Source organism: Pyrgilauda ruficollis, unplaced genomic scaffold (assembly GCF_017590135.1).
Source record: "Pyrgilauda ruficollis isolate IOZ18807 unplaced genomic scaffold, ASM1759013v1 scaffold14, whole genome shotgun sequence".
Classification (NCBI taxonomy): domain Eukaryota; kingdom Metazoa; phylum Chordata; class Aves; order Passeriformes; family Passeridae; genus Pyrgilauda; species Pyrgilauda ruficollis.
In genome coordinates this window covers 3,641,245-4,062,843 of record NW_024512543.1, presented here as the reverse complement: position 1 = coordinate 4,062,843, position 421,599 = coordinate 3,641,245, and the positions used below count along the sequence as shown (strand labels likewise).

At 40.3% G+C, this 421,599-nt stretch overlaps 2 protein-coding genes and 1 long non-coding RNA gene across 3 annotated transcripts in view; 2 read left to right on the top strand and 1 right to left on the bottom strand.

The window, feature by feature from the left end:
• ZFP36L1 (ZFP36 ring finger protein like 1) overlaps positions 1-2,921 on the top strand; it is a 3,532-nt gene extending 611 nt beyond the window's left edge. Inside the window, exon 2 of the mRNA XM_041460025.1 lies at positions 398-2,921. Within this exon, the coding sequence (XP_041315959.1) occupies positions 398-1,348 (951 nt within the window). The 3' untranslated portion in view covers positions 1,349-2,921. The remainder of the gene's footprint in view (positions 1-397) is intronic.
• A 4,775-nt stretch (positions 2,922-7,696) lies between these two features.
• LOC121349593 lies at positions 7,697-14,456 on the top strand. The gene is made up of 3 exons (XR_005954561.1): positions 7,697-8,018; positions 8,907-9,004; positions 11,725-14,456. It is a non-coding gene; the product is annotated as an uncharacterized LOC121349593 (long non-coding RNA).
• A 40,271-nt stretch (positions 14,457-54,727) lies between these two features.
• On the bottom strand, positions 54,728-417,357 carry RAD51B (RAD51 paralog B). The gene is made up of 12 exons (XM_041460006.1): positions 417,274-417,357; positions 416,396-416,509; positions 415,190-415,306; positions 409,622-409,758; positions 406,506-406,625; positions 404,659-404,842; positions 262,874-262,970; positions 238,302-238,320; positions 218,096-218,103; positions 207,734-207,810; positions 180,908-180,986; positions 54,728-55,021 (listed from the first exon to the last, which is right to left on the bottom strand). Exons 1-12 carry the CDS (start codon positions 417,355-417,357, stop codon positions 54,870-54,872), a joined length of 1,188 nt encoding a protein of 395 aa, XP_041315940.1. The 3' UTR covers positions 54,728-54,869.
• Positions 417,358-421,599: the final 4,242 nt, after the last annotated feature.

Below are 421,599 nucleotides of genomic sequence, written 5' to 3'. Positions count from 1 at the left end.
GGGGCTCGGCCGCCCCTCGCCGGCCGCGCTGCGGGAGCGGTTGGGCGGGCGCCGCGCCGCGCGCTGCCCTTCCCGCGCGCCGCCGTCCCCGGGGGCGCTCCCAGGGAAGCGCTCCCGTCGCGCGGGGTTTTCGGGCGCCCCCCCGCGCCGGGCGCTCGGCTGGCCCGGGACCGCTCCGCCACGGACGGGGAGGGGCGCGGCGGGGGGCCCGCGCGTGGGGCGGCGGAGGGGGCTGCAGCAGATGTGGCTGCGGGGGGGCCGTCGGGGCAGGGCAGCCGCCGCCGCTCCCCGGGCCGCGGCAGTGGCAGGCGGTGGGGTGCCGCGGAGCTACGTGGGGATGTCGGAGGAGGTGGTGGCAGTAGCAGTGATGTGACCGGCTCTTGCTTTGTCCCCGCAGAGCAACAAGATGTTGAATTACAGCCCCTCGGGTGTCAGCGGGTGCCTGCTGGACAGGAAGGCGGTGGGCACCCCGGCGGGCGGGGGTTTCCCTAGGAGGCACTCTGTCACCCTGCCCAACTCCAAGTTTCACCAGAACCAGCTCCTCAGCAGCCTGAAAGGGGAGCCGGCTCCCATGCTGGGCCCCCGCGAAAGCCGCTTCCGGGACCGCTCCTTCTCCGAGGGTGGCGAGCGCCTACTGCAGCAAAAGCAGCCCGGGGGACAGGTCAACTCCAGCCGCTACAAGACGGAGCTGTGCCGCCCCTTCGAGGAGAACGGCGCCTGCAAGTACGGTGACAAGTGCCAGTTCGCCCACGGCATCCACGAGCTGCGGAGCCTCACCCGTCACCCCAAGTACAAGACCGAGCTGTGCCGCACTTTCCACACCATCGGCTTCTGTCCCTATGGGCCGCGCTGCCACTTCATCCACAACGCGGAGGAGCGCCGCGCCGTGGCGGGGAGCCGGGAGCCCGCCGTCACCGACAGACCCCGCCTGCAGCACAGCTTCAGCTTCGCCGGCTTCCCCAGCACTGCTGCCAGCGGGCTGCTGGACAGCCCCACTTCCATCACACCGCCGCCCATGCTGAGCGCCGACGATCTGCTGGGCTCCCCCACCTTGCCTGACTGCGCCAGCAACCCTTTCACCTTCTCCAGCCAGGAGCTGGTCAGTCTCTTTGCCCCCAGCATGGGGGTGCAGGTGCCCAGCGGGAGCTCCCCCACCACCTTCTTGTTCAGGCCCATGTCCGAGTCCCCCAACATGTTTGACTCGCCACCCAGTCCTCAGGACTCCCTCTCTGACCAGGAGGGCTATCTGAGCAGCTCCAGCAGCAGCCACAGCGGCTCAGATTCCCCAATCCTGGACACCTCAAGACGTCTTCCCATCTTCAGCAGACTCTCCATCTCCGACGACTAATCTGGGGTTTACTCTTGCCCCTCCCCACCTCTATTACGATGTTAAGCTGAACTCCCACCACCTTGTCCCCAGTAGTTCAAGCTGGATGTTAACATGTCCACCTGCCTGCCCGATACCCACTGGCTTAAACCTTAAGTGCCAAAATTACTATGAGAAGCAATAACGTTTACAAAATTAGTGCCTTTTAACACTTTTCACTGTGACTGTATTACCTCTCCAGCTGCAGAGGGCACCAGCAGCTCTGTGCACTTCCAGATGTGCAGGAAATGTCCGAATCCGGCTCCCTCCACTGGCCATGTACTGCATCGCCCTCTCCCAGTCCCTTCCTGACTGGCCAGTTTCTGCTAGGCTGCAGGCATGTGGGCAAGTGTTAACATCCAGTCCTCTTTCTCCCCTCCCCTTAAAAGACTAAATCTTGCCTGGATCCACTCAGGTCTGCGGGAAGAAAAGCTGAGAACGGACAAAGATTGTAACATGAGTGGGACTTCGACTGGGAGGAAGAAAACAAAAGAAAAGCAAAAAAACAGATGGACTATGAGAGACTTGATTTTGGTGCTAAAAGTTCCCCATGTATACATGTGACATCTTAAAACAAATAAAGAAATAGAGGGGTGGGGCTAACAGAAGTCATTCCACACACACAAGTTCGTGTAAACAAAGTTCCAGTAGACATAGCTTTAATGGTTTTGCTCTAGAGTACTTTAGACCTATCTTAGAGCACTCACGCCAAGCTTTTTTTTTTTTTTCTGGGTTTTTAATTTTGTATAACTTTTCAGAAATTGGAGAGCAAATTTTGCTTGTCACTGCACAACAATATAAAAAGCTTATTTAACTTATCAAAACGTATTTATTGCCAAAACCTTTGCTTTTTAATTTTGTTCATATTTATCGGGATGATGAATCCATAGAATATATTCTTTTATGTTTAAATTATGATCTTCCATATTAATCTTAAGATTGTGAAGTGTCTTTTTTCCTTTTTTCCCCACAGTTTAATATATTATACTACAATGACATTTTTTGTAACTTTACACTTTTTTTGGTTATTTTATTTTAAAAAATGAAAAATTAATTTAAAAAAAATGCAAAAACTGTGTTTGGATTATTTATTTTAGAACTCCCTCCCCCTTTTTTTGTGTTGGACTGCAAATGGAGTTGTTGTGCATCTTTGCCTTTTCTCTTTTCCTCCTCTTCTCCTCTCCCGGGTCTTGCCTACCTGGGCTTTAGAATGTACATACCTGAGCTCTGTTGCGAGACAACGTGGAAGGAAGACCTTTATCTTCCTCTTATTGTATAGATTCTTCAAGGAGAAAAGCCTTGGGCTCAAAGTGCCTATCTGAAGACATTCCAAATACAGTTTGTCTTTGCATTTCTGTATTCCAAGTTTGGAGTTTTCCTTGCCAAGGTGAATGGGACTGGCACAAAGAGAATAATGAATGTAATTTTTTTTCCCCCTGTTACTGTTCGCTACACTGCTTTTTCTTCCTCTTTGTGTGAGTTTATTTAAAAGAGAATCTCTTTTGTAATGACTGTTTGCAGTTTAAATCAATAAACCCCAAGTTTTTTCAAGAAACTGACAGTGGAGCTGGTTTTACTTGCAAAAATTGAGGGGCTGGTTTAGACAGCTCCCCAAATGCAGGTGCTTCCCTTCTCTTGACCCTTGAAGTGCCCGCAGTGTGCCCAGGCGTCCCTCCATCATTCCTCACTGATGCAGCGGGTCAGCCATGCAAGTGCTTGGGAGCAGATCAGTGGCAGCAAATACCTGGTGTGACCTCCCCTGGTGGCTCTAACCTTCTCTGTCTCTTATGGAGTGCTTGAGTCACTCAGTCTGTTCCTGACAAGTTCTTTCTGATGAGCATGGCTTAAACCTGGGATTGGCTTTTGTTGCTTGCGTGTTTTGTGTGTTCCTGCATAGCTCCTTCCTCTTCAAGGAGGGCTTATGTGTGTTTTGAGTGAGGCTAAAGTGGGATGTCAAAGTGTTAGAGATACTCCCAAATCTCAGTCCTGGCTTCCTGGTGGTCTGCTTGCACAGAGGGGCTCTTTGGTGCTTTGTGGGGGAGAGGAACATGAACCCCCAGTGAAGGCTCAAGTGTATGCACACATCACCCTGCTATCCCATTTAAACCTTTGTATATTTTGAAGTATCAGCAATCCCAGAAACTTCTCAGGTCATTGGTTTTGTTAGGAACACATCCTTGCCAGCGCTGCTCATGGTGTTCAGTCTCTGTTTTCACTTTTGAGCTCTTCTATGGAGCAAGCTTTTGCTTCCAAACTGAGGCTGAAATGTTGCTGCTGAACCACCAAATCCTTCAGCTGTCTTAACATGCCTCAATGTTCAGATTTCCTAATTCATGTTGGAAAAGTTCTTGCCAAACAAAAGCTGTAGGATATCTCAAGGCTTACACCGGTGAACCAGCCTTCTCTGCTGTTAGCTCTATGCACTTGTGTGGTCTGGCACTAGAGGTGAGCTGGGTGGAGGAAAGACGGAGGAAGAAGAGTGTTGCTGATGGAAGCTGCTTCCCTTGAACACTGCAAAAGCTGTGTGAGGAGTTTCTTTGGCAGATACTGATGTAAATTAGTGCATGGTGTGGTCTGTATGCTGATCCCTGAGAGAAGAGCCTCAGGCACAGCTTCAGCACTGCTGGCCTTCAGCAGTACCTTTGACTGCAGCCTTGCCCCTGGGCATAAAGGCAATGAGCGCCATGTGAGGGATGGGTTCTGCCTGGGAAACATGTGCCCAGTTGAATCAAGTGCCCAGGTGTGCCTCCTCAGCTGCTGGGAATCAAGCTGTCGGCCCCTGAATAGTGAGAGTATCTGATCTGGAGAGGATCCCAAGTCTATTGCAGGGCACAAACATGGAGCTTCAAACTGCTTGCTTCCTTTCTGGACTTTCAGTGCAGCTCTTCAAACAAATAGTCTTTGACCAGTTAATAATTGATGAAGAAAATAGCTGTATCAGTTGCACAATGCTATTGGTATGACAAACAACCAGGAAGCTGTGCTAAAAGTAGGTCTTTGCCCATGATATTTGGGTACTTCCCTTGCCCTCCAAGTGCACTGATTCCGGGAAGCCAGCACTGTTTTTCTTCTGTGAGTTTATTAATTATATATGCTTGGTCACTCTGTGTTTTGCTTTTTGAAACTAACCTTGAGCTGCTTCACGCAGGGGATAGAGAAGAGCAGAACAGGATGCAAGAGCCTTCAGCAGTGAAAAGATTTACCTGATCTGATACCGTTAGGATTCATTGCAGCTTTGGTATGTGGCAGCACACACTCTAGAGAGTGTCTCTCCTTCCCTGTATTTACCACGGATGAGTTGTTCATGCTCTTTCTCAAAGGGTTAGCAAGTTCACCTAGTTGTTGTTTAGGTGAACCGACTGGTAATGGCTGGTAATAGCCTAGGCAAGGCTCAGAAAAGTATAAATAGCCTGTTCTGACGTGGTAGTTTTGAGACACACACTCCTCTGACTTGAGGACTCCTTCACTCTGGCTTATTGATTTAGTGCATGGGACTTTCAGAGTGGCCATAAAGCAGGGCTGGGCCTGTGCATCAGAGCACTTGCTCCTGGTGTGCCTGCTGTGCCAGGGCAGAGAGAAGCACCCACAAGAACAAGATGCCTGTAAGGTACCACGGCAAAGTGTGCCTCTGTACACTGCACAGGTTGTGCTTACAGTTCTTACTGTGGGGCAGGGGACATTGCTCGTGCTTCTTTTTGTGTACATTTTGTTGTAGTCATGTCGCTTGCTGTGGGCTCCTCCTAAGAAGGGACTTGGTCCATGCCGCTGGGCTACCAGCATTGCTGTTTTTTGGCTTTGAATTTAGGTGTGTCTAGTGCTATCCACCCTCAATACATCTTGGAAATTAGAGCTATTGTGTATGGCTGGCTGTGCCAGTTGCCTCTTGGTATGGAATAATGTGATGACTTTGATCTGCAGAGCTCCAGGTGGCTCAGATCCCACCCTGGTACCTGCCTCCCCCCTTCCTAATTCCTGCAACAGCGGTATGTTGACTACTCACTGCTTTGCTGTGGACTAGCTGTGGCTCTTGTGCCAAAACACCTTCAGTTCTGCAATTAGGGCCTGTAGAAGCAGAGGCCATCTAATTTCCTGAATATCATAGGAGAGAGATGAAAAGTCAAATAGGGGTTCTTTGTTATTGCTGATGATTTTGTTTTTAAAGGCAGTTGGGAACTTAAATGTCTGATTTTGGCCAACTTTTGTTTAGTATCACATGTACATGGATATGGTGTGCCAGATTGCAGGAGATGAAAAATATCATTTAAAAGGAGCCCTGAACTTTTCCAAGTTCCTGGTCCTGACAGAGTTTGTCTCATCAGTATAGTCATGAAATTGGGAGACAGAGAGGGAAAAAATTTGGAGAAGAAATACGCTTGGAGGACTGTTACCAGCTGGCTCAAATTTTCAGTCCATATGGCTCCCATGCACTAAGTGCAGTGGTCTGTGGATGGGACTTTGGGCTGCTGCTGCAAATGACCTCGGGAAGAATGGGCTCTGCCAGGCCTTTGCACAGCAGAGGGGACATGGCAGTGGGGCAGGAAAGGGTGGGGTCACCACTGGAGATCAAGAGCCAGAGACTGAGCCCACACAGCGTGGGGACAGCATGGGAGAGAAAGAAGCCGTGCTGTCTAGAGTCTGAAGACTACTCATGTTCAAGTGCATGGAGGCCAATAATCTGGATCTGTCCACTGGGGCTCAAGAGCATCAAATTGAGGGGAAGGTCTGGATAATGTAGCCTGCTGGACACTATCTGATGACCATGCCCAAGGATATGAATGACTACTAAGATGCAGTCATACAGGCAAAAACCACAGCATGCCCTTTACACGTGCTAATTGCTGCAATTTGTGTGGTCTGTGCTGGGGAAAGCTAGCATGTGCTTGAGTCTGGAGAAGGAGGCTTTGGGAGAAGGTGCTGTGGTCAGTGTGTGAACAAAGAGGCTCCTGACTTCAGTGCTGGGGGTGTTGTGGGGGCTGGAGGCTGAAGACATGCCCAGGGGCAGCAGTGACACAAAAACACTGCCTGGGAGGGAGAGAGAGACTTGTGCCTCAGGGAGGCTCCTCACGCCCTGCATTACAACAGGCAGACATGAAGGTGTGAGGTCTGGTGCCTCGCAGTGGGGCTGATGAGGCAGTTCTGCTGCAGAGAGCTGGTGTGCTGAGTGACCACATGCTCCAGCAGCAAGCAAAAGTGTGCTCAGTGAAGTGAAAATGGGCAAAAAATGTAAGTGAAGGACCGTGCCTTTCTTACCCGGGCCCCACAGAAGAGGGGTCAGGAGGAGCTCATAGCAGAAGCAGTTTGAGGGGTACGAACCAGCCACAAACAGGAAGAAAGCAGCAAATCCAGTGTTAGGAAGGAGTTAGGTGGGAGGAAAGGGTGAAGGAGTTGTAGAGGGTCTCTTGGGCTGGGAACACTGGGACAGATAGTGAGACTGGCTTGGTAGGGACACTTCGAGAGTCTGCTGGGAACCCACAGAACAGCTCTTCCCCTCGAGGCTGAGTCCAGTCCAAAATGCTAGAAGATGATTCTGTCTGGTGATGTAAAATGTCCTTTGTTTAGAGACTCTTTGGCCCATTCAGCAACGCCTTTTCCTCACAAAGCCGATGCTTATTCCCTAGAATACTTACAGAAAAAAAAAAAAAAAAGTTCCTCTTAAAACACCCTAAACCAATACCTGCTGTGACTAAGCCCTGTGGGCAGCTCCGCAGCTGATTTATATCCTCCTGCTGCTCGCCGAAGGGGCTGGAGTGGAAGCGCGGGCGCTGCGGAGCGGCTGCGGGGCGGCTGCTGCCAGCCCTGACGCCGCTTCGGGTTTCCTCGCCGGCAGAACAGAGCTCCTTTTGGCCAGTGCAGCTTTATGGGCTCGCCTGGGTTTATTATACTGCAAATGTTTTGAATTCCACATGTTAATTTCCAGAGAGGCTTTGTTTCACTTTTGCTGCTTCCCCCTGCCCCGCCCGCCCCGGTTTTCATTTCTTTTTTTTTTTATTACCACTGCCCTAACCTCTTCTTTTTGACTGGGTTTTGGTAATAGCTGCCGTTTTCTGAGCAAACAGAGGACTGCAATTCTCCCTGCCTGGGCTCCAGCTGCAAATTAATCTCTTTTCATAGTTTCGTTTTATGTCCGCCCACTATCCCCACCACACTAACTCAGTCAACACATGGAAGTGAAATTTTTCCATCCAGGATCCTGCGGGTTGTAAGGCTGTTGTGGAGCACGTGACTGCCAGCTCCAGAGTTTTCTTGCACCTCTGGGTGGAAGGAAGTTTTCTCATCCCCCACATATGCGAGCGGTTGCCGGTGGGATGTGAAAGGTTTTAACAACTGGAGTTGGTGGAAACGTTTCGGGGTTCCGCAGCATTCCTGTGTGCGTTTAAAGTCCCAGCGCAGCAGCCGGGTGCAGGCACAGCCGCAGGTGTGGCACGTTTGCAGCGCCTCGGTGCTACCAGACCCTGCTCAGCAAAACGAGCCGGACAGGGGCTCTCCGTGAGCCCTGCTCTCCCCGCAGGGCTTGTCTCCCTGCCAGCGAGGACAGAAAGCGCAAGCAATGACGGTGTCCACAAAGACGGATGGAGTCTGCTTGGCCTATGCAGATGTATTTTGTAATTTCTACATGATGCCTTTCACATGTGGGCCTGGGAGGACTTTACAGGTATTTTGGGCGCTTGGCAAATATATCTGTACCTATTCCACAGGTTTTAAAACCCTGTTAGAGATACAACTGCCAGGTAAAGGGGATTGTTTGGTGGTGGCGCAGTATCGCAGAAAGAACTGCAAAAATAATTCAGGACTCCTGATACTTTTTCTCCTGTCATAGTCTCCAGGCAACAGCAAATATTTCTCCTGAATACTCTGGATGAGCAGATGCCAACGTTGATTCACAGGAAAAGGATGTAGCCACGCAAGCCATAGAAATGTTGTTTGGGATGGTAGCCACGGCCCCTAAGGAGACATTAAGCAATATGGAACAAACGCCAATGAAGCTCTTAAAGCTCTTGCTGTGTTTGCTGTAAAGAGATTTCTTGAGAAGTCTTAGGTGGGAACCTTTGTGATTTACCTTGATTACAGCTATGTGGATGGAATATACTGTGTTTCACAGCTCTGGAGATGCTGCTAGGGCTTTTGAGCACTAGCAAAGTTCTGGTTTGCTGAGAAGTTACAGTCACAAGATATGGGGAGAGCTTTTGTTAAAATAGCTTTTGTTAAAGGCCCACAGCAGAGCATAAAAGGTGCACTTCTGCTTGGAAAAAGAATGGCAGTGAAAATAAACAGAGTGCAAAGAGGCACCCTGTTTATTATCCCTGAGTCTCAGATATTCTGTGCCGTGTTTACAAATAACCCCATTTGCCCCTATTACTACACTTACAAACTTATAATGAGATTGAAAAGCTGAGAACAAACCTAATTCACCCCCTCCTCAGGGTGTCCAGCCAAAAGAGCTAGAAGAGCTGCAGAAAATAATTTTCCTCTTAGGTTTAGGTAATGTGGGCTTTGGATTCATTGACTGAACTTGCTGACCAATATATTTTCTTTCTTCCAGCAATTTTTCTGACCAGAAAAACACTTCCAGTGTGGATGAAAACAGAACCAGAGATGTTTTGAAAACATGCAAAAGTTTGTTTCAAAAGTGAGCAGTTGGTAAGAAATTGAGGGCAGACAGCCTGGGGGAGGCCAGTGGTCCATGGCATGGCCTGTGGGGTTATCAGTGTGGAACCCGGATTGGCAGGGACTTCTAGTGAATCATTCAGACCTTCTCTTTTAACTGTGACAGGGCTCAACTCCCTATTCTCAAACCACCTCTCAGGCAGAGGGAGTTGACTATTGATAGCCTTGAGTGTCTCCAGCACTGAGGTGCACAGCATTCCCTTGTCAGGGAGTTCCAAGGCTCAGGCAATTTCAACCTCTCTATATGTAACCTGTACTGAACCTGAATATCTCCTGCAGAGGTTTGTGGCCACTAACTTTTTCTCCTGTTGCCTTTGATTAACAAGACTGGAGCCCAACTTCCAGACAAAGTCCTGCAAAATGGCACGTGTGGTTTTACCTTTCAGCTTTCCTGTCAGCTGTTCTCTTCTCCAGCCTGTTCCCAGGGAATGTGATTTTCAAGACATTTTCATGCTTCTCTTCACATGCCTGCTAGAAATATAGGCTGTCCTAGACCCACCCTGGCCTTTCATTTTAAGCCTGGCTCGGCACTTGGTGATGCTGTCCTGCCTTTGGTTCTTGAGGTGCTAAATTTAACCTTCCCAGCCTAATGTGGGATGATTTCAGGAGAAAAGCACCATGTCAAATTATACTGGTTCTGCTAGCAATACAATGGGAATCAGAGTTCCACCTCCTGTCACAGCACTGTGCTGCCAACCAGGCCCTGCCCCATTACTGTGGGGCGTCCTGGCTGCCCTCGCTCAGCCTGGCAGTGGTGGGTGCCTGATTATGCGGAGTTTATCCCCAGTGGGTTGCATGTATGAATAAGTGTGCATACCTAATATCTAGTAACTAGCTCTGATATTAGCACTGTGCTTCACAGCACCCAGGGTCCCTGGGCTGTCACCCCACTGTCAGGCTGGAGCAGCCTGGGGCCCCCACCAGTGCACTCAAAGGAAGACATACTCCTGCCCTTTGGTTTTCCTCATGAAGGAGAGACATTATTCCCTATCCCCAGGGAACATCAGCTTTGAAACACGGAGCTGATTTGTTTCCATTTACCATTATCTTGGTTTAAGTAAATTACAGCGCTTAACAGCGGTCATAAAATTATCTGGCTTCAAAAAAATTCAGCTGTAGAATTTGGTCCTGTGGCCTCCCTGATCAGCTCATTTCCAAGGGGCAAACATGCACTGGAAAAAGAAACAATCTCTCCTTGTTCATCACATGGTCACCTCCCCATTGTATCAGCAGCTGCCTGCCTAGTGCTGGTCACTGTAGAAAAGTGCAGCAAGCCTTTCACCATGCACTGCTTCACCCTTCTGAATAACTCTGCCAAGGTATTTAAATCAACCAAATCATCCACCATCCCTCACCAGTGGCCACCACATCACCAACATTTTAAAATCAAGTTCTGCCCTGGAGAGGAGGCCCCTTGGCAAAGCAGTGATGATCCTCACTGAGGGATTTTGGATCACCTCTGGCTATGCTGCAAGTGAAATATTTTCTCTTAACATCTGCCTCATCTGGAAGCTGAGTGGCAGGCTGGCTGGTTCTAGGAATCTGGAAGCTGACTGGCAGGCTGGCTGGTTTTAGGAATCACTCTTGACCTGTGTTAGGATTTCAGCAACGAGAATCTGGTTTCCAATTGTGGTATCATAAGGAAAGAGGATAGACCAGATGCTTAGCGTATCCAAATAAAAACCCCAAACCAATAAAATCTTATTTTAGCTGCTGAAACAGAAATGATGAATCTAAATATCCATAAGGAGTAGATGAGCTGGACAACCAGCAATATCAGACAGGCATTGTTCTAGCAATGGTACCTGCGCTTTATTTCTGTCGGCGAGTTTAGGTAGTGATGTGTCTCTTTCTTCATTTAAAAACTGGCAGATAGCAAGGTCCAAGATGACAATTTATATAATTAGAATTTCAAAATAATATATTATGCCCCATTTTCTGGTACATAGAGATTAACTGTGAAAAGGCCAGAGCTGGCAGAAATGTGGATTTCTTCAATTTTTGCACATCTTTCTTTGCGCTCCTGCTGGTAGGACTGGGAATGCCATGTCTCTTTCCCACAGGTGGGAATGCAAATTGATCAGGGGTCCAGCCTGCTCCTCTGCTTCACCTAAGTAAAACACAAAAAGTGGACAAGAAACATGAATGCAAAAAAAGTAAAATCCAGTCCAGCTCCAGGTAAAGGCAATGTACCAAATCCTTTTCAGTGCTCTCTGACACACACAATTGGTCCTTGACTGCTATCATTTGGTCTGCGAGTAAAACAAATCATAATGTTCAATATGAAGTAAACCAGGAAGAGAGGAAGAAAGTGCAATTCAGCAGTAAGCATCTGAGCAGTGTGGAAACAAGTGCTGGTGGGGACTAGAGCCTGCAAATCCAGCCAAGGGCCCCTAACTCACAGGCTGTGCTAGATCTCATGTGATTCCCATGTGCAGTGGGGAATGGGAGACAGGGAAAAACCTGCTCTAGGAACTGACTGTATTTTGTCCAGCACTCAACAGCTGTTTTGGGTCCCACTTTGCAAAAGATTAAATAAAAATTTTTAAAAAGAAGAAAAGAAAAAAAAAAAAAAAGGAAAAATAAAAGAGTGAGTGAAATTGAGATTGGGAAAAGAAACAAAGTGTCCCAAATAAACATGTTTTTGATGGAGGAACTGGGTTTTTGCACCCTAGCACTGTTTGTACTTTCAGATTGTCAGCAATCTGTCGCGTGCTGAGCGGAGGACAGTGTGGTGGAAATACCTATGAAGCAGTGAGAGCCTTATCAAGGTACTGTACCAGGAAATACACCGCTTTCTTTCCTACTTCATGCACGATACTATGATTAAAACCAACAGCACGCCTCATCATAACACGTGCCTTATCAGCCCCACCATCTGATGACAGCAGCAGCCCTCGGGAGAGCAGACTGACATCATCCAAAACCTCAGCAGCTCAAGACTGAAGTATGTAGCTAGGCTGCAAGCTGTGCTTGACTGTGCCGATCTGTTTGTACTAAACTTGCAGGTACTTTGCTGGAGGAAAAGGAGTATAAAAATCAAGCCCAAACAATGTTTCTGAATGTTCCTGATAGGCCGTCGTGCTATTTAGCAAATGAATACAGCAGGCAAAGGAGGTTTTTGCCCTCAGCAAGTATAACAAGTCTGCTCCACAGCTTTCTGTAGCTTTGTGGGGGGGGAAGGTCAAACCAAGACATTGTCACTGCCTTGAGGACGGTGCCACTGGTGATTTGGTACAGAGCCCCACTTCCAGCTGGGGCTGGAATTCCCCCACATTCAGTTGTGTGTGGCTGTGAGGTTTAGGTTCGTCCTGTATTGGTGGAGCTCCGAATCTCTAGATACTAATCTTCATCATGGCTGGTTCATTGCCAGTCTTCTTGTTTGGTTACTGGTGGTTCACCGAGGCAAATCATATTGGCTCTGACCTTCTGGTCTCCTTTCTATTATTTAAAATGAGAATTTCTACAGTCACAAAAATAAGAAACAGAAAATTGAGTAGGCTTTTCTTGTGTAACATTCAGCAAACTTCTCTGGTTTTAATTTGTTCTCCCTGTCCTGGGTTCTTCAAAACACCTTCTCTCATTTACGTCAGCCTAGATTTACCACACCCCAGTTATTTCAGACCTGGATAGCAGCATGGAAAAAGATTACCAGTCATCTGGAGCTGCTTCCTTATGCCTTGGACAAAAGAAGATCGTATGGGACCATATTCATTCAAGAACTGCCTTTGTGTTTGTACAGAGCCTAGCATGAGTGAGCCTACTCCTTCTTCCCGTTCGCTGTGCTACAAAATTGTTCTTAAGAACACCCTCTGCTTTTAACCTTTGGGTTTTGGTTGGTTTGTTTTTAGCTGCAATGCAAGCTTTCAGAGGGAAATCAGGCCAGATTTAAATGCTGAATGCATGCATAGCAACACAAGTAGGGCGATCCAGGCACGGATGCTGAGTGTCCATTGAGAGCCCCGGGCCATGCAGGCTGGGGGGGCTGTACTGCCTGCTGGGACCCCCTGGGCCCTGCGGCCTTTTGAGGTGTCCCCGCTCCTGTCACAGGGATTTGGGGGGCTGCTTTGCCGGAGAGACCTTGTGTCGCAGGGCACGCTCGCTCTGCCATAAACTCCCTGCGGGCTCCTTGCCCTCCCATCGCCGCTGCCCGCCCGGATCGCCCCAGCGAGGATGGGCACCCAGCCACGCCATGGGCATCAGCTCCTCACAGCGCCTGCAAAGCGCTGGAAACACCCAGCCAAAGGAAAATACACGATTGTTATGTTATTGTCTCCGTGAAGGCTTGGCTCAAGGGACGGGCTGCAAAGACGTCTGGTGGAATTAAGACTTGCCTTTTAAGATAGAGCATTAGATAAATCCAGCTGTGTTGTGGGACTGCTGGAAGCCTCCCCGAACAAGTGTGGGGAACTTGTAGTGGTTTTTGAGGCATAGTGCTATTGTCTATTTTGTTGAACGTATTTCTTTGTCTTGGTGAACTTTAAGGAGCACTGAGAACACAATGTGCCATAGGGGAAAGAGTTACAAAAAGACATGATTAGAAAATGGAACAATTTAAAAATTTCTTCTCCTACAGTGCTTTCTAAAATATTCCTATTCTGAAGCCCACTTGCTTTTTTTCTGCCTGATACACCCAGGGCTCTTACCCGGCTCTGCGACATTACTCAGTTAGTGCTTTAGTTGATTTACTCTCATCATTGCTAAAAATACTGTAAAAACCCACTTCTAAATAAATGACACAGTGAAAGGTTGTTGAAGTCGGGGTTTGGTAGGAAACACAGGTGGGAATTTTCAGGTTTACAGACAGCTCCTGGTCCCACTCCTGAGGAGGAAGCGCTTTTGAAAGGCTCCTGTGAAATATGCTGATGGTCTGAGCATCCACATCATCAACTCCCCATGACAATTGCCACTGATTGACCACTTGCTGGCTGTCTCCGCTGCAGCCCAGGAATGGATGAGTCATGGAAACAGAATTCCCCTTCACCCTGGCAGCCTCCCAGGCCCTCTGGGGGACTGCATTGACAACAGAGATGGAAAGCCAGCACTGCTTTTTTTGACACTGTGAATCATTGATCAAACAAAACTCTTCTGCTTCCATGGACTTGATATCAAGGCAACGTTTTTCATTAGTGCTACCTGAACAATTACATACTAAGAGAACAATCTCAGATAGTGCTGGGCACATTATTTTGTCTTGAAAATTGATTCTGTGCTACTTTAGGCCAGAAACAAATGTATACCATGTTTGCTAGAAGCTTTATCAGAAGATGCTGAAAACGATTGCCATGCGTAAGTGCAGCAGTATTTAAATACTGGTTTTCATTTTCGAATGATTTTCTGACATGGGGTTTGGTTGCATTTTAATAATCTCTAAATGGAACAACCCTGTTGGGAAAAAAAATACAATAAAAGAGGAGGAAATTAACAGATTAAGCCCCGGGTGCTTCCCTGAATAGAGAATTACTATTTAGGTGGGAAGCAGGTTCTGTTCGATGAGGAAATTCAATTATTTTTATTTGAGTTCTGCCTGGAACATTACTCAATATTCACACAACTCTGCTACTGCAGCTCAGATATAAATACCAATGAACCCATACAGCGAAGTATTCAGAATTTCCCTCGAGGTATTCTCAAGTGGAAAAAAAAAAAAAACCACATTAAAATGTGTAAAGGAATTTTTGTCTTGAAACCAGATGTATGCTGGGAGAAAGAAGTGCAAGTCCTGCCTTAATGCAAGCCCTTTGCCTTGAAGGGAGCTTTTCAGGTGTTGTCAGCTCTGCCCACACAGCACACAGGGCCTGAGCACAGCCATCCAGGCAGGGATGGTGTGGCATCCATGCAGGGGGGTCAGGCCAGCACCTGCCTCCTTTATTCCTTCCCTACCCCCCTCCCTGTCTTTCCCTGTCCTTCCCTGCCCATGCCATCCATGCACACCAGGAAAAGTCCTGTTCTCCCCTCCAAGGTGCTCGCCAGGATGTTTCCTGCAAATTTCCATGTCTTAGGGAGTAGCCGTGCAGCGGGTGACTGTGTGTAATCCCTTTGGTGCTGGAGTTTGTCCTGGCCTTTGTGGTGTGTCAGGATCCAGTGGTGCTGGGATCCAAAGCACCACTGAGGTGCTGTCTGTGACTCAACACCAATTGGACATTTTCAGCTCACATGCCTGTGATGCATTGACGCACTTGGATTAAACAGCAGGGCATGGAAATGAGAGATTTAATGGGAACTGTACCTTGTGTCTGGCATCAAAGCCATAAACAGAGCTTACTAGAGACACCCCAGTGCAGACAACCCCACCTCATCACTCCTGCTTCTCAAATGGGGGGATGGGAGTGTCATGGCCCCTGCCAGTTTTCCCTTGTGGGAAATGCATCCTTACTTGCACACTGGAGATAACTTTAGTGCAGGCGCTGGGAGAAGTGTCAGTGCAGTGATGCCGTGCTTATATCCATCAACTGCAATGGGAGGGTCTGGTGACCCCTCAGCCATTGCCTCACTTCCTCCTGAACTGGGGTTTTGGGAGCTGTGCCACTCCATGCACTGGGGCACAAAGAGGTCGGGAATGGGATGTTCTGGGTGTTGGTAACCACGCTGCCTCTCACCACTTGTGATTCTGTGCTGCTGCAGAGGCTACAGCTGCTGGGACAGGGAGGTGGCATGGCACAGCTGTGGGGACTCCCTGGCTTTCATCAGGGTGAGCAGTCTGATCTGCCTCAGCAGCCCTACACGTTCTCCCTTGCTTTTCCTTTCCAAAAAGGAAAGTGGAGCTTCTGCCACAGACACAGACAAGGATATTCTGGATTAGACCAACAGGCCATCTAATCTGTGAATCCTCATTCAGCCAAGCTGGGTGTTTCTCAAAGAGACCTTAAGCCTCCCTGGAGCTGTGCTATGTTATCCCATGGAGAGTTCAGGGAAAACAGTGACTTAACCTGGAGGAGTTAAAGGAAGAGCAATGCAGAAGTAATGGTGCACTGGGAACCCTTCTGGTGGAAAGGGCCACAGTTTTGCAATGCTGCCCTTTGATGGGGCGTTGCCCACATTTCCCAGCCTGGCAGATTTAGATTGCTGCACTGGTTCTTCCTGAGGTCGCACCTTAAACCCTCTCAGAGATGGCAGCCTCTGCAGAAGCCCAGTGCATTTGTTCAAGGGGTCATCTCCTTGGGGGCACAGGATGCCCATGTCCCTTCAGGAAATAGTCCTTTGGCTCATCAGTTTCTGGGTGCAGTTTTGGGTGTTGGTTGGTTCCCATAAAAAACTGAATGGCCCACAATTGGCTGTAATGAGCATCTGACTCTCCCTGCTGCACTGTCACAGCAACTGGCAGCAGGAGTGTGTGCTGGAGCACCCTTGCTGGAAAAGGGAATGTCTATGTAGGGGCACCGGGACACAATGGGATGCTGGAAACCCCTGCCAGGACTGACCTGAATTTGCTGGTTTTCCAGTGCTACTTCTAAAGCCAAATTTTGGAGACATTCAAGTTTTGTGGGGGGAAAAACTCTGATCTCCACGATGAAGGAAACACTGAAAAGGATTTCTGGCAGTGCCGCTTTACTGGTGTTCACCTGACTGGTGAGCCCGATATTTTCTTATTGCTGAAATTGAATGGATTTGTTAATTGCTTTTTGGGTTATCCAGAGCCTTGGACAGGTTTTCCTTTACTAAAAAAAAATAAATAAAAAAAATCCATACAATAACAATTCCTCTACAGGACTGACTAGCTAAGCTGAGATGAGAGAAGCTCCTGTGAAGGATGCTGTGAACTGGTGGTTACCATAAGGGAGACACGGCTAGAGTCAGGCTTTGCTCTGCACAGCACTGGGGACCAGTCCAAAAAAAGGATCAAATAATACCCAACTCCACAAAGCACTTTGGAATCATGTTGTGGTTTTGATTTGGTTTGTAACTACTGAAGTAAGCCAAACTTACATAAACTTTAGAAAGATCTGCAAGTGTTAAAAGAAAACATTTTAATACAAAAGAGTACTCAAGTTCGAATTGGATCAAACTCTTGTTTGATTCTAGGAATCATTGTAATTAAGGAAGAAAAAAAAAAACCAAAGAAGAACCCATTGTGACAGTGCGTTGCAAAATCCCAGAAGTAACAGAAAATACCGGGTAATATGTTGTGGAAAAAAGCTCATTTTTATTTTCAGATAACTAGAAGAAGATCTGAACACAGCTAGTAGCTCGCGGGTAGATCTGTAACCATCAGCAAATAGTAACCACATTAACTGCACTTAGAGTGACTGCAGAGCTCCAGAGCTGAGGTACCCCTCACACCCTGTCTTGTCTTTATTTCAAGTGCAAGTGATACTTGGCGGGGGTTTGGCCTTGGCAGCTCCACAAGAGAGCAAAGCAAATCTTCTTGGGTGCACTGCTTTGCATTTAGCACTTTGGAAGGCCCCGAAACTGATTGCAGCTGCCTGGTCTGCATGTGTGTAAGCTGCATACAAGCTGTGTTTTTGATGAGAGTACATGTCTTGTTAAGATAGGCTTAAACTGAAAGTATGTGGAGAAAATGAGCTCGAGAGGGCTCTCAGTCATGTTTCTGCAACTTGGCTTTTTGAATCAGCATGGTGATGCTTAACATAAACATTTGAATAAGCTTGTGATGCTTAACATAAACAACTTGCAAAATGAAATATCCTTGATGTAAGGATTGAACTGGATACCTAAGATAGGAAGAAATTCCCAAGAGCCTCTGATGTTGCACCATTTTTCAGAAGTAGCAGGGCCATGCCTGCTTGTCATAGACTGGTTGGCACAAACAAGATCAAGTTGTCGGTGTGGGTGGCCCATGTGGAGCATGTGGCACCTGCCATGACCACGAGGCTGCACAGCCCTCACCCAGACCCACAGTATCTCCTGTAAATCCGATCTTTGCTCCACCTGTCTCCACACCAGGAGAGATCTCCTTTCCCTGCAGTGCCCTTCTCTGCTTGCAGCTGGGACCCCAAAGAGGCAGTGCTGGTGGTGGGAATTAAACTGGACCTTCCCGGCCCCTGTGTGCTCCTGTCCTGCCTCACGCTCCTTCAGAAACTGTTAATCATCCTGAACTGCTTACTGCTTTGTGATCTTAAACAGGGCTTGAACTCAGCTTTCTAGAGGTGAAAGCACAATGTCTTACTGTAACTCATTTTGCCAGCCAATCCTATCCTGAACCCAGCAATATTTTAATCTCAAAATCCAACCTCAAAACCCACAGCATTTTCAGTTACTGTATTTCATCACCACACAGCTGAAAACAACTCTTTTTTTTTTTTTCAACCACCCTTGTTTTTCTAAAGTGAATCACAAACCCTGGAGCTTAACAGACAGAAAAGACCCAGAGACAAATCCAATCTCACTATCCTGGTGTTTATAAGGAATAATGTAATTAGAGTAAGAAAGCATTTATCTGCAGTCACATGGCTATAACAGAGTTAGAAGATTCAGCCACTCCATGGCTAAGCCAGATAGTTCATTTTAATGAAGCCAAAAAGCATTGTTGCCTACAAAATATTTGTGGTGGTATACCTATTAGTCAGTCATTTTTTAATTTGCCCATGGAACTCCTTACCTTTTCCCTGGAAGGCAACTCGACACTCTTCTAGATTTGGCCCTGCTAAGTGGTCTGCTGCTCATTTTACTGCCGTTCTTGGCTGTGCCTTCTTGAATCACACCAAGGAATAATTAACAATAACACAACTCTGGTTCTCAGTGGATTTCCCCATCAGAAAAATGTTAACCATCAGAGTGCTCAGTGCAGCACCCTTGAATACTGTGTAGCCCTTCCAGGGAACTCTTGTCTGCTTTAGTCACTCCACTTAATTGGTGAGAAAACTGGGACATCTGAATTTGTGCTCTTATAGAAAGGCTACAGGATAGCCAAGGGAGAAAGCTGGATCTTCAGGCTGTCATTCCGAAGCAATAGCCACCTTTCTTCCCATGGTGTTTATACTTTGGGAGAATAAATGGGCATTTCACAACCTGAGGAGGTGTTTACAGTTCCCAGCCTCTGCTTACAGATGTGCTGGGATGATGGCCCCTGGTATGTGTTTGGTACTTGTGCTGGTGAAGGGGCTGGAAGGAAACCCTCAGTCCTGGAGGCCTGGTCTCATGGACCAGGTTTCACTCACACCAGAGGAAACCTGACCTATTCCAGATTTAAAAACATTTGTCCAGCAACAGAAGTGTGGCCCTCAAGACCAACTGATGCTCAGGTATACCATGAGCATAAGTGCAGGTGTGTCAGAACTGTATAAAAATTTGGTCAGAGTTGGAAAAAATTCCAGCAGTGTCCAAGGTGAGGCCAGTACAGGTTGGTCCTTGCATCAGGCATTGCCCAAAGCTGGTATCAGTAGTATCTTGTGCCTGGGGCTACCGTGGTGAGGTCAGCCCTGAACTTTCCCACTGCCCCTCTCCAGGGGTCTCTCCAGGGCGGGACACACAGAGCACAGGACAAGTGTTGCAATCAAACTCTCAATGGGAGCCGATTACCCTCAGTCATGTCTGGGAGGGAGGGAGGGACCCACTTTGAGTCTTGATGAACGTCATGCATCTTTCTATATGAGGGTTTGCAAAATTAGACTTCATGAGCCTCCCCCAGCCCCTTCCCTGAAAGTTACACCCACATTTTTCTCATAGATGACTCATTGTTAAAACAAGATGTTTCTTCAGCTAGTTTTTCTACACTATGTATTAGAAACAGCTGAACATCTGCCCTGACATCAGGCTTCTCAGGTGATGGGGAGAGCATGCCTCAGTATGCCAGTGTACATGACCTTGAACATATGTGTGCATATACTTTATATATTTTTGAGTTTCTGTTTTGCCCTTTCCACTCCTTTTCCTTTTAGTTTCTTTTATTTGTTGTGTTTGGTTTTGATTTTTCTTTTTTTTTTAATTTATGCCTTTCCACCTCTGTTCTATGTGTGTAGATTGCAGAGCCACAAACCCTTGCCTTCTTCATTCCGTACGATGGTATGGAGAGAAATATAAAATTACCTCATCCATTCCTTCATGGATAAACAGAAAAAGATGATGGAGTTCTGTCTTATTATACAAGAAAAGAGAGTTAAAACAAATCAGTTTAAATTAAACAAAGGAAAGCATGAGATGAAGTAACAGGAAAAGCATCCTCAGTCTGTCAGATTGAGGAATAATTTGTTTCTCAAGGGCAGTGGCTGAACTGGACATGATTTTTTTGGGAGTGATAATGCTTCTCTGTCCCTGGAGTGAGGTGTGTCTTCATCACTTTGATGTGTGCAACTCTGAAATCAGCAACATGGGAAACCACAGGGGCAGAGATGTCAGAAATGGTAAGAGGTTTCCTGAGGTGATAAAAAGGCCACCTGGGAGGTGGTTGTGAAGGAAAATTCCAATGACCGTGTGCAATATTTTGAAGAAACAAACAAAGAGGCTTGCGGTTAAGATGCATTCACATGTGAAGGTTGCTTGCCTTTAGGTTATCTCCCACTGGAGGATCCTCTGTAGACAGGAGACTTTTGGTCCCTTTTCAAAAATTGCACTTTGGAGTTAAAATGAAGGCTATGGAAGTGGAAAAAAAAAAACAAACTAATGCACATATTTAGGCACATGTCCTGCAAGGAAATCCATGGAGGTTGTGAAAGTGGTAAAGGTCAGGAGATCTGCTCTGAGGAACAAATGCACAGCCCAGCAGCTGCTTGGCCCGGAGGAGCACAGGCACCTTCCTGGCGCCATGGCGCAGACACGGAGCGCGGATCCCTTCAGCCCTGCCGCCGCTGTCCCACGGCTGCTGGCTGTCCCTGGTGGGCACAGGGAAGGGTGGGCCTTCCACCACATCCCGACCCCAACTGCCCAGCCACCCTGCTCTTGTGCATGCACCGTGGTGGAGAAACAGCCTCAATAAGCTGGCTGTGGTTGGGAGTGCTTTGGCTGTGGGCTGTGCAGGGCAGGAGCAGCCCTTCTTCACCTCCTGATCAGCTGCAAACAACCGCTGAGGGCATTTAACAACTCAACAGGCTCAACAGGTAGGGCAGCATGGTGGCAGAGCAAGTTCCCCTCACACTCCACTACTCACAGTACCCCAGCTGAAGTCTGTACTTGAATCAGTGTGTGTTAGGCGTGGTATATGAGTTATGCTTGAAAAGTTTAATGAATTCAGGGGCAGAGCCTCAACTAGCAGCTAAGAGCAATAAATGAGCCTTGGGGCGAGCCAAGGCAACTTTCACTCAGGTGGATAGAGGTACAGTCTTTTGGCTTCAGTGGGAACAGATGAGGTCCCTCATAGCCAGGCAAGGAGAGATTAATCTAATGATGTAATGGTGCTTGTAACTGCCTGCTCAGCCTTAATTCTGCTCTGACACTGTGAGCATGTATCACAGCACAGTCTGTAATTATGTGATCACATACCACTTGCTCTGTGAGACGCCCGCCCCATTTGAGGCGCAGGATGGGAGGTGAGGGCAGAAGGGTTCCCTCCTGTGACATTGTCCCATATCCCAGAGCACTGCTCTACAACAGGCTTCCTGCAGGGTCTTGGGCAAGAAAAGGCTGTAGCATGCATGTGGCAGGGACTGAGTTATGGTTTCACCAGCATCATAAGCCTGACTTTTTCTAAACAGAGGAACTCGGATTTTCATTCTTATTGAGCTCTGAGCATAGCTTTGTGTTATGGGTAGTCAACAGCAATAGTGGCTCTAGGTCTAAACTGCCTATGCAGCCTATCCAGATCCTTGCTGCAGGAGGTTTGAAAATCCCATGGCTGAGGCATGGAGGCACACCTATCTTCTGGAAAGAACGGACAGCATTGCTGTTGGCAGCAGTACCACTTAAAACCAAAGGGTTTATCTCCCTGATCTGACACCACAAGCTCACTCTGCTTCTGAACATCTTTCCAATCTCACCATCTACTTCTTTTAATATGTTCCAGAGGCTCTACTGGCCTGGCTTCCAGCATCCCCATAACTGATAGCTAAAGGGCTGGCTGAAGATCCTTGTGCCCTCTGAAAAATGGAAGTGAATGGAATGAATGGAGAAAGGATATGGAAGGAAATCCTGAACCAGTGAAAAATGGAAGACAAGAACTTAGTGAGTGAGCTTAGAAGGAAAATGACACATGTGACCTTGGTGGTGTCAGGAAGCACAAGGAGAGGTGCAAGGGAGAAAGGAGCTGCAAAGAATCTAAAGGGTCATAAGGAAAAAGAACATCCAGAGTAGAAAGAAAGGTCAGGGCATGAGAATAAACAAGCAGGAAAAACAGATGAAAGAAAACAAAACAGAGAAAACAAAGAAAATATCTCAATCTGGAGGTGAAAACAGGAAAGACCATGCAGTACAGCACTAACAAGCAAGCCTGTGGATGAGCTTCCCCTACCCTGCTTCATGTCTAGACCCCAGAGGCTCACCCTTGTGGGACCTTGGCATTGTCCTGCAGGGACTCATCAAGAAGGGACAAGGTGTGATGGCCGCATGGTGCTACAGACCAGCCACTGTCCCTGCTCCTGGCGGGGCTCCCTGGTCTTTCAGCAGCCCTCAGTTCAGTGCACTTTCACTGGTGTTCGTGTCACGTAGGTACGTCAGACATTGCAACTCAGTCACTTGTTGACTGGGATCTCTCTGTAGGAGACACTGTAAACACACACACTGAGGGGCAACATGCTGGCTTGGTGCTGAGACCCCCTGAAACACAAATATTTTGAGATATAAAAGGAACAAATGCAAAACCCCCGGATTTTGTCTCCTGCACGGATGTCTGGGCTACAAAACATGTTACAAGAGCATCCTCCTCTTCAGTGAATCTTCTTTACGCCCAAGTTTTATCTAAAGCAGGGATGGAGCAATCCCACTGATGTCACTGGGCTGATGCCAGTGTAAAACTGGTGTGTGTGCCTGGTGAAATAGGTCAGAGCTGGGTACTAGGAGGCACAGCTGCTGAGTTCACTGATAAAAAGGAGCTTCTGCAGCTGAGCCACACTCCTCCCCAGGCATGGCTTGGGGCTAGGGGCTGGCCTGGTTCCCTCTAGCACCCCTCTCCATCCAGGCAAGCAGTTTCCACAAGTCTTTGGCAGAAAAATACCAGTTTTGTTGAGGTTCCACATTTCCTGTGGGTAAAAGCAAGATGAAGAGCTATGTTCCTGGTGCTGTAAGGACTGCATAAATTTTTTTGGTTTGTTGAATGGAATAAAGCAGCTGAGGTAAAAGTTGTGGCCGCTGATCAGCTGCTTGATTTCACACCCTATTTTTTGTACTGAAGTGCAAGAGATTATTATTATTCTAATCCCATGTGGGTACTTGACTTCTTACAAAAGCTTTCCATCAGAGATGTGAAATGAAGTGTTGTCCTTGGAGCCATATTAATGCCCAAGCTGGACCTACTCTGCCAATACACAGAGCGTAATTCTGTGTAGTCACTGTGCTGCTGCAGTCGAGCATATTGCTTTGGGATTTCTGGGGTCATGTAAGCTGCTAATAAACAACACATGTCTTTCCTATGGATGGATCCCTTTACTTCACACAACAGTGCCGGTGCAATCCACCCCACACCCATCACACCTAATCTTTCATGGGAAGCAAATATTGAAAGAGAAAAAACCCCAACACACGAACCGTGAAATAAGGAAGAAAGGAAAGTGACGTCCAAGGAACTTGGCAGAGCCCTGCGTGCCCCATGTGAGGAGCTGGGCAGCTGACTTCCAGCATCCCAGGTGATGTAATGTTGGTTTAAGGGCGTACACGCCTCTGTGTGCTAATGAACAGAGCAGGCTGAGGCAAGTAACTGCACAGACGGCTCTGGAAGCCGCTAGCAAGAAATGCACCTCGGTGTGTGTGTGTGTGAAGTGGCCACCGCAGCTCCCCGTGCCCCTTTGATGCCGGGAAGGAATGCTCTGCTTTCCGATCCAAAGCGCTCGGTTTTGCCTGTGGGCTATGCGGAAATTTGAGAAGGTGGAAGCAAGAAGCAACTTGTTCTGTCAGGGAGGAAAAGCAGTCTGCAGCTATTTACAGTGCACACTACAGCTCTTTAACGAGGTGCCCGAGTGCCTGCAATGGTTAAACCCCAACTTTCTTTCGGCAGGGCTGTTCCTTGCCCTGCTGCGCTGCCCACTAGCAGTTGGCTTTTGCCCCCATCCATTGCAACAGGCTGATCCGAGGGGTTTGGATTCGGTGACTCTCGTCTGAGATCCCACTGTGGTTTTTTCAGTCTTGCAAGGCACTGTGCTTTTGTTCCCGCGGTCATGACGAGGGAAGCTGTTTCCTGTTTGTGTGTCTGTGATGGACGAAACAGCCACTTTTACTACACGTGAGGCACCGGGGGTTTTTGTTCCTTCTTTCTCCAACACTTTCTGGGTAATGTTTTCTGAATTTGATCTCAACCCACAGTCCTTTTCTCAGAAAACTTAAGAGAGTCACCCCGGCTATATTTCCATGGGTGGGCGTTTGTGTTTATACACACACACACATATGTGTGTTAAAAATATCCTGCTTAATTCAGGTACTATTAGAATATTCCATTATCTGGCAATAATCCAGTTGAGCCAATCAGCAGTTTAAGCAGCGTAAGATGGTCTAAACCTTCTCTTTGTATTCTGTCTGGAAGGAATTTATCACATTCGTCCGGCTCTGGCTGGCAGGCTCTGGTGGTCTAAGGGGATCCGAGCTAAGGAGCTGCCCGAGGAGAGGCGCGATGGAGGGTGCTGCTCCCAGCCTGCTCCCGTGGGAGCGGGCTCTGGGCTGCCTGCCCCTCCAGCCGCAGGGCTCTGCTGCCTGCACCTGCGGCTGATGCTGGCCCAGCCCCGGGACACAGAGAGCACTGGCTATCGATTACTGCTCCCGCAGACACATTTACATATAAAAGCCGAACGTGAGAGATAACTAACAGATAAGCCTGCCATTTTCCAGGTGCTGGAAAACCTGACTGCCTTCTTTCTACAAACACGGCTTTAAGTACTATTCACCTCGGGGTGTGGATGAGTTTATCTTGGTTGGGAATCCAAGGAAATGACTTTTAACCCCTAGCATTGTAATAGGTTGCCCAATGCATCCATACAAACATGATCCACACTTATAGTGTAAGGATCCCTGGGGTTTATTAAATACCATAACACGGACTTTCGGAAGGCAGCCAGATAGCCTGTTCCTCCCAGCTATATTACTAAGAAAGGCCAAACTCTTGCAACAAAATGCTTTAAAGGTGTGTTGGTTTTATTTTGTTGTGTTGGGGGTTTTTTTGTTTTGTTTTTAACTAGTCTTGAATTATTTAGCATGTTCTCTAAGGGATTATTGTTTCATGTCCTTTTTCAGCATTTGAGATCTGGAGTCCCATGAAATAGTCTCTGCCGGCAGCAGCCAGTTAACCCTTCTTGTTTCCATTGCTGACCTGCAGCTCTGGAGTGTTTCTTCCCTTCTCAGGCACCAGAACATTGCAGGCAGTAGCAGATTTCAAATACAGGACTGAGCTGAAAAGTTATTATGTACAAATACATATGGCAAGGTCCTGCAAAATTTAAGAATATGAAATCAACAACAGGCCAGACAAATTTAATTGAAGTCCACAGAGATTAACTCAAGAAAGCAGTACACCTGAATAAAAAAGAATTACAAGCTTTATGAAGCTACGAAATAGTATATATGACTTACGGTGTGTTAGCAAAGCTAGGGTTGAACGAGTATACAGGAAAAAAAAAAAGAAATCACTTCTGGTTCTCAATAAAGAAAAGATTCTGCAGTTTATTACATTGCTTGTCTGTGTTGGTGCTGCAGGGCTAGAAGAAATAAAAAGTAATAAAATCCGACTTTGTTTCTAATACCAGCAGATCCAAAGCTAAATATGCAAAGGCACAATTCTGTTTTGAAAGATTGTACCATTTTTCCATAGCCTTTTCTCAGAGAAGATAACACACTCAGAATGAGGTGCAGAACTGTTACTGAAAAAAGTTCCCTTTTTGGAATATTTGGGGAGATTCGTGTATTGCTAAGGGAAGTGGGAAAAAGCTCACTAGTCATCCAACCCTTCCCCAGGCCACGAACGTGCTGTACCCAGCGCTGTGTCTGCCGTGCTCCTCACGGGATGTGGCATGTCCCAGGGTGTGCTTGGGCCTAGGAACCCACATGACTGCCCTGTCCTCCCACAAGTTGTCAGCTGCCATGGCCATGCTGCCATGCTGTTTCAGGCACTGCATGCCAGGGAAAATGATGTGGGTGCCTGCAGCCCCAGGGGCTTGGCAGGCACTGCTGTGGGACGGGGATCCTGAGCGGTGGACTGGCGTTCCTTGTGTTTGATCAGGAAACAAAGCTCCCAGGCTTCAGATTCACCCCACCCAGGAGGTTTTGTTGGCTTCTGGGAGGTGCTCTCTACAGGAGAAGCCGACTCAGCAGCCATGGCACAGCAGGGCATTCCCGATGGCCAGGCTCCCCCTTTCCTGCCGCCTGGCAGGGGCGTGGGCCCCGTGCCAGCCGCCCTACTGCAGCACATGGCAGGAGATACCCGTTGGGTTTGGAGAAACCAAAGCTGCAAAGATTTAAAAAACTTTCCCAGTTTGGCTAAGCCTTTGTGGATCAGCAAAACGGGCTGGAGAATAATCAGAAGTTGCTGCCCGTCATCGTGTCTGGTGCTTCCTGCTGGGGTCAGGAATGCCAGCTGCCCTGCCCTGCTCACAGGAATATCAGCAGTTTCACTTCCACACCCAGCCCGCAGCAAAACACCAGTAAGCAGCAACAAAAAGTAACAGTTTAAAAAAAAGGAAAAAAAAAAGAGACATAAGTGTTTCATAATTCAGAAAAGATTTACCAGCAGAGGTTACACGTGAGAGAAAATGGACAGGCCCTGATGGGGATTCAGTGTGAAAGGAGCCAAAGCCTGATGTTCCTGGGTGTGGTTGGTAATGGTGGAGACCAGGAACGTGCCAAGGTTTGGAGGGCACAGGAGGACTGCTCATGTTTCCTTACAAACCCCTGGAGGGTCCAGCCCGGCTCCCCATGTGACAGCTCTGCCTCTGGCGGATTTGCAGACCCGACTGACCTTCCTTGCTGAGCCACAGCCCTGTCTTGCACACTCCCGGGGTCACAGCTTTGAGCCTACTGCTGCCACTGTGCCACAAGCCCTGTGGAGCCCGGGGCCAGCAGTGTGGCACACCAGCCGGTACCTGAGGAGTGGGCATAGCCTGGGGCATGCACATCCCGCAGGGCCAGGCTTGGATCTGCCTCTCAGGAGTGACCAATATCTGATGCATGAGTCCCAGCAATGAGAGGAAGCTGGGTGCTTGAGGCAGGGGCAGCCATGGTTTGACTTCACTCTCATCTGTGTATTTCTGCATCAGCCTTGACTGCTGTCAGCCTTTTCCCATCCATACAAACCCTGTACGTACACAAAGTCTTATTAAGAAAGGATTGCTCTGAATGTTGACACATGTTTTGGGGGAGGGAAACTTTCATTTAGCTGAACTCCTTCATCCACCTCTAGTGCCTCCTCTGCCCGAAAGAAAAGGCTGTTCCCATTCACTTCTTTCACTGCAGTTAATTAGTAAGTCCGAGCTGGCCTGTCCTCTGGAGCTGGTGTTTCTTTAATCTCTCTGTTGCTAGGGCATGCTGACATGCACCAGTGGTACCAGTTCCAGCGTGATGTGGGGGATTGTGGAAAGAAAGGGGAAAAGGCTGATCAAACAAAATCTGATTAAAAAAAAAAAAAAGAATAGAAGAAAAAAAGAAAAGAGCTCTTTTTGATGAGGCTGAGAAGTTTACAACGAGGGAAAGCACACGGTGAATGATAAGGCCTAAAGGAGCTCATTAAACTGAGGCAAGCTGAGCAGAGTTATCTCATTTCACTCTCTTTCTCCTGACACCCCCATGATGGGGAATTCTTTTATTGAATTGGGGGCAGGAAGGATAATTTCCTTGCAAAATGTTTGATAGAAATAAATGTATAATTGTTTTCCTAGAAGTTTTTTTTTTTTTTTTAAATCAACCCTTCAAACATCTGTAAAGCAAACTGGAGCCTCAACAAAGGGCACTGCTTGAGAGAAGTGTGGGCTCCAAGTGAAAGAGGTCCCACAGCCCATTATTGTTTCCTTCTCTCAGCTCATCCAGCCTTCTAAGAAATAGCAAGATAGAAGTTAAGTAAGACACATGGACCTCAGGGATCTCAGATGTCAAGTATGAATGTAAATGTGAAATGTTTGCCTTGGAAGTAGTTTTGCTTACTTCATTTGATCTGCCTTTACAAAACCAGAGTGAGCATGTGATTTCAGAAGATTCATGTATAGAAACAAAGTGCTGCCTAGCTAAACCTCACACAGTGATTTCCTTGGGATCTCTGGGAAGTGCCTTTCCTCTGACTGTGGCCTGTGCTGGCTGCCTCAGGAGCAAAGAATCCCACCACAGCATGTCTCAGTGAGTGCAGATAAATTGCAGAGCTACAGAATGCAGGAGGCTGCAGGCTCATAGGGAACCCTCCCAGGCCTGTGCTCAGAGAGGAAACCAGGGTAGGGCTTAATCCCTAGTGGGAGAGTGAAGTGATGGACAGTGCATTCTTTCTTTCCATCTGAAAATTAGTCAGATTGCTAACCAGAGCTCCATTTTGCAAGTCTGCATAAATGATGGACCACAAAACAGAAGTGAGCACCTGCCCCATGCAGCCTCTTACTCACAGAGTAATGAGATGAGCACTCACTTTCTTGTGGGGACAGAAAGGGGTGGTGTGACTGCAGCTGTGCCAGCCAGAACAGCTCTGGGCACTGGGGTGGGGCAGCAGTGGCAAAAGGCATGTTGTCTCTGCAAAACTCCACCAGACCTAGCAAAATTTTTTTAGGGATTTTTGATGGTTTTACTTGATCCTTTCTTTCATGAACCCTAAAGGAGGCTTTGGAAAGCCACCTCGTAGTTCTTATTAAAAAGCCATCCATTATTGTAAATACATATTTTAGCCTCCCTCGCCTGGAGGACTTTCTCCCTACCTTAGTACTTCCCCCTGGCCAAGAATTCCACTCCTGCTATGCAGGTGATGACATGGACTGCTCACTTGTACTGCAAGGGATAAAGTTAGCTATTTCCAAAGATACGAGCAGCCTTTAAATGTGCAAATATGTTTTTATTAATCTCTCCTCCTACTTTCAATAGTTTCCCCTCCCCTCCAGCCACAGGAGCACACAGAGAGCCTTACTGCATTGGAAAGTGGTGGATTTTACACATGGAAGTTCAGCCTTAGTACAGCTTTACTGGCTTAATCTCCTTCAGCTGTCAGCCCATCCTTCTGCAGACTGTTTTAAGACTGTTTTTAACTTTTTTTTTTTTTTTCCCTGAGGGATTTCTTCTTGAGAGGGATCAGGTGTTTGGCATCTAGCACATCCCCCACTCCCATTTCCCTATGCTCCAGTCTTTTCTCTCAAATTTTTTCAGTAGAACTGTACCCAAAGGTATGCTGAGACATGATGGGGTGGGATGTCACTGTTATGCCTTACTTTGCCAGGCTGACCCATGTTAGCAAACAGGCTGATTTTGCTAATATGGTCTGAATTAGTAAATGCATTCCTCACATAAACACAGGTTTATCTAATGGGACATACTGGTAAGGAGAAACTTTTTAAGGACCTTTAATTAACCCTGGTGTCATATGTGTGTATGGGCACGCAAATTTTCATGCTGCTCCTTCATTCACTCCACACATCTCCACTCATTTGGGGTCTCATGCAGAACAGGCAAATGCAAGCGCAGAGAGGCTTTGTTTGCTCAATGGATTTGTAAAATAGAGATGGAAAGACAGGCCATTGTAGTCTTTTGTCAGTCTCATCCCTTACCCTATAGCACTGTCTGGTTTAATTCACTTTATACTAACTTTGTACCTGGTGTTAACAGTGGTAACATGTACAGGACAGAGGAAAACTTGTCTGTTGTTTGAGTTACTTAATGCCTACCTTTGTCAGCTTGACAACACTCTTCTCTCCCTTCTTTCCAAGCATGATGTTTTTTAACTTGTTTCTTGACAAGTAGTCTCCAGCAATTCTTTATAAGAACCGGAATTGTTGCTGTCATGCTTTCTTGCATTTTAGATGTGATACATTAAGTGCCTCTGTGTATCAGGGTCTTTACACAAGAGTCACACATGATCTTTGCATATTGACGTGAAGAAGAAGTAAGACAAGTCAAAACAAGATCCAATGGCTGAAAGCACAAAAAATTCACACCAGTAAGTACATTAAGGGTGGCTGAACAGGGGATATTGTGCTAATGGTGCAATTTGTCCAGGCTGAGAAGAAGAAGCAATTTTTCTATCATGGAAAGTTGTCATGATGAGATTGGATAAGAACTCTGTTAGAAGAGGCAACACAGCCCTTATGGTTTGCTCCTTCTGGTGTTAACCTGTAACAAACCATAAATATTGTGCAAGTTTCTGTATACTGCAGTTTATCAGCAGGGTGTTCTGTTACTTGATTTATGGTCTGGGTTGCTCTGGTTTAACAGCAGTTGGTAGTAGAGAACATGTCCCGCAGTAGGGTCTGGGCGGTGCCTGGGGTCTGAGGCATAACTAAAACCCATGCAAGGCTGTCTTCTCCTCTCTGGCAACTGGCTGACGCTGCAAAACACACAGGAACCCTAAAAACAAAGCAGCATAATGGGAAGGAAGGCGACTCACAGTTAGGCAAGGGGCCAGCTTTCTCTGCTTTTTCCTCTGAGTCTCCACTTGTGGAAGTCCCTGTTTGCATGGCCTTACTATCAACCGATGTTTTGGCTGTTCATTTGTGGTGAATCATAACTGAAGGGAACTGAAGCACTATCTGAAATTTGCTTCCTCTTGGGCAACAGAAGGACCAGCTGAACTCCTTCCCCTTTTGACTGCTCAGGCTGCTCTTTTGTCAGAGCACCATTATAGCAGTGCAACACTGCTTTATTTACAGAATTCGTGGTACTGCTTCTGCTTCCTTGAGCAGAGACCTTTTGAGTGTCTTTACTGGTGAGAAGAATATGTGACAGTGGAAGGTTAGAGCTTCTGTGCAGGCATGACTTCAGTGGCATAACATTACCAGTGAATTCTTAGTTTTTCATGCGTATGAAAATAAAAACATATTCCTCTCTCCATCAGCCTAGTCTGTTCTGCCTTCAAGCTTGGCAGACCAGCTGAGGGAAGTCAACAAAAAAAAGTATGATTTTTGAATGAGCAGCTGAGATGAAACTGAAGAATACTTCTGGCTGTAAACATTTCCAGCATTTGGGACTATGTAAAATTCTGATCTGGGTTGAAAAATATTGTTATTTACAGTTATCACTTATGCTAAGGCCAGGAAGTTAAATGTTTGACTAGCAGAGACTGAATGTTCCCAGGTAGAGCTTAACAGCTGGTAAGAGATAGAAACAAAGATCAGGCTTCTGGTCTTTCCTAGACCGAGAAAAGCAGTAGTGATTCCATTAAAACCATTTGCTCAGTAACTAAAAGCACATAATTTTGGAACCTGGAAAGGGAGAAGCTCTGGTTATGTAAAAAGCACCTTGGAGAGAACAGTAACAAGCATTGGCTATCCATAGGAGATATAACAACAGATCCACTCTGAGAAATCATCAGCTCTGCTTTGATCTCAGCCTTGAGGAAATGAGCATGCAGAAGCTGGGCTAGATATATGACAACAAAATCACAAGGGTCATGCAGCAAAACGGGAGCCAATTAGCAAGAGACTTTAAATGACAATTAATTTTCCCATCACTACTTCAGCAGCAAGAGGAAGATGTAGGTGACCAAAAACATGCTGCCTATTGGGGAAGAAAGACTCCAGACAGTTCCTGGCTAGAGTGCCAGGGTGCTTCATACCCTTTTTGCATTTGTTATCACTTCAGACAATTATTGCAATCAATGTCAATGACAGAGAGGGGTGAGATCACAAAACTATAACAAAGGCTAGATCAAAAGATCCTTCAGATAGTGTTGAAGCCGTTTGGGCCAGATGAATTTCATCCTCGGGTAATTGCCACAGCCAGTTAGATATTTAACCACAAAAGCTCTAAAAGTGTAACCTCGCCCAGCTCCTGGGATGTTTTACAGAGCCCAGAGATCATACTTGGAAGCCTGGAAAAGCGCAGACGTAGTTCCGGTCTTTAAAAGGGAAAAAAGGAGGAGCCAGGGATTACAGATTGTTCAGTTTGACTTCAATTCCCGGAAAATACTGGAACAAACAATCAAACGTTGGTAAGCACCTAAAACAAAACAAAGAGATGAATAATGGCCAGTATAGATTTGTCAAAAACAAATTGTGCAAAACAGGTCAAATTTCCTTTCATGACAGAATAAAGAACCCTCATTGATAAGGGACAAGCAATAGTATTCCTATATTTTGATGGTGGTGAGGTTTTGTCACAGCATAACATGATACTCCAAAGAAAATTTAATTAAAGGAGTCTGTGGTAGATGGAGCTGGTCTGGGATGATGGAATGCTGATTGGAAAACTCCATGAAGAGTTATTACCTATACTTTTAAAAGGGAAAGATGGATCAAGAAGAGTTGGTGGGAATCTATACTGGTTCAGTCTGATTTAAGGGGATTACGAACAGCTTGGACAATGGAATAGAAAATATTACATTCCTGGCTACCACAAATCTGGAAGGGTACTATGGGTAATCTGAAATATAAAGCTACAATTAAAAACTATTTAGACAAATAGCCTTAAAAATAGGATTAATTTCAGTAAGGAGACTTCTCAGTTTCTATGCTTGGGCATCACCAGGAATAATTAATTCTATTTATACAGGGCAGTGAATTTTTGAGTAAGTAGCAACACTGCATAAAAAGATCGGAGAGATGTTCCAGGTCACAATCCAAATATGAGTTAATTGCTAATGTAAAAAGGACAAGTGCTTTACTAGGATTTGTTCTTAGAGATGAACTCCACAAATAATCAGTCTGCTCAGTTGTCTGTGAGCAGTTGGAGTGTAATGTCCAGCTTTGAATGCTGTGCTCAAGACAAGGTCCAGAGGACAACTGAGGGATGATCAGAGGTCTTGCAAAACAGAGCTAGGAGGAAGAATGAACAAATTGACTTTCTTAAGTCTAGAGAAGACTGGGGCAAGATAGGGTTACTGCTGTCAAATACGTGAAAGGTGGCTGGGAAGAAAAGGGGAATAAATTGTTCACCATATAGATGATGGATAGGACAAGTAATGAGCTTAAACTACAGAAAAGGAGATTGGGGTTGGATGTTAGAAGATGGCAAGCAGTAAGGGTAATTATACACAGAAGTATCTGAGGAGGGTGTGGAATCACCATCCTGCTTTTAGGAAGAGGTTAGACAAGCACTTGCCAAGTGTGACATAAGTATAATGATCCTGCCCTGGGACACGAGTCTGGACTGAGTGATTTTCTGAGATTCCTCCCAGCCGTATGAACCTCTGATTCTCTCCTGGCTGCTGGAGGAAGCAAGCCTGATGTTGTGCAGCACTGCAAGTGCTCCATGCTTGTGGTTTGCAGTGATCTCATTTGTGAGTGAGAACCAAAAGCAGGAGATATGTGTACTCCTTTCTGGTTCCGAGAAAAAATGCTGCAGTGACAGGTGAAGTCACCAAAGACTCAGATGTCCTTGGATTGTGAGAATATAGTCCTGTATGTTTGATCTCTCATTTAAATGTCTCTGGTTCCCACAGGTGATGATACGGGACACTAACCTTGATTGATCGGTACAAAAACAGTCTGTAAAGCTGAAACTTTGTCACTCTGACTGTTCCTAGGATTGCATGCTATTGCAGCCTCCTGTGGAGCCAACCAGAGTAGCCTGTCCTTTATGTAATTCAGGACTCCTGCTTCTCTTTTGGTTGGAACCAGAGGCCAGTTCAGCCTGCAGCCCTGGCAGCAGTGACACAGGCTGGCACTTGGAGCCCTAAAGCTTCCATAGTGTCAGGTGCTGGGGAACAGAAATATGAGAAACTGGTTTTTTATCTGGAGTCACTGCAGGCCATTCGGGACAGAGCTTGCTAAAGATTATTTTATGCAAGCACTTACAGAAGTTTGTGTTTCTCTAGGAACTCCATGGAAGATAAATGGAAAAGGATACAAGCAGGGAGGACAGAAATATTCTTTTTTTCCTCCAGTTTCCAAAGATAGCTTTTACAAACACAAATATATAAATAGCAAAAAAAAAAAAAAAAAGAAAAGAAAAGAAAAAAAGAGGCTTATTTTAAAGAGGTGGTTAACCCAAAGTCCCTTGAAAAAAATAGCAGAGGGCAAACACTGAAGTCCTTTAACTCTGTGTCATAATTTATAGCAGGTTTCCAATTGTGAAATCTCTCAGAGATGTGGGACAGATGTTATGGTGAGGAAAATAAAACAGACAACGGGATGGGAAATGCAGAGAAGATGAAATGACACAGTGTTGTAATCCTTATGAGAAATCTCTATATGGCTTTCCAAAATGCTGTGCTGGTGAGCAATTAGGAAATAGATGAGCTATATAAACAGAGCCACTAGAGGTCTGTAATTGTTCCCGTGCAGTTTCCACAGAAACTGTCAGTGTCAAGGGCAGCTTTGGGAGGGGACTATTCTGCCCACCATCTTCTAAATGGTCCTTTTAATAATCTGTCCAGACCTATTTGTGTAAGAAATGGACAAAAATGGAGGTTTTCCAGTGCTCTTTCCGGTTCCTATGGCAGTGGATCAAAGGCAATAACAATACAGATTTAATTAATTCAGGAGAAGGAATTCCCACTTGCAGCGGTCTTAACCCAGCAGTGGAGGAAAGCTGTCAATCATGAGGGCAAAGGTGCTGAAACTGGCATGGATTTTTGGTTTGGTTTCGTTTGTTTGGTTTTTTTTTTCCTTCACACTAAGCAGTTCAGGAGGAGAGCGAAGCAGTAAACGTCACCTGAGCTTCAGCAAAAGCAGGGGTTCACATATAATCAGTTTATGTTTAACATATATATAAACATATAACAATTTATAACTGTGCCTGAACCATCCAGCTATAGGACATGGACAATAACTGGGCCTGTCAAAAGAAACCTCTCTGAGGGAATTGTATTTCCATGTCCAGGTCAAATTTGGAGAGCATCCCTATCAGCCTCACTCCAAATGCCCATCTGCACACCAAAGAGCAGCAGCATTCTTAAAGGCAGCAAAACCTGACAAACAAACAGCTGGGGAGGAACTCATCTCCACCTTCCAGCTTGGTGTAGGTCATAGGAGAAGAAAGGATTAAATGATTAGAAAGAACCAAGAATTACTGACTTAGCCAAAGAGGAGTGAAGGCAAAAATCCTTGCACAGAGCTAACATCAAAAAAATGAAGACAGGCCTTTTGGGAGACTGAGCAGGGAGCTGGCCACCAGGGCACTTGGGCTTTCTAGAATGCCTTAAAGACCAGAAGGAAAGATAAGAGAGGAAGTTTATTGATTTCACTTGAGCTAGAAATTACCACGATAGTAATCTAATGCAAATCTACAATAGGAGGTTTTAAGGAGGCCAGCAGAGAATGGAAAAGTAGAAGAATGACTACTTTCCCATCAAAAATATATTGTCTGAGTGAGAATAATATATGAGAAAGGACCACACAGGAAGGAAAATATTGTAGAATTCCACTGATGTTAAATGAATTAATTTATTTGAATAAAATCTTCAAAAAGACATTTTTTCTTAAACAGAGGTTCTAAAATAAACTTTCACTCATACCTGTGACAAAGCTTCTGTTGCCTTCTCCTTTAAACAACTGCAGAATATCAAAGGTGAAGTCAGCTCAAGAATCTGTTATCCCTTTGCCCTGTATGCCCTCACTTTCCTTTCCCTATGCAGCTCATCTAACCTGGCCTGAGTTTCTTTCTGAACATGAGGGAAGTGAACCACATGACTCTTTGTGTGATTTCTGAAGCACTGGGACAGCACCTGCTGCAGCTGATTTTAGACAAAACAGGTTGAACCCTGTGGCTGGTGTGTAGTTGGCTGCAAGGTGCCAAATACTTCAAGGGTTGAATCTGCCTACCTAAATTGCAATGACGACATTTTTGCCTTGGGCAAAACAGGGATAGGGGCTCATACCCATCTAGGGCAATCTAGTGATTTGTCTACCACTTTGTCAAAAAAGCATTAATTAGAAAAATCAGATAAAGACTCAGATCCAACGGCTTGGTCTGCTGAAGATACCTTAATACTTTTTGCAGAAGTCCCCTGCACAAAATGATTTAGAAATTATTTCCTACCTGCAGCCTGCTTCATCTTTGAACTCCAGATGACATCATCCCAATGGCACAAAACTTTAGGGCTCTGACACACAAGAAAGGATCTTTACATTACTACATCTTACAGCCAGTCTTGTGGGTTTACCTGGAATCCTGCATGTGATTCCCTGCACTACACACAGTAAACATTCTTACTACACAGAGACCTCTGTGTGTCCATTCATTCAGACCCACCATCTGTGCCCACACTGGGGTTCTCACCAACCCACGTGTGTGTGTGTGTATGTGGTTCTCATCATGTGTGTTTTCACTGAAAGAGTAAAGTGAGGAAGAATGGGCCTTTCCATTTGTATGAAGGCACTGAGCCATCATTTTGTATATGAATCTGGAAAAAGGAAATGCTCCCATTTGGACGAGAATTTAGGTGCTGAGAAGAGAATGACCTCTTCATGCTGGCACAATTTAATTTATCTGTTTACTGGATATTGCCCCATTAAACCACTTGCAGCATGGCCAAGGTTACGTTATATAGGGCCTAATTGCACTCTGTTATGAAACTTAGTAGAAAAACTCTTCACACTTTTGGACTTTTTTTTTTCAGGTTTATCACGTATCATACGTCCTTATGTTACCTTGGGAGGTACATTTTTCAAGGTCTTTTGCAGAGTTCAGTCCCTTTGGTAAAACATTAGAAGAGCTTTCTCACACCCAATAGGATTAGACCCCAGACAGAAGTGGTCAGTCTGCTCTTCCATTAAGCACTCCCTTGTGCTGCAGGGGTTGGCAGAAGACTTGTCAGAGATCATAACAGACTCAGTGGGTCACCCAGAGCCACTGTGCATGAGAGGACAGCACTAAAGCTTCCGTCAGGTAGGACCCATATGCTGTAACAAAGGGAAATGGGGCAAGTCTCAGCCTCAAGGCATCTCCAGAAGGAGGTGAGGTGATGCCTGCTGGTGGCATTGCTTTTGATATAGGAGGTCTTAAAATTACTTATTTTGAAAGTGTCATTTTTGATATTTTATAGCCAGCAGATTCTTTTGGCACAGAGGAGCCTCATCATTGCACTTTATATATTATTAAAATTTGCCACTACAGTTCTAGGGAGAGTCCTTGGGCTATTTGCTTTATAGCTGGAGTTTGGAGCCAAAATACTTACTGTAACCTGAGATTTAAAGGTTTTGCATGTTATTAAGAAAGCAAGCTGCAGCCTGCCCTCTTCCCCATCCTTTCTTCAGGGTGTCTAAAGTACTGCAAATACGACTCGTGCACACTGCCTTTTAGGTGACTTCACAAAAAAGTATCTACAGTAGTGTAATTTTTATGTCAGTAACACATGTGAAAAGAATGTGTGAAGTCCATGAAAATATGTAAAGACTCATGCTAGTTCTGTGTTTAATGATAGTGAGATATGAGGTTGCCGTATCACACTGAGGTGTGCAAAGTTCTGGCTCTCTGAGCCAGCCTTTAAGAAGAAGGCTGAAAAGCATTTGCCTCCTCTGTGCCATTTGTTTTGTCAGGAATGTGCTAAAACCAAATCCCTGTATACTGATAGTGAGGACTGGAATAGGCCCAGTCTCCACATGAGTAAGATGAAGGCATTCTGCTTTTTGTGGTCCCTGATAATGTGGAAGTCTGTCTGGATGGCTTGGATTTTTCTCAGGGACATAATTGGGAAGAGCCAGCTGATACCTACATGTGAACTTCCATGTACGTTAAAACATTGGGAATTCTTTCGATTTCCCTTAAATTTGAATTTTCTGGGGAGGAAAATAATAAAAGGTCCTGATATAATTTTATTTTTAATGTGTAAGTGCAGTGTTTCAAGAAGTATTTTTCCCTGTAAGATAGTGATTAACTCTCAGGTAGAGAGTGCTTCAGGTTAGAATTCTTTTCCTGAAATCAGTGCTTTTCCTCTGCCCTTACCATCCTCCTTTGCAACCCCAGAAAATGAAGGCTGGTACATTCCTGAAGGCTGCTCCAAAATAAACATCCAGCAATTGCCAACTTCTGCCTCAGCTGCATTAATGAACCCCTTTAAACCACCAATGCAATGCAGTAGGTGCTTATGACAACGATATGCAGCCACGGTCTGTGCTCCAGATAAGGAGTCGGTTGTGAAGCGGGCAAGTTTCCAAAGCTGGGATGGCATTCCTGTTACCACTCTCCATGCCAGCTGTCTCAAGGAGCTGTTACAAGAAGTGCTAGTCAGGTGCTTGAGAACAGCATTCGGTCACTCCTTCCCCTGCTGTGCTCTGGACTTTGCTCCCGGGGAGGAAAATGCTATTAGATTATTAAGTCATCCCGGTGCTTCCTGTTTTCTTGGCCGATTCTCCTGTAGCTTGCTCTGCTGATTCTCAGGTCCCAGTGCACTGGGATTATGGCTGTGTACAAAATAAAGGTGGAGAAATGAGTGGCTGCATCACAAAAGCGTATGACTGGACATTTTGTTTTGCAAGGCTGGTGAGACAATATGAATCATACTGTTCCTCCCACACAGAAATCCCCTTCTGCTATAGTTATGTCTTGCATACCTAATAGCTTAGTAACTGGCATAAAGAAACTTTTCTGCAAAGCTGGGGAAAACCGTATCTCCCAAGTGGCCAAATGCCACCATCCTCAGCTTTGGTCTGATACTGACATCTCAGACACTGTCATAATCATTATGAGGAGTGCCAGTGGAAAATGATTGGATACAAAAAGTGCAATCACCTCTCCCTTAGACAGCCAAGAATAACTGGAATGGAATGGAAAGGAATGGAATCCTTTAATATTTTGGTTACTCCACATGCTTACATGTGAACCTTGCTGGGAGAATGGCAGCAGCATAACAAAAGCAGAAGAGCTTGTGGGATTATTCAAACCCCCCTGCTGCTCCTTATGGGCTTGTTTCATCAGAGGGGCTCAGCACAGCTCTGCTGTGGCTCCTGCCTGGCATTCACATCTACCTTTGCAAGTGCGTGAAGGCTTTCTGAAGCAGCCCAGGCGCTGGGAGGCTCAGAGTCCTCAAGTCCCCAGAGTGGGTTAAGTCCTGCAAAATGAGCACATTTTGTTTATTGCCTGGTGGAGGCTTTCCAGAGCCCACATGCCATTGGTCACATGTGAAACTCCGGCACAGGTCATCACTTTGGGCAGGGAATGGGACAGTGGAACTGAGAAGTCAGTGGTGCCAGATAGGTGGGCAGCCAGGAGATGCCAGCCACTTTGTCCTTGACTCACGTGTTACAGTATGCAACAGAAGTTTCAGGTGCTGATCAACAGTGCAATATGGGATAAAGAAGGAAATTCTGGCAGCACATGGGAGAGATTTAGGATGTGAGGAGGTGGGAAGTCCTGTCTCAGGAAGATGTCTTGTATGCAAGCTACTACAATGAGAAATTGTCACCTTTTCTTGTGTGTCTGGGAATACAGGGGCTGTGAGTCCTGTAGATCAAGTTTACAAGTCTAAAACACTGAATTCAATGCATTTTCATAGGGCAAGTCTTGCCCAGCAACTTCCAGGATGGTTTCACTGGGTCCACAGCACTCATGAAGAATGGAGGAGTATTTCCAACAGCTCCTTGAAGGCAGGTAAAGCAGCAGGGTTGGTGTGGCCACTGCCTCAGGTACTGAACATGCTGGGGCCGCGTGGGGATGGGTGGGAAGTGTGGCTGGTGGGGATGCTGGACATATCTGTCCAGACTCTGTGAATTTTCTTTCCCTGGCCCCTGGTACCAGCTCTGTTCAGCCATTGCCATCCTGGCTCGCTGTCCCTGAGCCGCAGGCCCCGCTGCCAGCCCACCCCATCCTGCCCTGATGGTGCCCACCTCCCTGGTGCCCACCGCTCCCAGCAGCACGTCCCAGCTGCGCCCTTTGTTTTGGAGGCCCGGGCAATTCCCTCCGCCCTCACGGCCCTCTGTTTACAGTATCGCAGCCGCCTCCAGCCTGCGATAGCGCGGTGGCCGCCAGGTGACCCTGGCTTAGTGTAAATATTTTGCTTTCACTGGAAGGAAATGTGACATACATTTGGGGTGGAAGTTATCCAGAGGCTGTGGCCTCGGGAGCTGAACTGCTGGGAAGCCCCTGCCACAGCGCTCTCAAGGTACCAGCACTATCAAACACGCTAGGACGCGGGGACTGTGCCCCAGCAAAGCGCCAAAGATTTGCTTCTCAGTGACACAGCAAGGACGGCCGGGGGTCAGCGAGGAGCGAAGGTGCCCATGCTGCCCAGGCACAGCACAGCAAGGCACAGCATGGCCTCGCTGCCCTGGCACACCTCCCCTGGGCAGCTGAGCCCTGGTGTGAAAGAAGGTCAGGCAGAGAGAGATGAGCAGAGGCGCTTTCCAAACATCCACGTGAGTTTGGAGCAAAAATGCTGTAAAAAGAAAAAAGACTACATGATGATTTGCGTTTCTTAAACCATGCGGCCGTGTAAGCAGCCATGGGTAATGTGGCAAGTCCCAGTCTCCTGCTAATGGGCTTAGTCCTGCACTGAGGACAGTCTGGTTTAAGGCCTGGATGGGTTTTAAAATCTGCCTCCAGCTGAGGGGTGTTTGCTGTTGGTGGCATTTGTGATTGCCTGCCTCAACCTGTCTGTAGATATGCTTAAAAAGGAATAGTAATACAATGCTTAAAGGCATATTGTACCAAGTAGCTAGTGTCACATTTTACATCTGATAAATATTAATTAATGGTATTTCAAAGTACAAAAGGTGCTGGGAACTAATGCATTGGCTGGAGAGAAATAGATCTCCCATATTTAACCGTGAGCTTGCTGAATTTGCCTTGGCATAGCTGGTTACCCTGGAGTGATGTCTGCTTGTTTGGCATCCCTCCCTGTCATACCGAGGTGCTGACTTCCCACAGGACAGCCCAGCAGCCTCCCCAGGGAATCAAAGAGCCAGATTATCCAGAATGGGCAAGCTGTGCCAAGTCAAGGGTTTGGTTTTGGTAAGTATCCAGAAATTAAGGCTCTAACTTGTTGAGGTTTCAGGCCTTGCCTAGGCCCTGTCCTTATCAACTGCTGTGAGCTTAATTACCAACCTTTGTTTCTCCAGACAGTCAAATGTGTTATGGAGAAAATGCATGTGTGTTCGATTCACTTGTGAAAGGCTTGACAGTAGATAATTTAAAATCAAATTACAGTCTGCCATTAAAACAAACCCAGAAAGTTCCATTTCACAGGACCATGCTCCTCATGCACTAAAATAAAAGCTGATACAACTGCATGGTAATGCTCAGCCAGATCACAAAACTGTAGGGAGGTTAACTGACTTTTTAGGAAGATCCCCAGTGAATATTAAACAGACCCTGACGTTCCTAGCCCCCCTGCCTGCGATCAGCACTTCACTGCCCAGTACGTGCAGAGATATTTAAACAGCTCTTGCAGCGAACACTGACACCATCATACTGAATCCTGCCTGGGAGACCTTAGAAATGAGTCATAGATGGGAATTATTCTGTTCCTTAGAACACACTGCCAGTGTGCTTAGCTGAACAGCAGTGGAGAAGGAAGGAAATGAAACAAAAATTTTCGGAATTGGAAATTTTCGTTGCGTAATTTCATAATTAGAAATGAACACATACATATACACACATGTGTAGGTATGCATACAACTACGTACACATGCAGGCCAAAGAAAGCACTAGGAAGCTGTTGCAACCACAGCGTGTGCCACACAGTCCTAAGGAGGACGTTCTGTTCATAGTAGAACATAATGTAGCTCATGGAAGCTCAAGGATGAAGCAATAAAAGTTGTGTACTAGCCAGTTCAAGGTTACATAAAAACATTAAGCTCGCTCTTGTTCAGAAGACGCTGAAATGTGATACATGAACAAAAAAAGAAGTACTATCTTTAAATCTTAAAAAAGAATAGCTGTTTTACTCTGTAGGGATCAATAGGTACTCCACTCTGAGGAAGAAAAAATACCTTCTTTTTTCCAGCTGGAAGGAGGGATTCATTTAAGTTGAAGCAGCATACATGTGATATTCCTCATGTGGTAAATTACGTGTAGGCTGGCAAGTCTGTGGGCCGCTCACCATCTGTGTTTAACATTCAGAGCTGTGCTGTGGCCCTGAGCACCGAGGCTGTGGGACATCACGGGGGCTACACCTTAGTGCGGCTCAGGCTGCTCTTACATCTCTATATTCAGACTTAGAACTGAAAATCCTGCCAAATCTCTTGCTTCAGGACTTCAGTTGACCTGCTAGCTCTTTGAAATCACCAGCAGCAGCAGGTTAGCCACCGCCAGCACCCTGCAAGGTGCTTCTGGGCTTGTGTGAAGCAGGAGAGTTATGGAGAGGGATTTTTGGCTGCCACAGCCTTCGGGTGTGCTGTGCTATGTAGTGCACATGCCGTGAGCTGCTGCTTCTCCTGAGAGCAGCCAGAGGGAAGGGGTCCTGGCATCACAAGCCTGAGAGTCAATCCGTGCAGGGCCAGCAAGGTGCCAGTCCATGAACTCACTGCCACTACGGATATGAAATGCTGGGAAAGGGCAAAGGAGCTCCCAGCCATGACAGGGAGGTTCAGTTCCCTGCCTGGACGATGACAGACCGGTCTCCCATCACAGACTCTGTTTAACAACAGATTAACTGAATTCTTTTGAGCTTTTCTTGTGCTGAAAGGACGTTGCCCAAAGCAGCTGAAAAGACAGCCCACGTATCCAATACTAGCAGCTCTTTTTGATCCGCTTTTTCTTTGACATTGCCTGGGGCACCCTCCCCCCACAGCCCCGCAATGTAAATTCACCTTTTAATGCAGTTGGGTTGGATTTGTGAGGAGTGTAAAGTGCCAGCCACCTAAAAGGCCAGTCAGAAGTGCTGCCATCTAAAAGACCAGCTGGCAGAGAGGTGATTTAACCAGATAAAAAAAGGTGTTGAGACTAGTTTGATTATTTTGGGGGTGGAGGGTGAGGGCAGGTGGTTGTGTTGGCACAAAGAAAGAGCTCTGGACTCAGTAGAAACAGCTCATTCAGCCAAGCACCAAAACTTGTGCCAGCTCTAGATAAACTCTGCTGCTCCCAGTCAGCACCAGGAACTGCCAACGGGTGCATCTCATCAATAAAACAGGCTAGAAGAGACTTGTGATATGTTTCCTGTGTGTTTGCCTTGAACCAGGACGTACCTTGCACCCAGAGCTCCACTTAGCTGTGGCAGTTCCAAGAGCTGGGTTGGTATTTACACCATCCTGTATGGAAACTGAGGCAGCCATCAGCCTGAGCAGCAGGAGGAAACCTCTCCCCTGTTCACAAGTGCTCATTTCTGGGGTTTTGACTCATTACAGAGGGTGCAGTGGGGCGTGTGGGGTATGTGCTGTCCTGCGAATTGCAGCTCTGGATGCAGCTTTCAGTGATCAGCCCGTTGCTATGTAAACACCTGTGATGAAGCACATGGTTCATTTTCCAAGCACAAAGCTGTCCCATAGAGAGATGTATATTTCAAGAAGAGGAGAAAAAGATACATGTGGCATGTGTTTCTGAGCTAGAAAACATGAAAATTATGCCCAGCAAGAAATCACAGCTGAGAGGTAGCTGGGAGGGCTCTGTCCTTTCAATCTCTGTGTCTATCAACAGAAGAGGTGCTTGAAAATTGCACCCATCATTTTCTTTTGCAGAGTAATAAACAAATAGGTTTTAGCCTGTTGCCTGCAGGGAAATGGTTTTGTAATGGAAGGAGCACTCTGAACTAAATCAACAAACAAGAGAATGGCTGTGTTTGTTTTTCCATGTACTGGAGGTGAGGGCTCAACCATGCTGGAGTTTCTTTCACATCCTCTCCACTTGACACAGGGCAGGGGACAGGCACAGGCACATGAAGAGCTGCACATCTACGTGAGCATTGGAACAACAAAACTTTTGGTCTCCATCTTGCCCCCTTGCATGTGCCATGCCCTTCCTGTCAGTGGAGTGGGAGACGTGGATCTCTCAACATGCCTGATGCTGTCCCTCTGGCTGTATTTTCATGAATGTTTTAAGCCAGCACTTGTCACTGACATGGGAGCTGCCTGAGTGTCTCACTGCCCCTGACTACTTGCTTCCTCCGCTCAGCTCTTGTGCAATCATACTGAAGTGCATCGGTGAGTGCAGCTGGACCACAACCAACCAAGGACTACAAAGAGGATGCATTTTTTTAATCCTGTGCTTCCCCACTCCAGTTCACTCTCTTGCACCGGGAGTGAACCTCGTGTGCCTCTTTTGGCAGTGACGCTGACTTATTGGGAAAGACATTCATGGCCCTCTGGCCTGGGGCAAGAGATGACCTGGGTGGGGAGGGCTCTGCTGGCCCCAGGGCATTTCTGCCTGCCGGTGTGGGTGGCAGGAGAAAGCAGCAAGTAAACAGAATTAGTCAACCAGAAGCTCCCATACTGGTGAAAGTATCTAGTTCACATGCACACATATACTTACAGAAATGCACTTTACTACAGCCAGTTTCACATGAGGCAGGTATTTTTGCTTATTGATTATGAATCCAGAACCAGCAGTGTAGTCTTTTCCATGCTACAAATGCTTTTGTTGGTATGTCTGAAGGATGTGTGCCCAGCACAGGTTCAGGCTAAGCATTAAGTTGGGAAAAGAGAGTTACCTAGCCAGACAGAGGCATTTTTGCCTCCTTTAAGTTGCATTTCAAAGGCAAACAATTATTTGGAAATATCTTGTGTGCTTAATCAATGCACAGGAAGAATTTCCAAAGGCAAGGGCAGCAGTGAATGTATGCTTTAATCCTGTCTCAGACACAGCATTCCCTTTATTCTTCTATTCCCAGCATTTGAACTGTTAGCTCAAAGGCAGGCCTACAGCTGGAATGAATAGCTTAAGATAGCCCTCTCCATGTCTAGGCCACTGGATGCCCGTAGGGGCTTATGTTTTTAATGCATATTGCCCATTGTCCCTCTTTTCTCCTAGCAGAAGGAGAGAGGTATTTCTGTGTGCTTCGGTGTGTCTTGTGTGTGCCAGGCCAGGCAGCCCTGTGCCTGTACAAGTGCTTGTGAGCACACGCAGATATAGATGTGCCCATACAGACCCAGATGCGCCCAGACAGACCCACATTACTAGTCACGTTTACATCTGTCTATATGCACGCCTATTCTGCCATGCAATCAACATATACACAAGTCTGTTGAAACAAGCCAATTTTTTTCCTCTCCTGAATTGCCAAATGCTGGAAGCCGCAGGCTAGCTATTGTGGTTACCCTGATTCCCAGGTTTCTCCTGCAGTTGGCAAGTAAGAGGCACTGTGAGTTTCCTAACAACTGGGATGAAGTTTTGTGTAAATCACCTTCTAGGCGTTAGACTTTTCCCAGCAAAAGAGGGGGGTGGGTGTTTGGAGGAGGGAGAATTGCTCTCTTTGATGTGGGGATTAGTTCACATGTCAGCATTATCCCCTTTTTTTTAATATGCTGTGATTTATAGAAGGGCGGCTATGAGAGATAGCCAAGGGGACACCCCACGTGGGACTGACAGACACCACCTCCCAGAAAATACCTACAACTAAAGCAGCTGGCACCAACAGAAAGACTCCAATTGCAAAAAAATGAAAGCATTGTAAAAAAGTCTTGTTTTGCCTAACAAATGCTTTTTAAAAATTAGGATGTGCTTTACTGCTTATTAAGCAGAAACTGTTTTTTCCCAGCAGCAGAGGAGGAATCTTTCTGCACATCCACAATAAAGAAATTATACAAGAATTTTTAAAGAAAAAATTAAGAAATTTTTTTAAGAAATTTCCTTAAAAAAAAAAAGTTTGTTTTGTATTTTCCCCTTAGAGCACATGTTACTAGTGAGAATGAGCATGGTTTCAAAAATGATTATGCTCGCTTGAAATATATTTAGCAATGGGACCACTCCAGTCAGAGTTTCCACATTCTCCTGCATGAATATTTTATCAGTGCTTTAGGAAAACTTCACTTTTTGGTCAAAAGTTATATGGTTGTTCTGCAATCCAATCTTACGTCTATTAGTGTTGAAGGAAACTTTCCTGATGTTTTTCATGGGAACTGGATAAGGCTCTGACTTATTAGGCTAGGAGCCATATTCAGAGTAAGCTTTGCTTAGCAAATAGTTTGGGCTTACTGCTTTGTGGAGCGTATGGCTGAGGGGCTGGCAAAGGAGACAGTGATAGATACAGTAAGAGATTTAACTAACTTTTATAGTTTGTATCAGTATTTTTTCAAATTTCTGTCTGTTTTGACCCTTTTCATTTCCTCGTCGTTTTATTTTTCCAGTTCTCTTTGAATGAAACTTTGAGACACTCTAGTAAAGCAAACTTTTATTTGGTAATTAAAAACACAGTTTAATTTCCAGACAGATCAGCTCTTTGAGCTGATTCCCTGTGTGGCTGCTCTTGTGTTGAAGACAGTGGGGGCGACAAGTCTGCAGCAGCCCAGACTTTAGAGTGAGCTGCCGTAAAACTCTACCCTAAATAAACAGATTTATCATGTTTTTACCACAGAGATACCATGGGGTCTTCCTTGGGTGTTTCTTTAAGTCCTCTCCCGTGCAGACACCCAAAGCCCTGCATCCATCCTTGATGCTCGGTCTCCTTCCAGCACAGCAGAGGCAGCTCAGCGACTGCCTGGGCACCTTACCTTGAGGGACAGACAAAAGCCAAACCACTTCTTTGCTGCAGTGTTTCCAATGGTCTCCCGCAATTCCCCCCACTATTCTTTTAAGCATAAAGAGGTTATTGTGTCACCCCCCAGCAACCCATGGCTGCCACTGACAACCAAAGTGTGACGCACGACGGGACGTGCCCCACACAGGCAGGCTTTGTACCCGGCGTGGTGCAGTAAAGTGGCCACGTTCAAGTGTGGCCTCACAGTGTGACTTCTCCCACCGCAGCCGGGGCTGCTCCATGTGCTCTGACCCAAATGCTAATCGAACTACTTAAACTGCACAGACAAAAGCTCCTCTGGCATCTCCCCAAGCGCAGCGCCCTGGCCCAGGGCTCCTGTGCAGGTGTGCTGCAGCACGCTCACAGACCCGCCTGGCTCTGCAGAGCAGCGTGGAGAGAAGGGCACCTTTGGCTCTCCGGTGCCTGTGCATGCCCCACCTCGGCTTGCTGCTCCTCTTTTGTGCCACTGTGAAGTGACTGTAACCACAACCCTCCTCAGAAACGTGCACAGAATAACGTGTTATGTGCACAGGCAGCCTCTCCTCACCAACAGGTACCAGCAGAGTAATTCAGAGGGATGCTTCCTTTCAGCCCAGCCCGATGTGGGGTTGGGGATGGTGTGTGGAGAGAGAGGGGTGACTTGGTGGACTGGAAACGATAACTGTTTCCACAGCCTGGGAAACACACTGCATATGTTTCTGGCAAACAAGGGTATTTAAGAGACATGGCACATGCTGCGCTACTTATTCTTCTTCACAAATGGCCCACTGGAGCCAAAAATCAAAACCATTTCCTGCTTATTTGTTCAAATTGTGAAAATATTTGACTGAATGAATGTCAAGCAGTATCCTGAAGACAATACTTCATAGAAGGAAAGACAATGTGGAGATCGCTGTGTTCCCCTATTTCACTGCACTTTCCAGAAATGGAAAATCCTTGCTGGTCTCCTGGCTGTTGTGTGGCAGGGCGGGCAATGCCAGCTGACTGCAGCCACAGACATCACTGACTTACACTTTTTTCTGCATACGTTACCATTTGGGTGCTCAGACCTGTCTCCATTGTCACTGGTAGCTTGAATCCCTCCTGAAGGATTAAATAAGTTTTTCCTTTAAATAAAGAGACAGCACTGGCTGATTAAACCCCAGTACTTATGCATGTATTTTGTTAATGCTTTTGAGTGAGAAAAGTAATTCCTATATTATTCAGGTGTGCTCTCATCTGGGAGAAGCAAGATTTCTCAATTCCTGTTTGGATTGAGTTGGGAATACAAATTTAAGCAAAGTTTGTTATATGCCATACATACGAAGAAGTTAGACAAACCTTTTCAGTTGCTATGTTTGAGTGTAACTGAGACTAGAACTCAGATTTTATGATTTTGATGACTTACAGTTAAGAATGAAACAATGTAATATAATACAAAGAAATAATCAAACAGCCAGTCAGCCAAGCAGGACAGGTTTACACTTTTGAATACACTACACTTTTGAAAATTATGAGAAAAGCAGAGAATTTGAAAAACACTGTCAGTTTGGGGGCTTTTTTTCATTTGTTTTTAAAAGTTATGTTGATAATGATAGAGCTTAAATCAGAACAATATGAACAGACTGCAACTTAAACCTTTACCTGGTCTTTTCATTTAAACCCACAAAATTTAAGTATAGGCTGGAGTTCATAACAAGCTGGACCATTCCCCTTCAAAAAAAAGAAGAACTGAAACTGAAATCAAATGCTCAGTTTGATTATCCAACTGTTTGGCACAAAGGTGCAACTGGCTTGTCTTTCTGTGGTCTGAATGAAACCCAGAGGAACATTAGGCCCTGACTGCTGGACACAGCTCCCATGCTTCCAAAAGCTGAGCATGAATCATACACTGCCATGTGTGAAATCCTACATGAAAACATCAGGTGGAGGATAAGAACTCTTCCTGCAGGAGATACCTGCCCTCCCTCATGAAACACTGATAGCAGGAAACGACTGTAGCTGCTGATACATCAGAAACAGCCCTTGAATATTTCTGCCTGTCATCTAGATTTATTAAAAGATCACTTCCATTTAAGATTCTCCAAAAGCATGTGTTTTTTTCTGATATGTCATATATAAGGGTGACACAAAAGTAAATATGTTACCACTTTCACAAATTGTGTGATGAACTAAATACCTGCATCATCTAGAATTTGGTAAAGGAATAGCTGTATTTTCTTTTTGATTCCCTAGTAACAGACATATTGTCAATGTCCAGAGAAGGCTAAAATTCTGCTGGACCATAGCTGGGTGCCTTGTATGCAAGCTTTGAGAAGTGATTTCCATACCTGCTGAAGCAACTAACCATTAGTGCAGCAGCTGGGATAGAGCAAGTGAGGCAACCACAATGTGCCTTCGGTTGGAAAGCAGCTTCAGCTCTAAATGGCAGCCTCATCAGACATGGATCTGCTTCCCCTGCTTGCATTTACAGCTCGGGAGAGAGCTCAGTGTGTGGAAGCGCTGCAGCTAAATAGCCACTTTTTTAGCACCCTGCTCAGTGCAAAGCTTCCCTGGCACCTGATTAAGAAAACACTGCAAGGGATTCACAGGAACAGGGGCTGGGGTCAGGAGAAAGCATTATACCTTCACGTGTAGCTTTTCATGTGACTGGACTGGCGGGCCAGTGACTGTGGGCTCGATTGGCAGGGAGTGGCTTGTGGAGACCTGGGAATTATTATATAGGATTGGGAGAGAATGCCAGCAATGCACACAGAGCCCGGGAGGAGGATGAAAGGCAAACACCATGCAATGAATGAATTCAGAAATATGCATGCAATTTCTGAATGAATTCTTTCCCTTTGCTGAACCTGCACACCAGTTTCTGCAGCCACCAGTGAAAGCCTCATGTCCCACGGTTGAGAAGATCCGTACCAACCCCTTTGGCTCTCCCAGCCCACCTGCTGCTCCCCAACACCTGCTGCTGAATGGGCCACCTATGCTGTCAGCAGCAAGAAGAGCACGGTGTTGGTGTGCCACCAGCGAGGGTCCTTGCCAAGACACCAGCCAGCCCCCTAAATGCAGCTGCTTCAGGAGGAAAGCGGGCTGTGGCTCTTCTGAACACGGCAGCTCCCACTGGTGGTGGCAATGCTGTGGGTGAAACCCATAGCTGAGGGCAAGGGAGAAAAAGTCAGTGTTGCTGCTTCAGCAGTCTGAACCAAGCAGTGCCAGAACAGCCCACTGGCTGAGGGCAGAGCTCAGCTGGTGACACCTCCATTGTCACCATGGTGGTTGGGGGCCCACCTGTCTTGCGGCTGGCCTTCCCAGGGGTGGCTGCAGTCAGACGGGGTGTGCGGGCATGGGCTTTGAAAGCACACTTAGGAACAGTAACTTGCTGCTTTCCAACAGTGTATAATTTTGGAAAGATGGGAGAAGGGCCATCTAGAAATGGTGTCCCTGAAGCTCCTCACTTGGCATAGTAGAACCATCTTTTAGTATCCTTTGGGGCTGTAGCTGAAAACAAAAATTGCTTTCATTTCACTTTGGCAGCAGCTCTGGTTGTGTGTGCTCTGGCTGCTTCCTTAATTACAGTGGTTGTTGACAACTTCTGATAGAGACCCTCTCTCTGAGCAGTCCCCCCACTCCCCCACTCTTTTTGCAGTCTGAACACATAACAAACTGGGACAACGTTCTGTGAAAATAAGCTCACTGTAACTCAGTGATTCCCATGCCACAGTTATGCTCTCTTCTATCCTCTCAGCTTGTGCTGCTGCTGTTTATTTCCTCTTTCTGGCTATAAGACGTTTTATTTATTAGTGCTGGATTTCCTGTTGCCTGCAGCTGCCCGTTCTTTACTCTCCCCAGTGCATTTTGCCACGAGAGGCTGGCTGTACGTTTGTTGTCCTACTGACTGAGGTACTCTCGTCAAGTTTGGTTGGTGGTTGTATTAAACAACACTTGGCAAAGAGGGGGCTTCCATGGCAGCCTGGGCATATAAACCATCCCCCTCCTCAAGTAAACCAAAGGCTGGCATGGTAAGCCCTCAGAGGCAGAGGAGGGGTCCCTCTTTCATGACTTAGTGATGCAGAGATTATGCTTTTTCAGATGGCAGGAACACTTTTTGTTTTGCTTGCACACACTGCACCACACAGGGGAAGTCAGCTCTTTGAGTGGACACATCTGCAGGCCTGACTGACAAGGGGTTAGAGATTTGCAATTGTTTATATTTCAGACTGTGGGCCACATTATGGTAGAAATATCATGCAGACTTTACACATGTGAGGTTCATGAGTGACTCTCCTGATCTTTTGTGGACATGCTTGTAGTAAACAGAAAAATTGCTTTTACCAAAAGTGAGATCATGAAGTGGAAAAAAATGTTTTGCTGCATTGAACATGACTTCCCTCCTGGAAGGAAGAAGGCAGCAAAACCTCTTCATGCTCTGTGTATTACCAGCAATGCTAGTTGGAAAAGCTCACTCATCAACACTGGGGAGAAGTGCTTCATCTAAATTCTCTGTTGTCCAATAGCTATCTGGTATTATTTCAAATGACAGAGAATAAGGTTGAAGCAGCATCTAATGGTAATATTCTCTTTCTTGTGTTTTGTGTGTAAGTGCTGCCCTAATTTTATCATCTTTCTTTCTGTTTGGAAGGGATTTGACCTGAAAACTGAATAATGAGAGTTAGGGGTGAAGTGAACCCCAAGGCATGGAGGTGTGTTTTACAGTGGTGCAGCCATGATCCTATCAGGATGTGATCTTTTCAGCTGTTGTTCATGGTGGGCAGTTGCTGGCAGAGAAGCTCTGCAGGTGCAGCACCATTTAGACACTTCTTCCTTTGTCTCAGATGTTCGAGAGCTGCCCATGACCACTAAATAGGGAACAGTCCTCTAATATCTTCCAGGTAAAATGGAAATGGGAGATCCTGAGCATTTGAATTATGAAAGATCCCAGTGTGTAACCTGCAAGCCAGTGTTTCAACCCCAGTGTTCTGGCCAAATTCCAGCTCTGCTAATTACATCCTGCCTATGTGAAAATTCCCCTGCATTTGTACACTGCTTTCTTCCTTGCTTGTTTTCAGCAGCTGTGTGGAGTTGCCAGGTGCGGCGAGGCGCTTGCCATGTTCCACCTCAGGCCTGGCTGCCTTTCAGCAGGGAATGAAATAAGCACTGTGCACAGCATTTGCACTGAGTCCAGATCCTCTGCAGGGAAGGGTGCTAGAGAAACAGCCTACACAAGGACCAGTGCTGGAGCCTTGTCACAAAAGGTAACAACGTTAAGAGGCCAAAGGTTCTAGTGCTGGAGTACATCGTAAGGTCACAGGAGAGACAGGAGGACTGATTTTCCTCCCAATGTCTCTCATCTACAAGGACTGGAATAGCTGGTACATACTATCTGGTTTTGGTAGCTGACTGACTTAAGGTTTGTTTGCACAGTATGAGAAGCTCTCAGTCCTGCTTACACTGGTCACTGTCAATATAAATCCAGCTTTGCATGTCTGGTTATCTATCAGTGTGAATGAGGCAAGCTAAGAGGAAAATAATTTTAGAGCTTTAAATCTATAGATTTGTTTTCTTTTCTTCCACTTCATCAAATGCACATCGCTTTTTGCTTGGCCCTATTAGGAACAACTCTCTTCAACAAACCATTAATCCCACTGGTAAAAATCTCACTCATACCACTGGAGAAGAACTGGCTGATGGATTATCCCTCTCTTCTGAAGAGGTGAAAGAGATGGCTGCAGCTGTAGTTACAGGACGCTAATAATAACAAGCAGTAAGAAATGCAGGTCACATACAGAAGGATAATGAAATTACATCTATTCAATACAGCAGTGACTTATTGGCTCATCTGTCCAATTTTCTTGTCAGCCAAGCTCCCTTGTTAATGATGATTTTTACCACAGTTCTGCCTGAATATTATATGGAAGTACATACAAATATGTTTGAGGTTGCTCCCAACAGAACACCAACTCCACTGGCAGCAATGGAGGCAGAACATGCTCAAGGCAGATAGAGCAGTGACTTGATCTTTTTTTCCCCACCTCACATCCATCTTTGATCTTTTCAACATCTTAATTCCATGGAACAGCAGTTGTGAGCAAGGGGGAAAACCCAAGGTTGTCTCAAGGTGTGATGCCAGCATGTTTTCACTATATCCTAGGAAGGGAAATACAGCAAGTCTTGGAAAAGGAGGGAATGTGTGTTGTTTGTGGTGTAGGAATGTGTGTTGTTTTTGGTGTAAGACAGAAAGCTGGGACTCAAAGACACAAATTCTGTTACCACGCTGCCCCTGTGACCTCAGCAAAGCACAACTATTTTAGTTTCATTAGTCCTCTCTTTAAATTGTACTTGCTTCATGGGGATGAGAAGAAGGGGATTAAGCTTTAATTCACTAATGTTTGTAAAACATTTTGAAACTTGATGGAAATTTCCCAGGTAGTGCAGAGAGCATTGAAAAGCTTATCTCCCTCTCCAACTGCAAATGGCTCTGCAATATGACAGAAATGAGTGAAAACTGCTTACATTCTGGTGTTTATAATAATGAAACTCTCTAGCTTCCCCTCTCAATCCTTCCATGTTTTTCTTTTTTAATAGGGAGAGACAGCAATGAGAAATTTTAGTCTAAACAGAGTGCAGTTGCTCCCTGGAGACTTGAATGCATCTCAGTGGAATTTTCCCTGCCTTCAGTCTATTGTACTTCTTAAAGGTCCTGGAACCAGGCATGTGACTGTAAGAGCAAAAAACACTTCTCTGTCTGAGTGCTCTACCAAATATTTACAAGATACTCAGATAAAATGGCTACAAGCAAGTTCAGCAGGGTTTGAGTGGCTGGTAGTGTAGCACTGTCAAGAAGAAAATCTAAATCTTAGGTAAAACAGAATTAAAAGTACATGTTACAAAGGTCTCCTCAAAGCACAAAACTAGTAACACTGAAGCTGGAAAATTGCTCTTCCCCAGGGTGAAATGTATTACTTTTAGAAGTAGCTTATTGAAATGCAGTAGCTTCCTCGTTGTGATGGAAACTTCCTTGTTACAGGAGAGCCCAAAGCTGTGTGAGCAGGCATGCAAGCAGACAGATGGCCTCTCCAAGCCATCCTGTCTGGTGGCTGGGAGTGATGCAACATCAGCTTCCACATCTCTGGCACTGCCAGCCTTAATGGTGTGCACTACTTTTTAGTAGGGGCCACATGCTCCCAGGAACTCTCTTGTCACCCCCAGACTGCCCAGCAAACAGCAGATGGCAACCTGCCTGCCTGGCTGCCCGAGGTGGCCTCACTGCAGCTCATGTCCTTGCTGGCTTACCACAGCCACTTCGACAGTACTTCAGACCTCTCATATTTCTGTACAGATTACTCTGCTTCTCAAGCGGGTGCTCAGGGAGGCTTTCCCTGTGATGGCAGAGGACAGAACCAGCCTCTCAGGCCAATGGGGACTTCAGCACCAGCTGGCACTAACTGAACCCATGGCTTTCCTGTAGGCTTGAGACCTGGGAACAGATCCTGATCACAGCACTGCCAGTGATGCTTTTAGTAGCCTTGAGTAAGTCACACATTCTCGAAGTTTGTAAGGTAAGTAAACAGTTCTGTGGTTTGCAGTCATGGTGTGAATACTTCAAAAGTGCTTTGAAGACAGAGAAAGCTGAGCAGCTGTAATACACATCGATCTTCCCACCATCTTTAGATTGCTACCTGTTCTCCTAACATTCTGAACAGTCAGAGCCCAGCTATTTGTAACTCTTACATCATCTCTGATGATTTCCAAGTGAGTTACAGGATTAAGTATTTACTGTACTATTGCTTTGTAATCAAGCCACTGTGTGGGCTTATCATTCTCTTAAAAAGAAGAAGTGAACATTCACTGTGTTTTGGGCTGTGGACACTCCTGTGCTTGGCCTTTGGTTCCTCCAAGTTGATGAGGTGGTGAGGTGAATTAGGAAGGCACATGTGGCCTATGCTTCTTCAGTATGTTGTTCAGAGGTTTTTATTATTAAGTCACTTAAATTAACCTAAACAAAATACAGGTTTTTCATAATTCAGAGTTAAGTATGGCCCCACATATGCAAAGAACAGCACTTGGTTTTAAAGTTAGTCTTTGAAGAGACAAAAGAAGAAGAATGTTCAATCTCTGCTTCACCAGATTTTTGAAAACCAATGTCATAATTCGTTCAAGTCTTTGGGGAGGTTTCATTTGTCCTTTCTATAGATGTGATGTATTTCTTGAAGTCTCACCAGTAGTGCTGGGTAAAGCAGCATCATGTAAAGTATCTTTCAAGGCAGTGTTCCTCACTCGTATGGGCTGCAGGGCAGGATTGGTTCCTTCCCAAACTAAATTAGTTTGATCCTTTTGGTCTGAAACACAAAATAAAGACAAGACATCTCAATCACAATATTTCTCAATGAGATTGCAAAGTGGTACAGATCTGCTGAAAATGGATTGACATGCATGTAACGATCCTCTTTTTTCTGCCTGTCTGGTTGTCCTTCTAGTTACCAGTGTCCAAGCTCTCCTTCTCATTCTGGCTGGCAAACTTTCTGATGTGCTCTAGAGCCAAACTTTAGACTAGTCAAGGCCCCTTTACCATTCTTTGCCAGACCTCCCCAAAAGTCAGCATGTATTTGCTGAGAATACTGTACTTGCTAGGGTACTTTGCACCACCCTAATTTTCCAATAAAACTGACTTTTGGTAGCCAGTACCTGAACAGAGAATGGGATGTGGAAGAAGATGGACATTCTCCACTACAGCTCATGTTTGACAGTTCAAACACATTTTCTAAACAGAGCACAGCTTATAGCAATATATTTTCTAACTAATAGCAAATTGCCTTGGATTCAGAGAGAATATCATGGCTCCACTTTACATGCTTTATTAATACTTAGGCTGAGATCAGAGCCTGCTCCCACCCAGTATAATCTGCTCCTCTTCTAGACTTAGACCTCTGTCAATGACAGACTGTAAAGTACTTTGGGATGAAGCTCTCTATGTAAATAAAGGATATTATATGACTGTGATTAGACACTTTATGTAGAAAACAGACTGTTGTTTGTGAAAGGAAATAATTAAAACCAAAATGAAAGCCTTCCTGAGCAACCTGCAAGGTGATGAACACAAACTGAAGAAACACACACAGTTACCAGGACCAAAATATCCAAGGTACTAAGAATCAGTCAGATCATGTCATGTCCTCAGGTTTGCTGCTATTAACTGTGCTGCAAGGCATCTCAGGCCTATCCAAATATGTATTTCTTTTCCAGTCTCTGCAGCTGACCCACTGAGACAAACTCCATCAAAGCACACAGAGTCCTCAGGTGCCTGAAGGACTCTGCAGAATAGCCAGCTCATACCTGGGCTGATTCCTACTATGCTGTACCAAAGCTTTAAAGAAAGTCAATAAATCTGAAAGGAGGAAAGTAAAAGGCAGGATATTTCACAGTAACAAGACATGATTAACAGAGGTGATATCCTCTACACAGAGGATATGTAGAAGAAACACAAGGTTTATTACACAGGTTGTCAAAGCAAGCTGTGTCTCAGTTTTCCTCTTGCTCTTTAGCCCTGTTTGTTAACTATACGAAAAAGCAAGGAGTTGCTCATATAGCTGTCCTGGTATAACCATACTGACAATGATGATAACTCTAATTTCCCATATTCCTCAAGGGAAATATACTACACTGACAAAAGCACCTCTAAGACTGCTTAAAACAGCTTTGGTATTTACTGCAAGGCACCTACAGCATTACCCAGCTGTACTTAATGTTAATATAGAGCTGGCTTGACACCCTAAAAAAGTAGAGGAAGTCCTTCTGTGAATTTACTGGGAGAGAGTAAGTGAAGTTGTCTACACTCCATCTAGCTTTGGGAGAGGGTTAACAGGAAATGTGTCTAAGAACTTATTTCAATAAAAAGATAGGAAAGAGTAAGCAAGCAATTCTTTCCAAAAAAAGCAGCCCATAGTGAGCCTCTGGGAAGTCTCGATTATAATCCTATTTAAACAAACAAACAAACAAACAAACAAACAAATCCCTAAGACCCACTCTGTCTAAGCAAGGAAACAGAAAATACCACCTGTCTTCAAAAAGATCCAGGCATTCCATAGTCATTATATACTAGGCTTATGAACATTGTCATTCTAAGAAAAGATGGTTTTGTTGTGTCATATTAGCCAACTACATGTTTGAGCTGTAGATAGCCCATGTGCATTTTCAATATGCTGTCTCTTTTTGCTTACTTGTTTCTTTCTGTTAAACCATGATGTTTAAAACAAATCACAGGAATCTTGGAAGTCTGTTTAATACCACTGCCTTTTGAACAACATCACTCAGGAATTCCAGGCCAAATGAATCTCAGGTTTTGTAAAGTAGATGACCACAGTTTTTAACTACAAGGATACCAAATTATAAATCCACATTATAAAACACAGTACAGGGTTTTTTCCCTGTTTTTTAGAATAACTGCTGATTACTAACAGGTACTAAACAGTTCCCATTGATTTTGTGTGGAATAGCAATCCCCAGTTGTATCTGCACCTGAAGCAGGCCTATGTGCTACACAAAACTGCTTAGATTTCTGCATAGGCTCTGATTCGATCTTTTGTTGTCTTCTCCCAGTGATTCAACTTGGAGAACTGGCCTGATTATATCATTATAAGCAAGGACATGTAAGCCTTTCATGGGGCTAAAAGCCACTGCAAAGTTATTTGTACCGAATGTACGCAAATCAGCTTCAGTTTGAGGTAGTCTGGGAGAAGTCTGGGGAATTTCCCTGCTTTATGTAATCATTGTTGCTTCTTAGCTTCCTTTACTCACATAGCCAGGAGACACAGGCCTGACACTGCTTGGTAGTTTCTCAAACTCAATTTGAAAGCAGCAACCTACAGCAGTCCTGTGGCTTTCAGTAAATCCTCAGATACTGCTGCAATGACATCTGGAATGAAGGAGGCCTGAAGGAGCAGTAGGGGAATAATGTTACAGACTTCATTTGCTGGCATACTTTGACAATGGCCAGCAGCCAGGAGGATCTGTGTGCTATCCCTCACCTCTAACTCTGGCCTGCCCAGAGCCCTGGTTTCTCAGTTCTCAATCCACACAGAGTGACGCACCTCATATGTGGTGAGCACTGTCAGTTCACACTCCGGAGTGTGGAGCGCTTACGAGGCCCCTGCACACCAGAGTGCAAGCACACACAACTGGCTGCCCTCACCTTGCTGTGTGGAGGTGAGGAGCAACACTCACCATCTCCTCAGGTGACTCCAGTCCCACCAAAGATATTCACTGAAATGACAGGCTGGACAGGTAGAAGCTTCAAAGCAAGTAAGAGAAACCCTCTATCTTTTAGCAGCCCACAGAGAGTTCCGACACCCAGGTAAGCCTGCTCAGGGCTCTGCTGAGTATCACTCCCCACAATGGGAATCATGCTGTACACATTGTGGTGTTATGATTCCAAATGGGAAGATTTATAATTCAGCAACTATTCAGATTCTGAGAAGCACACTTACTGAAAACCACTAAGCTAAGGGAAGTATGACAGGTGAAGTAAGCACGGAGGCACTGAGGAGGAAGGAAATCTCCCTGCAGTGTGCTGATAAGAGTATGCTTGATATATACAGTGTTCAATCTGCACAATCTGCAACTGGGAAAACACAGGCTAGCTGAAGGAAATTCAGCTCGGGGGCCCTAGGGACTGAATTAATCTGTTAAAATGCTTTGTTGGTTTTATTTATCACTACTTAATTAGGATGCTTGACCAACACACTGGAAAGATAGTAACTGTTAAATATTCAACAAGCTGACCTTTCAGTTACAATATTGCAATGCTGAATAAAGTTCATGGAAAGTTTGTCCTTCCTAGGTACTCCAACAAAGCCAAAGGGAACTAGACTGGGCCAAAAAATAAAAAAGTAAGAAAAAAGTAGGGCAGTACTGTGGAGACCTGCTTAAAAATCCAAGTCTTGCTATGGGCTCATTGAATGATCTCAGACAAGTTGTTTCCTGCCCTGTGCTTCAATTTTTCCCATCTGTAAAAAGAGTACAACAATGTTGATCTTCCTTGTAAATCACTGAGATGAATGGCTAAAAAAGCAGTAATATATTATTAATTACTTATTATTTCTGAGGAAGAAAAACCAAAGAGAAGAAGTCATCAATCTTTCAGGGTTTTCTCAATCCTCATAAAAAATAAAAAGCACAACAGAATGTGAATTTCACACAACAGAAACTTTTGGCAAATTACCTTTAAGAAGAAATAGTGGGTACATAATTAAAAGAAAGTTTAAAGTGGGCAGACACTCAGGAAAATGCTCCAGATGGTGAAACGAGTTAGGCTGCAGAGCAGGCTCCCACAGGAAGCGATGAAACCCCCATTGTTTGAGACACATGAAACTGAATTCCTCAAAGTGCTGGTATATACAATACAAGGAATATTCTACACTGTCTCAAAGTACAGTGGCACTGTGATGACCTGAGAGAACTGCAACTTCCATTTCTTCAGTTTTAAGAGAGAAATTACTCTCTCTGACTATGGAGAGCTGTAGACTCCTTTATCAATATAGTACCTGAGGAACATCTGCTGGGGAGTAACTACACTGTGTTTTTGCAGAAGATGGATTCATCTACCCTTAACAGATCTTTCACATTCCTGATTCTGATGTCTGAACTTTGTATGCCAAAGAGGGGAAAGAAAGCGCCCCATTCTCTGGGAATTATAATGTGTATCCTACTATTTATTTCCATTATTACAATCTAAAGAGAAACTGGGTGGCTTGATTTTTAAAGGCAGTGGTTTGCAGAAGTAATACCATTATTTTAATGGGAACCAAATGAGCAATCATTACATAAATGGCATTGTGAGACATGGAGCTAATGCTGAAATGTTAAATGCTTGGGTGAAACTCATCAAAATGGGAACAGACAGCAGCATGCTGGAACATTAGGGCTTCTCCACACTCAAGATACTACTGCAAACATTCCCAGTGCTGTTAATGCTAGTTCAGCTCCTCTGGAGGTAGTTCTGGAGGGCATCTGACTGCCTCTGCTGTTACTGGCTCAAAATCTTAAGACCATCTCTGAAATCCAAATTCAGAGCTTTGGGCCAGTTTTATTGACAGAACTTGGTTAACTGGTTGGAACAAGAGCTAGAAAGGTAGACCAAGAAAACTTCTTAAAAGGAGCTGGAATTAGAGTTTTAATACCTTAATTTCCTCTTGGTCTCATACCTGCTGGTACACAAAAACATGCTGTTAATTTGTTCAGTTGGCAGATGAACACTAGTGATCCTATTTTACTCTATTCACTTGGGCAGGACAGCCATGGAGTGCTCCTGATCCCTTCTCAGCTCCTTGGGCAGGAGAGCTGGTGCCAGGAGCAGCAGGATGTGCAACCCAGCATGCTTTGCCTGCTGCCTCTGCCAAGGAGGGCTGGCACTGCCTGCACTTCCCCCCGCCCCATTCCTGGCCAGAGACTCAGCAATTTCCTCAGGAATGAATCACGAACAAAAAACCAAACAACAGCTATTTAAGAAGGTTTCGTGTCCCTCTGGAACCGTCCTGAGCAGTATCATATTCCTGACAGTTTATTCTTCAAGAATTTAGTCATCTAAGGTTACAGTGACTCATGTGATGAACCTTCTGCCCATTTCCTGGAAAGAGTCTTGCATGGTCCTCTACACCTCCTGCTGTTTTCCTTGAGGGTCTCAGTTCTCACTTCGTTTTCATACAGTTTAGCTTTCCTCCAATTTTGTGGTGGAAGAAGAAGGCAAAAATTTCTTGAGTGCACCCAAATTTACAGTGTAACCAGCAAGAAGTGTGGTGAAAGAAACTTTTGGAAAACAAAGATGGACACTGGACCAGAGAATCTCTTTTGGAAGTAGTTGCCTCTTGGGCTGAAATCTGGTTAGAATCTGCTCTATAAAGTGCTGTGTCGTCCAATCTGATCATGAATTTACCAGGGCTGTACCCTGTAAAATGAAAATGAGAAAGATTTGAGGGCTCTCTCAGATCATTGCTTGGGCAGATGTGACTCACCCTGGGCAAATGCCACTGATGACAAGCACCCTGACACAAAATATTGAATGAATTGTGCTGGATGGGAACCAAAGTAACCATTTTATATACTTGGGCCAATCTGAAAGAGACTTCTGCACAGAAAACAACTGCTTCCTTTCCCAGATGGAAGTTCAAAAGCTGCTCACAAACAGCTTGAAGGATAATTCAGCAAACTGATCTAAGTGGGGTTGCACTATGCCCACAGCAGACAGCTGCTTGGACATCAGCGATGCCCAGACCATCCCTTATAACCCACACAGAAGTGAGACTGCTGCATGTTTATATTACAGCTAAAGCAGGGAGTGGGGGTTTAGTGTTCTTGTTAAAATATCCAGAAACATGTGAGAGTGTGAGAGCATCAACTTCATTTCCAAAGTGTGAAACAGCTCAGCAGCAGTGCCGGTGCACATGATAGATCAACTCCTTCTACACCTAAGTTGACAGAGAAACCATCCTGACTTACACTAACTTGCAGCAGAGATAGTTAAGGAATTTGCAGATCTGTCAGACAGAACCAACATGTCCAGTGTTCTTACAGGATGATTTCAGTGCTCAGTTATACCAGTGTAACAGGCATGTATACTGGTGTGTGTATGTATAGGTATGTACACACACACACACATATATACACACATGCGCACACACACACGTCAGTACATATACACTGACATGCATCAGAAACCTGCTCCCTCTAAAGGGATATAGTGCCAGGCCAAAGCTGGCCTGACATTCTTCTTTTTTTAAAAAAAGTAAACTTCTACAAGCCCTGATTCCAACAGAAATGTTTCCATGATTTATTTTAAGAAGAGAACATTCCCCTGCAGTGCTCACCACAACCCAAACATTGCAGCACTGTGCAAGAGCATGAGAATCAGAGAGGAAACTTAAGAATCTATTTTCACTGCTTCAGAAGGGAAATAAAAAGAGTAAACAAACAGAAAAAGCAGTGAAAAATAAATTTGATTTTAGTGGTGGCTGCTAGCTGCAATATAGCTAAGGAGAGCAGATTTGAAGTGTGCAGGCATTTCTATTGATTTCTGCAAGACATGATTAAGTGTGCGATGGGCACTTGTGGGAGCCATCTACACTGTAAGAAAGAGATTTCTTTTTCTTTGGTTCACTCTTCCTTCTCCTCACACCTTACCTTTCACATCTGAGAAACTGAACAGTAGACTAGAAGAAATTGCCTCACTGTTTTCAAATCTAGAAAATAATTCGAAGCATGGGCAAGCTATGCAGAGAACAAATTCCTCATTGGTGGGAGAGCACTTAGATCTTGAAAATTATGGGAAGAGTCCTTCCTCTAAATATCTGGAGCCCTCTATTGTACAGAAAGAGACACCAGCCCTCAGTGCTACTGTGTGTTTCTTTGACCAAATTTGCAAAAACCAGCAAGCATTAGAAGGAAAAGAAGGGGCATATGTTAAGAGAAAGAACTAATGAGCAAGCACAAGTTCCTGACATAACTACTGGCTGCAAGCACACACACATGCAGACATGCACACACAGCACACAGTGCCTCAGTCTGAAAGAGCTGTGTACTGAAGACAGAGAAAAAAAGTGAGTGAAGCCTGCTCAAAAGGAACCATAAAGACTGATCTTGTGGCAGATTAGTGATTTCACCAGAAAGTTTTTGGAAGCCGTAAACAGGAAATGGTTAAGTAAAAGCAGGTGGAGCATGCAGATTGCAGGAACAATGCAGGAAATTGCTGAGTGTCTGAATGGATGCAAAAAAACTGCTCTTTTGCTCAGACCTTGGCAGTCACTGTAGGCCCACTCCACCTTCTCCTGGTCCTCCCTCTCTACCTTTATCTTCCCAAGCTACAGTCTCAAAGTCTGCAAACACCTTTTGCTTGGGTAATCTGCTCTCCTTGAAATTTGGAATCAGTTCAGGAGAGTTGGGAGGTTCTGCTTGGAAGGCAAGAAACAAGTTTTGGGTCTGAGGAGCTAGAACCTGCCCCAGGTGCCAAATTCCCAAGTGTATTTAATAGAATAGTCAATCAGAGAAGCATTACTCCTATGGCCCCTTCCATTCAAGGGGACTGCTGAAGCTCTAAGCTGTAGGGATCATTCTCCATCTCCACTGAATCACAGTCCCTTCTGGGAGAGAGCACTGCAGCTGTTTAATAGCTCACAGCAACAGCACACAAGCAGATGGAAAAGAAAGTGAAATGTGCAAGAGGCATTTTTTCCACTTTCCTTCTAACCTTTCCTCTCTCCTCCTCATCCACAGACATTTGTGCCAATTCCAGACTACTCCAGATGTGTCACCAGTCTGCAGAGGCTTGGCTCTGGAGATAGGGGTCTGCTTGCCAATGTGCAGCCTTCCCAGTGCTTTCAGACCCAAGGGTCAAGTTCCTGCTGCCACACTCTCATCCCTGGCTGTGCTGCCAGATGTGCTGCAGGATGAAGGGCAGACATGCTGGTAAGGAACAATTCTGCTTTCTTCTAGATGAGTATGGTGTTGATATAAAATTGCTTAACATAGACAAGACACTCTTGCCTTCAAAGTATACTAAAAGTCACATTAGTGCTGTGAGAAATGTTAAGAAGTACATTAATTAGTTGGAATCATTTTGACCTTGTCTACATCTTAAGTATTGGATGGTAAAGCTCTGTTGGCAAATTCTCTCTTAGATATTTCTCCTCCTCTCCTAAACATACATGAAAAAAAAAATCTGTTTCTTCTTATATTCTGAGCAAGAGTTACAACCGCACAAACAAAAAGAATTTTCTGGCAGAGAAATCTTGCAAGGAAATCCTGCTTTTTTTTGACATTGTTTTTTTGACAGAATTTACCAGGTGTTACTGGGAGTTCAAATTTTTGCTGCCTTTTCTGTATCTTTTAAAACAGAGAGTTACTGTATACAACCTAACACTTTTTAAGTTCAAAATCTAGTCTAGACAGAACCTTTGGGAGTAAGGTTTAAACTCACCTCGAGCAATCTCCCATATCTCACACTTCTGCCCAGGCCATACCTTCCTGGGAATGTCCTGAGAACCGCTGTGATTAGAGAGCAGCACTCCATACTGCTGCCCCCATGGGAGGAAAGAGGTGGCACTGCCAAGGAAAGGTTGGTATGACACCTTCTGCAAGTGCCACCACATTTGTCTAAGACGCCATGGGACATAAGTGGACAGAGAGGATGTGTGCTATCAGGTGGATGGCAAGCCAGCTTCAGGTAGATAAACCTTGGCACTGACTTCCAGGAAAAAACAGTCTGTGATTGATACAAATCTAAGAAACTGAGAAAAAAAAAATTTGAATGGGCTGAACAAAAATAAACAGGTGCCTCTTTCCTGCTCCTTTCACAGTTTCAGCTTTCCTGCACCCTTGCTCACATTTTTTTTTGCACTTAAGTTGTTGAGAAAAATAGCAGGAATGAGGTTCCTGGTATAATTACAGTTTGCTGAGAAAATCACAGCCCACAGCATTGATTCCTTTAGTGCTAGAGACAGATGTTGCTGAAGTCTAATCACAGGTTTCCCACTACCCAGGCCCTGAGTCTAATCTGTCATCAGCTGAGAGGCTGCTGGCTCCCGCCGTGCGTGTGAACCCAAGCTGCTCAGCTCGAGCCTCTCCCCTCACCCAGAGCCAGGCAGTGCCAGAAGGAGGGTATGTTTCCATTCATTCCTTGCCCTCAGTTACAGCAATACCACAACTTCAATGTGCTGCTTATCTCTCCTCCAGGCCTACTATCAAAGCCTTGCTGGAAAGGGCTCAAGTGGTTGTTTTCAACTTACAGTGTGTAGTGACTGCAGTTCAAAAATACAATTTGAGATAAGTTGAAGGAGAGGCTTAGTAAGAATGGCCTGTAGCTAATTTGTCCTTCCAAAAGGTATGGTATTTTCTGCCTCATCAGAGGACAAGGCTGCACTCAGTGATGGGTCACATAACCTCCAGATGTTAATAACAACAAGACCCAAAAGTGGATGAGTGCTGATGAGCACAGAAATAGGAGGAAGAGAGCAAAGCAGAAGTGGGCATATTGAAAAAGGTCAGGAAAGAGCATACATGCAGGAGGGGACTGAACAAATCTCTCCAACGTGTTACATGCAGATGACATTGCCAGTAAATGTTTTGTATCTGACATTCAAAGAGCATCAGGCCACTAAGAGCACCAGACCACATCTTTGAACTTCTCTGTCCTGGTGAAAGAATCTCGAAAATGAACAGACCCCATCAGTTCGGAAGTGCGCCTGTGTAGGCAAAAGTCACCGTGGTACTGGTACATTAACATCCTTAGATTGGATTCTGGTCATGGAAGGAAACTGGCTGAAGGAGTCTGCTTCAAAGGCACATTACTGCAGCATACAGAACCCGTAAGAAGTGGGAAAGTCCTTAAGCTGGTAAGGACTTTCAACATCTGTGAAGTTAACAAGTGCCCTGAAGTAACAGGGGAGATGGTAGGTGGGGACGCGTAGATTAAACAGCTGTGTTTTGCATAAGGAGCTCTTAAGCAAGGCATAGGGGAACTGAGTCAGTCATCATTTCTGGTCAGAGGCAAAAGCATATTAAATGAGCTGACTTTCTGAAACAGCCTGTGGGCAACTCAATTTCTTTGTGTTTAGCTTTTTCTGTATCTGCACATGGTAGCTGGGCACACACTATAATAATACTCACCAGATCTCTGCAGTACAGATGTGCAGGGCAGCATCTCAGCCACTGACAGATTGAGGGAAACCAAGTGTAGCATGATGTGTCAGAGAGGGGGAAGAAGTGACTCATACGGGAAGAAAAACAAAGCAAAGATGAACATAGAGCATAAGAGAAGTGGCAGACTGTTGGCTGCAAATCAGTTTTCTTGCACTCAGAAGGGTGGGTATTACGGTGAGAGAAGCTGTACTTGACAGTAATGGAAGTTCAAGGAAGTTTGATTAAGATTAAATGGCAGTCACATGCCAACACAGAAAAGAGGCTTTAAGACTAAAATCAAAGACCGGAAGTGACTAAGTAGGTCAGAAGCTGTGGGTAGTGAGCTGCACAGATTAAATGGGACTTGGAGCAACTGAGTTAGCTCTGCTAAGTGATAACAACACAATGTCACCAAGTTTAACAAATCTGACTCTGAGATCACCTTCAAGGCCTTGATAGCAAATCAGAGATTGCTGAGTCCTAGCTGTATCTACATCAGAGCAAATGCTGTATGTGTTTTAACAAGAGATCTGTTTTACAGTCACTTTTTGACCCTGCCAAGCTTCCTGTAAATAGAGTGCTGTTTTGTCTGAACAGGATTTCTTCTTGAGGAGCTGGGAAAAATGAACGGGCTAATAGAAACCGTGAGACTGAGAAGAGCTGCTACTGCAGGTTGAAAAGACAGATGCAATGGAGAAACTTCTTTCAACTCCTCAATTCAGCAAGTCTTTGATTCGAGAGCTTTGTTCACATCCAGGGCAGCCGGAAGAGAACAGTCACCTTGTATTTTTGTACCTGATGAGAAAACTCCAGATTGTATGTGTGCATTGGGACAGTTCAATGTGTGTCTATTCCAACTTCAAAGAGGCTTTCAGTGCTCTTTGAGATGTAGGGTGTGAGGAAGGGTGAGAACTGCTAATGCTAGCCCCATCCTCATTAAATCTTTGCCCTCTCCGGAGCAAGCATGCAAGTGGAGAGAATAGATGATATGCATGAGCAACTGAGCATCTGTGATCTCATGACCTTTGACTGTTGTATTATGGGAAATGTATTCTCTGGTTGCTATGCTTTTCTAATTCATTTGTATTTTCCTTCAGTGACTCCCTTGTATTTTCTTTGGTGCTCCTGCGTAACGGTTTCAAGGAAGCACAGATATCTCCAAGTTAAGCATGCATACAATAGCTTTTAATTAAATGTTTGTGGGTATCCCACAGTAAAGCAGGGGAAAGGGAAAGCAAACAGTTCTGTACTTACTTGTACCTATCCCTTCTGAGCCCTGGCTTGGGTGGAGGCATCAGCACTATTGCCATTTAAGCCTGTTTCTAAGCTGTTGTGAAATGAAGGGCATCAGGTCCTGCTGCTCTGCATGCAAGCACTTCAGGCATTTCACTCTCATAAAAAAGCTACAGGTCACCTGTGAAAGGTACAATGCTAAGATATTTTAGACTAGGCTAGAGGAAATAAAAAATAAACGAAGGGAAACAATTCTTTGCTCCATTTACAAAAATTGAAGACTAAAATTAAAAATATCCTTAACCATTCCTTAAAATACGCTAAGATGCTATCAGAAGAGTAGCTTAAAAGCAAAGATTTTGGTCTTCTTCAATATTCTGATATTTTTGTTCTCTGTGCCAGTAGCACAATCTCACTCTTAATGCCACTTTCCAGAATGAAATAATTATTATTATTATTATTGTTATTATTTAATATGGGAATCTTCACTTCTTTTACAAGCAGTTAACTACATTTTTCTTATGTATAGAAGAAAGCTGTGAAGAAATTTGTTTCCATTTCAGACATTTAAAATAAATATATGTGAAGCAAACGAAATTTGGAAGGGGAACTTTCATCACGCAAAGATGGAGGATTAAGAGAAATAAGAGACAGGATATAAAGGTTATTGGTTAGTTCTTTGAGTCAAATACAACACAATTTTACAGTACATGAAGTGTTTAGAGGAAGAATCTTTCTTTCTCTTGTATGATATGGAATACTTAACAGTATCTGCAAAGATAACTAAGAGGTCTAACACTAACAATTATTGCTAATATTTAGCACTAGTATAAAGTACTTGTCTGGAGTTTTTCAATGACTGACATCACTATTATCTCAGAGTTGATACAAACTAATGTAAAACCACTTCAGCAGAGCTGTACATATTTTATTGCAAATTCATCCACTACTCTTTAGTGGCTCCCAGAGACAACATACATCAGAAAATTCAAGAATAATTGCAAGGCTAGAAATTAAAAATAAAGGCCAGTTTGATGGAGAATAAAGAACCCATGCTTCTAACACTGATTTTGTTTATTTCCCCACACTGAGACCAGAGGCATTGCCAGTTTCTGCAATCTGACATGCTGGATTTGGGCAGAAGTTGAGCAGAGCAGGGGCTGGGTTAGGTTTGCTGGTGCTAGAGCAGCAGTGACTTTTTAGGAGGGAACAGAAAGCACAGGTTGTTTCCCTCACGTTGCAAGGCACCAACAACAACAGGGTTATCTGAGAAGATTGAGAACTGCTGACTTTAGAAACAGGAACTGGCATCTGCAAAGTTGAGTAGGAGTGGGATGAAAGCAGTCTTACAAAGCAAAGGAGGAAATGAGAAGGCCAGGGAAGATCTAAAATTGTGAGCAGCTAACAAATGCTGACAAATACTTGTTTCCTCAAGGGTATGATCCTGAGCACGTTCAGATTCCCAACTTGAAGATTCCTACCAAGGTTTTTGCGATACTATTAGTGAAGATTTCTACTCTTTGCCCCTCTCTTTAGCTGTAGTCTGTTTCCACTGCATCTTCAGAAAATGACTCTCAAAAATACACCTAATTTTGATGATGGCTGACAGTAAAAAAGGTTTATTCTGAAAGTTGTGTGACGAAAGATCTACGCTTTCCCCTCCTTCATCTCTGCCACGACAGTCTGATGCCTGTATTCCAGCCTGCCAGTTTGGATGGCCAGTGACCTGTAGCAAGGATGCAGGGCAGTGGTGCACAGAGGGCACACAGCCTGGCCTTTTTTGGATTTCCTATTCTGATAATGGAAGGGTTTGACTTTTGTTGTTTGGTATTCTGAATTATTTACTCAAGCTGTCCTGAGCACTCTACTCCATGTAAAACAAGACCTGGCAGGTTCTCAGGTTTATTAGCTCCACTGCTCCACAAGCTTAATTTTTATTCATTGCCTTAGACTTCTCTGTATGTCATATATTTTTTGCTTAGTATGGTTTATATTTCACCCGTCAGTGAAATTTCACTGTTGCTTCTCTGTTTCCTACTACACTGCAGCTGTAAATCTCTCACATCAAAACCCAAGTTACTCTTTTGTTTTCCATCCTATCAGGTACTCCAAGGACTACTTCTGTTCTTCTCCTCTAGTAGTAACAGCTTATTTACATCATCAAGGCTAAGGCCAGGAAAATCAATGCCTGATTTTCTCTCAGGGCTGAGTTTTTATGGACAGTAATTAGTAACTGTTTTCACCACACAGGTCCCAAAAAACTCCACACTAATTAAGGCCCTAGGGTTATTGGTGCAGTAATCTTGGGTAGTGGAAGTACATTTACTCTTCTCTGGTTCTTCAGGTTCCATTTCCCTTTAGAAAGTTGTATCTATGTTAATTCACCAAACATGTTAAGAACTTGAAGTTAAAGATCAAAGTTCAGTGCAATCCTTCTATGCTGCGATCTAAGCAGTGCAGTTTACTGACAAATGCTCCCCCAAATTATTTGTGATAAGGAGAGGGAAAGAGAAGAAAATAGTGATTGGTGATTTATTTACAACTTCTTTTTATTAGCTTATTCTAAAAGTAGTTTGGCTCCCCACAACACACAAAAAAATTCCTCTTCCTGACATAAAAGCAGTTGGAAATGATTTAGCAGAGCTTTCTGTACACTGTGAATGCAGTCCTCACACTACCTGTCGCCCCATCAACACCCCAAACAGACTGGGAAAGAAGAAGAAAGATTGCAAAATAAGTATAAATACTCTGCATGGAGCCAGTAAGACAGCAAAGTCACAGTGGTGGAAAGGAGAATGTCAAAAGTTAATCCCAGGTGTAATACCTCAGAAGTCAGATGCACGTTGTGAGATATGTTATTCAGTTAACATTTATGTTTTGTTTTCACTCTGTGAACTTTAAGGCAGACCTTAGCCAGTGAAAGCTGAATCCTCTGTAGATGCCTTGCACTACCTCTTGTTGTGTTTCTTATTCAACAGCACATTTTTTCCCTTGTTTTCAAATGCTTGCTGGAGTCTTAAGACATTTTAAACCTAACAATAAAACACCTGCATTTTATTAAGACTTGAGACTTAAGTTCCACCTCCCTCAATTTTACTGAAATGTTTCCATCAGTCAGGTTAACCCTTTCATAGCCAGTTTTGCTGTCCAAATGAGGTAACGTGTCTGCTATATATAGTCAAATTCCACACTCCTATACTGTATTTGGAGGAAAAGAAAAACAGCCCTGTGGCACACCCAGAGAGCTCCATCCTGCACTGACTGGCAAAGGGTGCAGAACCACAGCTGCAGAGGCTGTAGTCTCCATAGAAGCACAACAGCCCTGGAATGACATGTCTGTTGGTAAAACTTAAAACTGAAATGTTCTCACCAATAATTTTTGTTTCAAGAAATTTTTGAGTTGTGTCATAGAAACTTCATTCAACTAAATGGGAAAACTTACTATTCTCCATGCCCCTTTTCTTTTCTCATTCCAATGTCTTAAATGAGAAACAGAGCAGCACTATGCAGTGATTTTTGTGCCCGTATGTCCAATAATGTTATTATTCCTATATTAAATTAGAAAAATGGCAGCATGTGAAGTAATTGCCCAAATTCATGCAGCAGTTTAGCAAAAGAGCTGATAAATTCAATTGTCAATGCACTAAGCAACTGCGTTGTTACCCAATTAATTTAACTTTCTGATAAGCAGTTATTTCTAAGTCCACACACATCACAGAAGCAGTGCACTGCAAAGAGCAACAACTGCTGGCTATTTTACCAAATATGATCAGTTCTCTGAAGACAGGAGAGAGAGTAACTTAATGCAACTAGACAGGGACTGAGGATCTGTACATCATGAGTTCTGATTCCATTTCTGTTGCTATTTACATGTTTATGGGCATGTAACTTTAGTTCTTTATGACTCAGCTTCCCATCTATACAAGAGGGAGAGTAATTCTTCACAGACAGCAGGTGAATCAAGAGGTCATAGACTTCTGAGATGATTCTGAGTCAGTCATTCATCTTAGGACTTAAGTGGCACTCCTATACAGGGCTAATTGGACTAACATGCATCAGACCTGCATGGAGATCACAGATTCAGAGGTTTGGAGGTACTCAAATACCATGGCTATAGAGCCATACAAATTCCTGGGATAACCAGGTAAGTAAAGAGAAAATTAGTTGCTACTGGTATATTTACCAGTGTAATTAATTTAATTGGTGGTTATTATTTGCACTGTCTGATGTATTAAATACTGTTCTGATTGATACCAATCAGATTGATCTCTACAATACTGACATAGGAAATATTATCACATACCCTGGCAGTCATAAAGAAAAAAGTACAAAGTTTATGCTGACCTTGTAAACAAACAATTTCCATTCATTCATACCTACCAGTATATGATTTCAAATCTGTGTAGGTATCAGTAATCATTGGAAATGGCCTTTATCCTCATGGCAGAGATAGTTTTAGGACATAAGCCTATTGCTATAGCATATAATGTCATACGATGTGGGGATCCAGTAGACTGGCACACGCAGCAGTGGAAGTCATGTGGTATGAGAGTAGCAAACAGCCCCTGCACCGTCATGCTAGCACTGACCACGCACCAGGTGTGTGCACTTGTGTTCCACTGAGGAGCACAACTTGTCTTGCCTGCTATTAGGGAAGACAAAGGTTGAGCATAATTTATAATCTAGCATGGAATTTTTCACATTTGAGTTATGACTCATAAGATTTTTACTTTTCCATTCAGTGTAAACATGCATAAATAATCATTCTGAATGGCTTTTAAACATAGAGGTAAATAGCCTTTCAAAATCTTTCTTTAACCAAATTGGTGTAAATCTCACATTTGTTTGAGTTTACACCCTTTAACTAGCATTAGGAAGCTGTGATTTATATTGCTGTGTAAATCACATCTGCTCATGACCTGTGGTTTGAAAACATTGAACATCTGGGGTATCAAATGTGTGCAAATTAGAGAATTATATGACATTACCAGTCACTTGCATGCAAATGTAAGCAATGTAACCTTCATTTTTTGTGTAGCATTTGAAGTCATGTTATTACATAGTGTAAACTACAATCATCTACTCTCTACTTAGACAGCAATCCAAACAGAGATTTGCAATCCCTTTGCAATCATGTTCACAGAGCCATATACTCAGGTACCCCCTCAAGAATGTAAGTTCCAAACTGTTATGTGCCCTGAAGCATGCTTATGGCCCTTCGTTATAGGTGGCCTGATCACCATACTCATTACTTTTGAGTAAATTAAGGGCAGGGTTTCATATTTTGTAGTTGTGCTTGTTGATAAAGGAATGAGCAATCTGGGAAAACAGAGGATTTCCAGCTTCACTCTGTTGTGTATCTGTGACTTCTTTTAGAAGTCAGTACCAGATTGACCACAGCCAGCACTTTCTAATCCAGGATCTGGAGGCAGGGGTGGGGAACTGGTATAATCAATCTCTTTCAACACTGTGAAAGGAGTTGTCCCCTGTGCTGTATTTCTCTTCCTCCAAGTGTCTCAAAAGACAGTGTCAGCAAGACTTTCCTCTTTCTATTTCATAGAATTGCTCTTATTTTCACCTCTTTTTATGTAAGTACTTTTAAATTCTAGTAATAGCAATGTTCTGCTTTAAATTACAAGCTGATTTCTTTTCAGTCTTTACTGCATTTTTCTTTAGACAAATACTTGTACAGAACTTTCATCAGAGGACTAACATTACTTATAAGCACCATTAATGAAGCCCAACAAAACAATTATGCAAAAGCTGTTATCATCTTTATGTTTCATAGTAAATTATAGATAAATGAATACATGACTCAATCAAGGTCATGCCGTGAATCAATGATAGCAGTTGGAAATGTAGCTCAGGTACTTTGACACCCACACTTCTGCTGAAATCATATGCCCTGAAAACACCAGGACTGTCTCAGACCCATTGAGTCTTACCAACATTTCTCTCGTATGACTGAAGCCTTTTTAGGCTATGAAAATTAAAGAAAAGGAAAAAGAATGTAAATCAGTCTGGTAGTACATTGTTTTCCCCTCTGAAACTAAAAGACTTATTCTTGATTTATTTTTTTCTTGCAGTACATATTGGCAGGCTGAAAGTTGAAATAAAATAGGAAAAAATAACAAGCATATTTTGAGTGATTACTCAACTGGGGTCCTTTGTGACAGGAAATGCAGCTGCGTGACTAATGGGCCTGACTTTCTCTTGGCTTCCTTCCCCCTTCAAAGATCTTGTTTATTGCCCCAGCCAATTTTTTTTTTTTTTTTAAATTGCTAGAAGCTAGAATTTTCCAGGAAAAAAAAATCCTTGCAAGGGGCAAAGGCAGTAAATCTTAAAAAGATCAAGGGCCGCAGAGCTCTGCCTCATCTACTCCTTTCAGCCTTCCAGGCTCTTGAGTCACGTCATATCTTCCCCGTTCTGCTCCGAACATGTGTCTAGCAGATCTTTCTGCTTTGCTGAGGGGAGGGAGTATGCGAATCACATTTACAGCATTTAACCCTGGAATTCATAAAGGAAGGACTAATTCCATTAAGGAAACCAGGGGCCTCCTTAGTCTTTTACTTGTTGTCTTTTTTTTATTTTTCCTCGCTCTCTCCTTAGCAGTTGTGTGCCCATACCCCATAACGACATGGCTGTTAAGTGTGAGCTATTGAGACTTGACACAGCACAGTCCCATTAGTAAGGGGCCATGGAGTTTTAAATGTTGTTTGCATTTGGCCTCCTTTGTAAGTCTGCTTTGTTGAGCTTTCTGGGTAACAGCAGATAGGCCAGGACCTGAACCTCCCCTGAACTGGAAGAGGAACTGTGCATCCAAGCTCCATGGCAGGTCCTTAACCCCGTAACTCAGCGCAAAGAAGCCCAGAGCTCCCTCTCAGTACTGGATGGTGTTGGACAAAGTATCTATGGGAGGATAAAGCTGGATATGGGAGGATAAAGGTTGGATAAAGTATCTATGGAAGCAGGGTCCTGTCATCCTTTGGAGATGCCCACCCTGAAGAGCAGTGGTGCTGCGCCCTGTGTGGGGGCACAGTGGGCTGACTGAGCTGTCTGAGCTGTGAAGTGCTCCCACAGCCTCGACAAGGCAAACATGGCATTTCGTGGCCTGAGGGTGGGCACTGCTGCAGGAGCCTGTGTGCTGGCAGCTGCAGTCTCAGCACCAGCCCTGCCACAGAGGCAACAGGTACAACTTCAGACTAGTAGTGGCGGGTTTACTCCTGCAAGGAGGTTAAAACTCAACCAGACAGGTAAACAATAGCCTCAAAGAACATGACCTACAAGAAGTGGGAGCCATTCTTTAGCCTTCTCTAAAGACCCTTTCTTTGGAAAGCTGGGGTATCAAGTCATTGAAGGAGAGTTTGAGGGCTACTTTGTAATCTGCAAGGCTGGCATGGTTTTCTGAGCCTGTAGCAGAGGCTAAAAAAGGAGGTGAATATATTCATTACCATAAACTGCACAGAGGAACCATCAGTATATGGGTATGCTAAAAAAAGAGATGGAACCTTTGCTTATGAACAGACCCAAAAGAATTGAATACATGTGTACAGAGAGATCATTTTCCACTACCTAGAAGAGGAAAAATCTCTAGGGAAGTAGCTTATGCCAAATATTTTCTTATGCTTCATGTGTCAGCAGGGTCTGGCAGAATCCCTTAAAAAACAAAGCATGCATTTTGTGCAAATTGAGAATTACAATTCTAGTGATTTAGATTGCTTCACCAAACTAGAGACATTTCTCCAAAAATACAGATGTTTGATGATGTACCAAGTTTTCAGCATTTACACAGATAGATAATGTTAAGATCAGCAGAAAAAACTAACAGACTAACACAGTAAAAGTCATCAGATCTGTCCTGAAAAAAACTTAAACTGGGTTAGACAGAAAAAAAGTTAATTTCTCTCAACAGCTTGAAAATCCTGGCCAAGCTATACAGCAAAGTTACAAAGGAGGTAGGCTGGGTGCAGAAGTGGTGGTCACCAAGATTCGTTGGAATGGGAGATGTGTGTGTAAGCTGGCTGCATGACCTGAGAACACCAAGGCACTGCTGCAAATACACTGGCAGTAGACTTTGACTACAAAGTTTAACAATTCCAGAGACTGAAGGATAAAGGGGATGCAGCCCTGAGGTATCTTGAAACTACATGAGACAGAGCCATCCCCAAAAAAGAACTAGCCTAACCCTCTTGCAGCTATGTGGTCAAAACTGGAGATCACTAAGTTTTGTGCAATGAATGCTGACAAAAGCTGAGTGTCAGTGCATTTTGATAAAAGAAGGATTTGGCACTTGTCCGTGAATGTAAAAAGTTTCCTGTCCTTCTTTTTTGTCTTTTATTAAAAGACTGTTTTAGAAAACTGACCATAACCCACTTACTGCAATTGCCAAAATGGCCTGGCAAAGCCCCCTCTCCTCATGCATACATGGATTTATTTGCTTCAGTTATAAATTTATGATTTGCAGATTGGGAGGGATTTGGTAGGTTCAAAACTAATCCCTCGAGCATTTGATGAAAAAGAAATGATGCAAAGTCCAGAGCTAGACTTTGTATGTGATGATTTGCTTAAAAATTTTTGCTTGTGATGGTGATACGAGCCAGTGGAAAGTATATGAGCCTGTCACTGAGAATATTCTCAGCCTTGTCGCTGACTTTGGGTGAAGAATGACTACTGTATCCTGTCTAGGAAAAATTATATAACCTCTCTTGATGCTTATTTGTACTTCCCTGAGGTAATCTTACTACAAGGTAGTACAACTAAACAGGCAGCACAGTATATCAAGCTTATCACTACCACACATCCTGTACCTGCTAAGGTAAACAAGATCTGACAATATAGCAGGAATAAGTGTGAGATATCTTCAGCAGAATAAGACTTAGCTCTACCACTCTAGTTCTATTACTCTTAATCAATGTGATAGTAGGAAGTAGTGCTAAAAAAAATTGCTACTACTCAAAAGAATGTGGAATTAGGCTGTGATCTGATTTTAGGTCTATTATATCAACGTATCAAGGTGGAACATATGAAGTCAGTCAACCACTAACATTTTGCTTGACAAAAAAACCCCGAAACAAAAATGCAAACTATTTTCATTCTTGCAGTCTTTAAATTCCCTGACATCTTCAAGGATGTCATCAAAATCATGGAGGTCTTGAAGAAGAGTAAAGTAACAGTCAAGGCACAAAAAACTTAGAATAACGTAACTTGCCTCCCTGACAACTGTAGCTGTGATATTCCAGTATCAGAGACATAAGAACAACTGCCCAGTCCTCAGGATTCACCGCACACAGTTTATGTGATGTTGGTTGTAACTACTTGCAGTTGCATATCAGCACAACTTGTCTGAATTTTGTCTTGGAAAATTCAGTGACTTTAGGACTTCTGACACTAACAACTGCCCTTCCAGTCTGAGAATCTGCCTGAGGTGCAACAAAGTTCTCATTTTATTATGAACAGCTGGATGAAACCAGACGTGTAATAAAGCAAATCCTTCATAGCCAGCCTGGATGCGCAATGATGACAACTGCATTTCAGCCCAGAGGTGGCTGCATTTGAGCCATAGGGAAATAATCAATTTATAAACAAACTTCTCAAGTACTTTGAGATGAAAACACTACACAGACTCAATTTTATTTATTCTTATTTGACAAACTCATGTTATTCATGTTATTGTTTTCCTGGTTTTGCTACGCCAATCACACTGCAATTCCAAATGTCATCGCTCTGTGCTGGAACAGCAGTCTGACACGTTCAAAAAAACTTGCAGAATAAAAAAAAACTGGTGATGGAAATTGCTGCGGTGTGTGCAGCTTGCTCATACTCAGAAAGTGTTCATGTTCCCTTTCTCTTTGTCTAGTTAACATGAGGTATGGTTTTGAATTCTGGGCATACTTTACCCACTAGCAGCCTGTCCTAGGCACTGTGTTCTGGAGCATGACAGTTGCCTTGCATTCAGGCTGCCTTCATTTTCTGCTCAGATGCTGTCCTGAGCCTGGAAAATCTCACCTCATCTGCAGAAATAACCAAACTATATCTCAACAGTTTACAATTATGAGACAGTTTGGAGATTTTCTCTCCCCTTTTGTTGAATCCTGCAAAAACAACTAAAAGGAGTGTGTTACCTAGGCGAGCAAAAGGACTGGACTGTCTTTGACCTAAGAAGTATTAGTATTTTCTGCAACTAATGTCATATGAGGTCTAAATTAGGCATCTGCTAACTACAGAATGTAGCTTCACCCAAAATGTAACTTGCTACACAACGGCCACACGGCCTCCTGTGCCTTTGTTTCTTCACCTGTAACATGCAGACAGAAACACTCAGTCGTGCAGCAAGGAGTATTTGGAGTTCACTGGCATTCCTGAAGACTTTGGAGATTCTTAGATAAACACTGCAGTATGAACAGAAGCAAGGGGACACTGTATCTTTCTCTTGGTGACACCCTGGTGCTGTTGGCATTGTGCTCTCACATTCCTGAGTTAAGCTTGCTTGAGGGATTTGATTTCACTTGGGCTTAAAATCTTTGTTTCCTTCCTCATATACAGTATAAGCATACAGGAATACACAGTAAAGCATAGCAAATCTCACGTGTCCAGAAACTTCACTCTCAAGACCCCTGGTAACCACTTCCACCTGACCTTCCCCACCTTTTTTAATATCCTCAGCCAAGGATAGTGAGAACAATTTAATACATGCACGTTTTGCACACCCTGCAACCCTGTGCATTTTGGAGGTCAGACAGACATTTTGGAGTTTGCCACAGCAAACGATTTTGTGTAGATAAGAAGCTTTGCTTTATAGAAAAAAGCTGCTACTATATGCTTATGTGTTTGCAGATTTACAAGAAAAAGCAGCATTTTTAGCTCCTGACAGTGAGATATAGTTACAAGCCTGGATACACATTTTGCTTCAGAAACCGAGTTCTTCGTCTATGTGCCTTCAAGAGGCCTTGTAAGTACATCATCTTTGTTTTTCCATCTCTAAAACTGGGATTATAATATTCTCCCATAATAGAGGGGTTTAGAAATGTTCATTTCTAGAAGTTTTAACAAATGTTAAATATCAGTTGTTTTGATCCTATTCTATTACAAAGAAGCCCTGCAATTCTTCCATCCGCTCCTGTTAAAAAGATTGTTTTCTCTTGCAGCCTTTAAATTATTTAATTGAGTTGTACAGGCTAGTTTTATGAGCCAACCTCTCTTATATAACTCCTTTTTGTTGTTACAGAGTGGAGGAAGATGGGCATTTAGACAGTAAGTAACTATTTTGTGAGTAAAAGTGAGGGACATGCTGACAAAAGGTTTCCATAAATAACTCTTTCCCCTCTGTGCTCTTGGGACTGTCTGTGATAGCTCCTCTTTGACAGTGTGTCTAGCACAGAACAACTCACAATCAAAAAGTATCAGCAGGTGTGAAAAGCACACCCACACAAGTGTCAGGTCCTCAAGCATAATCCATGTAGCTGCTGAATTTCCCACTTTGCAGCAATGATTCAGCTTGGTGATGGCAATGTGAATAGCTCAGGAGAAGAATGACAGTAATATCAGTATTTGCAACAGCAGCTCATTAATGATGGCACTAATGAGCATTTGCACTAAGGTGGCATGTTTCAGGTCTAGTTGGTGGTTTTCCATAAGGATCTCTGTGCACCTCCTCCACAGGGCACAGAACTTGGGGCTGGAGGTTGGGGGTGTTCCTTATCGAGTGGGGCTCACAATGAGGGCAATGTACACCAAGCAGTGTCCAGGAGCTGAGGGCAGCTGGGGAGCCCCACCGGCTGCTGCACAAGAACTGGGGTCAGAGCTTGCCTGGAGGCATGGGCTTGTCCTGCCAGCTCTGTCCTTCATCTGTCCCCTTGGAAGTCATGCTCAGACCACATGTTACAGCCGCTCGGAGAGACAGTGGTTCCCTTCAACACACATACACATAGCTAATGGAACTGTAATTATTGCAGCAGTTTGAGAAAGGGAAAATGTATAATGCCAGGCTAGATAAAACATTTAGACACTTTCAGCTTGATGTAGGCAGAACTCCTGCCATATGAAGCATTTGCACCTGGAAATCCATGAGGCAGAGGACAGCAAGGCAGCAGCTCACTCACACGTACTCCGACTCCCAGGGGGCCGGGGCTCAGAGCTCCTCAAGGAGGTCAGTTTTTTATATAGTAAAGCAAACAGTTGATCTAATCAAGAAATTTTTTTCTTTTCTTTTCTGAGGCTCTTGGCATCTAGCCCTGTTACTCGCAATCTTTAATTTGTACTGTGGCTTCCTTTTCCCTGCTGCCTTCTCACTCAGTCCAATTTTCCCACACACTTATTTCCTAATTCTACCTCTATCGAGGCCTTCATTTAGCTTGGATCCAAATTTATCTCAAGCCTACACAAAGCTGATGTTACCTCATCATTTATTCCTGCAAATGACTGTCACCGGAAATTCATAAGCCTGAAAAGTTTATGAAAAAAACCAAAGCAAAAACATCATCTCCTGTGTTGTTACTTATAAAGTAACTTAATTCATATGCATTGATAGAAATGGATAGTGGATCAATTTAGACCTTCTTTTTGGTTATACAGCTGCCTGAGTCTTAAAACTGGGGTATTTAAAGTATCTGTGTATGTCTGTTGTAGGGGTGGGCTGAAATTTTACACACACTACTCACACACTGGCCATGATAAAGCCTCTCATCATAGAGCTTCCACTATAAGGGAACAGTTTCTGATGAAACAAAGTCACATTTTGGCAGATTCTCCCTCCAACTTCCATAATACTCTGAAAAGAATGAAAGAGAGAAAGGCATTTTCTCTGTTTAGCACAGCAACACAGTCGAGAACATGTTGTGTCATTTGTGTAGAGAAACTGATGAAGGTGACATCAGTGCAAATAAACATCTCAAGTAAAACCATAGCAAAATCCCAGTAAAAATATACAGCCATCTAGTTCACAATTGTCAACATGGCAGAGGCTAGCTTGCTCAACAGCTGATGAGAAATGTAGAAACATGAATAAGTGGTCCAACTGATCACTAGGTTCTACCTCATGAAATCACCTTTAAATGGTCTTTTCTGAAAAGCTGCACAGAACCCAATGTGTTCCTTCAGTCTGCACATACTCTAGGAACTGCAGAAGAGCACCATGTTGTAACAAATGCACAGCCTCCACCACACATGTAGATCCAGCTGATCTCATATCATTTGAGGTAAATACTTCTTCTCCTTCCCTGCGGTCATTTTAAAACTCATTTCTACAGAACTCCTCTGCTTCTGGAGCCCAAGTTGGCAGGACAGTACTTTCCAAGTCATGATGCAAACTGCAAACAGCTAACAAAGCCTGATGCACATTCCCTGTATTTTCACTGTAACTGTTCCTCACAGCCACTTGCCCACGAGCACAGAAGGGTTTTTAATGAATTGCAGTGAAGAAGAAGCTAAAAACACTGTGACACACTGAGCTAGCAGGCAGTGGATGGGCTGTGTGTCCATCTTCTGCAAGGCAGTGGATCACAGGCCAGGGGCAGCAGAGAGGACACAACAGGCATCATTACTCATTGGTGTCTCTCACAAAGAAGTCCCCTAGGCTGAGCAGAGCCACAGATTAGAAAGCAGATGCTGCCAAGTTGTGCACTGTGCACGATCCATGAGGCAGTTTGCTCAATGGTTCTCATTAATTTCAGAATCCACTACTGAAGAGAACACTTTATAAGGTGGGACATGTTTTAAAAGAACAGTTGGTGCAGATTCAACTTGTATAAAGCTGCACAGTTCTCTTAAATACCAAGGGGTGTTGCTGATTTATACCAGCTGAGAAGTTGGCCAATATGCTTTTGAAGCCATCAACTCTCCCATTGGTAATTGCCAGTAGAAACACTGGGAAATACAAGAAGAAATAAAAAAATTGAGCACATTTATGAGAAAAACCTTCGATGCAAAACAAATGTCTGTTCACTGCACAAAAGCTGAAATAATACAGTTGTTATTGGAACTGTGCTACAATAAAACAAGCTGGATGAGTCAACCAGCAGTGCATCTAATCTCCACTGGCTGCTTTTCTGGTCCCCAAGCTCCCCATCTATTTTTATCTCGACTTTCTTCAATACGATTTTTGGTTTACAAGCAATAAATCTACAGCTCTTGGGTCCCCTGTGTGCACACTTTTCTGCAGGCCACTCAGCATTTAGGATTTTACCCAGATCATTTCAGTTATAAGACCACAGAACATGGAGGCTACAACTAAGATTCAAAAGATACCATGGCTCAGAGAGCACAGCAGAGGCACGGGGCATCACAAAGTTTTCTGCACTGAAAGAAGCAGGCACCACGCAGGGTCATCTGAGAAGCTTTGGGATGGACTTGCTTCCAGACTTGATAAAACACACAGATTGGGGAAGTCCTTTATTCAAGCTCCATGATGCAGCGTAGGGCACATACAGAGCACGAGATGTGCCCAATGCAACAGCTAGGGGAAGAGCTAACACTAAAATGGCACTGGCAGTCAGTGTTTGCTGCTGAGCCTATACAAAGAAAATGTCATTCTCTCTTTTTCCATGGGTGGATGAAATTTTTAGTGAAGCCATTTGCACCTGGTCTACCTTAGGACCCTATACATTACCCATTAGAGTGTAATGTTTGGAAGCTGAGAAAAGGATAACCCTGATTTCAGAATCATTGGGCAGGTGATGGGAACTGTGTCCATGAAGTGAGATTACTGGTTTTTGTTGGCTGGGTGTGGTAACCCTTTGTTGAGAAAAGTGTAGGTGAAATTTTGGAATTACAATACTCCTGCTTCATTTTTCTCTGGCAACCACATTATGGTCCAAGAAAGAGTGCAATTATTTTTCTATTTTTCTCCGTTCTCTTTAATGGTTTCATTACAAAGACATACAGCTAGTCACCTTGAGCTCATACATGCTGGGAAACATCTGTTAATTGAATATTAAGACAGCCAGAGTGTTATAATGGATAGAAACTACTGGGATATGGTGGTAGCCCAAAGCCTTCCCTTTCATTCCAAGAGGACGTGCTTCAGGGAGCAAGGGAGAAGAGTATATGAATTTAATTTCAGACATTCACGTTTTAGGTGGCCCCGAGGGATGTACCCATTTCCTATATAAGGTTTGGTCTGTTTGCAATTAAGCTCTCTTCTTTGCATATTTCCGGATAGATTAAAAATAGCAATATCAGCTTATTCTTGGACTTCTGGAAATAAACACAGCCATTGCTTCCAGGGCTTTTAAAGCACGGATCAGACTCATCGATCTTGAAGACCAAATTTGTCTGTGAATTTTTTTATGCTGGATAAACTAGCAATTCCAAACATAAGAGAAAAGGTAGGAGCACATTTCTAGAACTGAAGACCTTTTAAAACAATTTAACTTTTGCAGCCTTAATTTTTAAACAAAGCTTAATGTTGATGAAGAGTTAAGTTGAAAGTCTCTTTTTACAGAAAGCTCAAGACTGGTTCAAACCTCTCCCACCATTCTCACAACAAATGGATCAATTCCAGAGCTGAAAGGCTTGTTCAGCTCCGATTACAGTTTTCTCTTATTCTTTTTCTGTTGGGATTACCATCATCAATCCATTTAATCCAAAATGTAAAGCTGTTTTTTGTGATGCAGTCATCCATTCTCAAGGATCTTTACAGAAACAACTCATTTATAATGGTGCCTAAATTGCTATCAGATGGGATTGATTCCCGTACATCCCTAACAGCCTGAGGTTGGACACATGATAGTGATCTGCAACTGATAATTTCTTCCCTGCTGTTTAGGTTTCTCATTTGCAGAAATTACCTGGAACAGGGGCCATTTTCCAAAGAAGTGCCTGACCACCATGTTGTGAATTTAAGTCTCCTGGCAGTGTTTTTGTGGTTTTGTTTAACTTTTGCAGACTGCTTAGAAGTCAGTGGACCCTGATGGAACCACGGGCAATGGGATTAAAATCACTGATATAGTGGTTTTAACATTAGTCATTCACACTCTCATGTGCTGACAACAAAACAAGGATTCAACCAAATATAACCAAAATTATTTGTTAGTTTTCCTAAAGTCCAGAAAATACTGAGGACTACATTCAACTCAGTAGCAGAAATAACTCCCACTCTCTTTCTAGGAATTATTTAATTTGTTCTTGATTTAAATTTTACTACCAGACTGAATTAAAGACTCAGATCAGCATTGAACTCCTAATCTTGAAAATTCAATCATGCCATACATGCACCTAATAATTACAATCTCTCATTCTGGTTGTGTTTGAGCTTCCTTGTCCAAATAATCTGATTACTTCCTTACAATCAAATCTTTAGTGACTTTTAGTGCTTCTTACATTATGAACACACAAGGGTAAAAACCAGTGAGAAGGTCTGTGATTCTGCAACAGTATAATCTGACCTAAACTGTGGCTGCAACAACTCTGCTTCTGATAGCTCCTGATTACGGTCCTTAATCTCCTTTCTTGTGCTCTACTGGTGCTCATCCAGCCTTGCAAAAACTTGGTCCAGGGGATGGGAAAACTTACTTTTTTGCAGTGTTCACTTTCATCCAGTTTAATTCCCTGAACTGTGGTATTCCAGGGTCAGATACAAACCATTGCTTGAATTAAGGAAACACTGCAGCATGGCTGGGCAATAGCAGCCCCGATTAAGGTTAGATGGAATGGATGTGGAATTGTACTTTAACTACTCTGTGGGCAGAGTAGTTAAAAACATATGGGGCAATTTAACAAAAAGCTGCTTGCAGCAGTTCAATAAAGATTCGATTTCCAAAGCAGAACCTCCAGATCAGTAGTCAGTACAAGTTATTGTGAAATTCAGGGGATGTTTCTAGAGCATCACATAAGGGTCTGACTGATTAAAGGCTTGACAGTCTGACAGGTAAATTACATGGAGATTCTGGAGGATATTTAGGCCTAGAAACAAGGGCTAGGTACCAGTAGATTCAAGAGAGTGTGTGGAATGAGTACCAGTAGAGCACAAGGACTGGACAAACAAATATATTGCAACCTGGGACCAGGGTACATGAGTAGCAAAGCTGAGAACTCCAGATTGTAAGAGCAAGACTAGCTGAGTCTGAGCCAAACTGGTAGAACTACATTGTGGATGCAGCACAGAGCCTGTCCACGCAATGCCCTGCTCTTACATGCTGTCTAGGCCCTCATTTTCCAAGTGCTGCATTGTCCCAACAAAAATGAAGAATGATATTGAAGCTGATGATTCAGGAGGGAGAGAAGACTATAGCACCACTATAGCCACATGAACAAGGAACACATTTACTGTTGTGTAGTACCCACACGGCCTTAGTAGAGGTAAGAAAATAGACATAGTTAAGCAAAATACTAATGAAGTGGTCCACAGCACCAGACTGCACTTTGTTTCTCTGCTGTGCAGAGGAATGGTGGCCCATTCCAGTGATGGCAGAAGGACTCTTCCCTACCATGCTTGAGTCCTACGGCTCTACAAAGAGCAGCACTCAATACCACAATCCTCACAGACACAAGCAACCTTGAAAAAGTCAACAAGACTATTCATGATGACTGATTATAAGAGGTCATGTTGCAAAATGAGCCCCTTATTTTGATAAAGAGAAGTACTGCAATAAGTCCTGTTGTTCTAGCAACATAAACACTACTCCTGAGTGTAGCAGCCTGAATTGCTAGTAAAGTTCAGGATAAAGAAGCAAAAAGGGCCTTTGTATAATATCCAGAGATATTTAATTCAGCCACGTGGTGAGATGTTCAGGTCCCAGGCACACACACGGAGGGTCCAGCTTTCTCTCCCCAGGGGCCCGGGGGCTGACCCTGGTCTCAGGCAGTACAAAGATAAGGGCCAGTCAGGGAATAGGGAGGGAGTGGCTCAGGGACATAGGAACAGACATAGGAACAGGAGAAGGAGCCAGTGGGGTATAACAGCTTTGAGGGAAGCATCTTGTGTCTCCCTAACTTGGGGATGCCCCCCAGGGCCTCCACACCTGAGGACCTAATAAAGGCTCTGCTATGTGACAAGAGTCACAAACAGACCTTACAAAATAATATGGACTTTTGTAAAAGCAGGACAAAATGTGTAATGTTTTAAAAAAATATTCTTCAAAATGAAAGTCCTCTTGATCCACGTTGGCTCCCAGCAACGTTGAGGACATAAGATCTTTCTGGTACCATGGCCTGTAAAGAGTCAAATCTCTGAGCTCCTTAATGTGCTCCTGCATATTTCCAGGACATTTGTGGGGGAAAAAAAAATTCCAAACAACAGAATAACCTTCTGTCCATCAAGCAAGATTTCACAACAATTACAGTACCAGGCACAGAGAACTCTGCCTGTCTGGCCCACAGCCACACCGCAGGGAGCAAACTTTCTAAACTCTCACAAACTAATTAGGCTCAGGTCAGGTATGTGACTGAGAGAACTCCAGGGAGAGTGGAGGGTGAAGCAGGAAGCAGTGCTGATGATTCAGCCAGAGATCATCTTGAGAACAATTTTAAAGTTATTTCTTCAGAAATATATTTTGGACATGAAAGAAAAGTGATTGTATTTCTAAGGGTACAGAAAGGGAAAACTTACTGGCACAAAAATGAAAGTGAGGACTCTTTTTAAGTGAAGAAGCAATGGATTCATTAGTCAAAAATTTTATGGTGACAGTTTATGGTGTCTAACAGTGGAGTGGGACAGGTGACAAGAAGGCAAAACCACTTTCAGTTGCTATTATCAGCTCTCGAGATGATTTCTTTCTAGTAAGAAACTAGAGCTGCAAGGGAAATAATTTTGAAATTCCAGCAAAGCTTTCTCCACACATAAAGAAAGCACAGGAGTGACTCCAATATCTGCACATGCAATCAGAGGAATGAAAAAGACTCACTGCTAGGTTTTGTATTAGATTCTGCAAATCTTTAGTAGTAAACATAACCTAGGGCTATGGAGGGCTGCTTTGTGCCATTCTACACTGTGAGGAGTGGCTGACAATTAACACCTTTCTCCCAAAGCCATAAAATTACTAACTAAGGTTCACAGCAGCTACAAGCAATATGAGTACTGTTCCATCCAAACCCTGTATCTGGCTCCTCAAAAAGGCGGCTGCCAAGTTAAAGTCGTGCAATGCCAAAGTACTCTCCTATTCTCTATTTCTTAACATCTTTAAATCACAGCTTTGTGGAAATTCCCTAGGTCAAGTATAGGCCATTATGTTTACAGCAGAGTGACTAGAGAAGAGTCTGTGGTCAGTGTTATACAGGTCATCCTTGGTTCTGTAGAGGGTTTTTTCAATAATGTAATTCTATCATCAGTAGATGCAAAAAATATCCAAGTGAACAACCTTCTATCTAGATAGTGCTCATCAGCTTTCACGTCCAGTTTTTAGTTGCTTGTGTCTGTTTGCTACATGACACGTAGCTGTAATGACTGGTGAAAGCAGCAACAGAAGCAACATGGCAGAGCTGTGGTGGTGAGAGATGGATGCGAACTTCAGAGGATCAGGTATATCTTATTCCACCTGTGGATCTTTCAATATGTCAGTATAAGTATGGAGGATCTTCTACTATTGTGTTTGCATTGAGCATCAGAAAAAACCTTTTCACTGGGTGAGCAGTACAGTGCTGGAATGGGTTACCCAGAGAAGTTGTGCAATCCCCATCCTTGCATGGTTTCATGATTTGGCTAGACAAAATCACAGCTGACCTGTTAAGTGCTGGCAAAGTTCTGCTTTTATTAGGATGTTGGGATGGAGACCTCCAGAGGTCCCTCCTTAACGTACGTTTCTATGATGCTATGTCTCTGGATCCCAGAGATGAGCTGACAAACCATGTTTTGAAAGGACCTTGTAGGGTGAGATGCCATGGCTGGTAATATCTACCTAGCTGGAATGGTTGGAATGGTTTATGTGGAGCAAACTAATTGTCTGAGGGGAGGCCTCCCATACCTACATGTCAAGCCTCCTTTTGAACAGAGACTGAATGGCAGAGATATTGTGAAATACTGCTTTCTGAGGTGGCAGTAATTACAGAACGGTGATGCTGCTCAATTTCCTTATGCAACCAAGGCTTCAGCGAAGAGGTGTTAGTCTCCTGCAGTGTTCTTGTGCCACTCTTTTCTAGCAGTGGTGAGAGAGCAATTGTGTTAGTGTTTGTTCACTGGCATGCTGAGGTGTTACTCAAAGAGGGCAGGTTTATGGCTGAGTTACAGGCTGGCATATACCTCGATGTTTTGTTTTCTGCTTTCAAGACAATTATATTTAGCTGCTTCTGACACTAAAGAGACTAGAAGAGTCTGTACTCTTCCACTACCCAGGAAGACAGACCCCAGACTGGACTGGCTGCAGGAACATGCTAGAGTCATGGAAAAGCTGATGATTCAAGGGGGACATTTCTATACAAGCTGGCAGACACAGTAGAAATATGCACAGAACTGACAAAATCCTTTCCACAAAAACACCGTTTGCACAGTTCTGCCACACTTCATTCATCCATAGCTCTTTGCTGGTTTGTTCCTGGCACACATTTCTTCCCCCCAGTTCAGAACCAGCTCTCCCACTGCTACAATACACTTATTTCTGCCATCCTTTTAATCCCTCTCACAATCTCTGTACATTCCCTGCTTTTATCACAGAGATGATGGAACCCAAGAAGTGCATGTACTAGTTGGACATAGGGAGAGCCAGGAGTACGCTGGCCCCAGGTGAGAACTTCTTCATCAGCAAATACAAGTTGAGATGTCTCTGAACAAATTATGTTCTCTAAAAACTGCCAGAAGAAGAGCTGAACTCACAGTGGACAAATGGAGCTTGATCTAAGAATCACAGCATATCACCTGGAGCTACCTCTGCTAAAGAAATTATTTTCCTTGAAAAAAGCCCTAACCACAGTGTATGTCAGTGTGACATGTACTGATATGGACTTCCAAATGACTACAAATAATATTTCAGAGATTATTTTCTCTTGTATATTAGCTTGAATAAATATTGAGCAGCTGAGAAAGAGTCTTAACATGAGACCTTACACAGACACAGAAAAATACTTAGAGAATGAGATAATTTTGAAAAATGCTGTGATGTTTTTAACAGGGGCTGTTTCTCAAGAGCTTTGACTGATACAACCCTAACACCAGGACTACCAGTGAGTTCTGGGACCTCCATGAAACATGAACCAACTTCATCAGCCTTTAAGCTGGCAGGATGCTTGAGAGTATTTAGAGCAGTAGATCTTGGGATGTGGTATACACAATAATTATATTTATCTCAAATACGTTTGATAGTCATAAATATATTAATCTCAGTTTACTCCACAGAAAAACTTAAATATATTTAGGAGGCCCAAACAATGAAACTATGACAGCAGTTAAATCATAGCCACACAAAACAGCAGGATGTATGCTCAAAAAGGCCTCTTCATGCCAAGTCAATAGAGAGTAAAAGCTTCTTACACCCTACAAATACAAATAAAGATCTTTATCTACTTCCTAATAATGACACAGGGATAAACTCTGTTCACTCTTGCACATATATGTGTAAGAAACCTTCTCTCCATACAGCTCCTATGCAAGGACCTAGCTTCAGTTACAGTCTTTTTCATCCCTGTTCTGCTTCCTCCAAAATTGTCCATTCCATATTAATGCCTGCCTGCCAAATCACATTAATTCCATAGCTGTATCCCTGTCATAAGCCATTAGTTCCACAATCTTGCTACACATAATACATACATTCCACATTCTTTTCCTTAATATGCAAATCTTTCCAGCCATGGTCTCCTTTGTTTTGGTGCCTCTCAACCCACCAGAATATGCAGAAGGGCTTCAAAAACTGATCCTCTGGGATATACTCAAACACAACCAATATGTTCTTTGTGATTCATATGTAACAACAGGAGAGGTTTTGAGGTTCCCTTCCAAGCCTTCAATTGGTTAAGTATTGCCCAGATTCCCAATGCCTTTCATCTGCACCAGGTGGTTTGCACTGGTAATTATGAATTTCCTTTCAAGGCTGCTAAGAGCTAAATTTGTTTACAGTAAGAAACTTTTCCAATGGCTCAAAGTAGTATTTTGAATCAACAATGAGGCTTAGGTGAACAGCCACATTACCGTCACCATCTCCTGCTGTCAGAATCTCGTCAGGACCTTACAGGACTCATGGCTGTGCATTGTATTCAATCAGTTAGAAATACTTGTTTTAGGAAGAGTATCTCCTTGTTTTCATGTAAGTTGTCAGTCCTAAGAAATCTTGACTTTATTTCATCCAAATTGATTCCTTTCAAAATCTGCAGCAGGAACCTACTAAACAGTCATCTGAACATTTACTTGGTCAAAAATATGGCAGAATAGATAAACTGACATTGTGCCGCAACAAAACTCAGGATGTTTCACTTGCTTCAACAAATTCTCTTACATGATAAGGCTGTGGTACTCAAGACTACTCTGTTTCACTGAAACAGCTGTAGTCAATAGACTTGGAGCTGGCAAAGTGCATGATAATACTGTGAAGTTCTGGACACTATTAACAGTACAATTTAAGCCTGGGGTTGTGAAGCCAGATTTTTGCCATTCATTTGGTAAAATGTACAACACAATTCTTCCCACAATTTTTCCCTATTCTCCCAATTGCAATGGTTGGCACCATCTCTCTCTGAGCAGGGAGATGGCTGAGGAACAGCTGGGAACTTGGTCTTACCAGTCAGATTTATCACTATTCTTAATTTGCACTGCAATGGTGACGTGTGCATTACATATGCTTAGACTGCATGGCTGAAAGCTCATGTTATATCAAGCTGTGGATGATTTTACAGCTGGCTTTGCTCTTTGAGCAGTAGGAGCAGCTCTTGTGCATTTCTGAAAGGCAAACTACAGCCAAGTGGTTGGAGTTATAATTCTCCAGCCTGATCTCTCCCATCCCAACTATCGTGACTCCCTCGTGCCCCGACATTCTTTGCTGCTTTGTTTATGCTGCAGAAAACATCTGTGAGGGTATACGGCCAAGGTGAAAGATCTTGGCAAACAGTTATTTTTCATAGCTCAGCTTAAAGGGAAAATATGAAGACTGCCATTCCTTCTCAGAGAAGAGGAAGGGTGGGGTTGAAAAATGAGATCCGACTGCAGCCGGGCCAAACAGCAGACTTGCTGTCCCACTAGCCCCTTTAAAGGAAAAGGGAATTGTTTTTTCAGTAAAATGAACTATGCTGCAGAAGAGGAAAGGTTTAACTGAAATAAACTGGATTAACTTTTAAAGTAACCAACTAGATAAATGTATCAGGAAAACCTTCAAAATGTTGGGATGTGTTAGGCTAAGCATAATATTTCCAGAAAATGCATAAATCATGCTGCAGAGGTCGTTTAAAACCAGGCTGACACAACAATACAAATCTGTAGTAGAGAACACGCCCACACTACTAGGAGATGGACTCAATTACACTGCAGGTCTTTTTCAATGTTTAACTTCTATGACTCCTTATAGAATTGGGGCCCTGTAAAGGGAAGGAGAAAAAATGTTGGCTTATTACCTTTGCTGATTAACAGATCAATTTTCTCAAGCATTAAAATACTTTATAGGCCTACAATGTATAGACTGTAGGTAGAGAATTGCAGATTTCCTGACAAGGTATAGTTTATTACTGACATTCTGCAGTGAAGCAGAGATGACAGCACATTCCATTTGCATTTATCTGCCTTTCTCAGGCTGGCTTTGGAAGATCGGGAATGAGAGATGAAAAATTTTGCTGGGAAGTGAAGGACTTGCAGGATGACAAGGAGATTACATATTTCTTTTAAGGATCTGTAAACAGGCAGGCACCAGCTAATTTCTCCCTGAATTGCAGCCACTTCTAGGTGAAACAGCAAAATTGATTACAAAACCAAGGGACACTTAGGATAGGAGGTGAGGAATGGTGTGTTATTGTTTAAGAGGAAATTGGAACAGAAAGTCAGGGATCACTCAGAAGCACTGTGCTGCAATGATAAACTAAAAGGTCTGCTTCTGGAACTTAAGTCCCATTCTGTCCCCGGTCACACTCAGGACATTCCCCTCTCTCACCATGAAGTCGGTCACTGCTCACATACAAGGAAGCTCAGCTACTGCCAGATACACCCACTGGGACATAGCAGCTACACAAACTCCAGGACAGAGACAAACAAAGCTATCTCAGAGCTTGGAACAGAAAGAGAAGACAGGCTAATCCATTGGGATCCATCTATGATCTGTCACGAGCAGTTGCACAGCTGACCAGCGAAAGAGGGCATTGCTGGTGGGGGCATGCAGCCATGCAAGCAACCACTGCCTCCTCCATCCACCTCTCCCTCTGTCTGCCCCTCATCCAGATTTATATAGGCTCCAAATTAATTTTACTACCTGGAATGCTGTTAACACAATCAATTTATGAAAGAAAAGCTCATCTTGAGAGAAAGAAAAAATCAGCTCCCTTCTCTGTCTCACAGCTGTCCCCTCCTCCTCACCATGTGTTCCTGAAACCTGGGGCTGTTCCAAGCACTAAATGCACTGGAAAGCATATCCTTGGGCCAGCTGTGATCTGATCATGGCACATTGGCTGCGGGTGAATCAGAAACCAACTGATAGGCCCAGGAACAATGCGGCCCCTTGTTAGGCTCTGAGAACAGCCATTGCCTTCAGCCTCTCCCTGCCAGTCTTCAGCAGAGCGGGATGCCAGGACAGCTTCTGTAACATGTCTTGCATGATCCTTTCCCACCAACCCTGTGTTGAACTGCAGCTATTTTCTGGTTTGAATGACACGCTCCTTGTGTTGTGAGAGACGCTGGGTGGGGACTGTTGCAGCCTCTCTGGAAGTGGGTGCATAGCAAGTGTCAGGCTGATACTAATGTTTATGTGCAAGCTGCCATGGGGCAGCCCCAGCAGCAGCACCTGGGACCATGGTTCCTCTGGAATCCCAAGGGCTGGAAACCTCCAAGGAAGCTGCTTCTCATCGGCCTCATAGAGCACTCACTGGATTGTACAGATCCCAGGAACCAGATTTTATCTGGCCTCACAACTTTGCCGATGTTTTGTAGGCTTTGTATGTTTATGACATTAAGTAAGCATTATGGAAATGAAGCAATGGCACAGAGCCAGAGCCCTCTGTTTTTCCCAGCCCTTCTCACAGCTAGGCTGTCGCAATTCTCAGGAGCAGATGCTGTAGGAAGGGGGTTAGTGGCGGGACAGGGCTCAGTCTTCTCCAAGGCAATATTCTGGGGGGGAGTAGAGTGCTGTTTGGAGGGAGAAAAAGCCATGGCCAACACAGATTTGAGGCAGTTTACAAAAGATTGCAGAGAAATTTAACCCTGGTGCATTACCAAGTCTCACGTCTAATAATTCTTTGCATTTGTATTGAATTACTGTGCCAAAGCACCAACCAGGATTGCCCAGTGTTTGGCGGTACAGCCCCATCTTCAGGGTAAGTATGCTTTGCCAATCAATTCCCAGTGCAATTTTGATTAGACATAATAATTTCCTTGCTTCCTGCCCTAAACACTTGCCATGTTGTACCACAGCTGCATTTCAACAGCGCACAAAGGATCCAAATACATTGGTTCTAGCAAATTTCAGTGTAAATATGGACCTGAAATTGGGATCCTTCCAATTAAAAAATACTGCACTGGTGCAAGACATTACTAATTGTTGATAAATGAAAACTACATATTTGTTCTGTGTCTTTTGCTAGTCCAAACTGCTTTATAAGCTAGGAATACTACATACCCTACGCGGGAACTACTTACCATTACCAAAACAGTCACTTGCCTGGTGGGAAGCTCTTATGAGCATACCAGCACCAGCTCACAAAAGAAATAGAGCAGAAGGTAATTTTCCTGAAAATTAGTGTTGACTTGGATAGCTGTAATAAGTTTCTAATCACATCCTAACCGATACTGCAGCTGTGGCTCAAATTTGTATATACTTTCCCACTCTACTGACTTTTGCTGTGAAACTTCTGCGTTTTGGGCCAAAGCACCCCTGAATCTGGTCCTGATATTCCAGTGTACTACAGCTGCACCAGAAGTGAAATTTTCCTGGCTAGATCAGACCTAAATAATTGAAATGCACAGTAAGATGTGTACAGAGATTAAATATTTTATGAAATATGTAAGTCAGCAAAAACCATATATTGTGCCATCACAACAATGTATATGGGGTACAGCAACTGAGTATAAAGCCAGAAAAAATTTAACATGAGTTTAAATTAACATTAATTTTAAATTTAAAATTTTACTAAAGCTAAATCTGTATTCTACAGAGAAAACAATCAGAATTTTCTTAATACATTGAACTCAATAAATTTGCTTTGAATAGATGTCAGTGAGTGTGACAGAGAGAGAATTAGTCTGGAATGCTGTAAGGATATCAGCCAAGCTCCCAGCATCTGGAAAGCAGAAAGCAGAACTATATTTAGTGCACAATGACTTGCAATAATCTGGGGAGGGAGCAGAGAGGAACAAAAAAGAACAAGAAAAAAGAACAAAACTTAAGATGGCAGTTTTGGACAATTAAATTAATTATAAAGAAAAAGAACAATGAGGCTGGTAGAAGGATAAATGGAACCCTGGGGTATATGTTATTATAAGAGCTTCTACAAGCAGAAATGTTGTATAGAGTTAGCAGACATATTTATAAACATGCTATAGATAATGCATACTTCAGTATAAATACCACCTCTAAGAATTTCTGGCACAGAACAGTTAGGGCACTGACCTCTGCTGTACATTCATTTCCTTTATGTGGCTGAAATGGCCTAAATATATTCCTCAGTTAGGCATGGGAAATTTTTCCATATGGTAACTGCATCTGCAAGAGTACTCCACAGTATGACTCTACTCGGTTATGAATGTGTTCTGAACTCTTTGCAAAGCATGTAGAGGTTACTGTGTGCTCCCCTATACCTATTTGTGAACAGAACAAGCACCAAGTAAAAGGCTAACTTTCACTGTTGCAGTGCATTCAAAATAAAAATGGTGTAACACTTCCTAAGTTCCTTATTGCTCTAATAAAAACAAGGTACTGAACAATCACATTCCCCTTTTATCACTTACATAGTTTTTGTTTTATCCTTCACTTGACTTAAACATTCCATACACTAACGCTTCAGTGTCATTCATGTCCTGGCACTTTCTCAGCACTTTAAAGGAAATCTCAAATAACAAACATAATCTGTTAAAACTGAGGCACACATCTCAGGCACAGTGATGCCGTTTAAAGGACAAGTAGGATGAAAGTAAACAGTGTTACCGACAAAACAGTAAAAAGATGATTATATTCATAAATGTCAAAGTATTTTCTGGTGTTCAAACTAATCTAGTTTACAGCTTCTAGGAAGTAATGTTCTGCCAAAAGATGATGCATGGCCAAGAGAGAGACACCACAACTGCTGAGCAGAAGAGGGAGCAGAAAATGTTACCTGGGCACAGGTAGCAATTCTCTAAGCTTGGTGAAAGACAGCAAGAGATCTGGGGCCTGTGAGCTGGGAGAAGCTGGGTCTTGCCCGCAGTGCCAGGCAAAGAGCAGAATATTGCCACAGACCAGAGCAGCAGACATTTTGAGAAGAAGCAAGGAGTACTTCTGTGATTTGGCTGCTTTAGCTATCAGTCTGTACTTCACTTGTATTTACAAATAACAGCCAAAAAAAAGAAAAAAGGACTTTCTGTAACAGGCAGTTTGGGAGAAAGTAAAAAACCAGCAGCCATTTTCCATCTGGCTTCCAGATCAGTTAACATTTGTAGGGACCTGTATAGCTGCTTATTTGTAAACTTCAAGTTGTGTCTCTCTCTAAATTAGTGCTCTCATGTGCCTTGTGTACAGGTTACAGGCTGCTTTTGAGATGTAGTCTTGCTGGCTCTCCATGTATTAGACAGATGTATTACTTATATGTCCTACTGTGCTGTCCCTAAGATAAAAGGAGAGACTTTGTTCCTCATTGCACTAAATATGTAGTTTCTACACTAGACTCTGCTAATTAATGTACCAGCATTTGTGACACATGCATATGAACTGGAGCTAGACCAAACCTACCCACAGAAACTGCAGAGCTGTAACTGAGGTACCTATTCTGCAAGTGTCTCACATGCACTTCACCAGCCATACAATATACATGCATAATTTAAAACAATGAACAATTGTTCAACACAGTACAAGGGATGACACCAGCACTCTATCTCTTTTTAGACCCACAGATATCCAGCAACAAAAAGGATGGGTAGTAGGTACCTTTACTACCTTGGAAGCAGAGTGGAAACAGGACAACGTAAGAGATTCACAAAACAAGGAGAAAAGGATGCCAACTAAAAGGAGGTAAGGATTGAGGTAACTCCAGAGAAACTGTAGCAATTCCCATAATACCATCTGCAAGGGCAATGTCAGAAACAGAAATGTAAATGATTGTCTCAGTCCTTCAGTTTAGGGAACTAGGGAAATAAGGACACTTAACTGGACAATGCAGACACTGGAGCACAGCTCTGTGATGGGATCTGACTTGTCCTACTAGGTGAGATCACAGTGCCCAAGGAAAAAGACAAGAAAACACTGCTGCTCTCATCAGACATGGCATGGAACTTTCTTTTTCTCACACTCCCCTTAAGCAGGCCGCTCACACATGTCCTGTTTTCAAGGAAAAACATATGTTTGAAATACTATAAATGAAAGCTGCTAAAGAAAACTGCTATTACGAATGAGTAGATTTTGATACAAGTTTAACATTCTTTGGGGTCTGAGATCCCATTTGAACCAGAACTGCTGTCTGCAAACACCCTGCTGAAGTCAGCAGAAGATGAGGATTTACTGTAATCACTACAGCACTGGGCAGTGAGCTAGGCTCATTCCTGAACAGTTTCCTAAGAGATGTTAACAGCCTCAGCTGGGGGCTCTTTGTAGTTCTGGCAGAGGTCAGCTCTGTCTCTAAGCACAAATCAGAAAAGTAAATCTAGTCTAAACAATTCTCTGTACTGTTCCAGAAGCAATTAAAGGCACTTTGCTTTGTGTGTTTCCCCCAGGTGTGAGCAGACACTTCCCACAGACAGTTTGCAAAGCAAAAGCTCAAAAAGCATAAACTCTTTGCAGAGGAAAAGGCAAAAAACCCTCCTGCTTTACCCTCCAGTTCAGTAAATCTGAACTGGACAAAACAGTGCAGGATTAGATTATCCAGGCACTGCCTATGACCTGTACTTGGAGAAAAGTAATGGTAAAACAATTCCAGTCCAACTCTACTAACTCCATCAGGCTCTTTATTAGCAAGGTTAATACCACTAGATTAGATATTCACTTCTCAATTTGGTATTCTTTAACTAGGAATGAAAATGTAATGTGGTCCATCAGCATGTCACCTACCTTCATGACAGAGGATGCTAGCACTCATGAAGCTAGAAACATCACTCATCCATGAGTTTTGTAAAATCAGCAATGATGTGAAAAGTGTAGAAACAAATGAATACAAAGTTAACTCTCACACATTTTAAAATTACTCATTATAAATATTTAAATTATTATATAACACTTTGTTAAAGTGCATTTGGCTGTTTCTTTGTTCTCAAAAAAATGGAATAATAAATACAATTACTAATAAGTATTCATATAATATTAGGTACACTCACTATACCTAAAAACTCTCACTCAGCTTTTGCTAAAAGCTGGGACCAGCAGTCCTAGGAATTCAACACATTGTCTATGAATTTCCTGTATTATCACTGGCATATTGTTCATTTTTCAAAACAAAAATCTCCCCTAGCATCATGATAGAAGGGATGAAACATGAGTAGCTCATGGAGTCAATATCTTTACATTTATTCTTTTATATTACTTTTAAAAAAATCATAATTGACACATTCACGCATGGTGTACCTCTCCAGCCTTGATGCAGCACAACTCCCTCCACAGCTTTTATTCATGGCTGTGGCAGTGAATAAAAGAAACAAACTGATTTAGGGGTAGTTTGATTAGACAAAAACCATCTAAACCCCTAATGTTACCAGATGTGGAACACATCACCATCACACAGATGTCACAGCTTACACAGCAAAGTGCACAGGCAGAGGAGCAGGCAGGGCAGCAGTAACTGTAATGGTAAAGCAGGATGGAAATGTAACCTGAAATCCTGGCCTTTGCCTGTGGCTACAAACTTTATCCCTGCTTATCCTGGCATAAGCACCTTCTAACTGCAGAACATTCCCTGAAACCAGCTCCCAAAGCATGCATTTATAGTATTGACAGCAACTGGCAGAAAGCAGGAGTGGAGTGCCCTTACTCTGGCATAGCTGACACCGTCTGCAGGACAGGAAGCAAACCCATTGTTTTGTATTGTTAGGGAATGCCAGTAGCATGTGCTGGCACCAGATGGGATTTTGCTGCAGCCTTGCAGATTTCTGCTTCTGGTTTCTAAGCAGTGCCAAACACTGCTTGTCCCAGTCTGCCCTTGAATGGAAAACCTTTTCACCAGTGGCTCATCTCCACCCAATGCTAATTTTCACCAGCAGCAGCCAGAGGGTTTCCTAATATGCAGAGGATGCAGATGCATAAAAAAAGGACAGTATTTCATACTTGCAGAGATAACACATTTTTTACTGTTATTTGACACTGCTGATCACTACCAGCCCCAAAGAATCCAACTTCATGAGGGGAAAGATAACAACTGGCAGCAGAAAGGAGAAACACCCATTGTTGTATCAAGAGGTTTGCATGAATCACTTCACCTTCTCAGTAAATTCTAAAATAAAAATCTATCTCAGTGGTTTTGCATGGGAAGAAGCAAGACACAACTAGGGGCCTGGACTTGATGAGGCTGCAGAGGAGGTTCTATATAACTGTAGGGTATATTCAGAGAGCTGAAGATACCAATCTAGAATGCTTTTAAAAAGCAAACCAAAACTTTTTTCCTCTATCTGTGTCCCCTAGAACACCAGGTAACTCCCACCTCCATTGTCAGGCAGGTGATTTTTCCATTTACCATTAGATTACCTTTATTTAGCATGAGAAACTAAGTGCACCCATTAAATTTTATGCAAACAATCTGCTCTGGGCTGTCTGGAACTTGAAAGAAAGGTGTCACCCTGGGTGATATAAAAGGAATTTCTGGCACATGAATTCAGACAGTATTCAGATTCTATAAACCAATCCATGCTGCAGCCCAAATTCCACCCTGTGGATTGTACCAGTGAAGAAGAGTGTCCCTAGACTTCAATGATAACATAATGTCAGATTCTGGATCTATGTGGAACTGGCATGAGCTCTGTAATAACAGAAATTATTCAGAAGTTTTTACTACAGTAAAAATGGCTTCTCCACTCTCTCTGACAGTGGGTTAGAGGATAAGCTAGGGCACACAAAGACAAGCTGTTTGCAGATATTTGCCCCTGAGGTGCCAAGCTATCGTTCATAACATGACTACCCCAAAGTATTAATCCAGCAGATGACAAAGCATACCTAGATTTATTTCAAATTGTTTTCTTACATACAATTACAAGGGAGGGAATGAGCAGCTGTCTGTTCTCATCAATGAAACCCTAAGTGGGAAGAATTTTTTAATGGGTAGCTGACTGTCCTAAGGCCATTTTACACTTTCACATGGCTTAACAGACCAGAGAATTATAATTGTTGGATTTTATTCAGCCAACAAATACTAAGTATTTTGGTTTCATTAACAGTATCCTTTTGAAGTTGTGAAAGGACGTTTATGTACTTTGTATTGATTTCTGTCCAGAATCCCAGTTGAAATTAAAGTCATGAAGGATTATGTTAGCCTTCAGCTGCTATCATAAAATCATTGCAGAACACTGTTTAATTAAGCCTGATTTTCAATTCCATTTTAAAACACATCCTGGCCTCGCCTCTCTTGACTAAACTTGAGGTGATCCAGCAGCGCTATGTGGGATTACACACCAAAATTATCCAAATGTGTGCAGGCCAGACTGAAGGTGCTTTGGTTATGAGATTCAGGACCAAAAGAACAGGCAGGAGCTACACCTTTGTTGTGAAATAGCAGGAGCAGAACTGTGAGGAGGAAGTTTTCACTGTACCTGGGACTGTTATGCCTGCCTGGAGCTGGCACTCACAGTGTTTCACTTTTCTGGCCACCAGACATGTCTAAATATCTTGAGAAAACAAGAACCAAAACAACAGGTGACTGTAGTGTGAATTATAAAGGTCTGGCTTCCCTGTTGGAACCTGACTGCTGCTCTTAAACTGCCCCAGCTGTGCTTTCACAGTCCAGGATGTCAGCACAACTCCTTCAGTGAATCACTGCCTTGCATTCCCTCTTGGGCCATCTACAGCACCCTTTTATAGACTGTATTGTAACAGTGGGGAAGGTTTCTGAGCCAGAAGGTCAGCACTACTGCCTCTGTACTCCAGAAAGATAGGTTTGATATGATATTATACCAGCAACCGCAAAAAAACCCAACAAACCAACCCAAGACGAAAATAATACTGCATATGGAATGCACTGAGTTGTCAGTAGTTTAGTGTTTTGTTCCTAGCAGGAACAGGTAGAGTAGACATTAGAACTACTCACTGACACATCCTGAGGGATTCTCTGGTGGAGCAAAAAGTTTTCTAAATATATGATAAGACTGTGTGCCTCCACAAGCTGACTCAGAGGCAAGGGCCAAATTAGGCTTGGCTGAAACTACATGGATTTCAGGCAGCTCCCCTAAAATTAATGTGTCTCTACAACAGGTGCAGTTTTTCTTTCACTACCAGGAGCCCTCATCTGTCTAAGTCATTCCAAGCTAATAATGGACTTCACTTACTGTCTGTTTTGATTTTTTGAGAAGATGAAAAGAAATACCATGCAACCATCTTAAGTAGTTCTCTTTTGTAACTGCAGTCAGTTCTTCAAATGTTGATGTGCTGTCCTCTTGCCAGCTAAAACAGCACAATCTTTCCTTCCCTCATTTCCAGTGACAGAAGAGCAAATCATAAGCCAGGTCTGCTCCAAACTGTGTCTCAGTAGGTGTCAGCTATCTGAAAAACATACTCTTCCCTTCGTGTCAGTGCAGTGTTCCCCTGGCTTCTACTCATCTTGGTTTTGGAACAGAAGAGTGAAATCACTCCAGTACTTTTCATCAGGTTCAAATCTACTTAAAAATAGATACAAAAGTAAAAAGAAAATATATATTCTTTGTTGATTTATCTATGAGTACTGGAGAGCAGTTGTATCACTGATATTTTGGAGAAGGATCAGACACCTTCATGGTCAAATAGCACCATCCAACATATGGCAGTAGATGAAGGCTGCTTTTTGCCTCCCATATTCACTCTGAATCCTTCTAAATCACCCCTGCCAACACAATACAATTCCTGAAGATCATTAACAGTCCTCAGAAGAGCAAATTCTCACTTATGTAATAGGTTAGGTTGCACCAAACAGGTATGAAAAGTTCCCTTGGGGAAGACACCTGCAGAGTCTGTTCCTTGACCTTCAGCTCCACTGCTCCTACAGATGAATGATGTTTGATTCAGCACTGCATTAGCAGTACATATGCAAAGTATGTCTCAGGAACAAAACATCAGCTCTTCTGAAAAAGATCAGTCTTATAGTTTCATTTGTGAGATGATGCTTCTTTCCAATTTTGATCAAATAGAAAGTACTGCTGGTTAAAACAAGAAACAATTTCATACATTCCCCAAGTCATTCTCTTCATGAAAATACATATCTTGGAGAGCAAAACATTTAAACACAGATTGTTGTTGGAAGCATTTTTCTGTAAGATGCCCACAAACATTAAAAACACATTAAAAAACTCTACTAATGAGCTGAGGTCCCCTTAGCAGGGTCTGTAGCACACTGTATGTAACTCACATGTCACTGGTAAAACTCTTATTTTTTCTGACTGTGGTATATATTTCAGGTAAATGTAAACAGAATCAATGTAAAACTTAGATCTAAATTTCTCTCTGATTTCCCAAACAGAGATGGAACTTCCCAAGGGAACATACACATATGGACTTCCCCACAAGCATGAAAAGCTATTTAGAAGTTCTTTAAAGAGAAATAAAAAGGAAGAAGCAGATGAGGAATTTCTAGTCTGTGTCAGGTAAAATGTTTGCATGCTACGGAAGGAAAAAGTATGCTATTGATCCCAGTATGGTAGCTTTCCTCACATCCTTCAAGGCTCATCTGCTCAGTGTATCAGGCACTCCTGTTATCCTTGGAGATAAAGGGGCTGACTTGCCAACAAAGTGGAGAAAAGCCACTTGAAATCTTTTTCTTCCTCAGTGCACTACAGTCATACTGTCAAAGAAAACAAATCTTCACATCTCCCAAGCATATATTTTACAATGGAAAGAAGTGAAGGATCTTCTCACTTTAAATAGTATAGTGAAATTTTTCTTCTGCAGGCTCTTTGTTGGGATGTACTATGTTGGAGCACTGAGGTGCTATTACATTACATGTACATATTAGGAATTTTTAATTCATTTGCTCTTCTTCCAATCCACAGCACATTTTCAACCAGTTCATAAAATATCTGCTCTTGGTATTTGGAGAAAAGACAAGAGAGAGCCTGTGAGCTGTGCTCACATTATGCAATGATTGACTTAAATGGGAACTCATAGGACTGAAGGATTTGGCCCAAATATGTAGTAGCTCACAAGAAAGTCCAAGATGTTAGGTGCCAGAAGATTTGGAATGTGAGATGTGTAGTTACTAGAGCATCTGCCACTGTGGCAGGTAAAGTCTGAAACCAAAGAAGGAGGTGCTAGTTTGGAAGGAAGCAGATGACGCTGCATTATCAGTAAAGTACTACACAGATACATCTGGATTTCTTCAGGATTGCATCTTCCTATGAATGGCAACAAGCAGCTGCTTACAGACACAGCCAAATCAGAGATGGAAGCAAAACCCATACGATATTCACGCTGCCTGAGAGTAAATGGGACCTGTACTCTTTCTTGTGGGAAAGCAGAGTCCTCACTAGGAGTAAAAAGAGAACTTTTACATGTAGTGATAACCCCTTGCTCAGCTCAAATCACCTTGAGTCAAGAATCCCTCTTGACCTTCCTGGTTGCTCTGGCTCTGCATTCATTGCTGAACTCCTTACTCTTGAGTTAAGGCTCAAATGTATTTTGTGAGTGAGCACATATATTTAATCCCTCCCAAATGTTTCAGCTCAAAGCAATGGCATAATACCTGGCTCATTCTTTCAGCTCCACCAAACAATAACTGCCAGGAAAACAGCTTAATTCAGCCATTCCTAACAAAATACAGTTAGGTCTTTAACACACAGTCTTCTTTTTACTGCTGCTGCTTTTTTGGTGCAGTTCTTTGTAGATTCCCTTGGTTAACGCCAGCTGAAATCCTTCTCCAGAGAGCAACTTGCTTCTTGTAGAAACAAATACGTTTACATTTGGAGAATTTTACAGCTGGAGCATTTCCTAAGTCCTTTCACTTCTGACATTACCTTTTTTCCTGACAGCCTGCACAGGCACTATCTGAAGGAAAGGTACCGGTCTTAGCTTTGTCTCTCAAAACTTCGACTTTCTGTGATCTCTTCCAGTCAAGGTTAAAGTTGGAAAAGCCAGATAACTCTCTCTCTCTCTGTGCTAAAATAGTGCAAGTTTCCATACAAGCACACTTGAAATGGACTTAGAAACCAAATGACAGTAAATGACAGAGTTTTTACCTTCCTGCCAGATGTGCTAGAGCACCACTATGGAAACAGCTCAGTGGGCACTATGTACATGCAAGGGCTTTGAAGCAGGGGGCTGAGGAGCAGTTAGTGACACGTAAAGATGTGGAAAAAGGGAGGAAAAGGTCAGAAAAATTCTGAAAAAAAAAAGAATCTAGTGCTCAAAGGAAAAGATTTCTTTAGTGCCAATCCCTCTTGCACCTTTTGCTCATTCAGCTGTGGTGAACTGACAAAGACCCAGTGGATGGCTATGTGCTGCCCAAGGACTGTCCCTGCAATGTGATAGCAAAGAGGCCACAATAAGGAAAGGAAGCAGGAATCTCTTGGAAGTATCATAAAAGGCTAACTGATTCCCCCTCATATACAGAGTTTCCACCAGACTCTGGGAGAACATTTAAAAAGCCCCATGGTATTTTCTTCTTCTTTAAAAGGGCCCTGTACACTGTTCATAGTCCCTACGACAGACTTAAAAGTGACACACGCACTGTCTGGTCACACTCTGCCCAATGGAACAGGGTCTTTTTTGTGAACTTTCCTGGGGCACTGTATGTGACAGGAAATAGTATGCAACATGAGAGCCAACAGTTTACTGAATAAGACTGGACCATACAACACGTGGATTCAATTTCTGATTCTGGTACAGACTTCTATAAGAGAAGACTTCACCAAGAGACCCCTTCAATTCTTTCATATATTCCTTCTGAGTAAGATGACAATAACACCCTCTCACCCTATATTAATACTTTACCATAGAGATATTCATTCCTATTTGTACTCAATCCTGTGCTAGGGAAGCAAACATGGCAAAGACAAGAATGTCTGCATCTGCACAGCCTAAGCAGACATCACAAGTCCCCTGAAGAATTCTGATATGCAATCCGTTACACAATTACACAATTGCTTTAGTGGCAAATACAGCCTTACAAGGCTTCTGCAGTGTTGTAAACCTTACTTTCAATGATCTCAGCTTTTGTAGATTTTAAGTGATTAAGCAAAAGTGTTACAATGCACCTTCAAATGGCCTTTAACAAATAGGTTTTTCTTTAGAAAGGGTTTCTTACTAAGGAGTCTACCATGAAATATTTACATGTGAAATGAAGAAATTTTAATTAAAACAGGTTTGTTTATTTTAGAACACACTAGAGCCATCCACTGCACAGCTGAGTTTCCAGCACACCAGTACTGGATGCCAAACTAGAACATCACCTTTCTAACTAAAATATAAGTAAAAGTCTTAGGAAAAAGCATCCTTAACAAGCATGAACAGACGAGGCTCTGGCTTAACACATCATCTAATGTAAGAGGTGAGATGTGTGCTGCGGTGTTAACATCCTTCCAGGGAAGTGCTTTAATTCCAAATCAAGAAGGAACATCACCATCTCTTGAGTCATCAGCATCACTTCCTGCCTTTCTGTGTGCATGTTCATAGGAAATCTTTCATCTAATTTTTTTTCCAAGCCAAATCCCACTTGCCAGCAAGCTCAGGCAAGATCCAGCCAAAAACAGTATAGGCACAACAAGTTTCAACAAAAATATTTGTTGCATGAACACTCTTTGATTCATTTGCTCTTCCTTGGCTGAACCTCGACTACACCCATCCTGATGCACATTTGTGGAGTGCCGTTGCCATGTCAGAGAATCCAAGTTCAATTTCTGCAAACCCTAGTGATTTTTTCTGGCTTTGAACACTATCCAGGTGGCTGCACAAGGGGCTACAGAAATTACAGGGAGATGGCAGAGTTGGTGAGAGTACTTGCCTGAGAAGCAAAGAAAGGGGAGATACCCACATTCTACCAGCCCGTCCTCATCCAATCTGCCCACAATATGCTGTTGTAAAGAGTTTGCAGTGAAGCTGGGGATCTGGCACTAACATGGTGTGGAATAGTCATCAGATATTTAAAACAGAGCTGAGAGAACAAAGAAGAGCTTTGTAATGCGAGGCAGCACTGAAAACCCTGAACCTCTGCCAGCCGGCTTGCATGGAGTGTTTGCTAATGTACACAGTGGAGTGCATTCCTCGCATTTGATTACATGACAGTTTTATATACCAGGTATATGCAGAGGGGTTTTCTTAACTCTTTAAGTCCTCCCTCATTTATGAATCCTAAGGGGACTCAGTGGTTTCACTTCTGCTGTCTTGTACATGCATGCAACTTCAGTCATGAAAGGCTGAGTATGTGCTGTGGGCAACTGCTTGTCAATTTGTGAGTACACTTATTTCTTTTGCTATAAACAGTAGAAGTTATTAAGCATGAAAGAATTAGAAAACTCATTCTCACCTTACTCATCCTATAGTCTTCTGCATCTCCCTTGATTCAAGCAGTGAATATAAAGGGGCTTGTTTAAAGGACCACTACTATTGCCTCTCCATATTGTAACATGGAGGATGCAGAGACTGCTATTAAAGCTCCCCCTTGTTAGACCAGGGAGAAGGGAGCCAGGAACCCCTGGCTGGCTAACGCTACATTCTACCATATACCATAAAATGAAGATCACTGTATGTGCACTTCTTGGTGAAGTTCTTGGAGAGCTATGGCTAAAATGTGTTGCCTGTAACTAGGCAATTTTCCATGCATTCAGGCAATAGAACCTCTCATTCACGTGATGTGAGGAATACAGACAAAGGACCAAGACCTAAACTGCAGGGCTTGCTTGCTTAGTGCCAAGTGGTTGAGAAGGGCACAGTATCCTTACTTTTTCTGTTTTGCTAATGCACAAAGTAAATTTTTCAGACATAACTTTAATAATACGCAATTGTATTTTCAGAAGATCTGCTGTGGTGTCTTTCATAAACTTTAAGCTGTAGAACTATTAAGTTATAAAGTTAGAAAGTTAACGTCTGTTAAGTTAAAAGAAAAAGAGAGGCACTGAAAGAGATATTTGTGGTTAAACTCTCCAGCACCCATACTGTTGCCTGTATTTGAATGTTAGTAGCTCATAAACCAACATCTAATTAAGCCCACATTTAACCAGAGATTATTTTTTCTGCTTAGTCACCCAGGAAAACAATCAAGACATGAAAGTTAAATATATTTGGGTGTCAGGCTTATTACTCATGACATTTCTACTCCCATACTCCAACTATTTAAAAGAGCAGAATTTGCCTTGTAGATAGAGAGGAAGTGCTTGGTGTCTGGAATTAGATGGTCAGAGAGAAATGAAGGTAAAAGAAGATGAAGGTTATAGCAATGGTGGGGAAAGTGTACACAACGGCAAATAAGGCTGGGGCAAGATGAGGGAGAATTAGGCCAGAATAAAGGCAAACTAAGCCACTGACCTAAATCTCCTTAAGTCATTTAAAGGTTCTTACCATAGTGGGAATGATTCCAAAATAGATCCCAAAACAGATGGGTGTAAATAAAGGATTTAGAATAACAGCAATGGAAGTACTACATTTTATACACATGAGCAGACTCTTGCTGGAATATTTGTATGTTCTTGAATTTGTAAAGGAAAGGGAGAATAATTTCCCAAATCAAAAATTGCATGATTAGATACCACAAGCACAGAGACAGGCAAGATATCCTGTTTCCAAACTATAGGTATTTTCACTAAAGAATGACAGTAAAATTGCCATATTGACTGAACTAACTTACAAAAGAAAAGCACTTTTTGAAGTTTCCACTTAAACACTGATAGGTCTTTAAAACTGTTATTAGCTGTGAGATCCTTCTTTGGACAGCAGTCAAAAATGATACATTTTTAGGGGTAAAAGAGAACTGGAAGCATCACAGAGGTTCTTATGGGAAAGTCAATGTTTCATAAAGTGTACTGCAGATGATACATTCAGACAAATAGCTGCATCCTATTTCTGAAACAGGACTGTTTCTGTATTATTCATAATTACTTTTTCCTACTGTTAGATTGTGCAACTTGGAAATAATGTGACACTTCTGAAAGAGAAATATTTTTTAATACGGAAATTTATTTTTACCATGAGGAAAGGGGTGGAAAGTACTCAGATAATAGCATTTCTCAGTAATCTTTAGCTGTAATGATCACAAAATGCTGCTGCCTCTCTTTAACACTTAGCTGCATGTGAATGCAAAAGACCAAGACTCATCTCACATTCCTTCTCCTCCCATAGGGTCAGGATACACTAACACACCTCTACAACCACAGAAGCCCACATGGCTCAGTTATCTTTCCCATACCATAAGAAATGTATAAATGTGCGAGAGACGGCACCCTTGGATGCCAGGAGAGCATTGATGACACCTAGCTACATACTGCCTTCACTTTACAACAGACAGCACCATACCCCAGACATCTGAATTCCTCAGCTCAGAAAAAAAAAAGAGCCAAAGAAAAACCTCACTGCTTAGTCAACCACAGAGTATTAATAAGGGAATATAATGATTTCTCAAACATATTCTACAGTTAAACCTCCAGACCCATCCTGTGCATGGCTGCAATTAACATATACAGCCCTCCTATATAATAGCACTGCTCTAACACCACATGTGGCTTACACAACACTGAGTCCTGCCAAAACATCCCTGGTTATGCATCAATAAAGTCATGAATGCACAGCTCTGGGAATGGTGTTGGTTATGTTCTACATGAGAATCAGTAGACGGAACAAATAACACTGTGGCTTTTTGAGTTCTACGAAATAATGGAAATGGCATCTTTCTTTCCTCCTCTCAGTGGAGTAATGGAACAGTAGATAAACTGTGGAAAACCACAGCTAAATATTTAGAACCCACAAGGAAAAAGTCCTTTGAACAAATCAAGCTATTTCACTTACAGACTGGGAAGAAAAGAGAGACAGAAGGTTTGTTATTGTTATTTCTATTTTTAAATATGTATGAGATGCTCAGATACTATTTTGAAAGGGGCTACATAAGCACCAAAAGAAAGAAGGATAGGATTTTTTTCCCGTGATGTTCTTGTATCTTCATAGTGGTGATCCAAGCTTCAGCCTTTAGGAGCACCTTTTCCAATCAAGACATCTGGAAATGTCTCAAAACCATTTCAAAAATCTGTGGAAATACTGTAATATAAAACATGACCTTCAGGCCATCTGGAGCTATGATGGGTATTTGGAATTTCCAGGGATTTCCTCCAAAATGATGATGTTCAGTATCTGCTCCTTGCCCATTGTCACACAGTTGATGTTTTTCATTTAAAGAATGCTCAAAGGCTGACAAGAAAAGTTACTTAGAAGCTTTGAAGTATGTTTGAGTTCACTAAGTAATTATATTTTTTAATATTCTGTACCTCATTTTTCCCACCTTGAGAAGATGTTACTGTTAAAAGACATTTACTTATCTAAGAGGATTATTAAGAAGCTAATGGGTATTTTAAAATATTTAGAGAAAAGCATGGAAAAATTGTGATTTGAAACAAAAAATAAAAAGGACAATGAGAAACATACAGGGAAGGAATCGAAGGTTATCTCTACATAACAGGACAGAAACTGGCAACATTGTATATACACAAATCCTGGATCCTATTCTTCATTATGCTTTGAAGTAAAACCCCCACAGGTGAAGTGCATCTATAGTGAGAATGAGTACTTTAGTGTCACTGCTGATTTCATAATGATCAAACCAATTACGTAAGACAATTTAGTGTCCATCTCCTAGGAGGAAAAAACCCTATTTCTCAGAGTTCCCAGGAGTCAACATGATAAGCTAAATTACACACACACACACAAAAGTATTAAAAAAACCCTGAGAAAGAAGCAAAGATAATGAAGTCAGACATAAATGAAGATAAATCCCCTCAGTTTAGTGCCTGTGAGGACTAGACAGGTTGTCTTCATGCCTCAATGACAAGTCTATTAACCACTGAACATATACTCAGGTTTGCAGCTGAAAAATCATAAAATCTTTCCTAAACATTAATTTGTTTACATTTCACAGCCCACCAATAAGATTTAACCAGTACATTCTCCAGAAAAACTTGCATTCCTGACAACCTCCAGTCACACCTCGCTACAAATGCCTCAGTGGTGAGGCAAGACACGTTGAATTGAAGTCTGCATCTGTTTTGGATCCAACCTACTGTCTAGAATATAAATTAAATTTCTGTAAAACAGAATGAAGAAGAGGAATCTTAAAAAACAAAAAAACAAACTAAGGATATTTTTAAGGTACTTCCTCCTGCATCTGAAAGCAGCTTTGCTCAGAAATTAAATTTGAGACAGTCCCACCACTTTGCATTTGAGTATCTTTCACTGTGAGGTCTTTTTTACTTACTTAGCTAACTGAGCTTTTAAACAGCACTTGGGATTGTATCACTGATCCTGTTTCATGCCCAGATATGCTCAGACAGAATGTACAATGAGTTAGCCGATTTTTTGGGGTTTATATAAAAAACCACAGAGCTATGCTGGGATGAGGATTCAGGAGCCCTGCCTCCCACCCTGGCACCACCGTGTGCACCACTAGCCAGCCACCATTCAGGGCTCTGGTGCTAGCTTAGCTTGTCTGGCCCTGTAATAATGAAAAGAAGAAAGGATTTTTCACTAGGAATTTGGAGTATTTTCTCATTATAACCAACCAGCATGACCAGAAAAAAGACTCCTGATGCAATCTGTGGGCCTAGTTCTCACTCCCCCGCTGGCAGGGCCTGAAAGACTGCTGGGGCCACAAGCCCACTCCTCCGGGAGAGGGGAGGGAGAATGGGCTAAAACCAGATCCTGTCCGTCAGGCCTTGTATCCTGCCTTCAGCACTGCCCAGAGCTTCACGATTCAGGGAAAAGCAAACAAACAAAAAATCCCCTCCTGCTTCCCCCTTCCAGCGCCCGTGGCCTGTGGTGCAGTAACCAAGGAAGCGGCTCGTCCCATTGCTGGCAGCCAGCCTTCAACAGATGAAGACTGGGCAAGGATAAACTCCAGCTAAAATCCCAACTCCAGTCTTGTTCTTCAGACCAAAACTAGAAAATAAGGCAGGATGGGCAGAATTTGGTATTGTAAGGGCCCTCATGGCTGGAAGCAAGGGCAGCTGAGCTGCTGTTGGGGGGAAATAGTGGCCTGAGGGAGGTCAGTGCACAGAGGGATAACTGTGCTCCTCCAATGGCACTTCAACCGTGTGCCCAGGGTGGTGATTTCTGCCCACCACAAAAGCAAATCTTTGGAGGGGGATTTTCTTCTTTGTTCTTTTATAGTCACCCTCGACACTATAGCAGCAGCTGAGGGGCCTTCTCCTGGAGAAGGCACAGCAGGAGTAATCCCACAGGTCGAGAGGCAAGGGCAGAGGCCGGAGGGCAGGGAAGGTCAGCACCAGGCAGGCATGATGCGGAGCTGCCGAAGCAGCAGAAGGTCTGTTTCTGGGTCCTCCAAACCCGGCTGCCAGAAACTTAAGATGCACTTTGGGAGACCCAGGGACAAGGCCCGTGATAACCTGCAGCAACAGACAGCTGATGGCGTCTGTCCTGGGAGCGGGAGCAGCAGCAGGGCGGGGAAAGGGCTCTGCACTTTGTCCCAGCTGGTGTGACTGTGCGTTGTTCTGCTTGCAACAGCGCAGCCTCAACGCGCTCATGGTTTCTTGTGCAATGAGAATGTGTGCCCAGAGAGACAGAGGAGGTGCCAGCTGACGCAGTGCAAGGGAGGTGAGAACGCTGTCAAGGTTTTGCTCCCTGCAAAGCGTGGGTGCAGCTTTTCCAATACAGATGAAAGAAACAATGCCACAATACAAATTTGCACCAGGCCATCAGGAGTTCTCAGCTGTGTGCTCTGCTATGGACTTCCTTGGGTTAACACCTCTTTCACACAAAGTCACAAGTCAGAGTGAATCTTCTGCTGTTGATGGTGTCACAGCCCTGTACAACAGTAACAAGAGACAATGAGACCCACTGTGAGACTCCAGGTCTCAAGTCTTGCTGTTTCTGTACAAGGATAAAGACCACCATGCTTGTCCACTCAGGCTGAAGGTGCACTTCTGGCACTCCTTGAGGCTTGTTGTAACCCTGAGAAGGTGCTGGGGGAACTAGTGGGGTCCGAGTGCTTTGCACCACCCCATACACAAACCAAGGCCTCAGACAGGAATCATCTACGTAATGCTTTGAACTTCAGTCCAACTTGTGGGACTTTCTCCTCTCTGTCAGCAGATTTTCACTTTCCTCTTCACCAAAACACAAATAACTGGAATTTCATTTTCCCTCATGGAATTTTGTGATTACATGAGGTTGTGCAGGATAAGCACATAGTAGATCCATCTCCCTCTCCCCTGCCACCTATTCCTTCCATCAGGCCCATTCTTTGGCCTTGTCATCACCCTGTCATACAATCTGCTTTTCACAGTCTTGGGAGACTTTGGTCACAGTGAGACTCGAGGCCTTCCTAGCAGCTTCTACACAAGCTCATCATTGCTATTAACTGAGCAAAAGCAGGCAGCATTTTTACTGAAAGCCATGTTGGATCTGCCCAGTAAGAGAGGCCAGGCAGACAGTAACACAAGCTTCTTGTACCACACCATGCCAGTAGTCTGTTTCCTGCAAAGGCCATGTTGGATCTGCCCAGTAAGAGAGGCCAGGCAGACAGTAACACAAACTTCTTGTACCACACCATTTTCTTCTGAATGACTTTCCTGCAAAAGTCAAGTCATTCAGAAGAAAACAAAATAAGTTAGTGTACCTAAGTTAGTGTACCTAGCCAGTTGCAAAGCAGAGTGGACAGAAATATTCCTCTGTTTTCTTTCCTCTCCTGACAGGGCAGCCAAAGAAACATAGTTACATTGAGAATTTTTTTGCGTCCTTTTAGCTCCCACACAATTTCCTTTATCTCACCATGGTTTCTAGATAGTAACAGAAACAAGAATTTAATTTAAATATGTTTGAATCTGCAACCAAACTTTCTTAGAAAACAGGAATGTTTTGGTTTGTATGTATTTTCATTTAACCCATTATTTTGCTGCATTAATCCAATTAGAAATCTGAATGCATCTGACACAAAAGTTAAAGCTCTGAATCTGTTGCTTCACCTTCAGCAGAAACAAAATAAAAATAAGGCCATGGGAATTAAAAAGGAAATTGACAAAACACTTTTCTAAGGGCAACTGCTAAATTTCACAAAAACGTGCTACCTGCAGATTTGGAATATCACCCGTCACTTGAGATACTACAGGTCCTAATTATCAGAGTGCTAATTTTCTAAGGGTGCAAATCTGGGACTTAACAACTTCATTCCAAATACTGCCAAGCACACTGGGATTTTTCCTTATAATTTTTATCATCCAAAGAGAGAGCAATTCTCCTTTTTCCTGAAATTAACTCTTTGCCTCTGGTAAGGAAGGCCAAAGAAGCAAGTTGGCTGTTGGGGATTCAGAGCCTGCACAGACTGAAAGGAAAAACCATGAAGCACTATCTTTTCCTCCAAATGGGCACAGGCACTGCTTTTTTTGGGCATGGGTGACTTAGGATTTGAAGTTACTTGCTAGCACATTTTTAATCACCATGCTTTTTACTAACTTCTCTGCATGACAAATTTTTTTTTGTTGGAATGAGGTAACTATGTTTTACCTTTTCCTCCCATGCTGGGACTGTTTGCTGTGTCAATTTGCGTAGCTTAGAAAAATACATGCACATCCTCTGAGCTGCATCCTGGCACCATAAAGCAAAGCCAGTTTTGGCTTCCTTCACTTGGCAGTAGTGGAAACTGGGAGCCTTTGGGTGCACAGACTGCCATCCACTGTGCATGCACCTCTCCCAGGTCACAAGGCATATTGGGCAACTTTGCCCTTGGAAGTATAGGGTAATGATGTGCCTCACCAGGACCGACCTCTCAGAAGCCATCCCACACCAGGGAGTAAGAGGGAGCCTGGCTCATCCATCCTGTGCAATTTCAGGGAGAGGCTCTGGCCTTCTGGCTCTTATCAGCACCACATGACAAACCCGCTGCTCTTGTCATTTCTGTCATTCCTGCCACCCTCCATGGAGGAGTTTTGCATGTGTGCTCAAAGCTGCACTTACTGACCTCCCCTATCTTTCCAGTTCTCCTCATCCTCTGCACAAATAACTCCTCTTTCAACAGCAGTTCAAGTAAAACTAAGAATTTCAAGAGAGGGTGGACACCGTTGATATGCACCCAGCCCAAAACATATCTGCCAAACTCTAGAGCCATGAGCCAGCTGGCCTGGGCAGGGTGGAGAGGGAAGGAGTCCTATGCCAGTACATTGCCCAAATTTGATTCAGGAGAAAAAAGCCTTTAATGTGACAACACACACAGGGCACCACTTCCCAGCTCTACACAACCAATGTCCCTGAACAGCTTTGATCAGTATGCGGTCTGGAATGTGTAAGGTTCAGTATATAGTGACTTCAGTCACTCAGCCTCCCAAGTCAGCCCTGGAGAAAAGGAGCAAACAAATATAGCCATTTGCTTCTTTCTCCAGTTTGAACTTACAACAATATATGGCCTTCCCCAAAGATGGGCTGCTCTCTCGTCCCTGACCTTTGCTGTAAACTCCAGCATTGTTGTTACCTCCATTAGAGCTTTCTGAGTCGGTTCTATTGCCCTGTGAGCCTGGCACTGGCTAAGGACACACCAGATAGCACCCTGTTTACACGCAGGCTCTGTTTACATGGCAGAGACCCAACAACTCATCAACCTCCTTAAAAGCCACGAGAAGATATGGGAAGCAAGAAGAACAATGTTTGTTCTGACCCCTAACCACTCTGGCTCCACAACAGCAACATGGTGAAGACATTTGATAAAAAAATGGACTTCAGTAAAGTAACTCTTGTCCTTGCCAAACACTAATCTCAGTCTATTTGGAAGGCTCTCCCTGAAGTCCATAGTCATACCCAGACAAGTAGGTTGTTCCACAGCTGAGCACTCTCTGTGCCTTGTCCTTGTGCTCTCCAGTCCCTTGCTTTTTGGGAATTAGAGCCTGGGGAGGTCAGAAGCCCCAATCACATCAAATGAAGCTGTGGCACACAGCCCTAAATTATTAATGTCTTTGAATACTAAGTGTGCTTGAAACAATTCAGCCTCCAGCACACAGGCTGTGCACCAACATGGTCCCAAAGGGGTCACAGGAAAAAAACCTCACTAAGGATTGTGAAGCAGCAGTTCTGTTTGCATTGACACATTTGTCTCTCCCCTGGACAGAGGATACACACAGTCATGAATCACTCTATTTGTAAGCATGTCCACTCTTCTCTTGCTATTTCAGCCACTCCTTGTCCCTGGGAGACACACAGCAGTCCTAACCAAAGCTCCATTTTATTTACATCCAAGAAGGTAGTCTTGCAAGCTGCGAGATGATTTCAGTTATATGGCAAGAGAATCATACCTCCACATCTACAATTTTACTGGATTCTATCACTGGAAAGACTGCAGTTTATTAACACATCTCTGTTATGCACAGTTTGGTATTTCTCTTTAATCACATCCCTTTCAAACTAACCTTATTGACAATTTACTTTTGTAACTTCCATTTTGTTTTTTATTTAGTTTCATCCCCTGTGACACCCTTCCTCTGGCTCCTCACTATTACCACAACTAGCCTGCAGATCACAACTCTGACTTGGATGTTGTGTTTATTAACAGTTTGCTCTTTTCATGCAGCTTTAATTGTGTTTCAAGAAGAACTGATGCTGATTTTTGCTCCTGTTTCAACATTTGGCAAATGCATGGAATTCCGCATGTTGCAGGAAACAGGAAGAAAGCTTCAACTGTTTAGAAGGTACATGCACAAACAGCACAATCAAAGTACATGCTCCTCCTGTTTACCTCCTCCACACCTCAATATTTCTGTTCTCTTTCTCTGCCCTTCTGGGAATGTATCTCTTTCATTTCTGCTCGTCTCTCTCCCACACCCACAGGCATACACTGATTTGTTATTGCTAGGTCACTTGTGATTAAAGCTCTGGATTCACTAGTTTATTGCAGGGTTGTCCCTGGCTTCATAGGCTGCTTGCTGTTTTGTTATTATAGTGCTGAAGCCTCATTCTTGCAGTTTGCTGCCTTTCACACACTCACCACCCCCCCACCCCCCACCCCCGACAACATATTTAGTTTGAAATGGCCAACACAAAAATTTACTTGGGGTTTGCAAACAATTTGAAAGGGAATGAGGGGAAAAGGGGTTACAGATCCTGGAAATGCAGCCTCCCTGCCCTGCCTGACTTCTCTGAGTGTTTGCCATTTTTTTCTGTGGTACTGGAACAAAAAGCTCCAAGTGCCACAAAAGCTGCATGACTGTTTGCTTTGCTTGGCTGCAGAAACTCAGGCACAGCATATTCATCTGGGAAGCTGATAGTTGGGGCTGGGGGAGATCGCTGGTCCCTTTTGGCTATACAGACTTTGACAATAGCTTTAACAAGTAGGATTTGGCTTTCTGAGCAACAGGCAACACAAACAACTGAAAACATCTAAAAATTATTATGGATGTATTTACACTTATCAAATATAAGAGCAAGCCCCTTCTCCTGAAACGTGTTTCAGGCCCCTTCCAAAAAAAGGGGGATTTCAAAAGCAAAGCTCACAGCAGACAGAATTTCCATTCTATTTTCAAAAGTCCTGTGTATACCTACTGCATTCCTCTTCTTCCCCCTCCCACCAAAAAAAAAAAAAGAAAAAAAAAAAAAAAAGGCAACCTTCTGGGCATAGCTTAAAAGCCACAAAACCTCCTCCATGTGTGTATTCTCCAGCTCCACTGCAGATACTTGGAGTTACATAAAACTGGGCAGTTAGTGATTCTGGCAGCTGAAAAATTACAAAGTTCAGGGGCTGAGGAGGGCGTGGGCCAAGCTGAAGTTTTCCAGAGAGCTGTACCAGATGGAGCGGAGAAAAAATGCTTCTCTTTCAGCTCAGGAAAGAGAGTTAAAAGCTCTGAACTTTAAACAAATTTCAGGGAATTTCTCCATTCCCTGTGAACATTGGTATTGGTAGTGCTGGTTATCAAGGACAATTTGGACCTCGAAAAGCAATGAATGCCTTTGTGCGTGTGGCAATGCAATGCCTTTACAGTGACACAGCAGAGAATGATGTGCTCCAGTTACCCCCCCAGAGCTGTGCGAGCCTTCTCCCTCATGAACCAGCAACATGTTTCCATTTCCAACTGGATGGTTGATGCAAAAGATGAAATTGAAGTGCATCACGTAATAAACTGGACTAACTACCAAATGTGCTCCAAGTCAGCACATATACACTAGAATATGGTTTTGTGTTAGAACATCTGTTCACTGGGATGATGCTAAATTTAACTGTTACATTTAAATTATAATAACTCCTCAGACTTGGACTTAAAACTATCCAGGTAGGAAGAGTCACACTTCTTATCTAAGTGCTAAATAGTGTGTTAGCACATGTTGTAAGCTGTTGGAATTTTTCAGTGTAAGTAGTCCCAACTGTGTTTTAAAACATCCTGGCTACCTCTGGACAGGGTTTTAAAATATGCTTTCAACTGTGACCAGCTGTGATCACACTAAGGGCAAAATAGCCTTTAACCATGTGTTAGTCAACAAAGAGTGGGATATTGTGTTCAGCTCACTGCATACACTGCAAGAAAGACATTTGCAAGCTGAAGTCCAGTGGGGGGACCCTAAAATGGTTAGGGGCTGGCATATAAGAAAGGCTGGGAGAGCTCAAATTCTTCAGCCTAGAGAGGGCTACGGCAGGAGAGTTTGTATAAGAAAACAAAGTATTTGAATTTTATTATTTTAATGAAAATGCTGATTAACAAGCAAAATTTAGATGCTTTTCAGAAGATAATTTATCCACTAGGATCTGCAATTACTCACTTCATATTGAAAGGAAACCAGTCATTTGATTTTTGATTATTTTTTCTTATATGGAAACCAGCCCAAAAGACCTTGACAGGGGACCCTGTATATAACACATCACCAAGTACTACGAGGAACTGATTATATAGTATTAACAATGGAAGTTTGTTTTAAAGAATGAATTTTCTGCTTGGTGTCATCAGTTCTCAGTGAAATAGGCATGGCAAGGTCAACTCATTACCTATTAACTATGAACACAAAAGACAAACTTCTCTAACTCAGAACGGACTCAGTCAGCTAACTAAATAAAGTAACTACTTATGTGCAATGCGGTCTTGGTCAAGTAACTCCAAAGCTTACCACCAGAGATTATGGCTTTGCAGCAGTTGAAATTAAAATAACAGTTGGCTTATGGCTTATGTGGTACAGCTCTGGCTATGCATTCCCATTCTTCCCTTACACCCAACACTACACCTTTTACCAAGCTGTTTCCCTGGTCAACATAAAGCTCACCTAACAAAAATTAACATGGTCTTTGGTACTAAACAGGATCACAATAATAGCTGAAGCTATAGGCAAGAAATAATATTTAATTTCAATTTCCCATTTAATTTTAGACAGCTGCAATTTTCCTCAGATGTGGGAGTTGCAGGGATTGTGAAGTTTTGGAAGATTCAATAAAGTGATCATTCTTATATGTAAAATAAAACTTCAATATGCTTTCTCTGTTACTGCCAGTTCTTCCTTAGGAAGAAGTTGAAGTGAAAATTAATGAAATTCAGTGAATGTTTTCTGGAAATTGTCTTCTTTATAACAAAAATATAGGCATGTCATAACGATACTTAGAATGGAATACAGAAAGAATTTCAGGTGTTTTTTACAGTCTTAGAGAATATTATGTAATTTGTTACTTAGATGCCATTAAGCTAAAAGAAGAAGAAAAAAAAAAGACTAGACATACCAAATAAAAAATATTAAAAAGCCCCTTTCCCCCCCTTGTAGGATGCAGGGCTCTGACCCTGCTAAGACCCTCAGTCTGGCAAGTAACTATTGCAAGTTCCAGCTGTACCAAAGCTCTCTCCCTCTGTGCTGGAGTCCCTTTGCAGACTACAGTGATCTGCACAAGTCAATTTTTTTTCCTCTCTGTCTGGGATCTGGCAATGGCCCCCTGCAACTTAACTGCTCTCCCCACCAGCCTTTTCTCCAGGCTGGTGTTGACCTGGCAAATGCTTCTAGCTGTAAGGAGATAAAAAGAAGGTAAGGAAAAAATGGGAAAAAAGCGCAAGCCCTGCAGATGAAAGTCTGAGGCAGTGTTTTCCTTTCCAAAGTGCTGCTACATTCCCATAAGCTTGTGGTTTCCTGCATTCTGTTAGAGGGCTTTTTTTCTTTTTCTTTTTCCTTTTTTAAAAAATCCTTCTGGTGATATCTGAAGAGGGAAAATGTCCAGCACTAACAGGAGGCCTTTTGTTCTATTCGTTTCTAAGTGGACTTTAACCCAGTTACTACAGACTGAGTCACTGTAGAAACAAATAAAATAAAAGCTCTCTGTTTTGTCCCTCTGGACAGGTCAGGGACATGTTAAATTCTGTTCTCCCTTTCCTACTTTTTGGAAAGCAGTACCAGACCTGGCATCGCACTGCAATAATAATGAACATAGTTTATGGTTGTTCTTTTTTATATGTCCTGGCAACCCCTACAGAGCTGATATTCCAATAAAGCTAGCATTTCATTAACAAAATAAACACACAAGGAGCATATCTTTGGGTAACGAGATGAAATTAAACAAGAGAAAGGCTGGCTACCAGGAACTGGTAAGATATGAGTAAGTGTGACATATATAGGAGCCTATCTGAGCTATTTTGGCACCTTGTCAGATCTCAAATTTTTAATGACTCACAGCAAAGAACTGCTTGTTTCTGAATATGCCTGTAAGATTCACTCACTCTCAGGCTGAGTTTCAGGCTGAATATGAGGATTGAATTTCAGTCATTTGTTGCAGTTCTGATTGCTACGACAAGTTATATCCTGTCCCCATACATAAATTTTAGGGTAAATTATTATCTATTTAGATTCCAACCATTTAAATTAAAACATCTAAAAGAAAAGCATCCTGGGGCTTACAGGGTCTCTGGAGTTTCTGGAAAATCTTTGCACAAGAGGACTGCTCCTCCTCTTTTCCCCTTCTCTCATCAGCCCAGCTTTCCCTGAAAATGTTTTTAACTCTTTAGTGTCCCCTTATTATGAGCTCTCAGCTCTGGCAAAACACCTGCCTGTTGTGGTTGGCAAGTGCAGGAGCTTCTTATAAGCTTGCTTTTGCCCCTCTTTTGTGTCCTTGCTGTAGCTGGTTATGCAATTGCTTATCTAAAACCACTGTTTTTTTCCAACAGCCTCTTCCTGCTCCAGTTTGTTTTTAAGGTAGGGAAGTTTTATACTGGGAAGAAGTTAGTAGGAGGAAGAAGTACTAGTAGGAAGTACTTAGTAGCAGTAGAAATATGTTTTTCAGATGGGCAGTGGGTTGTCATGCAAAGCTAGAACAGAGAAACTGCAGCACTTAAGAGAGAGGATTTTGTACAAGAACATGACCATGCAGTGCTGCATGGAGAATGAAATACAGGTAAAACCAAGACTGTTCTTGACCATGGGGGTGACTGTTCTTGGCCAGTAGTTTCACATGTGGCTGGTATTGTGCTGGGCATGGGAGGACAGGGAGAACAGGGCCAGAGGACGGTACTGATGCCAGAGCTGGGGTGCAGAGTCAGGACTAAGCTCAGTACTGTGCCAGTCCTCCTGCTGCTCCCTTTTCTCTCTTCTATTTCCCAGCAAATCTGTCATCTTACAGTCACAGCACTCTACCTGGCACAAATGGCATCCCTTCCCACACCTGCTCAGACCTGTGTGAAAATACTGCCCTAGGTGCTGAGGTTTGCTAGAGATGTACTTTGCCCATGTCTCCTTCTCCCGGTTTAATTTCTTGTGTCAGTTTTGATGTTCCTCAACTCTGAAACACTCCAGAAATGGAGTTGGTGAACCTCTTATGCTGTGCCAGAAAAGAGCTTCTTTTAGCTTTTCACTCTTATTAAAAGAGTAAAATGCAAAGCAAATGAAAATGGAATTGTGAACTGTTATGCTATTGACTTCTTAACACACTGTATTCTGTTTGCAGGAACTTATAAGTCTACACAAGCTACAGCAAGAGCCCATAAAGACTCTGTGATCGTAGTGCTACTTAGTATCATTATTGCTACCTAACTTATCTTCTGATATATTTTGCAACAGCCGTGAAGAGACCAAAATATGGTCCAGGTTTAGCACAATTTGGGAGTGTATGTTGCTGCATTACTCCTTCCTTGTTAGAGTAACAGCAAGGGAAAAACAGACAGACTCTTCCTTTACTTTTTTTCTTCCTCCTACACTATCAGTGTTTCACTGGGATGGTCCTCACATCATTTGGGCCGATAGAAAAAATGCAAAAGAGATTCTATCCCAACTAGAGATCTGGATGGGTTTCAGAGCTTGTCAAGAGCAAGTAAAGTAGCAAAACATTTTGAAGTTCACATAGCAGATTCTTTGGAACAGTTTCCAAGCAAATTTATGTTCATTTCTTGGCTGAATACTACTTGAAACAGAACTTAAAATGGTGAACATGAGGAGAAATTTGTGATCAGCAGAAGTGAAACATCTGTTTTATCAGAGACAACTGAACTCCAGATGTTGTCAAAATCACATAATTCTAGAAGCACCAATCTCTTTGTGGGTTGCTCTGAGAAAGGTCACGTCACTGAACTCTCGGTGACTGAATGGCTTTTGTCCTGGAAAATTCACTCCCAGATGTGCAGTGCATACTGGAGTTTGATGCAATTTGCTTTGTTAACTTAGGCAGAGGAAAGAAAGATATCACAAGGAGATACCCTACTTTATGACAGTAAGCTGCTCTCATAGATCCTGCATGACTTGTGCTTGTTTTCATTCCTATTGAAACCTGTTGGACATGCTCACTGCTAGTAAGATAATCAAATACCTTTATCTTAGCCTGTTTGGCACTCTTGAATATAGGTCCAGGTTAGAAATCAGAGTAAATGCTGACACTGTCTTTATGTTCCCCTGGAGGACATCATGTTGAGAGAACTACTGACCTAGGTTGGTGTTAGAGCATTATTCCATGCAGGCAAATAGCATAGACAGATGGAAAACATTTAAATCTCTTTTCAGTACAGAGTTCTTTCCCAGTTCTGGGCAGGAACAATGCGGCTCCTCAGTGGTTCTTTTGCCTCTTAAACTTTGAGTCCTTGACACCAATAAAATGCTGACCATCAATGTTACAAGCACTGTAATGCTCTCATCGCATATCATCTGTTTTCCTTCTCTGTTTCACACATAGAGTCTGTAGGCCGTGTTTGTGCATGTGACAGAGGGAGGAGAAATAAATGACACATGATCCGGGGGTTACAGTGAGCCTGTGCGTCTGCTTCAGGACACAACGGCATGGCACAACCACAAAGTGCAGTGTGTATGACAGGGAGGCACACGACTATGCACACCACCAGACAGCTCTGTGAAGATGGAACCAGTGGAACTGATTTTCTTTGTAAGAGCTGTTCTCCCTGCCATATTTTTATTTTTTGGTCACAACTCTACTATTACTTTTGCAACATGACAAGATTCTCAGTGAAATCTCTTCTATAGATACTAGAAAAGCCTAAGAATTTTCTGATGTAGAGACAAAATGCACAGCAGTGACATGCAGCACATTATATATAAATTGATCAGAAAATGTGTTTAAGCAACAGAATAATATAACTTGCATCCATCTGTCATTCAAGAAGGGATGCACAAAAGAGTCTGTCACTTAATTCAGTAGGGTGATCAGTGAGTCTGCCTGGGAACCTACTTATTTACAAAAGGACACATTATGGCTTTAGAGCTTGTTGGAGTGAAGCAGGCTTAAATGTGAGTGTGCATATGAATTGTTCCATTTTATAACTTGTAAATTCGTCTTTCTGATGTACTCCACCCTCCAGTGACCTTTTGCTCAGAAATTAACCTAATCCTCACAGAAACTGAGCTTCCCTGATTCATCACTATCACAACAGCTGTTTTCTACCTGTTTGTCCTGAGCACAAAACTTCAGTTACCCTTTCATTTTTATAACTATTGAAGTCAGTTTATGATAAACTTTACCAGTTGTTTACAGCAGATTACGCTGCTTACATTTAGTAGGTAGTACGGTCAGGTATGAGGTCTAAAAAGCTTTTGCATTAATAAACAAAATAATAAAAAAGTGCAGAAAGCAATTTGAGCTGAAGACTGAATTTCTGCTAAGACCTTTGACAGTAGATTCTTTGGTTTCCAGCTGATGAGACAGACTTTCAGCTCCTTGCTGGCTTTAGTCTCGCGTGATCTGAAGGCATTTGGATAGTGCATTTTAAACCAATTGGTTGTTTTCTCAGAGTCCGCACAGAGGTCGGGGGAGAAAGGAGAGTATCCTTCTTGCTAATGTTAGCCAGACAATGGCAGCTTAACTGTAAAGCCCCCTAAAAGAGAATAAGCCTATTGTGTCCCCAGTGTGTTTCCCACATTTCAAAGGCCACTAAGTAGCACCAGCATCTTTGCCTCTGGGTTACTGAGAAGACAGACTCCTATGCTTATTAAATGATGTCTTTCCCTAATGATTTGAAACAAAAAAGGCACACACATACAAAACCAGAGATGTGCACATTTAAGGCTTCTCCTGCCATAAGGTCAAACACATGAAAAGACACAGAAAGGAGTTTGGCCCCAAGATATCAGAGTAGATCCACTTGCCCATCTCTCCCACACTGGCCCTTACTCTATTTTCTGCTGCAAGAGCCCCCAATTCCTGCACAATTAAGTGCGGCACCAATGGCATTTCTGCTGCTGCTCCTTCCACTTGGCTTCACTGCTGAGAAAGGAGCTTGTTCGGCAGGGAGGCGGGCACTGCTGCCTGAATAGTCTCTGAAGCATTCATTATCTCCTGCCTAATTACATGGCCAGCATAGTGGTGGTGTTGTGGGAACATTGCATCACATTAATCAGCAAGGGGATGTGCCAAGATGAAAGGGTCCCCTTGTGTCTGCTCTCTGCTCTGGAAAATGGGCAGGAGGGTGGGGGAAGGAGTGGGGTATTTATCAAGTGGCAAGTAGGGAAGGCACAGCGGGTGCACCCCAGCTTGGCCTGGCCAAGCCGCCATCTTCCCAGGTCAGTGCATTTGTAGCAAATACACCTTTTGTGTTCATGCCTGTTGATGGATCAATAGCTCCAGAGGCCAAAATCCTTCACCACAGCACACGTATGAGCAAGAGCTGGAAGGCAACACACCATTTAGTTGCACCAGGAGGGAGTGGGAGCTAGTCCTCCATAGCCTGTCCTGCCCGTAGCCCACTCTGACTAGAAATAGGATCACCTATTTGAACAGGTCCAGATTCAGCTGTAACTTGGCCACAAGGCTTCACAGAAAGTCACTGTCCCTCAAAACACTCTCCAAATGCATTCCTCTCTAACAGTCTCCAAGTCAAATGTTAAATAGTAGCTGTGATGGCACTCCTGAATTAAAGTCAAGCTGGTTCACAAAAGCAAAAATTTCATTTCCCAAAGCCTGCTGGTGAGAACCCCAGTTCACCCACATAGTATAAAATTTAAATGGACTCTTGAAATCTGAGAAGAGATCTCATTTCCTCCTATCTTTGTCCCACTTGCAGGACATTTGAAAGGCTTTGTAAGGCTTTGCATAGATGCTCCTCTGTGTGTTGGGGCTGGGGGAGGGTTGAGGCATCCACACTGTGGTTGTTTGGCACCCTGCAAAATACTGGGTCAGACTAGAATACAAAATGACAGTCCTTGGCTGAGCTGCTTATTGCTGTGAGATGGAATAGCAGCGTTCTAGAGAGAATGAGGAAAGGTGATGGAAAAATGAAGACAAATGCAGTTCTTTGCATTCATTAACCTCTCCCATTCACTTTTGATTCGATCAGTTCACATCAACCCTCTTTAAAATCCTCCAAGGACAAGCAGCAGCTCATGCTCTACTCTCTTCCCATTTGGCTTCCTGCAGGCCTTCTGTCCGTCACAGCTTTTCTGCACTTGAACTGTGCTTCAGGTTGAATCCAATTGCTTGGAATGGAAGCGTCTTGCCACCAAACCCCATTGTTTTTGTAATGCATCTGGCTTATTAATGCAGGCTATTAAAGCCACTTTAGAAGCAGATTTACTGAGACCAGATAAGTTTATCTGCCACAAAGTAGGTGTGAATGCCAGTTACTCCTGCAGTGATGGTTGCCAAGTCCTCCCACTGGTATCCCATGCTGTTGTGCGTACAATTGGGGCAGGCTGCTTATCTGTGTGCCACCTGTTGTGCTGGAGTCACCCTGACCCAGTGCCACCTTTCTATTCAAATACTATTGCCTAGTCAGGTGGTGTTCTTGGGTTTCAGCACACAGGGGGCACCGCTTATGTAATGCCAGACAGGCCTATACTAACAGATTTGACTTCATTGCCCTCTGGTGAGAGGAGTTTATACAACAAGAGAGAACAAATGGGACCTGCCTTGATTACAAGTGACAGTCAAACTGAGGAAGGGAAAACTCCTGGTTATCTTGTCACATATAACATAAACTGAGTTTATGGAGCAGGAGGGAACAATTAATATAGCTCAGCTCCAGGTATCATTTCTTTGTCTTGGGCTTTTAATGATTACAGCATTGCTCTGGTTTCCCTCTGCTTCCTGACCTTTGAGCACATGAAAAATTAATATCCACTGTCATACTTTAAATCCAGCATGGGGACTGCATGATCAAGGAGCTCACTTAGTCCCAATGCTACAATTCCTGTTTCACTCTGGTTTCAGTGCTGGAGATCCACAGTAGCTAAGAGCATCTCAGCACAGTTTTCACATTTGCCAGGTTTGAACAGAATCCTTCCTCTGCCATTTGGACACAACATCCTTTAAACAAATTAAATTAGTGTATATGCACTTTCTAGCTCCTCTCCTCTGTTAAGACTTTGGTTGACCACCCTGCTTTGAACACAAGAGTCTTGGTACTTAATTAATATTTACCTCAAGTCACCAGGACAGTTGTGCTCTAGCCATCTCCTTCCCAAACGAGACACGGAAATTCTGTAAGATGGAGAACATTCTTCCAGGCCCACACTCATTAAAGATTGATAAAAACCATGGGACTGGAATTCCAGCCTCAAGACAAAGCACAGTTTTACCCCCAGTGGTATTAAGGCTACTATCTGAACAACGACTAGCTGTCCCTTTCATCTCACATTTGCCTGACAAAAGTGAGATACTAAACTTTGATCACTGCAATGTATCCTGGGCTAAAACTGGCCAGTTTACATTGGAGTTAAAAACCTTGAGAGATAACATAGTGAAAACCTCTGGTCTCTAATCCAACAGACAGATAAAAAAACAGAAGCAAGGGGAAGAAATCCTACGACCCGATACAAGGGAGATAATGACAGAGAAATGTGTCAGACTTCATAATTACTGTAAATGAGGTTAATCTAAGGGCAACTAATCCTGTGGGAGAATATGGGGGCTTTGCAATGAAGGCCTTTTCTGAAATACAAGAGTCTTCTGCAGTTCTCAGTCCTAATGCCTCTCCCTTTCTGGGACATCCACTGTCCCCCAGCATAGAAACGTCTCCTTTTCTCATGGAGCCACCCCAGCAGCGTGCAGTTGTCATGCCTACCCACAAAGGCAGTGGTTTACTGGCAACTTGCACCCCAAGCAAGCAACAGGTTTGCTTCCTGCTTGCATTAGCTCCTGACTGCATAGACACGAGCTTGTGTGTGCACTGCAGTTGGATTTGAAATGTGCCTTGTGTTTTACCACCACTGCCAGTTATTCCAGGACTTCAGTCAAACCACTGGGAAGACTAAATGCAGATGCAGCAGATGAAGAGCTCTAGAAGAGGCCTAGAGTAAAAGCCAGTTCAGTTTCCATCTCCTCCTCTTTTTCACGTGCCCCACTCACTACCATATTTGTGGTGGCCATGCAGGACATTCCTACAGCAACTTCCTTGTCGTAAACACTGTGCAAATCACAGTGTTTCTACCAGTTTTGGGAATATAACTTTGAAAGTGCTCTTTTTATTAGAGCAGAAAGGTGATGGTACAAAACAACCATGGGAATTTCTTGTTTTGACACAAAACTTCATTCCTTCTGAAGAGGAAAATTAACATCACAAACATTCCCCCTTCCATCAGAGAGAAGGAAAATGGGGCAAGTGGCTGCTCCACACAAAGCTGTCCAGCACTGAAATGGAAATCTGCCCAAAGGTCTACAGACCTTTGGGACACATCTGCAAAGCCCACAACAAATTCCAACACAGTTAAGTTCTGTTTCACAGTTTCACCCCCACTCTTCATGTGACAGCTTTCTTTACAATCCCACAGTACCTCTTTCTCACCTGGAAATATCATCGCTGGCTGATTTTTTTCCCTTGTCTTGGTCTCTGGTTTCCAATGGACTGTTAACTGAGAACTCTTTTCTCCCTTGTATCTATGTTCCTGTTAACCCTGCTTTACATATTCTATGACAAAAAGTAAAATCAAACTTTCACTGCATGAAAAAAGGACTCAAGCAATTTGATGGTAACTGCAGCATTTGTGCCTATCTCTCACTGGTGCCAAAGGTGATTGGAATTTTAATAATTCAATAGACAGATAAGATATGTGAGGTTATTTGATTTAGTATTTGGCTGTACCATGTTTCTAAAATACTCTGCAGCTAAAAAAAATGTAAAGACCACATGATATGCTTCTTTAGGGTAAATGAAACAACTTCTAAAGCAATATGCTCATTGCAGGTGTAATTGTAATATTTTAAACACTTTGCTGCAAGTTCCATTTAAAGGAAGCTTTTATCCAACAGCTCTGTGGTGATTTTTAAGTAATTCCCCTCCCTCCACATGCCCACACTAACACCAACAGGGCTTACAAGGAAATCCCTACAGGCAGACTGTTATTCAGTGTATTTCTGCATTTCTAAGGCTCATCGACCTTTCTTTTGTCAGATAAAAGCTTCCCATCTCTTTAAGCCCTTCATTCTTGCAATAGTCCCCCAGAAAAGTTGACATCCTTGGCAAAGAGAGTGAAAAGCAGACTGTCCGCCCTTCCCAATAGGCCAGGCTGGAGTTGTTTTAGCCTGTTTAAATCTCTCCCCTATTTATATGCTAATGTTCTGGTATCAGCAGAAAGTATAAACAGTGTTGTTTACAGCTCCCTATAGTCTGTGAGCACCAAGCTGCCAGGAGAATACTGTGTACTGGGCAAAGAGATATATTTACTGAAATTAAAATGGCCACTTCTAAGAGCATGAGAAACAAAACTGTAAAAATGCAGTGTCAGCCAACAATATAACATACAAAACAGGATTGGCAAAAAGCCATTAGCCAGGGGGTCAGCCGTAGGCTCTGGGGAGCTAAGAGATTTCTTATTTAACAGGAAGAGATTTGGGGAGACCTTCAGCACAGAGACCTCTGAGAAAAGAGAGCATCAAGTTCCTTGGCAAGGCAGCTTACATGCTCCATTTGCTATTATTGCAGATTTTTGTTAGTGGATAGTGTTAGCTCAAAGCTTGGCTCATAAGTCTCCTGGATCCTGAAGTGAACTAAATACTCCTAAGGAAAACAGCATTGTCTAAAGGAGCAAGCACAGGAATTCTTGAGTTTAGATCTTGCCTCTTCAGTTTGTGGTGATTCTTCACCAGTAGAATCTTAACAGTAACAGCAAAACCAGGCAGCAGTAAGTATGTATAAAATGATGTTTCTGCAATGTCAAGCTTTCTGAACATTAGGGCACAGAGCTTATGTCTTCTTTACATTAGTCAACAAAATGTTGACAATTACAATGGCATTTGCTGTTCAAATCCAGGGAAATACCTGTTCCCATTAGCAATGCTTTATCTTCCATTAAATAAATATTTTAATGATTGTTTACCATAATGCCTGTTGATGCAATTCTCATACAAATGCAATTACTGAAAAAAGATACCAAGTTGGTTGACCTCACAATCCTTATTGTATGGCTTTCTACTGGAAGTCAGAAAAAGATGGGGCAATTTAACTCTTATTCTCCTACTGTATATCTTTCAGTCCTCACCACGTGAGATTCAGCACTCTGCTTTCAGGAGGAACAATGCAGAGTACTTCAGTGAGGGCTTTTGTTAGCCCAGGCCACATGGGCCAGCTGAGGCACATCCAGTGTGTGCACTGACAGCACTGCACTCTGTTCTCTTCAGAGTGGGACTCCAGTGGCTGGACAACTAGTCCTGCTTGTCCCCGTGATCCAAAGCCACATCACATCCACCAGTACCACTGGCTCTTTTGCTGGGCAGTCTCAGACAAGGTACCAAGACAGGACTGAGTCTTTTTTTAGCCCTCACAGTCCTGCAAAACCAGTGCAGAGGCACCTGGGTAGAGCAACATGTAACTGCTTGGCTGATAGTCAAGCAGTATAGATATACTGCAAATAATAGGAAGTCCTCTACTCAATAACTTTATATCAGCACCACTAGATTGCTGAAAGGGTAAAATGCCAAGAGGATGACTTGGCATTGTGCCTTGTCAGAGCAGCAGAATCACAGAAAGAGTTTGAGGTGGTGAACAATGAGAGTGTTACACTGGAAAAGATGTGCTTTTCTTCCAGTGGGAATTCAGTTGCTAAGTGCATCAAGAGGATTTACAGCAACTCTTTGCTGTAATAACTAAACATAGGCCTGCATGAAAATCCCACATTTGGCTGTGGCACACTGACTAAACTACTTTGTCTCCTTCTAGTTGTGTGTTCCCAAAGAAGGAAACAGTTCATTTCTGCTACTATAGTACATCTGAAATTAAGTAGTAGTCTGCCAAATTTTCCAACGCAGAAAATTTCTCTGTCTTCTGAGTTAAAGTAATCTCCATGTGGTCTTGCACATATTACTTACATCATCTTTTAAAGAAACTTAATCTAGCCAGTCTTGAGCTTTGAAGTTTTGCTGTACAATGGTAAAGGGTTAAGACTACCCAGACTGCATCTGGTGCCCTGCACATATTACACCGTGTATTTTTCAGGATTACAAGTACTTATCAACAGTGCAAATAAACTAGCTCAGTGCTTTTATTCTACTCAAGACTGTCTGAAATGTATTCATTTCTAATAACTGGCAGCTAAACCACTAAAGCAGGTAGGGATGATGCTTGTTGGCGCCATTTTAGCTCCAGCAGGAGTTTCTAAATTACTTATTATTAATTACTGCTCACTAAGTACCAGCAGTAAGAGACAAATACAGGCAGCTCCATAGCAAGGGGTTAACTTTTAAGTAAACGGCATATTGATTAAAACCACAGTATGAACTGTGAGAGACATCTTAAATCCAAAGCCACAAGTTAGGATTGTAGTGTTTATATTTTTGGCATCTGTGTCTGAAAGATGAGGAAAGGGCACACAAGTGTTTTTAAGAGTAGTTGGGTGTTTTGGTCAAAGAGAAAGCTGATGCATCTAAAACTAGGTAGAGGGAACTGTAGATGTACTTCTTAGAGACACATCTACAGAAATAATAATAAAGGAGAGGCTAGAATGCAGTCTTACATAATTCATTGCTGCTTGGACATGGGCCGGGAGGGAAGAATGGAAAAAACAGTCCATAAAGATGCCAATAGTTTCTAAGCAGAAACATCTGTTGAGGTCTTAAAAACGGTCAGGCCTGCAGCAAGCTCAGCAACAGGAAAGTCTGCAGTTGATCACTCCTACCCTCATCAGTCCCATGAGCTCCCACCCCTGGGACTGGATCAGAGCTTGGAAGATAGCTGACACCATGAATCAAACACAGCTCCTTTCTTAAAGGGGAAAAGGGGAGGAACAGAGAACCAGGATGGGCAGCTGGGGAAAACAAATTATTATTTGGAATGGAGGTATTCAGGAAGAGTTACAAAAGAGTAAGGGATCATGTAAAGGGAGACCCAGTGGCTTATGCACTCTGTCCCATGGGGTGCTCATACACTGAATTTCCATTGCTCTGTCCAGTCTAATTTTAAATGTCTCAAGCAAAAGGCCTTGCTTCCCTTGGGAGGCTATTTCAAAATCTCACAAATCATCTTTGCCTTTTACATGACTGCCTCTTCCTTTGTGATAGTGCATTTAACTTTGTTTTCTCTTGATATTCAACAGTGCCCCTAGACATACCAGTTCCAAACAGCAATTTCTACTTCCTGAAAGCATTTGTCCCCCTTCTCTGTCTTCTCTCAAGAAAGAAGTTATCTTAAAAATATCTCTGGAGACTGTATTTTGTTCATCTCTGCTGGATCTGCATCTGCAACCGGAAGGGAGCATGATTCTGCTGGATCTTACAAGGATCAACCATTGGGGGCCTCAACAGCTATATTACAGGAAATGTATACATTGGCAGAAGTTCTTATAAAGTAGGGTTTGGAGCATACTCTTTCCCATCTCTAATCATTTCAGGCGCCAATTTTGACTAATTGCTTATGTCAAAGCTTCTTATAGAAAGTGAACATTTATTGACCAAGAAGGCCAAACTTCAATCAATGACTATAAAAGTTTTAACTACTGGTCCTTAGGTGGAGGTTCCATTTTTCCTGCAAATGCTAAACTCCAGCAGCCTGCCATATCCAAGGGAGGTGGCAGTAACCTAGCAGTGAATTTCTGAGTTTGCAAAGGATTTTACTTTAGTGCTAGTGGTGGCTGAAATACCATGCAACCTATATTTCATTTCTCAAAGAAGGTTAGTGTTTGAGTGCTTGGTACTTTGGAAGTATTTACCCTGTACGTTTGAAAATCTAAGCAAAATTCTTTTTCCCCATTAAACTAATTACTAACATTTTACTAGCAATAGTTGTTCTATATAAATTTAGAATGATGGATCAACATATGGCTTACACTGGAACTCTTGCTGTGAAATTACTCATGCAGTCCTCAACCAGCACCTCCATAACAATAACAGAAGTGAGCAGAGTAGTGGTTTAAGTGTTCAGGTGATCAAAAACAAACTATCCAGTTCTCAGTATTCATCAGTTTTCAGATTTTGAGCTGCTCTAGACCTGTGCTCCAAATTGCCACAGTGTGATTTGCTTCCTGGTGCAGAAGTTCCCAAGTTCTCACCACTGAACATCAAAGAAAGCGTGCTGCTCAAGGAATCTCTTCCAGCCTACCAGGAACAGCTTTCAACAAGAAACTATGGCACTATCTAAAGTTCCAAGGATCCATTGATCAGTCAGTAAGATATTCTCCACCTTCATACTTCCTTTCTAGCTATGTCCATAAACATTGTAACAGGGGAGGACTTTGTGACAGTGAACTTGTTCATGTTTCTAGTTGTGAAGTCAGCTGGATAACTTAGTGTTAATGGTGGGACAAATAACATTGCTAGAAGCAGTGGTATTACACAGTTCTTCATGTCGTGCAGCTCAAAATTACTGATCAAAAGGCCTTATCAGTAGCTCAGCTTTCCTTTCAGGTGTGGAGCAAAGTTGTCATACTGCATGTGAGGCACTGGATCACTTCAAAGACTCAGAAACAAAAAGACTTAGAAAGCATCTTGCATCCCGCTATTGCTCCTGCAGATTTCTAACCAGTCTCAACCAGCTGCCTACATCCAATCTGGTCTCATGAAGCCCCAATTCCCTGCAGGTCCTCTGGCAGCACACAAGAAGGCAATGGTCTCCAACAATGCAGGAGTAAAGGGAAGTTTTAACTCAATGTTAAGCCTCTTAAAAAATGAGCTGAGGTTCCTCTGAGATTTTATTAAATCTGCCAGCCTGTGAAATACTGCCCATTGGATGAAAGACACAATGCACCCTTTCTTAACTTGTGTTGAGCTCTTCATGGATCTCCAAAGGGCAGTAGGGCTGTAATGTCTCGTTAGGTCAGTCATTAAATACAAGGAACTGAAAAATTCACCAGAGACCAAGAGTCAGGATGGGACTCTGCCATGCCTTCAGGAGCACACAACATCTGACCCTTTTAATTCATCTTCCCTCCCTTCTCCCCAAGTACACTGGGAACTACTCACTGTTGCTGATGTATAAAACCCTGCCACAACAACTACAAAAAAGGGCAGCTCCATGCTGGCATTGATCCTGCCTTCATCTCACTGCATTCTTTGTCTAAGAGAACAGAGGCAGGATTAGAAGGCGGTTTAGAGTGCAACCAGGCAGTAAGATTAATAACTGCTCTTAGTTTCATTCATGATCAATTGAGTGTATGTGAATCTGCAGAGGACCTTCTCCAAACAATCAGTAGGGATGGTAGTGGCAGTCACAGAACCAGAAATCCAAAGCAAATTTCAGTGACATAGCATTTCTTTAGTGAAAAATTATATGTTTTGCTGTCTCTTGATCAGCAAATACTGCTCTGCTTGTGTAGATCTGCTAGTACGCACCCCCAAATCCGTTATGCACAGTGTCTTACTTCTAGAAAGTCCATTGACTCCAGTGGGTACACAGGCAAGTCTTCTGTGACAGAAAGTTTGCTATCAGGAGTCTTTCAGCCACACATTTGAAATGTGCCAGCTGCTCTTTAAGCAAATCAAACATCTTGAAGCCTAAAGGATAAAATGTTTGACCTGATTTATCCCAACTTGATCTCCCACAAGTAATACGGATAAATTACATGGTTTGGCTCCTTATTCTTGAAGGGGTTTGCCCTTTCTTTATCAATTCTTATATATGTGAATACAAGATATGGCATGCACAGTGGTCAGAGAGGTGACCATCAAATGTGTTCCCTAATGACCAGCATGTTGGTAAAACCTGACTGGTCAAAATTCATAGCTGCTAGTGTAAAAGCAAAAAATTGCAGTCATGCGTGAATGAAAGGTGGCCATTTTTTACATTTATTATGCAATTCTGTTAACATGACTAAACAAAGTATTTTTGCAGCACTTTTGTCACTTGCTAAGACATGCAGTATATGGAGTGACTCCAGACAATGTGTGCATGCAAGGCTTTGGGACACCACTCTGGTGGGAGCAAAGCCCTGTGGGTTTTGATTTCAGAGTATAGAACATCAGATTTTTTTTTCCCCCCAGAGATGCCCCTATTTTCAATCTGTACATAGTTTTTTAATCTAGAAAATATCAAAGTAGAGAGGACCAAGCTACACAAAGGAGTGCCTATATCCACAACTGAAATGGAGTTGGGGGTAGCAGTTAGCCACATGGACAGCAGTATACAACAGCTTAGGAAAAACATGACAAATAAGTTTGCCTTTCTAATGGCCAACAATACTTTGCAGGCAAGTCTGTACAGACCTGGAATGCCTGGAGCCACGTTTCAAAAATGTGGTAGTGTCTAGGCATTTTGCTTGGCCTGACAAAGGAAAGGAAGGAGGGCACATGGTAGTTTTGCCCTTACTAGACTTCCTAACATGTCCTATATGTCCTGCAGGGCCAAAATTCTTCCTGCAGATAACGGAGTGTTACCTGAATAGTCATCCCACAGTATGCACACAGCAGCTGGCTGTATTCCCAAGCATTTAGAAATTTGCCATCCTTATTTAATTGAAACAATGGGAGAATTTATGGATGCTGAAATTAATTCCCCTAACTGATAACTGAAAGATTAACTTCTGGAGGGAATGCCTTGAGATTTTCAGAGACCACATATGATTAGGACATTGGCTTAATATATCAACTATTCACACTGTACTGACTAAAACAGGGTTGGTGGTGGAAAAAAAGAAAAAAACTAAAAAGAAAGAACATATAGGCCGCTGCCATCTGAAATATGGTATGAAGAGGTCACTGCAGCTGCCCCATAAAATCTGTCTGCCCAAGGAATATCTTATTGATTAACACTTCATACTGGCATCAGTGAGAAAGAGTTCAGACAAAAACAAAGCTGCTCCAGCATGTTTTAAAACAAAAAAACAAAAAAAAATCTCACATTCCCCCCTAAAGGCTCTTGTTTTCACTAGGCCAAGTGCCACTGACTTCTGCAGACCTCAACCAAGATCATTAACTGTCAAACTTGGACTATAAGGGACCGCCATATGACACTTGTATTCACTCTGGACAGTAATTTTAAATTTTGTTTCCAATTCATGCTAACCTCTTACTTCCCCAGAAGCATTCATGAAAAATAAACACTGGCTTTGAAGGAAGACTTTACATCCAGTGTGATATACTGCAGCAGGGGATGGGTGAATCTCAAAATAGGCAGTGCAGTGAAGCTCTGCTTCTGCAGCTTCCCCTGCCCAATCTACAGGCCCAAGATAGCTCAGTAACTTTGAAATGTTGCTTTTTCATGACAGAACTATATTAATCCATTGGATTATTTAGAAGTAGATCTTATTAAATGATGCCTCTTTGACAGTTTTAGCCTAGAACTGAGCATGGAAACATCCTTTTTTGCTCATATGAAAGGACTTTGCTTTAGGAATGAGGCACACAAGCCACAGCAGTAAGGAGAACATGGAGCAAGCAGTAAACACCAGTCTTCAATGCTGTCATACCAACATTAAACTCACTTAAAAAAACAGTTAGGAGAGACAGATGGCAAGATATCTAAGAATGCTGACACTTCTGAGAAGGGGAGCAAGACATGGGTCATTTGTAAAAATAGCAGAAACCCTGTCTATAACTTCAGCAACGTTCAACTTCTGTATTTAAAAAAGTCCTCTGAGGCTGCAGCTTTCACACACATACCCCGGCTTTCACAGGGAGCATGGGAAAATAAGCTCATTGTGTCTGAAGGCCTTGAAAGGGAAAGGAGGCTTGCAGCAGGATGGGAGGAGGGGAAGAGCCAGAGCGCAGCTTGAAAACGCATGGAGAGAAATCAAAAACAAACATGTACCTACCCCCAGCATGCACACGCACACACATGCAAGCCCTAAACTCTGACTGAACTCTGAAATCGGACACCGAGCTGCTTTGGAAGCCACTGCTAACTTTTCTTCTTCTCTCCTTTTTTTCTGTTTGCTTCATTTTTGGGTTTGATTTGGTTTGCGGGGGTGGGGTTTTGTTTTTTACCTTTCTAAGGAGGAAAAGAAAATCAGCAAACTTGTGTGTATGTGTGTGTCTCACTCAGGAAGAGTGAGAAGCCCACTCCAGCATTTATCTTTCTTGTTCCTGGTGAGGATTTTATAAATATTTGGGAAGTTGCATGGGGCAGGGGGGGATAGCTGGGGGGAGTGGAGGCTGCAGGAGGGAGGCTAGATAACTTTTGGGCCCACACGGCACAGAAGTTTTGAAAGCCTGCTTTTCATTAGCATTGCCTAGCAACCAACTCATCTGCTGCAAATCTCATCACGCCCCTGCAAAGCATCCACGGCATGCTAATCTTTTCATTTAATAGAAAAGCTGCTGTAATCTTTCTTCCTTCTCCTTTCTAAAAAAACAGACAGTAATAAAAATAATAATAATGATAAAAAAAGATTCTGTCCCTGCTCCTCCTGCTGCCCTGCACAATCCCCCCCCCCCTCCAACCCCAGTGCTCTTGTTGATCCAACACTTTGCTGAGTTCCCATGGATGACCTACATGTGTGTGTTCTGGCTGATAAGTCCCAGCTGCAAAGGCAAGCTTGGGTCGGTTTTTGCTTTCTGTGTTGTGTGTGCTGGAAAGGGAGGGCGGTGAGGGGGAGGATTTTTCTGGCTGGGATCTGAGAGAGGAAGGAGGCAGGCAAGGCTACAGCACTCAGAGTCCGAATGGCTTAAATGAAATCTCTGGCTTCAGATACTGTAACTGAAGCCTCCCCAGCAGACAGGGAAGAACTGGTTTGTTCTGGTGTGTGTGTGTGCGCAAATCCAAGTTCTCCCCATATCCACAGGAGAAGAGCGAGTCTTGCTTTGTTGCTGATGAATTCCATGTCCAGCCAGCTGCAAACAAGCCGTGCTCTGGAATCTCCCTGGGCTTTGCCTGTCCTTTCACTCTGAAAATATCACGCCTAAGGGTAGGGGAAGCGGTTTGGACAAAATAAGACTTGACCTGAGCATCTGCCCAGAACTGAAACCAAACGTCTGTCTCCCTGAATTTTTGGCTTTTCACAAAGCTCAGATAATTTCTCTTGCCACCTGCCCGTCTTCAAGCATGTCTGCGCTTTATGGTTCCACACAGAAACACTAATCTATCATGAAACAGGCCATGCATGCAGCTTCTGACCTGGTGAGAAGCAGGAACCTGAAAACCTGCAGACAAGCACATTCTCAAATATCCAGCCCCATTTTTACAGACACGTGAGCAAGATGTGTGCCACCTTTCTCTTTGCACTTTTCTCAGTCTCCTTCCCCTCTCCCTAGTCTCCATATTTCCTTTACCTTATTTGTACTTTTAAGTGCTCCTGAGGCAGTCTTGTCCTCCCCACTCAAAGAATAGTCAGTTCCTCCAGAGTGCAACCCTGGGGCCATTTCACATTCTGCTTAACAATCTATCCTCTTTCCTGGACCTCTAACCTGTGAACCTCGAACATAATACACCTCACTTCTACCCACATGTGATGATTGAGAGCAGACTCCTTTACAAAGATGTTTTTTCTTCTCCTTTACAGCATACTGCTGGAAGCATTCCCACTAGAGAGGTGCTGTGAAGATGACTGCAAGATCACAAGGCCCTAAAGCAAGTTAAGTCACTCGGGCCAATAATGTTATCATACCTAAGGAAATTACAATGTGGCCATTGTGCAATGGATCAGGTAGAGATAAGATACTATGAATTTCCTAAGAAATCCATGCTAAAACTAGAGTAATATGAGGCCTGGAAAGCAGTAAATGTTACGTGAAGTTGGAAAGGATACCACGATTGTGGAAGATATTTCAATGTCACACTGCTTTGCATTTTTAAGCAACACACGGTGAAAAATAAATTTCAGGCCTACTCTTGCAAAGTCATAAAGGATAGACAGGCCCAGTAACAAAACTTTTGGCAGTGTACCTGAAGGAATGGCTGTAAGACAAGTGGTCAAGACAGCAAGAAAGTTCAACCAATCTCAGCTTCAACCTCTGGCAACTATTTCAAAGGGTTTCGTGGAGCAGAGTGCCCACAAGCCGATGAAATGAGACCGTTCATGAAATATTTACTGCACTTGACTGGGAAGAATTGCCAGCTTTTGAAAAACACATCCACCGCCTCTCTCCTATCTTATAAACAACTCCAGTGCTACGAGCTTCAGCACTCTGTGCTGCAAGCCCTTCCAGAGTCATCAATCAGGTTAAAACCCTTTCCCCTATGCACACACTGGGCTTGAAACCATTATGGGCTGGCTCTGCTCCCACAGCCAGCTGGAGACAGAGGTGCTTCAAATGCATTCAACGGGAAAGGAAATAAAACCCCCACCTTTGCTGGCCTTTAATTAAAAAAAATCTCAAGCCTCATTGGTTCTCAGGAAAACATAGAGCTGGCTCATGTTTAAAGTCATAGTATGGAAATAAAATTAGTATTTTAACAAATGTCATTCCCTGTGTTAGTAAGACCTTTAACAAAAAGGCTGTTCACCATAAAAATAAGACTTTTTGGTCACTGGAAGGCAGGTACTTTGGACTCAAAAGAAGACTACTAAAGAAGTCGTGAATTGTCTCCTCTTTGGGATTTATACCTATCTTTTCACAGACCTGAATTTCATTGAAATCAATTCTAGGCCATTCCAGGGATAGTGAGCTCTGTTAGGGTCCATAAGAAGTAACAGACAGCAAAGCAATAGCACCAGATGGCAGAAGGAAGCAAGTGAGGAACTGAATGCCACTTACCCACATGGCAGATCATTTGCTGTGAACTACCACCACTATTGTGATAGAAAAGGATAGATTCTTGTGAGTGGAAAATGAACTGGAATGGAGAGAAGATTTCTTGGTTCGTGTGCAAACGGTGATTATAATAATTTTTCTGTACTGTCCCAGAGAGTAGAAATCAAATATGTGACAAGTCTCAGGCCTCTCTTGTCCTTGGTGAACTTATATACATGTTTCAAATACCCCAGCCTAACTAGCATTCTCATTATCACAATAAGCTGAGAATCCAAAAATTGAAAGAACATCCTTCAGGTCCCCAGATGATGAGGAAGGACTTAAAGGTTGGGGTTTTTTGATCAACCTAAAGGTAAGAAAACATAATTTCTATTTTTTAACAAGTCCTTGTTAACACTGAATTCAAGTCTATGGATCTATGATCCTCACGGCCCCTGCTGGAGAAAAAATTCTTAATCAAAGAGCAGCAGCAAGTCATCTGGACTGATCCACTCTTGGGAAAGACTCAGGCCTAAGCAAACAGTAGATAAACATCAACCTTTTTTCTTTTCTTTTCTTTTTTTTTTTTTGTTTTAATGTTAGCTCTTTCTACGATATACTCTTGTTTTAGAGCAGTCATGTTCTTACAGCATTAATAAAATGACAGCTCCCAATGAACAGTGCATAGAAGACTTACAGTATTGGACAAGGTTGAGACATGCTGGCTTTCATGGTGTTCTGCAGTTCAAAGTGAGGAAAGTTTGTCACTTTGGCAGAATATTAGCTGAGGGAAAGAAAAATGTGTAAAGGCAGTTAAATAAGGTTACACAGGTGCTGCTACTTCAGACTGTGGAAAAAAAAATAAATTATAATACATGTGAAAGAAAATAATCTCTCTAACATTTGAGTCTTCTTACTGCAGGGTTAAAACCACAAGTCTGCTTTAGGAGTGCTGCCCTCCTTTAACTCGCCAAACATCACACTGACATTCTTTAGTGACTTGTGGTTTGGAGAGACAGCCATATATAAAACTGAGGTCTACACACTTCTTAGAACTAGAAGCTATTTGAGTATGTTCTGTTAAACTCTAAGATGCAATCAAGCCAAAGACAATTTTATATGCTAATAGAACTCCATCTCATGATAAATGTTATAGTCTCTTAAGACAATTTTATCATTTAGGTCACTCCTTACCCCTCACAAATCAAGGGAGAGTTTCCAGTTTTGGGGAGGAAATGAGAAGGGCTTAAATGCTGTCAATGTCAAAACAGCATTTTCAGAACAGCCAAAGTTTTGAAGCAAGTTCTGTGATTGCTAGAAATAGGTCAAACTCAAATTACATTCACAAGCACTCCAAAAGTTTAAAGAAACTTAAGAAAAGAAAGTAAAAAAGATGTCCTTACTATGAACTCATTTGTGCTGAAGAAATAGATAAAATTTTACCAAAGAGATCGTTAAAAGTTAAGTTGATATTTAGATAGAATTCTTGCCTTGTCATTCAGCAGAAGTCCCCCTTGCTCGGGACAGAACTACTGAACTGCTTTCTTCAGAGCATTCATAAATGAGATGCCCTTAACGTTTTCACAAAAGAGACATCAATGTTCGGATTTTTTGCCATACATGGCATTTTGCCCCAAAATTTACTGAGTTTCCATTGTATTAGACATCAAATCCTAGAGCGAAAATATCAGGTTTTGGTTTAGTGTTGTCAAACACACATTGATTTAAAATGTCAAATTGCATTCCATTAGAGAAAAATACTGGTATTTCTAGGGTTTGGGTAGCTTTAGATCTAAGGTGTATACTATTGTATAAACTGCAGGCACAAATAGGAAGCACACTGTTCTTTCTAAAGGTAAGAGGGAAATGAAGCAAGTATCTTGTCAGCCAATTGCTATGCAACAGTGAAATATAGCAAGATTCAAACACCTCAGTATATATTTAAGGTCTGGAGAGTTCCTTTAAGCTATACCTTCCTACATGGATCTCCTCTTATGCCACACCAATTTTAAACTTCATCATGGCTGTTACTTCCACAGTCTTCTGCTTCAACAGGTTCCCAGCTCATCACTGCCATGATCATCTACTGCTCGCTGCTTTCCACTCTGGTTCCTTCAAGATGCCCCGATGTGTACTGTGAAACTGGGGACACATCTTAATTTCCCGTGTCGTAATACTGCCTTACAGTGACGAACAGTTCTTTAAGGTTAGAAAAAAGGAATTTCAAAAGAAAATGGACCCAACCTTGTGCTGGAGCTTGCCTAGAATATGACTGTTTGGGGTAGATTTTTATGTGAAAATAAAACTCCTTCCCTTTTTTTCTCCTAATACTCCATTTATCCATCAATAATGTGCAATTCATGGCCAAAAATGGCAGCCATAGAGCTTCCTAGAAAAGAAGAATTGGTTTCAATCACTTGTAAAACAACCATTTTCTTCATAACTCAAAACAAACTTTTGGAAGAAGCTTTCTATCAAAACCATTCAGAAACAAGTCCCTTATATTAGCCTTCTTGGCTCAAATGTTATGGTAAATTATAATTAGATGAAAACAGGATTTTATAATGGAAGGTCTAAGATAACTGCAACAATCATGGGATGAATATCTCTGCCTGTCCATCAACAATAAGGTGACAGCAATTCCAAATGTCTACATGATCAAACACATTCAAAAATGAGCTTAAACTCCTTAACAGATCACTCAGGATACATTGATACACCATGCTTCCTGCTCCCCAGACAACAGGGGCAATTCCATGCCTGTATCTGCACTAATCTTAACCCATGTACTTCCTTTGGAAGTCACTGCCTGGGCTTTTGTGTGTCTGCAACTTCGTTGTAGATGCTTTCTGGTATTGCAGGTAGAGTGGTGCATGCTTCTGTGCTCAAAAACACAGCCATCCATGAACTCATTATTATCACCTTCCTTTGCCAGAGATTACTCAAGAGATACACAGAGAAATAGAAAACATAGTGAAAACAAACCAGGATTGCTTGATCACAGTTTTTTATTCTGTTCTTCCTGCAAATTATTGTCGCATAAAAATAAAAAGCCCAAAGAATACTGGGATGTAACTGCAAAACACACGTGAGAGATGAGCAGCAGCACAAGCTTCCCCACTGTCTGACACGGCATGGTCACTCAGGCAGAGGAAGACTAATGACATGAATAATGTGTTGCCTCTGACCATTCACTCTGGGACTTCTCTGCTGATATTGGTGACAAAGGTCTCAGGTAGTTTTCCCTGGTTAACCTCACGTTGGACCACTGACCCTTATCAGAAAGACCAAAGATGAGAAGGAGTATAGGTCTAGGTCCCATCCTAGATGTGTATGCTGCTCTGCAGTCCTGTATATCAACATGGAGTAAGGATACCTTATGGAGGGAATCAAAGTGATCAACTGCTGTCTGCTGGGAGGGAAAAGAAACAGACTACAGCAATGAGAATTCTATCCCCTGCCCTTTCTTCTGAAAGGCAAATGCATTTAAACTGTTAGTTTACTGTTAGTGACTGTTAGAGACAAAGTAGGCCCAGTCTTACAGAGCAAAATATCTGACATGAGTCTGGAGACCTACACTGTCCTACTGAAACTGAACTTTTCATGATGCTAAAGAGCCTATTCAGCAATTAACATAGGACTCTCTTTTCAGTTGTTTTAAGAATACATATTAGTACATTTTTATGGAAGGTCCTGGCTGCATGAAGAATTGCATTTGTAAGTCAGCTGTGAAACACAGGCCACCAAATTCAGAAACTGTCCTGGAAACAGCACCAGCCAGTACTGTCTTATGTAACAGGAAAGCTTAGAGGAACTGATGAACGATTATCTAAAGATGCCATTCCATGGCACCTTCAACCAGTCTCAGCTGAGTGGCCTAAAAAATCCCTCTGGATTGTTTTTCAGCCAGTTTAAGCCAGTTTGTGCAACTATTCAGGTCAGAAAAGCACCAGAGCAAGAGAAGGAGAGGGAGCCGGGAGCTGAATGAGTAGGAGCACAGCAGACTGAGCAGTTTAAACTGCTATGGAGCTAAACCAGGGAACTCTGATCCACTTTTCAGTCGCTGCTGAATGTAGCACATGAGCTCCTACATGTTCACTTCTTAGTGCTAAAGCACTTTTTCAGATATTTATAAAAGACCTTCCCTGATTATCACAGAGGTAACTGGACCCTGCAGGACTTTCACTGAAGGCAGTGGAAAGAAAACAGGCTGCTTTGAGTCAACAATGGCAAACCAAGCAAGGAGTGAAACTGAAAAGCAGCTGTGCAAAGATATTCTACAACTAGAATTACAGACATTAAAGAAACCCTGACGAGAAATGGCAAGTGAAGCCACTTTGGATTTTGAACTGAAACCTGCTGTCTTGAATATTCTGCACTGCTAACTGGGAAATGGCAACGATTTACAGTAGACAAATCTCCTGATGTCTGACAGCTTGAATGCAGTGGGTAGAAGTGGCACAGTAATGGACAGAAGTCGATGCTCCTTGACTCGTAAATTAAATCAGCTCTGAAGTCTTTAGTAAAGGGCAAAGTGTGAATAAGCTGGTTGAAGGGACCCTGGCTTGTGTGGAAGTTAGCTGATGGGGAGATGCTCGCTCTGCATACAGTTGTCCTAGTCTGAGAGACTGCTGCCCTCCAGCTGCCTCTATCTGCCACCCCACTCAGGGCTGCTGTCTCCCCAGCAGAGCCACTGGTGTGAGCGCTTCCAGGCAGGGTCTGTCACATCAATTGAAATGAGTGGTTTGAGCTAGTACACATTTACCCTACACCCCAAAACATACTGGGGAGCGCACACACAAACCCTGTCTGTGGCTGAGCAGTTGGCAGTGGCCAACAGAGGATTGTGGTAAGTAACTGATCTCAGCAACGCCTTCCAGCTGCGTCCGGAGGAAGGGGGTTGTCCATGGGTTTTGACTTCACTCTTGTTTACATAGGGAAATTACTGTGCTTTAAGTAAATGCACAGTTTATAACCAATTTACCTAAACTATTGCAAACCCTTCTGTAAGCACTTAGTGAAATGCAGCTTAAACAGAGGAGGAACATGGGTGTGGCACAAGTTCCAGTAAACCTATTAAGCTTATTTAAATTAAACCAGTGGGAATTCCATGTGTTAACAAATCTTTTGCAACACCATAAGGGCAAATTCTCCCATTATGTCTATATCCATGCAGGAGTAAACATGTAAGCAGTAGGACTAAATCACTTCAGGATTTGGCTCTGCACCAAGTCCAGACTAAGTTTTAGACTGTAACCAATCCCAAGCACCAAATCACAGCAAACCTTGTATTCCTTTACTATCACTCTCAGGGCAAACACACTACCTGAAATGCTGGGAATATAAAGTTTTCCATCCTCATGATCCCTGTACCTGTTTTCCTCAGGCTCAGGCTTTCTAAAGAAATGAGGAAGAGCCATGGTCTCGCAGTACATCAAAGACTAAAGGCCTTGTAAATCTTAATATCCTGCCTGCTCCAAAGAATGGAGTTTGGTTATGGGGGAGGAGAAAGGAAGTGCTCATAGGCCTGAATGCAACCAGCACATACAGTAGGTCTAATTCTTGTCCTATCAGCTGTGACGCAATGTGTCCTTTTCCTTCAGCTATTTTAGATAAACAGGAAAGGAAGAGAAAAAATCAGTGCTGGAAAAAATACAAGTCAGTTTGGAAAGAAAACATTATTGTCAAATGTTCTAATGGCAATTTCAAACAATAGTGAGTACAATATGTCACATGAAAAACAGGGCTAGTGCTATGGTAGTCAATCATACCAGAAACAGCAAAATAATACTTAAAAAAAAGGTGGTGCTACAGTAAGAATAGCTAGTGATTTGGATCATTAAGCATTTCTAAGCCTGAAAAGTGGTAATATTCTTACACCCATTTTTCTGACAGTGAAGGCTCTTTACAGATAGTTAAAGTGGTTTGTTGTGGTTTGCAAATAATCCCCGAGTGTACCTAGGCTACTGCCTAGCAAAACCATGAATAGCACTACCTTCCTCTAGCCATTAAAGTGTTCCAAAAAGTATTCTTTCATTAATGCCTTAGTACACAAAAACAGGTGAAAACTGGTTACACAGTAGTAATCTGGTTTGGCACTCAATACTACTTCCAGAAACAAAGTCAACTTTCTGGTATAACTGTGGGACCATTAATATCTCTGAAAGGGTTCACTTTAGAACTGAAGACTATAAAACATACTTGCACAATGATTTTTGTACCTCTGGTACAGAAATCCCTAATGAAAATAGACATAGGTTATGACACCAGAGCCTCTCACTTGATAAATTTTGTATTTATAAATTTTGTTTATAAAGACATTAGACCTACTAAGCAAAATCATTACAGATGGACAAAGCTTCATGTCAATCAGTGTAAACTCAGTGATGGGAGGAAAAAAATTAATTCCATCAGTTTAATCTGTTATCAGTGGGTTTTTATCACTTGTATCATGGACATGAGGGGAACTGATGAGACACATTCATCTATTTAGTTAATTTAACAGATCTTTTTTACACCATGCACTATGATGCACTGCCACCATAACAGCACGTGGGAATACGGAAATATGGAAACTGGTTATCTTCAAACATTTTGCAGATGCTAGCTAATTGTTCCATGCATTTTCACAAAGCAGTTCAATATTGCTAACTACTAGCTGGAACTGTTCACCAGTGTTAGCCATTTTCCCTCAACAAGTACAGACCTGAGCAAACATTAGAACTGAGCTCCTAGTTTCCAATACCTTCCACCCATTAGACTGTGCTGCTTACTCACATTCTGATGGAGTTGGCTAGGAGTAAGAATTGATGACTATTTTTATCTCAGTTACCCATCAAAAACCCTTTTATTCAGTGAATGGGCTGTATGGCATGGGCCTCTATTGCAGTTCTTAGAGAATGTCTGTTCATAACACAAAAAACACCCTTGTTAAAATTGCCCTTAAAGAGTCTCTAGAAGTGTTATGGATGGACTGGCTAATGCTGACAGTACTCTCCTTTGACGCCATTCTAGTTCTTCTATGGAAGGGACTGTAACACATTATTAAAGCTAAGAGAAGAAGGATGCTCTGAATGACATTTCTGGAGGATGCAGAGTTGCTGATGCAGGGTATGCCCTGGTCAGGTGGCATGGTCCCATCTCTCCACTCATTCAGTTCCTGCACTCCCTGTGATGCTGTACATGACTCAGTCATGCTCTGCCACTGCCTGGGGTTGTTTAGTTCATCCATCTGTTCAAAAGTCAGGAGTCAATCAACACTTTCACCTTCCTCATGCTCTATAATACAATTTTGGCTGGAATTCCTGACTCTCCCCATATAGCAGGGCACGATAGTTGACTTTTTCTACTTTGTGCCTCCTATTGACATTTTTCTCTTGTACTTCTTGCACTGCTTCTTCTTTCTTTTCTTTCTTTCCTTAAACCCAGTTGACAGGACTGCCTTTGTGGCTGTACCCTTTGACTACAGGAGTAGTGAACGGTATTGCTAAGAAGCAGCCTCAAGACCTGAAATGCAGGTTGAGTAAGTTAGCACTTCTGTGAACCAAGTATTCTCTTTTTATAATATTTTAAAAAGAGAACTTGTTCACAAAAGAACAAAACACCAGAAAGGTTTATAACTCCTAACAGAAACCATCTGCTGGAACATAAAGCTGAGAATGTATTGGTATTTTCAATTCAGGCTCAGGAGAGCTGGGAAAAAGAACACTGGTCTGCAGGCTGTTACTCAGACTTATCTTTCTGTTACTGAATCAGTTTTTGCAAGACAAGTGTTACCATATTCTTAAAAAACAAAAAAATACTTTCATAAAACCCCAGCACATACTCTTTTATGAAGCTGAACATTTCCCTGTCATACTCCAGAGAAAAAGGACATGCTGCAACTCCACACAAAATACTGCGTGCCATTATAAATCAGAGGGAAGAGAAACTAAGAGCTTAATCTGTAGTTGTTCTTTATTTTGAATTTTTAACTGAAGTTATTTATTAAAATTTCCAACAATGATGTTCTACAGAACAACAACCCAACAAAACTCAAGCCTGTGAATTTTGACCATTATGGGAATTTTTGCTTCTCTGCTCTTGAAAATAGCATGACCCATGGCCTATTTTTCCAGCCAGATTTCAATCCTCTCTAGCCAGCTGTCAGGAAACCACAGAAGGTGCTTGAAAGAGCACAAGAAATGGCTGGTTCTAATCTGAAGGGGAAAAAAAAGTAGAGGAACAAGGCAGCTACTTGTGGCAGAATGTTATTTTTTCTTCAGTCTCTGCCTGCATATTTTCCCAACATGTGTACTCTGTTACCCCATCACTTCCATCTTTTCCTTGGGTAAATATCTCTGCTTTGGAATAAAAGAAGGCCCAGGGGTGCTACTTGTAAGGACTGCACTCGCCTTGATATGTTGTTTTTGAACTGAACACATACAATGGACACATTTCAAACTTGGACCTTTGCCATCATACATGTTGCTTTTAGTTTAACCTTCTCAGATGATGGGGGGAGGCAGGAGGTAAGGAAGAGGCTGAGAGCAGGGTCATACACTCTATCCTTTACCAGATGTGGGATCTCGTGGGAGCCAAGTGTAATAGCCCACACAAACCCCTCTAAGCACACAACATAATGGAGAGAGAAATGCAAACTGACCCTCTCAAAGCACCAATTCTTTGCAAAATCAAATACAGTGGGTGACTAGGCCAGACCTTTGCCATTCAGCTGCTTAAATAAAAAAGGGTAGTGTGATTAGTAATTTATTTTTATAAAGAAATATCTGCATACAAGTTCTATGTAAGAGAATAAACCAAAATGAGATTTCTCCCCATTTTCACCCTGTAAACTGCATGCCTTATTAAATTACTGTGTTTCATGTATGTGATTTAACATGACATTAGGAACCCAACAGATGGACTGAACTAGATTAGACATCTGTTCTGGAGAAGAATTAGGTACAGAATTGGGACCTAGGAAGTTCTGGATTAAACTGGCTCAAGAACCACCCTACACTTGAATACTAACCCCGTTAAGGACACTGGGCAAGACACTTTTCACCACCATTCTCATGCATCAAATGAGACCAGGCAGGGCAAGGACAAGAGCTGGCAATGGGCTCACTCTGTTATGTGTGTAAATCATGCCAGTTTACTTCCAAGTGGCATGTGAATGAAGCCTGAAGCCCTGAAAGCTGCCATGCGTACGAAACAACTTGGAGATGGGAACAGCTGCCAGTGGGGATGAGGGTGGTGCTAAAAAGCAAAGCTAATTTGGGAACAAAACAAAGTATTGAGTAGTTCCTGGAAGGTGCTAGGAAGGTCAGAAGGAGTTAAGAATTCTCTGTACTACACAGTGTTGAGTCCAGCTCTGCAAAGTATTCTTGAATATGTATTTTACATGCATGTACTAATTTAATTTGATAATATACCCAACCTAATTTGATCACAAACCTGGCAACAGGTCACCGGAAGAATCATGCTTAAATGTTTGGTGTGTACAAATAATCTCTCCCTCCCTGATCTCTCAGATTATCCTAATCTGATCCCTTCTTAATCTTCTCAAAATAATACATCTAGTAAGGTCTTACTTCCCCATCATGACATTGCAACTTCTTTCCCAGAACTTCCCTTTTCAAAGAATTCTTTTCTCCTTGATGTCACTTACATACTTCACTAAACCAACACATAATTTCCCTCCCTACTCACCATGGGGCTATCCTGTCTTCAGCTCCACAGTTCTGAGGAGTAACCAACTGCTTGTACAGAGCACAGATAAATCAGAAACACATGGCTGCACACATGGGTACCTTTCCCTTTCTCCTGACAAAGTCCCATTCAAAGAACTATTTCTCTCTCTAAACCACCAAGCAATTTGCCAGCATGCAAATGAAGAGATTGGGCAGATGACATTTAATTTTGTATTTACATCTAATGGGTGTGCTTCCATAGCCTTGGTATTAGATACCTGTAACTTCGATAACCACTAAAGATCCTTGAAAACTACATTGGCACATGGTAGTTCTCATGTCACACATCCTTTTCCAAACAGTGCACCTTGTCTGGAGTACAAGCAGTGACAGATAGTCAAGTGAGAAGGTGTTGTAAGAGAAAGGCTATAAATGGGCATATACTGGAGCAATCACTAGCACGTGATACATGTACAGAGATTGAGCTGGTCTCTTGAATAGTCCTGAGATGAGAGGAATTAAAATAATCTTTATAATTTGCTTTTTACAGTGCAGAGGAATTTAGTGGACATCTAAATCTAGTTTTTGTGTATCAAAACAGAAGTAAAAATAGAAAACCCAGTCACTGTTCAGTTGTTTGAGAAATCATTGTTTTTCTTGCTGCTCCATCAAAAAATACAGCAATGAAAATAGCCTGTAACTGGGAATCTATCAGGCTCTAGAGCATTTTATAGCCCAGAACCCAGGAAGTCCAAAATAGCTCCACAACGAACAATATTTTCCAGAAGTTGTGGATTTTTTTTATATATATCCAACCTATCTGTGAAAACTCTGAGTTTATGAATACAATAAACTTAAAATTTCTTTAGCTCCTTTAGTAACCAACTGAACTAACTATATAATTTAAGTTTGTGTAATGTTTTTCATCTGCTAAGATGCAAACAACTGTAGAGCAAAACACAGCAGTACTTTGTAGAAGCCAAGCAGTGTTACAGTGGCAAAAAACATATTAAGAAATCTAATAACATTACAGGAGGAGAATTTAGGTAAAGATAAAGGAACACATGAGGTAAAGGAGCATTAAATACTCTTTGGCATGGAAGAATGGGGTTTTCACCTGCAGCATATGTGCCATCTTGCCAGGGATACAGAAGCCAGCTCTGTGCTGTGACAAATGGCTCTTCTCAGTCTAGTGAAGCAGAAGTCTTCTGTCCCACTGCATACTCTTGGGAAAAGAAAGTAGTTTCTATGGAAAGGTGCAGAAAGCTGCCCAGAGTGTGGGCAGTTCAGTCAGAATATCTGGCACAGTTGGCATTCTCTGGCACACACTGGACAGCTTATCAGGTGAAATGACAGCAGGCCCAAAGTCCATTTCAGACGCTACTGCTGCTCAGCCCAGAAGTTGGGTAGCAGTCCTCACCAGCCTAACTCTGCAGTGGAAAACTTAATCTAAAAGGACATGTAAGAAATGAAAAGATGTAAGAAATGAAAAGGTGTAAGAACTGCCAAATCACTAAACCTTGTAACGTGATACTAGCAATGGTATGTGCAAGAAAATAGAGCAACACCACAGACAGATAAAAAAAAGTGTTGTCATGACCTGGTAACTTCAGATAAAATTTTATAGGCTCTGCTGCTGGGTGCCTGTGAAGATAGAGGGGGCTCACACACACAACTATTCACTAGCTCCTTTCTCACTTTTACAGTTTTGACTCAAGTAACGTCACCCTGTGAAGTGGCAGAACTCCAGAGCCATCTAATGAACCTCTGAAATCCACCACTACTTAACAGGGGGCCAAGATTTCAAGATATTAAAGGTAAAATAATTCCCAGTAGGTTTCCTTAGAACATCTTAAAGTGTTTGTACTGAGTGGTATTTTCACACTGTTCCCTTCCTCTCCCCTTTGCCTGGATAAAGAGCTCAGATGAGGAGAAAAAAAAAACCCCTATGAATACTGATGTGCAGGGAGCCCTCGTAAATTCACTTCCGTCAGTCCAACAAATGAGCACCCCCTGGGAAGTCAGGAGAGAGGGTCTTCTCACAACAGCCTGATTATCAAAAGTTTGTTCTCTTGTGAAATACTCTAACCTCACAGGGACAAGTATCGTAATAATATGAAAGTATCGTAATAGCTTGAGCATTGTAAATTACTTTTGTAACTTGGGACATGTGGGGTGCATTTCCGGCAGGTTGGTTCCCAGTGATGCTGTTTGCCTCTCTGTATCACTGGAAAATTAACCCAAGCATGAAAGATTCATGTGCTGTAAAAATTCAATTTTAGAATAGAAACGCAATTCTCCATATATCAGATTTCAGGCAGTCACTGCATCCATCATAATTTTAGCAAGCTGGCTTTATCACTGCCTTGTTCTCCTCAGAAATATAATGCATATTACCTGCTACACTCCTATCCAGCATTTCAAAAAATTTTTTACAAATAAGCTGCTCATTGATTTTGTTCTTCAGGGATTGCTATAAGTTTACAGTTCTTGAGTGCTGATGGCATTTCTGTCAGTTTCCACATTTGCCTTTCACAGTTCTCTGTCTTGGATCTTTTCCATTTTTGCAGTTTTCCAGATCCATCCATGTTTTGCAGCTATCTGGGTGTGAAGGCATCCTACATAATAATCTGAGGAGTTACCTCCTGCTTTTGCTTTATTTCTTTCCAGTCTCCCTAGAATTTCTGAGGCAGCACTTTTGCATTGCTGTACACAAAGATACCCTCACCTTTATCCTTCTCCTAACCCTAAAAAAGAGACTGCTTTTACAACCACGTTTCATTTCAGTTGTATCCATAAATCCCAAACCCTGAGAAACCAGAATGAACTAGCGTAAATCAAACAGTGCTCTTACCACTTAGACCCGCCCTGCAACCCTTTCCAATCAGGGAATCTAAAATTACCATATTTACAGCATCTGCAGCAGAGCCAAGTACAAAACAAGATGAATAGCTGTGACGCACAAGGCAGAGTGTGGAAGTATGCAGCTGGGCCTGCAAACAATATAGGCACTCGGCGCTGAAGTCCATCTAATGCTTTTCACAGAGCAGAGTGACTAAAAGGGGAAGGAGGGGGAGGGAGGAGAAGAGAAATTCCAGGAAGATGAGTGAAAACACAGCAGAAATCCCAGGCTGCTTCACTAATGGGTAATTGAAATGACTCACAAAAGATCTAGTAGGGAATTCAATTAATTAGGGACGTGACTAGGCAGAGAGGAGGAGGGAAAGAAAAGAATGCCGGTGATACAAGAAAATCACTCCTCTCCATTCACTTAGGAAAGGGCCTGGAAGAAAACCTTAAGGAAAGAAAGAGCCAAGTTTTTCAAGACAGGGTCTCTACCACTTCTTATGCACAGAAAATGACAAATAAACACACCGCTATTGCTTGTCCTCCTTCCCCCAGATTCCTAATGAAAAGGAAGAAAAAAGAACAAAATTCAATATATTAAATACATCAAGGCAACTGGCAAGAAGAAACTATGAGGATAAGACAGAGGAACAATGCAGAATAGACTGATTGCAGTGCTGCTAATAGCACTCCCCTTGTCATAACACCATTTCTTATTCCATGTGACAATGAGGGGAGGGAGATAGGAAGCAGTAGGAAGATGAGTAAATTAAGAATATATGGGGATGTTGGAAGGAAAAATATAATGCAGGAAAGGGAGAGTAGTAGGAACAAGGGCATGCAAGAGGAATTAACAAGAGCAGGACAGAAAAATGGAAAAGGAGTGGCTGGAAGGAAGGTGAAGGGAAATGGCAAAGGTCATGGGTGAGAGAAACAGCAGGGGGAAAACCTGAAAAGGAGGAGAAGAGCAGATGCAGGAAGGGTCAGGGAAAGAATGATAAATTTCACAATCAGTCAGCAGTTAGGACTCGCCATGATGGGTACTTGAGAACATCCATGTTGATGCAGAGACCATTTATTGATAAATGCTGCTTCTGACCAAGCCTCAGAGACTAAATGTACACTAGTGCTAGTTTAGAAATCTTCAAGAATGTGTGATCTAAACTTTCCAGGCCCACAACTGGTCATTCCCGGTAGTGGAACAACAGGGAGAGATACAATAAGCAGGGGCAAGTGCTCATTCACGGGATGGAAAGTGGAATCTGCAGTCTTTCATAATAAAGTTACCACAGCTTGAAATGTAGCTCTTGTTAATTCTGACTCGGAGCTGTTATTGCCAGGCTGGCTGTTCAATAGCTTTACAAAGGAAACTCAGGGTCATTGTTTACCTTCGTGAATCATGAAGAGAGCTAACAAAAAGTACTTCTTATGCCCTATCAGGTTCAGCACTGAATGCCCTCTGAAGGCTTAGATATGCTCTCACGCTCAAGGATCAAGATACCATCGCTGTGAAAGGTTGGCAAAGTTTGCAATATGCTGCATGTTTGGGCAATTAGCTGAGGATTTCTGTTCCCAGGGCTGTCAATCTGACATCTTAGCAAGAAAACATATAAATCAAACCATATATCCCTGTCAGTGAACTGACCATTAACGTCAGCTTCACTATCAAATAACTTTCAGAAAAGTGAAAGATTTTTCATAAGCTTTTTATTTTCTGTGATAGAGCAAAGAAGATACAACACTGCCCAAGAAAACACTTTTTGGGCAGTTAAGACATACTGAACCAGAAGGAAAAATATACTATTTATGTAACAAGAAACAGTATGAATGATACTAATATCTTTATACTACTGTAAATACACTAATGTCTAGACACAGAGATTGCACTACTGCAACTAAATCCAGGCTTTCACAATGTTTTAAGTTACATTCATGCAAAAATGACTATGCAGAAATCCCCAGCTGATTCTGAATAGACCTTCTAACATGACATTAAGGAGTATTATGTTGCTGAAGAAATCATCTTTCAGAAGAGATATAAAGTGGAAATATTCCAGTGGGCTTGTCTAAAAAAATACCCCCTAGAAATTTTGCAAAGACATTATTGTTGGTGCTCTGGACAAATGTAAACATACTTCAACCAGCTGGACTGGCATTTTCTACGGAAAAGGACTACAAACTGTGGGCATTCAGTGCCTAGGTGCCTATTCAACAATGTGATTGTCATAAAAGAATTACAATGCAGTTACAAAATGTCAGTAAAGTCAGGCAGCCCCAAAAGCAAATTCAAGCTGGGCAGCTAGAGCAATACTTCACACAGTACTTTTTCCAGCTTCAAAGCTCCATTCTTTCCAATTCTCTAACATGTCTGATGAAACAGAGCAATGTGCTCTGGAGTCCTCAGTTTCTAACCAGAGCACCTTCAAAATTTATCAGAGTCTTGATTTCATTGCCAATATAATTTTGTCTTTTTACTGAGTCTTCATCAAGTTAAATTCATGAGAACTGCAGGCTTGGTCAACGCATATCTCGAGGCAATCTGGATTCTGTTAAGCCAGGCTGACGCATTTTGTCCAGATCCTCCTCTCCTTCTCTTCAAAACACTCAACAGAAAAAAAAAATCCCCTCTTTTGTACAGAAATAAAATAATTAAAATAAATTCTTTTTATATCTCTAATTAAGCACCATCCTGTATTTAGTCATTTGACAGCACCAAAGAATGATTTTTCTGTATTCCACAATGTCATCCCTCCTCCCTGAATCTATTCAAAGCCTCTTGTACATATTTAATCACTCCTAGCCAGGCCTAGCTAATGAAATGCAGGGCCATGCCCTGACCTGACCTTGCTATTTCTATTTTGGCTCAGCACATCCTCTGCTAGCTGGGTAAAAAAAAAAAAAAAAAAATTGTTTCTTTCTCTTGGTCTTAAAGGTCCTGTTACTGGCAGGGGGTATGGTCAAGGACACTGCTGAAAACAGAACAAATGACTGTGAACACTGCTTTGCAAAACTACTGCAAATCAAAAATGGACCACAGCAACCTAAGTGTGAAGTATTTTCCCTCTTTTTCTTTGGTTGGCAAACACTGGTGGGCACTGTTCATCTACTGGGAATAGCTTATGACTAGATAATTCTGTAAGAAAAATGGACTGCTCAAACTGTTTGCAGCAGCCATAAAGCACTGTAATTTGTTTTGGGCACTTACTGCCAGCTAAATATGTTGTTGTTGTTGGTTTTCCCTATTTGTCCCTCCTACTTGCCAATATGGCAATTAAAAAAAATATATTTTCCATTTCTGAGAGTTTGTAAAGAAGTGTGATCCCATTTATGAGCATTTAGGAATCCTGGATGTTAGGTTATCCCTTTGTCACATGATGTTGGTTGCAGGAATTTATCAGCATGTTAACAGAAGTCAGAAATGTTTCCAGTGTTAAACAGGACAATATTTACATGGTGATCCATGTGGACTTTTTAAGCTGCTGTTTGTTTTCAAGTGGTTTGTGAATTTGTTGACCATTAGTTTTGGTGCTCAGTTTGACACAGTGAGTTGCTGGATGAACCATAAACCATATTTGAAGTCAGCAAGGGCAAGGGCCATCGTTTTATTCTTTGTGAGTACACACTGCCTTACATTGTGGAGCTTTGGATGCTGAATAGGGGTCACAGATGCTATCACAAAACAACCAGTAACAGCATAAGGACCTTTAGGTACTCGGACTGTCAGAAAAATCAGGCTGAGCGGTTCAATCCACCATTGTTCCTCAATTACCTCTCAATTGAGGCATGCCAGAGAAAATGGTGCTGAATAGGATGAAGATGCCTTAACTAGCTGCCCCAAACTAACGCCCTCCATCCCACAGAGTACTGGGAGCCTTTAAAGCTTCCTAAGGACCACGGATGTAGACCATATTTCTAACGGCCAAAGTCAGTTTAACACATCCCTATTAGTCTTTTTGCATGTGCTGGAACAGACATAAGAAGAGTTACACTCTGGCCCTTACAAGCCTAGTCTTTTCTCAGCTCAACTGAAAACTAACAGATTCAGGTTGCAACCTTCAGATGAATTGAAGCAGTAGGACATTAGACATTGCTTGAAGTAAGAAATGAGAAAATCATGTTTGCAATCACTAATGTCAAACAATACAGTTGTGTCATTTTCCTTCTAATACTGTTTATCAGGTTGTTTTTTTAGTCTTGTTTTCTACACAGACCACACTTTTGCAGTCACATTCTGTACACCACTAGCTTTTATCCCTATAACTTTTTCAACCAAGTCTGACAAAAGATAAGTGAGATTACAGAAATTCAGTGAAAAGTGGTGAACAAGAAGAAGAGAGAGTGATTGTAAATATCCCTGGCTGGCTTGTTAAGTTACCCATTATTAGATTCCATGAAATCCACAACGAGGACTTCTGAGTACCAACCACAGGAAAGACTTGTCGATACACTCAACCAACCGCAAGGTACAGATCTGTACCAAGCCACATTTTATTAGTTTTTCCTGTGCTCATACGTTTGCCACAGTTTACAAAAAAACCCTCAAAGTTGCCTATTTCATAGGAAAAAGTGGAAACATACAGCTTTGCTGGGATTCTGCCATTAGTCTTTTCGATCACTGCAATGCAGCACCTGCAGCTGTCCTGAAACAAGCGGCTTTACTTCATTGTCCCACATGGTTTAACACTGGAGCCAAATTTCTCTAACTGTGAACAGTTAACAGAAGACATGGCCCCGTCTCTCCTTCCATGTGCTCCATCTCTCTTTCACCCAGCCTTACCTGATTTCCTCGCACTAATGATCATCTTAGTCCATTGAAGAAATCAGTTCAGGCAGCAAAGGTGGCAAAAGGCTAATCCACAAGTACAAAGCAAACAGATTACTTAGCTCCCATAGATGATTCACTGAGGGGTCTGATGAGTACCAGAAGTGATACAGAAGTTGGCCTTGGTTTGGACATCTGTTGATGACTAGGAGATAAGAGATCCGCATTACTACAACCTGAAGCCTGGCTAGGGTCTTAGGTGGGTGGTCACAATCAAACATCTGTATCTGGTGACCCTCACTCAGAATGGTTCCCTTAGGAAGGCACAGCATGCAGTGCCACTCTGAGTGAGAAACAAACCTTTGTGAAACTGAAGGCAAAGGCAACATTCAGCCATTTTTCTCCCCTCTTCAAGCAGGATTCTGACCCACCTTGAGCCCCAGCTCCACTGCAGTTGCACAAGGCAGAGCCAAACACTGCTGTGTAGAGTAAGCACATTCATGGCAACTGTGTGTGTCTCTGATTTCTTAGTGTTACAGTCTTCTGCAGGCATTTTTGTTGTAATTTTGTACTACAGACATCAAGAACGTTGAGGGCTCCCTTGCTTATGCTGATCCTGATGTTTGGCAGAGCTGGAGAATGCTACCTTGGGGTGCTCCTTCCCTCGGAGATCTGGCGGGATGTTGCAGTTAAGCCACATCCCCACAGCTTAAACCACAGAATATAAAAACAGCTGTGAAATCCAACTGTCTGAGCTGCCTTGGTGTTTGGCTGGCCTCTGTGGGGCCAAATTTTTTTTGACTCAAAGTAAAAATATGATTTAGCATAATTCACGAGACTAGGGAAAAACATTTTTGGGAGGTTTGTTCCAACCTACTTGTAACAAACAAATTTGGGCAACCACCTATACATGCCAGAAAAAATGTTTATCCAGCTTAGCCAAAATTGAGCAAAATAGATTTGTTGGCAGCATGGACAAAGCTTTAGGCTTTTTTTAAGGTCTCTTCCTAATTCCAGTTTTCCATTCCCCACCCTTTGGAGTTTCTTAGATGATTCTTTCTCCTCAATGGCTTTTCAGTTTGGGCACTGTCCTTTAATTTTTGCAGCCTTATGGTTCTTTTCTTTCCTTTAGTCTTCTTTTGCATTTGTTTTCTTTCTGTCCTTTCTCATGGAAACATATTAAAAAAAACTTCCTATCTCTAACATTCCTACCTTTTCTTTGCTGAACTATTTTTCTTTCCCTGGCCAAAGATATATTCTTTGATATTTCTCGATTAAAATTCCAATGTATTAGATGATTGGGAAATAGGAATCTTAACAGTTGCCTAAGACCACTACTCCAAAGAAGCGAAGGAATTTTTTGTTTACATGTGTAAATAATGCAGGTATTTATATATAAATACATATATTTTAATACTCTTGCCTGTTCCTCAGAAATTAGCACAGAGAAGATACCTGTAAGGAAAAATGGACTAAAGAAGGACTTTTGAGCAAGATAACTTCAGAAAGAGGGGAAACTAGACAAATTCAATAGCTTAATCTGGAAAATTGGAGTCTATGATTTCCAGGCACAGTGGTCTTCCTTCCGAAACTACAAACGTCATATATTTCCCCTGGAATGGACCGCAAAACTCCTATATTTTTAGCATTAACTGCTTGAACCATTTATAAGATGGCTCACTGTCCCAAAAATCAACAGGAAAATTCTCAGCATTCCAGTTAAAAGTGTCTTAAATTTTATTTGAATTTTTTAAATTGAAAGTCAGACTAAGTCTCCCACTGTTCACAGCAAGCACCACATAGTTTTGTGTGCATTCCCAAGGCTACTCAGACTAACCTATAAAGGCCTGAGTATTTTTTGCTGGATATATTTCCTAAAATTTGTCTCCCTGTCTCCAGAGACTTGAAATCTGGTGGTAAGCAGTTATCTTGGGGATGACAAGAAGCTGTTCTGCTTCTGCCAACAATGGGCAGTTGTTCAAGAGAGCCTCCCCAGTGGATTTTTCTGAGAGTGCCTATCTTCATGTTTCAGTAAGAGCCTCCAACCACTGCTTTAGACTCACTTTTTGGAATATATGAGCCCTTGAAATTAGTTAATTCTAAACCTTTCAAGGGCTGACTTTATCACTTTTTAATTGAAAGCATGTCACTAAAAAAGTAATTGCCATGATGAGAATGCAAAAGACTTGGGATGGATATGACAAGCAACACTGAGTGTTCAAATGATGCTTAAAAGCTTAAAAGCTCAAAATACAATGCTGCCCAGAAGAAGAGAAACTCTGCTTAGGCAGTCTTTAAGCATACTTCCCAGTCACGCCAGGACTGGCTCCCAAATACAAAGTACATGCACACACCATGCTAGTAACCTGTCATTGTTTATGTTTACTCCCCACAGGTTTAGAAAACACAATGAAAAGCCAAATTACAATTAAAACCTTTTTATTTATCAATTGATCAACAGTTCAAGGAAGAAGACTTCGTTTCATTCTGATTTTTAGGAGTCCCACTGGAATCACTGATAGCATCTTCAGCAATGGCAGTGGTATTGTGTCGCACTTGTATCCATAGTGGCTCTTGGCAGGTTCAGACAAGAAACAGGAAGACTGATATCACTTTGTTGCTGCATGTGTTACTGTGAGATCCAAGTCCTTGCTGGGTCAGAAAATACATGGTGTATTAAGGGCTAAGGATTAATTATGGATATTTAAACTCCTGTTTTGACCATAAGGCATGAATGGAAATGGGTTATAGAAAAAAAAAAATTTGATGATTCTGGGCCATGGAGTAATAGAACTTCTTAATCAAGGAAAAAAGAATTAATTAATTTTAGTGGTAGATGTGTTTTTAGCATCCTTGTCAAGTAAGTCACATCATTACCTTGTTTCAGGAATCTGACAAAAAATGACAATATCAGGTATTTTTTATTAGAGGAGAGTCTTTGCAGTCTCTGTAATTCCATTCGTATTGACAACTTCTGCATTAATAGGCCAGGAATAATCTGTCCCATTAAAGAATGGAATGATACAACTCTCTTAGGTTGGTTAGCAGTCCTTTTTTCCTCTTTCTGATGTAGCCCAGATCTTAATGTAAACTGACTGTCAGGTGAGAACTCTGGTGTCCATTACCAATACCTGAAAACTTCAACATATTTTCACCTCCGTATAGCCAATACAAACATTTTTTTCCACTGGGGATAAAAAGTAGTAAATACAAAAGTAATGTCCAAACCAATCCCCAGCCTTCAGAAAACTACACAACATGCAGGTGACCTCCTATACTCAGGTAATATCTTTTTCTAGTTGCTAGATGAGGAGAAATTTCATGTGTAGGGATGTAATTTTAACATCAAAAACATTCCAATTCTCTTATCTAATCTAACAAGCCATTTAACAGTTTATCTGTCAGAGCAAGTCTTTGAATCAGTTTTGTGCCATGGGAGTAAAAGATGCGTAATATTTAAATAGCCATTTTTTTTCACAAAGGTGAACTTGATCGGTAATAAAGATTGTTTCCAATCAGTGATCTTCAAAAGATCTTTTCCATTTCTTTCCAGATGACTATACAAAACATCACAGTACATAAAATACCTTGGTCTAATCCACTGCCACTTATTTTCCTCTTTGTCATTATTTCTTAAGCTTTATGAAGTACTTTTGTAAATGTTTTGGGCCTAGAGAAGGCATGATCTTGCTTTCATATGGAAACTGTAAGCACTGTCATCCCCCCACTGCCAGAAGACACACATGCACACAGCTGGCACATTCTTCTAATCACAAAAGTAAAGAAAAAAATCCCAGCTGCAACATTAATAGCAAATATATTCTGGTTCATGTCTGGTTACACTCAGGTGAACACTGATAAGTCATGTGTGAAGTTCTCATACATAGCTCTGGCACTGCAACACCAATCCTAACATGCCTCCAGGCTCTCTTTAACATTGCCATACAGCTCAGTCCTGAATGGCTTCTTGCTGACACACTTCTCTCCAGTGGAGATTTATTAGAGTTGGCCATAGTTGGTCTTTGCTTTTTATAGAAAAATAAATATATGGGCTTCATCTTCCCTCAGAATCTGATACTTCAGATAGGCCAGTAGGTCAAATTCTGCAGCAATGCTTCCTCCACATGAGAATTTTCAGAACATAATTCCTGAATATTTACCAAGTACATGATGAAAAAGTCTGTCCTAGTTAAGCTGATTCATGTGTCCTTCCAAATGCTTAGCAAGGGTTCCAACAATGTACATAAAAAATCAAATTAAAGGACCATGTTAAAAAAACTGTCTATATCATGCAAATGTGTCCCAGATTGAATTAGAGAGCTCTATAAGGACCACCTAAGCCATCTTAGGTCATACATAACCTGCCTGATTTTTGGCTGATCTGTATTGCATTTGTAATGGGGAAATTGCTGCGGAAGGAACTCTGGTGCCATTTTTCAAGAGCAGACAAGGTTTGCCCTAAATGCAATAATGCTGAGACAAATTCCATTGCTTCCCCTTCCAGCAGTCTTAGTACAGCAGTTCTTCACTATCTGCTAGACTCAGTGTTTATGGAAAGTCACTGAACACCTTGAGGAATAGGGTGTCCCACCTACCCACAGCACTCACCTCCTGGCCCAGAGTCCAGCACTGGGGACTGGCAGGCCATGGCATTCCCAGCAGGGTCACAGCACCCTTGGTCACCGTGTGCCCAGCACAAAGCACCCAGGACAAAGCAGCTCAGCAAGAAACTGCTGAGCTTCTGAGAACACTGACAGAATGATGTGGTATCTTTGGACCGCCACCAAAGCATCAGGTCTTCAGAATACAAAGTGATATGCAAAAACACAGCTTAACCTAAACAGTAGGGATGGAAAAGCATTGCCAGATATATTAATGAAATGCTAACTTTCCTAGCTTGGGAAAATTCATTCATCACTACAAAGGCATTGCTTTGTAGCATGGTTCAACAGCACAGAAGGATACCTATAGAATTATTTATAGGTATTAAGAATTTTATAGGCTTTTTATATTAAAAAAGTAATTTTTAAAACATAACAGGTTCAAGTCTAATGTGCAACCCTATGAATGTCTAATCAGTTTTGCTTTCTTCCTCTTCTCACTTTCAAATTCTGGTCTCCTGAACAACCAGACAGCAGCAGAAGAAATTTCCAATATTTCAGGCCATTTTTGCAATTACTTAAGTTGGTTTAAATGACATTATGGTAACATTATCACACATAATAATCAGCTGCAGGGAAAAAGTTTTGGCCTAAATGATCAATACTCTTTCAAAAAAAAAGATGGAGATTGCTGCTTTTAAATGTCATCACTGTACAGACCTGTTTTAACTTTCTCCTCCCTGGCCTGAGTGGGACTACATGAGATAAAGGGGCAGGGCACAGCAGAGCTGTGCTGTGAGATCTCAGTCTTCCTCTAGGGGGAATTAGGCTGCCTCATGTCCTGTAACTCAGTACCTGTGTTCAGACCTTACAAGGGAAATGCACAAAGCAAGAAACAGACAGCAGTGGGAATGCTATGCAATTCTTACAGTACACATTAACGCCTTTAAAGGAAGTAGTTGCCTTTCTGCATGCCACCATGGGCCAAAATAAGCTGCCCATCCCAACGTGAGCAACCAAACTCAAGCACTTTGCCTCTGTTCCAGGCCCCTGTAACATGAGCAGTCTATGAGGGGATGGGGTACCACGCTGGATGCTGCACTCAAAATGCCTGTCCTCTCCTTCTGGCACAGAGAGCACCACTGTTCCTTTTTAAAAATTCCCTGCTCTTAGCAAGGTTTGTTTTTCTAACTAGTTCCCAGAAATCTCTTGGGCGTTCCAAGCCCAGAAAAGTAATTACTGCATTACTTTGGCCACAGACACAATATCAACCTTGTTAGACTTGGCCTGTGGAGAGAGCCAAACACCTGCTGCTGCAACATTTATTTGATAAGCTTCATGGTTCACTAACATAAACCTGATCCTGCTGACCTGCAGGAGGATGAAAAGGAGTCAGGGGGAAAGGGTGGAGCAGGTAGGCAATCTCACGGCCCTCTGGCCCAGCAGCTTGCAGCCCTCTCTCCCAGCAAGCTCCCATTTCTCTTTGCTTTCTTGTTTCCTGGTGAGAGCTTCAGAGAATTGGTTTTCCCCCTGCAGTTATGCAGGCAGATGTGGATAGGGCTAAGATTCCCATGCCTTATGACGGATTAACTGACAAGTGTGGGATCAATACAGGAATTGTTCTAGCTCTGGCTGCATCTGTAGGCTTCCAAAGCAGACAGAATAGCTGCACACACTCTCGTTGGCATGGTGGTGTGTGCACTGAAAGGCTGGCTTAATACCAAAGTCCATTAGTTATCAGCAAGGAGAGAGGGAAAGAAGGGCTGCAAATCAGTCAAATCAGTAGATAAAAGGTTGGGGAGAAAATCTGATACAGAAATAGAAAATTGATTTTTATTCTTCAAATGACATAGTTGTCTAGTCTAGTATAAAAAAAGGAAAAAAAAAAACGGGAGTGGGGGGGGAAATAAATAAGGTTACATCCCAAACAGAACCATCTCTTCCAGCAGATACTGCCAAGTAATAGCAGAGGAAAAAAACACATGCCAGGGTACTTAGCAGGAAGAAGAAAATAACCTTCCCAACTATGGTGCTCAATATCAGGAAAGAAACTTTTTCTTGTCTGCTTCTCAGTCTCATCTTTTTCTACGCAGAGGAAATACAAAACAGACAAATCTAGAGCCAGTAAAGGACATTTTCATGTATTTGCTAGCTGTCACTTAGAGGGAAAGGTTTGACCTCAGGACAGTATATTTTCTAGTGTCATTTGTTTATCATTCTTTACCTGAATGACACCTCTGTCAATGTATGTTGATAGTTTATCTTGGAGATATACAGTGTGATTCACCCTCTTGGGAGACAGTGGGAAGCGGATGAATCACAATGGATTACATCAGAGCCAGACCAAACTTTTATACGAAACTTGGCAAAAATCTGAAGACTAATCCTCTGAACAAACATGAAGTTGTCTACATGACCATCTTCTATCTTATTTCACCTTCTTCTGCTGGCTCAAAACTTCAGGAAATTTATTTCCTGATGGATAAAAACACCTGCAAAAATTCAAGTAATATGCCACAAGACATTTTCTGGATAGATCCAACCCAAATCAAAGCAAAAACCTCAAAAGAAAACTTCTTTTGTGGAACCTCAGGCACAGTTTTACAGTTACGTGAAATTCAGGTAACGAATGATAAACAACGTTTTGGACTAGCACCAACATTCTACTTTTGTATTCACCCTTCACAGGGTGAAGGTACAGGACACACAGCATCAAAGTAAAATGCTAAGTAGACCCAGAAAACCAGCATGACTGGATTCTCGAAGCTCTACTTAAAACAGTCAACTGTTCTCCAATTTCTGCTTTTATTGACTAGACTGTTTCTCTCTGAACAGTATGAGAAAGATGTTTTAGAACTAGTAATTCAGGAAAAGAAACAAATAATCTGATACTATCGGAATACTTTTGTGGAAGGTGCTGCACAAAAGAAGACAGAAAGTGTAAGAGAATTTGACCTACACTGGGAAGTCTATATTGCTTGGAAGTCTAAGTGTACCAAAGACTTACAAAGTGCTGCCCAGCACAAAAATCTTGAAAGCAATGTACAGTACACCCAATTAATGGAAAATGTACCAGACTCAGCCATCTTAGTTTTCGTAAAAACTGATGATGACTAAAGCTACTAACTTCACTCTTCCTCCACCATTATGCTTTAGGCTGTATGGCAATGTTCCCCAACACTCTAAAAGCAAAGTGAAAGAGCTCCAAATGATTGTTCACCAACAGGCAGAAGAGATAAGGAAGAACCTGTGGCCTGTTTTTCAACAGCTGCTAGAGAAACCAGCAGCAAAACTCCCAGGCCAAGAGCAATTTTATTTCTTAGAGCTCTCTAAACAATAAAGCCATCTAATTTCAGAAACTATTAAAAAGCATGCCAGGCAAAGTATGGCAATAACTATAAATATCCTCCAAATGGAATTTCTGTAAAACCCCTATCATATTACAGGATGCATATGTATATGATTCTGCCTTTTATTCTTAAGTGCAGTTTCAGACCGAGCACATGTACACCTTGTATAGCAGCTTCTGCCCATAGCTTCCTCAGATTACCACAGATGCAGATATCCCCAAAGAATGTCTGTTTCATGGTAAAATACTGGTAGACTGTTACACTAGTAGGAATAGTTCAAAGGAAAGTTGAACAGTTTGACAGCAGCCAGGGTGAACTGCTCCTGGTTATCTGAGAAGTGGAAACCAAGGAGCTTGACCTGACACATCAGCAGAGTGCTCTGAAACCACACTAAGTTTGGAGCACAGAGGGCAAATGTGAAACAACGACAGCCACACAGCTCGCACAGAGCACCCCCAAGAAGATCTTGCTTTCTTGCTCTATGCTTACAATGAACACTGCGGCCAAAAGGAACCAAAATCATACAGCAACTTCTTAAAATAAACCTTCCCAGCGGGCCCTTCTTCCTGTCCTGTGGCAGCCACCAGAGCAGAGGAGTGAAACTTAGTCTGAGTCACGTAAGTGCACGGGCGCTGCTCTGCACAAGAGCTCTGGGTGCCTTGGCTCGGGTGGCGGCCCACGTGCTCATGCAGCCAGATACAGGACCATGAGAAGAACATGAAAGCAGGATGTCTCTCTCCATTTTCTTCCTCTACGCAGAGAACTTTATGTAGTTGAAAACTGAAAAAAATTTGCAATTTTTCCTCTCGACAGGTAAAATGTAAGCAAATATTGCAGGCCCTTAACAGTGCACAGGTGACTGGAGCTCAGCCTGGTAACGCATCACTTCTGCTGTGCCAGATCCCTGGGAACCTCCAGGACCAACACCTTACCAACTACATCATTTTGTATGACAGCAAAGCATCAATTCAGACAGAGTCAGAGTAGAATACCAAGATAAAATTTTTTTCATGGTAACTGAATATCGTGCTCTCAATTTTTTTCTCTCTTTTTCAAAAGTGCATTTCTAGCTTTATGGTTGCGATGACAGCTTTTATGTTAGGAGCCAAGAGTAAGTAATATAAGTAGCTCAAGTCTGCAAACACACTAAAATAGGTTTCTCAAAATTATGTCACAGCATGATGCCTTAAAATTACTGAACCCCATCCTTTTCGTAAGTTTTTTGTTTGAACTATCTGGTTTCTTCAGGTTGGAATAAATTAAAGAAAAAGACTATGGCTTTTTATAAAGTCTTAGGTTAAAACCTATTGAAACTGGTCGCTCTAGCACTGCATTTCCTTTCAAGCTAAATAAAGCTACAGTTAAATTCTGCTTTGTTTAGTAATTAGTAGAAACAAAAGACTACAAAAAGACACAGGCTGTGCAGGGTCTGGACCTCACAAGACAAAGGGAATCATGGGAACAGATGCCACAAATGTGGAGATTAGGGCAATGAGAAATGCAGCTCTGCTTCTACAAGTGTTGGGGATGAATATGGTATCTTTGTCGACAGAGGAAGCATATCCTAGCATGTGAAACTTATGGTAAGACAATGTTACTCATGCAATTTTTACTATATAGAACTACTGTAATTTTTTCTTTGGTAATTTGCTAGCTGCGGAATAGTAAAAGCATAAAACTGTTTATTTTACTTTTTGTTTTTGTTGGGGGGTGTGTGTGTGTGTAAAGAATACCAAAAACACGTTTCTTCTTACAAAAGTAATCCAAAGTTATCCAAAATCAAGTTTACTCTCTCAGTATACTATTAGGTTACTTTGAGCCTTAAAATAAATCTCTGGCCAAGTCCTAGATGGCTAATTACTTCCAGTTATTTCTGAATAAAGTTTTAACTACTTCTGTTGGAGTCATCCATATCTAACAGGTTGGGGTGAGGGGAGAAAGTGATCTGTCTGAGCATTAGGCAAATAACAGACTTACTGACAGAATAAAAGCAGAAGAACAAAACAAAGTAATCAAAAAGGACAGCAAACCAATTTGCTTCCAGCACCATTTGAGGAAGGCCAGGGGAAAAAGTGAAACACCTTAGAGTATCCAAAAGCCTGTGGGTTGCTTCATTTCAGCTACATCATGCCTTAAAAGTTTTGGAAAGAAGAAATACAGGCAGGAAATACTAAGAAGATTTCCAGTACATCAACTGAAACTTGATTTATCCTTAAAAAACCCAGTCTAATTCCTGAAAGCTTTGTAGCAGCTCTGGCCTGTTTTCAGAGCACTGTGGCACATAGGAGGTGAACTGGGTGCTGGTGGGAGAGGTACAGCATGTGCTTAGGAGAAGGAAGAACTACGGGAGAATCCCATGTGCTGATCACCCCAGTCTCCAGATGACTTGTTATAAACGTGAGAAATTAGTTGTCAAGCAAAGTAGAAGGGAGTCTCTCTGTATTTAAACCTTTGCTTGAACTGACTCATACAGCAGGAAAGCCATGAAAATGCAAAATTCACTTTGGAAAAACATGCCCAGATAAAGATATATAAGGTTTCCTGGACAACTACACAGTAACTGGATTATATGTGTACAGAATGAAACACTGTCGAAATGGAGTGTCCTTCACATAATGCTGAACATGTCAGCATCTCTGTAAATTAGAAGATTGAAAACAGGACATGGTGAAACTCTTTTGCCCATTATTACACAAAACCAGCAAGAATTAGCAGTTGAAGCCAGATATCCCCAGATTTCAATCTTAAAACTGTATTTGCTTTGATGTTACTCGTTCCTAGGACACATTAATAGAGCAGTGAACAACTGGTGCTGATTGTCATGGTTTATTAGGCAGTGATAGATTTGGGCCATGCTTTTCCTCATTTCCCATTACAAATATTTGCACATGGGACTGAAGCACTGGGAAGCCATACATGCACAGCTATTGTCTCAAGTCAACCCTTCCCAGTTCCACTCCCTCCTCCATCTCAGTCCCTTCATTAATCTCCCTATTTGCCTTCTAGTTTTGTTTAGATTACAAGTTATTGTCACTAAATACAAGAAAACTGTAACCAAAGGCAGTCTGGGCCTAACATAATTAATCAAGTAATTTCCAGCTAATGATTTACTGTTTGCTTCACTTGTCCACCCACTGTCTGGCTTTGTTAGGGCAAAGACATAACTACTTGCATGTTGCTAGAGGACTACACACAGTAATGGGACTAAGAATGCAATTAAAAAGATTTAATGTCAAAGGGGATAAATAGAATCAATGAGTATTTTCCCTTCAGCAGAGAACAGTACATTGCTACTCTGGTGGCAAAGGCTCCTATGTCCAGTAGAAGCTCAGAACTGCCTTCTGTGAGTGCCACGCCAGTGGAAGCACTTTTGGATTGACTTGCATGTGTCTCCTATTCTGATTCTTCAATGAGACAATTCACTGTCTGTTTCTGGGGACAGAATGAATGGAAGAGTTAGATCAATTATCTGAGAGTCTTCAGGATACACTCTGACAGATGATGAAAGGACTCTAATATGTAATTGCAATACCCTGTACCAAAATACTCACATTAAACTTTGGCTGATTACACACAGGTCTGAGCTATCTCGGACCTTCAGAACAGGAACTGAGTTGTTTATCAGTGAAAGCCAAACTTCTAAAAAGCTGGCTGCCCACTACAGAGCCTTTGTGTTGGGTAAATTAGCTTCAGGAAGAGAATCAAAATGAATTAAAAACACATGGAGATCCTCTCCCTTTACCCCCCTTTTCCCCTTTCCTCTTGCTATATGAATCCCCTCGCCAGGAGACAGAGGCCAGTTCAGTATAATTTAGTCCAGTGTTTTTGTTTCCTAAAGTCTCAGTCTTGGGCTGAGTCCATTAATAGGCTGCAGCTGATTTTAATCTAGATGAACTCAAGACTTCTCTCTTCTTTGGTTTAAAAAAGATTACAAATTGTGTGTTGTATAAATAGAGGGAAAAGGGAAAAAAGAACCAGAATAAGTAGAAAAATCTGCTCTCCATTAGCTGACCTGCTGAACAAGACTGTGATTCAAATAAAGATGAGAAATGAGAGATGTGGGGAGAAAAATACACAACTAAAAGCTCTAGTGATACTGCACCCAGACACAGTGGTAAGAGGAGATGCAGTAATGTCTGATAGCCACCATTACCATTGTAACAGCACAGAAGAGATATTAATGGGACTCCAAAAGCAACAAACCAGATGCCTCAAAGACTGTTCTGATAGTTTGCAGCAGCCCCTCCCCATTAAACATAAAATCACTTCGATTAGCAGTTATGACCTCATTGTATTTCAGGTCTCTCTGCTAGCTAGGGTGGAATAAGTTGGTCTCAGACCAGCTCCTTGTAAATACTTTGGAGTGTGAAAGAATGCCATGATACTCACATGGACTGATTCAAGTGGGATTTCTAAATAGAGCTGCTGACATTAGAGAGAGTTGTCTCACATCGGTGCTGAGATAATTTTGGGTGGAAAGGGGCACTTTTTTTTTTTTTTTTTTTTTATTAATGCCAGCTTGAATTCTCTGTCTGCCTAATGCCACTCTGGAAATCTACACACTGGGTGGCTCAAGACTGAATCCATGATTTTTAAAATAATTGCTATAGGCTACAAATATGACACTCATTTTTATTGATGCTTAATCTCAGTGCTGATGTGTTCAAAGTCTCCATTTAGAAGACTCTCATGAATAGCTCATAGACAACTGCTCCATTTAAAAATGGCCACTGCAGCTGAGCAGCAAAGCCAAACATGAAGGCATAATGAACAGCACCAGAGCAGAATGTAACTACTCACAGTACCCTACAGATAGGTGGCTCCTGGTGGAGAGCAACAGGATGGCTGCCATTTGGAAAAACAAGAGTTAACAGAATTCCCCGTAACAGACTTCTGTTATTTAACTCCAGCTGAAAAACATAGATGAAAAACTGCACTCAATCCATAAGGGAAACCAAATGTTTTTTATAGCCTATGAGCAAGATTTTAATTGAGCTGTACTTGCAAAAGAAAGGACCCAAAGAAGCTGGAGTCTCAATGTCATTATGATAACTTAAAAATCTCAAAATAGCATTTGATTCCACAGATTCCATTTCAGAAGTCCAGAAATGTTTTTCTCTTCTTGTTAAAGCTCTCCTTTTGGGTATTGCACACATCTGTTTAACACAAAGAGAGTTTACACCAGTATAAAAGTAAAAATCACAGCTTTGCCATAAGAAGGAAACAAAATAGAAGTAGTAAAAGTGTTAGTAAATTGATAATAAATAGTAGATATGCAGAGAAACAGATGTCCAGATGACACCAGTAAGAGGAATCACATGGTTCTATCAGATTTACCTGACTACAGCCCCTCCTAATAAGTTTCAATTGCAATGATAAACATGCCTGGATTAAACCCAGTAATTTTTCATTCCCTGATAATGGGGCAAATGTAACTTGGAAGGAGTCTGTATGCAATCACTGGAGGTTTTATTTGTATAACTTTTCTGGAGGTTGACTATGACTATATTTGATTGCATGTGGGTGGCTGTGGGACAGGCAGACAGCTGGGTGAAAAACTATGACAAAAGAAATCTTGTCCCATTTCCTGCCTGTGCTTCATTCACTAATGAGCACTGCTCTGGGTCATTCTCAAGATTTCTTCATCTGTTGTTGTCTCGTCTGCAAAAGGGGCACCCCGGCAGTGGAGCTGTTGTCAGCTTGTCTTGTGAGTTTATTCTGCTGCCTCTCACCCTTGCAGCTGTGTGGGATTTTAAGTGCCTGGCTGTAAACAACTCAATATTTTGTGCTTCTTTTTGGATGACTTGAAGGCCAGTCTAAGGCCAGATGTGTTTGCTGGTGTAATCTGTTTCTCATTTCTTTTGATAAATGCATATCTCAACAACTAATAATAAAGTGAAATCAGGATTTATCTGTTGTCTTCTTCAGTTTGATTTCTATTGGAAAAAAAAGTTAAAAAAACATAACTAAGTCCTCAATCTCTCTTTTCTTCCTGGAGTGCTTGAAATGTTCACTGAACATATCCCCACAAATAAACAACCAGGCTGGTGAATCTGATGCCATTAGATTCCTGCTGTTGCAACCAATACCCCTTTTGCTAGCTTGTATAAACAAAACCATTTTGCTTCTTTAAATCACAGTTTTCCACTAACACTGTGTCATCTATTCTTGCATCTTTTGTCGGACTAGTTCACTTGATTTCTTCCTGGTAACAGGTTTACTCTTTTTAACAGGATTCTTTTATAAAAGGCTTCTGTCTGTGCAGAGGCAGGATCCAGCCTTCTCCTACAGCAAACTGTTCATTACCAAGTCTAGTCCATTGGTGAGAAAATTCATTAGAGGAGGCATGTAAGGACTGCATCTCTCTCCTCATGTCCAGGTAAGTCACTATCCAAGGAAAAGGAAGAAATTACACCAAATTTCACTATATGAAAATGCTGTCTTTTGATTTGTGTTTTAAAATGGTATTTTATTAGCCTTCCCCTTCCAAAAAGGTACAAAGGTGAGGCAGTAGGAAGGGGAATGCTGCAAGAGCTTAGCCTACCCCCTTCCACTAATGACCTGCAAGATGTGTGCTGCTGCAGTGCAACACAGAACTCTGCTGTCCATGATTCTCCTCTTCTTTCCTGTTAGATCATGGCCTTATCCACTGCCACCCCTCCTATCTATCATAATGGGACCCTTACTCTTAACTAAAACCACTGCTTAAGTCTGTCAAAGATACTGCTCCAACAAAAAGCAATTCCATCAGGCACAGCTTTGATAGAAGGCTTCCAATCCTCTTGTATCTGCTACATGGTTTTTTACATCCTCTGCAAGTTGAAATTATTATAGATAGATATGGATGGTCATAAAAGCAGTTTATATAAAGAAAGTCATAGGGTTGTCCTTTACCCAAGAAGCCTTTCAGATAAATGCTCTAGTTTCATCCCAAAGGAAATTTTGCCAAGCCCTCTAGTCCTAAGAGGGAGAGGAAACCCTTTCCACAGTGCTAGGCAGTTCTAATTATGGATGCATCAAACCAGCACCTACTTTTATTGAAGATAATTGTTCTCTGACAGTACTCAGAAGCTCATCTATTGTCTTCAGCCACACTAATGAATTTTAGTTACTCACTCAGCCTTGCTAGTTCTGTTCAGAAAAGGGGTCACCAAAAACCTAAGTAAATTCTATTTCTTCCATGCCTCTTCAGATTTATTTTAACACCCAAGTACAAAAACTGTAACTGTATACATAAGCCACCATGACCGGCCTAACTGAAGACAACTGTTTAAACTGGCAAAGAGACAATTTATTCTATTAAAACCATGCATGATATGTGAGAAGGAAAGAAATCCTTTTAGCTTTTAAGAAACAAATAATTTCTAGGGATAGCAATTAGGAAAACAAACAGAAAACATTTGTATTTGTAAACAGAGTATACTTGCTGTGGCCTGACTAAAATGTGCTAAATCTAATTTTGCAATTTTTTTCTTCAAAGAACCTCCACACTTCAAGATGCTAGTAACATAAGAAAATTAAGTACACTTAATTTTCTACTGGCCCATCTGGATTTCAGCATTTTACTGAGCTTTCGTATCTATTATATGAAATAAAAACCAACCTGTTTTCAGAAGGCTACCTTGGTGAGTGGTTTGAATTAATTTTATTTCTTAATTTAATTTCTCAGGACATTCTGAGCTTTTTTTCCATTTTCTCTGTTGAACTTAGTGGGTTTTCAGAGCGACAATACCAACAATGTAATATGGTATTTATTTCTTCCTGTATCTAGCATGCTTTTACACACAAATCAATCATACCTCAAATATCTTATTTGAGCCTGGCCCTAATTCTCCTGCCTTTAATGGTATATAGTTGACTTACTATGACACCTTAAAGAACATTTCTTACACTTGACCCTCTCAGTAGTTTCATGGGATTCTGCCTATTCTCTTTGCATTCTTACCAAATGCTTTCACTATGACAAATGACCAAGCCCTCAGATCACTTCCATTAAACAAAAGAAGGCTATTTTATCTAAGTAATATTCTTTCTCTGTCTACAGTAATGTTGGTAGAACTTTCACAAAACATACTGTTGTGAGAAGAATTAGATTTCAGGATTATGGAAACAGACTCTAACATAAATGTGTGGAAGTGTCATTTTGTACATCAGGCACCATGGTAACCTTGAATTAACAGGAAATCAATGCAGGGATGCACCTTGAATGGAAGACAAAGCTGATATGTATTTGTGGGCTGTTTTTATTGTCTGTCCAGAAATTTCAAAACATCATATGGAAGGAATGAACTCTGTATATCAGAATTAAAATATGCACCTACATTTTTCAAACATCCCAGCACCACAGCATTGCCTCTAACGGGATGCAAATCCGTTTCTCCAGTGTCTCTGTGTATGCAGAGGTAGTACATGGACTAGACAAAGCCAGAGTAGGACTAACACACAGCAAGCTAATCAGAATGTCATGATTGCAGGGCTATCTTCATTTGTAACCTGAGGTTAGCTGATAGCACAGTCATTGCCTGAGTCATCTGAAAATGTGAAACAATGGCTCTGAGCATGGCAAACTTTATCACTAATCTGACAGTGTGTCATCCTCATGACTTGAAAGATGGGGAGAGGGACAGCAGGAATTCTGCCACATCAGCAGACATATCTATGGGTGGAGTAGGAACAGAGAAGTACAGTAAACCTGACTCAGTCTCTAGCAGATGCATTCAGCAACATGACTGAACTTTACACTCAGGACACTGGGTGCCTGTCAAATTCAATAAGGAAACGGCAGATCTAACTGCTCCTGTGGTGAGCAACAATGCAGAGGAAGAATCACATGGCATAGAAGCAGCAAAGCAGAAGTACCAGGGTTTAAACCCAGGTTTTTAAAACCTCACGTGACCTAAAGAAATACTAGCACTGCCATATGTGATTTGGGGCTGTCATGAAAGGGAGGCCTAGAGAAACAGAGTGTCCGCCCTTAACCTCCTAAACTATCAATTTTCCTCATCTAATACTGCAGAAAGGTTATGTTGCAGTGCCCTGTGCTTCCTCACATTTAAAGTTAGGGTAGCCAAGGGCAACAAAGACTCCTTCCTCTCCAGCCTGATAGCAGAGCTCTTCCTTCCTTTTGTTCACATGAAGAACAAACACCGAGTTGAACAATAACAGTGGATGCTTCATTATGATGCTCTCTTGGGCACCCAGCCCTGGTTAGCATTATCTTACCCCTTGGTTTTGTTTTAAAGGAAACTGTGAATGGTCTTTTCAATTGCTGGTGTTTCAAGATCAACATTACCCCTACTTCCTCTGTTTTCAAGTTTCCTTATTTTACCAACAATTTGTGGCACTATGAAAAAAAAAAAAAAAAAAAAAACCAAAAAAAACACCCAACCAGACACCCAACAAATTGAGAAAGTTTCCAGTCTGAGGCAAGCAGTAACAGAAGGCCAGTTAAACGAGCTTTCCCTCTAAATTAATGCCCCACTGTTGGATGCAGCCCTCAGTGGGCTAGCTCTCTTACCCCTTCTGCCAGAAGAGGCCTTGAAGTTGCAAATTCTGTTTGTACATTAACTTTTCCTGTACACTTTAGTGACAGAGCAGTAAATGGAGTCCTTCCTGAACCCAGGCAGCTGGGACCAGCTTGAGGGACACCTTACTCCCTTCGTGCTCAGATGTGACAATGGAATTTAGTTAATTCTACACCAGAGTAATCAGGGCTTCCTCTGACTTTTATCCATTACTTACAAACCATTCCTAGGGCACAAGAAGTCTTCCAAATGAAAGTCAAACTGTGACTCAGGTGGCTGCCCATCCTTGCTGCTGCTGCCTTGTACTGCTAGCCAAATTGGACCACTTGGCTAAAAAAACCCTGTTTCTCAAGGAAAAGAAAGTATTCTGGATGAATAAAAGTTCATCTAAGTTCTGTTAAACTCTAATAAAAGTAACACTCTATCCAGTGTTACTCAGCTGGAAGGACTGCAGTGATGAAGCAAGGCAACAGAATTGCAGGGGAAGGAAGGCTGAAAGGCAAAGAAGCAACAACATAGCTTTGAGCTCTGGTGTGCTCTGTGTGAGGCCCTGCCTCTGTATCCAACATGAAGGTGGCTAGGATCACATAACAGAGCTATCAAAGTTATGCTTTCACCATCCTGATTTAGTGCTTTTGGCTTTTACTACCACATTCAAATACATTGGCTTCATTTTCAAAGGTAATGTAAAAATACAGGTCCCACTGCCTTTGGTGACAGCTGCAGCTCTAAAAATCAGTTTAAGATAGTCTGCATATTGAGAAGAACTGAAGGAAAATAAAAGGCCTATTGTGTAGATATGAAGAGTTAAAACACTACTGATTGGTGGTCTGTGAGTCCCTTCCCTTTTCAAATGAATTTCACTTCATGTTTTGTTTGGTTTTCCTGTTGATGCATCCTGCACCCTCCAGTGCTAAGCTGGTGGGATCCCACATACTTTTCCTGGCATGTGGTGTTTAAAATAAGAGACCTCAGCAATCGGATATCCTCAGCATTTCCAGCTATTGAACACAATCCTGAGTGCTGTGATCCAATTTCAGAATTGGAGAAGAGGAAAGATATAGAGTAATATTCTCTCTGTGCTGGTATGGGGCAGACAAAAGAAAACTAAGCAAACAGGATGTTCTGCTCCTCTGTGGACTGCAGCAAATGCCACGGCAGACAGGATATGGTCTAGCTCACAGCTAGGACTCACAGCTGCAATGTATGTGCCTGGCTGCCCAATACCTTGTTTTGGGTAATTCACTCACGGCACAAATATAGCATGAAGAAAAGTAAAAGATGTGGTGTGCAGTTCCCACCTGTTGTGTCTCAAGACTGCAGTCCTTCATCAAGCAGTCTGAAGGAGGAATGTGTTATTTATATATGTTACTAAGAAATTATCTCATCCCATCCCTAAATTCACTCAGAACATCTTCACAAGTGCAACACTTGGTGTTCACAACTTTGGATTTCAGCCTGCTTATTCTAAGCCTATTCCCTGAACAGTAAGGCATATCTCAGCTGAGGTCTCCACAACAGCACACAGCACTCAGTTCAGACTAGTCAGACTTGAATATTACCCAGTATTTTCTAGAAATGTCACTCCTCACATCTCAGCTGCTGCTTCTGGGAAGTGCACCTTCATAGAGAATTGGGAGAGTATGGGAGAATGTTTCTGTAGTTGAAAAACTAGGAAGTTTACATGAAAATGAGATTCAGTGGACAATAAAGCAAAATCTTTTCAACATCTTTTGTTGAACTGTTAATTGCAGCATCTTTTGCCTTTGCTTCCTCTTCACGCCTGCAGGCTTGTGCTGCCATGCTTATGTGCTGAGCCCTAAGGCAGACCCTCTATGGTTATTCAGGTGGCAAACCAAGGGACAGCCTGGGCTGATACACCACACTAGCAAACTGCTGACTAACCTTGTTGCTTCTTTCATCTCTATAATGCTTCTTTAACTCTATCTGGCCCTGAAATTTAATCTCAAAAGTTTTTCAGAGGTCTTCACAGAACTGAATGACAAATGACCAGGTTTGGTTTCATTACAACATAAACACTGAGGAGCAGTGCTAAAGATCAAAGGAACATTGCAGAAAACACTTTACAGTAACAGCCCAACATTATGAATTTTAGGGAACGACTGTAATGAGAAAAAGCACTTGAAGTAAACCACTGTTTGCTGAGAGGGTTTATCACATGTGCCTGTTTCTAAGAAAGTGCTATATATTCCTATTCCATCTTATCAAGATAGATTATATGAGAAGATAATTTAAATCTGTGACAGGGCAAGTCAACACATCAGATGCAGAGATACGTGAAGTTGTTCAGGATGTGTTAATTCTCAAAACATAGAGAAAGTTTCAAAGAAAAACAGCACTGGGGTCAAAGCAGTGGAAGCCTTATTTGTAAAGTGGGCTTTACTGTGCTAGTAAGCCTCTCTTCAGGCAAAGTTTTCTAGTTTCAATGAAGTGCTATTCAAGTGTGCTTGCCTACACAGAACAGCACCCTGGAGACTTACAGAGTTTAGACTGTACGTAACTCTTGGATCTCCTCAGCAAAAGCAACAATGAAATGTCCAGCATTTCTCTTTGGAAAACAGGTGTACACTTAGGGATTTTAAAAGATTTTAGTAATACATAAATTCCTATAGCAAAGAAAAGTTGCATGTATTACCAAGGGTAAGTAATTTGGGTCATAGTCCTCTATTGCTAACTATACTTTCACAAGATCACATGACATCAGTGATGGCTTCACCAAACATGTTAGAGGTGAAGCCAGTACAGACATAACCTTTGAGGACAGCAAAAGAAACTTAGTTGTGCCTGCATGAGAAAAGAAAAAAATCATTGAGACTTAACTGTCTTTTACCTTCATAAGCTGCACACAAACACATGAGACTTTACTCTGGCTGAAAAACATGTTTTTGAACAGACATTTATTTAGCTTCCTACTCATTAATGTGTTCACTTAAGAACATTAAGTCCATTTTAGGTACATTTGACCTTATTTTACAAATCTGTAGCTTGAAAGATGTGACATCTACATTAACTCCAGGCAATTACTAGTAAAGTCTTAGTCCTCCACGACAATGTTCAGTTCCCAGAACAATATATTGTCACAAATCACAGACACTACCTCTAATCAACAGACAATTACACTCCTTATGTTAAAAGCCTTTTGGAAAAAAGGCCATTTGCTTTAGCACTATGCTGAAAACCCAGGGGAGCAGCCCACTTTGATCAGGAATTCATTACAGAGAGGCTGGTAAGCAGAAGATTTCTCTGAAGTGAGATCATTTTGTCCCAGGAAGCCTATGCCAGCCTTGAAAAGAGGGGAACAGACTTACACTCTTCAGCTCATTGTTTTAACAACACTGGATTAAAAGAAATTAGTTTTGATTTGCACTTGTATAAATGAGAAGAGATTTGGCACACCACTTGCACTAAAACTTTTTTTGTATTACATTTAGTAGAACTTCAGACAAATTAAATGCTGACACTTCAGCTGCAATCTAGTAAAGCACTTAGGAACATGTTTGGCTTCAAGTGCAAGACAGCAGTACTGTATCTTCAGTATCTTTATATGCAGCTTTAGAAATAAGCAGGTAATTCAAAACATTGTCCTAAACTGGATTTATCCAGCATAATATCCTCATACAAGTCAGGCTCACAGGAACAAGCATGGCCAGAAACTTTATCAATCTACTGCCTATCTACTATGCCACTATGTGAAAGGTCACATTTGCAGAGAGAAACATTTAATTTTATTGAAATTACAGTTTATTTGGTTTCTACTGGATCTAAACCCAAGATGCCTCTAGTCTTCCTTCACCATTAAAATGTTTTCTTTCAATTTCTCATCATAAACATTTTTACTTGGTTTTACACCTGTGCTCTGTTCCTCTGCCCTCCTTCATTTGACAGCCATGGAGTTTGGCAACTCCAGCAATCCTTTGGCAGTGCTGCTGCAGAGCAGTAGAGGAATTCCCACAAACCCACCTAATGAGGACACCCCCACCCAAGCAAACACCATTCCTGGGTCAGGTTTAGTAACTCCTCAAAATGCCATGAATTGCCTGAACAAAAGGATATTTTCATTGATGTCAGCTATATCTGTGTGGGTGATGTTGCTGGCATTGGGATGATGGCAGTCTTATTTTTTCTCATGCCTTACTCCCAGGATGGACTTAACCTACAAATTGATAGTGCTTCTTTGCTCTCATTATTACAAACCTGTTAGAAATAGCATGAGACTTTCAGTGTCCTGTGGGGAATACAGCAAAAACGGTTCCACCCCACAGAGACCCTAACAATGACCAGTTCATCTTTATCCCTCCAATAGGGCTGGAAATCACCAGTGGCACTGCAAATCTTTTACCATCTCAATAGCAAAGCACAACTCTATTCCCATTAATCTGTCTTCCACCCATTCACACATCAAGTACAACTCTGCTTCATTTTACAGATTATATCCATGTTGCTCCAGACAAAGGTCACTTTATAGTTACAGTTCTTCAATTGAATAAAAGCTTTTGATGCAGTAAATCATTGTCTTTCACTGTTCAAACCCACACAATACAATACAAATAATGCTGCCCTTTCTTTCAGAATTCCTTTTCTACCTCACTACTTGTTTCTTTACAAAATAAAATGAGGCACTTTTCACTTGCTTCAGCCATAGAAATTAGTTATAGCACTTTGGAGACAGTTTGCCATGCTGTACTACAAACCCAGACCCTATGCTATTTAGAGATCAAAATGAGCCTCTTTCACTACCTTAGTGACAAATGAAACATAATGTACCAAGGTTTCCCTGTATGTAGCTGTTACCAGATCTTTTCCCTTACTACTGTGAAACTTAAGACACTCTCTTCCAAATGCCACAGTCTTTTGTTTCTACATAAAAGTTGCCCACCTCAATAGGACATTACATGCAAGGTGAGCACGTTTGTGTGCAGACAGGTTGTGTGCAGTGAAAAAGAGGGCAGCAGAAAGGGTGAATGAAGAAACTAAGTATCTAGTCCTGTGGCACAACACCCTAAGTCTTCCCTTTAGCAATACAAATTGTGCTCTTTCTTTGAGTAGTAAGGGGAGCCAGTCAGCAGGAGACACAAAATTTTTTGACAGAAAATTTACAGATCTTTCTACAGTTATACCTTTTAAAAAGGAAGAGTAAAACATAGCAAGATAAATCATTATGCCAAGTACTCTCATGAAAAATAGCAACCATTTAAGAGCAACACTGCTTTTTTTAGCACTGAAGGTCATTACAAGAACTGAGGCTGAAAGCTGAAGGCAGACACATTCTAATCTGAAATACAGAACAAGGGCTTTGCAGCAAGGCAACTAAAACTGGAAAACACTGTGAAGGCAAAGCAGGAACTCACATTTCTTTATGTCTGCAAGTGATTACTTTTCTAGAAGAAATGATTCAGTGCAACAAAGTTATCAGGTACCTGAAGGAAACGTGTATGACATATGGGAGGTCAGTTTGGATGAACTGATAATTCTATCCATCTTTAAACCCTGTGAAACTGAAAAGATATCATTACTCAAAAGCATGTCCTAGCTCACTAATAGAATGTGCCTTATGTTTTCAGTGTTTCTGAGTTTCTCCATGAAGAGCAATGTTAATCACTTAGTTAAAGCACTCAGTGCCAATAGACTCTTCAGCTGGCACACAGCACCGTGTCCCCACTCCTTTCGCAGCAGCATCCTCTTGGTAACAGAAGGCATTTTCTTAAATGACATGGAATGAGACTCCCACAAACAGCTGAGCTGTTGGTAGGTAACAGCCAGGCTTGTTGCCTACTTGTATTTATACCCCAGAACACTGCTGCTTTTAAAGCTAGATTTGGATGATCACCCACAGCATACAGCTTCAAATCAGTTTCATTCAGCCTATCTTTTTTGCATATGTGTGCACAAAGCTAAGTAGCATCTTCTAGTTCAGCTGGCCTAACCCAGTATGTGTTACATTCAATTTCAATGAAACTACAATTAGGCAAGGGCAGCTCAGAATTTCTTCTGTTATACCAGAACAGAATTACCAGCTAGCAATTTCCAATCAAAACAGAAATTATATCTAAACAAGAAGAAAAATAATCTTACAACTTGCACTTTTAATCAAGTGGATCTGGAGCTTTTAATTTTATTCTTCTTTTTAAAGACATGACTTCACGCATTGCAACTGGTTGAAACAGAGAAGCTGTTCAACTGGTATTGAAACAGGGAAGTGGCAGCAAGTTCCTAGAACAGCAAACACAAGCTGACAGTAAAACTTCCAATATTTTGCAGTGCTTGATCCAGGTTTCTGCCTTTTGTCTAAGATATCTACAAAATAGAGATTGGCTGTCAGACTGGATTCTGCACTCACAATTCAGGTTCATCAAAGAATGACACTGGCAGAACATAACATGACACTGCATTGCAATGTAAAGGCAACTGAGGGTATTTTCGGGGCTGCAGTCCACTGCCCTTATAGCATGGAGCAATTTGAAGCAATGAAAGGAGGAGGCTGCAGACTTTTCTTTGCTGAATTTTTGACTGTCCAATCTTGTTTTTCAATCATCACATTTCATTTCTCTAGTCTGAAAATGGAAATACAAAAGTGAGTGTATAAATGGATGTTTCTCTTCATTCCTGAACACTGCGGGTTTATAAAAGCCAAGTTTTCTCCAAGGGACCCTTGCACAGCCTGGAGATCTCCTCTGACAATAAAAGAGAAGCAGTTCTGCCTTCACTAGGGTCTCCTCCTAAAATTTCTGTGCTTTCACTGAGGCCATGAGATGCAAAGATACCAGGGAAACAGAGCAGCAATTTACATTGACAAAGAGGATTTTGATACACTCCTCCAAATGGGGCAGCATTACCATCTTAATAGCCTTTTGCTCTCAGCCCTCTTCCTGAGGACCCTGGAGATTTTTGCAAATGGAGAACAGTTCCGCTTCCCATTTTAACTGCAACAATAGCAGAAGGGCTCCTTAAACTGCATCAAATAGCAGTCTGTGAAATCCCTAACTAGCCGCGCTGCCTCTCCTGCCGTTTTATTATCCTCCAGCCCACAGAACAAAGCGGGGGAGAGCTCCTCCTATTTTTTTTTTTTTTTAGCCTATTCCACACATCCTAATCCCTCAGAGGTGGCAATAGAAATTGCTTGTGGAACTGTTAAATCACACTTTCACTTTGTCTTTCATTCCCCATTCACCCTTGCTAATCAGGGAGCTTCCAGCCACATTTTCCGATATCAATTTGTTTATGGCCTATTGGTTAATGGTCCCGGGATGGGACCCCCTGAGTAAAAAGAAAGAATCCTGGGCACTTCAGCCAGCTGCTGCTTCTCACCAGTTCCCACATCCACCCACTTGTTCCCATCAGCCACCCTCAATGTGCTCACCTCCTGACACCAAGGGAATTAAACTACAAAGCCTGAATGGGAGAGTTGTCTTTGCGGGCAGGCTGGGGGACAGATCCCACTGGTTAGCGCCGCGTGGTGTCCCTCAAGCAGCCACCGGCTGGCCCATGGCTACTTGCCTGACTGTCATCTTACCTTGCATCCAGCTTCCCTTTGGAAAGAAGCACCAAGTACAACTCTCAGAAAAACTCTAGCCTCTTTTGAACAAGGCAGCCTGGTGCCACTTTCTGCATCTTATCCACACCAGACATTTCCTGGTGATTTGCTCACTTCCTGTTTCCACTGAAATAATGATCACTGAAATGTGGGATGAGACCATGCAATATTTACTTTTACAAATCAGTGAGATGGTTCATGTGTAAATGCTTACAAGTCTCTGTAAGAGAGTCTGGGGCACATTATCAGGGGAACCATACCCTTCCTTTTCTACCCATCTTGGAGAAAAAAATCTAAAATACAAACATAATGATGTAGCCACAAATTAATAAAGGGCTCACACAGAGAAGACATTCTTGTTGCCTTTCAAAATGCACAAAGAATGCCAGATATCAATACATAAATTACTTAAAGAAATCCAAACTGGTACTTCATCTGTTTGTTAAAAAATGGCAAATGATGTTTTATATGTATATCCCAGAAACATATGGGTACAGGGAGAAGAGCAATTGCCTCACTTTTAATCCAGTGATATCCTCCTATCAGAGTGCTGCTCCACCATTATGTGTAACCAGGCCTATTTGCTCTTTAAAGGTATGGTTCAGACCTGGGAAAGCTATATTCATGGCTCACAGAAAAGAGCTGAAAAAATTAAGATTGCCTCTGAACAAATTCTCTCAGTTTCTGAAATGGGAAAACTTTCTTTCCCAAAGTATCACTACATTAGTGCCTGAAGACAGAGCAGGAAATTGTCTGCCTTTTTTAATAATAACCAGAAACATCTATGTAACTCAAGATATCCAAGACAGAAAAGTAGTTTATCATCTGCTCTATACTGAAACAAAACATATCAAGACCAACTCTTGCAAGCAGCCTCTGGTTAAACTAATAAAAATTGTTTCTAGTTCCTGCAGACTTTTAGAATTACTGGTACCAAATAAAGCAGATCAAGTGCCCAAAATGCTATCTAAACATATACTGAACATAGTATCCAAAGGCTTAGGAAATACTGTATAGACACCTCCCCCCTCATTACAATTATGTAGTTGTAGAATAGAACCAAAAACGCACCATAAAACATTTTCATTTTGTTTGTTTTCTGACATTTTGCCTTACCTGAGATGTAAGCATATTGAGTCACTAGGAAATATAAATATGTCATTAGTCTGGCACAGTCTGCTTGAATGTGAGAAAAGTGCAATCAGAAGGAGAACTGTTCACATCCCTTAAAATGTCCATAGTGCCTCATGGGATCAGTGATTCTCCATCACTGGAAACTGAGAACCAGCTATACTCACTTGTCTTATTGCCCTGGCTGCATATCATTGTGTCCTCCCTGAACAGAAAGTGACAGGCACTGACTAGTTTTATTCAGTCGGTTAAACTGATGCAGTGCTAAGGAGCCAGGCTGCATATCAAAAGACATCAACTAAACAAAATTGATCTATGAATGTTTGTCAAAAAGTAAGGATGTTTGTTGGGATAAATGGGAAAAGAAGGGAAGAGTTGAACTTCCCTCTTTGCTGTGTCTAAAAGTATGTGATTCAGGACACAGCCACGGGGAATCCAAGTTCCCTGTCAGCATGGTCAGCTTTTCAATATACTACTTCATATGCTAGAGAGTCTGAGGATAATTAAAGACCATTGGGCATTAGCATTAAAATGATCACAAAACCAGAAAACAGATATTAATTTTCTGTATTCTTATTGATGCCAAGCCATTTGCTAAAGAAGAACCATTTATTAAAACAGGTTATTAATGATAGATGGGTACGTTTCCTGAAGAAACCTATCCCATAGGACCCCTTGTTACCCAAACCATTCCACTTTACCTTGGAGAAAAACAGGGACCCCTGGTTAATAATTTCAGGGCCCATTTCTAGATTCATGGAAATATGCAAGAACTAATTTAGTGTAATCCAAGAAAAAACAGTGAATTCACCAGAATGCTCCCCTTGTTAACCAGTATGTTTAAATTTGTGGGGTTTTAATTTGGTATAAACAGCACCATTTTCAAAAATAGTTGTTATCTACATTCAGTCTGCTTAAAATACTAATTGAAAAGGCAAAACAACCAATTCTCTAGTCTTACCCTGAAGAATCAAGCCTGATTTCTCAATGGTGTAGAAAAAAGTGGAGAATGGAGCAACAGGGGATTTAGCAACCAGGAGCTGCAAAGCAAATATATGATGTAAGTATGCATCTTTATAACGTACTGATCAAAGCTCAAATCTGCAAAAACATCTCACCAGATTTAACTTCCAGAAGTAATAAAGCACACTTCAGAAATAACACATAGTTATTGATATAGCCCTATCACTTCTAAGTAGTTGAGATCTTCTCATACACATATATAGATCATGCTGCAATTTTAAAAGGATTTACAGGTCCTAAAAAAACACCATAATGGAAGCAGTACATTCTGCTTGTCTCACACTGCCATTCCACTAAGCTTAACCATTCCTGCTGGTTCAGGCTTTTGCACCCAAAGACAATTTTGAACAAAACTGCTACTGCGATATACAGGGACTTTTTAATTGCCATCAGGCATTCCACAGATATGCCTCCTTGGCTTCTCCAACAACTCCACCCACTGTCTTTATCCTGCCCCTGGAAGCAGCATGTCTACTCATGTGCCGTCACACCGGGGATGGTAACATGCCATTGCAAGTATCTGGATGTCCTCTTCTGCAAAATGGGTAATGACCATGTCAAGCTTTATTCAAGGATCTTGCACTTGAAATATCAAAATAGGAACTGGAATTCCCTCGGGGTGGGTGTAAAAAGCAATTGAATTTAGCCTGGCATTAGGGTGACACCAGAAATAAACCCAGCTCCCTGGCTCCACTATGGTAGAACCGTCCTCTGTGGAAGACAAGCCTGCAGCAGAACTGCAGAGACAGAAATGGGAAGAGTAGGGAATGTGGGACCTTCAGGTGGCAAACTCACACAAATGTGCCCAGCTCTATTGCTTGCCTGTTTGATTTTTGCTCATTGCCAAGGACTGTTCCTCCACAGCTTGCCTAACATAACCCTCATGGCGTCACCTGCATGAAAGTGACATTTTTATAACCTGAAACCAGGATATGATACTGTGAATACTTTGTCAATACTCCAACTAGGAAACCTGCCATAGTAGCACTTTCTCCTCTTCCATGTTAATTACCATGTTATTCTCTCTGGGATTATTTTCTGGAGAAAAGGGTGGCAAGTCACATCCCACATGCCTGATGCACTCTAACAAAAGCTGAATTCCTTTGCCTGTCACCACAGAATAAGCTGAGCTGGAAGGGATGCACAAGGTTCATCGAATCCAACTCCCAGCTCTGCACAGGACCATGAGTCACACCATGTTTAGGGCATCTTCCTAAACACATCTTGAACAGGCTTGACGCTGTGACCACAGCCCTGGGGAGCCTGTTCCAGAGCCCAATCACCCTCTGCATGAAGAGTGTTATTCCAATAGCTAACCTAAACCTCCCCTGACACAACTTCAGGCCATTTCCTCAGGTCCTGTCACTGGTTACCACAGAGACAGCAGGAGGAAGACTGCCAGGGAGAAAGTAGAGTGAAGAGGAGCTGTCTCCAGGTGCTTTGCACACTCCCTCAGCTCTGAAAATACAAGGGAGAGGATGGGGTGGAAAAACGGTGCAAACACTCACTTAGAGTTTCCCACAACAGTTGGCAGTTTAATTGGAAAGGCCTGAAGTGAAACAATTACGATTCTGACATCTAAGGTCAAATTTTTGTCATTCCATGCACTACTATGCACATAAATACTAACCTATATATGCATGTGCACTAGGCACAGTTATACATGCACATGGATAGACATTCAAATAACTCTATGTACATTCTGTTACTGCATTTTTATTCACTTACAGTATGTGCATAGCTATGTATAGCAATGAAAGACTATAATAAATCACTTCCTTTCAGCAGCACATCACAGGGCCCCTCTGAAAGGTGGCTGCTGCACAGCTACATCTGAGACTCTGAATTAGCTTCATTTTCAGTGAAATGGAAACAGCTCAGAACACTCAAAGGTATTGCTTTATATTGAATGTTTGCTTGCTGAGAAAAAGAACCTTTTAAGTACAACTCCACATTTCACAAGCAGATAGAGTACAGAGAATTCATTTTTATAACATCAAACTATAGTATTCAACAGAACATTAAAAAAAAAAGTAAATATGTATTTAAATTTGTTTCTCCAGCAAAATCAAAAATCGGTAAAAGTTCATTGCAAACTATCCTCTAGCTGGAACAGTCAACATAGAGTAGGTTCTTACATATAGACAAGGAACTTGTAAAGCATGGAAGGAAATACATATCAAAAGAAGAAAATGATGTTTTGAAGGCCAGGAAGTGGAAGTATAAATTAAGGATTACCAAAAATCAGGTAATGTTGACTCTGGAAAGATTATTAACAGTAGCAAAAGGTAAATAAAAGTTGGATTTATAATGAAATGACATGGAAACAGCTCAGAACACTCAAAGGTATTGCTTTATATTGAATGTTTGCTTGCTGAGAAAAAGAACCTTTTAAGTACAACTCCACATTTCACAAGCAGATAGAGTACAGAGAATTCATTTTTATAACATCAAACTATAGTATTCAACAGAACATTAAAAAAAAAAGTAAATATGTATTTAAATTTGTTTCTCCAGCAAAATCAAAAATCGGTAAAAGTTCATTGCAAACTATCCTCTAGCTGGAACAGTCAACATAGAGTAGGTTCTTACATATAGACAAGGAACTTGTAAAGCATGGAAGGAAATACATATCAAAAGAAGAAAATGATGTTTTGAAGGCCAGGAAGTGGAAGTATAAATTAAGGATTACCAAAAATCAGGTAATGTTGACTCTGGAAAGATTATTAACAGTAGCAAAAGGTAAATAAAAGTTGGATTTATAATGAAATGACATTGGGATAGTGATTAAATATATTCCTCGATATCAGTGGAAAAAAAACTTTCCTCAAGCAAGACAATACCAAAAAAGAAGAAAAGGCAGGTAAAGGGAATTATCCATATCACATTGATATATAGAAATAACAACTGAATGGAATGAAAACTCCAGGAATTTAGCACATTCAGCAGAAGTAGATAATCTCTATTGGGAAACCATTCTAAGAAACAGCATGTGAATTTAGGCCTGAGAGCTAGTATATGTCACTCTCCTATGAACTTGAAGATGATGCAACATAACTGAGAAGCAGCAAACTTAGTCCCCCTAAAAGAAGAGAAAAAAAATGTAAACAAGTAAGTTGGTGCCTGTAACATGATAGTACCATGCAGGGCTTTAGAAGAAATTTTTAAGTGAGGAATAACACAACTTGGATGCAGGACTCAAAGGCATAATAAGTAAATTTGCTGATGATAGAAAATTGTGAGGAGCTGTTGACTCTCTCAGAGACAGGGAGGTCCTGCAGAGAAACCTTGAAAATTTAAGGGACTGGGCAATCACCAAGTTTAACAATGGGAAGCGCTGGGTTCTGCACCCAGGATGGGGCAACACTGAATGTAAGGACAGACCAGGGAATGAGGGTCTGGAGAGCAATGCTGTGGAAAGGAACCGGAGGGTCCTGGTCTGTGGCAAGCTGAACAGGAGTCAGCAGTGCCCTGGCAGCCAGGAGGGCCAACCCTGTCCTGGGGGGCATCAGGCACAGCATCACAGCTGGGCAAGGGAGGGGATTGTCCCTTCTGCTCTTCACTGGGGCGGCCTCACCTCCAATGCTGGGGGGGCAGTTTTGGGTGCTGGCAGTATAAGAAGCATACAAGGGTGTAAGAGAGTGTCCAAAGGAGGGCTACAAAGATTGTGAAGCATCTTGAGGGGAATACGTAAGAGGAGCAGCTGAGGTCACTTGGTCTGTTCAGCCTGGAGATGAGGAGACTGAGGGGGGACCTCATTGCAGTCTGCAACTTCCTCACGAGGGTAAGAGGAGGGGCAGGCACCAACCTCTTCCCTCTGGTGATCAGAGACAGGATGGAATGGCTGAAGTTGTGTCAGAAGAAGTTTAGATCAGATATTATAACAAAAGTCTTCACCCAGAGGGTGGCTGGGCATTAGAAGAGGCTCCCCAGGAAAGTCACACAGCACCAGCCTGAGAGAGTTCAAGAAGTGTTTGGGCAACAGTCTCAGGCACATGGTGTGATCCTTGGGCTGTCCTATGCAGGGCCAGGAGCTGGACTCTGTGACCCTTAAGAGTTCCTTCCAACTCAGGATATTCTATGATTCCATGAACAAAAGTCTTGGAAAATGGGGTAAAAGAAAACATGGCTGTCATGCCAGACATATATGACATTCTTCTTTGACCTTTTTTTAGAAGTCTGATATAAATTTGAACTCATCTCTTCAGATCTCTGTAAAGCTTTTAACGCTGCTAAATGGGAACTGATAATGAAGAAAACAAGGATAAGCACAGAAGCTGTAAGACAAAAGGGGAAACAGTTATTGGAAAGAAGACTCTTCCTAGGTGTACCTGAGATATTAGTATCTCACTTAGATTGACCCATAAGGTGATGTGGTCAAGACAGTGACAGACCCAGTTGTATGGTGCACCACCACATACACCTGGTAAAACCAGGGACACCTGGGTGTTTCTGTAAAAGACATCAGCAAGGCTTAATCTGGGAGACCGTGTACTGTACAGGTCACTTATGAACCCAAACTGCAAGAGAGGGGCTGTATGCTGGCAAGGAGACTGGAGTGCTCATCTGAGACGGCACTAAAAAACATTAGCTCAGTGAATCTGGCAAAAATGAAGACTGACAGTGTCTGTGTGTGTAAGTGAATGGGAAAAGAGGAAATGAGAGAATGAAGCAGGAAGAAAGAGAAGAACTTCTCGAACTGACAACACCGGTAGAAGAACGGATTTGCAGCCATAAAGACATTTTGGCTGGAAATTTTGAAGTTCATAACTATCAATAAAGTGAGACTCTATAAGAGCCTTCAACTCAAAGAGGCAAAGCTAAAAAGTTAATCTTTGTTTTTAGGATTCAGATTAAAATGTTTATGAAAGGGATGTGAAGCACTTCATGACCTGTTAAGTCTCTTCAAGTCCTATGGGCTTCCTGACAGCATCAAAGCCCTGCCAACACATGTTTTATGCTGTTAGAACTGACAGAGTTGGAACAATGAATGCTAACAATGTCCTTTGATGGCTGACATGCAACTAAGGATCTTTGTGGTGAATAAACCAAGAAAAAGTTGCTGTTTTTCAAATACAGAATCTGTAATTTAAAGTCTTCTCATCTATATCTTCTGGTGAGCATCTGCTTCTTTCCATAAGATTCCTAACAGCTACCTGAGGATGTGGAGAACACGTGGGATCTTCCAGAAGAATTCAGAAGTAGGCAGCACAGGCAGACTAGGAATTTATAAAACTCATATATATTCAAGTATGTCTTGTTTCAATTCCAAATCACTCCTGGCTGAAAACTGGGGAGAGTACAGAGAGATGCGTTATCTGAACCTGGATCTGAATTCAGAATTATTTAATAACAAGCTGAAACACAGATCTCTTTCCACAATCTTACTTTATAAAACTTAAGACCATGAACCAAAATTTTCAGTCCAACATAGAAGATTTCCTGGGTTCCTTTTTCACTTCAGGAAAAGAAAGGAAAATAGAACTCCACTAGTGTTCCTGATATACGTAAAGGAATTTATTGCACTCCTTCCTAGCCAGATGAGTGAAAGACACACCTTTAGTGACAAGCACTATTTAATCATGAAATCAAAAATGAATCCAGGCCCCATCAATTTTTTTCCTATTAACACTTCAGTGCAAGTAAAGTTGCACCAAAAGTAGTACACATTTTGAGATGAGTAAACAGTAATGGTAAGTAATAGGCTAAAGAAATTAACAGGCATCTTGAATACAAAAAATATTTTTAAATAGTGAAATTAATTGTAAACAGACATTAAAAAAATGATGACACAGTACTGAGTCTTTCTTATTCATCCTATGATATTTCCCAAATGCTCTCCATGAGCTACCCATGAGCTTCTGGAATGGAATGTACAATCCATCTACAGTTATTATGCTGCTGTCCCTATAAAGTGCAAATGGTAGAGATTGATGGGGGAAGCAAAACTGAAAGCAATTTCAAGTTTTGCCAAGTCCAACCTCTATAAAATGGTCAAATCTTAGCTTCCTTTCTTTTCTTTCTAGCATTACATTTCCCTGTCAAGAGGCTTGTAATAAATATTTATTGTTTGACAACAATGTAGAATAAATATTAAATGACTGGAAAATCATTTCTGCCATAAGGCATGCTAAGAACACAAAGGTACTATGTAAGAGGAAATATATCACCTTGATGAAAAGTTAATAGAAATTGGATAGATGCCATTAAATTAGACAAAGGAAGATAAATGTGAGACAAGCAGAGCAGTTGAGAGAGAATTGATGATGACAGCAGAAATATTGTACATTAACGTTTGCTTTAGTTTGGGAAAGCATTTTTAATAATACATTTTATTATTTATAAACTTTACGGAAGAGATGAATCACAGAACTGATTGCAGAAGCCCAGTAGAAAATAGTAATTATTGGGACAACACCTCCTGTCAATAGTAAGGGAAACAATGAATTGGAAAAGGCACTGGATGAACTTTCAGAAGGCTTCTGACAACCAGAAATCAAGGCAATGTTCTGCCAAAAAAAGAGTAAAGATGATGAAGGGGACAGAGTCTTATCTTATATCAAAGTAGTTATCAAAATGCCAGGATGATAGACAACCAAAGAGTGAAATAACAACATAATTTTGACTGAACTCTCAGCTCTCATGTGACTGAAAAATTATGATTTTATAATGGAAAACTAATGGACTAAGTTATTTCAATGAAATACTTGAGAAAATCATCTGTATTAACATTTAATACATCATTTCCATTTAGACTGGAAGGACAACCTTTTGTTCCTATTTTTTAATGGAAACTTACAAGAAATTGGTTTTTAGCAATGACTGAGGAACATAAATAAAACTATTTGAAGCCTCCTTTAAAGTACGTCAGTTTCTTATCAATGGACAGATTCTTCTCTTTTTATTTTATTCTATGTCAAGCTTTTTCTTACACTGTCTTTTCTCCTTGACTCATATTATTCTTGTCTATTGTACTGACAAAATGCATATAATGTGCACGAGAGACTGAATAAAAAGCAAATCCACACTTACAGTCAATAAATATTTTAGAATTCAGGTCTACTGACTGAATACCAGAGACCTGTGAAAGGAGTCTGGCTCTCAGTACTCTTGTGGCCCTTACTGAAACAATGCTGGCTTGCTGGGACATTTTGCTAATTCTTGTTGCTGTCCTATTGCAGTGAACAAGCTTTGCTAAGAGCTGGTGCATTTCAGGAGAACTCTTCAGTAACACCACATTCACTTGAAAGAGCATGAGAATTGAGCAGGAAGCCTACATCACTGACAGGGTCACACAGCAGCAAGAATACTATCTCTCAAGGTTTGATTAGACTCATGTACTAATAAAATCAGTGCTAAGCTAAACAAATCTTTCCCATGATTGTGCCAAATTGACTGGGTGGACAATCTTCGTGCCAGAATTTCCCCTCTTATTGTAGATCTGAAGGGTTGTTTTTTCAGCTGCAATAGAGCCCAGGAAAAAGCCAGGAAGGAAAACAACAAAGTTGATTTTGCATCAGATATCCCAGCAGACTTCATAACTATTTTTTCTGCCCTCCCTTCTGCTACTTCTCAGGCCCAGTGTGCCGGAATTTGATATATTCTAGAAATGAAAGCAGCAGTCCTTATTCTGCAGATCGTTTACTTCTGAGTAGGAGCTTCCACCCAGTTCCCAGTGCCAGCTCTGTTTCTCAGTCCCACAGCTCACACTGCCTCCAGCCCACCAGAAAGGTACCCAAGGAAAGAACCAAGAGTTCCCTAAAGGGCACCAATACCATGGTGGCATTCAGTAACAGTTGTTCCCTACTCCCTCTTTAAATTGAAGCATCCTTTAGGGCAATGGGAGGGCTTTTTACAAAATAAGAGAAAAAATGGTTGTGTTTCCTGCCAAGCCTTACCAAACACCAGTGCTCGTTGGACCTCGGAGCTCTCTGAGGCTTCAGGCCGCCATGGGCTCTGATTTGACTTGGGAGATAACAACTGCCCCTTGTTGCAGAAACAGAGAGTGACCCTAACGCCTTTCCAGTGTTATGGTGGAACAAAAGTAGTTTGGGTCTCCTGCAATCATTTATTAAGCTCATGAGATAAACTGATCTCTGATGGTAAATAATTCTTTGGATAATAACATTTTGCACTTATATGGTGCTTAATCTACAGATTTTAAAAAGGCCTTAGAATGGTGGGAAAAAAATAATCCCATTATGCACTTGGGTAAATTGAAGCTCGTAACTTAAATACAGTCCTAAAGATTTCATAGATTCTATCAGTACCAAAATCAGAATAACATTATTAAATCCTATTGCCTTCATAAGCAAATCACTGTAGAGTTTGACTTTATCAGGACCTGGCATTTTCTTACAGAAACAATTATCCTCTGCTTTGTATCTCCCTCCAAAGCCCACTGCAAGGAAAAGCTCTCTATGCACAAATTTTCCCCTTTCAAGCAGAAGAAAGCTCAGCCACTTCAGCTGTACTGTCTGCACCCATACACTTGTCAGTAAGAAAGGCTACAGGCTGGGCAATTATTGGGAATAAGGAGGTAAACCAGATAGGCTGAGGAAAAAGAGATACATGCCATCATTCTTCAGTCTTGCCAAAGATCTAGAGCCCACACATGTATTCTCTGTGTTTAAAAAAAAAAAAAAAAAAAAAAAAAAAAAAAAAAAAAAAGAAAGAAAAGTGCATTGAAGCAGGGCATGCATAAGATGTCCTGAGCACTAGAGAGTGAACATGAGAGGTGGGGCTACAAACATGCCCCAGTACTGGGAGTAGATGTGGAGTCCCCTACTGCTTTCATAAATGCAGAAAGAAAAAAAAAAATTAAAAACCTATTGCCATTTGTATTAAAATTATTTCTTAGGAAACTATAATTTAATTTGTGCCATACATAGCACCTGAGAGATGTGGTTCTCTAAGTCCAGCTGTTTGAAAAAGCTTTCATCAAGGCTAGGTTAAAGGACTACAACTCAATAAAATTCCTTATAGAGCAGTTTAAATGGATTGTATCTCCTCTTTCCCCACAAGAAAATCCCACCTAGAGGAAACTGTTTAGGAACAAGTTTCCTTTCTAGTACTTTATGGAAAAGCAACAACAGCAGCTAGAGACGATTTATGAGAGGCATTCCATAAACCCAAACCAATTAGTGCAGAAAAGTAGGCAAGCAGAGTTTGTGTACATCCTAAAAATGTCCATTAGCACACATCTGGAAAAAACAGCAGAGTGAATGGACTCAAAAGGCAACTGACCATCCTGCTGTCGTCGCAATCCCTCAAAATGCAGCAGCACATCTGCTCATTTTCTTTTAGTGCAATGCATACAAATTTCATATATTAAAAACACTGCTAAGAGTGCAAAGCCAAGAGTTCCCTGTTTATCATCTTGAGAAAAAATGAGTGAGGGAGAAATGCAGATGCACTTAAGACATTTTTACAGGGAAAACAGCAACCATGGGTGCTGATTTGAGTAAGAAAATTAATGAAGAGAAAGTCTTCAAAAGCTCAAGGGAAAACATGTAATGGATTCAACATGGGAGAAAGAATTCAAAGAAATCTCTACCCTGAAATATCAGCATGACACTTATATCAACAAATGTAAATTACTATCAAAGAGATTAAACTTTCTCAGCCAATTTCCAACAGATTACCTTTAATTATGAGAGTCAGTGCTAGTGTGAAGCAGATCTTTTGAAATATTTAAAAGAAATCTCTAGAAATCATGAAGCTATATAAGAATAGCCAATTTTCAGATAAATCACTTCTTGTCCTTTTGTTTCATTCTAGCAATAACTTCTAGGATATGATCATATTTTCTTTTGTGTAAGCCTAGGCAGACTACTTCGTCTTCCTCTCTGTGCTCCACTCTCCAAAGAAGTTAATTAATAAAAATTAATTCTACAACTCTGTATTTCTTATGTGAAATTATTTAGGCTGCTTACATACGTAAATTCTAGCTTACATTTATGTTAAGCATATGCTCCTAACTCAACTACCAATAGTTTTATTATTTATGCTAGACATTAATCTTAAAGAAGTACCAGGAATTCTGGGACATCATGGTCTTGCCCATGGTAACACAAGTACATGATAACTTGTAACAAAAGTGAGGATTATTTATCCAGTGTGAAGGCTAGAAGTGCAGGTGAGATAGAAGCATTTTATGGTACTTTTTACTTGCCTTTTCTGAATCAGCATAATCTCAGGCAGACCTGGCTTGGTGATGTTCTGGCTGTACCCTCTATTATCATAAGAGTACACAGTAGCCAGTGAGTGTGCTTGCACTTTGTGCAACCACAAATTCTTCCCCAAGCTGAAGTCACTTGAGTTGCTTAGGTGTCAGAGAGGTGGAGAGATGGTTCAAAAGCTGCCCTAGACAGCTTTTGAGAGAGACACCGTGCAAAGAAGCTGAGGTGCTGAGATTCTGCTTTTCAACCCCAGACAGGACATTCAGGAGGCAGTACTAGTGTCTGAGCTCCGAACCCTCAGCGTCTTCATGATGGCACTAGACACTCTCAATGGCTGTGGACAAAACAGGACTTTTTACAACAGAAAAAAAAAGCTCTCAGAGCAGTTTGTTAGTGCAGTTCTTCCTATAGTAATGAATAACAGTCACAGGCAATGACTCCAATAAAAATAAACCATCATTGCATGCACATGTGGCTGGGCTTACTCCCACAGGAGACATTCAATACTTGCAAAGGAAAGAAATGGAAGAAAAACAAACAAAAGAAGGAGATAGAAATGAAAACCAAGAATCTTTTAAGAATAGAGGAGAAACAGAGAGGACAAGTCCAGGAAACAGGACACTGCAAATCTCAAGCCTGCTATACCTGGCTGGCTTCAGGTGCTCCTTTTTTTATAAAAAGCAATCTATGTATAGAGCACTTATTCACAGTGCACAATGTCAGGAACTGGGAATCAGGATTCCTGAGTTTTCTTCCTAACTTTGCCGCTGCTTTTCGAGCAACTACATGAAAATCGTACATGGACATAAGACATCTGTAGCAACTTTACTGCATTCATTTTCTGCCAGGTAGGCACAGCTCCAGACGTACCCTACTTTCCTCTACCCACAGGCTACAATTCAGAAGGCTCAAAAGTTCCGTTATCTTTTTTCAGTGGGGTCCATTCCTCCCCTTCCCATAAAACCAGAACAAAGGCATGTGTTTTGGCTGAGCCTGTCCAGGCAGTTGCTAGCAACAGATGACCAGTCTGAAATTGTTTCAGCTTTTGTGGTGTGCCAAACATTAGCTTTCAAGTGAGAGAGGTCAGCATGAAATATGTAGTGCCATTTAGGCATGGTTTTAGCATCAGGCACTATAATGAGGAGCTCTGAGTATCCTTGAACTGGGTAAACATAACTTCAGTGGAAGAAAATCATCAAAACCTCAAATGAGTATCAAAGACAAACACAGACAACAAAACCAAAACTTTCCAAGGTGAACTGTCCTGATGTGCTCCAGAGCAACCACTGTCCTGAATGCAATAGGCCAAATCTAACAAAACGTTGCTTTTCCTTAGCTGTCCTTTCCCAGACTGCCAGCACATTCCTGAGCCCTTATACCCAGAGAGCCTTTTCTTGCCTGATGTACATAACAATAACTTCAGTGGCAGGGAACTGCATTATCCAGGCAAACAGCAAGTTTTAATTGGAAAAGAAAATGAAATCCCACATGTGTATTCAAATGGTGTCTGAACTGCAGCAGCATAGCCAGAACTGCACAAAACCAGGCTGCCTCCAGTTTACTTTGCTGAAGTCAGACTTCTTGTGAAACTTCCCCTGGGTGAAATACAGGGAGGGTATGCAGGGTAGTCAGCTCCCTTCAGCTCATGAAACACCAGATCCTACAAAATTCCTCTCCCCAGAAACATTTTCTGTCTCCCTGCCACATGTCTTGTTTCCTAGTTTGTAAAATGGATTTTGTCACCTTTTCTGTTTCTGAGTGTCTCCTAATTTTCTCAGTGGAGAGTTCTCTATAGGCCAAGAAACTTCACAAGAACTTGGCCATCATGATAGCCTATGCTGTAATATTTTTGAGGCTCAAACCCCTGATAATTGTCCAATGTGAAGGCTAATTCAGGAGAAAATGCTTGTAGCTTTTACTAAGCAGGAAAGCAGCCAGCCAGCAAGAGTGTCCTGCTTACCGCAATAAAACAGCACCAAGAAAAGGGATCTGAGGATGGTGCTGTGGCTGGATAAAGTAGTTGGGCCACATAAACACAGACTCCTATGGGAATTCTCTTACGTGGCAGTTTGTGGTCACTCACGAGATTTACAGTACACCAGTAGTGAGAAGAACAGAAAATAGTTCACATAGCTTTTCAGAGCCTTGTGCACTGTTCCATTTCACTCCAGTTCTGCAAGTAAGGAAAAACTGAAGGATACAATACTTATTTATGACACATACTGAACACTGCTTTATCCCAGAGATCTTGTGCCCCAAATTGTGGAGGACTCCTAAGGGAGTACCAGGACAATAGCACCAGAGCAGCTCTTCTCAGAATACACGGCTGCTTCCACCCAGCCTGCCAGACATGGCTGGCAGCGATGGGACCAGCGGGGAGCACAGCTTGGAAGCCCAGGAGCAGCATGTTCAGAGATGCCACTGGCTCCTCTGTCCATGTCACTGCACAGAGCAAATCAGCTCGGTGTAATTCAGCAGCACAACGTGAGGAATGTACATTAAGTATGCAATTAGCATGTGCATTGCCATTGTGATTTATTACTTTTATTATTCTTTGAACATCTATAATTATAATTTTAGCAAAATGCTTATCTTCTACAGATAAAAAAGTATCTGCTGTAAATTCAACTTCAATGCCTGTTTCTAATGTGTCTCAAATGTTTACTTAAACAATACTCATTCCTTCTTTAACTTTTTGTTTTCTAAATGATGAAAACCACCAACATTATTATTTATAAATTGAAAGAAAATTAATCCATTATAAAATAGCATCAGTAGTGGGCTCTTCCTATTCTCCACTCAAAGGTTTTGAACATCAGTAAAAACAAGTGTCCTTCCTTGAGGTAAAGGCATAATCCTAAAATTCCAGACCTGGGCCAAAAAGCTTAGGATTCAACCAAGTAAAAGTCCTAGATCATAGCACAAACATTTTTTATCCACACTAGTGGCTGCAAAATGCTTTGGGCATGAAACAAACAAAAGCTCTTCCCAACTCTTTTTGTGTGTTCACTTTGTTCCATTCCTAAAAGCAAAGTCCCTGCAGACAAGCTAACACAACACTGCTAATTTCACATGTGAGATACAGCAATATGATCTTATGCAAAGCCTCAGCAGAGTGTATTTTAGAGCCCACTGGGCATCACACAACAAGGACAAGAAAAAGAGTCATACTAACAGACCTGCGAGCTAATATATACAGATGCAATAAGTGCGCATTTGGAGTACTGTCATGCTCTACTGATGTTAAAAAAAAAGGTGACAGTTAATTTGAAATTTAATTTCAATCTTTCTACAAGAGTCATATTTTCTCCAGCAAAAACGTTAGTTGGAGAGAATTTACTAATGAATTGGAAATCACTGGCCTTATAAACATAATCTGTATTGCTGAATATGCAACCCCTGAATAACAAAATTCTAGAAAAACTTTTCTCTAACAAATATGAACTGTTCTAGAAGGCTTCATTTACATTTCTACAGGGCAGTGGATATCCAAGAAGCCCCAGCAAAGGCAAACATTCTTGTTCCAGTGCATGGCACAGATGCACTTTAAGATCTCAAATATTGCTTTATAACCCATCTGGTCGGAAATTTTTGATGACAACATGCCACAAGCAATGACCAATAGGTTAACAAACCTTTTTGTGTTTGGAGAAGAAGCAGAAGCAAAGATCATGTGCAATGATCATTCTTTTCACAAAATTACTGGGAGCAGCATTTACAGCTCTTAGACATTCTCTTGCATGGGGATTATGCTTAAGAAATTCAGACTTTAGGAATCCTAATTACACGTGAAGTTTAGAAAAGTTTAGTTATGTTCAAAGGACAAAAATGTAGCCATTACCAAGAAAATGCAAAACTGTAGGGGGAAAAAAAATACCTCAACCTCTTCTTTCCTGCAGTGGCACCCATACAGCAACCTTTAGTACATGTCTTACAGTAAGTTATTTACCTTTCTTCTATATATTTAATGCCAATTAAGTATATCTGGTATTATCTTTGTAAGATTAGTAAGAAACTCTTTGATTTTTTTGTGCTTATTTACACTTTTTGCTTTTCAGCTTGCTCAGTTATTTCAAATGAGATGGCCATTATAAGATCACAAGTGAGAAGCAAGACAAAAACATATGAAAAAAGGAGAAAAAAGTAGTTTCCTCTTGTTTTTGATATGAAATGTACCACATTTACAGTTGTAAATATCAGCACAATTTAAGAGAGGATTGGGTGATTTTTCGTCTGTAGCTTGAGATGACTGTGGGTACAGAGTTTTATATTACTGTTAGACAGATAAATAAAGACTGATGCTAAAAGAAACAAGTTCAGTGACGTACACTGAAGAACAAACATATCACTTGGACCAGAACCATCAATGTGCTGAAATAAATGTCAGGGCTGGCTCAGACATGATAAGGTTTTACTGGCTCAGACTCCAAACCAAGCCTTCCCAACCACTGTCAGCTCTGCACAAGGCCAGCTCAAGTGTCCTGAAGTCCATAACTTCCACCTCAACACCATGCGGTATGTAAACACCCTGACCTGCAGAAGATATCTGCACACACAAATTAAATCAAATGGCAGAAAAAAATTAGACTGATTGTTCACTCAGGACTAGTGCAAGAACTTCTGCCAGAGATTCCGGACTCACTGGTAGGAAATGACTGATAAGAGAGACCATGAACCATCACTGTTACGCAAATGTGAAAGGGCCTTGCAAACCCAAGATAAATCTAATGAGCTCTTTCCAGTGCAGAACTTCAGTAGTGACTCACACATCACACTGCAACCTAAGTTTATCACTTTCTTTGATGAGACAGGGGGATTTATTGATAAGTGACCTCATTAGTCATTTCCAAGTTGGTGTTGCTCCAATATGAATACTCAAGGAAGAAGTAATTCATTAACTGAGCTGTACTTTACAATACTTCTTACCTGTGTTGGAAAAGTTGAAGCTACCCATCAATCACAGTCTGTCAGAAACACTGAACTTCAACACAGATTGAGGAATTTATGGCTTTCTGTTAATATGTGGCCAAAGGACATATCTCTCCCTAATCAAAGTACCTGTGAGAGCTGAAAGCAGGATGGCTCAGGTAGCTATTTATAATGCTTTTTACCTTTCAGTCCCAAGTATCTTCCAGTGTTTCCACCATATGGGTAGAATACTCTATTACCTCCTGCACACATCCTTTCCATTCCTGATTGAACAGAATCCCATGGTATTTTTTCAACAGTTACAACAATCAGTCCAAAGGAAGGTAATATTTTGAAAATTATCTATTTTATTACCTTCTTGATGCATTATGATGGGTGGATATGATACAGCTGTCCAGGCAGCTCCCATTAAGTCTGCAACATTGGACATAATCAAACTCCCTGTGTTTTAAAGTGCAGTCCACCTCAGGCAGTGGTATGTCAAAATGGGTTTTATTCCTTAAAGTGGGTCAGTAGTCTGCATTCAGCAACTAAGCAGTTAAGAAGGTTTTGGTCTTTTTCAGCCTGATTTTACATCACAGCTAAAGGCACAGGAATGACAGAGATCAAAGATTAAAAGTCTATGTAGAGCAAACTCCTCTAGATGAATTGAACCTACCCAGGGTAGATATACTGATAAAACCGAGCCAAAAACCCCACGTTGTTCTCTCTGCAGTGGATTTTAAAAATCACTCACTGGCTGCCATTCTCCTGTGTTGTCAATCTAGAACAGTTCAGTGACTTTAGATTAATTAAACAAGCAAAAATTCAAGTTCAGAGTACAATATCCTAGATATACAAACTTCTGACATGATTCTCCCTTAATAGGTTTAGAGAATCATAAAAGCTGTAATGCCTGAAGATGAGAATCATGTCTGATCCCTACCTTTTCACACAAGATGCCATGCATTTTGCCCACTGAAGTCAATATGTCAAAGTTTGTCTGGTTTTAAAACTTTACCTAAGGTCTACTTTTTTTACCAGTGACAGCTCAGACTTGTTACTATGTCCATACATATATTCTATCTAGCACAGACCTTGGCTGGGAAGAAAGTAGATAGAGAAGAAAGCAGAAAGAAGCTTGAACAAACATTTTCAGGCCATATACAGTATTCCAGAGATGCCCCCAGTGCCTTTCCACAAGGATACAAACACTTTTCATTTGAGAACACCTTGCCTGATATATTCTAGGATAGCCCACTGGATTTTCATGGTTACATTAGTGTTGAATTAGTCTTTCTGTGATAAAGTAAACCACTCCAGTATATTAGCTTCACTTTGAACTTGTCTGCTCCTTAAGTAAAACAGACACTCGTTTGTAACGCCCAATATTATTTTGGAAATTATTTCTATTAGAAATCTTATATTCCACTATAATTTCATTACTTGAGATTGTCCAGTTCACTCACAATGATTTTCTGATATTTTTCATTATTAAGAATGTCTTTAAGTATAGTATATTCCAAGACAGACTCAGCAGAACTTTTCTGAATAATTAACACTTAAAGTTGAGTTAGACATTGCTTCCCTCTGTTTTCAAATTTAAAAAGAAAAAAAAAGAAATTAAAAAAAAAGGAAAAAGGAGAGCCTCGTAGAAGACAAGAGGCAAGGGGATTCACCATGTCATTCCAAGGATAAACAATTTTGGTCATTGCCACTCTTTAGGAGTGATGATATTTCAGTTATTGATAAGGGATTCGCCACGTCATTCCAAGGATAAACAATTTTGGTCATTGCCACTCTTTAGGAGTGATGATATTTCAGTTATTGATGAGAGAATCTGCCCTAGGTTAATTCTCCTCTGTTTTGAGGGAAAAACTCACACAGAAGTCAAATCAAAATCAGGAAAGTGATTCTGTATAAACAGAATGGGAATTTGCATTCATTTCCTCTGTGCAAAGGAACTTAAGCTTACAAACAAAACATTCTTCAGACAATTCAGACCAGAGCATAAAAGTCCCATCTGGTTATTTCCCTCTCCCATTTTTATGCTGTTTTACTTAACTGTAAGTTAAGTAAATGTTGTGAAGGGTGTTGGATTAATAGCATCACAGACAGAAGCTCTCTTTTGTATTCAGAAGAGATTTAGTTACAGCAATCTCCTCCCATCCTGACCTTTAAGTGGCTCCCAACAAAAAACAGGAGGTATAGCCCAAATTTCTGAAAATTTCTATCTGATTAAAATGAAGGTGCACAATTATCAATTAGACCAGTGCAAAATACCATTTCCTCAGTTACAGACTGAAAATATATGTACAAATTAAAACAACTGCATCTCTGTGACTAAGTAGGTCTCATCAAGGTAACCATTCTATTTTCTGTAGTGGGTTTGAAAGAGGGGAAAAAAAAAGGTATTGATAATACTAGAAATGCAATAACCACTACCGGAGATAAAAGGGCAGACAAGCATTTTAATAATCTAAAAATTTAAGTGCTAGCTACTGTCTTCATTGAGTACTTGCAGTTTAGAATAGTTTTGATGTCTGCAAAGAGGAGAGACAGAGGAATGCAAGGTGACTTCTAGAGCTGAGGCTTAGAAAAAATCACCTCTGGTATCAACAGAAACTGGAAACAAGGAATTAGAGAAAAAGTTCTGCCATAAAGCTCCAGTCACCCTCCCAGTTTCAATAACCTTTGCTTATGAAGAAAAGTTTATGGCATGCTGAGGAGAGATTCGAGACTGAACTCAGTGACCACACTGAACGTCAGATCAGCAGGTGAGTCAATCTACTGAGCTGGCTGGAGCAGCAAGCAGGAGTACCTTCGCTATATAGTACCAGCAGATACAAAGACCTGTAAGTGCCTGAAACAAAGGCAATAAATGTTAAGCAAGATCAAGCTTATTGGCACTCAATGGCAGTGAAGAGATCCCAGCTCTGCTCCCAGCTGCAAAAGCTCAGTCACTCAGTTATGATTCAGTTTCCTCGGTTATGAGCACCTGGCAAGGGCACTGCAGAGATCAGTCTGCAAATGCTTTTGCATAGTAATTTAAAAATATAAAATAAGAGGAGATGGTTAACTTGCAACTGTGTAGGTTAGCAGCAACCAAGGAGCAGGCTCTTCTGAGAGTGGGCTGGTCTGTCAGCCAGAGATCCCTACCAGAAAGAGCCCATCTCTGCCACCAGCCTCAGCAGGAAGACCTCAGTGTAACTTAATGCCAAGTTTGCCTCTCTGCCTCAGAGATGTCCCTGCTTCTCTGTTTAGGATGCTTTGAACTACAGGTGAGTGAGTTTGAAGCTTGTACAGCTGCTCCTACATTTTGTCTATCTGACAGCAGAATTATCCTCCTTAAGAAAACTTGCAGTAGTTATTAAAGAAATAACAGAGAAGAGAACAAGATGAACTATTTCAAGGTTTCTTCTGGTCTTTTCTATTTGACATAGAGCCTTTTCATTTCTATTTAGATTCCTAGATAACAAATTGATTAGTGGTTTATAAGCACCTGAGCAAGTGAATTCTTGTTCAAGAATGATGGAAACATTTCTCTCTAAAAGTGTCCTGTTAACAGGAGAGGGCCATATATCCAGAATCCAGACCCACTTAATGTAGACAGGGCTCTAGTGATGGCGATATTGTATGACCACCCCCCAAAAGTTCATTAAGAAGGAGGCTTGCTGCAAAGAGAGACATGAACAAACACTCAGGTCAGCCAAGTAAGTTCACCTGGTGATGTCTGAGCTCCAAAGACTTGTTAATGAACCGTCGCTATTTTTCTGGCATCCTTTCATTTGGCACTTTGCTGGATTAAGTCAGTATTGTGCTATGTTGATAAGCATCTGTTTATGCTACAGTTGTGCCTTGTGTCCAGTTTCATACTGTTCTCATGCTATTCAAGATTATATTGCTGCTTATGCTTGTATATGATGTATGGATAAGCAAAAGACTTCTGTCATAAGGGTTATCAGTCGATAGCACTTTGATCAGAAAAACCCCATAAGCTTATTTATGTCTTTTTAAGGATGTGGTTTGTAAATGTGCATGGAAATTTCAAGCCATAACAATAGCGTGTCCTGATTAAAAATATTCAATCAATAGTTGAGGCAAGGCAAAAGTCTCTGAAGTAAACTGTGCATCCTAGGAAAAAAAACATTTATTTACATGGAAGGGTTTGCAGAATTTGAATATGTGCTTCTGCAGTCTTTTCACAGCTATTTTTTCAAAAGAAACATAATGGACAACTGTAAAAAATTAATCTCACCTGAAAAAATCTACTTTACTGTGAAATTTCCTATTTTTTCCTTGCATGACTCCTCACCATCATTTTTACCCTAAAAAGAATTATAAAAATATCTCTTTGTGTTTTTACAGAATTGACTTTCCATATGATAAGCATATTATATAAGAAGATGGCTCAGAACAGATACACACTTTACAACACTTCCAATAGCCATCTCCTGGTGAAGTTATAGCCAAATATGTGTACATTTTGGAAGAACATTTTTACTAGTTTTACTAATACGATAAAAAAATGTAAGGTAAATAATTGCAAATCTCATAAACGTAAAACATAATCCTCACTCCCCTTTGCTCTCTTCCAGCCCTTCCCCCATCCAGCAAGTACCAGGGTTTCTTCACCACAGTCATTTTGGAATGCTTATTCAGGGCTTATTCATACGATAGTAAGCAGAGCAAGATGAAACAGCTGGTCTGTAACCAAGGACACAACAAAAGTTATGTCTGGCATTAGTCTGAATGAGATAAGGGGGTTTTGTTCTGTTTTGTTTTTATTCAGAATGAGTCACCATACACTTAGGCATTTGAAACACTTTACCTGCACACTTTACCATTTTACCAGGAAAATTTCTGCCCAAGAGCTCACTTAGCACGTCTTGAAAGCTTCAGCCCAAATCTCAATCCTAAAACCAGCTGTTCTCCAGATAATCAGACCCCAGAACTGGAAGACATGGGTGGGGAGCAGAATGAAGCCCCCATAACCCAAGGGGAAATGCCCAATGACCTAGGTGCTTTGCCACCTAGACACACACAGGTCTGCAGGGCCAGGTGGGATTCACCCAAGGGTGCTGAGGGAGCTGTTGGAAGAGCTCACTGAGCCATTGCCCATCAGTCACCTGCAGCCCCGGTCACCCGGGGAGGTCCCAGGTGACGAGAACCTGGCAAACGTGGCACCATCTACAAGGGCCAGAGGGGGACCTGGGAACTACTGGCCTGTCATCCTGACCTTGGAGTTGGGGAAGCTCATGGAGCAGACCATCCTGAGCACCATCACACAACACATGCAGGACAACCAGAGGACAGGCCCAGACAGCATGGGTTTGTGAAAGGCAGGTCCTGCTTGACCAACCTGATCTCTTTCTATGACAAGTGACCTGCTCAGTGGATGAAGTAATATCTGTGGATGTCACTACCTAGACTTTAGTAGAGCTTTTGACACTGTTTTCCACAGCATTCTCATGGAGAAATTGGCTTCCCATGGTGCAGATGGGTGTACTGGTTGCTAGGTGAAACACTGCCTGGGTGGCCAGGCCCAGAGAGTGGTGGTGCAGGGTGCTATGTCCAGTTGGTGACCAGCCACCAGTGGTGCTCCCCAGGGCTCAGCATTAGGGCCAGACCTATTTAACGTCTTCATCCATTGTCTGAGAGGATAAAGTAAACTACCAGTCAATTTGCAGGCAACAGCAAGTTGAGCAGCAATGCTGATCTATTGAAGGGTAGGAATGCTGTGCAGAGGGACCTGGACAGCTTGGATTGATGGGCCAGTTATATGGCATTCAGTAAGGTGAAGTGCTGGGTTCTGCACTTGCATCACAACAACCCCAGACAATGCTTCAGGCTGGGGGAAGAGTGGCTGGGGGCGCGGGTTGACAACTAGCTGAACATGATCCAGCAGTCCAGGTGGCCAAGAAGGCCACAGCATCCTGGCCTCTATCAGAAACTGTGTGGCCAGCAGGACCGGGGCAGTGATTGTCCCCCTGTACTCAGCACTGGTGAGGCTACACCACAAATCCTGTGTCCTGTTCTGGGCTCCTCCAACAAGAAGGACTGAGGTGCAGGAGCAGATCCAGAGAAGGGCAACAAGGCTGGTGAGAGTCTGGAGCTGATGAGGAGTGTCTGAGGGAGCTAGACTTGCTCAGCCCGGAGAAAAGAAGATTCAGAGCAAACCTGATTGCTCTCTACAACTCCCTGAAAGGAGGTTGTAGGTGGGCAGAGGTCGGTCTCTTCTCCCAGGTAACATGTAACAGAACAAGAGGAAATGGCCTCAGGTTGTGCCAAGGGAGGTTTAGATTGGATATTAGGAAAAATATCTTCACAGAAAGCGTTGTCAAGCATGGGGACAGGCTGCTCAGGGAAGTGATGGAGTTTCCATCCCTGAAGGTATTTAAAAGACATGTAGATGTGGCACCTGGGGACATGATATAGTCATGGACTTGGCAGTGCTGGGTTAATGGTTGAACTTGATATTCTTAAAGGTTCCAATGTGCATGATTCTGTGATTCTAAATACTCTTTCTTGAAAATACCACAGGAAAGCACTGGCTTGCTATAACACTTCTACATGCATTTTTCCTCTGAGAATTTCAAAACATGATACAGAGATTAACACAATACTACAAGTCTCACAAATCCCTTGAAAACTATAAAATAAACCAGGCCCATAGAAGCTGCCATATCAGATCTGGGCACTGTCTCATGTAATCCAGGATCCTGCCTCCTGGACAAGAACAAAACGTTAAATATAGCATGGCAATGTATTTAACCCCACCAAAGACAGCTGAGAACACATGAAAAACAGCAGTAACCTTAAAGCCTGCTGACTCCAGTTCAGGAAAGAAGGATAATTATATACATAGGGGTAACTGAGGAGTCTGACAGTTTCTAGTGCAGGCCCGTTGGTTTTGGCCCAAACTCAAAGAGTCCGCATGTTTATGTATGCATTTCAGGAAAATGTCATGGTTAGCTACTTAAAAGAGTGCTTAGGGAGAATGAAGTATCAGTATCCAAAAAGATAATTCCCTTCATGAAGGTATTTGTGTGAAACAATTAACTTTTCCCATGTTCTCACATGTTCTTATGCCACTGTGCTGCTGTTGAAACTATACAGCTCAGTCTCAGTAGCTAAAAGACTCCTGCCTGCTGTTGTCCATGCTTGTGGGTTTCAGTGACATAAATGAATTTAAATGCAGACTAGAAATCTCATTTGGCCCTCCCCCAGTGGTGCTGCTTCTGTCCTGGAGGAAACAAAAACCAGAACCCTGGCTTCTAGAAGGAAACAAAAGAGCAAAGTTCATCTGTTTGTTCAGAAAGCTGTTCCTCTCCTAGCCATAAAGCAAACCTAACTGATTTTCAGGCAGGCAGGACATCCCAGAAATTTCATTACTTTGCTGAACTGGCTGCTGTCTTATTAATGTTCACCAGACATAGGAAGGGTGGGGAGGAAAAAGGGATAGTTGGCTGGAAAATATCTCCTGGACAAACAAAATAAATGTTTTACTTAATATATAAAAAAAATCCCAAACGTGTAGGAATTCTATGTTCAGTTTCTTAAGGTTTATTACATACTTGCTCTGCCACCTGCTGCCCTGGCATTCCCCAAGGTTTCAGGAATAGGGACTATGTCCATGAGTTTTCCCAGAAACAAATACTGCATGACTAAGAACAAGCATCTAGCAGCCCACTGGGCTGTCCAGGAGATACCATAGCTCTGGGAAACAGCTTGCTCGAATCTTCCTGAACCATCACAGTATCACTACTCCGTGTTTTGAATGATATCACCCTTGGCCCAGTGCTTCTCCTCTTGATGGGTGGCATTCTGCAGCGAGGATTGGCACGTTGGGTCTGACCTTGGAAGTCAGATATAATGAGGGAAAGTCTCTCAAACTGTTGCCACCACTCCAGCTCCTCCACAGAAAGAAAGAGAGAAAGTAGATCCAGAAAGAGAATATTCTGGAGATCAAGTGACTGACTAAAGAATTAATTTTACCTTTTGAAAAAACAAATTGTATCCACTGTGGAAGGAAAAGGGACATGTATGTCTGGTGGAAGCAAGTCCAGGTGACACGGGCAGAATACAGAAATGCTATTGGCCATGGTAGGGGAAAATTTGTGTGGTCAAAGCTCAATTGGAGATAAAGCAGACCAGAACTGTGGTGGACAATACAAAGAGTTTTTTTCAAATATGTTAATAGCAAAAGGCAGCATAGAAATAACATCATCCCATTACAGGATGCAGATTGTCAACCTTACAAACAAGGATGTGGACAAGGCAGAGGTGTTTAAATGCATTCTTTGCGTCCATCTTCAATATAGATGATGGGCCATGGGACCCTCTAGTCCTGAGCTAGAGGACCATGACTGCAAGAATGATCAATTCCCAGCTGACCCTGAAATTGTGATGAATTCACAATTCATCAGTTGTGAATTGTCCCATCTATGGGGCCTGATGGGACTCATGTGAGGAGCTAGCTGATATCATCACAAAGCCTGTCTCAATGATTTTCAGCAGTCTTGGGAATCCTGAGAGGTCCCATCTGACAGGAAGCTGGACAACATTATCTTGATTTTCAAGAAGGCCAAGAAGGAGGACCTCAGAAACTACAGGCCTGGCAGTCTCAATTCAGTGCCTGGTAAAATCATGGACAAGATTATTCTGGGAAGTGCTGAAAAACACCTGGAAGACAATGCAGTTGTTGATCACAGCCAGCATGGCTCCATAAGGGGAAAGTCCTGCTTGTTGAACCTGATTTCCTTCTACAACAGGGCAACCCACCTAAAAGAACTAGGAAAGCCAGCAGATGTAATCTTCTTGGATTTCTGCAAGGCTTTCAGTATCCTTTTGGACAAATTGTCCAGGCCACAGATGGATAAATACATCATGCACTGGGTGAGCAACTGGCTCACAGGTCAGGCACACAGAGCTGTAGTGAGCAGAGTGACATCAGAGTGGGGACCTGTCACTAGTGGGGCTCTGCAGGGCTCTATCCTCAGCCCTGTGTTCTTCAGCATCTTCATTAATGACCGGGATGCAGGATTCAAAGGAATACTACGTAAGTTTGCCAATGGCACTACATTGTGAGGAGCTGTTGACTCCCTCAGAGGCATGGAGGCTCTGCAGGGAGACCTTGACAAATTAGAGATGGGTAATCACCAACTATGTGAAGTTTCTATGATTCTATGGTTTCTATCTTTCTATGGCAAGCTCATTCCTTATACAGTATTGATTCTGTAAGGTTACAAATGTAGAAAGGCAGGAAAAACTTGGTTTTGAAACTAATCATTAGGTTTTCACCCTAATCTCCAGACCAACTGTGTGCTTTCAGTAATTCCCTGGGGCAAAATTTCACTTTAAAACCAAGACTACAGATAATCACAAGTTTTTGGTTGGGTTGGGTTTTTGGGTTTTTTTTGGTTTTTTTTTTTTTTTTTGTTGTTTGGTTGTTGGGTTTTTTGTGGTTTTTTTTTCTTTTAGTATGACAATTGTAAATGTGATTACTGACTTGGTAATTTTTGAATCTTCCTGTTAAGCTTCTTTAAAAAGTGCTGGCTTTCAAAGCACTGATATCTAATACCTCCTGGCAAAACCACTTTACGATGACTGAAATGGCATCTCAAGAACTGAGGCACCTTTATTCACAGCTCATTTCTGAAAGTGGGTCTGAAGCAAATATAAAGGAGCATATGTGTGTAAAATGATAGTAATTTGATCAATACAGTGCTGTGATAGGTAGGGTAACTCCAGATGCCTTCCTCTAACTGGAAATGGCATGTCTAGCTGAAACATTTCTATGAGTTTAAGAAACAAGAATTTATCTGAAAAAGGACACAAATCTCAGCAACAGGAAAATACCTACAGGACATCATGGACATATCCCATTTCAGTCATGGACTTCACAGGCACATCACTATTTATATCACACTTCTGTTTCAAATTACTTTGGTTTTAATAATATGTACTAACATTTACTTTAGGGTTGGTTTTTTTTTCACTGTAGCTTTAGTTCCTTTGCTTAATTAAAACAGAATGAGCACATAGCTTCACTTGTAAGCAAAGTGGTGCACCTGATAAATCCAATAAGGAAGAGAGGAAAAATCTATTAAGCAGACCAAAATTTCAAAGGCTTGAACACAACTTTTCATACGTTTGTGATCTATTCTTTCTCAGAAAAAAAAATCAGGAAAAACTACATGTAATATCTGAATTTTCCTTAGGAAAGCTGTCTCCTTTTTTCCACTACCAGAGCAATCTTCTTAATCTGTTTTTGCTGACTTTGTGCATCATGAAGTAGCACAGAGCCCAGTTTCTGCCCTTTACCCTCTGCCAGCTCCACCTCTCATGTAACTCTGAAGCGATCCAGGAAATTTATGAACAGCTTTGTATTTTGCAAACTTAGTATTTCTATAAAAAAAGAGAACTCATTACAGACCAGAATATGAAGCAGTACATAAGAAAATGTCTAAGACCAGCATCAGTAAGACTATATTTCTATGCATAGCCTTTAGAAGTGAGTACAGAAGGTGCCTTTTCTACCTGCATTTGACACACTTAACCTTCTACTTCCAGAGGACTACTGCTTCAAAGTAGTCCACAACTACTGAAGAAACAGGAGTGCTATCATTAAAATTTTACTTCTAATAAATAATTCTCTAAAAAAACCAGATGGCTTCCTCTCCTCTGGTTCTAAAGACTGCAATTTAACAGTGAGAAACTTTGTGTTGTGACAGTAAACCCAGGAGCACCAACCTGGACACATATGTGTAGTAATGGTATAGGAGTAAGATGGTACAAATATCACGTAGCAATTTTTCTGACAGCCGTCTATTTTAACTGGCAGGAAATCAATAACATTAAGACTTAGGGTCACAGCCTTTGGAAAGAGTTACATCAATGCAAAAACAGAACAGACAAAGCCAAAAGAGATTATAACCACAGATATCCCAAGGGACAGATGAAATCATGCATTATTATGTTTTTAAAAACAAAAAAAAATAGTTCCCTCAATCATACCCCAAATGTCTTGCCTCCCAGTTTTTCCATTTTTTAAATTAAGAGGTGAAGATTGCAATAAAAGATGCTACTATGTTTCACTTAAAAGCATAAAATCTCAGTGAAAAGGGTGACTATTCTCCTACTTGCAGGCATACTTCTGGGAAATTGGTACGATACCTACTGCTCAAAGTTAAGCTTGATGCTGCAGGCAGCAAGCTTCTACTCACAAACAGCAGTCACAGAAAGCAGAGTGCTCCCTGTCCTAACAGTCACAGCTGAAATTGGGCACAAAGAGTGGGCAGCATGACAGCAAAACAATCGTGGCAGTGAAAAGACTAAGTTTCTCCTGTCCTCAAATTCCTGTGCAAGAAAGTACTTCAAGGATTACCTTTCATCTCCATGATGTAGAATGCACTAAAGGCTCAAGAAACTTGTACACCTGTACCAACTGTGACTCAGAAAGGCCCATCCTAATACATGGAGGCACTGGAGTGCTGGCCATCCCTTAAAAACAAAGGACACTGACCACCTCCACCCCAAATAAACAACTGGGCTCTCAGCTACCAAGTTCTCAACACCTGTAGCATAACCAGAGAGGCTGAAGGACACACCCCATCTGACAAAGCACTGCTAGTGTAGCTTTATTTAAATTCTCTTTGCTGTTAAGTTCTCACCTGTCTTGTTGGCAAGTCATGGTATTGTAGTATGAGCCTGGTGTTGACGCTGTGACTCCACGTGTTGCCAAGGGCTGCTGTCACATAAGCAGAATCCCTCTTCCCACTCACAGAAGATCCTGAAGATAAACATGATAGAAACTGCATCAGGACTGTGGCACAGAGAAGGGTTCAGCATTAAAACTTCATCAGACATCTCAGATTATTCCCTAAGCTAGGTAATTACAAATAGCACTGAAGAGATGGCACTGTTGCATTAATTTCCTACCTTTCTGATGTTTTTATACAACTGTAGTGTGAGTTCTCTATCTCAGCCTCTGACATCAATGATAAGTGCCAAGAATTAAGGAGATGTTGCTGATGTAACTGTACCCCTGTTTAGAGCTGGCAGCCACCACTCCACACCACCAAGAAGCAATTCACGTACCCCTGCTGGTGGGCTCCTCACTACAAAGGGCTCATACATTCCAGAAGTAGCTAGTGTTGGCATGAAACAACCACAAAATTCACACCAAACTTCCTTCAAATCATTTATCTGCTATTATGTAACAGAAGGAGTAACACATTGCTGTTGCAATCCTGAGCCAGGCACTCAAATGGTTAAATGTGTGGAACCTGCTGCTATTACACTGTGCAGATATCACTCCTCAGCAATTCCTAATTCTGCATTCCTTCAGGCCTAAAACCTGTCCCTAAGTGAACAGAAGTGTGTAAGGCTTGTGGCAGGACAAGCTAATTGCTGTAATTTATGTTATTTTCTTATACAGGAGAAAGCACATTGTACCAAACAGTGTCAGCCCCTATCCGAAGGGGGCAAATTCTCTTCTGTAAAGTTATTAAAATTTATGACTTTGGTGCTAAGCAGTTAGCAAACCTGGAGCAAATTTACAGCAAAGACTTTTTGCAAGGTGAAAGGGAATGCCTCACTGGAAAGATTTTCATTTTATAAGGGATCCTCCTGCAAACTGATGCATTAGGCAGATATAGAGGTACAACAAGAAGTGAAGCAAACAGGAGGAAGCAGCGCCAGCTTTGCAAAGAAGTTCAAGGGCAGTGACAACATGTGCTGCATTCCTTCTTCTTGCCCTAAACGCAAAAAGATAGTAAATGTCTCAGAGGAAGGAAAGAGGATATGTTAAGAAAACAGATTTGTGTTGAAACATGGCCTTAAAAAAACCTTGGACTTATCTTTTCTGTTATTTCAACCACTATTTAGACATTAATGAACTGGACAAAGGAAGTGGATAAATAACACTGTTCAGAGAGAATGTTTTTTTTTCTCCAGCACGGCATTGCCTTGTGCTTCCAAACCCTGATGTTTTCATGCTTAGAGATGGGAGTATCACACCAACACTGGCCCAAGAAGAAAACAGGCTTACAAGACTGTGCTCTCTGCTCAGAGGTCCCCAAACTCTCCAAGCTGAACCACGGCAGAGTGGTATGGAGTGCTTACCCATGCTGTGGGGTAGATGCTTCCACAGCACCTACAATGTGCAGTCAGCTGATGGGCAGCAGTTCCAGTGTCTCCAGTGGGCTTAAAGCCAGTTTTTACCCCAGTCACTGCTGGCATCATGGCTTCTGTTCAGGACACAGGTGATACAGGGAGTGCAGGGATTAGGGAAAGTAAGAAAACAGACCTGACATATAGATGAGAGAAAGGTGACATCTCAGTATATGCATGCAGTAAGGGAGTTTACTCCCAAAGCACAGAGATGGGATCCTGGCATGGGGAGGTGAAGGTGAATGTTAGAAGGCTGGAAGAAGATGTCTGAGCAACTCCCTGCTTTCTGTATCAGGTCCAGATCTAGTAAAATGGGTGATTTCAATTCCTGTAAACACTCCCTCCTTCCTCCCACACACACAAAATAGAATGAAACTAATCTTCAAAGCAGACAGGCCAAGGACTGTATGAGATGCCTGTTCCACTGTCTCCTGTGAAAGTGACCTTTTCAGAGCACTAGCAGAGACACCAGCAGACACCGTATCTGTTCTGGACTGCAAACACAGAGGAGGAGCTGGCTGCTTCACTCTCACTGAACAGCTGTCACAAGTGAAAATAAAGCTGCTTGTGGTCTGAGTCAAATGCAAAGTAAATGCCTCTCCACAACCAGGGGAAAAACAAAGAAGAAAGGGTGATTCTTCAACTGTGGCCCACAGTGCTGCTCAAGCAGAAGCAGCTCGCACTGAGCTCCAGTGCCCAGGAAGGAGCTGGCAGTAGAACTGGGCCACAACACTTTGCCCTACTAATACCTGATAACTAGATTCATTTTGTTTCTGCCTATCAATGCAATCAAAACAAACTTTCTGTAAGTAACTTCCCTGTCACTGAGAGAAATGACACATATAGGCAGGATGGGGAAAGTGGCTTTATTTCACGTTCCATTTTTCACTGGAGGGAACAGCAGGATTAAATCTATTCAGCTCAACAGTGCTTCTGGGATTATTCTATTATGCCAAACCAGAGCATTGCAAATACAGAGCTGGTCTCAAAGACCTTCTTGTCCCCTGCATTTAAGGTGGTACATTTTAGAGACTAAATCCTCATGTATCCAAGTCCCAGTTGTTGCAAGTATGTTGGAAGGTGATTTAGTAATAAAGACACTTCAGTTCCATTGGTTTCTTATCCAAGGAAATTTTGGATAACTAGACCAGTATCTTGAATCAAATGAAAAAAATGTCCTAAACCAGTCTTTTTTTAATGCAAGAAGTCTGTGCAGGCAGAATGTGACCATAGTCTTGATTTAAAAACCCCAACATGTTCCTTGTTGGTATAACTGCACAGAACAATTAGTTCCACCTTGTGCCCACATTCTCAAATATTGATTTTTTTTCTTCCCATATGGACATATCATTGTCTGGCAGGTTCATCCCCAACTGGGCCATTTGCAATGTCTATCAATTGGTAATTTAAAAATATTTTCTTATCAAATGTTAAAAATGGATTGATGAACTAAATGACAGTGAAATAACAAAATAGTGAAGGAACAAGTTCCCAAATCTTTCAGATCTTCACATCATGCCATCTTTATTAAAGCTTGGCCTATCAAAAAGAAGGAAAAAAATCTCTCTGAAAGTACAAAGAAAATATTTATAAAGAATTAAACCACTGAGCTCAACAAAAACAGCACACCATGCAATAAGAATGAAAGTACTTTGCCTCTCACTCAGGCTGTGCAGCCTTCCGGTTCACTGGCAGAGCTCAAAGACCACTACTTTTCACCTGCATTGCATTTAGTCTGTATTTCTGGTGCAGATCTCTAACAATGAGACCAGAAGAAAAAGAAGAAAAAATCCCCTTCAACCCCTAATCCATTTTTCCTTCGTCACCTATTCAGAAAGTACAAGTATAAAAATATGCAATGGTGGAAAAACCCATCACACAATAAAACACAACCCACAGGACAAACTCATCCGTGAGGTAACTAACCACAGCGCTCTTCAAACTCCCACTGCTGGCTTCTGCCCTTTTCAGCCCTTCTCCACAGCTTTTTCTTAAGTCAAAAGGCAATTCTGATTCTCTTACCCTACAGTGGTGACCGTCTCTGCACTGCTCAGCTAAGGTATGTCTCAAAGCACACTATTGACTTCATAAAGTCTTTTATTATTTAGGACACATGGCAAGAAAAACAGTTGCTGCTGTAAGAAATCAAGATTGGCCACAAGACTAGCCATGGGAAAATGCTAACTTTTAAAATGCTTATGCTCTCCCTTTTATTATGAGAGGGAATCTGGCAGTTTTACTTCTAAAACCTCCTAGTTCTAAATCTTTACAAACTACACCCTCCCCCAGATTATTCCATATTACTTCAAATTTCAATTAAGTAGAAATATTTTATCTGGAAGTTGGAGTTATTCAGCAATCAATGACATGTAAATTAGTTTTCCTTTTTTTTCAAAGCAAAGTCATCAAAATATACTTAACAAACAAAGCAATTAAGTGTAACCCCCTATAATCCCCAGTTAAAAAAAAACCCAAATGTGTTATGTGCTGATTTGAGATTATACTAAACAGGCTGTTTGATTCAGCCATCATCATCACGAGACCAAAAGCTGCCAGTTATAGACTCCAGGTGCAAAGTTCTGATGGAGCCAGCAGTGAATGCAATAGAAAGGGAATGAGCTCACTTCTCATTTTGAAGAACAGAGTTCATTTATCTCATGTGCTCCAAACAGGTGAGTTTTCACACTTCTTTGTTTATCATATTTATGTCTTTATGTGTCCACACTCTGGGTGATTTTTTACATGATTAATCTGATATTAGATCAAGATTAAGGTCCTTTTTGCTGTTTTTTTTCCCCCCAGTCATTCATTATTTCCATTGCAACAACTCCTAGAGCTCTCATCTTCAAGATGCAAACCACTAGACAAATAGAGAACAAAAAGATAGCTCCTGACCTAAAGATCTTCTTTTCATGAGAATTGCAGATTACAAATTTCTCAGCTGCTAATGATTATTCCCCACTTACAAAGAATCTTCCCTAAGGGATGAGAGAAAATGCACCAAAATATGTGAGAGGCCAGAAAAACTGTGTATAAATAAGGACTTTGAGTATTCCTCATGAAATATTTGAAGCTTTTTCAAATAAGCAATGTTAACCTTTATTCTACCCCCAAAAAATCAGCAGGAACCTTTATGCAGCTCAAAATTTAGGAAGGGTCCATCAGAAAACTGGAGAGATGGTGGTCTACTTTTAATCCCAGCATGCCTACTGTTACCAGTGTGGTTTACACCAGATCTCATTCCCTCATTGAACTCATTGGAGAGCTCACGTCAATTCTCCTCTGAGTTGAGAAAGAGACACACACATGCTAGCACTGAGACTCCTGCCTGATGACCTAAAAAAGGAACTGACATTAAGAAATGAAAAAATCCAGCTGGTCTGATTTCTTGCCAGACAATCTACCAGCCATGACCAAAACAATCAGGTCTCAGGAGATCTGTGGAGGTGGGAAGACAGCTGGTGGTTTACAGCACCTGAAACAGGGCCCAAATCAGGCAATTGTGGAGCTAAGGCAATTGGGAACAGACCTTTCTTTTTACTGGTGAAAATGTTCTGCCTCTGTTGCCTGACACCACACCACAAAGTGGTGAGTTTCCAGCTCTCTATCATTGCTGCAGTGCTACTGCAAATGACAGAACAAGCAGTGATTTGGTGGGAGGGATGGTGAGGCACAAGTAGAAGAAAGCAGTTAAATCAATTCCCTTCTGTATCCAAGGATAAATGTTTTACCCCTCAGGTAAACCTCCTTCCCCTAACAGCAGTCTTTGAGAAATTCCTTCCTTTTCTAAAATCTAAAATTATACTAATTTACACCACTCTCTCAGTAACCAGAGCTCTTTCCCACATTGCTCGTCATTAAAACTTAAAGCAGCTTCTTCTTTTGAACCTCTCCTATGCTCCTGTCTCTCCAAGATTAGACAATAAAATCACAAACCATTGAACTAAGGGAGGAAAAAAAACCAAAACCCAAACAATCCAGATCTGGCATTTTATCTGCTTGTACATATAAAGGATACATAGGCTGAAAAACAAAGCTTGCCCATTCATGGCATCTGGCAATGCTAGGGCCCTGTGATCCAGAAAATGCTTTTAATTATCACCTCACCAATCATGCTACAAGTTACTGCTGTAATTTTTTTGCTTAAGTTCCCTCAGGGAATTAAACAGACCATGATATTAATCAGAAGGTATGTAAGAGGGAGGGGGCAGAATGCTAGAATTACATGTATGTAGGTCCCTTAAGGTTTGAATAAAGAAATGAGATTTAGAATCCCACTGTCAGAGCAACTGAAGCTTTGCCTGCTGTAAGCCTCAGCCCTCTGACCTACAGAGCCATGGCATTATCATATCTGATTTTCCCAGGACGGTTCATCTCAGCTGCTAAACTTCATCACTCTCTGCTATGTTTACCCATCATCTGGATTTGTCACTTCTGAACTTTCTAGACTAGAATTGAATAAGCTCGCTGTCACACTCACCCCTCCATAACAGCCTGAAGCCTGCAAGCCTAACTGGCTGAATCCCAGAAAGGCAGAACAGAAGTTAATACAGCTGGGGGAGGAGAGTGAGACAGAGCTCTGAAACTGCAGTGAGTTTCACAATGCAGTTCACAGCAATATGGTCGTGCTAAGATGCTTCGGTCTGAGAGGCAGATTGTTCCCACAGTCGACATTTTTTTTCCATAAAATATGTCTGGGTAAAGAAACAGTGTCATGGCAATTTAGTTCTCATACCCAGGAAGCTGTCACAGTGCACGCAAAAGCAGCAGCACTCCAGTCTGCAATTGAACCTTAAATTCAGTCACAGTGCAGCAGGGAAATGGGGGTAGGAGGAAGAGAGAGTCCAGTTTCTGTTGCACAATGAGTTCTCCAGCAAAGTGGCCAATAAAAGCACCAATTAGCACTAATTTACCCAGGAAATTTCTGACACGGCTGCCCATCTCCCAAGGAGTGGGCTGATGCTGTGTGCCCACATGGCAGATGGAAAAGGACAGTAGGTGTATGCAGGCTAGTTTTCACTAGCACTGAGACCTCTTCCTTGGTAAACATATTCTGCTAAGAAGCCACAGGGAGCATTGTACTGCTACAGTCAGGTCACTGCCAGCATCTGAGTTTGCTCAATTAACACTAGTGCTAACAGCCTACACTGGGGTGGATTTCCTCAATATACTCAGCATAAAATGTCTAAAGGAATAACAATTTCTGATCACAGCCTAGTAACATGGCTTTGAACTAGTGAATAAAGTTATACATCCTTTTTACTCCTGAGCACAGGAGTATTTTAGTAGTATTTTTCCAAATAATTTTCAAATTTAGTGACAACTTCTTTATACAGTGAGGTGAAACATGCAATAATTACAACTCCACAGTGGGGCTAATATCCACAAGGACTATGTTTAAAAAGCAGTGTTAAATAGTACTTCAGGTTAAGATTGCACTTCAAACTGAGCAAACTGCTTTACTTTGCATGATGACCATCACAATTTCTTTGAAAATTTAGCCTTCAGCATTCTTAACACTGGTCCCATACATTACAGTTGCAATAATTCCCTTTAGGTGTAAATAAAAACAACCATCTTAGAGCTGTAAAGCTTGGATCATGAGCCAGAGTTATCAAAACTGAAATTCCAGAAGGAAGCAATCCTCCTTCAGCCTGCAACACGGAAACAGAGGTCAGCCAAACATTTGGGGGACAGAGATGACTGTTTGCAAATTACAGCTGTTCACATCTGGAGTTCAGATTTGGCCAAGTGCTTAATACTATCAATCACAAAAGCTGAACTGGAAGAATGTTTTGGTTGTGTGACTAAGAACATAAAAGTTAGAAAATATTAAATGCAAAAAACCGCTACGTGCAATTTCAACTCTGCCTTTCAAACACAACAACGGATTCAATTATTTCTCCCAATGGGTATCATCACGGTTGACTGTGGCATTCCTCAACTGGCATTTAACCACAAGTCTGCTCTTGCCAATATTGGTTTCTCTGGCTGTATCTATTTCTCAGCACAGAGTGGCTCCTGACACAAGGATGCAACCTCTTCTCTTCTGGGCTGGCCGATCAAACCTTACATATAGACCTAGCTTCTTCAAAACCCAGCTTGGAGTAGCTTCTGAACATAAATTAATTGGACACTTTCACTTTTCTTTTTTCCTTTTTTTTTTGCACAGCCAGTATACCCATGTAGAGAAAATGTGTTCCCTCTCACTGTAAGATGTATGACAAAACATTTTAGTACATGCAGACACCACAGGGCTCGCTGTTCAGAACTGACTCATCTCCAAAGCTGAAAATACATATATGTTTATGTACTTAGGCACACACACACACAGAGGCAGTATAAAGCATGCAGGATGTTGAAATGACTGACAATTACAGGGGTCTGGCTTCACTCTCTAACTGATGCAGACTTTCCAGTAGTTTCCCAGCTAGTCAGTCCCTCTCTTCACAACACAGTCGCCCATCCTGAAGCAAAGGAGGTATATGCTTTTTTTTCTTAATCTCATTCTCAAAAAGGAATGACTTACTTTATCTGAATTAAGCAAATAAATTTAATTTTGGACAACAACCAAGACTGGAAAATTTCATCCTGATAAGTGTTTCTGACTGATGACAGAGGGTTAGAAGGGAAACAGTTATACACCCTTAACTATAGGAGGTTCCTTCCGCTCCTGCTATAATGCAAAATATTCCAAGATGTGCCAAATTTTCACGGTAGTCTGCATCAGGCAGCGACAAGACACCAAAGTGCTCTGTGGAGACTAATGTATAAATCCAAAATGATCTTTTGACTGCAATGACTCTTTTCTCCTGAGATGTATTACATTTTTTAAAGCCAGTGAAAAATAAAAGAATTGCAAAATATCACTTTTAATCCTTGGACTAAAAAATGGTTGAATCCTCCAGAGGCCAGTCAGGGCCAGAAACAATTTTTTTTTCCCCAGGTTTGGGGGGGCAGGGGGAGGGCAAAGGGAAAGCGAGAGAGCAAAGAGTGGTTCGTTTCAAATAGCAACATTGTCCAAAAGGGTGAAAGGGAACAGATGGCCATGGAGAATGCAGCCTCAGAGCCCTAAAGAAAAGGGCTATTTTGACAGATCTCGCTGTTTCCTATTCAAGCATGAACATTCTGGCATGGAGAGTTAAGACGATACAAGGAACAACCTCTGTTCCCAGCAACTGACTATGGGCAACTGGCCTCTGAAGCTCTCTGAGAAAAACAACATGAGACAGACAGACAGACAAACAGATATGGCAGCAAGCCTAGATCCCAGCCACCAGGAAAGGGAAAAAAAAAACCCAAAAAACAAACAAAAAAAAAAACCCCAACCAAACCCAAACATCAGAAAGGCTAGAAACAGCTGCCTTTTCCTGGCTCCAGCACAGAGCATTAGAAAGAGCCTGTCCAGCCTTTCTCATCTTCCTTTTCAGTAAAAACTTCTTGAAGGGGTCACCCTCAAGCTGTTGGTCTTTGCCCTAAGGAGAGGTGAAAAAAAGGACAGACCAGAGCTCAAGTCTGGCTCAATGAAACCTGCTTCCTTTAATCACAAAGACCTCCCTCCAGCAAACTATGAAGAACTCTAAACACAAAAATGCATAATTAATGCTGGATTTTTGCATGCAAAAAGGCTGAGAAATTTAAAGTTGTGGCTCTCACAATATCTGTAATTTGTTTGCATAGAATACAGAAGAAAACCATTATATGTGAGGGCAGGGAAAATTGCATCTGCTGTGGGAAACACTGCTAATGTGTGTCCTGACTTTTCTATTAATCTTATCAAGAGAGTGCACCAAGAGCTTTTTCATTCACCAACTCTGGATATGTGCTATCACACAGAGATTTCCGTTTTGAAGGACAGCTTCACACCTACACCCAAAATTAAAAGAGGAACCTGAGCCATTAACTGTAACCAGGCATCACTGTTTCCAAAGTCCATAGAAGAAGGGATGAATCTCAGTTTGTGAATTTCTCTCTGATTTCCTGTATAATTTTTATGCTTAAGGCAGAGCCTGAGGCACTGCCTGTTTCCCAGCCAGAGCTTGCCCATGGGCAGAAGCACTGAGTGATACCTTCCCTTTTCACTGTAGTGGGGACCAGAGCAATGGCAGTTTCACCCTACAGATGCAGGGAGGGAAAGAGGGGGTATATGGTATAAACATTAACTATCTTCACAATCCTTCCCTGAGGCAGGAAAGTGGCTATCATCTCAATTTTAATATCCTCCTTTTTAAAAATCATTGAAGGAAAAAGATAATAAAGAACTGTGGGTGCTCACATGCCAGAACTCCAAATGAAGAAATGCAAATGCTACATACTGATCCTATCTGTGCCTTTGTTCCCTCATCTGTGAAATACCATTTGTTTACTTTAGTCAATGAGTAGCAAAAGTGTAGAAAAATAGACACCAGGAAGAAACCAGCTCAACATCCTTAGCAATCCAATTATTATTAAAGCCTTAATTTTCTACAATATAAATAATTAATTTGTGGGGTTTTGTTGGTTTCACAAAGGATAGCCAATGTAGTCATTACTAGCTGCAATCGTTAATTAGTAACTAAACAGATAGGATCTGACTAGTGGAAGTAGTCATACAATAAATAAAATACCTTATTTTAGGTTAAATCACATAAATTCTGGTTTTTTATTTCTTAACCATGAGCTTCCTAAGAATGAGTAACTGCTCTAGGCTACACTTATTAAGGGAAACTCAAATGTGGATTATTGCTAAATACTAAGAAGTATTTAACTTGTCAATTCAACTTTCTTCCCCATGTTTCCTTGAGTAAAGCCAACCTAGTGCCCCATAGTTTTCATTCTGCTTTACTTTTAACATGAGTCCTTTTGTTCACTGCAGGAGTAACCAATAATGCTCACAAACCAATTCTGTCTTTCACGTTGCAGGACAGGTGGTCCCTCAGTATATTCCCACACATTCCAAATATTTTAAGTGTTCCACATCTGTTGTCTAAAACATTTTTAGTTCCCTGCAAGAACAGTAGGAGATGAAAACAAGAAGTTATATATAACATAGCAACTGACCTTGTATGCCACATGAGCTCTCTGTCATTTCAACAAGATTATAAATTTCAAAAAAGAGCTCAATCTTAATTCGTTATACTGTACAGCTATCTTGCAGAGAAGATAACTTGAGAATTAATTTATGACAGCTGAAATAGCCAGACAATAAAACTGAATCTAGAGACGACCTTTTTTCCCCCACAAGAATCTGCTGATCTACAGGGTATTTTTAAAAATTAAAGAGTTAAGGTGATTAACACATTTTCTCACCATACAAACCCCTCTATCTGCTTAAAAAAATTCATCAAAACATCTCCCATGTATGTACAAGCAATCTTGGTTGGAATTTTATAGGAGTTTAGTGTTGGCCTACAGCAGGTATGGAAACACTAGATGCTTTTTTTTCCCCCCCCTACAAGAATGAATCTAAGCAATGTACTTTAAAAACGTATGGCTGCAAGTATTTCTACTCACTTAACAGAGCCATTGGTCAAGACTTCAAGCGAGGAAATTCAAAGTACTACTTGCATCTTAACCAGCAGGTTACTCGTAGTAGGCAGAAAATAACTGCCTGGGCTGTGCTTAGGAGAGGCGGCGAGGGCTGGAATTTCTGCTCTCGCTCAAAGTGCTGCGAGATGGCAGCAGCTACCAGCAGCTGGGGGTCTGGTCTGCATCTCGAGCAGAAGCTGGCACATCTGGCTGAACCAGCACTGCAGCTCCACTGGGCACCAGATTGTCACAGACTGTAACAGGAGACTGGCCCCTGCTGCATGGCCAACGTCATTTCCAACAAGATAATGACATTCCTTCAGGTACTTTGCCAGCACAACCACACCCATCAGTTAGGAAAGCTAATATCTCATCATGTGAAATATTAGCAGTACAAACATGATCTCCACAACCATGCAACAGAAACAAGTGCACAGGCTTTTGTTGCTGCTGTTTTGTTTTGTTTTTCCAATTAAAAAATCTTCTAATCTGAGCTACACTGAAATGTTATAGGGGAACCCGGTGTGACAGACCTCCAGACGTGCCTCATGGCAAAGGATATCACCATGTGACTGTGTTCAAATACTAGAACATCTACAGAGTAGATGTCTAAGAACTTCCCATGGAGCCAAGACTGAAACTTAGGAAACTTAACCAGACTTGCCCCAATTAGTTTTGGAAGAGAGGCTGCCTTTGTCCAGCCCTAAAGAAACACTGACTGTAAGGCACAGATTCTCAACAGCGCATAATGGCAAAGCGATGCTGGATATGAATGAGGATATAGACACCTTCACCAAAACCACAACTGGATATATAGTAACTGGCACAGACCCACAAAGAAGGAGATTTTAAGAGGTTTTTGTAAAAGCAAAGAACTCGGACTCACTCGTCATAAACTCCACACAGGCTCTGACATGCTCTCACCACAGCAAGAGCTGGAAAGACAAGATAAAAGAAAGAGGGACAACCATGCTGAGGATCATCACTGGGTACCGCAGCAGAAGCCAGAGAGATGAGGACTGTGGGAGTTCCACTTAACTTTTAAGTCCTACCTTTTGAAAAACATTTCTGAAGCAGAGATGTTAGCATGCTTTAACTCTACAAAATAAGAGGCTACCAGTGGCTGAAAGTCCACTGAGAAATTAAACTTGCATTCAAAAGCTGCTGTGTTCATGTAAATGAAAGATGATAACAAAGATTTGCAGGAAGTACTATGTCACACCATCCTAGCCTGGAAATAAACAGTCCTATTAGACACATAAAAATAGAATCATATGCCATGTGAGAAAAACAATACCCTAGTTTTTTACTTTCACCAAAGAATGGCTACTTGGAAGATGACTATGCCAGTAGCACCCGGCAAGGACTGTTCCCTAAGTTGTGACACATTTCCATCCCTTCTATACTACTATTGCTCTGAACTTCTGAATCAGGGGTGAGTTGCTAAGCTGCACATCCAGTGATATGAAGCATGTGCCTGTTTTCCAGCGTAACCTAATTGCCGGAAAGTAAAGCAACTTCAGTCATTGACCAATTAGGTAATTCCAGGCATTTTTACTTCATACCCTTAATCCATCCTCTCCAAAAATCAGCACTGTGATTTCACCATACGTCCTGGAATCAATGAACCAGCTGACTTTTGCTTCTAGAAAGCAACACCATGGGCAAGTTCATTCTGCCTGATGTGACAAAAGAGACATACAATGGGAACACCATCTATTCCACATTGCAAAACGAAGTAACTGTTGTTTTCCCCTCTGTTCTGGATCTGCCTATCCTATCTGAGGCATAAACTCTATGATTTGATTATATTACACTTTGAAACAATTCAAATTTCTTCACACAGGCTAGGAGTATGTAAAACAAATAATTTGAGTGCTGTGATGGAATACAATCCCTGGGGAACACCACATGTGTTTCTCAAGCAGAACTTGTACCATGGAGCCCTTGACTTTGAAAAGCAAATGAGCAAGAACAGTAATTAAAAAGTAGAATAATTACGAGATGAACTTTGTTACCAAGTAACAATAAATATGATTAAAGATAATATACTTGTTATACATAAGAAAGGACTAAATATGGGCTAAGTAGTGTGTTAGTGAATGTGGTTAAGCAACTTGACCTTCTTGTGAAGCCAACTTTGAATTTTGCCCTTACATAAGTTCCCAGAAAAGCTCTGCACTGGTAGGAAGTTTCTGTAACTGACAGAAGGCTACAGGTGGCCTAGGTGAATGGAATGTGAGACTCAGAGCTAACCCACAACAGTGTAGAGTCATCTCACAGAGCCTTACATCCAAACTCATGCATGAAGTAAAATGTCAACAAAAAGCTGGAGGCCCAAATAATGTGGAAAGACTCATTTCCTCCATAAAACATGATGCCTTAGGTTTTAGCTTTTATACTTTTCAAATTCTGTACTGCTTTAGTGTGTACTTCTGAGCTTCATATTAAAGGATAGTAAGCTCTCTTCTCAGAGTAGCTAGACAAAAGAATTCCTTTCCTAGCTTGGGACCAAGGACAACGACCCAAATTTCAGGCCCAAGAGCATAAACAATGTGGACTGAAGAGAGAAAAACAAGAAGGATGGGACTTCATAATAATTGGACAATTAACTACAATATGCTAATGGACCACAACTTATACAGGTGAGAGACCCTGTGACCAGTCATCCATTTGTGACCATTTTGGTTCATCTTGGGTGTAGCCCTGGCTGGACTCCTGTACTGCCCAAGGTGTATCCATTGAGACCTTTTAATAAATACCTGCTTTATTTCTTTAACTCTGTCTAGCCTCTGTTCTAGGTCAGCCTTCACAAGGCATCAACGAGGTTTGGGGAAGTGGAAAAATCTATTTATTATCTGCACATTTTCAAGGCAGGACAAAAGGACAAAAGTATACGTAGAATTGCTCTTTGAGGGCATTGCATGACAAAATACAACTAGCTTGCTATTGAGGCACAGGAGACCTGGAAAGCATATAGTGAACTGCGACACTGGATTTTCTTAGAAAAAAGCAGGCATTCTTTTCTGAAGGGCAGTGCCCACAACCATCTTCTAGATGCTGGATGGATGGAAGTTAGTGACAGTTTAGGGAGCCTAGTTTGGTATCACTTGGCTGTGACATGAGTGTGCTCTACATATTCATTTGCCAAATACATCACATAGTCAATAATTCAAAACATAACAAGATTCTTCATTTAATTATCATGCTATAATCACGATAAAAAGAAAACTGTTTAGAAAGTAATAGTTAGGAAAGTGCCTTGTGGATAGTGTTGATCACCACAACACTCTATAACTTCCTCTAATGTCAGTGGGGGTGCCCATGATGTGAGGCATCTTACATGTTACTATCTACTTAGGCAAAGCTTTCAGCCAGAAATAAGTAATGTCTAGATATTTGGTACCTACTAGACACCAGCCATTCTTCAAAGTTTTTAATGTTGGTTCTAACAAATGTGCCTTAGTTCTTCCAGTAAAGTAATTCCTGGAAGAGGTTTACGACTGCTCAAACTAGGTAACCAGACTAGACTGTTCTTTCCCTAAGTTCTAACTTTTTTTTTTTTTCCAGTAAGGGAAACTAATCCTCAAAACAATTTCTAAAAAATCCTGCATACAAATGAATAATATGAAATTAAATAACTGATTCTGTAAAGGAGTAATATGATTTCCATAATTTACTTTGGAACACCATGCAGGTATAAATGTTGCTCTTGCTAGTATCAACTTAGGTAAAATAAAATTTATAGTAAGTGGTCAATTCAAAACTGAGGTCATGTAACTATATCACCATGTAGATCTGAAGTCAGTCAACATTATTAAGCTACCTTGGAAACACAGGGTTTGATAAGAGGTTCACCTTTATGATATTCACATTTCCAACTTTTGTTAAAATGACAGTTCATGCACAAAAGTCAGAAAATGGAAGAGCTCTCCTGTACTTGCTCACTTGGGCGGTACTTGGATTCAAAGCCTTGTTACTAACTGCTGACTTGTATTAGAGCTTTCTAATTTTCCCCTCTGGATAGGTACATGCACTCAGCTGCTTCTGCAGGCAGTAGGATTTGCAGAAACACCTTTAGTGGCAAATTTGGGCCTAGTTTTATACCTAAAGTTTCCAGCCTTTGCTGGTGAAGAGAAGCATATCAACAGCTTGCAGTCATGGCTAGCCTACATTGATGCCCACGGAATCAAATTAACAGCTTGTATATTCTACACTCCAACGCTGACTATGCCAGCAATATTTCCTATCCAGGGCTAGTAAAAAACCCCAAAACATAAACCCTGATTTTTAAAATCAATCAATCTGCTAAAGAATAAATGCTTCCTGAAAATCTGTAAATGCCAGTAAATCTTCTGATTTAGACACAGGCCATGCTGATACCTGCCAAGCAGATTTCCTGCTGAACCTTGCTACTGTCCAGCCCACTCTCTGGCAGCCAGCCCAAACAGCTCTGGACCAAGGAACCAGGACTTCCAAGGAAACAGCTTGAGCAGTGTAAGAACAGGGGAGGGCATCCACATTCACATCTTTTTCAAAAAATATGTTGCAACTCTGAGTAGACACTTAAATACTTGTCTTTCCATTAAAAGTATTTTCTGAAAACTCAGGAATTATTGCACAACAAGGAATATCATTTACCAGCCACTCCTATTACGAAGAACAACAGCATTAATCCTTTACTGGAAAGCAGATCAACTGCCTTTCAAATGCCCTTCCCTTTTCCCTCCCTTCACTCCACTACAAAATTTTCATTCTTACCTGGAGTCGTACTGTAATCCAGGTCATCTGGACAGTCTCCTACTCACTCTAAGGCTACTACTACTACTCCTACTCTAACATCTGGTCATTGTTGGCTGGGCCAGTGCTCAAACACTGTTCAGACTATAACCAAATGTCTTTCAAGAAGAAAGAGGCAATTTGCAAGACCAATTTACATTATCAAAGGTCTGACAGAAATTGGGCAACAGGGGTTCATCTCTGACAAATTATCAACCCTTACCTTTGCTTACCCATGCAGACATAACGTACCCCTAGAGTACCTTAGAAAGAACTGGTAATTACTACTGATCAACTGGTACCTACTTCCATGATACTTAACCCTGAATGCAGACTTATTTTGCACATGTTATAGGGGGGCAGCTATGGCTCAAACACATTTGTTGCTATTCAAAGTTCACAGCGGCAGAAACAGCATAAAGCTTGGAAAGAGGTGCCCAAATTCATAGATACTAATAAACGTTACCACTTTTCCTGGTATGCCTCTAGTCAACGTTAATATAATCCTTCTTTCAAAGGCAAGCACTGCCAAAGAAAAACAAACTACTTGGCTAGGCTTGCATGATCAGGTTTTTGAATTTAGCCAAGATGTGTTATATCCTATCTTTTGTAAGAAGCGCCACAGGAATTTCAATAAGTTCAAACAATAAAAATAACAGACTTATGCTTCATGTGAAATATAGTGTTTCAGCAAAAAGAGTGCCTCTTTATGTCACTACAGGTGACTGTCTCAATGCTAATCTAGCAGAAAATAGGATGCTTACTGAACAACCAACATTATTATTCTGTGCCTAACAAAAGCTTATCATGATCATTTCAGCCCTGTCCTACTATATTTACAAGACCCAGCAAGATAAGAGCTAGAGGCAGCAGAGTCATTTGTCAGTTAACACTCACAGCTGACTATAGCAAGAATGCATTCATGAAAAATTGAAATTAGTCATTCTCGATTGGCTTCTCTAGCCTTTCTCTTCAGATGCAGTGACTTATTTAAGCAATAACCATTGCAACTCTGGTGAAATTACAGAAAGTACAGAAACAGTTTTCAAACACCAGTAACATTTAACTGTATTAGTATGCTCTCCAAAGGCATTACTGTGGGGTTAAACCTACAATGATAAATTTTTTTTTGCTTTGAGTTTATTAGTGGCAGACTCTTCACAGAATGGAGACTGGAACTGAAAGCCATGGTCAGTGGCAGGAGGCTGCTCTCAGTGCAACACACCCCAGCTTTAGTTTTCCCCTTAAGAACCAACACAGAGCAGTAGTGCTGAGTTTGCCTAACAGAGCTGGGTGGTATCTTGTCAGCTCAAACAGAGACAGAAGAGTAAATAAAGCAGTGTAAAGGAATTTGCCACACCCTAAGTGTCTTGTCATATCCAAAGCAAAATGCATGTAGTATATGAAACAATTTGGAATATATTACAAAACTAAGATATGTATTGGCTACTAAACAGTCAAATTGTTTTCATTCTAGCCATTATACTGTCTGAGCTTTTTTCCCTAGAGGAAAATATCCATGGAAAAAAGAAAGAAAACAAAGAGGCGGAGTGTTTGAAGCCCTACCCTTGTGCTCTTGAGCCATCATTTCGTTGCCTACAACTTCAAGCTCACCACCTTCAGGAACAGGCAAGGAGAAATGAACTCAGGTTCACTTACTGCACAGAACTCTGCAGTGAAATATATATGCAGAAACTTAGCCATTCTCTTGTAAAACTGAGTGCTTTCCAAGCCAAACACAGCAACATATCAAACTCAGAACACATCAAACAGTTAGTGCTAATATTTATATCAGTGTTGATAATGACTTCAGAATGGAAGAATTCAACTCCTTTCCATCCTAAATTTGGTGTTGGCTTCAAAACCATATACATAAATTAGGTACATCAATGGAAAATACCAAGTATTGCTTGCTCCCACAACACAGCACTGGTATTTCCATTGGCGTTCTTGAATCTTAGTAATTATTTTCTAAAAACAATCAGCCAAAAACTGTTTCTCTGTAAATGTATTCATGTTTTACTGCTTTAAACATTAAGGTTTTTTCCAAATCAATGTTTTTCACAGTTCCATCTTTAATCTCATCTGTAAGCAGATAAATATTTCAGATTTTAGGTACTCTGACTCAAACTTTATTTAAGAAAAAGAATGATGAATATAAAGCAAATCTGACCGTATTTGCTGGAACAGTGCATGCATAAAGTTCCTTTATACTCTCTATAGCACACAAGTCACTTCTTTTAATTGTTGTACTTGAGGTTGTAATTCAATACCTGCTTAGCAGCTCCACAACTGTTTAGCAGCTTGGGCTAAGAAGAGAATCAAACTGTATTCAATAGCCAGAAAAAACCAAGAATATATATATGTGCAGAACAATGAAGTGAACTCTGTCACAAGGGTGACTCATTACATTGAGTACCTATCCTAAAAATCAGCAAAAACTTTGTTATAGCAAGACATTTATAACAATACAGAGTGATTATTAGACATCTGATAAAACAGGCAGAAGCTTGAAGGGTTTGCGGAGGGGGGCGGGGGGTTGAGGGGGTTGAGTTAGGTTAGGTTTGGTCTTTCTGGGGTTTTTTTGAGGCTTTTTTTCTTTTTTTTTTTTTAAATTAAGTGTACAACTACAATGCAGGCACTTGCCCTACATTGCTGCTGTTTCTGGATTTCTCTTTTACAGTTACAGATGCAAAACCATCCTGGAAAACCTAAACCAAAGTTCTTTTGAAAAGTAGTTTCATCCAAATAGAATCATACCAAATAAAGCCATAAAATCAGAGACTGCACTAAGTACACTGTAATGAGTCCTCAGATTAACTGAGATTGCAATGAATTTTAAACACACAAATAAATTCTGTGTACCTTTTGGATTTTCTGGCAACCACATCGCAGTCTTGGCTATTACCCATAAGGGAGTTCTGCCACATTAATGGAATTAACATGCTGCTTTTCTTTTGCTTGCATGAGTTCTTAAATTATTTTAAAGGTTCTTGTGTCTCAGTTCTGCTTTCCATGTTAAAGCTGGACTATCTAGCAGCAGTGGCTCACTGTGGAGGACACAGCATTTCAGCATTGGCTCAGAAGAATGCATTGCTTGGGATGTACAAGTTCTCCATTTGAGCAACCCCCAAAATAAGTAATACTGAAATAAATATTTATCAACTCAGCTATAACTATTTCCCTTTCATACTGGGCAGTATTGGACTACAGACAAAATGGTAATGACTTGACTATTCATTATTTTTATATGTCTCATTTAATTTATTAAAATCACATCAAGCATACATGTGGGGGACTTGTAAGGTCCTGCCTGCTCCAGTACAGTAAGGAAATCTGTTGCACGTGTTAACCTTCCCAGCAGAACATTACATCCCACTCTCTCTGCAAGAAAAAGATCTATATTTCTTTCAAAAATTATGATTTAGATTCTTCTTGTTTAACTGACTCCCCAAGGTAAAGAAATTACAGTCTTCAGAGATCTGAAGCATGACTCTGAATTTTCTGATGTTTGTAGTAGTATCTTTCCTTTTTCCCTCCCCCTCTTCTGCATTTCTCCCACTCCCACCCAGGACAAGTCTACTTTTTATTAGCTTCAGTGAGATTCCACAACACTTCTCAGCATCTACTTGTGCCCTCTGCTTTGTCCAATTAAACTTCTAATAAATTGTCTTCACTATCATGCAACAGCACGAGTTCTCTATGACACAGAAAGTAATAATGTGGCGGATGTTCCCCTCAAAAGATTTTATCAGTGATGCAGTTTCCTAGTATAAAACTGCTTCACACATCTAGGGGGGAAGAGGGGAAGGGTGGGGTGCAAGGGGAGATAAATTGTCTGAGGTCAGCACCAAACTTTGCCTCATCTCCCAAGGGTGATGAATCACGCACCCTGCTCAGAATAAACACGTCCTCATTGAAGGGGACTGTTGGATGGATTAAATGGAAAACACCCTCACAGGAGGATTTTGTTTGCCTGTAGATGCCAGTCGAACGCATAAAGAGAAAAGAGAAATTAAATTGTTGTCCCAAGTATATCTCAGGCCGTCTCACTAAAAGCAGGTTCGTTGCTCCCCATTTGTAATCCAGCTTTGAAAGTATTCAGATCACCATTTACTTTGCGCTGTGAACATCTCATTGCTCTCCAAGGTATAGCTAACAGCCAGTTACTACCTAGGAATGAGTGTTTTGTACAATAATCCTCTTACTTCACTTTTGGATGGCTTACGGAAGAAGATATGCCAGTGAAGGGAGGAAGGAGAACAAAAATCAGAGTGGGGAGCCAAGACTGAAACAGGGTCAGTGGCAGGAAATGGAGCTGGGTGGAGATGGCCGAGCCTGTGACAGCAGGGAATGGTTAACTGGCTGGAGCTGGGAAAGCATCATGAGAAGGAGACAGGGCTGCATAAAGCAACGAGCATACTGCAACTCCAGGTCATGTGAGGAAGCCAAGGGAAAGACTTTCTAGTGCTATTAAAACAGTGTATTTTAAAGATGTGAAAATTTGACTCAGATTGAATAACAGTATTGCAAAAAATGAACCGAGTACTGATCCACAAGGTATCACAGCTCTTACCTCTCATCTGCTTAAAGTCCCGAGGTCTTTCAGGTGAGACTTCATAACTTACAGACAGCTCTAAGCAACTCTAATGGCTTCCTTATGCTAGCATGTCAACTGAAAAGCCCAAAAGGTAAAGACTCCACAAGACTCTCTTTTCAAGGCTCCTTGAAACTTCACAGAGCAGAGACACGTACTGCTCCTGTACTCCACGAACCACATTAATTTTTAAAAAGTTTCTGATACTTTTTTATTACACTGTGCTGATTGTATTCTGTAAAATTCATGGTGGAGGTTTTTATAGTCTTCCTTTATCAGCTCTGAATTCTTTAAGATATTTTCATGCTTTAACAGGGCTGTGGAGATGAACTGAAAATGCTGTCACTAAACACCTCTTCATATTCTCAGAAATACCTCTTCATACTCAGAGGAGATCCTCAAGTGTCAAGACTTTTCCCCACTTCACCTGAGAAGCAAACAATAACCTGTCTTATGCATACAGAGTGCATAAGACTTGCTGGGTCTTTGCATTGAAAAATAGATAGTATAGCCACCGCAATTTGAAATGCCTATTAGCTGAGCTCTGTAAGTCCAGCTAGTAACGAATTTAAAATAATTGTGGTTTCTTGCCCTTTTTTTCCACTTCTCTTTACTTCTGTTAGAGAGGTATGTGCTTTGTGTTCACAAGCAGTTTAATTAATTCACAGTTTGATTCATTTCAAAACTAGCGAAATAACTAGATTCTTGCCATGGCAGCATCACTTAATGAAGATACAATATTTCCATCATATGAAAACAAGTGCATTTAGTGTTCTTCTGCTCAGGCAAGCAAAAAGGTTAAGTGATATATTCCAAAAGACAATAGCTGTTGCAGGGAGTTATGCAACAGCATTTAAGCAGAAGAAAGGGACATATCTACAGATATCATGATAAAATTAGACAAGTTACAATTCCATTACTGTGGCATCTTCCTTGTGAGTCCAGGGAAGATGAAAATTTGAATGTATGAAGAAATCAGAAAAATGTTATTTGTCTCAAAGATACCACATCTTCTCTAGATCAAACATTCAACTGTTGCACATCATCTACCAAAATTGAACACATACAAACACATTTGTCCTTAATGCTGCATGCTAATTTCATGTATCCATCAGTGTTCTGTACCTGTCTGAGAGTAACTAATGATGGACACTCATTTTTGTGAGATAGCAGGAAGACACACTTTTTCCAAAGACTGTCCATTTCTAACTTTTCAATGAAGTCTAACCTGTATTCTCCCCTAGAATTCCCAGTATCTAGAGACCAAACTGTGTATTACTGTGGAGTGTCTGCCAGTTGCCATAGCAATGCATCAGCTACTAAAATCAACTAAACAGCAAAACATCAGCCACTAAAAGCAATTGTTCTGAAGGCACTTTTACACTTGTTCTATCTCATGTATTTGAAAGTTCCCAAAAAGTGGTTCATTTTCATCTGGATATTGATAGAAAAGGGGTTTGCATACTGAACCCTCAGCTGTCCAGCTTATAAGTGCCAAGTAATCTCTAAAAGACCAGTTGCCTTGCCTGGAATCATCTGACTTACTGTTTCTTCATCTCACATTTTTGAGAAATTGGTCTCAAACTTTGCTCAAAATTGCTCAGAGTCAGACTCAGTGTAAGTATAAGATACTTGTTCTGTGGAGAAAAGCATGCAGTAGTGTATAGCTGAAATCTGAGTCTGTCAGTTTTGCATAACTGTTTCTTGATGTACTTTGATGTCTTTCCCAGGCTGTGCTATGTTAAACAGATAACCTGATTAAGCTAAGGAAAGAGAGGCCAGATCTCAAGGTTAAGCAGAAGTTCACACCAGGACCATTACAACATCCAAGGATGCTGGGGGGAAACATGAGGCTGAATGATGTTAAGTAGCCAAGAACTGTAACAGCTAAACAGACAAGTGAAAAGATGGACTTTGTTTTCCTTGGCTGAAGTAGCGCTGTACATGAAACACACAAAGCCTCAGCAGACCTGGACTACCAAAGCCATTTCCTAAGGTAAGCCTACACTGAATTTGAACAGGGCCTCACAGACAGCCCTCTGAATAAACTGCAGCAAGAAGCTGTCCAGGCTAAGCAAAGGGATAGAGAGTAGGACCTTCATGACCAGCATGAACCTACCTTCCTAGTCCAAGAACACAAGGCTTAGACAAGGGACAACCACTGGAGCACAAACTTTTTGCTGCACAGAAGGCAGCTAAAAAATTCCTATTTCATGTAGCAGGAAAGTTCTCCAGACTGAGGAGTGTGATTTTAAAGGATCAGGCAGAAGATACGGTAAAAATGGTATCACACTAGAAGAATCACTGCTCCAAACTCCTGCTCCTTAAAATTTCATCATATTGTTTGTTCCCTTTTCTTTTCTACTCATTATAGTAGGATAATAGAGAAGAAAAAGGTCTCAAATTGCCCCTCTGCTTTCAGATCCTCTGATGTCCATTGCTTTGCCAGAGTGGTTGTTCTCACAGGGCTCTTGTGACACGCTCAGTCAGCAGCCATGCCCAAGCACAGCAACAGGCAGAGCTTGTGTTCAGCACAGGACAGCTAAAGACAGCTGCCCCTCCTTTCCTTGCTTTCTGAGTTTGGTCTTTCTGACAACCAATGTTCACCAGATGGGCCCTAGATTTTAAAAGCTATGTGAAAAGAAGAAGGGATGTCTCCTGATGTGCTTGCACTGAACAGAAAACCCACCTCAGGATGTAACATGCCAAGAGTTGTCCATTCGAAAAACAAAACAAAAAACCTGGTTTCTTTATATCAGTGGAAGCTGCAGAGTAGTTCACACTGCAACTGTGCACACACACAAACACACAACAGGCCTCACAGTGCAAACCAGGGGCTTATTAGAGATGAAAGAAGGCCTCACATCATCCCTTGTAAGGGACCATTGTCTCCCTTTCTGCTACAGCGGTCTGTGAAGCTGTGGGAAACAAATGACCTCCGAGCCACAGCGCTGTGTGCAACTGCAAAAGAAAAGGAAGGGGGAGAGGGAGGGGGTTCCATGGGAGGGCCAGCATCCTCACTCTCCAGTCTTCCAACAACAACCCCACCATATCATCCCAGTGCACAGCATGGAGGTGTTTCACATGCCTCCACGCAGCTCCTGCTGCAGCCCAGTCAGCAATAAAATGCAAGACACCCTTCCCTACCAGCACAAGGGGTTTTCCATCTGGCTGCCTGGCTGGTTACTCAAGCTTAATGGTTGAAGGTATGCTTCAGACCTTCTGCTTTTCATTTGTGCTTTTTCATACCATTAATAAGGAAAAAAAAAATCCTGCCTCACTTGGAAAAAGAGTAGACAGGAACAAACAAAAGAGAAACAAATAAATGGAGCACAGGGAAGAAGGGACAGAAGAGATTGGTGTAGAAGACAAGTATCTACAGCCAATGCTTATCCCATGTCCTCTACTGAGTTTTTGGTTATGAGAGATGCTGGGAGATGCAAAGGTGAGTTATACAGTATGCAAGCACACGCATTCCCCATGCTACTCTGAATACAAAACACACCCATTTATTCTTTCTGGTCTCTTCTTTTTTTGCTTGCTCCTCATAGCCTTCCTTCCAGTCATTTGATCTTTAGTCTTTTACACCTAAACAGAACACTGTCCTCTATTATATTCAACTCTCTTCTTAAGAACAAGACTATTATTTTTGATCAGGCTAAATTCTACCAAGATGTGAAGTCCAGCACCTTTGGGAAGTCCATTGGTCCAGGAATCTAAATTTCTCCTAACTCAGTTTTCCACTCAGCATCTGATTCAAGCTTACTACCTTGATATTTGGAAATCAGTCAACCCTACGGGAGCAATCATTGCTTTGCAGAGCCAAAATTCAGACCAGGCTGCCAGAGCTAGAGGATGTTCCTGGCTGCACCATGGAGGAACCTCTCTCTTGGAGAAAGAGAGAATAGCATGGATATAACTCTGTTCAGAACTATAGACAACATTCAACTTAGCTTTCACTGAATTTCTTAAAAACTTCTAAGCACAACACCAGAAAGTTCCTGCAGTAAATCACCCTTGAAATAACCATCTTCTTTACAAGCTGAAGAAGAAAAGAGTGTTATCACTAACCTTATTTTTGTACTTAAAGGTTTAGGAGATGCTCATATACTTGGGCAGTGCATGGAGAAAACTGTATACGCAAGGGGTTTCTTTCATAAACAACTCTAAAATACATGATATTTGTAATTAAAAAGTATACAGCTGCTTTACTAACAGCAACACTAACTGTAACCTACTTTAAAAAAACGTTAATGTACTTTTCCATGAAAAATTCTCTTTGGTTATTTTGTTTAATACAACTCAAGTTGAAGACAGACTTTTAAACCCAGCACTACACTGTCTGACTTGCAAAGGCATTCAGGAAATACCCAGGGCTAAACAAAACTGTTCTTAATTATTTTAAATTCATAAAAAAACTCTGTATAAGGTTCTGAATCCCTTTTTAGTTAACAGAAATACCCCTACAGCTGGAACCCGGACTACAGCTCTAGCCACCTCTCTTTCCAATGTCAACAAAATTTTCCGCTTCTGTCACAAGATTTGGACAGTTCTTACAACATCAATGAATCAAGTCTTGTGGTCTCTTTAGAAAAGCTGCATTATCCACAGTGCACATAAAAGGAGAATCAGCAGAAAGACAGCTTTGGGGTAGTTATAACCCACAGGTTACACTGCAGAAGGAAAAATAGAGATGGGAGAGAAGTGCTGCCCTTTTAGCAGGTCAACAGCTAAACACATTCAAACCAACAAAACTTGAATTAAAAGTAGTAAAATGTATCCAGGACACAGAATCATGTAACAAGGAAAGCGAAAAGCTGGAAGAGTCCTCAACAGCCCTAGCTCACAATCCATCAGGGGAGAGCAGAATCCACAAAGCAGCACAGATTTATACTGACATTTGTTATTCCCCAGAACAGGATTATGCACTGTACAATGTAATTGTGTAAAAAAGCCTCACTTTCAAACTTTGCTTAAGTCCTTCAGGAAGTTGATGGTAAAGCCATACAGAAGCCAGGTCTCCAGATGCCTAGTCCTGTAACTTCAGAATACTTCTGAAAAGACTTGTGTGCATTGAAAGCAATGTCAATATACAATAAATGCATAAGTGTCACTACATATATGGACTGCGTCTGAGAGTTAAGAACCTAAACACAGTAAAGAGGTATGAGCTATCAGCTGAGAAATGGAAGTTAAACCTCTGCAATAAAACTGGGCTTTACATACTGCTTTTCCTGTTCCCTATTCTTGGCAAACAACAATTAGACAAGTGGCTTTCACTATCCATTCAGAATGAAAGGAAAGAAAAAAAAAAATCAAATCAACAGAAAGTAGTGAAGTAGTAAACAGGATTAAACACAGCCTTTAGTAGTCTCAGATAGGGGATTATCTAATGCTTTCTATTTATCTTGCTGATGGTCATTTCAATAAGCACCTAAACAAAACAAAGTTAATGAAAATGATTGTGCAATCTATGGAATAATATTTGCTAAGCACAGTAGCTGCACAATGACATGGAAAGACAGTCCGTAACCATCAGATTAACTAGTGCCAAAGAACACTAAAACAGATTAAATATAAACATTGAAACCCAGGAGACTACATCCCTGAGTACAGTTATACACTACTTATGTACTCTGCAGGTAGAAAAACATGATCATAAAAATCAACAAAACCAGTCTAAGGAGAATCTTTTAAGTGAAGTGAGGCCAGCATAAGGTCCCCAATAACGTCTTCCTCTTTCCCCAGCTCAAAGCAAATAAAGTCACTACAAAATGGAAAATAGGCAGCGTTGACTGATTCTGTAAGGTTTTTCTTTTTAATTGTATTTTCAAGTCCCCTAAAAACAAACTAAGACACTTTTGTTCTGCTCTAAGAACAAAAGCTGATGGATCAGCTTGCATCAAAAATAATCAGGGCAGAGTGAAGGCGAGCTAAATACATACACATTATATTCAGCACTTATTAACATGCATCACAATTAATTTCCAAAGGAAAATATTCCCAGATAGCTAGTAGTTTGTTTAAAATTCTGTCCTACAGCAGAAGCACCAATCTGGCTCTCATTTTTGTGTTCCAGGAAACAGCTGTTTGTGTTTACAGTTACCAACAAACAATTCAGCTTTTTAATCAAACAAGAGCTGCTTGGGTGCCTTTGCCCATGGCTATGGGAATCAAATCACTCTGGAAAACAGATCTTTTACAACATTACGAAGAGGCCCTCAGCGGATGCAGGGGATTTGAGAGGCATGCTTTTTGAGGAAACCAGATTTATAGTTTGCAGCATTCTCCATCCTGGGTCAACATACTGAGCTCAGTAACAATCTTCAAACTCAAAATGGCCCGGGAGTCAGTTTTCTCTATTCTTCTCTCTCCAAATTATGTTCTGTCTCATGTGCCTACATCGTCTAGCTTTTTCCCCACTGCATATGCAGACACATAACAAAATATTTGTTCAACTCTACTATAAAACAAAGTTGGGCAATCCAGAGAGAATGATTTTGTTTTTCTAGCAACAGACTACATTTTTCCAGTATGAACATATAGAACCATTTTTGCTGTATGAACACTTGTATGATGGCACTTGCTTAGAGGTTGAAGAGAACATGTGAGCTCCTCTCCATATTTCACTTTAGTTTTGTAGTAACCTTTGCCTACTGCTGGCCTGTTCAGAGCTGTTCCTCACAACTACAAGGCATGTACATATGCAATACATGCAAATGTTAGTTTGTCACAAAACAAGATCAGTTCCTCATTTTCCTAGAAGTGAGTTAAACACCAATGTATCAATGGTGGGCCCCATAAGGAGTCAAAATGGAATGTATGCTGGCCAAGATTTATGCTTCTTGCACTGCTGCGCACATCAGCCTTTGAAGAAGCAGGTGAGTTTAAATGCTGCAGCTCTAGACTTGAAAAGGCAGAAAAGTGTATCTTAGTGAGAAGCAACTACCAAGTAGTTCCTCCTCCTGATCATTGCCTAGCAGCATATTAACCTCTTGTATTTTGTAGCAGAAACCTCTGAACCAGTTCAGCTTCTTTCCTTCACAGAAACACTTAACACTGTGCAATCTATGCCATTCCTGTCCACAAAGCTTCCCTAAGAAATGGCTATGTGATCTACAAAAACAGAATTGTGCCACCAAGTTTTTTCTCTTCTAGAAAAAGCCAGACCTTCAAAGAGCTAATACACTAGAAAACCCCACTAGAAGTGATACAGCAGCAGGCACTGGAGGGCTTTTAGTTGACTTGCAAGGAGCACAGCCTTTTCTCTTGAAGACAGGTAACATGAGGCAGTTTAGTTAATGAAATCTTCCACCAAGAATTCCAGGGCGAATTTGAAGACTTATGTCTTCAGAAAAATCTTAGACAGTCTCACAGGCGCGTTGCTAAACAAAACACTAGTGAAGGCCACAAAGGGAACGTAAACAAACTCACACTGGTCTACAGACTGATGGAGGCAGGACAACAATGCAACAAACAACAGAAAAATAAAAAACTGTATGACCAGGAGCAGCTGTGTGCCAGACTCAAAGATTCCCTATGATTGTTGTAGTAAAAGGACAGAGATTCTCCCTGTTCTGTCATTGCAAGTTGTGCTGCAGATATTAAGAACCACTAAAACTTTGTTCCCCCACAAGGTTACTAGATCACTGCTAAAAGACTCAGCAAGTGGAAACCTGGAGACATTGTGTTTTCATTTTATATGGTATCTGCTTCCTCTGGGATTCCCTAGCCAAGGTACTGCATAATCCTTTACAATAAAGCAACACTGTTCAGGCAATTCCCAAGACAGCAGCTAAAGGAAAAAATAATAACCCTTAGCAAAAAATACACAAACAACTATCTACAATATAAAAGAAAATCCACTTAGATACAAACTAAACAGGAAACTGAAGTGTCTTGAGTTTAAATGAGGGGAAGTTGCAAATGAGTTCTGGCTCTCTAGAGAATAAAAGTATTTCAACCTGATGGCCACTATCAGCAAAAGATCTTTTTTATTCTATCTTGATGGCCACTATCAGCAAAAGATCTTTTTTATTCTATCTCCTCAAAACCTCAAGTTGATGATCCTATCAAGTGAACATGAGGGAAGATTAATTTCCCTCTTCATTGACTTCTTGGGTCTTTTGCCTTGAACACGAGTTCAAAATTGCACACAGCACCCTTATACAACAAGCAGTCCCTGGGTTTCATAATCTAGGTTGTCCTTCCCAGGCAAATGCAGTTTATTACATGGAGGAATGCCAAAAGCTAAGTGTGTAAGTTTATACAGACATACCACACTATTTGTATTGGATTGATTAAAAGCCCAGCAAATGAAAACAATAAAGAAAAGAATCTAAGAACAGAGCATTCTTTATATCTTTGTAATTTTGGTTTCTAAATAGACACACTTTCAGGAGTTGAATATGTAATTATTTTCAAAACTTACAAATGAGCAGCAATGAGTAAAACAACTGGATAAAATATTCCAGCTGAACTTTATGTGCAACTTTTATTTAATTTTAAAAACCTGCCTTCCATGAATTTTTCAAATTTCTCTTACAGGAAAACATCACAGTGATACTGATGTCTATATTTTGTGTAATCCAACTCAAAAAGATGCAATATACAACTTAAATAATTAAAATAATCCCACCTCTGTTGAAGTGAATGTTGCAATTGTTATTGATGTAGAATGAGGAATGCATGACAATGCCTCCTAACCAGGTCCCAGAACATTCAACACTGAACTTTACTGTCCAAATTGCCTTCCCCTTCAAAAAAATTAAGAAATCCAAGCAACAAGAAGTATATTTAATCACACTGTAACTATAAAAGTAAAATAAATTAACCAAAATAAAATTAATAAAACAACACAGAAACAGTTTGCCTTCAAATGTCAGTTATCCTTTCAAAATTACAAAGATGCAAGTCAAGAATTTTGGTCAATGTCATTAACCAACATCTACAAAGAAGAAACACAAGCATAGCTGAGATAATCATAAAGTTATCCCTCCTTTGAATGTTATTGAAAGGATATACTCAAAATCAGAAGGATTAAACCACAGAATTAATATGAAGCAGAGGTCTTTGGAGGATTTGCAGTTATCTTAATGAATAGTTTCTGCCTCATGACAAAGGCCGAGATAATACCTGCACTGTGCAAGTGCTTTTTCCCACTGAGCAGCTGAGGAAACTGAGACTCATGACCACAGTTCCAGACTAGTATTCTCCTTGTTCTGACAGAGACATATGTGACCACCCAGAGTTCTCCAAGGTGAAAGAGAACGCCACAGCAAACCCAAACGTGTAGTAAAAAAAAGCATTTAGTAAAGAATAGCCATATCTGTCAGGTAAAAACCAGTTCCCCATTATCAGTGGTAATCACCGACTCAGCACTGATTGGAAACTGGTAGACTTCTTTTTCCCCATCATTCTGACAAAAAAGCTTGTCATGCACATGAAACCCTTCATGTGTATAACCCTCTCCTTCCATACCGCACTTCACCTACAGAATACAGGACCAGATTTTACATGCTCTACTCACAAGTAATCTCTCTGAATGAGTCAAGAAACTTCTGGCCTCTATTTGGGGAAAGTTAAAATTGAAGAACCTTAAACTCATAAAACTTCCATAATTATTCAAGCACTGATTATTTATAATAAGCTAAAACTGTTGGTCAGAGAGATAAGAAGGATCAGGTAAAGATGAACAATGAATTCACTGATTCTTGGCTCCCAGACATAAAACTCATTAAATTATGGTCTGAAGTGATGAAAAAATTGTAATTCATGGCTAAAATAAGCCAACGTTTTACTGTTACATGATCGTTGTCTTGCCCAAGCATAGAAGAAAGCAAAACTTCAGCTTAGTGATGAGCTTCCAGCTTTCAGTGCTATCTGTGGCTACTGCTCAAGAACAGTGCACAACTTGTCCTCTGCTTAGGGCTTGAAGCTGTAATTATGCAAAATAACTTGATACTAGGTCTAGAATTACAAAACCCACAACCCATGTTTTCTCCAAGGCTGTCCAGCAAGAGCTCCTAAACTAGAAAACTAAACTTACATCGGCTATCATCACACTTGAACTTTAAAAACAGCCTCCATAAAGTGAAGTCAGAGGCACATCTGCACATTATTGATCATCAGCACAACACTGATATTGGCTACATTATAAAATTGTGCCAGTGACGGGCTCCAACATGGAACTGCCTGTAGTTCCTTATTCTATGGAGTATCAGTATGCAATTTGTTGGAGAGATTCTGTAATCCACAGATGAAGGCACTTGTAGGTTTTGATTTTATCCAGCATTAACAGCCCCTAATAGCCTAGTTCAGCATAGACATAACAAATGGAAATGGCTTTAAATTATCCTTCCCTTGAGATGTAATTTCATAAGAGAACAAACTCTATATGCACAAAGAGAGATTTCCAACGTAAACATGTGGTGGAAGCTAAAAGCTTCAGTTAGATTTAGGGCAAAGCAAGGGATTAAATTTCAAAGACACCCATTTCTTTCCAGTTCACAATACATATATTCTTTTCTGCTGACTTTTCTGCCCTTTGTGCTCAGAAGATCATGTCTATTAAAGAAATCACTTTTTAACTTTTTGAGACCTTACTGAGCTTTGTCTCATTTCCCCCCTCACACAACAACTCTGGCTGGAATAGAGAATCTACAGTTGTTATAATGAGTAAATCTTAAGAAGAACCAGAATCATTATCAGCATCTGCCTGTGAACATTTTAAATTATTCTTTACGTTTTCAGAAGGTGGCCTCTAGAATTTTCACTAATTATTAGCTATATTGAAATTCTTAAACCATGAGGAAAAAATAAGAGCTGTGTAATAACTCCAGTATCGAAGATTCTTCAGGGTTTTTTTCTTTCTCAGGATTAATGTAAACCTTGATTTTGTATTTGATAAGATGCCAAGCAGAGTTAGAAAGAAATGTGCTTTGCAGAGAGAAATCCAATGCTAATGCTAGAAAAAAATGTATTTATGAACATAATGTTTTTCCCTCTGACTTAATCCTCTGACAAAAATACCTATGAAGACATTATATGCTAACCATTACTATTTGAAGGTTTGACCTCATCACCTCTCATAAAAACACAAGATTTAGATGCAACAGAAAACTTCCAGTCATTTTGCACTGGTATTGACTTATTCAAAAGTGAAGTTTAGATCCCTAAAGGTTAGTTCTTCTGTTCATTTGTCTTTTTTTCAAGGCACTGTTTTTAAACATTGCTAACATCCAGTGCTGAAACAGTGAACCCTAAAAGAATGCACTCATTATCTATTTGAAGATAATGTGATATGGTGTTTTTTGTGATTGGACACACTGAATCTGTTACAATCATAGAAAACAAAATTTCTTTCAGTCATCTGAGATCTGTGGTTTCAGACAATTGTGTTTAATTAGGAAAAAAATCTGTATTTAAATAGTCCCTACAATAAACAAATTTAAGGATTTAAGGAAATTTAAACAAAAAGCAGAGGGAAAAAAAAAGGATGAAAATGGCAAATCTGGGCAGAACAGAGGGGTGTTTATACAAGCCAGCATTTGTATGAAAGATTTACACACTGTAAAGTGGCAGCAGAGTTATTATTACCAACGTTTACAATCCAAGAGAGCAAAATAGCCCCCTGCATGTACAATGGACTAATTTTGTTAGTGACAAAAGTTTGTATGGGATGCAGCTTTTTACCTCTCTTAGCTGAACACTTTTGTGCTGATGTAATTCTAGCTTTGTCATTAGTCCTGATACTGCATAGGGTAGTAAAAACAGACCTAAGCATGTCAGAATGTTCCTTTAGAAGGTTTCTTTTGATTGGCTTGTCATTTAATATTGTTTCTTTTTTAAAGAGAAGGCTTCATACAATAAGGGAAATTATCTGCTCTCCTCATATTCCTTAGGGTACACAAGTCACTCCTTCAGCAACATTTACCACATATAATTTACCACAACCACAACCTTCATCTTTTACTGTGTTGTGCTCTAGGAGGACACTGTTCCTGACATTTAATCCATAGAAACAAATTTCAAAGTTATCTTTCTTTTTTTTTTTTTTGAGAACCGGGGCCTAGGAAGTTTTTTTATGATCTCAACAGAAAGTTATATGTGTTTAATGCTAGAATTGCAAATATCACAAGAGGCAAGACATGAAGTGTATGATGTGTTCAGCTAAAGAACTGATAATGCCTGAAATTTTCTAATTGACAACACTTATATATGCAAATTTTTTGACACATATTCTCTCAGAATTATGACTAGTGTCTCCATCTTCAGCTTCTATCTTGGACAAATGCACCTGAAGATACTGGTGCTTAGCTTTTGGCTCTAAAGGCCATTTTGGGGGTTTTTGTGGTTTAGTTGGGTGTTTTGTTGTTGTTGTTTTAAATCAATGAGTGGTTGACCACAGACTGCTCTGCAATTTCCCAAAGTAAAGTATTTCACTAGTAGATGGAAAAAGATTTGATAATCATAACAACTCCAAAAAGAAAAACCATAAAAGGAATGATCATTCATCCAAATTGCCCCAACAGATCAATTGGAAAAGACTTCTTTTGCAGACTTCTGTGTGGTTATCAATGAATCTATCTACATGTATACACACATGCACAGGCACATAGATATCTATCTCTTCTATTATATACTAAACTAGCTTTGTGTTTATTTAGGAGAGGTTGGTGGAATGTGAAAGTCACAGCTGGTTCAGACACTCATCTCCTGAAGAATATATATTCTGACAGGAAACTACACATTAGAATTTGATACTCCTGTCTTTTGAAGAAGCCTAAGTTGAGTAAGTATGGAAATGGAATTTAAAATGTTTTTAGATCAGCCAAAGCAGCAAAATAAAAGGGCTTTACAAATGTAAGCTGAGAGTTTCCTTTAATTTTACTGAATAAATTTCCAATTTTTTTTTCATTCTTCAACAGCCCCAGAACAACAAAAAAAAATCATATTTGGAGAAACTATCTCTACTAAGCATTTTCTCTGAAAGTATGTTAATATATCATTCTGCACAGCTTTATCCTCTGCAACTTCACCTTCTTGACTTCCTGAAAAGATCCTTCAGATCAAAGATGATGATTAATTTCTATATGGAATTGTTTACAGCAAGACCAGGTATAAACAAAGGTGAAATAATAATAATAGAACTGGACTTGCATTGCAACCTGTAACCCAGTCAAGCTAGTAATTGAGCATTTTAAAGTATCTTTACAGACATGGAGGAGACCACTGCATGCATTGGGAAATAATTCAGCAATTTCAGTAACAATTGTGAAGGTGAGCGTGGAGTGCAGCAACCAAATAGAACAGAAAGGTCCATTATCCTTTAAGCTGGAACTCAGTCAAAAGGAAGTTGAAACCACCACTTCACCATGAGATACTCAGGAGAGACAGTTATTTCTGAGGAAGTGAGGTTATGCAAAAGTTCTGACAGAAAACAGGAAGCCAATCGAAAAATGAGATGTTAATTCACAGTAAGACACAAGCGACAGCCTCCGTTTGCTGACTCTCCTTTCTTGCCAGATGTAGCAAGAACATGCCATTTTCAAGACAGATAACTTCTTTCTGAATGCACAAAAATCACAAAGCAAGGTCACTTTTAATCTAAATCCCATTTCCAAACATAGCAGGGCTTGGGTATGTTGGGAAAGAAGTGCTGAGAAAGAACTACCCAGTTCCTCCTGAGTGGACAGAGGAGAACGCCTTCATCTCTTCTCATTTGTCATCCTTCAGTTCCTCCTGCTGAGTAGGCTTGATCTGGAGTATAAAGTATAAGTATGAAGTACTTATTGGGGAAAAAAGAACAACCCACAGTACCATAAGGCTTAATAAATAATAAACTTGCCTGCCCAAAATCTTCATTCACAGAACATTTTAAAGGTTACAATATTGTAGCTGGTATTTAATTTTGATGCAGCAAGTAAAAAAACATACTCAAGCTGAAAGCAGGTCTTACCCAAGTCAGAATGTATAAACACTTGTGCAGAGACCATAAGGACTAAGTTGTGCTTTCTCAGTAAATTGGATGAAGCAGCTCCAAAAATTTCCAGTCCCTTTCAGTACCTTCCATTAGGCATCATCTCATTATTCTAAACACATGAAATTTGGTCACCCAAAGGAAAGACAAATCCAGAGGGTCTCTCCTGTGGTTTATCCTTACCATCTTTTAATTTATGGACTTCAGGGCTTTACTGGAAATTTTCACTTCTGTAAATAGTCTTAGTTAAAGTTTTTATGAGCCATGGATTGCCAAGTGAGATCCTGAGTACTTCAGCTAACAAACCAGGATTCAAGGCTCATTCCTCTTACTTTCAATGGTTCCATGGTAAAAACATTCCTTGTCCTAGCTTGACATAATATGGGAGAACACACAGATTTCTATCAGATACCTCCAAATTCCATCAAATGTCTTCATCCAGAAACCAACCTAATGTTCTACTTTCAAACAACCAGAACCAAGTCTTAAATTGAGACTTCAAAGAATAGGCCAATTTGTGAAATGCATCACGACACATCTATAGGTATAAACCAGAGTTTACCTGTTCTGAGAGAAGTTTGAGCATTTGGGCTGTGTTCTTTGACTAGAAGGCCTTCACCTAGACCTAATGCTCTCAACCTTAAGCAGGGAACCTACAGTCTTTTGAGTACATACTGCTCAAGTTGCTTCCACTTCTTTACTAGTTTACAGTGTAGTTTACTCTGTGGCCCACTGAGAGAACTTGACCTACATAGGCATTTTTATAAACCACCATTCCTGGCATCAACATATCTTCAAACTATCCTCTGCCACTAACATAGTGAAGTAGCTGGATATTACTTTGCTATGTTAAAAACTAATTTTTTTTTTCCCCCCTGAATATCAACTTCCAGGCTGCCAGCCCAGGGTTGGTGTTTCTTGGCTTCCAGCTGACCATACTAGGGCACGGGGACTCACACATCGGTAAATATTTCAAGAGCCATGGCTACAACAGCTGTTTTCATCAACACTACTTTTATTGTTAAGATATTTACAGTGACAACAATTTCTGCAAAGAAAAAAATCTTGAGTCTTCTATAAGGAAGCCCAGACTATGCATTCTTTGTCCTCCTGCTCCTATAAGTGATCAGGTTCTTGAGACTGATGAGGGATGCTGGGCCATGCTCACTATTCACAAAATATCTCCTGACATAATTTAACATAGTTCTGTGATACATAATGTGATAGAAAAGAATAAAATCCTACTTTATATAAGCAGCTAATCTCATCGGGACCCGTTTCTGCACTGGGTCATCACTTTTCACAGCACTAATCTACATCTGCCTATAGAGAAAACTCTACAGAACCAGCTAGCAAAGGTAAACTCACTTATAGCTGTGGAAGTAATTGATGGCCTCAGTACAATTTAGAAATCCCACTTGGTTTCTAAAGTGGTATTTCTAAAGAGGCAGGTATTATTTTGGACGTACTTTTAATGCTTATAGATCACAAATGAACAACTTTTATAATGACAGTGACAGCAATCAATCACTTGAATATTCCCCTTAAAACAGGGCAGCAGTCAAACCTTACCACACATCTTGCAAATCTGACCTGTGGTTTTCATCTGGGCCCTCTGCATCCAGCACACTGGCAAACATAGAGAGCTTCCTGAGCCATCCAGCCTCTCAGTGAATGATTGTTTGTTTTGTAAATATTACTGGCCACAGCTCAAAGGAACTTTTCTGTGCTTTTGATCTCCACTACAAATGCAAAGGACTGAGCAGCATGTGGCCCGGAAAAGCTGCATCCATCAAGACGCTGTGAAAACTTCTGCCTGGAGAGGCAGTAAAAAAGGAAGGTAAGCTCTTCCACAACAACTTTTTATTAAAAAGTTCTACTTTATATATTCATAAACTGTAATTTGCACCCATCCATCCTTTCTCAGAAACCCCGAAGTTCCATGAAGGCATGTTTCAAAAGAACACTTGGTTTGTGCACCTCACCAAGCTCACATGTCACTGCATGCAGAAACTAACCAAATACACACGTGCTATCAGTGCGAAGGAGTAAGTTACTCCTTACTTCTTTCAATTTTCTATAGAATATTTTCAATATTCTCTAAAAACTTCTAGAAAAACATATAAATATTGTTAGTGAAGTGCAGAGTTATAAGTATGCACTTTACTACATGCCTTAGGATGATTTCAGATCTTCATTTCTTCCACAGATGCATTTCTTTGCCAGGTTCTGACAAGACTGTTCAGAAACTGAATGATTACACTGCAAAATAATCTTAGGCCTTCATCTATAAAACATACCAAATAGACTGCATTCAGCTGGTCTTTCATTTTCCAGTCTCATTTTCCCTTCCCCTTTCATGGCTGCACATGGAGTCAGCAGTTACCTGTGAGCACCTACCCTAGTCTAAACCTCAAGAAGATGGGTTGAGGACTCTTTCTATACAGATGTTCCACGTGGTCTTAAATAGATCAATAACTTCCACATCAGCTTCACAGGTGAGCTGCTCCAAAGTTGTCACCCACACTGTTAGGAAGCTCTGTCTTTCTAAGGCTGAAATTTTACCACTTGTTCACTGCACACTCATACACATTTGCCCACCCAAGCAAGAAGACTGAACTGCCAAATAACAAGTCCAAACATAAGTATCACTGCAGTCTCCCATTGTGACCAGGCTGCTAAAGCCTTTTACGGAAAAGGCTTCTAATTAATTTTAATTAACATGGACTGGTTTTTGTGGTCTCCCACAGTATCTCCATACCCTGCCTAAATTCTGAGAATTAAAATTAAGCAAAAATTCCAGCAGAATTCTACCAATCCTGGGTACAGAAACAAGCAGCATTCCTCCTTTCTATTTGGAAATCCTGTTAAAGCATATCATGGTCCCATCAAGGGGCTCTTGGCCAAAGCTGATTAGAAAGACAGCTTCTGCTGAGGAAGTTTCAACTACTTTCCCACCCTGGGATAATCTCTGGATCATGGTTTAAGGCTGTTTCTTATGCTGTATGCACAAACTTGCATTCTTGCCCTGATTTACATTGCCTTTACTTGGCTACAGTAGAACTACACAGAATGATGGCTAATCTTGAAAAAGGAGCTAAAAACCAGACAAGGATAGAAACTGAATAACCCATTAAATCATGAACATGTCCTATAAAAGTTGTGTGCAAGTATGCTGTGAGTCAAAAAGGGAAAAGCCTTCTGTCCCATTGTCCATCTCGGAAATTTCCTGGCAAACCATCACATTGATGGAATGGATCTGGCACCATTCCACAAAATTAAATTCACAACTGAAAATTAATCTTCAAAATAGTCACTAGTTGCTGCTGGTATTTAGAAGGAAAGTGTCCCTTCATTCTAGCATTGCAGCATTCTTATATACACTGTTGCTTCAAATAATTTGGACATTTTGGGGAGCATGGACACTCATTTTATTAACCAGCTTCAGTCATATGCATTTACAGTAGTCTTCAGTAGAGGTTGAAACTTTAATTTTAGGGCAACAGATTGTATCTTGAAATGAAAACAGGCAAGAGGAGTGTAACACATGGACCTACACTCTTCCCACATGGTCCATCAGCTATTTATCTGTAAAGCCCAAGGGCCAAAGGCCAAACTTCAAGAACTATGCTACATTATCTTTTATTTGTTTCATTTTGCAACATTTGTTGCACAAGCATGAAAGTATAAACAGAATGATGCTTCCTTATCAGCGACCTGTCTCCTCCAAGATTTATCCAGTGGCCAGAAGTAGGTTCCCCAGCACCATCACTGACTGAATTCACAGATACTGGATTACCCTATCAGTAAGCCTTCTGGGAGAACAGTCTGGACAGGGAGCCACAGCCTTTGCTTACACACACATTCCTTCTTCACTAACAAGGAAATAACTCAAACTAATGTAAGTATCAAGATTGCTTGCTATAAACACACCCATGCACACACACACACACACAGGGACTTAAGCCTAGAACCACAGAGAACCTGCTGGTGGAAACTGTTAGTAAGGGATGGTCAGAAAATCAGGTTTATCTGCTACCTTATAGCTGCAACTTCTCCAAGCTTTTTGTGCCCAAGTGCTTAAAGCTCAAAAAACTGTGGTCTATCAACTGCAGATTGTAGTTACTTAGAATTTCTGACTCAGTCTTCGGCTGAGTGAAGCACAGGTCTTCATGGAGTGAAGTACAGGTCTTACTGTTAGTTTGGCCTAAGTCAAGAAACTGACTGGCTGTAGAAGAAATGTTTCACCTTTAGGTCACTGGTTTGCATCCAATACAGGTCAGTAGTAGCTGAATGCCATAACCATCAGACAGTTGTTTACCGTCTGATGCAAATTAATTTGCCAAGTTACCAGTTTCACTGCATACTGCAGGATCTACATCATTTATGACGATCACAACAACTTTAGACATTCAGCAAATGACTAAATGAGAGCCTGAGCTTCCATCCTGAGTGATGGGATGTGGAGTCCCCAAAATAAAGCTGAAATATGATGATAAGCTTGTAGAACAGCTTGTGTCACCACTGCTTGTGTTCAACAGTCCAAGGACAAGAGGAAAGACTATGGTTTGCAGAGAGCTTAGCTTAGTGCCTTACAGTAATACTAAAATGTATTAAAAATTACAGTCTGTTTTTAGCAAATATTTTCCTAACTACAGATGTTAGTACAAGGCACAGCTGTTTCTGTCACTACCCTGAAAGCACCAAAACTCTTTTCATCTAGCCTATATTAGGTACTAGGAAAACATCAATGTTGACCATGAGGTGTGATTAAAAGAGTCTCTTTAAACACACCTTGGTTACATCTGGTTAGTTACAGTAAGTTCATCACTGATGTTATGCCCAGTTACTTTTTCAAGGAACGTCAACATTTGAGGGCTGTAACTCACTGGCAGTTCAGTGTTATCCTGGGATTAATATGAGAGGAGAGAAGTGGGCTGTGAGTTACAAGGGGATGTGTACTGCAAGAGATTTGGCAGGCCAGAGTTCTCATTAAACCAAAATTAGGATGTCCTAGGTCTGTATGTATGCTGTTAATCACTACCTGGGGTTTACCAACAAAAGTAGTTTTTCCATTAAAAATTCCTTGCTCATTTCAAGAGGAAAAGAATTATCCTATCTGCAGAGTTCAGATTTGGGGGGAAAAAAACCCCAGAATTTCTTCAAGTTCTCTTAAATACATTCTGAAATCAGACAGAAGGCTTCAGAAGAGAAACTATTTTTCTACTCCTGCCTTCAAGCAGCACTATTCCATCTCAAAATTAATTATTTACTAACGTGAGTTGACAGAAAAGATAATCTTCAAACCATCAGCACATTTAACAGCATCAAAGTAAGTAGATTTATAACTAGGGAATTAGCTATTAGGAGAATTAAGATCCTTGTCTTTTGAAGGAGTCCCAGGTAATAGATCCAGTACATATTAGAGATTCATCAAAATGCACAACCTTGTATATAAATTGATAAATAGGTATAACAAATGTAGCATAACAAAGAAGAGCATACATAGAAAATGACGGTAATAATGAAAAGTACAGAACAGACTAAAATGTAGCATCATAAGCTCCAACAGTATTTCCATCTGGAAAGGATCTCAGGTCTCCCACCCTACCTCCTGTATCTGGGACAGCTATCTCAGACCAGCTTACTCAGGCCTTTACCCATCCAGATTTTGAAAACCGCTGATGAAACAGACAGTACAACTGCTCTGTGCAGTCTGTAGTGTTCACAGCGTAAAGGGACAGAAAGAAACAGGCAGTACAGAAAATGCAGAAGGAAACACAAAAGAACCTCAAAGTGACTGTCACAGAAGGGAAAAAAGGGGTAAGGGAAGAAAATACAGTTATTTTAAAAATAGGAAAACAAGTACAGGAAAATCTTTTTTAATACTTCAATTTATCCAGAAGCCTAATGTGAAGGGTCTGATTCTTTAATCCTTGATTTTATAAAATAAAACAACAATCCAAAACAAACCAGAAAATCTTTATGCCCTTTAAGCTACCTCAGCATAGACTCCAGAACCTGAGATACTTCAAATCACCAGCTGCTTTCAAACAGGTAGGCTGCAGCAATCCTGCTGAGCTGTGTTTGACACAGCTCTGCCAAAACTTTGAGGATAAACAATGAATGACACTATTTTGTATGTTGAACTTTGTAGTTCTATCACATACAAAGATGATCATGAGCCCTCCAACTAAACATATCTACTATATGGCTCTTTTAATGTTTCCCATTTCAAGGAACTGGGAAATTGCTGGAAAGGATGGCAGGGCCATTTTTAGGGCTGGTGAATTGAGAGATTTAGATAAACATTTTTAAGTTTTGTTTCCTGACCTATTTGTTCTGTTATTACAATTCTGATCGCAGAACCTTCAAGCACAACTCAGCTTTAATGTTGTTGGAAATGGGGAGGAGGAAGAATGCTTGCTATCAACTCTGCTGTCACTACATGGTCAAGCCAGATGAAGACAAAAATGGAAGAACAATATTATCACCACTTGGTTTATTAACTGATAGTAACGAGACTCACAGGGCTATTACAGCTCAGACACTGAAGGCACATGGCCCTGGCTGGAAGAGTTTATACTGATCAAAATCAGTCCGGGCATCACAGGATTCTATGAGACTAAGAGGTAAAACATATTTTCCCTTCAGACCCTGCTACCTTTTCTTACTGACATGACTTGCTATCACTAGGTCTTGATGTCTTGATTTAATATTTGAAAGACCTGTGTGTCATCAACAAGAGTGTGACTGCCTCAATAATTGAATCAATATGGAATTGTGTCCCTGGAGATGGAGAGGAGACTGGAAAGGCAGCAGAGGCAGCCAGTGAGAAAAATAAGAGGTTCTTCTGAGGTTAACTATGGGGGAGTGTATGCCATGTAATGTTTTGATGATTGCCATGCTCGCTCCACAACAGACACACTGAGAGAACATTAAAATCTACGCCTGTCCTCTTTTAAGGTTCAGATAATAATACCAAAGGTAGCAAGATTATTTTAGCATTCAAAGTAAGTAATCAGGTGATGACAGGAAGCCACATCTGAGCATCTGAACTAAGAAAACCCCACAGAGCTTCAAGTGCCCATGACGCAGTCTTTTCCAGCCGAGTGTAAATAGGACATGTCACCTCACCCAACACCCTGGACCACAATGTTTTGAAGGTAGCAAAGGAGGAAACTGCACCGCAAAGAGGAAGCAACAAAAGCATTTTAAAAAGCTTGCAGGCTTAAACCAACTGTGTCATAACCAGAAACAGCTATTAAATTCTGAAGTAATAACACATATTAGCAATTAAACTGCTGGAACTGGACAGCAATTTCTCAAACATTTTCAATGGCACCATTGAGTATAGGAACTGTCCATGACTATATGCAAGGCAACCACTGGCAAGGTATTGTTTATCAGAGCAATTAGTATATGGCACACCACTACCACAGGTACCTGTGCAAAATGCAAGACAAACACCACGTAATTTCATAGGGAACTAAGAAGTGGGGCCAACCAGGAAACAGTTTTATTTTTGTTTTATTCTTCTACTGGTTTAGCAAAAGTAAAACCTTGCAAAACAACATATTTTTAATTTGAAGGGTGGAAGAATGATGAGAGAGAGAAAAAAAAGGAAATATCCAGACAATAACCCAGATGTTATTTTGTGTAACGTGTCTCTAGTTATGATCAAGTACCTCTGCCTTGTCTCCTTTTTGGGTTCAAGATTTTTATTTTACCAGCAAAAACACATTTCCACAGAACATGCTACTTCTGATACAACATATTTTTGTTTTCATTCATATGACAGTTGTCACAAAAATTTTCAATAGCACAATTTGATTAGCACAATCAAAGTGAGTACTTTATCATGTTGAGATCTGCTGAAAGTCCACTGTTTTACAGACACAAAGTTGTAATCATTCCTTATTTGTTCAAAATGCTTTTGACTCAAAATTGCACTATACCAAAATGCAGGTGACCATCTACCACCTTAAAAAAGAACCACCAAATCCTGGCTCAAGCTATGATAAAGTCAAAGTTGCCCTATATTGCATGGGCACATATTACATATCAATGAACTTGCTTTCAATTACCATTCAGTCTACAGGACACAAATACCTTGTTAGAACAAAGGAGGAAAACAAAGTATCCCTAAGGAAAATCCACAGCTCATTAAAATAAGTTTTCCAAGTCCTTTGCACTCATTATGGCACTAAGGTGCTATAATCTCCTCTCGGCCCATAGGATCTTCCCATCCAAGCACTCTCATCTCAGGATATATCTACACTGTGTGTGGTGAATGCTAGAAAGATTATGCTGTGCTGACCTCTCTGCCTCTGTGACTCATCTGCTGCTGGAACCCTCTGGATCCCAACAGCTCCTTTCACGCTAGCTCACAAGACCATAACAGAGATGACTAAGAAGCAGATGCACCCTCAGGAAAAGCAGAACTGGGCAGTTTTGGATGGTAAGCCAAGACAAGGACTTGGCCAAAAGCCATTAAGGATTTGACATGCTGATCCCATGCTGTTCAGAGTTACCTCATACTAACCTGGAGGAAAATAATGTCACCAGTCTTTGCTCGTTTGCATGATTCTGGTGCACAGTCGAAAGAACAAACTAAAGACTCCATGAGATTTCTGGCATTTTTAGCTGAACCCACTGTGAACTTTTCCTCTTGAGGTTCAGATTTGGTCACTGACAGGCACTCCATTAGCTTGAAGGCACTAAAGTTTGTCCTAAACTTCATTCCTACCAAACATTAACAAGAAAAGATATACAAACTTCTAAAGCTCAGAAAATCCCTGCAGGCCCATCTTAGTCACTCGCCCTTCAGTGGGTAGCAGTGTTCAGTGGGTAGCATAACTCTCAAATATGACAGGCCTTGTTTCAAGTCTTAAAACATCAACATTATCAGTTTGAAGTTAAAACAGAGAGGACAGCAAGGGAAAAGTCAGTTGGGTGGTATTTATGAAAGATCATTCAGCAGCAGATGCCGATGATGACTGAACCCAGGAATTTGGTACTTGAGGCAAATGTTTACTGCCACTGAGATGTGACTGTAGGCCAAAGGGAGACAAAATGTCATATTTCATAGCATAAACAACAGTAAATGAAAGACACGGCAGCTCAGGCTTCAGCACAAATGAGCTTGTCAAATCCCATCAGCTAGGATTTGAACTGTTACCCTGCTGAAATGCCTACTGTTGTTTCTTGTGATCAAGTATTACCTGAGCTCAGTAACCACAAGTCAGGCTACAGGCATTAAGAGCTTATTATTAAACCCTCCTACTGATCTTTGGAAGTGGTCTCTATTGCCTGACTCACACAGAAAACACACAAGAGAAAACATTTCATATTTTTGTTTAAGAAGCAAGTCCCCATTAGTGAATAATTTGGCACAGCCGTGTCGGACAACCAAAAGAGTTGGTGTTGATCCCCCTCTAACTACCATGTGAATGCAGCATTGCTGTCTTCCAAACTGGCCTGCTCGGTTCCCTGTGAGAATGTCCCTGCTCTGGCTGTGGCTTGATGACCAGCAATTGGCTTAGATTTTTCTGCCATCAAGATGGCTTTGAGCACTACTGGAGCTAGCTATCACCAAAATCTCTGGTTTTATTTCTTATAAAAATTCTCTAGTTTATGCACATCAAAACCACCCCACATAATGAACAAGCATGCAGCAAGCAAAGATCATTGAGGACTTCTTTCAAAATCTCAGTGAAAAGCCCACTGCAGATGCAGGCTGGAAGAAATTTGAGGTTCAAAATGAATCTTACTGGAGGAGCTGGTTGAAAATGGGAGTTTCCATGCTTTCAGTTGACTTGAAAAAATATAGGACCTCCTATACAGTACACATTCCCAGGACATCTTAGAGCCAAAAGCTTCAAACACTTGAAATAGAATTCTGTATTCAGATTGCTTATAATAAATTTTAATTATGCACCATGCTGCATAATTTACAGTTCTTCCTTAGACCCAAATTACAAAACTCAACCTTTTGTTTTGCTAGGCAAAACCAATAAACAATGAAATTTGACAAGTCAAAAATCTACTATTTAAAAAAAAATTTTCTGAAAGATAAGCAAGGGAAGAAAAAAACTGCATGGAATCAGATATTTTAACAACTCTAGAATTTATTTATTTTGCGTGCAAGACATGAAAATTTTTTCCCCATTCCTTCAAAGCTACAGAAGCATAGCTGTTGAAGCCTGAAATCGTAGTTCCATACCCTTTTGCTTTCAAATTAAACAAATGATCTCAGTTTTTGGATCAGTTTTTGACTCCAGGGAAACCATGCCATTAAGAGAGTGCCAGAAACACATCTAATTGATGCGTGTCCCAAGAACAGCTCAAAAGAGGGTAGACATACCACATATAGACTTCAAGGAAATTACTGAAAAGCCACAGAGCTTCAACAGAATGTGATATGTGAAACATAGCATATGAAAGACTCACTATCAAAAGGGTAAGTTCAGTTCAGGAGATATTAATCTGATTACCTAAGAGGTACTATGAATTGGATATGTTCCTTTGTGCACCACATCCAACCTGGACAGATGGAGGAGACTTTATGCTCCATTTTCTGATGTGTAATTAGTATTTAAGGGACGATCAAGTTACAGAGGCAAAGTTTCAATCAATTTTTTCTTTTTTTTACAGTACATGTACAGTGACCAGTAACAACAGATTTTATGACCATTTACTTGAGTGACTGACACAGTTCACAACTTGACTGCTTTTCTCATTTTCAGTGTCATTCTTTCTATGCACCCAGCTCACAGAAAATCAGTCCAGCAACATCCTTAAACAAAGCACTTCACATAGAGCTCCGAAACTAGACTTGTGCAGACTGAATTCTGGGCTAATTTTATGCAATGCAGATTTTAATCCAAATGATAGGCAATTTTAATATTTTTCTGCACCATAACCTACTCTTTCCTTCTTGCCATCATTGGCAATTTTCAGGATTTGTTGACAAAACTAAGTAAAAATAAATCACCAGTTGCAGGTTCCTCCCCTTGTTGGATTTACAAAACAATGCCACTGTCAAGCTTCCATGCCTGTAAATTAACAAGTCACTGGCCTTGGACTATCAGTTAGCTATTAAAACGTTACTATTTTCCATTATGGTAATGAATGCTTTCAAAAGAACAAATTTGAAATCTATTTTTGATTTTGTTTATAAACTCCACTTAAAATTGCGTCAGAAGAAGGCTTAAAAATCAGATGTCTAATTAGGACATCTGTAACATGTCATTTTATGCTAAAAAGGCTGTTTGCATGGCTTATCAAGCCCTTAGCCTCGCGGGCTACACCAGCCATCACACAAGGCTACCTTGTGTTTGTTTCTCCATCATCATCCTACAACCACAACTGTTCTCATATGCATAGGTATATGAATAGCAGAATTAGTTTTACAAAATAAAGGGGAAGGTTTAGCCCATTTCCACTAACATTGCCTTATATAGCTTTTAATTACTTTTAACAAAACGTTTAATTATTTCAGCAGAGAGAGACAGACATCGATCCTTTCCTTAAGGCAAGGAGTACTCGGGGAGAACGGTTTTGGAAAGGGTGTTTTGTGGCAGAAGTGGCAGCTGGTACCCATCCAGCAGCCGTGGCCGAGTCGCGCCACGAGGGCGCCGGGGCTCGCTGCCAGCCAACTGACAGGGAAGAGGGAGAGGCGAGTTCATGAAGAAAGACTGCGGCAGCGTGGGAGGACTATGACCTTTTGATCCCCGAGATGTTCCTGATGTACCAAAGTGACATGTCAGCTCTAATAAGCTGCACTCTCAGACCGGTGGCAGGGGCCTACAAATTACTGTGAGATCTGAAGGCATTTGTTGTGATGATCCTGGCCTGGATGGGGCATATCAGCGCTCCCCCAGCAGGGCTATCTGACAGTCCACCCCAACAATTCCCAACCCGGGGTTGTAACCTCCAGCAGGGTCACAGCCGCACAGAGTGGGGTTGCAAGCCTGACAGAGATGTGATTGTTTGTGTTCGTCTTTAGGGTCGCAAGCTTGGCTGGGGTGAGTTCACCACCAAAAACAGAGGCACAAACCCAAACCATTTGGGAACAGCTGGCCTAACAGATTTTGTGCTCAAAACCAACTTCCGGATATTCAGCTAAAACATGCCCAAACTACCGCCTCGCATATCCATGTGCCAGCCTGAAACAAGGACTCTCCTGCCAGGTATTAGACTGCTTCAAATTACTCCTAAAGAATCATGGCTGCATACTCAGTAGTAACATCTGGTTTGCTTTCTCTGTGACAAATTTTCCATTGTTAACAGAGCAGCTATTCATACTTGAGCCATTGTCTTTTCTACCCCTTCCTGGTGCTAGTTAGGCATCAGCTCACGCAGGAATATTCTGTAGATTGCTTGAGGGACTGGAGCAACAGCAGAGAGAGCAGAAATTAGTGAAAACATAGCTTCCCTTTAGTTAACCTCTCGGCATTTTCTCTTTCTACCATTTCTTCACCCATCTTCCTGCACTGCACTGCAACCACTTTGGTTGCTCTCCTCTGAATGCTTCTTTTTTTATTTTTTACTGTAACTGATACTATGAGAAGACTAGTAGAGTCCAGACTAGATGAATTTGTTCATGTGAAACATGCAAAATCTGCTCATGCTCTCTATTTTAATTAAATTAAGAAATAATGCACCAACCGTATACTGACTTTTATTGTTGTGTGATGTTTGTGTTTCAATGTAATGTTTTAGGAGCAGACTGTCACTGGGAAGAAGTTCATTCACATGAGAGAGCACCCAAGTTCAACCTCCAAGAAAGGCTAACAGGTTATAAACTTCCATAATTTAAGACAATAAATTATTATTGCAATGATAAAGCAGGAAATAGACACAAATTAAGCAGAAACACCAATGTGCTCTTTTTACGATTAAGGGGAATCATCAATCATAGAAACTGCCTGAGATTAACAAGGAGCCACTTTTTTCAAACATCCTGCAGTAAACCCAGAGGAAACCCAGCTGGAACTGCAACTAGAATATAGGCATGAGACTCTAAAATTATTCTCTGTTCCCTCACCCTCACCTTCCCTTTTGGTATAGCATTTGCACCTCAGGTTACTCTTAACTGCTTCAAGTTCTGCAGGTGAGCCATATGTTTCATGTAATGCCACAAGCCAAATGTAATTCCCATAGCGATGTTTTCCTGTGTATCAGAATTCTTCTATAGTCCCTTCCAGCTCCATCAGAAGAAAGATCCAGTGGTGGTACTATAAAACTCCAGAAGAAATGGGATTAATGCTACAGATTGCTGAATATTTTGTCCCCAACCTCTGTACAGATTTAAGCATAACCCACAGTGAGTTAAGACAGAATTTAATTGGTCATTGTGCACAGGGGCAAGTGGTGTTTTGCTCTTTCTTACCCTTGAATTCATTTCTTAACAATGTAATTTGAAAGATAAGGTCCACCAACACTGAGGTGCAACGTGTAGGGCTGCAGAAGGAATTCAAACCAAGCCAGGCCTCATGTTTCTGATTTAAACCACTGATTTGCAGGACCACAGTAAAAAGTTCTGTATTCACCTACACTGAAATATGAGTTAACCTTACTTTTAAACATTTTTAGGGCATAAGGAAAAGACCAACAGCAAATTCTTACAGTACTTTACACCTACATGCCATCAACTGAAGTTCAGTGACTGATCTGTGCATGCTCTCAAGATTAATGCAGTTAGAGGAGCACAGGAGTAAGCTGAGGTGTGCAGCAGGATTCATGGAAACTCACCTGCTTTGCACTGGAAGGTGTAGCACGTACTCAGTTGCACTTCTCAGTGGAGGTAAAATACATAGCAGCTGAGAGGCAACAACTCAACCTTCTAACCACTCAACTATGACTGTAATCACTTCTGTTACTGTGCTTTTCATTACATAGATGAATGATTCCCTGAAAATGTACCTGAAGGGTTTTTGGATTACAAATTGTTGATTAATGATTCTAAGTCACATCACGTCTTCAGAAAGAAACCACAACAAAGCAGTAAAACTTTGTACGCTCTCATCATGGCAATTAGGATATGAGGAATGGAGATTCTCTTAAACTGATATATGGAGGTCTTTGAATGCTCCTGCTGACAATTTTCAACCTTTCTGTAGTCTAGATCAAGTGATTATGCATATGTCATTCAAACTGGAACCTCCACAGACACATACAGTCTCTGTGACACTGCTTTACTGAGAGATTTATCTTTTGATTAAAAAGCCGTTAAAATTTGTCTGGATGTTATTATGTCATTACTTCCCACTTGGTGAAATATAGCATCAAAAGTAGTACAGACGAACATGGCAACTGTTATTGTGAAATCTAACTGCTGCACACAACCACAACCCTGCCTCCTGCAGAAACAACCAGGGTATCATTTCCCCTAATGGTTAATATCACTCGTTCCAGGCCCTGTAATGATGGTGCACGGCCCTGTGCTGCTCTCTACAACCTGAAGGGATTTTGAACTTCCACTGAAGCACAAGAGTGCAGACTCCACTAAGAGCACAGAGTTACAAGAGATGTGAATATAGAGAAAACACAAGAATGAAATCCTATTTTAAGAAGGCCTGTTTTTGTTAAAACTCATTTATTAAAGAGTTTTATCAAGGTTGCTTCTCTTTTTTGGTGCCCTCTGTTTACCTGAAGTAGATGTACTATGTTGTACTTCCAGCAGGTTAAGGAACATGAGCTCCTTCTCACCTTTGAGAGTAAGTACAGCTAACCATTTTTAAATGAAAACTGAAGAAGTAACTCAAAGACAGAGCAGACTGAAGGAATAAAAAGCTTCCCACAGAATTGTTAGCTGGTGAAGAGGATTACAGGGTCTCTGCTGGAGCAGATTCTTAAAATGCAGCTGAGACTTGAATTCCAGCAGCAAAATAAAGAATTAAAAAGAAACAACTCCAGCTGTTTCATTACTGAGCTTACATGCACTAGAATCAGTGACTGAAGCAACTCTGTCAACTCTATCACTGAAGTCAGAGATGTCCAAGGCTCAGACCTGGAGTCAAAATCCTGTGGCTCACTGAGCTCTCTTGTCCCATCATGGAAGGGCTCCTGATGTCAGCCCTAAATACTGATCAAACCTTCAGGCAAGAAAAGTAATTCATATCAAAGCAAATACAGATGCAAATCTCACCATGCTTCCCTGTATCATCAAGACTGTAGCAATATCATGCAGCAAAAGCTGTACTGCAGCACCTCCCAATCTCCGTAAACCAAGAAGAGAACTGCATCACAGAATGGGTAAGGCTGGAAGGGACCACAGTGGGTCATCTGGTCCAACCTCCCTGCTCATGCAGGGTCATTCTAGAGCACATTGCACAGGATTGCATCCAGATGCTTCTTAAATATCTCCAGTGAGGGAGACTCCGTAATATCTCTGGGCAATTTGTTCCAGTACATGCTCACTCACACAGTAAAGAAGTTCTTCCTCATGTTCACATGGAACTTGCTGTGAATCTGTTTTCACCCATTATCTCTTGTCCTACTGTCTGACACCACCAAGAGAGCCTGACTGCATCCTCTTGGTACTCTCCCTTCAGGTATTTACATACACTGACATGGTCCCCTCTTTACAGGAACATGCTTTAATTTTTAGGGTTCACACCCACACGCTAGTCTCAGTTGGGAAATTTACCCTTCAGTATGCATAGACGTGGCCTAATTTACAGAGCATTCAGCTAAAATACTAAAGGCCTAAAACATGCCAAACTCTTCTAATATTTTCCAAAGCATTTAAATTCCTATCACTCTGGAGAACTTCACGAGGACATGAAGTATTCTGCATTAGCTTTAAAACTACATGGAGGAAGTGTTTTAGAAATTTGTTTAACAGCAACTTGATTCATAAACTCATGGTTCCTGCAAAACAGGTATGTTTATGCTTCACCGAATATACTTTTTTATTTTAATCAAGTCACCTGTGAGTCCAACCCTAAGCATTAAGTATATACATAAATCAATAAATAAACAAATCTAAACTGAGCAACAGCCTTTGATCTCTGGGGGCTCCTCAGTTCACTTGATAATTCCTTCAGTGTTTTCACTAAATTTGGCACCAGGACTGAAAAAAGAAGATTTGAAGGGAGAGAAGTAATAAACTAGAGAACTGATCTTACTGAGGTGAAAAGAAGGTAAATTCATTATTTTCCCCATAGAAATATTGAAATATTAAGGAAAATAATAATACTTGAAATATTAAGGAAAAAAGTCACAGAATAAAAATAAAGGCCCAAATTTTAAAAAGGTAAACTGAGGCTGGAAGAATAAAACAATTTCACCACAATATGTCAAGAGATCAAGGGCAAAGCAAGGAAGAAAAGCTGAAGATTCCAGCTTCAAACCATCCACTCCTAAATGAAAGTAGGAAAATCCTGTGGGTGGGAGATATTATGGCAGCTTAGCGTTCTCCAGCCTCCGTAACACAAAAGCCTACTTCTGCTCAACAGCTTAAAAGAATTCAAGATCAGAGCAACAAAGATGAAAAGGTCAGCCTAAACTCATTGCTCACACTGTGCACTAAAAATATACAATGCTATGACAAACCACTTGATGAACACAAATAGCAGAAGACTGAACACTGGCCTCCCCAGATCTAGTGCAAGTTTAGAGACAATTTTAAACACAAAATAATTCCAACTTTTTCAAACAAATATTTGAAAGTACTAGCTGAGACTGAAGAAGACCAAGAGAGCATTCCTTTTTTTTGCTTGACACTTTGTGCAGGGTGGGAGGAGGAGATTGTTCTTGTTCACACCAACACGCCCCTGAATTTTTTCCACGAAAGATAGAGTTTGGCTTTGATGTCTTTTAGAGGAAGTTAGAGCTTGCAGCTGGCAAATACATTAATAGCATAGGCACTGGTGGACTAGAAGGGACCTCAAGTAGGTCATCTTATCCTATCTCTTTGCAGCACACAAATGAAACACAAATTCCCTTGTCCAGCTAGTGTGAAAACACACAGGCTTAGAATTAGTTTCTAAAGACTTTTTATATTAGGTAAAATTTAATGTGAACTTCATAGACACAGATAACTTGTTTAAAAAAACTCATTAACAGTCATACAAAATATTTCTACTGCTCATGAAGCCTAAGGCAGCTTAAACTTTTTTAAAATAAGATATTATTTTAATTGGGTAAGACCTATTTTTTTAACATTTAAATGATAAAGCATTAGTTCTTAAGGTACTCCTGGGCTTGTCTGACCACCCCAGCAATGTAAAATAACTTTAGGCTTCTCCAAATTGTCTTTGACTGGAAGAACTAAACAGAGGCTAGTCTACAAAGCAAGAATGTAAGGCAAACAGCAACGTCCACCATCATCCTCCAGACCATCCCCTCTGATGACACAGTTTGAGACATGGCTATGTAAAAATGGTGAAGTTACAAGTAAAAACTGAGTTTGGTTCCTCAGGAAGAAGTGACAGCATCACAAGTCTGAGGATTTTGGAGCTAGAGAAAAAGATTATTAGTCCTAAGTCCTTCAATTCATAATCTGACAAGTATGTAAACACCAAATGAATGCAAGGACTCAGACTACAAGTAGAGAAACTTTGGTATTGTATTCATCACATTATTTGTGGCAAACTATGCCTTTTTTTTGTCTATCTGGAAGCAAAAGTATGCACAGATCTGGGAATTTAGCTGGACATAACCATTTCCTACAAGAAATACCAACAAACAGTTCATGAATTCTTATATTGCTACATAAGTGGTGGGATTTTACAGCCAGCACTGCTTTTATAAATCCATTAATGTTCTCATAAAAATCTAACCTATTTTTTTACATTAGGACACAAGTTTTCATGCACTAGATTACAACTTTACAGAAGACAAACTCTGAGCCTGAAACAGCTTGACAATGTCCTTTCAGCTTGTTCATCAGATTAACTTTCTGTCACACATCAGATGAACAGCTTCCTTGGTTTCTTGCCTAATCTAACACATAACCCAAGCAATTCTCAAGCACAATCAGAAGCAAAAACAAAGGACACTATAACATTTCACTTCTTTCTAATAGCACATTTAGTTTGAAATTTTCATTTCTACCTCTATCTAAGAAAGATTACCCTTTTAGCAAACCATTTATAGTGAAGGGACTCTGATTTCAGATAGGATTAAAACAACATATTAGACATATACAAACCAAGCAGTCTGAGTTGCTAACAGGACTAATAATGTGTTATGGGTCCTTTCACATCTAGGTCACTGGTTCAAATTCAGCTTTAGTTGGTGATGAGTGACATGGAACAATGAGGTAAGAACCCAGTCACAAATCTGGTCTCTTATCCCTGACTCTGCAACATATACTCTCTGTGCACTGGGGCTACTCACCTAACTACTCTTTCCAGTAAATTCTACAACTGTAAAAGAGTAGTAAGTATTATTACTATCATACCAACTCTAGAAGACTAATTAATTTAGGATTCTGAAAGTACAAAAGATTATCAGAAGTTCATTGATGCTTTCAGGCTGTTCAAGCACGAACATCCAAATACATTAAGGGGGAGCTTTCCCAGGATAGGTCAACACCGTGATGTTAAAAGAACCCACCAAAACACACTGGCTACAGCTGTGCCTTTTGATAGGATGATAAACATGGAAATCAGATGTTGAATTAGCCTGAAATTCCACATTTACTCACAGATAGACAGCAGGGGTTAAAAGTGATGAAAAACGGAAATCCATCCAGAAAGACAGAGAGAAAAGCCTGTAGCATGGAGATGCGCTGTGTTCTTCCATTACACAACACAGTAAGTAAATACCATATCAATGTTAGTCAAGAAAGGAGGGAAGGGAGAGAAGGAAAGGAGTTTATCAGCCCTAAATCCCTTGATAAAACTTGAATTTCCAAAGGAGCCTGCACTGCTGATGTATGTACTGTTCTTGTCCTGTGGCAAAACAAACATGTCCATTTTCAACAAGTGTGATGCTGATACATTTTTCTACTTCAGATCCTTAATTAAAAGCAAGGAATTAGAGCAATGAAGGAATAAAATACAGAGCACCAATATAGTTTAACTTATTCTTAAGCTAAAAGGTGAAAAGCAGTGGTGGTAGTTTAGGCACAACAGGATAGGTTAATTAAAAACCTGTAACTGCTAGAAAAAAACATTAGGCCATTTCTAGAGTAGCCCTGATTCTGGAATATTCTGGAACTACGGCTTGTACACAGCACTGCAAATCTTTCATATATGTTGGGAAATTCAGAAACATTTCAACTATTCCATGTGTTTTTTCTAAGTAACTTCAAATATTTTAGCCACAGGACAAGAATATGTTTTACTGAAAACATATTTTGTCATTACTCCCACATCAAAATCAGCTGTGCCTTTATTTCCAGAGCAAGCTCATCCATAGCAATTCTAAAGCACAAGAAGCACGAGCACCGTGATCAAGACAATTTAATAAGATAATACACAACAACTTTGTGCCAAGAAGGAAATTATAAGGTGAAAAATTATGCCTTTATCTTCCAAATCTAGTTACCAAATTTCAAATCTTTCTGCCAGAGGTAGGGAGCAGTATTTGAGCCATGTACTTCAGAAATACTTTGGCAATGGGTGGAACCAATAAAAGCCACAAGCACAAGTCCAAAATTATTTAATAGGCCATGCTTTGCCAGACTTCAATTGACAAAATTATGAAGTAAACACATCAGTGTTACGGCTTTGCACTGAAGTTACTTGCTACTCCTTGGCATTCCATTTAAATCTACCTTTAACTTCTTTCCCTTGTCCACTGAAATGAGTTGCAGAAATAATGTCAGTTTTAACCACTGCTTAGTTATTTTTGCCACTGAGCTGTACTTGTGTAAAGTCAGACAAGCTTGAGACAACTGTGTGTGATAAACCAGAACACAGAGAAGCTGATCAAAACCACCAGAAAGTGCAGCAAGGAGACAAAGAGGGGAAATACCCATGTAATGCAAACTGGAAAGCCTACATGAAATTATCATGCCTTTGCAAGAAAGATGAGCATTGCTGTGCATCATACATTTGGGTCTATGCATGAACTGAACACTAAATAAAAAATTTTTCTGCATCTGCTCCTCACGAAGGTACTCTGACTATTCTTTACAAGTGGGGAAAACTGAAATTATTATATTACTTTGTAAATCTTGATTCAGAATTATCTTTTCTTCTTAGCACACTAAGCCCTCACTATTACTCAAAAAAGTACTTTTCTCTAATTCTGCACAGAAAACAGAAGCACAAAGACGTGAAGTAATATATGGCATCAAAAAAATCCCCATATTACGTTCACAAAACAGAGAGGTGCAGTCTGAGGCACTGTATTTGAAAACCAAACAAGTGTAATTCAAGGAACGGGACAGAGGATCTGCTTTTCCTTCCTTTGTGAGCAGTTGTTTCTCCTTGGAATCGACGATAGCCATTAGATAAGATGAAATTTGCAGACTAGCATGTGAATTTCCCCTTGTAGCAGCTTTAGAAGACTGAAAAAATAATGCTTTAAATGCATGTGAGTGACAGTACAATGCTGAGAAACTGACATGGCTCAAAAATACACTCCCAGCCTTTAGAAAGTGTCGGATCCTTTTAGCAGCTCCACATACTTTCTTTTTAATTATAAATGGATTTTCAGAGAAACTGGAAAATAATTTTCTTTCAAGACTGTGTTAGGTTAGACTTGATAAACTGACTCTCTCAGCCCCCTGTATTTCAACAGAAGACTGCAAGTTACAGTGTGGATTTGTGGCCGTGTAGAGTTTCAGTTCTGATAGAAGGGATTTCTTACCTTCAGACAGGGACAAATCATCAGCTGGAGACACCAGGTCTGCCCGGACCCCAGGGCCACTGCTCAGCGCTGTGGTAATCTGATTCGTCAAGATAACCTGCAAACAGACAAGGAGAGGGGGATGGGAAATGAATTTTTGTAGCTACTGGAAGGCAGAGAGAAGCCCAGGACTGAAATAATCCAGGCATAGCATCGAGATGACTCTCTATTCTGATCTTCAGCAAATTCAACACAGAACATTTTGAACTACCTGCAGAAACTGAAAGAGTCAATAGAAAGAAGTGGAGGAAAAGGGATATTGTTAAAAAGATGAAACACTGAACAAAGGTATGCTGATACATACAGGCACTTTAAATTAAACTACTGCTCCGAAGAGCTCCATCTTTTGCTCATATTCCATGAACATTTTGATGGCAAATAGGAAATCTATTCTCAAGTAATTTTCACACAATTGACACAATTTCTTCCTTTGGCTGAAGCACAGTGCTATGGAGGAAGGTGCAGTAGGGGTACACCCCCACCGATCTGAAGCACAAAGGCACTAAATGTTACAGGGCTATCTTTACAAAAGGGGATTTTTTAGTGTTTTTCAGGATCACAAGATTGATAAACAAAATTATAGCACCCACAGTGCTCTCCTCTGACAGCACGAGCAATAGTCATGCCTACAAGAGATGAACAATTTCTTGCACCTTTGAACGCATACTGGTTTTTAGTAACAGAAAACATTAAGCAAACAGATCAAACACCACAGAGAGAAGAACATAGCTATAGCCACAGTTATCCTGCAATGCTTCGGATCTCTAAGCAGCTGCACTTTCTGCAATAACAGTTGGTGTCCACTTTGCTGACTGACATAAACTTCAAAAAAAAATTTTTTTTAAGTACCAAAATGATTCTTCTACTTGCACTGAGAGCAGACAAACTCCAAACAAACTCTCTTTCACATTAATGGCCTGTCTTCAGCTGTATTTGACAAGCAAGAAAGGAATCCTACACAATACTTGGTTGAATGCAGTTTCACTGGAATTTACTGGAAAAAATTTACAGATTAACATTGCTAAAAGGAAGAGGAATTTCTCTGGCATTCCCTCCACTACTTGTCCCTCCCTCTGATCATGCTTCTTCCTGCTTTCTAACACTTTCAGCAGTAAGATATGACACACCCTCCCCTTTCTTTTCCCATTGTGAGACCCCACGCAAGCTGTGTCAGACCAACGAGTTGTGGCCGCAGCAGTGGTGCTGCAGGGTATTGTGTCTTCTTCAGGCAGCAGACATGAGGTGCCAGCAGTGTGATGGAGTACCTGACCTTTACAAGACCATACCTCCCTGCTCATGCCAGCCCACCCAGCTCAGTGCTGCAAACAGGCATGATGGTGCCTGAGAGCTTTATGGACTGTATCAACAGGACAAACTGAGAAGCACGTAAGTCAAATCTTCACTTACTCTACAGGAGTTCAAGACCTTCAGAACTCCATAGTGATGCCCCTCATGCTCATCTGCTACTGACTACAAGTTCTGAACAAACTTGAGCTAGCTGTGATCGCTCTGCACAGCTTAACCACAGGATGCAACTCTTGGGAGTGGGCATTTATGATGACTGCAGTGAACATGGGCACGGTTGATAACAGCCTTGCTTGGTCATACACCTCAGCTGAGGTACAGCTTGCAATACTCCTAACAGCAAACACACGAGAAACACATTACACCCCACTGCTGTTTCCCCCAGAGTTGCTGTGTGCACCTATAAGCACCCAAAAGCAGACAGCAAAGAGTCTGGTACACACAGCTCCTTGCTGCCACTGATGGCGGACTTGTTCATAAGATTACAGGGTAGGAGAATTCAATTTATTAACAAAGAAAAAAAATAAATCACTTTTCCCATTTTTCTTGCTAGGATACTGATCTTCCATTTTAGTGAGTTAGTTCATCCTTGTGATAGGATGGGCATCAAAACCAGTTCAAGGCAAATGAAAGGAGAAGGCAGCTAAGAGTCAGTAGGGATAAGAATGGTTTCAAGAAGGAAAGGTCTCACATCCTTTCTCACTTTGTTTCCACTGTGTCACAAAAGCCACAGACTCACAAATTCAGAGTATCCAGTACTAGAAAATGTGCTGAAACAGAACACACTAACAAACTTATACTCACACGTACTGGTGAGGTATGAAGTTTTCATTGGCACACTTTGCAATGATCACATTATTAACAAGTATCAAGCTCTCTAAGTGATTCAGTCACCCCAGACTCATGCCAAGATAATCTTTGTGCTGTGCCATCACGTATTTTATTATTTATGCACCACATTTTAAAGAAATGTTACCATGATTAAGGAACGTTTTTAATAGAAAAAATACCTAAGCACACTATATTTCATATTGCTCTCCTTCAAAGGAAACTAACTTTGAAGGTTTTCAAAAAAAATCAAAAGAAAAATGAACAAGAAGAATAACACAACTGCTTTTTTTTTTTTTTTAAATCTTCCAGATTCCTCCTTAACCAGGAACTCCACAGCACTGTTAGCTGAAGACTGAAACTCTTCTTCACCTTTTATGTTTAATTCAAGCTATGCCTCTGAACCTAGATTTCAATTTCTGATGTATTCTTCAGTAACTATTCAATACTAATATACTAGATTTCCTGCTATACTGTTCAAAAAAATCAGATAAAAAAAGCAGAGTCCTACTCAAGTAAATGTTCCTCTCCAACTTGCTCTGAGATGGAAATTAAGCATATTCAAAGTTCTATGACTTCACTGACAGTTACACATTTGCTTAAATACTTATCTAAATACTATCTTGAATAAGTACACTTCCTCCGAGATGAAGCCATATGCGTATACAGAATGTTTATTTTGGAATTAATTGAAAATTATTCCCCATTTCTCCAAGCCTGCAGAACAAACATGGATGCAGTTTTCCCATAAGACAAATTCAGCAACAAGACAAGGCTGTTAGATAAGCACTACATTTGGCATCCAATTCACTGGCACACTTCTGCAGCCTCACCTACTACAAAATTCTTTCATCAGGTACAGGTATTCTTATTATCATATATATACATACACACACACACATATGTTCACATATCTTTGTGCAGCTCCTATAATACACTTTGAACCTCACTTTGAGACTGTGCAGAGTACTCCAAACTCTCACTAACTCAAACATGCTGTGGGTGCTAACAAAAGGAAAGAGCTGCTCCTTTGCTACAGTTATGGGAAAAAAAGGCACCCAGATTCAGCAAACTCCTCAGAATAGATACATCTGCCTTCAAAACTTCAGCCTTTATGCCCTTACTGGAAAGTGCCAAGTTTTATTGTTCCATGAGTAAAACTTTGGGCAGTGAAAAGTGCAATTTAAACAAGACCATACATTTTCAGCAGTCACCAGTCCTTACAGGCGTTCAACTTGAAGCCCTGAGTACTGGTATCACATGATTCCAGTGCCACATTTAAAAGCTTTATTAATTTTTCCCCAAAGTCTCCTTCATGAATTTGAAAGAAATGCTTAAATTGCATTCTGCCATCCTTTGAAATGACTTGACATATTCAGGGAGTCGCAAATAGGTGTTTGAGGGAATGGTTAAATTCGTGGGTGATATGGAGAGAACACCCAGGCAGACAAAGGAGATCTGGTGTCAAACAGCTCTGTGACTTCCTGGTGAGGAATCACATTTGTGCATGGACAGCATTAGCTGAGTCTCATACATGGCTTCATACACGTGTGCACAGTCTATCATGCTGGTTTTGATGTTAATTATGCTGTTTCTTACAAACCACCAAAAAGGAGGTCTGGGTTGGTCTGATAGGTGCCACACTTGAGAGAAACTACCACTAAACAGTGCTTGGAAACAAGCTGGGCTGTCAGTCCAAGCAGACTTCCTAGAGAGTGCTTTGCACTGAACGAGCAATAGCACTTCAACAACTTCATTGTATATCTGCCATTAATCCAACCTATTTAGTACAGGAGACATTCCAGGTCCTCAGGCTAAGTGGGTAAGGAAAATTTGCCTCTGTTGGGGGTTCCTTTGGACAAATACTGGACAGCTTACCAGCCAAGCACAGCTTCCTTTCAAGAGGTTCAAAGCCAGTCATATGTTCATTAACTTCCAGCAGAACACTCAACAGTGAGAATATTGCTACATGGTATTTTGATGTTATCATACTGAAATACACAGTATTTTAAAATATATTGTGTTTAAAAAACAACCAGTATTTTAAGGGGAGCTCCTATTTCCAACATGAACTAATGGAACAAAATATTTTCACTGCCACTAAGACTCACATAAAGCCATCATATCTCTCCACACACAACTGTCCCCTGACATGTGCAACAGGTAAGGAAGCTTTGCTATTGCTTTTCTGTTCCTACTTCCTGATGAACAAAGGGTGTAAGGTTTCTTTCTTCAGTGAAAAACACTCCACTGCTAAAAGAGGGAAAAAAGAGTCAGCTAGACAGCTCAGTAAGACTAGAAACATGCCTCAATGCAGTCTCCCATGGAGTTCAACGAACCACTGCCTTTAACTTTCAGTCTATTCCTTTGCCATTGGTTAAGGGAGCTATTTAACAAGTGAAAATTTACAATCCTCAGCCTTCCAATTCTGACAGAATTACCAACTCTTTGGAAATTCACTCCAATTCAGATTTCAAAATCCTTTCTGGGAAAAAGTCTACTACTTAAAATACCACAAAAATGATGGAACACACAATTTCCAAATCTTCAAATTTTACTGCAGCATAGCTACCTCAGATTGTAAAATAACCCCATCTAACCATTAGAAGTGTTATGACAGCAAGAAGAATTAGAAAACCCAAAGACAAACACAATAAGACATTGGGAACACTTTTTCAACTTCCTAATTTTAGACATGTTAGAAAAACACCACAACTTCCTCCTCTGATTACTTTCTCACTTTTTATAGGTACCAATACCTGAAAAAAAATGGACACAAGGATTTCTCAAGGAAAACAGACTCAGGTTCCACATAGATCATTGTTACTACTAAGATTTAATCTAAAAGTCAACAACAGTGTTAATACCCCAATAAAATCTTTATACATTGTTGTGAAAACAGAGTCACCTTCCACTGATATGATTTCAGCAGATGATAGTTTTCTTGAAAGCATATTAGAAAAGTAAAAAAAAACTTATTTATTGTGCCTAAACTCACAACACCCTCATTTATTGGAAATAGCGAAGTTCCTGCATAGGCAGAAAATCCCTGCAGGTCCTGGGAGGCAGTTGGCCCAAGAACTTCACACAGAAGAATAAGCAAACTATTTTTTGTTTGGTTATTTATACAGCACAATTTTTCAAGCACTCCTCCTGCCCATCCTAGACCACACTGAAATTACAAAACCTGACTTTGTCATCCTTGTAAATCTAGTTGAGTAAATAAGCTGTTTTCTATAAACTTGTGGTCTCAGCCTCCTTGTTAGTTTATTGCAAAATTAAAGGGAGTTCAGCACAGAACTATCAATCAGTAACCAGCAAAGGTAGAAAGTCTTCTGGAATGTACCAAAAGGCAAAAAAACACACTATTTCATGAAATGGCTGTTTGTTAAAAGAGTGAAGCAGAAATCCCCATTTCGCATGCAACACCATTTAGGAAAATTCTTATTAAAGGCTTCCTATTGAGCTGGGAGAGCAAGCACAAGAACACTTGCAATAATCCCACAGTACTCCACCCTTATTAGCCCATGAATTTTGTGGTTTTCACTGTGCCCAAGAAACGTCACTAGAGAGCACCAAGCACAAGCGACAAGTCAGTGGGGCTGGGATGATGGCCCTGCACGCTGGAGGAGAAGGAAAGAAGTTTTACTGATCCCCAGCCAATATTCCTTCCCATCCCTGAGAAGGCACCTCTCTCCCTTTCCCTGACGAGCAGAGCTTTTAATGAGATATTCAAGTAATTGCTCAAAACAATAAAGGACAGTGCACCAAGAAATACCACAAAGTCAGATGGGGCTGGCAGCAAACCTGAAAACAGCAAAAGGGAACAGTGAGAAAAATAGGGTGAAAAACCATGCTTCAAACAGCTGTGAGAACAACAGCCTTCTCCTTGAAAACCTGTTAAATCAAGACTGGCACCAGTCTGCTCAAGGAAGAATCCAAAATTATCACTGTCTGTGACAGTAACAGGGTATTTGTGGCATTCATCTAGGCTACACACTGAAATAGCTTTTCCTTCAACTTCTGTTTCTTTGGAGAGATTTTCTTCAGCATCAGTGGCCATTTGACACACAAGTTGTTCAAGACCTCAGCAAAACTTCTACTTAATATTCACAAGGAATAAAACATGCTTAAAACTGCACATTTTTGGTGAAATAATGGAGTTACAAACAGAAAAAAGAAAGGTCTGAATGCAATACCAAGAGCTCCCAACCAAAACACAAGTTTTGGAAGCACCAAGTTTTCAAGAGAGAATGTCAAGTGCCCGCAGCTACAGCAGCACTTGAAGCCAGTTACTGCTCCACAGAGCCTCACCTCACAGGAGACTGGCTTTTAGTGAGAAAAGCCTCTAGACAGTCAGACAGCTCTGGTCTCCAGGACCAAATTAAACATATTTATATCACAACTATTATAATGACAAGAGATAGAAATATATATACATATCTTAATTCGTAGAAAACGCAAACTATTTTGGCTCAAACAAACCAAATACAAAAGAAAAAAACCAACAGTTTATCATTTCAAATCCAAGCAAATCACCACACCCACCCAATACTTGTCGCACTAGGTGTCTTGTATTCCTAAGCTGAGCAGCCACCCACCCCAGCAGCTAAGGTTTCTGTGGGGAAGAATGTAAATAATGTCAAATATTCTATAAAGCCCAGACATCACAAGTAAAAAAACTTCTAATACATGAAATTCCCATATCCAAAGTCAAACACCACTTCTGGTGTTTAATCAAGGCCTAACTAAGATACCCCAAAGTATCTTTACATGTTTTACTAAAATGGTTGTAGCACGAAGCTGCTTCACTGCAGGCATGACCAATACACAAATACCCACATTTATCAGCTGTTGCTAACCCAAACCAGCTGAAAGACAAAGCACCCATTACAGCCATCTTGCCCATAACGTGACAGAGGAACAGGCTGGTAACAGTGATACAAAGCCTGGAGGGAAGCAGGCTGATATTTTCAGACACAGCATAGCAGCTACCCTGTCTGAAGGCAAAGCCAAGAGCTGCTAGAATTCACATCTCAACCAATATTACCAGAATTTGGCATAATTCCCTGAATAACAGATATATACACATAAACCACTGCAAGTCTATTGAGAACCACTTCCTAATCCCATATGCAATGTATACTCCAACAAGTGCTGGTCTTGCCTCAGAGGAATTTCAACTGCACCCATTGTAATCAGAATCCAGAGGGGAAAAAAATAAAAGCAATTTAACAGCACAGAAACAAAAAAGCACAATTCTCTGGAAGGCTCACTAATACCTTTTAAAAGATTAGAGACATGTTGATCAGGACACTGTTGGCTAGCTGCAACCTTATTAGAGCTCTTAGGAGAGAGAGAACTTGCAGCTCTTGTTTTGCTAAGGTATCACTACTCAAATTTCTCCTCTTTCATCCCTCATAGCAGCAGAGGTGATTTTATAGTTATTGGATTTCATGGAAGAAGCCAAGGTATCTTTCAGACACTAGCCACTGTATTTACATTGAATTTATTAGCTTTGCATAGGAAAAGTACAAAGTTATGCAATTCTAGTCTTTTGAAGAAGTGTCTATTCACATCTCTGCCAGCTGCTTAAAAAGCATCACAATGAATTAAAACTTCCACCAGAAGAAAAAAAAAAAAAAAAGAAAAAAAGCAAAACAAAAGCATGCTGTTCTCAGGCAGCTACAAGCCTTCAAGTTGAAATAGCTACCACCCAGCAACAGCCTGAGGTCTCTAGCCTTTCCTGCTCTGTGAACGAGGAATGCAGCCAACACAAACGTAACATTCAACATCCCCACCACAGCACCCTTGTGCTGTGCTGCCCAGGAGCAGGATTTGTGTGCCTGCCCAGGAGCAGGGTTTGTGTGCCTGCAAGGCCCTCACATCCAGCAGCCTGCACAGACCTGTCTGCAGAGATGTGCATCCCCCAAGAGGGATGGCCACCCACCTTCATGTCCTGGCAGGGGCCCAGAGCTCCCTGTTCAGTTTCCAGCAGATCTTCCTCTCCTCCACCCTCTTCTCCAGCCCCTGCTTAATGATGGTTTTCTGAATTGAGCTTTCTTGTGTGTGTGTAGCTAGAGATGGGCCACAATAAGACTGCTCTGACACTGGCTGGGGAAACACAAAGTACCTCTCAGGAAATCACTGAAATCCACAGGCAAGTTTTACAGCCAAAACCTGCCGCACTCAAAGCAGCGAGCACCACTGCTTAAAAGGGAGTTTTCTGATGAATGCCAAATTGTCTTGTAAGAGAATAAATAAAATAAAATTACAAACTTACAGTTCACTCTTACACTCTGCTGTTCTCTGCAACAGTGCTTTTGTTTGGTTGAATGTTTCGTTTTGAAGGATGGGGAAGAAACTGGGTCGCCTGGAATATCAGCAAAGTAGTACAGAATTTCAGTTCTGCACTGGCATGCTCCAGACTGAGCAGAGAGACATCTCCTACACTTTCATAAGACTGCAAGGAAGTAAAAATTTTTGCTGTTTTCCCTATGAAAAAACCTAATTAAGTTTATTAGCACTTGTTATTGGCACATGAAAACAGACTGAAGGCCCTTTCCTTTCACTTGCTGTGTTCAGACCTTCTACCCTCCTTCATCCAGCACTTCAAATTTACCTAGACCTACATAAATTCTTTCTCATTAAATCTCACTACCTGCTGGTGGAATAAATGTATTGCTGCCCCTATTGTAGAGACAGATGCACAGACATTAAGCAAACTGACTAAAGGTACCACAAATGTTTACTACCATTCCTAAACCCTGATTTTAAGAACAGAGTTAAAGGTTGGAAAGGGTCATACTCCCCCAAACACTCTAGAACACCTTAAACTATGTAGTATGTACTCAGCAAATTATATATTTATAATTCTTTCCATATTTGGGATTTATTTTAATTAGGTTTTTTATACCTGTCTATACTTAGCTTTTTTCCTAACAACTCAATGGGAATATGAAGTAATTGGAGAAGTGTCTATTATTCATTACTAAACTAATGAAATACTCCTAAGAAGGTCTGTTTAGGGCTCACGGCCCATTTCAAGTTGATAATTAGTATACCAGCATTTTTATTTCATTTTGATGTTTTGACAAGCCCATCAAAAAGACCATTTATACTAATAGACAGATGCAGGTCTAGAGATATATAACATATAAAGCACAACTTCATGTCATTAATTCCATTAATTCCTCAGAGCCTTTCCAATTAGTTCCTTCAAGTTTTCAAGGCAGTGGGTTACAGGAGACTCACTGAATCTTGGATACAAACTGAAACAGCTCAATGGGCTACTGTAATTTACAGCTTTGCTGAACAGTTGTAAAAACACTTTCCCTAGCTCTACCTAATCCCACAAAATGACTCTATTCCAACGTTCTTAAAAGGAGGACAGTGTTAGTTTAGACCTCTGCTTGGTATCTTGTGGAAGCAGCAGAAAGGTATTTCTAGGATGTGCTAGAATATTTGTTCCCCTTGTCCATTCATTAAACATTACACGCAGGTAACTACTACTACCATCACACGGCTTACTTCTTTTTATATACAACATACTTTATCAGCACCACAGAAACAGAGCAAATCTTTTCTAGCCTATGGTTATGTTAGAGAACACAGACTGTTCTACACTGCACCTGTTAGAAAACTTTTCTTACTGTGTTATGGCCTTTCACTGAACAAATTTCAAGACCCAGGGTTTTTATACTTGTCTAATGGCTGTGCTTAGATAATCATGTAGGCTTTATTTCAGTGTATGTAATTGTCAGCAGGTTTGAAGTACAGAGTAACAGGGAATTTGGATATGTAACTCCATCCTCCCATTTGCTCAAGCTATTTGACAGATTTGTATGGTAGTAAGGTAATAACTGATACTGCACAGAAGCCTGACAACCAATATATTGATGAACCAATGTATTGATAATTTTTACAAAACAAACTAGACACTGACTGTTGCAGCATACACACAGTACGTGTTGCAGTCGAGACTGCCACAATACACAGAGTATCACCATACAGCTTCAGAAAGCTTCAACCCATACGCACTAACACCACAGCACAGCAGAAGGCTTCAGGTGCCTGCCCATACAGAGTAATATGAGATCACTTCAGAAGGCTGCAAGCATCTGCCCTGCTTGGTCTTTAGCCCAACCTGTTATACCCCTCATGCATTGTACCTGTGCGCCCTTTACTGATTGCTCAGTGCACCTCAGCACTCCAGGTGTCATTACCTTCAATGCTGCTCACCTGCTTTTCACAGCTGCAGCCCACTGGGGATGAGGCTCGGCACAGCCCCTCCCAGTTACCACAAACTGTGTGTCTACAACTGACAGCAGCATTTAGTGCAGCTATGGCTGATTCAGTGGATGCTGTGCTCCTGTTGATTTTAAAGTTCAGTTATCAACCCCTACAGCTGTAACGGTTGTAAAAAAGTAGAAGTCATGCAAGAAACAAAATACCCAGACGCTGAAACAAACAGCCTCTCGAGTTGCTATCAGTTTCCCTTCCTTCTGAGTCACTGCTCAGAAAGCTAGGAAAGAAGAGGTGAAAATGAATTAGATGTATTACAAGCTATAGATATCTATTAACATTTCACTTTAGACATTTTTATACACTGAATTGCACTTATAACTTTAGAGCCTAACCTACAGTTTAACCAATAATCTTTCTCTGCCAGAAATATTTGTAGTATTACAAAACCATCAGTAGCCTCAACCTCCTTTAAAATGCAACAATGCAAAACACACCAGTCTGAACACTGCATAGTACTTTTCTTAGGTACCAGTGACTGTTTTCATAACCAACATATTTTACTCCAATTGGACTGAAACTCAGAGTTTTACCACCTAGCTTTTTGAGCTTTCTAATATATCAACATACCTCTAAAATGCAGTGCAATATTTTTATGCAAAAGAAGAGTACTTGGGTATATTTTATCAGTCTCCTAAACCTGCAGACCTAGACAGTTAAGAGCTTTAACCTTTGACATTTTTCCTCTTATAATATTCAATACATTTTCTAAACCAAGATATTCTGAAGAAAAAATAAATAAACACAACCTATACAAAAGACACAGTGATGGACTGTATTACAAAGTTTTATTACCACTCTTTGAAGACTGCTATAGCATTTTAGGAAGCCTTGTTACACAGCAGTTAGATTATCCTAGGTGCTTCTTCCACAAATGCACATTAAAATAAAAAGGCTACTAGTTATAGATAAATAGTTCATAATGAGACAGGAAGAAAACATGCCCAAACATGTATGTGTATAATTGCTTTCCAAACATGTCAGATCTGGTAACACCCAGAGGAAAGAAGAGGAGCAGGGACATAAAACATCCAAATTTCTTCTCGTCAATATTTGGGGACAAAAAATAAAATTTTGTGGCCTAAAACATTCTGGAATTTCAGTGGCATTGTCTTTGCCTCTGTAACCTATTTTTTTCTAAATCCTTTCTCTAGGAAATATAGTTAGTCTGTATTTCTCCAATAAAATTGGCCTTTACATCACATTTTAAATTTTCTATTAAGCTACCCAACTTACTTGGAGTCCATTTTTCTTGGAAGCATGAATAATTAGAAACCTCTTTGAAATCTCGGACTCAAGATGGAAAATTAACTCTGAAAAATGCAAGGAATAATTTTTTTTGCTGAGACTGCAGCATGACACACACCCCCTTTGGCTTGCTAATCGCTGACAATAGGTCCACTGCTTCCAGTGGAAATGACACTGGCTCTACCAGTATCACTGCTTTGTTGGCGCCTCACTTTTAATGTAAATATTTATAAACACTTAATAAAACAAACCCAAATATTCTAGAGTACCCAAATTCAGCTATTTGGGTACTCTAGAATATTTACAGCTGTTACTAGAACACCAGACATTTTAGTTGATGTCAGGTGAATATAAACAGGCTGTGGCACCTTCAGTGATCTTAAACTCTCAGAAAACCTTGGGAATGGTGCAGCATTTCAGCTTTTTCACAATTAGAAAGCATCTGCACTTTAGGAATTAAACTTAAGTAAGTAACTTTTCCACCTCATTCAAACAATCCAAGTGCAACAAAAATTTGCTGTCCATCCTACAAACTACACATACAGGCATCAGAGAAAAGCAGCTAGTGTTTTCTGGACAACCAACTGAAATTTTGCAGCAGCTCTAGATTAATTGTTCACTGCAGCAAGGAGTTTCTGAATACCATTTCCTCAACTTTTTATTAAAATTCAGAGGATCATGCATTTTCCTTGGGCTCCATATAAACTGCTTCATCTAAAGCCTTTCTTAAAAAAAACCACATCAGAGTCTCCATTGTGGAGTTCCACAAAAAATTGCAAAGATAGTAATGTTAAAAATTAATTACATAAATTTAATTTAGAGAAGGACTTAAGAGGAACAAATTATGCTTCAGTCAACAGATTCTGTTGCCCCAGTAGGTTTTCTGCAGCCCCATGACTGGAACAGCTTCTTCTAGCGAGGAACGAGATACTTGGGCAAGCACATAGGAAACCTGGCCTAGATTAGAAATGCATCTCTGTACAGGACTGAAGTGTATGAGCAAACATTGTGGGAAATCAGGAGCAAAAAGACCAGCAAGATCTTTCCAGTCGGGCAGGAAGTGCATCTTCAGATGCACTGGGTGTGGGTCCCAAGGCAGCAGCTACAGATGCTGATTGGTGCTGACAGCACCTGGGATTGGTGCTGACAGCAGAATAGTAGGTCAGTGACTTTCTCAGGAAAGGATAGGATGTACTTGCAGGGTCTCTAAAACAAAGATTAAAGTAATACAATGCAAGATACTTGAACTTCAAAGCACGGTGCAGTAGCAGAACAGAGTGTGTGACAGATTAAAGCCAACTGCTCAATTATATCTGAATCTCAGTGAAATTTTTTTCACGTTTTGCTGGATACTAATTTACAAAATAACTACTGTGGTGTGGAGATGTACAGCTTCTGAGACAGAAGGGCATTTATAGCATACACCCCTTCAGTTACGCTGTCTGATTCCTGCCATCATCCAAACATATTGACTAGGAAATTGTTTTCAGTAGTAGTGGTATCAATTCAATAAAGTTCTTTTTTCATTGGCTATTCCTTGGGTCTAATTGAAGATACCTATAGCTTGTTTTACAATAAATGTCTCCTCAAAAATTTTCTCTATTTTTTATTGTTTTTCTATTTAAAATAATCCCTATCTGCTGTTACCAAGCCTTAAAATCCCATGCATGAAAGGAACATCATGTAATGGATAGATTATACTCCAGCTGCCTCTTAGACTTATCTCCTCCTCCAGAACATTAGATACTCACTGTAGAAAGTAGCCTGACAAGGTAAGTTCTCATTTTGAATTTTATTAATATTATTCAGGTTTTTTTCCAGACTATGTAAGATTTATTGCAAGGCTGGTTTTATTGATCCTAAAGGAGTTACATCAAAGTGAAACACGATCAGAGATTTGTCTCTGTCCAGATTCATCCTTTTGTGCATAAATACATTCACAGAGAAACAATCAGTTCAGACTTTTTCTCTTCTTATTAACTCTTCACCTTGATTAATATTCAAGCAAGAACAGGAGGGAGCAGAAGTCCAATCCCATGTTTTCTAATCCTGGTTCTGAGGCTAAGTAGCTTCAACTGCTTACAGATACAATAAATTCTTTGTGCCCTCTTTTCAAAGCAGGCCTAATGCCTACCCCATAAGAGTATTGTGGGATTCGGTATTTTGCTTTCCTAATGCTTTGAACTCAGTGCATGAAGTGTGATTAAAATCACAGTGCACCACCACTCTGGTGTGTTCCAGAGTCTCCAATGTATAGCTGGGCAACATCTAAATACAATTTACCAGTAATAGTTGAACTCTGTAGGTTCTATGGGCTTGTTGGCCTTGTAACAGAAGTCTTAAAACTTCCCTTCAGAAAACCCACTGGCTTTTTTTTTTTCATTTTTTTCCCTTTTTTTTTTTTTCTTTTTAGGCTGGGTGGGAGGAGGAGTTGATGTGTTTTTTTAAATCCTTCTCCTTTGCTTGAGTTGGGAGTGAAAGCATCACTGGTTTGCACTGCAAGTTTGGGAAGGGTAAATCTGAAAAATTCCTCATGGCTCAACTTCTGGTATGTTGTACAACATTCTGTAAAGTATTAGCACTGTATTTAAAACAGACAGAAAGTAACAAATAGATGCCAGATTATTATTTAGATGTTAGCTATGAACTGTGTTCTTGGAAACAAGTTTTGGTCTCTCTTGAGCTTACTGGGGGTGTTTTAAAGAGCTGTTTAATAGAGCAGGGAGTACTGAATAGTTCCAGAACAGCAAAGACAACAAAATAACAGCAATGCAGAATAGCTTCAAATCAGCCCTGTACCAATTTATTTTCTGAACAGGATAACTCAGATCATTCCTGTGCCAGTAAAAGGCAAATAAATAGTTATTTTTTAGGGTGTAATAAGATCAACAAGTACAGACTTTGGACTACTTTTTAAACATGAGGCTCAATAAGGATATTTCAATTCTGATATATACAGAATAAACAGCACAAAAAAATATTCTGTTCCTCTCTGCAAATGCACAGGATGAAACACACACACACACACAGAAAGATCAAGTCAGTGCTGAAATAAAATACTCCATCACAGATGTAAAAGCTGACTTTTTGACAAGCTGGAAAAAATATCAGTGATTACCTAGATTTCAGTCCAAACTCCAGCTCAACAGCCAAGAATTGTTGCTGAGGAATCTGCAGCCTGCAACAGCTCACCAAGAGCTGTGCCTGCTCTAAAGTTTCTGAGAGAAAGGGGAATAGGCACAAATAATTAAAGAGAAGGCATGATTTACAGAAAACAAATACAAACTTCTTCCAGGAAGGAACACTGTGTGGAATACCAGCAGTATAATATAAATATAAATGGGAGGAACAGAATTGGCACATCTAGAACATGGCAGGGCGCAGAGTCTTGAAAATTGCTCCTTTGGAGGGAAAGTGCCTGCTTCAAGTTTCATGACACTTCAAAGAATGAGGCCATAAACAGAAAAGCTATTTTCACCAAGCAAGAAGCCATCCACTCAGCAGTACAGACTGAGAACTGTTCTTGCGATGACCATCACAAGAAAGATTCACCATTCATTTTGCCAGTTTCTATTCTGATTACAAATAGCAAGAGCCAGCCTCAAGAATAAATACAGACCAACACATCTAAATGCTTTTCAATTTGATAAAAATGACCAATGCCTAAATGGGTCACAGTAGCCCAAATTCCACAGATAGTACTAAACTACAAGCTTTGTGAAACATATTTCTTAAATTCTGTGTGGATAGCATCAGATTTAGGTGATGGAAAGATAATCTAGATACAGTTGCCAACTCCACCTTGCCAATATGCAGCATTATTTTGGGGGACTAGAAAACCAGGAAGATATTTTGTGCAAATGAACAAGGTCAAACAATGCCTATTCTTCATTTTCCTTAAAACTTGCAGTACTTTGAGGATATAAAGGAAGAGTTAATAACGCATTGTATAGGATTGTATTCTTATTTGCATTCTGGTTTGTGTCATAAGCAGATTCTCTCCATTCTTGGAGATCAAAATTTTTTCATAAGCTCCTATAACAAACACTGAACTACTGTAAGAGGAGTGCATGAAACACCTCAGATAACCATTACTGTGGGATAAATAGTGAAATCTTGAGAACGCATAACACAAAGCAGAAAAAAGCTAACTAATAGCTCTGTTTGCACTACAAATCTAGTTTACCAAGAAGTCTAGCCATGACACAGTTCAATTCTGAGACCTACAACCATAATTTTATAACACACACGTATACATACAGCATGTACATGTTCTCTGCTCCAGATCTGGATCATGTCAGAGGCTTGTCCAGGCATAATCACTCCCTTCCCAATTCCTCTGTCCCAGGTCAAACCAGAACTTAAAAAATCCACTGCCTTGCAGTGTGACATTGTAGGCTGGAGAAGGGCAATGCCACTCAGCTCTGTGCTGCCACAAAAATTCCTTCCATCTCCCCTCTCAAACCAGGGACACAGCATTCAAACATAGGCAGAGGAATGCAGCAGAGTTATGCTTGCCCAGTAATGGAAGTATTTTGCTAAGCCTGCCACTCTGCCTCCCTGCACAGCTGCTTTCTTTGCCTGCATCTAAAACTGGCTGTGCAAAAGATGGAAAAGCATAAATTGAGGCAGAAACCACCTTCAGATTGAATAAGTACTCAACAGTATGAACACTGTAACACACCCTATATGTTCACACTAGCAGTTACTCAAATAGTATATGTATCAACCACACAACAAACACAGATACACATGACAATGCTTCCTAAAACAAAAAGCCCAAACACAATAAAAAAGTGCCCTTGTATGATATTTTTCAGAAGAGTCTCTCAAAACACTACAAACAGTCAGATCCTGAATCTGAAAAAAAAAGACAGGGATGATACTATGAATTTTACAGACTAGAAAATGAAGAAAAGAGTATGGGAGACTTTGTAAGCATTAAAGGTCATCAGTATCTAAGAGGTCTTTACAAAAGACAATAAAAAGGCAGCAAATCTGAAGAAATGAAGAACAGTTTTAGGGAAAAATAACTGCAGGTTTTTACAAAATGCCCACTGATCTACAGTACCTGAATTTTATAAAGTAGAAAGCACAGGTTTTCTATTACCTTCTCCTTTCTCTTTTATAGCAAGAAAATAGGAAACTACACAAGTGTTTGTTAGAAACTGAAAAAATATGCTGAAGGAAGGTGTTTTAGCAGATGGCCTTAAAATTCAAATCTTCAGAGCAAAACGTTCAGAGCCAGACAGCCCAAAATTGTTCAGACTGTTGTCTAACAGCATCACATTTGGGACTATGTGGTTGTGCAGGAAAGGACAATAACACATTCATTTATTAAAGAGACCAGGCAGAACATAGTATACTCTTATTTAAATCTTCTAAAAGAACTTTTTGAATAGTATTTTCACATGACAGAAAGAATGACGGATCTGACTAAAAAATGCCTTCTACACTTTTCTGATTTGCTTTATTCATCACTCAAAGATAATGATAGCTTACCTGGAACTTTTGTAGCTGTGTACTCTGAAATAATTCTCTATTTGAGGCCATATGACATTTCTCAGTGTCAAATAGCTTTAAAAATGAAACTTCAGACTGGCAAAAAACCAAGCAGCTTTGTATGTACACTGGTGCAGTTTACATCAGTGTTTCACAAAGATAGGGTGGATTTTGATTCACCTTTTTTGTTCATTATCAGTGCAACTGAATGAACATTGAGAGATAATTCTTATAACCAAGAAGAATGAAGGTAATGAAGAGTGTATTAATACTATGTAAGCATCTTATAAATACATTGAAATTATGGTAGTCCAGGCCTATCTTAACACTTTCAGTTGACCAAGGAAAACAGTGGACATAGGGCTGAACAGAGAGAAAACAATACTATCTGAGGCCATCAATGGGCCAACAAATCATCCTTAATAGGCAAGAAGCAAGAATATGTGTTATACAGTATATAAAAGCAAATCTGACATGTCTAGGACATTGAACATGCACTATGAAGTCTGGCACACAGTGTATTTATTTGTAAGTTAGCAGCTAAGACATCCTGCATGTCACAGTTTTTCTCTTTTTTTTGAAGTTAAAAGATTTCAAGTCAGGGAAAAAAAGACATATTGGGGAAGACTCAGATAAATAACATCCTTGCAGAAGTTTGCACATCACCACTCCCAACTGTATTTTACTTGCCTAAGCCTGGATGCTGGAGATACTGGAACAAGCTGATATGCAAAATTAGAAAGCTTTTCTAATTCTCATAAGTATTTCTGTGTTGTTGGATCAAACCAAGTTTATGTTAAACACTTCCAGGAAAACCATGGATCAGGAAATTGTAATAAATGCTCCAAGAGCTATAATTCAAAAGGGATGTATTTGTCTTCCTTTTCTTCTCCTTCTCCCAGCTGAACATTGTTTTGCATGCACACATTCCTGCAACTATCTTTCAAGGCCCTTACGGACTTTGTTTCCCATCAATCATTCTTTTGACTTCACCTTTCAGAAATATTATTGAAACAAACACAAAATGCTTTAGAACACTCAACCAGGATTGGAAGAATTCTTTTAATTACAATTGAGAAGTCAGAAAAGCACTTGCAGATTTCTCTAAACCAGACAAAGCCTACCTCCCCATCAGAAACATAAAGACAGTTTTTCTGTTTTGAAAGACAAAGTTGTGAAGTTCACTAAAAGCAGCAGAAGACTGTAAGAGAAGTGTCTAATAAACTCTTCTGAAATTTCTTCTCAGTTCATTGGAGATAATATAAAATGTTGGGCCCAGAACAAGTTAATAGTGTAGAATTCACACATATTTCTAGAAAACAAAACATCAAAAAGAATAGAGAAAAGAACAATCTCAACAAGTATTCCTACTCAAGGCAGCACGTAAGCATGTACTCAATTTAAAGTATATGCTTAAAACACTAACTAAAATATGTTTAAATGCTTTCCTGAGTTGATATCAAAGAACTGAATCAGACATTGATGCAAAAATTTGGCAGTATTTGTAGCATTTTATTTAATACTGGAATGCAAAACAGTTATTTAAAGACAAATTGCTGTATGAGGCAGAGGCTGTGTGTTCTTGCAAGTGTTAAGTTGCAGCCAACCTGGCTACTACACTCTGGAATTGCAATCATAAGAATTAGTGCTTCAAAGGAAAAAAGCATTATAGCAGAACTGGAAGATGGACAGAGATCACAGAAACAAGGTGTTTTCAATGAAGTTTTACCAGGTAAATTCTTGAAATATGCACTTTTTAAAATACATATACATTTACCATACCACTATTAAGAGCTTAATGGAAATGGGTCAAATCAGAGGATGGAGCAACAGAACAAGATTTAGGCAAGCTTTTATGCTTAAAAAAAAAAAGGGCTATGGAATAAAAATCAGTATCTGGCTACAGAGGAAGAAGTAGGTTTTGAGTAGATTACAGTAATACTGCACTGAACAAAGAGCAGAGAATGTATTATATTATTGAATCTTCCTTAAGACAAACCCAAGCCACAAAAATATAATGAGGTTACACCAAGAGTTATAATTCTCCTCCATACTTCAGGAGAAGGATAACAAGTATAAAAGTTGAGACTAATAACACTAATACTCCTGCTAACAATTAAGACAATGAAGTCTATTAAGATTATTGCTTTTAATCACTTCATTTACAAACTGTAATCAATGGTCAGCACTGAGCATTTCAGAGATACCTGGCATTACTGGGAAATATCACAAACAATCTGACACCAGTACCTCCAAAACCGAAAACTTCAAATGCTAGCCTAGCAATGATAAATTCAAAAAAGAGAGATGAAGTTAAAAGCATTTCAGCTCAAAAGTTATTTTTAAAAGCTGCAGTTTTTACAGAAGGACTACATCTCAGAAAACACAGACAGCCCTAATAATAGATAGAGGGAAAGATTTAAACATAATTTTTCATGAATAACTAGACCTTAGAAAATGAACATTCAGACTAATACAGCTGATTGAGAGGAAAATAAACTATATCAATACATAAGAATAAAATCTAGGGAGCTGTGATGAACTGAAAAAGGAAATCAATGAAGACATAAAATCAAACAAACTCTTGAAGTATGTCTAAAGCAAGTAAACAAAGAATCTACAGACAAGAAAAAAGAGAAAGGGGATAAGGCTCACTTACAGAAGCAATACAATTGTGCTAAAGAAAATCTCAACGAAAAATTGCCCACAAATACTCATCCTGGTCCCACAGCTATTTTCAAGTAACTGAGATGAGGCATTTCCAGGAATCAGGGGATCAAAAAAGATACTAAAGCAAAATGCATCAACAGGGTAGGTAGCCTTGGGGAGGGGGGAAACTGGCAAAGTTCACATTGAAGTGGATAAACTCCTTCAAATTCCACTGTAAAACAGCAGCATCACAACATACATAAACACACCCAAGTTCCTCTTCTCACTCCATACAGGCACCATATTTTTGCCCACTTGTACACTTATGCACCATATCATTACTTTTTTTACAACACAAAATAAAATTCTCTCATAAGCATTGGCATAAAGACCCCACCTGCATCTCCCTTGTTCTCAGGCCTCCACAAACTCACCACGTGATGCACCAAATGTGCAACGTGAGGTCATTTGGGCTGAGATACCTGGGAGTTCTTTACCTTCTCCTTCAGAATGTTGATTGGTATAATGTATAGTACAGGAGAACATCTCGCATTTCAACACATGCACTGTATAATAAAGAACATTTATGTAAGTTTGTGATATCTCTACTTTGAGGTTTTACCATCTGTGTGTAGGCCATTTTCAGCCATTGAAGATAATATCAAATGCAATCTGAATAGAATTTTTTTTTTTTTCATAAAACCATTTCAGACATGTTTTTAAAATAAGAAAACACAGTATTGGCACAACTACTGCTCCTGTGCTCCCTTGGGGACATCTTTATTGGTACCCATTACGGGAAAAACCCCCAAAACTCTAATCTCTATGACTTCTAGTATCTTTTCTACACTATGAGACTGTATTTTCACATATGTTTACATATGTTTTAAATGGAGTAAGATGGGACTGAAATGAGAAGCTACTCTGCCCTCTCCTGTATCTCATTTCCATCCCTGAACTGCTGCCATTCCATGCAGGAGGACATTTCTGTGGACTTACACCGAACAGGCCTAAACTGATGCAGTTGCCCAGGCTGGATGGAAAAGAGAATGGGATGGCTCCTTTCAGCCACCATGCTGTGTTACTGTGTGCATAGAACGTTTGTAGAATTATAGGATAAAAATCTACCCTAATGTAGAGGTCACATCAGGGCCAAAAAAAAAGAGAATAATATCCCAGCACTGCTATGATTTCAGACTTTCAAAGGAGAACAAGAATCATAACTGTCCTTATGTTAGGCTCTTTTCCATTGCTACAATGTGGGAAAACACCATTTCATTACATCCTTGTTTCTGGTCCTGGTAGTTCTCAAAGGTTTAGACCAGCCAGCTATGACTGAAGAACTGGCTACAGCCCAATGTAGAACTCAAACTATCATCCTGCTTGAGAAAGGTGAAGGAAGCCGTTACCTAATAGGCTGCCTATTTGTCCTATTTATTTTAAATGGTATTGTCTGGAGGTGTTCAGAATTTTGAACACTAACTTTTTCCCGGGAGATGCAGATGAGAAAAGCAAGGAGCTGCTAAACAGACCATGAGATATTAAATGCAATTCACAGCTGCACCCTCCCCATTCTCCAACCCACAAGATACATCTTTCACACAGTCTTTAGGCTTTGATTGTTGAACAACACTGGTCAAGATTTACTAGTAATTTCCCAGGGAGCTTATTTCTTCAAAGATTACAGCAAGACTGCTCATCAGAACAATGCATTTTGTGGCTTTTCTCTAAAAGGAAAGGATTATATCTATGTAACATTTACACAGATCCACTTTTGCTGAAAATAGCATTTGCTGCACTTCAGCTGGTGACTAACACACTGCCTGTTCTGCAACAGCAAGGCACCACTTACAATCTCTTCAGAAACTTTCTGTTTAATAAACATTTAATGATTCTACGGAAATAAAAAGCAAACAATCAGATTAAAAATTAAAGAAAACCTTGTAGCACACAATTCCATGTGTTTGGGAATTGCTTGTTACATTCTGTTAAGACAGCTATTTAGAATAGCAATTGGTCACATCTCACATAGAGGCATCTGTTTTTCTCTCTAAGTTCATTGAAAGACAGTTCAGCATGCCAAGAAATCAACTTCTAGCGAAGTTATTCTGCCACCTGCTGTTGCATTTATGGACATACTAAGTATTTAAATCTGAATATTTTCAATTTAAAAAAACTAATAAAAAAGAGAGATATTTCCTCACTGGAGAAAAAACCCCCTGATTATTAATTATGAACCATTAATATATTAGACTTATTTCCTCTTTTTGATTTCTGAAGAATGTGACCCAAAATATGCTTATCACCAAGACTGAGGGGGGTCAGGGGTTAGGAGGAGAGCCTTGAACAAGGGAAAAGCTTGTGGTTAAAAAAAAAAAAAAGACAAAAAAACATATGGAAGGAAAGAATTCTAAAACCTCATAAAACAAAGTATTTTCATGAGTGTCATAAAACTCACACAAGAATAATTGTCTAAAAGTCTTCTAGTCTGAAAACTGCAATCCTAAACACTGTTGGATTACTGTATCAAATCAAAGAACAGGTTAAATGAAATACTGAAATTCACCAGTTTACACTCACTGTCTGAGTAGGGGAGAAACTAGAGCAAGTGGTATTGAAAAGGCAGCTCCCTCTTACATCTTCAGTTCTATCAGTAATACAGCTGATAGTTTAGCAAACTTGACAAAGTCCTGTTCCAAAAAGCAAGTGACAAAAAGGTGGCCATGCCAGACAGCAGCATCCATCCTTACTTTTGGGATATCAACAAGTGCCATCCCCTCATATTTGGCCATGCACAACACCTTTCCACAGAACTAGAGAGGCTACATCATGTGCTGCCTTATATTGCCCATTGCTTTGCACATGCTTAGATACAGTACAGGCAGGTATTAGTAGTATAGGAAGTGTTTGGGGAAAGGATGGAAAAAGGATGGGACACCCAAAGGAACTGCAGAGGCAAGTCAGGGAAAGCAGAGTTACTTGATGAAAGATTATCCACTCACTTGAAAAATGCCTTTGTTTTTTCAATTATTGTAAGTAATTTAAGATAAAACTCTAGATGTAACTTAAACTGCAGGAAAAAAAAAAAATCCCTGACCAGAGACAGAAACTCTGATTCCACAAAACAAATAGCCATGCAACACATCCCTTCTCTGTCCTACAAAGGGTTCCTCATAGTAATGGGACAAGAGAGCTGCCTCTCATCCAAACACATTGAACTAAACTTCCTTAGCTCCTGAGACCAGAGGGGGACAGCAGGGTTAACCACTTATTGTATGAAACATATCTACTTGGTCTACCCTTCATTTGGAGCACTACTAAAAGCTTGCTGTGCCTGTGCTTTGGCAGATGCCCACTGCCATTTACAATGAATATTCAGCTGTTCCTTTAGGTTCTTCATCCCTTTGATATCCTATTGCCTGTTATGTATTAGACAGGAGTACAACCTCTGTTTGCAAGCAGTGTCTGCATGGCAGCCTCACACTCTTTCAAATGAAGCCTCCCAGCAATTTGTGTTTTGGCCCCTGGTCAAGTACAAGAATTAGCTCTCCAAACAGCTCTGCATTTCACCGCTGTTCTTGTCAGGGAAGTGTTCCAGCAGCCCTGAGTGAAAGAGCATCTCACCTGCTGCAGAGAACCCCACACAGCTGAGCTCATTCCACTGGGATGGGAAAGGGGGTAAGGACTTGTCGGCCAAGTTAGACCAGCTTGATGCCTTGTGAAGGCTAACCTAGAGCAGAGGCTAGACAGAGTTAAAGACTAAAGTAGGTATTTATTAAAAGGCCTCCATGGATACACCTTGAGCAACACAAAAGCCCAACCAGGGCTACACCCAAGATGAACCAAAATGGTCACAAAATGGACACCTGGTCACGAGGTCTTTCACTTTTATAAGTTCTGGTCAATTAGCATATTGGAGTTAATTGTCCAGCTTTAGGTTATGAAGTCGCATCCTTCTTGTTTTTCTCTCTTCATTCTGCAATTGTTTATACTCTTGGGCCTGAGATTTGGATCATGTGTCCTTGGTCCCCAGCTAGAGAAGGAATTGTTTTGTCTACCTGCTCTGAGAAGAGAGTAGGTAATGAAGCTCAGAACTACACACTAAAGCAGCATAGAATCCAAAAAATGCAAAAGCTAAAAACTGAGGCAAGAACTGAGGCATCAAGCTCAGCAGTGGTTTTGTCTCTTGCTTACCTAATTTCAAGTAGATTTGTCTCATTGTTCAGCCCAGTGAGCAGAGTTGCAACATTAATTACTGCTTTTCATTTACAAGTTAAATTCTATTTCTAATTTTCATATCATGGGAAGGAGACTTTAACCAGACCTTGATGTATTTACATAAACCCATCCACTTTCACCTCTCCATGTGTAAAATAATTTATATATGCTAAGCATTAATAGCGCTATTTTTTGAAGCAGAATGGAAAAAGAGACTAAGACATAAGCAACAAAAACCTGTAGGAGATCTAGTTCCTAATACAGATCTTGGTCTGTCTTTCCCTTGTAATGAACACTAAATAAACCTGAAAAATAGCACATTCATGCATAAAAATCAAGTTTTTTTAGAAAGTATTTTTACTAGATCTGGTTTCACAGTTGTTTTCTGTACTAAAATGGAAGGTCATCCTGTACAAACTCAACTCAGTATTTTTTTCTGCTCCTGAATTTTGTTATCATTTGCTGCATGTGTATGTTAATGCTTGTGTATGCTGCATGTGTATGCAGTTACATTAAGGATTTATGCAGATGTTTTACTTTTTGCAGTAAGATAATTCCCTTGTTTGTGCCATAGATGGAAGCCAAATAGCATTTCTTCCAGCTATTACATTCTAGCGTGATGAATTCCATTTTTCCCCCCCATAAGATATTTTCCCATAGGAATGTCTAAAAGGAATGTTATTCCTCGCAGTGTCCTATTCATATAATTCTTGTCCCTTTCAACAAGATAGATAATTAAGTACTTTTCCCCTGAAGCCAGATTATCTACTGATGAAACAAGATGTGCTACCAAGGCCACACCCTATGATTTGATTAATTTGTTCTCCAACCTCTTTTTAATCACACTTGAGACTTCAGTTTTGTAAGGAAACACACCTGGATAGTGCACAAAAAGAGAGGGCAAGCAGATGACATCACAAGCTGTATCATGGCTGGACTGTGCATCCTCCCTACAGCGATTTAAAATGTTTATTTGCTTGCATTTAATACTGCAGAAATTACACATGACAGACTCTTATCAGAGCAAAGGCATTTTTGACACAGCCCTCACCTCATTCAATTGCATGTTAATAAATAACCACCAGAAGAAAGACAAAATCCAATCCTACTGTCCATTACTGAGTTAAATAAAATAATCCATAACACAGCCGCAGCAGGAAGAAAAATCATGATTCTCTCACCTTCCTTTGATTTAGCTTCAACCTCCAGAAGAAATGTTTCTCTCAAGATCTCTTACCCATTAGTTCATTAATTCTTCCATGTATACACTAAGAGATCCTAATGAAAGTGGAGCAGCAAAAGTGCTGATGTCCAGTGCATTAAAAACTACCCAAAGACCATATAGAATCTACTGAATAATTTCTCATACACTGAAAAGTTGCATTATGCTGTATCAACTACCATACATTGTCAAGAAATTATTTATAGAGCCACTGAACTTCATGCTTTGCTGTGACTGAGTCATTAAACTACAATACAGTGTAATACCTATGAAAGGAAAAGCAAAAGTCCTTCTGTCAAGTCAAATCTGAAAATTATTTTAGGGAAGAAAACAGGGATGCTCTTTCAGGATTTATCTGGAACACCTAGGTCTCTATCCAAAGAATACCGGGTACCTTGGTGAGCACAAGATGTTGAAACCATGGGTTTGGAGCTCATCCATCACGTACCCTTTCCAGCAGTCATCTTTTACTCCAGGCCATGGGCTCAGACCTGACTCAGAGGGAAGAACACTTCTAACCAGAAACTCCCAGCAACAGCTCCCAAGCACAGGTTTGTTACCCACACACCCATCCTTCACAGGGCAGCAGTCGCCCATCCAATTACTGTCCAGACTCAACCTTGCTTCATTTGCAAATTGTGACAAAAATCACAGCCTGAGGTGATGTAGCTACACAACCTGGACATTATGCACCTTTCATTAAAGAAAGTGTAAGTAACCTATTAATAGAAACTGCAGTAACCTATTAATAAATACATGTTGCAGGGCCTGAAAAACGTGAAAACAAACATTTCATAATACATATAAAAAGGCTTTGCAATTAACATCCTGTTTTGAATAGCGGCTGATCCACAGTAGCCCCTGACAACAGTCTGACAACATCTCAGCCCAGCATGCTTAGATACTTCTGGCAGTGCTTCCATTCCTCTACACATCAAGTCAGCTTATCCAGCTTACCTGATACATAGTGCAATGCAGCCAGGACCTCAAGCTATTTCCTTGAGGTTGAATAAGTCAAGACATGAAAATGATTAACCAAAATGAAGAGGTTTAAAAGTTGCAAGAAAATTGCCGTAAGTAAAGTCTCTGTAAAGCAAGGATTGCACCATTTGTAAAGCTGGGGCTTTCCACAGATTGATAATACTGGGGTGCTTTGCTATTTCTCTCTCAGCATTGTGGTAAGAACAGTAGACAGATAGACAATGGCTATTTATCTCTGATGATACATTCAGCCCAAGAGATCTAAAGGGCACAGTTCTATGACCTTTTGTACGTGAACACAGTCCTGCTGTGCCTGTGGTCCAAGCAGAAAGGAAAACATGTTACTGCAATGCCAAGACCAAGCTAACACACAGCACATCTCATCAGGCTTCAAAGCAAACCACATCTACCTGCAGCCCTAGATACTGACATGGTGTGGAGGAAAAGAGCAGGAGAATGCTGTAAACGAGACACATTTACATTTGCTGCTACAGAGAGGCACCTTGCCCCAAACTCTCCTGCCCAGCTAAAAAGACAACATAAGAAGCTAGGGAAGATGCTGGTACGCGACTCCTGTGCCTGCTGGAGCCTCAAAGTAATTAAATCATGGCCATAGCCAGTATCAGAAAAAAAAGGATGCTAGTTATCATTCTAGTGCTCATCCATGCAAATCACATGGCAGTATTCTAAGTATGAATGCTCTAAGAGAGATGTGGCACTCAAATGATGAGTAAAGATTTTACACCTATTTTCTGTGTCTTAAACTGCAAAGGTGCTATGCAGCATTATTTAAAGGGAAGAGAAAGAGACAAAATCAACAGTTTTGAGGGTTGGTATTCAGCTACTCTTCTGTGAAAACATGTATGAAACAAAGAAGCACACTTAGGCACAAGTAAATAGAACTCAAAATAATTGGCTTTCCTCAAAAAACCATTCTCTTTGTCACAATAATAAGCTTGCAGTGCTCAGAACTCTTACTTAAAATTCCCCTTCATTCTATCTTTTAAATATTTATCTATTTTTAAATATACATATTAAAGTTAAAACCCATTTTAATATGTATAAACACATCTATAATTTATATAGGGAATTTCTTCCACTTTTAGACAAAATGTATTGTTTCTGAACGCTGCCATTGTTATAGTCTTAGACAACAAGAGCTTCACCACAGAGATTACTGATAACAGGGACAGGGCAAAATAATTCTTTTCCATGCTACCTTATCACAGAGCTGCTAAACTACCTCTGGTCAAATTCTTCTTCTGTAAACATTAAATCCTCAGTTGCTGAACAAAGGACAGTGTTTGTCCTGCCAAATATGTGCAACAAATTTCACACACATGAAAGAACAACTAGATGATTGTAATTTCTGTGCACCTATCACGTGGCAATAACCAGAGGAGTATAGTTTAATGTGTTTTGGCTGAGTGAACAGTCACTGATAAGACACTCAATTTAAACTTGGGAAAATGAAATGTTTTTCTTGCCCACTCTTTGTTTCCTCCTTGCATCCTTCCAATTAAGCTAGAGTTACAGTAGTCCTGTTTACTTAGCAAATCTCCTTACAATTACATTTGAAATTATCAGGGATCATCACCTTAACAAAATCCAAAATAACACCTCCTAAAGACATTACAGGATCACCCTTCACAGCCTCACAAGAGGTGGAGAAACCCAGACTCAAAAGCAGATTGGCAATATCAGTTTATGTTCTGGAGTATGGAACCTACCACTCATAACACTGGACACTGTGATCACACTTAAAGAAGGGATACTCAGTGACTTTATGAGGTCACCTACTAACAGGAAAAAATCAGTGGTGATCATTTATTAAACTGGGCTTTACATCTTTCTCTTTAACAGCTGACCCTGATGAAAGAGTCTGCTTAGAGACTTCAAGAAAGGCTGAATTTATAGTGTAGGAGCTCCTGGCAATTTTCATCACCTCAAATTATGCAGTGATTTTGAGCAGTGCAGAGGACCTAGAAGGATGAATTCTGCCCTGTTTTATTGACTCCCCTCACAAGCTCCTGACACAGAATCAACAGTGAGAAAATTCCCTTCTTCCAAGATGGCCTCAAATTCAGCAAAGCCCAATCCCATCTCCTCTCCTCATTAATGCTTGGATCCAAGTACACACATACATGACTTATATCCTGTATTTGGGAGAGCAGGGTGACATGAGTCCCTGTAGTCCCTTTCAAATTTTTCTCTATGATCACACACAAGACCATAGGAGAAGTTGCAAGGTGTCCCGTGTGTCTTGCAGCCTCTGCTTAGTTTCACGCAATCCTTCCTGACACGAATGAAAGCCAGCTTTAGATCACATTAGATGATCTTAGCAAAGGCAACACTTGCAAGAAGCAGCAGCCAGCCAACAGTCTGATGTCACCTTTTACTGGGGGTTCCTTCCCCCAAAACAAAGCAGGGGACAGCTTCCAAGCTTGGCTGGATTCAACACCAATTATGGGTTCATTAACTGCAACAGTGGTCTCAACTAATTAAAGGCAACTTCTACTGTAACTATTCCTATCAGGCAAAGACATTTCAAATTGTATCTGCATTTTAAACAGCTCTAGAGGACATCACTCAAGTTCCTTCTGTACAGAAGTGATGATGAGACTAGCACAGCAACTATAATTATCAAATGGCCTTTTTGTAAGGCAAGTTAGACCAGCGAAAACTCCCACATTAATGTGCCACACACTCCACCTTCTCCTTTGGGAAACATGTCCAAGCTTTGCTTTCAAGTTCATAACACTGCATTATCACTAGGACACAGACATCTCCACAGTGTCAGAAACTGTGCAGCTGCCACACAGGTAAGGAAAAGGGACATACTCTTTACAGAGAGACTCCAGACAAAAATCTCAGGTGATTGTGAGCTTATCACACACATTGCTCTTTCCTTCCATTCTTGCAACAAATTAAAATCCTTCACTTACAACAGTTAAGACAACTGTAATAGTAGAAGAAATTATTATTTGAAATAATTTCAGAATTTTCCTTCTTTTAATCTATTTTTGGCAAGCATCAGGAGATCAGAAAGACATACTCAATTCTCCCCTAAAAAAATGTGAACTGCAAAAATCAGGGTGACTGAAATGTGTAAGGTTTATAATGAACCAGACCTGTGTTAACTCTGCTTCTCTATATTTTCCAGATGCAAAGCAAAAATACTAAGGTCTTTCCAGAGAGCATGATTTAGAGACACCTAAAGTACGGACTTTAACCATAGGTTAAGAGTGACTGAATTCAAAATGTGAGTCTTCCTCCAGCAGCATTATCATCTACTGAAATGATCTTTTATCCAGCAAGATTTCAGCCCTACTTTAGGCATTTTGTTCACCTTGGACAGAAGTTGTACTTGATGAATTTGTATGTTTCTGTAGTCAATTCACATTCATGTATTGTCACTAACAAAGTGACATGTGTGGCAAACTCTCAAAATGCATTACTTAAACCTTCCTTTTTCAATAGATTTTTTTATACAGCAACAGAAATATGTCACTTCACTAGAGGCCTGGAAAGGTTTTTTGGGGGGATTTTTATTTGCTAGAACTCAGCCTGGGCCAACATTATAATACAGTGTCCTTTAGGAAAGATATGATTAACCAAACTAACATCATATTTATGCAAACTCAGATAAGGACAACAAAATCTCATACCTCAGAATATAAAAAGTTGCCACAGTTGTCATGTCTATTTGTCTATTCACCCCTTGACTGCAAGGACAGGGTGAGTAAGGCAAGAGAGAAGGTGGTGCCTTATTCTGAGCTAAACAGAATAAATAAGACAGACAGATCTGCTGTATTAAGTCTTATGTTCCTTAGCCTTTGCCATCTGGCAAGTGATCCATGGCTCATGTGAAATGAGTGGGTGGTCATGGTCTGGTTTGTACTAGACATTTCTTGGGATCACAGAAAAAGAAAACAAAACACTGCAATTGGCACCAACCACAGCTCTTGTTAGTGGCTGTCAGCAGGCGAAGGACCAAACAAAACTGAAGACTAAACCTCGCCCTCCTACAGAACTGGTCACAATTTCAAAAGTCAATAAAAGCAAGTTTGCATAAGGGAGATGGAAAGTTTGCAATGCCTCTGGGTCTGTCATTCTGGTAGAGGTAAAGAAAGCAGAGATTTCAGCCCTTGGGACAATCAGTGACTTTACCATCCCCATTCTGATAATTCACCCTCCTGTGAATTTCAGCTCTAAAGCCTCAAAGGGCACATGAAATTTATAGCACTGATTTCTTTTTCTGAGTAGATCTGCTCCTAAAATCTTAAACTGACATTATATATAGTTATTAGCAGAAAAAATAATTCATCTTAGCATAACAGGCTCAACAGAGGGGGGAACAACTACATGCAAGACCAAAGCTAGGACACTGCTGTAAGCCTTAAATTAGTTCTAAAAAGCGCTGTGAAAAGTGAAAGGGTTTTTTAATAAAACTTAATAGATGAACAACAATGCTTAACAGCAGGTTTGCTACATTGAGTAATTACGTTTCAAAGGTTACCCCACTGAAAAAAGCCAAACACTACAGCATATACATTGTTTCACATTTAATACATGCAGATATTCAAGCACAAATACCTTTAAAGGAAGCCATAAGGGGAAGGCCATCTTGCTTTTCCCTAACAACCTGGAATGTTTTCATTCTAAACTCTAAGTGAAAAAGGGGTTCCGGACTGGATATCAGAGTCATAGAATAACCTGAGCTGGAAGGAACCCACAAGGATCATCAAAGTCCAATTCTTGGAACTACACAGGACACCCCAACAATCACTCCCTGTGCCCAAGAGCATTGTCCAAACACTTCTTGAACTCTGTCAGGTTTGGTTCTGTGACCACTTCCCTGGGGAGCCTGTTCCAGCATCCAACAACTCTCTAGGTGAAGAATCTTTTCCTAAACTTCTCCTGACACAATTCCAGGCCATTCCCTCACGTCCTGTCACTGGTCTCCAGAAAGGAGAGATCAGCATCTGCTCTGATGCTTCCCCTTGTGAGGATGCTGGAGACCACAATGAGGTCTCCCCTCAGTCTCCTCCAGGCTGAACAGACAGAGTGACCTCAGCCACTCCTTGTGCAGCTTCTCCTCCAGACCTTTCACCATCCTCATGGCCCTTCTTTGGACACTGTAATTGCTTAATGCCTTCTTTACACTGTGGTGCCCAAAACTGCTCCCAGCACTGGAGGTGAGGCTGCCCCAGCTCAGAGCAGAGCAGGACAATCCCCTCCCTTGCCCAGCTGTGATGCTGTGCCTGCTGCACCCCAAGACACAGCTGGCTCTCCTGGCTGCCAGGGCATATTTTCATTTGTCACCAAGCAGGATCCCCCAGGTACATTTTCACAGTGCCACCCTATATTCCTTTTTATTTCAAGGAACACACATTTAGCATAGAGTCATATAGTGAAATGGCACCATTCGATATTTTTAATTCAATATACCAACTCACTAAGCAATTTAAATTGTATTTCAGCTGTGGCTGAACAACAAAAGCAAACCTAACTCTTCTTGGCACAAATAGCATCAAAACAATTACACAAGGGCAAGCTGGATAGTACTCTGTTTCTCATTTCAGGGAATATATATTAATATTACATTTATTTAGTTTTAAGAACTTGCTCAGTATCTTATAATTTTGCAATAAAGAATTTAGACAAATAAATTTTTGAGTTCTCCATGGCTTTTGTTTCACAAACCAAAATTTACAAAGGAAGACTAAGTATCCAGACAAAAATACTAATCTAACTAAATCTATATGGGATTAATAAAAGAAAGAAAACTCATCAGAGAATTATCTGTTAAGGTCACACGCTTCAAAAGCAGCAGTTTTTGTTTTGAATCTATTAATTCTGAAGGAGAGGTGAAAAATATCTTGCTAATGTCCTGACAGATAATATATTTGTCTGATTTCAATAAAGAAAATATAGCATTCACATCTGCACTGTTTTTGGTTTATTTATCTGCTTGCAAAATTAGTTTCTAGTTTCTCCAAATCTCACTGGGCAAGATTAGAAGATTTAATGACTGATCAGTCAGCCATGAGCCTAAACATTTTAAAAAGCAACTTATACAGGAACGCTACACAACTCTGTTTGTTATGACACATAGAGATTTTCTGAAGTCATCAGACTTAGCTGCTACACAATTTAAAACCAGTGGACAAAGCAACATAGATGCCATAAAACTTGGCAGGGTTCTGAAGAACAGGGGAAAAAACCCCCACCAAAACAACCCAGAAACCCTCGCTAAAAACAAAACCCCAGCAAGACCAAGCCATTGAATCTCTGCCAACACATAGAGGAAGGTCACTGAACTGTTCTCAGCTATCTGGCCTCTTCTGTGGGGCTTGTATATCCCTTAAAGCATATGTGCATGAATTAAGGATGGGTATTTCTCAATTTTAACAAACCACACATGTTATCTGTGGTTGCCACAAACAGGGTAAGTTCAGGGTAATCATTGTCACCAGATGGAAAGAGAAAGCACTTTCAAAAACTATTTTAGTATCTGAAGTTACTCAAGTAGTAGTTAAGGAAACCTCTTTGGATTGAAACACACAGCATGCCAAGAGCTGTTATACTGATATCTTAATTTCTAAAAGTCTTTCACTCCAACAAAGTAAATTATACAACCTAGTTCCATAGGCTTCCTGTAGGATGGATTTCCACTAACACTTTACTAGAGTGTAATGTGTTGCTGATGTCAAAGGAAGATCAACAGCACTACCCTCTTGAAGGCAGAGAAAACATGAGCACCTTGTGAAGAGAGAGAACAGCACTGATTTTTCCAGTAAAGCTGTTCAATGAAAGACATTATGGAATTACAACCTAAAATAAATAGACATTTTGTATTTTTTAACACCTGGATGTTAAAAGATGACTCTTGAGAGTAAACATAAGTTCCATAATGTCACTGAAGTATAGTAACACCTGATGTAAGAAGAAAGCTGCTTTTCTAGAGCATGAATGTTTCCCAACTGCTTATCACAAAATGCCAAAAGCCATATCGTATACAGCAAGAACAACATAAGTAAAGAAAATTCAGCTAATTTAACAAGAATCTGTGAAAAAAAAAAAACCTAAAATAAAAACTTTAGCCATAGCAAAGACCCTAGTCTGGGCCTTGGCTTCACCCTTCTTCATAAAAACTGACTTTAAACCATGTAGTACTCTCTAAAACTCTATTCCAAGATCTATTGTCCCACCATACTTTCCTACCAACTAGCAGGAAGAGCAGTTTGGAGACTGCTCTGGCAAACAGTGTCCCAGCCCCACTCACTCTCTCCTGGATTATTTGGCAAATTCATAACCTGCTAACCCAGCAATGCTGGCACTTCAGAATGACTGTAGCACAAAGGGAGCTGCCTTCAAACAGAGAACACACCCAGCCCCCGGGTATTCTGAAAAGGACAGTGACAACTTGTCAGGAAAATGTTCTAAAAAAAAGAAAAAAGTTTTAATGATTGAAGAGATTGATGAAAGATTTTAAAAAGTAATTACAGACCTCCTTTAAATAACAAAGCCTAAGAAGAGGGACAATAGACAGCAAAAGAGTATAAAAAACCAAAATTATCAACAGACAAATTATTTATTCTTCTACAATGAACTGTATTTTGAAGATTTATTTTATCATTTATATTTACCTCAGAAAAAAACTACCCAAAACCAACTGAGTAAAGTTTACCAGCTGGCTTTTATGAAAAAAACAAAAACAACAAAACAACAAATGCCTCATGGTAACAGAGCATAAAGGTGAAGAAAAGCACTGATGAAAAATAAACAGTGGAGAGATATTTAGGTCACTGGACAACTCCTATCAACTATGGAAGAACAGAGGATTAAGTTAACCCTGCCAGAATTTGAGTCTAGAGAGTGGTTTTGAGTAATTTGAGTGGTTCTAGAGAAACAGGATTTAAAATGTAATGTATACAGTACTATACTGGGCATGCTGACATACTCTTCTCAACAGCTTCTCAAAACTAATCATATCATATTATATAAACGCTTGATTGGATTTTTGGAAACCAATAGGGAGAAGAAATACCTAGTAGCCGTTGAAATGTTTTCCTTGTCACTTTTTAATCACACTTTCTGTGAGGCACTAAAAAAATAAAATTGATGGTTGCTTCTAGATTTTAGATCTATTTTGAAGAGGAAAGTTTTCTAAGCATCTAGTTCACGTAAATTATGAGGTCCTTTCTACTTAACATATTAAGACTGTAGCTCAACACCAACCCTCAGGTGGGCCTGTTTCTGTTTCTTAGGAAGCGTCTGCATTTTCCTGGTACAGCTACAGAAACTCTTAAAACCAACTGCTATCAGAACCACCAAATCCAAAAAAATCACTGAAACAACCAGGAAAAATTTGGAAAAGATCACCTGTACAGCAATACTTCAGTTCATATCCATAGCTGTCTTGTAAGACAATATAGGATTAAATACAATTTTTAAATAACTGCTTGTGTAATACATAAATGTAGCAAGAACACTATGCTAAATCAAACACTGTGTTCACATCTAACACAAAATCAGAATGAGACAACGTGGTTTGTAGATTGTTCAGGCTGCTGCTAATGCCCTGTGGATCTCAGTCAAGTAATCCTGATCCAGCAGCAGGTACTGATCCCTGTGCACAGTTCAGAAGGCAGATGTCTATCCCACAAGCTGATTACAAGCATCTATCTACATTAGGTGGATTCAAACTTAGAATCCCCACATCAAAATGAAAATGTTCTCCTAGTCAAAATATGACTAGATGTAATCCAGACTCCCTATGCCCTTCTGTCCATCTCTGGCCTCTATTCCTCTTGAACACACCAGCTTATATACAGATGTTAATTACAAAAATGTCCATTTGCACAGAATACCAGTCTGAGCAGGATCTGGGACTGTTATTTCAAAACACCACTCTAATGATTACAACCAGACTCTTCACTCTTCCTTCTCGGGTCCACGTATGTCTGCAGTAGATCTTGCTCCCAACCACACTGACCCTTACAGCAGCCCAGTACCCACGTGTACACCAGCAGTATCATTTGTGTTATGTTAGTGCCCATAAACTGTAGTCACAAATCAAGACTGTGCTGCACATCCTACACTGTACAACCTAAATGAACAGATGGACAAGCCTGTTCTGCTTCAAAAGGCCTTCTGTGAACACCCATGCAGAGAGCTCCAATGCAATTCTGCCTACTGCATGCAGTGCACAAGGAAGTTTTTTCTCTTCACAGCTGGGTCAGAGCAATGGTTTATCTAATCCAGCACCTTGTCCCTGATAGTGGCAACAGGAGAGCATGTGATACTTTAGAAGGTGGCTGAGCTACTCCTCTTAAACGCCCTTACCAGCTACAGTCATGAACTTAGGGATTTTGGAGGGCATCTCTAGTTATTCCTCTTAGAATGTTACTGGCATGTGTTTCTGAATATGCCTGACTTCAGTTGCACCAACTGACTTCTGGATAGCATTTTCTTTAGGTTCTTATTCATTTTCAGTAATGGACAGAAAAATCTTATTTTAAAGTTTTTCTGACACTTGCTTCTGGAATCAGTATAAACACACTTTTTAGTCATCAATAATGCAAGTCTTACATGTGCTACACTTACACCTGCTTTTTCAAGCCACACTCATTACTCATCAGCCTTAGGTACACACATTATGTTAAAGAACTACTACATAAATGCAACCCATCTTAAGTAATCAGCCTATGTAAAAAAAAAATGACCACTTCCTTGTAGATAAGGACCAAAATATGTAGAAGGTAAAGCTCAAATTCATCAGCTAAGTAGCTCAGTTAACTGCATGGGCTTGGGATCTGTCCCTTCCCAGGATTCCTTTAGAGTAACAGGGAAAGAGATGCAAGAGAACATTATTTCTTGGAGGAAACAGAGATATCTGGGACTACTGTGTAGACATGGGAAGTCTGGAAAAAAAAAAAAAAAATATGTGCCGCACAGACCCAATATGACATCCTGATTCATCCACTCTCCCCCACTTGAGAAACACAGCAGAGCCTACAACAGAAGGGTACTTGTTGATGTTTACTCTGCTCAAAGCCTCAGTAGCATTGCTCATTTTCTTAGGCTAACCCACAGTAAATACCAGTTGCATGGACAAGGAAACTGCCACAAAATAAATAATTAAAAACAGCTACAAGATGTTTATTGCTTTGTGACTCCAACCCAGAAGCTTGAAACTTGAGCAGAACTCAGTTTATTCACTTTAATGAATTCTTTCTGCCATGCAGCTGATTTCACACATTTCCTCCTGTTCTCACATTAAAAAGAAAAAGCAGCTAGTATAAACATCAAAGAGTGGCATTATTGCACTGTGTGACTCCAGAGTGTTTTCCAAAGCTCCAGGTAAAAAAGTGAATTTTGTGATCCCTTGGCAGGATGGGTATACAAAACCAGGTAATGCACAAGCTTCCTAAAAGGTATTATGTACATGTGGTGACTTTTGGGAAGCTGGGGCTCAGTAACACAGCAGCAGGAGAGAAGTACCACATCCACACCACCTTTCACAGGACTACAGCTCTGCTCCTGCTACAGTGATGAAAACATCACCTCATAGCATTTTTTTTCCTTTATTTTCTAGCCCTTTGAAATCCTACCTATACAAGCACACGTATCATAAATTCATTCAACTCAGTATTAATCCATGCTACTTCTAACAATAATGATGCTTCACCTTGATTTTTGGTATAGTATAGACTACACTGAGGCTTGCAGTCTCTCAAAACCACCAAATACCAGCAAGTTCTGCCACAAAAATAGTTGTGAACTGTTCTTCTACTCATTTTACTCATCCACTTCCTCCCAGGTCAAAACAGATCACTTGCAGCAATCAGTAATATGAACTGGTCCTGGAATACACAAGATTGACAAAAGTAAAAACACTTTTTTGAACATTTATTCTTACATAAACCCCCCCAAAATACAATACTATACTGCGACTTAAAATCTCAGCTATTGTCTGGAAATGTTTTCCTAGGCCAGCACCACAGAGAACTCCAGTGATCAACAGTTCAGACCTCTAATTCCTTTCCTTCCAGAACACTTAATTCAACTCTATCAAGCAAAAGAAAGCAGCTTTAACTGCAGGACAAATTTCCTAGGAGACTTAATTCGATTAAATCAATTTCTACATCTAAGTTCCATGACTTGTATCTGCCATTTCTAAGGCTGGAGAAGAAAAATGTAAATGAAGAAAGAGTCCCTCTAGCTCCAGAGCTGAACAAAACCAGCAGCTCCAAAGGCCTCACTGCCAACGCCACATGTGCACACAGGGCTCTGGAGCTGGCTCCTCAGCAAGCTCTCAGCCTGAGGGCCTTAAAGCACAAATACATATGCAGGTGTTGCAGGTACCACCCTGAGTTAATCACAGCTGTGCCCATCTGCACCCACACATCTGAGCACTGTCATCCATCTGACCCAAGCCCACTTGAAACCCTTTGTGAGACCAAGTCAGGCTCCCAGTTCCTCTACACGCCCTCTCAGCCACACTTGCTGCAGAGGAGGTCCCAGACACTCAGGCTGGAGAGGAGCAGGTTATGAATCCACAGCTAAGAGAAAGTCCCAGCCGTAAGCTGGTGGTGTATGGTTCAAACAGACTGCGCGGCCCCGTGCGCGCTCACACTGACAGACACTGCCGGTGGGGCAGCACGCGGCTTCCCCCAGCTGATGGCCGACCTCAGCTGAGGCCATTCCAGCTGTCATTTACCTCCTGTACACAAGACGTGCTGTACAGCTGCAAAATCAGTGATGGTGCGAGTGTGGGAAAGCCCCACTCCATTCCTGGTGTGAAAATCGGTGTGCAATCCACAGCTTAAAAACAACAATTACCTAGTCAACAGCACACAGCATTCATCTATTGCTCCTGTGTTCTCAGGGTTGCACAGCCAAAGGCTGGAGTTACACAATCAAGATAACTTTTCTATTCCACCCTACTGTCAGATGCTTGCAACTTTTCATCAGGAGGAAAAAAAAATAAATCAGTATTTTCTTAGCTATACCCTTGGAAGTCTCACTCTGCATTTAACAAGAGAAACTACACAAGGAAATGTCAGTCGCTGTTCTCACTGGCGTGAGACTGAGGGCTTCCATCACACCGTAGGCCACATCCAACAAAACAGACAAATTGAAGGCAAATTAGAATAACTGTCATTTACAACTTCACCAGCTGTATACAGAGAAGCCTATAGGAAAAACCAGCCTGCTTTTCTACCAATAAAGCAATGTTTTCAGTATACCAACCTAGTTGTTTTTAAAAGTTCCAAATACAGGAACTTCTGCCAGCTCCAAGGAAAATTTACCACATCCTTTCACTAGTACTTGGATCTTCAGCCAGTCACAGTCACACATACTGACCGAGCCAGTTATGCTACATATCCTTCATCCAATATAACTTATTTCTAGACCTAATGCCATAAATCCATTTGAAAAGTGTTCAGTTGGAAGAAAATATTCAAAGAAAATTATTTCTATATACAAACATCTTTCTAAGGATCTCAATGTCAGGCTTCATTATCTTCAAATAAAAATGGAAATCAGGAGATATAAAGGTAGCCATAAGTGTTGCTTCAGAAAGTAGGAAACCTGCAGATGGACTGACCACTGCTTATATTTAAGACTACACAGAAAGCATAGGGTAACAAGGAACAAGGTAACAAGCCAGGAACAAGGTAACAAGCCAGGAACAAGGTCAGGCCTGCACAGTACCCTTATCCACCAATTCCACTAGGGATTTTCAAACTCAAAGGTGGTAAAGTTTCAAGACCATCCTTTCTTTATAATATACCAAGTGGGAAAGGAAGGAAAGTGAAAGGGAACACCATATGGAAAAATCTGAAAGAACCATTTAATTAAGCTGTATCTGGAGGAAGTGGCAAATAGCATGAAAATATTTCCAAGGAAGATTAAGTGAATCATCAACAATTTAAGTAAAACTTTTTCAACAAAAGCACCACATTGGTATTGTTTTTATGCTTGGAAATGCTTCCCAGAACAAAGAGATTTTGTCACTGGTCTTTCTCTTCTTAGTAGAAGTTTCTTGAAGAGGAAAAGAGAAAGAAGACATGAAAGTATACACAGAAGTGAAACATCTGCCCTTCTTTTTGTTCTCATCAGTTTAGAAAAATATAAGAAAAAATTACATATTTCTTTCAGAAGTCCTCATGTGGAAGACTTTTGAATCAACACAACTTACAGCTGTGCAGAATGAATTGGATTTTAACGACTCTACCAATAAAAAAAAACTGTGAATCACTTTTAAAGTCACAGTTGAGACAATATTCTGCTTTTGTCCAAACTTAAACAGTCTTAGTGCTATAAAAAAGAAAAGGAAGTTTTACTTCTTCCTTTAAAGGTTTGCTGACTTTGCTCCTGTCTGCAAAGGCTGATGTGTAGCTAGGCTGATCCTTCTTCCCACCCAGAAATCACAGATGCAGTGGAAGTCAGAACATCTCTTTAAGCACAAAACTTAATTTCAAAGCTCTCAGTCTTTACCAGAAGTCTCCCAGTTGCAGCAAAGCCACAAGCATTTTACCAGATCTAGCTACAGTGAAAACAACTCAATGGATATAAATATCGCCACACATTTGCAGACACTGGGCAGAACCCACAAATCTTTCTTGCTGGACAGCAGCCAGTGGGAGTTTCAGAGCCTGTAAGGCTTTGCAAAAGGAAACAATTTAGCCTCCTATAACAAATGTGCTGTCCCTAAAGAATAGTGTCATGGAAATCAGAGCACATAGAAACAGGATCTTAAAAAATAATGTGCTACAGTCCTAACCAGCTTTCCAAACAATCCCTTAAATGTAATGTTATACTGGGAAGTTATATAAAATGTAGAGAATTATTCCTCTCTTCACATCGTTAAGTAAAGTAGGTGTACTTCTCAGAATCTAAAAGCTACTTCTTGGAAAAGATGGCTTGTCCCCTCTTGAGCCTTGCTGTATCTTAAAACGCCTGTTTCTACCAGAAAACCAAAGGGGTAAGTGACAAGAGAAGGTTCCATCATTTTTTCCCCTTATGATTCCTGGCTAACACACCCAATTTACAAATCCATGTGTCAGGCAGCCTTTTTACCACAATCAGGCTGTAAATTTTACATGGAGTCACATCTCTGACATCGTACCAGTAATGAAACAATTTTTCACTTGAAAATTAAACATTAATTAATGAAAGAGAAATAGTTTGAATTTATTGTTTTCTTAAAGGTGTTCTTGTCCCCTTGAACCAACCTACAGAAGAACTTAATTCTGCATATCTGACTTACCAAATTATATATAAATGCATATCATGTTTAGTCAAATTTCTGGCCAAACCAACACTTTAAATACATCCCCTTCCCTGAAAAGAAAAGTGGAGGGGGAAAAAAAGAAAAAAGGAATTGATGCTGTTAGTTAATTGATTCTAATGAAGTTCCTATCCATGTTGCAGTCCTATGTATCAGGTCAAATTTTACTTATCTATTTCCCACATTGTCATTGGCTGAAGAGGTTCACTCTGACACATACATTTACTGAACAAGCTGAACGGGTGTTACAAACAACAAAGTGAAGTACCACCCACCTCAAGTATTTCCATACAGAACAGTGAGTAGTGGACAAGTAAATACATTAAATCCATTTACTGGCTTCTCATGCTTATCCACCACTAACGTTTACAGGCATAAGTCTGCGAGCTGTCATTCTTCTCCTACAACACCAATGGACCCAATTCCACAGTCCTGAGGAGTACTTTGCATGCCAAATAGTTACATTACACAGAAACTTATGGACAGTACCCACAGTTAGTGTTAACGCTTGAATAAGGCACTACAAAAGGGGCAGAATCAGACTCTTAAGCTAAAAATTAATAGAAGAAACAATTAACCTCCTGTGAACATCTGTTTAATCGTGCAGTTTGAAGCAAGGCTGAGACCAATCCTCTAGATAAAGGTGGACTTGGCTGTTTTCTACTTCAACTTCTATCTTATGGAACAACTTCAAATAACTCAAATAATAAATGAATAGCCTATAAATATTGTTTTAACTTTCCCCTCTGTAAAACAATACCTGCTTTTGGTTCTGTTCACACTTCCCTTCATGCATGAAGTGTATGTACAAAGAGGGTTATTGTGTCATTGAGTAAATGAGCACTGAAATCAAACCAAAACTAAAAACCCTCAATACTACAGTTTTCTGGTCCCTGTGCAAAGGCAATGAGCTCTTTCTAGCTAACTCTACACATACATCTTAGTACTGACTTGCAAAATAAGTTATTTGCAAATTATTACTTCCCCCAGTATGAAAACTCTACCACTTAAAGGCAAGAAACACTGAACACATGGACTGCATTAAAGAGATCTGCTATTTGCAAAGCCAAACAGACAGAATTTCACTTGCTGGCATGCTCCACCTCTCTGCTCCCAGTGCTCTCTTACTTAAGACTAAATGTACAGGACAATGTTCTATAATGTTAATGACAATGAATACCTTCAATAAAGCACAAGACAGGTCTTTTATTTATAAACATAAAGCTTTTATCTTTACTATCTCCAACACTTAAGGCTGTATTTGATTTGGTTATGGAAGGGTCAATGGAAACTTATAGTCTGTGTTACTGCACTTGAATGCAGATTTCCTTTCCAGAAATACCCACTCAACACTGCAAATATATGCTAATGGACTGGGACAGAGGACATTAGGCACTTCTGCACCAGCACTGTACCACAGTCTTGCCTGGCTGACACTGTGATCTCTTTGGGCCCTGCTGAGCAAAAAAGTAGGTTTATACAGTGCTAACTTCTATCCTGATACGTTCCCACTTCTCTCTATTGTTGCTTACTGTCCATTTATTCTGGAAGTGGCAGGGCTGTGAGAGCCATGGTATGGTTACAGCTCTTGTGGCAATTTGTTTTACAGTTTCAGGCTTAGGAATGTCTGTGCTGGTTTCAGTTGGATTAGAGTTTATTTTCTTCACAGCGGCTAGTACAGAACTATGTTTTGGATTTGTGCTGAACAGAGAGTTAATAACATAGAGATGGGTTTTTTTTTTTATTACTGAGGGCTTACACAGAGCCAAGGCCTTTTCTGCTTTTCGTACGGCCACACTGCCGAGGAAGTTGAGGGTGCGTGGGAGGCTGGGAGGTGACACAGCCAGGGCAGGTGATCCCAGCTGACCAAAGGGACATTCCAGACCATATGACATCATGCTCAGTATATAAAGTTGGGGGAAGAAGGGAGAACATTTGGAGTGATGGTGTTTGTCGTCCCATTCACCATTACAGGTGATGGGGCCCTGATCTCCCGGGGATGGCTGAACACCTGCCGCCCATGGGCAGCACTGAAATCCCTATTAAACTGTCTTTTTCTCAATCCAGGGGTTTTCTGGCTTTTACCCTTCTGATTCTCTCCCTAATCCCACTGGTGGGGGAAGTGAGCAAGCAGTTGCTTGGGTCTTGGCTGCTGGCTAGGGTTAAACCATGACACTGTCTTACACAGAAGTATGTATAAAGAGTATTTCCTAGACATCTGCTAATACAAATAATATTACTCCCAAATAGATTATGTCTAAAAAAACCCCACCCATCTTACATACACAACAGAGTAAGTCACATGAAATGGGTTGGTAACAGCATTCATATTAATGTCAATAGCTTACTGACATTAACATAATTTAATGCTTAGATATCACAAGGATAAAAAAAAGATAAAGCAGGAGTATAAAGCAAGTATAGAGTAAGTATAAAGCATAAGGTAGCTGTTGCACATGACAGAAGCAACTTGTGGATGCAGCTCCAGTGGCAACTGCTACTGTACTTTATCTCCATTATCTTCTAAATAGAAGGCTTCATGTTTATTCTTCAGAACTACAAGCATGATAAAACCATAGTTTTATTGTCATATTTAACACAGTACAGAGTTACTCAGCTAATATATTCACGATACACTACAACGTACTCTTTCACTAGACCTTGACACTGCTCGTTAGACTGTATCTTAGAGGTCCTGAATATGTTTTGGATTGAGGTCACGGTGTGAGCGACAGTCTAAGTAAGGGAGAGTACAGGACACCCCCATTACAGGAAAACATAAGCTCAGGAAAGCTGTCTAAAGGAAAAAAAAAACCAACCTGCTCAAGAAACTGTTACTCCCTTTCAGAGACAACAAAATCTGTAGAAGAAAACAAAGAGCTGGAAGCAACTAAGGAGGTACCTTTCTTAAAGCTCTTCTTTGCTGGCAAAACAGAAAGCAAAACTAATAAAACCAAAATATACACTTTTGTAAATTTGAAACAGCCTAACTAGGATTATTACAACTCAAGTACCAGGAGAAACCAGCTCTCCTTTCTGCTTTTAAAAGGAAAGAAATTCCTCTTCATACTCTAATGGGTAACAGCAAGGGAAGGTGTTAACAGCTTTTTCACCAGTAAGTTTTGTAATTGCACAATTTATGGTTTTGGTTCTAAGTGCAAGAAACGTCAGTCAGGAAAACTTCTTTGCTTCCAAAATCTCTTCTCTGACATATTACTGCCAGAAACCGTGCTGGTTTTCTCAAACAGACTGCATCACGCTCACATTAATTTGAGTAAATATGAAAAGCACCGCTCTCAGATATTTCTTGAAGGATCACTTTACTAACTTCCTTTAATTCAAATACATTGTGTTTTTCCTATAACTTCCTATAACTGCAGCCTAACCCTCTTAACATTATATGCAATATCTTTTTCCTTCTTTTCCGTCTGCCTACCACCATGAAAACAGCTTCAGGATTAAAACCACAATCAAGCTCCCTCTACGTGCCACAGGAGAAAAGCAACATGGTCACTTGATCAAGATGAGACAGATTACACACATGAAAGCAGTTAGAGTGGTTAATCTGCTACTACACCTACAGTAACTGGGTGTAGCTGTGCCCTTTCCAACGATGTCAAGGTGATTTTGTACTGATTTAGCCAGGACACACGAAAAGACAAACAGTTTCTGGGACTGAAACCTACCTCAGTCTATTTAGACCACGTGAGTTCTCAACAATGATTCAGAGCAGGAGAAGCCTGAGGTCACTCCACAGCCAGACATGACGACTTAGGACTAAAATATTTTAACTCCCTGTGAGTTGGGTTGCTTTTGTTTTGAAGCAGTGCCTCTGGCAAGCAGAAAGCAGCAATTCATTTAGTGTAATAGAAAATAATTTGATTTCTAACAGACCTTTTGCTTCAAGAGATGGTTACTCAGAACAAATGCATATCAGAGCTGATTCAATCAGACGTGGAATAGTAATAAAGGCAATACTATCAAAAAAGCTCAACTTCTAGAGGCTTAAGATATTTTTACTTACTATTTCAACTAAAGGACATCATTTGCCATTTACTTATTCACAGATGCCTCTAAAAATTTATCTGCATGAAAGCAATCTTGGGTTCTAAGAGATATGTAAAACACTTAGCTGCAAGAGATGCCTCTATATTGACCATCCCACCACGTGCTTCTCTAAACTAGATGTAGAAAGCTGATATAGGAGTGGAAAGCAATAGAAAAAGCAATAGAATTTGCAATTAATATTAAATCAATATTTCCATTTCACATATTATATGAGTATCAGGTGAGCACTGCACATTAAGCGATATAAATGAAATATTAAGCACAGGCATTCAGTGACACGCACTGATTACAGAATCAGATACACACAAAATAATTCTTATATAGAAAATACTAGAAAACAGAAGTACTGAAAGGTTATGAGAAGTTCAATAGCTAAAACTCTGATGCACAGCTTTATCCCATTTTAACACTACTAATTTTTAGTAAAATCTGTATTCAGAGATAAGAAGTTTTTTCTATTAAAAAAATGAAGATTTTCTCAGCATTGCATTGCCCCTGTATTGTTTCTTTTCTTCTAGTACTGCTAGCAAATATTACATGCACTGCTGAACAGCTGTATTTTGTATTTCAGCAATCCTGAGAGAAAAAAATTGAGTGCTCTCCAAGTGTGCTTTGGTTTCCTCATGATGTAATGGCCTACAGAGTAACTGTTAATAATTTTCAGAGTAATATGTTGAGTCAATCTTTACTATTTTAAACAAACACAAACCCATAGAAACAGTCATGTAACAAAGCTGAAGACAATGCAATGCATATTTACAGTCACAAACATCACAGCACAGTTTGGGGCAGAAAATAGAATGCTACAAACATAGGAAATTCTGAAAAAATGTAGCAGGCGATGTCAGTGAGACGTGGATGAAACACAACTAACACCCACACTCATGGGAAATGTTACTTTTGCCAAGTGCAGAATTTGGACACAGAATAATTACAGCATTTAAGGAAACATGAGTTTTTAATTAAAAAAGCAATTCAAAATAATTACTCTTCAGATGTGAAAGAAGAGTTTTTAGTGAAAGTCTGTTTTTCCACCCTAACAACTGAAATACTGGATTTCAGTTAGGTGTCTTTAAATTTCTGATCTGCTGGAGCAAAGCAGAGGTAGACCATGAAGATAAGAGAGCTGGAGCACCTCTCACGAAGAAAGGCTGAGAGAGTTGGAGATTTTCATCCTGGAGAAGGCTGCAGGAAGACCTTGGAGCACCTTCCAGTACCTAAACGGGGACTACAAGAGAGCTGGAAAGCGACTTTTTGGAGCAAAGCAGAGGTAGACCATGAAGATAAGAGAGCTGGAGCACCTCTCACGAAGAAAGGCTGAGAGAGTTGGAGATTTTCATCCTGGAGAAGGCTGCAGGAAGACCTTGGAGCACCTTCCAGTACCTAAGAGAGCTGGAATGCGACTTTTTATGAGGGCATGTAGTGACAGGTCAAGGGGGAATGGCTTTAAGCTGAGAATGGTAGGTTTAGACCTACCCTTAGGATATAAGGAAGAAGCTCTTTACTGTGAGGGTGCTGAGGCATTGGAACAGGTTGCCCAGAGAAGCTGTGGATGCCCCATCCCTAGAAATGTTCAAAGCCAGGTTGGATGGGGCTTTAAGCAACCTGGTCCATGGGAAAGAGTCCCTGCCCATGGCAGGGGTGCTGGAACGAGATAATCTTTAATGTCCCTTGCAACCAAGATCTGCAAAGTTCACTTTGTTCCTTTTCCTGTGTCCAGTATGCCCAAAATCTGATGTCAAACGATTGTCCACATCAAATGGGGACACAGAACATGACAGTCTGAGCTGCACATTAGAGATTAAGATGTGGCTTGTTCAACGCTTTGCAGTTCCTCTGTGTGTCCACATCATCATGCTAAAACATTCTTTAACAGAAAGCTTATGGCAGACCTATGTAAAACTGGGTGTACAGCATTTTGTCTGCCAGAATTTTTTTAATATATATTATAGGCAGTAAATGGCAAAAATACAGTCAAATATACTAGTTTTACATGTATGCTTTTAACAGTTCCAAGTTTTAACATATGCTTCCAGCAAATTAGGACCTTCTCATTCAAAGACTCCCAGAGGCCCAGACAATGCTTCCACAGATGCTTCCCTGGACAGCACTGACAGCCTGAGCAGCTCACATCAGTACTGCTTCTGCAGTGCCACATGTCAAGCTGGGACAGTGGTCAGAATTTAAACTAACCCATCTTTTCTCCTTTCTACATGGCCTTTTAAGATTCATTTATGTTTTTTGACCCAGCTCACAGGTGGCCCCTGAGAGAACTGCACCAACCAAACTGAACCCACAAGGGGAGAAGTGCCTCACAGAAGTGGCCTTTTAGATGACACCAGTAAGCACTGGTGAAGACACCACAACGATTGCCACAGTCCTTTTAGCATTTATGGATGGGAATAATCACTGTCAGGGCAATTACTTAATGCTTCTGTTTCAGCAGCAAAGCAGGCTTAAAAAATCGCCACCCTTACCTTCAGCTACTCTTTATTGTCTCATGCCAAATTTTTTCAGAAGGTTATTTTTAGCCTTGATTATTTCAGCAAACTATTTTACTGCATGACACCACAAACCCTTAGGCTGGCATTGAAGGGGCCAAGAAGCACAGCACAGGGAGGGGAGCTAATATCCAGCTTTTTAATTAGCTCCACAACAAATACCAGCACTACCTGTAGTTATTAATATGTTAGGTTACCACTACAAGTCATCCAAATTCTCTGACAGTGTCTGAAAAATGACAACAATAATGAAATTAAAACAGTATTATTCAAGATACAAAAAAGACACCATCTGGAAGATTATGCATTTCAAAACAGGATATGACTACTTCTGGACTGCAGTTTCAGTAAGGCCACTAAACTCAAGGATCATGAAATCTCAAAATAGCATTTTTGACAGCAGCATCAACAGGCACATCAGGAATCAATTTAAACTTTCAGGGCTCCCTAAATGCTGGAGATCTTCCCATGATCACTACTCAAATGTTTCCACTTGCTCATGTTAACTTCTCTGCTCACTGAACCCTGCACTAAGCCATTTCAGCATGCTAACCATACAGAAAATTAACCACTTGTTTTGCTACACGTACTTTCTTCTTGTGCTAGTGCATACAACAGCTCAGCAGAAGACCAGACAAGCACTGAAGCCAGTGCAAAGGTGAGAAGTTGAGAAAACCATCCAGGAATTTTTTTTTCCTAGGTACAGCGAACACAGAAGCTACACAAAGGTAGGTACACAGAGGGGCAGAGCACTGGGTGAAAGGACTAGTACATCATCCCCCTTGGCTCCTTGGAACTGCAGCCTAGGTACAACCAAGTTCTGTTGAGATATTTTTATGGGAAATTTAAGAGAAGAATTTCACTGCACATGCAGCAGTAGATAATGAGAACTTGACTGTAAAGTCAAGTCAATTTGGACTGCTTCAACACAGACCCAAATCCTACTTCCAATATAGTCTCCAAGGCAAAACAGGCAGCAAAAAAATGTGTGTGTATATATATATATATAATATTCCACTTCAAAATATTTTTAAACCACAAAGATCAAGCCTCACTCCCATATGATTAAGTATCCCTCAATAGCTGTGAATTGCTTCTTTTTCTCAGTTGTCAAGCATTGCTTTGTTAAGCAGGTACCAGTGTATTGCAAAGCACTGTGTGTACACAAAAAAAGACAAAGCAAGAGGCCCTAGTTTTAAGTCACCTTGGAAAAGACTGGTTTTAATCAGGTTCAAAATAATTGAGAGAATTTGTGCATTCAGGGTGATGGTTTTCACCATTTTCTGTCAGAGAGCACAACACTTAAATAGCCAGGCTTGTTGTTTTTGGTGTTATTTTCCCTGACACGTCAGTATTGGCAAGGGGAGATACCAGTTACCTTTCTGCAGGGCTCAGCACACATTACACAAAGAGCAGAGCAATTCACCCAGTCCTCCTCATCCTGCTGAGGGTAAGAAAGTCATCAGTCTGGAAGACAGGATTAGGAGTTTCTCAAGCAGGCTCTTAGCAAGAAACACTACACAAAACCTGTTTATAATCTTTCTAAGCCGAAGAGAAAGGGAGAGGGAAGAAGAGAAGAGAAGAGAAGAGAAGAGAAGAGAAGAGAAGAGAAGAGAAGCCTCCTCTGTATCCATGCCTTATGATTTAATTCTGCACTTGTTCTGATTCATAAAAACCTGATAAAATGCCAAAAAGAATTCCCTTAGAAGTGAGCAAACAAGGGACAATAAATGCATGACAAAGAGGTACAAACAAGCCACGGGAGTTAATTTTTGCCAAGGCTAAGCGCCTAATTTCTCTTTCACAATACCGGTCTGGCTGCCTGTGAACACACCCAGGTGAGCTTAAAGGTTCAAACACTGCTGAAAAGGAAATGACACAATAGGAGAAGAATCCAGGAGGCATCCAGGAGGTCTCAAATTTCTCAAGCCCTTTGTCTTAGCCTGAGGCCAGCTCTACAAAAGCGTAGGTGTATTTGTAATTCTGCTCACCCTCTCTCCTTCTCACCCACCTTCCTGAGAGCAGATAGCCACAAACAGGAAGGTTTAATGTGCAAAGCCAACCCAACTTGTGAAGTGCCAGGCATTTTTTAGAAGAGGCTGAGAGAGAAGCAGGCAAGGCAAGAAGAAAAAAAAAAATTTCTTATATCTGATTCTGAAATAATGACCTACAGGAAAAAAATTCCCCAGGAGCATTAACCGTCCTAGCAGTGCAGGAAGTGACCATCTTTGACACTCCCACTTGGTCTCTACCAAAGGATTCAACTTTGTTCCAAAAGAGAACAAAAGGAATCGGTGTTTCAGAGCTGTCCTTGGGCTCAGAGAAGCAGATCAGCTCACCTGTGTATAGGGAAGTTACTAAATATATAGCACAGTCTTACAGCTGTCAAATTTGCAAAACAGGGGCTGTATCCAGATCAGCCAGAGCAGCTGGGGACTGATGCATTTGGCCCTCTAGGAACTCCCATGGTCTTTGGGACAGACTTAGGCTCACTATCTTCCTAACATTTTCTCAATGACTCTCTGTAGCGCTGATTCCCAAACCATGGTCTGGAATTGGGCAGCATTTGGCAAACAGCACCAGGAACCACCATGAAGAGCAAATACCAAATTTGTTTCTTTTGGACTGCCTGCATGAAAGTCTGAGAGCTCACAGAGTTCTTGTGGTAGAAATGACTGCTTCTGCTATTGTTTAATACACATTAAAACAAACTATCACAGGAAGTGATCAACTTCCAGCACACAGTATCTGTGGTTAGTCTTTGTACGTTAGCTGTAAGGCTCTCTTAAAAGATGCCTGACTACAAGGCAGACTTCTTTCCTTTACGTGCTTTATTGCAATGACATTGCCTATCCTGACCCCTAACAACACTGCAGCCAGAGGTGTCAGTCCTCATGTGTAGACCAAATATTCTCTAACTTACTCTTTTCCCAGCTGATCAGGAATTATGCCTGCAGTCTTAGGCACTGTCTGCAACAACGCAGCAAACCTCCAGAAGATTCTTCCAGCGAGGGTAAAGGCAAGGGTGAATTACACAATTGTACATTGTATAAACTAGTGTCTATCTACTGAAAGGTACTGGACACAGAAGTCTACAGCTCAAACCAAAAGCTTGTATCCTTCAGCAGTAACAAATTATCTAAACAGGGAACAGAAAAGAGACTCTAGTGCTTAGGTGACACCCATTACTTTTGCTTGTATTTTCATAGAAGCTGCTCTGTTTGACAGCAAGTATTTCAGTTTGGCTGCATCTTCAGGTTGGCTTCAACTGATTAGGCCACACCATGGCCAAAAGGAGCAGCCCCTTACTGCCTCTGCCATTTGCATTACCACGGCCTCCTCTGTGTCAGTAGCTGGCCACTGATGGGGATGACAAATAACACTAGGAAAAGAGATTTGCAACAAATGGCAGACTGAAAAATCCTCAGTAAAAGACTTCAAATCCAAAAACTTGTAAGATCTCTACTTTACCTGATGACCAAAAACAGGCACACAAGCCAGAAGTGATGCCTCTAATCCATAATCACACTGCAGAAAAAGCATTCATGATGCATACACTCAACTGGGAAGACTAGACTATCCCAAGACCACTACTGAAAATTTCAAATCCACAAGCAAGGAGTCATCATGGAAAAATGGGTGCTGGAAATATCAATACTAAAATCAAATTTATATCCAAGTTACTAAATTGATTTCCTAAAGCATATTTTGGACCAGTATTGCAAGAGGAATGTATTTAACAAAGCAGAAATAAACTGAGGCTCATCAACAGAGCAAATAACCCAGGAATGAAACACAGAGAGGTTTTGCACATGTAAACTCTGATCTGCTGTCACAATTCAACCAGGAAAATCTTCCTTGTTAACATTAAATTCCCATACAAAATACTTTGTACTGGCCACTTGTCACTGATACAACACCGCATAGCTTGCTTTTGTTTCATCAATCTAAGTACATTTGAGCAAGTATATGAAAGACTGCTCAAGTGGGTGTGACAGCTCAAAAATAATTTCTAAAATTTTTTTGCAATTATTACTATTATGGCTTCTTTTACTACATGCTTGTTGAAAAGCCTAGTGTAAAGACTGATTTAAAAAAGCATACCGCACTGACTGATAATAAATTTGGCCCACATCAGTTTAGTTACTGCTTAATGTTTGGATGATGCAGAAAGTTCAGCATTGGACTAGATGATGTCAAGAAGTCCTTTCCAACCTAAACAATTCTGTGTGAAAATGAATGTTGTTTAATGTGAATTTCTCTGCTGCTAGGCAGCAATGTTCCATTCAGTCCCCAGCAAACAACCTATGAAAAACAAACTAAACTTGAAACATACTTGCTCTGGGTTTTAAAAAGAGGCAAAACCCCTCAGAAATTAAAACCTGCTACCTTGCATCACCCAAATTCCAGATTTCAAACGGCATACAGAAGGCAGGACTGAAAACAAACAAATACAGCTGCATACCAAAATCTGACCTGTAAACTAGTGACAACTCTTGGTTTTCTTGACGGGTATTTCTTCATGACCCTTGGCACCACAGAAATGGGATAACCCAGGCCACTGACCAGATAATATATGATCTTTCTTCTAGCAATGACCAGCACCCGAACTTTCACTGCTGGGACAGAAAGTTCACCGTAACCTGTGGCCTCTGATGTAGCTCTGTATGCACACACATTGAGTTTGGCAGTCTCATGCTCAGTACTTTGCAATCTGCTGGGTGATGAGAGTTGTCACACAGTTATCTTCATTCCTTTCCAAGGACTCATAGTCAAATGAAGAAATAGCCCACTTCCTCTTTTCACCTCCCTTCCCCAACTAGCACAACACAATATCCTCATTTAAACCAGTCTGCTACAGTTTACTCAATGTAAATCAGCCATTTTAAGCAGCAGTTTCCTACAACAATTCCTTATTTAGAAGATTTTACAAAGTTTTGGTAAAAACTTTTCAGAAGACACTGGTACATATCTTGAGCACTGTCCTCCCTGCTTGAGATTTGAGGCATAATTCCCTCTCACCAGGATAGATCAGTGATGGATCTATGTGTGTTTCCAGAACTACCCAATAGCCTTCAGATAAAATCTCACTAGATATTTAAGCCAGGTAAGGGAACACCCATTCATGCATTCTAAACTCAGAAAACATTATTTGGAAAATTTACAGGGTTGGAAGTCCAAAGCAATTTCCTGTCAGTTACTCAGGTTTATGAGGCACTTGAGCAGTGCTTCTGCCTGGAGTCACGTTCACAGCTGTCATTCGCAGTACACTGACTGCTAGTAAGCAAAACAGAAACAGCCCCTGGAACAGGGGAAAATGACCCTTCTACTCAGAACTATTGTGCAGAGAAGTTAATTCAAGTGACAAAAAAAAATGCATTTCGGTCTTACCTAGTTCATCACGGGTTTGCAAGAGCAAACCAACATATGACAAAAGACGAGCGTTTTTTATTAAAATTGCCACCAAAGGGGTGTAAATCTAGGCTTCAGACAGGGCACATTGACCTCTGTCTGACCTAACATAAATTTCAGAGAAGCTTTCTAGTGATAAACACCAAAGACTTTAAAGGAGTATGTGGATGGCACCTCCGTGAGCCAGAAAATCTCCGACCAGGGTGAAGTACTCTTTATCTGCAGTGTGCTTTACAGCAGTCCAACACCACCCACACACACAAGCTCATGCTCAGGGATGCTGGGGCAAAACAGACACGGCAGCACCAGCCAGTGTGTCAGCTTCCTCCACACCCTGCAATACAAAAGAGTTACCTGCATGGTAATTGTTGACTTCTGTTTAGCACTGTACGCTGTGTTGTTAGACAAAGACAATATAATGCCTGATTTGAAGAGCAAGTGAGATGATTTGGATATTGCAATCTGGGAAGCAATGGAAATGTTCTGTTTTGCTTTGACATATATATTGAATGATGTGGACAACTACTGAAGCTATGATTTCTTTCTGTATTCTACAAATAGAATCTTGTGAGCTACAATATCCCCAAAATTCTTAGTTAGAAAAAACAAAGTCATACCTAAAACACTGATGTATACAAGTATTGTAACTACTAAATCCCTGCATTTAAGTGAAATCCACCATTAAAAAAATGCACATGACATTATTTTCTGTATCTTCTGGCCCTAACATTTTCTAAAACAACTAGAATATATTATTTCAGATAATATTTAGGAAGCAGAATGCAATTCTTCTGCATAAAGGCAAGTAGGAGCAAAAATTCAGGACAAGCCATGTCAGTCCTCATTCCAAATACATTGTCTGGCTGGGAAGTAACTGAAAACATCAAATCAAAGAGTTCCATGTTTTAATTGCTATTCTCCCATGATTTACAGAATCTACTACTTCTCTTTTTAGAAAGTGTGACTGGAAAAGATAAGGTCAATACAACTTGCTAGTATCTAGGCAGCAAGACCACAGAGCAAAAAAGCAATAACCAGAAGAATTAAAATAGCAAATTTTTGTTTAGTAAGTATGTCAAACACTAAGTCATGGGGGGAAAAAAAGTAAATATTTCTGAAAGGAGTGGTAAAAAATTATGCAAGAACTAGAGAGAATAAAAATGCTAAACATTTATTAGAAAATATTAACAAAGTATGGTCATATATAAACACCTGTAAGAAACTGAAATACGGCTTCATTAAGGAAAGAAATAATTAACTTATATATTATCATGACAGTTCTTCTCATTTAATGTTGAACATTTGATGCTTGGCACTTTTCTTGCTATGTAGATCCTGTTTGAATCATAACACTCATAACACAGTTTTCTACCTTAAATACATAAGTAAAATGCGGAAAATACAAATGTCTAAAAACCTAGAAAAAGATGGCAATATAAAAAAACTGAGAATAGAATAGTTTTTAAAATTATTTTTAGGCAACTACTGTTTTTAAGGCTTCTGCCTCAGTTTCTAAATGCTTAAGGCTTGCAATCTTTTGCTATTTAAAAGTATAGCAAAGATCTGAGATGATGTACAGTAAAGGGTAATGTAAATGTACTGCCAAGAAAAATCCCACAACCATTAAGTTCATTACTCGGCTTATTTAATACTGGGGAAAGGAAATGGCATTTGCAGACAGTGCTTTACCATCTGAATCATCCTTCCTAGGAGCAATTCAGTAGACAACTGTAATTTATGGATAGGTATCTCCCCTTTTAGAAGAAAGAAACTGACAGCAACCTTTACACCAAGATGGAGAATAAAATGTATACAGTATCTAGTGGTCAAATTGGTCACAAAAAGTGTACTAGGAGCTATTCAGGTGCTCTCAAAAAACAATGTATCACTGTATGTTAGGCTGCTCAGACTTCTCCCCATTTTACTGTCTTATACAGGAAGGTGAAGTTTTATATAGTAAGGTGGCAGTGGTGGGGCTTTCACAGGTGTGGTGTCAGTATTTCTATCAACAGAGGCAAAAAAAAAAAAAAAAGAAAACATATGAATCATGTAAAGGAATGAATTACCCTTGGATGACAAACATCTAAATTATCTTGGAAGTCACGAGCAACCCTATAAAAGCACAGCTTGAAGCTGAGAATGGACTTTTAAAAAACAAACTAAAATGAAAAAATATTTGAACAGTTCTACATTTCTACAAAATTCTATGAGAAAAGAAAATCAGTTCACTCTTTAATTAGATGGAAAATATATCTCGGAAAAACCCTATGTTTTGCAAATCATGAAAATTACAGTGCTATTTCCCTTGCAACTAACATACCATCACTGATTTCTGATGTGAAAGATTGTAAAACTGTTAGGTGGTGGAAAGAACAGTAAATTCTGGGTATTTTAGGATTTAAACAGAACTATTTCTGGTTTTATTAGGCATATCAAAATCATGGCTAAACCTCAGTAGTAGGCTTGTGCTTTTAGGAAAAACATTGTTAAATCAGTAAAAGTTTATATTTCTTGGCACACAGGCACCATCCTAACAAGTCTCTTTAAAAGCAAGTATCTCAGTGGAGGTAATATTTACTGTTTACTGTACTTCTGGTTGTTAGGGGTTACCAAAAAGGTCCTGGTTTTCCATGACATCAGCTGCATTCCAACAGATATGTGTGCCCAGGAGTTTTAGTAATGACTGTAGCATCCAACAGTTGAAACCTTGGCCAAAATCCTCTACACCTGCAGACCAGCTGAGTAAAATTTAAAAAACCCACAAAGAATTTAACTAGAATTTTTCTGACTTAGCTCCTAGTAAAGAGAAATTATTATTTTTGTTCCTCAAATCTGTGAAATCTTTTTGAAAGTTGTTTGGACCAAATTTTAAGGATCTGCTATTTGTTGTTGCTTGTTCAATTAATTTCTTGACTCAAGGCCTCAACTCAGTCTATCAGAAGTATAACACATTCCACACCAAATCTAACAGGTCAAAGGGATTTCAAAACAGGGTGCTCAAATTTTTCAAAATTAGTATGTCTTATCTGCCTTACGTATCTCTCATCTGCCTCTTTTTCTAAAATGCTGCTGATAATACATCATTGCCATTGAAATACCATGAAAAGCTAACTATTTGTGAAACATACAGATCCTCTAGTCTTGGGTAAAATCCCATGAAGACAGGAAGATCTCAAGAGCAGGCAATACACTGAATGAAAACAAGTACAGAGCTACACTCCGGGCACTGAGGACAAGGCAGAACACCATAGCAGTGGTAGAGATCACCCTCTCTGTGGACAGCACTGAATGTGTAAGTGTGTAAATGACAACCACAGCCACATTGAGCCAAGTGTGTCTACCAACAGCAAAGTAGTTTTGGACTCTTTTGAGTTCTGTGTATGCTACAGATCTAACAATTAGCTGTCTGACAAGTGGGCAGCCCCCAGTATCTACTCAAGAGATCCTGCCCCTGCAGCTCACCCAGCTACTCAAACCTTGCTGTGTAAACCCAACACAGCCACACAACCCTGTTATACGACCAGCAGCATCCAAGTGGGTTTATTGAACCTGAGGCCCAAAATAAAAAACATCATAATGATACAAGATTGAAGACAAAATAGAACTAAGGATTCAGACTCACATTTTCATGAATATCATGTTATCACATTACCAGGGCAGGCAATTCCTAGTGCAAGGAAGAGCCAGTATCAGAATAAAAGGTGTGGAAGTGTTTGCACTATAACATGTACCACTTCCTGACACTACTTCATACATGGCTGTTTCAAGTTCTTATTAAGCATCACCACAACACAGAAAACTGTTTTACAAGATAACTTAAAATATCATTATTTTGTAGTCAGTAGGGAAAAAATTTGAAATCAATCAGCTCAGCTCTGTTCACATTTTAGACTGGTTTCCTTTAATTTTCTTTGCCAATAGAAGCCTACTACAATTAGTAACACAAAAAGCACAGCAAAAGAATCTCAAAGGCCCATACCATATTCTCTGTAGAGCCAAATATTAATTTTGAGGGAGAAAAGGCTCTATTGATAAAATTATTTACAACAGACACTTGTAGGCTAAAGAATTGTGCCAAAAATTGCTATGTACTTAATATAAACCAGTGTTCTCCAGGCAGAAATTATTCTGTCATTGACAACATTCACCTGTTAGGTTTCTCTGATTTTGGTTTTCAGTCAGCATGTGCTCCAAACAAAGTCTAGTTTTTCCATCTTTGTTTCCTTAAGTGTTTTTTTAAAGAAGTCCAGTCTTTACTATTGAAAATTGCTATCATCCTAATTTTATATTATTGCATATACTTGTATCTGCAAAACCTTAGGTGGAACTGCACTTATTTCCTGAAGGAAGTATGCTCACTCCAACCAAAATACCAGGAATGTGGAAACTGTAAATGGTTCCAATTTTGCCAGTTAGCACATCAGAAAGAAGAACAATTACACTTAGGAGCTATCATCTTGCCCTTAGGTCTGCCAGAGCCATGTTAATAGAAAGCAAGTTGTACTCTGGTAGTTCAGAAAGAATTTGTGACAAATGTTAAGGGGATTGATTTTGTCTTCACCTTGATCACCTTTAACAATTAAGGATAAAAGCTGCTTTAACAACATAAACAGGAGGTTTGGAGGTGTCAGAAATCCATTGCTTTTTGGCCAGTTCCACCCTTGCACTGCTCAAAATTGAACTCATCTCTGCTGGCAAGGTGCCTCTGAGGGAGCTAAAAATCACAAACCACCCCCACAAAGGTGTGCTCCAGGTTCCCAGACCACCACACACAGATCTTTGCACCACAGCCATCAGGGATGACAAAAGCTATTTGTGGCCATGAATTGCCAGCAAATTTAGATTTGTGATGCTGGAGGAAATAGCACCAATGATTAAACACACAGCCTTTTGCAAGACCATGTGTGGGAGACAAATGAAAAACCAGTATCATTGAGTACAAAGACTTCCATGAAAGTCTGGCAGAAACAAAAGTGTTGTCACTGTTTGTGTTAAATTCCAGGGATATTTGACCTCAGCTTATCTCAAAGCCTTGTGAAGTTTTAACTGTACGGTGGATATTTGGTATTAGACATCCCACAGGCTTATGCAATGCTGCTCTGCTCACCCAAATGGCAGCTTTACTGCCTCCAGCAACTGGCTGCATACCACATTTTAAAAAAAGACACACAAAGCTTTTGCCACAAATCTGCAGGCCAATGACCTGAAATGTCCTGCAAGACCAAGGCAGCTCCAAGGCCTCCTCCTGCACTCACAGGGCTCAGGCTTGATGCACAGGAAAAGGCAGAGAAGAATGAGTTTATATATACGTAAAGCAAGAGTGCAGAATAACACCTCAGTCACATGATGAGGCAGATATGGACTACTAAGACCCGAGGCTTTTTGAACAAGTAATTCTATAATTAGGATAGGATACAATTTAACAAAACTCAAGAGGAACTCCTGAGCATTGATGGATGATATCTATGGTCAGTCATACATTTAGAAAGTACACATATACAGTGAACTGTGATGTTAATTCAGTCACTATTTTATATGTCAAGTAAGCAAAACTTTCTGGTAGGAAAATGACAGATAACATTCATGAAGGCCTGTATATTTATTAGTAAGTTTAAAGAAACCAAGATCAGTTTGCACAGACAGCGCTGTCATTACTTTTTTAATTAAATGGAAAGATTCTGGGGTGTAACCACCTACCAATATTCAGATCTCAGTGCTTAGGACTCTCAGACCCTACCGCAGTACACAAAGAAACTACTGTATGGGCCATAAAGTATATAATTCGTTACTTCCCTGTGTTTTTTCACACTTCAGTTTGTAAGCCCCATCAGCTCTGTTTCACCTCTGAAATACAACTGTACCCGAGAAAGTTATTCTTTAAGGAATCAAATGTAAACATTGTAAAATGAAGGAACTCTTACTCTTTCATTGTTCTTCATACTACAAATCTATGTAGATGGACAAAAGACGTACATTTCATGAAAGCACAAATCTTTAGGTCTGGAAAACAAACATGATCATGATCATCTGCTGAGAGTCTAGCAGCAATGAGATATCTCATTCACTATTTCCTTCAGAAACATATCCTCAACACAATATCTAAGACTGTATTAATAACTACACTTATACTGGAGTATTTCTTCAATGAGAATTTTGACTAGCTGGTCATCACCTCTGCTGTATGTTCAGAAATCAACAGTTCAGACTGTATCTGCTATATTTAGCTCACTGTATGTATTTAGAGAGTTACAAATTTGTTTTAAACTGGAACTAGTTTGCATGTACTTCGGACCTTCCACCAGATGATTTATTCACCATATACACTCACTAAAGTATTCTATCCTTTGTCTGAAACAGAGGAGAGTGACAGGAAGCTAAAAAAAAATATTGTCTGAATACCTAAATCCCTACCTACTGCATTATTCATTACTGGTTTTGGTGCCTCAGCTACTAGAATGCTTAAACCAAAAATACTTAACCTGACAAAAAAACATTAACCACTGCAGCACCTTCTAAACACTGTACACACACAGACAGAGCTCCATTCTGTCGCCTAGATAATGGGAAACAACACTTCTGCCACAGCTTCAACAGGGATGAATTGCTGACATCAGATAAATGAAAAGATCTATCATCTAACCAAAAATTTCCACAAGGGTTGTCCATTTGTTTAGAAATAATGATAAATAACCATGAGAAGAAAACAAAGAAAATAATCTTGGGTTCACAGAGACCACTTCAATTAGACCACTGACAGCAGTCTATTCATCACTATGGACAGCAATTTTTCCTCTATGGAGCACAAGCAAAAGGCATATACTTTACATGCAGTTCTTTGATAAAATTACCTGTACTCAAAGCCCACCCTCAGCACAACCCAAACAACGTGGGTAACAGAGTATATCTTAGTATGGGTTACCACTATCTTGTTGCACTAATTGATAATGAAATAAGACACACATGAACCAAAATGTAGACCTTAGTTTACCAATATTTGAGTATTTCTGATTTCAGATTTTAACTCTCCTTCAAATGTCCAAGCCTGTTCGCTTAAAAGGGAAGCGCCCTTTCCCCCTCAGCCTGAGGAAATTCAAATTTGAATCAGATTCCAGATCCAATTTGGACGAATTCAACCTTGTCAATGAAGTAACACGCAAGAAATGTGACTTCACCTTTTCGATCTTCTCCCTTCCTCTCCACTCCAGGCTGCACACTAATTGGCTCCAAACCAACAATATTTTTTGGGGACTGGGCTAAGTACCCAGAAATTTAGAAGAACTTCCCAGATCTCAATAAATCCATGCATTATTTCTTTTGCAGCTGTACAGAATAAATGTTGATTCATTTTGAACGTAATATTTATAGACATCCTTCATCGTATATTATTGGTCTCAAGATCAGAAAAAAATAAGCACACTAATGTGAGAGGGAAAAGTAGAGGGGACTTAAGCCAAACTAAAGCTGAGCTAGTGCCTCTCCATGCAGTTACAACAGAAGCTGTCAAGCCCAGCTGAACAAACAACTAACAGAAATTCTGAATAGCAGCAGCAGCTTATTTTGAAGTATAACACATTCATTTCAATCCCCATGGAAAAAGTAATCACCAATTGGCTTGAAACAGCACCAAGACTAGTTCAGCAGAACCATTTCCTTCAACAAACACACAGCTTGCTCTCAAGCACAGGAGGATAGAATGGCACACAGTTCATTTGCTTTTGCTCTGCTCCCTCCACCCTCAAATATTTGTGTTTGGGGTAATGTTGACCAGTGGGATATATGTTCCTGTGCCTCAAATTCTGTTGAGCTGAAACTGTGTTCTTATCTTGTTCTACTTCCCTAAAGAGAAATTAATTATACAGAGGGTAAAAGTAAGAAGAGGAACTTTTGTTTCTGCCATGCCCTTCATTTCCAATGATCTGAAAACACACAGTACATCTGGAATTGAACACAGCAGCTCTTCTGCAGTTCACAGTAACAGCATACAACAGAATGGGTAAAAAGTACACTAATATAGCTGTATGCAACTTCTTACTCCATCCTATAGTTATGGTAATTCAAGGTTCAGCCTCCGGCTGTTTTTTCCCATTCATTGCTTCGCTCCTGACTTACTTCTGACCTAGATGTTAGGAAAATCCCATTCTTAAATCCTGCCAGAAGTCATAAATCTCAGAGTTGGAGCAATAAAAGCTTTGCAGTGGTTTAGAACAATACTAAACAAAGCAGAAATGCGTCACAAGAATAAGTAAAACAAAGTAGAATTAAGGAAAATCAGGCAAGAAAAGAGTGAATTCAGAATGGTCCTAGCAAAACATGAGTTACTGATGTACTGAGTATAATTTTTAAAGTGAACATGCATGGAAGTAGGAAAGTAACAGACCAAATAGTAACTGAATTCCAGATATAAAATTACTGAAAGGGAAGATCACACACTCAGCTACAAGAAGGGCCTAAAAGTCTCACCAAAACCTGTCATGTATTGTGTAGTATAAACAACCGTAACAGTTCACAAGGAAAAACTGTTATCATGTTCTGCTATTAAAAGCCAAAACTACAATTTAATACTCTCAAGGGAAAGCTTGAGGAAAAGAGAACATGAAGCCTAGACATGGCCAGCAGGTAATTACTTATTACATCCATTTTTCCTGACACTTGAAAGAAAAGACACAAAGAAAACACTTTTTGCAGGTTCCCTGGCAGACAAAATGCTTGCAAATCACTTTCTGAAATACAAGTCATTGCATGGTTGCAGTCAAACTGGACAACAGCATGAGTCTTTTCAGGAGTTATACGTAACTCTGAGTATTGATTTGAACTATATTTTGTGGTAGCGTATCTTACATCTTTCAGAAACACATGCTTCTGGTTGGGAATAAACCCCTTTAGGAAAAAAATATATTATAGAATCTCTCATGGGAAGAAGCATCTGGAGGTAAATAAGAGCTACACCACATCGAGGAGCAGAGGATTCCCCAGACATCAGATCAGCTCTGCAGCCCTGGACTTCAGATCAAGAATTACAGAGATTAACTCTTTTCCAGCTATTTGGTTTCCCAGAGTCATTTGGGTCTTTTGGAGACATCACATCAGAACATCTGTAATGTCAGGGAGGAGCCAGGTCAAGATTGTCAAGGATTTCAACACTGAACTGAGTCTGAGCTGTCCTACAAGGTCCAAGAATAGTTTCAGATTCGAGATGAAACAGAACAGGACAGACATAAAAGCTTGCCAACCTGGCGAGAGCAGTTAAATTCAAAAGGGAAGATATCACAGGAGCACAAAAAAGACAGTGGAAAGAGTAGAGCCTTGAAGGATATGAGTACATAATAAAAGAAGCTAGAACAAGCCCCACAAAAAAAAGGAAAAAACCCCAGAACCTGATGCAGATGGTCCACAGTAACATTTAATACATGTGTCATTTAAATCTACTGAAGGAAGTATATTTTTAAGTTAACACAAAATCTGAATACTTAAAATTCCTCAAACTGTAACTTCCTTGTATTATAAGCTCTAAAATAATTTCTTTTTACCAGCTAAAAAATGGCCACTGTGTTTTCCTTTGCATCGTTCCTTCCAAGTGCAACAAATTTTGCAAGCTCATATCACAGTTGGTTATCCTTTAAGCATGGCAAGGAGGAGAAAAATTAAAACAAGATTAAAAGAGGCAAACCAGTAATAGGCTGCTATTATTGCCAAGCAAGTGCTCAACACAGAAGAGTGGAAAATAATTTGGATTCTTTAAATGCAATTTTATTTTAATTTTACACTTCAGAAGAAACAGTCAGAGGGAAAATGCTTGTTACCAAATGATAAAGTAACATACAGAGTCTATTAACCTGAGACAAGAAACTACACTACACAATGTATCAAAGAACAAAGCAATTGCCAATTTAAAAGAACTCTTTACATTTCCTTACAGGTTGTCAAATCTGTCTATTAAATGGGTTGGAAGACATTGTGTCCCAACAAACAGAGCAGAAATCACTAACATTAACTCAGCACAGTAGTGCTTGTCCTGAGAAACAAACTGAGGTCACTCCTGTCTCTTTTGACAAAATCCCATGAAATCTTTGGTTTGTACCCAAATTCTCGCCAGGGAACATCACAGCTTAACTTCAGCTGCATAAACAACAGTCCTTCTTCCAAATAACCTAAAAACAAAAACTGTGCCTTTTAAGTATTAGCGATCCATAAAAATACTGTCAGTAATTAAAAATATAATGTAGTTTTCAGTACTCAGGCTAAACTCTGAGCTGGGAATTACTTATAAGCCATTTGATTATAAAATGAGTTGTCCACAATTGGGAAAATAGGAATATCCTCCTTTATAGCATAGGCCCATTCCAACAGGGTACAGAGTAATGAATGAGAGCAGAATTAGCTTTCCCAGTGGTGCTCCACACTGTTCACAAGTCAGATATAACTGAGGAAGCATAGGTCAGTGTTGGATTAGGACAAAGACAAATCCCACCCTTTGGAAAAAGGGAAGTGGTTTAACCCCTGTTAAACCTGTTCCACCTCAGTCGCTGATTTAACAGATCAGGTGATGCAAGTGCTCCCATCTGCTTCAATGCAACCTCCCATGTAAGCCAGCCCAGATGACTTTCTGATGAATGGCCCAAAGAGTATTTAAGCTATCTGTTTGCCAGCTTGGTGATAATAACAAGCAACACCATGGTAATTTCTTGCACTGGTACAGCTAAACACGCAGCAAGCCTGCCCACAGCATAAAGATCTCACAGAAATAAATGGAAGACAAGGGAAACCCAGTGACTGAGGAAAGCTGAAATTCTTCACTGGTTGTGAGCTGGGTAACAGCAGCTTACATACAAACCTTTTCAATAACACTTTCAAAAAGCATTAAAAAAGGAGATCTAGAGTCCTTTCCAATCCAATGCCTCAGAAAAGCAGGCAAATGGAGAGCCCTTCATGGACTATGTAAAGGAGCAGCAGCCAGGGGAATCTGCTGCTCTGAATCACCTCTAAGCATTGATGTACAGCTGCCCCAACCATGCAGAAATCCAAACTGCTTCTATGAAGTGTTTTTGGTATTTAGTTCATTAAACTTCAGTATCCATTCTTGTACAGTGTCCTGAGAGCTCTAAAGTAAAAAGATGATGAAAGACCTCTAGTGAAACCACTCCAGTTTCCCTTCTCAGCACTTTTCAGTAGGACAAAAAGTTGAGTTGACATTGTGCAATCTTTGCAACTTGAACAAACCTGAATGCTACATGACAAAACCATGTTTTTCCCCAACTGGGAGATGGTGGTGTGTATCTCCCACAAGTGTAATATTACTTCATATTAAGCTAAGGAAGACTTAGAGCTTAAGATGCTCTTCTTTAGTTGTTTATTCACTGCTCCCATGATTTTTCAAGATTTAACAAAGCTTCATAACAAATTTAAAAAGTAACTCATTTTATCTCATCTACTACCCAAAGCATGTACAAATAGTTATCTAGGTGCTTCTTTTTTAAACAGCAGCAGAAAAATTGAATATATAAGGTATGAAAAAGACTACAGCAGACAGAGCAGTACCTATGCCTATTTTTCTCTTCTGAACTGGTTTTTTCCCTGTTAAACTGGACTCAAGAATCCCTTTTCCTAAATTCATGGCCAGAAAAAATACTCCTGTGTCCATCCATACCCTAGCTTGCTTTCTGGCTTCAAAAGTTTGTTAAGCCCATCTCTGGTTTTAAGTCCAGTCACGGATCATCGCATGCTATTAAGCCCTAGGTTCATATAAATCTTTTCTATGAAACAGTGTATGACATGCCAGCTCTGAACACAAGGCTGAAATATTCCTAAACTCTAGTCTCAGTCCTCACAGCACTGTACTGAAATCATTCCAGCCCACCACCAACTTCTTTGACAACTTCGGAAGTTAGGCAGTATCAACTTCAAAATTGCCTAACACTGCCAACACCAAATAATCTCCATTAGCCATCAATGTCCACTCATCCACACAAAAATATTTTCATTATCTTTTAAACTGAATTGGCAATGAAGAATTAATCTATGCAAACAGAGGGCTGAGACATCATCTTAAGTCTCAAACAAGAGCAGCAACATCAGCTATATCCTGCTAAAAACTCCAATGTGACAAAGCCTTTTACGAGCAAAACCAGCTGCTTTAGTTCCATTAGGCAGCGACGTAGTACATGTGGTTTTCCCCTTTTTCCGCTTTGCCTATCCTGACCACTTAAACTATATTTTCCTTGAAAATGTAAATGTATCCCAATCTTCAGGCTTCTATTTCATGGAACAAATAAGAACTATTTTGTCATGTGATAAGAGGGACCAATCTTTCAAAGAACTGTTCTCCTGGCTGACATTTTGAGTTTTGAAGGTAGAATCTCACACTCCATTTGTTACACATGCTGATACCAAAGAACAGTTTTGGAGGCCTTGGTCTATTTTTTTTTCAGATAAAATTGAAAACTCTATTGGAACTTAGGTGATCTGAAAAGCAGAATGCAGTATCTCACTGCACATGAGTAAAAGGATTTGACAAGGAATAAGACTACTTTATTCTGTTATATAAAAATCTATATAAACAAGGAGTCATCTACAATGACTCATGTACACTGATTTTACAGTCTAATCAGAAATACAACATAATAAACTAGTGTAATAGACAATGCAGCAAGACAAAAATATAGGATAAAGTATGTTGACAAGATCACATGCATATTTTCTTCAACTGTGCATCAGAGATTTTACTCACAGAGGTGCTGCAGTAGCCAATGAGCTGGCAAAAATATTGTCAGCATTTTCATTGACTGACTCGATCATCACATACTTCTCCCAGCAGCAAAATCCTGATGAACTGCAATAAAGTCACAAGAAACTGTATCCTCCTCCACAGGAGCTGTCCTGTCACATCACAGCTATACAGACTTAAAAAATTTTCCACCTTTGTTATAATGCAATTGTTTCTATTAAGCGTCACAGATAAGTTTATCTGCTTGGTATTACAGCACATAGTTTGGTGGTTTTAAAAATAATTCTGTCTGCTCAATAGACCCTGGTAATTTTCCTCTTGAGGGCAACAGCTGCAGAATGTTCTGCAATGTATTCATTAAAATCCCAACACAATGAGTGTTCTTTCAGGTCAGACAGGCTGCTCCTGCTTTTCAGCTAACCTACCATGAAATACGCGCAAGCCTTCAAAAGGAGAAACCACTCTAGATGACGAAAGGTTCAAACAAACATCCATTGACGATAAACTTCAGTCAGAGCGTTGAAAACTCCAGTATTAGTTTGTTACTAATTGACTGTCATAAGGCTGGATTCTGTACTTGAAAGACTGAGCCTAAGCTGCCAGGTTTTTCGATACAGACTTCATGGAGGTTACAGATTGACGTTGCTCTACTCAGCCACACAAGGCCATAAATGGCTGAAGAATTCAGCTCTCTTAAGAAGTGGCCAAGGTATTTAATTTGCAACATGTCACTGCCTTAAAAGATTCGGGGGTTTTGACCTGAATCACTTTTGAAAACTGTATCTAGGCCATGAGCATCCAATTACCTTATGAAATCTGCAGCTATCCCTTTTGGTATTTTTCCATAGCATGTAGAGAGTCTTCCATCCAAGTATGCCTCCACCCAACTGCCTTGGCTCTAACCTTTCAAGTACAACCATTTTGTTTTACTTCTGAAATCTGTCCTTTGCTGAAAGCTTCCAAAAATGGTGGCATAAGAGTCCTTTATAATCTGCCTATTTTGATTTGCAGCACATTGGGAGCTGTCTTGGTCTGACTGGGATTGCAAAGGTAAAATGTAGTACTGATTGAAGTCTTATAGCCTTTTCCCACCACCAAAGTTCACAGGTTTTTATGGAAGTGCAAACTTGATCCTGTTGGTATATGTACACTCAGCACAGAAAGCCATGTGCATACTCTTCAACTCCTCAGTTTGATGGGCACAATCCCCTCCATCAATTTTCTAATCATTAACTTTCCATCCCCTCCCTGAATGATGTTCAGAAGTTTGTAAAGAAGAGCAGGCATGGCATTCCTCCCAGACACAAACCACTGCTGTTCTCTTGCAGTACAACAGCTGTTACTAAAACATAGAAATAAATAAAACCCCAAGTGAAATATTCGTCAACACAGAAGGAAATCTGTTTATCTTTTTTTGTTGAAATAAACTAGATTTCAGAATGATTATGTCTATAACAGATAATTAGTCTTTTAGGCAGGAAAGGATGAGCATGAGAAAGATTTGTGATTGACTTGTCTAACTCAGAAGATGGGATCACTTCTCTTACTTGAGATGTTGATCAGAGAAATAGTTACAGCTTATTTAATATGAAACATACTACAGAATAACTCTAGGACTTAAGTGAAGAAAAGACAATTGTGAGTGCTTTAAGAGTTATTGTAACAATTTCATGTACAAAATATGAAAAAAATGCAGCAATTCCTAAAAAAGGGAGCTTTGTGTACTGTGGAACTAGTCAGCTTAAATTCTGTGAAAACTGGTTTTGCTTTTTTAATTTTTTTTCATTTAAACATTCAAGTTTCAAACATGCCACATTCTTCTGTTTTAACAAGCCTAAGTTAGGATTGCTTAACAAGGTAATGAAAGGGCTAACTTAAGCTATACCCCTTTGTTTCCCCACTCTACTTATGGTCACTATTCATCAACCTCACTCAAAGCTGCTCAAGTATTAATTATATGCTTCCTGTCAATGTGGTCCATGTGTTCCCTATCCTCATGCCATTGCTCCTGGCTTTCTTCAAAGTCCTGCATTCACACCATGCAGCAGCACAGCAGTTAAAGATGGCACTAGAAGATGACTAGAAGATTTATTATCTCTTTAATTGATTAATTCATAAATATCCTGCAATTATGAAGATAAATTACAGGATATCAAGAAGAAAAAGAGACACACAATCATTCATCAGCCATTTTTCCAAAGCTGATCCGCTGTGCTTTTTCTTTTTCTGGACTGTCTGCCACCCAAAGGAATGGCATCTTTATTTTTTCTAGAAAACAGATTCTTTTTGCACTGGAGAGGTTGGAGAGAAACTTGAGTAGCAGCAGTTCTTTAGCATCACCTCACAAGTACTTCAACTTGTAACTGTGAAAACAAACATCTGATACTTTCCTCTCAAATATCCAAACCACAAAGTTTTCATCCAGGTATCAAAGAAACAGAGATTTCAACTGTATCATGTGCATGAATACCGACTGGAGTGGTAGAGAGGACACAAACACTGGGCGTTCTTTTCAGTTAAAACACAAACAAATGGTGAAAGATATTTAAGAACCTAAATAAAAATCCAGCAAAACAAATCTGAGAAAATTAGAAAACATTGCATCAAAATAATTACATACTACAGGATATTGCCTTAGCATCAGTAGCTCTTGAATCAGTTGGCAGCTTTTGAAAAATATCACCCCTATGACAATCAAATACTTCTAAATGGATGGTAAAGTTCAATTTTAGAATGGAAGCCCAGATTGTCTATGTACTTCAGCTTTCATCTGCAGAGCTTGGACATTTTGCATTTCTACAGAGCAATCATTTACAGTTCTAGTTTTCAGTTCCGACCCAGGGTTTCCGGCTTTAGCAATTAATGACCAAGGCTATTCAGTTCTTTTAGAAAAATCACAGCCTATTAAAACTCTTAATTGCTTTCTATATATCAGATATATGAGAGCGTTCAATAAGAAGTGACAGGGAAGTTACTGAATGTATCCTGAACTTGGTTTACTTCAGGGAACTGACCCCTCTAGTAACCTCTGATCCATCCTATGCAAGTCTGGCAGGAATTAATAGCTGAGCTCTTAAATATTCAGCAGAGCCAAGTGCACATACATATGTTTCTGTGTTCAGTCTACTACTTTCAATCTTTCCATCTATTTATTGAACCTTCTTTTCCTGTTTTATTTACTTAGGCTCCAAATACACATGGTAAATATTTCACAGGGCAACCAGATATGGCAACTTCACCAAGCTCAGCAATGATGGAAAAAACTGTAAAGCTGCTGCTGCTCCTCTGTTCTGTTTCCTTTTAATAGAGTGCAGCTGAAATGCAGCTGGAAAACAGCTGTCAGCTTTAATTTCCCAAATCTGCACTAAAATAACAACTACAGCTTGATCATATGATAATTACCTCTGAATTAGTGCCCTGGGTTGGAGACATTACACACAACTAGAAATTAGCCAAGAGCCTAAGGATGACAATAAACACAAGGCTGAAAAGCTTAGGGTTTTGGACATACTCCTCTTCAATATTTGTTAGTTCAGTGCATTCTTCTATTAGGTAAACATCTGAGGAACAGCATTAATGCTTTGCTCTTTCTCAGTGTCTATGAAATACTGTCCTCAAAAAAACCCCTCTACAAACACCAGAACACTTCAATGTGAAGTAGGTATGTACATGAAAAGTGATCATTTGAAGCGAAAGGGAACCTTAGGCTTCATATTGAAAGGCAGTGAAATTCAGTTTCTAGTGGCTTCTTCAGAAGCTACAGTTTTTTTTCAAGTAATATATGAACAGAAAGCAGCTAACTGCCCCGTACTTTTCAACCTAATAAACTGCCTTGATGCAAAACACAATAAATATGTTTGAGACATACAAATATATTTACTTTAAAATACTTTAAGAAATAAAATAGTTTATTAATTTTATGTAGTCTTTCTGCTCAGAGATACGGATTTATCAACTAGACTCAGGAGATCAAAACATTTATCTAATTGGACTGTTTCACAGGAGATTAATTTGGTCAATACAAACAAGCTGGCTATTGCAAAAGTGTACCTGCACTTTCCTCAAAAGGAGGAAGCAAACTCTGACTTGAACATGTCTTCCCTTTCTTTGTAATCTTTTCCTGTAACCATGCCATCTAGCATTACTTGCCACAACTTTACAACATATAAACATGACTAACTCCAGAAATGAGATGCAAGAAAAAAAAAATACGCCAAAAAATACTGTTTGCTGACCCACTCTGACCATGACATCCACTAAACACCCCCAGTAAGTAAGTTGAAACTTTTAAATATAATGAAACACAGCAGAAATGAGGTGACAATAACAAGTTCTACATGTTAATACAAATCTCCACTTCATAAATAATTTACAAAAATAATTTTGAAGTAATATTTTTAAATAAACCACATTTTGGGCAGATTTGAGATCTCAGCAGAATTAATTTCCCATTGATATGCAGAAAAACAATAGAAGTTTCATGACTTCATAACAAATGCATTATTGTATTACAAACTACATTTAGTTACTTATATAATAGAATAGGTTTTCTTAAGAGGACACCAGTGTCCCATTTTCCCCAAGATGAAAAAAAACCTCAAAGAAAGCATTTTGCACATGGCCCCTCAGCATGTAAACAAAACTTCTGAGGGTAACTGTAAGCTCAAGGACATAAGCTACTATAGTTTTCATGTGGCAGTCAGCCCTTATTCAAATAACCAATACACTGAGGTATCTTTTTTAAACATCAGATACTTAAAAGATCATTACACTAATCCTGAATATGCCTCCTTTTAAAACATGTGAGGTTACAAAGAGAGAGAGAAAAAAAAACCTGTTTAGGGGTTTGAGGGATGCATTGTTTACAAAAAGGTTATTTTTAACATAGAAAACCAAATATATTTTGGTTCTGCTCATTTCAATGACACAGCTCTTTTCAATTTAATTATTTGCCATTGTAAAAAGAAATTATTTTAAATACCAACATCTAACTTCAACGGTTTCTCTTTAACATTCATATCCACTGATGTTACTCCACAGTGTCAAAACAGATTTCTTGATTAAGCATCATACTTGTTCCTGCCCAGCATAATACCAGACTTATTAATGCCAGCCTCCAGCCAGCTCTTCTGCAACAGCCATGCTGCACTTCATTGTTATGCAACACTGAAAATAATTCCAAGTTTTCCCTGTGAGAATGATTGTGAAGAACTAATTTTCTCTGGCTTTGGAGTCAAGATTTAATGCACGTATGTCAAGCAATAATCTGAAACCATTCACCTTTTTCACACCAATCTCCCAAATGAAAACTAAAAAAAGCAAGTTTAAAAAAGAGAGGTAATTTACAGCAGCAGTTTAAACTGACAGTGAAGAACAATGGCCAGAGGAGAAACTTACGGGTACAGGGCAAAAAGAAGTTTTTGCAGAAAGCAAGAAGTGCCTAGAAGCAAGCAGTACAATAAAGAGAAAATTGCTACCCTAACACCTTTCATACATTTTCCAAGAAACAGAAAAGCAAACCCCATTCATAAACATGCACTTGGACTGCAAGGCTCCGGCAGAAGAAAAACAGGATTTTGTGTGGGGTTTCTCTAAGCATATATGGCATGAAGTTCTTCAATGAACAGGTTTATGACTTGGAAATCTCAATAACAAGCAACTCCAGCAAAATTTTGAAATTCACCACAAAAGCAGTGCAAGCAAGAGTAAAACCAAAAAACAGACTAGTCAGAGTCCCTGAATTTGTTTCCTATGCTTGGACAAAAGACAAACCCAAGTGGCAAAACCATACCCAGTTAAAAGGGGTTTGACAGAGTGCAAGAGGAATTTCAATGTCTGCCTGAGCTGATGAAGAGCTCAGCAACTCAGATGACCAAGAAAATTCACGTGTATGCTACGCAGAATAACAAAAAAACCCCAAACACTTTTTAACAGCATAATAGACTGGAAGATGTCAGAAACCAAGATTATTGACCTGAAGCTCTGCAAGGTGTATGTTTTCATAGATCTAATCCTGAATGTGACCTTTACTTTGCTCTGAGAGGCCTGTTCTTTACACCCCAACAAACATGATTGTTTCTTGAGGATTACCTGACAAAAGCAGCAAAGAGTCATAATACTACATTTGGTATAAAGCAAGAACTTTTATTCTTATACAAAAATTTCTTCTTTAAGTCTAAGACACTGTCACTGATAGTTGCACAGGCTGATAGCAGAGTCAGGCCAGCAGAGAAGCCAAAACTTCCCCTGGAGGACATATGTGTTTTATGAACGCTCTGCAGAGTCCACCTTCACATCAGGCCATGCTTCTCTGAAAATCAGGAAGTCAGGAGTCACCATTTGATTAGTCTAGGCTTAATACTGAGACAAATGTATTCTGGTTCAGTTTAGAATCAAGTGTGGGAAAAGTTAAGCCCTACTCTCTTTCTATGCCTGAACTTTATGTCTAGATCAATATGTGGTAAATGTTTCTTCCTTGAAGGAAAAAGTAAGTGAAATAAATACGCAATGCTCTAATAATTCAGTACAAAACAACTCAGTCCCAGATACAGCCCTACCAAATTCCTTTCACATGAGCAATCCCATAACAGTTACAAAAGATGAGATTAGTGGACCTTAATTCATTTGTTTTGATGTTCTGTCTCTCAATTCATATGAATCAATATAAAACCCAACAATATTTATTAAGCAGGAAGTTGAAAAGCAAGCAGGACCACCAGAGACAGTAGAACAATGCTGCAGGAAGAGCTCTAGTTTACTTGTTCTAAATGCATAACTCACACTTTTTTGATATATTGCTATGACACATGCATTTTGTGCAACAGCAGGACTCAGAAACGTGAACCAAGTTTAAAATTCACATCTCTGAGGGCAGCTCTTCCATGCCTGATGAGCATCACAGAACTCCACTTCTTATCAGCATAAAAATGGCAGTTTCCCATGTTTACACAGCTGTTTAATTCATAGAGCAGATCTGGCATAGTGTTTTTGAACACTATTTTGAAGTTTTCTTGACTTCTGTGTTCTAATTAAATAAGTTTTTCTACAGGCATCAAAACACATGGTTAAAAGTCACAGCAATTTTCTTAACAAACATACTCCAAGAGCTATTGCTTCCCATTACACAAGGCTAAGGGCCAGACATGTAGTTCCATTACAAGCACCCTACAGAAACATACAAAAACACTCACAAAAATGCATTTGTTTATATGGCAAAGAGATATGAATAAAAGAATGCTTGTCATAGAAACTACCATAATATTATTAGAGTTTATTCAACCTGCAAGAATTTTATCAAATCTTAAATCATGTTCCCTTCCTTCTTTCCTCCCCACATGCATCAATGGACTCCTGTGTTATGGTTTGCAAATATTTAAAGTGGTGTGTCAAGTCCTGCTGCAGAAGCCTGATGGTCATGCTATGCTATGAATAACAGACTGAAAGCAGGGAAAACAGTTCCTAAATCAAATTACAACTCTCGGGGATAAACACATTTCCAAATGATGTAATTATAACAATATGTCACACTCTGCTGAAGACCTCATATAACATTAAAATAAAGAATGAGTGGGTAGGAAATATAAGCAAAGGATGACATAATATTGCTCTGTGCCAGTTTCTGCCTGTTTTCAATCAGGCCAGACGTCAGAGAGTAACTGGGGGGGGGCGGGAGGCACGCAAAAAAAGGCTCACTAACAATCAAGAGAATTTCTGTTTCAGTTGGAGGCCTGTGCACCAAGATTGCATTTGACCTTGTAATATAAATAAAGTAACCTTAATGAAGTGTGTACAGAGCCTGGGAAAGACAAGCCCCCCTGCCTACCCCCTCATACTAAGTCCCAAATAAACATACCAATATGACTTAAGACATGCTTGCAGAAAAGTTTATTATTTTATTTTCACCTCTGTATATATCCCATGCCAGTAACAACTGCTGCATCACAAGCTCTTAATTTAGTCCCTTTTAGACATAAGAGGAACTTGGATGGTTGATCCTAAACATGCCTGCACCAAATAACTCATAAGTGAGCCGACAGAAAACACATATCTCAAACTCAGTTAAATGCTTTGTGTGCACAAGTGAAACAAGCTCTATCTGGTTCAGACCTGAATCCTTGGTATGGTAGTAAATCACATTATCAGCCTATAAAGTGAAGTCACCTGATTCTATCAAAACTGAATAAACTCCATTGTGGCTTTGCTATAATCCCCTTATGAGAACTGTGTGCATCATTATTTACCCAACTGTTATGTGGGTGGAAACAAGAGATGCTCACCTCTGGCAAATATGTGTGCAACTTCTCTCAAGTCAATACACTTGCACCTGCTTAGACCAGCAATGAAGTTTGTCTCTGATGACAACAGAGATATTATCTAGAGGTAAAATAGTTCCTGTTTTGTCTGAAAAATTAAATACTTCCAAACACGTCAAGTTACTTGCAAATGCTGCCCATAAAGGAAAGAGAAAAAATTTGGAAGTACTAATTCCACAAAACACTGAGCTTCTGGAGCTGGAAATCTTGAGGAGATTCACACCCTCCCCTGTGCTCCCCTTCTGCTAGGAATCTTCCATGACAGCCCTGGAGCCTGACATGCCATGGCTCTGGCTTGGACAACAACAGTGTCTTTATTGGGAGCCCAGAAAAGCTCAGTGCTGAAGACAACTGCCAGAGAAAAAGTAGGCAGCTCTCTGCCTATTTAGTGGCATCCTTCCAGGTGCTGTGAAGGAGCAGCAAGACAGAAGGAAAATAACTGCTGACTAGAAAAGGAAGAGGAAAAGGGAGGGAAAGAAATGACAAACCAGCCAAGCACATTTCCTCTGCCAGACCTTCTTACAGATTCAGCCACTCACACACACCTCTTCCCTCAAACTCCTTTCTTTGTCTCCCTCACTCTCAGCCTCACTAAAAAACCCTTTTTAAGGGTTTTCAAGCCTGAAACTTCAAAGCCTGAAGTTTCTTGCAAATCTGGCCATTCTCATATACCCCCAAAAAAACCCCAAAACAACACAAAAATTCAAACCGAAGAAAACCATAAAAGTCACCTCACCTCATGCCATTACCTACTTAACTACTATGACCACACTTGCTACATAGTTCCTCTTCCTTTCACATGTCTTAGTTGTTTTTCCTAGCACAGACTTCAAAACACCTAGCACACTTGGGAACACCATGATGTAATTATGTGTTTTAAGTATGACTAGTCAGGATTAAAAAGACACCATAAAACCAAGTTTCCCTTGAGTGAAATTCCTTCCTTCCAACCAGTTTATCAAAGGATTACGGTTCAAAGCTCCCACTGTCTACTAATAAAGACAGCTGATCTACCAGAACTTCCATTCATACAGAAATAGAAGCTGCCCTTTAAATAGGATCTGGCAAGAAATAATGGAATTTCTACACTTTCTGATCTTAAAAATACCAACTAAAAATTGAGTGAACTCATTCAGCTGACATCATTGGCTTGTATTTCTGGGACTTGTCTCAATTTTAATGGAACATATACCCCAGCTTTAATGAACTGGCTGTCCAATGATGGACCAGGTAGTCTGGAAGCCTTGCTCAGCTCATTCTGACTTGACACAGGTTGGGTGAGTGCCAGCAGCATGAAACAGCACCCAGTGAAATCAGCATGTTACATTTTCACAAACACATGATAAATTTTTACTATTTTTATATGATCAATTACAATAGCCACAAGCAGGAACCACTTTCCCTATGTAAGCCATGCTGCATCTGCAGAGAAATACAACTAACCACAACCTGCAACTCCCAATTATTATGGGGGCCAGGTACACAAAGATTTTGTTTAATTAGTTGCTGATACTGAAGCATGGCTGTTTGGAGACAACCACTCAGTGAAACTTTGCCAAGATTGCATTCATCCTCCTCTACAAAACATACAAAAACACTGATCTCTTTGTTGTGCTGACCAGCAACAGGACCCAAGGGAGTGGCATGAAGCCGAGTCAGGGGAGATTTAGGCTGAAGGGTGATCGGGCACTGGAACAGGCTCCCCAGGGCAGTGGTCACAGCACTGAATGTAACTGAGCTCAAGCAGTGTTTGGGCAATGCTCTCAGGCACAGGGTGTCACTACTCGGATGCCCTGTGCAGGGCCAGGAGCTGGACTTGATGATCTTTGTGGGTCCCTTCCAACTCAGCTTATTCTGTGATTCTGTAATATATCTAATAAATAAAATACCTACAATAAATACAGTGAATACAAGTTCACTGCATCCTATGAAATTAGGCATAAGCACCAAAACCAAGTCCCTGAAGATTAGTGACTGAGAGCAGTCAAATAGCTTACCTGGTTCTTAATCCTCAGGAATCTTCCTACAGTCAAGTGAATGCTGCTACAAAATTAACAATAAACTTAGACTATAAAACTGATATGCTTTGTTGCATTTTCTACACTATATCTAGTTAACATTCATGAAAAGTAGTGAAATTTACTTATAGTTGCATTCAACATCAGCCAAGCAGTTGTTTTTCAGCAGTCTCAACCAAACGACACTACCTTTAATTCCATAAAATTTTTCATGCCAATGCATCACAAAGCTTTTTTTTCATTTACAAAGCTGTTTGTTTACACGGAGCTCTGCCCTATACTTTAGGATACAAAGTTTCAGATTACATCTAATTAGGCTGAAAAGAAAATCCTGTACAAAGCACCAAGGTTTTAAACACTTGATTCTACATAAATATTGCCAGTATTTCCTTTATTATTATTCCTTTTTTTTCTCTTAAATGGTAAATATGATATGTCACATGTGCCATAGAAGCAAACAGAAACATGTCTAAAAATTGTGCTTGTATGACTTAGAGAGGAGTATTTAATGTTACCAGTGGCAATGATTCTTCAAAAGCTACAAACAGGTCTCTCTGTGTGAATTTCTACAACCTAAATGTAAAGTAGTGATCCCCCCCCATCTCCATGTTTTACTTAACACCACTTCCTTTTTCATTTTGCTTAAAGCCTCTGGCCCAAAAATGAAACTCAATTAAAGTAACTGAATGACACGAGTCCAGCTAACAGATCTAATTTGTTCTAAGTTCTAAGAAACCCAGATTTTGAAAAACAGTTAAATGTCAAGGTATTTTGCAACTCAAGTCAACTGAAGTAGCTAATTCTACTGATTTTGTGAGTGAATTAAGTCATTTGGTACCCATCTGGCATGCACATGCATAAAAGATTTAGTAAAAGGAACAGTGAAAAGTTTCTGAAAAAGAATAAAACTTCTTTTGAATTCCATGAAATGCAGTTAATCCAAACTAACTGCTCTTCGTCTCTATTAATATTTTTAAGTGAAATGTTGTAGTGCCCCACTCTACAGTAATCATCTTTTGAAAGAAATAGACTTTTCTCCATGTATATAAAATCTACAAGCTCAAAAACTGTGTTTCAAAAACTATGTTTTGTGACTTATAGTCCAGGTATCTCCCCTGCAAAGGACATTTACATTTCATTCCTTCAGGTGCTTATTGAGTAAGCTGTCATACTTGGATTAAATGAGTTCTTCTCATTCGTTTGGCAGCTAATAATGCAGGAAACCAAAACCTCTTCCAGTTGATTGAGTTCCCTCAATAGAAGAGCTGGCATAGACTCACACAACTCCATTTAAGTGGAATAATAACAGTATCAGGTTACTTTCTAACAATAGCTCCAGTGTTATTTGGCATTGCTGTCAAATGCCTCAAGATGAAGACAAACATGCAAATTCATGGAGATCTCCCAAGAATGTTTTCCCATTCAGAAAAAAAAAAATCCAAGTATAATAACAATGGGGATGGGGGGGACGGTGGTGTTAATTTTTGTTATTCCTAAGAAATACAAACACTCCTACCTTTAGAATGATTACCTTTCTACTACCATCCACATAAGAATTGAGTATTACCAACAGTACCATTTCATAGTAGAGGATACAAAAACTAAAAGGAATTAAACTTCAATGACATGTGAACATTGACTAAACTACAAGGAAGACACAACTTGAGAATCTCAGTTTTCAGACCCTTCCACTGCATAGACTGCTCCAGGGATCTGGACCAGATCAACTGCTGCAGGGTGCTCTTGTCTTCTGATGCTCAAGAGGAAGCTGAAGGGAGGAGAAGCATAGTGTCAGTGACACGGGAAGATGATTTCTGAACATCACAATCGCCTTCTGGCTCGAGGCCTAAGAAAGCTGCAGTATCACACACTGAGGAAACAAACAAAAAAAAACCAAAACAGGCCTTGGCAACATAAGGGCAACTGAAAACCACCCTTCCCATTAATCCTTTCCTTCCTCTGAATTGAACTCATTTTGACTGTAAGATCTGGACTTAGATGGAAAACAGATATTGTCTTTTGTTATGATGAATTCTTCAAAACCACTGAAAGAGGAAAACGAAAGTATTATTTCTGTATTATTTCATTTTACTTCACTGATGTGTACAAAGTTCCTCACAACTTCCAGTATTTATATTCGTCTCTTCACATCTAAAAGCTTTCTGGAATCTTATTAGATTTTTCACTCCTTAGCAATTGTTACTCAGCATTGCTCCATTTCCTTCAAGCAAGTTAGAGTGATTTATACTAATATACCAACAAAGGAAGTAGGAAACAAGTACGGATAAACAAGGCTGTTAGAAGCATGTTCAAAATCTGGTTTTAAGTCGTGCTGAACCCCCATTTCTAAATGCAGACACAGCCAAGATCTAGGAATGCTTAGTAAGATCAACAGCAATAAGCTTAGCTCAAAAATCAGTACTTAAAAGGACAGGCTGCTTACAGCACAGTTCATTGCCTTTCCCATAATTATATGCTACACATACGTTGAAGAAAATAAAATCTCCTTTAGCCAAATTACACACTTCCAGGTTGAAAAACATCAGCCAAAAGTGTAGTTTTTGAGCAAATACTAGTAGCACGGCCTGTTGTAAAAAACAAGTAACTAAAACACATTGGCTCAGATACAGCTCAGCCACACAAACGTGGCTTCCTATACAGTGTGTTACCCACACACTACTAGTCAGAAGATGCTTCAAACAGTTGCCATTTGAACAAGAAAAACAATCCTGGAGGAATGTTTGTTATTTTAAACTCCTACCAGGCAGCCCAAGCTACAAAAAGGGAACAACTGGTATTTTTTTATATTTATGTAATTTGCTAATCTGGCTGTTACTCCAGAAACAGGTAACTTATCAAGATAGTCCAAAGAAAGAAGAAAAAATAAAGCATAAGGAGCAAACTTCCAGCAATTTACTAACACTGTGTAAATGTGCTCAAACACATTTGTTCCATCAAGAGGCTGTTTGAAGCCTTGTTAATTACTTTATCTGTTAATCTCCAAGTATGACGTTTTAAGTCTTCAATGCAAGGAAGGACGTCTGGTAAAAATAGGTAGTGGCACCCACAGGAAGGTGCTCACATTCAAGCCAGCCATTATAAATACAGAAGGCTAAAACAAAACACAAGATTAAATAGGGGTCCTCCTGCTCCCTCAGCCTCCCCCTAACCTAGGGAGAGCAACCTTTTCCAAAAAGGTGCTGATGAGTCATCAAAGATGAGCTGTAAAGAGCATGTTTTGAGAGACATCAAAGGTACAAGCAACGCTTCCATACAGTGAACACTTGAGGATTTCTTGTCCTCACTTCCAGACTTTCCTGATACAAGAGAGAAGAAAAGCAGTACTGAAGCAAATTAAAACAGAGATTGGGTTGCAAAATTTATAAAAGCCAAACCAAGGAGTATAACAATAAAATAAAATAAAAAAAAAACCAGGTAGCTAAATGCATAAAAATTACATAAAGTAACCAAAATATCCAATCTGTAAACTTCAAAGGTCATCACTGAAGAGAAATACAAGAACAAAAGTGACACTAACATCTCTCTCTCCCATTTTCATATTTTAATAAGGAATAACAAAAAGCCAGATGCCATTAGTCAAATGGTTATTTGTTTTAGCTGCCCCCATGACTTCTAATGCTGCACACATAGAGCAGCCAAGGCTCAACTCTTAAGAAATTAAGGCATATCAGACACAGGAAAAAATCTGTATTAGAGAAAAATTCAGAAGTATCAGCAAGCAAACAGTTTGACATAACTCTCAGATACAGATGCAGCAACATCAGAACATTCTCAAAACATATGAGAAAGAAGAAAGAAAACTGGAAACTTTGGGTATGGAAAAGTCTTTTTCCAGCTGCAGTACTTTGGATCCAAAAGGGTCTGAGACAATAAAACAAATACTCATTTTCCTTCACATTGAAAAATCCAGAGTTCAAATTAAATGCAGAGTTAAAATGGCACTTTGCAGTTCTTTTATAACTTCTTTCTTTAGACAGGATAGCAAATGTACAGTTTTTAAGTAGACAGGTATAATCCCTATTTCACAGCAGGGACATGCTGTGACTTGTCTGTACTAAGAACTAAGTCTAGGACAAAGGCAGGAATAGATTTCTGACCTTGTGATTACCTACTCTTAGACTACTGTCACCATAAAGCTACCTCTGCTTTACATCAATACAGTTATTACCTGTGAAATCTCCACAAAACTGTTGTTCTGAGACAATATCTGAACTTGCCTCTTATCAAAGATTCAACTGAGAGATTTCACAGGGTGTTTGTTTGTGGGACATGTATAGGCAGGAAACATGAACAGTCTTAAAGAAAAGCTTTAGCAAACCACAATCCATTTCTCTAACAAAAAGCAAGGAAAGCAAGGAAGAATCATGCCTAACTGGGTTTCAACAAAATAGCCACCGCAGGAAGAGGTAACATTGCACTGCTGACATGGACAATTAACACTACAGTGCTCATTGTTGATCGTGTTCTGTGGCACTTGAACAAACCTGTTCCTTCTGTGAGCTCTTAAAAAAAAGGTTTTGCTGGAAGTCAGACACAGAGGTTTATTTCATATGCTTCTGTTGACAATCACATGAACAAGCCTGTTAAGTTTAAATATTCATCCCAAAAGATTATTTACCACGTCTTGTCATTTGTGTAAATGCTTAATGACAATCACATAATTGAAGCATGGACACCCTTTGCACTTGGACATGCAAGAAATCCAGTATTGTGGTAATGAAAAGACAGGGTCTGAGCAGCAAGGCTACAACCCAGTAAAACACAGACATAGCACTTGAACTATAAAGGTAGAGGAATATGTTAAAATCCTATTTAAGACAGTCAACAAAGGCATACTTGCAACTTAAAAATATGCAACTTCTTGTCTGTCCACAGACAATTACAAGGTCAGTAAAAGGCAGAGTCTCTTGATACTTTTGTATCCTGCCTTTGAATAACAAGGGGAAAAAAAAAAGAAAAAAGAAAAGACTAAGCCTTGTCAGCATAAGCTCCAGTCCTCTTCTGGCACACTGTGCAAAGGCAAACAACAGCACTGAGAACACCTGTTATTCAGATGCACTAAGGAACAGCAAGCCTCTGAGGCTTTCTGCACTTTTTACTTCCCGTTCATGCTTAAGGATAAATGCAATGTACCCAACAGTATATTGTAATTGAGTCTAAATACATTTATTTTTTCAGAAAATATTAAATGTCTGTGCCTGCAGATGATGAAAGAATTCTGGATTGCCTAAGGAGACAGGCAGCATATATTTCTTTGGTACAGTAACAGCACATGTAGCAGAACTCTGCTGCTGACCCCAGTCCAGGAAGAACTGGGGCATGAATGACTCTGCTAGGGCTAGTGGTCCTACACATACATTGTGTTTCTGTTGCAACACAACATCTACAGTATGTCTGGCTGAAACAACTGAATTAATTACATAGAATGAATACTAGTAAATGAGAAATATAAAAGTTACATAGATATATATATATATGTATGTTATTACATAAAGCATGTACATACTTCAAAAGTAAAAGGTTTTTCCTGTTTACCATCACAACTTCCAAGAAGTCAATCATTCACCACACCAGCAGAAAGTCCATATTCCCAGTGTACATAGCAATTAATTGTTAGTAGGACTGAAATATTCTCTAGTCATTACTCTTCTCAGGAAGCCCCACCTCTGTGAAGATACTGATTATTTTACAGACTGACATTCTGAAAGCTAGGCCAGTTTAAAGCAGTCAGATGATAAGGTGCAGTAAGAGGAGCCCAGCTGAGTTGATGTGAGAGATCAACTGCTGCAAGAAAGAGGTCCCATACTCCCTACTCCTCTTAGCATTTCCCTTTCCAGCCACATATTCCTGATGCTTCCTTGTACGAGCTACAATTCATGTAATCCCTCTAGTAAGCCAACTCACTGGCAGAAGCCAATTTATCCAGAATGAGCCTTCTGCAAGTTGATAACTTCAATCAATTTACCAAGGGATCAGATGAACATCGGAACAAGCAAGCTAAGGAAAAGATGAAGGACCTCTCCCAGCAGCAACAAAATGCTAAGTCTGCTTGGCTGTCCTCAAACCTGATCTTTAATCTCTCATGCTCCACAGAGCAAAAGGAACTCTCATAATGAGTTATCAATGCATTTTTTTGCCTAAAAGGATCCCACCCTATACTGGAACTCAGCTAGAGATTCTTGCAGCTATTTGGCTCAGTCAGTGTTAGAAGAACGCCACATATTTACAATCTGCTACCTTTGCACATGTTAAGCAGTAACTTTTTTTTCTACAAGCAGCACTAGTGAAGCTATTAGAAGTTTTCAGAACATGGCATTACTTTACAGAAAAGTATTAGAATCTGGTCACGTTACAAATATTAATTTAATAATGATCTCTAACACAAACTGCTATTTAGTCTTTTTTACATAAGACACAGAACTTATGTAAAGTCAGAATGTTGTCATAGAGAGAATGCACAGGACACAGAAGAGCTGCTTGGTAATCTACAGGCAAAAGTCTAGCTATTGAGTGCCTTTTTTCCTGCAGTGTCTGTAACTCAATTATGATGAATCTGTCTTCAAGATAAATTAATCATTGCTCATCATGGGTCCTGTTGCCTCACCACATAGTTTGGTTAACAACACATTATTTAAATTAATTCCCTGATTTGCTGCATACTTTCATCAACACTACTTTTCCCATGAGAAGTTGATTTGCCTCTCTACACGTAACTTAAGAACAATGTGGTAAGAAGTAATTCTTGCCAAGTAACGTTTATGCTTATGTATGCAAACACATAACTCCCATTAATTAAAAAAGTTAACAATGATGTAGTAAGATTTGAAAGACTCTTTTGCATGCTTTTATTTAATATCAGGGGAACTTAAAAAAAAACAAAACAAAAACGAAAAAGGTGTACTGATTTAATATCAGGGGAACAAAAAAAAAAACAAAACAAAAACGAAAAAAGTGTACTATTATTTAGAGAGAGAATTTGTATCATTATTCCTACCATAATGTACCTAGACTATGCAAAAATATTAACCCCATTAACATCATTATCTTAGTTTTGTTATATGAAAAATGCCATCTTAAATTTCTTTTTGTGATCCACTTAACATAAAAACATGAATTCTGCCTTTCCATAAGGCAGATCTCTGAATAGAAGTGCACGAAGGGACTCCCCAAAACTTCAAAGAAACTGGATAGAACTTCACAAGCTAGGAGTCTCCTTCTGAAGTCCACATATTGCTCCTCCCACCTGGGGTTCAGCACAGCATCTTAGCCCTGCTCACCGTACAAGGTGCCACCAGAGGGTTTTGCAAGCATATGCATCAAAGCAAATTACTAAGGAGTCAGCGAAACAACTTTTGGTTTAAGCCTCTAAAAGGTTCATTTCAAACATAAGCAAAGATACCCAAAGTAACACCTGCTGCTTTTGAGTATCATTACACATGCCGGTGCCGCAGTGAGCTTTGCACGGTCAGCAGCATGATTTTCACACTGGAAGTTCAGAGGTAAAAGCCACAAGCACTCTAATTCATTACATATAAAGCGCTTGAGCCCTCCATAGTTCATAAATCACATGCATACAGTTCAAAACCAGTATGCCATTCTTCAGTAGAGACAGCATTATCAGTAACATCAGTACTCCAAGAATAACAGATCTGAGTTCATAAGACAATTCAAAGCAACCAAAAGGGGGTAATCTGCAGACAAAATGCCAGTCCATTCTTTCACAAAGACAAAGAAATTATCAGGAAAAACAAACACTAAAATTTTAGGATCAATGGGATCTTCAGTTATAAAAAAAAGAGAAAACATCACCACCACACAAAACACCCCGAACAAAGAACCAACAAAAAACATTCACGCACACACAGTGCCTCAAGTAAAGCAATCCTTTGAGCTAGGGGAACATCAAACTACTTTTATTTAATCTAGAGACTGTTCCCAAAGCAGGACTCAAGCCAACAATGTCAAAACTTCCACCTAGTTACAGAAATGTACAGCCATTCCCTACACTTTTGCCACAGCCTGCCTTCTTAAATAATCATTACTTGATTCAGCAAAGGAGCTCAGCTCCTCTTCTGCAGCAACCCTGTGAAATACTGTACAATGAAGTACAAGCTGCAACAGAGATCTGAAAATTCAAGTCCTCAACTTTTCATAGTCTTCTGCAAATGCATCTTAATTAGATGCAACACCAATACAAACCAACTGCATGCAGGAAATGTGGAACTAGGTCTCAGGTTTCATTTGAGGTACTTTTTGATTTACTATGTGATACTAGGCAAGTCACTTCCCATTATTTACAAGTTACATCTAATTATCTGGGGAGCCTAATTAGCTCATTTGAAAAGTGATTTGAAATGCACATATGAAAGATACTGTATATTTCGCAACTCTTGTCATCTGTGCCAGTAAAATATCTATTTCACAATAATTAGCTCTAACTGTATTTTTGATAGCTACTGCCTCATCCATAGAAATTCCAGCTCTGGAAGTAACAAACAGAAAGGCTCATTGGGAAGTAATGCTAACAAAGTGCTATGTGAAACATCTATAGATAAGGTTAATATTCTAAAGGCCTTTTTCAAGTCACTCAGCACACGATGAAACTTGCTTCCCAGTTGGGTTTCCCTCAAATGAAAACCAAGAGACTTATTTTTAAGCAATCATCTGTATCACAGTAAGCATTTCCAGCACAAGTCTGTGTCTGTCTGAAAAAACCCCAAAAACTGGTCTAGGAAACAATCTACTCTTAAGATTGATTAAGATGTTCTAGAAAGGTTAAGTAAATGTGTCTTATTACTTCATGTAGAAGCCTTACATTCACTTTTGGAAAATTTGTGAAACATTAATAGGACCCTCAGAACAGACAGAAAGCTTAACCTTGGGGCAGGGTGAGATGGGCTGATGTAAAATGGGGACAGAGTAGGCAGTCTGAAGCACTTTGGGGGTTACACCTCCCAGGCTCCAGCCCCAAGGAGGGATCCCAACAGCGCACAAGCCTGAGAGAGGCTCACTAAACCCTGCTACTCTTTCCAACCAAGTCTAGTGTCCTGTCCCTACAATAGCTGGCATGGGATACTTCAGTCAAATCCTAAGAAATTATGTGGGAAACAGGGAGTAATCAATTCAGTATGTGAATCTCTGGGTAAAGAAATCAAAGAGCACATGTTCTAAAACACATATACCCATCTGGTTTTCTACATTCTAATCCTGACTATTTTTAACCAAGAATTTTTTCCTTCTCTGTATGAACTGGGATTTCCAAACAAACCCAAATTTCAGTGTTCATTTTGACTGTAAGCATTCTGCAGCCCAAGGCAGCTCATCTTGTGCACGTGTACACACATTAACCTAATGTTAATTAAAAATCAGCCTTATTCTACCATTCCACATATCACTGGAGTTAAGAAATTTAAATATAAAATGGTAGTCAGTATACTTGGCAGAATATTTTTTTTAAAGCCAAATTATTTTCAAACACATACATCATTTTAACAACACAAAACACACTATTTTAAGTAAGAAAATGGTGCAACTTTTAATACATCATAACCAAGACAAAAATCACATAGTTTACAATTTCCTCTACAGGAGGTCCCATCTCAATATTTGATTCACTCCTTCAAGCAAAAGAAAAGAAAAAAAACTTCCTTCAATTTATTCTAGTCCCTTGTTGCTGCTGATAAACATTATCTGCTGTCATCTTCCTGGAAGACGATCTCCCATAGAATCAGGGAGGTGGCTGCTGCTGCTACAGGACTCCAAAGTAACAGAGAAATCTGGCTCTATCAGTATGTGAAGGAGGTGAGGCAGGGGAACCTGTCACTGACTCGATTGCAAAAGCGACCACAAACACAGTCAAACCAGCTCACCATCTTTGGATCTTTCCTCCCTGTACTTGCCCATACTTCTGTTACTTATGATTCCCATCACATTACACAGAGACGAAAAAGCAAATTTAATTATTTTTTGTGGTTGGATACAACCCAAGTGGAAAATACATCGTTTTCTCCTCCCCTGCTAGACTCCATGTTTCTCATTCCCTCATTTCAGCTACATCCCTGTTTTCTAACCAGGCCACAAGGTAGGGAAAATGCTGCTGCTATTTAAATTGCTGGGCCTCTTAGAGCATAATAAAGTCAATTTTGGCTCAGAAAACATATGGCAAGATGAATATTATTGTTCCTTTTGTCCAACAAAACAAAATTCTCCTACAAACAGCTTATATAAAAAACACTGTGCACACACCTGACCACTACAGCATAGCTCTGCTTCATGTATTTCTCACCAGTGGTGAGAGATTAGTATTTCTTTCAAACATAGGTATTAGGTATATTTTATTATTGGAATTTCTCATAAGATGTAGTAGAAATCAATGAACAAAGAAAATTAAATATGGCAATCTCTATGAAATCTTCCATACAGGAGGGAGACAGAGTGGGGAATGAGGTGCTAAAGTGAATTTGAAAACTTTGGTGCACTTCTAGGACCTTACTTGGTGTGCCTGCAGACTATCAGCTAGCTACATTCTCTTTCTGTCCTGTCCACAAGATTCAGCTTCTGCACCCAACTCATCACAACCTCCAAATATCAGCAGCGTATCCCAAATTTACTGAGGTGATGAAAATTCAATATACCCCCACTTTTAAACTAACCATAAATAGGAGAAATAAGGAGTTGAAAATACATCTGACATTCAATAGTGATTATACCTAAGTCTTTCAAGTTATGTAATAAAGTCATGCATAAATGGTGTGTAACTCACTGGGCAGAGGAGACAAGAGGACAATTGGTGCCTCTTACCTTCAGGAGCCAGGAACACAGTACATAATACAGAGTATGTAACTCATTCTTATATCTCACTAGCAATTGGGTACTACCAGCTCTACTGTCACACTAACACAATGTTTAGCTACCCAAGTGGTCAGGGAAATAATGAGGCCATCAGATTATTTCATGTCCCTTATTGCCATACAACCCTACTAGGAGTAGGTGCACCTTTTATTTCTCTCTCTCTCTCATGCTGTAGCATATGCCTGAAGGTTACAAACTAATAGAGACATACAAAAATACCTGGATGCTTTTGTATCTGCTACCTTAACAATATCTACCATCAAAGAGCATTTTCAAGGAAAAAACTTCTGTCTTGCCATCCTATCAGGCACTTGAGATCCTAGCTAAAGGGCAAAAACAGAATACAGTGCTTCTATGTGATGTGAATGCCATAGGAGTAAGGTTTATCCATGAATAATCATGAAATCAGGTTGCTTGTGATTCTGCATTATTTCCTTTCTGGCTATAGCACCCTTTTGCCTAGGCCAAACACAAGAGAACATATCATTCTTCCCTCCTGCAATACCTCACAAAAGTATTCTGCTTTGCTGCATTGTTAATTACTAGCTCAACTGGGAATAAACTACTTATATTACAATTACCAAAGGGATAATGGTTAACTAATTACACCATATAATTTTGCAAACTTTAAAATACTTTTCAAAAAAGTTTTTCCTCACTTTCTCATACCACAATGTAACTGTTTTTAAAGAGTATACTTCTTTGCAACTGAAAAAAAAGGGAAAATACCATTATGTATCTGTTTCTGCATTTATACTGAGGCATTTCAAAGGTAATTCCCTGCAGAGCACTTCCCTGACATGTAAACTACACTTCAGTTATTATTTCACTAATTTAGCATCAGCTACAGTTAAAATATAAACAGCTCACTGCATTCAGGTGGCATTGTTGTGACAAGTGGACTGAGTGGAAGATGACCGATTAGGTTTTCTCGTTTTTAAAATGATTTTTCAACAGCTTTGTTCCTCTGTCGTGATTTCACGCTGCCCTGTCTCTGGCAGGGTACCCTGTCTCAGCTGGGTATTACTGCCACCAAAACATTTTTGAAATATCAGCAGTCCTTTGTCTGTTTCTTCACAATGGCATTTCAACACTGCAACACAGAATGGCAAAGCCAGATGTTAAAACAAATTCACACAGCAAATGCAAGCTTGTGACAACAGCCTTCCTATGGCTCCCAAACACACCAGGCAGCAGCTCAGCAGTGACCCAGGAAGGGCTGAAAGACACACACAGTCCCAGCAAACCACACTGCTCGTGCTGCTCAGCTGTCTGAAAATGTATGTAAGGAAATTAAATTGACTGGAGGGGCTGCATTAAAATAAGCAGCAACGCAGTTTGAGAAATTAGCCTTATGGTACTCTGCAGTTTCCTTCAGTATTTATGAAACACTCATATCATACTTATAAAATTAATGCACAAGAACACTTACCAAGATATCATGTCTAGTCTCCAACTCTCAGAGCTGCAACAAAACACAGTACTTTCCTCTGGCTAATCAAAGGACATTTAAAAATCACTACTCTGGGCAGATATATTTATTAATATATTTTAGAATGCAAAGCCCAGGCCTCAAACATGTTTGGGCTATTACATTTCCCAGACTGAAACATGCAAGACTCCTAACTGTTGTTCCCACATGTACCAGTATTCATTCAGATATTTAGGATTAAACATGAGATCAGTGAAGAAATTTAAACACCTGCACAAGCATTTTCTGGATCTCAGTCTAAAGGAGAAAAGTGGGGGTTTGTTTCTGGCTATTCTCAAGACCTCACCTTGCAATGTTCATACTGGACTGAATTATATTTCTCCCATCTGTAAACAAGGGAATACAATCAATCTATAACAGACTAACACTTTAAAGCTTAATTAAGTGGCATTGAAGTGCTTTGAATTCTTCAGATTCAAAAGATGCTATATAAGAGAGAAACAACATTATTGCTGCTTTCATTTCTCTAGCAGACTAGTAGAAAATATTTCTTTCATCCTCATGTCCTGTATATACAAGAGATGTCTCAGCAAGGACCACATACAGCTATATGTTGGGCTCTGGAGATGCTAAGATACTCAGCCAGTACAGACAGATTTCACTGTAAAAGAGCTGTTTTTTTCTTTTAAAAATCAATGCTATTGCCAGATGTGATAAACTAGAACAACCTATAACATGCTTAAATTCTCTTTCGTACCTTAATTTGAAAAGTTACATTAGCACCTTCTGGACATTAATAAATATTAAATCATATTTAATGATTTCATTAATAGCCTGAATGATGGCCAATATTGACCAAATTTGTTCTATTTTAAAACTGCTAAAAAAAGAGAAAAACCCAAAAAAATACCAAACCATAAACAACCAAACAACCGTTTTTTACCAAGCATCCAAACAGTATTTTAACACTCAATGTTCACATGTTTGATTCAGCTTTCTAGACAAAGATTTAAGCACAAAATACTTCTTTCTCTAGTTAAGCTTGCTCAACCTTGCTGCAAAGGAAGCAGCTGAAATAGCAAAGCCAAATGCACAACCCTAAGGTCCACCTCCACCTTATTCTTATACTCTGACATTCAGGTGACTCAGGCTGCAACTGCTGCCCACGTGCAGGAATCCGCACGGGCTGCAAGTACAGCCCTTCATATGTGGTCCTTTCTTCCTCAAGAAAAAGACAGCAGGAGACAAGTTTCTGATGGATTTAGCCCATGAACTACTAGCTGGAACACATAAATGTATAAATGTAAGTGTTTGAAGGAAAAAAAATCACACCTTTCAAAATGCCAAAATAACAAGAAAAATATAACAAAGAAAAAAAGTTAAATATTTCATAACAATAAGCCTACGGTAAAAAACATGACTGAGTTTTTAACCACTGTGAATAAAAACAAGATGTAATCATGTTCTATACTCACTAACAACAAAAGGAGTCTTTCTACATTTGATCAATGTTCCTACACTAATTACAAAGGCTCCAGTTATTCCACAGGTTTTTTTCCTGAAGCATAAAAATCAGGTCTTTGAACAGAACTCATAATGTTTTCCCAAAGGTTCTAGAGCCAGAACACGCTATTACTACACTCAGACTAGTTTCCTCATTCATTTGCAAGAGGTTAAGAGATTTGAGGACCCGTTGAATGCTCTCCCATGGTTACAGGCACATAGAGTTTTTCATCACATTCTTACCCTGGTCTTCTGCTTTCACCATATTTGTAGGAACTTTTTTTTCAAATCTTCTGACAAATCTGGCTGAAAGTGGCCAGAAGTTTAAAGGTAATTTTGTATGCCTATTCAGGAGCACACGCAAATACATGCATGCAATCCATATTCTGGTAACAGGAATAAACTATGAAGTTCAGTGAATGTAACTCTTGGAAATCAAAAAAAATAGCAAAAATAGTGAAAACTTTTCCACACATTCCAATGCTTACCTATATTTTTTTCATCCTCAAATAGCTGAGATACAATTTTCAATTCATTCCCCATCATTCTATTAATACAAAAACAGTACAATGCAACACTAAATGAGATAGATGAACGTGCTGAATAATTCCTAGAGTCAGGTTTCAGCAAGCTAGTAATGAAATCAAGCCCATTCTGCAGACAGCCCTCTGTCTACAGGTGTCTCTTATGTAACACCTGTAGAAGGTTGGGCTCCTTCATGTCTTGTTCTCTTTAGTATTGGTAGGAAGAGAGCATGTCCACTCCAATTTTCAAAATCTTGCACTTATTGCTAAGCTAGTGTATTAAAAATGCTTTGATAACATTTGCAAGCCTAAAGAGATTGACCTCACTGCTCAGAGCCCACCTGTGTTTGCAGGTATTAATTTGAAGACTATAGAAAATTAATTCTAGGCTTTTGGTCATGTGAAATATGCCAAGCCCAAGTCTCCACCAGCTGCAGGGTGTGAATACACATCCAGAGAACTCTGCCTGCCATTCAGAACAGATCTCAAAGCTCAGTCAGACATTCTTCACATTCACAGATACGAAAGCATTGCTGCACATTGCCAGCTTGGCTTTTGTCACAGTTTAAAAAAAAATTAAAAACAAAATACTAGAGCAGTTAATCCCTGAAAGGCCTTGTGATCACATTCCTTGACACGTTTGATAAATATGGAAATAGTGAAAATGTTCTGACATGCTAAACTTGCAGTCTCTTTAAAGCATTTCTTGGCCCCAACACGCACAGACTGCTGACTTGGCACACCCATAGGACTTTTGCTCACCTTCCTCAATAGACCCACTCTGATAAGCCTGAGTTTCCCCAAGAGCAGAAGGAAGTCATGCTTATTAAAATGTTGAACTGAATTCATAAAAGTAGAGCAGTGTTCTCATGAAAATTGGTATGTCAGAGCAAATCTCCACAGGCCCATGGATGATAAAAAATTAAACTGGAATTTGAATTACTCTCATTCTTTAAAAACAGACTAGACTATAATGCCTTTAAGGTTTTATGGAACACTGACCTCCAAAGAATATCACCTGCTTATGCATACTAATGAAAGAGATAGAATAACAAGACTGAATAAAATTTAACTCACAGCTATCATTTTTACCCTAGTGTATAATTCACTAGCCATGGGTTTAAACAACAAAAACATGTCCAAGTAATTTAGATCACTACATATAATTTAACTTGCATAAACAGGCATGGATACATTTATGAGCTATAAGAATATTAAAGCATGCATGAGTTCTACAGTACCTTTTACCTTGCCACACCAATTTACTTTTTTACACTCAGCACAGTAGATTGTTTCAGCCACAGGAATAAAAGAGCGTAACATAAAAGGAGCGGGGGAAAAGACTAATGCCTACATACTACTGACTACTAAGTATTTTGAAGAAAAAAAAAAAAGAAACAATCAGCCCTAGATTATTGCAAGTTGTTGATTATACTATTAACTTGAATATTGAGAAAAAGGTATGTGAACAAATATTCAGCAATGCACCAGCAGGGCACAGGTAAATGCAAACACAAAAAGCTCAGAGAAGAGAGCAAACATTGAGTACCAGCACAGACAAGTAAAATAAACAGAGAAAGAATAAACACAGAAGGAATAAAGAGGTAAGTTTAAAAAGCAAGGACAAAAACACCCCACCAAGGCATCCCCAATATAAATATAGAAAGCATCCACAAATCAAGCAAAGATATAGGACACCAAAAAAGAACAACATATTTCACATTTGCATTACAAAAAGCAGAATTATACATTATCATATAGATATTTCATTTTAAAATGAGAAAGAAAAACCCTTTTCATGCTTACGTCTCACAATTCAGAGTATCAAGTATTTACGAACAGCCTATGTGCAAATAAAAAATAAGCACATCTCTAAGTGAAAACCAGAACTAAATAAAATAAAGGAAAATACAGAGCATGGAAGGGCACGGATGAGATCAAAAAACCTCTAGATAATCGATTTTGAGACTGAGCTATAGAAATCACCAAAGAAAAGCTTTTGTCATAAAAAACCCAAAAACTTTAGCCTTCACTTTACACGTAGTATAATACTTGTCACAAGCAGGGATACACAAGTGGGCACCAACGTATTCATTGCCTTTTTTTCAGATACAGTTGTGAAAGAGTTGTTTCTTGAGGAGACAGATAAGGTGACTGCAACAGGATAGTCCCTTCAAAGCCTACCAAAATCAGGCTAGATCACTTGCAAGAACTGAGCAAATCCAAATACATATGGCAGCTCTGAAGCAATATAAAATCTCTGCTTTACCTTCTCTTACAAGTCTCTCTACAGCCTGAATACCAATTCTGCAAGTGAAAAACTCCACCACAGAGCAAACTTACAAAGACTGATGAAGGGTATGGAGAATAAAAGTTGAAAGATTTGAAGCTTTTACTAACATGCAGAGTGTTAACATTCACCCAGAAAACACAAGGTTTTCTCTAAAGTCTTCATTGGAAGAACCGAAAGCTGTTTTGATATGAAGTTATGAGACTGAGTTACAATCTGAAATGTTTCTTAGAAGAGCAATTAAACTGGCTGAAAAAAAACCACACGTAAGTAAAAAATACAACATTGTATATGAGGCTCAAAATACACAAATGTCTTTTTCTTAATTTTCTCTGTAAGTGTAACTTCAAAGCACAAACAAACCTAAATACCATCAAGGACCAGAGCATTCTTGAACACTGTCCCCAAGGAAACAAGTAGCTGTATCAATAAGCACATCTAGTGAATTCAAAACCCTACAGACTGATGGATGACACATAGTACAGTTGTATGATTCACATTTCTAAAAATGAGATTGGTTGGTTTAAAAATTGCAACTGTTCAGAAGAAATAATGTTATGTTATAAATGATCAAATTACAATAGCTCACTACAATGAGCACAAGGAGGACCAAGAGCAAGATGAAAAGTAAGAGTAAAAAGAAGTAATGAATGATATCTGAAATTAACTGGTATTAAGACCATAGTTATTTTCAAGTAGAAAAACTGTAAGCTGTGAACTTTGGTAAAGACTCCAGTGCAAAGCAAAATGCGCATGATCATAAGTAATATCACCTCATTCTTATTCCAAATTATAAAAGGGAAACGTTAAGGAAGACACACAGTTTAGCAATCGGCTGTAGAATCTTGAGACGGTATCCAAAAATATGCCTACTAACAGGAGACACCTAGAAGCAAAAAACCAACATCAATGAAACCAAACAATACCCCCCCCCTCCAAAAATGTAAACAAAAAAAAAAAAAAAAAAAAAAAACCCAAACCCAAGCTTAAGTTTTGTCATCAAATTAATGATGTTTTTCTAGCTAGCAAAATTCCAAACCTTAATTTTATTAACAAGTCAGTAACAAATAGAAGGGCCTTGTGTCACAGGACGAACACACATTTCAACCTCTTCCAGTTTGTGAAGTTAAAATCTTTCAATTCCCTGACTGCCTAATACAAGAAGATCACTAAAATAAAAGACCCACATATCTTGTCCTACCCTATTTCACCTGAGGATCTAAAATGATAACAAACACGATAATTAGAATGCTATAAACAAAGTAATTAGAACTCCCTTTGATGGCATGGTAATTTCAGACTCAGTTAGGACAGACAATATAGAAAGAGACCATAGGTGCACAAAGAGGAAAAATACGCACATTTTCCCTTTGCTGTAATACAGAACCTTAAGTTTTTCTTCAGTTTGAACAAAAAATGATCTTCCATTGCTTGGCATTTCTTCTCTGGAACAATGAGATAGGGAGGGGCCAAGGAGTGCAACTTACTAAAGGGCACAGAAAAAGACTGTGTACAAGTGACCACCTGATGAGACAAAGACTGGAAAAGAAGAGCAGCTTAATTGCTGGGTATTCTGCAAAAACCTGTTAGACTGTTAGATCAACAAGATCAAAATTAACTGCTCCAGCAAGTACTTAAGCTTGATGGACAAAAGGCAGCATGTCCCAGCATCTACAGTCTTGGCTGGACTTCACTCTATGCAGCTCACACTTCTGCAGTGCAAAGATGATCAAATAGATCTAATAACATAATGCTACACTAGGCACTCAGAGGTAAAGAAGAATACAGATGGTACATGTTTCTACTTCCTGTGACACTACACTGATTGGTTTTATTGTGAAGTCTATTTATACAGCTGATTATAAATTCCTAGTGTGCTTTGATTAATGCAATAGCAGCTGGACTAATTCCTTTCTCTTAGCACTTAGCTGCCTTCTTGATTGGCGAGTGGTATATGAAAGCTTGTGAAACGAGTACAGGAAGATCAAACAAAAGCGATGATTTCCTCTTAGGCCAATACATTACATTAAACCTGCCAACACTAGACCAGTTAGTCTCTGACCTGCAGCAGCTAGGAGTAGCCAGATTCCAGATGGTCCTGGAAAGCTGCTTTTGTATGGTCCTTGTCTTTGTACCAAACTAACATGGAAAGAAAACAATCAGTGCAAGCTGTTTGGGCAACTCTAGATAGATGACATTTCCAAAATAGAGCACATTTCCAGTCATCCAGTGTGTATCTGATGTGTACAAGATCTATCAGATCCATCCCTACAGGATTACCATCACTACTGAAAGTCAAATCTACTTCCACTGCACTAAAACACGTTTATACAGTCTACATGCCACTGGCATCTCAAGACAACAAACCACTATAAAATGCTTTATCACATCAATGCTGGATCCTCAGCGTTCCAAAGAAAGAGGAAAGAAGAGCGGATTCAAGTCACTGCTCTGAAGTTTATATGTGCATGGCATAGCATGCAAGATTTGCAGTGCTAACAGAAGAGTGAGCACAGGCAGAAGTCACATACACCTGACTCATTATCTCTTTATTTTCAAATTTGGCAGATTGGCGAAGTTCTGGATATGGTTCAGAATTATCTGAAATGTGTACATGTGTCCCTTTTTAAACTGCAAAACAATTCAGAGCTAAAAACCTGAGGTGCTCTCCCCAAAATAGTGTTTTTTAAACCTGAAGCAAGCACAGGATTTAAGCTGCAACTGCATTTGGCCTTGGTTAATTCAGGTACCAATACATGCAGTGAAGGATACATCAGGATGAGTTCAGGATAAATCAAAATACGTAGAAAAATTCAGTACTAAATTTAGGTTTACAGGCGCATAATTTAGAAGTTTTTCCTGGTTTTACTGTGAAGAAGAACCAACACTATTTTAGTTTCACTATCATCCCCGGGGAAAAAAGTCATTTGTAGAAGTGTTCAATAAATCAACTTACATTGTAAAAAATATTTTCTCAGAAGACATCCACTTCAATTTTCATATTTAAGGAAGCAAAATTCTTGCTTTAAGTACACTCTAAGTCTCGGCTTTAAGTTACATATGTGACTGGTAAGATGTTCTCAAAATGGATTTTTTTTCTCGTTGTACAATTTCTCAATTGTTAGCAAAATTTAAAGTTCCTGTGTTCCAAAACAGAATGAAGTAACAGAATCCAAATCTTATCAGAAAGCTGTTTTAAGAAGTCTGTTCTTTTCCCCACAGCTGAAGGTGAACAGTGGATAATTAAAAATAAAGCTATTGTGGGGTGTTCTTATGTTTTTTTATTCTGTACAGTGAGGTAATGAATAACCCATGACCTAACCTGCAAAAGGAAAAATTCTTGCCTAGGAACATGCAAAGTTCCAAGTCATTCTTTCTAGAAGCAAGAACAATTGTTCCATCTCTCTTGCTCCCAATTTCCATTCACCTTATGACATCTCCCTCTACCTCCGAAATAAAAGAGAATCATGGCTCTGGGAAATAATGAGCATTATTAAAAATCTTTTAAGGATTCAAGCACAAGAGAATCAAATTTGTCTCGACACTAGATTTCACAAGTGCCACAGCACAGAATTGAAAAATACAAGACTAATCAGAAAAGATGTTAAGTAGCATATTAATTTCTTCTTCAGTCCTAAATCCAGTTTGCTCTATGTGCTGCAGAATGCAGAGGCACAGTAATTCAAGCTGCATTTCACTGGCGTTTTAATCTAAATCAAGTTCTCCTGCCTCTAACATTACAGTGCTTAGTCCATCTTAGATAGCTTAATACAAGTTGATAAGTGTGCCCACAAACCTCATCCTAGCAGTAGCCATTATTAGAAAATACCACTGCATTGCACTTGATGCAATGGGAGGCTGCCAGAAAAGGAGTTCCATCCAACTTCAGTCACAAAGCTCATAAAACGTATAAAACTTTTAGAAAGGGAAAAGCTTACTTTCCTTTTTTTTTTTTTTTGGCACTCAAGCCAGAATTACAAGACCACTTGACCACTTTATGCTACAAGGTTTCTGCTTAAGAAAATTCCATCTCAGTGACAATATGACAACATTGCAGATGGGGGTATCAGCCCTTTTTGCTAACTAGCACTTTCCATTATAATTCCTTTTTAGTCTCATAGAACTTGATTACACTTGACATATTTTGTTCTAATTTTCCAGCACGACACCAAAAACAATGCTAACAAAAAGACAATTACAAGCGTGGAGGATGGTTCTCAAAAAAAACACTCATTCTGCTTTCTCCCCACTCTGAAGCCTGTCATCCAAGCCCTTGTATACTGCACACCAATAAAGTTCAGTCCTGAACACCAAATTATTCTTTTCTTTAGCAACGACCTACACTGAGTGCTTCACAGCTGCTTTGCCTTCACAATACCTCCATCCTGAGAGATAGATTTATCCATTTACAGACAGGAAATGGAGTCACAACAGATTGAGGTAAAGAGTTTTGACTACCTGCTGCAAATATGACATGCTGCAACATTTATTAAAAGAGCACCTTCTGCTGAATGTAGTTGTAGAAGTGAGCATTTAACTTTTAATCTCACAAACTATGTACCCACAAAATGAGATTTACTATTAATGTTCAGCCATGAAAGGCCTGCTTAGAATGGTTTAGTCACCCCTAAAGTATATTTATATATTACCAAATGCATACCTGATTCTCTAAGGAAGAGTTCAGTGGTCTTGATTAGGTCTTATCCACCTTGGAAAAAAATCCACCTTTGCAACACCAGTGATACAATAATCTGAAAACAATTTACTTTGCTGCAAACAGACTTATTCCCTGAACAGACTGAGGAAGAGATATCGTGTAAAATACAAAGTGAGAGAAGATTTTCTCATAATACCAAAAGAGAAAAAATTGCATAGAAAAATTTAATCCTCAATTCTCTAATTCTTGCCTTTCAGTCCTACTGCCCTCAATGTTATCTTGATATTTTTAAGCATAATTTTATATTTGTTTTCACCTGGGTTTTAGTAAGATGACTAATATTTATGCATTATTCTGATTAATTTGAGGTCATGGTCAAGATACAAGTAGTTTTTCAGGTGAAAAACTCAGTATTTCTTAACCAGCAGCCAGAATATCTTTAAGTCTGGAAGCTCTTTTCACAGTTTATGCACAGTGCTAATATTTAATTTTTCTCTGTTAAAAATCTCTTATGCAACAAACAATTTGCAACAGCTAGATTATCCTCCACTTAACAAACAAACAAGCAAAAAACAAAATAAGCCTTTTTGCTATCTAAAGTAACCATCTTGGAAAAAAGAAAAATATGTGTATGTGTGTAATATATTTCAGTATATTTACTGAAATATATTACACAAAAACACAAGCAGAAAAAGAAATAATGCGTTCCTTGCGAAGCACACTTCATGTAATACACACCGAATAACAAAAATTCCATCCATTATTCACAAGAAAGAATATTTATGTAAGAAGTACATGTGCTTGACATTTAACTCTTAAGTTTTATTACCTTGGCTCCACCATAGGCTTGTTCCCTATATGTATGGACACAGATACTTAATTAGTACCACATGCTTCAGTAAAATCTTGATAGTATGAAATTTTTTCAGCTTCTATGTATATAATCCCAACTCAAGAACTAGAAACTGCAATCAATGAAAATTTTTGTTTCCATTTGTACCACTGTACTTCAACAGAAATTCTTCCTGCAGGCTGATTTATGAGTTCAAAGCAGCAATTTCTATAGTTGAATGTACCCACTTATGGGCATTGCAAACACACTTCAGGACATTAAAGCAGATTAAAGCTCCTACACCAATTTAAGGAAGTATTATGTATTTGTATTTTAACCAAAAACCAAATAATAACAGATGATTACAGACACTTATGCAAGAGTGGAAAAGTTGGTCTTGTTTTAAACATTGCATATGACACTACCACTTCATACTGCATTCACTGCTAAGCTGAGATCAAAATCTTCTGACATTCCCAACTATTTCATCAATACTGGGTCTGCCACTGACTCACTTAAGTAATCTTTGAATCAGTACTTTATCTTCCCATGCTTCAATTACATAGCTGTATATAAATTTTTTAATACATCAAACAGATTTGTAAAGGAACATTCATTTGCAATGTGCTTGGAGACTGTAAGATAAAACACTTTAAACTTTCAAAATTCAAGTCTTGCTTGGTCAGGACTTACATGGTATTCCTGTCAAAATGAGTTATAAATCTAATCTGTAAACTTCATTAAACTTTGTGAGGAACAAAAATTAGGTACCAGAGTCCTGTAATTTGCATTACCTTTTAGTGCTGTCTCAACAGATGTTGCAAACAAGCTTTGCTGAGCCCACACACGGATCTGAAAGCTTGCTTGAAAAGAATGTGGTGTGCAACAGCTAAGAGCATCTCCAGGTGTCTTCACAGACAGACATGTTTGATTACAGAGAATCAAGACTACCCAAAACAATTGCTAAAATATCTAGCTTTTAGAACCTTCAGTGTCAACACTTTGCAAGAAACTTTGTATTATTCTTGGCAAGAAGCTGTTGAAACTGCTGAGAAAATAGTCAAGATACCTTTGTATGTAAGTGAAGTGGAATTCTTCACAGGACAGTTTCTCCTGTAAATTTGTCTGCACCTAGTTTAATCAACAAAATTTGCAGCTGTTAACATGTTGTGCTTCCATATGCTGCCTGTTACAAGTACACTTCTTAAGACAGAAGCCTGTTTAGAGTCCAACTGCTTTAATTTGAGTTGGTATCAAAAAAAAAAAGTGTAATTAATAAAGCTAACCATCAAAAGTAGTACAATCAAGAGCAGGTTACAGGAAAACTGCTTTCCTCTGACTTACAAATGTATAAGCACAAGGGCAGTGAAGGCTGTTTAGCTTTGCCCACATACACAGCATAGACAACAGCTGCAGTTTAGGCTTCCTGATCTCAGGAGAAATACACTTCCCCTCATTTAGTGCCAACTAATTGTGCCTATGGTGGATGGAGCACAATTAAAATACTTCCTGCAAAACTTGAGGTAATTACTATAATATTACTGGAATACACTGCATAGTCATAGTATATAAAACATCTTCATAAAGGCTGGTATTTCAGCAAGTTGCTACTGATTATTTCAGAGGCTAAACTTTGTTATTTGAATTTCTCATTGCTTGCAATCTCTATTCCATCTTTCAAAAACAGAAAGGGAAACAAACTCGCCTGTAAGAATTTCTTAACTTCTTAGGAAGGCACGTTTGTTTGAGGACTGAATCATTCATCCAAATAGTTCCACCTCATTGTTTCAGATGAATTATATAGAGGGTGGGTGCACAGGAGTGTACTTTGGTACTTTTGTTTACTTTCTACATTTCATTCGCTATTAAATTTACTGTCCATTGCTTATTTTAAAGCAAAAGTAAGTTGTTCATCAGACATACTCAGTTTTCAAATGCCCTTCCACTGAGAATTTTGCACATTGGTGATACCTCTTTCTTGGCTGTGCTCTATCTTACTCAAGCTTATTGACAATTTGGTAAATTTTTATTTCTGTAAGAACACACAATTTCCTCAGAGCTAAGTCCAAACCTTCATTCATACCTTGGCTGTAATCATCAGAACTGTTCCAATCCAATCCTCTTTAGTTCAGATTTTGTAGTGCCTTATGCTTATAAGAATAAAAGAAGTGAAAGGCTGTAGAGATAAACTTATCTCTATAATAGCCTTTCCTCACCAGGAATTCAGCAATTTACAAACACAACGTATCTCAGCAACTTAAGATCCCCAAGAGTAGCAACCTCATGTTTTGCCCATGCTTGATTGGCATAGTTCATAACAGGAGGGACAAACCTTGGTATCAAATACCAAAAGCCTGACCAAATGACCTGCAGTGAAAATGAAGCCTCTGCTGGCTTTGAACAGTCACATAGTCCAAGAGAAGGAAATTCAAATTCTTCTTATGACACAACCAAAACTAATCCTCGAGGAGATAAGGACATTTGTATAAGAAACAACTGGAGACTTTAAAAACAAAGGGGAGAAACAGAACAGGTTTTAGATTGTTAGCCAGTGTTAACCAAGCAAATTAGAGCACACGGCAGAAAGTCGTGAATTAGAATTTGAACCTTGAATTAAGAAAGTTAAGATAAGCTAGGGAGTGTGAAGAACTGGCTGCCCTTAGGTCACCCATGCAAATAAAAGAAGAAAAGGACCATGAACACTGTCTAGATGAGAAAAGTCTCCATGCTTAAATTGTTGATGGACAGGTTTACTCAGAACCAGGCAATATACACACACAATCAGCTACATAATTTATAATTTACAAAAGAGTCTCAGTGCTGTCACCATCACACTGTATTATCAATGTGCCAAGAAAGGAAGGAGTAGTTAGTGAGTTCACTTAAAATGCAAGGTCTTCCTTTAAATATAGTCATCGCTTTTAAAGTATTTTCATCACCAAGTAACTTTGTTAAAAGTAACACTTTTTTTTTCCAGAAAAGACATCAGCAAAAATCAAGAGGATTGTTTATACAACATCAGTAGCATGGCTTGTCTTTAAATGTGTCAAAGAACTGTCAGGAAACTTTGGACAGAATGATCCATCATCTTGTTCACATAAAATAGTTTCCATCAGAAAACTACTAGCTTCTCTGATATATCATTTCTCTTCTTGAGCAATAAAAATTATAGAGGCTTTTCTGCTAGAAATTAAAAGTTAGTAAACAAATGTCTGCTCCATCCCCCTTATTTCAAAATTATCCCATTACACTGGCACACACAGAGCAATGTTCTATAGCAGTCATATTGACACCACCATGAAAATGTAAAGCTCATCATTCTCACATGAGTATTCAGGTAAGAGTCCATCCTTCCGGGCTTCTATTCACACCAGTGAGACCTGGGGATGCACAAAACTCCTGACAACACAGAACTAGACTGGAACATTAATTTTAATACCATGGAGCTGCTGTCCTCAGAGCAACCAAGTTTGAAAACCCTGAAGATAATCTTGGTTTATAAACTGATTTCTAGGACAAATTCACTAGTAAGTGCCCTCTCTATCATCCAGTGTTGTCCTTACAGAAAAGTTTTGCTTTTCAGCTCCTTCCTTACCTTTCAACCCTTACTGCACAAAAAATACCTGCCCAGCACTTGCAGTCATTCAGTTATATGGAGATTAAGCAAAGAGGGAAAACACAAAAAAAAAAAGCATGTGTTTTCCTCATTCTACCCAATTTTTTATTCTGAATCAAGCACAGTTGCTTCATAGTGATGCTGAGAAAGGAAGGCCTTTTTATAGTAGTATTACATTTAACAAATGCTTTAAGAGGTAATTCTTCACTCCAGGTTTGCATATGCTCATTTAACAGAACGATTACTTTTAAAATCCCTTCCTTGGAAGAAGAAACAAGTCTATGCATTTGAGAAAAAGTCCTTATTTCCCTTTTGGTGTCAGTTGAAGCTAGCTGAGGTATCTCTAGAGTACACTAGCAAGATGTAATGAGATTGGTGCTTGATGATGCACTTCTTTCAAAACCCCAACACTGAGGGCTTCCAAGCTACCATTTTAAAATCTATGCTAAACTATTTCATTAGAGAAGCGAGGCACTACACAGAGATCAAACAATTAAATTATATCTGTGTATATATTTGTTTTTTCTGCAGATCAAGGATGAATCTCCCAAAACACCGGCACTGCTCCCAACCTGAGACAAGCAGATACTCAGCACAGCATCACCAATAAAAGACCTTCCCACAAGATGATTTCCTGGAGTACAGAAGTAACCTTAATCTCTGCTGAACTTTTTTGCAAAGTCTTTAGCACACAGCATGAACAACAACTGTAGTAACAGATATTTGTCTTCTGCTTACAGCTTTAAAGGACATCACAGATGCACTGAGCTTATTCAAACCTACGGAGTTAGCAGTTTTGAAACAATGCTACAAAGGTACTAGACACAATGACCACACCATCAGGTGCTGCAACTGAAAAAAGAGATAATAAAGAGAACCAGAAAGAACAGGTCTTCATGTTAATTGCAAGTTCAACAGGGATGGAGTACAGTTGTGTTTGACTTTTGGGTTTTTTTAAAAGGGAGCAACCACAAATTTGCCAATACACAGATCTTAAGAATTGAGCAGGTAACAGCTTAGCAGTAAAACCAGGCCTCTCTGACACCATTAATTTAATTATTTTCTTTATTGTAATTCTTTCAACTTTAAAACAACTGGAACTTGGAGAGCTCCTGTTTACTGTCATTTCCCAACTCATAACCTGCAGGGCTGTTCCATTTAGACTAACATGTTAGGAAAGTGATCATCAGTAAATCACTACACTGTGCACTTAAAAGTCTCAAAGAGAAGAGCTGGAAAGCAGAGACAATTCACATAAAAACAGAGGGGAGGAGATAATTTGCTGCTTATGGCACAGGACTGTAAGTTAATACATCTGGGTTCCATTCCATACATAAAATATGAATAACATCATGTACTTTGCAGAAGTGAAAAGTTTTAGTCATCAGCATTTATAAAGCATTTTGAGATCCCAAGATAAAATATTTTAGTAAAGCAGAAATTACTGTGTGTTATTTTACTTTGCAAATTATTTTACAGAGCAAAACAACAGTTTAATAAAAATACAGTACCCTACTCTCTCAAAGCCTCTGAAAATTGGCAAGTATTTTCAAATATCCATATTAAAGTCAGATTACCAAAAAAGAAACCACAAACCAGCAGGAGTAGATATTGAAATGTAAAGATACAAGATACATAAATGTAAAAGTCAAGATACATAAATCTTGATTTTTAAGCAGAGATCAAATATGTTCAAGTCATGCACTCAGTCTCTTAATTCAATCACTGACCTTAAGTACAGACACTCCTAAATTATGCTTCACAAAAGCAAAACTCATACTTCATACGGCCCACTAACATAACTCAGATGCCCATAGGAAGTCAACTTTGCTTCAGCTAATCAACAAATTTTTCTCTCCATGAAAGCAGAAAATAATCCATGGCATGAGTGCCAACCACATAGAAACCAGTCTGAAATTTAACAAAAATATTTTAATAACTCAACACTCAAATAGCCAAATGGCACAGCATACGATGCTGTTGAGACAGCCACAATACACAGAGCATCACCATACAATTTCAGAACACTTTAAGCATTTGCCCATACAGAGTAACACCTACCTCATCAGAAGGCTGCAAGCATCTGCCCTTCTTGTTCTTTAGCCCAACCTTTTGTACCCCTCATGGTTCATGCATTGCACCTGTGTGCCCTCTGTTCCCTCCAGTGATTGTTCAGTGCACCTCAACACTCCAGGTGTCATTACCTTCAATGCTGCTCACCTGCTTTTCACAGCTGCAGCCCACTGGGGATGAGGCTCAGCACAGCCCCACTCCCAATTACCACAAACCGTGTGCCTGCAGCAAAACACATTTGTCTTTCTACCTATTACATCTGTTTTTTAAATTAATGGTCTAGAAGCCAATCCTTCTCTATTTCACCTGACTTTGGCAGTAGAATCCTATCCCAATACCCTTCCTCCAAAGTCCCACACAGATAAAATTTAAAGCTTAACAGTACAGTAATACTAATAAAATATCAAATTACATCAAACACCACATCTCAGCCTGACTAATCTTAATTCTCATTATTTGCACTCACTACTACCAGGTAGATGAGGTACCCTTCCTAACATCCCAGTACAGTCACTTGGATCTTCAGTATGTCTACTGTCTCTTGAGTATGTTTACTGTTGCTTGGATGCTGACTGAGTAGTGGTGAGTGACTGCCTTTGCATCACTTTTTATTCTTTTTTCTCCTCCCTTCCCTTATTAAACTCTCTTCATCTCAACCCATATAATTTTCTTGGTTTTGCTCTTCCAGTTCTCTCCTCCATCCCTCTGAGAGGAAGGAAGCAAGCAACTGGTGGGTGGGTAGCTGCTGGACTGGGTCAACTCACTAGAGAACATCATCAAGAAAAGGCAAAAAAAGACGTTTTATTGGTAAATCAGTGTTGGAGGAATATCCCATTTTGACTTCAACGGCTTTTATAAAACTAAGAAACAAGTCTTTCAGATATTTTTGAAAGCACTGAGTAATTACTTATATACAAAGACATCTGCCCTCACTGTATTGCTTCCAAGCTTGACTCAAAGCTGGTTCATCTGAATGGAAATACCAAAAGATTACACACCAGGTCCTCGAGAACCTGAAGTTCACGGAACATAACTTCTTGTGTACAGAGACCGTAAACACAGTTGTCACACAAAGAAAGTCTAAAACCAATCACAGGCTTATAAATGTTGCTGAAAATTAAAGGTTTAGGAGAATCTAGGAAGGAGTCAAAATGCCTTGCTGAGAGCTATTCCAAACAGGTATGTATATGTACTCATGCACAAGAAAATAAGAGATAGAAATAAATACAAAAGGAAGTTCCAGAAAATGTCTAAAACTGCCAAAGAAAGAATTTTTGAGAAAAGTATTGACTGGTAGTAACTCTGAAATATTAGCAAAGAAATTATTTGTCTGTCTGATTCTGCTGGCAGTCAGGCAGGAAAAACTTGGTCCATGACTTATAAATAAGCAGCTGAATACCAAAAACCCATGTCTCAGTTTCTCCTCCCACAGCTATCAACCTGCAAGAACCCATGGTTTTGGCTAAAACAATTATATCTTTCTCAATAGATTTAACTCTGTTTTACAAGGATTTAATCTATTCTCAGACAACATCAGGCAGTGTTACTTACCTCTGACCTAGAAATTGCTCCTCAAATTAATATTATTAATACTATCATCTTTTAACTTCTGCAGAGATTTGGAATCTAGGGAGAAGATACGAGTGCAACTCAGAATAGGAAACCACACAGTGTGATAGATGAAGACCTGGCCTAAGACAGTGCCCCCAAGCTTTCAGATCCATTACAACGGGTCAGTATCCAAGAGATGAGATATACACAGATTAACCAGTTTATTGAGGACTGAACATTGCCCTTCTGAGTCCTTTCTGACTATCTGACAAATAGCAGCTACCATCTTTTCATTACATAAATAACCAAACATCAACATTTAATTAAGAAGCCAAAATACTTCCTGAGTACAAAGCAGTATTTTGAAGACCTCCCATAACTCCCCTTTATTAAAAATACAACTTATATATCAAACAAGCTCCATTTAATTAACAATAAAGCTGTGAAACAAGCTTACAATGGTCCAGGAAATACAGAGTCATAAAGATGCAGTTTCACCCCAAGTCACTATTTTTAGAATCTAATTTTTCTTTCCAGACACAGGAATTAGGTGGTGCCAGTGGTTCCATTTCCCACTTGGTTTGCATCCATTAAAAAAAACCCCAAGATATAAACACACTTAAGAGCACGAAAGTACACAACTCTAAACTGTCCACAAAAAACAAGAAGTGGCCAAAAAGACAGAGGAGAGTAAGACACCACACTGCACTGTATTCTTCAAAGGAGGAAGACCAGAACTTAGCTGTAAGGAGGTTTTAACTTAACAGGTATTTCAATACCTACTTAATGCTCCCCCGGTCATGTGATGCATTTGTAGGTACTATCAGGTAAACTTACTGTTGATTAAAAAGGTTTCTGAGGTGCTGTTTTGAAGTGTAAGAAAGCCATCCCAACATCATTCACAAACAAGCAGTTTATTCACAGGAGTGCTGGGATTTGGTTTCAGACCAATATATCTAAAGAGTATATGCATTACAAGGGAGAAGAAGTAGGTTTCCTAATTAGGTATTAGGAAGAAATTATTTACTGTGAGGTTGGTGAGGCACTGGAACAGGCTGCCCACATAGGTTGCGGATGCCCTATCACTGGAAGTGTTCAAGACCAGGTTGGATGGGGCTTTGAGCAACCTGATCCAGTGGAAAGTGTTCCTGCTCATGGCTGGGTGGTTGGAACAAGATGACCTTTCTATCATTCTGCTCAGCCACCACCCTGTATACACAACCAGACAGAAAAGACAGAGCCTACGCTCAGGTCTGGATATTTGGCACTATAACCCAATGGGCTGTATGTATTTTTCTACTCCAAATTATTGTCCATGTCACACACACCCCTATGAGAAGCTCTGAGATAGCCATGACCTAATTTGAAATTAGACATTAAAGAATTTTTTAAAAATAAACTGAAAGCATTTTCTGGAAGCCCCCAGAATTGCATAACGTAACCTTGGGAAGATGCAAGGAGTTCCAGGCAGCCGTGTTACAGATGTTCAGGATATTGCCAGCATTCGAACTTCATGTGTGGGCAGGGGAGGGGTTACTGGTGAAAGCACTTTAAAAGGAACAGATACACACAACGCAGTAGTAAAACATGGCTGTCTTAAGTCACACTCATGCCACTGCAGCCTGGTTCTAAAAGCTTTTGCTGAGTGATTACCAGAGCCTTCTCTTCACTCACTGTGCCTGTGACAAGCCAAGATTGGGATGTTAATTATTCAGCCATTTACAAGAAAAACAAAACAGAACATGCCTTCAGCAAAGACATGAAGCTTCAGGTGAATGAAGCCTTGCTTAAGAGATTTGCTTCACAGCAATTCGATTTCTGTATTTGAGACACCTGGAGGATATCATTAGCAATATATTCAAGGTGGAAAATGCCTAAAGGGAAGTCTGCTATCAGAGCAGGGATCTTTCCCATCCACCTTACCTGTGGTTTCAGCAGTGAAGAAAACAACACACAGTAACATTTACTTTGGAAGATAACCATGAGTTACCAGGCAATAAGACCCCAGGCAGCTATCCCATCTACATAAATATATTATCACTGGATTTATTCCTCAAAGCCATAAAGATCAGCAGGACATGACACAGACATTGCAGAGGACCTCCTTAAAGGGAAGCCCTGGCCCTAAATTTTCTCCTGGCTCTTACTGTGAACAGTATTTTATTCCATGATTTTGTTGGCACTAAACATCTGAGAGAAGGCACTCACTTTCTTCTTGGGAAATTAGGAAATTAAGGGCCATTTCACATATTAAGAACTTGCAGACTTCTTCTTTGGAAGTTAAGTTATCCAACATGTTAGGGGATCCAAGAGTCTCTCATCATTTCCTGAAACAGCCTTATACTTGTGAGGTAATACTTGCACCCCAGTGTTCTTGAAACACAGTTTTAGGACAAAGAATATCTTTCAGGCAGGCTGCTAACATGAAACAGAATAAGCTGTATTGGACCAAATCAGCATATGTCCATATAACCTTTTGCAGGCAGATGACAAGGCTGTGTCCTTAACAGAGGCTTGTTCTATCAGCCACCCTAAGCTGATCACAACACAGCACCATGTCCAAGCTAATAAATGCTCCTAAGTTACTTGAAAGACAAATGCATCAAAAGTGTTTCCTAACTGCCTGAAAATCCAAAGCACTAGAAGTAACAAATGTTACTTTCTTACAGTTCTACTGTAATTTAGCAATTTTGCCAAAAAACTAAACCATTTTTTCCCCAAGAAAATGCAACAAATCTATTCAAATATATTTAATATATTTAACTTTTTAATTTAAGTTTAAATAAGTGAAACCAATAATGTTTTAACTTTGGACTAAGCTAAAAGTAACCATATTTTGCTCAATATAGTGGGTTGGGTAAAGGAACACCTATAAAATGAAATTTTTATTAACCTGTTTGTTAAATTTACCCATTATTTTTCTCTCATTACACCCTTACTGATTTCTAGAAGTGAAATTCTTTCAGAGTTGCTTTTATAGCCTCTAAACAAAGTACATCACTATCAAAGATATCTTTTTGTTTTAGTAACTTCTAGAACAGAAATCTTCTATCTCAGGGCTAAATTGTAAATGCCAAGCATTTTTCTGAAAATGTAGGCAGACATCACATTCTACTTTTTTTGTTAACCTTTCTGACTTACATTTAAATACTCAAGGTCAAAATCATTCTTGAAAATAATCCCTCATTTCTGAGATTCTCAGTATTAAAAGAAAATATAATAACCAAGGCTACCCAAACTCCAAAACCTAACAGATTTATCAACATTTATACTAACCAGAAAGTCTGAATGCCTTTTGGTAAAAAGATTGTGTTTCATTACTTATTTGGCACTGCACTTAGATTAGTAAGTGCATCCTCTGGCAGAACATGACCAGAATTTTCAAGTCAACAAAAATCTCCAGTAAATGGCCAGCACACTTAAGCATAAAAAATAGCACGTAATGTCAAAACATGATCAGATGATGCTGACATGGTCTGACAAAGGTGTTTGGGTCACTTAAAAACTGACATCTATTTTTTGTACTCCCATCTCATTATTTCCAAACTTTTGCTCACCTTTTAGTTTCCATTTCAATGGAAAGTGAATTATTCTTTTTTGGTATGTATGATCTTATGGTTCAGATTAAAAAACTAATATGGGTTTTGAATTAATATAAAATATTTGCATTCACTCATTAGTTGTTCTCCAACTTCAAAAGAAAAATAAACATTACTTACAATTGCAAGTCATTACTTACAATTGCATCTCATATAAATGTCTGTTGCCGTGTTCTGTGATCTTGTGCATTTTTGCAATGGGTACAAATTCTATACCATAATGCCTCAACAGTGAGATGAGGTGCATCTACCTCATCTCATTTTGAGCAGTCTCAAAATTCAGCCAGACTAGAGATCAACAGCTGTGATCATCATTTTAACTGCACCCCTTTAAGAAGAGGTGACCAGAATGCATTTACCTAAGAGAAACAGCTTCTGATGGAAAGAGCAACAGAATATATTTTAAATTTGTATTTAATACAACTGCAGTGTAATTTTTGGAAAGTGACACCTGAGAGGCACATATGGGCCACAAAAGCCAGACATTTGTCCATTCAATGGTTCAGGTTTAAGTGTATCAAATAGTCCAAGCAGGAAGCAAAACATTTATTTTTCCTTTCTTGGAGCCCTCTCTTTGGCAAAGATTTTGACAGCTGTCCTTATTTTTCTCAGAAGAGCTGATGTAGGAAAATACAATTTAATATTTTCATATGAATTTTCATATACTTAATCTAAACAACTGAAAGGAGCCTTGTATTCACTAATGAAATAATTACTTTATTAAGAAAGAATATTCAAAAGCACTAGTCCTTATTGCTTAAGGAAGGGGACTAAAGACTACATCACAACCAAAAGCTCCCAGCTATCAAGCAATGGAACAGGCTGCTTAGGGAACCCCTTGAGTCACCATCCCTGAAGGAATTGGAAAGACACATAACTGGGACTTGGTTTAGTGGTGAACTTGGCAGTGCTGTGTTCGTGGTTGGACTTGATCACAATAATGCTCATTTCCAGCCTCAATGTTTCTATTATTAATACAGCAGAAACCACAATCTGGCCATATATTTTGTGTGCATTTGTGATTTTCCAAGAAAAAAAAATCCCTGCTTAGTGTGATATGCAGTTCAAAAAGACAAAATTGCATAACTCTTCAAAGTTAATCAAAACTGAGCTACGAAAACTCTATAAAGGAATGTATTTCCCTGTGTTCATTTCCAAAACAGCAGTCAATTAAAGCAGTTGTTCTGTTACCTATACTGAGATGTTGAACCCTGCAAAGATAGGAAGTCTGCTAAACTCTGTCTATAGAAAATAAGAGATATATCTACCCCATAGAAAATATAGACATATCTCCCATATCCTTCTGGTTTTGCCAAACTGGCTACAAGTTTAAATCTGCAGAACCGTAGGGATCACACCAAATGAACTGCTCATTATTTAATACCTGTACTGCTCTGAGACCCTCTGACACCTTCTGCTTTCTAAGCTATAGGCTTACAGCCAGTCCTGCAAACCCACTCGGGGGAAAATTTCTGGAATAAATCACTTCATATGGCAATATTCCGCACTAAGACAATAAAATACAGCAATTTCCTCTGGGGACTTCTTTGTGATCATGGAAAAAGTGCACATCTGTAAGGGTTTAATATTACACACACTTCATTTACATGAAGGCTTTTTAACAAAGATGCTTTTAAGTTCATCTACTGGACTGTAACATGTTTCTTTTACCAGGTCACTATCATCTACCCATCTATAAATTTTGTTGGATAACTACAAAAAACACAGTTCTAGCATGGATGAGGTTTTATAGCAATGAAAAAGGACAATAGTAACTTCAGAACCATTAATTTGATGTACTATGGGTCAGTAAGGCCAAAAAACAAGTGCATTTACATTCCTACACCAGCCATAACAAATATGAACATATTTTATTACATTTCTTACCAAAGAAACTGGAAACCTGCTTTGTTAAAAAAAACCCAACAGGTATTTGTTTACTAAAAACATAACATTTGACATGCCTGTGGATCTACCAAAACAACAAAACAAAGCAAGTTTTCCAGAAAACACAAAATTAAGGTAGGCAACTTCCCTGTCAAAACAATGAGTGTTAAGAAATATCTCTCTCTCGATGGACATGAAGCTGGTAACTGACAGAAAAAATTAGCACCCAAACTAGTTCATGTACACCACAATCAGAACATGCTAAACCACAGTGCAGCAGCAGGACAAGCAAGATGCAGCTCTATTTTCAATGTCATACTTGAGAACAGCAAGCATTCATCTCCCATACACAACATTAAGTTGGTTATAAACTGATTCCTTATGAGAAGTTTCCTTAAAGTTTAGGAGTTACCCTTAAGAACTGCAGACAGACTTTCATTTTAGATACTTATTTTTGTATATCACGATGCCAATGGCATCATGACCATTTCAACTCCATCCACACTACACACATTTTCCCTTGCTCTTTTCAGTGAGAGACTTATGCCAGCCTTACAGACAAAAAGTTAACTGTCCAGAAGGATGCTGCAACTGAATTGGGGGATGAGGGGCAGAATGGAGTAGAGGGAGAGGTGGGAAAAAGTAACATTAAAAGATTTCCGACAGTGCAGGATGAAAGAACATAAGCATCTTGGGTCCCCTGAAGACATTTGCTACCAGAACTTTAATCTTCCTTCTGTGGAAACAAATTCAAGAAAAGAAAATCTAGATGCAAACAAATGATGCGGAAAGCCTAAAGACAAAAGTGAAAAGATTTTATATAAGAAAACAACTTGAAAAAACAAAATTTAACAATTGTGAGTGAAAGCAAGACAGTTAAGGTGAAAGTATACTTGATGCAAACAAACACAGATCTTATAGTAGTTCCTAACTTCTTAATATTGAATAATAAATTACAGAGACATAATAGTTAATAGAACTTAAAGAGACATTTGGAACAACAACAAAATTCCATACAGGAGTAGTTAGGCTTCAAAATTTCCCTTAAAAGATAATGATTTGGTGTAAGGGATTGACTTACAAGCTTCTTTAATATTGATGCATTTAAGAAGTGAGATTCTGCCCTATGCACCTTTCAGCAGATGTGTATTTTGCTCCTTTATTGTATCTTATGCATAAGTACTTTACACAGAAGGATAGGTAAGTAATTGAGCTGCTATTAACATCTGAAAGTTAAGTATTTCTCAAGTTATATTGCTTTCCAGCTATGCTAATGACATTATTCTGAGAAATAAAACTACTGGTATTTATTTAGTGTACCATTTCAGATTCTATAGGAATACACATTTTCAACACAGTAGAAAGTAATCAAGTAATATCTTAGATTACCCTAATGCACAATAAAGAAATAAAGACAGCAAATAATATATCAGAGGTAGAAAGACTTCCCTCATTTGATGGGAACTTAGAGGACTGGATTCTGGTAAGAAAGAGAAATCAGTCTCTCCCTGCCAGATGGACCTGATGCTACATGTTCATTTTTCTCTAGCACTACTTGACATTGACATAACTTTTTACTTTTGTCTATTCCTCTACAGGCTGCAAACAGACTAAAAACTGAAGAACTATACTCAGCTTCTTAATTATAACTGGGATGCCTGGCGGGATCCTTCATCTATCTAACTATGTTTATGGATGCATTTACTCTGCATTCATTTCTCATCCCTCTAATTTAATCCAAGGCATTCACCAATTTAGTTCACATGCTATGCATATTGAGCACATATAAATCAAAACCAGAGGGAGCTCCTGCCTAACCAACATCTCTATAAATCCCCTGAAATATATTTAACACGATATGCAGTTCTCATCTGTATGAAACAAGATAACAATAGTCGGCTGAGGTGGGAACTTGAAGCCAAATTCATAGTTTGTAAAGACAGCTCATACTCTGTCTGTAATTGTCTGCAATATTTTGCATGTAAGAGTCATGAGGAAAACCTTAACACCACAGTGAGGCAGTGTGTATTGCAGAGATCTGTTTATCCCCAGCCAAAGACTAAGGTACAGTTCCTATTAACACTGATATACCTGTTTCATTAACACATCAGGCCAATGGTATCTCCAAATAAAAATAAGACAAACTTCAGAGTCAAGGAAATACCCTCCCTTCAACAGAGGTCCATACAACTGCTGTTACATATGGCACAGTGTAGACACAATAAATGCCCAAGGCTAACAGTGCTGCACAGCACCACACAATCATTTTGTTGCTTCAAGTCCTAAACAAGCCCAACAGGTTCTGTGCAGTTAGTAAATTCCCCATTGCAGGAGAAGTGTGTGTATGCATCTGGACAAGCAAAACTTGTTTTAAAAGTCAATTCTAGCAAACTAAGCATGTGGTAAACTACTAACATCAATCTTCTGGTCTTCCCATCCTACTTCATCTGTTGTCTGGTCTACTTTAACACCTCCACATCACAAAAAAACTAAAACAAATTCACATTTCTAATTCTCCACTAGGTACCTTATTCTAGTTTTACTTAGGCCCTGACAGGAAAGCACTATCCTAATGTCTTTCATAAAATACATGCAGCACATACAGAAGGATGAAAGGAAACAGTCACTCATCACCAACAGTGGAGTTTAAAACAAGGAAAAGCATCTGAACTGGCAAAACTCAGCACAGTCCCTTAGTAACAGAAGGGTTCTCTATGATACTGCTGTTCTAGCTAATAGGCTTTGGGGTTTTTTACAGGAAAGAGAAACACTTCAAAAAAATAATTCACAGCCATACTTGCAACACATGGAGAAGAAGTAACATTTGGAGACCACAGTAAGTAATGTCAGACTTGAACCTAAGGTGCTGAGAGGTCAACAATACACTTGTTCCTTTTACAGCCTCAAGACTGATGTGCACCTTGCAACCAGACTAACCACAAGAGATTTTAGAGTTTAAAAATAGCCTTCCATTACTTGAGTATTTATAAAATATAGCAATGACAGCTGAATATATGCTTGTTGCAATAAATAAAACGCCTCAAACATAACAACCAAGCAAGTACTGAAATTAAAAGAACAATAACTACAAAATATGATTTAGGGTCAAGTTATCAGGTGGTGCCATTTTAGCAAAGGAAGATGAATAATTTTCAACAGTCAAATGAATAGTTAAAGGATCTGGTATCATCTACAGCAAAACCTTAATCTTGCCTTTTTGCTTTATTGCTAAAAGGAAATTACATTGCCCTCTAACTTCAGGGCAGGTCACTATACTTAAACAACAGCACAACAGTATTTTTATTTCTGACTATCCTATCTTTAAATAAACTAATAGCCACACATTTGTCTTGTATGTACTTTTCCTCCCCCATACTTACAATCTTCTGATTGTTTTGTATTTAATCAAAGAAACAACAATCATCTACGAGGGCTATCTGTCAAATAGAACAATATTTTTAGGAGATTAAACACTAATGGTAAGCACCCAAATACACATTTTAAAGAGACTGTTTCCTTGCACAGTGAGCACTTACAACCTTTTTGCAACTTACACAGCCAAGAAAGCTATGTTAAAGGAAATATTGCTGGGCAGACTACTGTTTTACTCGAGCATTATTCTCTGTGAAATACATCCTGCCGCTTGAAATTCCCAAACTTACAACACCCATTAGTCAAACATAGCAAAGTACCACTAAAGCATTCAGGAAACCAGTGATGTTTACTTTGAGGTTCACCTTCAAATGAATAAAGAAACCATATACCATTTATACTGGTTATCTTTGTTATGAAACATTTTCAGGTTTAGCCCACTGGGCATGTTGAAATGATAAATCATGTTTGGCTGTACAAAAAAACCTCACTCAGATTCAAATGCCCACAGGAAAAATAGCATCTACCTAAAACAGCACAACATTTTAGCCATTGCTTTAGGTTTTAAACCTAGGCTGATTCTACTTTAATACTTGCAAATTCCACATCTTGGACAAGTAAATACACACACCCCCTTTATTTCCCACTCCTTTATTTATTCTTCTCAATTCTTCCACTCAGCCAGTCTGTCTTGAATATGAAAGACTAAGGGCTCTTGAAGAAAACTAAAAGATCTGTTTTGTAATGAAAAAAGTGGCAGGGTGACGGGGAATATGTAATGCTATTTTGTAATTGTTCTTAAATCTCCCATTGGTGTTTGCATTTCAAAACAAGAATATATGATACTAAAAAAATGTTAAAAGCATTCCCATTGTCTTTCTTCCTTCTCCATTTACCAGCTGACATCCAACTAGATTTACAAGCAAAATGCTGTTATTCCATTAAGTGCAATGGAGGAATGACCTGCATCTCTCTGCCTCAAGTTTCAAATACTTAGACTCTGTAGAACCACAGTTTGAATTTGTGTCAGGATGCAAACAAAAGCAAGTAGAGTTTACCATATGAAGATCTTTCAGATAAGGCTTTAAAAACTTACTTTCCTCTACTGACTGTACAATCTCACAGCATTTCAAATGAAATCAGAAGATGTGCCCAAATCACTGGTCATATTTGTGCACTATTTGACTGCCATCTCACTGACTGCACTACTGTACAGATCTGACTGCACTACTGTAACTGGGCAGTATGTGCATAAGCTCACCCATATATGTGCAACTAAGATCAAATGGGTGCAGAAAATCCACTTATTTTTACCACTTAGCTTCAAGAAGTTACTAGCATTCATAACCTAGTGAAGACAAGGACCTATTCAGCTGCATCTTTCATTAGCAGAAAAGATGCTCCTTTAATGACAGAGGTACCCACGCCAGGCCTGATAAGACCAGCATGACAGGAACAAGCATGACCTGTTTGACACCGACAGTTGTACAGCTGTAGCTCAGTGCAAATGCATCCAAGGACACTGCACATTTCTTAAGGGAAAAAAACAGGACTCCCTTTCCATTAACAAAAAAATCACACAGATAATTAGCTCCCCACCAAAATAACATCACTAATGATAAATACCACCTTACAAAGTGAAAGTGTATTGCAGGACCTAAGCTAACACATTTTGTTGAATGGCTCAGGATTCATTCCAGAATGGCCAGGCCAAGCAAAAGCAAAGAATGGGAATGCATGTTGACAGCACGGCTGTTTAACAACAGCATGCCAACAACATCACTGTGTCATGGCTATCAGACAGAACCAGGGCTGGGAGAGAGCACAAGGACAAGGCAAAAAAAACAGTCCTTCCAGAAAAACACACTGAAACCCACAACACCACCACATCTTTTATGCCATGAAAAGGGAAACACTGAGTAATTCTTGATTCTTCACATCAACTCTCACAACATTCCTGCAAAAGAGGCTCTCTTTTCCATCCATTCAATCTTAAAATTATACCTTTCATATGGGTTTAAAGGTGTTTCAGATTTTGCTCATCTTAATTCTGAAATGTCCTCCCCATTCCCTTCAAACCCACTGCAGTTACCTACATTAAACAAGCTTTGCACTTAATTTGCATGGTGCTATGAGAAGCTATGAAAGCTAAATTAAGCTGAGCATTGGTTGCAAAACAGAATGTTTTAAAAGTTACTGATCTTATATGAAATGCCTTTGAATTATTTAAAAGCATGTTTTGCTGACACAATTTTCAAAATTCTATGTCAGATTATTAAAAAACTCCCATGTCTTTTTTTTTTGGAGGTCTTCTTGCCCATGGAATTCTACACTGCAGCATATTAATGAAACAAGCTAATAGCATTCCAAGACTGGACAAAAATAGACAAATTACTGGAAAAACAGCTCATTCCTTAAATTAGTTTACATTTTCTTTTGTATTTATAATTTTTTTCACAATAGACCCAACAGAGGAAACAGAATTTTATATATGCCATGCAAGAGAGAGCTCAAACACTTATCCAAACAATCTAAATTTCTCCTGTATTTGGAAAAATCATCCCTTTTTTGAGTCTCCATAATCACTTTGAATTCAGTCCAGACTTTGGGTTACATTAAAGCAATTTCTGGTCAAGGCGTAGGAAAAGAACAATGCAACCATTCCTTAATCTTGCTTTTTCAAAACCTAGAATGAAATTCAGTCACTCAGTTGCAATACTATGAACTTTTACTTAAAGATTACCACCAGAAAAATATTATCCTGCAGGTCTGTTAAAAAGTCCAGTAATCAAGATAATGATGTGTAACTTACAATGCAGTGCTTCATTAACCTCCTTAGATCTAAAACAGTGGCAGTGTTTTCTTGCTTTTCCTATTTTCAATGTGTCAATAGAATTAACTTTATTTACAAGGCTGTGGGCTTTTTTGTTTCACTTTTAATGCTTACTGTATACGTAATAAAGACCTTATGAAAGCCAAGCAGTCAAAAGCAATTTTGCATTTCTATCATTGTGAAACAATTAATTGTTTAACCATTTTTATTTCTGCCAGAAATGAAAGCCTTTGGTGAAGCTCCTGTATAAGTCCCAATTTCTGCTTGCAAGCCTCTTCTCTCAGTGCTTTCTTCTAGAAAGCTTGTGAGACAGTCAAAACCATACTCAGAGAAACTGTAGTTCCTTCAAGTACCTGAGTCAAACCTGTGGCCAATTGCAAGGTCAAAAGAGAAACAGTGAATAGAAATCTTAGAGACTGCAAAGTTTTGTGGTTATATGCCTAAAAAACTCACACTATTACACTCACACATCCCTGTAGTAAGCAAGAGCAGAATCAATAGATTGGTGAGTATCTGGAACAACCTTCTGGATGGAGGCTTTTTTTAAAGCTCCCCCTGTGATGGAATAGGCAATAGTACAAAATACTTACTCCTTTATCACGGCTGAGCCTGGTCATATGACTTGACTTTACTTCTCATTTCAAGTCATAATAGAGTGAATACAAGCCAAGCATACTTTATCTTCTTCTTCAGTGCTGTGTTCAAAGATCTCTGGCCTAAGGGGATGCATTTCTATGCAGTTATCTGAGAAAGGCTGGCACACCTATAAACAGCTTTAATTTGAATGATAAGATATAAGGCAAGGCATAGTAGAAACATCTTGCACCATGAAAAAACTGGGAGAACTCCCGGTCTTCATGCTGTCTTAAACCATACCCCTTTCAATTCTTGGGCATTCACATATGACCATATACTCAACACTCACACTATCATTTGTACTTCAAATTACCAGAGACACTGAAAAAGCCTGAGCCAAGTAAGACTTTTTACTTCCTTCCAAGCCATCCTAAAAGCTGCAGGGGTGAAATTCTTTAAAAGCAACAGCAAAGCATCACTTGCAGTACTATATAGGGATTATGAGATTCCTTTAGCAAGCAAACAGTCTAAAATAGTCTATTTCCAAAACAGTTAAAACAGTAAAACAGTTATTTCAATATGCAAGATGGGTAAAGATACAATTTTACACTTATCTTGGAGCTTTTAAAATATGATTTTATATGATTTGGAACCACATGCAAGAATTCCACTTCAGTGTCAGCTGCTGGGAACCACTATCATAAGAATAGCTTCAATGAGAATGACAAACCCCACTCTAAGCAGTTAGGAGTAATCAGAACTGTCGTAACAAATGCATTTGTTACATCACAACAGTTTAGGGGCATATCCAATGTGGCATAGCATTTGTGAAAAATACAATAGGGTATGCAATCTCAAAACAACCAAGACAGTATTCTTGCTAGTTATCACCTATTTCATTGCTGCTCTTCAAAATTCTCAAGAAAGATCAGTTTTACAGGAAAATGTCCTAACTACAACAAGAAAAAATATCTCTCAAAGGAAGTTCCCATCACCTGAATCAAAGACAAGGAGCATATAAAGGTTACACTATTTAAGGTGCATACTCATATTTTTAAAATGCTGAATATCTGGTTGTCTCCACTTCTTCCTTAGGTTCTGTTGGCTAGCTTAAAGGCTATAAAGACTTGCATTTTCATTGTTTAAATGAGAAAAAATTACCTGATATATTTCAACATATTCTGCTACACCACAGGATCACCTGAGACTTGAACTGGTTTGGCTTTTCATTGTCATTATCAAAGTTAAGATGTATAATATCACAGAGTAAATACAGAATTACGAAAGCTAGATTTCACCACACTTGAGAAGAAATCCAACACCACTCCTGTCTATTTCATTAATGCAAAATGCAACAGATGCAACTAGATAACCAAACCAAATAAACCCAGAAAAGGTATTTTTGTAATGCTGCTATTAAAATAAACAGCAACTAGCTAAAATTCACGAATAAAGCAAAGCACTAAAAGAGGCCTCCTTCCATCCACCTACTAGCAACTCCAGTGGCCACAAGGCAGCTGCACTGGGGAACAAAACAGGAAATACAAAACAGGCAAAATGAAAAGCTGGCAGAAAGACATATCGTGGTCGGATTTAACAAATAGGTAGCTGTATCATTGATCAGGCAAATTATCATGGAAAAATCAGAAGCACAGTCTCCTTCACTTGAAAGAAAAAAAAATAATGATTGGTTGCCAGATAGAGACCACAAGTACAGCATGCATGCATTAGCATTTTTGTGCACTGAACTGTATCAGAAGCTCCAGAAGTTTTCTGCGTGTTTATAAAATATAAAAGGGCACACATCCACTCAGAGACAAGAAAAGCTTAATAGCAACATAGCTCAGATGGATTCTAAAATATCCCACTTCTAGAAGTTTAAATCTTGGTAATGTCAATATAAAGTTTTATTTTTCAAAAGCAGATAGACCAGGTTCCTATACCATTTTCCATATTTGCCCAGCAGCTTTTTGGCAGGAAATTTTTTTGGATAAGACTTCAATAACTTAAAGCCTTATTTGGTTTATGTTTAATATTAATGTTTTCATTACTTTTCTTCAAGAAATGATGGTTGGCCCGATGCCTCTGACTTAAATTGCCATTCTCTTTCTAAAGCTTGTAGTTTCTTTCCACCAAAGAGGACCTGCACAACAACCGTGGACTATACTAATCAAAACCTGCTAGAAAAAGAAAGACTATTCATCAATAATAGAATCAGAGTAGACTTCTAGCATGCTTCAACATCCAAGTTGCAGATACAATGTGAAAAATGTACATGCAAATTCCCTTGTGCTTAATCACAAAAACAACATGATAAACTGAAGCATAGAATATATTCACATAGGAAAGGAGAATTCAGATGCCAAGGTAAGAGTAAATAAAAAGATTTTTCAAATAGTACTAAAATTGGCTAGTTCATTCAGCAAGGCAGAGAAGTGCAGGAAGCTGCTGGGAACAGCAAAAAGACAGCTCTTCCAATAAATCCGAAGTCACATGGAAAGAGTGGGACTAATTCACAGTGAAGGAGATAATCTGCCTCAGGCATCTTCACAGATTTCCAAAACAATTCTCAACTACATCCTAAAATGAATGTGAAGTTAGCAAAGATACCTGAGAATAAAGAAAGTGACTGGGAGAGAAGAGGGAAGAACGGAGGAAAAGAGAGGATGGGAGAGATGGAAAGACTCCCAGTAGAAAACAGGAAGTAGGAGTAGCAGTCAAAACCTTTCCCAACAAAACAAAAAACAGAAAGCATAAACCATATTCTACATTAGTCTACAGGCTGAGAAGGAGAGGAATTAAGCAACATACTGTGGCAGGTTGTTGATTCAAATCTTAAAATTTAAATTGAGTTACTAGATCAAAGGAAGACTAATTAAAACAAAAATCAAGTACAGGGTGTGCAATTCCTCTCCTTAATTACACCAACCGTAAACCTCAGGGCTTCACTAAGTACTTGACATTAGCTCACTTCTTCCACAGCTGAGCTGTTCCAAAGGCAGCAGCAAAGGGATGGCTGCCTGGAATTAAAATGAAATGCCTCTAAGTTCCAGTATAGTCTTTGTAAGTGATGTGGGTTTGCTCCAACTGGCAAAGCAAAAAGGTACCTCCTGCTGGGAAGACTCAATCAAAGAGGAAAAAGCTGGCTTCTTGGAAGGAAAAAAACATGACTAGCTGCTAAAAGGATTTTACTTTCTAACCCTAATGGAGCATCCTGAATCGGGGACAGATGCAGCTACATTGTCAGAGGACTTGTCCTAATGGTGAAATGAAGACACTATGCTAGTAGACAGCTATAACAATTTACACCCTCAAATAAAATTCCCTACACTTTTCTATTAATTTTTATGTTTCTATCCGGTGCACAGCCACAAAACCGGTCAGAAAGAGCAGTACAGAGAGACGAAACCCACTGGCAAATACTCCATGCAAAATAAACCAAGATGCAAGCTCCGTGGAAAGTCGCACTGTTCAAACTCAGTGCCAGGTAACATCTACCCAACACACAGTGGTTTTTTTCCAATGCAGTGACAAATCACATAAACATTAGTAGAGCATACATAAATGTCTATACCACGTGCACGCACGTCCTTGCCCAAAAGCAATCCCACGGAGGCGGGAATAACCCAGACTGTTTTCCCCAGCATTACAGGAGCATTACAGGAGCTTTATCTGCTTCTACAGTACATAAAAATTTTGATTGGGCAGGGCCAGCCTGACTGGCAGCTCACCTGGTGTTGACTAACTATGAGGCCTTGGCTAAATGTGTATCCCAGAGTTTGAAAGTCACACCACCCACTGCTCTTAGTGTAGTCTTTAACAGTCCATTACATCATTGCATCTTTCAGAGCATGGTGCACGATAGGGAGGGTGTAATATCCACTCCCAGCTGTGTTCTGTGGCCCAAGCATCTACAAAGTGGTTTGGGGGTTCATTATCTGATTCAATTCTTTCTGGAATACCATGTTGCTCTAACACTTGCTTTTCAAGGCCCAGGATAGTGCCCCATGGGTGGCATGGGACACAAGATATGTTCCTAGCCATTCTGTGGTTGCTGCCACCATTGTCAGCACATGCTATGACAGGTTTGGGAGAGTGTGATAAAATCAATCTGCCAGATGTCCCCATACTTACATTTCAGCCATTGTAAAACCAGAGAGGCTTTACTCACTTGGCCAGCATTCCCAAGCAATCCAACTCCAAGAAGCCACAGGGTCAGAGCACCAGGGGACTGCTACAAGCCACACACCATCCATGGGCTGCAGCCTTGATCACAAGGACCTGGGTCCCAGGAGAGCAGCACCAGGGAGGGGTGATTGTGCAGGCCACATGTCCCTTGCCCCACCACAGGGCAGGGATTTGGCACTGGGCTCATGCAAACATGGCATGGTGCAGCTTCTGGAAGCCTTGGAAGCACTACTGAGATATCTTTGTATTTTAAAAACATCAGTTAAATAAAATAAAACAAAAAGTTAGAACTCTATCTGTCCTCTAGTAAATAAACATCCATTTTTTGGCTTTCAAACAGTTTTATGAACCCTAAAACCTGGAATTGACAGTGTGATAAAATAACATAGGAATACAACACAAATGAAGCTCATTTCTAGGTCTAGTCTGTCAGCATTTTCATTAAAATAAGTATTATAAGACCATCAGCAGAAAGGCCAAAGAATGAATCATGGACTAAGTCTGACTAAACCTTCTTAACTCAGCAATAAACCTTAGTGCCGAATCATAGTGACAGGATATCATTGGAGGAGTCCACACTTGCACTCCAATTCTGAGGACTGTCAGTCCATTACCTAATGCTACTACTGAAAATGCTGAGAATTAAGAAATGACCAAACAGTACTGTCTAAGAGTACATCACCAAACATTGCGTAAGGTAATTACTTTGGAATACCTTAAATCAAATGTTCACATTTTGATTAACAGAACTACCAGCATATTCTTAGCCCTGGTTATCAATCTTAGCCACAGCAAGGAAGATGGTATTCAAACTGTTCTGATAGTAAGACAATATTGTTAGACATCCACTTTCTTAGCAGATTTTTATCTTTCTCCTGCTATCAGAGGTCACATCACAAATGTTCTGTGAGAGTAAGCAAGGCTAGAAATAAAGAAAGAACTTCTATTAGAGAACAAGTTGTAAACAACATTTTATGAAACCAAACACTGGCAACATGTTTGAAGGGAACCTGGCACTATATATTTATGATTCAGACTGATTATGATTCCTGTTCAGTTTTCTTTATAAAACTTCAACAAACTCAAGGACTTGGAGATGGTCTGCTTGTACTGAAAAAGAATTTGTGCATGGTTTCCTTTTTACCTAGGAGTACTTAACTGTCAGAAAATCTTTGAAACTGTTCTTTCATGAAATGTGCCTATTGCTACAAAGAGCTAACTCTGTTACTGAGTTTGGCTTTCTTTCCTACTTCATAAAATTAGTAACTCAAGTGCCATCTACTGTGTCTGCACTCAAGTGAAATGGAACACAGTGCCAATAACATAATACAGAAATAACTCATCAATTTTATGCCAAATTTGATATATATCTTCAAACATTGTCTTCCATGCAGATTAACATACATACTCAGAAGACTAGACAGTCACTTTTGTGGTATGAAATTCAAGTTAATATAATGATCTAAAGCAGATCTTCATATTTTCAATTAAATTAAAAACAGAACAAAGAAAAAAAAACCACAAAGAATTAGCCTGGTTTTCCTCTCATCTTGATTATGCTCTTAAAACTTCCTGTTTTCTTTCACAAGATCAAGTAACTCAGATATGGGGGTAGAAAAAACTTACAGCAAACACCAGAAAAACAGCATTTGTCCAGAGTCCCCAGATAACTGTCACGAAAAGAATACTGCATTTTGCTACACAAGGGCTTTAAACAGAAAACACATGGTATCTCAAAAATCCCTGGATTATTAAATCCTTTCTTTTAACTGTACTGCTTTATTAGGGGAGAATTCCAACACTACTCTTGAAAAAAAAGCTTCCTATAGAAGGAAAACACAAGTAAAATGTTACAGGAAAAAATGCAGCTTGGAGTTATTCACACAGCTTTAACTATCTCATACAATGTCCTCTATTTCATGGTGTACAGAACTGTGCATCAAAATTGCTTTGCTTCAGCAAAAGCAATACTCAAGGCAGGTGTCCTTGCAATGCTGCAATAAAGTTTGCTGGTGGATTCCTCTCAGCTTTCAGCCTACATCCTTTTTCATCACATTCTATTAAAAGAGGGCTCATGGAAACTCACTCCTTTTTCTCCCCAAGACCCTCTACACGCAAAGACAAATAAGATCTGGGGCTAGAATTACCCCCATGAGGATTATCAACTGCAGACCATGGAAGCAGCTCTGCTGGGATGTTAGGAGTAGATGGCAGGTTGGGAGGAGTAGCAAATCCTGATCTTATACTTGCTTATTCTGCTGTAATTGCAGACGTGTGGGAAGCAAAAAAAAATAAGGTCAGGGCTTCAGAGCTATAACCTCCTTCTGCAAACACAGCTCACTTCATTTGTAGTAGATGGAAGAAACAAATATAAAAAGACTTTCCTCTAATGTTGCTCTTTCCAGAAGAGCTCCCTCTCCAGCTTCACTGGCACATACAGAGACATGATACACAATCCTTTAAAAACAAAATAGCCACTCTATCACTGTCATCACAGGGAACCACAAACACCCAAGTTTAGGTGCCCAATGGAATCCAACCCCAGAATGGATGAGAGGCTGCATTCAAATGCCATCTGTGCTCCAGCATTCCTTTAAATATCGGGTTTTTTAAAGTTCAAACATATACACGGTTATCAAGTAACAGGGAAAATTCATCCAGACTAATAAAATATGAAAGGTTGCCTCCTACTTATTGGTTCCAAAATAAACACGACAATCAGCATGTGTGATTAAACTTTGCTTCCAAACTAAACACTGTGTCATGCACACAATTCAGGGTTTAAAATACCACAAATATTCTGAAGGGGTCACAAGGTACATAAAGGCAAACATAAGACCATTTTACAGCAGGAAATTTGGCAGAGAGGTACAAAGGGAGTGGTTGGGGGGAGGGGGTTGAAGGCTTGCTGTTCTGCAAGAGAAGAAGTACAATATGGTGCACACCTGGTTCTCCTTCAGTCCTAATTACCACTGTAACTGGGAGCACACACAGCTAGAAGGAGGGCTCTGCACAGATCTCAAAACCAAATTATTCTGATGTACTCCAATGTATGTTTGTCAAAGCACCATGCTATGAATACTCAAGTGTTCAGTCTGAGCTGACAACAGCCCTTTTCCCTATCAGCTGTGTTTTGGATTTCACGCTCATTGCCAGAGGGTTCACAGCTGGGAATTACATATAGGTCATGTGAAAACCTCTTTCTTTATAAGAGTTCTGTTCTCAAGTCTTATTCTGCAATAGAGGGCAATATCTGAGAACATATTCCAGCTGCCTCATCTTCAACTGGATTCACCTTACAAAGATAAACTATGTATCAGAGAACAGCCAAGGCTATGTCAGTTCTCCTTTGCCCACTCCCCAAACTGCAGAGCACTTGCCTAAAGCACTTCACATTCTTCCATTTTCAGGCTCCTGCATAGTTCCAACCTGAGCCTGATGGAAAAACTGTTGCACTTCTAGGTGTGATTTTTCTCTGGCAGCATATATCCTCCCTGATCTGTACAACTTCAGTATTTCAGGGAGAACTTTTCATGATTCAGCCAACACAGCTCAATTTGATTTCCAAGCCATTACCTTTCTCTTCTCTGAATTTGTGAGCATCACAGTCAGTTTGCAACCATAAAGGTTGGAAAGAACAGAGAATGATAGAGTTCACTCTACATTCAGGGAGAAAAGGATGCACTCACCTCAGTATCTGAACTTCTCATTTCTGCCAAGCAACAGGCAGAAAGCCAACACAACTTTGTAAAGAGAAGTTTCTCTCCCTTCTGGGTGATGAAAAGGCACCACCTTGTGGATGCTGCTCTGTGTGAAAGGTTTCACCAACTGGCAGAAAAGATTGCAGTATAGCCAATCCCCAATTCTGTCAATGAGACCATCAAAGATATGCACCATGAAAAAAATCACTGCTGAATAACAAATACCAGAGCATGTTTCAGCTAACAAAACACTCTGCCTAACTCAAGTGGGTAATTAAAGCATTGTTGTGTTCAATCTCAAAATGAATACTGAAGTTCTTCAGCTGAATCAACTATGTAAAATCTTAACAAGGGAAGGAATTTAACTTAAAACAAAAAAAAATAAGCTTCTCTACAACCCCACCTATATTTTTCTCCAGCAAGCACTTAATAGATACTTATTGCAAGAATCTAAATTAACAATTTGATTGTAGAAAGAGTACCAGTTTCCCATAAACAATAGACAAACAGCAGTCACAGTCAAAAGCAAATTTAATCAGACCCTGTACAAAATACACACTCAATACCCCAGTCTGAAATAAACCACCCAAAATCACTACAGCCCAGTACACTGCACATCCTAGTAGGAATATCATATTTATTTCAGTCATTGAGCAAACAAGATTTGCCACAAAGAATTCTTCAGCCACAGGCCTGTTCATTAAAGGTTCTTTTTCCTCTGCATATCAAACTTGAGCCAGGGGAGATACTAGACAACACAGCTAAGAATATAATCCAAACAACTTTCCAGCTACTTGAATAAACAGTTTCCTATCAAAAGGCCATAAACATCTTCTGAAAAGCGATTGATAGAATACAAAACTAAAGACAATGGACTGATGCAATACAAAATGAGTATCAGAATGCAATTCAGAATACCTATATGTTTGGTATTCTGAAAATACAGAAAACAAAATATGCCTGTGATTCATATTTTGAAGGGTTGCTGGCTCCTTTCTACATTAGCTCTATATTCTACCAGCATTGCCAGAGCATTTATGCAATTTACATAGAGTGAGCAACCAAAAAATCCACACAAATAAAAAATCCGCTTGCAGTTCTTGAAAATGCTTCTATGATTAGTATTTAATGTAAATGCTAATATTTCAACTATCAAAAAATTTGGAGAAAAAATGGATTGCAATGACTTCTAGAACAGGGAATTAATTCTATCTAGGTTTTGGTAACTCAAAAGCCAGTACCTACAGTTTCAGTATAATTAAAGAACCCTGTTGAAATAATTTCTTACAAATCATCTGCCATACCTATATTTTATCAATAGAGAAAACACATCTGAGAAGAGCAAGCACATTTTAGTCTTAAGCACATCAGTGCTCTAACTGAAGTGAGAGGAACAAATAAACCACAGCACAACATCCAATAGCACCAAGAATCCCTTGTACTGTTCCTGGATAATGCTTGTGCATCAGCACCACAAATGGAAGGAACCTAAACAGGTCAGCTTGAGCATTCTAGGAGGACTCAAAAGACTGGAGAAATACTTGCAAAAATAAAAAATGGGCAGGATGGATTCAAGAAAGCAGAAGGTGATACAAGGATAACTAAGCTTAAAAAAAAGACAACTTAGCAACACAGCTGTTCCTTTCAAAAGGGTGTAGGAACTATAGCAGAGTAAAAGTGAATAAGTCAAAAGAAAGAACATTACATCCTGTCATCCCAGTGAAAAAAGTTATTCAGGAAAAAATAGTTAAATTCATCATAAGATAAAGTGCATATTCATTTGTGTATGATTACATATTTATGCATATACAAAAGTCCACAGCATTGTCAGAAAATTATGAGTGGTATTTCACATTCAACCACATATGTAAAATATTAGTGAGTTGAATTCTGATGGGTACAGCCTGTATTTTTGAGCCACACACATTTTCATCCTAACTGGCCAGGCCAATGTGGTTGTCCTTATTTCAGAAAACTAAAAAATCCAAGAAATTCAACCATGACTGAACAGGCAATGTAAACCAACAGCTGTTATAAAGCATATGGGAAACATCTCTTAAGCCTTGAACAGATAAAGTGAAGAATGTAAAGAAGGGAGTGGAAAACAGAAGACTAGCAAGAAAATCACACTAAGGGGTTTAACTTGAATTTAGGCTGCCACTTTCTTCACCATTTCAAAAAAAAAAACAACTCATTCTTGATTGAAATTAGTTTTAATTTTGAGAGTTGTGGTCTCAAAACAAGGTGATAGATTTAAAGGTGTCTTTAGACATCTACATTAGACGGGATAAGAGGAAGAATAAACAATAAAAGACATTCACCTTCAAAACAGGAGAGGTACATACTGAAGGAAAGGAAAAAGAAAACCTTTATGAGGAGGACACGTTCTCAGCTGCTATATACAACAGATGAAGGTCCATGGTGATGACAGCAAAAACTCAAGACAAATCTCAATGTCAGTTTTCACTTCCAATTGCTTTGAAATTTGTTGCAGGAAGATGGAGGAGGGTCAGCTTTCTGCTTCCATTTCAGTACCATCAAAAACTGTAAGCTGCTTGCTCTACAACATAACTTTCAAGTACTTGTACTTGACAAAAACTTTGCTGTCTTTATTCTTCTGATAAAACTTCCACACATCTGCACTGGGAGAGTGGATCCAAAAAGGAATTTGTTAATACCAAATGATAAGCATAACAGTAGTGTGCACTTTACTAGATCACTCATATTCAAAGGGATATAAATGACCACAAGCATTTAGTGTCTTACAGTGCATTAAAAACCTGCAATTTAAACATAAACAGAATCTCCAGATTAAATGTCAAAGCAAAAGTAGGAAAGCTTAACTCATCAGTAACTCCACAGAGTCTAAACTAGACAAAGCAATGTTTACAGGCAGAAATACACTTCTTTACCAGACCAACTGACAGGCAGGTTTCCCTAAGCTCCTCTTCTAGTGAGCTCTCCCTTTTCCTGACTGCATCAACTGAGCTAATTAAAAAACCCCAAACTTTCACACCTATCAGTATTTCTTCACTTTACCTCATCAGTTACAACTCTGAATTGGGAAGGAGATTTATTGAAGCTGAGGAAAAATCTGGAGTAGTAGAAATTCTCTGAGGTCACAAGTTGTGTTAGTACATGGATTATTGAAAAAATTCTAGCAGGGATAAAAAATATTTTAACACTATAACTCCATCTATCGTTTCTGACAGAAGCACATGACAGGAATTAAGTTTGTGTGTATTTTTTAGATTTGGTACCATAAATTTCATCTTCCTTGAATTTCACATTCAGCAAAATTTATGACCCAAATCTAAATTATGTTTTGCTTAAAAAAAAAAAAGCCAATTACTTTTATCATTCCTTACACAACAGAATCTTAAATGTCAGTTATTGAGCTGCTAGAAAGAAGGCAGTTTGCTACGCCACGAGAGCCAATGTTGTCTAGCCTTCAGATAAACTGGGATAAAGTGACTGATCTTTCTTAATAACCAGCATTTCTTTGGACATGATCAGTATTTGAAGAAGATCACAGTTACAAAAATCCAAACTTATACAATGCAAATAATACAATTAGGTCTAACAAAATCAGTTGCAGTGTTTGCATGACATGAATAGGCTTTGGGCCTGGCTACAAATTCTTAGGTTTTCTGCTCCAAACTCCAGAAGGCTCTACAAGCACACCAGGGCTAGGTTCACACTTTTAAGCATCACCTACCACCCAGGTTGCCTTGTTGATTTCAAACAAATTGTGAAATGTACAGAGTTCCAGCAGTTTACTGCACTCCAGTACCAGCAAATGGAATTGTGTGATTGCTATACAGGCTCTCACTTCCTGGCTATTCACAGATCTCCTGTGCTTAGTATCTCCTTGTATTTGGAGGGCTCCATGAAAAAAAGGCAGCAGCTAAGTCATTGTACCAATAATCCATGACCAACCACCAGTATGCAGACCTTTCCTCTACCATTCAAAGACTCAGCTGCAGTGACTCAGAAGAAAGAGTGGAGGTTTCTGCACAGATTGTTCAGCCTTGAGAGGAAAAACATAACTATTATTCCTAGTCAATTATTCCTTCAGAAGGAATGATTGTAAAGCCAACTGCAAAACAGCAGTGCTTTAGGGCAAACAGAGCTCAAAGTAAAAATGAGCACTAAAATAACTGAAGACAATTTTTCAAAGTAATCCTATTGATGAACACTCCAAAACCGGAAAAAAACCAAGCAAACAAAACACGAAGGCCACTGAAATACAATCCTAATAACAGACCAGTCTACTACCACTTAATGACTGGTAATAAGTGGCCCTTTGCAGGAAAATAACTGTAAGGCTTTGGGAATTAATGGACACCTAACTTGTTGGGTTGTATTTTACCAGCCAGTATCTTAGACTGGCAAGAGATCCAGTCAGAGGTGAACGATTGGACCAAATGCAGGTGGCACAGTCATGTATGCATAATGCAATTTTTTCCCTACCACTGTTTTTAAAAAGATGACAAATATTTCATTATATCCTATCAGCAAAAATTATGTTATTCTAGGAGACAAATAGAAAATTCTTTTAAGTGTACACAAGTATTTTTACTTTTTAATTGAAGAAACTACACATTTATGCTGACAGATTTTACCTGGCACTAAAAAAGGAAAAAAGCATGTATCTATTATGATTTATAAATTGTGGTACTTGGAATTTGACAGCACTGAAATTTTTAAAAAGCACATGCATGCACAGAAGACCACACAAATACTTCCGGAGCTTTGCATCTCAAAGTACCTAGTATAAAACTATTTTGCTTTATCAATAACCTGAATTGTTATTCTCCAGTAACTGTTCAGTATCAAGCACAAAGTACTCTGGCAATCTACATACATACTATTTTCTACATCAATAGCTATCTTTGCTGAAACAAATTCATCTTCATCCACCTTTTAATAGAGGCTGTCAAAAATCCCCACACATACTACCCATAGCCCCATAGATTATTTTCAAATCAGACCTCACTACAGGTCTATCTTCAGATCAGATTAGCAGCTAAGATTTGCACAAAATGTTCTAAAAATAGAATGACAAGATACAGCACTACAACAACTATGTACAGAACCTCTAATGAGATGAAACAAACCCCTATTACTTGAAACAACTGCAGCAACCAATATAGTCCAAACAAAAGAACAAGACAAGTACCAAACGCCAAGTAAGTTAAATCAAGATCACAGACTTTCACCTGAACTTGAACTTACAGTCTTGGACAACTTAATAAGTTCTCAGTAAAATTTCCTCTTACTAGCAGACAAAGAACAGGAGCTGGAGATAACTACATTTTACAGACTCTTAAAGCAGCAGCTTGCAAAAACTTCAGTAATAGTTCAGCCATAACACACTGACAGATGGATCTGGAACTATTAATAATGAAGGAATGCAAGCATACTATGAACCACACCAGCCATTCTATGGATTGTTATACATACCATTCTGAATTTTAGCACAGGAAGAAATACTGCGGTTTGAAAATCTACTATTCAGCATCATTTCTGACCACAGCTATAACTCATTATGCATGGATATATTACAACTGCAAATACAGCATATTATGATGCATTTGAAAATCAGAATGCACAGATTAAAACCAGGACACTGACCTAAGAGTGCACAAAAGCCTGAAGCAGTGTTAGGATAGGTTGTATACAACCTATTGGCATTGGATCACGTTTAGTCAAAGTACAAAGCATCGTAATTATGGTAAGTTGCACAGGCCTTCCTAGAACAGTTCCAAGTTTAAAGAACATTTCAAGCTTTTTCTTTGCTCATTCTGAGTAATAATCCCTCTAGCATTTTTACTCATGCTATCCTTTTTACTGAAAATGCAGTTTTACATTCAAAACCTGTGCTGCTGCCAGAAACCACACACTCCTGCCCCTCCTTTCTGCCTACATTAGTGCCTGTTCAGCTGCACAATTGCCCACTACATTTTTTCCCCAGGTTTGCTTTTTCAGCTGGTTTACATCCTTGTCCAGGCTCATAAGCAAGCACAACCCAGTTGCAAATGTGACAGTGAAATGAATTACAAGGCAGGTAGGAAAGAAAGAATGTCTGCCACTTGTTGACCACCTACCTCTTGGATTACTCACGCTTTCTGTAAGCAGGCAATTAAACTACTACCCATGTGTCACTTGTGATTTGCACAGGTAATTTTTTCAGCTTGCGGCTTGTACCTGGTGTCTTGTTTCCTAGGGACAACTTCAGAATGGCAGCTGCAGATCAGGGGATTTTCCACATTGCTAGTGGTGGCTCTTCTGTGACTCCCTTAAGCCAACTGAGAAAGGAGACACAGCAGTAAGTGTTGCTGCCAACCCCAAACACGATCTCTAAATAACTATTTCCTTTCCTATTGTCAATCTGCTCCTTGAAAATATGACAAACTTCACGAAGTGTTTCAGCAGCCTGTTTGTTTCTAGCAGCTCCATGTTAGGGATATCACAGAAGCAGAATAAAACAATCCGCTCTAACGCAAGGGACTCTAGTTCTGCGTATATGTTGCGTACCCAAGGCCCCCTCAGAAACTTTGTACTCACTGCCCAGGTATGATTGTTTCCATCACAGTTCCAGAAAGAGCTGTGACAGAGCTCTTCCATGCAACCACTAAAACCAAAACACGCCAGCCTTAGAAGACACAAAAATTTAAGACTTACAGAGAAAGACACATCACTCTATACTGAACTTCCAGTTACCCAGCTGTAGCTTGCTAGCATTGTTCATAAGCTTTACAGGAAAATAACTTCAGTTTGGTATTTCAAAGACTGCCAATATCTGAAGCCATTTTGCTTAAATTAGTGTTCTTGAAAAGTAAAGTACCTAGAGCATCTTGCTTAAGCAAGCCCCCTTCTTCCCTATGGGAAATCTTTATGAAGCATCTAAGCAGTAAACGCTTCTAAAGCGACTTTTCTCTCAAGAACTAAGTTTCAGCTGCATGAAAAAAACCCAAAACAGTTCATGTATTAGAACTAATCTTGCTGATCAGGTCATAATGAAAAATGTAATACCATGGACTGCCAAGAACCCAGTCAAGACCTTGGATATTGTTGAAGATTTGCCTAGGTCAAAAGTAGGAGATACAATAAATACAAAAATAACACATGGAAAATGCTGGAATCTAGAGACAGAGAAAGTTATTTTAATGCTGGGGTGGGCAATACAGCTTATCCAAATTGGAGTATCAAATGGTAGGACTATTGAGTTGGAAAGAAATACTGTCATTATTAAAATTCAGATGTAGTCTCAACAAGAAAAACCAGCGTCTCATTCATTCCTGTCTAATCAAAACTTTGCAGAAAACTGTTCAGCCCTATTCAATACAAACCTTGAAATCTCATTTTGTTTACTTACTATATTACTGCAGAAAGGCTATATTCTCAAATGAGATACAGCTATGCATTTTAGACAGAGGTAACATGACAGTTTTGATGAGGTTGCTGAGATCATGTAGACTCTCAAAGGAATTTGTATTAAAAATGGCTCTCCCACCATTTTACATTAAATATCTGACAAATGAATTAAAAGGCTATTAAAATGATGGGTTTTCAACTCAAAATATAAAACTGGGGTGAAAAAAAGTCAACACATATAGCTGAAATTTCAGAGAACAATGATATAAAACATACTTGTTCTCAGTAAAGAAGATGGAGTCTTCTTGTATAAAAGTCAGAATGAAGTTTCTCAGAAGACCTTATGTTATAGCTCAGAGATTCTAATTCCAAGCAAAACAGAGTAAGGAAACCAGAGCAATACAAAGAACTCTCCTAATGCACAAGAGCTTCAAAAGCAGAAGAATAAGAGCAGACTGAAAAGCTTGCCCTGCAAATCTAGATACTTCTATTTTCAAGGAAGCACAGGATCATCAACCATCTAGCTGCAATAGTTTAGTCTGGTTGTCTGTTATTACATGTGGAAAGAAGGAAATTTTGCAGGCTGCAAAAGGCAGGTTCTGCAGTTAACAGCAGCAAGCAGACTACATCATGGAGCTTGCAGACCAAACTTGCTCAAAAAGCAGCCCCAGCAGCACACCTAGCTCCACATGACTGCAGTGCTCTCACAAAGCAGTCCTGTAGACACAAAGAGGGAAGTGGCACCATCATTTCTAATACCCTCAGTTTCCAAGCAAGTAAAATATTACTTTTGATCTCTGGGCACATTTGTATTATAACAGACATATGCATTGCCCAATCTAAATTTTGTTTTATCCCCATCCCTTTATGCCTTAGGGGGGCTGGTACAATATTACTTAGGAGTAACAATTGCAGAGCTGGTCCTCATTATTCCCAGAAGTCCTGGGGCTGAGGAACCAAAAAGCAAACTAACACTAGAGAAGATGGAAATCAAATCACTAATTTGTATATACTGAGCTCACACAGAAGCTCAAGATTCAACAAGGAGCTCAAGACCCATCCAGATTTTTCCAACAACTTGCAATCTGGTCAACTATTCTTTGCCTTGATGTCCTGTCTAAAGACAAGAATCCCTTTCAGCTATAAATTATGCAAATGCAGAAATATTCCTGGAGAACTTAGAATTTAAATAAAATCAGAGGACAAGGAAGAAGCACAAGAAAAAATTCAAAAAGCACTGAATACTCAAAACATATGTCACTCTGCAGAGAAATACTTATGTATCATTGGCCCAAAGGTTCATGCAGTTTTTCATACAGTCAAAACAGTACATCTTGTAAAACCCTAAACTCCCAAGACAAGGTATCAAAGCCCATCAGTACAATTAGCTGTGTTTTCTACAGCACATACAAAATAACAATGTGATAGGGAAGGGGAAAAACCAAGACAAAAACTCAAAGCAAATAATACCCAGTATTTTTATACAAATACTGTATTTTTATTTTAGCATTTGAACATAATATATAGGTATGTTACTAAAACTAGAAAACTATAACCTAGATTAATCTATGCAAAGTGCATTGTAAAATGACACATAACAGTTATCAGTGTTTAAAGGTCTCTCATTGAATAAAATGGTACAGTCTGCACGAAGTTTGGTTCTATCCAAGAGTTACACAAAGAATCTGTAACAGAATGAATGATCATTTTTCTTGCAAAAACAGGTAAGCAGGGAGGAGACTGCAAGTAAACCATGAGATTAGAATTCCAAATCATCTTGGCAAGTCAGGAAAAATAACATCAGAAGGAGCAACTAGCTAAGCAACAAAGTCAGCAGATGCAGATTCAAGATTTTAATAATTGGTAAGTAAACAGCATGAGGTTGTTGCAAAGAAAGCAAACTGTGTTATGATGCATAAACATGAGGATGTCCTGCAAGGCATGAGAAGAAATCCTTCTCCATAGCTAAACTTTGCTACAGATTCATCTGGAATATTGTCCACTTTTGGGCGCCTCACTTACAAGATCATGTCAATCAGCTGAAGGTAAACCAGAAAAGCGTAACAACAACAAGGGTTAGAAAGTACAAGAAACTGTTTATTTACTTTGGAAGAAGTCTTTCAGAAATTCAAGTCAAGGCAGATATCAGAAAAAGCGCCTGCCCTACTTTATAGCAAATATTGTGCATAATCATATAGCAGATCAAAAATAAACCTGGCAATAAAATCTGATTCCTTTCAACTCCCTCTCCTATATGTTAATCCTAGTGTGCTCCTTCTACATAATTTCATATGTGCAATTGTGCAGAATGATAGCTTTTGGCAAAGTCACTTGCACTGTAAAATGGAAAAAGCAATGAAGGGAATAATTTAAAAGAGAAAATAAACTGAATTCAAGTATCATATAACTTTAAACGACCTCCTTTGCTATACTTCACCACCAGATGAAAACAGGAAACATTGCTCTACCATTTCTCATTCCTTTTCCTCAGCAGTAATAAACATTTTATGGTATAGATGGTCCAAAAGGAACAGTGTCAGGCCATAAACTGCATAAACATATATTCTCCAGACACATTTAAAAAAGAACACAAATGGCAGCAGTCCTGAAGATAGTTACAATTACATTTTAACCAGCCATTTTAAACTAAAACAAAGCTGTGCGCCTTCTGAGGATAATTTATAATAACCACATGAGAAGACAAAGCCATCTACCTTCACCACTCTAACAATACTCAACAGTTGACTTTACCCCCTTTTATCAAAATCAGTTTTTGCTCAGTTCTGTGGAGTGGAGGAATAATTGAAACATAAACAGTTGCCAATAAAAACTGAGCTTATGAAGTTTCAGCAAGAGCAAAGAAAGAGCATTGCTTTTTAAGTTCCCATTAACGATCTTGGTTTCCCAAGTAAGCAACAACAAAAATTAAACTTCATGCCAAATCACACTTTACAAATAGCACTGTTCAAATAAATGTGAAATTCTGACATTTACTTTTAAAGTAGGTATTTGTAAAAAAATAAAGACTACCATTATAATACTTAATTAAAAAATCCAAAGCTATGGACTCAGTCCTGGGCATGAAAGTACTTCTAAATATAACATGATAGGAAATCTTAACATCAGAGAATGGTTTGGGTTGGAAGGGATCTTAAAGATCTTCTAGTTCCAACTCCTCTGCCATAGGCAGGAAACCCTCTGCTAGATAAGGCTGCTCATCCAACCCAGCCTTGAAAACTTCCAGGGATGGTACACTGCAACTTCTCTGAGCAACCTGTTCCAGGGCTCCACCACACACATTTCACAAACTATTTGTTAATAAAACAGAAAAAGCACACTGAGGTGTGCTTTTTTAGGTGTTCCTCTTTATACCAAAAGATAATATGTCTGAAACGAAAAGTGCTGATAGAGCTCACACAAATGCCATTTTCTAATGTTGTTCATTTCACCATTTAATGAACATGAATTTTGGCACAGGGGAAGTGAAACATCTTGAAGAGAACAAGAATTGAGGTTTTTTAGAAGAAAGTTAGTTTCAGAAGCAATCTTCCTGACTTGGGAAACAAGTTAACTACTGTTTCCCATGGCTCAAAACAAAGGCAGGTCTACTTGAAGATTCTTTGTTTCATACAGAAGAATAAAGTCAGCAAATTGTGCAATATCTGCATTATTCTAAACATTATGCTTCTGTGGATAATGTTGCCAGTATGATTAGCATAAAACACTGGAATCTTTTCATCTTATTGTGTTGATCTGAAGACTACTCAGTTTCTCCAAGAACATAGTGAATTATCTCTAATAAAATTCTGCAGGTTCAAATGCTATACTGTGTCTTCTAATCAGTCACATTGTTTCAAATTTCATGCTGCTACCTAGAGAAATACACAAATATCCTGGAAAAAAGTATGAAAGGTCCCCATATGAAGGGTGAGGGAGTGGAACAACACAAGCAGCAGCCCCAGACTGAAAGGAGAACTACATTATTATTTAATGTAATAGTGCAAGCAGACGGCCAGGAGTTCAGCGTGACTATGCAGAAATCGGAAGATGCTTCTACTAGCAGCTGGAAAGGGTATTCAAGTTCACCTATATTCATAAACCCAAAACATGCTTGAAACTTGAGTGACATAACACTATACATAAATACCAGCAGCTTAACAGAAAAGGACCCATACTTCCCATGGAATTCTCACCACTAGAAACAGTATGAACCACATCTGGCCTAAATATGGCTAGCTAAATTCTGGAAACTCAGTTCCAAATAGTTTTCTTCTGATAACATTAACTCATTTAACTTCATTAAAGAAACACATGATTCCATGTGGTGTAACTTGTAAGAGAGTTCTCCTTCTAGAAAACTTCAAAGTGGAACCAATTCTCTAAGTTTTGCAAGTAAAGTTTCTTTTATTCTAGTTTTAAACAACCTGTAAAGACAATTCAATTACAGTTTCTGTAACTCTGGGATTAAACAATTTTTAACAGATAAGAATAAAAACAAAGTTTGCATTTCAGCAGTTTTAAAGTCCCAATATAGACAAAATAACCTGAAAGTCCAATGCATTCCCACAATTTCGGAAAAGTCATCATACTGTGTTGCTACACAATGTAACAACAAATCAACTATGTATTTTTATCAAACTCTATACATATTTAATTCAAAGGCAACTGGCATCTAAACAACTTTTCTTCAGGAGTCTTTTATTTTGGAATCTGTTTTGTGTTCCATAAACTAATATTTTCAAATACCAGAACAGCAATAGCTGAAGTGCAGAGGTGACAAGCAACCATCCATGTGAAAACAGAATAAAAAGAAGCAAGAATGAGGCCAAATGGGAATACCTGATTATAAACAAAAAGAAAACTAACAGCTTGAATATTACCTCTGTGCCAACAGAAGCATTTCAGTTTTTAGACACTTTACTGCAGGAAGATGAGACAATACAAGCAAACACTTCACAAAAGACAGCAGCAAAGGCACTTCAGATGTCAAGTAATTTCTCCACAGGAAGTGATTTTGAGACAAAAAAAAATTACTCATCCTAAAAGCAGATATACACTTAGCTAAACATTTGGCTTTCCAAAGTAAATGAAAATGTTTGGTATAAGATTAAGGAGCATAGTGACTGTGAAGCACTGAAACTAAAATCTAGAGATCAATGTGAAAAGAAAATTGACTGTTACAGATCTCTTATCATAAATATTAAGTGTAGTTTTAGTTTTTAAATGGAGCATGTCGATTCTAAATGGAGAAAAATATTACCTGTGGAATTGTGGGCTTCTTGAACTACTGTTAATTTATTTAGCACAGAAAATAAAAGCATTGGAGAATAATTACATAAGGTTTGTCTTTCATTTGCTCTAAAAAACCACACATGAGACATTCAAGTCTCTCATCCTAAGTTACTTCATATTTTCAGAAAGAACAAATTTAAAAAATAACAGACTATACTATTACACATTTGCTGGTAACAATAACCAACATATTGATTATAAATGACAAAGATTCACTTCAGTGACCTAAGAACATAATCCAGACAAAAGCATAAAGGACAGCAAATGTTGTAATTTGATTAGCCTTAGGGTTTTACAAAGCAAATTTCATCATCAATCTCAATCAGACATTTAAAAGAATGCTTAAAGCAGTTTGGTTTTGCAACTGCTGCTTCTGGAGTACTTTTTCACAGAGATGTCTAGCCAGCTTCACTTATTTTCTGAAGTATTAGTGACTAGAAAATCAGAGTCTATGAACAACAAATTTTATAAGGTAAATATTTAAATCTCAGTAATAATTCTTGTCATATTGGGTTTTAGTTTTAGCTCTTTACTGAAAAGAAGACATCTCTCAACTAGCACAAACACTGAATTGCTTTCACCAAATACCATCTATTAATTTACAGTTTCCTGTGAATATGGAAGAAGAGAAGAAAGAAAATCCAAAGCATATTTTACTTACTTTCTTTTTCAGAAGGCTAAGGAAGTCAGGAAGCTACACAGGAAGCACATAGGACTGATTACTGTTGCTTAAATATCTAATCTGGTAGACAGCATCCACACACATTGTAAAAGAAGACATTCAGATCCAAATGCTCTCAACTACAAAGTGATCTATTAACATAAAAAGGTAACAAATTTTTCATATAGATTTGCCTGTTCACTGGATTTCAAAAAGAAAGGGGATTTTGTTTCATTGATAATCAAGCTGTCCTTCTCAGTTTCCAGGAATTGCTTTTGATCTGACTGGCTAGTTCCAACCAAACCTGGGAGAAAAGAAGTATCTTCAGTTACAACTCTCTGCAGGAAAGGGAAAAGGGATACTGCTACGTAGTGCCCCTTGGAGGCAAAAGCTTCAGAGACTGTTCAGTCACCAGTAGGGCTGCCAGGTCCCCTGTGAATTGGCCAGAAGTGAACTAAACCTTGTGCTGCCTCTTGCCTTGGCATCACTTCACATAGCTAGAATGAACCTGGGCTTACAGCTAACTTACAAGGAAGAAAAGATCTAAAAAGGTGATCAGGCATCGTACTTCACTTTTTGAGAAACAACTTAAGCTTTACTAATGTCCATAAAGTAAAAAAAAAAAAAAAACAAACCATAACTTTGCTTTTCTTTGTACTTTACAAACAACAACAAAAAAAACCACAAAAAACCTCCAACAATAAAAAATTAGGTCAAACAAAAAATGACAATCACAAACCACGTGCACTAGCTTCATTCAGTGGCTAAGATGGTACCATTCAATTAATATGCTTATTATTTTTTTCTCATCTCATGACATGGATTAAGTTTTCATTTACTACAACTGTTTTAAATTTTACACCAAGGATGCAACTGCTTCTTTCCAAGAAGCATGAATACATTGTCCTGGACTCAGTACAAGTTCCTTGTTATCAGTAACGACCCTATCCTCACAATCTCCTCTCACTGAACAGTTCTGCCCCATTTTACAACCTGAAAATCGAGGTACAGAGAAGTTAATGAACAACCACCATCAGTTTTGGTATAATCAACTTTTTTTCCAAATACTTTATACCATATAGAGCTAGCTGGATTTGAAACAGCTCCCTTTGAGTTTGGTAAAAACTATGACCACTAGCCACTTTTGCACATCAAACTCAATAACTTGACACCACAAACACATAATTATAAATATTTAGTGAGTTTATAATGCCAACAAAAACTGCATTAACATCCTTTTAACTCTGGCACAACATGGTAGCACAGGGTTTCCACAAACTTAACCCTATTTGAAACCATTTCCCTTTCAGGAAACGGGGGAGGAATGCCCACCTAAATATACTCATGATAAGCAGCTATTTATGTTTAGTAATGCATTCCAATGATGAATTAGTCCAGTAGGAACACACCCCTTCTTTGAAGTCTGACCTTGCTTCATTCAGCTTCCAACCACAGAACTGTGGTACACCTGTGTCAGCCAAAGAGAGCTTTTATCAAATACCTCTTCAACGAGTAGGTGCATATTGACTAATGAAGAAACCCTTAACATTTCCTTCGCTAAGCTAAACAAAGTAAGCACCTTATGTCTTCTTCACTAAGACTGCTCTCCCCCATTCATCTTCAAGGCTGTTCTCTGGAAGCTGCTTTTTCACCACTCTCTCTGGACTGCCAACATCAGATGTACTGCTGCAATAAGAGTTATAGCTGATATCTCCTAATTTCCAATTCCCTTGTTCAACTACGCACAGTTTTTCACCAGATCTTTAGCTACAGCCAAAAGAATTGACTTCAAATCCTATCAGCCTCAGATTCAGTCTTCCTAATTGTTGCCCAATTTAGTACTTAGTTGCACTGATTGTGCCACAAAGAGTTACATTTATGTGTCCAATTTATTAGTGATCTAAATCACTTTGCAACCTTACTAATATCCTTAATCCCAAATCTGTATTTATTATTTTCTAGATAAATAAAAACATCTGAAATAATGCCAACACAGTTATTTACAGTGAGAACTTCAGATACACTAAGGAAGTTACTGCAACACATGGGACAGCAGACTGATTTTGCAGTATGCACCAACACTTGCAGATGCATAACACACTCCAGCCTAAAATGTCAGAGATTCAAATCCAGCTCAGCTTCACCATTTCAGTGAAGGTGGAGGGCAGGGGCTGTCTAAAGGAGAAGAAAATGGAGAATTGGAGAAAAATAGTATCTTCTCATAAAACTTCTCCCTTTTCTCAAAGGGCTGTATAAAACATTCTCAAAATATCAGAGTGTACATTATTACACACAATTCTTTCCTGGCTTTATAAATAATCACTATCAACTTTACTGGGTGCACTGACTGGGATGCTACCTTTTGTACATGAACTTTAAAGGCACTTAGGGAGGGTTTAATCTTCTCCATCAGAAGTCTTTAGAAGTCACACGGCAGAAGGAAATCCTCTGAAGTTACATCAGCCAGTTCCACACTTCCTATTTCTGATGTGATAGTTTCTGTGACCTCAGGAGCATCAGAGTCTTACTCACATTCTTACCCCAGCTTCTCTCTTACACTGGAATGATGAGTAGGTTACCCATACCAGGAAATACTTTAAAGAGTTGAGTTTCAAATATATCTTTTGAAATGACTCTGTGGATCACACAAGAAATACACACACACACACATAGTTTACATCTTCTAAAGCACTTTTTAATCAGGTCTACCTACTCCTTGCACTGAGTGTCCATGTCTTCCTTTGCATTTTATGGGCAAGTCTACAGACAAGGATTTGCTGAGCTGTTCCCTTCTGCAGGAATTAGCACACATTATCAGCTACAAAAGGAATTCACTCTGTTCCAGAGCATAAGCCTTCTGGAGACTCTACTAACTTAAGTAAAAGAAACAGAGGCAGAAAAAAATCTTCACCTACCTAGAGCATGCATTAGGTAGAGTGACAATGCAGTACAATGGAACCATCAGGATAAACAATATTTAATGGCAAGAAAACGTAGGATTTAATGAAAAAAAACCAACACAAAAACCAAAGCACAGAGACAGCTGAAGACTCTAATAATTCCTTAATTCAAGTCCCAAATTAACAAATAAAAACAATTCCTAAGAAATTTTAAAAAACAAATAAACAGAAACTCACAGAAGAAACGCACCAAGCAGAACCATTACTATTCTTCTACTTCCCAACTATATTCCAACTGGTACCTGCTTTAAGATTCCTGCTGGAATTGTCTGGTTTCTTCTTCCTGTCATTCTCCTTCTTCTTTATTACTTGAGACTGTAAGGCAAAAACTTAGAAAAGGAAAAAGAACTTACTGGTATTGAGAACTCCTCTGCCAAATACTTCAACACTGATGCTCCTCTAGTCAAAAAGTTACTTCTCTCTGCCAGATTGCCCTGGAGTTTTGTATCAAACTCCTTTCTGACAACTGAAGCAACAGAGTCAATTATTACAAGTTTAACCTTCTTCAAAATAATTTCTTCTTCCAAAGACATAATCCTAAAAAAAATTAAAAAAAAATCACTGATAGCATTATTTACACAAAAGAACATTACATATCACTGAACATTTTAAAACAAAGATTCCTTTAATAAGATTAAGGTCAGCCCCTCTTTTTCCCTCCCCACACACCACCTCCATTAACATCTGCATGTATTAAAGAGATTTGGAAAGGAATCTGAGGCTCAGTGGGCCCAAGGCAGGACCTCTCTACAAGAGAGTTTTGGAAGACCTCTGGCTAGCAACAATATGCTGTACAGCCCCTGAGTGGCAGACAGCAAGTAAAGGGGGCATGGAAACTGTGCCTGACTGTGGTCTTCCAGCACTTCAAGGGGATTTATAAGTAAGAGGGAGAGTGACATTTTACGTGGGCAGATAGTGATAGGACAAGGGGAAATGGCTTTAAGCTAAAATTTCGATTAGAATTCAGGAAGAAATGCTTTACTCAGTGAGTAGTGAGGCACCAGCACAGGTGCCCAGAGAAGCTGTGGATGCCCCATTCCTGAAAATGTTCAATGCCAAGTTGGATGGGGCCCTGAACAACCTGACCAAGTGAGTGCTATCCCTGCCTATAATGGGAGGTTTGGAACTAGATGACCTTTAAGCTCTCTTGCAACCCAAGCCATTCCATGTTTCTTTAATATGCTACTAGCTGTTCTCTGATAAAGCTGTATTAGAAGAAAAAACTATCCTGATAAGTAAGAGGGAGAGTGACATTTTACATGGGCAGATAGTGATAGGACGAGGGGAAATGGCTTTAAACTAAAATTTAGATTAGAATTCAGGAAGAAATGCTTTACTCAGTGAGTAGTGAGGCACCAGTATATTATATTAAAATGCTATACTAAAACTATACTAAAAAGAAGAGAGGGAAAGGATCCATCAGAAAGCTAGAAAGGAATGGAAAGGAATGATAATAAAATCTTGTGACTGCTCATATCCTTGACATAGGTGGCTGTCATTGGTCGTCAAGTAAAAACAATTTCACATGCTGGATAAACAATTCTCCAAATCACATTCCAAAGCAGCAAAACACAGAGAAGCTGAAGCTTCCCAGCTTCTCGGGAGAAAAGATCCTGGCAAAAGGATTTTTCATAAAATATGTCTGTGACAGATAATTCTCCCACTAAAACAAAACACACAACATGATGCTAAAATATAACTTCATTAATTTTCATTGCAACACATGTTCACAAATTAATATAAGGTAACAACATGACAATTCAACACTGCACTCAGGCTGGTGACTGCTAAACAACTTCTCCCTCCCACTGCTGGAGGAATCCCCATCTTCCTGGAAGTAAACTGCTTTGGAGGAACAAACTTAAATTTCATGGAAAAGTAACTCTTATACTAAGGTATTCTCTTGGATTGTGGAGAGACCAGTCTCATGAACATTCCCTTTTAAAGGCTTACAAGAATCAGATAACATAGAAATTGTCTATCACAAATTAAAAAGCATCAAGTGGATTAGTCATATGCTATGAAATGAAAAGGGCAATGTCAATCTTTCTATAACAATGTTACTTTGTTGGAGATTGTGCTGGTATCCACATGAAAATGTCTCAAATTAATTATTCTTCACAAAACTTTGATACAAAAAAAAAATTGGTTTAGACAATCCAGTCAAAATTGTCTTTTCTTAAACTCTGGAAGAGAATACCTCTTCAGCACTCCACAACAGGTCAGCTCTCGGTACAGGTGGATGCTACGGGTCATGCAGAGCAGCTTTTCATCGGAGTCATAATAAGCAGGGAATCTGTTTGCTGCTATCTCAATCAACCTATCCAAAAAACAGAAGGCATAATACTGCAAAAAGAATAATACAAGATAATAAGGCATCAAATATTCAGAAAGCAAACACAGCAAAACTCTGAACCATAAGCAGATACCAACTAAGGCTGGAAATCTTATCAAAAAGAAAAGCATATCAGTCAGAGTGAAACAGTGGAAGTCAGAACAGTTAGGTTCTCTTTCCAGTGATGCTGAGTCAGTGGTACATTAGGGAAAGACATCATGTGTCTGCATGCAAAGAAAGGGCATATCTCCTCTAGAAGGGAAGTTTACTTACTGAGTAAGTTCTTCAGGTTTTATACCAGAGATTCCACTCAATGACCAAGCATTTTCCTATTGGAATTATTTTACGTAAATATTAATTTCATTTAAATAAAACTACTCTCCAACTCTAACCATCTTCCTTTTCACCTTTACCTTGCAGTGAAATCATGGAGTGGGCTTTGTGTCACCAAAAAAATCTAACAAGCTGGTAAAAAACAGAAGATCCATTAGACAGAAAATTTTTTCCACAAAATAGATTTTCATTTTTAGTAACAAAAAATACTTAAGTGTTTATATTTTAAGCGGACATATCCCACCACCTATAGCTTGAGAAGAGTGGCCTCTAGTGGATTATACTTGTGGGCACAACTTACTTATTATCTCTTTAAACTTAGGGTCCTTTCATTAAAACACAAAGTTAAAGAGATTTTAGGGAAAACAAATTTAAAATCGGTTTAGAAAGAAAGCTCAGGAGATTTTGAGGCAACATCCTGTTCAACGCAGTGCCAGCTATGAAGTCAGAACAAGTTACTCGAGTCTTTATTTCAGAAGCCTTCAAGGATGGAGGCAGCACCACCTCTCTGGGCAAACCTTTTTCACCACAAAGGCAGTTAGGAACTGTAAAGCTTCTCCATATATCAGCCCAGAAATGAAGCTCAATTTATGCCTCTGTCCCCCAGCACACACCCTGTGCCATCTCCTTCAGGCCTCCTCATGGCAAGGGAAGGCTACTGGTAGATTGCCCCAATGCCTTCTCTCGACTCAACTGAGCAAGCCCTTGGCCTCTCCACAAATGGTAAATGCTCCAGCTCCCAGCCACCTTAGAAGAAGGGGATATGCACCTCCCTGGCCCTGATGGTTCAGCTCCTCAGAGGATGCAACACAAAGTAGAAGATATAGTCAGTCTGCTGAAATTGTTTATCATTTGCAACTGAGCAATACTAAATATGATTAAATACATAAATGTTCTCATCCTTAATAATATTATTTTTGCCATGTTTCCTTTCTACATCCTACTCTATTTTCAGCAGTTTCAGTTTCATCTGCATGTGCTTTCCTTTTCTTTAGCAGTCATTTCTAAGTGACAAATCTTTATTCACTCTTTAGGTCCTACCTTTTTTTACTATTTACATTTCAGGGACCGGAAATAAAACTTGAGTGGTGTGCAAGGAGGAAGCACAGTGTGGTAAATGCTTTGTGGAGTGCTCCTGGGACAAGTGGAGAGACAAGAGTCTCGACTCCATGTTTCAGAAGCCTGGTTTATTATATTATGATATATATTACAATACTATATTAAAACTATACTAAAAGAATAGAGAGAAAAGGATTAATCAGAAGGCTAGAAAGAACAAGAATGGAATGAAAACAAAGGCTCCTGACTGCCCGAGAGTCCAAGCCAGCTGCATCTGGGATTGGCCATTAATTAGAAACAACCAACATGCACCAATCACAGATGCACCTGTTGCATTCCACAGCAGCAGATAGTTATTGTGTACATTTCTCTCCTGAGGCTCCTCATCTTCCCAGGAGGGAAAAAATCATTGCAAAGGATTTTTCATAAAATATCATGGTGACAGCACAGTACTTTACAGAGCCATTGCTTGAAGCTTTTTTCTTTGATATACTATACTTCAAACTTTTGTGACATTAACTTGACAAAAAGAAAAGGGTTTGAAATCCCACCTTCTCATCCATGATAACTTGCAATGAATAATCAATGGAAATACATTTACCTTTATACTCTAGAATCATGCCATGGCTATAGCTACTAGATCATCTGAAATATATAAATTATTTCACTGAACCTCTTTCTGCCCATTTTGCTACGCTAACAAGGATGAGACTGCTGTACTTCTTGTCCTTCCCCAGATCCTTAATAACTTTTGAACTTGCTCATTCCAAACAACAGGGGCCAAGGAATGGAAATCTCAAAAACATCAAAGCTGCAAAGTTAGCAAAGCTGGTAACTAAGTAAAATAAATCAGAGCTACATTTAATGAAACACTGTAGGATGATTTTGACAGTTAATCAGACAGTTAACATGGGAAGAGTGGCAACCAACATGTGTCACTCTCAAGCAACCCAGCACAGCACGTCCATTCAGCACTCGAGCACACCGAAGTGCACAGCCGAGCCATTTGGGTTGCATGGGCCAAGCAGGAGATATGAGAAGAACCAGAGATGTCACAGAAATAAGGTATTACAGTACTGCATAGCTGCTAAGGATACAGGAGATGCAAGGTTGCTGCAGAAGGGAATCAGAAATGCAGAAGGGCACAAGGCCCTGTCCAACAGAAATAGGATGGAAATCTGAAGGAAAACTGGCAACGTCAGTCCCACTGTTCACTGGGGAAAACCTCCACTGCCTTTGTAGCCAAACTGCTGTGCCTTTATATCCTCTAATTAACATCCTGTTAACTCCACAAACCAAACTGCAAAGCAAGATTTCAGGTACAGGACTGATAAGACCATTTAAAAATTAAAGATCATGCCATGAACCTTGTCATACCAGAATCTGCAACCTCATACAAATTAGGAAGGTAAGCAAACCATTTTATTAAATTAATTTAATTGCCTGTGGAACAAATGCATGTACCAGAAGAATGTTTAATAATTACAACCAGTATTTAAAAATGCACAATTATTGCACAGAAAATATTTGAAGGTTCCAAGATAAAAGGTGTTAAGAAGTTGTGTGTATTTTAGAATTTTGCATCTTACCTTTCAGCACTGAATGCAGACTCTGTGTCAATGTATATAACAGCCCCATCTAGTCCTCCCATGCTTACAGGCAGCGTAGCCAGAACACTCAACATAATACAAAATTGAGTTTTGCCACAACCTGGTGGGCTAGTTATCTGGAAGGAAAAAGATTAGCAACATAACATTTATTTCACCGTAGTTCTACTTAGTTATCCAAGTCCCATCAGCCAATGTTCCCCCAATCCCGCTCTTTCAGTTACCAAAGGAGACAACAGCCATGAAAAGACAGAACATAGCCCACAAAGACCAATTTGCAGTTACTCTTGGGTCTGTACCTTGCAGACAAATTCATCCCCTGAAGAATAAAAAAAGCTTTTCAGACAGGGCATTATGCTTATACTTTCTTTGACATCATTATTACCTTTCAAATTTGAGGTCCCCTACTCTCCCCCTCACCTCACAAGATCTTCCCTAGAGACACCTAGCTCTCTTCCATCTGTCCCTGTGCTACCTTCTAAAACAGAGCAGAATTAAAAGATTCACAGTTGACATTCACATGTCATCAATGGCTTTTAGAGCTGAAAACTACATCCAGACCTGTTGAGCTCACAGACATAAACATCTCCTTAGAAATCATCATTACCTTGGAAAAAACAGGTCTCTCCTAGAAATCACTGGGATAATTGCTTATATCCTATAAAAGCTGAATATTCAATATGAACCACATATATACATAAGACAGATTTTATCTGCCCCAGAGACTACACTCTGCACTACGCAGTGTGAGTTTTTCCATTGAGGTTAACTCCCTATATTCCCCATATTTCAACACCAACACCATTCAATGATCCAGACCAGATCCCCAAAGCTTCCACCTGCACTCACTGAAAGCCCCCGTGGTGAAGCAGCATTCAAAGAGAGCACGCTCAGCTTGTATGAAAAGGTTCCAGTAAGATTTTGAGGAGAAAAAGGATCCAAAGAACACATTGTTTGATGAGATCACCAGTTTCTGAGAGCAGTATTTTTCTACTAGAGATGGCAGTCTGCTATTCTTTATCCACTGCAGATCTTCCAGAGATTGTGCCTGAATGCTGGGCTCTGTGTTCAGATAATTGCAAGTTCATTATTACTACAGGGGGTCTTTAAATACAGTATCACATTGTCACTGCTTCTGGGAAGGGAGATGATGAAATTGTAAATACCAAGAGGGCCAAAAAACAGCAAAAATAAAGTGACGTTAGGCAGTGAAAACAGAGTGATGGGTTCATTCTTATGCTAGTAGCAACAAACTAATAATGCAAGGTATAAAAGCAAGCCCCTCCAGGTAAGCTGAACTGTAAAACAAAGCATGCTGTCTCAAAACACCTAGTACTGCCAGACCAAAGGCCTAAACACAGAGCTATTGTTTTAAATTTAAAAACAAACTTTACAATAGACAGACACTCAAAATCAAACTGATTTTTAGACTACATGCACGATAGTTTGATTTCAAGCACAAATACTTTCACCAGAAGATATTACAGTATTGCTAGGGTTTTGGTTTAAGCAGTAGCAGCATGATTTGAAGCACAGAAAATTTACAGGGAAACACTGAAGGATCACAGTAGCTGCAGTTAACAGTTGGTTAAAATCCCTTTAATCAGCTTTGTCTTTTAACAAGGCCTGAAAGTCAAGCTAGATCAATCAATCTACTTGAAGCTTTAATGCAAGAGAAGCATGAAATGATTTTTGTTTAGAAGTATACACTGTATTTGTTGAATTACATATCAGGAATCAGTAATTTATGCAATTATCTGTTCCCCAGCCAGTGTACTTAAATTACAAACTATCATATCAGCAATATCTGCTACAATTCAATGTGAATCCAAAGCATATATAGAAAGTACAGAGGCAATACACATTCCTTAGACTGTGATTGCCAGTGAATATCACCAGTTGTTTCTTGATAAAAAGAGGACTTGAAATGAACGAGGGGAGGGCATCAACCCAGTCTGCGAAATTAAAATGTTTGGACAACTGTGACAATACTTCATAAAAACATTTGTAGTTTCAGCCTTGCCTGGGAGGTGCACTGGAAGCAACATCTATTTCAGTGGCTGACACAGAAGCCAATTCTGCAGAGATGCTATGAAAATGCTAAGCATGATATGAGCATCACATCTGAGAAAATGAGGGAACCTTGCAGTACAAGGAAGCAAGCCAATGCAGCAAGAAAGCATTTGTATCCCCAAAACCATGAATACTTCTTGTTTAATCTGCATTCCTTTAATGGGCCTTAAAACAGGCTTTTAAATAAGCCACAATGAAGAATTTTACAAAACTACAACATTTTATTGTACTTACCACTGATTCAGCAAGTGTTTAGAACAACAGAATCCTACTTGAAATTCCTCTAATAAATTTAAACTGTCTGCAAAAAAATTTATTTTACTCTAAATTTGCTCAGAAAAAAAAGTCACCCAGATAGAAACATGAAGATCACAACAGTTTTTAAAAATATTAGGCAGAGATAAATTATTTTTCAGTAAATTATATATTATTTTCTCTGGCACATCTGTAGGATTTGAATGAAATCACAAGGAGCTAATTCTTCATCTACCAGAAGATTAAACTCTTCAATATTCAAAAAAGGAACTATTTTAATTTTTCCTCATAAAACTTGGATAAAAGCTCTGACCACAGAATTTCAGCGACAATTTAGTCTCCAATTTAAAACCTAATAGTGGCTTGGAAAAAAAATGGTCTGAGACAGTGTAATGCAAATCAAATCCCTCTGGCACTCAAAAAGCAGGGAGATTTGGCCATAGAAGACACCACCACAAGTCTTAATCCCTCTGATCAGGTACTCAAGTTCCAAGTTTCTAGACTTTACCCTCACTGCTGGGTAAAGTAACAGACAATTCAGCCCTAGTAGTTAAGTAAATGCTGCATTCAGCATACTTTTGAAGAGAACTTCTGTCAGGCTTAAAATATCTGTCTAATGCAAAAATGCCAAAAGACAATCTACTTGTCGGTTGTGTTCCAGTGAATTGTACAAAAAGCAAATTAAAATCGTTAAATCCTCAAATCAAAAAAAAACAAGCAAAATAACTGAAAGTGTTCACAAGCTGCAGTAGAGCATAGAAGCAGCAGAAGCACAGCATCAAACCAGCTGCAGCAGTAAATTGATAGCTGTCTACTACAATTTCACCTAGCAATCCTGATGAACACTCAGTGTTGCCAACCTTTTAAACTACTGTAGATCTCAAGACTCTTGCAAAAAAAGCTTTTTAAAATCCATAGAACCAGGCTTTAAAACAAAAGATCAGTTTTTGTATGGCTAATGGTTATCTGTCTTTTCATTTCCTGAAAAACCCCTAACAGCTGCCCTAACTGCTTTCCACACTTAATACCTAAAAGGCAAACAAAAAGCAACACACTATTTTTTTTTCCTGGACACATCTAATCTTTTTAGTCATTCATCACATTTCTGGATCCTACCTAGTTATCTCTATATTATTTCAGACTAAATAGCTATGTATCAGTCATCAACCAAGCCCAAGGTGCAGGTGGTAGGGCTTGCAGTTCTGGTCTCATCCACTACATGTCTTGTACAGATGTCAACATCTCCCTCCCTTGGTGAGATCTCCCACTGTAGAGAACTGCACCAGGCAGGTACTTTCATTTTTAACCAAAATATCATAGAATACAAAAATCACATTCAGAAGCTTTTTTCCAGAAGAAAACTTGGAAGTGCAATATTGCCTTTCCTGGTGCTGTGCTTTTCATTTACATTCAGAGAAAAGTATGACTTATCTTTAAATACACTCATTCCCCCCCAACTAACTTTAAATACAATGATACACAGGGACTATGACTATTCTTAAAATACAGTGTATGAACAATTTTCTTATACTTAGAGGTTAAATATTCTAAGAAAACGCTGGGGGGGGGGGAGGATTATTAAAATTGAGTATTGTGATAATTAACCAGGCTAAGAAGTGTACAAAATATATAGCTCTGGAAAATAAAGCACTTGCATTAACTTCCTGTAGAGCATTATTTTATATCATCTCAGGACAATTGTATTTGACATCCAATTTTGAGATCAACTGCTTGCAGAGCTTAATTTGAAATTAAATTTAAAACAAAACAAAACCAACATAAAACTTAAAAGGTCAGCTAAACTCCCCTAGAACTCCCAGCATGTTAACAACTGCTTTTCCCAGATCTCCCTCTGGAGCAATGCCAAGAGCATGGCAATCAGCAAGCCTGAATTCTATTACTGCTCTAGAGCCATTCTACATGGCCTTCAGGCCAGAACACATCAGCCAGACTGCAATGATTGCTGAATGACAGCTCCATTTAGGACTAAGAACAAAAACAAATATTTATGACACTGTTATCTGCAGCCTCGTAAATTAACCATGTGGCTCTTAGAACCCAAAAGGATCACATACATTTGTTCATTTTAGCAGAAAAAACAATCATATTTAATATTCCAAATATTTGGGCACCACTCCCAAGCTCAAGGACAAATCATCCTGTCACAGAAAAGACACATCTCTATCCTATTTCTTGCTCCTGCCTCTGCAGCAGTGGTTCTGCATTTCAACTAAAGAAGCACAGTTCAGAAGTTTAAGCAATGTAAGCACATGAACAGCCATTCTCTGACTCCAGTGAGGAATGGTTAATGGACCACTCAGAACTCCTGGGAAGCTCGATTTTAGCTGCAAGCGTCATTTCTTTTCAAACATGGACTGTGCTATTTAATCAGCTGACCACATGAACCATAATCCATAAGAAAAGACAAAGCCCAGTTACTGATTTGCTGATGAAAAAAATATTTCTAGGAAGCAAAAGCTCATCTCCTGCTGAAGGCACTATGCTCAACAGCAGCACATTTACAATCTCAGCATTACATGTATCGTGACTACGTCTACTTCCTACTATATAGGAACAGCTCTTCTTCAAAGAAACACAATTCAGCAAGTTGATTCTCCTAGAATTTGAAGACTTGTAGCATTCACCTTAAGTTCTTCTGACCTAAATTGCTTATAGTAAATTGGCAACAAAACTAAGCCTAGACTAGATATGAAGAAAATATTAATTCTGACAGATCAATCTAAGTTTATGGATGCATTCCTAAACATTTTTATGTTAACCTGCAGGGTACATATTCCATTGTCTACAAAAAGAAATACTCAGAATCTTTAAAAACTAGTAGCCCCCCATTACATAAGAGATCCTAGAGCAGAAACTGCCTAGTCTCAACTCACTGATGCTTAAACTCTAGTATGTTTTAAATCACTGTTAGATTTTGTAAGTCATTTCTATCAGAAATCAAATTCAATCTAGCTGGATTAAAGGATGCAAAAAAATGTATTTTCTTCACAGTAAGATTTTCGTAAGTTCACATTTTTATTCCTCTACTGTGACAACTTGCCACAGTAGACAAACAAAAGCACTTGGCAAGGCCTGTTCTCATCCGAGCATTTTCATGTATTTTGTGTTTGAAGCACCTCACACAAGACAGTCCACCCTGTCTGTTACTTTTGATTTCTAGGCAGAATGCTCAACTAAAGTAAAATATACTAAACAAGTTACCTCTGTGAGGGATCCACAAGGCACTCCACCATGCAGGACTCTATCCAAACCATGAAGTGTGCTGGATAAAAAGGCTGAAGAAGGATTGACAGACTTCCTTAGTTTCATTTCATAAGCCTACAAAAGGAGGGAAAATAGCAAAAGAAAACAAGAAAATCAGAAAATGCTTTTTTTAAAATGGAAATAGGAAAATTGTATTTGCTTTCAACAACCTGCTATGACTAAACACTTGACAATGAGAGAAGTACTGTTATATTCAGCTATAGTCTGCCTTAGCTCATCACCCTTCCTTGTATTTATATTCCATTTATAGCTCACAGCATAAATTTAAGTCTTTTTTCTCTCCCTTACCACAATATTAAATAATAAGCCCTTAATCATGATGTGACAAAAGTTATCTCTGCTCCTATTCAACAAGGTTTGTTTTCAACCTGTAAAATTCCTTGATCAATGTTCATTACCAATTTGTTAGCTTCAAATACATGCAGTAAAAGTCATACTAATTCTTCTATTACTAATTTTATTGCAGCATATTAGTGAATTTAAAGTATCACAGAATTATTCCTATAATTACTATGCCAATTACACATTTGGACATGGATTATTTTTGTAAGGAATAAAAAGGGGGCTGCATTAACTGAGGTCAGAACTGTCTGTATCCTCTCTGTTCTAAAAGACATCTTTTCATATTAATTCAAAAAAGAAAAGAAAATGCTGCCACTGCATTGCAGCCAACATGTTTCCTTCTTGCACCCTCCCCAGTCAGGCAAATGTAGCCTAAGGCACACTACAACTCATTTACATGGGTGGAAAAAATCCTTAAGAAATTATTTATATCTAAACCAAAATTTATACCAAAATTCTTATTATTTGCTTGTAATAATAAAAAAAAAAAAAATTATTTTCTTAGCTGCAGGATACATGCCAGAAGCAATTTTTACATGCTGGATTGACAGAGAGTATGACTTATTTCCCTACTGCACTCAGAATGATGCTGCAAGTCTGAACAATCTCATGGGGCTATAAAACCTAATAAATGTAACTGTATCAACCTAAAGTGCATCAAAGACCTACATTTGAAAAGAAAAACATTATGTCATTGTGCACTAAAACTGAGACAAGCCTCCCAGCTAAAAAGGTGAGCCACAATGTTCAGCTTTTTCCCAGACATTGTATCAAGAACAGTATCAACACAAGCACACTCACCGTCTGCATTTTGGGAGCACAAGCTCGGCTGACTTTACAAAGAAGCTTCTGCACCTCATAGTAGCTCTGTCCCGTCACTTTCATTAGCTCCAAGAGGGAAAGACATAAGAAGTCCTGAAAGAGTACAAAGCAATTCAGAGAGCTCAACCTAGAAATCCAGGCTGGGGACTAAACTGATGCAATGTGTCCAAAATCAGTAAATATTCCACAGGTTTAGCAACTCTCCCTTCAGATACTTCTACACATTGCTGAGGTCCCCTCTCAGTTGTCTCTTCTGGAGGTTGAACACGCCCAGCTCCCTCAGCCTTTCCTTGTAGAGGAGATGTTTCAATCCTCTCGATCTTCAAAGCCCTTCACTGGACCTGCTCCAGGAGCTCCCTGTCTCTCCTGTCCTGAGGAGCCCAGAACTGGACACAGCTCTCCAGGTGAGGCTCACCAGGGCAGAGCAGAGGGGCAGGATCCCCTCCCTCGACCTGCTGGCCATGCTCTTCCTAATGCAGCACAGGATCCCATGGTCCTTCTTGGCCACCAGGACACACTGCTGGCTCAGGGACAGTTTGTTGTCCACCAGCACCTCCAGTCCTTCTCCACAGAGCTGCCTCAGTGACTTCCCTACCTCCACAGGGACAGTAAGTACATAAAAGTTTAAATGTTTTAGTTAGGTATCCATGATTTTAAAGCTCTATTTTTACAAGGCAGCAGGCCAGATAGTGTCTGAAATGCTCCCTACTTTGTAAAAAGTGAAGCTCCCAGTTTAATTAAACTGCCAAAAAGGGAACACAACACGCATTAAAACACCACAGTCACACACACAAAAAAACAAAAATCACCAACCTATAAAAAAACCCCACTCCCCACAAACAAAATAACACTTTCACCTGACAGGTGGTGATCTGATAGCGACTGAGCCTTTCACACATTTCCTGAGACAACTGTGCTCTTCTTAGTTTCTTAGCAGCCATGCTTCACAATCTACAGGGCAGACAAAAAAAAAATGTTTGAAAGATGATTTGAACATGACTGTGTGGACAGTTCCACTAACTTCCTGCTAAAGAACACATGATGTGATGTGATATAGAGTTCCCATACAAGTCTGTGTCATATTACCAGTCTGAACACAGTTTTGTTAAATTACATGTCATATTTGACCGTGTATGAGAACATACCAATTGGAACAGCAATGTCTATAGGACAGATGTTTCTGGGACATAAGAAAGCTAGAAATTACACAGTCATGAGCTGAACAAGAAGTCCTCATGCTATACTGCACTGGCAAGAAATAATTATCTTTGGATGTCTGAATATGAACTGTAGAGCAATCTCAGTAAGCATTCAACCCTAGAAGATACACTGCTGGAATACAACAGTTCTGGTGAGCCAGTGACACTGAACTCTACTGCACAAAATGCTGTCCAGCCCAGTACAGTCCAAAGCACACACACACGCACACTTGACCATGTCGCTGTTTCACACGTATTATTCAGGCAACATTCCCACTATTAATTCATACAGACATTCGGGCAAAACAAAGGTTTTTATAACGTAGTAAGCGCAAATATCCCAAACGCTTGCCATAACACAAAACTGCTACAATTTTGCAGATGCACAGGCCTCCACATCTTCACAAGGTGGAAACTTTATTGCCCCATCTACAAAATTGTCCTTAAACAGGAGGGAACCCCAAAGGAACCCCAAGGGAACCACGCGTCCCAGGCTCCCTCGGCCGCATCAGCCTGGGACGCGCCTGCAGCCGGAGACGCAGCCCGGCCCGCTCTGGCCCCGGCAGCGAAAACCGCGGGCACCACAAAGCCCGCTCCCGAGTCCGCACAGCCGCCTCACCCCGCGGCTGGGGGTGTCCCTCCGCAAAGCCCCGCGGCTCTCGGCCGGGCCGGGCCAGCGCCGCCGCGGGAGCGGAACCTCCGCGCTCCCGGCAACTTTTCAAAGGCCCCCGCGGCGGGCGCCAGGGGGCGGGGCCGCTGGGCAAGGCCTGCGCTCGCGACTGGCTGCCGGTGACGCGCGAGGCATGCCGGGAGCTGTAGTTCCCGGGATGGCGCCTCTGTGATGGTGGTGGCGCTGCCCGAGGTAGTGTTCGTCTGCCGCCGCCAGGCAGGAGACTGCTCTCCTCTGCGGAGACTGAGGGCCCAGGGGGCGTTCAGTGTTCCTTTCGCCCGTAAACGCGAGCGGCCCCCCGGAGATGGGAGCCTTGCACGGCGCTCTTGTGCTGTAATGTCGGAATTCCTTCCATCCTCTGTTTCACACGTAAAAAAAGAGAGTCTACAAAACCCGAAAGTCTACAGCATGGAGAGTGCCATGCACGCGGTTAGTGGTTAGTAAATAATATTGGAATGACGACATTATGCTCATATTTAGGGCTCACAGACACCTGGTCTGCTGCCAGCTGTGAGAGAAATGGCCCGTAATGTGAATCACTGAATCAGTTAGGCTGGAAAAGAGCTCTGCGGTCATGGAGTCCAGCCTATGGCTGAACACCACCTTGTCACACCCTGGCTCTGAGGGCCACTTCCAGTCTTTCCTTAAACAACTGCAGGGACAGTGACTCCACCACCTCCCTGGGCAGCCCATTCCAATGCCCAATCACTCTTTCTCTGAAGAATTTCCTCCTAACATTCAACCTAGACCTCTCCTCATAAAGTTTAACTCTATGTCCTCTTATCCTGTTGGTTACCTGGGAGAGGAGACCACACTCCACCTGGCTACAGCCTCTTTTCAGGTAGTTGTGGAGAATGAACAGGCCCCGAGCCCCCTTTTTGCCAGGCTAAACAACCCCAGCTCCCTCAGCTGCTCCTCCCTGAACTCGAGAACCTTCACCAGCTTTGTTGCCCTCTCTGGACACCCTCCCATACTTCCTGAGTTGAGGGGTTCAGAACTGGACCCAGTACTCAAGATGTGGTTTCACCAATGCCAAATACTGGAGAAGAATCATTTCCCTTAGTTCTGCTGGCCACACTATTCCCAATAAAGGGAATTTCTGAATGTAACAGGGAGAAGCAGTCATCAGACATGACTGGCATGAATGTCTATGGTGTGTGCTTTCCAACTCACTCTAGGTTCTACTAGAAAGTATTGAACTTAGTACTACATAGAAGTTATTTGCATAATCCTTACAGTACTAAAAAATAACCCAACTGAAGAAAAAATGGACCAAACTACCTTGGACATCTAACTGAGAAACTGAGCACTGGGAACTGCATGGCTGGGCTTTTGTCTATTCTGAAAAACAAATGCCACAGTGAAGCTGCAAACTACAGAACACTTCAGCCACTCTTCCAAATGAGTGAACAGCAGAAACAACAAGAAGCTATCTCAAAATGCCCAACAACCATAGTGTCAAAGAGGGTCAGGGAATTAACGTTTCTTTTATACCTTGAAGTGAGCTTACATGCTCAGAGAAGTCCAGAGGATTTAAGAAGCTGGACAGTGAGTAAGCAGCCCATACAAAAGCAACTCAGAGCTGTACTGAAAAGGTAGCTGAACAAGGAGAGAAGGCGTGGAGGAAGAGCTCCTCCTAGTGTAGTCAGCCTTTAAAAGTTGACTTGAAAACTGAGAGTCACATTTGAAAAAAGCTGTCTAAGGAAAGGGAAAAGATGTCTATGGCTGCAGTTTAGTTTCAATGTAAAAAGAAGGACATGACCATACTATAACTTGCCATGAACTACAGTTTCCTCCTCAGCACAGGGGTAGCAGAAGCCCTACCTTCCCAGCAGAGGAAAGGGGAGCATTGCCTTGATGACTTTTCTTTCCTCACACAAATACATCAGAGCTTTCCCTTCACCTGCAGGCCAACAGGCTTCCTCTTCACTTTCTACACAAACAAAATACCTGTATTAAACCAGAGAACTCTTTTGGAACATTGAACAAGGGAAGACAATCTTGCCAGCCATGTACTTTAGAAAATTTGTGAGCAAAATCAATATAGCCAGGTGCCTCTTCTGCAAGTTCTTTGAATCTCATTTATCACAAGTGTCATAACTGTTCCCCAGTCTGCTTCTCAGATATGCAGAACCACCTTTAAACCTGCTGTCAAATAATTGTGCATCATCTTCTCCATGTAACTCAAGGGAGAGAACATTCAGAGATGTGTTCACATATGCTTAGTCACTGTCAGTGTTCTCAAGCAGCAGCACAGCAGGCAGCATCACAGCTTCCATATGTTTGACTAGGACAGTAGTCACTAGGGAATCAGGACACTGCAAACTGCTCTGCTCTCTGACCTTGGTCAAGCCCCTTGACAACAGGGTGTCTGGTTTCCATCTTGGCTTTTTTTTACCCCATTTAGTCTGCTAACAGAGGAAGTAGTGCCAGTCCAATAGACTCATGTGTCGGGCATGATACAGCAGAGAACTGTGCTAGTCTAAGCTTTTCGCTGCTTCTAGAACTTAAAATAAGGAAGGATAAATAAAGCTAAGAGATGATTACTTTATAAGAACTGAGTTTCACCACATTAACTTAAGAAGGTCATTTAAACTGGCAACACTGTAGGAAAAGTCACAGAAAGGCAGAAGTATAACAGCAACAACAAACGAGATCTCACAGAATCAAAAGGATCTAACATCAAGCACACCAATTAAAATGAAAAAGGGAATGGTGATTAGCTGTCTAAGGGGCAGGCAGAAAGGGATAGAGTCTGATTTGAAGGACACATGATGAAATACTTATCAGTTCTTACTCAAATAAATACTCAGTAGTTAATAATAATTCTGCAAGTCCCTAGAATTTAAAAGATAATGGTAAAAGGTTTCCTTTCTGGAACAGATTCCACAGAAAAGTTTCTTCCTCAAACCCAAGACAGTCTTTTGTGAGCATTTTCAGATAATAGTTTGCATTCTGGAACATTTCAGATGATTCACATAATTGCTAACACAGTGTCAGCTCACTGATACTAACTACAATCCTCAGGTTTGTTACTATTTTCCAACTATCAATTCTTTCCTTAAAATTAGCAGTGTTCTCCTACTCCTGTGAAAATGTCTCCCCAGAAGAGTCTACTCCAGCCGAATACAGCAACAATTCTGACTCACAAGGGTAATCCAGATATTCAGAGCAATTCCCCACCTTATACTTGCTGACTAGTGTCTAATTAGTCTAATATATTCTTATTCCTTGGGGTTGCCTACTTGATGCCTACCACATTCTTTAATAGAAAGAAATTACCTGTGAGCTCTGGAGACTACAAAACAGTTACA

Coding starts and splice junctions, on each gene's coding strand:
- RAD51B (XM_041460006.1), bottom strand. CDS start 417,357: ATGGCTGCTAAGAAACTAAGAAGAGCACAGTTGTCTCAGGAAATGTGT. Junction 409,759..415,189: donor CTTGTGGATCCCTCACAGAG/GTAACTTGTTTA, acceptor TTTTCCTTCCAG/ATAACTAGCCCACCAGGTTG. Junction 180,987..207,733: donor ATGACTTGCCAACAAGACAG/GTGAGAACTTAA, acceptor TTTGCTTTGCAG/CTCCTGGTTGCTAAATCCCC.